The 576,716-nt window shown below is 45.9% G+C and overlaps 1 protein-coding gene across 1 annotated transcript; it reads left to right on the top strand.

Moving 5' to 3' along the window:
* Window positions 1-116,818: 116,818 nt before the first annotated feature.
* LSAMP (limbic system associated membrane protein) lies at window positions 116,819-551,260 on the top strand. The gene is given in 9 exon segments (XM_077807324.1): window positions 116,819-116,973; window positions 299,966-300,198; window positions 380,441-380,566; window positions 497,648-497,782; window positions 511,599-511,719; window positions 513,033-513,181; window positions 519,203-519,238; window positions 551,060-551,114; window positions 551,116-551,260. Coding segments are annotated over 9 exon segments (1,155 nt in total).
* Window positions 551,261-576,716: the final 25,456 nt, after the last annotated feature.

Genomic DNA, 576,716 nt, shown 5'->3' with positions numbered 1-576,716 from the left:
CTACTGGGCTTGAGTGTCGATGACAGCTACAGTGGTCAAAGCTCCTCATTACCTTTTTTTTTTTTTTTGAGGGGGGCGTAATCTAAGAGTGTGGGTGGCTAATTGTGGCAGAAAATTCCATTGGTGTTTGTAGGGCACAGGTTTGCTCCCTTTAAATGCTTGGGTCTGTTTCTTTTCCAGCCCTTGAGGTCTTCCAAATGGAACACCTGTAATGTTGTCTTTGCTTCTTTGAAGTTGGTCTGGCTTTTTTTTTTCCTTTTAAGTATTTTCTTGAGTGCTTTAGGTGAATTTTTCAGATGTGTATGAAACCAAAGGACTAAGGGCCTGATCTAAAGCCCATTGGAATAATTGAAAAGACTCCATTGACTTTGATGGGCCTTGGATCAGGCCCTAAAAGTACACACCATGGTTAGGTATACTGTGAGCAGTAAGCCTGCCTCACATAGTTCCTACAATGCCCTGGAGTCCTCACCCACAGTCTCCCCCTCCACCACCATCCCCCAGTTATTCCAGTCTTGGGCTCCCCATGCTCAGCTCTGGTGTGAACTGTTGGGTGGTGCCTTCTTACAGGACATTGCTGTAAGAGGCACCACTCTCAGATGTCACTAGCACAAAGATGGGTTTTAAAGTGGGATCTTCCTGTGAAGTATGCTGATGCCAGATAATAGCGGGCCATTTGTAAGATATCTGGTGGGAAAGCCTGCCTGTGGTTGTAGAAACCCAATGCCTTATGCATCCTGAGTGCTTTTATCATCATGGTTTGTAAAGAACCCATGAGTTCATAATATGGAAGTGTGGTCTAGGGGCTGGACCATTGGTCTAGGTCAGGAGGATCAAGTAAGCACTGTCACAGACTTGCTGTGTGTCCTTGAGTGAGTAACCTCCCCTCTCTGTATATCAGTTTCTGCAGCCTTAAAACGGGGACAATAACAGAGCTGCCTCCCAGAAGGGTTGTGAGGGTGAGCGTGCTGGTGTCTGTAAAGAGCTCTGAAGAGGAAAATTTCTCACTTGTATTATTTCATCTCCTTTCCATGCCCCTAGAAACCAAAGCTGGCAGATTGCAGGCCATACCGTGATTCTGACATCTGAATATTAATGCAGTGATATGCTTTAGAAAGATCCAGCAAGAGCAAAGGAAATGATCTTCTTGGCACATCTATAATGTTGAGCTATCTATTAATGTTTTTAACACCACAACAGTGTCTCCAAATGCGTGAGAACTCCACAGAGCCATCTTGAAACTACCCTCCCCCCTTCTCACTGCCTGACAGACAGTGCCTAGTCAGTTAGAAAATTGGTTAATATTTTCCCCTGCATTCCCCAGAGATCTCTTGGCCCTCTGTGTTCACATTCATCAGCCCCATCATGCGTCTCATATCTGTCTAAAACCAATCGCTCTTCCTCTCTTCTTTTTCCACTTGACAAAAGGAATCGGAATTTAATAAGAGAATACTGTGAAATACCAGCACTAATCCACCTCCCCTCAAGGGACTGGCTCCAGAAGTCCCTGGGTTTTCTTTATCAGCACCAAACTGTGTTTCACCAACGAGAACCCTTCTTATACCATAAATACCCGCCACACAGGTGTCTCCAGCTGACAAGATAATACGTTATCAATCATATATTCCCCAGTTTATGCAAAATCCCATCTCCCTTCTATTTGTTTCATCGCAAGGCAGATGAAGCACTGAGAAGGGGCAGTGGGATGAAAAGTAAATCTCTCTCCCATCTTGAAAAAAACAAATGACACATCTCAGGCTTGATCTAAGTAACAGAGTCTAATTCCCAGAAGTCACTCATTAGCAGTTTTGCAATGGTGGCATTAAGGGCACCAGGAAGAGGGAGTCAACTGAGGAATGGCTTTCTGCAAATGTTACTTCTAAGAAGGAAAAAAATAAATACCTCAGTCATAATTATGTGGCCGCACTGACAAAGTCATGGGTTTGTGTGCTTATGTCGAAGGCAAAGAAGTTCCGAGTAAGCGGAAGCATTTAGACACATCTTGCTCTCCACCGGCTGCCTTACGTGCATATTCCCATTGAGACAGGGTACAATGTCTCTGATGAGCAAGAGGTTAACATCATCTCATCTCCTTCACCCAGTCCCTCTGCACAGGTGCTAGGGGGACTGATTGTGAGAGGGGCTGCTTGGGAGACAGCATCGGGTGGATGTTTTTGGAGATACCAAGTGGCACAACCGGTGTCATAGGGCTGGGCTGAATCCCAGATTGAGGGGTGTTTCTTGGTGGTGTTAACTTGTTTGGATTTCTGATTATAAACGTCCTTTGAGGGAAAGTTCTTGCTGACTGTGAGTGGGTTTTCTTTTGCTGGGTTCTACTACCAGCTTGCACCCTCCTCTTCCTGCAAGACAATGCCCCCGTGCCTGCTGTGCACGGGAGCTGCGCAGGAGAGGGTTGTGAGCAGAGGTGAAAGTAAGCCGGTCTGGTACACCGTGCCGGACCAGACTGGCTTCCCTGGCGGTGATTTAAAGGGCTGGACCTCCAGCCACTGCGGGGAGCCCCGGGCCCTTTAAATCACCACCGGAGCTCCGGCAGCGGGGCTCAGGCAGCGCTTTAAAGGGCCCAGGGCTCCCTGCAGCAGCTGGAGCCCTGGGCCCTTTAAATTGCAGCCAGGCTCGAGTGGGGATTTAAAGGGCCCAGAGCTCCGGCTGCTGCGGAGCTCCGAGCCCTTTAATTCGCCCCTGAGTCCCGGGACTCACAGCCGCCTCTGCAGCTGGTAGCCTCTGCAGCTGGTAGCTCTGGGGTGATTTAAAGGCCCTGGGGCGCCCAGCCACAGCCAGAGCCCTGGGGCCTTTAAATCTTGATTTAAAAGCCCCGCCTCTTCTGATTGAGGCCACACCCCTACTCAGGACTCCGGCGTACCAGTAAGTCCTTTAAGTTACTTTCACCCCGAGGGTGTAAATGTATGGAGCATCAGCAGGGTGGAAATTTGTGCAGTAGGTGGGTAGCAAAGTTGCTACAGTTCTCCCTAGTATATCACAGTATGAGACTATACAGGAGCGGACCCTAAATTTGGCAATGAAGGATGAGCTACTGTTTTTGTACCAGTTTAACCATATTGGTTTGAAATACACATAGTTAAATTGGCATAACCCTCTAGTGTAAACAATTATAATGGTGTAAATGGGTAGCTTATTCTCTTAAATTTAAGACGTAAAAGGCACCTTCGTACCAATATAACTGCATTCAAGCTGTAGTTTGTACTCATTTAACTGAAAGAAATCACAGCCCTAACTGATAGACTTACACCAGTACAAAAGTTGTGTGGAGACCAGGCCTAAGATGTCTAGGAGAGGCCTCAATACTGAAGGGGGGGTGTCTCAGTGGTTGCCATAATTTGAAGGCTCAATGTAAAAGTTAGGCCCATTTGTAGAAATAAAGCCAGAAATGGCACTCCCTAAGCAAAGGCACTGTGACGCCCTGCATTCTCCAACCCTAGGGACCATGGTCTTTTCTCTGCGGCACCCTCTGTTTCACAGAGGCCTTGCTGATGTTCAGGGAGGGGAATAAGCAGCCAGAGTCAATGACCTCCAAAGCAACAAAAAGCCTGGATTGCCGTGCAAATACCCGTATTAAGAAGCAGAGAGGTAGGGATAAAAAAAAAACCAACCAGTCAGAACGTTTAAGCAGAACCACACCTAAAAAAGGATATTTTTTTTCAGCACTTCCCATGTCAGCTGCTCATTAGTGAGATTTCCTTTATTTGCCTCCTCTTATTTTTTGTTAAGATATATTTAAACCAGCCCTGGCCAATGCTGCCTGTCCCATAACAAAGAACATTTAGCAATCAGGGAGTCCAGGTGGAAGGAATAATGCAACTATGTTCCAGGGGGGTCTAAGCTCTTTGGTGCAGGGAACATCTTTTGTTCTGGGTTTGTACAGTGCCTAGCACAATGGGGTCCTGATTCATGAATCAGCGCTGTGTCTTTTTAGGTGCTAAAGCAATACACAAAATCATCACAATAATACATAATCACTAATCAGAATTATTTATAGCCAAATACCATTGCTTGTGAAGACTATCAGTGTGTGAAGGAGGAGAAGGCTCTGGCTGTTTGGACCCCAAACATACATGTTCCTTGTTCACTGTGTTAAGGTGTGTTGTCATGTCTCCCTCTAGTGGCTGGCCCCTGGTACTTACTAACATGTAATGGAGCAAATCTGTTAGTTTAAGAGTTATAGGCTCATGCTTTTGGTGCTGAAGGTCCCAGGTTTGATCCCTGTTGACTGCCGTGGTGTCCGTCATGATTTACTGTACTAGGAAGTCATAAGATTTTAGCCCCTTATGTCAGAGCGGCAATCCACCATTCCACAATGACACCTGGTTCCTTGATTCCTCCCCCCCGGAGACACCTGTTTTATTAGTTAGAAGAGTTCCCTTTGAGGACAGGGAGATGTATGGATCACATCTATTGTGACTTCCATCTCTGGACTGTGCCAAAGCAAGTGTCACTGATTAGCAACTTCCAGTGTCAGGTCTCTCTCAGGTGTTATTGATCAAGATACGTTGAGGAGAACCTTACAGGCCTTGGGTAACATCAGAAGTGTCCTGTTTCTTCTCCAGGATTCTCTATATCCAAAGAGAGAGAGAGAGAGAGAGAGAGAACATCAATGTGAATGACCATGATGGAATGCTATAAAGTTTTTATTAACACAATTGTAGGTTGCTCATGTTACAAGTGGCTAACTAAGTCCTTCAGAAGGAGATGTCTGGAGACCTGCTCCAGTGGAAAGGCAGCTCTATGAAAACTTTTGAGCAGCTTTTAGTCTGGGAAGTGACCCCACTGGGGACAGAGTGGATGGAGGGCAGGTGAATTTATGGTGTTCATAAAAGCAAAATAAAGGCAGCTGGTCATAATCCGCCCTCAGTTACACCCGAGCGGTACAACCCTATTGTCTTTAAGTGTGCTGCACAGGTATAATTGAGAGCAGACTTTGCTCCATTATATTTAATGATTTGTAGCTAGGACCAAAGGCTGTGAAAAGAGGGTGTGTATACAGTGGTTAGCGGAACTACATTGATAGAGTGTGTATGTGTACACATTCTGTATGTGTATTTATATATGTGTGTATGTACTCTGAGAGTATGTGCACATATCTCTTAAATACACACCCAAAATAGCTGAAAGGAAACCATTTCTGTGACTCTTCCACTTGTGTTTCTGTGTGGCACTCTGAACTGCACTGTGGCTTTTGCATAGGGTTTCGTTTGTGTGCTGGGAGATGGTTGTGTGCCTAGATGAGGGTTGCTTTGTCCCTTTCTACCAGGACACTGCAGGGCTCTGTGAGTTAAAATTTATATGTTCTGGCTTTTACTGCTGTGCCATTTGGCTCCTTTGAATTATCTCAGTCACCAAATGAATTTTATAGTCCATTGGGGGCTGTCCATGCTTGTTAAGGTGATATTTCCATCTCCAGCGTGCCGTGGAATCTCATCTGCCACGCAATGATCGCTTTCACCCGCCAGCTATCTGTCTCTTTCTGAAGGAACCCCTGCACCTTGGAGACTTTTGCATATGCAGGGCTTTTCAAAACTCACAGCAGACGCAACCCACCAGCATTAAGGGGCAAATCTGCTTCCGCTGCAAAGTTGGGTCTTGTCTGCTGCTTAACTGTTTCTGTTCTGGTGCAGAAACTGGGGAGGCTGTGCCGTGGGTCTGCATGTCCTGGGTGCCACAGAGCTCAGCTCTGAGGGTCTCCCTGTACATCCCCAGACTCTGTGGTTTAGGGGTGCTCTGGAAGAGGAGGAAGAGCTGGGGAAGTGACCCCAACACATCAGGCTTGTATAAATGGCTGGGAGTATTGGAGGCTAAGGGCTGCAGTGGCATGTGTAGTCGTTCTGCTACTAACTGGCATTCTGGAGACAGGGAAATCCTCTTGGGCTTGATTAGGGGAGAAGAGGATTTAATCCTGTGACAGATTTCACTTGGCCCAGGTCTTAGTGACTAGGGAAGGCTCTGTCTTTGCTCAGAGCTGCTACCTGGACAGATGTCACGGGGACTCCAGTGTGGATCTTTGCTGTGGTACTGTGTCAAGGTCCAAACAGACCTATACACAAACACCTAGATTTCTCTTTCGTCATACATATCCTATTACTCCTCATGCCATCCCTCACCTTAAACTATTCCTCTTCTCTCCTGGAGGAGGGGTTCTTCACTCCTCTGCAGCCCACATATGCTGCTGTGATGGTGTACGAGGACTGTCAAAGCTCTGCAGGCAGCAGAAAGAGAATGTCCTGAACCCCGCAATTCCCAGTACCGGGAGCCTAGCCAAAGGCAGGAAGAGGGAATCTAAACAGTGACAAGTGCTGGAGAGAGTCTGTGCTGCTGTGGGCTGAGGAACAACCACAGACAGCCCTGGTGAGGGATGGTGTAAATTAGAGTAACTCCTGGCTGCCTCGATTTGTAGCTGGGGCCTCATCAGCCCCCATAACAGTGCAGTCTGAGAAAGGCTCAAGTCATCTTTCCGTCACTCCTCCTCCTGGGCTGTCCATTCTCCACTGCACTGCTTGGAGGCACAGCACAGAATCGCAGCCTTGGCCTTTACGCCTTTCACACGCTGTTAGACTCCAACTCAGACCCATGTGTCTACCTGCAAGGGGATGAGCTCTCCTGTAAAGAGCTATTTGTACACCCAGCCACTTTTCTTGTTGGTGGGAAGCTGATCATGCAGTGTCCATGCTGGGAACATAGGTTATATCAGTGGTTCTCAACCTTTCCAGACTACTGTACAGCTTACAAGAGTCTGATTTGTCTTGCGTACCCCCAAGTTTCACCGCATTTAAAAACTACTTACTTACAAAATCAGACATAAAAATACAAAAGTGGCACAGCACACTATTATTGAAAAATTGCTTATGTTCTCATTTTTACCATATAATTATAAATCAATTGGAATATAAATACTGTACTTACATTTCAGTGTATAGTTTATAGAGCAGTATAAAAAGTCATTGTCTGTATGAAATTTTGGTTTGTACTGACTTCGCTAGAGCTTTTTATTTAGCCTGTTGTAAAAATAAGCAAATATGTAGATGAGTTGATGAACCCGCAGAAGACCAGTGCATACCCCCAGGGTTGTGCATATCCCTGGTTGAGAACCACTGGGTTATAGAGTTCAAGGCCTGTTTTTGACTGCTTTGTCATACCCACCTTATACACAGTACAGCTATCATTATTTATATGATGGCTGATGTGATTGCAGAGCCATTGGCCATTATCTTTGAAAACTCGTGGCGATCAGGGGAGGTCCTGGACGATTGGAAAAAGGCAAATATAGTGCCCATCTTTAAAAAAGGGAAGAAGGAGAATCCGGGGAACTACAGACTGGTCAGCCTCACCTCAGTTCCTGGAAAAATCATGGAGCAGGTCCTCAAGGAATCCATTTTGAAGCACTTGGAGGAGAGGAAGTTGATCAGGAACAGTCAGCATGGATTCACCAAGGGCACGTCATGCCTGACCAACCTGATTGCCTTCTATGATGAGATAACTAGGTCTGTGGATATGGGGAAGGTGGTGGACATGATATATCTTGACTTTAACAAAGCTTTTGATACGGTCTCCCACAGTATTTTTGCCAGCATATTAAAGTAGTATGGGTTGGATGAATGGACTATAAGGTGGATAGAAAGCTGGCTAGATCATCAGGCAAAATGGGTAGTGATTAACGGCTCAGCCTGTATCAAACGGAGTGCCCCACGGGTCTGTCCTGGGGCTGGTTTTGTTCAACGTCTTTATTAATGATAGGTTTGATGATGGGATGGATTGCAGCCTCAGCAAGTTCACAGATGACACTAAGTTGTGGGGAGAGGTAGATAAGCTGGAGGGCAGGGATAGGGTCCAGAGTGACCTAGACAAATTGGAGCATTGGGCCAAAAGAAATCTGATGAGGTTCAACAAGGACAAGTGCAGAGTCCTGCACTTAGGACAGAAGAATCTCATGCACTGCTACAGGCTGGGGACCGACTGGCTAAGCAGCAGTTCTGCAGAAAAGGACCTGGGGATTACAGTGGATGAGAAGCTGGATATGAGTCAACAGTGTGCCCTTGTTGCCAAGAAGCCTAACAGCATATTGGGCTGCATTAGTAAGCGCAATGCCAGCAGATGGAGGGAAGTGATTATTCCCCTCTATGCAGCACTGGTGAGGCCACCTCTGGAGTATTGCATCCAGTTCCCCCCCGAACGGATGTGAAGAAATTGGAGAGAGTCCTGCGGAGGGCAACAAAAATGATTAGGGGGCTGGGACACATGCTTGTGAGGAGAGGCTGAGGGAACTGGGATTGTTTAGTCTGCAGAAGAGAAGAGTGGGGGGGGGGGTTGATAGCAGCCTTCTACCTGAAGGGGGGTTCCAAAGAGGATGGAGTTCGGCTGTTCTCAGTGGTGGCAGATGACAGAACGAGGAGTAATGGTCTCAGGTTGCAGTGGGGGAGGTTTAGGTTGGATATTAAGAAAAACTTTTTCACTAGGAGGGTGGTCAAGTACTGGAATGGGTTACCTAGGGAGGTGGTGAAATCTCCATCCTTAGAGGTTTTTAAGGCGTGGCTTGACAAAGCCCTGGCTGGGATGATTTAGCTGGGGTTGGTCCTGCTTTGAGCAGGGGGTTGGACTAGATGATCTCCTGATTCTGTGATCTGGGATTTAACTTAGTGACTCTTGGCCTGAATGATCCCCTTTACAGAGTACTAAAGCAGCTGAAGATGACCTCCCTTTCTTTTTACTCTCTCCATTAGGCTTCTTCTACTGTTTCCCATTGGGTCTATGCGCTGGGCATGCACTGGACTTTCATGTGGCAGTATTTCCAATTTCCTCTTCTCTCATTGTTAACCACTAATCAATGAGATATTGCAAGTGTTTCCATGATTAGATTTCTTCAGCTGTGCTTAGCCTAATAATTGGTTTACAGTTTCATTCTCAAATTACTGTGTGTGGGTATTTGCTGGATCAGGGTTTAAGACTGTGTGCGTTCCCCATTGCTGTTAGCTGGGCTGGTCCCTCTCTCTGTAGCCTTCCTAATGCAGCAGTTTAACTGCCTCAAGTTAACCCTGGGTCACGTTCCCTGCTAGGTTATGCTTTGTCTTTATGTCACCTTTATGGCAGGACTTGTATCTCTCTTGCTGAGCACAAATAAAAACAAATTCTAAATAAAATAACGCTCGGTGTCACAGACTCCAAAAAAGAGATCCTCGCTGAGAGTTATTGTGTCCATCGTTTAACTAAACTGCATGTATCTAGGGCTTTTAATCTCCCCACGTAAGTCAGTCGCTCCAGGCCCTTATCTAGCTCAGCCATCTGGAAATTAAAACTAAAATAAAACTCATGATAGGAAGAAAGCCACAATGTCTTGGGAAGGGGGAGTTAGCTGGGGATTTGAGAAGTAACAAATTTTTATAGTCCCTTCCATCTGAGGATCTTTGCAAACATATGATTTAAGGGGCATCATGTCCCCTCTGAGGCTGGGACGTAGTGTGTCCAATCTGTGTCAGCTTGCACTTGCCTTTACAGTGCACATGTGGCTACTCGGAGAAACATATGTTCCCTCCTAGCACCCTAACCTGAAATGGCAGAGCATTCACTGGGAAGTGTGGGAAAGGGAGATTTCTGAAATTTGGGCTTCATGACTAGGGATTCAATTGAATGACTTGACCAGAGGTTCCAGATTTGCATAAAGGCACCTTGGAATATATATCACTCTTGCTCAATTGCCAAGACATAAGAGTAGGTGGTACTTTGGCATTCCACACTGGGTCCCCAACAGCACCAGGAAAGTGCAGCGGCATGTCCAGAAATGAGAGAAAATGGGAAGGAGAAGTTTCTCAAGTTTAAATCGGTTTGGCTCAATTTCTGAAAGCGGGTTTGCATGGGTTCTTTTTTTACCCTCAGGGTTCCACCCCATCTGCTGGATTTATCCTTCCCTCCATCCTGATTTCCCCTAACTGCTCGAAAAGATAAAGAAACATCCTTTCAGTCTCTCTCTCTCATCCTCATTAAGTCTCCTTTTTACTTTTTTTTCTTTATCTTCATCTCCTCCCTCCTGGACTGCCAGTAAATTAAATAAATAAATAAATGGAATGAAATGAAAAGCTCTTTAATGTGCAAAAAAAAAAATCTTTTTGAAATGATACTGTCTCTGTCACTTCTCTCTCTCTAAATTATAAACTAAACTAAAAATTGGCCTATTGATAAAAGCCACAGAGCCTGCTGCTTGCTGGTGATTAGGTGTGAGGAAGTGGCCTTTCCCTGCTCAGATAGGGAAATATGCAAAAGATGGTATTTAAACTGAACTGACAGCCAGGGATCTTATGTTCTTCCTCCCTCCTCCCCCGTCTCATTGCACAGCTGTCCCGGAAAGAGAACGGACCAGAATCTGAAGATAAAAGCAGAGTTTGCCAGCAAACATGTGCTTAACTCCAGGCATTGATTCCAGAATCTGCTGATGTCTTCAGACTCTTTGGAAACATTCTGGTGGCAAGCAAATTGCACATTGCAGCATCTGAGCTCATGTGGCTTCTATCAGTCAGCCCTGGAAACGAAATGTTACAGAAGAAGGGGTTCTTGCTGAATGGGAGCAGATTCTGGGGCTCTCATTTGCAAATGATCATCACCTCCTCATTTGAATCCAAACTAATTGGACCCAAACCAACATCTTGGTTCAAAGCACCCTTAAACTTGGGAAAGGTTCAAAATCTGGATCCATATGTTTATAGAGTCATGGATTTTAAGGGCAGAATGGACCATGAGATGAGACCTCCTGTATAACACAGACTATTGAATTTCTCCCAGTCACCTCCCACCCCCAATGACTTGGGTGTGACAAAAGCATCTCTTCTAAAAGCCATGGAATTGTGATCCACAGGCCCATCCTGAGCATTGTAACAAACTCAAGGCCATGCAGGACTTAACAGTAGTCACTGTGCTGCTCTGCACCACCACTTGGAACTTCACGAGAACTTGGGGACAGATCTCTGAACTCTCCCTGCTCTGAAAACACAGGCCATTTGAGCTAAATAAGACTCTCCCTTAGCTGTTGGCAGCATGGGGCCTATGACACACAATTTCGCGGTTCTGATTCCATCTGGTAGAGGGCAGTGATGCCTCCACATACTAGTACACACTGGCTGGTCTATTACAGACTATACCACAGTTTTCCAGTTCGTGAAGCAGTCTCGTCTTGGTTTGGCGGGGGGGGGGGAGGGGCACTAGTCCATGGAGACCTGAGGCAGAGGAGAGGAACACTGGGGCTGTGGAAAGCAGCATAACCCAGTGTCCATCTTTCCTCCCAACACAGATATTCTCCTCTAGCTGTGAGCAAATTAGGAGTCAGTTCTTCTCCCCTGTGTTGCAATGGGCCATGGGACCATCTCACATGTGCAGGACTGCAGGCTCAAGGAGCAGCCCATGAGTCAGACTTCTCTTCTTCACTGCTGAGAGAACACTCTGGCGTAGTGAGACCAGTGATGGATGCCCCCAGTGCAGCATGTGCATGAATGGAGGCTGGGAGGGAGCATGTTGACCTAAGTGTCGGGAGTCTGGCTTTGTCATTAATACATGGTGTGACCTAGGACAAGTCATTTCCCCTCACAGCCATTGTCTGTTTTGTCTATCTAGAGTGAAACATCTTTGGGGCAAGAGTTGTCTCTGTGTGTTTGTACAGCTCCAAGCACAGTGGGGGCCTCTAGCCACTACTTTGGAATATATATAATAAGAAGGGGGGACTGGGATTTGTGGTGGAGATAAACCATCAGCACGCAGCATTCCAGGCCGCTGAGGGGACTTGGTCCTCTTACACAGTATGTATCCAAGCTCCCTCAGACGGGGAAGGTGATCAATTAAACATAAAAATGTTTAATTAAATCAACAAAAAAGCCTGAAAGTGTCTTGAAAGCTGAAGGAGCTGGCAGCTGTACCCCACGGCATATGGCAGAGCAGCTGTTCCCCGCTCCCTACAAACGCAGCCCTGCCACTTCAGAGGAACACGCAAACCTTTCATTTCTCAGACTGTGGCTATTACACAGAGCACCCTTCACCACCACACCTCAAACCTTCGCTAATGGAGGAATCCACTCGGTGGATCCAATGTACCGCATGGAAGGCAGGGAACAGAAAAGCAGCCCCCCTCCCTCCCCTGGTACTGAAGCCATTTTTTTTTGGATACTGTGAGGGAAGGTGTCATGGGGGATGGGGGGACGGGGGAGCTGTGGAATGTCACCTGTTGTGAAGGCCTAGGGAACCCTAGCTACTTTGCTCTGCTGAGATTGAAGCACTTTATTCTTCTATCAAAGAGAATTCATATTGGGCCTCTAAACCCTTTTAAAAACAGTGAAGGCTTGATCTTCGCATTCCCAGCCCTTTGATGTGGGATCCTTTCAAGGGTCCGGTAGCTCCGGAGCTGGCTTCCCAGTCCCACCTTGTGTTGCACAAGTCTGGGGTGGGGGGTCTGAAGCATATCTCGGAATGGTTCTGTACTGGGCCCTTGAGAAAACAGACATGAAAAGGCGTTTATTTTGAAGCTCTGACACTTGTAAGAAGAGCCTCAGCTCACTGGAGGCCATGAGGAAACTCAGGCTGATCTTCACATTGGAGAGCTGCTGGTCACTGTGGTGACTCATATTTAGCTGCGGAAGTCTCTTTGCCTTTTTACAGTTCGGCTCTCCCCTTCCATGGCTTCCCTCAGTTTACCTACCTGGAAAATGTTCTTTAGCCTAATGCGCTCAGCAGTGTACAAGTCACACCATACAGACAGTTATGAGCTCTCAAGCTAACGAAACAGTCACAGAGTAGGCAAAGAAGAAAAGAAAGCACTGGGGTGCTTGGGTTTTGTTCTTTCATAGCTTATGGGAGAGGAGAGTTTCATTGGGAGTTGGGCAGCTAACCCTTTGGTTCTTTTGAAATTCCCATCCTCTATTATCATATTGATTTGAGGGAAGTGGCTCTGACAAATCAGAAGTAGGAGGATGTTTCATCTATAGGAGGTGGCAAGCTCGGAGGCACTGAGACGTGAATAAGTGGGGCACTGAAGCCGGCATCATTGGCAGAAAGAAATGGGTGGGGGGTGATGTTATAAGAGGCAAGGTCAGATGTGTAAAATGGGGTAGTTACAAAGGGGTTTGAAAGTGAGGACCAAGACATGTAACCTTGATGTGGTGGATAATGGGGAACTGGTAGAGGGATGAAAATGGGGTGCAGGGTTGTGACAATCTGCCCGGGTTCCCAGCATTGTGAATTACTGTCACCCCCCCCCCCCACCCCAACCTCAGCAAGTGAGAGTTTTGCTACTGCTAGACTGTGTAACAGCTCCCTGACACTCCAGCTTGTCTGCCTGGCCACCACATTCTTCAGGACTCAGCCAGACCAAACCTCGCTTTGCTGGTAATAATTAGTAACCCCAGCTCCTGAGTTCCCCAGAGAGATCTCCCAGCAGTGTCCAGCCCATCTCACTTGGGTACTCACAGAAGTTTTTAAGTACATTGCTCCTTTAAAGAGACAATATACTGCAGGCTGTTAGCTTAACTGGGTTAACGTACCCTTCCCTTCAATCCATGCACTGACATACTGTCAGTTTCTGACACCTTCTGCTTAAAACCCCCAAAGTCAGAAGGATCGTGAGGCCCCACTTCCTGTATTCGTACTGAAAATCAAGATCAAGCAAACTTTTTCCCTTCTGCTGGGAGGTTTCTGTCCTCCCTGAGCTCGCCTTAGGACTCCTGTGTTGTGGTTTGACAGGTGTACCGCCCCAGTCAAATTCCCCACCTGACACTGTTCCCAGAGCAGGTCACACCCAGCACATGCTGGGCGCTTGGAGCCAGAAGCGAGAGCCCCTTGGGGCTCATTTTCCCACCCCTGCCCTCCGACTTACCGGGTAAATGAAAAAACTGTAGAAGTAGCGGTATTTCACCAGCAGCCCAGAGCCCTCCCACTTATTCTACACCTCTCCTGTTTCTTCACAGTGCCAAACTAGAGTCAAGATCAACAGTGTCTTCTTTCCCCGCCGATTCTGCGAAGCCCACTCCATTTATTTATACCATTTATTTGACAAAAGGGCATAGGATAAAGTGCTGCCAAGTAGAAGAAATAAAGATAGGAAGGGTTACAGGCACACAACAGTTAAAATATGCTTTTAAGTCTAAAACCTGATTTAACAAACTAGACTCTCTTGTTCAAAAGAAGTGTTTCTTACCACGCCTCTTTTCCAGCAAGGCTGTCCAGACTCTCTGGCCAGGGCCCTTCCCAGATCTCAAAGTGCTCAGTTCCTTTGTGACTTAAGGTGAAGGATGGTTTCCTGTCCTGGCTTATATCTTCCAAAGTTCAGTGACCTGGCTTCAAGAGGTAGGAAGCCCTCTTGGGGTTCAGCTTGCTATGTCCACCAGGGAGCTGATGTCATGTTAATTTTTGCAGTCTCCTCTCCCCGCATTGTGACAGTTAGAACATAAGAACATAAGAACTGGGTCAGACCAAAGGTCCATCTAGCGCGGTATACTGTCTTCCAACAGTTAAGGGGCTATTTCCCCCCACTCGCTAGTTTGGCTTTGTTTACCTTGTATGTAAGTACCTTCATTGTCTCTGCCTAACAACCAGGCTGGTCAGACAATCAAATACACATTCCGCTGTCTAAGGCAGACTATGCTTATGTATTGCTTGCCAAACTCATTTTAAGAACATAATTCTAGCACATACATATAACTCTTTGTACACACCCTGCTCATATATCATACAAGACTATTAATGATCAGTGAGTTATTAGTTTTCCAATGATATATTACATGCCATGCCACCTTTTGGGTATATTTCGTGACAACAGGGTATTAGGTGTAGTAAGCATGCCAGGCCTGACAAGAGTTGCTGACACAGAGTAGTGAACCACCAATGGGCCTCTGTGTCACAAGGGTAACATGGTGAAGATAGTAGGTGAGGAAGATTATTTTAGTAGTTGCGTTGCAAGTGCTATGGAGGGAATAGTGAGGCCAGAGAGGGAATAATTTATAGTATATGGAAAGGAACAAGGATCAGGGGATGAATGAGTGTGTCAGCTGTAAGGATAGCAAGGAGCACTTAGATCTTAGATGCGTTGTGGGGTTGTGTTTGTCCCTTTCAGAGGATCATGGCCTGGGGCAGAGAAACTCAGGGCGTGTCTACACAGCAAAAGCTGTGCACAGGTTAGCCAACCTGAGCTAACTTGCATCCAGCTAGTATGGATAACAGCAGCAATAGAGATCTTAATTCCTCACCAGGAACAGGTTAAGGGGAAGCCGGAAACTAGGACACTCCCCCTCCCCCCTGGGGAGTGTCTGCCTGGTGCCATGATGACATACTGATGTCTGACTGAACTTTAACAAACCTTGTCTGCAACTTTTGAACCAAAAAAATTACTGTTTTCTCACATCCTTACACATATCCACTCCCCAAAGGCTTTTGCATTTCTGCTGAGTCCCATGAAATCAGTTTAAGGAAAAGGACAGGGCACTATAAAAGCTATTCCAATAAAGACATCTAACTGCAATGAAGACAAACCCTCACAAATTAAACAAATAAATCTCCATAAGTACAATACGGGAGAATGATGAACAATCTGACAGGCAGCTAACACCCTGGCAGTCTGAGGACACAATCTGAGACACAGGAAATGCAGCTCAGCATATCAAAGTGACAGGGAGGCAGAGTACTCTGAAAGTTGTAGTAAGATAATTAACGTTGCTTTCCTCACAGCTTAGAAATTCTCCTGCTTTTAATTATGGATCTGTTTGTCCTGTTTCCATGCTGCCCCCTCAGCCTCTATTTCTTGCTGGGAAGTAGGAGCAAAATAACAGATCTGCTGAGAGTGAGACCAGCACTACTGTGGAGAAAGTGAAACAGTGACAGGCATATCTATACAATGTGTTTTCGAATCAGTTTCCATACGGATACAGATGTATATAGTGCATACATGAAACGTAGTATTAGTATTTGTTTATTATCGAAGTAGCATCTAGGTAACCCAAGCAGGGTCTCATTGTTCTAGATGTTGTACATACATACAATAAAAAATAACAGCTTCTGCCCCAAAGAGCTTACAATCTTATCATATGATGAGAGAAAACTGATGAATATAACAGACAGATGGAGGGGAGGAGGAGGAGAAGGCGACAGTGAAACAATCAAGACTGGTACAATAGAAGCAGCTGTCTCCGCTCACTAGCTGCCTAGGGATTAAATAGCACACCTCTAATAGAGAGAGAGAGAGAGACAGCAGTGTGATGTGCATGTTATACAGTGCTGATACTTAGAGAGAGATTGAGAGTTTGATTCTATAAGTATATACATATATAGTATTATTAAGCCTGCAAGTCTGTCATGGACCGCCATGCCCCTGCCCCATCCCTTCTCTGAGGTACCGCCCCACTTGCTCTCCCCCACCCTCGCTCACTTCCTCATTTTCACCTTGCTGTGGCAAGGAGTTGGGCTGTGAGGGAGCTGAGGGCTCTGCTGGGGGTGGGGACTCTGGGGTGGAGCCAGAGATGTGGGGTTTGGAGTGCAGGAGGGGGCTCCTGGCTGGGGGGTGGGGCCAAGGGATTTTGAGGGCTCCGGGCTGGGGCACGGGATTGGCGTGCAGAGGGCTCTGGGCTGGAGTGGGGGTGCAGGCTCTGTAAGGGAATTTGGGTGCGAGAGGGGGCTCAGGCCTGGGACAGGGGGTTTGAGTGCGAGAGGGGGTGAGGAGTGTGGACCCCAGGTGGCGCTTACCTCAGGCGGCTCCCGGAAGCGGTGACATGTCCCTGGGCTTCTAGGTGGAGGCATGGCCAGATGGCTCCACGCTGCCCCTGCCTGCAGGTACCGCCCCAGCAGCTCCCATTGGCCGTGGTTCCTGCCCAGTGGGAGCTGTGGAGCCGGTGTTCAGGGCAGGGGCAGCGCGTGGAGCCACCGTGGCTACCCCTATGCATAGGAGCCTTGACTAAAATGTATGCATGTCTAAAATGTATGCATGACTAAAATGTAGCCTTAAGTATTATCACTGTCAAGTATATTATATAGTAAATATATTTACTTATAATAAATGAGGTAGTTATTTGCCTCCTTAAAATAGTATAACCAATCTCTGCAGTTTTCTTTTAATTATCTTTCGTCATTGCATCTCTGTTTTGTGACCCCTCAGAAGAGGATGCTATAAGATTCCTTGCTCGAAAGCAAAATAGGAAACTGCATTGAGTTTAGTGAATTCCATTAGCATTCAACCAAAACCCTTACAGTGGGGACCCCAGCAGTCATGACAGACAGATGTGCAGAGAAGCTACAAGCTTGGGAGTAGAGGGCTTTGCCCAGGTCTCCGCGTTCATTTGTATTTCATTTCCTCGCATTGTGCCTTGCATAAGTAATGTAGAAGGGGAAAAGTGAAGCCCTGTATGCTAGCTCAGAGAGTTTACAGTGTCCATTTCATCGTGTTTTGCTCGTTGGTGCATGAACGCTTAGGGATTTGCGGTTTGTCCGAGGAAACTCAGTCCCCGCTGGATGGTTTGACTGATTACACAAATATATAGCTTGACCTTTTTATGTGCCAAACACCAGCATCTCCTGTTGACTTCAGGGAGGGACTTGCAGCTGCTCTCTCAGGGCCTTGGCCCATATTGTTCATGCTTCAGGAATGTCCCGCCAAAGATTATAAGAGTAAAGGTTCTTTTGCGCTTGGGCTCGCTGAATACTGTTCTTCCGCCCCTTACAATCACACCGCTATTGGCCCCAAAATCTTGTGCATCCAAAAGAGGATCATGTCAGTTGTACTGAGACTTCCTTTGATTCTCTGAACTAGCTGGCTGCATCATTAGGTGACTGGATCATTGAGATGAGACTGGGTATTAGAGTGTTTTCTGTTGCTCTCCTGGCTTGCAGGGCAAAAACACCTTGTAAATTTCTACATATAAAAACGTAACCCCCCTGACCCTGTATATCTGATTCACAGGAATAGAGCAAAGATTCTGTGGAGGGTGAGGCATTTTGGGAATTGACACCGGCTTGTGGCCACTGGTTTTCAGGGGGGAGAGAGAACTGCAATTCTTATTTGGTTTTGGAGGGATACAGCCAATGTCGCTAAACACTAACGTGTGCAGCTGTCTTTATTTATTTATTTTGCATGGAAGATATAGCATTGGGGCACTGGAGGTTTCAGAGGATTGGAAATAGAACGTGGAACTACCCACTTTTAGGTCCCCAGATCAAATCCAATCATTAGTGACTGAAAGTTTTTACCATCTCAGAGCTTTTCAGTGGTCCCGGTCCAGTTCATGTTTGCATCCACATAACAGAAGCCACCTGCACCCTTTGGATTGTTTGCTCCATCCACTCATTGCATCTTGTCTGAAAGAATTTTGGGGTAGGGTTTGTCTTGTACTCTGTGTTTGTAGAGGTGCCTCTGGGTGCTACTGTAATACCAATAACCGATCACAACCATGTTGGTAGCCTCAGCAGAGAAGCCAAGGATTACATGAACCATGGGGACAGAACTCCTAGCAATGGTCCGTCCAGAATCAGATTGATGCACATTGGTGAGCAGTGTGAGGAGAGATGCTTATGCTATGACTGCCTGTATTGTGCTTATTTCATGCATAAGAACAGGAGTCAGTCTCCCCCATTTGAGCCAAATGGATAAATTATATCCATGGCAAAGCCTACAGGAAACTCCACACATTTCATAATTTTATTAAGATGATATTAAAATAAAAAGAAAAGAGTTCAAGCGTAGAAGTTTCTGATTATCAGGGAATAACGTACAGATTATCAAGGGGTGCAAAATTCAGTTTAGGATTGGGTGCAATTTTGGAACCATTAGCAATTATCTTGGAGAACTCATGGGGGATGAGTTAGGTCCCAAAGTACTGGAGAAGGGCAAACATTGTACCTATCTTTAAGAAAAGAAGAACAAAGAGGAATTACAGACCAGTCAGCCTAATTACCTGGAAAGAGGCTGTAATAAAGTATTAAATAATCAGTCTCTAAACACGTAGGTGATAGTAGGGTTATAAGCATGCCAAGAACAAATCATGCCAAACCAACCTAATTTTCTCCTTTGACAGGGTCACTGGCCTAGTGGATAAGGGGGAACCAATAGATGTGATATATCTTCATTTTTTGTGAGGCTTTTGACACAGTCCCACATGACATTCTCATAAGCAAACTAGAGAAGTGTGGTCTAGATTAAATTACTATAAGGTGGGTGTGACGGGTTCCCCTGGGGTGCCACCTGGAACTGGGGTACCACTGAGCCCCCTGACCCATCAGCCTGGGCTCCCATTCACACTATACTGCTGTGACAAGCGACAAAGCCTTCCAGCCTGTACTTTCACCAGCATACATACAGGTAGTTGCACACCCAGCTCCAGTTACAAGCAGATTCTCTGGTCAGCCCCTGCATGGGAAGGCTACTCCCAGCTCCTTAGGCATGCACGCCCTCTGGAGTATAAACCCAAAATTATACAGGGAACTGTACAGCATAAAGTCATAAAACTCGCCCCTTTTCTCAATGTGGAGAGGAACATGCAACAGGCTTTTGCCCCTGAGTTATGATTCCCACACAGTGGTTTGGATAAAACAAAAACAAATTTATTAACTACAAAAGATAGTTTTTAAGTGATTATAAGTGATAGCAAACGGACCAAAGCAGATTACCTAGCAAATAAACAAAAAACACAAACTAAACTTAATATACTAAATAGATTGTATATGAATAGCATTTTCTCACCATAAGAGATGACACAAGCAGGATGCAGATTCTTAGGGGGCAAGCTACCCTTGCTTTACAGGTTGGAATCCTCAGGTGTTTAATTCACAGGTTAAAAATCCCTTTAGTCCGGGTCTAGCACTTCCTCCAATTCAGTCTTTGTTTCTCAGTGTTTCCAGAGCTCTTCTTGTGAGGGGAGCGAAGAACACCAGATGATGTCACTCCCCGCCTTATATAGCTTTTGCATATGGTGGGAACCCTTTGTTTCAAAGCTTGGTTCACAGACTGGTCTGTGGAAAAACACTGACATCCCAAGATGGAGTCTAGAGACATGTGGTCACATCACATGTCTTTGTAGAGTCATAGCAGCCATTACTCAGAGTCTGTCTGTAGTGTTCTCAGGAAGGCTCCCTAGCTGGGAGATAAACTTCTCCTAAGGCCTACTGTTTTTTCCTAATGGCTCATTGCCCCAAATGGGCCCTTCCCCACCCAGCTATCTGGACTGAAAGCATCTTGTCTAGCGGGCATTACCCAGGTGTAACTACATTTGAAGTACAGATACATAGTTAATATTCATAACTTCAGATACAAAAATGATACATGCATACAAATAGGATAATCATATTCAACAAATCATAACATTTTCAATGACATCTCACATGACATCTCCCTTGCATAAACTACATTATAATTATGTCATAATCATATAATAATATCACTGTGAAGAATATGGGGTGCAGTGTCAGAGGGGGTGCACAACTGGTTGAAAGACTGAACTCAAAAACAGTTCACTGTCAAACCTTGAGGTCATATTTAGTGGGATCACACAGGGGTCAGTCCTGGGCCTGGTATTATTCAATATTTTCTTTAATACTTGGAAAATGGAGTGGAGTGTATACTTATAACATTTGTGAGTTACACCAAGTTGGGAGGGGTTGCAAGCACTCTGGAGGATAGGATTGGTCTGAAATCAACAAGATGACATTTCATAAATACAAGTGCAAAGTACTTCATTTAGGAAGAAAAAATAAACTGCACAACTACAAAATGGGGGATAACTGGGTAGGGAGCAGTACTGCTGAAAAGGGATCTGGGGGTTATAGTGGGTCACATATTGTATATGAGTCAACGGTGTGATGCAGTTGCGAAAAAGGCTAATTTCATTCCGGGTGTATTAGCAAGTGTATCCTCTGTAAGACACGGGAAGTAATTGTCTCACTCTGCTCAGTACTCGTGAGGCCTGAGCTGAAGTAGGACAGATATGGCAAACTGGAGAGAGTCCAGAGGAGAGCAACAAAAGTGATACAAGGTTTAGAAAACCTGACCCATGAGAAAAGGTTAAAAAAACTGGGCATGTTTAGTCTTGAGAATAGAAGACTGAGGGGGAACCCGATAGCAGTCTTCACATACATTATGGGCTGCTATAAAGAGGACAGGGATCAGTTGTTCTCCATGGCCAGTGAAGGTAGGAGAAGAAGTAACGGGCTTAATCTGCAGCAAGGGAGATTTAGGAGAGATGTTAGGAAACCCTTTCTAACTGTAAGGGCAGTTAAGCTCTAAAATAGTCTTCCAAGGGATGCTGTGGAATCCTCATCGTTTGAGGTTTTTAAGAAACATAGGTCAGAGATGGTCTAGGTTTACTTGCTCCTGCCTCAATGCAGAGGGCTGGACTTGATGACTTCTTGAGGTCCTTTCCAGCCCTACATTTCTGATTCTGTGGTTCCCATTTAGCTCCCATCATGAATTCAAACAGAAATAATAGCACAAACAAATTAAAACTGTCCAACCACTCAATTTCTGCCAATCCAAGCCCAGAAAGAAGAAAATGCTCCTTCATTTTGCTCCCCCCCCTTCTTTTCCCTCTCTCCTTTCTATTTGAAATTTTGTGTCAAATAACTTTCTGCCCATTCTCCTCCCCTCTCACAAATCTTGCCTCTCTGTGGAGCTTTAGTTTTAAATACGCACACATATATATGCAATTAAATGTCGGCTTTGACTTTTCACCTGGGAAACTGGAGGGATAAGGTGAGCTAAGCTTTTAATTACAAGTACCCATTCTGGGAGGTAGGGAATTCGAGCCGACGGCAGATGCTGCAGCACTGCTTAATCCCATTTTACAGGGAAGGGAGAAAAAAGCCCCATTACTCTGCCTGTGAAAAGATTGACCTAATGTACAGGAAATTATTCTTTCTTTCTGCTTTTCTCTCCCCTCCCCCCTTTTCTTTCTTGCAAAATGGTTATAAGGCATTAAATCCTGAGGATATGATTATTGCTGTTATTAAGGTGAAATTGTTATATGCAGCCCTGAGCCCTAGGACTCAAGCGATCAGGCCATGGTATTGGTCTGTTTTCCTTTTTATTACAAACATAACAAGTCAGATGCATCCCTGGTGTTAGTTTATTGACTGCACTGGAGTTCCATCAGGGATGCATTTGACCCGCTATATTTTTTCTCCCTAAAAACAGGAGACGTTATTTTTTTCTCCTTTGAAGGAAGAGGTGAGCAGCGTACGAGTTTGGAGTGTACATACCTCCAGATGAACAGAATTGGGGTTGGGGAGGTTGCTGTCCTTTGTACAAAGAATACAAGGTGCATTTATGCTCTGCGGTGTAGGGCTGCTAACTTGGTCTCCAGTTTTTCAGTATGTGATGGTCACTTGTTCTCGGTTACCAACTGGAAGCAGAGAGAGCGCCATGGCCCAGTGGGCAGAGCAGGATCCTGGGATCCTGGAGCTCCTAAAGTCTAACCTTGGCTCTGTTACTGATTTCCTCTATGGCTGTGGGCAAATCATCAGTGAACCTCTTTGTGCCTCAGTTTCCCCATTTTTAAAATGGGAATGAGACTGACCCACCTTGCAAGTAGGATTTTTTGAGATTTTATCAACTTATGCTCGTAAAGTGTTTTGAAGAGGAAAAATTATGATCAGGAAATGAGAGCACATCATCTGCTGATGCGGATGCCACATCATAATGCCTGAAAGTGCCACTTCCAAGAACCAGCAGGTCGCATTGGTCCCTGGTGCAATTCCATTGACTTTAATGGTCTTACACCAGGGATTAGTTTGGCCTGTTGTTTCCAGGATGTATTGCTAAACTTTAGGATCCTGCTAAGCTGGTGCAAAGAGTCCACAGGGCAGGTGTGAGGTCAGCCCAGGGAATTCCCCCAGTGCAGAGACCTGCTTACCAGCCTCATGCAGAGAATGGGTATTGGGGCAGGATCGAGGTGGAGTTTGGGCATGGGTGGTCCAGAGGAGGAAGAGTGGGGATAAAATGGAGTGGGGTGGGGTAGGCCTGCACGTCAGCAGTTTTGCATCCCTGCAAAGTCCTATAAGGCAGTGGTTCTCAAACTAGGGCTGCCGCTTGTTCAGGGAAAGCCCCTGGTGGGCCGGGCCAGTTTGTTTACCTGCCGCGTCCGCAGGTTCGGCCGATCGTGGCACCCACTGGCCGCGGTTCGCCGCTCCAGGCCAATGGGGGCTGCGGGAAGTGGCGCGGGGCGAGGAATGTGTTGGCCGCCCTTCCTGCACCCCCCATTGGCCTGGAGCAGTGAACCGCGGCCCGTGGGAGCTACGATCGGCCGAACCTGCAGATGCAGCAGGTAAACAAACCGGCCAGGCCCGCCAGGGGCTTTCCCTGAACAAGCAGCGGCCCTAGTTTGAGAACCACTGCTATAGGGGCCATTGTCACCATCATCATCATGTTCCCATTACACCTCTGGTGTTTAGGGCAGCGATGAAGCTCCTCCACTCCTGTCTGTTTCTGGCAAGTCTTTCAGTCATTCCCCAGCTGTGCCCCAGGTTTTTCAGCTCAGCTTCCACCATTGTGGCAGGGGCATAAGAACGTACAGCAGCCTTAAGGGCTGCCCTCCTCTGCACTGGGTACCATGCTAGCTCCACAGCTGCTGAATAGAAGCACAGGATATGTAAATTAGGTCTCTGGTGGTGCAACCAGCTGCCCCTTAGTTGGGAGGAGGCTTGCAGGGAAAGTGGAAATGTTCACAAGCATTCGTGGTATTTCAGCACTTGGTCCTCTGTGTATTGCTGTGTATCCAAAAACCAACTGAGCAGTGTGTGCTTTCCCCCATTTAGGACTATGGGATGTGGACAGGGCCATTGACTCATTGGGTAGATTGAGGACCCTGAGTGTGACATTGGGCCTTCCTGATTTGCATCACCAACTCTAGACAGTGTAGAGTGGTTCTGGCAGGCAAGACCTCAACCACTGCACACTGCTGCCTGAGGGGGTGCAAGCTTTGCCTTGGGGAGGGCCACCTGAGGGATCTACCTGTTCATAAGCTGCTTGAGCAATGGCGGTTGTGGGGAATAATTTCAGTCCAGCTCTGCCTGTGTTTTATGGCAGGAACTCAGCTACTCAAGCTTCTTTTTGACACCCCCCACACACAACCACTGGGGGCCAATTATTCCATCTGGTACACATTGGACACAAAGGATGACAGTCACAGCTAATCCTCCCTTAAAGAATGTAAATTATGACAAAAAAGATGGCATGGGACATCATGCTCACAGGATGGGCACAGCAAGAGGGGACATAGTACTGTGCCCCGGGCTGGGCTGTTTTTTGGGTGTGCTATGGAGATCATGGATGCAAACTTCTTAAAAGGAGGCATGGTCAGGGCCAGATTTCTTCATGGTTTACTCCTCTCCAAAAGCAGGGTGAAGATGAGAAATAAGAAAGAGAACAAGCTGGTCAGTGCAACAGTAGGCTTGTCTCTCCTGTACTTTCTTTCATGCTTCAAGCAGAGATGGGCTAACACCAGAATTTCAAATCAGAATCTGCTCAGGTTTGAATCCCTGCAGCTGAACCAGCTCCTATTATTTTACTTCTGGGTCAGATCCCAGTTAGCCTGTTCTAGCAGTTAACTGCCATAGACTGTGACATCTGGGCAGAATAATAACCATGCCCTTTACATAGCCTGCTGTTAACTAGAGGACCATCTCTCTTACCGATATAGAAAAAATATATAAATTGCATTCCTGCCTCAGGAATTTCCTCCATAACCCATCATGACACCTCTTATTAATTTTCATAATGTCGTTTCACCAGCTGGACCTCAGCTGACCACCATATCCTAAGGTTCCCTGCTATTAACAGTCAAATAACCCATGCAAACCCAATAGCTTCATACTGATTGGCAGACTAGTTTGGCCATGATACCCTGGTTCTCTTCTCCAAAGATACCACCCATGCTGGAGTTTCACTCCTCAGCTCTTTGGGGCACAAGCCTTAAATGCTCCTCGTCTATCTGCCATTTGAAAATTATTTACCTCCGAAATAAGGAATTGTGTTAGTGTGGGTATAGTAAGAGTTATTTATGCTACAGAAGGGGTGGGCCGGTGACTAGGGTAATAGCCTGGGGCGCAGGAGAGCGGAATGCAGTTCCATGCTCTATCACTGACTTCCTTTGTGACCTTGGGAAAGTCATTTAAGTCTAGATTCACAAATGTGCGTAGGTGCCTAAGTCCCAATTTTAGGCTCCACTGCGATTCGCAAAATTCCCCACGAACCCTGTGGGCTCCAAAACTCACTTGGCACTTGTGTTTTTGCAGTGAAAAGTTCCTTAGATGCCTATGTTCCTGCCTCTGGGCATGCACAGTGCTGCCTCCCTCTAGGCCAGTGGTTCTCAACCTTTCCCCACTACTGTACACCTTTTAGGAGTCTGAAGTCTGAGTCCCACCTCCAAGGGCTGAAGCATATAACCTAGCTTCACGGAGTTCCCTGTGGTGTGGGGCCCCGAGCAATTGCCCTGCTTGCCACTTCCCAATGTCAGCCCTGCAATTGCGACCCCCCGCAAAAAACCCATCCTGTGACCCCTCCCTGGGAAGTCACGACCCCCAGGTTAAGAAACACTGATCTAGATGAGTTGATGTACCCCGGTGGAAGACCTCTGGGTACCCCACCTAGGGGTATCCGTACTCCTGGTTGAGAACCATTGCTCTAGGTTCTCATCTCCTGCCTAAGCTCCAGAGCAATTTACAAATTAGGGGAAGACAAGCATTCAGCCAGCTAATTTATATGTTTCAGAGTAGCAGCCGTGTTAGTCTGTATTTTCCAAAAGAAAAGGAGTACTTGTGCCACCTTAGAGAAGGTGCCACAAGTACTCCTCTAACTTATATGCAGTGCCTGATCTGGCAGGATGCCTAAAAGCACACCTACTGGCACACAAAACCGCCAGGGATGAAGGGAACTACCCTCACAACTTTTAGTCCCGTTCTTAGGGCACTCACCTGGTATGTGGGAGACCCCTACTTAAAGTTCCCACTACACCCAAGGGAGAGAAGGGATTTGCACGGGGATTGGCTACCTGTCAGGTGAGGGCCCCAACCACTGGGCTTTGGGATTGTCTGGTGTTGGGCTCCTTCAGTCTCTCCTGTTCAAGCTGTTGCACTCTGGATAGATAACTAAAGAGCCATTTGGGCCAGAGAGAGAAAGAGAGAGAACAACCATGAGAATGATTCTATAGCCTGGCGGTTAGAGCTTTCACCCAGGAGGTCAGAGGCTGAGCATTCAGTCTCCCTGCTCCAATGGCTTGTTAAGTGGAGCAGCTTCAACAGCAAAGACTGAGGGAGTCCTCACATCAGAATATCCTGTATCTCAGTGGTTAGGGCAACCTTCTAAGATAGTGGTGGGCAACATGTGGCCCGTCAGGGTAGTCTGCTGGCAGGCTGCGAGACAATGTTTACATTGACCATCAGCAGCCACTGCCACCCGCAGGGACGTTTTGGCCGCCGCTTCCCACAGCTCCCATTGGCTGGGAACGGTGAACCACAGCCACTAGGAGGTGCGGGCGGCCGTGCCTGCAGACAGTCAATGTAAACACTGTCTCACGGCCTGCCAGCGGATTACCCTGATGGGCCGCAGGTTGCCCACCACTGTTCTAAAGAGGTGTTCAAATCCCTTCTCCTCATCATGGGGGGCGGGGCAGGGAGTTGAATTCACAGTGCAAGTGAATGATGTAAGCACTGGGCTAGAAGTTTATGAGGGAGGTCCTCCTCCAGCAGCATCACAACACCTAAGTACCTTTGTGAATCTAGGCCTTAGTCTCTCTATGTCTCTGTTCCCCATCTATCAAATGGGGATAATAGCACTTCCCTGCCTCACTGAGGTGCGGTGAGGGTAAATGTGTTGAAGACTGTAAGGCACTTAGGCCCACATCCACAAAAGTATTTCCGTGGGAATTAGATGCCTAAATATCTTTGTGGAGTTGGGCCTCAGATACTCTAATAATGGGGGCCATCTAAGTACCGTAGCTAGAGATAATCACACAGTATTTTAAGTTCCCTGCATGCGTGCTTTTTTGTGTCCCTAATTTTGAGCCTTTGTAGCACATTGCATCCCACATTTGGCAGGCTGAGAGGTATGTTCTAGGGCAAGGGCCTAGTTGGCTCTTTGGCTTTCCAGGAAAGGGCTTTTTAACTGAAAGGCAAAAACCAATATGAACCATGTGACTCAGTCTCATTTGATGCACGAGTATGAGCCTTCCTGGTGAGGAGGGCAAGGCCAGGGGGCAGTGGGGCTTGAGGTGGGGTTCTGGTCTGGTCTCTCCCTATAGTCTTGCCCAGGTGGCTGGCCCTTGGTTTTGCTGCTGCTCTGAGCTCCTGTGCAGTAGGGTTCCTTCTGGCCACTACCCAGAGCTGGTCCTTATCTCACCAATGCCGCAGGAGCCTTATCTGCTCCCAGCTCACTTAGCAGCATCTCATCTCACAGCCCCTCTTCTACTCTCCTTTAGGACCCCTCTCCATCTCACTCAGTGGCTCCTCTTCACAACTCCACACCATTCCCCTAAGGCAGCAGCTCCTCTATGTGGCTCTAGGCCCCAACCCACAAGCTTGTTAGCATTCGGGAAAAGTATGGACTGGCTGTACCTGGCAGCAGTGGCATGGTGGCGAGTGTGTGTGTGTGAGAGAGAGAGAGAGAGTAGGGAATGAAAAGAGTATAGGGAAGGGAAGAGACAAGAAGGAGGCCAGCATTGTAGGGTGCTACTTTGAAAGCTTGCAGCACCCTTGCCTGTGAGATGGAGTGTGAGAGGTGAGATTAACTGAGCAGCTGCTACATCAAGAGGCCATGGCTGAGAAAAACATTTATTAAAGGAAATTGTGATCAAATATTCATTAACTCTCTCTCTCTCTCCCTCCTTCTCCATCCTAGGGCCGCTCCCCTCTTCTCCCTCTCTCTCTCTCTCTCTCTCCCCACTGGAAGAGACTTCACTATAAAGAGAGAGAGCGAGGGAACCAGCAGCACTTAAATGCTTATTTGTGTTGTCATGTCTATGCATTTTATAAGGGCTCTGATGAAACAGAGTTTTTCTCAAGAGGTGCATATTTTCGGAGATGGAGTGGGAGAGCGCTGCTGATTGCTGAAAACTAACCCTATCCACATTCAATACATTTGTTAAATTGTAAATTATAATAAAAGCAAGATGTTATAAATGTTCCTCTTTCTAAATACTAATGAGGCCTGACCTTACTTGTATATATATATATATATATAAATAAAATAAAATAAAACCATCAGGCCAAAACTCCCCTCTTGACAATCCCCATTGCTTTCACATATATTATTTCTAAGAGCATCGCCAGAGCCAAAGCATTTGGGACTAGAATTATAGCAGAGATTAGCAGGATTCTATTCCAAGAATATCTTTATGGTGATCACTTGTCACTTGTCATTACAAATAAATCCTATTGGTCTTCTGTTCTCGGTCTCATCCTTGGCTTACTTACACTTGAGAAATCATGCTCTTCCTCCCCTCTGCTCTTCTAGCAAGTGAAATTCAGGTTACTCATCTCAGTGGCTGCTGGCTTACTCTGACTCAACACAACCTCCAGCCCCTGCACCCCAGGAAAAAAAAATCTAGGAGCTCTTGTGTTTGTGTAGCTACTTTGCTAAATACATGTTCTTATTTGTTTTATTAGGATCATGTAGGTTGTGGGGGGTTACCTAAGATAACAGTGTGTAGGTACAGTGGTCAAGTGGGTTATTCCCTAGCTATCCCATTGTTACATGCAAGGCTCTAATGGGTAGACAGACACCATTTATTTATTTTACATAATGAGAGCCAGTCCCTGCCCCACAAAATTTACAATCCAAGTAGTCAAAACAGACAAAGGATGAGAAAACAAAGGCACAGAGAAACAAAGTGATATATTCCAGGTCCCACACCAATGGAAGTGGCACAGCTGATGATAGAAGCCAACGATCCACTGAGCCATGGTGCCTCTCTGTTCTAGCACCATAAAAAGAGCTCTAGGCAGTTTCCCTAAACAGCCTTTTGATAGAGGCTGGTGGGCACTGCCTCACCCTGCCACAGGCCCACACTGTTTATCTATTCCCTGAAGGGGTCAGGCACCTGGCCTAACCTGTGGTAGGCTCTGCTTAGGAGAACCAGCCAACCCAATCACATGCAAATGATTAATTGACTAAGTGTCTGGACAGCAGTTATTTATCTAAGGAACACCTGGGTCTCATAAAGGGTCATGAGGGTTTAGTCAGATTCTAGGAGAGAGAGAGAGAGAGAAAGAAAGAAAATAAAAAAGGTCCTCAGGAAAAGGACTTCTTATGGGAGGGGTGAGAGATCTCACTAGGAAAAGGAATCTAGCAAAGGTATTCCTAGAGAAAAGAGGTTCTGGAAGGGGAGCTATGAGGGACAAGACTTTAGGGAGGAACTTTTCCAGACAGGGGGTCCAGATTGCAGAGTAATTATACATTCTTCCAGAGAAGAGCTGCACCAGTTTGACCTCTGCTGGGACCCTAAGTCCAGGGAATGAATGTTCCTCATGTGAAGGTAAGAGGCCTGACCTGTGGAGTCATGGGAGCCTTACTAGTGAGGTGCCTGGATGGACTCAGATGGGGGCAGACAGATTAAGATTAACTTGGCCCTTTTAGTTAGGGTGCTGGGGCAAAGGCTTGCTTGTGTACCATGAAGAGGCACTGTTCACTATGTAAAAGCCCACTTGGGGAAACTGAAGCAGGGGCACATCCATTGTTCTGCACTGGGCTGCCAGGGTGTATGAGGGGTGATATGCTGGCCTTGACTGAAGGGGGCGGGGGGACTGCAGGGGTGTGTGCTAACCCTAACAGGGCCAAACTCAACTGTTATACTCTTGTATCCCTATTGAAAGCAATGGGTTTGTGCTCCAGAGAGCAAGTGAAGGGTGCTAGAAACAGGATTGTAGTGGTTTATGTCAGATAATGTATGTGTGTATATAGGGGCTTATCAATGAAAATCTTTGGATAGAGTTAGGGTTGTACAAATTCACTTACAGACAGGTGTAGTTTTCCCATGGTCTTTAGAAGAGATATGGTGTTAATAGATGAACAACAGCCTGTTTGGGTTACCATATTTTTTAAATGTTTATTAATATGTGATGTTTATTGGCAATGGAGAACTCCTTATTTCTATTTACCATTACACTCATTCATTTATATTACAGTAGCAGCCATTGGCCTCAGTTGAGATCAGAGCCCCATTGTGGTAGGCACTGGGAGAGAGAGACTTCCTGCCTCAAAGAGCTCACTGTCTAAACCGGCTACTGGTCGAGAGGGAAATAGAGTGAGGAGGGAAGTGGCTTGGCCAAGGTCGCAGAGCTGGGAGCTGTACCCAGATGTCCTGACTCCCAATCCAGTGCCTTATCTCCTGCCTGTCATGCAGTGCTCTATGAAGCACCCATTAAGGCTTCTATGCAGAGCAAGAATAATGTTACACATTAATGACACTTAATGGAAGCCTTTAAACCCAGCAATCCTCCCACAGCCCAAGGAGGGTATTCATGTAACATTGTACCCACACGTGGCATGCTCAGCATGTGTCTGAGTCCAGAACAGACTTTGCTGTCTGAACCCAGTTTTCTTGCTTTCTCAGTCCAAGTGGGTTTTATTTGCCCTTTCCACGTGGCAGAAAATGAGGAGCTCTGGCTCAGCAGCTTGTTTTGCTGCAACATATTGGCCATGTTCCACAAGGTACTAGGGGAATCTTTCCCAGCTGTGGCAGCTAAAAAATTAAGGGGTTTGATAGCCTCTCATCTCCCTTTTTTTCTGAGTTAAAAGCAGTCTGCCAGAAAGGGACCAAACCTCTGGGGAATTCACTGTTGCTTTCATTAGGATAATTAAAAAGAACAGAAAAACCAGAACCGATAGAATCCCCCTTTTAAGGTGCAAATGAGGGATGCTGTAAGTAAGGTGTTTGGAGTGAGTTTCCCTTCTGTTTGAGAATAAGGGTGGGGGAAACACACACCAGTGTAAAACAATATTCCAAGCTAATGGTCATTGCATTGCTGCTGTGTGCCTTTGAATTTGCACTAGTAGTTAGTGTACATATCTAGCAACTGGCTCATTTTTTTTTTTTTCCTGTAAGGAGCTTGCAGTTATTGTAGTGGTCAAGACTGGTGCACTGGCTGTGGGCAACTCATAGTGACTCCAGTCCTAGCCTCCCCCAGCAGGGGACCCTGTAAGCATCAGGGCAGGAGTGCTGGCTCTGAGGGGAAGCTCACCATTCCTCTATTGCTAGGGCCAAATTCTCTGCTTGTGTCTATTAAATCGCAGTTCCATTTAAGTTAATGCAGCTATACCAGTTTACACCAGCAGAGAACTAATTTGTTTTTCTCCCAGCAGGCAGCACCATAAAGAGGAGTGCTGGTTTGTAGGTGCCTACAGCTGCTGGTGTCCCAGCCTCTCCCAGCAGGAGACACTGTATAGAATGATACAGGAGAGCTGGCTTGAGGGGGGGGGAGGGGGGATGAAACAGCCATGAGTGATTATTGTAGGGTATCTTTCTGGCTGTTTGAGTGAACACACTGGGAAAACAACTCTAAACGTACTTCCTAAAGGTCTTGAAGGGTGGAATGCTGCTTTGTTCCCTGGAAGCAGACTTGAACTGAGTCAAGAGGCGATCACACCCCAGGGAGGCTGTCTTATCTCCCAATCTGACTCCCATTCCAACTTGTGTTGGTTTTCCTTTCTCAGCTTGCTTTGAAAGTTTGTTCTGCAGTGGGATTTGTCACTCCCCCTTGTTATGTCGAGTGTGTGGTGTGGTACACCACCCCTATTAGATGAGATGTAACTATATACGGTATCTATGTTCTTATGCTGCATAAGTCCACATGATATGTGAGCACTTTCCTGTGTATTAGCTAATATTTCAGAATGTGTAGTCTTTCCTTGCTACCTCTTCATTGCATTTTTTGTGTGATCAAAGTGATTCCACTGGGACCAATTCTACTAAACCAGAGACATCCCTGTGTCCTGAAGCCCCTTTCTTATCCTAGCTAAATGTCCCCACTTGTGAGTCAGTTGGGCCAAACTGTGCATGATCTTGACATGATTTTTCCCATGAGATGAATACCAAGAGGTGGCTACCCAAGAGGCCTTGAGCCTTCAAAGAGTGCTCACAGTGCATAAAGTTAAGCCAGTAATTGAGCCTCTGAAGGATCTTGGCCTTAGTCTTTATTTTTACAAATGTATTAAATATAGATGACTGTTTCAAGGATGCATTTTTTCTTCAGGGAAGGTTGTTTACATCATCAGTATTATGGTAAAGCTTGTTCCCTCAGGGTCTAGAAGGCAAGGAATACAATATCCTTCTCACTTTCTCTCTCCCCTACCTCATCCCTCCCTGCCATCCTGTGCCAGATAATATTGCAGTGACCTCTCCTAGGTGATAGAGCCCTCAAATGCACAACACAGACTCTAGCATTATAAACCTTAGCAATTTGTCCCTTTAAATATTAGCCTTGTCTGTGTCCCATGTCCCCTTGCTCTTTGTGCACCCACTGATGAGTATCCCTCCAGCAGTTAGTGGCAAATTGTTCATAGGGGAACAGCAACATAAGAAGCGGTCACAAGGGGGAGAGGAAAGAGAAGAGTGGCAGCCATTATACCTCTGATGTCCGAATTCTGTCAACCTGTGCACTTTTCAGTGGTACCATCTCGTCACTTCAAATTAAAATTTCCCTCCAACATTATTCTGGTTCATTGGTGCAAATTAAATCATGTAACTTGAGATTGTCACCCATCTTGTTGATGGCTTTATTTTTGGAAATGAATTTGCCTTGCAGCGGAAGTGAACCAACCAGTGGCTGAGCTGTAGGAGTAAGATCATTTCTGAAGATATTATGTTAACATAATTACATCACAGTGGTATCCTGTCTAGTGGGCAGAAGCAATAGGAAAATACTAAACCATGTTAGATGAGTATTGGAATTAGGAATACATTTAACTTTTTGTGTACTCAAATAGTAAGGGGTCAAAACCTTCATAATTATGTATGAACCGCAGTGGTTATCAGTGTAACACATTATAAAAGCTGAATCCTGGCCTGCGTGCCTTGGTGAGGAGTGGGGAGTGCCAGGATAAGAACCACTGGTGGTGGTGGTGAGGATGAGGACTGACACTTCAGGTTTTTCTACAAGGCATATTTTTGTAATGCGTATACCATGTATTCTGTATTTATCAGATTGCACTCTTCATTGTTTGGTTGGCTAATACAAGTAGCTATTATAGAAAAAGCACTATGTAGTCTCTACTGTCAGTCGGGGGGGGGGGGTGTCCCCCTTCCATTGATAACATCTCTACTGTAGTGGTCTTGGACTGTCGCAGAATGCTTACATATTAAAGTAAGCGTAAACCCTCACCTTGGAGTGGGTAATTGGTTAAAGCAGTGATACTCAGACCTCCGCAGTTCAGGAGCCAAATTAGCCATCGATATTACCCAAAAGATCCACGGTAGTGTTAGTTCATAGTTTCATTTAAGATAGTACTATATATTCATATTTAAACAGCATGACAAAGGAAATATTTAGTGTGTATAAAATGACTGACCAAATATTTGTTCAACTAACTACAATTGGTTAATAACATAAAAGCATCTTGTTTGGTTAATAATTAAATCACATTAATATCATGTGCTTCAAAGAGCTGTAGGAGACACATTAAAGAGCCACTTGCAGCCCACGAGCCTCAGTCTGAGTATCACTGGGTTAAAGTAACCCCTAACTATAGATAAGACTACAATACATAAACATGTTTGTCCATCTGTTAGTAATCATTTGCAAAAGCTGGAGATGAGTTACTGCAGCTGTTCCAGCAAAATTACATATTTTAGCATCATAGAGTTTTAGGGCCAGCAGGGACCACCAGATCCTTTAGTCTGACCTCATGTGCATTACAGGCCGCTGCTGCCGCCACCACCACCCACACATGACGCCCAACAATGAGACCCAAGTGTTACAGCCCACAGGTGACTAGACTATTATGTGCCACAGGCAAAGAATAAGCAGGGGTGAGGTGCACCAGTTCTCAAGGTCCCTGCAGTGGCAGGGAAATGATACAGTGAGATACCCAGGTAATCCTAGCAAGTGACCTGCACCAAGGCATGCTTCAGAAGAAAGTGAATCCTCTTCTTCCCCCCCCCCCCAAGGTCCCTGCCATTTTGACCGGGTGAAAATTCTTTCCTGGCGCCACATATGGCGATCAGATACAGCCTGTGAGCAAGAGCCATCCAGCCAAGTACCTGAGAGAGAACTCTGTGCTACCTCAGAGCCCTGTCCCACCCACCCCGTCCAATGTCCCTTCTCCAGCCATGGCTGTCCCTCATCCTTCAGAGGAAGGCGATCAAGGGGGGAGAAACCCAGAATATTAGGGGAGGAAATCCCTTCCTGACCCCTGCAGGTGGCTTAATCATGAACTTTTAGAAACATGACAAAAACCAGAAGTGAGCCCCAGGGCTAGTGAGCCCTGCCCCCCTATTATCACAAGTAACCTTGTCATACAATTACACTCATGAGTTTATATAATTCTCGCAAAACTAAGTTGTTTGCCCCCATAACTCCTATAGAGAGGCTGTTTCAGAACCTCACCCCTCTGATGGTTAGAAATCTTCTTTTGATTTCCAGCCTGAATTTGTTCATGGCCAGTTTATGTCCGTTTGTTCTTGTGCCAATATTGTCCTTGAGCTTAAATAGCTCTTCACCCTCCTTGATATTTGCCCCTCTAATGTACGTATGTAATCACTTAAGATGCAAAATGCATGTGTCATGATGTCATGTGATGGAGTGCTTGCAGCTATTCCAACCCCAGCCCCCTGATCCGTAGGAAACGGTGCGAGAACAGCAGCTGTGGGGAGCTGTATTCCCAGTCACTCTATAGGATGGGGTAGGAACAGTAACTGTGGAAAGGCTCAGAGCTTCTCCGTTTATAACTCTGTTTACAATGTCTCTGCAGGAGGTACATGACCACAGGCTGTGATGAGCTCTGTTACTCTAATCTCTGCCTCTTCCAGCAGGAGTCATTATTGAGCATGGTGTTAGAAATAATAGCTGGCTATTTTAGCATCTCCAGTTCCCTTCCAGTGTATCCTAGCCATCAGCAGACACAGTTTGTGCAGGTCAGCAAATATATAGCAGCCCTGTTTGTTAATGGAGCTGGGGGAGAATAAATGAGCTGGAATACTGCTATGGATTATTCATCACAGCAGGAACTTGAACCTCTGTGTTTGCAGTCTGTAATCAATTCCATCACCAAAGCCAGTGCATCACTTTAGCATGGCAAAAGCCCTTCTCCTTGTGCTATTGAAATGGGGGGGAGAAGGGGGAACTAATCAACTCACTTTTGGTTACTATGTTTGTGACAGATTTCGCAGCTCATTGGCAGGAGTACTTTGTTTCTTTAGGACTCTTATTTTGGCTCTGGGATTAGGTGGTTTGTTTTTGTTCATTTGTTTCCCCTGCACCCGCATTTCCTTCTTTAGCTTCAGTGAGCAGATATGAGATTTGAATTCTCCACCACCACGCCCCCCCACCCCGCACCGTCAAAGAAAATGTAACATCTCCTGGAGAAGGGAAGCATCCAGGGAGGAGGCAGAAAAGCTCAGAACAGGGGAGAAGAGATAAGAGCTAAAGAGTGGTGGAGGAGAGACTTAATTACTGATAGCCATTCTCCCTGTCTCAGGCACCTGTATCCTTCCCAGTTTCTCACACGTTTTCTCTCTCTCTCTCTCTCCTCTCAGATGTACACAGGCTGTATCACCCAGTGTTACTCAATCTCTCTTGCAAACACATGCACACAGTGTCACACAAACTCTGTCTCAGATTCCCCCTACCCTCTTCTCCTCCTTACCCTCCCAAGTCATTCATTCTTTGTGTCACACAAAAGCAGGGGAGATGCAAAAATGCTAAGACTAAAAATGGCAGTGGCAGTAAATAAGAGGAAAGGCAGGATGGATTCACACAGGCTCCAAACACTGGGTAAGTGACATATTTTTTGAAACTTCAAAGTAATGAAAACTAATAGGGAATGGGATTGCTCTTCCATTTCTGCATTGGTCCTGGTTTAATTTTCAAGCTCCCACTTCATATCCTTTACAGAAAACACAGCTCCCCTACTACGATGATCACATTCCAGATTAACTTTCCCTCTTATCTGGCCCTCTAATAGCTACTTTGCTGCATGGTCCAAGGGATGGAAGGTGTGGGGCAGGAGTCGGGGGCGGGGGAGTAGGTTTATGCTATCTGAGTCTCTTGGATTCTGCACTGCACTGGAGTGGTTTGTGTGGCCCTTATTTACTTATTACCACTTTTCCCAGTGCTGCCAATAGGCTGCTCCACAGCATAAAGTTGCCATAGTACCAAGTGTTCCAGCCACTGCCCTGCCCAGTGCGGCTGTGAGGAACTCACAGCAGTGTGACCGTCTGGAGGGGTGGCTGGCTGGCTGATTTTTAAAGTGTATAAGCAGCACAATTAAAGAAGTCTTTATAGAAATGAGTCATGGCCTCTTTTTTTCAGAAATAGCCTCTCATTTTGGATGCCTCAGTTTCTGGATGCTGATCTAAGGCTTGGGTTTCGTGGGTGTGGGGTTTTTTTTTCCCCTTCTTCAGAGGGGTTGCCCAGCTCTAATACGTGAGTGTGCAGCTCCTCTAAAAATGAGTGTCAATTAGGTCCAAACCTGTGGTATCCAAAACTAGAGCTCTTTGAAAACTTGGGCCTAAATGGACAACAGTAGATTGCTTTCAGCCTATCTAACCTTTTTGATCTTTCTTTTGCTCTCTTCCTGTCTTTGTCACTCCCATGTTTGTTATTTTGGAGATTCAAAGAAAATTAGACTTGGTGATGGGGAGCAGGGTGCACATGCAGACAGATTTTGACAGTCTATCCTCATTGTAGAGTTTGCTCTCTCTGCTTCACCCACTTAAGAGATGACGTTCTCGCTCCTGGGGCAAAAATACTGCAAATAACCCAAACCCACAGTTGACCTCTTAAAACCAAGCCCGAGATTAAATCAATTTTTAAAGGAGGCAGTCATTCTCATTGTTCAGACAGTGAGCAGAATGTGAAATCTATAAGAGCGTATTAAAATCACAGATTTTGTCTGGCTCAATGTTGACAAGCATGAATAGATAATTTTTAAAGGTGGAGGATTCAGATTGGGGCTTGAAGGGGTTTCTGTCGCTTCCATTGCTGAGGGTAGGGGAATCATCTCCCTCAAGCGGTGTCCATCTCCATGTTTAAAGCTGGCATTCTTATTTCAGTCTGTGTGTTTTTTTTTTAAGGGGCAAATTTGGAGGGCCAGTTTGGGGGTGTACAAGGTGCTATAAACAAGTACTGTGGACTCATCATCCAGGGTCCTGATGTGGTGCTTAAGCATCAGCCCTGATAATGATATCTGAATGGCCACTCACAGGAAGGATGCAGCAAGCGGACGTTTCCTTCTGGGCAGGCTGCAAGGCTCCTAATTACTATAAATCAAGAGAAGAGTCAGTTAGGCATGAGATGGGAGCTTCGCAATGGGAGACAGCAAAGTTGGAAATGTCTGGTGAATGGACAAAGTTTCCCAGCTTGTCAAAAATGTAGAAAATGATTATTGTCAAACTTCTCCCTCCTCCTTACCCTCCCTGTTCCTTTTTTTTCGGGGGGGAACCTCTCCCCTGCAATCACAATGTAGTCTCCACAATAACAAACTGCTCCTTCCCTGTGAGGCTCTCAAAGTGCATTACAGAGACAAGGGAAGTAATAATCTCCAGTTATAAGGGAGGAAACTGCCTTGGCCAAGGTTACATAAGAACAGCCATGTTAGGTCAGACCAGTGGTCCATCTAGCCTAGGGGCCAATGCCAGGTGCTTCAGAGGGAGTGAACAGAACAGGGCAAATATCGAGTGATCCATCCCCTGTCATCCATTCCCAGAACATGGGGCTGCATCCCTGACCATCTTGGCTGATAGCCATTGATGGACCTAACCGCCAAAAACATATCTAATTCTCTTTTGAACCCAGTTATATTCTTGGCCTTCACAACATCCTCTGGCAGTGAGTTCCACAGGTGAACTGTGCAGTGTGTGAAGAATTACTTCCTTATGTTTTTAAACCTGCTGCCTATTTCATTGGCTGACCACTGGTTCTTGTGTGATAGGGTAAATAAAACTTTCTTATTCATTTTTCTCTGCATCATTCATGATTTTATGTCTCTGTCATATCCCCACTTAGTCTGAACTGAACAGCCCTCATCTTTTTAATCTCTGCTTTAATCCCCAATAATTTCGGTTGCCCTTCTCTATACCTGTTCTAATTCTAATGTATTTTTTCTGAGATGGGCAACCATAATGGCATGCAGTATTGGAGGTGTGGGTGTACCATGGATTCATATAGTGACATTCTGATATTTTCTGTCTTATTAGCTATCCCTTTCTTAATGGTTCCTAACATTCTGTTAATAGCATTCAGAGCTGTATCAGTCAGGAATAGAACTCAAGTCACCTGAGTCCCCACACTGTGCTTTACCAGAACGCCACCCTTCCTCTTTTGCAAACACCCATAACCAGTGAAAGCTACCACAAGATAAAGATCAAGTTAATTTCACTATGAACTCAGTTGTGGTTAAAATCTAACTTGAGAGGCCCTGGCTAGCCAATACAGTTACAGTGTATGGTATCAAGCAAAACTGTACAAGGTGATGGAAGAAGACTCTTTAGGCTTAACCTGTGATGTCTGATGCCATACCAGCATACACCAGAGGGGTTATTCCCTGGCAGGATTGGGGAAGATTAGTGGGCTGCTGCCTTCAGAGGCACATCTTTTAAGTAGTTTGCTCCTCAGTGTGGAGGTATCCTCCCATGGGAAGCTAGAGGTGGGGTTTGGTGGTGTCAACAGAGGATTGGGAGCCAGAAACTCTTGGGTTTAATAGATTTTTAGGGTCATAAAGTCATTAGGTCATCCAGTCTGATCTCCTGCACAACACAGGCCAGAGAATTTCACGAAGTAATTTCTGCATGAAGCCCATACCTAGGGCTCAGCTAGAAGGCTTTCTTCCGCAACATCCGAGATTGAGTCAGATCCAGGAATCACTCCGCTTCTCTGCGCATTGGTTTCCTTATCTGTGAAATGGGAATAACTCACCTACCTTAGTAGGGAAGCAGTGAGGTTTAGTTAACAAAATGTTGGAAAGCAGAGGGCTTTGAAAAGGAAAGCAATGAAAAAGTGTCAGCATAGCAACGTCCTTTCTCTATACTCTGTAGCTGGCTGAAAGGCTCACCTGCCAGCTCTGAAGATCCACAGATCAGGAGAGGCTTGGAGTTGGCAGTGCTGGTGGGGGGCAGCTTCTCCAGCTCCTCCCCTCCTGGGACAGTTGGCAGTGACTACACAGTGTTGCTGACTCTCATTAATTGCTTCACCAGTAGTGGGATTTTATTTTATTGGCTCCCACTGAGTCCAGTCTGGTCACTGCTCAGAAAGATCCAGCCCTCTGGCACCATTCTCACAGGGGAAGGAGCAGAAGGAGCCCAGCAGCTCAGGGTTGCTCCACTTCCACCCTCACTGCAGAACAATGGTTCAGTCTGCTAAGTGTTTCCTTCCCCCCTCCCCCACCCCCACCCATCTCTGCAACATCAGGCTTGGGACAGGGGAGAAGAGGCCCCCATGGTTGTAGCCCCAGGAATGGGGTAGGGTGAAGAACCCCAGAGGAGCAATAGTCTCTGTGGGGGAAAGGCAGACATAGGGCTGGAGGGGGGGCAAAATTACCTGAGGGCCTGGGCAGATGTAGGGCTGGGAATGGTAGGTACAGAACTAATGAATTAGTCTGTTGGGGCGTGGGGAGAACCTGGCAGCTCTGCTCCATCAGCAGCCACGAGAGCTCCTGTAGCAGGGCCAGAATTGCTTCACACTGTACAGCTGGGAGAGCTGCAACACTGTACAGCTACCCACATGCTGGGGTGAGCAGAAGGACTCCAACAGCCAAAGGCAGACCAAAAACACTATATAAACTTTGCCCAAAAAATCATGAGGTGTGTGTGTGTGTTTTATCCTTTCACTTTTTGGGGGTGGGGGAGACTCTCTGCCTTGTGATTTTGAACTTTGGGTGTTGGCAGCACTGCAACAATCACAAGGGAGGGACAGCTCTGAGTGTGGAGTGGGGGTGCAGGGGGAATTGGGGTAAAGGGGAAAGAAGCTGGAAGGCTTTGTGGCAAGAGGTGGCATGGTGTGATGGGAGAGAATGGAAGGATGTCCGGGGAAAGGGAGGGGAAGGTTTGGAGAGGAGAGACTGGGATTTAGTGGGAGGAAGAGAGGGAGGAGACTTTGAAGGAGTTTGTGTGAAGTGTGTGTGGGGGTGGGAGATTGCACAGGGAAAGAACCCTCTTTCACCCCCTTCAGATTTACCTCAGAATTGCCAGCTCCCAAATTTCAACAATCATGAATCAGACCCTCATGACCACCAGATCACTGGCAGAAAATGTAAGTGGTTTTTTTGAGATCATATTGTGTTGGGTTTTTTGTTTTGTTTTTAATGCCCCATGTTTGTGACAAATGCAGCCCCACAGGAAAAGAGGCCAAGTGCCAGGGATCTTGGGTGTTCTGTCTTGGTTTTCTTAAGGAGGAAAGGGAGAAAAGAGCCTTTGCTGGACCATCTTTTGTGGTTGCAGCAAAGGGTTGTTGGCTGGTCTTCTGGTGCTGGTGTGGAAAGTTTCTTCGCATTCTGCCGAACACTTTTTTTTTGGTTAAAATTGCTCCATTGGACCAATGGTCCATCTAGTTCAGTACCTGTGTCTGGTGGTGCTCAGTACCAGCTGCTCTGGAGATAGGTACAAGAAACCTCATAATTGATGATTACGGAATAACCTCCCCCTGGGGGAATTTCTTCCTGTGCCCATCAGTGACTGGTTGCCTTTTGCTCTTAGGTTTTCTTTTTAATGCTCAAGTGTGAATCTTATGCATATAAGTGTCTAATACCTTCTTGAATCTTGCCAAGCTCTTGGCCTCAATAATACTAATACTTCATAATTAATAGTTCGTATACAGAGCTTTTTATTCCTAGCTTTCAAAGTATTTTACAGAAGGGTGGAAATAGTAGTACAGTGTTCTGTAGTAGACAGAGAACACAGAGGTGGTTTCTCAGCAAACACATGGCAGAGCCAGGAATATCTCTTGTGGCACTGGTCACAGATGTTACAGTCACATCTCCAGGCTGGATGTTGCCTCTCACCCCCATCTTATTTGCTAGTCAATACAATTGAACATACAGAAGCACTTATGGTTCTAAAGAAAAGGGCCAGCTCTTCTTGGGGAAGTTGGAGAGCTGTTAATCTTTGGCCGGGGTCAGTTGCCATTGACGGATGTGTGGGTTTTTTTTTGTTTTTGTTTTTTTACATCCTCCTTGTTGCTAACCTGGTTTGTGATCAGTTGAGTTGCATCACTTCTGTTTGCACTGGTCGGTTTATGCAGCCTCCTTGTGTGGCTTGTGGGGTTTTTCATAAGACGAGTGCCACATAATCCCTTTTGCCTTTTTGTGTATCATCATTGTGAGGTAGCAGTACATTAGTGCAATGTACAGCCGTCTTCCAGCGTACGGCTTTCATTGCCCTAGGAGATCAAGTCCATTACTGTACTGTGGCAGGATTTAGAAATGGCCTGGATAGTCTTATGGCCATTTGTAGTTTTTCACTAAAATCAAGGCAATGAAATCTCATGCTTCCTGGCATAACATGTTTGTGATATGGGCCAGGAAATTATCTCCCCCTACCCCCAACCAGGTACAGCATTGCAGCAAATGACCAGGTTCATTGTGACAGTGTTTTAACCTTCCTCTGAAACGTTGAGCGTTGGCTACTGCTGAATACAGGAGAGTGGACATGTGTTCTGATGTCATCAGGCACATGTCATGACCTGATGCACTAATAGAAATGTCTGTGTCTTGCTTACACTAGCTCTCCCACCTGTGGCAAATGGTGGTTTAGATTTTTTTTGCACTCTTTAGTGGCTTAAGCCAAGAAGCTGGGAGGTAGAAAGGGTAGCAACTCTGTGTCACCTTACATGAGACTGTGTCCTGTGCCTCAGTCAGTAGAGGTAGACAATGGCAGCACGGTGCCATAAAACTTTATTCTGTACAGTCCAGTGCCTGTCATACATGCAATACCCTAAGTGCTTGAGAGAGAGGTTGTCAGGGGGAATTTGAAGATGGAGAGTCAGTGAGGCAGAGTGGAGCAGGGAGCTTGCTCCGAAAGGTAGGAAATGCAGAGGTGAAGGCTGCCACACCAACAGCACAGTGCTGCCTCTTATTCAAATAAGTGGGGTGGGGGGTGAGGTAGATTGGTACTTATGTTGGCATCCATCACTGTGAGATCTGTCTCCACCTTGCACCACACATTGGCCCGTTGGCGGATTAGCCACTGAATAAGGCCTGTGCCCAGGGACCCTGGCCAGCTGGGGGGCCTGGGAAAAATGACAAGGCTCCAGGCCACAGCAGGAGCACCAGGCAGGCAGAGCAGGGCAAGCCCACGCACCCCAACCCCACTCCCCGGTAGGAGCTCTGGAGGGGAGAACAGGGGGTGGGAGGGACTGCAGAAGGAAGGGGTGGGGAGGGGCCCCCACTTGTGGGGCCCCTGGGCTGTAGCAAAACCATAATCCGCCTCTGCCCACATTCCTTTATCCTTTCCCCAGAGCTTTTCTCAGTGCTCATGGCAGGCAGCCTCCATCCCAACACCTCAGACTTCAAAAGTTTGAAAAAGCCACCATGTGTACTTCTTCCAGGCAGTCTCTGGGATTGGGAGGTGTAGGGGGAACAATTACATTATTCTCTATCATCCCAAGTCTGGCTTGTGTGGTCAGAGACCCCGCCCCTCACTCCCAGTGGTGATTGTCCTCATGCCTTTCAGAAGGGTAATAGAGATATTGCCCCCCCCCCCCGCCCCCAGCCTCGATTCAGTTGGTTTGTGGCTCTGTACCAATTCAATCACTATCTGTAGCTTGATGTGCAGCATTTTTCTGTGACTCTAGTGTGCCAATCTTGGGGTCACAGGGTTGTGTGTTTTTTGTGAGCGGGGTCCTCTCATTATCTGCTCTAATTGGGGGAAAAAAAAACTTTGTAGGATGCAAACTGTCAAAACTGTTTCTCCGATGCGTCTGTAACTAGCAAAATTTGTAAGTAGTTAGCTCCAGAGCAGCTAAAGCCCTGACAAGGGCTTACAGCAAAGTTTATCAACAGCCACTAATTGCCAGCTCTGTTTGGATGGACTGTATGTGGCCAAGATACTGCAAATTAGAAAGTGACTCTGTTGGCAGGAGCTGAGTGTAGCTGCTTCTGGGATCAGAGGAAGTGATGCAGCTCTTTGTGATATTGGGAGCAGAGTCCAACTCATTCTGAATCCTTTGAGCTTACAATACTTGAAAATCAGTTCCCCACACTGGGTCTGATGCTGCAGCACCCTGCTGTAATAGGTGCTTTCCTATACAGATTGGTCAACAGCTAAATCAATCCAACACTGGGATTTTTTTTTCCCCTATCTGCCTGTTTGTGACTAATAATTTATCTGGAAAATGTCACCTCTATTTCTGTTTGTAAATTGCCCATGAACAGATTGAAATGTTATCAAATGTAACCCTTACTTTAAAATTCGCTGGATAATGTTTGTGAATAATTCTTGGTCTGTAGCTCATTTACGAACAGTTCATTGCAAGTATTTGATAGCACCTGTCGATCACCTAGTATGTTTCTATTCCCTGCGTGGATTGGTGTGAATCTGAAGATCAAGTTTCCAGAGCGCATATCTGCAATTGCAAATGCAAAATTTGCTTTCTGTTAAGTACCTTGTGATATTTACTGAACACTTGTGTTTCCAGGAGTGATCCTGCCAGTTTGCTTGTTCACTAGAATATTCATGTAAAGCAAATGCACAAGAGATATGAAAATAGCCAAAATGTTTGTTTAAATTGAAAGGATTATTCCTGGAACTTACTTTGCATTCTGTGCTGGTGCGTGTGCGGATGCCTGCATAGGGACACTAGAAAGATGAGAGTCCTAACTGAGCTATATCTAGTTATTATGAATCAAACTCTTTTTTGAGTAAGAAGAAAATTCATAGTAGGGGACGGCATAAAGAAGGAAAGGACCTTTGGTCACCCAGCCTAGTAAGTGCTGCTGTGCCATAACTGGGCCTTCGCTAGCTACAGTGGAGGAAAGACTAACACACTGAAACAATCAAAGGTTCAAACCTTCTCTAGTTCTGCTTCTCCTTGCCCCAAGTGCTGCACTTACATTAAGCAGCCCATTCACAATGAAAGCCAGTGTACTTTACTAAATAACTGTGTTGTGGAGCTCCTCTGGGAGATGGGGCTCCAGAACTTTTTGGTTTTTTAACAGGGCCAGTCAAGGGAATTGGTTGCAGATGGGTAAATGACCGTCATTCACCCATCTCTGGTTTTAACCTCCCAACACTGGAGTAGAGGTTGGGGTTTGTTAAGTGCACTTTGTGGCTCTTTCTCTTCTGCAACAGCCATCTACATAATGCAAAACACCACTTCTCAGCTTTAACTTAGCAAGGCAAAGTGCCTGGTTACAAAAGCACGGTGGGAGGGGAGAGAATGAGAAGAAGAGAGCGCATGTTTGTTTGTTCCCATTACGGCACCGGCACCGCTGCTCTGAACACAGATTGAAAGCTTTCCTTCCAAAAGGCCCCTGGGCACATGTTGTTTGCACATAAATGACCGCAGGCGATTTATTTATTCAGCACAGCTGGATTCTGCGAAAGACGTGGGCTATACCTGCCAATACCTAAGTACTCTTTCCCACAGCACATAGAGAGCCTGCGGAATTGACTCTGCCACAAGAGAATCAAATAGTGTGGCTAGATTATTCAAAGGGCTGGGATAAATGTAGTACAACCACAGAAGATCTGAATGATGATTCAAACTAGGATATGGGTTATCGGATCTCCTGCTTCAGGGCATACAGTGGTGGCAACCATGACCAGAAAGGAATTCCATCACAACTCCTCCCCCCCACCCCGGCACACAGCAATGCAGAATAGGGCAGGTGCATTATGTTGTGGTAAGGGAAGAAATGGCTTGTCTTTCTCTGGAGCACCAGCTATTGCTGGAGGCAGGTTACCAGATGCAATTGACTAGTTTGTGATTGAGAAATCCTACATATCTATGCTCAGGAATGGTTCCCAAATCTGTTCTAAAGTTTCTTCCTCTCACCAGGCATATCTAAACATATGGCCCTATCTAGTGCCTGGAGGGCTTTAATCTGTTCCTTGAATACTATTAATCCCAATCTTCCCTCCTTCCGTTTCCTCCTTCTGTGCCTCTTTACACCATAGCCAAAGGTAGATAGGATAGCACACATGCTTTTTTAGCCCATTAGAGAGAATGAAGAACTACTCACAATTCAGATCCAAACCTTCTCAAAATCCAGGCCTTGCAGTTCCAAATCAACTGAAATTTGGGGTAAGAAGGACTCTCTGGACAGAGTACCTGGTTCCTGGAGGTTGGACATCAGGATTTTTTGGTTGTGGTAGGGAAAAGTTGATTGCCCATGCAAAGCAATTGGGGAAGCAGTGAATGCTTCAGCGAGGAGTGTTTTCGAAACCACCCTAGAAAGATTGAGTTCCTCAAAGCTGTCTTCTGTATAGACAGCCTGAATCTCTCACCTCTCACTTCAAAGGTGCCTGAATACTTTCAAGTGCAAATAATTGGAAGCTCAGACATCAACTGAGAGCAGAGGGGGTAGTGCTTTTTCTTTTTTTTTCCCCCTCCTCCCCAAAGAGGAATTATCCACTCTGATCTTTCCATACAGATTTTCAGGGAGGGGGATGTGCCTCCTTTAGGAAACCTACTTGCCTGAAGCTACCAAAAAAACCCCTAAACAGTGGAACCCCAAAGTGCTGCTGTCTCCAGGTATCTCTAGTCCATGAAAGACCCATTTTCTTTCTCCTTGGCCTAATCAATTGGTTTGCGGCTGGATGTTTGTCATACAAAATCTCAGGAGAGAGACTGAAAATCAGTGAACAGAAACTGCAGTTAGAATGGGGTTCTGTTGTCCTAGCCATTTAACAATGTCTGAGAACATGCTCCCTTCTCAAATGACCTTACAGCCTAAGAAGACAAGCAACAAGTCAAAGGGGGTGGGGGATGGACAGAAAACTAGGATTATATATATGTACTTGTATATTTACAGTAAAAATTGTAAATATACAAGTGCCACCTGTGACTCGGAAGACCCAGGTTCAATTTCCTACGCTGCCACAGGCTTCTTGTGTGACCTTGGTTAAGTCACATAGTCTCTCAGTTCCTCACCTGTACCATGTAGATAATAGTACTTCCTTACCTCACAGACATGTAATGAGGATAAATGCATTAAACAGCAGGTGATTGTTATGGTATTGGGGTGTCCATATAAGTACCTAAAAACAAGACAGATTAATTGGCTGACTCGGTATAGGTGTCATGGCAAGGGCACCTGTGCTAGAATACAGCCTGTAGGTAAGCTGAGGAGAGAGGTTCTGGTAGCAAAGACCAGAGTCAGAAAAGCAAGAGGAGTAGCTTTACCCTGACAGCGCTGGCTATTTTCTAGCTTCTTTTAGCCTTTGTGTTTCATTCAAGCCCAGAAAATGTCCAGGCAGATTCTTCATTTTCCCAGAGTGACTGTGGGAAGGCTTTGTTCCATGTGTCTTGGCTTTTCTTTTTGTGCGTGTTTGCTTCTCGCTTGCTTGCTCCTTTTTTTTTTTTTTTTTTTTTAAGATAGGTTATCAGGGACCAGAAATTTAGTTTTCACCATAAAAAGGATAGCCGGCACCCTTCACACACATGACACTCACACGTGTGCTCCCTGTATTTGACAGCAAAATCAGTTAATCCTTACCAGCCTCCTCCTGCTATCTGAACAGAAGGCCTTTCACTTAGCAGAAGAGCAAAAACAAACAAAAAAAAAAAAACAGAAAAAAGAGGAAAGCAAAATCTTTTCCCTCCAACTTTTCTCCCTCCCCACCTTTCCCTCTTCCTTTAGTACCTGGTTACCTGCAGATGTTAGCACAGATTTCCAGCTAACCAAAGCTATCAGTCACATGTTAGGAAAAAGATTCATCTGGGGAATTAACCTCCAGAGCCACCAACCGCACACTAGGAGGAGCTCTCCATATCTCTCCCTTTCTCCCCAGAGCAAGTGCACACACACACACACATATACACTAGGAGGGACTTTCTCTGTACCTCTCCAGTGTTTGGTTTGTACAGGTTTCTGTTGAGGTTGCAGGCCTTCCAAGTAAATGTCTGTCTCTGTCCTTGGTGCTGAAATGCAAAGGTTCCTCTGTGAGATCTTAAGGGAATCAGGGTGCAAGAGCTCATAAAAACCACTGAAAATAGTGTAAGCCTCTCTGTAATGAGCCAATGAGTTCATGTGTTTTGTAGCAGTGGATGTGTTTTTGAGGTGTTTACATGGGGGTTGTGAAGAGGTGTTAGTCCACAGGGAGACCTCTCTGAAAGTTTGACAAAGCAGCTTTCTCGGAAGAAGGAGAATGTTAGTTTTCCCCTGGTGCCCACCTAGGCACTCTGCCGCATAGGTGTTTTTCTCCCAGTTATATGGAGTATTCAAAACAAACTGTGTTCTCAGGTTTTTGATCAGGAACAGCAAGTGTCACGCATGCTGACTGAAATCTTCAAGGTAGAAGGAGGGATCCAGCATAGTGCAAGGAAAAATTGGTATGAAAGAGACTTAATGGGTCAGGACATAGTATTTGGATACAGTGGGACTGTGTGTGTGTGTGTACTACATTGCTAAGAGAACTGCTAAACAAAGTATGATAGTAGTAACATAGCTTTTCTCCTTTGGGCCACTGGTCTGACCCTAGTACAAGTTGGTAGCGGCTGAAAATTATCACTATCTGGTGGTGGTTCAGTGGGCCCTGTGTGAAATGTTTATGGTCAAGGGCCAGTTCCTACTGCAACCAGATGCCCATCCCAAAAACCTAATCTGTTTAGCAAGCACTGATAATTGGACCCTCCCCTCCACCCCAATTCGCAGTTTCCGAGAGCAAGTCACGAGGGGGCCAGATTCCCTTCTCACTCTAGAGATTGTTCCTCCAAGTCAGGCTGAGTCACGTTGTCAGCTTATAGTGTGACACTCTGTCTGTGCAGCTACCCTGTCTGAATTCCCTGGAGCTTTCCATCTGGCACCTTTCAGCAACACACAACTCACTAAAATATGTTTTTAAAAACTTCTGATTGGGTATTTGCCCTTCCTCCCGAAGACTGGGGCTGAAGTCCAAGTCCTGTGTTTCTAAAACTGCGTTTAAGGATGCATACTAATGATGGTCTTTAAAATACCATGGCAGTAGCTGCAGCACATTTGAACTGGAAATATTTTACTTTCTCTAATTCCAAACTACACCAAGCAGACCCCAACCACATCATTGCAAAGGTGACTCTCGCTTTTCCTGTGTTTGGAGCTGCCTCTGGTGATCCTTAACATTTTCTATGATGAAAGTGAAATGAAATCCAGCCTTTTGATGACTGTGGCTGCAAAAGCCAATTGTGTTCTCTTTCAGGCTACTGGTCTGACCCTAGTGCAAGGTGGTAGCAGCTGAAAATTATCACCCTCTGGTGGTGGTTCAGTGAGCCCTGTGTGAAATGTTTATGGTCAAGGGCCAGTTCCTACTGGAACCAGATGCCCGTCACAAAAAACTCATCTTTTTAGCGAGCACTGATAATTGGACTCTTCAGGAGCAAGACTCCTTTTCTGGCTGAAAATACAACTGGCAATTGAGAAACACAAGGCACAGCTTTGCCACTGACTCTCTTTATGGTATTGCTTCCATCACTTAACTTCTGTGTGTCACCCTTCTCCTCTGTTTAGATCATGATACCAGTCTACCTTGCTGTGAAGCTAAACTTATTAGACAAGATTTTAAGCTATGCTCAGCATCCACTAGGCACAGCTGGGGATGAACTGAGCAAAGAAGCCAGTTGTTGGTTCCCTGATTCTGGGGCCAATTCTACTCAGTTAAACTCACTGAGAGCAGCCTGAAGGAATACTAGCCTGAGAACTCCTTAAACAACATCAGCTGGCTATGAACCCAGAAATCCTGACAGACAAGTATAGTCAAAGAGCAATTACACTCCAGCCACACCCCTTCTCAGCCTAAATGTGCCCCCTCTGTTGTGCAATGCAGTGGGTCATGATGGCATAGGAGCCAGCTATGTGAACTCTGTGCCAGCAAGGAATTCCCCCAGGCTAGGGGATTCCCCAGCTGAGGACATTGGGCATCACTCTGGTCCCTTTCATTGCTAGAAGGGCACAGACATATAAAAGCTTTTTTTAATTAGTGCACTAATTTTTGTAAAACACTTGGAGATCCTCAGATGGAGAAAAGGGCAATTTTTTTTCATAATAAATGTAAAGACAGTTGAAAATATTGTTGTTAAACCTATTTTGTATACATTGTGATTTGATCATGTCCTGAAACATCCTCTGTTCTGACTTTTGGGAAAGAATTTGATACTGCTTCAAAAAGTACATTGTTCACAGATGAAGAAAAAGTTGGATCCGTGTTCCACTTGGTCCTCTCCAAAACTGGGTGATCTCCTTTAGTACAAACAATGTCTGTCCTCAACACTGGATGAGGCAACCTAACTGAGATTATCGACACACACAAGTTATTTCCATCACATCTACAAGTTTAAATAATGTGTTTTGCCAATTCAATTAATTTGAAACAAGCCCTGTGGAAAATTAGGACGCAGCAAATCAAGGTGAAAAAGAATGGCAGCTAAGACTCTTTCCCCATTAGAATCACACGTGGGAAGAACAAAGAGCATTTAAGAAGCAAAAACACAGAATGCTGCACCTGCAGAATTGCCAGGCATGTGACAAAACGCTTGTGTGCACCACTGCGTTCTACTGAGTGGGATCAAATCTGAGTCAGGGTTGTGAGTGTGTTGAACCTTCTGATCTAATGACTGGCCAACAAGCTGTATTGCAGGGGCCTTTGGCAGGAATGCTCTGTCTCTTGGAGTGCAACTCAGAAGGAAAGGTGTAGTTTGACTTCTGTATTTGTGCGGGGCAGCTCTAATCAGACCAATGGGGCTGTGTGCAGGGCAGGGGAGGGCAAATTCTGTGCCTGCCCAAGGCTTGCAGTTCCTTTAGCGGAGCAATGGCCTCCTTCAGGGGTGAAAGCAAAATTTGTCTCTTAACCCCACCCCCCCCAGAAGGGGCAGAGCCTTGGACAGAAGGAGCAGGGCTAGGGGGGTCAGCGTCACCCGGCCAGCCCTCCTGGGGCTCCAGCGATGATTTAAAGGGCCCGACCACTGCAGCAGCCAGAGCCCTGGGCCCTTTTAAATCACTGGCCCCGGGGTAGCTGCTCCTTTTGCCTCCACCCTGTCGGTGGCCCAGGGTTGGGCGGGGCGGCAAAAGGGGCAGGGACGTGGCAGCGCTTTAAGCATGGTCCTTTAAAGTGACAAAAGGACCCTGCTTAAAGCACTGCCACGTCCCTGCCCCTTTTGCTGTTGTCTCCCCCTCGCCCCCCCGCATCGGCAGCCCTGCCCGTAGGGACCTAGCAGGGCCACTGACAGGGGCACAAAAGGGGCAGCGAAGTTTAAGCAGGCGGTGGCCCTTTAAAGTCAGCAGTGCGGGCCGGTGCAGGCGGCCACGTTTTACCGGTATGCCATACCAGCCCATACCACCTTACTTTCACCCCAGCCTCCTTTCCCCCCCCCCAAAAAAAACTATGCCCATGCTCAGACTGTTAGGCATGTGAAGCAGAATGGAGGCATTTTAGTGACTGTCATGCACTTGACGACAAGCAGTGGAGTTGGGCATTCATGCTGGGTCAAGGTGGAGGAGGGCACCATTCCCTAGCAGTGCTATTTTGGTACCTTTCTACTGTGCTATATCTGGAGTCTGTGAATTGATACAGAAATCAAAGGATCAGTTTGTGCTGTCATTGTTCTGTCTTCTCTGTGTGTCTTGAGCTTTCCTATGGTCTTTTGGGAATACAAAGAAAGTGCCCATGAGCCCCATTCATGGACCAGGACTCTTTTTTTTGTACAGTACCTAGCACAATAAGACAGTTCCTGCTCCAAAGAGCTTCAGGATGAATCCTGGTTAGAGTTCATTGTAGTAGCCTAGGCTAGAGGTGATGACAGCCCAGAGAACTGAGGCTAGGTCCTCATCAAAGAAGAAAGGGTATGTGGTCTCTGGCCAGCCAAAATGAAATGAGAGTTTCTGGTGACTGTTGCTGTTTGTGTCCTGACTTCAAGACTGCACATCAGGGTGACAATCTGTGTTGGCTTATGGCATAAGTCCCACTTTCAGAACTCTGCAGGGTGAGATGAGATGGAGTGTTGGCCAACACTGTCCCCTGCTATAACAAAGCCATGGTCACAGACAAGACACCATAATTGCCAGATAACATGTGACATAAATAACATACAACAACTAAATAAACAGGATCTTCAGCTCAGCAACACAGGCCTCTGTCACTTGAACTAACAGAGAATTCTTATTGGATGTGAGTAAAAATAGGCCCTATAGCTTTTTTTTTTTTTAAGAGGATATAATACTGTTACTTAGAGCTAAACATCAGTTCCGTAAGGTTGAAATGCCAATACTTTTTAACATCTACTTTCTCATTTCATTGTCTCACCTCCTCATCTTTCTTCCCAGAGCTCTACCCACAATTCCAAACTTCACCCATAATGCTAGAGGAGGCTGATGTTAACAGCTGCTCCTTAAACAATGTTAACACTTAAATTGACATAATTAGCCATCAGAAAATGCCATGGGGTTGTTTTGAGCTCTAAATATTAGAGATGGGCCTGAGCTGAATCATGGAATATCAGGGTTGGAAGGGACCTCAGGAGGTCATCTAGTCCAACCCCCTGCTCAGAGCAGGACCAATCTCCAATTTTTGCCTCAGATCCCTAAATGGCCCCCTCAAGGATTGAACTCACAGCCCTGAGTTTAGCAGGCCAATGCTAAAACCACTGAGCTATCCCTATCTATACGCAACCATATCTATAGTAAAACATCCCCAAGAATAAGAACTGTTTGGTGCAGCCCCTTAGAGAGATAAAAGCAAGCTGTAAAGGCTTGGCCTCCCTAGAGATCTGGGATGTTTAGATCCAGGCCTGTGGTTTGAGACCAGTCTCTGCTAAATAAATGTCAAGTAAATTTCCATCATTTTTTGTAATGCAGTCTGACGGAGAAAAAGAAAAACACAGTAAACTGAGAATGAGTGACTGATAAAATGCAGCATTCTGCTAGTGCAAGGCTATGCTGGGCTGCAGTGGTGTGTGCTTGCTTGGTAGTCTGTCTGGAATGAGGGAAGCCTGAAACTTCTTTTCTTTAGAGAAAGGCAGCTTCCCAGAATTCCCTCTCCGAGCCTTAGTACCAAATTCCTGTGGTTCATCTTTCACTTCAAGATGTTTACTATTTAACAGCGTCCTTAGCGGTCATGGACTATATAAACCAAATCCCGGACGCTGCCTGCTGATGTCTCCATACCCAAAACAAGGACTTTCAGTCCAAAATGACATTTTGATTAAGGAAAAGAACAAGAAGGAATAAAAGGAAAGTCTGCATGAGAGTGCGCAGTATGTTGTCCTCAATTTTTAACATGAGAAATTATTCCTACCCCTATTGAATTAACAAGCCCAATTCACAGGCCCCGGGGGGCTGGATTGCCTTCAAAGAAAATAAAGAAGAAAGAGCCCAGAAGAGAGAAACCATTCATTACTACATTCCTACCCGGAGCCAGAAGATTTTAGGCCTCAGTCTACAAGTTTCAGAGTAACAGCCGTGTTAGTCTGTATTCGCAAAAAGAAAAGGAGTACTTGTGGCACCTTAGAGACTAACCAATTTATTTGAGCATGAGCTTTCGTGAGCTACAGCTCACTTCATCGGATGCATACCGTGGAAACTGCAGCAGACTTTATATATACACAGAGAATATGAAACAATACCTCCTCTCACCCCACTGTCCTGCTGGTAATAGCTTATCTAAAGTGATCATCAGGTTAGGCCATTTCCAGCACAAATCCAGGTTTTCTCACCCTCCACCCCTCCACACAAATTCACTCTCCTGCTGGTGATAGCCCATCCAAAGTGACAACTCTTTACACAATGTGCATAATAATCAAGTTGGGCCATTTCCTGCACAAATCCAGGTTCTCTCACTCCCTCACCCCCCTCCAAAAACCCACCCCCATACACACACAAACTCACTCTCCTGCTGGTAATAGCTCATCCAAACTGACCACTCTCCAAGTTTAAATCCAAGTTAAACCAGAACATCGGGGGGGGGGGGGTAGGAAAAAACAAGAGGAAATAGGCTACCTTGCATAATGACTTAGCCACTCCCAGTCTCTATTTAAGCCTAAATCAAATCCGCACACACACACCCCTGGAACCCCAACCTGGGATATTCTATTTACTACCCAAGATCCATAAACCTGGAAATCCTGGGCGCCCCATCATTTCAGGCATTGGCACCCTGACAGCAGGATTGTCTGGCTATGTAGACTCCCTCCTCAGGCCCTACGCTACCAGCACTCCCAGCTACCTTCGAGACACCACTGACTTCCTGAGGAAACTTCAATCCATCGGTGATCTTCCTGATAACACCATCCTGGCCACTATGGATGTAGAAGCCCTCTACACCAACATTCCACACAAAGATGGACTACAAGCCGTCAGGAACACTATCCCCGATAATGTCACGGCTAACCTGGTGGCTGAACTTTGACTTTGTCCTTACCCATAACTATTTCACATTTGGGGACAATGTATACCTTCAGATCAGTGGCACTGCTATGGGTACCCGCATGGCCCCACAGTATGCCAACATTTTTATGGCTGATTTAGAACAACGCTTCCTCAGCTCTCGTCCCCTAAAGCCCCTACTCTACTTGCGCTATATTGATGACATCTTCATCATCTGGACCCATGGAAAAGAAGCCCTTGAGGAATTCCACCATGATTTCAACAACTTCCATCCCACCACCAACCTCAGCCTGGTCCAGTCCACACAAGAGATCCACTTCCTGGACACTACAGTGCTAATAAACAATGGTCACATAAACACCACCCTATACCGGAAACCTACTGACCGCTATTCCTACCTGCATGCCTCCAGCTTTCACCCTGACCACACCACACGATCCATCGTCTACAGCCAAACTCTGCGATACAACCGCATTTGCTCCAACCCCTCAGACAGAGACAAACACCTACAAGATCTCTGTCAAGCTTTCTTACAACTACAATACCCACCTGCAGAAGAAAAGAAACAGATTGATAGAGCCAGAAGAGTTCCCAGAAGTTACCTACTACAGGACAGGCCTAACAAAGAAAATAACAGAACGCCACTAGCCGTCACCTTCAGCCCCCAACTAAAACCCCTCCAACGCATTATTAAGGATCTACAACCTATCCTAAAGGATGACCCAACACTCTCACAAATCTTGGGAGACAGGCCAGTCCTTGCCTACAGATAGCCCCGCAACCTGAAGCAAATACTCACCAACAACCACATACCACACAACAGAACCACTAACCCAGGAACTTATCCTTGCAACAAAGCCCGTTGCCAATTGTGCCCACATATCTATTCAGGGGACACCATCACAGGGCTTAATAACATCAGCCACGCTATCAGAGGCTCGTTCACCTGCACATCCACCAATGTGATATATGCCATCATGTGCCAGCAATGCCCCTCTGCCATGTACATCGGTCAAACTGGACAGTCTCTACGTAAAAGAATAAATGGACACAAATCAGATGTCAAGAAATATAACATTCATAAACCAGTCGGAGAACACTTCAATCTCTCTGGTCACGCAATCACAGACATGAAGGTCGCTATCTTAAAACAAAAAAACTTCAAATCCAGACTCCAGCGAGAAACTGCTGAATTGGAATTCATTTGCAAATTGGATACTATTAATTTAGGCTTAAATAGAGACTGGGAGTGGCTAAGTCATTATGCAAGGTAGCCTATTTCCTCTTGTTTTTTCCTACCCCCCCCCCCAGATGTTCTGGTTTAACTTGGATTTAAACTTGGAGAGTGGTCAGTTTGGATGAGCTATTACCAGCAGGAGAGTGAGTTTGTGTGTGTATGGGGGTGGGTTTTTGGAGGGGGGTGAGGGAGTGAGAGAACCTGGATTTGTGCAGGAAATGGCCCAACTTGATTATTATGCACATTGTGTAAAGAGTTGTCACTTTGGATGGGCTATCACCAGCAGGAGAGTGAATTAGTGTGGAGGGGTGGAGGGTGAGAAAACCTGGATTTGTGCTGGAAATGGCCTAACCTGATGATCACTTTAGATAAGCTATTACCAGCAGGACAGTGGGGTGGGAGGAGGTATTGTTTCATATTCTCTGTGTATATATAAAGTCTGCTGCAGTTTCCACGGTATGCATCCGATGAAGTGAGCTGTAGCTCATGAAAGCTCATGTTCAGATAAATTGGTTAGTCTCTAAGGTGCCACAAGTACTCCTTTTCAGTCTACAAGTTGTGTGTGTACCCTTGTCCTGGGCTCAAATTGGGGAATTAGGAAGCAGTGGCACGCCCTACATGAAGCCCAGTTGACATCAGTAAATGACAGAACAAGGGTCTGCCTGCAAGGAGCTGCTTACGGTAGAGCCATGCATGGGACTAGTTTATTTTATTTATTTTAATCCTGTTCCTGTCCCGCGCCACAGTACCCACTCCCATTTGCTCCCACATTGTTTGTTTGAATTTTTATCCCACTCTTACTATTATGGCAGTGTGTACCGTGGGATTCCAGTCCCACTGCAGGCCTCTGTTTTACAGGATTGGGGGGCTAGTTCTCATTCTGGTCCAACTCCCAATGATTTCAGTGAATTTTGCCATACTAAGGACTGAATGTAGACTTAAGCATTTGGCCTTATGGTAAAAACATCTTTCTCCCTATCGCATCTCCAGCTCCATGTCCTTGGCAATACATCTTCTATGGTATTAACAGTGGATTCCCTTTAGATAACTGTGGAGTAATACATACTGGATAGCCCAAGCACAGTGGTTTACTGAGGGCTTCTCTACGCATGAAAATTAATCTGGAATAAGGTAAAATGTGAATCTGCTTCAGATTCGCTATTCCTGATTTAACTCTGTGATGCTTTTATTCTGGAATAAGATTGCCTTTTTCAAAATTAGCTTAATCCACTTGGGTTCTGGAATAAGTGTAACTCCATGTGTGGACAATCAGGAATAGCTATTGCGGAGTAACTCCCCATGTAGCCAAGCCTTCAGTACTTCTAAATACTGTGCATAATAAGACAATACTCCTTTTTGGGAGAGTAGTGCTTGTAGCAACCTATGGTAATCGAGGCTTTTGTACACTCCTTGGAGGGATGCACCTGAAGAGTGGCCAGGGGAAACTGCTCCTCTGCCAATACATGCCTCACTTGAGTCAGAGGGGCAGCAGTGTTAGTCTGTACCCAAGAAAACAATGAGGAGTCCGGTGGCACCTTAAAGCCAAACAGATTTATTTGGGCATAAGTTTTTGTGAGTAAAAACCCCACTTCTTCAGATGCATGGAGTGAAAATTACAGATACAGGCATAAATATAGACTGGCACATGAAGAGAAGGGAGTTACCTTACAATTGCAGAACCAGTGTTGACAAGGCCAACTCAGTCAGGCTGGGTGTGGTCCGCTCCCAATAATTGATGAGGTGTCAATACCCAGAGTGGGGGAAATTGTTTTTGTAGTGAGCCAGCCACTCCCAGTCCCTATTAAAGCCCAAGTTAATGGTGTTAAGTTTGCAAATGAATTCTAGCTCTTCAGATTCTCTTTGAAGTCTGTTTTTGAAGTTTTTTTGTTGAAGGATGGCTACTTTTTAAAATCTGTTGTTGAATGTCCAGGGAGATTGAAGTGTTCTCCGGCTGGCTTTTGTATGTTTCCATTCCTGATGTCTGATTTGTGTCTATTTATACTTCTATGTAGAGACTGTCTGTACATGGCAGAGGGGCGTTACTGGCACATAATGGCATATATCACAATAGTAGATGTGCAGGTGAATGAACCTCTGGTGTGGCTGATGCGGTTGGGTCCTATGATAGTGTCGCTAGAGTAGATATGGGGACAGAGTAGGCAACGGGGTTTGTTACGGGGATTGGTTCCTGGGTTAGTGTTTCTGTGGTGTGTAGCTGCTGGTGAGTATTTGCTTCAGGTTGGGGGGCTGTCTGTAAGCGAGGACTGGCCTACCTCCCAAGGTCTGTGAATAAGGGATCATTTTCCAGGATAGGTTGTAGATTGTGGATCATGTGCTGGAGAAGTCCCTCACTTGTGGAGTCCCACAAGATCAATTCTTTCTGATCGTATTCAACATCTGCATGCAGCCATTAAGTAAATTCATCTGTCTTGTTTTAGGGACTCATATGGACCCCCAATATCATAATACTTGATTGATCACCTCCTGGTTCTTAGTGTATTTATACTCACAACATGCCTTTGAGGTAGGGAATTGGTCAGACAGTATGGACTCAAATGCCAGCAGTAGGCAGATGGGCATACAGCTCTACCTATCCTTTATTACATATGACCACAACACTACTGCCAAGATGGCCCAGTGCTTAGACAAGGTGAGTTCGGGGATGAAGGTGAACGTAAGAAAAACAGAGAAGATTACTGGTGGGCAACAGAAAGCTTTCTGATGTGTTTGCAGCCACGGTGCATGTACACCTGTAATCGGTCAACTCCCTCTGGAGTTCAGGAGTACTCCTAGATTCTTTTCTGAGGCTAAGCTCTCACATAGCAACACTGATGCTTTCTACTATCTCTGGTTAGCTAGGAGACTCTATCCCATCCTGAAGGACAGTGACCTGGCCTTGATCATTCACACCTACACCATGTCCTACCTGGAGTCCAGCAGTGCGGCATGAATCTATCAGCCCTTAGGAAACTCCAGCTGGTACAGTATCTGGTGGCACATCTCTTCAGTGATACAGGCTACCAGGGGCAAATCAAACCTGTCTTGCCCACAGAAAATCAAATCAAGTTCAAGGTCCCTCTCAATGGCCTGTGCCCAGCATATCTAAGAGTCACAGGATGGTTGACAACTCTGCTCCTCAGGCACAAGGGGAAGCTCATCTGTGCAGGAGACTGAGCTTTCTCAGGGGCTGGTCTGAGACTGAGGAATGAACTCCCAAAAACCTAAGGACTATAACAAACCTCCCCACCTTCTGCTGTAAGTGCAAGGTGCGCTTCTTCAACCTGCCTTCTGTATTATAAGTACTTAGTAGCATATACATTTAAAAAACCATAATATCCAAATGCACTACTAAAAGAAAACACTACCCTGTACTCACTGTTCTACCCCCAGAGGGGAGGATAAGAGAGAACAAACTGCATGACAGATGGTAGTCACATCACTTAATGCACACTCAATACAATGGTGATGAGAATGATATTAGAACCAGTATAGAATAAAATACTTCTACACCTGTGAGATGCAAAATGTCCTCTTCACTGATCGACCGAGGCACCAAGGTGTGTACGCTACGTGTTCCTGATGCACAGGCAAGGATTTAAAAAGAAGCTTACATAAACTAGTGAGGGTGTCACTACTTCACCATGGCTACCCTTGAAATCCATACCATCACTGATGCGTGTACCGTACTTATCACATACAAAGCACTTCACAAATGCATTATAAAGTTCTTGAAGATTAGTTTGGAGATAAGTAAATAAGTATCATCCCCAATTTACAATTTGAGGAAATAGGCTGAAATGGATTCCTGTAGGCTACAGGAGGAACTGACGCTATAGCTGTTTTGGTTCATTGGATTGGCCATCTCCTAAATTAAGAGGAAAGTGCAATTAAACTTGGGCAGATTGGACTTTAAGAGCTTTATTATTTTATTTATTTATTTGTCAAAACCAGGATATTGTTAGGGTCTAATCATCAGCACCTAACCTGTCAAACATAGTATATAAAGAGAAGTCTGATGAGAGATATTATGTAAACAAGGGCCAATGGCGATTAGGTCTCTCAAGCCACAGTGGAGCTGGTAATGTGTTTTAGCATTATCCATGTAATCTTTCCATCATCAGTGAACTCAGAAAATGAGTTATCAGTCATCTCAAACATGATTGGGAACTCTTAATATCCAACAATGCTACTCTTGTAGCGGGAGAGACCTCTTTAATTAAAAAAACGAAACAAACCCCGCCCTGTAATGGGATAGTACTATATGTTTAGTGCATATGGCCTGATTTGAGGGAGGGAGGGACTTCTGGAGGGAGAGCACTCAAAAGTACTACTCCAGCATGGCAGCATCTAAAACTAAAATGTAAATCTCCATGTGGGACAGTGCTACTAGCTCTGCAGATACGTTAATGAGGCAAATACAGTGCTAATGGACTGCTGATTAACATTTCAGACATGTAGTAACGAATAGAAAATATTATTGTGCTGTTGCCCACAAGGTCAATCATTTCAGTTTAAAGCCACAAGTAGCATTAGAAAGGCCTATTAAACCCTAACCTTTCAAATTTCCCAAGAATGAGCATTCAACAATGTACTCTTAGATCGTGAACCACATGATCTTTGTCCCTTCTCTTCCCTTCCTCCAATTCCCTTCCCTTTCTCTGATTTTGTTTTGTTTACATTTGCTTGAAGTTTTTAGTCGATAAATTAGACTGATCTTTTCAATTGTTTTTTCTATTTGCATAGAACCTAACTCTATGGAGCTTTGATTCTGAATGAAGCCTTTGGATGCTACTGTAATATTGATAAACAAGTAATAGCTAATAATAATGGCAACTGTGTACATGAACTGCTGCCCCTTCTGGTCGTCGGTCTGTCTGACCCTCTAAGGCTTGAGTCCACAATAATTACACTATTTTTAAATCACAAATAACTACATTCCAATCAGTGGAGTCATGCAGCTGTAAAACAAGTGTAAGTGAGAGGAGACTAGGGCCCTTACAGTGTAAAGAGGGCATATGTTTTGTGACAACTGACAGGTAGTAGAGAGATTCTTGCAAGTCAAGTGGCAGGAAATTGTGGTCTCAACCAGGCTTGGGGTTATGAGCTCTATCCCAGCTGTCTAATATGTGTGGTGTAGTTGATGGTTGTGATATTTCATCACATTTAGTGCCTTGGTTTCTTAAGAGTCCCACCATGACCTTTCTATTTCTGTCCCTTGCTACACTATTCCAAATGGGAGATGCCAGGAGCAATTTTCAAGAGGAAACATACTTTACAAATAGGAGTAGTTCTTCAAAGGAGAAGCATCCTGTAACTAGAAGTAGATAAGAGAGAGACCTTTCCAAAAGAAGCATTGGATGCAGTGTGGGGGATGGAGGACTGATCAAGCACAGGCAGCAGCCAATGTTCAAAAATTCATCTTCATTTTAATTATGGAAACATGTTAAAAGAGAATAACAGGACACAGCTATCTGAGAGCTACCAGGATCTAGCTGTGAATGGATCTTCACTCAAATGTCTGGCTCCCTTAAGAGCTAGGTTCTTTGACTTGTCAGTTCACCACTGACGTCCCCTCTTAGCAGGGCTTTCCCCAGCATTCTCTCCTGGTACCTCCCTTTTGCATTGGAAAGAGACGAGCATCTGTAACTGAGCCAGCCATTTTGCGTCTGAGGGCTGCAGATGGGGCCTATCTCCCTTTTCAGCTACTGAATGTATTTTAGGTCTCTTTATTTTCCCTTTTCTCTTATCCCTGAGGAGGTAGCACAACCTCAGTTAATGAATCTGGCAGGCTGGGTAGCGGAGAGTAATTCCCAACAAGGAACAGTCATTTTGGGAACAAGGGAGGACTGGGGCACCATTGAGCATCATGTGACTAGTTCTATCAGTAAAGGCTGTAATCCTTTCTGCCCTTCTCTCTGAACATTCTTAGGAGACTTTCCTGGTGCTGCCCTTTGTTCCTATGGTCCAAGTACTGCCTTCACATTCACGTAGTCAACTCCAATGGAAGTCCAAAGGTGGTAGATGTCTCAGTAACAAGGATATTTTTTTCCAAACCAGCCATTGAACAGTCCAGCAGCAGGGTCTGATCTCTGCTTAGGAAGCACGCAGGCCTCCCCCTGTGGGAAGTGTCAATCCTCACGTGCCCAGGGCAGGTTACTACCCAGTTGCTCTTCAGTCTCTGTTAGTACACAGTGCATCTAAGTGTGTTGCTGCAGCACCCCCACTTTTGGCGGCCAGATCCAGAGAGAATCAATGGATCACTCCACTGACTTGTATGGAGTTCACACCAGGGGAGAATTAGCCCCCTTCTGCCTGTCTCTCAAGGGGGTGGGTGTGAGGGTGGTTATTTTTGGATGTACTTCCTTGTTGAACGGCAGGGAAGAGTCAGAGAGTGGTGTCGAGAGGGAAAGTGATAACCCCCAGGAAAGTCAAATTATCTATTTATTTAGTCATGTGCTTTGGGTTGTGTTTTTGCATTAATCTCTGCCACGCGTAGGAGCCCTGCAATTTATTATTGGTGATAAGTATGGACAGTAGCTATTATTTTTGCTCCCTGTTCTAAAATGTGGCAAGCAGGGACACTTAGATTTATGGAGCATGCATTACTCAAATCTCTGGGTCCGGATGGCTCGCCATGAACAGTCCCAGCTACTTCCAGAACCCTGTTTTCTTCTCTCCTTTATCTCTTTGTTTGCTCTTTCTAAGGCAACAAAACATGTAAAGGGGAGGGATTTGTGGTGCAAATATGATCCCTATTTAACTATGCTGAAGCCAGAAATCTTACACCAGGGATAGTACAAGTCTAATGGCTAGCTCACAGTCTCTTGTGGAGGGGTCTGACCTGTAATTGCGTTATTCAGCCAGACACGGGGGGAGGGACAGTGTGTTTGGTTGAGTATCTGGCTATTTGGAAAGTATTGATGTTGCCAAACAGGGGGGCTGGGCGGATGGTTTCACATGGACCATGAAACCTGCTTTATTTGGCTCCTTATTGTTTATTGAGGAAGTGAGCCACAAGACGGTGAGGGCTGGTCTTGTCAGGAACTGGGGCCTCCAGCAGAGTCAGTCTCCAGGAAATCTAATGAGTGCATCTGGCCTGTAGTAGGCTGCCTGATTGGCTATGCTGCCTGTTGATTAGAGGTAGGGTGAGCAGATGTCCCGATATTTGGGGCTGTGTCTTATATAGGTGCCTGTTACTCTCCACCCCCGTCCCGATTTTTCACATTTCCTGTCTGGTCACCCTAATTGGAGGAATCAGTAGACTAGCTCCTAACCCCAGCAACAGTTCAGTGGCTGCTCAAAGCTGTGATAGCTCCTGCATCCGCTTGTTCACAGCTTTGCTCCTGCCTTCAGCTGTGACCCTTCGCTTTGGTACCTGGTCTCTAACGCTTGCTTTGATCCCAGGCTCTGATTCCTTGTTACTGACTCTTGTTCTAACCACTTAACCTACCTCCTGCTCCAGCCACTGGGCCTAACCTCTCAGTTCCTGGTTACATGACAGGTCTTCATTGCTTACAGAGTGAGCTCCAGGTGCTAGAGCCATCCCTCCTCCTGCTGTCATCTTTCCTTCTCCCTCCCCCCAAGCTTTTAACTCCAGACATATCCCTCTGAGCACAAAATGCCAGCTTGAGGTGGGAGCTAGATGTCTCCCCTCCCTTCCTTGGGTACACCTTTCAGATGCTAGAGCCCTCCTGCTCCTCTCCCAGTTGTGAGCTGCAGAGATAGCTTTGCAGCAATTCCCCAGGTGTGCGTTTGTGGGGTGAGGACCTGTTTCTAGCCTACAGCCAATGTTCATTTACTGAGTAAGGGGGAATCTTTGGAGCAAGGGACAGTCTCTGCTGAAGGGATGGCTCCCAGCTTAACACCTGCTGGTGGTGGAAGTGAAAATGAAGTGGCTCTCGGCTGAGGGAGATGGCAGCTGCTGAGGAGCTCTCAGGCCAGACCATGAAATCTTCTGGGGTCAGCAGAAGTAAGTGAACTATTGAACTCAGTACTAGTAGAGGACGAGACCATCAATAGGGCTGCACCGGGGAAAGGCAAGTCTGATCGAGGAGATCCATCCAAAGAATGAAACAAAAAGTTGTATAGGAAAAATAGCTGTTTCCAGGTACAGGGTTAGGTACTGATTGGGAGAGCCTGAGCAGTCTCAGGTTAATGCGGACATGGGAGGCACCCAGTCACTTGCACCTGCCATAGGTATTCTGTTGAAAGCATTGCTCTTTGGGGGTGCAAAGGAATAGGAGGGGGTGCAAGGGGAGCTACTGAAACACAACTCGGGGGGGCACGCTGGCTCTGGGTTGGGAAGGGGTTTCCCAGTTGTTTCTACTGCCGTTCCTCAGTGGCAGCTAGTGCACATGCTCCTGCCCCTCCCCTGGCTGTGTCTGCACTAGGACCCATGGTGGCTGGAAGACCAGATCAGACTGGGTCAGGGAGTCACATGAGTGGCCACTTCTGGCTGGCTGGGGGCATACACTGTGTGCCATCTCTGCACGCCAGCCCTAGCCAGTGCAACCACTATGGCTGGCCAGGTGAAAGAAGATGCGGAGAAGAGGGTGGTCCTGTCTGCTCCCCAGTAGCTGGCCAGATCCTGTGCAGAGCAGTGGCCACTCTACCCACTCCTCCAGGTCTTGATCTTGCCCCCAAGATATTCTGTGGGTGGAAAACACTGGCAGAGGGGTGTGGAAATGCACATCAGCCCCTGCAATGTTTCCATTCTCCCCCTCCCTCTCCAGTTCTGCTGCTCCAGGGGCAGAATGCCCCCTCAGGGTACTAGAGGGGAGCAGTGCTAGGGTGACCAGATGTCCCGATTTTTTTTTTCATAGGGACAGTCCCTTTTTTGGGGGGTGTGTGTCTTTTTTCTTATATAGGCTCCTATTCCTGCCACCCCCTCCCCCCGACCACCCACTATCTGGTCACCCTAATCAGTGCCCATGCTCCCTTTCTGATTCTCCTTCCAGCTTTGTCCTGCATCAGTTCATAGGTGAGGGTGTCTTTAGCCATGCCTTGCCCCTCTGGTAGTGATAACACTTTGCTTCACCTTGACTCCAGGAACTAAGAACTTGTATACAACCAAAATGTTTACTGGCTTAACTGTACCAGATTAAAGTATTGCAACCCCTGCCCCTCAGTGTGGACATGGTTATACCAATATAAATGTACTGAGAGCTTGTTCCCATATAGGAAAAAGAATAATCTATGCCAGTATAGGATCGCTCTATGCCAGTATAACTGCTTCTACACTGGGAGTTGTACTGGTATGACTTTTTGCTCTCCCCCCCCCCCCAAAAAAAAAAAAAAAAAAACCCTGTAAAATCTGTGGGTGGAACAGGCCACAAGCTTTGGGATTCTTGCTGTCCCCATACAAGTACCCCAGAGGAGGAAGACCCCTTGTGCCTTTCCTCACACGGTGGCACAGCCAGGACTTGGTCCCATAACTAAAAATGCTTACGCGCCATTACGAGGAAATGGGTGGGCTGGAAATGGGATAAGAGTTAGCATAGTAAGTGGCACTTCTGAAACGTACTCGCTGGGAGCAATCAATGTGATTCCATAAATCCTGACTCTAAATGATGCGGGAAAGCTAGATGAGGTGCCAGACGAGCATTCTGCATAAAGGTTTCCATAGATTCTGTCAAAAGACCAATTCTCGGATGGGGAAGATAATGATTTAGAGTCTATAATGAGACAGATCTTAGGCTTAGAAAAGCAAATGAATGGATTAACCATTTACCAGCCTCCGGATGAGCTGGGGTGAAGTCAGTGCTGAGAGATTATGAAGGAAACAACAATCTGACACCTCAAGATAGACCAAAACACTCATTCTAAGACCTCTGAAAATTGATGTTCACAACTGGATCAGAACTTTGTGGCTTGGGCCTGTTTGTAGTAGGATGACCTTGAATTAGCCACACTGAAACTGGTTGCACATGCCAGGGGACTCTGGATTAGAGACTCAGTTTCTCTGCATCAGGCTTAAACAAATGTTACGTGAAGCAGCTTGTTGTGGAGCACTCAATAAAGAGAAGGGACTCGATCTTAGTCCTGAGTTACTCTCAGGTTCTTAATTCAGGGATGAATGCTAGAGCTGGCTGCAACACAGCTTTTCCCTCCCTTGAAAAACTTTCAATTTGGGGGGGAAATCCCAAAACCCCTCCTCTCAAATCAGGATGAAAGGTCAAATATTTTTTAAAAAATTTCCAGGGTAGGAAAAATTGAAAGAAAAATGAGTTTAGGGAAAACCAAAAAAAATTTTTTTGTTTTGTTTTTTTTCTCTATGGATCTGGGCAATCCAGGGAAATTCCTACCTGGGAAGCAGACAGCTCAAGGAGTCAGGAGCCTGTGCTGCCAGCTGCCCAGTGAGTCAGTTATCCCAATGACCCCATAAAACAAGGGAGACAGGGGCACAACTTGGCTGGAAACCAGGCAGGGTTTCCATTGAAACATAGTTGAAATTGACATGTTCCCCTGAAACATTTAGATTTTGATGATTCTGCGTTTTGCAATGGGAAATTTGCCAACCAGCTTTATGGAATGTGACTGAGTCATTTAAGTAAGAGAGACCAGAATATACTAGAGTCTGCTGCCCCTCTCCCCCCAGGAGGATCATATCAAGAGCTAGTTCTTTGACACAGAACTTTGAACAAGTGGATTATTGAAAATGCAGATGTTCATTGACAAGACTCTGATGGGAAAACTGAGGATATTGAAATCCTTAGAATTATTTTATGAATTGCATTATGGTAGTTCCTAAAGCTCTCGATTGAGAGTGGGGCCCTATCATGCTAGGCATGGCAAGATATCCTCCCTTTCCCAAAGAGCTTACAATCTAACTAGATAAGACGTACAAAGAGTGGGAGGGGAGTCAGTCTGAGGGCAATTGTTAAATATCTGTGTAGAACTTCAGGAGACATGCAGCATGGTACTCCAGGATAAAGGTGAGAAAACAAAACAGTATGGAGAAAGAAGCAAAGGGGGAAGTATTCTTCAGAAACAGATGGGTCTGAACGTAAGTTTCGGGGATCAGAAAACCTGCAAACTTTGAGGGAGAGGGAACTCAGAATCTGAGTCTAGAACCTATTTTTTGCAGCTTATGCAGAGAGGAGAGAAATCCCAGCCAATCAAAAGCTGAGCTGGCCAGCATGGGCCATAGATCTTTGGCACTATCGTATAAAACAGATTAAGGGAACTATCAGGAAATGTGAATAACCAATTTGTGAAGTGTGCAAAGACCCATACCACCATATTTAAGGGGTGGTTCTGCTCTGAAAAGTGGTGCTGTAACAATGGCCTGGGGGTTGGGTTGTGATAGGTGCCACAGAGGGTGTAGTTGGGCTTGCAGAGCCTTTTATTCCTGGTAATGAAGTGCATGAATGAAAGAACCTGCCTGACTTTCAGATCCTAGAGGGAATGGTGTGGCTTCTACATGAAAATGTAAGTAGTCCTAAAGAGGCACTAAATATAGAGCCCGACAATGCCATATTTACACCTCTATAATTAAAGGGCTTGTGCAGGTGTCCCTGAGAGCAGAATGTGTCCCTGTAGGTGGAACTTAATCAAAAATTATGTTCATGATTTCTTTGTTTCCATTTTTTTTTTCCAGTTGCACCTATCAGAACTCTTAAATGCCTTCTAGGCTTTTTAAAAGCATGCACGGTGGTACAGCACATCTCCACTAGAACTTACAACAGCCTTCCTGAATGAAAACTATTACTAACCATCACCATGACATTCACTGCAGTCTTCACTGTAACCCCCCCTTCCATTTCCCATTCAGTCCACCTCCCTCCCCTCTGTGGTAGAGCTGGGTGAACAGATAAGTCTTGCAGTATGTCCCAATGATGAATTAAGGAGGGAACTTACTTCCTGAGTCCTGGATGCCACAGTGAGGACACCCTGCCCCCAGTTCCCTTCTGTTTCAAACAGGGGACTCTTAGCTACAATTGTCCAAGGTGATTAAGCTGCCACTGTAACACATGGGATTGGGGGTGGGGATACACATCTTTCACGAAAGCAGGACCCAGACCATTTAGGACTTTGCAGGTCAAATCTAACATCTTAATCTTCGCCCAACAGTCGTAGCAAGATACAGACCTGTTTTTGACTTCCCCAAATAAGAGCTCAGGCTCAATCCAAAGCAGTTTCCTCCTCATTCCCTGGTTTTGAGCTGTAGATGGTACAGCTTCCCTCCTTTTTCTCAGGTGTGAGTGACAGATACTAGAACTATGCCTCTACCTGCCTTGTCTCTTTTTCCTCCATTCCTCTTTCACACATTAGAAGTGCTACTACCAGCTGACCTTTGAGTTAAAGTATTAATCTAGCCTAGGGCTCTTCCTTTGAATTGGTACTTGCAGCAAAGTATCCCAAGAGAGACAAAATGCATTACTCCCTCTGCGTACATGTGGATTTAGCGAGTGAGGTTAGAGTACCAGACAGGGAGCCCAGTGGCAATCTTGGGCTCTGTTCTGGACTCTCCTTCCTATTTTCCATGTAAACTGGGATAAGTAGCTTCACTTCCCTTTGCCTTCATTTCTCCATCTGTAAAATAAGTGTAATACCTGTCCACCTCACCTGGGGTGGGTGTTAAATGCCCTGAGATCCTCTGAAGAGATGCTATGTAAGTGCAGTGTAAAGTATTGGAAACTGGGAGGAGGGGATGGGTATAGCATTAGGGATTTTGTAGTACCCCACTCGGATCTCTTCTGAGATTTTTCCTATATTCCTGTTCAGCTGTTGCTAGCAATTCATACTTACTGTATATAATGGTTCCCACTTGTAAAGCACCTTTGCCAAACATTCACGTACTAGCAGAGCTGATGGCTACATCCTCCTGGTAGCATCACATGGTTCAGAACAGTTCAGCAGCTACCAAGTGGAAACAGAAGAGGGGTGGGGGCATCCTGGTTTCATAACCTGCTGTTTTGTTATGGAGGCCTGGAGTGGTTCAGGTTTCGTAGTTGTGCATTTGATGGAGGAAGGGGTAGGGGTGGTTGTCTGCTGCCCCAAAAGGGTATAGCCATCCTGACAGGGGTCTCTGTAACTTGCATGACCTATCGGTTACCAGGTAATGTGCCACTTGTAGTGTGTGTGTGTGTACACACACACACACACACACACACACACACACACACACACACACACACACACACAATGAGAGAGAAGATATAAAACAACAAACTGGTGTTCCCTGTACCAAGCCGTGTCCACAGAATCTGAATAGGAGCTAATGAAGTATTGAACTCTGCCCCAAGAAATTTGTTTCAAGCTACCACACCCAGTTCTTCTATTGACCTGTTGGGTCATTATCCACATAATTATGTACTTCTAGTCAAGGGGTTCAGTTGAATATTGTGGTGTCTTAGCTTTATCATCCTTGTTCTCATGCACAACTGCCTCCTCTTCACCAGACTAGGTCGTGGGGTCTTCATGATGACTTTCATCCCTCTCATCAGGTGGCCAAGCAGGGCAGCAGGAGGGGGGTTGATGATCATCAACAGCCTATCATAAAACTGTCAGAAAGCTTCCTGCAGCTTAATGGGAAATGAAGCCATTAACCAGGAGGGGAAATGGATGGGGCCGGCTCCTTCAGTGTCATTCAGTCATGGCCCAGCGTTTTTCCTATCCTTAAAACCAATGGGCCATCCTGATTATCACTACAAAAGGTTTTTTTTCTCCTGCTGATAATAGCCCACCTTAATTAATTGGTCTTGTTACAGTTGGTATGGCAACACCCATTTTTTTCATGTTCTGTGGTGTGTGTGTGAGAGAGAGCTTCCTACTGTATTTTCCACTGCATACATCCAAAAAAGTGGGTTTTAGCCCACGAAAGCTTATGCCCAAATAAATTTTTGTCTCTAAGGTGCCCCAAGTACTCATTTTTTTTTAAAGCAAAAAGAGTTGCTCTCATCCTGCAAGAAACCGTGAATGCCTTTGTAATGAACAGAAATGACACGTCCCTTTATGGATGCTGTGTGTTAGGAGAAATGGGGGTGCCTATATTTCCCAGCATCAGTGGCACCCCTTAGGCGCCACAGTCCTTATTAATGAGGGGCATGTGGTAGCCCCAAACCCAAGAACTGAGACTCCCTGGCCCTGCCATCGTGGGAACAGGAGACTGTGAGGTGGGTGTGAGGGAGGAGGTCTGGCAAGAAAAACTCCCTGGGGTGAGCTGCACAAAGTTTCTTGTGAAAGAGCCGCTTATTGTTGGGAGGAGCCAAAGGGTTGTGAGGTAGGTGAGGCCTTCCAGCACAGTGGCTCACCCCCCATCTTTTGGGGAAGAGAGATCCTATATCCACAGAAATGAGCCATCATCCACAGATTAATGCCCTCAGTGTGGCTCCACTGACCCATTTCCTCTCCTAGCAGTAGGGCTCCATCAGAAGCCCCCCTGCCATTGGTTGGGTTCTTCTGTGCTTGATCAGTATCAGTCCCAAGCTTACTGTTAGCTTTATTCATTCCCCTTGAGATTTCTGGTTGTTGTGTTGGATGGGCTGTCCTTGTCCATGGACAAAAGAGGTAGGGGTGCGTGTGTATGTATCTATATCTATCTTTTCTTTCATACTGCTGGATTTTTCCCCAAAGTTTAAGGCATGACAGCAACATTCCCTGATTGTCAGGATTAGAGTCATGACAGGGATTAGCAGAAATGTGCTGGGATGTCTCCGCTGTTTCTTCTCCGACTATATCCAGTGGAGAAGTGGGCAGCTGCTGCTCCTCCAAAGCTCTCGCACATGGTCCACGGGGATCTGTCCTAGTTCTCACATTCTATTTATCATCTATGTGCACCTGCTAAAGGAGGTCATGAGACAAAGGGATTCAAAAGCCAGCAATAAGTGGGCGACAAGCAGCTCTTCATCTCCTATTCATGTAACAGAAACGGTGCCATTTACCTGCTTTTCAAGTGCCTGGGAGGCATCAGCACCTGGAAGAGCTGGCTGGAGCTAAACTTGGGCAAGATGGAAGGGATGTTGGTAAGAACAGGGAAGCACTGTGAAGAATTAATTACCACAATAATGTCACATTCCATCATGGACAACTGCCCTCAGATCATCAATATGGGCCTTAGCTTTGAGGTTCACCTGGTCCCCTCATTGCTACTGGATACCTGAATAGCTGCACCTGGGAAAAATATTCTCCTATACCTATGTTTGGACTAGAAGACTGTGCCCCTGCCTTTGACAGCCCATTCAGTGATGAAGGATAGTGGCCAAAATGACTCTAATACAGTCATTCGTCACCACCCATCACCCTTCCAGTGGGGGTCCCAGATGCCTGGATTGTCAAACGTGTTTGGTATCATGGGTAGGGCAAAGAGAGTGTAGGTGTCAAGGTTCCTTCCCCACTCTGAACTCTAGGGTACAGATGTGGGGACCTGCATGAAAGACCCCCCTAAGCTTATTCTTACCAGCTTAGGTTAAAAACTTCCCCAATGTACAAACTTTGCCTTGTCCTTGAACAGTATACTGCCACCACAGTATACTGCCACCAAAGAACAGGGAGAGATCCCACTTGGAGACATCTTCCCCCAAAATACTCCCCAAGCCCTACACCCCCTTTCCTGGGGAAGGCTTGATAAGAATCCTGCCCAATTTGTACAGGTGAATACAGACCCAAATCCTTAGATCTTAAGAATAAAGAAAAATCAATCAGGTTCTTATAGAATTTTAATTTTAAAAAAAGGTAAAATCACCTCTGTAAAATCAGGATGGTAAACACCTTACAGGGTAATCAGATTCAAAACATAGAGAATCCCTTTAGGCAAAACCTTAAGTTACAAAAAGACACAAAAACAGGAATATACAGTCCCTCCAGCACAGCTTATTTTACCAGCCATTAAACAAAAGGAAATCTAACGCATTTTCTAGCTAGATTATTTACTAACTTAACAGGAGTTGGAAGGCTTGCATTTCTGATCTGTTCCCGGCAAAAGCATCACACAGACAGACGCATCCTTTGTTTCCCCCCCCCCTCCAGATTTGAAAGTATCTTGTCCCCTCATTGGTCATTTTGGGTCAGGTGCCAGCAAGGTTTTCTTAGCTTCTTAACTCTTTACAGGTGAAAGGGTTTTGCCTTTGGCCAGGAGGGATTTTATAGCACTGTATACAGAAAGGTGGTTACCCTTCCCTTTATATTTATGACAGTATGCATGTGGTGGTTTTTTCACATGCAGGTGGGGAGGTTAGAGTGTATGGGTCTAGCTGATTCCTTGATCCATATCATCTTCTGGTTTTCAAACTCTTTAGCTTTTGGATTTTTTTTCTTCTGGGGGTGTGCTACTAATGTTGCCAAAGATCAGCATCAAAAGCCTTTCAACTCTGACCTGCAAGAACTGTGAGGTAACTTGTGTGGAGAATGTGCCAATATTGTGACATGGCAGGGCACCCTGCCTTCTCCCCTTCACCCCTGAAATGTTGATACTGTGCTCCCCTGTGGGAACAGAGCACCCTGGATTTGTGGTTTGGGGGCTGGAATTTGGACATCCTCAATCTTGCTCTTTAGATTGTTTGTTTGTTTTATTTGTGGTGTTCCTCCCTTTAAGTGCTTTGAGGAAGCAGGGAGTGAGATGCCAGGGAAAGGAAAGAAACTTGGTCCATTTGACCTTGGATCAGAAGATCTCCCCTTGAAGGTGTCTCAAGACTTGCCTGAATAACGAGGCCTGTCAGCAGGGAGACTGATAAAGACTAAGCGTCTGACACCGACAACAATAACATTTCATCATTGGTAAAAATGTTCCACAAGGGGCCTGATGATGTACCCGGGGATCATGCATGACTTATTCATGTAATGACAGCAGCTCCCATTCAAAATAGCTTCTGCAGACAATAGAATAAGGGCAGGCGAAGCATTTCCACTTCATCAGAGAAGACATCTGTGTCCAGTGGAAGGCCTGCACCAAAGAACAGCCTCAATCTGGACTCTTTTCTGAAGAGAGGAAGAACAATGAGCTCAAATGGGGGCCGGTGCAGGAGCAGAGACTAAAATAGATCCAAGTGGGGACTCCGGAGGAGACTCAATTCTGGTGCTGACTGAACTGCTTCAAAATCAGCCAAGGTCTCAGAGAACTCGCTGCTGAGACAATGCTGGCACAGGGAATTAAATTAGTTCACTAGTTTACCTTTTCTGGGGTGGAGTCTGAGTTGACATCCTCACCAGGTCATTAAGTGACATGAGTTAACTCATCTCATCCTGCTGCTTAAAGACAAATTGTTTTCAAAGAGATCCTATCCCATTTAGGGAGCATCACAACAAGGGTGATGGGCATGTCTGACTATCTGGCCACTGGTGGACATTTGTTCATCTCACAGAATTGGTCATGCAGTTTGGCATGAATGAGTGACTCTGCTTAGGAGAAGCCTAGGACTGAAAGAACAAAGGGAGTTGAATGTCATGTCTGAGGGGCAGTGATGGAGCTCCTTAAAACCCTGGGCTGGGATAGCAGGGAGCGCTGCAGGCTAGGAAGGAGGTGCTTTGGTAAAGGAGAAACCCAGGGGTGGAATAAGAGGCTGCTGGAGTTCTGTTGCTGAAACTTGGCATAGCTCTTTGAATATATAGAAGAAATGGTAACCCAAAATGTAAGCATTCTGTCTCATCTGGTTTAAACTATGCATGCTGCCTATGCACCTCTGGATTCCCTGATGTTTTTCTGTTAGCCAGATGTTCCCTGTTTTGGTACAGTGTCTCCATCTCTGGGATCTTCTTGTGCTTAATAAAGGTTCTTGATATTCGTCTCCATTTGACCTACTATACTCCCTGAACCATGACTATAGTTGTCCAAAACCAGGTGAGGCCCTGAAATGTCACATCTGTAGAGCCTGCCCTTCCCAGTGCCGGCAGCCCATAGTGGTCCTAATGGGGTATAAAGACTTCTCTGGACTAAGCATTTATGCAGTTGAAATATTCCTTATCCTTCAACATTTCCTCTAGCTCATTTTGCAAGATGTTCCTTTCATCTGGACTCGGTGACTACAGTTCTCCCATTGCATCCCAGAAGCTGGGGTCAGGGCCACTATGCTCTGGACACTAAGTGTGAGTGATCACTTTTTCATCTTCACATCTTGTAGCAAGTCCCCAGTTCTGCAGGCACATCTGAAGTTTATAGGATGGTGGCTTACTTAAATGGTAAGCACTTTGAGGTGGCAAAGATCTTGGCTTTGCTAGTCTCTAAAACACCTTTCCTGCTGTTGGCGCTATCGGAATAAAACACTGCATGTTTTCAGCACCAAAGTGTTGCTTACAGCCCTCAGCAGGGACTCAAAGTATCAGAAAGAGCAGACTGTCTTTTAGCTTTGTAGGTTGCCCTGTGGATTTCTAATGTAAAGATCCCTGGTTGAATTTCTTGCTGGAAGGGATTCTTTCCCAATAAAGATAATCCTCCCTTTGCCATTTCTTCACTTGGTTACCTTTCTCTTCTCTGCACTGGCCCCATCAGCCTTTGCAATTTTAGTTTATTCTTGTGAGGGTACACTTATTCATTAGCTGTGTTTGATTGCAGTTATGGTTGAAATGGCACTTTCATGTTACTATCTTCTAAGCCCACTATCTTCAGTAGCTTAGAACTTTCCAAGACAATTGCCTTTCAGGCTGGAATTTCTCATGCATGTTGTCCGCCCAGAGGTGAGTTTCTGAAGAAAAGCCATTGCCTTGTTGGGGGAGTCAGACAAGCTGCATGTTTTGACAAATTCAATGAAATAAATGGCTGTGGGCAGCCATATCCCCTGCCCATGGGGTTGGAAGCTCCAGGAATATGCCCTAGCAAAATTGGTACTGCATTCTTTCCCTAAAGAGTGCACAATCCTGCCCCCTACAGGGCTAGATGACTTAATACGGTGTTCCAACTCTGCAAATCAGCACTGACTGTGTCCGTCTAGTAAACAGAAATATTTAATCTGACCCAGTGAATCCCCCACCCTTGTGGTGCTGGAACCTGGCTCTCAACATCTTACCTGTGATAGGAAAGAGCAGAAATTCTGCCTGGAGGAGAGGGAAGGGGTTTGCCTTCAAATCCAGCAGATCCTCTTGGAACTACTGCAGCCCTGTGACTCTGTATAGCCTTATACCCTACTGCCAGTGGCTGTCCCACTAGCCACTACCCCCAGAATCTTTCTCTGGGGGTTATTTCACAGATTGGATGTCAGCAGCCATCCAAAGCCCTGCAGGCAGGGGAGGTATGATACCATAGGTAGCATCTGTCTGTCAGCCCTGCCGTCTCCTGGCCCAACTGCATCCAAAACTGCAGTGCTCAAACCCTGTGGTGGAGGATCCGGGTGGGGTGGGGTGTGGTGTAACAGAGCTACAGAAGTGGCCACCTTGTTTCCTCTCATGTTTTCTCATACCCCAGCTCAGCCCATTTCTTGTCCTCTCTTCCTGTGGAGACCGAGGGAACAATATGCCTGTCTCCCTCTCTGATTTGTTTAGAATTTTTAAAAGGACAGAAAGGAAAAGCAAGGCCATTAAAAGGGACAAGAATGTCAATGCTGAGATTTTTTTTTTAAATGGGCAACAGTCACAAGGTAAATATCCTCACCCCTACCTCGTTGCCCAGAATGCATTACCATAGGCTCTCCCCTTGCCTGATCACAGAGGAGTGGGTAATGGAGCTCACTGACTAGTCCATAATTCAGTCCTGTAGCACTGGGAATGTTCACTATAAATTAACATTCACTCTATCTGCAAAATTTAATTATCAGACCAAATAAAATTACAGCTATAATTTCCGATGAGGGGCTCCTCTCCCCAGCAGAGGTCTAAGCAGGGGTTTGAGAATGTGTTTCACACCAAATAGTCAGCCAGCTAACCTAGACCATTCTGCAGGTTAAGGTGGGAAGAAGCTGCACACGCTTTTCTTCTGCCAGGCAGTATAAATAAACCTAAAGCTATGCTCTCGTGACTAAACTACATCTTTCTTTCTAACCTCTAATGCATGTAGCATACGCAGTAGTTCATATTCAAATACTCCATACACATTCCGTGATTGTGTTGTGAAAGACTCTAACCCATATCTGCAAGGGGCTTGAGATAGGGGGCTCGATGAACCAGATGGGTGAATTTCTGGACTTCCGGATAATTAACATCTCAGCCTGAATGTTACATGGACACAGCTCTTTGGTATATTAGACTAATTACTGGCTATTGACAAGGGCAACTGTGTCCTTGTAGACTCAACCTCACTTGCCTTGCTGCATGGCAGCTGGATTAAGATGAAGAACTGTATTCCTAATTTAATGCCAGAGAAGGCACATAGTTTGTTGGAGCATTGTGAGGGGAAAGGCCAGCACTAAATGAATTCTCTGCCCTGATATTCTGACCGAACAATGCTCAGTCCACAGGACTTGAATTGACCTATGTGTGTTGGCCTATTATCACAGGACAATAAAATGTCTCAGTAGATAATGGATGGGAGAGCACCAAGGAGTTGGAAGTCCACTCCCGGGACCTGCAGTGCAAAACAGCTTTATTGATACACAGGAGACTTCAGTCTCGCGACTTTTAATGTCCTCCACAGCATCAGACTGATATTTCAAAGAGACTAAGAATTGAAGGGAACATATGACATCCATTTAAAGCCAAGACTTCAGATTTAATGAAGGCTGTATCAGAATGAGATATGATTCAGATATCAAATTACATTTGTTTAGCCCAACACAGCTTAATAAATCACAGCAACATTTAATAAATATTTATCTTTTTTAATCACCATTTAGTGCTTTCTCTGATCTGCCCATTCCCTTAATGGCCCACTCCTATATTTATTAAATGTGATTTCCATTTCTGAAATAATCAATATATCTCTCTATTTTTTATAATTCAGGCAGCTCTGCTGAACTTTTGTGAGATTTAATTAAGATTAAGGTTTAATCTTAATTCTGATATATAAATTACTGCAGGTTCACTATTAAGTCATTATTTGGTAACCTTGTTTGCTCTGAAATCTTGACTGGAAACCCAGCTAAGCGCAACAGCAGTTACAACAACACGTTAATGAACTGCAGGGGAGTCTGCGGGAGGAGAAACTTAGCTACAGTTACATTTAACCAGTTAATGTGGAACTGGAATTAATATAAAGCTGGTGTTACTCAAGGAGGAATGTGAGCAGCTAACCAAGCTTCCAGCTGCGTAGGTATCTGGTAGGGTAGGGTCTGGCCAACAGCAAAAACAGTCCATGAAAGTGATAACACTTCTAAATGTGGGTCATTGTACCTGCACATCTAGAGAATATGTGGGGAGGCTGAATGGATTTGGGCTCTTAATGCCGCACAAAGCATTTCTTGTGGCATGCATCCAGACAACCTCCGTCTAGGACTCCTTTGATTTTACAGCTAAGCCATGATGGAGCCTAGTCAATATTTGGATGGGAGACCTCAAAGGAAAATCCAGGTGTTGCAGAGAGTGGTGACAGTCAATCGGCGATGTGTTTTCTTAGCCAGAACTAAACTGGTACTCAAGTGTGGTTGTTGATGATGCTGTGTGGCTTGTCATGCTGTGTTTCTGATGAGATGTGAAACAAAGCGCCCGTTGTCATGATTATTAAAGATGCTTTGGCATTTTTCTGAAGGGCAGGAGATTTAAACCACTCCCCTCTTTATTCAAATCCATCCTTAAGTCTCTCTCTCTCCCACAATGCTCACAAAAAGGGAAGCAATAGCAGTTATAAAACATCTGAAGTGAACTGTCAAGTAGCACAAGTGGTCAAACTGGGCAACCATACAATATTATGGCTGTAACCCTCGATCCTGTGCATCACAGCTGTTTGCTGTTCTCACTTGTCACATCTCAGATGAGACTGTAATCTCCAAGGGGCAGGAACTGTCTTTCTTTTTGTCTTGTAAAGCACCTTTTGGGTGATGTACATATATTTTGAAACTTATATACTAATGTCCTGTCCAATTCCAGGTTAAGTAACTTCAACCCAACCCCCTTCCTCTATTCTTGTGCTGCTTCAAGGGGAGAAGTATTCTTCACTTCCTCCCCCCCCACACCCCCAAATACTGTGGCTGATGGAGAATATCTGTTACATTCCCCACAAGAACTGGCTGCATTTTAGCAGTAGGTGGTATATAAAACTGTATGAAAAGCACTTGGAGAATCTAGCGGTAGTAGAGGTGCTATATGGGACTAATTACAGAGGCCATTTCTGGAACATAGAACGCTATTGTAAACAAGAAAGGGTGTCAATTTATGAATTTGCAAGGGTGTCCATTAGATGTTAAAGTTGAAATGAAATAAAATAAAATAGCTTACCAATATATAATAACCTCTTTTTATTTTTAGGGAGCATTAGCCTACTAGCGTTAATGCTGTGTTCTTTTCAGGTCAACTTTTAGCTTGAACAGTGTTTCTCATTTGCTTATTCTTAACCAACCAACGGTGCATTAATTCATCAGGAACCCCATTAATGCATGATAAATAGTTTACCAGTCAAAGGTAGGCTCAACCCATTGTACGTACTACACAAACAACACAGTCTTGCAAGCAATTATCACAGATTTAGAGTTGAGGATCAGCAGTTATATCAAGGAACAATATAAATTACCAATATTTCTTATTTACTTGTGATCAATTCTTTAATACCTAACATATTCATCGCACTTCCAAGGATGTACTTGTTTTTAAGGCACTTTGAAGAGTGTGGTTACTACAATGTGAAGGGATTGGTCCAAAAGGGAAAAGTTAAAAAGTAATTGCTTAAAACAGTTACTTTCAATTTCTCTTAGGCTAATTTGCTTGGACTTATAAAAGAGTTAAAATCTAAAATATGGTTATTTCAGATCTCACTAGAGAGTGAGATAACCTACAGTTATTTATATTAAAGAATAGAAGGGGAAATACAATCATTGAAATGAAATTTCACTACTTCTTCTTATCCTCTTACCCCTGGGAAGGGGGAGAGTCCTTTCCACACAGCTGCCGCAGGTATTGGTTGCACTTAAGATTCTTCAGCTGCTTGTTGGGCTCAGTCAACGCTTATGAGCATGGGGTGACTTCAGTTTATATAACCTAGTTTCAGGGCTTGTAGGAGGGCGCTGCCCTCTTATTATTCCTATGGGAAATATGCCAAGAGAATGCTTAAGGTTTTAGCTTTTTCAGTTTCTTTGCTGCTTCCATTGGCGTCTACTCGATGGTGATGTATAACCAATTTCTTCAATGGTTTTCATTTCAAGGATTATATTTCATTATTAGTTCCTACTGTCAATTGGGATCCTCCCTTTTAAGCAATTTCTCTTATAAACCAGGGTATAATTGGGGGATATTATCTTTTTAACATTTCTTCTTCCTTGTGTCAGACAATTCCTATTCTAGAGTGTAACATTTATTGACCATGAAAACCAACAAAGTCCGTATAATTTCCTAAATTTGGAGGACATATTCTGTGCATTCTTTGATTGTACATAAGCATTTCACATTATTTAGGACTCACAATAGAACAAGACATTTTCCATGTATAGGCTGTAGATCTGACTCACAAGGCAAACAAATGTGCAGCTTCTAATTTGGAGTGAATGACAGATTATATTTGATTTACAACAAAAACAATGTGTAGTTTACATTTGGGGTGAAAACATGTGGTTTGGATTTCTTGTTAACAGGCAGTTCACCCAATTTGACCGTCAGTCTTACAGCCACATTTCTAGTTTGCTTAACTTGCAGCTTTCCGACCCATCTCTTGATCCACTCAATATGCAGTGGGTCACTTTGCATAGGAAAGCAAGATGTAATGCTTGCTTGGTAACTTGGAGTTCTTTTTAGATAGCTTGTGAGGAAGAAAGAGGTTTTATCCACGTGCAGATAATGAGAAATTCTTGCCTCGTGATTAACAATACTCTCATTTATCCCTTTTAGTTTCTGGTCTTGGGGAGAACACCCAATGTTGGTTGATCTGTGGGTCCTTAGACAAAGTGTCTCATGATGTGAACCATTTTCTTATTGTATTTACTTAGGTGGATCCTATTTTGTGATAAACAGAGTTGGGTGACTTTTTCTCATTTTATGAGGGCCATAAGGAATCAGTGGCTGTTAATCCTTCAAGGCATGTCTGTTCCATATATCCCTTCTTCTACCTTCCCTTCTTTAATGCAGGGGAGTAAGACTAGACCAAGACCACATGGGGAGCATGGCGGATAGGCACCTGTTCAACATGTTCCCTCCCCACAAGTGACCCAGTGTCTCATTTGTGGGAGGAAGGAGTGGGCAGGAGATAGGGAAGTCAGGGACCAGCTGTGCTCTGCATTACTACCTGATCGCTGCAGCTTCCAAACCACATAAGAGGGGCTAGTTCTCATGCCTTGGAGCAGCATTAGCTCTCTCTCTGTGGTCCCATAACAAGAGTCCGCTATCCTACTGTGATGGATGCCACCTGGGACTGGCGTACTACTGAGCCACCTGACCCATTAGCCTGGGGTCCCTTTCACAGTGTGGTGCTGTGATAAGTTGCCAAGCTCTCCAAGCTTGCTCTGTCACCACCATTCACACTGATAGGGACACACCCAGCTGCAGCTTCACACACACCTGTTGAGATCATCTCTGCATGGAAAGGCTCAGTTAAGGCACCTCCCACTCACTAAGGCATGCACCGCACTCTGGGGTGTAAACCCAAAATTATACCATCTTGCACTGCACAGGGAGCCCTGCAGTGCAAGCTCATAAAATTTGCCCCCTCTCTGTGTGGAGACAGAGATGCAACAACTTTCTGCCCCAAGTAATTTCCACATACTGGTTTTAGACAAAACAAGTTTAACTACAAAAGATAGATTTTAGTGATTTATAAGTGATAACAAACAGATCAAAGTAATTACCTTAGTAAATAAAACCGCAAACTGAGTTAACACACTAGATGGGTAGGATATGAATTAGCAAATTCTCACCCTGAGTGTTAAACAGGCTGGCAGATTCTTAAGGAACAAGTCGCCTTGGCTTTCCTGGGTTTTCATACACATGCTAGAAATCCTTTCAGCCTGGGACCATCACTTCCCACAGTTCAGTCCTTGCCCCTCAGGTGTTTTCAGGTGTGTTGTTGTAGGGAGAGTGAGGTACCATCATGATGTCATTCTCCCCGTTTTTATATCTTCCCACTTGCTGGAAAGCTCTTTTGCTGTGACCTGGGTCAAACAGTTCCCATTGTGTGGTGCTATCTCTGAGAGGTTCCTGGGGTAATCCTTGTGCCTGTGTGCATTTCCTCAATGAGCAATTAACATTGTTTGGCCTTTTTACGGTTGTACCTAAAAGGCTACTTGTGAGTGTTTTCAGCATCGCAACATGTTTCAGTAACACATACATAGCCAAACTTCATAGACAATATCACATGCAATCCAACGAGATATTACTGTCTAGTAGGTCAGGAGTTTTAGAATACCTCACAAGGCATACTTTGTTCAAAACATATCCTAATTACAGGACAGTGGTGATTATTAGGTGCTAGGATGTCACACCTACCTCCTGTAATGATCAACATCTGATGTTTCAATGGAAGGCAAATTCTCTCATGCCCCCGCCCCCACCCCCAACGTACAGTATCTGCCCAATTAGGGAGTGAGTGCCTTCCTGACCTCTGCAGCATGATCACTTTATGCCCTGAAGTATGCATTTGAACTACCTTGTTGATACCTTCACTTGCATTGCTGGCCAAAGCCATTAATGCCCATAAAACTACCCAGCCCATTTAAACGGAGAACATCAGCCACCGTCTGTGACTCGTTGCCCTTCCTATGGCAGCATGAATTCCACAGGGTGACTTGATTCTGTGTAAAGGATTATCTCCTTTTATTGGCCCAAAACATTTGGTCCTTTAATGTCTCCTCATGAAAGAACCCTAGTGCCACAGAGTTGACAGTGTTAGTAATGGAGGAGCCCCTCTTTCTGGTCCTTGCATTGCGACAGCCCCATCTCTCTATCCTATCTACCCATCTAATCCCTTCTTGGAATTCTCTCCCCCAAGGCTCACTGCTCTCATACCAGAGCCTTGGCCAAATCTCTGTTGGGAAAGGGTGATGTTGTCTGCGGGTCTTCTCCCTTTCCCTTCCTTGGGAGCCAGTGCTGCCTCCCCACTATGCCCTTCAGGTGTGGCTGAATTAAAATCACTTCCAAGGGTGGGAGGATTCCAGGAGCCTACATAGAGGGTGCAGCTTCCCCCTCCCCCAAAGGCTAGTAGCACAGCTCAGGGGTGGAGTGGATCCTTTTACCCAGTAGTCTTCGGCAGAGGGCAGCCTAGAGCGGCAACCCATTCTGTGGATGAGCCAGTCATTTTCCCTCCACCCCTTGCAGAGAGGATACTTGGATCCTTGATAGCTGCACAATTACTCCAGTGCTGGTACTGAGTCTAGGGACTACCTAGGGACTATAACTGACCCACACACAGTTTGACTATTCAGGCTGTGCAGCAGTTGCAGGGGGACGCAGGAGAAGTCTCATTAGGAAGGTCAGAATCTCAGACTTGCTTCCCCCAGTCCTACTGAACTGATAGTTTGCATTTGGCCTGTAATGTTTGCTTTGCTTTAGAAGATAGTAATTGCTATCAAATGCAGGGATGCATACTGAGCCACTGGAGCTGGGCCATACCCCATCCCTCAGTAAAATTAATAACCCCTGAGTAGGAGCAGCAATAACCAATCAATCTTGATACCAGCAATGGATGAGAGAGAAATACTGACAGTGAAGTGGAGGGAGGTGTGGGTGTTGACCTTTGGCAATAGTGCATGTTGGCCAAAAGGAAGCAAATTGCAGATTCTGCAATGCTAATACAGTGTAAGCCATCCCCTGCTCTCCAGCTGTAAAGAGGACAGTCAGCTTTCCCAGGGGAAGGAATTGCATATGGGCCAGAAAGCAGATGTACTCTTACTGATGGCCGCATTCCCAAGGAAAATGAGTAGGAACCACTTAATGTGGTATGTAAATGCTGTCAAGGTTGCCCCTCACAGATTTTGCAAGATGGTTCAGATTCAAAGGGCAGTCCCTGTAGTGTAGTAAGAAAAGTAATTAATACTGCCATAATTCTCTCTCTCGACTGCTCAGTTCAAGCCAGGAGTTATGGAGGCCCTATTAGGTGACATTGGGCAGCCCAGGCTGTGTTAGTCTGGGAGCTAGACAACCGCAGGGTCTGTCTGCGTCCAACAGCCTCGCTAATGAATCTCCTTTGTACTGATTATACCTTTCTCTTTTCTCTGCCATGAGACTCCGTAGTGACTTATTCTAAAGCTGGGGGTTGGAAGAAAACTGACTTGTGCTATGAATGGCAAACCTTCGTTTGGCACAATGGTATAAGAACGTGATACCCTGTCGTCATTTGATAGCATTGCATCATGATGCAATGCAGCATTGTTGTTTGACCAGCTTGACATTGATGCAATAATTTAGTTGTGAAGATCAACCATCTTGAAGTGTCAAACTTACTGCACAGAACCAGGGTCCTCACTAGGACTGCAGGAACAAGAAAAGTAATTTGTCAACCCTGCCTGTCTCCTTTGTGTGGAAGTTTAGCACTCTGGCTGGATTAAAGGCATGAGCTACAAGTAGTCTAAGCATAGAATTGTGACCAGGAACTCCGTTATTCTTGTCCCAGCTCTGACACTGACTTGCAGTTTGGTCTTAGGTGAGTCACTCATGGCCTAATTTTCTGAGGTCCCTCAGCAGCTGTTGACTTTAATTTCTACTGCTCTGCGTTTCAATTTCCCTATCTGTAAAGCAAGGATCATGAAACTTTTTCATGTCCCAGGCATGCTGTGGGAACATAAAGCACAACAATTAAGAACATTGCTCTGCATGTCCCAGATATGATGAATCTTTGTCACTTTTGAAGACAAAGAACAGTAACTGTTGGTCTGTATTATTTGTATTTCTGCTTTGTGACCTCAGAGGGTCCTGGCTTCGCTGCCACAGCCTGAACAGCTCAGGTAAAATCCAGAGGGCAAGGAGATGACTGAGTGGGAAAGAACATTACAAACAATTAGTGTACATGAAGTGCACTTAATCAGAAGCAAAGCAGGTGCGTTCCTGGCTGTCCAGCCTGCTGTCAGCATCAATCACTGTTCAGCACCTGCAGACAGACATTTTGTTCTACATACCTTACTGCCAGCCAGCAGGGAGAGAAGCATGCTATGCGGGGAGGGGGAAGGCGGGGGCAGAGAGAGACAGAGACCTAAGAGGAGAACATAGCCAGAGGTAGACATAACACCCTCTGGCAAAGCAGAGACCCCTAGGGGTTAGGGAGGAGAGTGAGTGTGTGTGTGTGTGTATGTGGTGGTTTTCCCAGGAATTGAAATTGGGAGGGTGGGGGGTGTTCAAATTTACAGGGGAGGGGGGTGGGGGTGGGTCAGGGCTGATGAGGGGTGAGACTGTGAAGGTGGGCTGTATGGCACCATAGTAAAAACTGAAAAATGTTTCATGACCATTTTATTAGATTTTAAAATCATCACACAAATTAAAGTTGGCTACTCAAGCTTTCTGTGAAGCACTACATCTACATCCTTCTGGGTTTCTTGTTATAATTTTGCATAACTCTGTTAATGAACTTCTTGAATGCAATGCGTTCATCTTTGGTGGCTTCTTGTTTGTCCAGTACTTCCATTCCTTCAATTGATATGCTCATTAGTTCATTCACATGATCAGGCAGAAGGTGACTTCTTTCAGAACACAAAATTCTATTCAATGATGAAAAAGAACACTCAACTGTAGCTGTTGTGACTGGGAGTAGCAAGAGATGAATTCCTACTTTTTTCAGCCCAGGAAACATAAAGATCAAGTCGAGCCACTAGTGATGATAAAAAAGAAGTTGAAGTCAAATCTTCATTCATTCATCATATGATATTCCACTCTGTGTTCAAATGCTCTATTCTGTCCTGAGCACATGGCAGCCCCATTGCTGGTAGTGCCTCACTCCACTCAGCTGTTGGTGTTCTATAGGACAGGCATCTGTAAAAGCTATATAGAGATTGAGTAGAATCTATAAGTCGCTGTTGTAGATTTTTAAGAATCTAGTCTGTGTACTTTTTCAGTTATCTTAACAAACACTTCTTGTCCTCTTCACTTAAGGATTCAATATAAATGCCTTCATTAGTCAACTTCTGGACTGAAGTCTTTGCTTCTTCCAGTACTTTTTTCAATGGATAGCTCTCTGATTGATCCAAATGTAGCTTCTATTGCTGGACAAAGATCTACTACTGTTGTAGCAAATGCCTGGATGGCATTGTTTAATGACCCAAGTGGTTTCAACAGTAGACTTACAAGAGAGAGAATGGCAATAGTCTTCTCTGAACATAGTAGCAAAAGTAATCCACCAGGTTCACTACTTAGATCCATCCCATCTTGGTAGATACTTTCTAAAACCAGTAATAATGGCTGGAGTAATTTTAAGGCAACAGCCAAGGATCACTCATGAGAAAGCCAGAGGGTTTTCCCAGGTTGGACTAATTTGAACTTCAGTCCCAGTGTATCTTCTATATTTTCCAAGATATTCAGTCTTTTTGGACTCTTGGTGAAAAAAGAATATAATGAAGACATTAAATTTATAGCTTTTTTTAAAATGACTCTTTTGAAGAGTCTGCAGCTCGTACTAGCACTAGTTGGAGCAGATGGCGTCTGCAGGGTGTATAGGAGAGACTAGGGTTACACTTTTCTCTGAGCAAAGCTTGTGCTCCACCATGTCTTCCAGAGAAGTTTGCAGTTCCATGAAATGCACAAGCAGCCATCTGTTTGGGGTCCCATTGACAAGCATTTAACTCTTCTAAAATGTGGGTTGTCACAGATGCAGCCGATGTGTCTTCTATAACATGAACATCTAGAAATGCATCTACTGGCCTACCACTGACATCAAGATAACATACACAATGACTTAATACTTGATGACCATTTGCATTGGTGCATTCATCCGCCATGTATGCACATTTTTTGAAGGTGGTAAGAGTTCTTCACTTTTTCAACTGTTGAGTCTTTCATTGTTGCACCGCATGCGTCTAGCCAGTCAGCTGAGTTTCTTGCAGAAAGATAGTGAGCCTTTGCTGGTCTTATTCATCCTGAAGTTGAACACTGGTTCTGAACAAGTGACAATGCACTTAACATTGGCCTCCAGTTCGTAGTGTGCGGTATCTCTTGCTTAAATAGAAAATATGATGCCACGGCCACGTTTGTTCACATGAACTGTGTTGTGTCTCCAGCATTCTTAACAGCCTCATTAACACTCACGGGTGTTGTCCTTGGTCAGTGGAGACTCAGAGTTCAGAGGTGCTTTTACATGAGTTCATCTCCCAGGTGGGGGGCAAGAAGGCACCTTGCTCGTTCCTCCAGCTGCTCCCTGTCTGCTCTGGCCACTGTTGTTCGTTGTGCCACCATTCGCTCCGTCGCTCTGTTGCCAATGGCCCTGCGCCGTCACCTTCTGCTGCCACCTGCCACTGTGACCTCTGCGAGTTGGTCTCTTGAGGTTCCACCCAGCTCTCAGTGATTTCAGCTGAGCTCTCAATGGGGGAACCTCGCTGCTAGTGCACACGGGGCCATCTCTTCCACAGAAACACTGTCCCACAGCAGGTCTAAGCACTTAGACCTGATTATCAGTGATTTCAGCGGCAGTGATCATTTAACAAAACAAAGACTATCTATGGAGCCTCATCAGCTCTCTCTTTAAACAGTGGAGAGGGGCAGGTCTAATAGTACTTGTGAGTCAGGCAGACCATCAAGCAAAACACGTGTCCCGACCCCCTCTCTCTCTTGATGCCCTCAATCAGCACAGGCTAAGTACAGTTCTACTGCCCTTTACTCATACAATAAGAATAACAACATCTCATTACACCTTGCCCCCCTTCCCCCTGCATTCAAGTGATCTGTAACCCAACCCCAGCCAAAATCTATCACTTGGGCAACACAGCTCTGTTTGCCGGATACCTAGGTAGATTAGATGTGAATGTAAATACAATCTGGTCCTGAAGACTTTTCTCCCCCAGCTCATCACTAGCTGTCAGGGAGAGCTCATTTAGACTTTGCTTACAAATCATAATTTGAAATTCTTAGGTGGGCCAACATCACCGAAAAGAATGCACTGACATGGTCATAAAAATAACAGCTGTAAAAGGAAGCTAGTCTGTTTATACTTTTCAAATCTATTATACTTTTCCAGATACATGTATTTTATCGTACACCGTATATGCTTTTAAAGTCTGTAGTAATGTTTCAATTTCAATTCAAATTTCCAAACAATCACTAAATTGGCAACACTGCATCTAACTAGTTCACAAAACTTGCGCGGGGGTTGGGGAAATTCAGGGGCAGTGAATACCACCATGGTGGGGTGTAGGGAAATCCCTGTGTGTGCATGTGCACACTTCTGCTGGCAGTCTCCTAGCCCTAATGCAGGTAGCAGAGGACCTCCCAGGTGGGGAGAAGGAAGCCTGATGGAGTTCATGGAGTTTCAGAGCTCTCAAACTTTTATTTGCAAACTAGCTACCTTTCCTCCCCAGCCTGTTCATTTTCCAAGGGTGATTGACTTTTGAAATGGACATTTTCTTGTGCTTGGGGGGCATGTGCTGCAGGTTATGGGTAGAAGAGCATCCCCCCTCCAAAAAAAAAAAATTCTTAGCTAGTGGGTGCCTTGCTATATACAGAGGATTTGAACTGCATCTATATGTTCATTAGTATTTTCTTCTCTCCCTGCTCCTTATTTCAGTGTCATCTCTTTAGACATTTCTGCTCCTCTAATTGTTTCTTATCTCAGCCTCTACCTCCCCTCCCCCCCCCCCCCCCCCCGCCCCCGGATAATCTGCTCCCTGTTACACAGTTTCTCCAGCTGTCAGAGACTCAGAATTGAAGTGGGCTCAAAATCAGGCACAAGTGGTTGATCCTTGCCCAGTATTGCCAGTGCTGTAGCTAGGCAGAAAGGGTGATTCAATGGTTAGGGCACTAGCCCGGAACTTGGGAAGCTCAGGTTCAATTCCCTGCTCTGTCCAAGGCTGCCTGGGTGACTTATTTAGTCTCTCGCTCTCTGCCTCAGTTTCCCATCTGTAAAATGAGGACACTAGCGCTGCCCTACCTTACAGGGTGTTATGAGGATAAATATGTTAAAGATTGTCAGGTGCTCAAACACAATTGTGATGGGGACTAAATAAATGCCCTGGATAGCATTCAAAAATCATGAGGCAGGCTCCTCAAAAATCTTTGTTTTATATATGTTCAACATTCTTTTTATTTTCCACCTGGTTTTTAAATCTTTAGGATACACTGAGAAAATGTTTTCAAGCTTTTCTCCACAAGGGCTAGAATTGTTTTATTTTTTTATTTTTTATTTTTTTTTGGTAATGAAAACTCAGATTCTCCCATAGTCACATGCTTCCAGGAGCTGGGGCTTTAATGAAAACGGCAAATGCCATGAGCCTTCTGATAGTCGTGACAGTTGGCAAAACTTCATGCTTTGTGAGGGGGAGGAGGAAAGAAGGGGAAGGAGAGCCAACCATAGGCTCAAGCAAAGATTGGAGGAGTATCCCAGCAATTCTGTTAGATACCCTGTTAAGAGCTAGGTTCTCCTATCATGGGGAAGGAAAGAATAATTGTGGCAGATATAAATGTCTGAATTTATTAAAGGGAGCCTGTCAGGCCTATTTTGCAGGGTCTTGCTGGTTGAAGGTGAATAGCCATGACTTCTGCTTCTTGTGAGGCTGTTTGCTGGGATGCTGATTGAATGAGTGCCAGCCCCTACTCACCTGTATGGCAAAGCTTGAAATGTCTTTTCCCTACCTATAGCATCACAGTAGGGCACTTTTAAAAAGACTACTATACAACTCTGGGCTCTGGATACCCAGCACTAGTTGTTCTGGCAGGGTGATTTGAAAACCGTGTCTAGCTGCCAATTTCTTTAATGAAGCTGCAGTTTCTAACAAGGACTCCCCTGGTTGCTGTTTCCTGGAAGAAAACATTAATTGCTCCAGTAGGCTGTCCTTTTTTTTGCAGGGGTCCCTCCCGGCATATTTGGGAAACATCTGGGGGAAGGGAAGGAGACCTTATGCATTGAATAGGGTGCCAGGAGATCTACTAGTAGGGCAAATTCATCCTTGCCTGTGGCTGCAAGGAAAAGGGCACCTTGGCACAGCTCCTCCCTGGTGCCTTAAGACAGCGGGTACTGCCTGAATCTTGCCACATAGTGGCGGAACATCTGAGTGCCTTCCATGTACATCAGATCTAAAGCTGCTCATTCTGCAGCCACCTTGTTTAGTGTGCAGTCTACTCCTGGAAAACAAACAATTCAAAGCTCACATACCGTTTCTGTGTCTGCCTTGTTAGTATTGCTGCTTCAGCAGGGGGCAACAGGGAAGATTGGGTTCCAATATAGTACACTCACACAGGGGGAGAATCCCTGCCACCCTCCTGGTTGCCCAGGCGGAAGTGCCTGTGCTCTCTCAGAACCAGAGGTTCACGCAAATGTTAGAGAGGGGTCAGGCTCTACAAGAGACAAACACCCACCGACTATACACCTTACATTTCTTCCTCCTCCCCAGTCCAACTCTGGTCCTTCTGCTCACCAGTCACAGACATCTGTCATTTGAGCTGAAGGAGAACTCACTTAGCAGTAGCATTGCTCTGATCTTCTTTGTGCATTGGTCACTGGAAGGCAATGTATTTCTCCCCCACCCCCACAGTTAGACAAGATCATCCCAAGGAACATAGAAACTCAAATCCAAGTGTCTGGTGCTGGTCTGTAACAAATCCATGTTCTGCAGGTATAATTACTGTCAGATTCAAAAGGATATGTTCTCATCCATATTGTGAGGTGTGTGGGGGGCAGGGACTGTCTTTTTGTTCTTTGTTTGTACAGCACCTACCACAGTGGGGTCATGATCCATGACTGGTGCTCCTGGGCACTACTGCAGTACATATAATAAATATAATAATTACACCACTACACATCCAGAGTAAACCCCCTGATGTCAGTACAGCACACTTAATCCAAATTTAAGGTGATGTAACTTAAATATGAGCCAGACCAAAAATTACCATGTGGCTCCTGACAAGCCACTTCCCGACTCCGTGCCTCAGTTTCTCCATCTGTAAAATTGGAGATAATACTGTGCCGCTTTGTAGGGTGGATTTGAGGCTTCCATGTTGTTTTTAAAGAGCTTTGAGATCATCAGCTGGTGTGCCATTATTTCTGATAGGCAGCTGCCATTCAGCTCTGTTTACCGGACCCCCATGGAAGTTTCAATAAAGGTTATTTCAGTTGGGAACTTGTGTGAATATATTTGTTGTTGAGCATGATAATAAACTGACCCTGGATAGTATTGCTTGAGCTATTAGACAAGAGCAGATTTTATTATTCTTAATTTAATGAGTTTTCTATTCCCCACCATTTGTCCTATGGGCTGCAAAGTCTGAAAACACTTCTTGGTCTGCTGATGTGGACCTTTTCCATTTGATGAAGGCTCGTTATTTTTTTCTCTTCTCAGATTTTTTTTTAAACACAAAACACAAGGTGACAACTAAAATCAGGGCCTCTCTCAGAAGTCAAGGTTAGTTTGGTATTTTGGGCTCCCTCCACTGGAGCTTTCTGTAACAGTAGCAGAGCACAAAACCATGCACAATAAAATAGGATACTACTGGATTTTGTCCAGAGTCTTTCCTATGGCCTGTATCCCAGAATAAAACATTCATAATCCTTTATCCATCTGTAGCACTTTCCATCAGAGAATCTCACAGCATTTAACACACGTTAACAAATTAACCCTCAGGGCTCTCCTTTGGGAAGTAAGTGAGCTACAGAAGCTCAGTAGAACAAAAACAGTAAGGGATGAGACTTGAAGTGGGGAGGAGGTGGTGAGATACAGGAAGGTGGTATCAGACAGTAAGAGTTGCAGTGAAGGTGGCTCCTGCATCAACCAGAGGGAGACTGTAGGGAGGTGCAAGCAGAGAAGGGAATCAAATAAGAGGCAAGGTTCATAGGGCAGACTGGAACAAGATCAGGGAGGATTTTAAGAACCTCAGTACCGTTTTCATCACCTTCCCTTATGGGCATCTGCACACTTTTTCTTTCATCCTGCCCCTTATGCTGGGAATGACTTGTCCAAATCTATTAATCGAGTCTCCATCACCTCAATCAAATCACGGCTGGACACTTGCTTCTGCAGCATCACCTACATGTAAGGGGACTGTTGCCCCCTTACTAACATTCCGTGGGGGTGTTTTGGTTGGCTAGCTCCCAGTACTAAAGGGGGAAGGGTTGATGGGAAATCAAGACCCTGAGACTGACAGTCCCCAGGAACAATGGGGAGAGGCCAATGCTCCAGGTCAGCCTGAATGACAGGGAGGGCAGGCTAATCAGGGAGGCAGGAGGCTGGGAGAGGGGAGGAGACGGGGGGTCCTGTCCTCTGTGTGAGCTGGAATTGCCTGGGTCGGACAGAATGGGGACGAGCTAAGGAGGAAGCAGGGACACAAGCTGAGCCGAGGAGCAGAGCCATGCCAGATCCAGAGGGGCCAGAAAAGCAGCCCAGGAAGCAGGTCAGAGTTGGGAGCAGAGTCACAGAAGCAGCCCAGGGAGAGCAGATCCTGTGCTGGGAGCAGAGCTGCAGCCACAGAGCCAGAGGGGCCAGAGAAGCAGCTTAGGGGCCTACAAGGGACAGACTGTGAACTGCCCTGAGGTTCCAGAGATGCTGTTTGTGATGTCCCTGCCACAGAGCAGAGTGATGTTTCCCTTTAATCTTTCCCATTTTTCTTTATTCTTTTTTTTTAATTGATTGTTGATTAAATAACTTGTATTTGCTTTAAATTGTATGTAATGATCTGTGGGTCAGAGAAGTGCCCAGTGCAGAGAGAGCACCCCAGACTGGGGACACCCTAGCCCCTGTCCTAGGTGACCACAGCAGGGTTGGGGGTCAAGCCCCCTAGGAATCCTGGGCTCAGCCTTGTCAGGGTTATGAGGACTCTGCCAGACAGGAGAGTGGAAGGGGAGTCCTCAAGGGCAGGGAGGCCACTGGGTAAAGGAAGTGGGAGCGAGGACTCGGATCCTTTCGCTAGCCCACCTCACCGGGGTAGTGCAGAAGCCGGGCAAATTCCCCACATTAGCGGGACAATTCCCCTGCTTACGTACAGTAGAGGAACAGGCCTGACTTTTCTATTGCCTTGCACCTTTACACCTATGCAAAGGAGGTACAGAACACTCCCTTCCCAGAATGCACACTCCCTTTACACAAATGTGTGAATGGCTGCACAAGGAGCAAGGCAGTCGAGAATCTGTATGTTTACATACAGCCCTTTAATGGCTGTGTAATAAATTGGTATTGACTGAAATGGTCATTTAACTTCAACCTATTTGTTTTCTGTAAGGAACTAATGTTTAATTAATGTGCAATAACTTTTGCAACCAACTATATCTCTTTAGATTTACTAAGGGAGACAGTTTGAACATCAGCTTAAGCGACCAATGACTGCAAATGTATTTATTAAGGTTTAAATATGTGTAAATGGTTTTGTATCTGGTTGTAGCATTGTTAAACTACAGAAAATAGGTTCTTTGTCAATTGGTGGTTAATTAACATCCATTAGCTCTCCATTAAGAGCACAGTGCAGTGTCTTATTTTCCCAGCTCAGCACTGACTCTGTATTACTTTGCTGCTGTGTCTTTCCTCTCTCTACACACTACAGTTCTGTAGACTTAAAAATCCACTTGCGTGTAAGACCAGAGTGTCTCTTACAGGAACTAAGTTCTAGTCACTGGAATTCCCCCTGCAGGCAGGAAATTCTCTGAGAGACAAATGGAATTTTAAGGCTCGGGACTGTAGCTCTTTTTTATTAACTTACTAAATCTCCTCTCCTCACCTCTTTCCCCACCAGACACCAACATTTTATTTTCCATTACATCTTGCAGAATCATTACAGCTCTCTTGACACTTTCATTACCCTGCCTGTCGTTTGTTCTCAGGGTTCTAGGACGCCTGGGTGCAGAATTGTTAATTGTTGTGCAAAAGACACGCTTTGGGAAAGGCTCAGAGATGGTGGTTTCCAGGAGGGTTGTTCTGTGTTCAGAAGGTGCTGAGATGGTTGATCTTTGGGGGCCACAGACACATTCCCTCTTTGGCCATTATGTCTCTCAGCAAGCGCAAAGTGACTGTGTGCATGTATGCTATACTTATGTTTTGAGACAGGAATGTAGATTATTCAGTTTAGGGCATGACATTGTTCTGTACATAAGGATTTGTTTATTAATTGATAACTGAAAGTCAGTGATGATTGACAGCTGGCATTGGTGATATAGATACTGCACTTGTTGGAATTTAGAACGTAAACAGATTCCCAAATAAGCTACGCAAGCTTCAGGTCACTAACAGCTTTCATTCATATGCTGTCTTTTTACAGTGTTTGTAGTCTTGAGATGATAGGGCATTACTGACCCAGGGAATTTTCTAAGCCGTCTTCTACAAGTGAAAGCTTCCACACACATACCATTTCCAATTCTTGGATCCATACGGTCCCACGCCTCATGACACCCTACAACCAGAGAGCCTTCCCCTCTCATTCGTTTGCTACTAGCACTAATATAACAATGGAAACACTGCTCAACATGCCAGTAACCATGCTTGCAATGGTAAATTATGGGAGTGCCTGTGAGGCTATTTTTAGAAATACTGGGTCAGTTTCAGCCCTGATGTGAAATAGGCTGCATGGAAGTCAGTGAAATCTTATGCCAGATTTCAGTCTGTTCCTTGTCCATTTGTCATGCGTGAAGGGGTCTTGAGATGCCCTGGTCCTCAATCTGTGCATGAAAATGTAGAACAGTATGAATAGCCTATGAAAGGATGCCTATCAATAGGCATGTATATCCCATCCCTTTGCCAAGGCATTTCAGCCATTTTAATTTCAAGCATGACATCTATATGCAGTCTCTGTTTCAGCCTTCCTATGGTTTTCAGTCTGCAGTTGCAGTCCTGGCTTATGCTGACCCTGTTGTGTTGGTGTGGTTTTTTTTTTCCTCTCTCTCCCAGCTGATTCTTGTCTGTAAATTCCTTGGTGTATCAAATCCATGATCTGAAGACCTACAGGCACAGTGACTCTCTAAATCACACACACATCTAGGACTGGAACCTAGCTCCTACACCTTCACAGATGCAGGCTTGACCTGAAAAAGTTAGCAATAGTAGTAAACCCTATATCCACTAAAGAACAACATAACTGACTTATCTAGGAAAATCTGTATGTATCAGCCAGGGACTATGTGTGGAATCCTTACTCCCTGGAATTCAGTGGCAATGACTTCCATGCATGTTTTTAACTTGCCTGTACAGTGCTAGTGTGGATAGGGCACTGACCTGCGTTTGGGAGACCTGGATTCTGTTCTCAGATCTTCCACTAACCTAACAAGTCCCATCAGGAATGTACTTCTCCCTCAGTGTCCTCATCTGTGAACTGAGGATACGGTATAAGAACTATTACGATGTACAAATGATGAACAAACTTCACACGTTAGCAAATTGATATTCACAATGAATTAAAATGTCACAACCACCCCCTTCATTTTGTGTGTGTGTGTGTATGTATATATAAAATAAAACCCAATCTTTTATATATAAAGATTGGGTTTGGGAGCCCTCAGGCAACAGCAGCCAGCAGCAACACCAACATAGGGCAGCAGAGGGAGCACAGCCAGCTGCTGTTGCTTTAAAGAGCCTCAACCTCAAATACATGGAGATAGACACTGGCCAAGGACAAATTAAGTTGAAGCAGGGCCCGGATCTGACAACATTTTGAGAACTTCCCAGACAGATACATTTTATTTTCTCCCCACAAACACCCCCCTTATTCCGACCTGGACTCCCCCGAGCCTCCACACTTCCTTTTCTTCCCCACTCCATCCTATACTCCTTTGTTTCTCCAGTGCTTCCACTCTTCCCACTGCTGAAATGGCAGGTGGTGGCTTCTTGGACAATATCTTCTGAGCAGCTCAGAACATTATATGAAATCTACTTTCTCTCTTTATTTATATTTACAGAGAGACAGAGAGAACGAACATTAAAAATATTATTAAGAAGTGCTCCAAAATTAGGAAATGCCAGAATTAAGGTTGCCTGCCCTCTTCTGCATACGTACTATGATACAGTCTTTAATTACATGATCACACCCTATTTTTTCAATAAGTCCCTGTCTCTCTGAGCGCCTGCAATGGGAGGGTATATTCAATATGTTTTCTCCTCATTGTTCGGTATGTGGCCCCATATCTTATTACTGCATGCTGTATACACCCTGCTCTGAAGACAGAATTATTAATTTCCCCATGGGCTTTTATATGGTATTCATCACTGTATTATTATCACTAGAGGTGTACTTTACAAGCATTAATTAATCTATCTTCATAGCACCACTGTGAGGTAAGGGAAGATTAAGGTCAACAGTATCCACTAATTTTGGGTGCCCAGTTTGAGATGCCTAGAAATCTGACTTTTCAGAATATTTAGCATTCTGTAGCGCTTTATATGTTCAAAGCACAGCTCCCATCAAAGTCACTTGCAGTTGTGAGTGCCCAGCCCTTCTACAAATCAGACCCCAGGCTGTCAAGTCAGGCACCCAGAAAATGAGGAACATACAGTCAGTGACCACTTGTGAAAAGCTTAGTTTACATGACTTGCTCAGAATCACATAGACTCTGTGGCAGAGGCAGGGATAGAATCCAGTTCTCCAGGGCAGGACTCTACTGCCTTAACTATGAGACTGCCCATTCTCTTCCTGCAATCCCTTGCCTCATCACTACATACCTTCCAACTTCCGCACCAAATGCGGCAGGGCTCCCGAAGACAATGGTTTCTTTCATTACACAGTCCTGATTCATCCCCAGAACTGGCCTATTCCTGTGCACTGAATGAGGCAGGAGTCCTGCACAGGCTATCTTAATAGTGGAATTTTCTAACTTTTGAGTGTTTAACTTTGCAACCTTAATAGTATTATTTTAACATAATTTTTGCGTGTGTAATTTCCTTGGTTTTTAAAAAAAGCAAACAGAAATTCCATCATGTGGCATCATATAGACAGTCACCTGGTCCATCAGCACAGTTGGCACCCTTACCACACAGATCTCTGCCACTAACAGAGAAACTCATAGGAATCTTGGATTTCATTCCAGGCTCTAGAGGGGAGCGTGCTCTAATAAGCACAGATTCTTCTGCCCATTTTCTCCACACTTGACTCCTTCTGCACTTCCCCTCTGACCTGTCCCTTTGCCAGTTCTGACTCTTCCTTTCCACTGGCCCTCATTCCAGTCCCATTCTCCTCACCTGGTCAGTCCCAGTCTCCACTCCTCAGGCTTCTCATTCCAGGTCCAGTCACCTTGTCCAGCCAGTCCTGGTCTCCCACTCTGGATTCTCCTTCCCACTTCCAGTCTGCCTCCTATACTTCCAGTTCCCATTGTCATCCTAGCCCTAGTTTCCTTGGCCCAGCCATTCGAGTTCCTCATCTGATATGTGTCTCTTCCCACTGCCTCCAATTACCCCATGCCCACATTCCCCCTCCCTCTCCCCTGGCTGCCAATCTCCTGCCCCGACCTCCTCATCCAATGTTAGTGTTGTCCTCACACAGGTCCCAGTCTTCTGGCCCAGGCAGTTTCATAATTGCCCTGCAACTCCCAGTCCCAGTTTCCTTCCCCCTTTCCTCCTCATTCCCAGCCTCCAGTCCTATTCTGTTCCCTGCCAGATAGTCTCCTTGCCCCAGTGTACTTCTCCCATTCCCCTCAGGTCTGGCGTTTGGTCCCCTCTGCGTTTGACTCTGTCAGCTTCCTCCTCATGGGGCCTGGGCCCAGTGTGGGGATGAACCCGCATTTTTTCTTACTCTCGTTCTCAAACAGTAGAACCATTTTGGCTGAAATTTTAAATATATATCATTCAGCCAGTGCCAGAGCTAGCTCGGAGTGAGCCCCGACACCTCTCGGCTTGGTAATTCATAGCCCCGGCAACTCTGGGCTTGCCGCGTCAGTTATGCAAGTTAAAAAATTTTTTTTTTTTCATTACAAATTAAACACTACATTCAGCCAGAGGTACATACACAGCACAGGAAATTTCAGCTGAAAGAGTTCAAGTTTGGCAGAGTTTATAAACATCTAAAAATAGAGTTTTATAATGCAAAGACCTGGCAGTTTCAAAAGGCAATGGTACCATTTCTGGCTACAATGACTGAAGCTTTGCTTCAAGGTAGGTTTCTGGTTTTATTCCACTCCTGAGCAAGCAACCACTTCACTGCCTCCTACACCTTTTTGCCCTTTCCACATGACTTGTTCTCCTTTTCAGATGATGTAAACTACTTAACCTATGTCACTTACAACTTAATCCATTGCTCATCAGTTGCACAATTTTCTGTTTACTTTGTAAGCATTTTGAGGCAAGAATTTATTATGTGGTTGATACTGACCGACCATCATCCAGCACCTTGTACATTCCTATATAAAGAAGTAACCACAACCAGTAATTATTAGAGAGGCTTGTGCCACAACCCTGGAATCAGAATCTGGACTTTCTGAATGTTTGGGGAGTTAAATAAGAATGATTGATTGTGTTGGGAATTTCAGCCGAGTAAGTTCTGAGTAAGGATTGTACTTTATCAATCGGCTGGTAGGTTTTCATTTAGTTCTGCCTTAGAACAGTGGGGGGCAACCTGTGGCCCGTGGCCCATCAGGGTAACCCGCTGGCAGGCTGTGAGACAGTTTGTTTACATTGACCGTCCATTGGGAGCTGCAGGCAGCTGTGCTTGCGGATAGTCAATGTAAACAAACTGTCTTGCGACCCACCAGCGGATTACCCTAACGGGCCACAGATTGCCCACCACTGCCTTTGAGGGAAGAAGGGATAGACATCTGAGAAGGGGCTTTCTGGGTGGACAGTTCGGCTGGGGAGCTGGAGCTTTTTGATGTGGGCTGTTTCTTCCTGTCAGATTAACATGAATAAGATGAAGCTGTGCAGAATGCTTCATAATTGGATTCTGCTTCTGAAGAGAGAGCACTTACATGAGGTGCTCACACAACTAGACATTGTTATCTCGCCCTCTATCACAGGGTGAGATGTGTCCGTCTATATGTCGGTACCCTGACACCATGAATGCTGAGAAACGCAGACTGACTCATTAAAATTTGTCACCAAGCGTTTGGTCTTCCTCAAAAAAAGACACTGCTATAACTTTTAACCTATTTTTAGAAAATAAATCCCCCCCCATCTTGCTAATTAGATTATGAATGTTCGACTATTAAAACACACAAGTTTAGAAACCTTATTTGCTTTTCTGTATTCTGACTCTTTGTTCACATTTTCCATTTGGTCAATGAAGAGAGCTTGGCCCGTTTTACTATCTACTTCTCATGCACCAGCACAAAGTTGCAGTGTTTGGATTGTAAATACAAGAGAAGGCTTAAAATCTGAAAAACAGCAACAAAAAAATCTCACCTGAAATACAAAACCTTAACTATATTTTTTGTAGTACATTTTAGGTAAACATCTGTCACACTAAAGCAGTCCTAACATGCTGCGTAGGAATAATAGATTTAATTAACATAAAACTGAAAGGTTAGGTTTGAGACCATGATTATTATTATTTATTATATCTATTGTGGAAGGGACTGTACATACAAATAACACAAGGATATTCTGCTCCCTCAACCCCCACCCTGAGACAGTTTCATAGGTCTTCAGATGAATTCTAGAGCAGACACGTTCTGTGTCTGATATCTTTTTTCCCCCATGATCCCTTGGAGAATCTAGAATTTTTGAGCTTGGTGCATATGCAACCAGATGACTTGTCTCTGCTAATGGGGACAAAGTGAAATAGGAAGAATATTGCTCCCTCATCAGTGAGCTGTATTCATGGGAGCAGCAAGAAGAGCAGGGTCCATTGTGCCTATGCTGTGAAGGGCTGCCAGGTAGCATTAAAGTATTAGCATTTATGACAGCCTACTGACAGGTCTTCACTAAAAACTTTTGCAGGAATAGCAGGGCCAGTTAGGGATGTGATTTCTTTTTTTAAATGAAATTTGTATACCAGCAAAAGCCCTAGTCTGGACACAGTTATATCAACAAAAAGGTCCTTTTGTTGGCAAAGCTTATTTTGTTCAGGGAACTCGTACAAGCTATATTGGGTTGCAGTGTGCATTTAACATGTGTTAAACTGAACAGGGGGAGGATGACTGTGCTTTAACTCAACCAGTTTAATATGTATTAGTCACACTGCCTATCTAAACCAAAGCTATTAACATGTTTAACACTTTCCAGATCCTAGCCTAGTCAAGGCCTGTATGCACAAGGTCCTTACCTCAGTCTCAGAATAACATACACACTGGGTTAATGTCCAAGACTCAGTCCCTATCTGGGGTTTTCCTTTCTTCTTAAGGATATAAATTTAAGGCTGGGCTTCCTCTATTTTGAAAAGATATGGTCAGAAAACATTTTGGTTTCCAGTTGATCTCTGAATTCTAACTCTTGATGAAAATGTTTATTTAAATTTGAAAAAAATGTTGACTATCTCTGTATATGGTCAAAAACAGCAAGGAGGGGAAGTTTAATTTTTTTTTCTTTCCATTTTTCACTGAAACTTCAAAATTAAAAAAAATGTTGACTACTTCTATTCTTGAGTTGTCTCTTTGTTCAGAATTCTCCTGGAAAGGCCTCCTGTCTGAAACCTTAGCCTCCCTCAAGTCTTACAAACTCTCCTGAGTTGGAGCTAATGAGCGTCACCTGTGCTGATTGCTGGATGGGTCAGCAGAACCTCTCTCTGTATCTCCATGAAAGGTCCTAGAATTTGGCATCATGTCACATGGTGGAACAATGGTCAAGGGAGGTGGAGACAGTTAATTTTAGGAACTGTACCCTGGTAGGATGGGCTGTTCTTGCTTGTTGGATTAAAGGAATCAGACGAAGCTGTGTAGCATGCAAATCCTGATTGGATTTGCTGTTACAGCTTTGTTAGCTTCATAATTTAACTCTAACCACTAAAGATACCTATCTTTCTGTATTTTTTAAACCCATCCATCTTCCCATCTGTCATAAATATAAAGGGAAGGGTAACCACCTTTCTGTATACAATGCTATAAAATCCCTCCTGGCCAGAGGGTTACCTGTAAAGGGTTAAGAAGCTCAGCTAACCTGCCTGACTCAAAGGACCAATAAGGGAACAAAATACTTTCAAATCTTGGGGGGGGGGGAAGGCTTTTCTTTGTGCTCTTTGTTTACGTGGTTGTTCTCTCTTGGAACTGAGAGAGGCCAGACAGAAATCCCTCTTCTCCAACCCACCCTAATCCAAGTCTCCAGTATTGCAACCAGTATAGGTAAGCCAGGCAAGGCGGATTAGTTTCTTTTGTTTTATGTGAATTTTCCCTGTATTAAGAGGGAGGTTTATTCAAGTTTTCTGTAACTTTAAGGTTTTGCCCAGAGGGCAAAGATCCTCTGTTTTGAATCTGAATACCCTGTAAAGTATTTTCCATCCTGATTTGACAGAGATGATTCCTTTACCTTTTCTTTGATTAAAATTCTTCTTTTAAGAACCTGATTGATTTTGCATTGTTCTTAAGATCCAAGGGTTTGGGTCTGTGTTCGCCTGTACAAATTGGTGAGGATTATTATCAAGCCTTCTCCAGGAAAGGGGGTGTAAGGCTTGGGGGGATGTTTTGGGGGGGAGGATGTCTCCAAGTGGTCTCTTTCCCTGTTCTTTGTTTAAAACGCTTGGTGGTGGCAGTATACTGTTCAAGAACAAGGCAAAGTTTGTACCTTGGGGAAGTTTTTAACCTAAGCTGGTAGAGATAAGCTTAGGGGGTCTTTCATGCAGGTCCCCACGTCTGTACCCTAGAGTTCAGAGTGCGGAAGGAACCTTGACACCACCCATCTGCCCAGACACATGGCAGTTTATGAAAAGATATATTATGGGGCCCAGAGATAATGATTGTCAATTTCATCTCAGAAAAGCTTTCAGGTATGAAACTAAGGAACCATGTGTCCATTCAGACCAATATCAGTGACATCCATGCCTTGTGATGGATTGAACACACCTGTGACAAGGTGCAGGGACTGGTCCTCAATGATCAAATGATGAAGTCCAATCCTATTTTCCCCTCCCCTGGCACAAGTGCAGAGGAGCAGGGCTATAAAAGTAGCTGCTTTGGGAGGATGATGGTGAGGATGTCTTTGGGGAGATTGGCTAGCTAGAGCAGGGTTCAGCCCCAAGCTGGGACAGTTTTCTCTTTCCTTTTCTGCCTAGGCTTAGTTACTTTGCTATCTTGTTTATGAACATCCCATGAAGAAAGAACCCTGTAGACTGCAACTGTATTTTTTTTTCTGCTGAATCCTCTTGCCAGTTTATACCGTATAATACAGATCTCACTACAGAGACATGCAGTGTCGTTGTATCAAATGGGGGATGGTCACAGAGGGGAGCTGGTCTCTTCTTGAGGGGCTGTAAAACTGGCACATTGCACTGCAACCCTGCCTTGTTAAGTGACATGGGGGGGGTTTGTGCCAGGTGCAGTCAAAGTGTGTTGGCCTTTTCCCAGTAAGGATAAGCCATTGCCTCAGTCTAAAGATCTCAGTTGTAACATACTGTGTGCCTCATATGCACCATAGGATGCCTGCTACGTTGAGTTCCATCTGTTGTATAGCTGTCAGTCTTATCATCTGGGATGAGCTGTAACCAGAGTACTCAATTCAATCCCTTCCACGCCCACTGGAACGTCTGAATTTGGGAAGAGTCCAGAACCGCATCCAAACATTGCCACTCACCCCGTCTTAGATTACAGTGTAATGGTGTACATGCAGTGCAGGGCTTCCCACTAATCAAACAGACTCATCTACCCCAGCACAGGGGCTCTACTCACACCACAGAATAAACACCTGCCCACTAGTAGGTACCATGCACCCTACCAGCAGATCGGGCACTATGTGAGAGTAACAGGGGACATTCTAGGTCCCTTATTTCATTATAAAGTTGGGTGACAGCTGCAAAAAATATATTTGCAAATGTGCATTGTAACAAAAACTTGAAATTTCATTTCATCTCCCTTTGAAATCCCCTTTATTTTCTTTTTGTGAATGACTGATTTTTTTTTCCTATGAGATTGTTAGTGGAAAGCCAGCCTGTCCCGAGTAATCATGTGAGTATATGTGTTCACTTTGCTAGTGGTAGCAGTATTGACACAATGTGTGTGTGTGTGTGTGTGTTTGTTTTGTTTGTACCAGCAACATCCTAAATACTTGTGCATGTGTCTTTTCATGCAGTAATGTGAATACTTGTGCAAACATGTTTACACAAGTATTCTTACTATGTATTGATATTCTGGTCCTGCTTACAGAAGTGTCAGTTATGCGATCAAGGAGCAAAAACTTTATCATTCGACTCAGTACAACTAGTGAAACCTCAACACCATAATTGTGGCTAATGGTTTGCAAGCAAAGTATGAACCTTTTATTTATATATTCATTAAAAGATTTCAAACAGTGGCCACATTTGTAAAAATGGATGATTTGCGAATATCAAGAGGGGGTTATCTTTGTGGAAGAAGTTGTTGGCTACTAAGTTTGCCCAGCGTGACTTCTGATCTCCTGGATTTATTTGCTGGCTGAGCCATGACAGGAAGAGAGGTCTGTTTGTAATTATAGCATATTCCGTTAGTGAGAGGCTTTCTTGACAAGGTTTCAGGCATCCATGTTCTTCCTGAGTGTAGAAGGGGCTGTTTAAAATGTGAAAGGCCTTAGTTAAGTGCTCTTGTGGAATACAGATTGACCCACGTGCTGCTTGTTGTATTTTCCATCAGGGAAGGAGACAAGAGGGGAAAGGACAGAAGGAGGGAGAGTTTATTTAGGCACCTGAAGAGTCAAATCAATTTCAATAGCAATTCCCTCACTCCACTTATCTAAATATTTACTGGAAAAATATGAGCAGAAAGGTGCCTCTCGAACTAGATGTTTCCTGGTGGAGTTGGCTCTTGCTTTGTACGCTGCAGACATGATGAGGAAAGGCTCCTGGGTGGGGATTTTGATTTGAACACTGTTCTCTGTTTCATGTTGAGCTCCACAATAATATCCTATAGGAGACTTGAAATGGTTTCAGTCAGGGGAGAAATCCCACCATATATTTCCATCTTAGCCTTTTCTTTAATAAATGAAAAGCTCATTAGGAGAGCAGCCGTTTATCAGCATGACTGAGCTGGGAGTAATGGAAATGTGCACTGCACTTGCTTGTACTATGGCTGACTGAAGCCAGTGCTATTTGCTTCTCACTTTCATAACCACTCAACTCATAACAAACTTGTTGGAATATCAGTTAAGAAAGTGAATGTGAATTTGAGGAAATTTCTTCCTTTTCCTCTTTCCTTTGTTTTCTTCTGTGTTGTGCTCAAATGCCAGCCGACCTCCCCGCCCCCTCCCCCCGCAAAAAACCCCAAAGAACCAAAACACCTACAGAGAGTCAGGGTTAAGAGGCAGATACAAGGGGTGAAATCCTGGTCCCATTAAAGTCAATGGCAAAACTCCTGTTGACTCACCGAGACCAGGATTTCACCCAAGTTGTATACAACAGTCAGAAACTCTAACAGGGGAGAGGCTCTTTGAGTTATCGGCTCTTCCCCATGGCTGTCCTCCTCCCACAATAGCGCTAAGCTGTGATGAGAGAATTGGTGTATTCAGGAAACTCCCTGCTTGGTACTAAGCAGAATCGGCTTAGTACTTTTTGCCAGGCCTGCAAAACATTTTGCTACCAAGTCCACCCCAACGCACCCACAAAACTGACTGAATATTGTAAACCAAGCTCTCATCCTGTTCTCCATCAGGACTCACCTACACTGCATGTTGTTGCTGTGAGTGTTGTTATACCAGCCCCTTGTAGATCATGTTCTGTACCAGGAGTGCTGTAGGTGCTCCCAGCACGAAGCTCCACTGATTGTCGTCCTTAGCAGGTTTGCATTAAACTCTCAAGCATGTCTGGTAAGTACAGGAAGATTCTTAGCTAGAGTTGGCAGAGAGGAAAGAGTGGAAATAGGTTGGGTGCAATAGCTGAGACAGTTACAAATAAAGATAACCATGTTGACACCTAGTGGGTAGCCCATTGGCACAAAGGGATTTCTCAGGTCTAGTTCATTGCTGTATTAAAGGGCAATTAATTATTGACCTGTAGGTTTCATTGGCCACAGTTCAGTTGCATTATCAATGATTTCATTTGGGGCCTTTCCCTGTATTTCTCTTGCCGTCCAGCTGTAGAAGTTGCTCACATCACCGGTCTTCCCTCCACAGCCAGCTCCAAGGCGGCTGCCTCCAACCTGTTGCTCAACCTCACACTGTTTTTTTGTCTGTGCCCCCAGGATCTCACCTAGTAATGAGACAGCAGGATCATTCCACTTTAAACAAACACCACTTTTTCTTGTGTCGTGTGGAGATGTGGCACTGAAAACCAGGAACGTCCCTGTTGATTGTACAGGAAGCAGTGCTTTGCCCTGTTTTGTGTGAACCACCTGTTACTGAGCTGAGCGAATTGACAGCTGGCTGGGGGAGCAGATATGTGCCGCAGAGACCCTCCCCCTCCCAATGCTTGTCACCTAAAGTTACCGCTGCCACTTATGAAACCTCCCAGAAAGCATCCTCTACCACTAGCCCTCTCAGGAGTCTATGTGAAATCTCTCACCAGCCGCTGCTCTGGGGACTGTGCCAAAAACTGTGGGATATGCACCCAGAGGGCATCATGACAGCAACACTGTAGTAAGTGTGGATGCAGGGCAAAACTTCAACCTACTTCAGCTAAATAGATAAAAGCCTGTTGTAAACCGATGTAAGTGTCCACTCATGAGTTCACTTTGGTTTAATTAGATCAATTTAAACACCAGTTTTAGTTAAACTGGAGCAACGCTTGTGCGTAGATGCGCCCTGGGACTGGGCCATGCTGCAGGGGGTGCATAGCAGCAGTTGAACTGCACCACCCCTACAACCCAGATTAGGGGTTGTAGGTTGACCATCCACACATCTGCTCCTCTCCACTGCACTGCACGTGAGCACCAGGGTATGGCAGGGTATTGTGGGTGGGAACAAAAAGGAGAAAAGTGGGACTCAAAGGAGTAAGAACCTACATGAGGACAAGATTTTTGATAGTAGAGGGTCCTTTTAATCCAGCAGATAAAGGCATAAGGCGGTCCAGTGGCTGGAAGTGGAAACTAGATAAATTAGGCACACATTTTTAATAATGAGGATAATTAACTATTCCAATTAGGGACATGGATTCTTCACATGTTGAAGTATTAAAATAAAGACCAGATGTTTTTCTAAAAAATATACTGTAGATCAACCACAAGTGCTGGGCTTGTTGCAGGAATCTATGGGTGAGGTACCATGGTCTGTGTTATGCAGGAAGTCAGACGAGGTGATCAGAATGGTTCCTGCTGGCCTTCAAACTTGTGAAGTTATCAAAGTGACAGATTGAATAAGTGTGGAAGAAAGACTGAGGGTGAGAGGTGAGGGTGAGAACTAGAGAGGCAGCAAAAATAGGAACAAGCAAGGGGAAGGAGAGTGGAGAAAGGAGCAGGGGAGAAAGGTGTGGGGAAGGAAAAGGAAGACAAAAGCATACAAAATACAACAAGAAGGACTGGGCAGCTGTTACTCCTGTCCTTGCCTCAGTCTCCAGCTGCCAAACCTTTCGGTTCGCTGACCTCCCTGAACCCTGCTAAAACAACACTTTCTGAGCCCTCATCCACAGAACAGGTGTCCTGGTTTTTCACCTTGAACATCTGTTCGTAAGTAAATTCTCTTTATTTTCAACATAAATACTGGCCCAAACTGTGAAACTATTGTAGAGCACTTGCAGGATTCAAATTCAGGCAGGCCACAGTTTCAGAGGGACCTTTCCAACATTTTTGTGTACAAATCTATCTATTACCCTGTTGTCCTTCAGGCTTTCTGACCGTTCATGTTCTTCTGATAGCATCACAAATCCTGAGAGTCTTTCCTGACTCCTCGAAGATCTCACTTTAAGTTTCATAAAGCTATATGGAAACCCCCACAATGGACAAGAAAATGTGCAGAACAACAGACAGCTGCAGTCTATTCTTCACAATCAAATACATTTTCTAGCAGTGCTCAATGTGTAGCCTGTCATTTCAGCGAGGCTTTGAAGCTCCATTAGTAAGCACCAGTGTTAGAATGATTATAATTGTCCATTAGTATTTCGTTGAGTGCTCCTCGTCAGAGCTAGGTGTCGCAATTATGGGAGGGCTGCAAAGCAAGGGATTTTTGCAACCTCTTCACTGTAAAGGATTCCTGTCCATTATGATCCCACCACTATCAGAGCGAGCTAAATGATGGCATTTCCCCAGTGAAAAATTTAGATCTTAGAGGGATGGGGGAATTCATCCCAAATCAGGATGAAAAATAAAAAACTTGAAATTTTTTTACTGGAAGAAACGTTCTGAAAAATTCAATTTCAGTCAAATTGAAATGGAATTTTTTTGGCTGCTCCCGGCCGCCTGCCTCCCTGGACCACTGCCTCCCCATGCCCCAAAACTTCCCAGTCTGGTTGCTGGGTGGGGACTAGGGCAGCCCTGGGAAGCAGTTACCCAGGGAGTCGGAGAGCCTGCATGGTTTCTGTCAAAATGTTTGATGGAATGAATACATTCCCACAGATTGCTTCAATTCCATCAAATCAGGATTCTCCAGAGAAAAAGTGTTCCATTGGAAAATGTTTGTATAGCTCTAAACAGTATACATGGCAAGCCACCTAAGGCCTTGTGGAGTGCAAAGGAGAGTATTCTTTTACAAACCACCAACGGAACTAATGTGTCTTATATGCCCCCCCACCTTACCATATTGTCTGTGCACCTCCACAATCTGTGATGTATTTACCCTCACAACAGAATGGGTAGGTTTGTGCTATTATCCCCATTTTACAGATGGAGAACTGATTCACAGAGGGGCTACATGACTATCCTGAGATCCCACGGGAAGTTTGGGGCACAGCAGGGAATTGAACCCTGGTCTCCAGTTTGCACTCTAACCACTAGATCATCTTTCCATGTGCATGTGTTGTGGGGGAGGGGTGTTTAGGCACTGTCTCACCAGCCTCTTTCTGCAGAAGTGGTGCCTGTTTGTGCTGGTGTCTGTGCACATTTGCCAAGATATAACGAAATATTTTGTAGAGCGCATTGGTCCAAATCAGATGGGTCTTGGAGTGAGAGCTGGGAGGATTCTGTGTGCAGCGGGTAAATTTGGGGGTTTAGGGCATGTCTATATGGAGAGTTATCATGCGACAAACTGGGGTGTAAATCTTCAGCTTGAAACCGCAGTAGATCGAGGCATTTAGTACTCAGAAACGGTGCACAGTCCAGCTAGTGTGCGTCAAGCTACAGTGCTGTAGATTTACACCAATGTCTGCTCGAACTCTCCATATAGACAAGGCCTTATGGAGCACTATACAAACATGAAATACTTCATTTCCTCAAAACACATTTGATGTAAGTAAGTGTGTCCATTTTTACGGCTGTGCAAGTGGAAGTACAGAGAGGACAAGGCAATCACTTTCATACCTGCATGTATAAAGTTAGGCAGTTAGTTAGTTGAGCATGAGGGTGAAATCCTCACCCCCACCTGAAATCCATAGGTTTACCATCGACTGCCATAGAGTCAGGATTTCACCTCTAAATAAAAGTAGTCTGATGTTCAGAGATGCTGAGCATTCACAGCTCCATTAGTGTCAATGGGAACTGTGGTCACTCGGTCACTCTGGATTTATGTGCTTAACTTCAGGCACCCAAGTTTGGAAATGTTGGCCTCTATAACCTGTCCAAGTCCACATAAGAAGTGTCAGATCAGGGATTAGGCCCTTATTTAGTTCATATGCCGTCCTCACTTTCAGGGTATTAACTGCCCCTCCTTGTGGCAGAGAGTTGTGCTGGCTCAGCCTCTGGCAGCCAGCTGCAATGGAACTTATGGCATCCGTAGTTCCATCAGTGGTAGGCTGAGCCGCGCTGCCTCCTCCTGTTGGGAAGTAATTTGAGGACTTCTGAAAAATCAAAGGGCCTAGGACCTTTGTAACAGGCCCTAAAGGCTAGCCCTGGGTGGCTTTCAGGGAATTGTAAATAATAGGAGATCTTTAAGAAAAATCAGTGGCACACTTTCAACACCTCTGTTACATTTTCAAAGCTGGATGCTTACTATTGTTTTCATTGCAAATTGAGATTTTTTCCTTTTAGGTTTCTAGCTCTTCTGAAATGGGAGGGACTTGTAGGCTTTGTGGTCCTGCAAGGAGCAGTGCTGGTAGTGACCAAATAATTAATGTCACAAATCACTTTCAGCCCTAATCCCATAATTCCACACACTCCTAACTTTCTGAAAAAAGTATCTTTTGGGGCTGCCTTTCTTTGCGTCCCCTCTCTCCGCCCCCTCCCCAGATTTGGTCTTCAGCCAAAGGTGAAATTTTCTGAGAAATCCGAACAAAATCGCTCCATCCGTTTGAACTTTTATTTTTCCCTTTTCAAAAAATGATCGAGACATTTCTCCCCATACACACACACACAGAGCTCAAGGACAGCTGCAGTTTGGAACCTAGGGCCAGGTCCTCAGCTGTTATAAATCTCCGTTGACCTCAGTAGTACCACCACCTCAGTTTAAGCCAGTTGAGAACGTGGCACGTGGCTTGCAAATCATCCACACTGACGAGTACAACCATGATCAGTTGGGAAACGTGGGCTGCATATTAAGAAAGTTACAAATGACTGAAAGTTGGCAGTAGCTGTTTCACAGTAGAATATTCCGTTATGGCTGAATGCCCAGGTTTAGAAAGAGGTATTGCACGTGTCTGTGTGATTCCAGAATCGTGACCTGTCAATGAATGTCGTTAGGTGTTTAAGCTCTTTTGCCTGGTTTAAGGGCTTACTTCGCTTAAGAAGAATCTCAGCCTGGGGCATTGCAAAGTGTGGCCCTATGCATGACTTAGGCCTAAGATGACCATATTTTCAGATTAAAAAAGTGGGGTATCTGTGTGTGTGACATTTTTTAGGGTTGTCAAATAGTCATAAGTCTTTCTTACTCAAAAGATGTGCTAGTGTCATTACTGCCAGCTGCTGACTCAGCTGCTGACACGTGCACATATCTCACAGTACAGTTCCAGTAACTTAGTGCTTTGAATGAGTATCCTGGAACTCTGAGCAAATCTCATGAACACTTGCTTTGGGGAATAGAACAGCTTTGATTCTACATTCATTTGACTTTTCTCTTCACTCCAAACTCTGGTCGTCCCACTGAACATGCATTCCAGTGGACTGCTTCTTCCTTGTGAACACAGAGCACATTCTACTTTATGTCCCGCTGCATCTTGAACAAACGTTTTATAGTTATAAACACATCAAACACTTCGGTCATTGCAGGTGTGCTGAATAAAGATCCTGGGATGCTTGGACATCATAGAATCATAGAAATGTAGGGCTGGAAGGGACCTTGAGAGGTCATCAAGTACAGTCTTTGTTCTGGTTCTGCCCCAAAACCTAGACCATACCTGACAGGTGGCTGTCTAACCTGTTCTTAAAAACCTCCAGTGATAGGGGTTCCACAGCCTTCCTGGGAAGCCAGGTCCAAACTTAACTATCCTTATAGTTAGAAAGTCTTTCTAATATTTAACATAAATCTCCCTTGCTATAAACTATGCCCATTACCTTTTGTCCTACCTTCAGTGGACAGGGAGAACAACTGATCCCTGTCCCCTTTATAACACCCCTTTAATGTGTGACCTCGCTCAACAATGACTGAAAATCACATTTTACAAGTGATCATTTCTTGGCTTTTTGGGAAAACATGTGGAGTGAGTCGTTGGGTCTCCCTTCAGTTCGTAGAGGGCAGTTGTCCACATCACACAAACTACCATCACAACTGGCCCTAGTTAGTTGCCTTGTTAGCAATGTCAACAGACAGACCAAAGGCAAAACACCCACCCTTGCATGTTAATTGCTGAATGCCTTCAACTTTCATTGATTACAGTGAAAGCTGAGAGCACTCCAGCATTTCAAAGGATCAGTCTCTGAATAGCTATGGAGACTGAACTTGTCTGTTTCTTTCTCTCTTTCACTCTTCTTGCCAAATCCTATCATGCTCTATCTCAGATAATTCTTTAGTGCCCGTCAGCATAGTACTTTATCACTGTAAGGCCATGTCTACACTACAAAGTTTGGTCAACACAAGTTATGTCAGAATAAAGCTGCCACAGTAAATATATCACTTATGCACTTGCATAGTTGGCTCCTTGCGTCAGTACTGCCTGTACGCACAAGGACTGCTTGTATCAATGCAGAGTGTGGTGCACCATGGGAAGGTTTCCCAGTGTGTAATGAGCCACGATCCAGTGTGGTGTCTTTTGGGAAATTTTGGCAATGCATGGTGGGGCAGAAATATGTTATCTAGGGGTGACTGAAAGGAAGGGGTCAACTTCCCAGCATGCAAGCATCTCCATCCCATAATGTCATCTATATTCCATAATTTTTCCGCCTTTTTAAAAAATCCCATGAACCCACGCAGTCCTCTCACTGTCCACCGTCTCTGACAGAAGCATGGAGTCTGCACAGCTTTGCACCATTGTCATGAGCATGGCAAACACAGGATCAAATTCCTCCAGTATTTGCAGAGGTCCAGGAAGAACCACGGCACTGGAGGGTGAGATGATTTCTTGGAGGACAAATTGCTGTGGGACACAGGAATAACCAACTCAAGATTGTTGGTGATATTCACAGAGCAGCTGTAGGTGTGGAGTGCCACTTCTGGGCTCAAGAAAGGAGCACTGACTGTCGGGATCCCATCCTAATGCAGGTGTGGGATGATGAATAGTGGCTGTAAAACTTTTGAAACTGCAAGGGCACATTCGTGGATCTATGGGTGATTGCACTGTGGAACCGTGCAGTGCCGGATTGCTACTGGTCTGTGGGAAATCATTTTGGAGTTGGAAAATCCACTGTGGGAGCCATTGTCATGCAAGCATGCAGGGCCATTATTTGTTTCCTTCTATGCAGGACTGTGACCTTCAGCAATGTGCAAGGCATAGTGGATAGATTTGCAGCAATGGGGTTCCTGAACTGTGATGGAGCAATAGACAGCACACATCTCCCTAATTTTGGCACCAGATCACCTTGCCACAGAGTACGTCAACAGAAAGGGCTACTTTTCTATGGTAATGCAAGTGTCGGTGGATCACCGGGGATATTTCACTGACATCACTGATGGCTGATCGGGGAAGGTGCATGTCGCTTGCATCTTTAAGAACACTGAATTGTTCACAAAGCTACAAACAGGCACTTTCTTTCCCGACTGGCATATTACCATAGATGATGTTGAAATGCCAGTAGTGATCATGGGTGACCCAGCCTACACATTGCCACATAGCTCATAAAGCCGTACACTGGTCATCTGGATGGCACCTAGGAATGACACAGCTACCAGCTCAGCAGGTGCAGGATGACAGTTGAACGTGCTTTTGTTAGATTAGAGGGTTGCTGGCTCTGTTTACTTACAAGGTTGGATGTCCGTGAAAAAAAACATCCTAATGGTTATAGCTGCCTGCTGTATCCTGCATAATATCCGTGAAGCAAAGAGGGGAAAATTTGCTGCTGAGCTGGAGGGGCTATCTACTGAGTTTGAATATCTAAACGCAAGGGCTATTAGAAGAGCTCAAAGCAAAGCTATACAGCTCAGGGAGACTTTGAAAGAGCACTTTAACAGCGAGCCACAGTAATGTATTGTGGTGGACTGTGCTCTCCTTGGCCCTGCTATTCTGGGGCCTGTTAGGAATTGTGTGGTGGTCGGTGCACATTTTATTAATGTAACACTGTCAATACACCTTTAATTTTTCAGAGCATGCTGTACATTTTATGGTTATTTCATTTTGTCACTGATCCTCTGAGTTCTCACGCTGTACAGCAATAAGTAAGTAGGTGCTTTCAGAACTGGTAGGCACTCTGCAGCATATGTTATGAACTAATAAAGATGAATTATTTTCAAAATAATAGAATTTTATTCAGTAACAAAACCAGTGCAAAAAAAATCTGTGCAATTTAAAAGCAAATTCATTAAAAACTTAATAAATTAATGGAACAGAACTTAACTAGGGGAAAGAACATTCATGTCAATTTTACCTACACATACACTGACCTGTGAAAGCCAGGGTTGCTGCATGTGATGCTCTAGTTGTCCTTAATGCCCTGTGGGGTGGAATAATAGGGGTAAGGATGCACCCCATGATACCCTCACATAGAATGTTAAGGGGGTGATATAGGGAGGCCCTAGACTGGAGTTCTCTGTGGACTGTAAAAGGAGATGAACCTGGATTGTTGAACCTGTCGGCCCACAAGAGTCTGTAGCATCAGTCTGCTGTTTGCTGCCAAAGAAGCCCCATTATGTCCCGGTGCACCTCCCTCTCCTTTTTCTGCTGGGATTCCTGGGCCTTTCTCCTATTCGCTCTTTCCTTCTCCAGGCCGTCTGCAATGTTCATCCTCCAGGCCCTTTGCTCACAGTCTGATGCAGTGCTGGCTTGCAAGATCTCTCTCAATATGTCAGCCTGAGTCGTCATCTTTCTCCTGTTTATCTGGCTCAGGCATTGCATAGGTGTGGAGGAGGTACACCTGAAGGCCGCAATGGCAGCAGCTGCAGATTAAACATGCACCAGAGTCAGTATAGTCACAATGGAGAGTGACAATTAAGGTTCACTCCCTTCCCTTGCTCCCTGAAAGCATTAAGACATGCTCATTGACACTTCTGCTTTGGCGTGCTTGTGCAGGGTGCCACTCACAGCGCCAGCCATGGTGAGTGTGGCCCACCAGGTGTGAGGGAAATGAGGAGAGAATTGCTGAGTTGCATGAAACTATGAGTAGAGGCCGACAGCACTGAATACTGGCACCGTTTTCCACAGCCAGTGGTGATTTTAGCTGTTATCTCACTCCTGAGGGTAACAAAGGCACAGAGAGCAGAGCTGCTGCTAGAGTCCCAAAGCTGCTTGGGCCTGTATGCTGCTAGCCTGCGTACTGAAATAGTGCCTGCCAAACTTATTGCTGAGTGGCATGGGAAAGTGTCCTACCGCAGAGGAAGAAATAAGGCTGCCATCCCTAGAAACCTTTGGGAGAGGACTGCACAGTACCTCCATGGAAGTTTCATCCAGATTTTTCAGAAGAATTCAAAGGACGTGCCTGTGTACATAAACAAACTGCTCTGCATGCCACACACACCCTACCCCATGACAAGGCAATGAAAAGCAGATAACAACTCTACCTCTGTTTTATTGTACTGCTACCCCTTCTAGCACAAATAAATCAATGAAAAGTCGAAAGCCATGTCCCATTGTAATGGGAAATAAATTTACACACTTACACAAGGATCCTTTCCCTGAATCAGGCTCACCTATGCTTGACTGACTGGACTGTGGTGGTATCTCAAACAGGTCCTGGCTTGCAGCATAGCTGGACCCACCCCCCCCGCCCGGTCACATGTCTCCCATCTTCCTTCTCATCATTTTCCTCCTTGTCATCCTCCACATTCTCCTCACTCTTGCTGTTTGTGCCAGGCCTGTGACTCGGGCTCCTCAGAAGTATCCACAGTGTTTTGCAGGATGATGGTGGGGTCTCTGCCAAGTAAGCAGCTCTTTGTAAAAGTGGCAGTTGTGCAGCTTAGCACCAGATTGACTGTTTGCCTCCCCAGTCTTCTGATATGCCTGCTGCAGTTCCTTTGCTTTCACATGCCGCTGCTGGGCTCTGTTGTACCCCTTCTCCTCTATCCCCCAGGCAATCTACTCATAGATGTCCACATTTCAATGACTGATATGTAACTCTGCTTGCTCAGCCTCCTCTCCCCACAGACCAAGGAGATGCAATATCTCCTTTCTACTCCTGGCCACAGCACAATTGGAGTGTGTTTTGGCGTGGTCAGTTGGGCATTTGTATGTATCAGTGAAGAGCTGCTAGGTGTGCTCGCCAAGCTGGACAATCTGGAAAAGGCATTTCAGAAATTCCTGGGGCTTTAAAAGGTATAGGGGCTTTCTGATCTACATGACTCCTGGGCAATGAAGTTCACAGTTGTGACCACAGCAGTCAATGTGGGGCATTGTGGGACAGCTACTGTAGGACTGCTGGATTTGACATAAGTAATGTAGTGTCTACACTCACGCTCCATTGACTTCAGTACATTGACCATGGCTCAACATCGCTCAAGGAGGTGGTGTTACTGCATCGCTGTAATGGGGCGCTTACATCGGTGGGAGGCAAATTTAAGTGTGGATACACACACAACTAGGTTGGTGCCAGGAGGCTTATGTTGACCTAACTTTGTAGTGTTGACCAGGCCCAAGCAATGGTCCTGCCGGATCACTGTTGAGGGCATTGGCAGGAATAGTGTGAGAGAAGCGGCCCTGCCCTGCCTGTGCCATACCTGTACTGTAAGCTGACAAAATTTTGGAGTCTGGGACTGTGAATCCTGCACCTTTCATAAGTGCTAGGAAATAGTTTTAAAAGATGCTAAGGCAGATTTGTGGTGTCTGTGCACTGATTGTATGAAATTTCCCTCAAGATTTTGTATTGTTTCTTTATCTGCTTCCAGCAGGGGGAGATGGGTCCAGAGAGTATTTCTATTGGGAAAACAAAATGACTGTGATATATTTTAATCATGAGGCTCTCTCTGAGATTTTTTATGTATGGTTCCAGGTTGTTTGGTTGTTTCTGTCCCTCTCTCTTGCATCCATTTACCTATAATAATGAATAAAACTGACCAGCCTTGAGGGATTACATGTTTCAGAGTTTGAGACCCTGGAGTGAATTTCTTCCCCATCTTGCAGTTTATTATGATGATTATTAAATAGTTACATGATGGTATTGCCCAGAGGCCCCAATCAGGACTGGGACAGTTGAGGTAGGCACTATATAAATACATGGGAAAATGAGAGTTCCCAGTCACTCTTTCCCTTGCAGTTTCATTTCGGGGGAACTGGTCTCTCCCTGCAGTCCTCCTCCATTATTGCCCATGCAGTTCCATCTCCGGGGAGAGGTTGGGGGTTGCAAGGGGATTTGACTTCCGCTCTCAGAGTCCCTGAGGTGACCAGAACCTTTGGATGGTCTTGGTTCTCTCTCTGTCCATGGTGGGGGGCCCCCTCTCCTCTCAATTTTTAATCTATGGGGATTTGGGATGTCACGTGAGCCCTGAGAATGATTTATTTCCTTCGCTCTTACTGATGCCCCCTCCATCATTCTCTCTATAAACCATATTGATGCCACTCTCCATGAAGTGCACCCTAAATATATTTAACTAGGCATTAAATTTAGATTTAATGGAATAGATATTTTTGTCTAGGTAAATACACTGAGAAAAGGAAATATTTAGTGAGCGTTAGCATTGTGTGGCAGATGCTCCTCACTTTGCATAATTGTTAATCTTCAGCAAATATGTTTTCCTTACTCCACTGGCATTTAATTGACATACAATAGCGCTTATTAAATGTAAATGAAATGCATATGGGAGACCCTGTTTAAAAAAAAAAGGGTGGGGGGGTATATCACACTCCTGGCTTCTTGGCGCGAAGCAATCAATTCCACTATAGTCAACTTCATTACTGTGCCTGCTCTCACCACAACAGTAAGCATCCTCACAACCATGCCCAGGTCAATGCCGGCTGGGTAAGCTTCCTTGCGGCAGTGCTCTGCCCATGGCAGCTGGGACACCAGCAGTGTGAGCTTCCTCACAGAGGTGCCTTGGGGGTAGCAGCCTCTGAATTGAAGCTTTCTGGAGAGATGGAGCTTTCAGCACCATCAAGGTCTTTTGCTGGACTAGGGTAAGATTTGATGAGAGTCCAGTGGTCTAGGCCTTCTCTCAGCAGTGCCCTAGTAGAGCCAGCCCCTTGCTGCAGCAGCTTGAAAGCATTAGTTCTCAATGTATTGGCTTAACCCTTTGGTTTCTTGTAGCTTCCCCTTGTTGGTCCCATTTCCCTTAAGTTCCCCCAGAGGAATTCTCAGTCTCTCTCATCTCCTTGCTTAGCTACAAAGAGCTAGTCACTGCTGCTGCTGCCGCCAACGCTGTATCCGCTGTCAGGGGCCCAGGCCCTTATTCCCTAGTGCCAGGAAAGTTAGGCCTTGGGTCCCCCTTGTCCTCCATAAGTATCCAGAAGTCTGACTCTTGGGAACAGAAAACATACAGGGCACCGATTACTGCTCCTCCCCTGGCAATGGGACTGAATGGGTCAGCAACTGACAGCCAGGCTGCTCTTCAGACCCTTTGGTTACCTGCTTTCCTCTTATCACCCCTTCAATTTCACCCTTCATTGCCGCTGCCCCCCCAACCCAGGTGCATTAGCCACTGAGCGGGTTACATGTGCAACGGAACTGGCCAGCCATCCCTAGGAGCAGTTCTTTCCATCCCTCCTCTGTGCAGGGAGGAAGGCAGGCATCAGCAGTAAAACATACGGCTATTCCTCTCCATTAATTTAATCTCCTGTCTCTTGTGATGGTGATAGTATGTGAGCTAAGGGAGTGTTCCTCGGGTTGGCAAAGCTGCTGCAGGGATCAGGGCCCAGCTGCCAGTGCTGACATTCGGAGAGGACAGACTGAGTATTCACATTGCCGGCAACTCAATACAAGCATTGTCTCCAGTTCATCCCTCAAAGGCCGGGGGCGGGGGGACTGTTTATCTGGTGTGGGAAAGAGAAAGAGGGGAAAAAGCAAGATTTAGCCTGAAAAGTCAGTTGCCAAGAATGTTCCTTTAAATCAACTAGCTTCTGATTTCAGGCCACACTGCCAAGTTCTTTCTCCCCCTTTCTAGCCTTCTTTTTAATATTCCCTGTATCTTTCTCCCTTCCTTTCCTCCCTGCCCCCTTTCCAGCATCTCTCTCTCTCTCTCTCTCTTTCATTCTGTCTTCCTTTTTCAGCTCCCTGTTCTCCTTCCCCTTTTCCAGACTCCCTGCCCTCTTCCTTTCTCATCCCTCTGTTCCAGACTCCTTTCTTCCCCTTATCCCCCCCTTTCCCACTGCTCCCTTTCTCATCCCCCCTTCCCATCCTTACTGCCTTCTTTCTCTTTATCCATGCTTCTCCAGCCTCCTCCCCCATCCTCCTTTTTCCAATGCCCTCCACCCTCTCGCTCATCTTTCCTTTCCAATCTCCTCTTCTTCACTTTTTCCCATTCTCATCCCCCTTTCCTCCAGCCCCCTTTATCCGCCCTCCTGCTCAGTCCCATACTTCCCTAACTTAGGTCTCTTTCTAAGCACCCAAGTCCCTCGTCTGAAGGAATCGGCCAGGCCTCAGATGGAGCTGTTGTCGTGACAACCTAAAGGAGCATCAGGCTTTGATCAGGGCTGGCTTCTGCTGAAGGGGGCAGTTGTGTGGAGAGGCAGGGGATGGGGGATGTGTGCTGGGGTGGGAGGGAGGGAAGTGGCGGGTGAGGAGATGCTGCTGCTCAGGGCTCCCCTCCCCCCCCCTTCCCCGCGTGCTCCTGCTGTAGTGCTGAGCTTCTGTTTCACGAGTAAAGCTCCCTCCCTCCCTCCCCTCCTTGCCTCACTCCGCCTGGGAAAGTGGGTTAGGAAGGGAGCTCAGCGCTCGGAGACTGCACAGCCACTCGCAGGAGCATCCACACGCGGAGGGGAAGCACACAGGACTCTTCTTTTTCATTTTCGTTTTTTAACCATCACTCCAGACAGGTTTAATTATTTTTTTTACATCTGCTTTTTTTTCCTCTTGCTTTGTTTTGATCTCTTCCCCAAGCACCCCATCCCCTTCTTTTTTTGTTGGAGACTTTTGGTCAGACTTTTTTTGGAAAAAAATATTTTAGCTAAGTCAGCACAAGACTGAAAAGACCGAGAGAAAGTGGCAGCTAAGAGACTGCAAAATCACCTCTTCCTGGGGTTCTCCAGCAGAGACAGAGTTGTACATTATTTTTACTGTGTTTTCACATACAGCTCTCTAGCTCTCTATCTAGCCATATACACGTGCAGAGAGAGACAAGTACATACACTGAAACTCAACCAGCCCAACCATGGGAGGAAGGGCTCAGCCTGATCGGAAACAATTACCGTTGGTCCTACTGAGATTGCTTTGCCTTCTCCCTACAGGGCTGCCAGTCCGCAGCTTGGATTTTACCCGAGGCACCGATAACATCACCGTGAGGCAGGGGGATACAGCCATCCTCAGGTAGGGCATTTTGCCAACTTTTTTTTGTGTGTGTTGTTTTACCCCCTGAACTGCAGTAGTGATTGCTGTTAGCGTTGGGGCTGTGTGCATGTGTATTTCTGTACCTTAATGTCACCCAAAAGCTTCTGACCTCCCCCATCCCCCCGGAGAAGAAGGATTTTATTGGGAAAAGGAAAATGTGCTCATGCTAGACAGCGCTCATGCACGTGTGTGTTTTGCTGGCCCCGCAGTATCAATGGATAAATTGAAAGGGGTCCAGCTGAGCTTGCCAGATGTTCAACTGCTCTCTTGATACTCCATTTTGCTCCTATCCAAAACTTTATCCACTGTGTTTCCAGAACTCTGATATGAGATCCTCCTTTTGGAAGGTATGACTCTTATTTGTTTAATCCATTGGGGTTTCTCATTTTAAGGGCTGGCGAAATAAAGAGGGTTCCAACTCTGAGATCCGTCTGAGTTATGTCTCTGGTCACTGTATTGACTGCCTTTCATAGCCAAGGAAATGGGTCTATACTGTATATACATGCACTAATGGTTCTCATGGGGGTATTGTTGCATGGGAAGGATGATTCTCTAGTATTGTGCAGAGCTAAGATTAACTGATCCCTATGGAGGCTTTGTAAGGGTCTTTCCCAGGCTATCTGGGCTTTGAACAAACCAATGTCCCACATAACTAAAATAAAATAAACTATCTCCCACAAGCTCCTTTTCAAATCCTACTTTTACCCAACTTACCTACTGTAACTTCCCCTACTGGACAAAGTAAGTGTGTGGGTGTGGGTGTGCGCATGCACGCACTTTATGTTATGGCAGTAAAAGTACTGGACACAATCTAAAATAAGTCTGTAAGCTGTGTGAGTAGCTGATAGTGCACAAACCCTGGAGCATCTAGGGAGCAATTCCCTAGCAAAGCTAACTGCAGCAGCAAAGTTTCTTGCTCTTCCTCTGAAATAAATCCTACTAGATGTCACTAAGTGTCCTGCTACATGATCTGCTGTGCCCCGCATTTCTCCCTTTAGTGATGGAGGAGTATGTGCGTAGGGAAGATGTTAGGAAATAAGGGGGGAGTATGTGTGTGTTTGTTCCTTCCTTCTCTCATTGCTTGTGTGTTTTGATCCTGGACTATCCTTTCAGCAGATTTCATTCCCTGGCTCTCCAGACTCGTTAACTTGCATGTAAGGTTTATCCACATGGAGTAATAGGATTTGCAGAGTAATTCATCCGCCTCGCGTTCATGATGGAAGGGTTTAGACGCAACATGGAAAACACCTAACAACGATTGCTGCATCTGACTCCAGAGTCCTCGTCCCTCCTTCCACTCTGTGGGGATTTGTACATTTCATTAACCCTTTTCAGCAGGACTCCCCACCCTACTTCTATGCTGCAATTTTTTAATGCAGGTTTATTCCACCGCTCACCACTTTCGATGAGCAGCAGGGGACAGTGTTTGTTGGATGTGCTCAGAACATATGGCAGTAACCAAGCTATTTAAGCTCACTTGACCACCCCGGTCATTGGATTTCTATTTCTCACTTAACCGTGCAGCACTGGAGTTTATCGAGATGCTTTGTATTAAAACTGCATTTGCAGCGGAGTAGAATGTGTGTATCATTGAGGTGGTATTTGTAACTGCCATGCGTGAGGGTTTGTCAGTGTGATCTGAATAAGGATACGTATGAGAGCGTCTCAGGCATGTGAAGGGAGTGTGTGGTTGCTAGTGTTGTGCCAGACACTCAAAGTGATCCAGCTGTGTGAGCCCGATGTGCAGTAAGTTACACGCTCACACAAGCTCTGTATCTCCAAGCTTCGTTACTTGCCCCAAGCAAGATGATGATCCTGGATTGATGGATCTCTGTCAGAAGTAATTGTGGGCAGCATACATGCGCTCGCTTCCTCAGCCAGCCTTCCTTGGCTCTTCAAAGAGATCTGACAGGCTGTGTGGTGTTGGTTCCTTAAGATGAACAATTCTACTAGGGATGGCTTACTACCACCTTCCTTATGTCATTTCACTCCATGCCTGAGAGGAATGGGGAAAACTTGATTGGTTAGGAACCAGGGCTGCCACTTGGAGTTGGGATGCTAAAAAGCATCCTTTCCAGTGGTCTTAAGTGTCTGTGTGATCTGGGATGACATTTCATCCTCCCAGCATTACACCAAGGACCTATTTGTTGCTTCTCCCCACTTCGGCATGAAGGGTCTCATTTCAAGAGATCCTTCCATTGCCGGTGTGCCTGTGGCCTTGTCTACACTACCATTAATTTAAAATGCTCTCATCATAATACTCTTTCTGGTGCAGCTCCACCAATGATAACAAGAGTAGAAGAGTTACCCAAACCTTGTGCTGGCCTCCTGCACAGGGGTGAACTTAGCCCTTAGTCATTTTTCTAATGCCCATCACGTCATCAGCTGAACACAAAATTGGCCAAGTTCATCCCTGGTCTAACTCCATTGGGTGAATTATGCTCAGTTACAGCAGAGAAGTCCAGTCAGGTCCCCAGAAGTACTCCCAATTTACACCAGTCTCAAAAGCTGATTCCTGAGTACCATTGAGGTGGTACTATGTGCCTTTGACTCCCAGTGACTTCACAGAAATTAGGCTCCTAAACACCTCCCAGAAGATGTTCAGTTGCTTGGAGGATCAGGACCTAGCAGACTGCAGAATCAAGCCCACTATTCTCGAGTGTTTCCAAGCACATAAGAAAAAAAAATCTGATTTTGATTTATTACTGAAAAATACAAAATTTGATCCAACTTCTGAATAAATGGCCAATTTCCAATTTGACCAAATGTTTAAAAAAATACTCAAGTTTAGTGTGATTATGGATATTGGAAATTTCAGCCCAAAGGGCAGTTGATTTCTGAAAGTTATGTGTGTCAAAAGAGCAGCTACAATCACATTTCCAGCAATAATTACAGTGCTGTATATGTGATCCTGTAATATAAGCAGTTTACTCAAACTCCACATTTTTGGCCTTAAGATATGTTATTGATATCCTGCATTTGCAGCAATGCTTATGGATAAAGCCCCTCAAGCAGAACACTAACATGGCATCAAAACAAAGTTTATGTTCTATGCAATCTGGAAAAAAGAAAAGTAAAAGCTGTTTAGATTACAGGTAGAATTAGCATATGATTTATAACAGGAAGCATTGAGCTGAGCTCTTTGCTAGAAATGACTATAGATCTATTCAGTGGTGTAAAGTAGCATATTAATATAGTCCTGACAGTAAAATCATAATCATTATTATTATTTGTATTATGGCAGCACTTCAGGAATCCAAGGTGCTGTGTAGAGTAAGAGACAATCCCTGTTCCATAGAGTTTTTAATCTTTTAGATAACACAGATATAGGATGGGAGGTGAAATAGAGGCACAAAGAGGTGAAGTGACTTCCCCAGGGTCACACAACCAGTCGTGGAATAAAATTCTCTCTAGGGTCCTATCCACTGTACCACATTGCCTCTCAACCAGTTAATACAATCAGCCAAAAAAATGCAACAGACCAGAGTTTTCATTAGTATGTCTTGATTTGCTTTGGCAGGGAATTGGCTGGAAGACCTATCAGGTCATCTTCCTCTCTAGTTTTTACAAGGCCTTGGTGTCAGGTAGAGTGGGCAAACAGAGAGAGATAAGCATATCAGGATCTGTTACAGAAGAACAAACTATACTTCTGATAATATTTTGTGTGTATCTTTACTACAATATGACTACTGTGTATGTGTGTATACAGGTATATAAGGGTTTGTGGTGTGTGTGTGTGTGTGTTTATGTACGTGTGTGTGCACAGGGATGGAGGGATGCTGCAAAATATATAGGCATGGCAGCAGTTGGTGTCACAAAATGTATGCCTGGTGATCAGGAGAATCACAAGATGTACGTTTCTGGAGGCTAGAGGGCTCACAAAATATATATGCCCAGTGGTGGCAGGGGCCATTGTGAAATATGTATTTGCCCAGAAACTGGGGTGTAACAGATCACAAACAAGGCTTCAATGGGGAATATGAAAAGGAAGTTGTATTGATATACATATGGTGTTTATACATATAACTTATGTTCAAGAAAGTGGAGGAGGAGAGACTGCGTCAGACTGTTGCTTTAACCTCCTCCCCTGGGTCTTCACATGCACTTCAGTTTGCAGCTAAATGCCATATGTTTTCCTGCTTAGTTGGCATTAAAATTTATATAGCAGTACGAGTTACCTGGAGTGTCTCTGAGCCCATATCTCTTGTGCTCCCCTTGCCTTGAATTAAATTGAAGTTACTGGGAGCTATGGTTTCTAACTATAATGTTTTCAAGTATGTATTGAATATACTGCTTTTTAAACCCAGATACATAGGGGGCTGGTTCTGATAGAGTGACAACGTCCATTCACATCTGTTGTAACTGGATTGGCTTCGGTGGGTTTGGTCCTGGAATTAATTTAGGCATTCCTATTCTGGGTGCCTTGCTTTTGCCTGTCCATCAAAATTCACTCAGATTTGCAAAGCCTCATGCTCCCTATGAGTAAGGGCAATAGGAGGCCACAAAGATGAAGTCAGAAGTTTATTTAGTTTTTGTGTTTACTGTCCTCTGATATGAGACACGCAAGTGTGATTTTCAGCTAAATCTGATCCATGCTTGAGGCGCATCTCACATGTGTGGGTTTTTTGGTAAGTAATAATAACTAATAAAGGTACATTTCACCTCTCCCCAGAAAACAACTATTTCAAAATAATCTGTGTCACCAATATACTATATTATTTTCACAGTGGCGCCTAGAAGCCCCAGACGTGGACAAGAGCTCCTTTGTGCTAGGCACTGTGCAAACTGTAGCAAAGGGGATACGTTTAGCCCTGGCTCTGAAGGCATAGATCCACTGAAATCAATGGAGTTAAACCCATTTAAGCTATGGTTGAATTCCACTTATGCTTTTAAATAGTACATTTGTGTGACATTCTAAAGTGTTTGTATATTTCAGCGCCTGCGTGCATTTGTGTGTACAGTATATATCTGTGTACATGTGCCTATTTAAAATGGGCTGTGGTTGCTCGTCTCCATTTGTGAATGGGATTGTGTGTGTACTTGGGTGAGCGCACGTATGCTTATTAATGTTGCCATTAGTATTGTCTGAGAGGCAGTGCTGATTAGTGGGCAGAGCTGGAGAGGAAAAACTAGAACTGCTTGGTCTGTATTCCTGGCTTTGCCACTGATGTAATACACTCTGCGACTCTCGGTATTTCACGCCCCTGCTCTGTGCCTCAGTTTCCCCAGCAGTATCAAGATATATATAATGTGTTTTTTTTTCTTTTCTGTAGCAGCTCAGTGAGAGTGGGTAGGGTTAACTTTATATTAAACCTGTGAATCTGATCGCTCCTTGAACCACATGTCTTTCTATGAATGTGACAAGAGAAAATTACCTTTAAACTCTATACCCAGAAGTCACCCCCCAGCTGGTGAACATGAGAGAGAAGACATCTTTGGGTGGAGTCCCTTTGCAGTGTGACAGTTCCCATCAGTCCTGTTTCCAAGGTCCACATCTACACTACAAGGCAGCCATGTTGGAAGCCCTGGTGCCACAACTCTCCGTGATGGTGTTAATGCATGATTCTGCTGAGCCTCATTATGTATCAGAGATGGTACTTTAGCCTAGGATATGTCCGTGTTTAACTGTTGGGGAGCACAACTACAGTCTAACCAGGGACTCCAATACAACTGCATGGCGTCTATGTTAGTCCTGTTCTTTTCCAACTCCCTCTCTCCTGCTCTGCTCTTCCACTCTTGTGTGAGAGCCGGGCAAGGGAGACCCCAGTTCAGAACTCTGTGTCCATTCACTTTCTTTCCTCTCGGAGCAAACAAAACCCACGTTGAAATCCACTGGCAGGCAGCATCCACGGCTTTGAATAGTAAATACCAATCTCTCCCCCTCCCCTGCCACCCCCATCTCTTTCTCTGTTATTAAACTGACAAGGCACTTAGCCAATTACCCAGTCGTAGTCTCAGCTGTATTTATGGTTGAGGAAGAGGCAGTGCACTCCACTCTTGTCTTAGAGCTTCAACTGAATCTCCCTTCCATGCTGTAGCATATTTCCTTGCTTGTGTGAGCTGGCTTAGGAAGCTCAGGGAAAGAAACCAATGAAGGGGGCAAGAGAAGAAAGGGAGGATTGGAGGGAGAAGTCACAGGAGAAGCAGGAGGTCTGATACCCTAGAGCAGCTTAAAAACAAGGGCTTTTCTTATTTGCCATTGCTTTTGCCTTCAGCTGTGCAGAAGAGCAATGCCTTTGTTACATAAGAATGTGATGTATGTAAAACATAATGATGGTTGCTGCTTCATTCGTTTGCTGTGGCTATAACGCAGGGCGAGGAGACAGTAACTGTGCAGTGGTATACCATAAACATATGACTCAAAGCTAGGGGACCATGGCTCCTCAGTGATAGTGTGAATGTAGAACTCAAGGCAAGGGGGACTAGTCAGTGACACACTGTGCCTGTAACACACAGCCTGTGCTTCGGTGCCATACTCCTAATGTTAAAGCTTAAGCAAAGAGCAGAAAAAATGGTCCATGAATATTTTCTTGAATTTAAAAATGGATTCACTTTGGCTGCAGCTGTGCTGCTTTTGTGTGAGAGCATTTTTTTTCCTCCCTGGGAATATTTCAGCAGCTGAGTTTTACTTGTCCTGATGTTCATGGAAAGCAAATTTTAAACAGACCAGAAGATGAGCAAATGAGAATCTGACTGCACCCTCTGCAGCTGGGACTGTGTGTGTGTGTATGTGTGTATTATGCACACACATTCTCACACACGCACATATGTAATTACTTCGTGTCAGTGACTGTTCATGACACGGGCTAGTGAATGCAATGCACCTGATATATTTTATGTGGGACATCGCTTGGGGAAGCAGTGAGAGATGATGTTTCCCGTAACCCCTCACCAGACACCATTGCAAAGGCAGTTAAACAAGCCAGATGTGAATCTGATTGCACCTTGAACCACATTACTTTATGTGAATGTGACAAGAGAAAATTACCTTTAAATTCTATACCCAGCCAATCAATCTTACAGCAGCCTTATTTTTCTAGGAATGATATCTCAGGCAAGGTCTATTCAGGACAGAAAAAGAAAGGTTAAAATGTTCTAAAATCCTTATCTGTTCCCTCTTCCTAAACTGCTCCCTTATCAGGACAGTAACAAAGCTCCAGGCACTTCTTCACACCCTTCTCCAGACAATGAGCCTGATCCCAAGTCCAATGAAATCAGTGGGAATCTTTCCATTGATTCAGTGGTTTAGGGATCAGGCCCTTTAAGAGTTATTACACTCCTCCAGACAGGGGACAGAAACAAAAGCATATGACTTATTTCACCAATCTCAGCTAAGCAAAGTGTTTGTGAATTTAAGCCCTTGCAAAACAATAACAACAAAACAAAACAAAATCAACTCACTGAGTGAATTCAGATAGCGAATCAATTTGAGAAAATCACCATCTGCCCATTGGTGGACAAGCACAAAAGGAAGCCGAGTTCACTGAGTGATTGTTCCCTGCGAATTATTCGCTCAGCTCTGGCAAATGTTACAGAAGGGCTTGGGTCAGTTGATAGAACTCAGTCAGCTAGCTTGGTAGTTTATTGGTGCCTGACATTAGGGAGTGATTTGAATCCCCATGTCCCAATAGCAGGAGGCTTGGGGGAGACACAACCTGGTGGGTGTCTGTTAGGCATCTCAGAGCAGATGGGTTTATTAGCAATTCTTGCAGTTAGACGGATGGGAAGGTTTTAAGTCCCTAGGGTCGGGGTTTGGGTGGAGAAGGTGGGGTTGGAATGCTCAGGCTCCCTCAGTATTTTCATCTGCTATTCCATTATCCTGTAGTTTGCTTATTAAATGGAGACGTTCCTTCTGCAGCCCCCTGCCACTTCGCAGACAGACTGTTCCCCTCCAGTTCTGTCGGTCAGCCCAGCAGATTTATCTGGGCTGTTGAGCTCTCAGCTGCATTATCGTTCCAGACAACAGGTCAAGGAACCTCTGACCGCTGCAGCTCCTCCATCCATGCAGCTCCTGCATCCAAGGCAACCTATTTAGAGTGTCACCCTCCTCTCCTCCATCATCTTCCCTTCCCCGGGAACATCTTGCACAGCCATTTCATTTCTAGAACCGATGAGCCCGCAAGAGCTGCGTGACTCAGACACTCACAGCCCATCATCCTTGAGCACTTCAGCTCCTCTTCTTCTTCTTTGAAGTAACCGATTTTGGCTACATTGATTGGATTCCCTGTTCACTCTTTTCTCTTGCCCTCGCTCCTGTGCTGCTGACTGGATAAAAACACAGCTGACAAGCAGTATCAGTTGTAAATGTAAGGTAATAGGCTGGCTTCTGAATTTCTGGACCCCCTAGAGAGACACATGGAAAATGACACACATCCCCACCAGCAAAGACTCACATGCACAGACACATGCTGATGTACATCCAACCATAAGCATTTGTTTAATTCCTGGATTTGGTGAATATTTAATTAATATTAGGTATCATTTGAATATACATTATAAACATAGGTGTCTGTGTTTGTTAATTAAGACCCCAGTTCTGCACACACTTTTGCACATACTTAACTTTATACACTGAGAGTATTTGACTTTAGTGGGACTACTCACATGAGTACAGGGTAAGTCTTTGCAGAATCAGAGCCTAAATAAATGTGCATCACTTATCTCTACTTTCCCCTCCTCTTACCCATTACAAGGTAGCTAGTTATTTTCTGTCACCTATAAGAAATTCTCCAGCTACTAACTGGCAGGTTTAGAGGTTGTTGGTGGTAGCTGATATGTGTTTATGTAATAAACAAACCAGGATGTAGATAATATATATAAAAAGTATGCATATTTTAATGGTCTACCTTACACTCTTTGTATATTACTTGTCTTCTTAGACTGTGAGCCCTTCAGGGTAGGGGCTATGTCTTTTGATGCGTGTGGACAGTGCCTAGCACCATGTACGGTATGTGGGCACTAATAATGACAAATCATCCTGTAGTGATGGATGGGAGGGGCAGCTAGCACCTACACTTGCTGCTACCCCTGTCCCTGATAATATGTATCACCATTGACTACAGCCACTGTGGCAGTCCCATTGCTATCGAGGGGGATTTAACATCATTTTCCTCCCCACTAATACTTATTCCTCTCAATCGTTTGAAGTAGCCACAAACTCCTAGCCTTAGAGTTAGGCAGGCACACAATGCATCCCATTAACCTCTCCTCCTTCTCTCTGATAGCATCCTGCTTGTCTTGTGCTCCCAGCAGGGCGGGAAAGGGAGATATCCAGAGATTTGTCCATTGAAAGAGATCAGATAAGTTCATTATAAAACGGGAGACACACGATCTCTTCCATCCCTCTCAACCCACACCCAGCTTCCCTCTGCTTGGCAAACTCCCTGATCCAGCAGCCACATTGCCTGATGGAGTTGTCAGTCATAGATGAGACTTGCCGTCTCCATCTCCCTCCCTCTCTCTTTTCCGTTGTGTTTCAATTTCTCTTCCCTCCTACCCCCATTTACTCTTGCCTCCCTCCCTTTCTCACCTTCTGTCTTCCTTCCTCTTGGCTCAGCTGATCTAATTTGAACTTCCCTCCCCCCTGCCCATATTAACTAGGACTGTATATAGGGATGGGGAATGGGTGGCTGGAGTTAGAGTAGCTGAGCTGCTCTGGTGCAGATCACAGTGCTGGCTCTCAGCTCTCTCAGTAGAGATGGCTGATCAATCAGTGCTTTGTATTCAGGCAGGGACTGCCGAGTATCCCCAGTGTATTTATTTTCTGTTCCTGAGCTGAATGCCTGGTGCCTCTTTGTCCCAAAGGCTCATATGAAGGGGGTGAAAGGCAGAGGAAAGTGGGGGCCAACTCTTCAATAAAGCGTTCTCTCTTCCCAGCAGGAATGCCTTCAGATGCCTTTACATTCCATTGCTCGGGGCTCTTCCCCTCCCTCACACTCTCTCTCTTAATTGGATCCCAAAATGGAAATAGAAAGGAGGGAAAGCCAATTTGTTAATGGGGTGGTTACAGGCAAGGACTGAGGCTGAAAGCTCACACTCAGGGCCCTCACACTGCTGCTGCTGCTGTCAGGAGAGAGAAATGACGCAGCCAGATGTTTCCTTTATCTGCTGCGGTCCTGCTGCTAGAAATTGAAGGAGAATGGGTGTGAGATTTCTTTTCCCTTCCAGGGCCAGTTCTCGAGAGGGAGATCAGACATTCCTGTGAGATGCTGAGTCAGTGCAGCATTGCCAGGGTGGGATAGGGAAATCAGCCCCTAGCTTTGCTTGTGCTGGAAGCCAATGCTATGCAACCAACTGGGAGAAGTGATTAATCTGCAATGTGATGGAGCTGCTGAGCTGTATGTGATAGGGACAGAGGTCCTCCGGAACTCGAGGTTCTGTGCTATTAGCCACTTAAATCAAACAGCAGATCGTCGGCCGCTGTCTTACAAACACCTCACCCAGAGTTTTTCAGTCACAAGAACAGGGCTAGAGGTGGCTCTGGGAATGTTCTCTAATCCATGAGGAATAGAAGGGACATGATACTTGTGATGCATAGTAAAACTCATGACAGCAACTTGTGAGATGTCAGGTGCCTTCCTCAAAGCTGGTTGCTCCTTTCTATTCTCCCCGTGGCACTTCGCTGTGCATGTATACATGCGTGTTGGGTGTGAGAGAGAGACACTGTTCCTTTAAGTCTTTGCGGTGATGCACAGATCCTGACTTATTTTACACCCTCAAGATGAACCTGAGATTGGCATCCTGTAATTAGGAGCAGAAGTTGCTGCAGGCAACCTACCTAGGGATGCCTTTCTAAAACAGCATTAAACCTGGTTTCCAGTCTTCACCATTTCCAGCTAACTATCCAATTGTCTGCCATTCTAGCCCCCCTCCCTCCACCCACATAGATCAGTACAGTGCTCAGTCCCATAGTACCTCTAGCACCATCACCCCAGAGATTAAAGTCCATATGGGTTGTTGTGTCAAATGAATTCACTGACCTTTACTGGGATATTTCTTCCCTTCCCATCCTACTGTCCCATCTCCGGTATCGATGATAGGTCAGGGGTATGCAGGTCCGACCATCAGATAAGTGTGTGCCCAAGCAAAGCAACATGGAGAGCCCCATTCAGTTTCCTCCCACCTGGGACTGGCAGCGCTGTATCAGTCTGTGGGCCAGATGGGCTAAGGGCCAGGACCGCCGTAGTAGCAGTAATAATACTTAACCTTGTATACAGCACTTTTCGTCGGTAGCTCTAAGCGTTCTACAAAGAAGGGAGTAAATGCAGGGTAACCCCCAACTGCCAAAAGGGATGGAGGAAATGGAGGGTTTTCACAGAGTCAGGGCCAGGCCTCGCTGTGGGTGTGTACAATGTGAGTGTTGATGGATCCCTTCACTGGCAGAGGGATGGGATTCTGGTATATGCCACAGAGCTGCAGGAAGGGACGGAGGCTGATCCTTACAAGGGGGAAAGTTTCAGCTGAGATGGCAAGTAAGGGAACTTTCAGGGACACACAAAGGAGCTAAACAGCTCCAGTGCTATGGAGGAACAGAGGAAGGTGGAGAGCGGATGTTTTGGGGTGGAGGAATGGGGGGATAGGAAAGAGCCCGCCCTTCTGAGAGGGGAAGGGGAGGGTGGGAGGAAGGATCTATCCAAGAGCCCTGCTCCAAAGCTTTGTTGTCTCTGGGGTCTGTTCAGCCTGTTCTCCTTGCGGCCCTGAGGCTCGTTGCTAACCTGGCCAGGCAAGATGCCAGAGGCTGTCTCCGTTGCTTGCCCATCGTCTGCCCTCGCCCTGTCTCTGACTCATGTTTTCTTGTCAGCGTTTCTCTCCAGTGGATCGATTCCTCCTTGGCTCATCCCAGTGATTTTTAAGCATAGAGAGAAACTTCCTCTTGGTGGGTGAGAGATAATCAAGCTGAATATTTCCCAGCTCTGAAGTGCTGGCAGCCCATGACCAGAGCCAAAGTCAATACCTTGGCAGATGTTGCCTCACATTGATTTATCTCGTTCCTCCCGGAGTGGGGTGGGAGGCCTCGGAGTGGGCAGCCCAGGCCCCAAAACATTTGCAGGCTGCTTGGCTTGACCAAGGCTGGAGAAGTTCTTAGGCAAGACCCTCACTTTCTGATACTGGAGAGCATGTTGCTGAAATCCTGTGTCCCGCTCTTTCTTGCCTTGTGTTTGTGCTGGTGTCACCTCTTGTGAGCCAAGCCCAGGGCTAGGGGCGCTGGATAAAGCCCCCACTATCAAGCAGCTTCCTTGGTTGCTCTAACTGAGCAAGAAAACAATCTTCTTCACTGCTACTGCACCCTGGGTGGTGGTCTCCTCTCAAACAGGAGAATGGGGGAAGAGGGGACTTATTCCAGAAAGAAGACCGGGGAGAAGAAGGAGGCGGAGGGGGCTTATCTGAGACAAGAGACTTGGAGTTGCTGGGGGGCTTCCCCTGGACAGGAGATGGGGGGGGAAGGGTCCTAGAGTGGAGACTGGGAGGGAGATTCTCCTGGACAGGAGATTGGGGTGGATGGAGTGAAGAGGTGTCCAATAGGAGACTAGAAGGGGGGAAGGGGTCTTCTTCCAGACTGGGGAATCATGGAGGGAGCGGGAGGTGGTTGGTCTTGGACATGAAATTGGGGTGAAGCAGGGTGGGGGGGGGAAGGGGTTGCTTCCAGACAGGAGGCTGGAGGAAAGGAGAGGGGGATTGCTGCCAGATGAGAATCTGGGATAGGGATTGCTGGTTCCAAACCTAACCCTGGAGGAGGGAGGAGATGCCTGCAAGACTAGCAGAGGTGGTGGGGTGTGTGCATTATGCTACCTGTATACAGCTCCTATTCCCATCTCCCCAACATAAGGGTGTCTTTGTTCTCAAAGGCTCTGAGTTCTGGAGCTCCAGGCCTGGCTTTGGCAGGAAGGCGCCTCCAAAGGCATATTCAGGGGACTTCACAACAACAACACTAACGAGAAACCATCTGTGGAATCTCAAATCACTGACATGATAATTACAGTCCTTTCCCTTTGGTCCCTTAGCCTTCCCTCTCGCCTGGCTTCTGCCTCTCCATCTCCCCAACCTCAGATAAGCCCATCGCTCAACCCCTCCCTTGCCCTGCAGCTTTGATTCTCTAGCAGTCGGCATGGCACACACACCTATTGGAGATGTTTCGGGTTTGAGTCTCCCCATGGACTGGGGCAGATGCTGCTTGACTGCATGCCCAGCTGGGGACAGGAGGTATGCTCTTTCCAAATCAGAAGGGATTTGTTATAAATAGTAGCAACGCCTTGTGTCTAAGAGGAAAAACCTTCCTTGTTGCAGTTTGCCACCCTCCTTCCAGAACATGCTAGGAGGACTTTCAGTTGGCAAAATGGGTTAGTAGTTAGTATACTGCACCTCTGGAGTCCCATAGGTTCAGGTCTTGATCCAGGCCAAAAATGGAGCAAATTTGTTGAGTCTCTGTTCTGAACCTAATTCCTTGGGCTTGTCCTTATCACAGAGGCATTCCCACTTTGATGTGAATGGTAGTTTCTGTGCACAATAGGCTCAGGACTGAAGTAGGAGAGAGCACTCCGAGTCAAGACTGAAGTGCATCAGCAGAGCAGTGTATATTGGCAGAGGAAGCAGGAGGGAGGCAGGCCTGCACTAGCTGGGGGGCTGCAGGACAGGAGTGAGAGGCACTGGCAGAGCTATGGGGATGGGAGGGTCTCAGGGCTGGAACAGCAGTATGTATGGAATTGCCTTTATACCTACTAACACAATACTGTGTGTAGCTGATAATATCAATCCTAGCTGAGCAGACAAATTCACCTAAACGAAAATAAATATATCCTCCCAAATGCAAGTGCCAGCTATGATTCTGCAACGTACAACACGGAGATTAAGATGAAGAAAACATTCCTAAAAGAGAGTAATGTACTTTCCCAGGATTGGATGCTTTGCTCCCTTCCTCTCCACTGGGTTTGATTTACTGCTACAGTAATCCATACAATGTCGAGGAGCAAAAAGGAACCTGATTACAAGTGCAGTCTCTCCCCATTCCCTGACTGTGTGCAGGGATTAGCATGTGAATGCCTCTGGGTAGATGAAGCCCCTTCCACTTCCCTGGTTTAGGCCATGCTCTGTCTTGCCTGAGGCAGGCATGACCTCTCCTGCTTCAGTGGCACTCCAGCCTCAGGCTGCCCACACTGCTGCTGGGTCTCTTGTTTGCATCAGCAAATGTTGCTGCATTCAGGGTTTGAGGCTATAAGTCTTGCGCTCTGCTTGCTGGCCAAAGATCTCTCTGTAAGCACCACAGGGAAGGCCTTGGTGTGGAACACAGATGGGTATTCAAATGAGATCTGCTCATGTGAGATTTGTGGAGGGCCACAGTCCTTTTTGGGGTGTAGATATTAGTTGCCTGATGAATGCCTGTCAGCTACTGCAGTGCAGAGTGCTTCATTTAGGACTAGTTTGGACTCCATGTTTTTCCAATGCATCATGTGTTTACATTGCAAACCTGAGTTGGGTAATTTGCACGAACCTCTCCTTAAGGATTCCCAGGAAATCATATTGTCCCCAAAGTCCACACTTGCCTCGCACATTTTCAGTACAATCTTTTGAACTCTCAGGTCATACATTTGTCACATTGCCCCCCTAAAGAGGCTACATACAATCCTGGCCACCCTAATGCACAATTTTAATACAATAAGATCTTTCAAGGATATTGATTTCAATCAAGGATATTGCAGGAAATTTCCATATTGGTCACACAGTCTGTAAAGAAAGTATCTTCCCTGTCTAGGCAATCAGGTGTCTGCTTATCCTCTGAAGCTTGAGGGTTTATTCTTGTCCTATGTAAAGTAACTGTAGATATTCTCATTATCCATATAAAATATCATCCTTTTTTAAAATCCTTCTTAGCGCTTGGCTTCAGTGATATCTTGTGGCAGTGAGTTCCACAAGGTAATTAATTATTCAGTGTGTAAAAAATATATTTCTTTTCCAGTGTTAAATATATAATGTTTCAGTTTTATGGAATGTCCCCTCGTTCTTGTGTTAAAAGAAAGTGGGTCAATAGCAGCTGCCAGTTTGCCTTCTTTACACTATTCATTATTTTGTATTCTCCAACCATATCCCCTCTTATTTGTACGCCCTCTAAACTAAACAGCCCCAGTCTTTTCTATTTCTCTTCGTAGAGAAATCTTGCCAGGACTCTAATCATTTTTATCACCTGTCCCTGAACACCTTTAATTCTGCTGTATCTTTGGGAACAGGGTGATCTCAACTGATCACAGTATTTCAGCACAATGGCATTATAATATTATTTGTTTCTATCTATCCTCATCTTTATAAACCCTAACATTGTTTGCTTTTCTTTCACGTTAGCAAGATATTTTCAATGAGCTGGTCGTACCGAGATCTTCTGTCCTCAGTGGCTACAGCTGTGTAGAACCAAAAAATGTGCATGAGGAATTCAAATGTTTTTTTTCAGTTTTGCATTACCTTGCATCGTAGTTCTTGCCCAAACTGTAATTTAGCAACCAAAAAGGCTAGTTTATTCTCAGTCACTGGCCAATTTTGTGGATTTGTTGATTGCTTTTAACTCTTATTTCATGGCATCATGGTATATTTTTTGCTTAAACTTCCGTATGCTTGTTTTGTTTTAATTATGATTCCCTTACTGTGACCCTCGAAATAGAGAGCCACATAGTGTAATGAAGGAATATGTATACATAAGGGTCATTTTGCTTTTCCCACCACTCAAGCGCAGTCACCTCTGAGGTGAAACCTTGCAATTATTAAATGGCACACAGGAAAAGGTTTAAGGCAAGAACTGAAGAAGAAAGTATCCAGTTTAAACTGCAGGGGGAATTTTAGGCAGGCAGGTAGTAATAAAACCTAATTGGAATTCAGTCAGGATAACAGCCTTTGCACCCTGCTCTTTTGAAAAGTGTCATGGGATATTTAATGATCACAAGTGGTCAGACCCTTGGTATATGGCTCATTCAAAAGATGACACATCCAGCATCATAAATGCCTTAAATCTTAGGTAGGATGCAGTGCTATAAAATGTGTCAGCAGGGGAAAAGGTAGAGTGTGGTAAAGGTAAAAGAAAGATGAGATTGAAAACCAGTAAATGGTCCAAGTAAAGTAAAATCCACCTGTTATCAAAACCTTGTGAAACCCAAACTTGTGGTTAACTAAAGCTCTTGTATATCCCCTGGGCTTTTCAAAGCTGAAGACTGTTGATCCGAATTTTTTTGGATGTCCCTTGAAGTCTGTAGCTACATGGGACTTCTACAGGACTGAGAAAAGGACAAAGAGGGGAGGAACTGGTTAGAGACAATTGAATTTGGAGGTGCCAGTGATGATAGAAAAATATTGAAAGCACACTTCTCCAAAGCTAAACCTTTTGAGCCTGCTCCTTGGCTGGTGTAAACTGGTGTAGCTCTGTTGACTTCCATATGGCTTCAGTAGTTTGAGTTTTAACAGCTTTATCAGGCAATGTAAGTGACCCCCATTTCCTGAACTGTCCTTTAGAGTAGAAAGCATGTCTGTCACCAGGAGATAAAGAATTCTGGCAATGTTTGACCTGAAATAATCCCTAGGAAGGGATGAGGAAGGGGAAGGTCACATGCATTTCAACAAGAATCTGATAAAGAGCTACTCCTTCACTACACCTAAGGTTGTTTTTTCCAAGGAGAATGAATCCAGGCAAGGATCTGTAATGTAGAATATTGGCCCACAGTGTTTTGTGCACCTTCTAGTGGCAATTCTGATTACAGTATTTCTTAGTACAGAAAATGCCTGTTGGACCAAATTACCCAGAATTACCTTAGTATGGAATTGGGATCATTTTGGGACATGTAAAATAAAGTCAGGTAGTTTGTTAGCAGCAGCAAAAACTCAAGGTCCATCTCTCTGAGCTTACAGGGAAAAATCAGTCCCATCTGTACACAATATACCATCCTCCTCACCCCTCTTTTCCAAGAATATGCAGCTGTGGAATCAGAGAGACCAAAGTCCTTTCAGATAACCATGACTCCAGTACATTATAAAATAAGGTGGGCTTTCATAGTAACAGCATCTCTTCCCTCCCTTCCCCCCCCCCCCCCCGAAACAGAAGGTTGTTTTCCAGTTCAGCTTTGTAAATACTCTCTCTCTTTTTCCCTATGTGTTCATCTCTCCAAAATATTTAACGGACCCTTAATTAGACACGTACCCTCCATTTATTATTATTTAAAAGGCTAAGTGGTTAATGTCCTGTGATTGAGAATGTCTGGTAATTAATTATTAACTCAAAGAGTTGGCTACCCCTAACATGCCTTGTCTCCAGTAGCATCTCTCTGTATTAATATACTAGTTCAGAGCAATCAAGTGGTAGGGAGGAGGGGAGCATCTTGGAGTCAACCCAGCCAATTGCATCCACATTACATTGCAACTCCATCCAAGTTGTCATTCTGTCATCCAACCAGCATCTAGGGTATAATGGAAGAATATAATCAGCTTTTTACCTTAGGAGTGCTCAGGATTTGCCCAATATAGTGCTGTATAGACAGCTTACTAGGATCCTAACTGTGACGGGTTCAGACACAGAGTCCCCGTTGAGGCTGTCACCTGACATGCTGGAATTACTTCTGAGCCCATTTTCCACAGCAAGCTTGGGATTCCAGAATCCTGCCTTGTTGAGCCAGAAATGCTAGTCTGCTGCAACACAGACCCAGAGTCTGAACCACGTCCCAAAAGCTGCAGATTTAACTGAAAACAGCTTAAGAAGTGCTCCTGTCTCCAGCACCCGGAGACCCAGTGGGATCCAAACCCCAAATAAATCCGTTTTACTCTGTATAAAGCTTATACAGGGTAAACTCATAAATTGTCCGCCCTCTATAACACTGATAGAGAGATGTTCACAGCTGTTTGTTCCCCCAGGTATTAATTACTTTCTCTAGGTTAATTAATAAACGAAAGTGATTTTATTAAGTATAAAAAGTAAGTTACCAAGCAAAATAAAACAAAACACGCAAGTCTAAGCCTAATTACATTTAAGAAATTGAATACGGGTAAATCTCACCCTCAGAGATGTTCCAATAAGCTTCTTTCACAGACTAGACTCCTTCCTAGTCTGGGCCCAATCCTTTCCCCTGGTACAGTCCTTGTTCCAGCTCAGGTAGTAACTAGGGGATTTCATATATCTGGCCCCCTTTGTTTTGTTCCACCCCCTTTTATAGCTTTGGCCCAAGGTGGGACAACTTTGACTCTCTGGGTTCCCACCCCCCCCTTCTAAATGGAAAAGCACAAGGTTTAAGATGGATTTCAGTGTTAGGTGACATGGTCACATGTCACTGTAAGACCTCATTCTTCATTACCCACAGGCTGGCCCCCAGGTCCACAAGAAGGCTTGCAGGTAAATAAACCATCTACAGCCAATTGTCCTAGTCAGTGGGAGCCATCAAGATTCTAAGCCACCATTAATGGCCCACACTTTGCATAATTAAAATAGGACCTCAGAGTTAACTTCATATTTCTAGTTTTAGATACAAGAATGATACATACATACAAATAGGATTAACACACTCAGAAGATTATAAGCTTTGTAACGATGCCTTACAAGAGACCTTTTGCATAAAGCATATTCCAGTTATATTATATTCACATTCCAAGCATATTTTTATAAAGCATACAGAGTGCGATGTCACGCTAACAGCTGCACCTAATTGTCAAAAATGAAGCCAATTGCAACAGCCTTCATCTTTAAAACAGAGGTGTGTCCTGTGGAGACTACAGGTCCCAGGATTCAATGCCCCTTCTTGATCCTGGGGATGGGGCATTCGAACCTGGGACTTAAGGTCAGTCTGGTGGTAGATCCTCGAAGTCTGTTCAGGTTGCCTTGAAGTGCACTATGGATCTTTGTAGACCACATTTAGCCCAAGAGTCTGCACTTCTGGTTACACCCAATTTATGAGACAGTCAGTAGTTTTGTATGCTTGTACCTTTCTGAGAGATGTTAAGTATTTACTGTGCCTTGTGCAGAGGAATGCAAAAGGAAAGAGGGCCAATTAATGAGTTACAGTTCGCAATAACACAGTGCTTGGGGGATTTTTTTCTGTTGTTTTATTAAGTGGCTATACCACCTGGGATGGGTATTGGCCAGCCAGATTGCTGGATGTATGATAGTTATCTGTTTGATTAAAAGTTTTAAATACATTTTATATAGATGTTATGAGTGCAGAGATATCATGATGGATAGCTCATCATATCGGGAGTCAGGAGACCTGGGTGAACTATTTGTCAAGTGTTTGAGGATCTTCTAATGAAAGCAGCCAGATAAGTGAAAAGCGTTCTCGTGATTCTCACTGCACAGCAAATGGGTGACATCCACCTATCTAACCATAAATGTTTACAGTGAATATACCCATTCCCTGTATGGTGAATAGCAACAGGAAATAAATAATTACAGACTTCAGCTATCAAGAAATGATCAATTTCATAAACTCCCCTTTTAAACTTTCTAAATTTGGAGTTTAGGGAGCAAGGTTAGGGATTTTTTATTTATTTGGGTTTTTTGTCTTTTTTATGATCTGATGCATGAAAATAGTCTGTTTTCAGTGTCAATGAGAATCCAGTGCTGTGAGTCGCATTAAAGTTAAAATTTTCAGTAATGGAGCAATTCTCCTATTGCAATTCTTTTAATTTTACATTTATTACAAAGCACCATGAACAACAGGAATCTAGTATGTGCCTTGCAAAGAAATCTTTTAGCCTGAGCATGGTATCCATCTTCTCTAGATACATGTCTAGATGGAAGGATGTGTAAAGAATGAATAGATAGAAGGAGAGATGTAAGTGTGGGCAATGAGAAAACAGGAAGGGAGTGTGCATGCCCTTCCCAGATAATATGTAGCTGACTGTTTAACGGTTTCACATTATTTGAATTTCAAATGTTTAAAAGTTTAAACCAGAGAGAAGAAAATGTGATATTCCCCTCAAACTGTCAGAGCTAGTGCCTTGAGGTCCAAAGAGGATCAGTTCTGTTCACTAAAACAGCAGTCATTACTTCTCAGTTTTCTCCGACACCACATACCGCAATGCCCCTCCTTTCTACTTGTGTCTGTATCACTTTCTCACTATCTATTTCTTCTCCCTCTTTGTTTATTTCATCTCTCTCCTTTCACATGCTATCTCTCTCTCATTACTCATCCTTCTTCTCTATACCTGTCTATTTTGTATCTTTCTCTCTCTCTCTCCCATCTGTCTCCATTCATCCATCTGTCTTTGTTTCATTACTGGGGAAGGAGAGGCCAGTGGAACAGATAGAGGAGCTGGAGTCAAGAGACCTGGGTCCTGCTGTCTGTGTCACTGATTTACTGTGTCTTTGTGTGAGGCGCTTCATCACTCTGTGCTTCAGTTTTCCTGTCTGTAAAATGGAGAGAATACTTGCCCACATTTGTAAAGTTCTTTGAGATCTATTTATTATTATTTATTTGTCTTGTGGGACTGCCTACCATCCCCAGTTATGGACCAGGGCCTCATGCTAGGTGCTGTACAAACATGGAATAAAAAAGAGGACCCTGCCCCAGGGATCTTAATATCTAAATATAGGTGACAACAGGTGGATACTGACAGACAGACAAGGAAGCAATGAGGCAATGCTGGTCAGCTTGATGGGTAGTGCTCAAATCCTTCAGAAACATGTAATTGTTGTTATTCCCACGTCCCTCTCTCTCTTTCGCGTTCTCTTGCTCTCATTTTAATCACTTAGATCTTCTTTTTCCTAGAGATTACAGGGCTTTTTAGTTTTGTCCACAAGAAGAAGGAAAAAGTGAGGGGAGTTTTTGTTAGGGCAGGGGCTGGAGGGAAGAAGTGAGCTGTGGTATTTGCTGGCTTTAATCTTTATGGTAATACTTTGGTAAATATCTGCCGTTCTTTTTCTCTTGTCAGTGTGGCAGCCTGTGAGTGATACGGAGCCATGATCATGGAAAGAAGAGGGATCTGCAGAGAGGATTAGAGGGTTAAGAAAGGATTATAGGGTCAGCATAAAAAAAGAGAGTGAGAAAGAAACAGTAAAAGAAAATGAAGTGCAATGTTTATGGCAGTAGAGTGAAAGGAGAGTTGCCGGGCACAAGTGAAGTGGAGAGAGGTGGAAGATAGGATATTTTTTTACGGATAGGTTGCTGCTTTCTAAATGGGAGAGTTAAAGCCAACCATCCCTCTGAAATTATTTCTTGAGTAAAAATTCATTTGCTTCCTATTGCCCCATGGAGACGTGTTTTGTCCTCCTTTGGTCTGTTCACCTGTGTGCAGGAGTGAGGCCTAACAGGGCCGATACTAGGGATGTGCAAACACTCAAGTCACACTGTGTGTCCAAAGTGCCAGATCTGGGAAGAGTGGCAGTAAAACACAGGGGACATTTTTAATTCTGTGTAAAGGAAGGTGAAAAGGGTGAGAGTACCAGGTGGTATGTCATAAATATAAAGGGAAGGGTAACCACCTTTCTGTATACAGTGCTATAAAATCCCTCCTGGCCAGAGGCAAAATCCTTTTGCCTGTAAAGGGTTAAGAAGCTAAAGGTAACCTCGCTGGCACCTGACCCAAAATGACCAATGAGGGGACAAGATACTTTTAACCTAAGCTGGTAAGAATAAGCTTAGGGGGGTCTTTCATGCAGGTTCCCACATCTGTACCCTAGAGTTCAGAGTGGGGAAGGAACCTTGACATGGTGGTATGAGTTTCAAAAGTAATCTGGGGAGGGGAAAGGAGGATATGGTGGGAAAGACTCTTGGTAGGTGAGGGAGGGTAGGAGGCACTGGAGAAACTGTTGTCATAACTTCCCCACCCCATAGCAGTCCTATTCTGTATATCTGCACTGTGAAAGTGGAAGCTGGATTTCTAGATACTGAATGCAACAGCGATGCACTTTGTCTAGGCAGTTTCAGAGGCTGCATCCCCCTGATGATGGGAAGTGAAGAGATATACGTATAAGTTTCCTAGAAACTGCTTTAGCAAATAGATAGAGATGTGCACAGGGTTAGAGGAATTTCCCAAAAGTTTCTGGGTTTGATTCAAGTTTGGGAAACATAGGCTCAGGTCAATTCTTTCTTCAAGCAGTCTGTGTGATTAAAAAGGGAGGAATGGACAAAGCAGTTTGGGTCAGGTAGAGAAGTGACCTTGACCTTTGCACACGTTAAACCAAACAGATCAAATAACTGACTTGATTTTTTCCCTATAAAAACAGAGATGAAATTGGAAAAGTTTTCATGAATGCAGCAGTAGAGTGGTGAAATCAAGCACTCAGAGTCAGGAGAACATGAAGGTTTCCTTCTCAACATTAACCCAGCCATGTTGCATAGGCAAAGTACTTTCATTCCCTGTTGTCCTAATGAAATGTGTCCATTCTTTACAGCTGTGCAATATTTCAGATGCTAAGAATGTGTGAGGGGGCTGTGCACTGGGCTTGTCTCCGCAAGAGTAAAGGTATATATTAACCCCAGTTTGGCAGCAGGTATGTTTACCCATCTGGAGGTGGGGCATAGGACGGTAATACCACTTTCCATACTTGAGACCAAATTTGCCCTTTGGTATGATCCACTCTGCAGTCCCTATAGTCATACTATTTGATATATTGTAGATAGGCTGTGGAACATGCAGGACCTGCTTTTAGTGAACATGGTTATAGCAAGGGCTCTGCAATACTATGGCTGTGGGACTGGCCACAGAACTGTGCTCCAGAATCAGTCTTCCCGTAAAAAAAAAAAAGTTTCTATCCCTTATGGTTGCAAAAACCCTCTAATTATGAACTGATTCCAAACTAGGACAGTGGTGTGTACCCGAGTCTGCAGACAGTCTGGAGCAGTAGCTAAGAATGGTGTGAACATTCCTCTCAATGGGGTGCTAATTATGAAACCCCAGGATGACCATTAAAATGTAAACATTGTTTTCAGTTCACTGCTGGTCACAGCAGCTAACCCCTAAATGGGCTAGGTCCCAACTGTCTGAGTCGGCTTCTTTCTATAATTATGGGAATGTTGCAGCGGATGGAACCCAAAAGTGAAACATGCAGGAGCCTGGATAGTCTTAATGGAGGCTTGTCTCCTGTGGAGTTCATTACCTGTAGAGATCAGGCTGAGCCTTCAATTTGCCAGTTTCAAATCACAATGCAAGACTCATCTTTTCTGCACACCTTCTTACAATTGAGCTGTGGAATTGTTCTTTCTCCCACTCCATCTGTAACTGGTGGAGGGCTAGATTTGGGCCAGCCTGGGGAGGTTTCAAGGCCCTTCCTTCATCCCCTTGCACGCCTTTTCTCAGGGCCTAACCAGAATCAGAGAAGGTTGGGGAGGATTGTCCCTCCTCCCTCCCTTGTTTTTTGCACCAGCCACTGGAAATGGTGGTGCCTGGAGTGGGGATTATGCAGCACTTCTGCAAAGGTATGTAGCTGCAATGCTAGAAGCAATTTACAAGTTAACTCAGCCAGTCCCTCTACACCCTTTCTAACATGCCTGACATTGCCTAGGACACAAACTAATCACTGTGCAGAGGAAAAGGGGAAAACTCGCTGGAAATCAAAGTTGGGATACTTTGAAAATTCAGACGGTTTTTTGTTGCAATTCACACACCCTCTACCCTCTCTTGCTTTACTGTTGCACCCTTTTCTCCCAAGCAGTCTGTATGCAACCTGTGTCGCTCTTCAGAGAGATTACTGTATGCAGCCTCTTCAAAGCAGGGATTTGTGCTCACTCGTGGCTTCCCAGACCATGTTCCCTCTGCTAGTTAAGATCTCAAGAGTGGCTTATGGGCTTTGTGTAATTTCTGTCTGCACCCAGGCAGCTGGACTTCATTTAAGGGGTTTTTGTTGTTGTTGTTTCCCCCCCATTTAATAATAAGCTGCTTTTCTTTAGCTGTAAATTGAGAATGAACAAAAACTATCAAACCCGCCCTGCCAAGTAGCATATAGATCCTGACCGAATCCAGGCCAGCTGATCTGAATGACTGCAGAGTGGTTCTGGGGCAGGGTTGGGACTAATACTATATGTACGTATGTGGGAAATATTTTAATATATTTCACGAGGGGCCACAAAGACATTGCTGATATTATGCGGTCGTTCAGATGAATGTCTACGCTGCCTTGGCTGTGTATTCATCTTGAATTATTAAAACAGAATGGATAATTCATAGCCCTTGAGGAATTTATTTTATTTTCTGACGGTAGAATTAATTTATGCATGGCTATGTGGAGTAAGGTGGATTGCATGAGCGAGAGAACAAAGAGGGGAAAGTGGACAGAGAATGAAGAAGAGGGGGAGGGAGAAAACAATTAAACTAGAACAATAAGGAGAAAGAGCAAATACAAGGAGAGAGAAAATAATAAATCATTACTCATTTTTGATAGTGGCTTATGGCCCCCGCTGAGGTCAGGATACCACTGTGCTAGATGCTTTACACAGAGAGCGAGCAACAGTCCCTGCCTCAAAGAGCTTCCAATCTAATTGAGCTCTGTCTTGTGCTAACTCACTAGTGAAGGCAATCCCCAAATAAGAGCTGACGTGAGAGAGTATGATCTGCCTGGATGGAAAGAAAAGGTCAGCCCTTCTGAATGTTGTGAGGGCAGGAGCAGGGAGTGACAGGCAGGAGAAGGAAAGGAAGTACAAAGATGGAAGAAAAGAGAACGGGAAGAGGGAGAATGAGAGACTCAAATGACAGAGAGGCTGGAACAAAGGCAGAGAGAAGGAAGACAGACAGGTGACCACAGAGGGATCGCCATCCAGATCCCAGCATGTTTAGGAGCACTAATATTGACATCCTCTTGCTAGGTCACTGTGGGTCAATATAAATGTAACTACGCTCACGGCCGAGGGGGCTTAGAAAAGCTAATGAACAGGGGAAGAACAAGGCATGAGAAAAGGAGATTTTGCATGTTAAAACTCTGGCTGAGAGATTGCTTCTCCCTGCAGAAGGATTTGCGAGGCAAAAGACCATACACCAGTGCAATAAGTGAGGGGAGAAGGGAGCAGACAGGAAGGAGGGAGGGGGAAAGAATAAAGAGTTATTTGGTGTAGCAAAGACCTTAGAGGGGTGGTAAGGTTCCCCTTGTCTAAAACTGCCTGGGCCTGGTAAATAGAAAGTGAACATTATGAGAGAGCTTGTCTGAGTCACGAGTTTAGTGAGTCAAAATTACAGCAGGCTGACCTCCGTTAAGCAGAAGCATTTGTTTTGGAAAAGTGTCATTTTTCACAGAGGAACAGTTTCAAACCAGTGGAGCATGGCAGAGCTGTGAGTGTAGAGCCCAGCGCTGGAATAGCAGGAGAGGCTGAAGGGCAGGAGCGAGGGGCTTTGACAGAGTTGTGTGTGTAGAGCTCAGAGCTGGAAAAGCAGGGAGAGGGAGCTACAGGGGAGAAATAAGGTGCATTGGCAGAGCTAAGAAAAAGAAGCATGCGCAGCACATAGCGCTACCAATATTTCCCATTCATAAGCATCAAATTCACCCACATTTTTACTTACCATGAAATGCAAATCTGCCTTATTCAACCCTGTTCACGTGCTGGTCCATGCTTTGCTGTGGCTGTAACATACCCTGGGAATATATGGCTCCCTCAGTCTTAGAGAACAAAGCTGGGTCAGCTTTTGTGCTGAGAGAAGATGAGCTCACTTCTCTGAGGCAAATCATTCTTCCCAGTGGGTGGTATTCCTCTCAGAGTTCAGTGGAGTTACACCAAAGGTACACACCACCACCACCACTGCTAATGTTCTGCTGCAAGTCCCCAGTGCTGGCTGAATGAACAAGCCAGTGTGGTAGCCTGTCTACCCACGGATCACCTAACACTGGATCATTTCGGTTGGGTGTACTCAGGAGACATTCCAGGTTTCATGAATACATCCTATTGTGCTATGCTGTGACACAGAACAGGACGTCATGTCGTGGGAAAGTATGGCTGTCTCCTCCTGCAGTCCTCTTCCGTTGGGTCATCTCAACGCAACCTTCCCCCCAATAAAAGAAGACCCTTCACACTAGGAATGGCTAGATTTCCAAAGTATTGGCTGCATTTAGGACGTGTGCTGGGGTTAGCTTCTGAGTTTCTAGTAGGAAAATTCATCTTGCAGAACAAATCCCACTTCTTCTACTCAGAGGTAATAGAAGATGGGAATCAGTCCTATCATTGCAGACACTCACCTCCTACCCTAATATCCTTCCAAGGATTCAGCCTGCTGATAAAGCCAAGAGGACCTTTCGAGTGCAATGGATGACATGTAAAGCCATGTTCTTCTTTGAGTGCTTGCTCGTGTCAATTCCATTCTAGATGTGTGCACGGTAGTCAGAAATTTTTACCTTAGCAGTATCTGTAGAGTCAGCTGTGGCGCCCTCTTGAGTGCTATGGTATATTAGGTGCTGTCGGCCCTACACCCTCTCAGTTCCTTCTTACCACCTATGGTGGTCAGTCAGAACGCCTTTTTCTTGCCTAGCAAGGGCTAGCGGTTTTCATCTCTTCTGACTTCTGACTTGTAAATAGTTTGTTTATCGTAATTACTGTTAAGTAGTTGTTAAGAGTAGCTAGAAGTTAGAGTCCCAATGGGGACCTCACACCAGGCGGGGCATGCCCTGGTCTCTGTGGTTTAAGCCCTGCTCATACTACAGCAGGCCTATGCCTATTAGTGACCCCCATAGCAGCTGCCTGAAGTGTTTAGGGGAGTCACATGTGAAGGACCAATGTCACATTTGCAAAAACTTTCGACCCAGGACCCAGAAAGAGTGTGACATCTGTCTGAGGGCCCTCCTCATGGAGGCTGCTCTCCACCCAGCTTCCAAACTTTCCCAGCTGGACTCTACCCCCAGTACCTCAGCGTGTAGCACACTGCCAGCACCGGGCTCTGCCCGGCACTGCTCTCCATCACCGGTGCCCAAAAAGAAGGCCAAGAATCACGGCTCCCCGGCACGGGGCAAGAAAGACCATGGGGTATCAGGCAAAGGACCCAGTTCAGGCTGCCCGCGCACACCGGAGCCACCTGGACATGCCTCCCCAATCGGGGCCCCTAGTCCCACAAGGATCCGCCACTAACTCCCAGGAGCAGTAGGGGGCCCAGACTTGGGGCGGGGACCATGCTTTCCCAAGCTTTCCTGGTGCCTAGAGAGCAGAAGCCTCTACTAGTGCTGCTGACATCGCGTATGCTGAAGGAATTGGCAAAGGCTCCCTACAAGGGCAAGCTGGCCATCAGGACCCCACGGAGGGCAGTTGAGCAACACCGATCCCCAGAGCCAAGGCAGCACTCTCCAACTCCATGCCACAGATCTCCGGCTTTGCAGCCCAGGTCTTCTGCAACTCACCCAAGACCACCGGCACCGCAATCTCTCCCCTCTCGACATGGGTCGCCTAGAGGGAGCCACCAGTCACCATATCACCGGCACCGTTCACCCTTCCACTGGTCGTCTTCTTGGCACAGATCCCCGTCTCCCGCCCCGTGGGAACAATCTCTGTCGTGGTACCGGTCCCCACAGCCACTGCACCAGTCTTCCTATTTCAAGTGCCAGTCTCCAACAGCAGTGGTTAGCTGACAAATGCAGGCATCAACAGCCCCATCATGGTCACCAGAAGGGGATTCCTCCGGCAGGGAGAGGGAGTTCAGCCCCTCGTCAAGGCATCACCAGTGTGATTGGGCACCTGAGGCTGCGTCGACCTCTACTGTGCCGCCTGGACAACCCAGCCAGTAGCCAGAAACGGTGGTCCTATTGGAGTGCGTGGGGCATGCCTGTGATGCCAACGCCCCCTTCACACTGTTCATCATGTGCCATGTCGGAGCATCAGTTGACAGCACTGGTGGCACTAGGCTCAATGGGCAAAGGGCACTCAGAGGTCAGGGTAGGGGAGAGAGTGCCCCCCCCCCTTCCTGAAACCCACTTCCTACAGGGGGGATGATGCCCAGGAGCCTCCCACAGTGATACAGTAATTGTCCTCATCCCCAGATGAGGCAGTGGTGCGGCCCTTGAGTGCCAGCCCACTGGACAATTTTAAAGAGCACCAGGCCCTGCTTTGATGGGTGGCTGAGAACTTGGGCCTAGAGGTAGAGGGGATGGCCAAGTAGGCGGACAACCCTATTCAATGTGCTCTCGATGTCTACCCCTGCCCGTGGTGCAGTACCAGTGCATGACGGGGTCCTGAAAATTGCCATGGCCCTGTGGCAAACCCCATCGTCCATCCCTCCCACCTCCAAGAGGGCTGAGAGAAAGTACTTCATCCCAGCCAAGGGGTTTGAGTACTTACCCACTTCGAGGCTCACTGGTCATCTCTGTGGCGAACAAAAAGGACAAGCTGGGGCACACCAGTTTAACCCCCAAAAATAAAGAGCCCAAAAGGCTGGATATTTTGGGGAGGAAAATTTGTTCAATATCCAACCTTCAGTTCCAGGTGGCAGACCGCTCTCTTGGGCAGATACAATTTTAACTTTTTGAACGTACAGAGGGAGTCCCATGAATCCCTGCCCCAGGACTTGGCCCAGGAATTTGGCACCCTGGTGGAGGAGGGTACTGTGGCACCAAGGTGCACACTTCAAATGGAGTGGGCTGGCTGACGCAGCGGCTAGGTTGGTCGCATCGGTGGTGGTCATGAGGCGCAGCTTCTGGCTTCAGACTGCTGGCCTGTCCCAGGAAATGCAGCCCTCCCTCAGTTCAAGATCTCCTGTTTGGTGGGAATGGTCTCTGCACGGAGCAGACTGATGTCTGGCTGCATGGCCTAAAGGACACTCGGGCAACCCTTCACTCCCTGGCTCTGCATATACTGTAATCGGCAAGGATGCAGTTCTGGCTGCCACTGCCACGGCCTTGGCAGCTGCGACAGGGGTCTGCCAGGAGAAGGGATAGAGACATGAGCTTTAGTCATTGCCGCCCTTCCTCCTCCTGCTTGCCTGCGGGCCAGAAGCACTCATTTTGAAGGTGCGCTCTAGAGCAGTGGTTCTCAAAGCCGGTCCGCTGCTTGTTCACGGAAAGCCCCTGGCGGGCCGGGCCAGTTTGTTTACCTGCCGCGTCCGCAGGTTCGGCCGATCACAGCTCCCACTGGCTGCGGTTCGCCTCTCCAGGCCAATGGGGGCTGCGGGAAGTGGTGCGGGCCGAGGGGTGTGCTGGCTGCCCTTTCTGCAGCCCCCATTGGCCTGGAGCGGCGAACTGCGGCAAGTAGGAGCCGTGATTGGCTGAACCTGCGGACACAGCAGGTAAACAAACCGGCCCGGCCCCCCAGGGGCTTTCCCTGAACAAGTGGTGGACTGGCTTTGAGAACCATTGCTCTAGAGCAATGCCCCCGTTAACTCCCCGGGTCCATCTTGTTCTTCCCTCGACAGTCTTCTTCCCTACTGTTCGGCCCAGTTGTGTGTCATCTCGGACCACTGGGTACTAGAGATAGTATCTCGGCGCTATACCCTGCAATTCTTGTCCACTACTCCCTACCCTCACTACCCCGTCCCTCTTCAGGTACCCTTCTCACGAGTAACCCCTTGTTCAAGAGGTTGAGAACCGCCTGCACCTGGGGGTAGTGAAGGAGGTCCCTCGAGACATGAAAGAAAAGGGGTTCTACTCCCAGTTCTTCCTAATCCCGAAAGCAAAACGGGGGCTCAGACCCATTCTAGACCTGCATCATCTCAACAAATCTCTCAAGAAGCTGAAGTTTTGCATGGTCTCCTTGACCTCCATCATCCCCCACCCTGGATCCGGGAGACTGGTATACCACCCTCAACTTAAAGAACACGTATTTCCATATTCCAAGATCGCAGACGTTTCCTCCATTTCATAGTGGGTGAATGCCATTTCCAATTCACAGCACTGCCCTTTGGCCTCTCATCAGCCCCACGGGTCTTCACAAAATGTATGGTGCCAGTGGCTCCTTATCTGAGGCGTCGAGTGGTCCAGGTCTTCCTGTATCTCGATGATTGGCTCATCAAGGGTAGGTCTCAGGAACAAGTGCAGAGGAGCCTCAGTATGGTGCATTCCACCTGCTGTGACCTGGACCTGTTCATAAACGAGAAAAAATCCACCTTAAGTCCAGTCCAACAAATAGAATTAATTGGGGCAGTTCTCAACTCCTTCCGAGCCAGAGCCTGCCTTCCAGAGGTGCATTTTCTGGCCTTGTTTGACCTGATCTCCCATGTGAAGAACCACCTGCTCACCACGACTCACACCTGCCTGCAATTGTAGGGCCACATGGCTGCCTGTACATGTGGTCTGTCATGCCTGGCTCCATCTCTAGTCTCTGCAAGTGTGGCTGGCATCAGTCTACATCCCCAACAGGCACAACCTAGACCGGGTAGTCAGGGTGCCAGATCACATCCAGTCATTCCTGGATTGGTGGTTGGACTCCGGGTTGGTGTTGGAGGGAGTTCTCTTTGTGGCCCCATCCCCGTCGCTGACTCTGGTCTCCGATGCTTCAGATCTGGGCCTACTTGGGCCTGCTCAGCATGCAAGGCCACTGGCTGCGGGACGATCTGGCCCTCCATATCAATATCAGGGAGCTCAAAGTGATCCGCCTGGCCTGTCAGGCTTTCTTGCCCCACCAGAGGGACAAGGTGGTGCAGGTCCTTATGGACAATACCACCGCGAGGTATTACATCAACAGGCAGGGAGGAGTCAGGTCATCAGCCCTCTGCCAAGAAGCTCTCCACCTTTGGGACTTCTGTGTGTGGCATGCCATTCATCTGGTGGCTGCGCATCTGCTGAGCACCAGGAACACATTAGCAGATCACTTCAGCAGGACCATCTCATCTCACCACAAATGGTTGCTCCACCCAAAGGCGGTCAGCGAGAGGCCTTGGAACAGGCTTGTGGGTTACAGCACCATTGATTCTTAGCAATGAGCAGGCGATGTCATGAGGTAAATGCATCAGAAACCAGTGTGATTGTTGGTGTAATAATGTGGCAAGTGCTTCTCTCTCTCCCTCTTGCTCTCATACACACACATTACTACTGTTTGGGTCTTGATGACACACAAAGGGCACACGTGTATGTCAGACCAATTTCATACATTTTCTGCTGAGTATTTCCCTATGGCGCAGTAATGGTCACTAAATACATCAGAATGGAATGGGCTCTCAGGGAATAACACCAGTCACTGTCTCACCCTAAGCTGCTGCAGTTTTTTCTATTATTGGTGCATTTCAGAATTTCAAATTGGTAAATGGGCCTAATTTCCAAAGCTGAGATCCAGATCCAAACTTCCTAAGAGCTTTGAGCTCTTCAGATCTGGAGTTTTGATTCAGTCCTGTGGGGTACTCAGCAGTACATTCCATGGCCCAACCTGGAACAGGAATCAGGGAGGCCATGTGCAGTGGCATTAGTCAGCATGGGCTGTGCCAGTCAGCTTGAGAGACAGAGAACCAGAGGGTTTGTCTGTCTGTCAGCCTTCCATCTTCTTTACAGTGAGGAACACTGTAAGCCCCTTATTGAGACAGGTTTCAGCTGCAAAGTTCTGATCCAGATGCAGACTTTCCCCAGAGTGCACAGGTGTTTGGACCCAGGCTTTGAGTTTGGCCTTGTCCCTGCTCAGAGCACATTACAGAATTGCAAATTACATCCCAGGCACAAAGGGGTCATTTCACCCACCACTGAAATGCAGCCACCTCTGGAGTGAAACCCAGCTATTACAGTCCGCAGCTCACAACAACCATTTAGGATAAGAAGTGCTAATCAATTGTTTGCCCAGAGAATTTAAGGAGGCTAAATGTAATTACCTGAGATGAAATTTAGCCAGTACAGCAGGACTAACACTCTCTATGCTTGTGGAAGGTCCCATAAGATCTCTAAGGGCAGTGAGTGGTCAAGACTTCAATTTTAAATTTCTTCTAAAAGACCCAGTGACCATGAGATTTTTTTTAAGGTCAAGTCCCTGATGGCTTTTTCACCAGTGAATCGTCATGTAGATAAGACTGTCTTTTCTCTCCTTCTGTGACCACCTCCCCGTTGGAGGTTGGTTGGTTTTGCGATGGATACGGGAGAGCTTTGGCGTTCGTATCTCTCCTTTTTTTCCCCCCTCTCTGTACCATCTGTTCACAGACTGGATTACAGTTGCCACCAGTTAAAAAGCAGATTGTTATGCCCAAGGTCAAAAAAGCAGCCCTGGTGCTGCGCTTGCCTTCCATGGATTTACAGGCTGCAATTAGAACTTGTATCCCCACTGCTGGTTTCCCTCAACCTCTCAACTGCTAGTTTTTGAGTGAGACACAGGCCCCTCCTCTCATTAGTCCTGCTCCCCTTTCCCATGCCCTCCTACCCGCCCATCTGTCCATTGTCCTCCTGTGCGCTCTCCATTTGGCTTAGTTTACAGAGAGGGGAAAAAAGTGCTTTCTCTCGGTCTCATCCATAATTTACTTTGAAATGGCAGGCTGTGCTCAGAGCTGTCAGAGCTACGCCCCAGGATTCGTCAGAGCGCTGGTCAAAGGAGCGTCCGTTGCCAAATCACTTTGTTCCCTTTTTCCAAGGGACATTCTGTACATTTTGATCCTGCTCATCGCTGGTGGTTGTTTTTGATTAGTTGTTTGTCAGAGGTGGAGCGGTCAGTAATACTTAAAATTAAAATCTCCATCTCCTCATCCCCTAGATCTTGTCTGATTGGCTGAGCAAGGGAATTTCTACTGTGCCCTACATTAGAAGTTGAAGCATCTGCTTTTGTTTAAAAGAGGTCAATAAAAGCTAGAGGGGCCTGATTAATACCAGACAATGTAGGCCAATACTGCTTAGAGTGATAATGTACTTACAAGGCCTAGACATGGCCTCTGGGTAACTGGCAGGCACCTACTCAATTGGGCCAGTGCCTAAGCCAGGCCATGGGACCAGTGCCACGCATTTTCCAACAAATACATGCATAAGCATCACCAGGTAGCAGCCTCCTCAGTCTGAGCACATGGCTCCCATTTCCTGAGCTGGAGGTGGGGCAGGTGGGAGGACATAAAGCACAGCTGTACGTAACATAAGAACGGCCATACTGGGTCAGACCAATGATCCATCTAGCTCAGTATCCTGTCTTCCGACAGTGGCCAATGCCAGGTGCTGCGGAGGGAATGAACTGAACAGGTAATCATCAAGTGATCCATCTCCTTGTCACCCATTCCCAGCTTCTGGCCAAGAGAGGCTAGGGACACTTCAGAGCATGGTTTTGCATCCCTGTCTGTCCTGGCTAATAGCCATTGATAGACCTATCCTCCATGAACTTATCAACTTCTTCTTTTGCATCCTTTTATAGTCTTGGCCTTCACAACATCATCTGGCAAAGAGTTCCACAGGTTGACTGTGTGTTGTGTGAAAAAAAACTTCCTTTTGTTTGTTTTAAACCTGCTGCCTATTCATTTAATTTGGTGACCCCTAGTTCTTGTGTTATGAGAAGGAGTAAACAGTATTTTCCTATTCACTTTCTCTACACTACTCATGATTTTATAGACCTCTCTCATATCCTCCTTCAGTCATCTGTTTTCCAGGCTGAATGGTCCCAATCTTTTTAATCTCTCCTCATATGGAAGCTGTTTCATACCCTCTTATCCCATGACTGCTTACTTTGCTTAAAAGCCTTTGGTTACGGACCTGTCAAAGGCTTTTTGAAAGTCTATGTACACTATATTCATTGCATCACCTTTGTTCACATGTTTGTTGACCCCCTCAAAGAATTTGATTAAATTAGTGAGGCATGATTTCCCTTTACAAAAGCTGTGTTGGTTCTTCCCCAACAAATCACAATCATCTATATGTCTGATAATTCTGCTCTTTACGATAGTTTCAACAAGTTTGCGCGATACTGAAGTTAGGCTTACTTGCCTGTAATTGCCAGGGTTGCCTCTGGAGCCCTTTAAAAATATCGGTGTCACATTAGCTATGCTCGAATCATCTGGTGCAGATGCTGATTTAATAAAAGGTTTACACACCACAGTTAGTAGATCTGCAATTTCATATTGGAGTTCCTTCAGAACTCTTGGGTGAATACCATCTGGTCCTGGTGACTTACTACTATTTAATTCATCCCCAAACCTCCTCGACTGATATCTCAATCTGGGTCAGTTCCTCAGGTTTGTTACCTAACAATAATGGCTCAGGTGTGGGAATCTCCCTCACATCCTTTGCAGTGAAGACCAATACAAGAATTCATTTAACTTCTCTGAAATAGTCTTGTCTTCCTTGAGTGCTCCTTTAGCACCTCAATCATCCAGTGGTCCTACTGATTGTTCAGCAGGCTTCCTGCTTCTGATATACTTACAAAAATGTTGCTGTTAGTTTTTGTGTCTTTTACTAGATGCTTTTCAAGTTATTTTTTGTCCTGCCTTATTGTACTTCACTTGCCAGAGTTTATGCTCCTTTCTATTTTTCTCAATAGGATTTGACTTCCAATTTTTAAAGGGATGTCTTTTTGTCTCTAACCACCTCTTTACTCTATTGTTTAGCCATGGTGGCATATTTTTGGTCCTCTTATTGTTTGTTTGTTTGGGAGTATACATATAGTTTGAGCCTTTATAATGGTGTTTTTAAGAAGTTTCCATGCAGCTTGCAGGTATTTCATTCTTGTGACTGTTCCCTTTGGTTTCCACTTAACTAGTCTCCTCATTTTTGTGTATTGCCCTTTTTTGAAGTTAAATTCTAATGTGGTGGGTTTCTTTGGTATTCCCCCCTCCCTCCTGCCCCCCCCCCGAATGTTAAATTTAATTACATTATGGTCGCTATTACTGAGCGGTTAAGCTGTATTCAGCTCTTGGACCTGATCCTGTACGCCACTTAGGACTAAATGAAAAGCTGTGTCTTCCCTAGTGGGTTCCAGGACTGGCTGTTCCAAGAAGCAGTCACCAAGGGTGTCTAGAAATTTTATCTCTGCATCCTGTGCTCAAGTGACATGTATCTAGTCAATATGGGGATAGTTGAAATCCCCCATTATTATTGGGTTTTCTGTTTTTGTCACCTTTCTATTCTCCCTGAGCATTTCACAATCACCGTCACCATCCTGGTCAGGTGATCGGTTCTATATTCCAACTGTTGTACTTTTATTATCGAAGCATGGAATTTCTATTCATAGAGATTCCATGGTACAGTTTGATTCATTTAAGATTTTTACTATATTTGACTCTATGCTTTCTTTCTCTTATGGTGCCACTCCCCGACTAGCATGACCTACTCTGTTTTTCCTATATTCCTGTATGTTTTGTATCCTGGTATTACCATGTCCCATTGATTATCATTGTTCCACCAAGTTTCTGAGATGCCTGTTATATCAATATTCTCATTTAATATCAGGCATTCAGGTTCACCCATCTTAGTGTTTAGACTTCTAGCATTTGTATATGTCTGCCTTCATGTGATATAATTGAATGGGACTCTCTTTTGTTTGACTGTTTCTCTTCAGTTCATGCATATACTTTATCAACTTCTATTCTGTCCTCTTTACTAGGATATAGAGAATCCCCTTTAATAAATCCTCCCCATGGAACGTGTCTGCCTGAACTGTGTGCTCTTCCATACCTGTTGGCTTTCCCCCTGCCCTTAGTTTAAAAACTCCTCTAAAACCTTTTTAATTTTACATGCCATCAATCTGGTTCTGTTGAGATTTAGGTGGAGCCCATTCTTCCTGTGTAGGCTCCTCCTTTATCAAAAGCTTCTCTGGCTCCTAATAAACCTTATTACCTCCGCTGAACACTACCGTCTCATCCGCACATTGAGACCCTGCAGTTCTGCTGGTCTAACTAGCCTTGCATGTGGAACTGGAAGCATTTTAGAGAGTGCTACCATGGAGGTCCTGGACAGTAATCTCTTCCGTAGCAGCCTAAATCTGACCTCCAGGACCTCTCTTCTACCTTTGCCTGCATCATTGGTACCTAAATGTACCATGACCACCGGCTCCTTACCAGCACTGCACATAAGTCTATCTAGATGTCTCGAGAGGTCTTCATTTGGAAGGAGGATCCCAGCTGTGGGATTATTTCCCTCCACTCCACTTTGGTGTTCTCCTTCCCTGGAACTTTCATCCTCCTCAACAGCACAGAAGCTGTCAGACTGGGGTTGGATCCCCTTTAGTATGTTCTGGAAAGTCTCCTCTATGTATTTCTCTGTCTCCCTTAGCTTCTCCAGTTCAGGAACTCTTGTCTCAAGAGCCTGTACTCTGTCTCTGAGGGCCATGAGTTGCTTGTACCGAATGTGCCCATACACCACCTGCCCAAAAGACAAGTAATCATACAAGCTTCATTCAGCATGTAGCACCCACTCAGCTGCTGGACCTCTGCCTGCATTCTTTTTGCTCTTGCAGGGTTTTTTGTTGTTTGTTTGAGGTGTGTATGTTTTCTTGGGGGCTGGTGGGTTTATGGACTTAATTTTACACAATGTTTGTTTGGTGTATCTGCCTCTCACACTCCCTCTCTAAACTCCCTTACAAAACTCTCCACTTTGCTGCTCCTGTTCACTAACTCATATGCATTCCTGCTGTGTCTGAGACTAGGGTTGCCAACTTTCTAATCACACAAAACCGAACATCCTTGCCCTGCACCCTGTCCTGCCCCTTCTCTGAGGTCCCACCCTCCGCTCACTGCATCCCCCCTCCCTCTGTCACTCACTCTCCCCACCCTCACTCACTCACTCATTTTCACCAGATTGGCTCAGCGGGTTGAGGTGTGGGAGATAGTGAGGGCTCTGGCTGGGGGTGCGGGCTCTGGGGTGGAGCCAGAAATGAGGAGTTCAGTGTGCAGGATGGTCGTCCTGGCTGAGATAGTGGGTTGGGATGTGCGAGGGGCTGGGGGTGTGGGCTCTGGGGTGAGACCAGGGATGAGGGGTTTGGGGTGCAGAAGGAGTCTCCGGGTTAGGGGGTGGAGCTGAGGGGTTCAGAATATGGAAGGGGGTTCAGGCCTGAGGCAGGGGGTTGGGGTGTGGGAGGGGTTACAGGCTCTGGGCTGAGGATGCAGGTTCCAGAGTGGGGCCAGAAATGTTCAGGGTACAGGACGGGGCTCTGGTCTGGGGCAGGGGGTTCGGGTGCAGGGGGGTGGGGTCTGGCTGGGGGTGCAGGCTCTGGTGTGTGGCCAGAGATGAGGGATTTGGGGTGCAGGAGGGGGCTTCAGGTTGGAGCTGAGAGGTTCGGAGTGTGAAAGGGAGATCTGGGCTGGGATAGGGGGTTGTGGTGCATGGGGGTGTGAGGGCTCTGGCTGTGGGTGCAAACTCTGGGGTGGGGCTTGGAATAAGGGGTTTGGTGTGCAGGAGAGTGCTCTAGGCTGGAGTTGAGGGGTTCGGAGGGCGGGAGGGGATCAGGGCTGGGGCAGGGGGTTGGGGCATGGGAGGGGGTCAGGGTGCTGGCTCTATGCGGCACTTACGTCAAGCAGCTCCCGGAAGCAGCAGTATGCCCCCCCTCCAGCTTCTACATGGAGATGCAGCCAGGCGACTCTGCATGCTACCCTGTCCGCAGGCACCACCTGCTGCAGCTCCCGGCCAATGGGAGCTGCGGAGCTGGTGCTTGGGGTGGGGGCAGCATGTGGAGCCCCCTGGTTGCCCCTACGTGTAGAAGCTGAAGGGGGGACATGTTGCTGTTTCCGGCAGCCACATGGAGCCATGGCAGGCAGAGAGCCTGCCTTAGCCCCACTGTGCCGCTGACCAGACTTTTTACAGCCCGATCAGTGTTGCTGACCGGAGCCGCCAGGGTCCATTTTCGACCAGGCATTCCAGTAGAAAACCAGACAACAGACAACCCTATCTGAGACAAACTAGTATCTGGATCTCTCCGTCTACTACTCCATCTTCCTTCTCTCCTTTACCTTTCACCTCATGGCATGGGCCCTGTACAATTGTTGCTTGATTTCCTCTCCTCCTACTCAGGGTATGTATATGCGTTCAGCACTGCAGTGGCACAGCTGAACTGATATAGCTGCACCTTGCAGCTCTCCCGTCAGCGTAACCCCCACCCCCAAGTGTCATAAGCGTTGTCAGTGGGACACGCTCATGTCAGTGCAACTTGCCATGCGCAGGAGAAGGTGGAGTATTCGCATCCCAGAGAAACATATGTTTTGCCAACACTGGCTGTAATGTAGACATAGCCTTGGTCCTGCATCTGCCCTGTCCATTCTACTGATGCTTCTTTTGCCATGTTTCCCAACAGCCTCTTCCTGGCACAGTCTCAGGGCCTGTTCTCTGTCCTCATGCTCCTCAATCTCTCCTCAGCCTTTGATACTTCTGATCGCTTCCTTCCAGAGAACATCCTGGCCATCTTTGGCTTTAAAATACTGTTCTCACTTTGTTCTCTTCCTCCCACTTCTGTCCATGCCTCATGCTGCCTGGTGTGAGGCATGGACAGAAGTGGGAGGAAGAGAACAATGTGAGAACAGCTAAGAGTGCCAATCTCAGGTCAGACTGCCAGAAATCAGGGCATGTACCCCAAACTAGAGGTATATTCTATTGTAAGTTTTCACCAAGCCAGTAACAGATGTGTGCTTCCAAAATACGATACTAGTTATTATGAAGCCACAGATAGTCCACTTCAGGCCCTCTAGCCTCTCATGTCCCATCCAGACAAACCCGACTTCTGTGATAAATGATTATCAAAACCAAGAATCACATATATTAGGTTCTTCCAGTTCCAAAGACACACACTCAGGTCAAAATATACATAAACATGCTGGTAGCCAATCCCATAGTAATTTAAAAAGTAAAGGTTATTAATATAAAGAGGAAGAGAGTTATTAAGAGGTTAAAATGAATTATACACATACAGTTGATTTCAGAGGTTGTAGATCAGGATAATAGTAGTAATGGTAAATCTGCCAGTTTGTAATAAGTTTCTTTGGTTCATTCCAAGGGGTCCTCAGTCCATTGTTCAAAGCTCTTCTCTGTTAGAAATCATAATCCAGAGATGTGGAGTAGGAAAGAGGAAAGGTGGATGATATCACACTCTCCAATTTATACTCCCTCAGCCCATGCGCATGGAAAGTTACTGTCTCAAACATGGAGTCAGGGATCACATGTTCTGTGTGCCTTCCTGAGTCATGAGGCATTCATTGTCTACATGCTCTCTGAGGCATCCTCAGGAGGGGCCGACTGGAAGAGTTGATTCTCCTTAATGCATGGCTGGCTGGGACGTAAATCTGTCTTGTGGCTGTTCCCCAGGAACACAACATGCGTGAGGTACAAACACATAGCAAAGATTTATAACTTCATACACAATGATAATACATGTATATAAACAGGATAACATTGTTCAGCAGATCACAATGTTTCCAATGATACTGTACAAAGCATACTTTTGCACAGTTGTGAAATATCTTATGCTCAGTGGTGATGATACCTTAGTGTGAACACAGTCAGCTTTCTTTCTATATAGCGTCACACTTCAATTTGTCAGTGACTTCCACCAATCCACTCACTGTATGTAGGGGGTCTTAGAACTCTGCCCTTCATCCTCTACACTCCTCCCTTTGCTGCTTATCCCCTGGTAACTTCATCCACACAGCTAGATTCAATTATCATCTCTACTTATAATGGCTCCCAAATTGACTCCTGCACACCTGACCAGCCTGTTTCTTTAACAGTCCTCCCTGGATAATTTGCCAGAAGAAACCCTTCATCGCTCCTTCTGAATTCTTTCCAATCCACCTTTCTCCATCACCATTAACAATAAAATACATTGAGTCACACAGACTTGTAACATGGACATGTCGTCTCTCTCTCCTCTTCCTCCTCTCAACAAAATGAGATTATTTTTCCTCTATATCATTAGAAAACCTGTCCCTTCCTCCCTGCCCCAACAGCTAAAACACTCTGCTGATTACTGCAACCTCTTCTACTTCTCCGACCACCCCAATGCCCACATTGCCTCCCACCACTCCATCCAAAAAAGTGGCCATTATGGTCTTCCCTCTCTGCTGGTCTGACTACATCCCCTTCATTTTTTTGTCACTCCATTGGCTCCCCATTGTCCCTTACGTCTAATTTTGAACTTCTGGTCCTTGCCTTCAAGACCCTACTCAGCTCTGCTCCATCTTACATCTCTGACCTCATCCTCCTATCTCCTCCAACCTCCTCCATCCTGCCACAGATGGCAAGCCCTTTGTCACATTTGCCTACCCTCCCCATTTCTGATGTTTATGGTGACACAGTCCATTTTGAATCCATTGACCTACTTACAAGACCTATTCTTCTCCTCTCAGCTTTCTGACCCTCAAAGAATATCTCTTCTTCACTTTCTGAGTGACAAAGAAATGTGCTTTCCCTCTCCTGCCTTCTCTTGTGCGATTCTTTTGGAGCTGAAAGGCCCTGCTTTTCCACTCCTTTGCAGGCTGTGCACAGTGACTTGCGCACACCCGCAGTTGTCCTATAATCCATCCATCTCTGCTGAGCCTTAGCTCCTGGCATCTCAATAGTTCATCTCTAATATTCCAGCCTGCCCTGTTCTGATGTAGAACTTTAGAAAAAAAGAGAGAGGTGGGGGGGAAAGAACCCCTGGATCTCGGGTATCCATGCTCGACCTCGCAGGATTAGGAAGGCATAATCAGTTGCACTAAGAGGATTGCTGTACGTTTGCAAACATATGACTCAAATGAAATTTGTTTTGTGCGTAGGTGGAGATGTGTCAGGAGAGGAGTGGGAGAGAGAATCCCCAGTCACAAGTCACCTTTTCTTGGCTTAGCCTTGTTCTTGTTTACAGAGACACAATACAGCATCTGACTTCTGATGGCGAAAATAATCCTGTTGACCTGGCCTCTCCTCCTGTTCCCTTGAAACACGCTTAAACCTAGTTATACCTCCTCTGTGCACCAGATAGTCAATGCAATAGAGTGAATGTGGAGAATTGTAGAAGGCTGGGGCATCATATTCCAAGCTATAATTATGTTATGAAGAGAGAAGCGAGCATGGAACAGAAGGTGCTCTGGGGGGCACAGAGACGGCCCCTCCCGGTATGGGGCAGAGGGGATTGTAGTGGCAGGTTCCTTGCTCCATGCACAGTTAACAGTATAGATTCAGGAGTAAGATTACAGGTTTCCTGTGGAATGCAATCACAGCTTTGCTGTATATAACGCAGAGGGATTAATGGGGCTCTTCCTGAACATGGCAAATGGATATGTGCTTGTCTGGTTCAGCGGAGTCTGACCCTGCTGCTTGCTCCCAGGTAAGCAAGTTTAGATCTCAGCTGAGGGAGGAAGCTGCTAGTTAGAGTGGGGCTATTAGAAGCCGATGCACTAATGAGCTAGCAATGGCATGTAATCAATGTGTGAAAAATGGGTAATTCTCACTAATGCCCAGCTAATGTTCTCATAATGATCTGTCAAGGAACTCTGGCTAAGTATTGTCATGGCAATTTGGCACAGGTTCACCTGGGATAATGCTGGGTGGCTGAATGGGAACATGTATTTGTTGCCCCACCACCCAGTACTCTACTCTCTTCACTCTCTCCTCATCTTATTTCCCTTTCTGTATCCCTCTTTTAATTATGCCCATTAGTTGATTGATTAGATAATGTTTGTTCAACACTTTACATTCAGAGTGCTAATTCAGTGCTGTATATTGTTCTCTCTTCCTTCTTCTCTCGATCATCTTTCTCTTTCCTTTCCTCCATGTCTGTTCATCATCTGTCTTTTTCTTTCTCCTCTTATTCTTCCCCTTTCTTGGAATCAGCTCCATTTTTAACACCTTCCCCACTTAGCATGTGAAATCTAATGGTCCCTAATTATGGTGTTATAGATGCTTGACCAGTGAGATCACTGGGGCAGAGTGTTAGTTAAAGATCCTGATCACAATCCCCTCTCCCCCTAAATTTTCCAACCAGCTCTAGAACTAGTCTTCTCTGTGAGTGCCTCACTGACTGTGGTATGCTGTCCCCCTGTAGTCCACCACCACTTTGAGCACATAAATCTGAGGTCCCTGCTGCATTAATCTGTGATTCCAGGTGCACAATTTAGGTGTAATGTGTTGTGTACAACATCAGGCCTTGCCAGTATTCCAGTACATTATGCAGGTATGTGTTCACTCTTGAAATTCACCAAAATTAATCGGCCTGCCATAATATCATCGGAGTGTTGATGCTATGTTGATGTCATCCAGAATAATCCCACACCTCTGATCACTATAGAAATACAACCTCTGGGACGGAATAAAGCTGCCATTCTGCACAGTGCAACAGAACTTTTAGGACAGGAAGTGAAGAATCATTTCTCCATGGAAACTGCAGGGGGAAATCAGGAAAGCAGAATGCTGAGTCAGAAGGTACCCAGTATAGGAGGGCTGACATGGGATCTTTCATTGAACAGACATGGTCGTGGCCTTAGTTTTACAGCTCATCTGAACTATATCACCTCTAGCAGCACAGCATCCCCTCAGGCACCAAGATGCGAATAGGTTCAGAACCAACTTATTTCCAAGCTCCCAACATTGCTCCACCAGCAAGGAATGTGGAAGGTATCACCTTCTTTCAGAGAGAAAGGGGATTCAGTCTTCACATCCACTTGGTCCTGAGCTCGCCCATCCCATTGTTGTGTCAGTGAGTCCAAACCCTGCCCTATAATGATCACCCTTGCTTCTGAGCTTTACCACACTGCCTTTCCATTGTGCTTTCTGGAGACTAGTAGAAGCTACTGCTACTGTTTGTAGTAAAAGCTTTGATTTTTCCTCAAGTTGCCCCAGGCTGCAGTGTATATTTTATTTGACACTGTGGTGTGTGTTTGTTTGTTTTAAGGTGGACATCTTTGTCCTTTGGAACCAAATGCAGGATTGTGACTGGGGTGGACTAGGCCCAGAGGACCTCTACTGGAGGTCTAAGGTTCCTGCCACCCCAGTCCAAGGAAAGGAGCAGTGGAACTAAATCCTCCAAGCAGCCTAGGGAGACTCTGTGGGATGCAGCCAATCAGGGCCCAGGAGGGCCATATGAAAAAGAGCTGCAGAGCCAGAGACAATCTGTTCCTTGCTGGAGCCAGGGGAGTGCAGAGGTTGCTCCTGGTTGCAGCAAAGGGAGCTGCAGCACCATGGACAGCTCAGTGTTGGCAGGGACCAGGGGAGCAAGAAAGAGCTCCTGGCTCACTGCTGGATCTAAATACAGAAGAATCCTAGTAAAGCATCGGTGAAGACTAGAGCCACAGAGAAGTGGCCCAGGGAACTGAAGGCAGTTTTGTTGAATAGACACAGCAGAGCATGGCTGCTATTCTTAGGGTCTCTGGCCTGGAGACCCAGAGTAGTGGGTGGGCCCAGGTCCCACCCCATAGGCCACTGGGGAAGTGGCCTACAACTGGACAGCAATAAACTCCCAGAAGGGGATCTGAGCTACTTAGCGGCCCAGCTGAAGAGCTGGGGCCAGAACAGACTAAGTGAGTGAAACCATTGCCTCCACGGGGAAAGCCCTGGGGTACAGTTTGATATGAGGTCTGGGTCTGTCTAAAGACCACAGACACACACTACCAGAAGGGGTGTTTGCATGAGGTGAGTGTCATGCCATTACAAGGTTGCAAACCTGTTGCACGTTGGGTAAATCACCCAAATATGCCATGGCAATAGCCAATTTGTCTGTTTCAAAGTGCTGTTCCTGCCCTAACAGTTACAGAATGGCACTGATCCCAATTTACCCCTGGTGTCACTTCATAGTAGTAAGTGGATCTGATCCAAATATGAGCCGTGGGCCATTGTATCCAGGAGACAATCGTTGCAAAGGATGAAGATACTGCTTCTATTTCACCACTCTGAAACCTTTGGTGTTTTTTGTTCTGACCCTTCTAGATGATGATAGCTCAGTGAGCTTTGTTCATTCAGTGCTTCCAGAGTGAAGGAGAACAAGCACCAGCATTGCTATTGTGTGATTGGCTAGAATAACAATATAAATATACCACAGAACAAATAGACAAATCCTTTAGGTACAAGATTAGGTACTTTAGATTTAGTACTGAAAATTTATAGGATAGAGGGCATATTTCTTTCTCATCTGCCTATTGATCCTTCTTCAACCCTCCCCCATTTCCCTTCATGTTTAAAAAGATTGGCTCATTCTTATTTTTCATAGAAATGTCTAAAACTTTTGTAAATCCTACTTCTCTCTTGGCCTGAGTGATAGCTTGAGGCAGTGAGTTCCGCACGTTTACTTTGTGTTGTGTAATGTAAATATTTCCTTGTAACAATTTTAAATGTATTGCCTTTTAATTGCACTGAATTACCCCTTGTTCTTGAATTATGTAAGAAGGAAATAAAGTGGACATTTACCATCTCTTTACTATTTATTGTTTTATATTGCCTCTGTTATTCGACCTTCGCTAACCAGTCGCAATCTTCTATCTCCTCATACAGAAGTCTCTCCAGGCCTCTGATTACTTTTGTTGGCCATCTGTGCCTCTCTCTGTTATATGTATATATAGTTGAGCTGGGATGACCAAAATGGAACACAGTATTCCAGGTGAAGGCATCCCATTGACTTATGTAATGGCATTATAATATTTTCAGTGGATGAAAATACCCCAGTTTAAATGACCCCACAAGCCCTATGCACCACTTAAATCCAATTTAAGCCCTATTTAATTGGAGCTCAGTCCTTGTGCTGGGCCTGTACCCAGAGGTGAGTATTATTTTCAATCCTATTCCTCTTTTATCTGAACGTTTTGTTTATCTTTTTCTCCATCACTACCAAGTGAGCTGAGGTTTTCCTTGAGCTGTCCACAATGACTGCAGATCTTTGTGCATATATCCAACATGACTACAGCTAATATAGAACCTAGGACTAGTATCAGAGGGATAGCCATGTTAGTCCTGTATCCACAAAAACAACGAGGAGTCCGGCAGCACTTTAAAGACTAACAGATTATTTAGGCATAAGCTTTCGTGGGTAAAAAACCCACTTCTTCTTCAGAACCTAGGAAGGTATATGAGCAGTACAAACTGATTCTTCCAATAAGCATTACTTGTGTCAATACTGAATTCTGTCTACCAACAGTCATCGTGCTGCCCAATGGTTTAGCTCTATTAGAATCTGCTGAAGCTAATCAGACCACCCTAAATAAATGGTCTCATCTGCTAATTTTGCAACCTCACTATTCATCCCCTTTTCCAAACAGTTAATGAATATAATCCTTCCTCAGCACAAGGGCATAGACTAAGTGACATCTTGATGTACCTTCCAGCCTTATATTTGTATGATTCTATGAAACACACTAGTCCTAGTACAGATCCTTATGGCACCCCATTGTTTACCTTTTGTTTTATTAAAAATTGATACATTTAATTCCTAGTCTTTGTTTGCTGTCTCTTAGCCAGTTCCTAATCCATGACAGAACTTTACCTACCACCCCATGAATTCTTAGGTTCCTTAACAGGTTCTTGTGAGAGAGTCTGTCAAATTCTTCTTGAAAATCTGAATATATTGAATTTATAAAAATTATTGGTGGATGAAAATCCTATGCTGTGGGCATCCGTCCCATAAATTAAAAGCACACACAAATAATACAAAAGGACTATCCATAAATATAGCCTCCAGGCATAGAGCTCCGTCAGTGTTGAAATCTCTCCAACATTCTGAAGGGTGAAGACTAATGCAAAAAAATTAATGTAGCTTTTCTGCAATGACCTTCTCCTTAATGTTCTCCCTTACTCCTTTGCAGTCCCACGGGTCCACCGACTTTATCTCTGCTGAGAGAGTACTATGGACATGAGCACTCTGTAAATACTTGCAGTAGTGAACGGCAAAGGAGCATTATTATTTGTTGTTTTATTATAATACAAATTCTTGAGGCTTGTTACCACAATGATCTCCTAACTCTTGGCTGAGTTCAAGGAGCATACAATTTGCTGTCTCCTTTTGTCCACATAGTTGTGAGGAAAAAGAACAAGGAGTACTTGTGGCACCTTGGAGACTAACAAATTTATTTGAGCATAAGCTTTCATGGGCTAAAACCCACTCCATCGGATGCATGCAGTGGAAAATGCAGTAGGAAGATATACATACACACACACACACACACACACACAACTTGAAAAAACGGGTGTTGCCATACACACTATAATGAGTGCTCAATTAAGGTGGGCTATTATCAGCAGGAGGAAAAAAAATTTTGTAGTGATAATCAGGATGGCCCATTTCCAACAGTTGACAAGAAGGTGAGAGTAACAGTGGGGGAGGGGGGAATGAGCATGGGGAAATTAGTTTTACTTTATGTAATGAACCATCCACTCCCAGTCTTTATTCAAGCCTAATTTAATGGTGTCCAGTTTGGAAATTAATTCCAATTCAGCAGTCTCTCGTTGGAGTCTGTTTTTGAAGTTTTTTTGTTGTAATATTGCGACTTTTAGGTCTGTAATCGAGTGACCAGGGAGATTGAAGTGTTCTCTGATTGGTTTTTGAATGTTATAATTCTAAACGTCTGATTTGTGTCCATTTATTCTTTTACGTAGAGACTGTCTGAGGTTCGGGGTAAGTTGGACTCTCCCCTGTCTCTTGCTCTGATCAGCTTTTCCCCTGATGTTTGCTGTCACTTGATCAAACAGGCTTCCCCTACTTTCAGGTGGAGGTGAAATCCCAGAGCTGCTGACACTGGAGCGCTTGTGAAGGGCACCAGCTAAAGAGCTGCATGGAGTGGTTTTGCTTTCAGTCTATTTATTATTGTCCTTGAGGGCACAGGGAGAACAAAATGTATTTGCCAAAGTCACAGCTTTGAGAAGGATGTTGCCAAATACTCTAACATCCCTCACTTTCAGCACGGGGCTAAGAACAGGCAGACATGCAGCACGGTGTTACTGTGTTCTGTGTTTTGAATTCCTTTCCATCTTTCCTCTTCCTCCTCCTCCATTGCATTTCCCCTTTCTGCTATAAAGGGACAGCTCTGCCATACTCTGAAGCACTGGTAAGTGTGACTGCCAAGGAGCGGAATTGCATCTGGGGTGGGATGGAAAGACACATTTCTCGGTCACCTGGTCCCATTTCCTCCTCTTGCTTTGCATATGTTTCCCTACCAGTTGATCATCCTCTCCCATTGCATGCTGTAAGCAAGGAACGGAAGCTAGTGTAACCCACATACATTCTGGTGTGATGTTCTGTCCCATCTAGTGGCCCCGAGACCACTTAGAGAGAGAGCGAGAGAGAGTTGGCTTTTAGCTCATGCGATAGAAGCTCATGCGGTAAGCTCCAGAGGTCTCCAGTTTGATCCTGGGGTCTGTCGGTGTTTCACTAGCATCATGTGACCTGCCCATTGTTAGCAGACCACCAGCAATGCTTCACAGCACTCCAGTGGTCCACTAGATAAGTATATCATTATCTCTGTGTTATTCCCCTACATCAACTATCCCTTCAAATCAAATTTTGATCTCTACATTGGACATCTCCTGGCACAACAGAACAAACTTGTCTATCTGTGTAGAGTACATTTAAAGACAAAACAAAACAGTGAGCAAGAGATTGAGTGAAACAGAGAGAAGGATGTCTAGCTACATATAATCAAATCCCTTAACACCCCTAAGTGACACCTCTCTCACCCACACATACAGAAAATATACTGCACAGATGCCATTAAGATGGAGCTAAACTAATTTAGCTGCTGTTTTGGGGAGATAGAATGCTTATTCCTTTAAGAAATGATTTACCACTGATCTCTTGCTAAATGTGAAAAAGTTCCACCTGTTAAAAGGAAATGTAAGGAACGGCCAAATAGTTGGGCTATTGGATTATATCCACACCTGGACTGGTAATGGCTCTTGGCTCTTTGCCTTACTGTGTCTGGGGATCCTCAATTACTAAGAAATCCAGGAAGATGAAATTGTCTTCCTGCTCCCAGGTGTGTGCAGGTGATTCTTTTCTGTCCACTGTCAGCTGTTTACTGACCTAATCTAATCTACATCTTTGAAATGCACAAGGCCCTCAGATACAATGGTTATGGGCATGGTTTAAAAACATAGAGAGAGCTATTTACCTTAAATCACCACTGCATTTAGGTATATTTATCCTTTTTTGGATATCTGCCTTTGTGGAAGGTGTATGTTGAAGTCCCCCATGAACCTTTGTTGAAATCACCTCTGCCCCAATAGAGACCCTACTGTGTATGGTCAAGTGGAGACTAACGCCACTGTAGAAGATTCAGTACTTGTGTGGGGGGGTCCCCACCAGCCAGTGCAGATATCTGATCTGTCAGCTGGCCCCTGGATTAAACACTAGGTTGTGTGTGTGTGTAGAAGTGTGCTGTCCATTTGAATGGCATCTCTCCTTGATTTCAATAGTTTAGCACCACACCTGGCTGTGTTGGTGATCAGTAATAGCAATAATGATAATTACTAAATCTGTTTATGTAGCTAGCTACATTTTTCATCCAAAGATCCAAAAGCTCTACAGGCTTCACAAACCAGGGGCTCAGTTATGACTCTTATGAGCCCAAGTCATATTTTAAAGGGATAATGTCTCTGTAGGCCTGGGGAGAAAAAGGAGAGGGGCACCCCTAGCTATGCCTGTTTAATAGGTATAACCAGTGCCCCCCACACACACAGGTCCAGCCATTCCAACACAGACAGTACAGGGCTTTGACCCACCCAGAAGCACCCCATTTAGGGCTGTTAGTGCGGCCACTACCTTCTTTGCCCTCCCCAGCATTGGTCACTGAGTGAACGCACTGAGAGGAAGGTTTTCCTTCTCATTCTCTCCTCTCTTCTTGCACACCTGGCATGTATATAAAATATGTAATCACTTCATCTGCCACTGCAATGCAGCCAGCCCTGGGGTGAAAGAGAGCAGCTGTTTAATAGCGCACAGCAACACTTCATAGCAGTTAAGTGGAGAATAATACCATACCCATTTAAAACTGCAGGGGGGAGGTTAGGGATGCAGACTGTAATTACCCTGGTTGGAAATGGGCCAGGGCTCCCTAACTCTTGCAAAAAGCCCTATGGATCTTTCATGACAATAAGTGGTCGGGCCCATGTGCTTTTACGTTTCATCTGTAAGACCGATCACCCCATTTCCTGGTCCTTCATGGAATGTGTTGACCGTGATAGATCCAGCCCCTGATTAATTCATCAGGTTTGTGTATACTATGTCAGACAGACTAGTCTCAACTTGCCCTCAACACTAACTGTGGGAAGCAGATGGTTACAGGCTTGTCAATGGCACCATTATGATCATCCTGTGTTGCAAAACTAAGTTAATGGGCTGTTGCCACAAAAAATAATTTCTGAGTGCTGTTATAATGTCTCTGGAGAAGCAAGTGAGGGGTACGCCCAGTTCTCACCATGTCTCTGGTTACCAGGCTGGTGAATAGTGTGCACTAACTCCATGTAAATCACTGACATCCTGGTGCATTGAAGTAACCAGGCCCCATGGGCCTGCCTCTCAAGTGGGATGATGGGAAGAGGATCCCATTGTTTAGAACTGGCTGGTGAGATGACATTTCTCTCCATTATTTTGAATTAATTGGCCTATTGTTTCATTCTTCTTTTCTTTCCTTTGGAAGCTTATCAAAGAGCTGTGGAAGTGATCGGTGAATGTCTGTTATTTATGGGAAACCAGCGCACTCACAGATAGAGAACAACTCAGGATGATATTAATAAATTGTTGGTTACTCATGAATGTGGAAGCCTGCTGTCTTATCAGTGAAACATTAGCCATGCATCAGTGCAGCTGAGATCTTAGCTCTCTGGTATTGACTGGGACCACAAAGAACTCTCAGAATCAAACCCCACGACAGGAAAACTCAGCTGGTACTGGCTTTTGTTACAAACTCACAATGGGACTGCAAATATTCTAGCAAACCCAAGCTGTGTTATGAGGGGTACCCAAGCCTAGCTTAGGGTGGGGAACTCATTAAAGCCTGTTCTTGGGCACTGTGGGGGTGGGGTGTATCACATCCTGATCTAGTCTTGGGTCATGTGGGCTTATCCAGGCCTAAACTCGAGAGATCCCACCTGGGCCTAAGCTTGGTGGAGGAAGCTCCTTTTAGGCCTAGTCTCTGGGGGAACCTGGCCTGATCCATGGTTTCCAGGGGAAATTGTGTGAAGCTTAGTGGTTTTACACAGCTGTAGCATTAGGTACCTTTTTAACCATTTATTTTTGGGTGATCTATCTATCTGGGGTACCTATATGGCTCCCATAGCCATAGTGTCTGAGGACCTCACAGTCTTTTTAATGTATTGTCACACCTCTGTAGGGCAAGGAAGCATTATTATCCTTATTTCACAGATCGGGAACAGAGAGACTAAGTGACTTGCCCAAGGTCACACAGCAAGTCTATGGCAAAGCAGAGAATTGAGCCCAGCAGCTCTTGCAAGACTAGTGCCGTAACCACTGGACCATCCATCCTCTGTAGGATAGTGTGATGGATGGTTGCTTAAAGGGACCATGCAGAGACCAACAAACTCATACTGTTTGTGACCCAAACCAGGATAGAGACTAAGTCTCAACAGAAGCGAAAAGAGAATGCATTGTCCGACCATGCTTCTGACCCAAACCTCATTGCCTCACTACCCAGGGATAAGGGTTATACCAAGATGTTGAGATAAGGGTTGGGCTTTTAGTCATTTTATCAGAGAATGGGGATCATCACCTGCTGGGTTCAGTTGTTTTAATTTGTGAGGGAAGGGGAGTCCTCAGCTAGCGAAATGGAAATTTGGAGTTTCAGCCTGCTCTAATCAAAACGTCAGAGGCTGAGTGAATGAGGAGGGGCCAGAGGTTTAAACCGAGAAATCATGTGCAGGACAGAATTGGTCCAAAGCCAGGCAGAGTTTAGACAGGGTCATGGAGTGATGAGAGTGGATCCTTTTATTCAAGGAGAGTGTGGACAAAGTGATGAAAAAGTTCAGATGGTGGCAGATCGCTCGGCTGTGGTGCAGAAGCATAAGAAAACCACTCTGTCACATGATGACTTTGCTCACTCCACTTAAGTGTCTTGGGCTCCATAAGCAACAGTGAACTTGAAAAAGTGTGCAGAAGGGCAGCAAATGGGATGTGAGAGGCTGAGTGTCCTGAGCTAACAGGACAGGCTAAAAATAAAACCAAAGTCTTTATAGCCTATGAAGAAGAAGGAAAGGCCGTTAAGGGGGGGATTTAATTGAGTGTAAAATCCTCAATGGTATAGATAATACAAAGGCTTGCCACTGTGTGCATGCCAGTTCAGAGGAGGGGACAGGTAGCAGAAAGAGAAATTAGTACAGCTCAGCTCCTCTGCCAGGGTTTATTCACTCAAAACATTCACAAGTGTTTGGGACCGCTAGCAGCAAGAAGAGGGAGGCAAAACACAAGTCCAAGGAGTAAAAAGGCATCCCAGGGAAACAGAGAGCACTTGCTATCTCTTAGATGGATGGATGGATGGATGGATGAGCTTGTTATGATGTAGTTGTCCCCCGACCTGATTTATAGTATAGTGAAATGACTAGAGCGAAGAGGACTTCTGGTTTTGTAACTGAGTCAGATAATTGGGCTACAGCCTTGGACGGATCATTAGGATGTGACCAAGACTCTAGTCCACCTGTGCAACCCAATTATAATATAGCGTACCCTAAACTAAAAATGTAAACCATGCTGTAACCACCTCCTGTGGTATGTTTATATATGGGAGACAGAGCCTGAGCCTCACAATCCCCCTTGTGGATGGGTAATTATTATCCTCAGTGCTACAGATTGGGAAACTGAGGCACAGAGCAGGGAAGTGACTGGTCAACGGTGCACAGTGAGTCAGTAGTAGAACCCAGATAGCACAATGAGATCAGGCAATAATCATTGGTCCCTTGTGTGACAGGTTGGACCACCCTTTCAGGGTGCCACCTGATGTGCTGGGGTCTCACTGAGCCCACTCTTTCCACCAGCTTGGGTTTTCTCACCCTGTCCTTGCTGTGCTAGGCTCTCAAGCCTTCTCCAGCACAAACTCAGGTAAGGCCACACCCACCTGCAGACACAGACTGAAGTCAGCTCTGTGTGGGAGGACTTGGCTAGGGGAATGGCTAGCACTCACGTGCATACCTGCTTTAGGGTATAAACCCAAAATAATATTGCCTTGCGCTGTATAGAAAGATCTGCACAGCGCAAGCTCATAAAAATTTGCCCCCTTCCTCAATGTGGAGGGGGTTATGCACAGCTTTTTGCCCCCCAGATATGAATTGCACAAACTGGGTTATGAAATAAACAAGAAATAGGTTTATTAACAACAAAAGGTAAATTTTGAGTGATTATAAGGGATAGCAAACAGAATAAAGAAGATTACTAAGCAAATAAAACAAAACACACAAACTAAGTTTAATGCACTCAAGAACCAGGTTACAAAATGTAATTTCTTGCCCTCAATGTTGTTTTAGAAGGGTTGCAGAGTTTCTGTAGCTTAGAGTTTCAGATGGCTATAGAAAAGTAGTGGGAGATAGATATATTAGTTCCAGGCTAAACAAATTGCTGGTACCAGCATAAGTTAAATGGCAGCTGCTCCAGGTCAATTAAGACACCTGGGACCAATTAAGAACTTTCCAGAAGGCAGGGAGAATGCTAGGTTGATTGGGACACCTGAAGCCAATCAGGGACTGGCTGAAACCAGTTAAAAGCCTCCCAGTTGGTCAGGTGTGGGTGGATGTCAGGAGCTGTGGGAGAAAGTTGCGCTGTTGGAGAGACTGAGTAGTACACACCATATCTGGCACAAGGAAGGAGGCCCTGAGGTAAGGGTGAAGTGGAGCTTGAGGAAGTGGGGGCTGCTGTGGGGAAGTAGCCCAGGGAATTGTACGTGTCATGTTTCTAAAAGGTCAGCTACCATAGCTGATACTATTCGGGTCCCTGGGCTGGAGCCTGGAGTAGAGGGTGGGCCTGGGCTCCCCCCTTTACCCCCCCCCCCCGCCCTGATTAATCACTGAGACTGGGAGACAACAGAGACTGTGCAAGGGAAGATAGCTTCTCCTCACCTCCCTTGCTGGCTTATGGTGAAAATGGCTCAGTAGACTGTGACCCTTGTCTCTAGAGAGAGAAGGGTTATGTGGAGGGTCACAGTGAGCCTCTGAGGCTAGTCAAATCTGCCAGGAAACATGGGACCCACGGTGATAAGGACAGAGCTTTGTCACAACTGGTGTTAGCAGTGGGATTTTGTTCACAGCATGGTGGAAGAAAGAGGGGTTTGTTTCTTTGTTTGTTTTTAAAAAAAGTGCACTGGGGTTTTGGATTTTGTTTTGGTTTGTTTGTTTGCTTTGTACCACAATGGAGGAGGTTGTAAGAGCTCTGGTACAAGCCACAGCAGCCCAGCAGGAGGCCATCCAGGTTCAGGCAATGGTGCAACAGGAGTCTATGCGGCTACAGCAGGAAACTAATCAATTATTGATGAGCCAGGTGACCCAAAATCATGCCCTCTTGAGAGAGGTGGTGGACCAGCTGAAGATCCTCACCACCCAGGCCCAGGGGTCGGACGGGACGCAAACCCTGAGGGCCACTGGTTGTCTGCCAAAGATGACGTCAGGAGATGACGTAGAGGCATATCTCCTCTCATTCGAAAGGACTGCTCAGTGTGAGGCGTGGCCCCAGGAGCAGTGGGCCAGTATTCTTGCCCCTTTTTTGTGTGGAGAGGCCCTGAAGGCCTACTTTGACTTGCTTGCCATGGATGCCATTACTATACCCATCTGAAGGCAGAAATCCTAGCACTATCAGGGGTGACGGCAGTGGTAAGGGCCCAGAGGTTCCATGAGTGGAAATACCAGGAGAACAAACCCCCAAGGTCCCAGCTATTCGACCTCATACACCTCGCGTGGAAGTGGTTACAGCCCGAGGTGTGCAGCCCGGAGGAGATTTTGGAGACCCTGGTTATGGACCATTATATAAGGGAACTGCTGCCAGGTCTCCGCCAATGGGTAGGCCAGAACGATCCGTCCACATATGACGAGATGATCACACTGGTAGAAAGACGGATGACAGCCAGGGAACTGACCCGATTACCCAAGGAAGGCCCCTTTCGAAGCAAGCACCCTACCCCAACCCTGGAAGGTTGTGAAGCCAAACCCCCGGGGAGGCCTAGGTGGAAGAAGGCGGGGGGCAACAACCACCGGGGACCCTAGAAGGAAGGGATTGGCTTGAGTTGGGGAAACCCTGGGACTAAACCTCCTAACCCCAAGGATAGGGGACTGATTAAAAGCAATTATAGATGTTATGCATGTGGGGAGTGGGGACACACAGCAGCACAGTGTCCCAGCACCGAGGAGCCTATGTAATGTAACTTGCAGGATTGGGAGGTCCCATGCTCCTTTATCCACCGCGTGGGGGTCGCATTAGCCCCACATACTTACACCAGGCCAGTGAGGATAAATGGAGCAGAGACGACAGCACTTGTGGACTCTAGGAGTGCTATCACCCTCATCAGGTAAGCTGGTAAAAAGTAGTCAGCTGCTACTAGCCAAACGTGTAGCAGTCATGTGCGTGCATGGGGCCATGAGCCATTACCCCACCATCCCAGTGGAGATAGAGGTTCAGGGGAACTCCATTGAGGTGACCGTGGGCGTAGTTCCTAAACTCCCATATCCTGTAGTCATTGGGAAAGACTATCCAGAGTTTAATAATTTACTCCCCCCCACCCCACCCCGAGAAACTGGAAGGAGGTGGGGACCCTGAGGACAGCGACTCGTCACCAGGGGAATGTCAACCCGTGATGTTCGCTGAGATTTCTCAGGACCTTGTCTCAGCGACCCGGAAGACAAAAAAAGAGAGGAAGGCGATGAAGGCACAGGAGACCCAATGAACCCATTATAACCACCAAGCGAAGCTTTGATGGTTCCAACCAGGGGATCGGGTGATGGTACTGGTGCCCACAGCAGAAAGTAAACTGTTGGCCCAGTGGCAGGGACCCTATGAAGTAATCGAAGCCGTGGGAGCGGTGAACTATAAGGTGCGGCAGCCAGGCCGCCGGAAATCGGAGCAAATTTACCACATCAGTCTTCTAAAACCTTGGCATGATCGAGAGGCATGCTTAGTCACACAGGAGACCCTTCCCTAGGAGGATAACTTACATGAGCAGGTGAGGATATCATCCGACTTGATGCCGATCCAAAAGATCGAGGCAGCTGACATGATTAATCGCAACTGAGATGTGTTCTCTACAAAACCAGGGTGGACGACGGAGACCTACCACCATATCCACATGATCCCTGGAGCCAAGGTAACATTGAGACCCTACCAATTCCCAGCAGCCAAAAGAGAAGAAATTAAGGCCAAAGTAAAGAAAATGTTAGAATTAGGGGTTATTGAAGAATCTTACAGTCAGTGGTCCAGTCCAATTGTTCTGGTGCCTAAGCCTGATGGTACCACGAGATTCTGTAATGACTTTCGCCGACTGAATAAAATATCCCAGTTTGATGCATACCCCTTGCCTCTCTCCAAGTATTCCCATACAATGGGCGTAAGTCGGGCTATCCGATCTCTCATCTGCAGTACATGCTCAACTATGTTCCTTCTGGGATTTGGCTCCTCTTCCCAGGCTTCTCTGGCTACATCCAATATGCCCAAGGGTGGCGCCCATATAGTAGTTCGGATGGAGAGAAACCCGTGGAGGCTTGCAGAACCTCCCGGATGGCGAACATGAGGTATGGCAATAGGGTATCCCAATCTTTCCCATCCCGGCTCACCACTTTCCTGATCATGGCCTTGAGGGTCCTATTGAACCTTTCCACAAAGGCATCTGTTTGTGGGTGGTATACAGAGGTCCGTAGGCTTGTACATGGAGCAATGAACAGAGATCTTTCATCAACTTGGACACGAAAGGTGTCCCTTGATCAGTCAATATCTCCTTGGGTAGCGCAACCGGGGCAAAGATCTGTACTAGTTCCTTAGCTATTATCTTGGAAGCTGTGTTGTGCAGGGGAACAGCTTCCGGGTACCAGGTTGCATAGTCCAGTACAACAAGCACATGTTGGTGGCCCTGAGCTGTCTTCTCTAGGGGCCCTACCAGATCCATGACTATCTGTTCAAAAGGAACCTCTATTATTGGCAGAGGTATCAAAGGAGCCCGCAAGTGAGGGCGAGGGCTATGTAACTGACACTCCGGACAAGAGGTGCAGTATCGCCGGACATCTTCATGTACTCCAGGCCAGAAGAACCTCTGCAGGATCCGTGCTTGGGTTTTCTCTATCCCTAGGTGTCCTCCAAACAGGTGACTATGGGCGAGATTCAATATGGCTTTTTGATGTTTTCATGGCACCAGAAGTTGTTGTATCTCTTGCTCCTGCATTTGCACCATGCGGGACAGGAGATCTTTCTTCACTATAAAGTAACGTCCGGGACCCAGGACCTTCCCATCCACGGGTATCCCATCGATCTAGGCCACCTCTTTCCTGGCATTATCTGGCATCTTCTGCCTGGTCCCGCCCGAAAGTCGGTCTCCCGGGACTAACCTGCCCAAGCTCCCAGGGGCCGGCTTCTGCTTCTTCCAACTGCTCACTGCCATTATGATTGGGGGCAGCCTCTGGCTCACCTTCTGTGGTGGAAGTTTCTCTGTTGGCTGCTCGCATCCATCTGCCTAATAGGGAGGTCTTCTGGCCCTGCGTCAGGATCGCAACTGAGATGTGTTCTCTACAAAACCAGGGCGGACGACAGAGACCTATCACCATATCCACATGATCCCTGGAGCCAAGGTAACATTGAGACCCTACCAATTCCCAGCAGCCAAAAGAGAAGAAATTAAGGCCGAAGTAAAGAAAATGTTAGAATTAGGGGTTATTGAAGAATCTTACAGTCAGTGGTCCAGTCCAATTGTTCTGGTGCCTAAGCCTGATGGTACCACAAGATTCTGTAATGACTTTCGCCGACTGAATGAAATATCCCAGTTTGATGCATACCCCATATCACGCATCGACGAACTGGTTGACTGACTGGGTAGTGCCTGATTCTTGACTACACTGGATCTGACAAAAGGGTACCGGTAGATTCCTCTGACCAAAGAAGCTAAAGAAAAGACAGCATTCTCCACTCCGGATGGGCTATTCCAGTACAGTGTCCTCCCTTTTGGGCTACATGGGGCCCTGGCCACATTCCAGCGCCTCATGGATAAGCTGCTGCGCCCCCATACTAGTTATGCAGCTGCATACCTAGATGATGTCGTCATCCATGTGCCAGACTGGGGAACCCACTTGGAGAAAGTTGAGGCAGTACTGCGCACCTTAAGGCGGGCTGGCCTCGCTGCTAATCCCGCTAAATGCGCCATAGGGCTAGCAGAGGCGAGGTACCTGGGATATATTGTGGGAAGGGGCATAGTGAAGCCCCAAACAAATAAGCTAGAGGCAATTCAAAATTGGCCCCGGCCGACCCGAAAGAAGCAGGTCTGCGTGTTCCTAGGCATGGTAGGCTACTACCAATATTTTATTCCCCACTTCGCCACTAGGGCAAGTCCCCTAACGGACCTGGTGAAGGCCCGAGGTCCAAACATGGTAAAGTGGACCAACACAGCAGAGGGGGCATTCACGGACCTTCGGATGGCCCTCTGTAATGACCTCATACTCATAGCCCCGGATTTTAACAAGAAATTTATTTTACAAACAGACGCTTCCGAGGTGGGGTTGGGGGCAGTTCTGTCGCAAATGGTGGGAGAAGAGGAACAGCCGATCCTCTACCTAAGCAGGAAGCTTCTCCCAAGAGAACAGAAATATGCAGTAGTCGAGAGAGAATGCCTTGCTGTCAAATGGGCTATGGAGACACTGCATTATTACCTCTTATGCCGGCAATTTAATCTTGTGATGGACCATGCACCCCTCCAGTGGATGCAGCAGAATAAGGAAAAGAATACAAGGGTCACCAGGTGGTTCTTATCCCTCCAACCATTCCAGTTCTGCATACGGCACAGGGCTGGATGCCACCATGGCAACACTCATGGTCTGTCACGAGCATACTGCCTGGCGTCCCAAGTTGCCCAACTCTATCGTGTTGAGCAGAGTGGGGGGATATGTGACGGGGCAAGGCCAGATGGCTATAGAAAAGTAGGCATATTAGGGAGATAGGCATATTAGCTCCAGGCTAAACAAATCCCTGGTATCAGGATAAGTTAAATGGCAGCTGCTCCAAGTCAATTAAGACACCTGGGGCCAATTAAGAACTTTCTAGAAGGCAGAGAGAACTCCAGGTTGATTGGTTTCAGAGTAGCAGCCATGTTAGTCTGTTTCTGCAAAAAGAAAAGGAGTACTTGTGGCACCTTAATACATTTGTTAGTCTCTAAGGTGCCACAAATACTCCTTTTCTTTTTAGGTTGATTGTGACACCTGAAGCCAATCAGGGACTGGCTGAAACTAGTTAAAAGCCTCCCAGTTGGTCAGGTGGGTGCGGATGTCAGGAGCTGTGGGAGGAAGTTGTGCTGTTGGAGAGACTGAGCAGTACACACCATATCAGGCACAAGGAAGGGGGCCCTGAGGTAAGGGTGAAGTGGAGCCTGAGGAAATGGGGGCTGCAGTGTGGAAGTAGCCCAGGGAATTGTACATGTCGTGTTTCTAAAAGGTCAGCTACCATAGCTGATACTATTCGGGTCCCTGGGCTGGAGCCTGGAGTAGAGGGTGGGCCTGGGCTCCCCTCTTTGCCCCCCCCCGCCCCGATTAATCACTGAGACTGGGAGACAACAGACACTGTGCAAGGGAAGATAGCTTCTCCTCACCTCTCTTGCTGGCTTACGATGAAAATGGCTTAGCAGGCTGTGACCCTTGTCTCTAGAGAGAGAACGGCTATATGGAGGGTCACAGTGAGCCTCTGAGGCTAGTGAAATCCGCCAGGAAACGCAGGACCCACGGAGACATGGACAGACCTTTGTCACAATGCAGAGTGAAGAGGTTGCACTCTAGCTAGTCCAGGCTGCTGGAATGGGCAGTTAGGCTACGGCAGAGCAGTGTTGAGGCTGCCCAATCTCACACCTGGTGCCAGACTGGTTTCTGGTCTGCTCTAGAATCAAGGGGCTGCAAAGCTAGCATACCGCCGCTTTGGCCTTTTGCCCCATGTCACAGTTCAGGACATCTGGTCCTGTATTTCTGCTTAGAGGCCCAGCAAAGGCACCCACTCTCAGGCTTCCAGCTCCCCAGCCATTGCCATTCTGGGTGGAGACTCAACTGTCTTTCCCTTCTGACTGGGGTATTTCCAGGCTGCACAGTTCCCTTCCTTTGCTGTTATTTCCAGCAAAGACAGGTTGCCTAAGGACACATGCTTTCTGTTTCTACAGAGACAGTTAACAGGTGCAATTGCTACAGCCATAAGTTACCACACAGCACTCTCTACATAAGCCTATTTTATTCTTAAGGTAAAACACATTATGGAAAAATATCTTTTAAACAATAAAAGAACCTACATGCATGGTAATAAGCTTACTAGTGTTAATTGTAACATGGCAGGAGCAGTCCTTCAACTCTCCACCACATGTAATTCTCTGTGGTTAGACATTCATCATAGCTTCAGCTCCGAACAAGCACCCAATCTTGTGAGGCTTCAGTAGGCCCAGTCCTCCCGTCCCTATCTGAAGAATTGGGGCTTGCTGTAGACCAGCAGGTCCTGTCCATTTGCTGGATCAGGAAGAAGGCCATGAGTCAGTTTAAAACCAGGCTATTTATCCAAAAACCCTTTCTTACTCTGTTGTTCCCTGGAAAATCCAGTTTGAACTGGTATATGTGCCCCTCTCCTGGGAGGTGGCTTCAAACAGTGATCAAGGAGGAAGTAGTAGCGTCCTCCCTCCCTACAATGCCACAGTAACACATACACAATTACATTTTTAATAAATGTACCCCAAAGGTATTAACCCTGATTCAATAACATTTATTGTAAATCTATGAGATTTGTTCAGGATGTTACAGGATATTGTCTGTCTGTCACACCCCACTCCTGAGCTTCATCAAGCACACAGCTCAGTATCTGACACAACTCGTTATCTGGGTCAAGGATGGAAACAAACACACATTAACTCTCTGTACAAGAGGCTCTTGTACACAACTACTCTGGCCTAATTTCAGTTTTATCCTATTAGCATATGTAACGCTCAAGATGCTGGGCACCCAAGTTTCAGGACAATAAGTCGTAGGGATGTGGCAGTCCAATCTGCGTAAAACCAATCCCAAACCCTGGCCCAATGTTACACACAAACCAAAGCCTCTCATGTTTTGAAAAAGTTGTTTTCCTCACAACTCTGTATTCCCTAATTTTTCCCAGAAAGGGGAAGTGCCCCAAAGAGGGGGCAACATAAAGTCTCAAAACAGGTTGTACTCTACTTCTTGACATTTCCAGCTTCCTATTTAACGCAAAAAGGGTCAGATAAGGTGTGGACAAGAGCAGAGCTTTGGGCCAGATTCTCTGTTTGGTTGAATTTAAGGGGTGGGGGAGGTGTGTGTGGATGAGTGTGACATTGAGGGGGGATGGAAGGGGTGGGAAGGTGAGTGGGAATGCACACTGCAGTTTTGCCAACATTCAGTATCTTGCCATGAGTTACTTGTTATTTGAGGTTTTAATTAAAGTCCCTGCTCCTGGAATCATGTGATTAGGTGAGAATTTCAGCTTTAGGTATTTTTTTGGTTGGTTAGTTTTTTAAAGTAAATTTCTAGCCTTCATGATTGCAAGGGAGAAACTTGAAATTGTGACCAAGTATAACCTAAAGACTCAAAACGAGAAAGTAAAGAAAAATAACCCAGTGCCTTTTTGACATTTTGGGTTGACAATATTACTAATGGCTGTTAAACGTAGATGTAACATGGTCACTGCTCTGAGGCATTTAGAATGTAAACAGGGAAAGACATACACAAGACAAGGTAAAGGACAACTATTCAGGAAAGGAAGGGGGCTGTATTAATTATGAGAAGAAGGGAGGAGGGTATTAGAAGGGTGGGATTTAAAGAGGAGAGAGGGTCCTTGGTGAATGACGATCAGTACAGTAACACCTCTTTCTCATGTTTGTAACTGGGTTCTTTGTGCAGAGACAGAAGTTGTCTGGGTTATATTATTGTTTGAGAAATGCCCTCTGAAACTTTTGATGCAATCTGTAAAGATTTGCCAAGCTCCCTGCTTAGAAAATAAAAATAATAATACAATAGACACTGAAAAAATGTAGAAATAGGAACAAAACAACCCTCAAAATGTTGTTTAACTTTTCCACCTCCTCAGGGAATCAGCTGCTGATTTCACTCCAAATTTAGCTGCTATTGCTGTGAGCTAAACTTTCCATTTATATGAGAAAAACCAGTGTCAGGAGGATTACAAACACCTCTGCTTTTGATTTTTAATAAAAAGAGAACATTTACCTCTGAACAGTAGCATCAAGAAAGGGAATTAAACCTGAGGAGAGCTGGCTGACCTTTGTGAGGTGCAGTTCCAGGGGGAGGAAGGAGAATTTTGTGTGTGTGCATGCGTGTATACGCACTCTTTCATCACCCACGCATTCATATTTGCTGATATAAGCACACACTCCTACATGCATTGAAAGAGGCATATGCACAGGTGCATTGTGCGTGAGAGTGCATAACATTCACACCTTATCTCTCTCTCTCATTGACACACAACCACACACACACATACTTCCAGGGGTGCAGGAACAATTTGTATAGTGGGGGTGCTGAGAGCCACTGAACCCAACTATAAGCCTTGTATATGATGGAAACTACTTCAAACCAGGGGGTGCAGCAGCAGCCCCAACACCACTAATTCTGGCGCCCATGCACACCTCTCTTTCTCTCACACACACTAACTGCAAACACGCATGCATACACACGCACAGAATCGCCAACCCCAAGAATTCAAAAATTATGAGCCAGGCTACCCAGAAACAAGAAATTGTCTTAAAAATCATGAGACTTAAAACTAATACTACATTTTGGGTTCTTTTTATTTGCTGCCTGTTTTTCAGTCTTTAGGGTGCACATTTTCAAGCTTTCCTGTGAAACTATGAGGGCTAGAAACTTATTCCCTTTTTTTTTTTTCAAATTGAAGCTGAGATTGTCGTAGAGTCACCTGACTCCAGGACCTCGGACTTAAAGAAAAACACCAAATACTGCAAGATTTCTGACAAAATCCAGAGTAGCCAACAGGGATGGAAGCCACATGTACAGTAGAAATCTCTGCCCTGGCTCCATTACTGGTATAGACAGAGAAAATCCTTCTATAGTCTGCGCACTGGCATTTTTACTGCTGTGTCATCTAACCCTGTCAGCAGCACTTCTAAATGACCCAGTGGTGTAACCTCACTCCCACCCCTCACCAGTGCTCAGCCTACACTCTTGTTCCACCATTACTACCGGTGGTAAAGCTGCAACAGTGGGAGTTTTCCCAAGAAAGGGTAGTATCCACAAGGCAAAAAGACCCCCCCCACTTTTTCTGATGCAGAAATACATGCATGTAAGCTAAAAGTCTTATTTGGAAAAAAAAAATTCCCATTTGGATATGTATCAAACCTCTGTAATGCTGTAAAAGACCGTGCGACTTGATTTGCAATGGTAATATTGAGAATCATCGTAGTGATTCAATCCATGCTAAAACAGAGGTTGCATTGTTTCCATCTCAACAGGACTGAACTTGGTGGGGGAACCCTAGGGTACTGAGTGTCCTAACAATACCAAGCACTGGAGACTTTTTTTCTTTGTGTGTTTTTGTGCAGACCTAGTCACTCTAATCACACCAGACGTTCAAATTGTTCTAATGCTACTTATGGAGAAGTGGACGTTTAAAAAATAGAAGCCATCATCATCATCTCCTCCTTTTGTTGTTGTTGTTGTTGCTACTGCTGAAGCAAATCATACAGAAAATTAACAGTGAGTGTACTGAAATTAAGCATGCACTTTAGATCCTGGCACAAACTACGGAACAGATTTCTGAACTTTATAACACTTATGTTCATTTCTTAAAAATAATTTATTTTGCCTGCAATGTTCAGTAATACATTTCTTTTGCATTTAGGCAACAACAAGAATGGAGACCCTGTGTAGCAAATATAAGCATTGTAAATTGCTAGCATGATGAGCAGACTGCATTAGTCTAGTGGATACAGTGTTTGCCTTATATTGCAAAGGCAGGCAGTGAGTTCAAATCCCAGCAGGAGTTCTGGTTTTTATTAGAAATGCTTCATATCTTTTATTCTGTGTGTCAAATGGATCACTACATTTTCAGCACTTAATTATCTTTATCATCCAAAAATACCCTGCTTTTAATGAAAACATTAAAATAACTCTCTTTGTTCAAGGAGCAAAACATAATATAGGGCCCAATCCTGCAAGATGCCAAATGCCCTCAACTTCCCTCCCTCTCCCATTGGAGTGGAAGGCATTCAGCATCTCAGAGAAGCTGTTCAGCACCTTGCAGGGTAAAGTCCCATACAGTGTTAAGGCTGATTTTTTTTATGAAGGGTGGCATTCAAGTAGAATGGGCTATGAATTAAAGAATGCACTTCCTTTTAAAGTTGATAGCTTATGGGACAAATCCAGCTGTCAGTTAAACTTGTGTAATATTGAAGTAAGTTCACTGACAACAGCAGAGTTCCTCTGCCTTTCAGATGGTGTAATTAAGAGCAGAATTAGGCCCTTTATGTTCTATTTTTCATTCTTAATTTAGTCCTTATAATTTTCAGTGTTTCTCTTGCAGTGGCGGAACAATAGGGGAGCCCTCCTGTGACTAATTTAACACCTGTAATTTCCTCTAGACAGGAAACAAAGATTGTGTAGTCTTGTGGCGAAAGCCTGTGCCTCATTCTGTGAGCACAGCGAATTCAAATTCTATTGATGTTCTTCATCTTTCACTACAATCGCTGCTAATTTGTTTCCATCCATGCAGCGACCTATTAATTCTTACTATTTTTGCACAGCAAAACCAAACTCTGTTTGATCCAAAACATTTCCCATCTAGGACAAATTTTTTCAAGGCTCTTAGATGACTTAAGAGCCTAAGTCCTCTTGACCGTAGACTCCTAAGTCACTTAAGTGCTTTAGAAAATGTTACTCAGCTCTAAAATACTTTGAATTCTGAGGGAATCTTACTCAAAAGTAGGAAGAGGCAGAGTCCAAACATATATAAAGTGCTCACAGTTAGGGTCCTGTGGTACATTGCATAGGGTATTTATTTATTTTAAGGAAAGACTTTGAAATTTGATAATACTAATAATCTGCCAGAGTTTATGCTTCCGTCAGAGACACCCACTTGCTGTTAAGGATTGTGGGTATAGTGGAATAAGAAATTCCCTATACTAAGTAACACTATAATAAGGACTACCACTAGAGGGCACCCAGAATACTATGGACCTATAATTCTATGTTATAATAAATTCAATTTATTATTATTTCTCCTAGGAAGGGGAGGGGAAAAGTACATTTCCAGAGTCATTCTTGAACGATTTCAGTCTTTCTATTGGACTGATACTTATTTTTGAAATGGCCTGATTTCATTTTTCTTGTGAAATGGGTTCATTTAGAAGGATTAAACTCAGTGTGCCTTGGAAGTTTTATTTCTCACATTGTGCAAATATTTTCATCAATTTGCAACATAAGACCATAAGTTCTCCGATTTGCTGCAAACTGGTGTCAGTTTCGTTCTAAAGGTTTGGGATCCTTCTGATGAACCTATGTAGAGTTTCAAGTCTGTAAGGAAGTGTGAAAGCAGCCAATTTTTGGCTAGTTTTGCATTTTGTTGCAAACATTACATGTGTCTGTAATAGGCTAAACCTTGCCTGCTAAGGCTTGGTACTGAATAGAGCTGTTCAAAAGACAGCACAGAATTTTAGAAAAAATGTTCATTGAAAATTTCATCCTTTTTTTTTTTAATTGAAATAACAAATTTTGGAAATATTCAATCACCCCTGAACCTGAATTATCAGAGGTAAATTGGCACAAGGGGCTAGAGTGTCAACTGCCATTGAAAAATAGCAACGAAGTCCTGTGTGTACGGTGTGGTGTGGTCCTCAAAATGTAGACATACCACCAAACCTTATTACCTATCACCAACCAGGAGGGACATGGAGTCTGAGCTTCCCCCAGCATCCCTATCTACTCTTTCCAGGTCAGGCTAGAGGCATATCAGTGGAGGTTAGCATGGGGGAAGTTTGCCTTGCTACTGCCTGTGTTCGGTGGATCAAGAAAGTCAGCCACCAGCACTGAAATTCATTAAAAATATATATACGCTGTATAAGATCAATATGAACAATACAAATGTGGGCAGAAGACCCTCTGTGGTGTAAAGACTTTTGAGCGCTGGACTCCTTTAACATCATAGCTGATCAAATTGCCAATAATTCCTCTCATGCAGCGATGCCCTTGCTTTGTTTCTCTCTCTCTCTCTCATTTCCCTTGCCCTGCTGCTGTTCCACAGCCAGCCCCAGCCCCACCCATAGCCCAAAGTGCCTGCTGTGTGTCTTCATTTCCTCCTCATAGATCCAGCCTGTCCTGGCCAATTTGCTCTGCCAACGGGTGTCAGCATCCCATGTCCTTGTCGTTGCTTTGCTGAATTAAAAATTAAACCGTGTTGGATGAGAGCAGAGGAGAGTCTTTCTGCAGGTTATCGACAGACTATTGACAAGCCCCCATCTTGCTGCCTCCCATCCCAGCCAAGGAGAGGAGGATCTGAAGCTAGGTCAGTTCAGCCAGAGTCCTGGTTAGTCTTGCCTTGTGGTGACACAGACATGCTAGGAGTGATTGTTATTCTTTCCCCAGGAGGACTGTGCGTGTGTTTGCACGTGTGTTTTCATACATGCAATGTATACATGCAGTTTCATACATGCTGTGGGTGTGAGCTTATGGATCTGTATGAATGCCAGGGGTGCACCGGCCCAATGTGCTTTGGATCCTGAAATAACAGCCTGTTTGGGAAATGGCCTTAATGTTTGCAGTTTTTAATGTCTATCCTTAGCTGATTAGCGCAGGTTTAGCTGCACCATTGTTGGCTGTAGTATGGGTACTAATGTTTCTAGCATACATGCACTGACTGAGGGGTAGCTAAGGCTTTCAGCTCTGCAGACTTGGTGTGAAATAAGATCACATATGAAGATGTGGATGACACCCAAGTCTTAGGGGGATGTTTGCCCACAATACAAAACCAGGATGCAACTCAGCATGATAGGCAGTCTGTGCTCAGGAGAAGCCCTGGACTGAGATAGCAAGCGATGATGCAGGCTTGCAATGCGTTGTCATTGCTGTGAGGGGGCTCAGAATTCGAATAGCAAGGTCTCCTGCAGGTGTGGATTACAATGCCTTGGCAGGGCTGGGGGCTGGACTAAAGTTGAAAGAGCTTGTTACGGGCCATGATTGAGATGTGTTGACATAGCTGTGTAGGTGAAGCTTGCACACTCGCTTCTCTGTGGCCAGTCCTATCAGAGAAGCTTAAGAGAAACAAATTCCCCTACCAATGAAAGTAAGCCCGGAGGTAGTGACTCCTAATGAGCTTGCACCCTCAATGTGTTCCCATTAGGGAACAAGTCTGCTGTATGGCGCTCTTACTCACAGCTCTGGGAGGCTGGAAGTTTAACTAGGACTTGAGGAAACCTCCCCCACCAAAGCAGGTAACTTGCAGTGTTGGAATTTGACGACCTCAAACGTCCTTGCTTATCGAAAGGGGGTGGGGGGACAAGGGAGAAGAACCAGTTTGAGTAGATAAAGATGTTTTACCTGATTTACAGTCCGACCTTAAGATGTTCTTGCCAGTGCATTTGAAGAAAGAGGAGAAGAAGTTTCCAGACGAGCTGAGGCTTTTTTCTTATCAGAAGGGTTAAAATAAATGCTTTCCCTGCTGCCCGGTTTTCTCAGCTCCTCTGGTTGATAAAAGGAAGATCTGTTTTATCACATGAAGCGATAAGGAAATCCACAGGGACCAGAAAAAATTTCCTCCCTGCATGTGGTAGGGTGGTGGAGCAGAGTGCTCTGCTTTTTCAAGGGAGTGGGGCAATGTTTGCATTTCCTCTGTGGTTCTGGGGTTTACATTCCCACCTAGGCCACTGATTTGCAGAGTCACTTCCCCATTTGGGGCCTCAGCTTTCCCCTCAAGAAAATGGGGATAATGATGAGCAAAACGGGCTGGGATATGCAGAAATAGAACAGGAGAATGCCATGGCTCTGCATCCCGGCATTTCTACTCTACTCTAGTGAATCTAAACGTGGCATTATGGGGTTCCACCGTGGTTATGACCCCAGAGGAAATATACTCAGTTCATAAATAAAAACAGTTTTTTCTAACTCCCAGAGCCACAACCTCAGCCTGGGATTTGAAAGTCAAGGTGGGCATCATCATGATGCTTCAGTATCCTCAACAATGAAAGCTTGGCAGCCGGAGCTTAGTTAACTATTCCATTGCTGATGTGCAAAGTAGAAGAGACTGCAGATCCCAGAACCGTGCTGGTTCCTGCATGGCTAACCAGAGGAAAGAGCAGTAAACAGGTATTATAGGTAAATGAACAGCTCTGACTGAGCACGCCTGGGGACAGAGCTGGAGAGTTAGAAACCAGCATTCTTCTGGAGTCACTTTTCAGAGTAGAACTGAACTTTGAGGACATAAAGCTATATTACCTGGCTTGTTGTGAGAGGAACTAAGCCCAATGCCACTGCCTTGCTTTTCATCCCATCCAGTTGTATCTAACAATGTCTTTTCAAAGTGTTTCATGGGATGTTAGTGTCCCTTTAATTATTGTGGGAGTGCCACCAACCTTTTGATATTTTGTCTCTCCGGCTTCAGTTTGTCCTCTGGGCTAATAACCCATGGTTGCTGTTCTCCGTCTCTGTCTTTGTCACCTGTGAATTTCCAATGTCGCCCTTGGGTTTGAAGGAGGCAGCTGGGCAGAATTTAGAAACCCTCTCCCACTTCCACACCTCCGTGTAGGTAATAAACGGGATTTGTCAATCTGCTCTTTCTACTTGCTCAGTCTCGGGGGCTCCCTTAGGGAACTTTACACCCAACACTTATGAGACCTGGCTTGAGTCTTTGTCCAAATACAGTACAAAACAACTTCCTTCTATGTAGGATATTTCACACAAACCGTGTCTCCAGTGCTTAGAGGGTAACATAATTCACACCCTTGGCTGAGTGAATAAATTAAAGTATCTGGTCATAGAGCCAAAAGCAGAGAGAGAAAAGAAAAGGCAGGGAGGGAAGGGAGGATGAGAGATGTGAACAGAGGTGGAGAGAGGGTGGCGTGGTGAGCAATAGGGAGGCCATTCCACAGGACAGGAGCTGAGGCCGCGAAAGCTCTTGTGCAGAGACGTGATTATGTGATGGGCTGAAGAGGAGGCTGGTGCTAGAGAAACCAAGAGTGCGGTGAGGATGAGAGAGGAAAAAAAGGTCTGTGTGGGTTAGCTCTCACAAACAAACCCATGGAAGGTTTAAAAGCAATTTTCAGCTGTACCCCATAATAAACAGTGAGCCAGTGGAGGTGTCTGGTAATGTGACTGGAGTGATGTGGCTGTGCTTCTTTGTAAATATGAGAGAACCAGAAAGAGTCTGGAGAGCAGGGCCTCAGGGTGTCCGTGGAGATGAGCCATTTTGTCATGGTACAGTCGCTTTGAAGTATCTGATTTAAATGTAATTTTAGGGACAAATGGTGGCCCCTGAATCATGCTACAGTCTTGCTCTGTCCAAGCAAATGCAAAGGGGCTGTCCTAAGTGTGCCTGGTTCTGCTCAGCTGGATCTGAGAGCAGCCATCTCTAAGCCCAGTTGCTGGCGTGTGCGTGCCACTCAGCCACTAGCCAGCTCTCCTTCACCTCTGTGCCGTCCTGGTGTGATGAAAACACACCTGGAACTTAGTAGTCTAAATAATGGTCTCAAGCTCCCCACGAAGAGCTTGGTAATATTTACTGAGCCCAACAGCTTCATTCTCCTCTGTGCCTGCTGCATTAATGGCTGGCTGCAAGGAGCGGGAGAAGGAATGAGGGATTGCTGAGAAAGGCCCAGGTGACGCGGCTAACGGATGGCCTTATTAGAGCTGCTTTCCTAGGGCATAAGCAGAGCCTTTTTGTCTGAATCTGCAAGAAGTGGGTCATTTTGCTAGGCTGTCAGGCCCCAGCCTTCACTTGAGAGGTAGCTGTAACTGCAGTAGGCTGCTGATTTTTCTGTGTTTTTTGGCTAGGCGATGGGCCTGAGCAGCTCTGAGGAGAGGGCAGAATAACCCCTGCAGAGACCAGGTTAGGGACAGGTTACATAGATCCCTTCTGAGAAACACAGACCCAAACCCCAGCAAAATCTCACATCTAGTGTGGAACTTCTTGAGATTTGCAAAAAAAATTGTCAATTTTTGTCCCCCACTTTATTTTTCATTGTCACACATCTCTGTGTGTCCTGACTCTGTCTGCAAAGGAGGAGGCATTGGGAATGGCTAAGGTGGGCCCTGGTGAGAGGTGCCATCTGTCTGTGTAATCTATTGATGCATTTTTGGAAACCCAGTGCTCAACATGTGTTACAGCTTCCCCTCTGTGTCCAGTCCATAGAAGATATGAGTCTGTTATTGCCCTACATAGGCAGTGTTTGCTCAAGCTGTTGCAGCCCATGGTTTTAGCCTTGGAGGTCCATGGTTCTACCCTGATGTGTTTGTCAGAATGGTGGTTATCACATTTATATCCTGCTTGTGGACCAAGGCCACCTTACTAATGAATCATCCTAGGAGAAGCACCCTAGTGCTGCAAGCAGCAGAGCCAGGATGTCACAAGAGAGACTACTCAAAGGTGGGAGGGGGCAGATATTTCCAGCCCAATGACAAGTCTCTTGAATCCCACCAGAGAGCTATTCTCACAAGATTTTACAGCCCAAGTTTTCAGAACCTGAAGGTTTCAGATACTTCAGAATTAACGTCCACATTTTGTGGTGCTTTTCCAAACTCAACCATTGATTCCTCTGTGGTTCACCTGTCCTTAGGTGACAGACCCAGGCTATATCCACTGTAGGAAAACTAAGCATAGTTTAATCAACAGAGCTTGTAGCCCAGCCAATTTAAGACAGAGCAAGCCTTGTATGAACTGTAACCTAAAAGCCAGGGAGCTTCTTTAGTGTTTCGTAGTCTTAGGGGAGGCAAGTCCAGCAAGTGCATTGCATGCTGGGCATTAGTGTCACAGTCAGGACACAAGGAGTATCTGAAAGGGGCTGTCGTAAGTGTGCCTGGTTCTGCTCAGCTGGATCTGAAAGCAGCCATCTCTAAGCCCAGTTGCCAGTGTGTGCGTGCCACTCGGCCACTATGCATATGGGGAGTGGGGATGCACAGCAGCACAGTGGAAGTTCAGTCAGTTTAGTGTAATTGAATTTGGCCCAATAGACTAGCATATAGTGTCACAAGATATTTTTCAGTGGATTATGTGGATCCCGGTGCATGCTACTTGTAAAGAAGATAAAGGGGAGATAGTCACTAAGAAGAAAATCTGTTATAAACACAGGAGGCATCAAGTTATTGGACTTCTTTTCTGGTGAGGTAGCAACAAAGAAACACCAAAGCTCAGATGTTGATTCTGTGCATGTTCTCCACTATCTAATCTTACAGGTGAACTGTAGAAGGACAGGTCCCAGGTGCCAGGGACTCTGGGAAGTTGGGGAAGGCAAGTTTCTGTAGATTTCATCCCTGACCCTTCCAACACCTCAAGGACCTTTCAGGTTTGGAAGCTATACATACTGCTTGGGAAGATTCATTCATCAGCAGGACTGTACCCCAGAACTTTGATATAGTTGGTAAATGAGCAATCCCAATCCTTAGCCATAGGTAAGGCTATGTTTATGTCACAGAGGTCATGGAACTCATGGAATCTGTGACTTCCAGAGATCTCCATGACATTCTCTGCTTCAGCTCCAGGGGCTGCAGGACTCTGGAGCTGACAGCCAGTGGGGTCCTGGCAGGGTTGCAGCGACAGGCAACAGCAGCGACAAGGGGCCCCCTGCAAAGTTCCAGTGACACGTGACAGACTCCTGAGGGAGAGCGAGGCCGCCTTGGGTGAGTGGCTGGGGGTGTCCCATTTTCTCTTTGGGAAATATGGTCACCCTACAGTTCCCAGCCACCCTGGTGGCAGGGGAAACCATAGAGTCACAGCAGCAAAAGTCACAGACAGGTCACAGCTTCCATGAATTTTTGTGTATTGCCCCTGACCTGACAATGACTTTTACTAAAAATAACCATTACAAAATCTTAGCCTTAGCCATGGGGCACATCTGATATTTACATTTACGAATCCTTTCCCCAAGTCATCCACAATCTCCATATATAGCAACATAGAAGTTGTCATTCTAAATCATGCCAATCCAGTATTCTGTCTCCAGCAGCTGCCATGATCAGATGTTTCAGAGGAAGGAATAGACATTATGAAATAATCTGTCACTGGGGGAAATTTCGGGTTTATAGTCCTTATATAAGTTTATAAGTGGGTGATATTCTTATTATATATTATTGGTATGTCTATTTTTTTTTTCAGTCTACTGAGCATTTTGCCTCAATATTGGCATGTGGCAGTGAGTTCCAGAGGTTAATTTTACATGATGTGAAAAAGCGCTTTTTTTTCTCAAAAAGTTTCAGATGTGTCACCTGGTACTTGGTGGGTGCATAGAGGGGGTGAAAATGGGAAGAGTTATTGTAAAAGAAAAATCCATTACAAATGATTGATTAATGGATCCCTAAAGTAATCAGCTACATATTGCTGGTTATTTCCTTGTGGCAGTAGTGGATTCATGATTGCTTTTAGATTGCTTTTTTTTTTATCATGGGAATAATATGCCGAGTACACGGTCCAGTTGGGACAGAAATAAAGATTGCCAAGTCATACTTCCTTGGTTTATGTTCTTGTCAGATCTTATAAGATAGGAAAAGGAGAATTTGACTCGGAGACCAGGGGCTTTTCGGGAAGAATAAAAAAAAAATCGAGATCTTTAGTGACGGGGGCCAGAATTTTTAAAAATTCTCAGCACCCACAGGCGGGTCTGATCTTCAAAGGAGCTCAGCTCCCAGTTAGGCATCTAACTAAGTGATCAGATTTTGAGAGAGCTCAGGATCCAGTGATCTGTTTGGAAAACTTGCCCCGAATTTTGACAATGGTAGCTGTTTGGTGCTCATCACCTTTGAGAATCTGGCCCCCAGTTGTAGGTACTGAACACTTCTAAATCTAGCCCTGAGCTTTTTAAACACTCTGAACACAAAAGAGGTCAAGTAGTAAATTTTACATTTAAGATGACGAAGCAGCAGCACAGAGACCCGTAAGAGCACACTGGGGTATTGGTGCAATACTGACATGGTGAGAAGAGCGCCACCTACTCACCGTCACTTCCAATATCACCTTGAGTTTTCTTGAGCAGTTTCATGTCCAGGTGGTCACTGATCTGAGGCTGCTTAATTTATGACACCTGACAAGATCACTGCTCTTGGCACTAGAGCCTCAATGAATGTCTTCCGTTTCTAATGCTCTGAATTTGCATGGAGAGAGCAGGGATTAAGGACAGGCTGTCTTGATGCAGCTTCTATTAATAAACTGGGAAGATTAGGAGCTTTGTCAGGATGAGATTGTTTCCTACTTCATTTAATTATTAAAAAACACCTTCTGCCTAAGTCCCCCAAAATAAAATAAATAAAAAGTGAGATTATTAGAGATAAAGTTTAAATTAACTCTCTGCATTGTAGGTCAAGTAAGAACATTCCATCTCCTGTAAATCACCAGTGGTAGTACCAGTTTTCAAGGTGGAGTCACAAAGATCTTCTTTTTTGTTAGGCTTTAGTTTAGTGAAAGGTGCTGAATTGGCAGTTCTGGGGATTGATGTCACAAAGAATGGGTGGTATCAGGGCAAACTTTTCTATCACTGTCCTACCAATGGGCCTCCACTCGACTCTGGAGGAAACATATCCAGGGATGAGAGAGGAGCCAAATTTCCACAGCCCAGGTACTTCTTCCTGCAAGGGGACGCAGCTGGTGCAAGTTGTGAGGGTACCTGTCTCCCCACTGGGACCCTCCAATTCATTTCACAATTGGCCACCAAAGAAGTGGCCAATTAGATGAAGGGCGCTCACTAGCAGCCTGGGATGCAATTCAAACTGCAGAGACCCAGAGGTCAAAAGCGCTTTAGCCCATTCATGTGCAGTTGAGTTCCCCTGGGACATGTGTCTCAAGGTATGACTCCCATGCTTTGCAGATGTTTTGTATCTGCTCATGCTCTAAACAGAAAAATGGCTAGATTGAAGTGTAATGACCTTCACAATTCAGAAAGAAGGGGGCAGTTGGCTGGAAAAGTGCTTTACATTACTGGGACCTTTGCCAGTAACATTCATGCCAGAGCCAAGGACTTTCATTTCCCGAGAAGAACTGGAGATTAACGCATCTTCTGAGGTCAATCTACAAACCATCCTGTCCACCACAGAGCTTAGTCTTGCTTATGTGTCTGCCGGAGTCACACATGCTTGTAGGGTCAGTGAAGATCAGTGGAGGTGTATGATTACCTCAACAATCTTGAGGGAAAGGGCCTCAAAAGAGCTCTCTAATAGTGTCCTGGAAAGTCCCCTTCTGTGTTTTTGGCCTTGTTTTTGGAACAGACAGACCCCAAAGAATTTACCTCATGTATTAAGTGAGGCCCAGTGCATGCTGGGATGGGATTTCAGGGACTTTCCCTCAGGTCTGCGTAATTCCCCAGCCTGAGTGGATGTGCTCAATAAAGCTTCTAGTGCTTTAAACCATGCGGAGTCTCAGTGTATTAATTCTATGTTGCTAAAGGGCCACAGCAGCATCCATAAATCTGCCTCTATGCTTCAGTGATTCCTCCATCTCTCCTGAATTCTACTCAGTTTTTGGAGAATAAAGGGAACATCTCATTGAGCTTTTCCTCAGAACCACATGCACATGCACTGTTCTTAAAAGGTGAGTGTCAGAAGCTAACAGGAGTCCTACCAATCTTGGGTCCATGCATGGTATATGTGAGTAGCATGAGTCCCAAAGCCAAATCTCCTGCCAACCACCTTCCCAATCTCGAAGCCCTGGTAACCATTAACAGCACCCTTAATAATTAATCCCCATTGCAATTAGCATCATTCTAAGAGCTGATGGTGCAAGAACTCCGAGTGGCAGCTGCCTCATCTAACTGTACGACAACTCAGTTCATCATCTGCTCAACCAAAACAGCTAGTTTTGCCTCAGTTTTTCCCTTGTTTTCCTTGACTCGTGACGTCTCTTGTATTAATTGTTATAAAACTAATCTAATTTTCTGCCCTGGGAGGCTTTTTGTGTCAGCACTTCTTGTCACGGTAGCCTCTATGAAGAAAATTGAGAAATCTTTTTCAGGTCTCTCCTAATTTGGCTATGTGCTTATTGTCCTCTTCTTGCTGCTCCTCTCTCCCTGCTTATAGCCTTTCAGGATGCCAGCAACTATCGTCAGGAGTGGACTGAAGCCCTTGGAACATCCCTACGGCTTTTTCTTTCTTTTGACCCAGGTTCCATAGGTCGTGCTCTCTCCAAGAGAGCCATGGCTAAAAGGCTGCCTGACTATACATCTTTCATTATTATTTCTGTGCAAGCCCACAACTTTTAGGGTGTGTTAAGGCCCATACACTGTGGGGCTTAAAGCCTGCTTTCATAGCTAGCTTCAGAGCAATTTGCATCCTGGAGAGTTGCAGAGCAACCACAGTGAAGCCTTCACATAGGTTTACAAGCCAGAATGATAGCCTGGATTCATGAACACCCTGTGATTCCAGGTCTGGCCTACCAGCATTACAGGACTGATCCCCAAGATAGGCTCACCTTGCTTTCCCTTCCCCATCATCTTATTTCTGTAAGAATGGCTCCATGTTCTGGCTAGAGCCGAGAGAATAATTCCAAGTCAACCGTGTATTAGAATAATGTAGCTATATTTTTTTTGTTATCTGCTCACAGACAGGAATGATTCACCAGCTAATTTTGATGAGTAATTCTTTGTATGTAGATTGTTTAAAAGCAGTTCTAAGCAAGTATTTCTTATTTGGAATGAAAGCTGTTAGTTTTGATTGGCCACATAGGTCACATTAAATCCTTTCTGTTCCCCAGTTGGATAGCACTTAGAGTTAGGGTTCCAGTGGAAACTCTTCTGTGTACAAGTTACAAATGCGCTTTCTGCAAATATTCGTGTAATAGTCACTTTTTTCTGTAAATATTCTGGCCAGTCAATTTAGTTACTAGAATATTCACAGAAAGCAGATATGAAATGGGCCTAACCATGGCCAAAGTGAATTAATGTATTAATTTAAGAGAATAATTACTATTTATCTAAGTGTTTGTACCACACTCACTGCTTGTACTGCACATTGCGTGTCATTATTGTCCTTGTTCTGGACTATCTTGTTCTCCATAAAGCTGGAGGAGCTGTATTTTTGCTCACAAAGACAGCTCCTGCAGAGAGAGAGAGAGAGAGAGAGAGAACTATTGAACTCCTGAAGCATAAGCAGTACTGTTTATTTTTCCACCTTCCTGTAGCTGCAAAATTTCTTGATGTAGCTTCTATCTTTCCAGCCCTCACAGGGTCCTAGGGCTTGGGTTCCATCCTGAGCAGGAACGTCTACATCACAGTTAAACAGCCCCGTGCCTAAACCAGCTGGCACAGGCCAGCCACGGGATTTTAGTTGCAGTGTAGATGTACCCGGGGTGTCTATGTTATGGCTTTCAGGCCAGTGATTAGAGCACTTATGGGGGATGTTGGGAGATCTATTCCCCTCTTCTGCCTGATGGGGAGAAAAGGATTTGCACAGGGGTCTCCCACCTCTCATGAAAGTTCTCCAGCCACTGAGCTCTGGTATATTTTGATGTGCTGCTCTCCCAATCTATTCTTCTGAAGCATTCCACCATGCATAAATAATGAAAGACTGGTTGGAGAAGGGAGACAGGAGCTGGGGACTCCCATCTCCCAGGTGGGTGCCCTCACCCCCACACTTAAAACTCATTCTCTTTCTCTCTCTCTCTCTCTCTCTCTCTGGCGCAATGACTCCTCCACCACCTCCTACTTCTCCTTTGGCTGTATTTTGAATAGGACCTGATCTGGTAGGCAGCCTCCGAGCCACTTACAAGATCAGGCCCCGCACAAGAGATAGGCAGGCAAAAGTCTATCTTTTCCCCAATTTGTGGATCGCTCTGGGTCGTCTTAGGTGAAAGATAGATACCTGGTCACCTAGTGGAAGGCAGCAGTGCCCATTCCCAGAGGCAGAAACTTGGGTGCTGGGGGAACTTTTACCCTGAAAATATAGATGCCAAGTGAGTTCAGGCACCTACAGGGTTTGGCAGGAGTTCTGAGTATGGCAGTGGAGCCTAACATCTATATACTATGGACATTATACTGAGTGCAGCCTACACCATCAGATTTTTCCTGTCATTATAGGACCACCACTTCCCCAAATGACTCATTAGCTAGGGTCAGTGGAAGCACTCTTCTGTTGACATGGTTGTGTCTGAACGGGGGTTATATTGGTGCAGCTGCAGCGCTGTAGTTGTAGACAAACCCTTTGAATGCTCTCTAAACCTATTGTTTGACTGACAGATTTTTGTGTATGGTAAACTAAAACACTCAGGGAGCACATCTTATCATATATCGTATCTGAGGAACGGTAGGTGAAGGAATCATATGCACAACAGTACTCAGTGCTGACCCTTGTAATGCTAGACTAGAGTTCTAATCCGATAAACTAAACCCTAGATAGATCGTCCTTCCCATCCTTCCTTTCTTTCTTTCCTTCTCCTCTTCCTAAATATATCTATAGATCTCTGTCTCTATCTCCATAGATAGATAGATCATAAATATGATGTATATTACAGACAACAGGAGGTTAAGGGCATTATAGGAAAGTTAATTAACTTCTTTGCATTTATCTTGGCTACAGAGAAGGTTGGGGTCCCATCCTCATGTGTTCAAGTAATGAAGATGAGGGATTGTCAGATATCGAGGTGTCAAAAGAGAAGTTGCTGGAACAAACAGGTTGCTAATGGACTGATTCTAACCTGCCTTTCACGTTGTGCAGTTAGCTACACCTGGACAAAGTGAGTGTCAAATACTTTCCCCTGTGGTGAGTGAGTGAAGAAATTTGTTCTCATTGTTTTTGTGCTCACTTTGGGACACATAGGAGCAAAGTAGTGGAAAATCTGCAATAAATTATGAGAAGAAGTTGATGTTTGAGCAAGATTCTGAAGGAACTCAAACAATAAAGCAGCTGAGCTTCTAACAACCATATGTAATCTATTATTAAAATCAGTTATTGTACCAGAGAGTTAAAACAAACCCCATACTTATCTTTAAAAAAGGGTACTAGGGATGATTGTGGGAATTACAAAACAGTGAGTTCTTTTTCAGTAGTAGATAAATTGGTTGACATATTAATTAAAGGCAGAGTTATGAAAACATTTAGATGAAGATAATATGAGAGAGACAAACCAACATGGCTTCTGTAAAAGGAACTGATTCCTCTTTCAGTTTACTAAAATTCTTTGAGTTGAGAAAAGAGTGGATAATAGGGAACCAGTATATATTATTTATATGGTCTTTCAAAAAGTCTTTGACTAAGTCCCTTATGGGAGGTTATCAAATGAACAAAGTTGTCACGGGATGAGAGATACAATTCTATAATAGATAAGAAACTAGGTAAGAGAAAGCAAAAAAAGTGAAAGAATAAATAAGTGATTGTCACCTTAAAAGGTGTTCAGCAGTGAATGCCTCAAGGGTCGCTACTAGGCCTGGCGTTTGATATGTGTTGGTAACCCAGAAAAGGGGTGAACACTGAGTTCCAAAAATGTGTGGACAATAGACCATTACTTAGGTTAGTCCAGTCTAGAAAAGACAGCAAAAAAACAAAAACAAAAACAAAACAAAACCCGTCCAGAAGAGGCAGTTCACAGGGCAACAGGATGGCAGATAAAATTCAGTGTAGCAAATGAACAATGGTGCACACTGGAAACAACACATTAGAAATACTCATACTCATTGCTGGGTTCTAAATTAATTGTAACCACACAGGGGGAAAAAAGACTAACTTGGCTCTGAACAGCTCAATAAATACACTTGATCATTGTGTAGTGATGGTTTAAAAAAAGCAATCAAAATGAGGGTACATTATGAAAGGGGTAGAGAATAATAGTGAAAATAATACAGTGCCATTATATAAATCAATGGTACATGTTCACCTTGTACACGCTGTTCAGTTTGGTCACCCCATCTCACAAAAGGATATAACAGAAATAGAAAAGATCTAGAGAAGGACAACAAAAATGATTAGAGCCTTTAAACGGCTTCTTCATAAGGAGAGATTTAAAAGATTAGCTCTACATTCTTGAGAGGAGACAAATAAGAGGAGACATGATAGAGGTATAAAAATAATGAATGGGATAGAGGTCAATCAGCAGCTCCTATTTACCTTTTCTATTAACAGAAGAACAAGGGGGAGGGGGAGGAGAGACCAATTAAATAGCAAAGCAACCTTTTAAAACAAAATACTCTTTTTACACCATGCAAAATGAACCTGTGGGAATCACTACCACAAGATAGCACTGAGGCCAGAAGTTTTGTAGGATTCAAAACAGGGTGAAACCTTTGTTTGGATAATGGTAAGATGCCAAGTTACATTAGGTAAGATGATCATATATAAGGAGTCGAAACCCTCATGTTCTATGGCACAAGCCAACCACTTACTAGCCTGGGGGGAATAGGAAAAAACCTTTCCCCTTGGGCATAGTGCACTTGCACGTTCCTTTGAAGCATCTGCTGCTGGCCACTTGCAGAGATAGGATCCTGGACTACATGGATCATCGGTCTGATCCAGCATGTGTCTCTGTCTTTCTAATTTGCTACAAGTGAAGAGGTATGATCTGATGTTTAGATCACAGCACTGGTAGTTAGGCATCTTGGGTTCTAGTCCCAACTCTGCTACTTACCCCTTGGGTGAAGGTGGGGCAAGTTATTTTGCCTCTTTGTGCCTCAGTTGCCTCGTTTCTACAATGGGAACACCTTGCAGGATTGTGAGGCTAAACTGATTAAGGTTTGTAAATTGCTTCAAGATTCTTGAATAAAAGGCACTAAAATACAAAATATAAATATTACTATTCAGTATTTGTATTGCAGTAGCACATAGGAGCCCTAGTCCTGGATTAGGACCCCATTGTGCTATGGTGCTGAGCAAACACAGAACAAAAAGACAGTCCCTGCCCCCCTTGCAATACCTTCCCATTTCCCATGTGCCATGTTTTCTCCATCTCCTTTTAATCACTCCTTAAACCCACTTCCTGCACTGGTCTCTCCACGGATCATGCATCTTCTCATGGCTCAGTGGCTCCCCTGCATTTCCGATGTGTCTGAGTTTGATTATAAGCCATTGTGTGCAGGGCCCCTGCATTTTCCTGGGTTCCTGTAAAGTGCTGAGCGCAGTTCAGCTCTGTGCCTGTAACATAAGAGCTTACAACAAACTATTAAAGTTTATTTTAGGCTTTCAGAAAATCCTGGATTCCCTCCCCCCACACATGCACATTTTTTTCATATAAAATTTGTATGCTGTCCTCTCCTCGACAAATGTCAGAATGAAATTGTCCAGTGAGCACCCCTCATCTATTGGCAATGGGATTTACTGCACTTAAATGAGTGAATATATGTCTATTTTTCCCCTGGAGCTATTATTTTTCTATGATGACATGCATGTGCATGTGTGCTCATTTTATTCCCCAGTCTCCCATATGGCAAGCTTTGTGGCTGATCTGGAGCAAGTCAATTTACAATTCCCATCAGGCAAGTTTCAACTAAAACCAATTTATTTGTTTGAATAAACAGTTGTAGCTGAAGTCCGCCCAGGTGATAGATGTGTGTCTAGTCAACTTCTTCCCAGGAAATAATAATAGCTAGCACTTATACCGCACTTTCCATCTTCCGAGTGCTTTACAAATATTAATTAATCCTCATGTTACACAACAGCCTTAGGTGGGTCATTGGCAGCAGGGACTGAACCTGATATCTCTGGTTCTTAATGCATGAGCCTCTACCTCTGAAGTTAAAAAATTCAGCTCTGTTAGCCAAGGGGCTAGAAGGCTAATGAACCTCTATCTGTGGCTCAGCCACAACTAACTGGGAACCGAGGACCACATTGAATGAGTGTGGGTTACATTCATAGGACCCCTGTGAGTTCCATAACTAATGTGAACCCCATTTTACAGATACGGAAACTGAGGCAGTGAATTTATAAAGGGGAGTTTTGCTCCGAATTCTGTGTTCAGGCCATTAGACCACACCGGTTACTAACAAGCAATGACTTGGGTCACTAAGTGGGATACAGCAAAATTGGATACAAGGGGAAAAGGGATATGTATAAGTCTCCCAATACAACACAGAGAACTTCTAGGATTAGTGGGTGCTGCTCTATATTCCATGCAAAAAAGACATATTCTAGGTACATAGGTTCTAATAAACAGACAGCAAGTCATGATTTAGATTTTTCTAAAATCAGTTAAAATTTTTCATGATGGAAGCAATTTTTGAGACTTTCAGATCTCTCATCAGCCCAAATTGAGCAGCACTTTTTGCAAAATGGTAGCCAATGTCTTTGTTAATCCAAGTAAATCAGCCATATTCGCAGACAGAGGGAGAAGGAAGGGAAGCTGTTAAAAGCAAGAAAGGCCAATCTCAGGACAGGAGGGCAGCTGCAAAGCACCTGATTTATAGGAGGAAAGTTGTCTTTCAGTCATTTTTAAGGGAATGTTATTAAAGGAAGATCAGGAGTTGTGAAACCTTCTGTGTCTCCTCTTTTAAATTTTTTATTTCTGCAGCAGGGAACCCTTTTAACCCTACTGGGTAATATATTCATCCGTTGACACTTGTGTCCCCTAGAAATTTTATTAAGGGACAAATTTAGTTAAATATTTGCACACATTTGCACACAAAAAGTCTCCATCTCAAGGTTTCTGGAATTCATTTCCAAGAAAGGCTGCCTGGTAGAGCTTCTGAGATGCACTATGCATGGGTCTGAATACTGTCATTTTCTCTGTCTGTCTGTCTAATCCATCCATCCATCCATCCAGTTGTCAATGCAAATAAGCACATGTGCAGCTCTAAATGTGAGATAGGTAAGTAAGTAGATAAATTGATTCTTGCCAAAAGCAGAGTCAAACTCTCATTTAAAAAAAAAAAAAAAAAAAAAGCCCAAATTACCAAATTGCCATTTCTAAACTTTTCTGGTAGGCTGATAGTTGACAATGCCATATTTCTAAGCAGGGTGTGTTGCACGCACAGCAGGGTGGAACAAGAAGAAAGGAATGACAGCATATGAATGACACACAGACCCCCATCCTGCAAATACTTAAGCATGTGCTTAACTTTATTCACTATTAAGTACATGAAAACTCCCACATGGATGTAAATCTACAGTAACTCTGTTGACTTTAGTGTCATGACTGTAATCTAGATTCTGTAGGTTTCAGAATAGCAGCCGTATTAGTCTGTATTTGCAAAAGGAAAAGGAGGACTTGTGGCACCTTAGAGACTAACCAATTTATTTAAGCATAAGTAGTGGAAAATACAGTGAGGAGATTTACAGACATAGATTCTGTATTTACCCTGGTGTAACTGAGATCAGATAATGATCTCAATGTCTAAGGGGATAGTAAACCTCTTTGTCCTTGCTGACGTAGGTTCTGCAGCTGTGCGTGGATTGGCTGCCAGGAACCATTTGTAATAGCTTGGAAAGATCTGGCTCAGGATAAGCACTTTGGAACAATAATAATAGGGGCATTTTTTTTGAGGAATTCACCTCAGATTTTAGACAAAAACCTGTGTAAGCGGGGACAGAGACACGCCAGGAGCATATGGTTTGTTCTGTATAAAGCAGTCATGCTAAATAGATGTGTTTGATAAAACTGCTATGATACCTATATCTCTTTACCTAAGTACTGGGTTTCAGTGCAATAATTTAAAGCTCTCAGTTCTATGGACTACAGAAGCACCTGTATCTGCTATTTCCTTGCAAAAACTCTCCTGCTGATTGGGCAGCTAAGACCTGACCCAAAGACCAGTGAATTCAGTGGAAAAATCCCTAATGACTTCAATGGGCTTTGGCTCAGACACCTAGAGATGGGGCAAAACCACAACAGTGCATGTTGGAGCTGGTCATGAAATAGATTATTTTTCCCCACAGAAAATTTCAAAGAAAATGGAGAAAATAATGTGGATGGAGTTTTTTTGTTCAAAGTTTTCTATGAAAAATTTCAACTTTTCACAAAAAAAAAGAGAAGAAATAAAAAAGCAAAAGTGAAAAGTTCTCACCTTTCACCCAAAAATGTTTGTTGGGGGGGGATTTCATTTTTTTTAATTAAAAGTCAAATTTCCTAAGGAAAGCAGACCCTCCTCCCAAAAATGTTCATTTAGTCAAAGACCCAATTTTCCACAGAAATATAGTTGCAATGGAAAAATTTTAATCAGACTTAGTCCAGATCTTCTCTGGATGCACATATTGTAGTTTGCATTCATTACAGCTGTAGCAGACTTCATCAGCCCCGCATCTCCTTGCCAGAGAGAGTGAACAAGGGAGTCCAAGTCCGCTCTCTAATTTCAGCAAAGTGTTTGTGCTGCCACTTTGCCCCTATAAGCTACTGTGCTCAGTGAAAGGCCTGTAATGTAAAATATACTGTGTGTTCTATAATTTTGCTTTACTTTAATATCCTGCAAAAATAAATAAGTAAAACAAAACAAGAAAACCATGTTATCCTCCAAGGGAACACGAGCCTTTTTAGTTTTCCTTTTTCATTTTGTTTTGGTCGGATTAGGTTTTTGCTTATTGCTTTCTGGCCCCCTGAGATTCCCATACAAGGCTTAGCTGCATCTGGTTTATATTTGTAGAAATTCCAAGCTCACCTCCCTCTTGACCTCCCTGTCTTTTTGTGCCTTAGTAGCTGAAAAACTGTCTGCAATTGGCCATGGTTTGGGGTTTATTTGATACCTTTTAACCTGAGAAGCTGTTCATCTCATCTCGCCTGTTTTGGGCAGGCTGGGGGGCGGGGGGGGGGGGAGGGGAAGGGGGAGGTTGTCGCAGATGTGTATGAAAATGTGGGAGATATATATACACATATATTTCTTTTTGGTAATTGCTCTGAGCATCTTTCTTGTTCTGTGGAGCTTGCCGTTCAGGTTGCTGCAGGGGATAGGGAAGGCAGGAAGCACACAGAAATGTCACAGCTGAGAGGGTTTCTGTAATCCTCCAACATATGTTAAACATTAAAGCTCCTTCAGCAAGTCTGATGTGCTCACAGTCATCATGGGACCAGCAGTTAAAGTGCCCCACCGCTGCCAGGAAAACGTTATCCTGGCCCTAATTGAGAGCGACTTAACTAATGTTTCATTTCCTAATTAGTCCTTGTCAGCCTCTGGAAGGCCATGGATGCTGGTGGTGGCACAGGGCCCATCACTGCTTTAATTGAAGTTGTTCTGACAATCTGGCGCTTTGGGATATCCATAAAGTACGGGTGCTGGTTTGGGGTCAAAAGGAGTGGAGGGGGCAGGATCAGTCGCCAGATTAGACACATCCTGAGGCTGCCACACCGAACCTGAATGTCAAGAGTTTGTTTGTTGTGAGGATGTGGCGATGAGAACATCATCATGTGATACTGATGCACTGGGAGCACATGTAGCTAGAGAAAGCTAGCCAAGGAGAAGTGGATGCATGGATGACTAGAGAGCATGGAGCAGAAGATCCTTCTCTAGAATGCAGATAACCAGGCACGGCCATCCATGAAGTATTGTGAACTCATCTCCCGAGCACAGAGTAGCAGGAGAGTCTGAACAAGAACACAAAGCCCAGGGTACAGGCTAGAGGATTGTACAGGTCAGACAGCTTTTAAATAAATGAACAGCAGAACCCCATCTTCCTCATATTTATCTCAACCCTACTTTATATCCATCCTTGTCCTTCCCCAACACAACCCTCCAGCACCAGAGTGGGAGCTGCTTCCCCGTCATGGCACAGTATTATAACCTCTCCTCTGCTGCACTAACTCCAGCCTTCACTGATGACATCAGTGCCAAGTTAGGGTGACCAGATTTTATATTATCAAGTGAATACAGTATCTCTGGGCATGGGATGTAAAGAAACAAAACATGTGGGGTTTGCCACCAGTAGTACAGAGCTTGATTGCTCAAAGAAGACCAACCTTCACCCAGCAGAATTTGTTGTTAGGTAGGAGACCTCTCTCTCTCCATTCCAGCTCACCCTCTCTCCATGGGATATGGGAGTAAATCAGCATCCCGCTGTAAATTCCCTGGTCTTGTGAATTGTGAAATCTTCCCACTTCTGGTGTTAATAGAGTTTTCCCTCTTACCCAAAGAAGGAGAGAAGCGGCTGATGAAATAGAGACTGCAGCAGTGAGGGAAAGTGAAGAATGTAGCTTGACTTAAGTAATGAAACAGGGAGAGAAGGGGAAGAACAAGAGCTGACAGCTTACACAGAGCTCCACAGGAGAGGAAGAGACAGAGCCAGGAAACAAGGCTAGGCATCCCAATGGGAGCGCCCTCCCATGATGCACTACGGGCACTGAAGAGAGTGGTGCATTAGCCTCTGACAGGTTATTGGTTTAGCAATTTGCTAGATGTAATTAACATTATCCCAGATGCCAGTCGGAAAGAAACTTCTAGAAGCCTCTTCCAGAGGGAGTTGGTGGGGGGAACTGAATTTCCTGTCAAATTACACTCAGGGGAAGATCATTTCTGAGGCTGTTTGGTCAGGGTCTCTTGCCCTTTACAGAAATCACTCCCCATCTCCTTGGTAAACACCAGGGTAGATATATCTCCTGGGAGAACGTGGCCCATCAGATGTAGCCACTGTGAAAGGGGGCAGCTGGGCAGGGCCCCTCAGGATCTGGCAGAGTGAAGTCTTGTTTATCAAACCCCCAACAGATGTGTGGGCGATAGAAAGCCTGCATGAATCCTCTTGTTTTTTTTAGTTCCCAGGGTTTATATGCATTTCCTTTGTTTCCTATCAAATACCTGTCCTTGTGGTGGCCTTCATTATGACAGTTTACTCTACCCCTTCTAGTGACCTGTGCCGAGAGAAGGGGAAGTGTGGAGGAAGCCGGGGTCGGGGGAGTGAACCACTGTAACTGCTGAGGCTTGTCCCTGCTGTGGTCCAATGGCAGGAGCTAGTTCTGGGTGTATGTCCAAGTGCAGAGGTTCCATCTATGCTTTTTGCATCGCTGCCCTACCTACACATTGGTGCAACACCCTCATTTCCTTTTGGAGTTGTGGGATCTATCCAGATCCACACCCAAGACCACAATCCCTATCACCCTTCCAATAAAATTGTGTCCCAGACAGAGTCCTCTGGATCCCCAACTTATCTCAAACACTCCATCTCTGTTTTTAAGACATGCATGCGCAGAGATGTTCTTCCCTGGCCAGGGGATGTGGTCATGAAGACAGCACAAATCCATCTCTGATGTCCCCATGTCCTAAGAGTGACCAGCAGGAGGCAATGGAGAGGCGGGCCAAGTGCAAAGGCTTTTAACTGGGAATGGACTCTGCCCTCCCGCTGCAGCCATAGCTTGTATGGCCTGGCCCATAATAATTTTTGCTTTTGTTTTTGGGTCTCTCCCACTCTCATTCTCTCCCTCCCCTCACCTCCACAGGAGATAACTAACCTCCACAGAAGATGCAGCTTGCTGAATGGGGCAATGAGCTGTGTTGAAAATGGAGCAGTCAGGGTCTCTGCTTAGGGAGTTTAAATGCTGTAGTCCTGTTTACACTGCAGTTCTTAACCAAGGTAGTAATTAGCTAGTAATGTGGTTAGTTCTAAGCATAGTTATTGCCAACATGCCACGGCTAGCACTTGGTTCAGTACCTGCGGCAGCTAACAATATGTTACCCCTGCCAGCATCTTAGGGAACCCAGTTGTCTTCCTGTACATAAGAACGGCCATACTGGGTCAGACCAAAGGTCCATCTAGCCCAGTACCCTGTCTTCCGATAGTGACCGATGCCAGGTGCCCCAGAAGGAATGAACCGAACAGGTAATCATCAAGTGATCCGTTCCCTGTTGCCCAATCCCAGCTTCTGGCAACTGTATCCTAACACTCTTCATTTGCTGTACTGATGAAGAGGATCTCCTAATCATGCCTGTGTAACTAGTTTGACCAGTATCCTCCATCCCCACTCTCTGTGCTGTAGGGCATCTCAGAGCACATTGTGCCTACATTGCTGCTGGTGCTGCTCTGGCTGCTTGTCCTCGGGACAGTTTCTCCCTCGCTAAGGCACTGTAGGAGAGCTGCCCAGTTTTTCCCCGGGTGAAACGACACCAACACAGTTAAGCAGCTTAGTAGGGTGGATGCACAAATACTGTTGACGCTTGGTTGTGCTGTGAAAAAGGCTGCTGAGCGAGCACAACTCAATGATCTGTGTTGTAAACTGGTCCTAGGATCACGTCCTAATGGATTTGTAGCACAGTGTGGAGGGGGGATGGAAGTCAGACAGACATGGGGAAGGTGGAATTGAAACAAACCATGCCTGTAAGACTGACTTTAACACCCCCACCCCTGTCCGGAGACTCTTCTCTTTCCCAGGAGGCACCGAAAGAGGAAAGAACTAGACTCCCTGTATACAGCACTAGCTAGGAACTATTCTCGGCTACTTGTAATTTCCTGCAGCAAACCATCCACTCGTATTCTCTCCTGGTTCCTGCCCAGGTGTTTTTCCCCCTCTGTGCTGATCAAGTTGCTTGACCTCGGTGCCCTCTCATAAAGTTCTAAACTCTAATGCAGCATAATAAATTCCCATCTCATCACTGTTGCCTGTTAGCCTGAAACCCCTGCAGGGAGGTGAAGGGGAAATGAGGGGGCCCATGTCTCTTTACCAAAGCACGCTGGCTCTCTAATGCCCCATTAGCATACCGCACACAAGCATTTAGCTTTTAATTAGTTACGTGGTGTGATAATTAAGTAGTGTTTCGCTACAATTTTCCTCTTGTGTGGAGCTGAGGGGAGGGGAATGAAGGCTGCTTGGGGAGGGTGGGATGGAGGTTGTTTTAACATCCTAAGTAAATTGTGACCCTGGAGAGAAGCAGCAAGCAAAATGTAAGCTCTCAAGGGGAGAGGAATGGAAACATTTTGTTAGCCTTCCTCCCTCCTGCCCCCACCCATCATTTCAGAATTATACCTTCCTGCTGCAAACGTTTGAAGGATACTAAAGTCTCACCTGAAATAGAACAAATGCACCCTCCTTTGTGAAGGGCCAAGGAAGAGTTTGGAGCCTGGATAGATTGACAGCTGATTGTAACACGGGGGATATTATGGAGTGAGGGAAAGGCTGAGGAAAAATATGGAAATGTGGGAATGAGGGGGTTGTATGCTTTTGCAGGCTTGGGGGACCCTACACAGGACAAAAATAGAACAATAGAAAAGGGTGTTGTTGGATGGAATGGAGGGGCATTGACAGCTGGGTGGGGAGCCCAGGGTGGGATAACAGAGGGGGCTACAGGGCAGGAGTCAGGAGCATTGACAGAGCTATGTGGGGAAGTCCAGGACTGGAATAGTAGGGGAACTGCAGAGCAGGAGTCAGGGGCATTGGCAGAGCTGTGTGGGGTGCCCACGGCTGGAATAGCAGGGGGGGCCTGCAGGGCAGGAGTGAGGGAATCAGCCAGATCTATGTGGGGAAGATCGCACCAGGTGTCTGTGTTGTACTTGTGTGTGTGTAACATGTATGGGAAGGGGAACTGAACTTCCTCCAACCCGTAGCAGCAGGGGCCTCTGCTTAGCTGCAGCTGGGACAGGCATGGCCTCCCCAGCAAGGCAGCTCTTAGCAGGGAACTGAAAAGGAAGGATTGATCCAAGCAAAGCAGTGGCATAAATAAAATAAAGCCTATTACAAAAGTAGTCCGTTGTTTCAGCAATGTGCAGGCTATTGGGTTGCTTATGATGGTGAAGCAGATGGTGAGTCTATGAGCCCCACACATCCTGGCACATGTGTGGATTGGAAGAGTTACTGCATTACGGAAGAGGCAGATGCACGTTTGTTAGGATATAAAATAAAATGCCATTTCATAATGAACTCGGCAGCCATATCGTCTCTTAATCTGTTCAAAATTGTCTCCATTAAAGAGCTCCCCACTTCCCGATTGGAAAATCAAATGAAAATGAACCTTATCGTGTAGTAGGTAAATTGAGTCTTTAGGCAATTCAGAAGAAGAGATTGGCATTGTGAACATCCTCAAGAAAAGCACCAGAATAACCCTAGGAAGATTGCCCCAGTGCCCACAAAATCCCCAAGGAGACATACGACTGCTTCAAACACAGCTGAGTATCCCTGCAAAACCATTCCATTGGGCCCTCACCTGTGAAGTCCAAGCTTCAGTGGGTAATCCTGGCTGGGGAGGCCAGTGGGGAATTCACCCAGCCCTGGTGCATGCTATTTTTCCTTGGGGGGGCTTTATACTGAGCTCTGCAAATGTGGCTCAGTCCTGCCCTGCAGCACACCATGTTTCTCTAGTCCTCCTGGGCTTCCCGCATACAGTCTGCCTGATCAGTACCCTAATTCTTCCAAACATGGACATCAGTCTCCATGCATAGGAACAAAGCCTCCATCCAAGTGCTCCTGGTGACACCACATCACTCTGGCACGTCATCTTCACTAAAGATCACCAGTAGGAACCTTAGCAATGACCAAGTGTGACGCTGGCAGACAAGATACCAACTCATGCCAACATCCCTGTTCCTCAGTTGAAGACTGACAAATACATAGCTGGAATCGGTCTGGCTCACCTGTGTGTTAGTATTGTTAAAACGGGTATTAGGCTTATGAGAATGTGTTTAGGGTTTAGACTTTATTGAATGTTTGAGAGTTGCTGCAGGCAGTAATCTCGCTTATAACATCTGTGTCGCATATTGAAAAGGTAATATGTGAGTGATTGTATTGTCAACCTCTTTGACTGTAAAAAGAAAAGGAGTACTTGTGGCACCTTAGAGACTAACCAATTTATCTGAGCATAAGCTTTCGTGAGCTACAGCTCACTTCATCGGATGCATACCGATGAAGTGAGCTGTAGCTCACGAAAGCTCATGCTCAAATAAATTGGTTAGTCTCTAAGGTGCCACAAGTATTCCTTTTCTTTTTGTGAATACAGACTAACACGGCTGTTACTCTGAAACTCTTTGACTGTATAAATCACCAGACAGGAGAGAGACATTAACTAATATGAAGCAATGGTCTCCAACAGAAGACTTTACATTCTGCCCAACAGGGAAGACCCATCGACACCAGACAGCCTATTGTGGAAAATTAAAGAGGTCAAAAGACACTTCTTGTTTTGTCCCACACCCATGAAGAGGAGTCATGCAAGTGGATTCCTCTCATCAGCTGAATTTGCAGCTCAAAGCACAAGTGAGGAGGGGATAAAAACCCGTAACAGAAGAAACTGGATCTCTATGTTGGTTGGAATGGCGGGGGTCGGGGGGGTGGTTCTTGGCATGAGCAAAAGGTCCCGAGCTGCTTGGCCTGGGTTAGTGCTAATGGCCATATAGAGCTTACTTATATAAGCTTCTATAACTTTTTGAAACATAAGATTGTAACTCATATGTGTGTATATGGTTACCTGCTTTAACTTTGCAAATAACTCTTATTTCCTTTTCCTATTTAATAAGTCTTTAAATAGTTTATTATAGGATTGGCTACAAGCACTGTCTTTTTGTGAGAGCTACGGTGTATGTCACAGTCCTTTGGGACTGGGAGTGACCTCAATATTGCTGTGATTCTTGGTGTAAGGCACCATCTGTCACAATAGTACACTCACCTGGTTGGCAAGACAGATAGAAGTACCCAAGGGGACTGTCTGTGACTCCATAGTTAGTCTGTTATATTGCCTGAGGAGTTGACACTTGATAATTGGTTGGTGAAATCTAAGTATAGAACTCTCAGCCAGTTTGGGGTTTGTGCCCTGGTTCCTAACAGTCTGCCCTGAGGTTGGTACTTACATATTGGAGCCACTGCAGGCAGCTTGACACCAAGTTCTGTTTATATAGCTCCATTCTTCTGGTCCAAGCGCACACTGGCTAGGTCAGTGGAGGAGTCACCGTATCGCCTCTGAAATCCATGCCAGGCCCCTGGTAACTCTCTGGCTGGGACACAGCCAGCATGAGCCAGATTCCAATCTGGGATTCAGATGCATATCTTTTAACAACTTCAGTGGGAGTTCAAACACCCAAGGCACCATTTGGCCCTGTGTTTATAGGACAGAGGTGACGGGGGGGGGGGGGGGCGGAGCTAGCCACAGTATTTCTTTCATCAATCACATAGAGCATAAAGCCCAGAACATTTCCTCCTGTGTGTTAGGGCTAATATAGGTGCTCAGCACCTAGCCTGAGTAGTCAGGTCAGGTGCTGTACAAAGCTGTAGTGGGCAGCGTTGGCCAAACCTCTCCCCAAGGCTGCGGAGTTGTGATCCTTCAACCCCACTTCTCCCCCACAACTAGCCACCCTTTGGTTAGGTGGTGGAACTGCATCAGCTCCACTACAATGGCAAAGGAGAGGAGGTTGGGTTTACCTCTTAGGGTTGCCAGGCATACAGTTTTCGACTGGAACACCTGGCCGAAAAGGAATCCTGGTGGCGCCAGTCAGCACCACTGACTGGGCTGTTAGAAATCCAGTTGGCGGTGCAGCGGGGCTATGGCACGCTCCCTGGCTCCACGTGGCTCCCAGAATCATGGCCAATGGGAGCTGGATGGGTGGGGCCTGTGGGTGCAGGCAGCACGCAGAGCCACCTGGTCCCTCCGCTTAGGAGCCACACAGACATTCCAGTCGCTTCCAGAGGCCACCTAAGGTAAGCGCTGCTCATAGCCCGCACCCCTTCCTGCACCACAACCCTCTGTCCCAGCTATGAGACCCCTCCTGCACCCCAAATCCCTCATCCCTGCCCCCCAGAGCCAGTACTCCTGGCAGGAGCCCCCACCCCTCCTGCACTCCGAACCACTCATTTCTGGCCTGACACCAGAGTCCTCACCCCTTCCCACACCCCAAACCCTTGCCCCAGCCTGAAGTCCCCTCCGACAATCTGAACCCCTCCGCCCTACCCCCCAGCCCAGAGCCCCCTCCTGCACCCCACACTCCTCATCCCTGGCCCCACCCAATAGCTGACACCCCCAGCTGGAGCCCTCACCCTCTTCTGCACCTCAACCCCTTGCCCCAGCCCGGAGAAAATGAGCGAGTGTCGGGGAGAGCGAGGGAGGGACGGGGGATGGAGTGAACAGGGGTGATGACTTGGAGAAGGGGCTGGGCACAGGCTGGACCTTGGGGAAGAGTGGGGCAGGGGGCGGGCCATGGCTGTTCGATTTTCTGCAATCAGAAAGTTGGCAACCTTATTACCTCTTGGTGAATGTTAGCCAGTCTGCATGTTTCCTACACACACACACAATTCTATTAATAACTAATAATGTTTGTGATGCACTGTTATGTATCCCCAACCCACTAGATTATCTAAAAGGCCACGTGATAGACTCTCAGGAGTGAAATATGGGCAGGGTGTATAGCCAGTAGGATTCATACAGGGGTGAGTTTCCCTACAGTGGATTTTCCAGCTTTTAAAGCTGACCCTACACATGCTCGAATGTGCTTGCTATACCCTTTTTTCTCCCCCATTGTGCAGAATTTGTTTTGCAAAAGCACTACGGGGAAAGCAGCTTTTTGCTAAATGTTTTATAATGTTCCAGGGAACCTTTATCAAACATTTAATCCCAAACCTGGCTTTGAAGCAGGGAGGCATACAATTTCGTAATTAATTTTTTTTCACCTTCTTTTGCTAATCGCTGATAAAAAGCTTAATTCTATTAACAACTCAACTTGACAAATTGCACTGCTCAACAGAAGCGTTTAGAAATTAATTACGCATTTTATTGCATTAGATCGGATAAACAGGGGAGCGCCGGCTGAACAGAGAGGAGCACCAGCAAAGGGCCCAGTACAACCATTTTGGGATGGTGGCTGTTTTTACATCAACTCAGTGTCTGCAATTTACATGGCTGGAGAATTGCTGATATGGCTGTTTTTTCATTTGTTTGTTCTGGCCTCTTGGCTGTTTGGAAAAGTTCCACGTAGGAGAGTTTATTTTTGTAAAAGTGAATTGCAAAGCTACAGTGAAAATAAAGCTAAGCACAAATTTATGTGCTGAGCAGCTTCCATAGGGGATAGCCAGGCTCTGTGGGTGTGAGTGAGAGAGCGTGCATGTAATAACTAGGGGGGGTGGGTTGCATGACCAGACTGTGAAGATAACTGATGAGGCTGAAGAAGACCTGAGCAGGCAGGCTGGTTGTGGGGGAGTTCAGCACAGGAATCTGCTGAGATCGCCTTTTTATAAATTCTTGATCTCCTTTGTAAAATCCAGTTTCAATTCCTAGTTTGCTGAAAATGCCCCAGAATGAGAAGCTTGAACCAAAATGCTGGGCCCCTTTTCCTAGCTGTGACCCATGTGGGTATAAATCTGACAAGTTCCAATCCAACACCAGGGGTCAGACAAACAAACAAATTCTGCCCAAACTTTTAGGTTTTGCCTCATTTTCTGGTGACTACCTGGGGCACTACCCCAAACACCAGCTTTTGGGTCCCCTCGAAGTAGGCCATCCATGAAGCAGGCCTTGCCTTGAGTGGGGGGCACCTAGGCTTCTGAGCATGTTGTTGAAGTTCAGTGGACCTTTTGGCGGAGCCTTGAAATGACCCCTCCAACTTGGGGATCTTCTCTTGGAGTCAGGGTTTGGGATGGAGTCCACACACTTGAAGGTGCAGCGATGGTTAATTTACTATTTCTCTCTGGCAACTCTTTGCTTATACCATGGCTCTCTACCTTTCCTGCTCCTCCCTCTCCCATGCCCATCTGGATGCTGTGCTGTCACAGCCCTGCACTGTGGAGAGTGCTGGTCCCCTAGGGTTTGGCTCCCAGTGAGAGGCCATGACAGCCGCACACAACGTGCTGTCAAAACACTGAAACCAAAGCAGAGGGAAGAAATCAAAACCAGGCGAGCTGAAGTTCCCGTCATGAGTCAGGGGAAAAGTCTCAAGAGACAGAGGCAGTGGGTGGCCGTTTCCAATGTGTATAGAACCGTGCATGTTCCCATGGCATGGTCAAGAGTGACCCCTCCTCCCTGAGCAGTGCAGTCAGCAACTGCAGAAGCAGCCTGCTGTGTTTCTAGCCTCTTCCCTCTAACAGCCTCTGCCACACTTCTGCTTAAGCTGTCACATTCTTTCCATTTCTGTCTCCTCTCCTTCACTGTAGCCAACAGCCAAGACATTTGTGCATCAATAATAAATATCTTTGAAATTCTCTAGCATGTATCATCCAGGGGTCTCCACTTACAACTTTACAAACGTTCCTAAATGTGAGGTGGGTCGGCATCATTATCCTCATTTTGCAGACAGGGAAACTGAGGCATACAGTGATAATGTGACTCATCCAAGGTTACACCAAGGGTATGCCTTCACTCCACAGTTAAACAGGGCTCTCACCCAGGTTTTAGCCTCAGTCCTTTCCCATTCACCTAGAGAAACCTCTAACCCAGGTATGGAGGTGCTTTGAGCCCAGGCTAGCTCACCAAGCTGGGCGGTGGGTTGGAGCCGAGGTTCAAGTTTAACTCTGTCTGGAACCCACCCACTTTGTAGAGACAATCAGGCTAAATCACTCAACTGCTGATAGTCCACCAGTGTCTTCCCAGATTTACCCGGAAGGACAGACAATTGACTGGGAAAGAATCCTAGAGCTTCTCAGCACAAAGGCTCATGGGATATGCCCCCGTGAGGCACACCAGTGAGTGCAGAAACAGTGAGGACATTGTAACACGGGTAGGGCTTTGCTGAGGGGATGCTCTCACAGGGTTAGGCTCACACTCAGGTTAACTAGGGAGTGAAGACATATCCCAGGTCGGTGACAGAGCAAACATTAGGAGTCTGTGCCTCTCAGTGCCACAATCACTAAACCATGCCTCTCCTCAAATTTAATACCCCACCTATTTTGGAGGCATTGATAGTGATTCAATAGTCAAGGCTGAATCTTCACTTCCATTCCTATTGTCTATCCCTCTCTAAATTTTGTTTGGAGTAACTAATTTGTTTGCCAATTGAGATGCCTAAAATAGGAAAAGAGAAGTTCTTAGGGGGTTTTTTTCTGAGAATTTGGAAAACACAGGATGTTTATTTGCTCCTTAACCACAAATTGAGTTTTAACATTTTCCCCCAGTGTCTCGTGATTTTTTAGCTGAAATGTTCTCTTTTATGTGAGGGTTTCAGACCTCATACATAGGGCATGCTCTAGGAAACTGGTGGAGAGTGAAGAGGGGAATGAAGGAAGGGGCAAATAGGGACTGAAAGGCTTTAGCAGAGAGTTGGTGGGGAGAGAAATACGGTATAGTGCGGTTCCGCAGCAGGAGAGATTGTGTGGGTAATTTAGTTGTGGTGGGAGAGTGAGAGAGGTAGACAAAGATATACAAAGATGGTGCACAAGAGCTAAGAGAAGAAACATGGTAAAAGAATGAAAGTAAAATAAATAAAAGTTAATAGAGCTAAGCAAAAATACTGAAAGGAAAAACACAATGATGGTAAAAGAGGGAAAGGAATAAACTCAAGAGAGGCAACAGAGACTCAGAGGAGAAAACAGTTGGTAATAGGAAACAGATCAAAGAGTGAGAGACATGGAGAAATAACCAGCGAGTTTATACAATTCCTAGAAAACTGTGGAGTCCAAATGTGTAGCAGAAAAGGTGAGGGAAGAGGAAAGCAAAGGGAGGGGGGAGGGAGAAGGAATTCAAATATGCCTTTGACAATAGTTCAATGACAAAATGCCACAGTACTCAAGCGTTCAGTGGGTCTGTGACATTACACCCCATATTCTTTTTGGAAATACGCTTATGATATAGATATAGCATAACTGAGATATATTTTATGCAAGATGGGTCTTGTAAGGTATCATTGGAAAGGTTATAATTTATTGAATGTGATTATCCAATTTATATGCATGTATCATTTCTGTATCTAAAGTTAGGAATATTGACTATGCAAAAGTTACAGCTGGGTGTGTACTTGGGAAACACCCACCAGACAACAGGCCATAAGCCTTGATGGGCCATTAGGAAGAAACAATAAGATTTTGAAGATACTAATCTCTCTCCTTCCTATAGAAGAGCTCTGTGTAAACTCCAAAGCTTGTCTCTCTCTCACCAAGAGAAGTTGGTCCAATAAAAGATATTACCGCACCCACCTTGTCTCTCTACTATCCAGGGATCAACAGGGCTACAGCAGTGCAAACTATGAAGTTATTTGTATTTACACCTCAATCCATTCACTACATCAAAAACAAGTCTTTGACCTGAATACTGTGACAATTTTGTGTCTGATAATTTCAACTGAATTTTGTTATGTAGGACTGCTTCTCAGACATACAGACAGGAGAACAAATAATTTTGCAACGGGACTTTAGCCAAGTTTATGCTCATATAGCTGTTGAGACACATTTAAACACAGAAGTGGATTCCCCACCCTCCACCCCCCTTCTGCTTTCCTTCTTAAGTGTTTAAAACGGGGAGCTTGATGGAGCATGGCAGTGTCTGATGGCAAATGTGAAAACAGTAAGCAAACAACTTCCATCCTTGGAATGTGAGTCTCAGCAAAACAGCCCCCATCTTCCTTGCTTAGGTCACATGAGCTATCAATAGGGTGGTGTTAAGATTTATTGCTTATACTGTTATATTGGACCTTCCACACTAGCAGCAACCCACACACACTTGGTTCTCCCTCCTCCACCCCTCCTTCCAGTTAATGGCCATCTGGAAAGAATTGTCAGAAATTAAAAAGAACAGCAATATAAACACACACATAGCGTGGATGCCATGTCCAGTGTCCCAGAAAAAGCTTGTGTCCTGGGAGCTTAGCCTGTGATTATGGCTGGAAAGGGAAAACCTTGCTCTCTGGCATTGTGATTATAGCTGGGAAAACAATAGTTTCTTTGATTCCGATCCACATCAGTTGACAGCCCCTCAATTTTGTTTTGAGTATGAAGGTCTGAAGGAAACAAAAAATGATATAAAGCATATTAGTAACAATTATTATTTATTGAAATCTTGATTTGCAGAGGTGCTGAGTGTCCATTAATGAAGTCAACATGATCTGACAGGGCTCAGCACTTTTGCAAAGCAGGCCATGTTTCTCTAGTCCAATGGGTGTATGTGGTGCTTTGCAGTCAAATAAAAAAGACAGGTCTCTTTCCCTGGAGAGCTTAGCATTTAAGAACATGGTCTTGCAAACCCCTGCTTAGGCGAGTAGCCCCCGTGACTTTAATGGGATTACTTATGTGATGAAGGTTTTGCAAGATGCTGCGCTAAGGAATTACAGAAAAGAGTAGAGAATAGCGGTGTTTGTGTGAGAGAGAGGGAGAGAGAGGTCTGAGGTTCGGTATAGTACAGGAGATGATGTATATAGAATACAAATCACAAGTTCATTTCATTATATACACTTCTATTTCGCTCCTGTTTTTGAGGGAGGGTTAAATGTCTTTATAACAATTTGTGTTTGTGCAGGACTTCTTTTTTAATGCATTGAAATATGCTGTTTAAGAGCAGAGGTGGTACAGAGGAGGTAAGCACTGGAGGGCTGGCCAGCAGGAGTGAGAACTGAGAAGAGATAGAAGGAGGAGAGCGGGGTTGCACAACAGAGGATGGACAGGTTGATTCTAGGCTGCAGAGGCGACGTAAGAAAAGGAAAGGAGTTGTTTTTGGGAGAAGGACAAAGGGGGAGCAACCAGATTCACTGCGCTGGGAGAGCTTGGGTGGAGAGGGGGAGTGAAATAGGAGAGAAAAGTAGTGGGCAGGCCCAGAGCTGTAAAGAGCTGTGAAGTTGATGGTGGAAGTTTAAAAGTCAGCTAAAACCGCTGAGTACAGCTGAGTGAGTGGTAGAAAATAATTCTGCAAATATTTGTTCAGATTTGAAAATGAATGTCAGTTTGACTGCGTTTGCAACCTTTCTGCCTTCTTTTTCTGCAAACACGCCAGCATTCCAGCTTTGCTAACACAAATACTTGTGAAAAGGAAATGTTTACCATGAATATTTGTCAAATGCGAAATTTAAATGGAATATCAGATTGTGCAATTCACATTTCGCTCTCCTGGTTACTTGCATAAACCATGTGGTCTTGTTTGTGTTCCCTAATAGGATGATTTATGTATCTAACCAGGTTAGGAAATACAGTGGTGTATTCAATCTTCATTGTATTGGTTTCATTAGTGGTACAAATGTTACAGCACTAGTTAGAGCAGAAATGGTGAGTTTTATAGCTTATTCTAATGTTCACAGTATATATACCATGTGCAAGACAAGGATTATGTATTGCCAAAATATGTCGGTAATTTAAAATCATAATTAAACTTGAGAATTTCAGGATCCATTCACTATCAGGAAAATGTCGTTTTAATCAAATCAATGATTTTTTGTGAGTTATTCACACTGCTGTGCCATGGAATCTCACCTGTTTGTGTGTCCAGGACTGTGGATTTCTTATAATTTTGAAGTAAAAAGATAAAACAGAACCTGAAGGCTGGTGAATCTTGAGGAAACTTTCAGCTCACGTTTCAGGTGTCACCTGGCTTCACATTTTGCAGAGCTCACTGATGTCAGTCCATGGAGTGCAGTCTGCAGGGGGCATATTCCAAAGGGTGGCATCTAGTCTCGATGGATATTACTGCCATGCTTGTGGGAACAGTCAGAAAGGAGGTGAGAATAGTGCACCCACCCTTTCCTGGCCAAAAGATGGATTGAGAGACATCTCCACTCCCACCCTGTACATTGTGAGGCTAATAACGTTGTCCCCAGCAGGTTCTTTTTGCCTGTGCACTTACTCCTAATATCTCCTCATTCTCTCTCTCCCAATCATGCTGTCTCTCTCTTTACTACATGTGGGGGTGACATCGTTTTGCCAGCTGGTCGGCATTTTCAAGTCTGCAACGTTATTTGTGTTGGAAACTCTCCCATTGCTGCTGGGGAAGGATGAGAATGCCACGAGAGCCTCACCAAGAGCTGGGCACTAGCATAGGGATCAACGTGCTTTATCTACAGGCTGCCACCCCTCTTCACCATTACTTCCATTCACCCCTAACGTTCAGCTGTTCTAGGGCCAGACCCTCCAATGGTGTCAGTCACTGTTGTGGTAAGTCATGGATCGATGCTGCTTTACGCCAGCTGAGGATCTGGCCTTAGACTCCAAAGGGATTTTACAGTGAGTTGGTAGGGTTCACTGAACGCTACGTTTGTGCAAGAGTCTGATTTGCCCACTTGTGTCTGAGACCTCATAGGATTTGTGTGTGCCCTGGGGCTGTTTGCCTGGGAGGTTTCAGTGTACATGCAGCTGGCCAAATTTCAAAAAGTGTCCATTAATTTTTTGGGCACCTGGTTTTGTCGGCACTCTAGGGCACACTTTGTGCCCGATTTTCCAGTGCTCGTTCCCTATGAAAATCAGATACAAGGTGTCCCAAGACGGACATGCAAAAATCAAGGCACACAGAATTAGTGAATACTAGTGATTTTCCCCCCCATAATCTCTCGGTGCGGATGGTAGAGAATGTCTGTTTGTGTGTATGCACATGGGCGTGTGCGTTGCCCATATTAATCTGTCTGTGTGAGTTTGGTCATTACGTGTGTGTTCATTTGCAGGTATACAATTTCTTGTGCATGGTGTGGACATTTGCCTGTCTGTGGTGGTGTGTCTGGAAGAGGCATTCGCCTCTGTGCATTCTGCATGAGCACGTTCACATATTTGTGCAGCAAGTGCATCTTGGCTGTGTGCATGTGATTGCCACTGTGTGAAGTGTGCACACACTCACTGCGTCTAAGAACTGGGATTGTTAACCCTGTTTATAGCCAGCAGCAAGAGGGGTAGGGAGGCACTTAACAAGAGCTGACACATGAAGAAACAAGGCTTTTGTCTCCATTGTCCATTAAACAATTCATGAGGTTTGGGGTTGAGTGAGACATTTAATGAACATTGGCCCGTGCAGGCTGCCTACAGCTGGTCATTTCTCACAAAGGGCTGGATGCTTCAAAGGCAGAATAAGGAGATGGGTTCTGAGTTATAAAATGTTAAGAAATAAATGGCGTTTCCTGCGTGTTAAAATTGAGAAGTAGATGAATAAGAGTTAGCGAGAATCACTGCGTCCCCTTGTGTCTGGACCAGCCAATGGCAGGTTTGTAGACACAGTGAGAGAACAAGTGAGTAACTCCAAAGTGACTATGCTTTATCCATAGCCCCAATGATCATCGCTGAAACTATTTGTTCTTCTCTACGGTGACAAGGGCAAGAGTTCCTGCTTATTTTGCAGCAGGCACAGAGTTAATTCTTTGTTAAAGCCATGTCTACGCTACGAAATTAGGTCGAATGTCTAGAATTCGGTTTTGTAGAAAGCGTTTTTATACAGTCAATTGTGTGTGTCCCCACACAAATGCTCTAAGTGCATTTAGTCAGTGGAGTGCATCCACAGTACTGAGGCAACCATTAACTTCCAGAGCGTTGCACTTTGGGGAGCTATCCCACAGTTCCCAAAGTGTCCGCCACCCATTTGAATTCTGGGTAGAAATCGCAATGCCTGATGGGGCAAAAATATTGTCGCGGGTGGTTCTGGCAGGTCCCCCTTCCCTCCCTCCCTCCATGAAAGCAAGGGCAGACAATCGTTTTGCGCCTTTTTTCCTGGGTTACCCGAGCAGATGCAAGCATGGACCCCACTCAGCTCACTGTCACCGTATGTCTCCTCGGTGTTGGCAGACGTGGTACTGTATTGCTACACAGCAGCCGCTCGTTGCCTTTTTGCAGCAAACGGTGCAGTATGACTGGTAGCTCTCGTTGACAAACTTCAGGGTGCTCTTTTAACCAACCTCGGTGAGGTCAAGGGCGCCTGGACAAACATGGGAGTGACTCAGCCAGGTCATTACCCTTTTAAGTTTCGTTTCATGGCGATTCAGTCCTGCCACACCATCTTTTAATGAGCAGCCAGAAGATGACGATGGCCAGCAGTCATACTGCACCGTCTTCTGCCAAGCACCCAGGAGAGGATGATGACTAGCGGTCGTACTGCACAGTCTGCTGCCAGCAAGATGTATAAAGAGATGAAGTGGATCAAAACAAGAAATAGACCAGATTTGTTTTGTATTCATTTTCTCCTCCCTCCCTCCGTGAAATCAATGGCCTGCTAAACCCAGGGTTTTGAGTTCTATCCTTGAGGGGGCCATTCTGTTTCTCCTTGATGCAAAGCCACCCCCCTTTGTTGATTTTAATTCCCTGTAAGCCAACCCTGTAAGCCATGTTGTCAGTCGCCCCTCCCTCCATCAGAGCAACGGCAGACAATCGTTTCGCGCCCGTTTCCCTGGATTGCCCAAGCAGACGCCATAGCACAGCAAGCATGGAGCCCACTCAGCTCACCGCAGCAGTTATGACCATTGTAAACACTTCGCACATTATCGTGCAGTTTATGCAGAACCAGCACCTGAGAAACCAGGTGAGGAGGCAACGGCAGTGCGGTGATGAGGACATGAACACAGATTTCTCTAAAACGGTGGTCCCCAGCAATTTGGAGATCATGGTGTTACTGGGGCAGGCTCACGCCGTGGAATGCCAATTTTGGGGCCCGGAAACAATCACAGAGTGGTGCGATCGCATAGTGTTACAGGTTTGGGATGATTCCCAGCGGCTCTGAAACTTTCGCATGCGTAAGGGCACTTTTATGGAACTTTGTGACTTGCTTTCCCCTGCCCTGAAGCACAAGAATACCAAGATGAGAACAGCCCTCACAGTTCACAAGCAAGTGGCAATAGCTCTGTGGAAGCTTGCAACGCCAGACAGCTACCGGTCAGTCGGTAATCAATTTGGAGTGGGCAAATCTACTGTGGGGGTTGCTGTGATGCAAGTAGCCAACGCGATCACTGAGCTGCTGCTATCAAGGGTAGTGACTCTGGGAAATGTGCAGGTCGTAGTGGATGGCTTTGCTGCAATGGGATTCCCTAACTGTGGTGGGGCTATAGACGGAACGCATATCCCTGTCTTGGGACCGGACCACCAGGGCAGTCAGTACATAAACCGCAAGGGGTACTTTTCAATGGTGCTGCAAGCACTGGTGGATCACAAGGGACGTTTCACCAACATCAGCGTGGGATGGCCAGGAAAGGTACATGATGTTCACGTCTTCAGGAACTCTGGTCTGTTTAAATGGCTGCAGGAAGGGATTTACTTCCCAGACCAGAAAATAACCATTGGGGATGTTGAAATGCCTATAGTTATCCTTGGGGACCCAGCCTACCCCTTAATGCCATGGCTCATGAAGCCGTACACAGGCACCCTAGACAGTAGTCAGGCACTGTTCAACTACAGGCTGAACAAGTGCAGAATGGTGGTAGAATGTGCATTTGGACTTTTAATGGGTCGCTGGCACAGTTTACTGTCTCAGTCAGACCTCAGCGAAACCAATATTCCCATTGTTATTACTGCTTTCTGTGTGCTCCACAATCTCTGTGAGAGTAAGGGGGAGATTTTTATGGCGAGGTGGGAGGTTGATGCAAATCGCCTGGCCACTGAATACGCGCAGCCAGACACCAGGGCTGTTAGACGAGCACAGCAGGAAGTGCTGCGCATCAGAGAAGCTTTGAAAACCAGTTTCATGACTGGCCAGGTTACTGTATGACACTTCTGTTTGTTTCTTCTTGATGAAAACCCACCCCCTTGGTTGCCTCTAAATTCCCTGTGAGCCATCTGCCCTCCCCGCTTCGATCACAGCTTGCTTGCAAAGGAAATAAAGTCACTATCATTTAAAAAACATGTATTTTTTTATTAATTGATTATAAAAATAGGGAGATAACTCACAAGGTAGCCCAGGTGGGGTGTGGGAGGAGGGTAGGAAAAGGCCACTTTAAAACTTCTTTCAGAGTAGCAGCCGTGTAAGTCTGTATTCGCAAAAAGAAAAGGAGTACTTTTGGCACCTTAGAGACTAACCAATCTATTTGAGCATAAGCTTTCATGAGCTACAGCTCACTTCATCGATGAAGTGAGCTGTAGCTCACGAAAGCTTATGCTCAAATAAATTGGTTAGTCTCTAAGGTGCCAAAAGTACTCCTTTTCTTTTTTTAAAACTTCTTGAATGACAGTCTTCTGTTGCTTGGGCTGTCCACTGGGGTGGTGTGGTTGGGTGCCCGGAGCCTCCCCCCCGCACATGCCCCGCGTTCTTGGGCGTCTGGGTGAGGAGGCTATGGAACTTGGGGAGGAGGGAGGGCCGTTAAGCAGGGGCTGCAGTGGCAGTCTGTGATCCTGCTGCCGTTCATGAACCTCCACCAGATGCCAGAGCATGTCCGTTTGATCCCGCAGTAGCCCCAGCGTTGCCTCATGCCTCCTCTGATCTTCCTGCCGCCACCCCTCCTCACGTTCATCAGCCACTTTCCTGTACTCTGCTACTGTGTCCCTCCACGCATTCTGCTGAGCTCTGTCAGTGCCGGACGACTGCATGAGCTCAGAGAACATTTCATCGCGCGTGCGTTTTTTTCACTGCCTTATCTGAGATAGCCTTTGGGATGGAGGAGGGAGGCTTGAAACATTTGCAGCTGCTGGAGGGAAAAAAAGGGAGTGAAGTATTTAAAAAGATACATTTTACAGAACAAGGGCTATACTCTTTCACGGTGAACAACACTATTCACATTACATAGCACATGTGATTTTGGTACAGGGTCACATTTTGCATCTTATATTGAGTGCCTGTGGCTTTGGTGTGAGAGATCACACACGCAGGGCCGGGCAACAGAATTCGGCTTGCAGGCGGCCATGGTAAGCCATAGTCTTTCGGCTTCTGCAACCTTCATAACAGCAGAGCCCTCCTCTCCCATACCAAGCAAAGCATGTTGAGTTGGCCATTTAGTGCTGCGGTTTTCCGGTTAACATGCAGCAGCAGAAACCAAACTAACCCCACCCCCCATCCAATTCTCTGGGATGATCACTTTACCCCTCCCCCCACCATGTGGCTAGTATCAGGGAAGATCCCTGCTAGCCAAATGCAAACAGCTCAGCGCCAATGCCCCCCACCCGCCACCGCGTGGCTAACTGCGGGGAGGATTTCTTTTCAGGCACAGGCAAACAGCCAAGTAGGAACGGCCACCTCTGAATGTCCCCTTAATTAAATTCCCCTATTTCAACCAGGTTTCCATGAACGATATCACTCTCCTGAGGATAACACAGAGAGATAAAGAACGGATGTTGCTTGAATGCCAGTGAACACCGGGACCATACGCTGCCAGGCTTTGTCATGCAATGATACCAGATTACTTGCTACTAGCATGGCATGGTAAAGTGTCTTACCATGGAGGACGGAATAAGGCTGCTCTCCCCAGAAACCTTCTGCAAAGGCTTTTAGAGTACCTCCAGGAGAGCTTCATGGAGATGTCCCTGGAGGATTTCCACTCCATCCCCAGACACATTAACAGACTTTTCCAGTAGCTGTACTGGCCACGAATGCATCCCAAGTCCTCAGGGCTACTTAATCATTAAAAAACGCTTGCTTTTATAACGTGTATTATATTTTAAAAGGTACACTCACCAGAGGTCCCTTCTCCGGCTTCGTTGCTTTGGGAGGGTATTTCAGTCAGGGTGAGAAAAAGATCCTGGCTGTCAGGGAGAATGGTATGCTGTGTGCTCTCCTCAAGCTCATCGTCCTCCTCCTCATCGTCCCCATCCGCAAAATCCTCAGGCATGGCGGAGAGTACCCGTCATCAGAGTCCACGGACGGGGTGGGGTAGTGGTGGCGGTCCCCCCTAGAATTGCATGCAGCTCAGCGTGGAAGCGGCCTGTCTGGGGCTCTGTCCCGGAGCGTCGGTTTGATTCTTTAGTTTTCTGGTATGCTTGTCTGAGATCCTTAAGTTTCACACGGCACTGTGTTGCATCCCTACTGTAGCCTCTGTCCCTCGTGGCCTTGGAGATTTTTTGAAATGTTTTGGCATTTCATCTTTTGGAATGTAGTTCTGATAGCACGGATTCCTCTCCCCATACACCGATCAGATCCAGTACCTCCCGTTCAGTCCATGCAGGAGCTCGTTTTCGATTCTGGGACTGCATGGTCACCTGTGCTGATGAGCTCGCCTGGGCAAACAGGAAATGAGATTCAAAAGTTTCCGGGGCTTTTCCTGTACACCTGGCTAGTGCGTCCGAGTTCAGAGTGCTGTCCAGAGCAGTCACAATGGTGCACTGTGGGATAGTTCCCAGAGGCCAATATACCTTCGAATTGCATCCACGCTAACCCTAATTCGAAACGGCGATGTCAATTTCAGCACTAATCCCCTCGTTGGGGAGGAGTACAGAAAATCGGTTTTAAGAGCCCTTTATGTCGAAAAAAATGGCTTCATTGTGTGGACAGGCGCAGGGTTAATTCGATGTAACGCTGCTAAATCCAACAAACTCGTAGTGTAGACCAGGCCCAAGATCATGCCTGTGTGTGCAGGGTGGAGTAACAGGACAAGGAACAATCAGGGAATACAGGAAACCTTATAAAATGGCTATTTGGTAGTTGAAAGAAGGCAAGGCTGCTGAGAAGACAGAGAGATCTTTGCCCGGTGGTTACATGGCTGTGTTATAGCCCGGAGAGGAGTTTTTCTTCTGTTGGTTGTATATTTTGCAATGCCTTTTCTAAATGTCTATGTTCTCTGAATACTTAGGGATAAAACCTTAACTGACAAAAGGACTGTCTCCCTGCTGATCCTTTCATGGTTCCACTCCGCCAGCTTCCATGTATCTTCATATTTTCATGAGTAGTCCCATGGGGTGGCCTACTCTATATGAAATGCGTTAGTGGCTTTCAGTTCAGTTCCTAGTGGGGATGTTGTCCAAGTCACCTAGTCCACCTCTACAATTGGCAGTATATTTGGACCCTTGTTAACTATCTCAGCAGAGGCCAAAAACTGAACTGACCACAGACACTGAACTATCTTCTTACCCCTAGAGGGATCCTTTCTGGTCAGAGATGAGGTATGCAGACAAGGCAGAATGGGGGAAGCATGCACTGTCACTTCCTATGATGTGCTGAGCTCTTTTGCTGCTGGCTTCAGTTATAAGAGCTGATCCCTGATTCTAGAGGAACCAGTGAGCGACCACTTCTTGCTCTCACTCTCACACACACCACTTACACACTGTACCAGGGTTGGAGGCAAGGAGTGGTCCAGCACAGATGGTTCTGCATACACTCAGAGCGTACGCACACTCCTTTCCTTAGGCAGTGGAACACTGAGTGTATGCAAAACCATCTGTGTGGGAGCGTACATGTGTGTTGGGGAGACGATGACTTCCGTCTAGCTCATGCTTTTTCTATCCATGCCATGCAGGATGACGATAGATCATGTCTTGGGAGACAAGTCCCACTGGGATAAGCATTCAGGCTTTTGTTGGCAGGGACCAGGAGCTTCCTCTTTGAAAGTCATATTTAAAATGTCTGTCCAGCGTTGGCTATCACAGCCAAACCTTTCACTCTGTCCTGGCTACAGCACAGAGGCATCTAATCACAGAAGAAGAGAGGGTCCCATTCTAGTAACAGTGTTTATTACTATGTATTAATATATTGAATTTATGTAGTGTTTTTTAAGCTGAAGGATTCCAAACACTCTACAAAACTATATACCTGCCCCTGAAATACTACTGCCTCTGGGGTGGAACGTGGAACTATTTAACAGCATACAGCAATGGGGTATCACAGTTTAGTTCACTCTTTAGACTTTAAGCACTTAAGAGCAGGAATCCTCTTTTCTTGTTTGTACAGTGACATGCAGAAAGTGGCCCTGATTCCAGCTGGGTCTTTTGGGTGCTACCATATTATACATATTTACTACTACCACTAATAATAATAATGATAGTTTAGAGCATGATGTCAAAGAGAAAAGTGTCTTAGATTGGAACTGCAGTGGGAATTTAGGGAGATAGAATGTCATTAGCTACCCAGATTAGGAGGTAGATATTGTGATGGGTGCATTGTACTATTAGATTATATCAAACAGGATTTTGGTCAGCACACAAGGGTTAACACATCTGTAAAGGGAATTTTAGAGCTCACAAAGTCAGAGCATTGGCTTGATGTCTCATCCCTGGTTTTATGTTGGTATCTCCAGCAGCACAAACATGCCTTTAGCCCTGTAGTGGGGAACTGGTTCTGCACGGACTTAAATAAAAGGGTGTCACCTATTGAATCACCAGTGCCACTTGTGGCAGGGTTTTCTTTAGAACTCTCCTACCCCAGATAGTGATCACAACTCAACACTGCTAAGGTGTGTGAGATCTGATAAAAATCGCAACTCAAGGTGTCTCTTTATTTGGAGTAGTTAGCTAGCCCCAGGGACCAAAATGTACAGATATGACATTAAAAAACAGGTTTGACAATACCCCTTTTACCACCACCAGCAAAAAAGTCTGCTCTCATACAGAAAGGCCATGAGACAAAGCAGAGGATTGCAAAGGAAGATGGAGGTCTACAGATATAACAAGCCAGATCTCTGTGACTCTGGAATCATATTATTATGTCTGTGCCATACTCGGTATCCAGGTTACTGCTCAAAAAGGACAGTGCCCTTCTAGGGACAGTTCACACATTACCTTGTTCATTTGCGGATGGGACAAGCCCCTGAAACAAGAGCTACAGAACTGGGCTGATACTTGATCATCATGAAGTTTGTATCCTCTGTGTCTTTCTTTCCAGAGATCCAGGAACCAGTGAATTGCAACCAGGGTGGATTGGTTGCATTTAGACCCTGCAACTGAAAGTTTGGGTCTGGGAAAGGAATGAGGGAGGGTGGAACTTCAGCCATATTGAAATGTGCTGACGCTGACCACTCCATCAGGTGGCTTTTGGCCTCTAGAAAATGGCTGGCTCTCTGTGCCCAGTTATGGGGGTGTAATGGAGCAGACTCACCCCTGCAGCGCCTCCTGCTGGTCATTGGGAATTAGCTCTTTTCCAGCCTGGAGCACCCTCTGCAGGCCAGTGATCCGCTGTCCCTGTGTCCCTCCCAGACCCCGGTGCCCTTTTATCTGCGGTGCTGTCCCCTAGCAATACCCCCACACTCTACCTGTGGGGAACCCCCAACCCACTATCCCCACCTTGCCTCAGTCTGGGCTACAGCCAGTCATCATCAAGCCCCTGCTCCCTGGGGCAGACTGTAGTGTAAAAGCCACTCATCATAGGCAAGGGGGTTTGGACCTGTTACTTTCCTCTGCCTCCCAGTACCTCTATGGGCCTTGGACAGGCCCTACAGCCTGGGGAGTTGCCAGCCTGGAGCACCCCCACTCAGCCTGCTCCTTCCCCAGCACTGCACCACCCTCAGTACCCTGGCAGCCAGGCTCTGCTCTCTCCCAGGCTGCAGAGAGACTCCTTGGGCCTCTGGCTCACGGGCTTTTTATACAGGTCAGCTGGGGCCTGATTGGGTTGTGGCCCAGCTGCGGCTGCTTCCCCAGTCAGCCATCCCCAGCCTCTCCAGGGCTGCTTTTAACCCCTTCTATTTTAGGAGCAGGGTAGCCACCCCGCTACAGGGGGCTTTATTAAGATTGTTTTGCATTGCACTATTCTGGTGGCACAAAGAAGCCTTAACGCTATTGTAATTGGCTGGTGGAGAATTTGCCCCGGAGGCAAAGAACAGTTGTATCGTTTCCAGATCACAGTACAAGGAGCAAGGCTGGGGGGGAAAGGCTGTGACCAAGGCATTTCTGCACCCCAATAAATTGCCCCTGATGGCACTGGGAAGCCACAGTATTTCAGGCAGCTGTTCAGAATCTGGGGCTCTGCCCTCTAGACGCCTAGAGTATCAGTCTCTCAATCTATTGATCTATCCATCTGTTCATATATACTCTCTATATATCTCTCTGCCTCTGCCCTGCCATGTGCAGCACTTTGGATGTGTCGTCTCCCCTCCTGTTTTCTGCCCTGGGTGGTTGTGAAGCTCAGAGAGTGATGTTTGATAGGGTTCTTTATCACACATGGTACAGAGAAATATGAGGATGGCAGCCCTACAGGAGCAGATGGCATTGTACGCTTGGCATGCTTTCCTCAGACAAACCAGGATTCTGCAAACTGGCCTTCAGTTGCCTCAGTCATGTCAGCACATAACAGTACTGAAAAATCTGCCTCCAGTGCAGTTTGGAAAAGCGGCAGGGTTATACCTAGGCATGGAGTGGGATGGTGATAAAGACAGGTAGGGTGTGAAAGTCCTGGGTGTTCTAGGTCCAGCACCGCTCTTCAGATGAGGGGAAAGGGCACTAGAAGGGAAGAGTCATAGCGAGCCGGGAATCTGCCTGCCTAATCACATACAGAACTGCTCAAGTCTCCATCAGTGGTAGCAAGAACTCCCAGAGTAAAGGGATTAACTCGATTGGGACAAGTTTCAAATGAGCTTGACTGTTGTGAGTCAGAGGTTTCAGACACAATGGTAGGTTTTTGAGGTTCTGTTTCCCTTCAGGACTTGGAAGGGCAGCAACTGGCAGTGAATACCCAATCCAGCCAGTCAACACAACACGGCAGCATTTGCAGTGTGATCAGGAGGAGGCCAATGTGCAAGTTTCTGCAGGGGTAGCCCACTGAGGGGGTGAAGCCAAGGGCCTGGAGAGAAGCTTTGGGAGGGGATGGGGAGCGGTGAAGAGCCTGAGTTCAAAGCCAGGTTAGGGGGAGAGATGAAGCCATGAATATAGAGAATATAAGAGAGAATATAGTGAAAGGAGAAAAGAGAAAGATTGATGAGACATGGGGGAAAGCGAAAGGGGGAGAGGGGATTAATTGTATTTGGGGGAGGGAAAGAGAGATTCAAAGCTCTGGGATGTGAGAGAGCTTGCTCACCCCACCCCCTCTCAGATTGTGAGCACACTGAGCTCCCCGTCCCCGTTACTGCACCATCCTGCAGGAGGTGCAGTCATCTTGCCCACAGACAGGAGCCTCATTAATTTCAGCTCACAGGCCCACCTCCTCCCTGTTAACGCCTTTCTGTTAATTACCATTTTTCAGAACTATTTTGACTTAAAAAATGCTGGGACTTTTTTTTAAAATAAGCTGATTAAAAGAGGCTGCTCATTAGCATAAGCTCCTTGCTGCTCAGCCCTCTTCCTAATTAAAAGCACTCATCTGTGGAGACCTCGATTCTCCTCTGTCCTCTGGGCTGGCTTTCTGGACATCTTTCCATGGCAGTTTGTTTTACTTCACTCCTCTTTCTTTTTGTAGTTTCCTCTCCATCAGTTTGGTGGCTGAGGATGGCAGAGGATGAATGGGGGTTGGGGGAGCCAGTTGCGGCTTAGTATTTTGTCATAGGAAAACACTGAATACTTTTACTGTGTCTGAAAGCTTCATTTTAAGCATATTGCTGCTTGCTTTGGATCAGGAAAGTGGCCCCCAGTTATGGGGAGACTGTGATCCTGGGGCTGTGATCATATGAGCTAAACAGGGCTGGGCTGGATGGGAGACCTACAATGGAAAGTCAAGGTGCTGTTAGCAGTACTATGGGGTGCTTTTCCTCCCAATCAGTAGGCAACCAGTACCTCAGCATGGGATTAGCAGCTGCTGTGCTGCAGGACGTGTTGCCTCTATGAGGAGATATAAATGTCCTGACTGTGTGTAGATGTTACAGAGCCTGGCATTTTTACCCCAGTGTTCTGGCAGATCCCAACACCAATAATTCCGTTCTGTCTCCCTTAGTCCCACCATAGTTTTAATTAGATAAAGCATTCTTCTTCACTCATTGCCTCAACTGTTGCATAGCGTGGTGGGGTGGTATTGATACAGCTGCCATGTTCAGCCCCAGGGGTGGCTGCATTTCAGTGGGGCGGAGGGGACTTGTCCAAAGGTACACAGATAGCCTGTGGTGGAACCAGGACTGGAAGTTGGGAGTTCTACAAACTGCATTCAACACCTGTTCAGTAACCAGGGGCAAAGCCTTGAAGCAGGTTCCTGAACAGTGCTGAACATTGGCTATCCTTGGCTACACTTGTGGCTTAACAGTGATCATTTCTGTACGGCAGACAGCCTCTTAGTTCCTGGTAATGTCACCCACTGAATGAGTGGAAATACACACCCCTGCCAACCCCAACTCCTGGCCTGGTACCGAAGGAGAAGATGACTTTAAACGATATTGTTGTGAAATCTCTCTTTTTTTTAAAATATTTCTATGTGCTGTGAATGATCCCTGTTTATTTACTTTTCTTAGAAGCCCTTTCAGTTCACTTACAAACCTCTTTTCCCTGCTTAATGTGCTCACTCCTCAGCTATAGCCAAGCTCCACTTGGTGCAGCTAAAGGGGATGGGGGCAAAGGTCTCTGATGCTGGGGTTGGCCTGGGGGACCCTATGCCCTCAGGAAACCTGGGAGCAATCTCAGGACTGGCTGGCAGGGGCTGCTGAGCCAGCAGGGAAACCCTGGAGCACGGCAGTCCCTTTCACTGACCCTGCCTCCAACACATTCCCTCAAGGCTGGGGGCTGCAAGAGAAGGCCCCATAGGGCCAGGTGCACACTGGGGAAGTACCGTGGTGGCTGGTTCAGTTGGCTTTATAACTCCCTTGTACTGCTGGAGCAGAAGCTGACATAGTTAAGGGAGAATGTGGTGGTGTCCAATATGATTCAGGCATCAGCGATAAACCTGCCAGCTATCGTCCAACTGCAGTCTCTTTCTTACTGGGGATGACAGAAGAGGCAGAAAGAACCAGCTGATTTTCAGATCCAGATGAATATTATGGTTCTGACAGGATGGAAACACCAGGCCTGATTGTCCTTTCATTTTCACCAGTGGAATTCCACTGATAGTAATGAAGTGACTCCTGATTTACACTCGTGTCTAAGATGAAAATCATCTCCAACATCTTTTGACTGAGCCCATTTGAACTGGAGAATCGCTGAGGGAGAATAGCTACAGTACTACACGGGGTTGCTTCGGGGACTTATTTTGGTGAAGCTAGCTACCTTTTAACTTTGACTCATATCCTAATACCTACTCACTCACTCCTTCTTTCTCTTTCCCCATCTAAAAAAAAGGAGTACTTGTGGCACCTTAGAGACTAACAAATTTATTTGAGCATAAGCTTTTGTGCGCTACAGCTCACTTCATCGGATGCATGCAGGGGAAAATACAGTTAGTCTTTAAGGTGCCACAAGTACACCTTTTCTTTTTGTGGATACGGACTAGCACGGCTGCTACTCTGAAACCTTTCCCCATCTAGACACAGTGGTGGCTATTAATCCTCTGCTGTGCCTCTGTGTCAGACTCCTCTTAGAGGTTGCATGCTGTGCAAGGGCTGCTGCAGCTTGGGCTGTGCATACTTGCAAGGGGCCTGAATTTGTTCTCACTTTTACCAACATAGATCAGGAGTAACTCCCCTAAAGCCAGTGATGCTACACATGTGTAAAAGCCTGTGAGATCGAGCCCCAGGTATGTGTTCAAACAAAGCCTGGCTACAGATTAATATTTAAAAGGTCAGGAACAATGTTCTCAGCTCTGACTTATTTTCTTTCTTTCTTGCACCTCCTCTACTTACTTGGCTGTGTTGTCAAAAATGTCAGGCAGACTTACGTCTGATATGAAATAAGCCAGTGTCAACAGCCTGAATAGCCAAGAGGAGATGGAAAGGTCATGCTGGGACAGTACCTTCTGATGAAGAGCCACATTTATTCCTGGTTCAACTTTGTTGATATTCATTGGAGTTACACCAAGGCTGCATAAAAAGAAAAGGAGGACTTGTGGCACCTTAGAGACTAACAGATTTAATGGAGCATAAGCTTATGCTCTAATAAGCTTATGCTCTAATAAATCTGTTAGTCTCTAAGGTGCCACAAGTCCTCCTTTTCTTTTTACGGATACAGACTAACATGGCTGCTACTTTGAAACCTACCAAGGATGCATGTGGCACAAGGTGTTGTTTCCTCCACCTCTCTGGACTTATCCCCAAGGTAACACAACACATCAGCAGCAGAGCTGCAAATAGACCCCACAACTCCTGATGCCTTGTCCAAAGCCTTATCCTTTGGACCATGCTGCCTTCCCTAAGAACTTTGTAAAGACTTCTGGCATTAGGCCCTATGGGTATGTCTACACTGCAGCTGGGAGTGAGCCTTCCAGCCCAAGTGAACAGGCTTGTGTTAGTGGGGCTCATGCTAGTGTGCTAAAAAATAGCTGTGTGGATGTTGCGGCTCTGGCGGACCCTCAGACTAGCCACCCAAGCTCAAGCCCACCCTAACCCCTGGGTTTGAGCTCGGATGGCTAGTCCGAGTCTCTGCTGGTACTAATGTTCACACAGCTATTAGCACAGTAGCTCGAGCCCCACTAGCACAAATCTATCTGCCTGGGCTGGGAGGCTTGTTTTGAGCTGCAGTGTAGACATACCCTGTGAGTCTCTTGCATGGGAACCCAAGCTGAGAGTCTTGTAGGGAGGAGGGATTGGCCATCTGCCTTCTCTGCAGCATAACCCTGCGCAGTGCTGCATCAAGGGGTGAATAAGGGAGTTTAAAGCAAGAGGGAAGGAATCAGTTCATGGAGGTGAGAGGATCTCATTGTTTCTCAGCAGCAGTAGCATTGTTTCACAGTTAAGTCCCTTGTCCTCCTCCTTCCCTCTTGGACAAACTGCTCTGTGAGGGATGATTCACCAGGCCATGGTGTTGATTACAATAATAGGGAGGTGTCACACTTGGGGTTCACAGAGTTGTTATAGAAAAGGCACCTGAATTGGCTGAGCTATTCCCTTCCTTCCCAGACCTCGATGCCAGCTCGCCCCTTTCAAACACCATTCTCTTTCCTCCTCCTCTAAGTTCACATCCTGTGGGGAATGGTGAATGTGTTGCAATGAAGGAGGCAGCTGAGGAACACGACAGAGTTAGGGTCCATGAGGTGTCAGTGCAGTATGACTTAAACTGAGAGACATTTTCAGTTCATCCTCATCGCTCTCCCTTTGCTAATGCGCTGACCAATCCCCACATATTTGTCTGCAGGGGTGAGTCAGTGGGTGTGTGAGTGCAGGGAGGGTACTGTGGGAAGAAAGGAGCTAGTTGTGTTCCCAGTCCTTCCCTCGGGGAAGGCACCCATCCACCTTCAGCAGCTCCAGGACGTTTGTCAAAAACCCAGGTGGGAACAAAATGAATATAGTCACCATGTGTCTCTTATGTGACTATTTCCTATGCGGCAGAGGTGGCTGCCAGTTTACAAGGGATTGACTGAGGCACATCAGTACCCTGTGGATGGAAAAGTGCCTGACATGAACTGCTCTTCTGATGTAACATCAGGTCTGATCCTGCAAGGCGCAGCATCCCCCCAATCCATTGGCTACAGTAAGACCCAAACTACCTATACGGTGCATTTTGCAGGTGGCAACATAAGATTAAAAGATTAAAGGAATCCATTAGTACAGTGGTTCCCAAACTTGTTCCGCCGCTGGTGCAGGGAAAGCCCCTGGCGGGCCGGGCCGGTTTGTTTACCTGCTGTGTCCGCAGGTTCGGCTGATCACGGCTCCCAGTGGCTTCCACAGGCAGGATGGAATGTAGAAGTGTAAGGACTCAGTGACTTCCTTGGATCTGCTAAAAGCTCGATGCCAGGGGGGCAGTCCCAATTCCTTGGTGTGTGGTGGTGTGGAGGGGAGAAAGTTACTGAGATTCTTACAGGTCATGGAACTTTCACATTCCTGCCACAGGATTACTAAAACTCTTCCAAATCTTGGTCATGTCATGGGCTCGCAAGACAGTTCCATCTGCCTTGTGCTTATTCACAGCAAGAGTACTTCCTCCTGATCCACAGTGCTAAAGGGAAGTGCTTAAGTACCATAGCAATAGATCCTGCAGAAAACCCTAAATTAGACCAATATTCTCAATTCTTTATCTCAAGTCCTCGGACAGCAACCTGAGATCAGGAAAGGTCAGACCGACCCTCCCCCTCTGTCGGTTACATTGCCAAAGTTCCTTCATTGTCCAGAATTGTTGTAATAATAATCATAAATAATTGAGCATGTAGATAGCCCTTTAAAAGTTCAAAGTGCTATGCGAACACCAATCAATCCTCACAAAACCTCTATCAGGTAGGTATTATCCCTATTTACAGATGGGGAGACTGAAGCCTAGATAGGTGAAGTGACTTGCCCCAGTTCATAGAGTGAGTCAGTGGCAGAGTTGAGATTTGAACCCTAGACGTTCTGACTCTTAATCATATGTTCACGTCTCCAGCGCCTACTTCCTCTTGGCACACAGACTGTTTTACTCATAGCACAGAGAGTGGCGAGAGTTGAAAGAAGGGGTGGAGAGAGAGCCACAAGGCCTAAACTAACCCCGAGTAGTATTCCACAGCCTTCCTGCTGTATGGAATACAGAAGATATCAGCGGCTTGAAGACCTTTACTGGTCTCAAGCAAAATCTAGATCCAGAGCCCCCAGACTCTAGAGAAGATTGGATGATCTGGATCTGAACTTTATGGCTCCAGCCCAGTGTTAATCCAAAGGGGGTTTCATACACTGATCCAGCTCCTGCTGCTGCATATTGGCTTTTCAGACTCTTTTCCTTTGCATTCTGTAGAGCTGCCAACCTGTTCTTTTGCTATTTACTCTCTCCAGTCTCATCCCTTATTCATGCTCTTACTACCCCATCCTTCCTTACTGAGAGTTACTCCTAACTCTCAGGCATCCTGTATGCTGAGACAGGACGTCACCCGTATGACCACAGGGTAAGTCCGGATGTGGTCCAAGGGGTTATGCTGTGAGAAGAAGAATGCACCGTGGAAGGCTTGCTAGGGCCAGGGAGTCTGGCATGCTCATCAAGGAGCTGTGCATTTGCTACCGCCTGCCCTGCTCCAAGCAGTGCACCAAGTTTGTAAGGTCTTTGCTCTCATCTAAGGAACCAGACCTTTTCTCTGCTTGAAGTAGGACAAGAAAAAACCCTGACATCAGATCTAATTAATAATAACAGAAAACATAATTTCATAGCCCATTGCTCCACCCAGCCAGGTAGGGGGAAGGCGATGTGGGGGAGGGGCTTGGACAAACATGGGCGGGTGTGATTGTGGACCTCCCGGTCACCCATAGCCAAAAGGATGGGTAACCGTGACTGACAGTGTTTCCCCGCCAGCTGATCACTTTAGGCTCCATTAACGCAGAACTCAACAGAAGGCACAAAAAAGGAGGGGGAGAATCTTTAAAAAGCCAACAGCATCATTTTGCTTCATTAGCAAGGCTGCTGCACTTCAATCTGCCCCCCCCCCTCCAGTTTACCCCCTCCTCCTTTCCCTTGCTTTCCGTTTCATTTAACTGAAGGCAATTCATCTCATTTTAATTAATTTTTACTTGCAGCGTTATCACCCCAAGTATAAAGGCAAAAAGTTGTTTTTTTTAATTACAAAGCTAACGGCATTAATTACCAGTACAGTAAATGCATCAGCGCATGAGAGCCAAGTGGCGTTTGGAGGCGCTGAGGCAGCGAGCAGCCACGACAGCTGCAAAGGGTTTTTATTTAACAGCTTTGTCACAGAGGAGCCTCTCTTTGGAGTAGGACCCTGAGAATTTTAAATAAAAGGCAGCACATCTGAAAGCGAGGCAACGTGTGAAATATGCATCACGTGCATGTCCCCCCACAGGCTGAGAGTCCAGGCGGCTGGGTAATGCAGGCCAGTTTCATCCACATTTTTCTGGGAGGCCTTCCGGGATATAGTATTTGTGGAGTTCTGACTAAGAAACAGAGAAAAGGTTGAACAGAGGCCAGCTCTGCATCCAGCTCTGATCTCTGAGGCCTGGACCCATCTCCATACGGGGGATCTAAACCTTCTTCACACCTGCTTTGAACCCCTTTGGATTCTGAGAAAGGCAGGAAATTGAGCCAATCATCATGGCTCTGGCTTAGCTCTTTTGGGAAGTGTGGATGGGTGAACCTTAGAGGCCTGGAGATTCAACCCAAGGGTGGATGCTGCTCCTAATTTCATTGTGGTAGAGAAGAAACAGGGCAGGATTGTGACATGATGAGTTGAAAGTCACTATAGGTATGTCTATGCTGCACGCGCCTTTTGGCAGCATGTGGAGTACATACTACGTGCCTCTCTAGCATGGGTACGAATAGCAGCGAAGATGGGACCGAATGGCTAGGCAGTAGTTCTGCAGAAAAGGACCTAGGGGTGACAGTGGACGAGAAGCTGGATATGAGTCAACAGTGTGCCCTTGTTGCCAAGAAGGCCAATGGCTGTATACGTAAGGGCATTGCCAGCAGATCGAGGGACGTGATCGTTCCCCTCTATTCGACATTGGTGAGGCCTCATCTAGAGTACTGTGTCCAGTTTTGGGCCCCACACTACAAGAAGGATGTGGATAAACTGGAAAGAGTCCAGCGGAGGGCAACAAAAATGATTAGGGAACTGGAACACATGACTTATGAGGAGAGGCTGAGGGAAATGTGTTTGTTTAGTCTGCAGAAGAGAAGAATGAGGGGGGATTTGATAGCTGCTTTCAACTACCTGAAAGGGGCTTCCAAAGAGGATGGCTCTAGACTGTTCTCAGTGGGAGCTGATGACAGAACAAGGAGTAATGGTCTCAAGTTGCAGTGTGGGAGGTTTAGGTTGGATATTAAGAAAAACTTTTTCACTAGGAGGGTGGTGAAACACTGGAATGCGTTGCCTAGGGAGGTGGTGGAATCTCCTTCCTTTGAAGTTTTTAAGGTCAGGCTTGACAAAGCCCTGTCTGGGATGATTTAGTTGGGGATTGGTCCTGCTTTGAGCAGGGGGTTGGACTAGATGACCTCCTGAGGTCCCTTCCAACCCTGATATTCTATGATTCTATAATTCTATGGTGGGGCACCACTTAGGTGAGTAAAGACACAGCTGAACCCTATACGTATGTACCTAGACATGTACCCTACACAGCTCTCTACTTGCCAAGCAGCGTGTTCCATCTACACTGCTGTTTTGAGCAGTGTGGCCCCCGCAGCTGCCTTTCTGCTGCTGGAACCTTTCCCTGATGCCTCCCTCCTCCAGAGCCTTTCATAGACATGTGTAGCTGCACACCACAGTGTGGACACAGCCTACTTTTCCCTGTGGTGTATAGCTGTACATACCCTACACACTGCCGCAGGTGGTGAGCCTGCAGTGTAGACGTAGCCTATATAAATATAATGGTATGGGTTGCAGTAGGATCCTTACACATAATATACTACTAGATGTGCAGAAAGATACCCAGATGCCTTGAGAGGAATGGGTATTTTGATTTATCACAGGCCTTCAAACACAAGCAGAGCAGAGATGCCTGTCTAACCTCACATTTTGAAATGTTACCACTTTGAAAATGGGTCCGAACTGCAGAGTTTGGTTCCGGATCATGGAGATTTGGTTCCTTCCAGTGTAGATATGGGGTGGAACTTTGGACCAGAAAGTCCAACTTAAGAAGCAGTTTGGTTTGAGTAGGAGTTAGTTGCTGAGGGCCAAATTGTGACTTGATTCTGGTATGTGGACACCTCAGGACCCGAGGTGCTTTGGGCAAGGAGAAAAACCATATTTATGAGTACTGGGGAAAGCCCCTGCCACCTGGAACCCACATAACTGCACATTTATGTGAGCTCCCCATCTCCTCAGCAGCTCCTTTTCCCTTACAAAGGACACTCCTACCACAAGGGGTAAAAAATAGTTAAAATTTCTTATGCCTTAAAGAAGTCACACCAGGAAAAGGAGCTGGGAAAGGCAGGCTCTGATCGCAGGGGATTCAACAATGAGAAGCAGAAATAGCTGTGCGTATGTATAATCATGGGGCCCATCGGGTAACAAAACTTCCAGGTACAAGGGTGTTGGCTCTTATAGGGAATGTACAGTAAAGAGGCTTTTTGAGAGAGCCAGGCTTGTGGTAGGAATACCAGAGGGATGCTAAATTTAGGCTTTTAGAAAGAGGCCTTCAGAGTGGTTTTCTGCAAATTGTTCTCAGTGCAGCATGCAGGTCCAGCTAGGGAAAGGCATGAAGAAGCTTGGGTGAACATATGGATGAAATAATATGTACAATAGTGAAGAGATCTTTAGTTTTATGAGGCAGTGAGGAACCTTTGCAGAAGAAGGAGACTATACAGAAGATGTGGGCTCCACTGTCATTGGAAGAGGACCTCAGTGTGACAACTAAACTGGTTTGTGGGGATTATTTTAACTAGGAACCGGAGGAAAGCCAGCAGGTGCTGAGGGAGCAGTCAAGTCACACAGTGATACCCGCCAGCACAAGAGATGGTGCCCAAATTGCAAAGTTCAAATCTAGATCTGAAATTTCCAAATGTATGCCAATCCTAGATCCATGTTTTGTCTGACTAGACCCATGGTTGATAATGCAATGGCAAAACCATCCCTCAGCACCATTAATTTCTTGAGCTCATTCTGCAGTTTCCCAAAAGATGGGAGGCTGTCTTTGGTGTGGAGTAACACATAGACCCTGGCAGTGGCAAGACAGGAAGTCTACGTAATAGTGACCATAATAAAACGATATCTGAAATTGTCTAGTCCAAAACAGTAGTTCTGTGACATGGAACATCAAAACGGAGATTTTTTTTTAAGGAGGAAGTTAGTCAGAAACAACCTGAAGGGAGAAGCTAGAAATTAAAATCCATAGAATCAGCAGGGAGAGTGCTCTACAAATCCCCTACTTGAGTCACAGGAGGTAGCACCATTCCCCAGGAGAGTGAGAGACACCAGTACTGTTAAATGGCAAGGTTTGTTCAGGCTGAAGAAGCATCCTTTAGAGATTGGATATACAGTCCACATGATGCTAATACAGTGGAATGTGAACTGCAGTGGGTGAGATGTACGGAGGCGGTTAAGAAGAAATAGCCAAAGATAACAGGCAATAATAATAAATTCTTGAAGTACCAGGAATAGGAAGCCCAAGGAAATGTCAGTAAAGCAGGTAATCAGTACATATACAGAGATTGCAGAGAAGCGAAATGAGTTCTGTGCCTTGGTCATCAACACAGAGAAGGATGTGGCAGTGTGTGCCCTGGGCATATGCTTTACAGGAGGGAAGAGGAGGTGCCATCCCAAAGAGTGGGGTGTTATAAAGCCTGTCTGAGAAATGGAACAGCAGTAAATCGCCAGGACCAGGGCAGTGTCCCGAAGCAGTTCCCTGTTGTCCTTTCTAAGCTCTGACTTGGCATCCTAAAAAAGCAGTCTCATTCCCTTGGCATCACCAAGATGGCTCCCTGATGCTGTGATACAGACTGGTGTTTGGAAATGTCACTCATCCCAGGCTTTGGTCCAAACTATAGAGCAGCATCCCAAAATGCTGGGCACCATTTTACTACCCATTAACCTGGGGTCCAATCCCAGCTAATGACTGGAAAAGGCACACCACCCCGGGTACAAGCTATGAATCAGCTGATGACCTTGATGGAACCTGGGCTACTCAGTGCTGTGAATCAGTATCCTAGGAGCTGATGGCGAGCCCCATGTCTGTGCTCTGGATCTGTATATTTCAAAAAGGGTCAGCATTTTAGACTGCCATGAACACCCAGCACCTGAACTTAGCTATAGATCAGCTCCTAAAATTCCTCGTTTCACCACACTCCCTTCCCAGGCTCCGGGGCCTAGAATTTGCATCCCTGTCACCTTTTCAGTTTCATTCCACATCCTTCTCCCTATTTTATTTATTTTCACCGAGAAAAAAATAAATATGCAAATGAAAGAGAAAAAATGGAAAGAAACGTAATTAAAATGTGTGTGTTTCTTTCTCTTCGAGTGCTCGAGGGTGGAATAGCAAATTGTTAAAAAGGAGAGCACTCAGAAAAAGGTTAAAGAACTGAAAACTGATTACACGCCTATTGAAAATGAAAGTAGGGAGGGGGCAGCCGAGATGCAGCATGTTCAGTCAGGTAAAGGACTCCGGAAGACTCTTGCTGGAAATAAGGCATTTTCCTCTGTGAATTACAGCCAGGTACACATTGCATCGTAGGGCTGTAAAGTAGATTCAGTGGCTCCACATCAGGAGATCTGTGGAGGAGGGAAACAGTTTGATATTGGAGAACTGTCTGACGGGGGTACCTTGCAGATGGGACCAAGGCAAGAGAATGGGTCAAAAGGGATTCGAACTTGGGGCTGGCCCCTTCTCCCAGATCTCTGTTTGATGTCAGCTGGTCATTTAGAAGGCTGTATTTATACTGTGTCTGAGAGAGAAAGACAAAAAGACAATAGATGGGATCATGTGTGAGTTATGCAGGAGATACAATATTCAGATCGGAACCTGCCCAAAGTTTGGGGTGTGTACAGATTGTTGGGATCTGTGGGTTTGAGTTCAGCTCAATACAGATGCGAGGACTAGAATAAAGTCTGGGTCTGGATCTGAAGTTGCCCAAATGTGTACAAGTATTTAGATATAGGAGTTGGGTTAGAACCCGTTGCTGGTCAAATCTATCAAGTTCATGGGATGATAGTAGTTCATTAGAAATGGAGAAGATCTATTAGATCATTGTGTCCCACCCCATCAAGGGTGAGATATAGCTTCTCCGAGAGAGAGAATGTTTCCGTATTAAACTGATACTGCAGTGGATTTTAGCTGAAATGTACTTATATAAACATATCATGAAACAAGCAACCATACCCTCGGAAGATGGCTGGCTTCATCATGAGTTTTCTCCAGTCTCCCCTAAATCCAGTGTTGGAATTATCTTGAGACCTGGTAGTTCAAAGCAGACTCCCTGGAAGGTCAGACTCAGAATGTGTCCTGCTGACCACAGCACTGCCAAACCCTCTTCACTGTTCACCCCACTGCAGGGTAGCTCCATGGACTCATTCCTGCTTTGGTTGCAAAATCTCACTCTAGTACTTTTTAACTGGCAGGAAAGGTTTCTGTTGACTGCAACAGGCTGTACCCACACGGTGTCTAATCTAATTTAAGAGTGCTGTGTCCTTTCTCAGTTGCTGCCATTCCTGTCAGCTCCAGGGACCCATGTGCCTCTTCCCCAAGCTGAAACTAAGCCCAAATGCCAAGACTTCACTGTCTTTGTTGTTCTGAAAAGCAAGTAGCTTTTCTCCCAGTGAACTGTCATTTTGATGCTGCCCCTGCATTTGTGGAATGAGAAAGGGAAGTGCTGAAGGCTGCTGTTCTTGTGAGATGTCCACCTCGTGGCCGGTTTGAATAGTGTTCGGAGAAGTATCCAAACAGAACAACCAATCTCTTGGAGTTTCCCATCCTTACCAGCCTGCAGGCTTTCCGACTCTTTGAGGAGCTCCCCCTGCAATGGAATCAGAGGCAGAGTCCGAGTCCTTCCTTCTCAGTAATGGCAGGAGCTGGCACTGAAATTTTACACCAGACTTGCCGTTTCCTTCTCCCTAATTTCCAGGTCTCCACAAGCCTTTCTTAGGGACCAATTTTACCTTCCTCCAGGGGTGCTGGAACAATTTGTGTATTGTGGGGGGGGCTGAGAGCCATTGAACCAAACTCTAAACCCTGTATATGATGGAAACCACTTCACGCCTGGGGGGGTGCTTCCACACCCCTAGTTCCAGCACCCCTCGTTCCAGCACTTCTGTCTTCCTGTGGCTGTAAGAGAATAATCCCTTTGCTGTGATTTAGAATAATCTCTGCCATTTGACATTCGTACTTTTTTGCTTTTTTCATTATCCTTCTGATTTGCTTCTGCTCATATTCATGTATCTTCCGATCCTCCTCCTCCAGGGATCTCTATGTGTTCTTAAAAGCCATCTGCTTCCACTGCTCTATATATCTTGACTTCCCCTTCTTTTATGTTTCACACCCAATGGCAAGATGAACTCCATTTGTGGATCCACCATAAACACTCCCCATTTTGCTGAGGTGAATTCCCTCAAACTCCAACCAAAACTCCTTAAGATGCTTTGTGTTCTCACCCTCATCCAACAGAGTTACCCTGTGTGTTACTCTTCCGAGTACTTACATCACGGTGTTTTTCCAGTCCAGTGATATTGGCCTCGCTGAATCCTATCATAGATGCATCCCTAACTTTGAACCCTGTTTATCAGTCAGGATACATGGCTCATTTTTCCCCAGGTGTACTAGACCAGGAATAGCCTCTGGCTGTATCATAGCTCTTCAACAAACTATATCAAGAAGATGTAAAATCTTGCCTCCAGGAACACGTCCCTTCTTTGGATTTATTCTGCTTTGTTACAGTCCCAGTCAGTATCTGATTCACCTACAGATATCCCAAACTGCGAATTCAGATCAGCGTTTCAGGGATCAGAGTTTGTATCCAATGGCTTGTTTAAACACAGGATTTTTTTTACAGCTACAACTATATAAATACACGGGGTAAGCTATAAGCACCTTTATACTGGTATAACTGCACCCATGCTTGGGGGGGTTATATCACTTCATGTATATTGCTTTCTAAGCCAATATAGTTATAATGGTACAAAAATCACGTGTAGACCAGCCCCAAGGTTTTTGTGTGAACTTTCTAGCTTGAAATACACCGTTCTACATAAACGCGCACCATGAGCCAAGATCAAAATTCTGTCTTTTATGCAGGTCTCTGTATCACTTCCCCATTTCCTTTCTCTAAGATCAGTACTATTTTTGGACTCTGTCTTCAATTATATTCAACTTAAAGCTGCGCCAACTGGTTTGGAAAGAAAAATGATGACACAAGGTAAAGAGTTTGGATCAACACCTGAATGAGAACTTCCCCATTGTTCGGGAGTGTTTTTGTCCCAGTTTTAAATTCAGGGCCATTATAGATAAAATAAAAAGTACCCGAACCTTTGCTCAAAATTCAAACTCATCCTTTCTGATCTTCGAAAAGCTTGTGTTAACTTTCTAAAAAACATTTTCATGCACCTCTTGACATCAGATGAAGTTTGGGTTTGGTTCAGGTTAGACCCCAGAAATGTGCGTATTTCTCCAAGACTCATATGAACCTCGTAGGCCTAGAATTTTTGTGAAAACAGGTTGCTCTCTCATGAGATTACCTCTGCCTGCTTCCAATCAGAATGCAAGTGCTCACAGATGGAAATGCCTCACTGGTTCTGGGTGGCACAAGGGTATAATTAAAACTTAACCAAACATTTCCAAAGATCAGGAAAGGTTGATGGTTTAGGAATCTAGCGGGGGAAGATTCAGGTCACTTGTTTTATCCACTTTGTCCATCCTTAGCTTTTACAATGCCGTATAATTGTGTTCTGGCATTTGGTAAAGGCTAAATTTCTGTGCACTGGATAGAGCAGTATACTGTGCCCAGGTGGTATTTTATGTTTTATACGAAAAGGCAGAGTTTGAAGTTTGTTTAATGTTTCACTGTCCAAACACAGTCTCATCCAGATTCCACTTAAAGAATCTGGACAATGTAGCCCAACTGGTAATTTTCTGTACTAAGAAATACTATAATTATAAAGGTTTCACCAGCAACCACACACCACACAACAAAAACACTAACCCAGGAACCTATCCTTGCAACAAAGCTCGATGCCAACTCTGTCCACATATTTATTCAAGTGACCCCATCATAGGACCTAATCACATTAGCCACGCCATCAGGGGCTCATTCACCTGCACATCTACCAACGTGATATACGCCATCATGTGCCAGCAATGCCCCTCTGCCATGTACATTGGCCAAACCGGACAGTCTCTACGCAAAAGAATAAATGGACCCAAATCTGACATCAGGAATCATAACATTCAAAAAACAATAGGAGAACACTTCAACCTTTCTGGCCACTCAGTAAAAGATTTAAGGGAGGCAATTTTGCAACAGTAAAGCTTCAAAAATAGACTCCAAGGAGAAACTTCTGAGCTTGAATTAATATGCAAATTAGTTAATATTAATTAATATTAATATTAATATTAATATTAGTTAATAGTTAATTAATTAAAATTAATATGCAAATTAGTTGCAGCCGATGAAGTGAGCTGTAGCTCACGAAAGCTCATGCTCAAATAAATTGGTTAGTCTCTAAGGTGCCACAAGTACTCCTTTTCTTTATGCAAACTAGATACCTTTAACTTGGGTTTGAATAGAGACTGGGAGTGGCTGGGTTATTACACATATTGAATCTCTTTCCCCATGTTAAGTATCCTCACACCTTCTTGTCAACTGTCTAAATGGGCCATCTTGATTATCACTACAAAATTTTTTTTCTCCTGCTGATAATAGCTCATCTTAACTAATTAGCCTCTCTCAGTTTGTATGGTAACTTCCAACTTATCTGTATGTGTATTTCAGAGTAGCAGCCGTGTTAGTCTGTATTTGCAAAAAGAAAAGGAGTACTTGTGGCACCTTAGAGACTAACCAATTTATCTGAGCATAAGCTTTCGTGAGCTACAGCTCTTTTCCTTTTTGCTGTATGTGTATATATCTTATTATATGTTCCATTCTATGCGTCTGATGAAGTGGGTTGTAGCCCACGAAAGCTTATGCTCTAATAAATGTGTTAGTCTCTAAGGTGCCACAAGTACTCCTGTTCTTTTTATAATTAGAAACACAACTAAAGAGGGCAGTCAGAACGCCATGACAACAGACATTACAGGTAGAATCCCATAGAAATGAAAAAACTTACTAACCAGCCGAGAGGTGAGAAATGAGAGAGGAGGAATGCAGAGTGGGTAAGACAGCAGAGTTGCTGATCCGAGGATTGCTCCACCGCTTTGCTTTCCCAACTGCGAAAAGCTGGCAGTGCCCATACATCGCTTGTTAATCTTCCTTTTGCATCCCTGTTTTGCAGCTGTCAGAGTGCCATATTATGCAAATTGGAATTAAGCAATTAAGGTGATAATGTTTCCCTTGAAGAGCTTGACAAGGCAGAGGGAACATGGGCTGCTTTTCAGACAAGATTTTGGTTGCATATTCACCTGAAAACAAAAGCAAGCGAGAGAGAGAATGAGAGAGAGTGGGACATACGCGCGCACACACACAAACACTGGAATTGTGACCAAGCCACATGTTGTTGATCCACCCTTCCCCTTTACCCTGTTCCATAGTACAAGCCCTAATGGTCATTCAACAGAATGGATGCCAACAGAACCAAGAAAAGGCAATACTTCCTCACCCAGTACGTATCAACCTGTGGAATTTGCTGCCACAGGTGGCCTGAGTCCAATGCTCTGTCTGGACTTTAAACATCACAGGACAGCATACTGACCACTAATGAAATGTGTAGTTTGGTAAGATAAGAATGACAGTGCTTCAAGACTACAGCTGATCACTGCAGGATTCAGAAATTGTCTTCCAGGTACAACATTGGTTATGTGGGGATGTCCATTGTGAGGAGTTAATGTGTCAGGGATTGGCCACTGCTGAAGGCAGAGGCTAGAGTAAGTGGACCACTGATCTGATACAGCATTGTAAATTCTATCCTGGAGAAGCTGGATCCGAATGCTCAGAATAGGCAGGAGCTAAGCTGTTTCTAAAGGAGTTTGCTTCTGTTTGTTTCTCTTTTTAAATAGAATTATGGAAACAGTCCAGAAAAACCTTGGTAAACATTGCCAGTGGAAAGCAGCACAGAGCAGGTGCCAGGTAGTTTTAATAGGAATTTGGTGAACATGTGGTTGGCAGGAGCCCTTTAAGGGATTTCAGAGATACTGGAATGTAGAGCTAGGGTTAGGATCTTGGAAACAAGTGAAGCTCTTCAGGGCGAGGACCTTATCTTCAGCATTTTTTGTATAGGACCTGGCACCCTGTTCGTGTTAAATAAATAATATAATAAATGGTTAGAACAGAAGCTGAATCTTAGACATGGAGGGGCCAACTTTTCTCTTCCAACAACTGTTTCTTTTTCCCAGCCACTACACAGGCATACACTAGAGTTGGTTGGGTCATATTAGTTGAATCATTCATTTGGGGAATTGCACAATATTTTTCAAATATTGTATTTACGAAGGATCTTTTTCCTCATTCATCCAGCTCTGGTCCTTCTGCTTAGGTGCAAATGTAGTGCTTGACGCTAGGAGGTTCTGAGCACTGCCTGAAAAGTACTGGGCACCTTCAACAAACATTGAAGTTAATGGGAGTCAAAGGCACTGACCAACATCCATGATCACCCCCCTGCAAAACAATTACTTTACCACCAGTTTGTTTGAATATTTTCCTTCTTTGCTATGGTTAAAGATGTTTGGAGAGTAGCTTCTGAGTCTAGCCTAGCCAATCTTTTCTACGTCTGTTTGAAAAGCCAGTCTTTTTTACAGCCAAGTCCTAGAAAATGCTGTGGTCATGGTATCAGAGTATTTTGCAATTGCAATGATTTTGATGTCATAGTCAAAGATGGGCCTTGAACCAAAACTTTAGTTCCAAATCCCTTTGAAGTCTAGGATGTTGGAAATCTGGGTGACTTGAGAAGGGTGTGATCCATGGCTTAAAAGGAGATTTTTTAAAGCATTTGATCAGATATAAAGTTTGTTTTCAAGCAATAATTATGGAAAGGATGGGACCTTGTGCTACAAATGTGGGAATCTGCAAGACAGGTTAAACATTGTGCAGTGGCATCTCTTAAAAATCAGCTTCATCCTGCATTTTTCACACAGTGGTCCTTTCTTTCCTTTAAACGTAGGTGGTCACCCAAGCTTTGCACCAAGCCTTAGATGCAAGCCTGGCATTCTCTGGCTTACCTGCTGGACCAAGTAGAAGAAACTGAGTGGAGGGGGATGTAATACTGCTAGCTTAGACACTAAAGGTCTGATTAACCACTCCATTACTCCAGTGGAGTCACGCTGGCATAAAAATGGTGAATCAGAGGGATGACTCAGGCCCAGGTGCTTTAAATAGTTAGCAGAAGTAGCAAAGCAAACTCTGAGTGGGTTGATAGGGGTAAATGGATGTGTGGCTTACTACAGTATATTCCACTCTCTCCCCACCTCATGTCTGCAGGGCCGGCTCCAGCTTTTTTGCTGCCCCAAGCGTCAAAAAAACCAAACCAAACCAAACCAAAAAACCTTGCCGCCGAACACAGAAGTCGCGTCCCCACCGCCGAATTGCTGCCGAGCGCGAAACGAGCTGTGACAAAGCGGCCGCCAAATTCCTGCCGCTGCCAAGGGCGGATTGCTGCCCCAGAGCCCGACGTCCTGCCGCCTCTTTACATTTGCCGCCTCAGGCACCTGCTTGGTTCGCTGGTGCCTGGAGCCGGCCCTGTATGTCTGCAATAAGAAGGTGTGATTGCAGCTCCTCTACATGTACCTGTTCTAACTTTGGCTTAGTTAGAGAAAAACGACAAGATCTTGATCTAACAAGATCAAATCTAACTCATAACATAACATAACATAGGATCATAAGAATGGCCCTACTGGGCCAGACCAAAGGTCCATCTAGCCCAGTATCCTGTCTTCCGACAGTGGCCAGTGCCAGGTGCCCCAGAGGCAGTGAACAGAACGGGTAATCATCAAGTGATCCATCCCCTGTCACTCATTCTCAGCTTCTGGCAAACAGAGGCTAGGGATACCATCCCTGGGCATCCTGGCTAATAGCCATTGATGGACCTATCCTCCATGAATTTATCTAGTTCTTTTTTGAACCCTGTTATGGTCTTGGCCTTCACAACATCCTCTGGCAAGGAGTTCCACAGGTTGACTGTGTGTTGTGTGAAGAAATACGTCCTTTTATTTGTTTTAAACCTTCTGCCTATTAATTTCATTTGGTGACCCCTAGTTCTTGTGTTATGAGAAGTAGTAAACAACACTTCCTTATCTACTTTCTCTACACCAGTCATGATTTTATAGACCTCAATCATATCTCCCCTTAGCCGTCTCTTTTCCAAGTTGAAAAGTCTTATTAATCCCTCCTCATACGGAAGCTGTTCCATACCCGTAATCATTTTTGTTGCCCTTTTCTGAATCTTTTCCAATTCCAGTATATCTTTTTTGAGATGGGGCTACCACATCTGCACACAGTATTCAAGATGTGGGCGTATCATGGATTTATATAGAGGCAACATGATATTTTCTGTGCTATTATCTATCCCTTTCCTAATTATTTCCAGCATTTTGTTCGTTTTTTGACTGCCGCTGCACATTGAGTGGATGTTTTTAGAGAACTATCCACAATGACTCCAAGATCTTTTCTAACTTAGACCCCATCATTTTGTATGTATATTTGGGATTATGCTTTCCCAGGCAGTCACACCTCCTGGTTCCAGTGTAGACATACCTTAGGCCCTGCCTATGTGGGAAAGTGTTACCAATTATACCAGTATGGCTCCCACCAACACACATACACACATGCCCCTATATGGACACTTATTCCAGAATAAGAGTTGGGGATTTTTGATTAGGCTAAACTCTTTCCAGAGTCACTGCACTGCTACAGTGCTTCAGTGTGGACACTACCTATGCCAACAGGAGGAATTCTCCCATCCATATAATTAATCTGCCTCCCCAAGATGGAGTGGATAGGTCAACGGAAGAATTCTCCCTTTAACCAAGTGCTGTCTACACTGGGGGATCCACTTATCTATTTAGTTGCGTGACATAGCTATAGCCTATGTCGATGTCAGTTCCCAGTGTAGACTGGCCTTTAGTCTAAACAAGGCCACAGGTTCCCTCAAACTTTATATCATTTATATTTGTACAGTTCAGCGCCAAGTCCTGGGTACCCATTTCTAATGCCTTTCAGGACAACCAAAGAAAACTATCTGATGCCTTCTCTCTAGCACGCTTGTACCCACCCCCTCAATCCCCTGCCTTCCCTCTTCCTTCTCCCACCCACAGGCCTGATCCCTTGGCTATTCCAGACTGATTTGCTCTTTAACCAGCTCAACAGGATCCTGTTTCAAATGAAAGTTCTTTCTGTTCATTTTGCTAGCTGATGATTTGCTTCATGTTCCCCTCCCTCCCTTCTCAGAGAGGCTCCGGACGTTCTGCCAGCTGTTTTAATGAGCTTGCATTTTCGTGAAAGGCCAGATCCGATCGTGACTTGAATGGCAGCTGACAAGCAGGTAGAGCTTTTTGTTTCAAACTCAGCAAGAAAATGGCTTTTCCTCCCATTCGAGTAGGCTGTGTGCTCTGTAAATTCAATCCTGCTTGATACTGGGTGCCTCCTACAAAGGGCTGAGCCTCCTCCACTTACCGGAAATGAAGGACATTCAGCACCTCTCAGGATAGGCTCAGCACTTCTCAGGACTGGGCCTTCCGTGTGTTTGAACTAGCATCAGCAGAGATTAGAAAAGTGTTGGGAAGAGTGTGGCTCAGATTTCAGTCCCCAAAGGGCTTTTTGTTGTTGTTGTTTCTGCTGGTTTGTTGGATTTTTGTTCCCCTTCTTGATATATTTATTTTACAAGAGTTGCATTTTGTATTTCCCTGCAAAGCATTTCCCATTTTCTGTATGCTTGCCAGATCTTCCCCAGGTACCATGCTCCCCACCAGGGACTGCAAGCATTTGAAGGGTAAACACCACGAAGGGCGAGGAATTGTTGAAGATGGTACAAGGCAATATAATTAGGAGGCATGGGATGTCATTAAGGGAAAGCGGAAAAATGTCCTGATAGCAAGATCCAATGGAGTCACGACTGTGGAGTGGTCTCCAAAGGGAAGTGGCGGGAGCCTCATTGCATAACAACTGGACTGGACAACATGGCAGAGGGAGCGATCCTACAGTAGCTAGGTGGATGGGCTAGCTCTGCCCTGTTTCAGATTGCTGTGGGATGCAATCTGAAGCCTCTGCAGCCATGGAGGTGCCGTGGCAGGGGAGGGGAGAGAGAGTGTTTGGGGAGCCAGCACAAAGGGGCCACATGCGCTGTGCGCTAAATAATCCCTCTAGCTCCATAACAGGCTCCCTGGTTGAGGAGTAGGGCAAAGGTGGGTATTGTTATTCTTGAGTCTCTGAGGTCACTGAAATGAGCAAGGGCGAGACCAATGGATCCTCTGACTTTCACAGAGCAGAGAAAGGCTGGGTCATTACACATATTGAATCTATTTCCCTATGTTACGTATCCTCACACCTTCTTGTCAAGTGTCTAAAAGGGCCATCTTGATTATCACTACAAAATTTTTTTCCTCCTGCTGATAATAGCGCGTCTTAATTAATTAGCCTCTCACAGTTTGTATGGCAGCTTTCACCTTCTCTGTATGTATATATATATCTTCTTACTATATGTTCCATTCTATGCATCCGATGACGTGAGCTGTAGCCCAAGAAAGCTTATGCTCTAATAAATTTGTTAGTCTCTCAGGTGCCACAAGTACTCCTGTTCTTTTTACAGAGTAGAGAGCAATTCTGATGCCTCTCTGCAGCTTGGGAGAGGGACAGAATTTCTTCCCTCCCCGCCCCCGCTTGCACCAAGCCCATCTGCTGAATCTGGAGAAGTTGAATACAAATGCTTAGCCCTTACAGTACAAGCATTAAGGGCCAGCCTCTGCATTCAGTTACATCAGAGTCCATTTTTAGTAACTCCACTGAAATCAGTGGAAATACTCCAGATTTACAGCAGTGAAATGGAATGAAAGATTCATCTTTAAATTCAGCGACTCCCCTGTGAGCTGTAAATATCATTATCCCCATTGCCTGGACAGAGAAACTGAGGTGCCACAACAAGATGAAGTGTCTTGCCCAAGGCCACGCGGTGAGATGATGACAGAGCTGGGACTAGATTGCAACAATGGGTCAGAGTGGGCTTAAAACAAGAGGGGACCCTCTGCTGGGATGGGGACAGGGGCTGTCAAAATTCAGATTTCTGTGCACACCACTTAGGACATCATGGAAGCAGATTTCGATTTCAAGTGTAATCCAGTAGTTAGTTCAGATTCTATTGCAGATCCAGTCTCCAGTGTCAGTACAGGCCACTGTAGCTGATTCATCTGTCTTACATCTTGTGTCATCGTAACACTCGTGCAAAGTAGGTGTAAGTCCCCACCTCGGTGAAGTTTCCATATCAATGTAAAAGAGTGGTCAGTTTTGATTGGGTAGCATTTTGTACCGGTGCGCACCCCAGCCTTGACAGGTGTAAATAATGACACAAATTGCAAGGCAGTGAAGAATTAGGCTCCCACCGCTAATTCCTGTCCAGTCCAGTGTGACTGTACTCAAAACCGTCTCTAATTCCCAGTGTGTTCATGGAAACCCAGGGCCATATTCATTTGCATCCGCTTACATCACATCTGATTTCCACCCCCCCAAGTCTTTGATCCCAGCATGGTTCAGTGCAGGGGTCTCAAACATGCTGCCTGCGGAGTTATTTACTACAGCCTGCCAAGCTCCCTGTGCCCCCGGCCCCGAGTTATTTCCTGTGGCCGCCAAGCTCCCCTCAGCCGCCGCTCCCTTTTGCCCCTAGCGCGCCGCATCCCCATTCCTCTGCCTACCTCCAGGCGCTTCCCGCTGCCAAACAGCTGTTTGGCGGTGCTTAGTGCTTTCCAAGAGGGAGGGGGAGGAGCGGGGAGCCGCGCGCTCAGGGGAGGAGGCAGAGAAGAGGCGGGGAAGGGGCAGGGATTTGGGGAAGGGGTTGGAATAGGGGCAGGGAGAGGATGGAGTTGGGGTGGAGACTTTGGGGAAGGAGTGGGATGAGACGGGGCAGGGGCAGGGCCTCATGGTAGGGGTGGAGTGGGGGCGGGGGCAGAGGGGGGTGGGGGTGTCAGTGATGCGGCCCACAGGCCAATGTACTAGTCCTCATGTGGCCCTCGTGATTTGAGTTTGAGATCCCTGATCCAGTGAGACCATATGGAAAATGTTCTCTTGATTGGGACCCTGTCACTAATCTATTTCAGGTACTTCTGTGGTCCCCATCATGGTACTCTCAGAGTACCTCGCAATCTGTAATGTGTGTATCCTCACAACAGCCCTGTTAGGTAGGGACATGCCATTATCCCCATTTTACAGAAGGGGAACTGAGACACAGGGAAGTAAGTGACTTCCCCAAGGTGACACAGGAAGTCTGTGACAGAGCAGGGATTTGAATGCAGGTCTCCCAAGGCCTAGGTTACTGGCCTAATCACTGAGGTAACACACACACCTAACAGCACTCCACACACCCAGTCCCTTTCGCATTTCCTCCAGTGTGAAGAATTCCAAGCCAGCCCAACAAGAAGGTGAATTAGACTAACTCTGTTTATTCTATTAAAATGCAGGTACGCATTGTTTGTTTATCTCCCTCTGGCAACAAGCTGGGAAAAGTGTTAGTGGGGGGAAAATAATAATAATAATAGTAATAATAATAATAATAATAGTAATAATAAACCCCTAAGTGTTGACTCCACATTTTCCAGAGCCTTGCAAGTTCTTCAGAGCATATCACTCCATCACTTTTCTCAGTGGGGCATAATTACTCATAACTTGATGGTTTTATCTCCGGGCTGCCTCTAATAGAAGGAGAAAGAAGGTAAATCTCACATTCCTTGAGAGTGGAGATGTTTAATTAAGTATCACGTTTAATTGTTCCAGTGTAATGCTTGGCAGTTGCGGAGTTTCACGGGTTTTTTTTAATTGGAGTTGTAAGAATAGAAACTGCTTAGAATGAAATGGAGTAATTAATGTGCCTTGGACTGACCTTTTGATCCTGGTCTGGTACCCAGCTCCCCTTGGCATGCATTTGCATTCATTTGGTGGACTCTGCACCGTGTCCCTGCTCTCTGAGGGAGAGGAGTCTTCCCCTCCATTCTGCTTCCCATTGCCCTTTCTGTCACCTTAGTCCGACCTGGCTCACTCCTGCTATCTCGCGTTTGTATGCAGGTCTCTTTGACATCCCTTCCTTCCAGTTCCTTCAGGTCAGGGCAATAAGGGCAAACTGGACCTCTGACTAATAACCACACTCAGCCCTTCTCTGGTTCCTTTCATCCAACAATCTCAGAGCACTTTGCAAACATTAATAATTTAAGCCTCACAACACCCCTCTGAGGTAGGTCTGTTTTATTATCCCTGTAGTGCAGTCAGCAGTCTCTTCCAAGACTGTTTAGTTTAAACTAGGGCTGAGAGACCTTGTGTGGAGATACTGGGCAACACTGGCTGTTAGTCAGTCAGGGAGCCAGGAAGCTGAGAGGAGAAACACATGATGATCAGTGGCCAGCAACCTCAATAAAGAATACCCATTTCCGTTCATTACACCTGAGGCCTTTCTTGTCTGTATCATCATTCTACACATAGGGAAAGCGAGAGATCAAAAGTAACTCGCCCAAGGTCACAGTGAGTGAGTTGGCAGAGGCAAGAATAGAATGATATCTCCTGACTTTTATGGTACACCTTCCTGCCACTGCAGATCTCCAGTCTCCAAACACATAGGGGAAGGAGCGATTGCCTTACTTCTGATGCAGTTCATCCCCCTTTATGGCTACTATGAATCCATGCCAGCCAGGGTTGACTTTTCCCTCTGTCTTTTAGAAATATTTCTGAACAGCAGCATTGCTTTATTATTATTTATTTACTATTTGCCATTGTAATGCACTGAAAGCCATGGATTTTCTCCCTAATGTTCCCTGGGGAGAATACCCTGAGACCCCAATTAATACATTACTTTGAGGTAAAATGTCCCTGAACGTCCCAGGACCACTGCCATTTGCTCTGTCAGTTGCCTGCCTGCCTGTGTTTCCATTCATGGATTTAAGAATATCCCCAGTTATCATAATTAATGATAGCAGAAATATTGAAAAGGATTGTCACATTCTGGGGTACAATCAAGACCAGTTGTGTACCCTGCCCTGTAACCCTGGGTGCCTAAACCTCTTCACTGCTCACCGCACTGCAGGAGAGCTCCACTGACTCTTTCCTGCTTTTGTTTAGTTCCTGCTTGTTACACCCCAGCCACACTCTGGTATCCACCAACTTTGGTTACACCTGGCAAGGTGACCTCAAGACCTCCCAGTCCTGAATTTTTCCAAAACCATGTCCTCTGCAATGTCCAGCCCTTTCCTGGACCATTCAGAGGAATAACAAGGCTTGTTTGCTCCTCCAAAGAGACATAATACACAGCTTATCACTTCAACTGGAGTTAACAATCACTTCAATGCACACACAGCACTGGGATGGTTTAAATTAAAAGTAAAGTAAGTTGATTAACAAAAGGAGATAGGGTTTTAAGTGAGTCCAGGTATGAAAGATAGAGTTGGAAATGGTTACAAGCAAATCAGTGAAAAAATGTTTTCTAGAGACTAAGACTTAACAAAACTGCAGTCTTGGTTCAAGGTCAGATTCTTACCAGACTATCTTCCAGCAAGATAGCTGGCCACCCTATCGGTCAGGATCTACCACAAAGACAAAGTGCTTGCTTTCTTTGTCATATTAGGTAAAAGATCACTTGGGGTTCTCTGCCCCTCTCTTTTATAGTCCAATGAAACTTTGAAATGGATGCTTCTGAAGGTTACCCCCAAGTACAGTTCATTCAAGCTATGAGGAAGGAGACATGGAGTCTCATGGAGAGGGAAGTTCCATGCTGGTTTCTTCCCCTGCTGGTGTTTGCTAAAATGCAAATTGATCTGTTCCTGCAATCTCCTCCCCCGGCTGTGATGCTGAGGGTTTATGTCCTCTTCTAGTTGCCTTTATTAACCTATTTACCTTTTTGATACAGTGCATTCCCGTTGTCTCTTGATGTAACTTGGAAATACCTTCAAGGTGAGGGGTACCACATTCCTTTGTCTAGGGCGGGGGTAACTTCAGCCCTGCCTCACAAACACACTTTAAGAACGTAACTTCCAATATGTTTTTAATTTTGCATTAATACACCATTCATTAATATAAATGGTCATTGTGTTAGTAGCTTTCTATTGGTATCTTACATGACACTTTTTAGATACAGATTATGATATCAGCAAGGTGGATACACTGAACTGGTCATGCCAGCTGAACCTCACTACCAGATACTAGTGAGTCCCTTGCCCTCTTGCATTGGGATGTTGTTAGGGTCACAGGGATATTAAATCTTGTGCTTCAGGTTCTTAAGCTTCTTCTTTCGTATGGCGATAGCGGAACATTGAAAGCAACAATCTGACTACAGCTGGATCTTAAGGTCTCTTATCCAATCCAGAGCAGAAGGAGTAGCCATGTAAATGGCTGCAACATCTGCAGGATGAGCATGGATTGGGCAATAGTCCATGATGTGTCCGACAGTTTGCAGCATGCCACAGTCGCAATTTGGTGATTCCCTCCCATTCCATCTATGGAGGAAATATGGACATCTTCCATGTCAAGTGTGGATACGGTTTAGAACTGTCCATATGTGCCATGGGGAGGAGAAGCCCAGCACTTGCACAGTTCAGTCATCTATTAGACTTTTGTTTGGTATGTTGGCAGCCACCAAGGCCTCAGAACATAGCTACCAGAGATCAGGCAGAAACCCAATGTGGGAGGCAGATTATCTCACATATGCCTGCAGTGATGTTCTTACACCTTCCTCTGATGCACCTGGTGCTGGCCACTGTCAGAGACAGGATACTGAACTAGACAGACGTTGGGATTGATCCAGGTGTTCCTGTGAAAATAAGGGACAATTTGGCATCCCCTTTGCCCTTGGAACAGGAGTAAGTTCTACTGATTTTAAAGATTGCAGAATCTGCCTCCTAGTGGCACACTTACTGACAACCAGCACGTGACTAGTGATAGAATCATAGACTCATAGGACTGGAAGGGACCTTGAGAGGTCATCTAGTCCAGTCCCCTGCACTCATGGCAGGACTAAGTATTATCTACTTAGTGATGCGCCCACTTTGCCTGGACTGGCACAGGGCAATTAGAGCACTGATCCTAGGGCATCTTGTTGATTTCCCAGGCTTCTCTGATAACGGGTAGAGTAGCTGAGATTTGGTTTTAACCCATTCGTCACCCAATGGGTGCACAACACTCATACACAACAACGGCACAAAAAAGTGTGGATTCCTCCTAGAGATGTATGATGCGCATCCTGGTAATGGCTTTGACATTTCTCTCGGCAGAAGCAGAATTGTGCAATGTGACTTCCGACACAGGAGTGGCACTTTGGCAGGTGAACAGGACCATTGTGCCCTGATGATGATTAAAAAATGGTTCCTGCATGATCCCTGGTTAGTAGTGAGGAAGTGCTGCTAGAGCAACCTTTCTTGACTGGGTGGGGTGCAGGCCAAAAGTGGGTCCTGAGAGGATACCTGGTGATTTGCATGACGGCAGCTGAGAGCACTGGATGGAACTCAGCCCACAAGTCTGGCCTAAGAGTAGGAACCCACAGGAAAGAGTGGCCTAGCTAATAGGACAGAGACTACTGGGATCAGTTCTTGGCTCTGCCGCAGACTTCCTGTGCGACCTTGGGCAAGTCACATAGTCTACCCGGTGCCTCATTTCTCTCTCTCTGAAAAATGGGGCTAATACCCCCTTGTCTCACCGGGGTTCTATGAAAGCACAATTATCAGGTGCTCAGGTACTGTGGTGATGAGAGCCAGGTAACTTCCGAGATAGATAGGGCCCAAATTTCACTCTCTGCTCTGTGCTTTTGAGGAGCCATTTCTGGAAAGGGGAAAGGGGGATGAATCTGTGCGACTTCTGCTTGGAAGAGCAGTATGATATCACTGCATGGGCCAGGATGGAACTTGAAGCCCCTATTGTGGCACTGTAAAGACAGGGTGTACACGCACACCGGTGTGTTGATACATGAGCAGATGCTGTATGGCCTCTCTACCAGGCAAGAACACTCAGAGGGAGGAGGGAGAATACTGACATAAATTGGATCAATGTAAAACTCTCCTGTTCCACCAAGCCCCTGATGCTTTGAAGGAGGAAGCGTTGACATTTAGCTGCACTAGATAGAAAGATCACAGAAAATTAGCTGAGAGAGAGAGAGAGAGAGAGAGGGAGAGATCCAAGTCCATCATGTACTGATCCTCATTATAAGGAGCTGCAGACAGAAGTGTCTCCACTGGGGTCATTTCCTGGGACGGTCAAACTATACCAAGTACGTGCTGCTTTGTGTTTCTGCTCTTTCTGCTTCTCACCTTGGATAAGCAGTGGTGCCGGCTGGATTCTCCTCCACCCTCCCCAGATGGCAGCCTCTACCCACTGCTGTCAAGCCCCGCACCGTGCAGCCAGCTACCTGAGCACAGAATTCCTGTTAACTTCTATGTGGTTTCCATGCGTGGATCAGACCTCCGGAAAATAGGGATCAAACCATGTCAGACCACGCCCAGCCCAAGGTGCCTGTTAGTCTCCGCAGATAGAAGGAACTTGACTCACAGCTCCAAGGTGCCATTATGGCTCCTAAAATTCAGATCGGCTGTGCTGCCGTGCCAGCACTAGATTCATAGATTCATAGATATTTAGGTCAGAAGGGACCATTATGATCATCTAGTCTGACCTCCTGCACAACGCAGGCCACAGAATTTCACCCACCACTCCTACAAAAAAAACCTCACACCTATATCTGTGCTATTGAAGTCCTCAAATTGTAGTTTAAAGACCTCAAGGAGCAGAGAATCCTCCAGCAAGTGACCCGTGCCCCATGCTACAGAGGAAGGCGAAAAACCTCCAGGGCCTCTTCCAATCTGCCCTGGAGGAAAATTCCTTCCCGACCCCAAATATGGCGATCAGCTAAACCCTGAGCATATGGGCAAGATTCATCAGCCAGATACTACAGAAAATTCTTTCCCAGGTAACTTGGATCTTACCCCATCTAAAACCCATCACAGGCCATTGGGCCTATTTACCATGAATATTTAATTACCAAAACCATGTTATCCCATCATACCATCTCCTCCATAAACTTATCGAGTTTAATCTTAAAGCAAGATAGATCTTTTGCCCCCACTACTTCCCTCGGAAGGCTATTCCAAAACTTCACTCCTCTGATGGTTAGAAACCTTCGTCTAATTTCTAATCTAAATTTCCTAGTGGCCAGTTTATATCCATTTGTTCTTGTGTCCACATTGGTACTGAGTTTAAATAATTCCTCTTCCTCTCTGGTATTTATCCCTCTGATATATTTATAGAGAGCAATCATATCTCCCCTCAGCCTTCTTTTAGTTAGGCTAAACAAGCCAAGCTCCCTGAGTCTCCTTTCATAAGACAAGTTTTCCATTCCTCGGATCATCCTAGTAGCCCTTCTCTGTACCTGTTCCAGTTTGAATTCATCCTTCTTAAACATGGGAGACCAGAACTGCACACAGTACTCCAGGTGAGGTCTCACCAGTGCCTTATATAACGGTACTAAAACCTCCTTATCCCTACTGGAAATACCTCTCCTGATGCATCCCAAGACGACATTAGCTTTTTTCACAGCCATATCACATTGGCAGCTCATAGTCATCCTATGATCAACCAATACTCCAAGGTCCTTTTCCTCCTCCGTTACTTCTAGTTGATGCGTCCCTAGCTTATAACTAAAATTCTTGTTATTAAGTGCCTTGTAATGGAGATTTCAGTCCTCAGTGCCACAGCAAACACAGGCAAGCAACCCATTGAAGCATCCTTAGTGGTACCCCTTGGGAAGTGGGGCCACAGGAGGGGGGAGATGACAGAGGAGAGGCCAGGATCAAAAAGGTAACAGGTAAGAAATTAAAAGGATGAGGAGGCCTTTACGCTCCCTTCATAAAGGCTTTGTCTATCAGCTGGAGAGCCTCAATGTGCCTCCTCACAAGGTTCCCTATACACACACGCCCCTTCCCAGGTTTGGTTTCCTCCTTTGATAGTGTCACGTGCTCTTCGTTTTCCTGCACGTTGCACTCGCATTTTGCCTTTAAGCTACAAGGATTAAAGCAACTGCAAAAATAAATAAATACATGTAATAAATACAATTAAAAGAGCTGATGTTTCCTGCAGGCATCAGCAGCCTTTCATTTTCTTCAAGAACAAGATCATTACTCTCCTCTCCATCTGTAGAAGAAATAACTAGAGAGATTCCCGTTTTAGATGTTCTCTTTTTCACTTGTGGGGCATGTTAGGTTTGGGCAGAAGCTGGGGAGGGAGAGATGAGCCATGTCCTATATTTCCAGGAAGCCTGAATGAATTGGAGCCGGGAGGAAGGTTTGACTGTAAACTGTTTGGGATAGGAACTGCCTTTTTGTTCTGTGTTTGTACAGTGCCTTGCACAAAGGGGTCTTAGTCCATGACTCAGGTTCCCAAGAGCTACCGTAATAAAAATGAATAAAGATAATGATGAAGAAGAAGACTGAAATCAACCATCTAAAGATGAACGCAATCTGGAAAGTTTGGATCCAAACCAAGAACTTTTCCAATGCACAGGCTGCGCGAAGACCTGCATTTTTGATTAAGTCCATTGTGGAAAGTGGGCAGGGGTCATTAACAAAGTTTGGATCTGACTTTGGACCTTCTCAGAGTTTGCAGGTGTCCAGATCCAGGCATTTTATTTGGACCCAGCATCTATCTGCTTTCAGGTTTTGCTACAAGTTTGAGGCTAAGCACAGGGTTGCTGAGGTTTCTAACCCTTCCGAGCAAACCCAGCTGCAGTTTCAAAGATTTCTGATTTTTGCAGCAAAATGTTCTGAAACGTAGTTTTGCATGTTTTCACCATGAAAATGGAAGAAAGTCAGCAGTGTTGATCAAGCCTTGGTTTGAGTCAGAACGCAAAGCAAAACTCTGCAGCGAGGTGGTGCCTGGCTGGTCAGACCAAACCCAAAGAAAGCATTTTCAGGAGCTTCCACAAAGTGGATGTGCCATGCGTTGCCCAACCCCAGAATGACTCGGGGGTAGCTACAAATGAGGAGGTGGAGACTGCTGTGGGGATATCAATATCATGAAATTGTCAGTTCCCATCTTTGCCTTCAGAACGGTTCTGTTTCTGACAGAACGGTTTTGGCACAACCCCATAGAGAGCCCCTTAAGGCCAGGGTTGTACTGTTGCATTCTTGGACTCAACTCCCTATCCCATAATGCTTAGCAGTTTCGCTAAGTGGGTCTCCTGGGCAGTTTCCGAACACCAGGCACTGCATTTGGGGATAAAATTAAGAGGGAAGGCTGAACTGATGCCACTGCAGTTTTTGTAGCTTCTTGCTCGTACTAGAAAGAAACCATTGTAGGCTGCACCATTTCATTCAGCCCTTAACCAGACCTCACCGTAGGTGTTGCAACCAACCAGTGTGACCAGGCCTTGTAAAACCCATGGGATGGCTGTTGTGTTGTGGACACAAGGCTTTTGTCCCTGCACTGAAAGCGTTGCAAATGGTGTTTTATTGTAATGGCTTTTTGGTAAGTGTGGAAAAGGCCCTAGTTGTGCCAAAGGCCTACTCAGTACTGACTGTACTTTCCCAAAGTTCTCTTGGCATGTCAAACCTGGGACTCTCTACCTCAGTTGTCCTAAAACCCAGACCAGGAATAGAAAAGCAGTCTTTTGAGAACACTGCCAGGGGAAGGGACACTTGGTGATATTCTGGCGTTGAGTGCCTTATGTCAAGAATGCAATGGTGACTATGCTCATGCTCAAGGTCATCTCCCAAAGGGACAGAACTGAACAATCCCCTGTCTCTATTTCAAACTCTCAATCACACATACGTTCCCTTTTCCAGCTGATAGGTATGACAGGCGATGCCTACACTTATGTTTGGCACTGAGGGTTAAAAGCCAGTGTCACCATGGACCGATAATACTGTGCAGATGATTTCAAAACACCACGCTGGTTTGCCAGTGATGGCCCAGCCGTGCGGCAAGAGGCCCCCCAATCTGCTCTCCCACGGCTGTAACAGCAATCACAGGGAACACATTTGCTGGTCCCCACCCTCCCTGCGCTCACATGTGTTGTGCAGCTGTTGTCTCAGCCAGCAACAGAGACTTAATTAGGTTAAGGTGACCTCTAAATCTACAGCATTTAATAGCACAGTTGCAATGCAAAGCATTCTGGGTATTGCTCTGCAAATAGCAATTTAGTCCTAAGGCTCTGGATTGCTTTCAGAATTTGCACATTTTGGAGACTTGACCCTCCCTCACCCCCTTCTCCTCTTCTTCCCAGTTTGCTCAACGGCTTCATTTCTACAGGAAGTTCAGCCAGGTGCAAGTAGCAAATTGTACTCCCTGTGCAGGCTGAGATACAGGCTACTTCACGCATTGGCCAGGACAATGTCAGCAGTTCTTCCCAGCAGCAAACAGGGTTACACGTTATTTCCCTACAGCATTTTCCTACAGGAAGTACCCTTGTACAGTCTTGCACCCCAAATCTACCCACACACGCACCACCACTTCCTCCCTCAGCAGCATGCACCCACTCAGTGTCCTACCCCATACACACACTACACTGTCCACACACACTCATAACCCTCGTCCATTCCTCCAGACCTGCCCAGACAGCCACTCGCTGAAGCACCCCTTCATGCACGCTCACCTATTGACCCCTCACATAGACCCATCAACACATACCCTTGCACCAATGCCCGTGCATGCCACGCATACTGATCTTGATGACAGCACACCGGCAACAAACATATACTCATCCATACAAATACTCATCCACTGACACCCCTCACCCACATGCATATCATCAGCATACCCCTACTCCTCTCCCCTCTCCACACATTTATTTCTGCACACACTCCCCCGCACCAGATGGGCACCCCAAGATTTCTACTTCTGTGTTCCCTTTGCTTTGATCACAGTGGGTCTAGTGAGAATATGGCTGCTCTTAACCTGCAGCTATTAAAAGGAGCTGTTCATACAGGTCGCTCTAGCTGTGTGCACAAAGGCAGCCAGGGAGAGGTGGGTGCTGCTGTCCTTTGTTTCACTCTTCCAAAAAGCCCCACACCAGGAGAGGTGCGGAGCTGGGAGCCATTCATAGAAGTCATGCTGCAGGAAATGGGAGGGGGTTGCAGATAGAGCAGCGCTTTTATTAACTAGTAAAAGCTTGCTGGCTCGCTCACTCATTGGCGGTGCCAGGGTGCAGGGCTTTTACATGGAGCATAAAGAGATTAAAAACCAGTTTCATAAAATCTCAAGGACTGAGGTTGCCAGCGGAAGGGGAAGGAGAGGAGGAGGGGAGATTAGCTAGCTCTTTAGGAGGCTCCCGCCAGGACGCCTCAGCAAGGAAGGGCATACCAGCTCATCTGAAGGAGAGTGCCCTATTTCCCGTGCCAGGGTCTCACACTCTGTGGTTCTCCATTTTGAAGGCTAGGCTGGGCCGCACTGAACTCTGCCAGATGAAAAATAGTCTCTGTTTATTCCTGCGCCTGGCACACAAAAAAAAAGGGTCCTGCACCTGGCCTGAGAAGCACATGCCCCTTCCCTCTATGCCAGTGATGACAGTCCTAGGACAATTTTTCGTTCTTTCCTCATGTGTTTTAGGTATACTCTCTCCACCTCCGACCCAGCACACCCCGAGCCCTCCCTTTCCCATGGCCCATGGGACAGGATGCCAGGTTCTAGCACCCTTCATGGAGATGCAGGACTGTTCTGCTGATCCATGTGGCAGCCAGAGCAGGTGAGTCTCATTGGCCTCCAACACAGGAGGATAAAAGGTGGTGGAGCATCTGTAAAGCAAGAGGGGGTAAAGGGTAAGACAGGAGGCCTCACAGAGAAAAGCACAAGAAATAACCAGCTCGGGAGGAAGCTTAGGCTAAGATTCTGTTTTAAGTTAAGAATAAAGCAAAACTTTAGGGTGGGAGGTGAGTTTCAGATACAAACTCAGTGTGCGTGCATCTTCCTACAGCCTCCAAGTAGAAACTTCTGTTTCTTCCAAATCCCCCTGCAGAAGAAGTCTATTCCTGCCTACATGTTGTTTGTTTATGAATCACTGCCTGTACTGAGAATGGAGTGCTGGTCCCTGGCAGTGACACAGGGAACTCCAGGGGGTTTGCTCAACAGTCCAGACATCAATTGATTATTTTTAAGTGTGTTTAACACCGGTAAGAAGTAGCAGCTCAGCAGTGCCAGAGAATGAAGTCATCTCATTATCCACAAAACAGATAGAGCAGCAGGGCAAGCTTCCCCGTCACCAGCCTCTGCTAATGTACCTCAGGAAACACCTTTAGCGTGAGAAAGGATTCCTGTCCCTATGGCCCACTCAACCCTTGGCACCTCCGCTGACACTGCCAGGGAGACAGAGCCATGGTTGTGTGGTATGGAAGCTCATTCATGAGGGAATTGACTGAGACCATCAAGCCATTTCACATGAGGTACTAAACAGTCATCAGATAATAGAAATCACCAATGCTCTGAGCCATCCTGGGTCTGGCTGGTTTGTTTCTTATCAGTGGGTGCATGCCTAAAGCATCAGTGCTTGTCTGTATGTCACTGCAGGCCTAGTAAGGCCTTTTGTCTATTAGACTCCAGGGATGGGTTGTCACCAGCTCAGAATGTGTGGAACAGACCTAAGTTCCAGACCTCTGCTCTGTGTCCTCCAGGCCTGACTCATGGGACAATTGAAGATTCCCACATCCATGCTGTGCCTTGCAATGCAGGTTGATGCACAACATTCTTGGGTGGAAGAATGGTCCAGTGGTTAGGACACTAGCCTGGGTCTTGGAAGACCTGAATTCACTTCCCTTCTCTGCCACAGGTGTCTGTGTGACCTTGGGCAAATCCCTTAGCCTTTCTATTCCTTAGTTCCCCATCTGTAAAGATGAGGTGTTTGGATACTACAGTAATGGGGTCTGTCACAGTTCAGGGCAGTTACACCCATATTTCCCTCTCCGTGGTCCAGCAAGGGAAGCTACTCTCTGGATTGTGGCACCTCTCCTGGATGTACACCCACCTCTCTTTCCTTTCTGATCAGGGTGTTTTCAGCTTGCAAAGTCCTCTGCCTATGCTGTGAGCTCCCCATCAAGGAAGGCTGCCGAAACAGGCCTGTGTCTGTGCTTTGCTTACTCTTCAAAGGCTATGACTGTGTAATTACCCCAGTTAAGTTACCACACAGCTCTTTCTAGGCACGTATGTTTATTCTTAAGTTAAAAGCATTACAGAAAAAACATATTAAAAACAATCAAAGAACCCACACACAGGCTAATAACAGATCACCCCCTCACTCCAACAAGACCTCAAGCTGGCCCAATATAGTCCTTCGACCCCTACCAAGGGGTTTTATTGTGGTCACAAGTTCATAGGAGCTGTTAGCTCAGAACAAGCCCACCCATGAATCCCTGAGTCAATCTTTTATCCGGTTTGGACCTTTATTTTATCTGTCCTGGTGTAACAGGTGATCATGTCCTCTCCTTCTTGCAAAGCTTCAAAGGCTGAGTTCTTGCATACCTGGAGGAGTTTACATTTGCATACACCTCCCTCTAGAGACTTAACTTTTGAAAGTTCATATTGTTTCAAATAGTCCTTTGAAGCTCATATCACTTCCCAGGATTTTATATTAATCAGGTCTCCTCCATGGAGACATTACATTGAATCCCACAATAATGCATAAATATTTGCATTTTAATGCAATGAACTCCTAAGATATTTAAACTTAATTCAATAAGGTTTGTCCTGGATATTGCAGGAAATTGCCATATCTGTCACAAGGACCATATTAGTAGTTAAGCTAGATAAATGATTATGAGGCTTCTTCATGTTGCTTCAATACAAGATGAATCATTACTTGCTATTCATTATCTGTGTCATGTGATTGGTCAGCTAAGTCCCATGGTAATGGCTCCCTTTCCTGATTATATGACTGAGACATTTTCAAGAAGAGGAAAACAAATAACACACTTTCTGATATGAAGTTTTGTGGGACTTGCAAACATTTTTTACCAGCACCCAAGTAATGAGTACCACGACTGCATAAATCATGGCCATTCAAACTCGGCTCTTTTGTTTAGGGAAATATTAACAAATCAGGAGGTTTCCACCCCACCACACTACTCTACATCATGATGTTTGGGGACAGACTGGTGCCAAAGATATTGTCTTTCAGATGGTATGTAAAATTCAGGCCCTGAACACTTGTGATCATTAAGGACCTTATGAAACTTTCCACAGATATCAGGGTTGTTAACCTTGATGTTAAAGATGGTGTTTAGACTAACACTGGTTTTCCACCTAAATTCCCTTTGTAGTTTATTTTTGGATACATTTCATTTCCTGGTCTTAATCATTGTTTAGGAATGATGTGCGCTGTTCAACTATGGCCACATTCTACCCCAGAAGTATTGGCATGTGTCAGGGTTCTCTCCCCACTGTGAACTCTAGGGTACAGCTGTGGGGACCTGCATGAAAGACCCCCTAAGCTTATCTCTACTAGCTTAGGTTAAAAACTTCCCCAAGGCACAAATTCTTCCTTGTCCTTGGAATGGTATCATTGCCACTACCAAGTGAGTTAGACAAAGATTTATGAAAAGGACCACTTGGAGTTTCTGTTTCCCCAAAATATCACCCCAAGCCCTTTCACCCCCTTTTCTGGGGAGACCTGAGAGTAAACAAGGTGAGCACAGACCAGCCCCTTGGGTTTTTAGGACACTGAAAACTAATCAGGTTCTTAAAAGCAGAACTTTATTATAAAGAAAAAGTAAAAGAAGCACCTCTGTAAAATCAGGATGGAAGGTAATTTTACAGGGTAATCAGATTCAAAACACAGAGGATTCCCCTCTAGGCAAAATTTTAAAGTTACAAAAGCAAACAAACCAGGAATAAACCTCCCTCTTAGCCTAGGGAAAATTCACAAACTAAAACAAAAGATGAACTAACGCATTTCCTTCCTATTACTTACAATTTGTAATCTTAGATACTTCGTTCAGGTATGGCTTTAGGAGATGTATTTTCCCAGCGCTGGTTCCTCGCTGTCCTGGAGAGAACACAAAGAAACACAAAACAAAAACCTTCCCCCACAGATTTGAAAGTATCTTCTCCCCTTATTGGTCCTTTTGGTCAGTTGCCAACCAGGTTATCTCAGCTTCTTAACCCTTTACAGGTAAAGGAGGGATTTTATGCTACCCTTAGCTGTATGTTTATGACAGCATGTCAATGGGGTATGAAGTACATATAGTTTGTAAAGCACTTTTGGATCTTTCAGAACTGAAAGGCACTTTGTAAATGTAAAGATTATAATTATAAATATTTTTATTTTATTAATTACTGAGTCTTGGAGAATTTGACAGTTCCAGATACAGTGGGAACTTACATACTGCAGCCTTCACTGTCTCAGATCCTGAGAAACAACTTTATGAGGACTGATAAAATATAAAAAGTCTTGAAACAGATATCCAAGCCCAGGAAATAAATAGGAACACTTTGATTTTACCCATGAAAATGCACAAATCTAGCATTTTCTGATTCAGAAAAGTTTTGAGTCTGGAAATTAAACTGTCAGAGCTGAAAAGTATGGGACTGCAAAGTCCAAGAAGTGTTTAATCAAAGTGTTGGACTCTTTGTCCTGAGGAGCAGGAGACTGATTGTCCGGGAAGGATGAAACGCTGCAAAATGTAATTGCAACACAAGGAAGGAGGAAGGGAGAAGCAGCGGGGACAAGAGATGGACAGGCAGATGGAGGGCTGTAAGGAAAAATAGAGAGTAGAATATAATATATATAATCAGCTCTTCTTACTGTTTACAGTAAGCATGAGGAGAGGAAAACTGGTTTTCTTTTAATCCTTTTAACATGGTCTTCCTTAAACCCAACCTATATCTCCAACTGGAAAGTGAAGGACTTGTCTTCCCAGGGAAAATTAGAGACATAATTACACTGGTACAACTATACCGCTGTAGTTATACCAGTATGACTCCCGAGGTGGACTGTCTTATTCCAGAAAAAAGAGTGGCTTTTTCAGTTTCTGATATAAATGTACTGGTATAATTATTTTAATAAATTTCCCTAATGGTATCCTTGCCATCTAGCCATCCATCCATCCATCCCACCCACCCATCCCCCTGTATCACTGGAGGATCAGAGTGCCTTTCTCACACCATTGTTGTTTTTGTCCCTAACCCCAACATTAGTGCCTTAACCTTAAAAATGGCCTTCGACTGGACCACATTGTAATGCTGTCCTTCAGATTCATGCCTAGCCCAGCCCCAGGGATTATTTTCTTATTCACCCCCAGAAGATCCCCTGCAGTATGATGTCTTCCTTCTAACTCCACTTACAGTGAACCAAAAGCAAGTGTTGTCTCAATCAGTGCTTGAATTATGGGGGGAAGGTAAGGAGTCCCTAAATGTCAAAGGGCTTGCTTTAATGTAAGCAGCAGTGAGAAGTAAGGGGACCATAAGACAGAAACAAGGTAGCTCCTAAAAGTAGTAAGGGGCCAGCCCCCTCAAATCCCCCTGTAATTCAAGCACTGGTCTTAATGTAATGCTTCATCTGGCACATCCTAGATTGGGAAGAACTATACTTTGCACTTACAAGGCGACGGGTATGATCCTAACCCCTAATGTTTTCCTTCAAATTGACCTTGAACCCAAGCTTTTTCCTCTAATAATTTAGTTCAGCACAAATTTAAAAGAGTGTTTTAATGGAGCCATTTACCCAAAATGTGTATAAGTGTGTGGTTAGATTGTGGCTAGTGGGTTTCCCCATTCTAACTTGCCCTAGATGGTGTCTGTGAGGCCTCATGTATTTGAGATCTCTAGGAGAAATTGGGGGGGCTCTGAACAGGTTTGCCCTTCAGTAGTATAAAGTTCTGATTGTTGAGTATGCCTAGTGAGTGACGTCCTATTCTCCCACACTCTGATTGTGCCATTGCCAACTTGCAAGTGCAAATCGGAATTTGCGGTGGGCCCAAGCTGGCCACTCCCAAACTTTAAAGAATTTTAGATCTGGGTCTGAACTTTGCTTCTCAGGTGTTTCTCTTATTATTAGAATCCATAACTGGTGCCAGGGAGATTGGGAGCGGCACTGAGGTGAGCTTTAGTGCATGGTTCGAAGGAGTCGGTCTGCTATGTCCTTGTTCTCCTCTTCGTTTTATTTGTAAAGTCCTTTCTCCCCTCTTCGCCAACACACTCTCTCTGCATGTGAAGTCAGTAGGCAGATCTGACACGTAAAGGTGACCTTGGAGGCAATTTACAGCAATGGGTGGGGATCGGAGTGTATCCATCTCAAAATATCTGTCCAAAGGGATCCTCCTCTGAAGTTCAGTGTAAGAAGATTTTTAAAGCAGCAGTTAAAACAGGAATGGAAACTGGTTTACAATAGAGAGGGGCCAAACTGTTCAGAGCCAACCAGGGCTGACTCAGCGCTTCACCCCAACCTTTTCTGGGGGCTGAGAGAGTTTGATTACTTTTAAAATTTCCATACACTTTTGCACTCTCTGATTTTAGCATGGGTTGGAAGCAGAAGTGCCAAAATCCTGCTAGACAGACCCACGGCACCTTCAGCTACTCCAGCCCTTTGAAAACCAGAAAGCAGAGATGAGCACAAGCTGCAAAGATCCAGTCCAGATGTGAACTGTCCCAAAGTATCTGGCTGCTAGGATCTAGGTTTTTGGTTCAGTTGCTGATACAGATAAGGGGTGGCTGCAAACATAGGTTCTGGCTTTAGGTATAAGTATTCCCAAAGGTTGAGGTTGTTTGGGTCCAGGCTTTGGATCTGCACACACTTCTAATTTCAGATAATCTCTAATGGGGCTAAAAGTACTCGTGAGGCAGGAATCAACTGAATCAGGGTATCTTGTGAGCACTGTGTAGACGCACAATGGGGCAAAAGCAGGTTTCCAGCATTAATCTAGCAAAGACCATGCACCTTCAAATGATCTGGACACTTTTTAATGCAAAGAAAAGTATTTGATTCTCTCTATTCCTCCTGTGGGCTCACTGTTCCCCCCACCCTCCTTCTCTGTGTACGTATGGCGCAAAGCTATCTTTAGCTGAGACTCTGATTAATCCAGCATTAATCCACCCCCACCCCCAAATTGTGCTTTGCTATTTTCTCTTTTTTATCCTTCAATTGCTCTTCTGGGCAGGGGGCCTGGAGGGCAAACACATTCATTATGTTACCAGCAAACAAGATACGAATCGCACTGCAGGGGACAAAATTAAATTTACAGTTTCCCCTTGTACATGTCATGAACTATTGATTTAAAACAAGAGGGGAGAGCAACAGTAGACGGAGTGCAACTGCAATCTTGTGCTGTTTTCCCTGTGTTCCGAGAGGGGATGCCGGCCACTGACAGCTAAAGCTCAGCTGGCAGGGAGTAGCAGAGACGCTGGCTTCTCTTGTCCCCTGAAGAAGGGTTGGGAGAGTGGGAGGGGTGTGTGAATTTTTTGATGTGGTTTTTTGGTCGTATGTAATAGGGTGCTGTACTTTGGGGCTGGGTCTGCCAGCACACGTGGCATCTCTGGATCGCAACGGGCTGAAATGGTCTCACTGGTGTCAGTGAATTCTGTGTCATGTAAGTTGTAAATTACACTGTTCCTCTTTGCATATCCTGTCCCCCTATCTAATTTCCCCTCATCTTTCCCCTCTCCCATAGGTTTCAAAGCAGAAGCATGATTTTGTTGGTTAAGTTAGATGGTGTCTCAGGAGACCTGGATTTAATTCCTGGCCCTGTTACAGGCTTCCCTTGAAGCTACTTTGGCTCTCTCTTCCTTCCTGTCTTTTTTCTGTCTTGTCTATGTAGGGTATGAGCTGTTTGTGCCACTGTGTGTAATGTGTACAGTGCCTAGCACAATGGGGCTCTGCTCTCAGCGGGGCCCCCTGGCGTTAGTAATAGAAGGGGGAGAATTCCAAAGGCACACAACCAGGTTTGCAGTTAGCAATCTCCCTGCTCGTCTTGCAAAGCAGAGAGAGCCCCATGGGTGGTAAAACTTTGCCATACCGGAGAGAGCCTTTGTGGTGCCTAGCCAGAGAGAGCCACAGTGCCTGGCAAGTTGTGCTCAGCCATGCTCATAAGGTCCATTGATTCAAGGCAATCGTTGTCAATGGCAGGTCCCCGTTCTGGGCTCCCCTGCATTGGTAGTGGACACAGGACCAAACCATTTGCAACCTGTTAAAGCACGTGAGATAGATGCCCAGTAGAACACCGTCTATCACATTTTCTGTAATGGTCTTGAAAATGGTTTGGTCCCTTCCGTGCTCACAGACAGTTTTCAATACCACTTGATTGGGGGTTAGATGAAATTATTTTGACAACTGTTGTCAACAGCTGGTGATTTTACTCACGTAGCTGGACCTTGAGTGGGTGGCTTGTGTGCCCAGCTTGGAGTAGGGAGAGTCAAAGGCTGTATCTATACAAACTGTTTTCCCCTCCAGGGTCCCTCTTTGAGGCTCCTCCCACACTACAGCAACAGCGGCAGCACGAGCGCAGGCTTCCGACGAGTGTTTGGATCCACTTGTCTGGACACAGCAGTTACAGCACCTGCACCTCTTCTGCACTAGAGCTGCGCTGGGGGAAGCTTCAAGGGGAGGAACATCTAAAGTGGTCACTGCTTTCGCAGGTGGCATGTCTGTGTCCTGATGGAGAGATTTGAAGTGGGTGCTGCAAACATGCAGCAGCTGTATATTTGGTGGGACTCCTATGTTGCACTGATGTGGCCTAACCTAGCCAGTGCTCAGAGTAAGCACTGCCTATGGGGAGCTGCCCAGAGGATGTCACGCAGTGAAGAATAACTGTTGTTGGCGCTAAGAACCCTAGTATCTACGCTGCGTGTTACTGAGTGCCATCCACTGACACCATACCTGTTAATGATCCACATGTACACCGGCAACTCTCTTACAGAGCACTCTCGTAACACTGCCTGCAGCAGAAGATGTTGTTGGTGAGCAAACATTTGTTAGGGACATGACTGACACTGCCAAACTCAATTCACTGGTGACCTGATGCCAATGAGAATCCTTGATCCTAGAGGTGAAATACATTAGCCCCTCAATCCCTGATTCCCCACGTCGCAGGGTTTCTATGGCTGTGGGGTGTTGCAAGGACTGGATAAGGATTTTAGGATGTTATCATTTTTAACTTGCCCTGGCTTTTTGTTTTGTTTTGTTTTTATACTGCAGCAGCACTGACATTAATTTGAGTTTGGGGTTTTGTTGTCAGGGACTTTTGCCTGCTGTTCTCCAACTAGCCCAGCTAACAAATGAATTCCTATTAACACACATAAAATGGGAAGGGGGAAAGAGCATTAAAACATTTAAAACTCCAGTAAATCATTGTTGGAGCTATCTCCCTTAGTCCCTCTCTCTATTGTCTTGTTTAGCCTAGTTTTGCTGCTACAAGTCCTTCCACAGTGAGCCCTAGTGTAGGCAAGCGGCCAGAAGCATTTCACATACCGTGTCGTGTAGACCTGCCACGCTCAGGCTCCCCACCACGCTGAGCTGTGTAAGTCAACCCGTGATCCCTGCAAAAGAAATGTCTGGAAGGAGTGCTAGCCTTGTCCCATCAAAACTGTCCAGTCAAAATAGGATTCCAGTGAGTCACTTCTTCATCTCATAAGAAGGATCTGATCTCTTGCAATAACAATTCTGTAACTGTAACCCACTGGTGAGTACGTTACAGCTTCCCCTCTGCGCCTGATCTTCAGTGGCTGAGAATCTGTTGCAGCCCCAACCTCTAGAGAGCTGAAGCTCTAGCAACTTTTGCTTTTTAGCTGGGAGTTCCTGGTTCGATCCCAGCCAAGGGGCTTAAGTACCACCCTCTAAACCTCCTTCAGAGCAGGCCCACATGGGAGCAGACCTGACATCCCTTCTCAGCTTGACTCAGTGGTCTGATCACCAGAAAGAAAGGGCTAAGTCATCTCTTTGTGATGCACAGGGAAGTACCCTAACACCCTTCACTTCCAAGTGGAACTTGGCATCTGCCTGGAATCTCAGTTTTCCTGTCCCTTCCTGGCATAATGAGAGGGGTTCCAGCCACAGAGAGTATTTGCCCTGACACTTTGCTCCCAATGTGGTTGAGGAACGGGGATCAAGAGAATTTCTGGGCTCCTGTTAGGCATTTGTAAATTCAGTTGTGACACATGACCCCATAGTCCTAGCCAGTCGTCTCCCATAATAGCTGCCCCAGAAATACATGCGAGAACACAGGAGTTTTTAATAAAGCAGAGAGTAGCGGCCACATGTGCCACAATATGGTTGCTTGCTCATAGACCTTCTTGGGTCATCTGCTGTCTCCTGTCCCTTATAACAATCATGGACCCCATGAAAATTGCTATCTCCTTCTGTATATGTGTACGTTGGCAAGCTGACCTAACCAGAGCTGATTGTAAATCAATTCCAGGGGCAATTCCTCCTCTTCATTCCTCTCTCTCCCCTGACCACCGTTCATCACCGAAGAGTGGGGATTCCCTGTACAAGACTTAAGGTGAAACTGCATTTTCATCAGTGCCCTACGTGGCTGATATGTTTTCTGCAGCCTGCATTGGGTTTAGAGGAGTTACTGCAGCATATGGCTAGCACTCCACACTTCATATGTTATTCATCACATTACAGACTCCTGCCATGAGTCCCTGATGCAGCCATGGGAAAGCTCGGCCCAATGCCTGTCAGGTGGTCTTCCTAATCTCGCTCTCTCTGCAGATAGGTCTGCAGTTGGTCTCACTGTTGTTCCAGAAAGTTGGCAACAAATGGATGAGGAGACAACATGCTGAAATCAACTGGAAAGGGACATAGGGAAAGAAATTGGGGCAGTGTGGTGAGCTCCTGGCTGTAAACAGAAGAGAGGAGAGGTAAAGGGAGGGTTAGAATTTGAACGAAGAAACAAAGCATAGCTGTGCTCAAGAAGTGAGATAAAACAAATGTCCCGGCCTCTTCAGGTCATTAATTATCCATTAGATTATTTCACAAGTATAGATGTATTATCCCAGGGGTCTGGGCTACATTCGATTGGATGATTGTAGCCTGACCTACCTACACCTTCCCCTGTGGTTTCAGTTGGCCTTTACATTCTGAGCTGAACTGTGGTGTCATATTGCTGCCGTTGATCTCAAAGGGAGTGTTGCTCAAGGAAGGTCTCCAATTAGCAGGCAGATATCTCTTTATGTAAGTTTTGATACGGTTACTGTTACCGTGATATCTGAGTGCTCACTGCAGACCTTCCTTGAGCAACACTCCCTTTGAAATCAATGGGGCTGCATAGTGTTTCAGAAGAATGTGTATTCTGAGCTACAGCTGTGTATTTTAGTAAAGAGTTGGGTGTCCATTTGTGTCCAACCCCACTGCTAAGATGGTGCAGCAGATGAGAAAGCAGGGAGTGGGATGGGAGCAGCCAGCTCCACATGCTACCTATTGCCCCCTTACAAGCTCACTCTTAGTGGATAGCGGCACTCACGTGCTGGAGGCTGAACTGGATCTAATCTCCCATTGAGCTTTACACCATATCTATGACAGACAGAAGTTATTCAGCACCCTTACGTTATGGGCCACATGGAGCCATGCTACCCCAAGAGGAGCCGTGGGTGGCAAGCAAGCCCCATGGCTGCTGGAGTGCAGAGAACACAACGGTAGTGTCACCGTTGGGAAAGGCCCTGTCCTCTGTGTGAGGCCTGCTCACGCAGGAAGGCCGGGTCCCATGACACTCTTCTTGTGATTTACGTTATGGTGGTGCCTGGCGACACCAATCTCTGTGCTGGGCACTGTACAAACAAACAGTGAGAGACAGTCCCTGTTCCAAAGAGCTCACAGGCTAAACAGACAAGGCAGAGATAGGGTGGGTGAGGCAAGATGCTATGACTGGAGCAAGGGCCAGCAGCTAGGCCCAGTTTTGCCCCAAATATGTATTTCGAAAGCATCATATATATAAACAAGGCAGCAGTTTTGTGGGCTGTTTTGATCTCTAGTAAGACCCGTGGTTGTTATTGCCTCTTATGAAGTGCTGACATCATGCTTGGTGCTGTCTGAGACACAGAGGAGGGCAAGGTCCCTGTTCTGAGGAGCTCACAATCTCAGCACCGGCTGCCTCCAGCTCAGGAGGTAGGTTACAGAGGTTTTTAGTAGGTTACAGAGATTAAAGTTGTCGTCACATCTGTTTGTGCAACGATGATGATAATAATAATTAATAACAATAATGGGTGCTTTTCATGTGTTTTTAAATTGTCATGATTTGATAGGCAGAGAGTGCCACAGGCAGCAGAGCGTTTTGCAGCCAGGAATAAAAAGACAAGGTGACTGGGCCTTAAATTGCACATCTGGGCATGATCTGAAGAGGCAATTTATCGATGCCATAAATGACAGCATTTTAAAGCAGCTTCTTTGGGTACCTAGGAACAAGGATGTAACTGATTTAGGGTCTACTCAGCACTACTTACTTTTCCGGCAGAATGCCTGTCGTGTCCGTCACGGTGGAAAAGAAGCAGGGCTGGGCTGTCTGCGTGTAAAAGGGATTCTTTATCAAGGCTGCTGAATGTAGACAGACGCTGTGGTTCTCGCTGGCTCTCCAGCTCCTGTGCAGTCTAACACAGCCTATTCTGCCTAGTGTCACCACACAGGATCTAACAAGCAGTCAGGACTGTGCTTCAACTCTTAGGACTAAAGGTGGAGCGGGGTCCTTATTCTCTGCTCTTTTAAAACCCCTACTGACCTCAGTGGTTTTGTATCAATAAGGACTACAGGGTTTGGCTCCTCACAGGAGCCAATGGGAGTTTTATCTGAGTAAGGAGTGAGTGACGATTTTTGAATAGGCCTATTATTATTATTTATTGTTATTTTATTCGTTATTATGACTTGTGACGGTAGGACCTATTGAGGGAAGGACAGTCCCTGCCTTTGTTTTTTCATAGTCTAAGGACAGACAAGGAGGTAGGCCCAGGGAAAGAGCAAACAGGGATGTTTTATAGGAGTCAGCTAGATTCAGCTGATTTACAGCCAGGAAGTGAGTGTAGGAGCTGCACTGGGCAACAGGGACAACTGCACAGTGAAACTTGATCTCCTAATTGAGGGTGACTGCCCTAAAGAGTAACACAGAATTTATTCACTTCAAATGGCCCGGATTTGAAACTCTGAGCAAACTGGCTAACAAAGATAAAAGAAAAAAATGCATAAAAGCCCTGGACTCAGCTTGGAGGTCACGTACGATTCTGTGTTACAGGTACAGATGGCTCTGTGAGAAGGAAAACTGAGTCGAAAAAGGAAGCAGAGCCTTCCAAGTTACATGGAGGCGTGAGGGAGTGTATTAGGGCTAATTAAGCATCTTTTAAAAAATGGGAACTCTGCCCAAAGAACTGACTTAGCTGGGATCACGTGTAATGACAGGTGAGGTGTAAATTGGAAAGAAAGAGGTGTTCTGAAAACAAGAGACTGGGGAACTAACAGAAGAGGCTTCAGATCCGTTAAAAGTAAGTGGACCTTGTGTGTAACTGTGGGTTGCCTACTGATCACCAAGAGGGGGTGGGGATTGGGGCAGTAATTAATGAGGAGGATAAAGTAGCCAAGCAAGTCAATGAGGTCTTTTTCCATCAGTCTTTATTATAAAGAGCATACAAAGATGCTTTTATTGAGCAGTCCAAGTTAAAGGTCAGTCAGGTGGACCTGCCGGATACTCTCATGTATGGTCCCCAGCATTGCAGTATCTGAACACCTCACAATCTTTAATACATTTATCCTCACAACATGACTGTGCAGTAGGGCAATGCCATTATCCCCATTTTACAGATGGAGAACTGAGGCACAGAGAGACTTTCCCAGGGTGACATAAGAAGCCTGCAGACAAGCAGGTAATTGAACCCAGGTCTCCTGAGTATCTAGTCAGAGCCCTAACAACTGGATCATCCTTTTCCTCTCAAACAAGTTGCCCAAAATGGGGCCTGAACCCACAACCCTAAGATTAAAAGCTTTGTGATCTACCACCTGAGCTAAGCAGGGAGTAAAGTGCTCCCTTTAGTTTGTATCACAGAGGGGCACGCTGTTCACACCAACTGGACTTGGGTTAGTCGAAAGAGGGGAGCAGATCCTACATGTGCCACCCAACCCCATCTTCTGCCCCTGAGGCTCAAAACCTCCTCATAGAGCTACGGGGTGTTGCCATCTAGAGGGGAATTTGATCCAGGAAATTTCTCCAATCCAAGTGGATAACGTCTCATCGTGCCTTCAAAGCTGCAGATATAGTGTATGCCATATACACCCATTTCTCCAAATGACCTAGGGGACATCCAGAACTTTCTGGTTACCGGGCAGTCGGCTAAATGGGAGCTGCAGTTTCACGGATATAGAAATACGGGGAACAAAGGGAGTAATGCTGGTGGTTGCTTAATACTGCGTACTTTATTGAAGAGTTAAAAAAAAACTTTTTTGAGTTTATTATCAACAAATCTGGTGTTACAAGCAAAATTGTATTAAAATTATGTCCACTGTGGTTTTAGTACAATTTAGGTATTGTAATAAACTCAGTAAATTTGGGTTTTTTTTACTCTTTAATAAAGTAGAAAGTATTAAGCATTAAAAGAACAAAGCCGTTGATTAGTGCTAACAGGAGCTAAAAGGCTAATTGACAAGTCATTAGTGGGTGATAGGGCTACTTGCAGGGATACACTGTGGATTTGCGTAACCAGGATTTTTGGGTAACCAGGATTTTTGTGTAAAAGGAATTCAGATAAATGGAATTACACTGTAGTCCCTCTGACAGGGATGATAGATACATGCAAAGTATTTTATTATTGTGATTGTTATTACTACCCAAAGTTATGGATCAGCTTGAGAAACTCAAATGCAGTAAATCACTGAGACTGGATAGTGTTAGGCTGAGGTTCTGAAGTAAATAAATGCATGAAATATAGTGATAACAACAGCCTATGTCAGATCCTTAAAAACAGCAGCTCTTCCACAGGAGTTCAAAGTCACTAATAACAGGGACAGATTCTGGGCGAAGTCTGCTATGTTCCACAAGTAGTATGTTCCACAAGTAGTCATGGGGAGATCAGTCCCACACAGGTCCAGTGATGCCTATTTTTAGGGGAGGAATCTCAATTCTGTGGATAAGGAATGGGACTGGTGGCTAGGACCCCTGCATCTATTCCCAGCTTGGCCACAAACTCATTGTGGGGAGGTCGTTTCCCATCTTTTTACTTTCCCCATCTGTGAAATGATAATAATGCACTGCCTCCTAGGGATGGGTGGACATAAATTCACGTTTGCAAAGTGCTTTGAGATCCTTGGATGGGCAAGGACCCAGACATGCAAATACCCATTATTTTTAAAAATAAGCCAAAGGACATCCTGAGGATTGCAAGCCTGTGAGCATCCTCTCAGTTCTAGCCAAACGGATTGAGAAGCTAATTAAAGACAGAGTTGTACAACGCTAGGATAAGTATAACATGACAGGATCAATCCAGTGTCGCTTCCGTAAGGGAAAATTGTGCCTCTCTGAGCTGAGATTTTTTTCAAGTTAATAAAATAGGAGATAAAGCTGATCCCCAGCAGACAAAATGTACTTTGATTTCTGTAAAGCTTTTGATAAGGTCCTTCGTACAAATTTATTAAGGGAAATAAATAGCCATGGGACAAGGGGCAAGGTCTTGTCATGGATTAAAAACTGGTTAAGCATTAGGAAACAAAGAGCAGTAAAGAACACTCGCCTCCTTAGCATGGAGAGAGGTTAATAGTGGGAGTCAATAGTCAGACTAGTGTTATTTAATCCGCTCCGCAGTATGTGGACAGCATGTTGGTAGCGTAGTGATGATTATGAGCTGTTTTGATTGATAAAAACCAAGAGGACCGTAAAAAAAACAACAACCCTCCAGCAGTCTTTTTGAGCAGACTCCTTTTTCCAATGTGCTCTACAAGCGCAGTCCACCTGCTGTGTGGGGTCCAAATTCACCCCTTCCTGGGGTTTAGCTTCATTAACACAGACATCGATAACATGATAACATAGCTCAGCTCGAGGCTTCTCCCTAGGCTTGGCTGGCCCTAGGGTTCCTCTCTCTGAACTGCTCAGCCCCTGGTTCCGCTAACCCAGGAACACTCAGACTGAGGCTCATGAGTCGCAAGTGGCTCTTTCATGTGTCTCCTGCGGCTCTTTGCAGAGCACGATATTAAAACACCGTGTGATTTAATTATTAACCAGTCTTAGTTATTAACCAATGGGGATGTTTTTACTATGTTATTAACCAATTAAGTTATTAATTTGCACTAAATTATTAACTTATTTGCTGTAAATAATATATATATATATATATATATATATATATATATATATAAACTAAATATTTTCCCTGGTATACTGTTGAAATATGACTGTATAGTACGATAGTAAATGAAACAATGAATTCACACTACTGTGGCTCTTTTGTGTACTGTCAATCACTAATTTGGCTCCTGAACCACTAGGTCTGAGTATTGCTGCTCTAACCCAACGACCCCCTTACAGCCAGGTGGCAGAACAAGTCAAGAACATTATCACCTGCCTCAGTGAGTCAGCAGAACTTAAAGGCCCCAGAGGGCCTAAGCAGTGGAATAGCAGATGAGGCATAATGTGGATGAGTATAAGATAATGCAGGTTGCAAACAATAGCATCAGCTTCAACTACACGTTGATGGGCTCTGAGCTCAAAAGCACCTTGGAGGAAAGAGACTTGGGAGTCATGGTGAGTAACTCACTAAAAGCTTCTCCACTGAGTAGCAGAAATTACAAACAGATAGATGATGGTTGGTTACTTTTAAGTGACAAAAAAAAAAAAAAGAAAATATTATACAAATGACCTTACATTGAACATGGGATAAACCCTCATTTAGGGCACTGTACGGAATTACCTGAGGGCAGCAAAGCCTGGTTAGTACTCCTGGGAGACTCACCTAAGAGAAGGGTCTTGAAGCTGCAGTCAGTTGGATGGAACAGGATTTTTTATTGTAGCAAACTCACAAACTGTAGGAGCTCCATTTTCTCCCTTTTCATTTCTCTGTTCCTTTCCTTTCCCTACGCTCCCTCTAGTGTTCTCAAGTGTGCATTACACTTTCTCACTCATCTGTTCTCCTTAGCACAGGACAGGGCAGAGAGACTGCAAAAGCTGGGGTTACTTAGCTTCCAGAAAGAGAGGAGCTAATGGGAGTTTAATTGCGTAATATAGGCTAATGAAGGGTACAGTGAAAGCTGATCACTCCCTCCTTTTTATGTTGTCCAGTCATACTAGAACAAGAGGTCACTCTGAAATGCTAATGGCAGCCTAATTTAGATCATATGCAAGGAGACACTTTTTTCACACAGCAGTTAGTCAGTCTGTGAAATCCACACTGCCTCAGGAGGTCAGAAAGTCAAATGATGTAGAAGGATTTTTAAAGGGCCTGGGTAATTTTTACAAACTAAAATAACTATTATTATTTATACCACAGTAGCACCTACCGACCTGATGTAGGTAAACATCGATTTCACAATACACACACAAACCAACAGATAAATATTTCCATAGATAATAGGCAAAGTAAGAAGAATGCTGCTTGAGAGTTCAGTAGAGTTTGATTTAAGGATATTTATGTTGTGTATTTGGACATGTGATGTTGACAATTTGTGTTTTAATGATAAAAAGTTTAACTTTCTAATGACAATGTCTACTGTCATTAAATAATGGTCTGATGCCACCATTATCTGACTCCTCAGGATTTCCCAAAATTTAAATAGATCAAAATAAAAAACACTTAAAAATAAGCATCAACATTATTTGTCAAAAATATAGAAGAATAAAAATTGAATTCTGCCAAACCTAAATATATGCATACAGTTAACATCAAAATAACCCAGTCAAGATTCAGTAGTCATAAATTATTACAGGCAGCTCCAAGTCCATCAGTCACAATAGTGCTCCAGCTATCCCATGCACCCTTTCACCTTCCCACTCTTTGTACATGCCTTGAAATCAGACTGTATGTTTTCAAAATGTCACCCAGGTTTTTTCTCTTATTGTTTCCTCTGACATACATTTTCACAACAGAACAAACAAGCCAGGAGAGAGGGCTCTAGGCACAGGGGCATTTTGTATTTGAACTGAATACATACATACATACATACATACTTGTCTTGGTTATAAACTTGTGATACCCAAATACATACAGGAAGATTCTGAACAAGGCCTCTCTCTCTCTCTCTCTCTCACATGGGCACTCACACATACACACTCTCTCTCTCACAATCACACACTAAATCTCACAGTTGTCTGAACCTTCACTGTCACAGTTACCATGATATCATCATAAACACCTGATAGGTGTATGTAGAACCATAGCTGCTAGTAATCTATGTAGTAGCCAGTCTCCCTCCTTATCTGTACTAGGCAGAAGGGATGGCTAAATGGCCAAAGCTCGAAGTCTGCAGTATCTCAACTTTCTGAATCCTCAAGCTTCCAGTAGAATCAACTCCATCCTTCATGTTTCTGGGGTAAATTGAACAGTGCACATGTGTCTTTCTTTCTTTCTTTCTTTCTTTCTTTCTTTCTTTCTTTCTTTCTTTCTTTCTTTCTTTCTTTCTTTCAGTTGAAGCCTTAAAAACCGGAATCCTGCATGGGCATTAAAGACCCTGTAGGGTGCTGCATAAGAGCAGGGTTTTCTCATGTACTTGACCAAATAGGTCTCCTCTTATGGATCATTCTGGATGCTTCCTTCCTGAGAGGAAGTACAATGGAGCGGTTAGGGTGCTAGTCTCAGAGATGAGTTCAGGTTCCTACTCCACAACCCAGACTTTCTGTGTGACCGTGGGCACTCTGTAAAATGCAGGTTCTCCCTGCCTCACAAGGGTATTGTGAGGATAAACACATGACTGTGAGGCACTCAGAAACTATGGTGGTGGGGTCATACTAGTGTCTAAGAGAAAAAGATTTCTGCCCTCTACCCCAGTGGTGGCTGCATGCATTTGTATAGTTTGTGAGCAGCTTTGGGATTTTTAGGATGAAGAAAGCTATAGAAGTGTCCAATCATTTGATGTTGTGACTGGTAATCTTCCAGCAAAGGGAAGTTTAAGCATAATGTACCCGTGGCTTGTGTTGAGCTCAGCTGGTGCTTGTGTTTGAACTGGTGTACCAGGCAGTTGAGAGAGTGAAGAGATTGTTAACAGGGACTGACAAAGAGTGGGGAGGCATAGAAATAGTTCCATCTTTGTGTGTCTAATTCGGGTTCCACCATTTTTTAGTTTCCCAAATCAATACCCAAATCCTACAGCAAACTTTTCTGAAGCATAACTCGTAAAGTGTTAATGCTACTTAAGACAAGGACCTTGCTTGTATGAGGCCATCAAGCACTGATATTGACTATGCAGTACATTTTTAAAGCTATTTATATCACAATAAAGCCACTTTATCAGACTCATCAATCATGAGAGGCCTCATTTTGGCCTGGAAATGGTTCTGCTTGAGTCTCTGGAAAGGAGAGGGGTGAAAAATTATGGGATGCATTATCTCCAATCTCATTTGAAAACTCCTAATTGAAACAACGGGCAAGCGAGGTTTATTGCTTATAAAATAAATGACGGCAGCATTGGTAATGTAGCAGTAGCAAGTGCTGGCTTCTAGCTTATATATATATATATATATATATATATATATATATATTGGTTTTCCATGAGTGCCTGGCTTTGGGGCTGGTTGTGGGTTTCATTGGTTGGGCTGGTGGCACCAGGTTTCTGTGACTGTCTTGGGATGTCAGCACCTTGTATCTCTGACAAGACTAAGCTGTTGATGCTAAGTGAATGTATCCATGACTGGGCCAGGTTGGCAGTATTAGGTGCCTGTGGCAGGATGTACTTGGAATCTGTGGATGGGTTGGGCTGGTGATGGTAGGTGTCCAAGGCTCGGACAATGTCTGTGAGCAGGAAGGTAATAACAGATAAGTGAGGCTGGATCAAGGTGGAGGTATCAGGTATCCACAGTTGGGCAGGCATTTACTAGTGTCTCTGCCTAGGTTGGCTGTACACATTTGTGGCCAGGCTGAGCAAGCAACTCCCCCATTCCTCCGCACCCTTCCCAGATTCCCTTCTGGTTTTGTGCTTTCACCCCCCGTACCTAGGAGGAAGCTCCTGGGAAAGGCAGTTGCTGAGGTAAGGAGCCAGCAGCTTAACATGGCCGGTGGGGGCCTCTGAGACTGAGCAATAGCAGGGCTTAAAAGCTGTTACAGATATTTGATAATTAATTGGCTGGGAAATCAGTTTATTTTAATGACTTCAGTTAAATAAAGAAGAGCGATAAAAGGACTCGGAGCTCCTGTGGTGTTAAACTACTGTCAGGGACTGTGAGAGCCCATTACTTGCCTGCTTTTATGCCAACAGGGGCTTTTAGTTCTCGAGAAGGCTCTTCAAAAAGGTGACTGAAATCTTTATCTTCCCTGAATCCCAACAGACTGGGTTTAAATTCAGAAAGGATGAAATGGACACAGTTTATTACAAATAATCCATCAGGTGGGGAGAGGAAAGGTGCGGCCACTGTGACCTCATGCTTCACCTCCGGATGGATACTTATTGCAAAGAGGCACAGGTTGCGGTTTATCATAGTTATATACAGCACTGCTGGGAGTAATGTGTGCAGCTTGGTTAACCTCACTTGTCTTTCCAAGCATCTGCCAATTGGACACTTACATTTAGCAGTCCCTGAGAGCCTCCAATAACAGCCCAGGTACAACAAACAATTCATCCTAAGGCTTCTCCACATCTGCAAATGAGGGAGGTCAGTTGACGGGGTTTTGCTCTCCTTTCCCAGTTTGGGAATTGCAGCAGAACTTTCACCAGACCTGAAGGCAGAGATGGGCTCTAGACACAAAAACTGGTTCTGGGTACAGAATTCCAACTCTCCCAAGATTCAAGAGTGTTTTGATCTAGGTTTCAGTTCAGGCCCATCTCTGTCCAACACCAGCAAGGGTTACAGGCTTTCCAGTTCCTTAGGGGTGCGGTTCTAGTTCGGTGGTTATATTTGCCCTCGAGAAAAACAGCAACAAAAGCAACAAATCTCATCACCCTGCCAGAGAAAGAGAGAGGAGAGAAAGAGAATTTGACTTTGAGATAAGCAGTCAGAGAAACTGATTTTCCACTGCCTTGAGCCACGTCATCATTTGCACTTGTGCAAAGTGAGGGTTAAATGTGACTAAATTGGAATTCTTGCTCACACCAAGAAATTGTTGCACTCACTTTGGACAGTTGTAGATAACAACCCAAGGTGCAAGGCAGTGGGGAAATCAGGTGTGAAATTATGTAACATTCATCAACTGAGCTAAAGTTTCAGGCTGCCCCCTTGTTGCTGAAGAAGGCAGGCGGGTCACAAGTTTCCTTTTCTGCTGCAAGCATCGACGCTGCGAACACCAGAAGAATCTCTTTGCTCTGGTTCTCAATAGCTCACAGCAATAAACAAGCCCAGGGAACTTACTGGCTTCTTCTCACAGACCTCTTCTCGGGTAGGGACAGAGATATCAGCCCTAGGGGTGAGCTGTGTCATCCGTGGCCCTTTCTCACTCAGTGCTTATTGCCCATCAGTTTTGCTTTGGCTTCCCTTATGGAAATGCTAAAGTGCCCTCTGTATAAGCCACCATGACTGCTATCCTCCACGTGGTATGTGACATCTGCTCAGTGTGGAAGAGGGAGGACTTTCCCCCAGATGCTCAGGAAGGTTTGGTTTGGTTTTGCACACTTCTTTTTGCAGTACATTTCCCACCCCCAATATCTTTGGGAGAGAATGGCTTCCTGCTGATGTCTCATGCCCTCCATTCAGCGGGGCTTTCATTCTGGTCAGGCCTGCTGCCGATCCTCAGCATATACTCTATATTGCAGAAACCATCTTCATCCAACCACTTTACACGCAGCATTTTTCTTTGACCAGCCCAGTTTCCACTCAGGGCTCTACATATGTGCTTCCCAGTGCTTCATTATGAGCAATCTGCGGGTACGTATCTGCAGCAGAAATGAGCCCATGCTGTATATGTGTGTGCTATGAGTGTGCAGAAGGAATAGGACCCCATGTATTTTGTGATTCTTCAGCAGTAGAATTAGAACTGGTAGCTGCAGAATCCTCCCCTTTCTGCAGAATTGCGCTCCAGAATCCAAGCTTTCAGTTGAGAACCAAGTTTCTAGCTCTCCTGGTTGCACAGAAAAACACTAGAACTGTGAAATGTTTCCAATGCAGTGATGTCTGCCCGAGTCAGCCGACAGCCTGCAACAATAGTTCTGAGAAGTGCAAACTACACCATTCATCTTAATGGGATGATAACTAAATGTTTAAATGTCAATATTGTTAATTATTTCACTACCGAGCCTTTTACTAGAAACATCCAGCTTTTTTGCTTATCTCCCAAATCCCAAACCACTGTCTACAACTTCTTAGGTCCCAAATGCCCTACGTCCCGTACCCAGCTATCAAAACCTCCAGTGTTACCCGTGACAACTTCTACAGTGCAGATACGTGTTTTCAAAACAAAATTCTGCAGCACACTATGTGTTTGTATAGTGTTTCACACAGTGGAGACCCAATCCTGAATCTGGGTGCTAGTGTAACTGCACCAGTGCAGCTACACCAGTGCAAACCCACAATGCAGATGCACTGCACCAGTTTATATTGGGGCTTGCACTGCTGCCGCTTAGAGGCCCCAGTAAATACCGGCTCTAGTAATGATGATAGTAAATAAGGAAACTCATCTACCCCAATCTACTGCACTAGAGTGCTACAAATCCAGAGGCCTGGCAGTAGATTTAGGTCTGCCACCTAGCACATGGGGTCTTGTGTAGGTGTAGTATGCTGTAAAGACCCTGAGGATATGTTTATTTTCATTGTCTAGGGGTGATCTCTTCTCTCCTGTGTGGTTGATGAGAATCCACCTCTGTCCAAAAGTAACTCCAAATTCTCAGTGTTGTTACTCGTTTGATGGCAACACAATCCCACTCTTTAAAATATTCTTTTGATCTGAAACCTTCTGCCAGCTGTAGCTATTTCTAACTGAGCAGAATGCAGTGTTTCATTTACTTAGTTTATTTAGAGACTTGTACAAACAGAGAGCTAGACGCTCAGCTGGTGTAAATCTACGTTGCTACAGATTTACATCTACGTCGCTTCTATAGAGTATTGTGGACCCTAGTGATTTACCCCTGCTGAGGCTGCAGCCTAGTCCCTCTCGATACAGCAATGGGTGCTTGAAAGTCATTTAAAACATGCAACCCTACCAAGGAATTAAAGTAGAAACCCAGCCTAAAGCAGTCCCAACCCGGTCACAAAGTAAAAAGCCAGCTGGACACCCAAGTAGAAAAGGACTATGTGCGAAGGACATGCAGCAGCTCTGTAATTATTTGTGAATACTATATTGTGACCTGTGTATTGGAGAGGCTACTGTATGAGTATATTGCTTTAGTTCAATAGCAAGCTGTTGGAAAAAACAAGCAGGTAGACAAGACAGTGGCTCCAGATAAGACACCTCTAGGTAAACACTTCAAGAGGGATTAAGAGACAATACCTGAGTTATTACTTGGGAAAATCCTACTTCCTCAGCTCCAGCCAAAATACACAGCTTGTTTTGCCAGTGCTGGGAACCCTCGGATGGAAAGGACTATAAGCAGTTACAACGTCCCGCTCTGTCCAGAGGCAGGCAACTGTTTGGGAGTTATTCACAGGGCAAATATAGACCCGGCCGGAGGCACTAGAGAAGATAGGCCTTCCAAGGCATAGGGTGATAGGGCTTAAGTAAAATAGACGTGTGACCTTTTGTTCTTTCTGTTGTGCTTTGGTTCTGCTGTTAAGATTAAGACATATTTAGGTTTGAGAAAGCTGTTTGAGTCACTTTATTGACCGCTGGTCACAACTCTGGAAAGGAAGAACCACAGGTGCCCAAACCCAGTCGGACTTGCTGGGTAAAATAGTTGCTCCACAGGATTCTGAAGCCTAGGACCTGGTCTAATAGCAGGAGAACCCCAGGATTCCACCCTGAGAGGGGTAAAGGCATGCAGCCTGAGGCATGTGCACTCAGCTGGACCAAGAAAGGGGTACAGTCAGCCCTGTAACTGTGACAAAGTATTCTGCTCTTCGCCAGAGATCTCAGCCAACCTATAGACCTCACCCAAAGCCCAGGAAAATAGCTGAGCTTTGCAGTGTGCTCTGAAGGTAGATGAATAAGTGCTATTTTGGATCAAGAGGTGTCATGTGATCACAGCAAACAACTCTGCTTAATAAATGGGTGGCCACATTTGGCACCTTCTTCAGGTTCTGAATGTCTTAAAGTCTAGTGTCACCCCATGCAGGTGCACTGCAGTATCCTAGTTTCAAAGTGATAGAGACCTTGGTAACTATAGAAAGGTCTTGTAGAATATGGCTATTTCCATGCCTTACTTCCTATGTCCGTGTTTTAATCTGACTCTGTCTGGCGGACATCTTGTCACCATGACCCTATTGAAAAGCAGTGACATTCCGACACTCCCAGAGCCCTTAAATAGCAGAGCTGCCTCTCTCTCCTGCCTCATCTCCAGAGGGCTCACCCTGGCAATCTAGGCAGGAGAGTTGTGCCACAGGTCGCAAGCCGGTGTTATCTGAACTAACATCCAGGTCCTGCTGGCAAAAATAGCAGCAGGTTCAAATGAATCACTTCTCTTGCTAGTAAACAGGCTCATTGGGGGGAGGGATAGCTCAGTGGTTTGAGCATTAGCCTGCTAAACCCAGGGTTGTGAGTTCAATCCTTGAGGGGGCCATTTGGGATCTGGGGCAAAAATTGGGGATTGGTCCTGCTTTGAGCAGGGGGTTGGACTAGATGACCTCCTGAGGTCCCTTCCAACCCTGAGATTCTATGATTCATGAGGGAGGTTGTGAGAGTATCAGGGAGACCGAAACGCCTGGATGCTAGGCCACCATGTGACTCTTGTTTCCATAGCAGGGTGAAAGGCTCAGGAATCTGTGATGGATTCCCTGAGTGACCATGCACATGTCACTTCCCCGCTGTGCACCTGAGTCTCCTTATCTCTAAATTGGTGTTAACGACTCTCTTCCTTTGCAAGGCATAAAGGCTCTGGTTCTGCAGGATACTTCAGCCCAGTGGTAGTCATCCCAATGTCATGAATGATGCCTGAAGTTAGGCATGTGCTTAAGGACCTTGTTGAATCAAGGCCTGTGAGAACCTCAGGTGAAAGATGCTACTGTAGCACAAAGGGTTATTGTTAGTGGGAGGCAATATGAATAGGTGCTTCAGGCTCTTCCCACTCAGGTAGTAAATTATCTGCCTGTTTCCCCCTACCCCCGAACATTACTTATAAATCCACTCCTAACTTTCATATCAACAGCAGAAACTCCATCAAATACATCCTGCCATTTCTTTTTTCTCTTCTGTTTACTTATTTATAACCATATAGCCTCCTTTGGAAAACACATTGTGGGTGCAGGGATGAAGGTGAGCTCAGATCAAAGCTCCCACGAGTCCTCACTCCCAGCATTCTCTCTTCTCTACCTTCCCCCTCTCGAGTCCTTTTCATATGCTTCTTTCCAAAGCCTCGTGGTGAATAAAAGTGGCACTGGGAGAGAAAAGAAAAGAAAAAAGTGAAATTTAACATTTCCTAGTTATTATGGAGGGACTGGTTGTGGCTTCATGGTTAAGGTTGAGTTGTGCTTTCCACACAAAGCTGGGAATCAACCTCTTTGGTATGTATGAAAATTACAGCATATCCCCTCAAATTTACAGCACTTAGTTTTTGAGTAGGGAGTGATTGTTCTGGGAATTATAGGCCAGATTTTCAAAAGCGCTCAGCTCTCTTTTAGGCAATAAGTGGCCAGATTTGCAAGAGAGACCATCATGTTGAATGCTGCGTTCTCTTGAAAATCTGGCCATTCACTGGGAGTTGCTCTGCTCTGGGTCCTTTTGAAAATGTAGTTCTTACTCAGGTGCCTGAATGGGAGCTGAGCTCTTTTGAAAATCTCTCCCCGATTGTCGGTGCTGAACACTTGATAATCTAGGCCTGAGCTCCTTGGAAAATTTGGTCCTATGACCATAGTAATTAGAAATAGCAAATCATTTCTCATTTAGGCTGCAAGCAACTCAGGACAGGGACTGTGTCTCCTTTGTAAGCTCCCGGGCACACTCAAATAAATAATAGCAATAATATTAGCTCAGCCACTCCATCTTCCCCACAGCCAGTGTAAGATTATACCCTAAGGAATGGACTCATTTTCTCATGCTTTGTCCAATTTAGTTTTAAATATCTGAAGCAATAAGGCTTCCCTGACTGCCCTTGGGATACTGGCCCACAGTTTAATACCTCTCTCTGTCAAGGAGTTCTTTCCTAGGTTTAACCTATCTTTTTGCTTTCTTAATGTCATCCTATTACTCCGAGTTACACCTGTGTATCACACTAAATAATTCCTCTCCCTACTTGCTGTCTGCAGCCTTCAAATATTTGTAGACTCTGTAGACTTTGTAGCATGTCCCCTCTAAGTCCTTTCTCAGCCAAGTTATACATATTTAATATTTGTAAGCTTTCCTTATGTGCTGATCCCCCTCCAGCCCCTTGATGATTTTTTGTCACTTGCCTCTGAACTCCCTCCAATTTGCCCGTATCTCTCTGGCAACAAGGCACCCTGAATGGAATGTCTCATGCCAGGTGTGCTAGATATTCTGTGGCAATCATTATGGGTGGAATAAAAAAGAAGCAGAACTGCTGAAAGTGAATCTGCCTCTTGGTCTCTTCTCTGAGAGTGTCGCTTGAGGATGGTATTTCAGGACTAGCCTTAGATGTGGAAATGAGTGCGTGTGTGTCCCTCAGAAGCAGTTCTCCGCTTTCAAGCGTGAGAGAGATGGAGGGAGATAGGGAGGCTTTAGCTCCTCAAAGGCTATGCCTGCACTCGACATTTTCCTTTAAACTTCCCGCTGTTGCTCCCACCAGTGCAGCTCAACCACTTGGTAGCGATGATGGGCGCTCTGGTGTGGACAAGAAGATCACGTTTTCACCAGGGCATAATCTCTGCACTCATTCCCGCCCTTGCCAATGCAACAGTGGGAAATGTAAAGAATAAAGGGCAATGGTATATAATAACATAAGGTTGCTAGCACATCGGGGAGATACCTGTCCCTGGTTGGGACGCAGTAAACAAGTATATCCAGTTGGGATGGGGCCCACTTCCCATGCATATCCAAGACCCGCCCCTCAGATCTTGCCTGCAGGCCAGTGAATACAAATCAATCAGTGGCTAGATGGATATATTTTGAAGGGAGAATGGTAATGGTGAGGTACAGGGGGCTTCATTCAGTGCACTGTGCACACTGTTGGTTTCAAAGGAGGATCCAGCAGTGCCCTTTCACCTTTTCAGATGCCGCCCAAAGGGTACAGAATAGGGTTTTCATTCTCCTTGGTGCCCCTCCCTATCTTTTCTAGGGGAGTGGACTGGTTCTCCAGGTTTGAGATTTCTCTTTCACTTTCCTACCGGAGCAGAAGGTACCAGCTAGAGTGTGAGTTAGCTACAGTCTCCAAAATAGAAATGACTCCCACAAGAATTGAATGGTGTATATCCAAGAATTCTGAAGAAACCCTTTCTCATAATTCCAAAATGAGAGCACATCTTTCACTGGGTGGCAAGATATTTTAAACTGTTATTTTACACTTTATAAGTTTGCACATAACTCATAATTAACCTGTGGAACTCACTGCCACAAGATTTCACCAAGACCAAGAGCTTAAAACGATTTTTAAAAAACATGAGATATTTATGTGGATAATAAGTACCTCCACTGTTCCATTAGATAGAATAACACTTATGAGGAATGTAAATCCTCACAGTTCAGAGGATAAATCAACTACTAACTGCTGGGGCTAGATTAATAGATTTTAAGGCCAGAAGGAACCATTAGATCATCTAGATGATGAAGATAAAGAAACATCTCCTATGGGCAGGTTATTCTATAATTGTCCATTTGGGAGGTTCTTATACTGTTCTGTGCAGTATCTGGCACTGATCACAGTTGGATGCAGGATACTGGATTCTACTGGATCCTACTGGATCCAGGGTGGCAACTGCTGTTTCTATTCAGATTTGCTGATCCTGAGCTTGTGGTGTTTGGATCCAGGGATTTGGTTCCTCCAAACACTTTTATAAAACACGGGTCCACACAGAGGGACTACATACCATTCTGCACTTGCCAGTCCACTGCCAGCTAGTGTCAGTTGTCAGCCTCTTAAAAAAAAACTACACCCTCTGCCTTTGATAATGAAGATTCTTCATTTGTTGAGTCTCTTAATTTTCCTGCACATTTCCATTAATCTGCCCCTTTCTCAGCCCACAGAGCTTACATGTGACTTCCTGCAACTTGATCCTCAGGTCTTGCTGATTCAGTGAAACCCATTGCCAACACACTGGGCACACAGCCCATGCCAGGCAGAACCATGCTGCATATAAGGGCATAGATTGGATAAGAATACCATATGGCAAAACGGTTCAGTATCCTGCCTCTGGTGTCAGTAAGTGATGTTTCAGAGGAAGGTGGAACCACCATATAATTTACTTGGGCTATTGTGCAATGCTGCACCTATATGTGTGAGAGTGAATTCCTTCCTGAACCCCCTTCTCTTCCTTACATATAGAGCAAATCAAGTAACACCCCAAAGCACCAGCTTTAATTATGTATATGTTAGCCTGAGTTTATAGTCCCTTTCCCTTTGCAAACCACTGTGGGAAAGCACAGGGGTTTCAAGGCTGTGACTATTTATTCCATCCTCAATTAGTTAATGTCTGATTCTGTCCCTTGCCCTGCTGACATCCTCCTTGATTGATCCCTCCAGGTTCATTTTCAGTGGGCAGGGGGAAGGGTAGAGAACTTTGAAGTTCCCTTTTTCATCTCCCACTCTCTCGTTTTCATTCTCTCTCTCACTCTCGTCCTGCCTCTGTCTCACCCTCACTCTGTTTCTTTCCTTCTCACTCTGCCTTGTTCAGCATTCTCCTTTGCATTACTTAATCTGTGGCTTTATTTCTCCAGTAGCTGCACTGTCTGCCTTGATGCTTCTCGCCAGCTCTTGCCGATCATCCCCCTTCCCTTCTGTGATGTAGCACTGTCTTTCCCCATCTGCCTGATTGTCTTTCTTCTTTTTATCTGGGTATAGCAGCTCCAGATGCTGTAATGCTCTGATACAGCGTGGAACACTTCAGATTGCCTCTGTGGGCTGGATAATTACCAGACACAGAGCAGTCACATGGGCCTTCCAGCCAAACTGATCACTCTTCCTCTCCCCTTGCCATAAGAGGAGGCGATGTACCAGAAATGCATTTCTTCTTTAAAAAAGTCTGGATGAAAAGTTTGGAAGCATTCAGCGTGGCAACCTCCTGGTGCTCTCTGATTATGATAATGTGACAAATTCCTCGACTTTGGGAAATTAAGCAGGTGCCTCCTGTACTAAAGAATAGGAGAAAGGAGGAGAAATAAGGAAGGTGCAGCAATCCGTCTTTCTGCCTGTCTGTCTGAGGTTGTTCTAGGGCTCCTGTCCCTGTATCAGTGCTTCTCCTGGACAAAAATTAAACTCTGACATTCTTTAGCAGCAGTCTGGTGGCCTCAAATGCTTTCAGACTCTTTTTGCTCAGATTCTAAGTACCGTTGCCTTTCAATGGGACTTAGGCTCCTAAGGGACTTATGGGCTTTTTAAAATGTCCACTTTTATCCTCTTTAAAGATATAGGTGAAGGGGCCCATCGTTCTGAGAAAGTGCAATCAAGTGATGTATTAATGCATCTCACTCCCATCCTGCAGCACCCCCTGCTATTCCCATCCTGGGCTCCTGACACAGCTCCTGACACATCTCATTTCTGACCCGCTGCTCCACTGCTATTCCAGGCCAGGGCTTCCCCTTCTGAAAGAGTAGCGGCACTCGCTATACCGGAGGGAAACTGCAGGCAGGTTGAGTGAAGAGTGTGTTCTTGGTTGGGCACTTAATTAAGTCTCTGTCACTGATAGCTGATTAGCATCCTCCAATCGTTCTGGATCAAAATCAGAGCCAGTTTTCTGGCTGGACTGAAAAGGGAAATTGATGAGTTCGCAACTGACCCAAAAGAGAGAAAGGAATTGATAGTCTGCTTCCACAGAGAGCTCATCATTCCTGCTGCCTGCCTGTTCTGTGAGCAAGATCCTGACTCAAGCTATCGAGGTGCTTGGCAGCTCTGTAAACAACAGCCAGGTTGAGATTATGCAAGGTAGCAGCAGTCCATCCTGTGGAGCCACAGAGATAGTGACTCAGGCTGTGGCAGCAAGGGAACATGCTGCATCTAAAGGAAAGCAGAACTGATGCTCTGTTCCCTGAATGGGGTGTCTGCTGTGAGGAGGCTGATGGGTTCTCACTGCCTTTCCCCTATCTGGTGGGGTTAGGGGAAGAGATCCTGCCTATGCACATCCAAGGTCACTCAGATAGGTCCTGGTCTGAAATCTGATCTACACACAAAAGTTGTACCACTTTAACTATACCAGTATGGTGAAAGCAGTACAACCCTTAGTGCAGGCCCAGTTATATTGGTATAAAGGCGGTCATACCGGGATAGTAATTCTCATACAGGAGGGGTAATAATCTGTATCTTCATGTTGATATAACTGCATCTACACTAGGGGTTGGGCTGGTGTAATTATTCTTTGGTAAAGAAATCACACCCCTAACCAAAATAGTTATACTGGTACAAATTCTGTGTGTAGACCAGGCCTGGCTCTGTCAGTGAGAGGCACTGGGGTGACGTTTTGCAGAGCACTGACTTCTGGCTGGGGAACGGAATTCCCCGGCATGTTACTATCAGTGTGTATCACATGTGCCAGGCTACTGGTTGGTTCCTAGAATAAGGACCTCACAACACTGGCAGCCACGTTCGCTCAGCCTTGCCAACCCCAAATGCTCAAAAATCATGAGATAGTTTTTAAAATCATGAGATTATATAAAAATAATAGACTGGTTGTTCTTTTTATTTTCTTTCTGCTTTTTGAGTCTTCCGGGGTCACTGAGGTCACATTTTAAAGCTTTCTCAACAGCCATGAGAGCTGGAATCTTACTTTTTCTTTAAGAATGAAGGCTGAAATCATCACATATCCACTTGAGGCCAGGAGCTGGGGCTTCAAGGAAAACCATAATTATCATGAGACTCATGACTTGCTGAGAGTGTAAATTAAGCACATGCTTAAGTGCTTTGCTGATTCAAGGCCTTGAGGACAGTTAATGACAGTGTCAGTGATAGAATACTCAGCCCTTTAAAAAGGCTGTGTCTTAATGAGGATGTATTCAACTTCAACTGCATGCAGCATCTTCTGCTGGGCAAGTCTGGGATTACAGTAACTGCAAATTGCCCATAGCCAGCAATTCTGCATTAATCTCTTAGACACTTACCTCCTGCTGGGAGGGACTGGGACTGGAGTTGCACCAGCACTTTGTACCAGCACTCTTACCCCGTTCCTTACAGTGACTCCTCCTGGCAGAGACTGAGGCTGGAGTAGCTATGAGTTTCCTACAGCCAACCTGCTACAGCCTGAGCGTTTCCTACAGCACCTTCTGCTGGGAGAGGTTAGGACTAGAATGTTATGCAGCATGTTCACAGCTCTCTCTACATGAGTATATAATGGAATAAAAACCAAGGATGAATGCAAACTAAGCTGGTTCATTCTTGCCACTGTTCCCAGTTAACTGTTGCTGTAGTTGAGTCCATGCTTACTAGGGTGACCAGATAGCAAATGTGAAAAGTCGAGGTGGGATAGGGGGGATAATAGGTGCCTATATAAGAAAAAAAACCTCAAATATCAGGACTGTCCCTATAAAATCAGGACATCTGGTCACCCTAATGCTTACCAGGCAGGGAAGGGCTGAGCAGAACGGGAAGACAAGACAAAACAAACTTAGTGTGATGTGCTCTGGGGTTTTCTTCACAGGGCCTCCCGGACCATTGTATCTAACAACCACATTCTCCGTTCAGGATCACACTTCGCAACAGACTAGAGAATTTATCTGGCCCATTTGGTGCACGTGACCAGGAGTCGGTGTTTTTTTGCATTGAATAAGTAGCATTTGATTCCATTTTCTTTTCTGTCTTGTCATGTTACTCTTGAAGTAGAGGGCAGCAGGGGAAGTTGTTAGCTAAATCCTGCAGACGCACATGATTACAGAAAGCTCCTCACTGCTTGCAGTAGCACGGCTCTTATGAGAAAGCAAGCTTTGTGTGGACATTTCAGCCACGGCAGGCTTTGATGCTGTCCAAAGAAGGCAGATGGCATTTCTGATAAGAATGCAGTAGGCTGGATTTAAAATCTTTAATTTTACCTTCTGCACCTATTTATTTTCTGCAGGGAGCTGAGTTTTGTCGTGTTCCACAGAGGTAGTGTTATAACGGGGTAATCAAAGGGTTAATGGGGTAAAGGGGAACATGGGACATAGGAGTGACACTGCCCTATCTCTACAAAGCCCTTTGAGATCAGTGGATGGAAAATGTCAGCTAAGGCCACAAGAATTTTTCTTATAACTGAAGCAAGACATGTGGTTGCATGGTAAACCAACACAGTGTATTTCATTTAAAACAGACAGGTCCCATTTGAAGTCAGTGAGAGTTTTGCCAGTGTAAGAACTGCAGGATTTTGGCTCATTTATTTTATTTATTTAGATTTAAAATAATGAAAGGACCTTATTCAAGGCTCTAGGCATCCTATCACGTCACTGATCATACAGTAAAATCCCAGCAGCATCAAATAATCATTTCAACAGAAACTCAGCCACCAGCCAGCCACCTGCAAAGACTTCTTTCTTATTCTCCATTGTTGTGGGACATGTACCCTCTTCCCTCTTCAAAAAACCCTATAAATTTAATCTGAATAGTGGCCCCTATAGGCAGTAGAAAAAACTGCTTCAGCCACCCTCTTTGTAGTCCAAACCCACAATTGCTTAGCCTCACTGTTCACATACAGGAGAGGAAGCACTCACAGATACAGTCCCCAAAATGGCTCCACCTTGCCCCTCCCACAGTCATATAGTTTAAGGCCAAAAGGGAATGCCCAGATCTTGTCATCTGACCTCCTGTATATCACAGGCCACCAACACCACCCCCCTACCCTCCCCCCCCCCCCCCCCGCAACAATGAGACCCAAGCGTTACAGCCCACAGGAGACTAGACTATTATGTGCCACGGGCAGAGAATTGGAGGGACTGAGGTGCACCAATGTTCAAGCCCCCCACAGGCAAATCATTAAGTGAGATATATCCGGATAATCTTAGCAAGTGACCTGCACCCACATGCTGCAGAGGAAGGTGAATTCCCCCGCCTCCACCCTGGCAAGGTCCCTACCAATCTGGCTTAGGGGGAAATTCCTCCTGTCTCCACATAGGGCGATCGGTTAGACCCTGCACATGTGAGCAAGAACCAGCCAGCCAAGCCCCTGAGAGAGAGAATGCTCGGTGCCACCTCAGAGCCCTGCCCCACCCTGCCCAGCTTCCCAGCTCTAGCTATGGCCATCTTCCAGGAAATGGGAGGCGAGCACTTTACTTCTGTTCTCACTGTGGCTGATGATGAATTGGGTCTTGATAGCCTGTCACTGGTTTCCATCCAAATAAAGCTTCTCGACAGCGCGCCCGTCTGTTTGCAGGAGGGTGGGGAAGGGGATCTGGGGACAAGAGCTGTGGGAGCGACAGAAACAACGTAAACTGGTACAAATGTTTCAACAACATGCTGGGAAATGAATACGCTGCATGCAGTCCTCTCTACGGGAAGAGAGGCAGAGTGGAGAAATGCTGAGGAACAATGATAGGGCTGGAGTGAGGAGAAAGAGAAGGGTTGGAGGAAGGGAATGCAACCTATGTGATTATAATTCACCATCTGAGGAGACTCCCAGTGATTCATAGCTAGACCCCAGGGATCCATCAGCTTCTGATCAGACCCTTATGCTCTGTTCAGCGGGAGAGGGGGCTGTGTCTGCCAGTGTGAGGCCACAGCAGCGTCACAGCCCCTTGTGAGATCTTTTAAGGCCTACATATCCTTTCATAATTAGAGGAAGGCCCAGACTGGAATGCCTCAAACATTGAGAGGTTCAGATAAAATGGGAGCCCAATCGAACCCCACCCTTATGCTGGGTTTAAATGAAACTCTGATTGAGGGGGGCTTGCAAAATCACCTCTGGTTTGCCCGTTGTCTGTTAATTACATAGATGAGTGGTGGAGGGAGGAAGAGCAGCAGCAGGAGCTGCTGCTGCCACAGAATTAATTCCAAATCCAGCTGGGATTTGTGATACAGGGGTTCTCAAACACTCTCTCTCCTCTGCGTGCTGTAAAAACTATGCCCCACCCCCACTTGCCTTGCTGGTGCTGAAAACCAGAAGCAATAAGATGAAATAGAAATGGGTGAGCACCAGGGAGCCACAGAAGGAAACAAAAGACCCAGTTTTGTGGGGACCCCAGAAATGAAAGTGCTCAAACAGGAAGCAAGGTGAGAAATAAACTGACATAGGATTGAAAAGCAGCTCTCATTTGGAGGAACAATCTAGATTTTCAAGGGACTGTCCCACATCATTCTTGTGAGTAGTAGATCACTACTCACAAGAATGATGTAATTCAGGCAGAGACATAGTGAACTCATGAATTGTTTCAGACAGGGGCATGCTGTTGTCTATTTTGTTCAGTTTATTCGGATTCTTGTGCTGCCCTCTTGAGCACTTGGCTGGGTTATGCTGGGATGGCCATGTGATATGGGCTGGAGCATACTGGCATGGTGATGTGACTTCATCACCTGGGGATTCAGTAACAGTGTCATGATAGGACATTGTGACACTTTCCCCCCCCCCACTTCCCCCCCGAGCAAGAGATCCTGAAATGTGGGGACCTTAATCTCATGACTGTTCATTACAAATTTTGCTTTCCTAATGAGCACCATATTATGGAACTGGTACAGACAGTGCAGATAAATATCTGAAGTAAATAACTAATGAGCACATCATCCTCTTGAAACAGGGAGGTGGGCGGCATTCAGGCCTTCTGTGTTAGATGAGTATGAGCAAGAGCTAGCTTTAGAAATACATTGTGTTTACCACATACAGTGGCACGCACATTCAATATAGTTTCCCTAAAATACCCTTACTGCAGGCGTTTAACTTAGATGATAACATTCTGCACTTACTGTATGGACGACAGTCCTAACTGAAGGTCTCAAAGCACTTTACAAACACTTATGAATATATTGCCACTTCCTACGAAGTCATTCTCCTCATTTTACAAATGGGAAACTGAGGCACGGAGAGGAGAAAGGACAATCTGTGTAACCTGTAAAGTTCTAACTCCTGCTCCTTTTCTCTAATCTCTAGGCTAGTTACTGCATGGATATTAAATACCATGTAAGTACTGAAATTACATCTGTGGCAGGTTAAAAATTGATCCAATAGCTAAGTATCTTATTATATGCCTGCCAGCCTCCAGTGAATTTGCTTATACGTGGTCTAGGTGGCTTAGGATGATTGGTTGTAGGATATAGAGACATTCTCTTCTAGGTCTTTGGTTTAAATTTGATTTAAGGTTGGTAGTAAACAAAAGTCGTTGCCATCTAATGGCTCTGTGATTGCCTACATGATGATGGGGAAGAAACAGTTTCCAAGGAACTGCCACCAGTATTGATTGACAGCATGAGCAGTGGCCAAGGATTGAATGGGCCAGTTGCAGCCCAACTTTACAGCCCCGTGGCTAGCTTCAGGTCATTATTGACATGTGCTCTGGGGTTGTGTAGAGGATTCATTTTCCAAGGCTGCCCAACCAAGAACATTTTGGGAAAGAAAAACCAAAAAGGATGTATTGGAAATAATCAGTGTGACGGGTTGGACTCCCCCGCACCCCTTTCTAGGATGTCACCGGATGTGCTGGGGTCCCACTGAGCCTGCCTGTCCCACCAGCCTGGTCCCCCCGACTCTGTGCTGGAGTGTCAGGCTCTCAAGCCCCTGTCCAGCACATGCACAGGTAGGGACACACCTAGCTGTAGAATCACACATAGTCTGTGATTGGCTCTGTGTGGGAGGGCTCAGCTAGGGGAATGCCCAGCTCTCCTGAGCGCACACCCTCTCGAGTGTAAACGCAAAATGATATTGTTTTGCACTGTATAGAGATCTACATAGCGTAAGCTCATAAAAATCGCCCCCTCCCTCAATGTGGAGGGAGATATGCACAGCTCTTTGCCCCCCCGCCCCTTTGTTGCTTCAGATGCTTTCAGCAGTCTTCCTTCTTGGGCGGGGAGGCAATGGAGGAGAGCCCTGATTGACTCACTTCCCAGCCTTAAGTAGGATTTACATACAGCGGGAATCCTTTGTTTCCAGTGGAAAAATACCAGCCTTGTCCAAGGTGGTACTCCATACCAGGTGACATCATCACATGATCCTGCAGTGTCAAAGCAACATCAAAGGAAGCTTCTCAGGAAAGTGGGAGATAAAGTTCTATTGTCCTTCTTAAATGGCCCATTGAGGCTGATTGCCTACTGTGTTGTGGGCATTCCCCCAAGTACACATACAGCTGTAATTGTTACATAGTCAATATTCCTAACTTCAGATACAGAAATGATACATGAATACAAATTCGATAATCACATTCAGCAAATCATAACCTTTCCAATGACACTTTACATGACCCATCCTGCATAAAATATATCTTAGTTATGCCATATTCATATTTTCACAATATTTCTGTGAAGAATATGGGGCATAGCATCACAGTCAGTATGTGTTAAATGAAGGGGACATTAATGTTTTTAATAAATCTAATCAGAAACCTTCAATTGTAATTGTGATAATGCCCATTGATTAACAGACATTAACAGTGGTTTAATATCTAATGGATGCCACACAGCAATTGCTATTCAAATATTAGTTAATATGCCAGTTAATATTCTATTAGTATTGAATTAACACTTCTGACACTCTGAGCATCGTCACATAAATCCTTATTAATGTGTACTCAATCAGGCTGGATGATCCATACAGCAGATAGATAGGTGCATGTGTATGCATGCACCAGGATACCTAACCTACTTTGATATATGTTCTGAGAGAACCAGGACTTGGAATTTCCACATTGGTACATGGATTTTCTCTGACAGTTTTAGAGGAACAGGTACACCAGAGAGAGTAGCTCAAATCCATTTCACTTACTCATCCCATTTCTCTCTCTCTCTTTTTCTTAAATTTTGTTAGCACTGTCCATTACAGGGGAGCCTGCAAGGTTATTAGAACCAAGCAAGTGATCTGCCTTGACCACTGTGCTCCACTGATGATCTGACCCCTGGGTGTCACCAGTGCAGGATATGCTGTGACATACAAATTTTAATTTCCCAGGGGCAGCATTTCTTATGGCAGCTGGCAAGTTTGTTCTGTTCTTCCTTAACACATGGCTGGACCTAGCTGTCTAGCTGCCCTTGCTTGGCTGAAGACGTTTGTCTTCAGTGACAGGTAAAAGCCACGGTGCATTCTGTGCTCACCTGGGACCAAGCCTGTACTCCCCTGGAATGGATTTGTGGAACATACTCACTCCTCCCTCACTGCTGCTTAGTCTTCTGTCACTAGTCTGGGGTGTCACCTTGTGGTGGAATGGCTGCTGTGGCAATTAAAGGGCAGTATACGTATCCTTCCAGTGGTAGCAAGCCTTGGAAGATAAAGCTAAACATTGGGGTAGGGCTGAACATCCTACACTGGTGAAGAAGTTAAGAGGCATTAGGGAAGCAAGGATGGCTTCATGGTTAAAGCTTATCCCTGGAAGTTAGGAGACTTGGGTTTTACTCCTGGCTTGGCTACTGATCAGCAGTTTGATGCTGGGGAAGTCACCTAGGGCCAGATTTTGGGGAAAGGACTTTCGTGCTGCGATGCTGAGTGTCACAGAACCAAACTTGGAAGAACCTAGAAAATCACATGGACAACACTGTAATCCACAAAGCTGAGTTAGGTGCATAGGGTCCTTATACAGTGGGGGGGGAGAGGGGCCTAAAAATATAATCCACAAAAGCCAGTGTGCTAGGTGGGGAGCTGCCTAAGCTAGCTAATGGGAGATGTCGACTAGAAGAGTTTGTTGTAGGTCCCGCCCCCTCAAGGAGATAGGTACATATGTCCCGGTTGCAGGAGCACCTGTCTGTGCTATCGATCCCTGAACAGGAACCAGCCGCCTGCAGTCAGGTGTCTTAAGCACCTAAACTGGTTCTTGCGGGAATGAGTTAGGTGCCTGCCTTGCTCCACACAAGATGACCGATGGTGGTGCTGGTGCTCACCTCATAATTTGTATCTCAGTAGGTAGAGCCCACAACTGGGATGTGGGAGACCCAGGATTAATCCCCCCCTCTCTGCCACAGGGGGAGAAAGGATTTGTACAAGGGTCTCCCACCTCTCAGAGCTCTGGGATATTCATATGTAGAGCTCCCTCAGTCTCTCCTGTTGAAGCTGTTTCCCTGTGGATAATTAATGAAAGAGCGACTGGAGGGTGGGTGCCCCAGTCGCCAGGCTACAGAGTCAGTTTCTCTCTCACTCCATGGCCCAGTGACTATTTAAGCCTCTGACCATGTTTATGGGATTAAGGCCTGCACGCGATTTCGGCAGCTGAATGCCTATCTTCCTTCAGTTCACGAATTGTTCTGAGGTCCAGACACCTAGAGGGAGGCAACACTGTGCATGTCCCAGGATCTAAAATTTAGGCACCCAGGGAATTTTAACAGTGCAACGTTAGGCTCTAAGTGAGTTTAGGTGCCTACACAGTTAAGCAGCAGCCAAGTGGGAGTTTCAGAATCACAGTGGTGCCAGGCACAGGAATTTAGGTGTCTAACTCTGGAGTTTAGGTGCCTACATTTCTTCGTGGGTCGCACCCGTGGTGCCTACAGATGCAGCTAGGAACAGTGGGATTTTCAAAAGCACCTAAGTGACGTAGGCACCTAACTCCCATTGTCTTCAATGTCAGCATTCACCTACACAGGTGCTTTTGAAAATCCCATTAGGTGCCCATCTGCAGCTTTAGGCACCAAATTAGGCAACTCTGGCCCTTAGCTTCTCTGTGGTAATAATACTGATTTATTGCACCACTGGATAGGAAGGCGACTTTCATGAATGTGAGTGCAGCATTTTGAGATCCTCGGGTGAAAGGCATTAGAGATGGACAGAGGGTCACCAATAGTGTGATGTGTTACCAGCTTTCAGTCTCAGCGCCTTCCTCAGATGGTTGCTTTCTGCTCCTGTTACTAGAATTACAGTCTGAGGTGGCACCATTCGTTGACGTTGCGTGCTTCGAAGCTGCCTGATCCACTGCCCAGATTGCTAAACGCAAGTGACGCCAGAGTGATTCCTCTCCCTGGCCCTCTTTCTTAGTGAAGAGGCAGATTTTAAAAGAAAAACAATTCCAGCTGAAAACTCACCCCAGGGGAAACGTGCATCCGAACAGAAGAACCAGCTCGGACTTGGGCGAGTGAAGCCTCGCTGGCCTCTCTTAGCTGGAAATCAGTTACACAGGCTGGAGTCTTTGGGCTGCACCCTCCAGGCAAATGTTAGTCAAGCTCCTAGCTTAACCAGTAGCATGGTATCGCCACACAGCATGGCATTCCTACTGCCTGGAACTGACCCTAGAACAACTCACAAAGCTTCTGTGGGCATGTTTGCTAGGGAGGAGTGCTGGATATGGGTGGAGTCACATAGCTGTGAACGGCCGCCTCAGCATAATCTGAATGAACCGCGTTCAAGTGGAGGAACTTGGAAAATGTCTGATCCTTCCTAAGAGGCTGTTTGAAAACCTACTGTCAAATATTTGTCTTATCATTTGGCAACAATCTTCAGCCTCTCTCTTTCTCTCTTCAGTACAACATTTGTGTGAATAGTGCTGATGAGAAGTGCTGGCCTCTTTGAATTCCCACAGACAGGGGTGGAGCCGTGACAGGTGGTGGTGTGACAGCCTCGGAGATTGAACTCCTTTATATGTCCACAGAACGGGCACAGCCTGGGTAGCTTCAGGGCAAGCGTCCACCCATTGCTTCATCCATGTGTGTCTTAGCCCCATAGTCGCGGGAACTAGGAGTGTGGGGGGTGTACAGCACCTCCCAGTTTTTGTGCGGGGTCCCGGCCCCGTGCCCCTACTGGACCCATGCCTGGGGCTCCACTCCCAGACTTGAGCTATCAGAGTGCCTCCATTCCCTACCACTATATAGAGGTTTCCTGTTAAATTCGGAGATAGTGGAACCTACAAGATGACTTATACAGGGTCTAGATGAGGGGCCTCGGCTGTCCTTTCACTATTCGTTGTGCTTTAAGAACTTTATTTTCAACATATATGGAAAGTTGAAGTGTCTTACAGCTATAAACCTGCTCCCTCTAACATGCAAGTTGACCGGTGATTTTGGAAAGAGGACTTTTCCTCTCAAAAGCTGAAGTGGCAGCTCAGTCCAGGATCCGCATGTGGGGCCCCGGCTGCAGGACCCGCAGCCAAGGCTCTGTTCCTGGCCCCGCACCTAGGGTACTGGCTGCCACCAGCCCCGCACTCAGGGCTCTGTTCCTAGCCCCGCACCTGAGGTACCGACTACAAGACCAGCACCTGGGGTTCTGCTCCCACCCCCAGCTGTGGTCTCAGCCTCAGCACCCTAACCCCTGTCTGCTCCCCCCCCCCAGGCCTGGAGCCAGCTGTAGGGGATGGGGGGGCATGGACAGGGATAAGGGGAGTGCAAGGCAAAAAGTTTGGGGACCACTGGCTTTCAGCACCCCCACTGGAACGATTTTTACAGCACCACTGCTCAGCTCTGCCCTGGAGGGGATCCCTGTGAGGAAAGAGAGGGGAGTTCAGTCCCTAGATCCCATTCAGTCTCAGCTGAGACTGATCATCAGTACATGCTCTCCATCTGTTTCTTTCGTATGGTCAGAGGGTTGAGATGGGTATTTGTACAGAGCCAGTGCCTCAGATAAAGCTGGGTTTGACTGTGATGGCTCATCTACCATCGATAAAATAATGAAATCATTGTGATGTAGCTGCAAGGGCTGTCAATCCGTCCTCCCTCCTGCAGACCCCTGCTGCTATTGGCAGCTGGGACTAGGGCCATGACAGGTGGTGAGCCAATACTGTCGTGCCTCTGTGTACCATACCCACCTGCCCTCCACCCTCCCCTCACTTGCTCACCTGCCACCTGGCATTATAAGGACACACAGCAATTGTCATGGGGGGTGACAGTGATGTCCCTGCAGGCTTTCTCTATCATTGGTATAGCACACATGCAAACATCCATGGCATATATATCTGCATGAGGGGGACATCTAGTTTTCCACAAAGCCTTTTCTGTCAGGGCGGTGTAAGGGAGCAGGTGGAATATAACCCTGGGGGCACAAAAGTTGGGGGATGGAGGAGGTAGATCACATGATGCAGTAGCTGTTCTCTGCACAACAAACCCAATTCTCAGTTCTGACCTCTTACCACCCCCAGGCTGAAAGGGGACTGGGAATATTGAGTCTGTTGTATACTCAGTCTTTGGGGGGGGCGGCACGTGAAGAAGAGCTCAATAGTCTTCAGCTCCGTCTGCCCTATACCACTGACAGGATCAAAGGGAAGCTGGAGGCCAGGATGCAAGCCCTAGAGGTCCTCAGAATACCCCTTTGGGTGTGAAAAGCCCCGACGAAAGGAGAGAGATAGCAGGGCCCAGGCAACTCATGCCTCCTCACATCTCCTTTGTGCCGTGATCATTTCATATTTGTAAAGCACTTTAGTAATGTGGCTGATGTAATAAGTGGTGGTGATGCTGATGCTGTGAGACTGTTGGCAGGCCTGGATCATGTTGCAGAATCCCATGGAATGCCAGAAAGAGGAAGGAGCCAAAGTGGAGTCTTAGCTGATACCCCAATCTCTGTTCTCACCCTCAACAGGTGTTATGTAGAAGACAGAAGCTCCAAAGTGGCCTGGTTAAACCGTTCTGGCATCATTTTTGCTGGACAGGACAAGTGGTCCCTGGACCCTCGGGTAGAACTGGAGAAACGAACCCCTCTGGAATACAGCCTCCGGATCCAGAAAGTGGACGTCTATGATGAGGGGTCCTATACATGCTCAGTGCAGACACAGCATCACCCCAGGACTTCCCAGGTTTATTTGATTGTGCAAGGTAAGAAACAAGAACAGGGAGTGGGCAAAGAGTGGAGGTGAGGATCATTTCTTTCTGGGGAATCTGTGTTGTAAATGGCTGGAGGAGAGCGTACAGATACCAGTGACCCAGTAAACTGTGGAACAAGCAATATAGGCTGTGTGTGGGCAATTCCTTTAGTTCACACCACATCTCTAGTGTCATCTTCCACTGTGATACCCTTGACCTAACACTGCCTTGCTTACAAAGGCTTGACACAGCAGAGAATGTTGATGACACTGGAGCTGTTCCACTGTATTCTAGGGCTGGCCCTGGCTGTACTGACACCTAGGCAAATACTTCTGTTTTTATACCTCTCGCCAGAGAGACAGCATACTAGCTGCCTCATCTCTTCTCCGCCTCTTTCCCCAGGTCATCTTCATCACTTTGCCTTCCCCTTTCCATTCCTCACTCTGCATAGGGGTGGAAAATTTGTGTTTTGACTAATACCTTGTACTTTGGGTATTCACCCTTAGAGGGTTGTGGCTAAATGTTTTCTCCTGATAGTAGACACACCTTCCAGAGTCACGGCCCCTGTGAAACACGGTGTCTGATGTGACTGCCAATCCAGTTGAAGGCCACCTGTTTCTCAGCTACCAGTCTACTAATTCTCCACGTAAGGGTCACTGAGAATCAGAACCCAGGTGGTCCAAATTGGTATTACGCATACATACAATCCCTCTTAAATATATATAAGGTGGGGTATGGCTTAATTACATACTACAGACATGTTCAGATTTTGCATTATCTTTCACTCAGCAGTTGGCTATTTCTTCAAATTTACTGGTAACCCAAAAGGCTGTAGATTTTATTTTGAGATTCAAAACAAGATGTTTCTGAAAGCTCCAGCCTCTCTTTCTGTGGTGGTGGCACCTGGCAGATGCAGTGCTAATGAGGACATAGAACATATACCTGCAGTGTACGGTTTGTATGTGTATTCAGAGATGATATTCTACAGGTGAATTGTGTGAGTCAAATAGCTTGTGACGTGTGCAGGCATACACACACACACACACACACACACACACACACACACACTGTGGTTTTCAAGACTTTTGTGACTGTTTATTGGACGACAGTGTGTACAAAGTGCAAGTTGCAAAGCCAAGATGTAGCCTGGCTCATCACTGTCTATAACTGCTAGGGTAGGGCAAAACTAGCGAGCTGTAGTTTTCTTTTTATTGCTGGTGAAATCAAATAAGCAATTTCCATTTACCCATCAAGAAAAATACAGGCACAAATGAATTTTAGAGCCAGGAACGTGTATTTTTAATGTTGATCAGGCAGATTAGAGATGGGCGCACAGAATAAAGTTGAGATCCAGAACTCTGTTTCCCCTTGAATTTGTCTGTGCTGTTTGTGAATTGTTCCAATGCCACCTAAATGCATGATTCAGGCCCAGTGCAAGTTGACAATGCAGCCAGGCATATTTATTATTAGCAACTCTTGCAGTTTGATAATAAGTCTCATGATGCGTGTTACATACTGTGGTGCAATCGAGGTCATTGAGGTGTTGTGTCACCATCAGCCGTGTAACCCTGGGTGCCTTAAATGCTCTGCTGCTGTGACTCACAGCCCGGACATCAATAGCCAGCAGACAAGCATGCCGTATCCTGAGTGTCTGTGTGCTTTGCAGCTCTGGTTCAGCATTCTGATTCCAGCAGCCTGCTCGTTACACCCCAGCCACACTCTGGCCTCCACCAGCCTTGGTTACACTTGGCAAGATGACCCCAACAATCTCCAGTCCTGAATTTTCCCAAAACCATGTGCTCTGTAATGTCCAGCCCTTTCCTGGACCATTCAGGGGGATAAAAGGGTTTGTTTGCTTCTTTAAAAAGAGAAAATGCACAGCTTATCACTTCAACTGGAGTTAACTATCACCTGAATTCACACACAGCACTGGGTTGGTTTTGATTAAAAGTAAAACAAGTTGTTTGATTAACAAAAGGAGATAGGATTTTAAGTGAGTCCAGGTATGAAGGATAGAGTTGGAAATGGTTACAAGAAAATCAGAGTGAAAAATGCTTTATATAGGCTAAGACTTAACAAAATTACAGTCTTGGTTCAAAGTAAAATTCTTACCACGCTACCTTCTAGCAAGATAGATGATCACCCCATTGGTCGGGATCTCCCACAAAGTCCAAAGTACTCGGTTCCTTTGTCTTCGTAGGAGAAAGAGAAGTGAGTGTCATCAGCCCATTTGAAACAGTTTGCACTGTCTCAGATCAGCTGCACTTTGTATTTGTTATTAAAGACATTTCTGTTGACATGGAAGGCACATCGTAAAGAGAAGTTACCTCTTAGAGACAGTGTGCAGTGTAGTTGTAGCCGTGTCAGTCCCAGGATATTAGCGAGATAAGGTGAGTGAGGTAATAGCTTTTATTGGATCAATTTCTCTCTCACACCAACAGAAGCTGGTCCAATAAAAGATATTACCTCACTCACCTTGTCTCAGAGATTGTGGCTGCACAGTTCCAAATGTCCTCTTGGATTGTTGCTGTTTTAGGGCCATATCCTATAATCCTCACTCTGACATTATGTTAATGGAGACATTTCCATAATCCTTATTTGTTCCCCCAGGCTTGCATACATACAGACATTACATTCATTAGCAGGAATCAAACTTAAGACCATTAGCCCTAAAAATGCAAGCCTCTGTGACTTGAGGTACACAACAACATATGTACCTCGTGTTCATACTGGGGCAGACCAATAGTCCATCTAGCCCCGTATCCTGTCTTCTGACAGTGGCCCGTGCCAGGTGCTCCAGAGAGAATGAACAGAATAGGCAATTATTGAGTGATCCATTCTATTGTCCATTCCCAGCATCTGGCAAACAGAGGTTACAGAAACCCAGAGCATGGTATTGCATCCCTGCCCATCCTGGCTAATAGCTATTTGATGGACCTATCTTTCATGAACTTATCTAGTTCTTTTATGAACCCTGTTTTAATTTTGGTCTTCACAACCTCCCCTGCCAGCCAGTTCCCCAGGTTGACTGTGTGTTGTGTGAAGAACTACTTCCTCTTTTTTTTTTTGTTTTAAACCTATTGTCTATTAATTTCATTGGTTGAACCCAAGTTCTTGTGTTATATGAAGGAGTAAATAACATTTCCTTATTTACTTTCTCCACATCAGTGAAGATTTTATAGACCTCTTATCATATCCCCTCTTAACTCACTTTTTCAAGCTGAAAAGTCCATCTTTTTAATCTCTCCCTAATTATTTTGGTTGCCCTTCTCTGTACCTTTTCCATTTCTAATACTGTGTGTGTATATATATATTGCAACAGGGTGACCGAACTGCACACAATATTCAAAGTGTGGGCATACACTGGATTTATATAGAGGCATCATGATATTTTCTATTTTATTATCTATCCTTTTCCTAATGGTTCAAAACATTCTCTTAGCCTTTTTGACTGCCACTGCACATTGAGTGGATGTTTTCAGAGAACTATCCTCAATGACTCCAAGATCTTTCTTGAGTGATAACAGCTAATTTAGCCCCCACCATTTTATACGTATAGTTGAGATGATGTTTTCCAATGTGCATTACTTTGCATTTATCAGTACTGAATTTCAACTGCCAATTTGTTGCCCACTCACCTAGTTTTATGATTGTCCTTTGTAACTCTTTGCAGATTGCTTTGGACTTAACTATCTTGAGTAGTTTTGTATCATCTGCAAACTTTGTAACCTCACTGTTTACCCCCTTTACCAGATAATTTATGAATATGTGGATCAGCACTGGTCCCAGTACAGATCCTTGGAGGCACTGCTATTTACCTCTCTCCATTCTGAAAACTGATCATTTATTCCCACTCTTTGTTTTCAATTTTTGTGACCCATAAGAGGACCTTCCCTCTTATCCCACGACAGTTTGCTTTGTTTAAGAGCCTTTGATGAGGGACCTTACAACATTTTCCTGAAAGTCCAAGTACACTATATCCACTGGATTACCCTTGTCCACGTATTTGTTGATCCCCCTCAAAGAATTTGAATAGATTAGTGAGGCATGATTTCCCTTTACAAAAGCCGTGTTGTCTCTTCTCCAACAAATCATGTTCACCTATGTGTCTGATAATTCTGTTCTTTACTATAGTTTCAACCAATTTGCCTGGTACTGAAGTTAGGCTTTACAAGTCTGTAATTTCTGGGAGCGCCTCTGGAGCCTTTTTACAAAAATTTGCATCACATTAGCCATCCTCCTCATCTGGTATAAAAGCAGATTTAAATGATAGATTACATACCACAGTTAGTATTTCTGCAATTTCATATTTGAGTTCCTTCCAAACTCTTGGTGAATACCAGCTGGTCCTCGTGATTTATTACTGTATAATTTATTTAATTCATTACTGTTTAATAATTCCTTCAGCTCTGAATGAAAGCTGGTTGTTGTAATTGTTGGCACCAGCCTTTAGAGAAAGACATGATCACAGAGAACCAACACATAGCAGTTGCAGGCCAGATCCTACAGTTCTTATTCACGAAAACTCTGATTGGCTTTAGTGTGTGAAAATTACTGTCAGATGTACCCTTTTGCCATTATGCATTGCTTAGACCATATGGAACTTATTGCTTTTAGAATCCAGAGTGATCCTTCATTGTTTCAGTGTGGAATGAAGACGTATTTGTTTTCACTGGATTTTAACCAGTTTAAATTTATTAATAATTCGACTTGGTGGATTAGCTGTTTCCCCCTTAAATTAAGTGTGTTTGTGCTGGTGAACGGTGAATCACTGAAAGCACCAGAGTGTGAAATCCTTTAATTATCCACAGAACACACAGTAGCAGGGCTGGCCATCCCATGTGTACACATCGCTCTGCCAATGGACTTCAACCTTGACCCAGAGGGACCTGCCTCTAAGGGGGAAAGTGGAATGCTGCTGAGTCTAGTGATAGGAGGGCATTTAGGGCCAATTGTGATGGTGATTTATGTGCTGTGAACACTTCAAACAGCCATTCCAACAGACCTTCCAAACAGCCATCAGATAGTAACAACATCTGAGTGCTACTGACCTCAGACTCAAACTAGTGTTCTAGAGTCTGGCTCCATTTCACATTACTAATCCCATAGCCACCTGGACCCTTTTTGCACTTTTCTCTTTAATCTTATTGTAAAGCACCTTGAGCTGCTCCTTCAAACAGGATGCTGTGAAAGTTCAAATATTTGTTGCTGTAACAGGACACCATGAGGATAAAGCTTGACTGGTCTGTGATGTCCTCCAGTGTGGGAGTTCTGATCTCAGTTTACTTGTGTCATCCCTGACTGAGTACATTGCAGGGCAGGGGGATGGCAATGGCAGAGCAGTTTGAAGAGGCTTAATGGTCCATTTTCTTCACTAACCAAAAAATAAGGATTCATGATCACAGGCATCACCTTCTAGACATCCATCTACTCCCAATTTTGTGGGCTCAGACTTTGCTCTTGATTTTGGAGGGAGTTTTCTGAGCATTAAAGCAGGGAAACTCTTACATCAGATTTCAGAGTAACAGCAGTGTTAGTCTGTATTCGCAAAAAGAAAAGGAGTACTTGTGGCACCTTAGAGACTAACCAATTTATTTGAGCATAAGCTTTCGTGAGCTACAGCATCCGATGAAGTGAGCTGTAGCTCACGAAAGCTTATGCTCAAATAAATTGGTTAGTCTCTAAGGTGCCACAAGTACTCCTTTTCTTCTTACATCAGAGAGTCTTCATTAGGTAAGAACTAGCGCAAATAACTCTTTCTTGACACAGACTCCAGAGGGATAGTGACAAAGGATTTGGTGACAGATGCAAAGAGTGAAGTTACCATGGGAGGTTCAGTTTTCTGAAATGGAGAGAGAGAGAAGATCATTTTACTAGGGGGGACTGGGAAGAGACAGGATCAGCATACTGGGCGGGACGGGAATGCACAGAATTAATTTGCACTGAGACTGAGCTAGGGACACAGGTAGGGTGACCAGATGTCCCATTTTTATAGGGACAGTCCCGTTTTTTTGGGACTTTTTTTTATATAGGCGCCTATTACCCCGCACCTCCTGCCCTGTTTTTTTACAATTGCTATCTGGTCACTCTAGACACAGGATCAGTATGAAGGGGGAGGAGTAGAACTGAAAAGAAAGAGGATCATTCCAGAATCAGGAGCTCAGGGTTTTTGCCGCACAGTTGTTGATATTTCACTAGACTGTAAGTTTCCACAGACAAATTAGTCTAGAATTCCAAACACACAGTAGTAGTGAGGGTAGTCTTCACAGTTTTTGCTTTGTGGTTTTATTTTTGCCTAAGCTCAGAAATGGCAGGAAGTTGCACCTGGTATTTCACAATTTGCCAGGGAAGGTCCCTGGCACTCCACATATAACATTTGTATTGCCTCCCCACAGCACCCTACTGCCTCCCCACTTTTGCTTTCCTAACTATGGGCTTGACTGACTGCACTGGCTGGTCTGTTACCAGGCAGTGTAGGTTTGGGGTCTGTGATGTGTGTTGGATCATGGCATTTCTTGATATGCAGATCACCACAGGGCGTTCTCTTGGAGATATTTCAGTGCCTCTTTTACAGATGCAGGCTGACAGAAATATGACATTGGGGTCCTGGTCAATGACTACAGCTCCTAGGTGCTGCAGTAATGCAAATAATAATAATGATTGAGGCCTCTTTTTAAAATGGTTGTTATATGTTTGGAAAAATCCACATAAAATATGTGAAACATTTCCCAGGGATCCTTGAGTGTTATTAGCCAGATCCTAAGCTGCTGTAAATCAGCATGACTCCATCGATTTCAGTAGAGATACTCCAGTTCATAGTCAGTGCTTACAATTCTGTATCTGAACCCCAGAACCACTGGACGTCAATTAATGATTGTCTCATATTGTTTCCTGTTTCTATCCCATCTGTCTCCACCTGTTGTCTTTTGCCTTATATCTGGGGCAGGGACTGTCTTTCTGTCCTGTGTTTGTTTAGCACCTTGTGCAACCGAGTTCTGGCCTACGCACTACCATCACAGATATATCAAATAACAATAATGAGGCCAAAGTCTGCTCCGGTTTTCACATGCTGAAATATCAGTGATGATATGGGCACAGCAAAAATATGCAGACCTGTTGCATGCATTGAGACCTGGGTTCTTGGTACAGTTAGGGTGACCAGACAGAAAATGTGAAAAATTGGGACTAGCCTATATAGGAAAAAGACCCAAAAATCGGGACTGTCCCTATAAAATTGGGACATCTGGTCATCCTAGGTACAGTTATGCTACTCAAGGAATACGCTCCTCTTCACTGCCCAAACTAATCTTTTATGCAGCATTCCTTTGTGCTATTCAACAGTTGCAGGCTCCCAGTCCCGGCGCCAAGCGGTGGCTGCCTGTCAATGGTGGGGGAGCGATTTGTGTGCCCTTTAGGATTCTTTGGGGATAAATGCTTGTATAAATGCAAATGATTATTGTAATCACTATTAGTAGTTTGTCTATGATGACTCAGCAGCTTGAAAACCTGGAAACGAACAATATTTAAAAAATCTAAAACCTTTTGAAGAAATCTTTTCTACTTCAAAAAAATGAGAAAAGATACAAAGCATGCTCCCCTAGAAACCTGTGAGTCAACCTGCTTTTTCACTAGCAATACAGATGAATGCTAAGGCTAATCACACTCCAAATCTTTAGGTGTCAGATCAACCTTTCCACACCATTATTTTCCTTTCAGTTTTCTTCCTTGTATTTAAAGAAAATACTGTCGGGTCAAATTTGGCCAAGTTTCAGTTTTGTTTGAATAAGATTTTAATAAATCCAAATGAAATGTTTCCACACACACACACACATATATATATATGTATATAAACACATCAATATAGATATATTCCACTGGTGTCTGAGGACTCAATCCTGAAAACCCTCCATGCAGAAGACTCATGTCGGTGTTGCTTGTAGTTCCAAGCCCATAGAGTCCACTGGATCAGGGCCAAAGTTTCTGGCCTGCAATGGTGCTGTCTATGTACATTGTAGTCTTCTGCTAGAATATGACAACCTGGGGTGAAATCCTGGCCCCACTGAAGTCAATGGGAGTTTTGCCATTGACTTCAGTAGAGACAGGATTTCACTTCTAAAACTAAAAGCAGTTAGAAACTGACTGCAAAGTAAATCAAAACCATGGGCTGTTCTTACCATCACAGCCAAAAACCACCCCCTTCAATACCAACCCCATAAATATAAAAAAGTATATTTTAGTTTTAAAAATTCTTTCCATTTTAATGTTTTGAGGTGGAATTAGGGACAGAAATTAGCTCTTTTGGAAAATATAGTACTTTTAGTCTGGCAATATCTCTTTAAATGTAGGCTGAAGACTGGGAAAAATGGTGTCTGTGTCCTACTTTTGCGCTGTATGCATGGTATATGCTGGAACAGAAGAACGGCTATACTGTGATAGACAGACGATCCATCTAGCCCACTATCCTGCTATCCTGTCTTCTGACAATGGCCAATGCCAGATGCGTCAAAGGGAAGGACCAGAACAGGGCAAGTTATCAAGTGATCCATCCCCTGTCATCCAGTCCCAGCATCTGTCAGTCAGAGGCATAGAAAAACCCAGAGCATGCAGTTGTATTCCTGACCATCTTGGCTAATAGCCATTGAGGGACCTATCCTATCGAGTGTTTTGTTTTCTTTTTTAAATCCAGATTTAGTTTCGGTCTTCACAACATCCCCTGACAACAAGTTCCACAGGTTGACTGTGCTTTGTGTGAAGCAGTATTTCCTTTTGTTTGTTTTAAAAATGTTGCCTATTAATTTCATTGGGGGACCCTTGATTCTTGTGTTATGAAAAGGGGTAAATAACACTTCCTTATTCACTTTCTCCACACCAGTCATGATTTTATAGACCTCTATCATATCCCCCCCCCCGACTTAGTTGCCTCTTTTCCAAACTGACCAGTCCCAGTTTTTTAAATCTCTCCTCATGTAGAAGCTGTTCTATACCCCAATCATTTTGATGCCCTTCTCTATACCTTTTCCATTTCATATCTGTCTATCTATCTATCTGTATTGCAATGCAGACCAGACCTGCACACAGTATTCAAGCTGTGAGCATACCCTGGATTTATATAGTGTCATTATGATATTTTCTGTCTTATTATCTGTCCCTTTCCTAATGGTGCCTAACATGAATGGTGCATATAGGAGGCTGGGGCAGGTTCAGCCTCCCCAGAAAAGACTGGCCACTTGTGAGGGCAAATGCCGCAGATGTGGCACAGATCACCTCCCTTTGGAGGCAAGCCAGCCTGCTGCCTTTGGAGTGCCGGAAACAAAGCTCCCTAGAAGTGGGGGGGCCACCGGCACCCAGACTGTGGCCCTGTCCATGCTCTTCCCCAAGATCTCACCCTGCTCAGCCTCTTCTCCTGAGGGCCCACCCTCACTCCGCCTCTTCCCCTGAGGTTCCCCATGCCTGTTGCTTGCTCCTCTCCTCCACAGGCAGGCCTTGGGGGAAGTGGCAGACAGGAGTGAGCGGCCAGTGGGCTTGGGAGGGCCTCGGGGGAAGAGGCAGAAAGGAGCGGGTAGGCGCAGGGAGGACCTCAGGGGAAGAGGTAGAGAGGCGCGAACAGCAGGTGGGTGGGGGTTGGAGGAAGAGGGGGGTCTTGGGGGAGAAGGCAGAGCAGGGGCAGGTGGAGCAAGGGCGGGGCCTCAGGGGAAGAGGTAGAGAGGGGCCACGATCCAGGCACTGGTGGCCCCTCCTCACTTCTAGGGAGCTTCCAGTGCTCATGTGTAAGCTTCCCCAAATGGAAGACTCACGCGCCACCTATGGTTCCTAGCATTCTGTTCGCTTTTTTGGCTGCCACTGCACATTGAGCCAATGTTTTCAGAGAACTATCCACAGTGGCTCCAAGATCTTTCTTGAATGGTAACACCAAATTTAGACCCATCATTTTGTATGTATAATTGGGATTATGTTTTCCAGTGTGCATTACTTTGCATTTATCATCACTGAATTTCAACTGCCATTTTGTTGCCAGTCACCTAGTTTTATGATATACCTTTGTAACTCTTCACAGTCTGCTTTGGACTTAACTATCTTGAGTAATTTTGTATCACCTGCAAACTTTGCCACCTCACTGTTTACCCTTGTCAAGTTTCCTTCCCCACTCTGAACTCTAGGGTACAGATGTGGGGACCTGCATGAAAACCTCCTAAGCTTATTTTCTCCAGCTTAGGTTAAAACTTCCCCAAGGTACAAACTATTTTCCTTTTTCCCTTGGACTTTATTGCTGCCAACACCAAGTGTCTAACAGATATATAACAGGGAAAGAGCCCGCTTGGAAACGTCTTTTCCCCAAAAATCCTCCCCAAACCCTACACCCCCTTTCCTGGGGAAGGTTTGATAATAATCCTCACCAATTTGCATAGGTGAACACAGACCCAAACCCTTGGATCTTAAGAACAATGAAAAAGCAATCAGGTTCTTAAAAGAAGAATTTTAATAGAAGAAAAAGTAAAAGAATCACCTCTGTAAAATCAGGATGGTAAATACCTTACAGGGTAATTAGATTCAAAACATAGAGAATCCCTCTAGGCAAAACCTTTAGTTACAAAAAGACACAAAACCAGGAATATGCATTCCATTCAGCACAGCTATTTTCTCAGCCATTTAAACAAAACGGAATCTAACGCATATCTAGCTAGATTACTTACTACGTTCTAAGACTCCATTCCTGTTCTGTTCCCAGCAAAAGCATCACACAGACAGAGAGAACCTTTGTTTCTCCCCCCCTCCAGCTTTGAAAGTATCTTGTCTCCTCATTGGTCATTTTGGTCAGGTGCCAGCGAGGTTATCCTAGCTTCTTAACCCTTTACAGGTGAAAGGGTTTTTCCTCTGGCCAGGAGGGATTTTAAAGGTGTTTACCCTTCCCTTTATATTTATGACAACCCCATTACCAGATTATTTATGAATATGTTGAACAACACTGGTCCCAGTACAGATCCCTGGGGGACACTGCTATTTACCTCTCTCCATTGTGAAAACTGGCCATTTATTCTGACCCTTTATTTCCTATCTTTTAGCCAGTTACGGATCCATGAGAGGACCTTCCCTCTTATCTCATGACAGCTTACTTTGCATACGAGCTTTTGGTGAGGGACCTTGTGAAAGGCTTTTTGAAAGTCCAGGTACACTGTACCCAATGGATTACCCTTATCCACATGTTTGCTGACCCCCCTCAAAGAATTCTAGTAGATTAGTGAGGCATGATTTCCCTTTACAAAAGCTGTGTTGACTCTTCCCCAACACATTGTGTTAATTGTTTACAGCCCCCAGGTGTCACCGTTTATGATTCTAACCAGTTTGGGCCCCACTGGTCCTAATTCTCCCCCCAGAATCTTGTGCTTTCCCCACATGCCTTTCTGTATCCACCTGTTGCCTCTCATTTCAGATTTAGATTGTAAATTAATTGAGGCAGGGACCATCTTTTTGTTATGTATGTGTACAGTGCCTTCAGATGCTACCATCATCATCATAATAATATACTACTGCTAATAATAATAATAATGAATAAAACATAGTATTTAATAATAGGTTTGGGCATTTTCTTGTTGGGATACCCTCTTTTTCTTTATCTCAGAAGTATCATAAGTGCTCACAGATTAGCAGTACTTCTGGACCTACTAGTATTTTGAGGGAATAATGATTTTTGGCATATTTCCTATATAGTTTCTAAAATGTCAGTGGTGAATTGCTGGGGGGAAAATGACCTCCAAAATAACAGAATAACATCTTAGCTTAATAAAGTCTGAGATTTCTAGTTAGGAGAAAAAATAACTCACCAAATGTACACAGAACAAAATAGATATAAAAGAAGCAGATATGTAGACAAAGGGCTTCCATTTATTGAGTGTTGTGACAGGGAACACTTGCCCAAAACAAAACCAAGGCTTTTGAAGTATGGGTTTTTTTTTAACATTAGGTTAAAAATTTACATCTTTTATAGAAGATGGGGAAAGTGGCATGGATTAGAGGCACAAAAGCAGCAGCTGGATTGTACCCGAGAAGGAAACAAAGGAAGAGTTTGGTATTCTGGAAAATGCAAAAACCAGAATTGCTAATAATAGTAGCCACGTGATCAGATTATCAAGACTCAAGCTATCAGCAATAAAATTTAAGATAAATGGAATGTAACTCTGTTTTATAAGTTTCATCAAAGTATGAAAAATTGAAAATAAATAGTTTTTTTTTAACAAAAAAGGCAGATCAGGAATGTTTGCTGAAGGACTCTGTGGAAGATTTAGACATGGATTATGTGGATTATGTGCTTTCTAAACCCTTAATTGAAGGGCCAGGCTCCTGAGCCTTTAACACAGGTTTCACTTACAAGGTATTGCTGATATCACAGTCCTACCAGTTCCCCAGTCATCCACGGAATATTCCAGGAATAAACAGGTTAGAACAAACTTCAGTTTCTAATGTAAAAACACAAGCAAGGAGAAAAAAGAAAAGTCTTTAAAAAAACCAGGCTTTTTTGACATACCATAGAAAAGGTTTCTGCCTTTTGTAGGTTGCCATTAATATTTAAAGGAGAAAAATTAGGAGGTTAAGAAAGGAGAAGCCCTTTTGCATGATCCAAGATCTGGATTTTGGAGACACGTTTTAGTTTAATTGAAATAATCTTGTAAATGGCATTCAAGAGGGAGATTGGCCTATAATGAACAGGGTGATCTGCAGGTTTGCCAGGCTTTAGGAGTGCAATAATCTTGGCTTCTCTCCACACAATTTCACCGGTCTCCAGGATGTTGGTGAAAAGCTGCATCATCCATTTCCGTGTCAGTGGATCCAGGTTATACAGGAACTTGGGATAGATACCATCTTTTCCTGCTGCTTTTCCCAGTTTCTTGGCTGCATTGATCTCCTTACTTGTGAACGGTCCAGACAATTGGGAAGATGGAGCACATGTGGACATCACTATAAGGTGGATAGAAAGCTGGCTAGATTGTCGGGCTCAGCGGGTAGTGATCAATGGCTCCGTGTCTAGTTGGCAGCCGCTATCAAGCAGAGTGCCCCGGGGGTCGGTCCTGGGACTGGTTTTGTTCAACATCTTTATCAATGACCTGGATTATGGGATTAATTGCACCCTCAGCAAGTTCGCAGATTACACTAAACTGGGGGGAGAGGTAGATATGCTGGAGGGTAAGGATAGGGTTCAGAGTGACCTAGACAAATTAGAGGATTGGGCTAAAAGAAATCTGATGAGGTTCAACAAGGACAAGTGCAGAGTCCTGCACTTAGGAAGGAAGAATCCCATGCACCGCTACAGGCTGGGGACTGACTGGCTAAGCAGCAGTTCGTCAGAAAAGGACCTGGGGTTCACAGTGGACAAGAAGCTGGATATGAGCCAATAGTGTGCCATCATTGCCAAGAAGGCCAATGGCATATTGGACTGTATTAGTAGGAGCATTGCCAGCAGATCGAGGGAAGTGATTATTCCCCTCTATTCAGCACTGGTGAGGCCACACCTGGAGTACTGCATCCAGTTGTGGTCCCCCCCCCACTTCACTACAGAAGGAATGCGGACAAATTGGAGAGAGTCAAGCTGAGGGCAACGAAAATGATAAAGTGGCTGGGGCACATGACTTACAAGGAGAGGCTGAGGGAACTGGGCTTATTTAGTCTGCAGAAGAGAAGAGTGAGGGAGGATTTGATAGCAGCCTTCAACTACCTAAGGGGGGTTCCAAAGAGGATGGAGCTCGGCTGTTCTCAGTGGTGGCAGATGACAGAACAAGAAGCAATGGTCTCAAGTTACAGTCGGGGACGTCTAGGTTGGATAGTAGGAAAACCTGTTTCACTAGGAGGGTGATGAAGCACTGGAAGAGGTTACCTAGGGAGGTGGTGGAATCTCCATCCTTAGAGGTTTTTAAGGCCCGGCTGGACAAAGCCTTGGCTGGGATGATTTAGTTGGTGGCAGAGCCAGGGGTTGAGCAGTGAGCACCCCCCCAGCACATTGGACCTCATCTACTGTTCCAAACAAGCACACTGTTACTGACCCAACAAGCTGTCCACGCCCTGGTTTCAGTGGACCACCCTAAACCACATCTGAACAAGCCATGGAAGATGTGGCCACTTGATGGACAAGTAGAAAACCAAAGACTCCCTTTAGTGTGACTGCAGTGAGAACATCCAAACCATCAAACACACCATGACACACAGTGCCCCAAGTATTGATTCAAAGGTGAATTGGATGACATCCACAACATCACAGAGGAGGCATTGAAATAGCTTATGGACCTACAACTGCATCTATGGAATGTTGCTCTGCAGATGCCATGCACATGCGAGAGAGAGATTTAATTGAAATGACCCAGATTTATTGTTTGTGGGGGGAAGAAGGCTTTTGGCAAACTATTCTCTTTTTTTTGTTCTGCGCTCTCCCTGTCAGCACTATGCAGAAAGTATGTTAGCCTTCATTGAAGCAGCGAAACAATACGTTTGAATTCATGGAGACAGAGGTCTCATGCTGCAGTGATTTTAACATAAGGGTCTTTTGGGTGATCTTGGTTCAGATAGTTCCCGGGTTACAAAACAAATGAGTTTGTTTTCACTAGAATAGCTGGGGATGCTGTGAGACTGAATGTACATTTGGTGTAGCTGTGTGTGAGGCATCCAGAACTGTAACAGCAGGGTGAGCTACAAGTTAGGATTCAGGTGCATTGGAGGGTATGTGGGCCCAGAACAGGACTATCAGAGGGTGCTATGCACCAGGATTGAGGTGCATTGGCAGAGTGAGGGGCAGAGGGTAAAGCTTTTCTGTATCCATGACTCCCCAGCACATTGAGATCTTGGCTTTATTGTGCACCAGACATAACCACCAATGTATTAAAAGCGGACTCTAATTGGCAAAGTAAGAGGAAAGAGCCATACAAAGGAGAGGAGGGAGAAATTAAAGATGCAGACATGAATTCCTAAAGGCCATCACTCGTGCCCCAACTGCAGCAACTCTTGTCTTACTGAATCCCTTCGAAATCTTCATCCCCTTTGGACATATGTGGATATATCTCTTGGGCAGCCTGCTTCTTTAAGTGCAAGGAACAAATTATCTTGGAGCAGGTGGGATGAATCATCCCAAGTAACTACAAAACAGACATCCTCACACAGAGTCCGTATAGCTTTGATTCTGTACAAATCCAGCAATAAACTATAGGATTATGAATTTATATAGCTCCTGTTTCATGATTTTATCAAAAAGAATAATCCATTTGTTGATTGACAGGATTGAGATTAAATGTTTATAGTGAGATCACCCTTGACAAGGAGGCTCAGGGTACCTCTCTGCTGCCCAATCCAACATATCCTAAAGACTTGCTAAAACACAGCAGCACTAACTGTGTTACGATGCAGTTTGCTTTTACTTGTGTGAATTTGACCAATCCATGGTATAACCATATTACAGAACCATGCTTACGGCCTTGGAAAGATCAGGGACCAAATTTGCCATTGAGGTCAATAGGTGCCATACCATCTAGGACTATAACAATTTGGTCCTGATGTAACAAATCCATGTCTGTAGATACTTGCTGTTACTAGATAAATCATTTGCAGATATGCACATACTTTCCATGGGAGCCAAGGCTAAAATCCTCTTTCACCTTCAGAAGCACAAGCCCCTGCTCTCTAAAATGAAGAACAACACCCTTACCCAACCGATTACTGGATCCCTTATCTTCTAGCATGGGCCAGCCACTAGATTATTCACTCAGTCATGCACAGAAAACAAAGAGACTACCTTGTCTACAGAGGAAAGACCAAACTGTGCCATAGTATGAACTACTGCTTTATAGCACGATCTCTGACACAGTCAGTCTGGCAACATAAACTCTTTGCTTTGACCATAGCCTGAACTTTGTGTCTTTAACAACAGAATACTCTCACATGTTGATCTGTTCTATAGTAGATAATGCTTTTGTTTATAAAAACTGACTAATTAAGTCCCTCAAAATGTCTGTCTGACTATAAACTCCTGCATTCTCAATAAGTGACACATACCGCTCCAGGATACTCATTCAAACGTTGTCTTAAGTTCTCACAGGCTTCCAGATGCAGCACCCATCTCCTCCTTCCACCACCCCATTCCCTTGGTTCACTCTGAGCCAGGAAGTAGGACATTCATTTGAAATGCTTTTAGATTTCCTGCTTACAGCGACCTCAACCCAGCAATGCTCTTGAGCACACGCTGAATTTTAAGATGTGAGTAGTTCTCTTCTCTTCTCTTCTCTTCTCTTCTCTTCTCTTCTCTTCTCTTCTCACCACCACTCTAGTAGTATCTGAGCTCCTCCCAAAAGTGCACTAAGTGATTTAACCAGTGTTTGTCACATATGGTTCTTTCTTTTTCTCTCTGAAGGGAAATTATATGAGATTTAAAAAAAAATCTGTATTTATTTATTTGTGTTTGCTGTGCTATGTGTGTTTGTCACTGAAGGCAAGGTCAAAAATTGTGCCTTGCACATGGGAGGAAAGTGGTGATGTTTGAGGCCATTCTTAGATCCTGTAGGTAGGGCTTGCTCCCAAGAAAACTCTGCCTCCTGAAGAGACAAAATTTAGCCTTGCAGTGGATAGTTCCATTGTGTTTGAGGGAGTGAAGTTGTCAACCACAGTCATCATGCTGGAACACCAGGGGATCTTTAAGATCCCTTGGACCAATGAACATCTTGAAGATAAGGACAATGTAACAGGGTAGCTGTTCCCTGTGGGTAGACAAGTGCCAGCTGCCCTGAGCCAGAGCAGGTGAGTCAGGTCCAGTGAATTAAAGAGGCCTAGGCTACACCATTTAAAGAGACTAGTGGGCAGAAAGAGGAGGGATTGATTGAGACAGGGTGTGTCGGTGGCAGGAAAGCCACAGTGGAGTGGGGCTAACTCCTGTGGTGGGTCCCCTGGAACAAGGGGGCCAGGTGCTCAGGGTCATAGCCCTGAGGTGCTGCCCCAGGTTGAAAACCGAGCTAGTCAGAACTGGGAACCTGCCAAAGGCTCCTGAGAAGGGTGGAGCTGAACCCTGAAAGTAAGGACTGAATTAAAGACTGTTTTTCTGTTTGTTTGCTGGCCTTCTGTAAAGAAAATAAACTTCCTTGCAAGGGACTGAGTATATATTTTGGAGCTGGAGAGAAGCCCTGCCCAGTGACAGATAGCTGTCATGAACTTGACATGATATTATATGGGAAGCCAGTGTAGAGAGTGGAGGAGAGGTTTAATGTGTTCATAGCAGTCCATGTTGCTGAGGAAATGCACTGCAACATTCTGTACTAGCTAGTGTTTCCTAAGGGCTGATGCCTTCACGCTCAGGTATATTGCATTGCTAGAGTCCAGACAGGAGATGACAAAGACAACTGAGGCCAGGTCATTGTCTGCCAGGATGGGATGAGGTTTCCTAGCCAATTAGGGATGATAGAAAGCATTACTTGCAGTGCTTCACAGCAATGAGGAATCCAGCAGCAATGCTAAACTGTGAACTGACTTAACCCATTGGGATGTGTATTTTCAGCCAAAGGAGAGACTGCACCATGGCTGCAAACTCCTCATAGTGTTATCCTCTGCCAAATGGCATCCCCTCACCCTTGTTCAAGTTCAGTTCCAACCAGTTGTTCTTCATCTCTGTGCTGAGCTGATCTATGGTGGCAGTGGTGTTGCTGTAAGATGCGAAGGACAGATGGACCCGTGTGTCTCCTGCATGTTGATTTCAATGGAACTGTTCATGTGCTCAAAATCAAGCACATGATTAAATGCTTTGTGGGCTTGAGGCTTAAGAGCTTAGAGGGAGCTACAGCTATATGGAAATGTTCAGTGCTTGTGTCTCTGGACGATGCAGTGTCTGCTACTATCCGTGGGTCCCTGGTTGCCGCAGTGCCCGCTTGTATCTGAGGGTGTTGGAGCACACACTGATGTCCAGCCCTACGTGCAGCACTTTGTGCAGTCTTAACAAAACAGCTCTCCATGCTTCTAGCTCTGTTGTTTTACGGGCATGTTTCCCCCTGCAGATCCTGAAGCTCCTGTCTCTGAAGCTGACAACAGAAACACTCCTTGATCTGGCTCCCAGATTAAATCAAATTGCTCTTTATTTCATTGCCCTGGTAAATTTTTTATTAACTTTGTTACAAGAAGGGGTTGGGGCGGGGGGAGCTGTTCAGGAATGAAGCCTGGGCAAACTGCCCGTGATTAATGGGGTATCAGTGACCAGCGGGTATTTGCAAATTCACCAGTGCCAACTGCCAGGAGCATTTTGCTGCCTGCGACAGCTGGTCGTTGCTGTTGGACGGCTGCTTCGGTACACATGTAAATTCTGCATATTTATATACCCCAACCTTCACCCCAAGTTTGAACTGAACCCCAACTTAGAGAAGAGACTGACCCAACACCCCAGATCTCCTAAACATTGGAAGTGTCTGCACTGGAGCTTTGCAGCTTTGGCCCATCTCTAACCAACCCCAGATTTTGAGGTCCAAAGTTTTGTATTTCTCACTCCCCCCTCTGCCCCCCCACCACACACACCCTTGTTTATTATTCTTTGTATTTGCTTCTTGCCTGGCAGTGACACAACAGGAAAGGGCTAGTTTTGGGTACTGTTGGCCCCGCTGGGTGTATTGAGACCTAGAGCCAGATATCACTCCAGCTCCAGTTCTCAGATTTCCAACCCCATTCTGCACAGCCAATGAAAGGCAAAACTGGACACCTGCATCCAGGCAGGGAGAGAAGAGAGCACACAGGCACGTAGACAGCTGCCTGTTCCGATTACCCTGCCGTAGATTGTATCCTGTAATTCACAGGTAGTAGCCAACTCAGTTCCACAAATCTGGCAGAGAGATAAATAGGGAAGCGGTATAATGGGGCACACATAATCGTAAGGCAGCTGAAAAATGCTCAAGCATGACTTCCCCTCTGCTTTAGTCTGTCATCAGTTAGGGTTGCTTCTTATAGATCTCAAGTTTTTCCCTGGTTCTGGGTCACTCTAATGAATTGCTCCAGTGAATGTCTGAGGTGCATGCCAAGGTCAAGTGGAATATTCTGGATGCATATCAGTTCTCCTTACCCCCTTGTGCTTCCATGAAGTTTCCTCAATCCTCCTCCTCCTCCTCTGTTGCCTTCATTTCACTTTTTGTGCATATGCTAAATGGCCACTGCCCTGAGGTTAATCTCCCCATGATAAGGGTGATTGCTTGCAATCATTCAGACTGGAAGACAAACAGATCTGAAGAAAAGAAACTTTCAGAAAACAACATCAGATAGTCAAAGCCCATTTGCTATTGCTGGCTGGGCAGCTGGCTGGTTCTCCACTGCTGCAGGAGCAGAAGACGGGTTTTAATGAGCTGCAGAAGGATCAAAGGGAGGGAGGGAAGGAAGAAGAAGAAGAGGGCTCAGGCTCAGAAAGGTGCTGTTGATAATGGGCAGACAGACATATATATGAGTATGTACATGGTTGAGGATGGACCTTTCCTTTTAGAGAGAGCTGGAAAGGCCCAAGTTATCCAACAATGTGGCTGATAACATCCAGGTCTGTCCTTCTGCTGGTGAGACGTTCCCTGTAAATTCCCTTCCTTCTAGCTGGGCTATCACAGGGCTGGTGCCACAGAAATGTCACTGTAGTCAGCTGCAAAAAGCAGAAGAACGTATGTTAAAGATGAAAAGAGCTGGATCTGTAAAGCTCACCTAAATGGCAACCAAGTGGGAGAGTACGATTCCTGATTCTGATCTCTTTTACGGGGACTTACACCAGTGCAACTCCACTGACCTCAGTGGAATTATTCCTGATGTGAATGAGTATAAATGTGGACTAAAAATAGAATAAAAATGTAGGATCAGAACATGGCAGGAGGGGGAGTTGGAATCACACTATATGAGGAGGGTAGCCACCAAGGAGAGAAAGGAATTACTTAGGTTAGCTCATAAGGTATCATTAGGAGTAACAATGGGAAATTAAGAATGGAGTAACACATCTTGGTGTTGTGAAATCTGGCTGTGGAATAGTTTCCTAAGGGCAAAAGGTGGAAATCTCATTTCCTCAGTCACTGAAACTTAGGCTGGACAAAACCCTATTAAAAGTGTAACAGAGAACAATCCTGCTCTGGCCCTGTGGAGTTGGACTAGTTGTGCAGATAGGTCTTTCCATCTCTGGGTTCTGTGAACATTCAAGGTCTGGATTGCTGCCCACATTAAGCTTGCACCATCTTGTCTGCATGTCCCTTCCATTCCTCCGTTTTGTCATTCCATCTGCAGATAAACTCCAACCTTATTTACGTAAAGACCTAGAAAAGCCCCCAACCTTATTGCTGACCAGGATTTTGGATCCATTGAAACAGACACAGATGCCAAATAATTCTTGTTATCTTCATTGAAGCTGTAGCACACACTGAAACAAGCTACCTAAGGGAGTTCTGGTTAGGCTCAGGTTGACTTATAGCCATGCTGGATTAATGCATGTCCAATAAATTTTTACCTAAACTAAGAACTGTTTCTCTAAATTAAAGATGGGTCCCAGACAAGATCTAAACACCCATGAATTTTGGGATGTTCTCTCCCTGAATCTGAACAGCATGGTTTGCATTAATCTTGAATCTGAAACTTCACAGATTGAACAGCACTTGCAAAATATAGCCAGTCCTGGTTTTCCCCATTTCTAACCTTAACACTGAGACTTAGTGGCAAATTCAGGGACAATGTCAATTGTGGTGTTAGATATTGGGTGCATGTTGGTCATAAAACAGCTGTAAATGGCAAAGTTAAGCAACTTCTACCAATTTGGCATTAAGAGGGCATGTAAAATGATTGTGACTTATATTGATTTGGTGTTCTGTGAGCAGCAAATAAAGCCCCGTTGTAAGTGAGTGCAAGTTATCACCAGCACAGAATGTAGTTCTGGGAGCATTGAAGGTGGTGCAGGTCCATGTAAAAGTGCAAGGGGACTGCTTCATCTTCCACCCTGCTGTTAGTTGCTTTGACTCCTACCCAGCAAATGCCAAATCAATGCAAGCCATGTGACAACCATTCATGCCTGTTTTATGACCAGTTGACACTTAACATGTAACTTATGTCACTGATTCTGTTTCCAGTTACTTTGTCCCTGAGATGCCCAAGTGAGTCACACCTGCTTAGTTTAATTATGTTTGACCCTGAGGGCCTGGCTCTCTTTTCACTTACAGGAGTGTAAATGGAGTTACATCTGTCTAAGGGAGAGGAGAATCACGCCCATTGTTAAAGGCTCCCAATGACCTGGGACAAAACAGTTGCCTCTTTAAAACCCACCAATTCTCAGACACCGCTGACCCCCCATTTATCATCCACTGCTTTCTTGGACCAAGTGCACAATATATCTCTGATTGACTCTGCACCAGAGGCAGCCTGGTCTGGGAATACTGCACTAGACACTTATTTGGCATCTGACTGTCCCTGTTGGAATCTGCATCCTTGACCTCTATTATCTGTCTCCTTCCCCTGAGAGCCACTTTTGGTCTTGGTGAAGAAAGCGCCCCTGGACAGTGTGCATCACCACAGTGAATGAACACTTCCTGCAGTGGAAGGGAGGGGGGCATGCAGGGACATGAGTTAGTGTGAGGCTGAGGATGAGAAAACCTTGCTCAAGCTTTGCCATTTGTTGGCTGCTGATTTTGACTGTGGTCATGGAGGAGCTGGGAAATTGGGAAAAAGAATCCATCATCTAAGCTAAAACATGCTTTATGATTAACAGGAGGGGGGATCTCCTTACTTGAACCTATAGACCAAGTGTCTTCCTTCAACTCAGTATGGGCAGGAGAAGGAAGGGGTGCAGTTTGAATGACTCCCCACTGCCCCAATTAACAAAAGGAGCTTTCTATGTACAGTTTCAGGGCAAATGTGATGTGAGTCAGGAACAGGGCCATCCTTAGGCATATGCAGCATACTTGGCTGTGTAGGGCACCTGAAAATTTGGAGCACCACTGCATCTACAGGCACTGACTTCTCATCTTGCTGCGGAAAGCTCAATGCACCACTCCACTCCAGGCTTTGCCCCCACTCCAACCCTTCACCCAAGCCCCTGCCCCACCTCTTCCCACCCCTGCTCCATCCCTGCACTGCTGCTTCCCTGCCTCCTCCCCCAAGCATGCCCATGCCCGCTCCTCCCGTCCCTCCCGGAGCTTGAAAGCCGCAAATCAGCTGTTAGCAGCACTCCAGAAGCACTGGGAGGGTGGGGGAGGAGTTGGTAAGTGCGGGGGCAGAGGCAGGGAGCTTGGCACCAGTGGATGCTTTGCACCCACAAAATTTTCCCCATGGGTGCTCCAGGCCCACCCACAGAGTCCACACCTATGACTGGGACAGCAGGTAAGAGCGGGTCAACTCCCACACACTCAAAGCATGCTGCAGTCTCCTTACTAGGCAGAAAGCAGGGGCCATATTCACAGAGCCAAATGCCCTGGCATAGGGACACCAGAATAGGGGCACCAGTATTCACAGAGCAAAATGCGCCGGCATAGGGGCACCAGTTTAATAATACTGCATAGGTCCCCATAAATCCTAAGGATGGCCCTGGTCAGGAAAGCAAATTCAGTCTACTTCCTGAGTAGCTTGCATGTCTTGGTTCCTACTGCTCCATTTTGCTAGGCCCCTCCAGCTTTGTGAGGCCCAACTTGTTTAAGGCTTAAAATCTCTTCCATAGCTCTTGGCTTCCATATTCTTCAGAGCTGACATTTCTGATGGAGTTTGGCTTCTATTTTCCCTTGGGCCAGTGGGCTCAGGAGGAGGTGCTCATGCTCGACTTTGGCCCCAAAACCTTCACGTTCTGCTGTCAAAGAAAGAGATGAGAAGAAGGGGGTTTGGGGGGGGGCAAACCTTACCCCAAGGAGAGTTTTAATCTTGTAATGGGAGACATGTCAAAGACTCTATGAAGTCTACTTTGGACTTTTGGAAAAAGGGGTTCTTTTCCATGGAAAATTGATTATTTTTTTTTAATGATTTTCCTTAAAATTTACCTCAGAAAATATTGAAGACCATTGAAAAAAGGAAAATTTTCAGTGTTCAGGCATATACTTCTCAGTTTTGGGATTTTTAGTTTTTTGATGAAAACTCAAAATTTCCCACAGACAGCAGATAATTTTTGTGAAAACTCTGTTTAGTCAAAAACCCAATTTCCCATCAAAAAATGGTTTTGAGAGAAAGTTTTTAACCAGTCCTAATTACAGGCTCCTACTTCAACTAGGAGAGCTGCAGCCTCTGGCTGATGAGTTTCCTGGTTGAAGTTGGAGCTGTAGTAGTGGACAGGACACAGGTGAACTCTGCTATTTGACAAACCCTCTGCAATTCCACTGAAGGCAATATAATTTCATAGGTGCAACACAGGGTGGGGGTTTGCTGGATTGCTTTTCTCTTCTACACCAAGAGAGGTGTGAGTGGTGATAATATGGGGAGGGCGAATGGCTGCAGTGCAGTGGGCTGAGTGAGGTAAAGCCCACTGCAGGTGTGAGCCTCAACGAGCCAGTAACAGGATCTCCTGGGCGCAACAGAGGGCAGCAGTGAGGCTGATTGTTCCGTGGATCACTCTGAACATGGGAGAAAGCCCCTGCAACTCAGAATGGAGTACTATTGCTATGTGAGTGCAACACAAGGTACCTGGGAACATAAAGATGGCCATGATCCAGCAGCATGTGGCCTCTCCTAGCGGTTGTGTAACTCCCTGAATTCTGCAGCTCACTGCTGGCTCAGAGAAGCCATTATTAGATTTATGTTACATAGTGATAAGTGCAGGCAGAGAAACCCCCGCAATAATCAGCCACTTACTATGGGGGACTGAGAGCATGCAAACACGTTCCGTTCTTTCTGAAGGGGAAGACTTTCTGTCTGTCTTATACTACCACCCATTACCATAGTATCTGAGCACCTTCCATGTAAAATCAGTAGCAATAGAAAAGTCCAAAGTAGACTTCATAGAGTCTTTGACATGTCTCCCATTACAAGATTAAAACTCTCCTTGGGGTAAGGTTTGCCCCCCCCAAACCCCCTTCTTCTCATCTCTTTCTTTGACAGCAGAACGTGAAGGTTTTGGGGCCAAAGTCGAGCATGAGCACCTCCTCCTGAGCCCACTGGCCCAAGGGAAAATAGAAGCCAAACTCCATCAGAAATGTCAGCTCTGAAGAATATGGAAGCCAAGAGCTATGGAAGAGATTTTAAGCCTTAAACAAGTTGGGCCTCACAAAGCTGGAGGGGCCTAGCAAAATGGAGCAGTAGGAACCAAGACATGCAAGCTACTCAGGAAGTAGACTGAATTTGCTTTCCTGACCAGGGCCATCCTTAGGATTTATGGGGACCTACGCAGTATTATTAAACTGGTGCCCCTATGCCGGCGCATTTTGCTCTGTGAATACTGGTGCCCCTATTCTGGTGTCCCTATGCCGGTGCATTTGGCTCTGTGAATACTGGTGCCCCTATGCCAGGGCATTCGGCTCTGTGAATATGGCCTAGCTGTAATGTCTTGTGACTCCCTAAGATCCTGGTCTACAATTCAGTGGTCATCCCCACTCTTATTTATGGGTGTGAGACATGGGTGACATACCAAAGCCCTCTTAAGTAAATGGAGTGGTACCACCAGCGCTGCCTTAGGAATATTCTCCGTATCAGATGGGACGACCATTGCAGCAACGCCAGCATTCTCTCTGCAACTAACATCACCAGTGTTGAAGCAAAGATTATGAAGCATCAACTTCTCTGGGCTGGACATTGTGTGCAGATGGCTGATACTCATCTTCCAAAGCAAGTCCTCTTTTCTCAACTTAGTCATGGTAAGAGGACTTGCGGAAGCACAGAAAACACAACAAGAACACCCTGAAAGTATATCTTAAGAAGGGAGGCATTGACCCCACAGACTGGGAAGAGGCGGCTGGCAATAGACTGCAATGGTGTCACATCATACGTCAAGGCTCAGACCGTTTTGAAGAGAATCGCCTTGCTTAAGAGGCTGAGAAATGGAAGAGGAGGAAGAAAAGGGTACAGCATCCCGGCCAGCATCTGTTCTCTCTCCAAGCAACCACCCGTCATATACTTGGAAAAACCTGTAGAGCACAGATGGGACTTCTCAGCCATCTGAAGCCTCATCACTGACTTTTTTCTCCCTGGCAGACATCAACCTCATATCAAGGGATAGACAACAACAAACCACTGTAATGTCTTGTGACTCCCTTCCACATTCATGGTCAGGACGTTGGAGCAACCGAAGAAGAGAATGCCCCAGGAATCCACCCCAAGTTATCCCCCGAGCCCAGCGCATGCTGTAGTAGTGCTTTGGGAGTTTAGAGACTTCTGTGTGGATGCTTATGCAGTGTAGACATGCTCTGTAACACTGGCCGACTGGATGCTAGCTGTCCCCAGGCCTCATAACACCAAGAAATACACAGGGTGGAATCAGTCTGGCTCATTTGTGCATTGGTATTGTTAAAATAGGTATTAGAATTATGAGACTGTGCTTAATGTTTAGACCTTATTGAATGCTTGTGAGTAGCTGTATGCAATAATCTCACTTATAATATCTGTATCCCAAATTGTAAGGTAATATTTAAGCATTTTTTGTAAACCTCTGTGACACTGTAAATCACCAGACAGGAGACAGACATTAACTAGTGTAAAGTGCTGGTCTCCAACAGAGGGTGTTATGTCCTGGTCAAGAAGGAAGGCCCATCGACACCAGACAAACTATTGTGGAACATGAAAGAGGACAAAAGACTTTGTTGCTCTGCTTTCCCCGTCTTCCCCCCACCACCACCCATGAAGAGGAGTCATGCAAGTGGATTCCTCCCATCAGCTGAGTTTGCAGCTCAGAGCACATGGGGGGGAAGGGAATAAAAACCCCTAACAAGAAGGAACTGTATCTCTATGCTGCTTAGACTCTGTGAGGCAAGATTTTCTAGGCATAAGCAAGAGATCCCCCGAGTTTAGTCTGGGTTAGCCCTAAAGGACATAGAGCTTGCTTACATACAGAAACTTCTAATACAGTGGTTCTCAAACTTTTATAGTGGTGACCCCTTTCACACTGCAAGCCTCTGAGTCTGACCCCCCCTTATGAATTAAAAACACTTTTTTTTAATATATAACACTATTATGAATGCTGGAGGTGAAGCAGGGTTTGGGGTTGAGGCTGACAGCTTGCAGTGCCCCCCCGTTTGAGAACCCCTATTCTAATAGTTTTTGAAACAAGATTGTAACTCATTTTTGTGTATACATGGTTACCTGCTTTAACTTTGTAGAAAGACTCTCATTTCCTTTTCCTATTAATAAATTCATATATAGTTTGTTATAAGATTGGCTACAAGCATTGTCTTTGGTGTGAGATTTAAGGTACAGTAGACCTGGGGGCAAGTGACTGTCCTTTGAGACTGAGAGTAACCTACATATTACTGTGATTCATGGTGTAAGGGCCCATCTTTCACAAAAGCACAGTCTTCTGGGTGGCAAGAGAGACCAGAGTACCGAAGGGGACTGTTTGTGACTCCGTGGCTAGGCTGTTCTAGTGCTTGAGGAGTTTACACTTGATAATTGGTTGGTGAAACCTAAGTATTGAACTAACAGTCAATTTGGGGTTTGTGCCCTGCTTTCTAACAGTCTGCCCTGAGGTTAGTACTCATACTCCTGAGTCACTGCAGGACAGTTTGACTTGCTAAATAAAGCTGGAAGCAATGAGCATGAGTATTGAGTCTCAATGCTTTGATGCCAGTAACTCCTGTTAGTTAGGGACAAAGCAGAGCTGCTCTAAATTTGCTGGAGGGCACTTTTTATATCCTCGATGCTGCAGATGGGGTGGGTTGTTTGGAGAAGGAGGAAAGCTTGGTAAAGTGGAATAGTCACCAGTTCAATCCCAACACACCTGGAAACTGGGTTTCTCTTTTTTCCTGGCTCTCTGCCACAAGAAAGAGAGCAGACTCTACCAAAGTAAAACCGCTAGGAGTTTCAAAGAGAAGACCCAGTATAACAGGAGTGCCTCTTGTTCACCCTCTTCCTCTCCACTAATGAAATCTGAGACCAAAAGAATCCTTAACTGTGTTTGGCTGGCAGGATCCAGAGAGGCAGAACTCAACCTGTTGAATACTCAGAATGGGCAGAGCAGATCCACACAAAGGGCTTGGTTCTCCTCTCTCCTCCACTAATGTAATTCAGGAGTAATCCTACTAAAGGCAGTGGAACTGCACTAGAGTAGAATAGGGATAAGTGGGGGAGAATCAGCCAACCCAAGTTTCTTTCTCTACAGCTATCTGCAGGGAAGAAGGTTGAGAACCAGTTAGAGTTTTGGGGCGAAGAGCATTGCAAGATCAAGAAATAGGATTGGGGGTGTGTGTGAAGAGCCAGCTTTTTGGGTGCTATATTTGGTGTCAGGGGAAAGGGGATGTTTGTCAGATCATTGGAGGGAGTTCCTAACAACATGGAAAAGAGAGTAAACCTTAAAAATCCCTGTATTCTGCCATCATTTAACCTGTGCAGCCTCTTCATGTCAATGTGACATGTAGCCCGGGTAGAATTTAGCCCTGGGTATCCCAGACCCTGCTGCACGTGGACAGGAAGTGAATGTGTGCTGGGGATGGCATAACAGAGAAGAATGTATCTGTCCAAGACACAAGGTGCACACTCAGGAGAGCTAACTCCTCACACTGCCTTGGTTACACTCTACTTTTTGTGGTCCAGCTCAATCAGAGCTAGCCTGGGCATGTCTCCTTGAGCTGGAATTTACACCTCTAGCTCCACATAAAAGGGGATGGATCCCTGGCTCCAAGCACCCCGGACGTTTTGGGTCCCCAGCTGGCTACCAGGCGGGCTGCCAAGGAGCTGGGTAGTTGCGCTGTCAAGTAACCAGGAAGGATGCCTTTGGAGCTCTGCCTGGTTTCCAGAGCAACTTCTTTGAAATGGAATGTTTCAGATCTTTATGGAATGTTTCAATGCCAATGAATCGGCAAATTGTGACAAAAATCTGTTTTTTGTTGGAATGTTTCCGACCAGCTCTATCTCAAAGGTAAAAGAGAGCAAACAAAATATTATTAAAAACATAAATGTGCGCCTTCTTTATTCAGCCGATAGAAGCATAAAATTTCACAAGCAGGTCACCTTTGGATTTGAGTGAAACCTGCTCACATTCCTGACATGGAAGCTCTTATTCCTGTTAGTCCTGTAGGAGTTTAGGCATCTGTGGGAGAGGGAGTAGGAGTCTATTCTGCTTTGTGCATCGAGAAAAAAATTTGCAGAATCTCTGTTACTGGGGATGATGCAACAAGCAGGGAGAACCAGCTGGATGCTAAGGAGGACCTGAGAAACACCAATGGATTTCACAAACAGCCCGTTTAAACAGGGGAAGGTTAAATAAGCAATTCCACAATGTCATTTTTATGACTAAGTAGTGGACAGATACTAAAGAGAACTAAATGGATTGGGATAGTGTTTTCCCTCACTCTGGCTAATGCTTGGGCTTCCTAGTGGGAATCCTGGCTGAATGAATATCTGACTTTCCAGAAGAAGATAACAGGGAGAGGCAGAGCTCTTCACCTCATTCTGCTTCCCTTAATGTGTCAGGATCTTCTTTCAAAAGCAGTGATCTCCATACCCCAAGGCAGAGCAACAAGGGAGCATGTACAATTAGATCTCATTCAGCTATCCAACAAGATTTGAAATAGGTTCCAGGCTGGATGATACCTGTGAACAAAATCATGCTGATTTGTTTGCCATGATAAGGTATGGATGCTCCCTCCATGAAAGTCTCCTGTCTCCACAGCAGCTGGTAACTGGTAGCCAGTGAGTGTGTAATTTCTTCTTAATGGAAGTTAAACACTGCAAGCCTTGTTCTGAACATCTTTTCCTGCTGTCCCAAGCAGTCTCCTCAGCAGCGGAACCTGCCCTGTGAGGAAGCCCTGAGACGTGCTAATGCAGGAAGGATTCCTGCATTCTGAGACTTCCAGAGTGCAAAATCTTTTCTACTATGCAAGACAGGGTAAGCAAATCTGGCTATTTCCCATTTAATTTGGGGCATTTTCTCTCCACAGCTCAGACTGTCACATCCTTTTCTAGCTTGGCATGCACTCAGACAACCCCATTCATGCTGGTTATTTTCCACTTTCCGTTCACTTTCTCCTCTGCCCTTTTGTCTTTCTCCCGACTCCTTTTTTCTCTCTCCCCCCGCCCTTCTCTCCGCTCCTTCTCTGGAGCACAGGACTGTAAATCTACACTCCTGAGTTCTATTCCTGGCCTGTCACTAACCTATGTTGCCCAACATAAGTTACTTCCTCCTTGTGCCTCAGTTTCACTGAGGATATATTGGTGATAATAGTTACCCATCTCACAGTTTGGGGGTTGTGGGTCATAAATAGATACATTTTGCAAAGTGCTTTGAGACCCTTGTTAAAAGAGGAAATCAAAAGTAATAATAAAATGCATGCAATAAGCACCCCCTGTCTTTCCAGGAGGCTTCAGCCCTTAGGACTACATAGAGATCAATACAATAGAACAAAGGCTATCAGTGGCTAAATCTAAAGCAGCCGTGTTTTCAGTTCCCTTTTATTAGGGATTTCAAAGCTTTTGGCAGCTATTGCTTTCCACATAGATGAAGTAGGTGTGAGGGCTCAAAAATGAAACTTTTCTTCTCAGCGTCACCTCACTGTTTGATGAGAGACCACAGAAAACGTCATCTCCTCCACATTGTCTGGCTCCTTTCAGATAAGGAGTGATTGGTCCCTTGATTATGGGCAGCAGTGCAGTGTCCCATCACTACTATCCTTCTGAGAGTGTCATTGCCCAAGTGCATTGTGGGAGATTATCGCCTTCTTCTGACACCTCCTGGTGACCACTGGAGACGTGATACCAGTCTAGATGAATCATTGATCTGGTCCAAAGTGAAAAATCATACGGTCTCATGACTTCTCTTTTTCTCATCTTACTCAACTGCTCCAGAAGATCCCTTTCTGTTTCCACTTTTTTCTTTCTTGTCTTTCTGTCAGAGGACAGCGGATGGAAACAGGGCAGGGATGTTCTGGAGCAGTTGGTGATGACCTGACAGCTGTTTGCCTCGTGTTCCCCAGGGAGTAATTTCAGCCCATCAGGATGGAGAGATTAGCTTTTATTTCCCCCCTTCTCACTCCTGTCATGAACAGTACCTGTGTGCAGCTCCCAGCTGGTGAATCCTTGCGTGAGTGGGGTGCCTTCGTGAAGTGATGTGCAGATACTCATGTATCAGAGTCTTCCTCCAAATTGGAAATGACATGGCAGTCAGAGATGGATGGAAAATTATCCCTGGGAGGGTGCAGGAGTAATTTGATTAAAGTCAGTGGGCTATACCAATGGAAAACTGGTGTAAGGGAAAGTAGAATGATACCCAGTGTGATTGAGTAGGTGCAGTATACGTTAGATATGGGTTTGGGGCCATCATTTCTCTGATAACTAGTCATCCTGCCATTGTTTGAGAGGAGATGGGCCCATGTGGCTGCCTGGTCTTCCTCCATCCCTATAATTTCTTTCATAGACATTGACTGCTCCACCCCAGAAGTGCAGCTTCAGATCGGCAAATCTCACTTCACTGTGCAAGGGACTCTCTCATATCGCAGTCCTATGAGCTAATGATGCTGTTGACAAGAGAGAACCCAGTAGGCGTTAACTGAGATGTAGTTGCTACTCGTTGGCAGCAGAATTCCTATGTCATTACTGCTGTGATTCTCAAGTTAACTAGTGCCACTCACGTGCACCCGGAGAAACAGCTATAGTGTTGCCTGGCAGATAAAGAGCCTGGTCTTGGCCATTCTTAGAGTGTGAAAGCCATAAAACCAAACAGCACTGGATCGTCCACCCCGCTGGCACCTTCTGTGGGCGCTCATCTCCAGAAGAGAGACAGCACAGATAGAAGGAGTGCAAGCTTCCATCACGCTTTCCCCCATGTGGTTCAATCCTGAACTAGAGCAATCAATGAGGCTTTCTCTATACTGGTAAATTGTATCAGTAAAAGTTCTGCCAGCATATAATGCTAGTAAGAACTATTTCGGAAGTGTGCGTTCACACGAGGCCACTTTTGCTGGCACATTGTGCCCATACAGCATCAAGTCGTAGCATCCAAAAGTGAGGTGCAATATCCTCTGCACAACCTTCAAGAACACTACCCGGTTGGAAATTGTTGCTATCTATTGTGGGGCCAGAAAGCTGCTCTGCCTGTAGTCCATGGCACTGAAAATACCAGCTGGTCATGTGCTCAGTGGTGTATCAACTTGCTTGTGTGCTCTGTCCCCAGCCACACTGCACCCTGAATTTTAAGTTCAGTGTATTCTCCTTTGTGCCATACACTCCAGGGATATGCTATTGATAGGTCCCTACCAAATTCACAGTTCATTTTGGTCAATTTCATGGTCATAGGATTTCAAAAATCGTAAATTTCATGATTTCAGCAATTTAAATCTGAAATTTCATGGTGTTGTCAGTGTAGGGATCCTGACCCAAAAAGGAGTTGTGGGGGAGGGGGGTTGTAAGGTTATTGTAGTGGGGGTTGTGGTACTGGTACCCTAATTTCTGCACTGCTGCTGGCGGCAGTGCTGCCTTTAGAGTTGGGCAACTGGAGAGTGGCGGCTGCTGGCCAGGAGCCCAGCTCTGAAGGCAGAGCCGTCACCAGCAGCAGCGCAGAAGTAAGGATGGCATGGGATGGGATTGCCACCCTTACTTCTGTGCTGCTGAATGCAGAGCGGGGCCCTCAGTCAGCAGCTGCCACTCTCTGGCCGACCAGTTCTGAAGGCAGCAGTGCAGAAGTAAGCATGGCATGGTATGGTCTTGCCACCCTTAATTCTGTGCTGCTGCAGGCGGGGTGCTGATATCAGAGCTGGGCGGCTGGCCAACAGCCATTGTTCTCCAGATGCCCAGCTCTGAAGGCAGCACAGAAGTAAGGGTGGCAATATCACAACCTTCCTAAAATAACCTTGGACACCCCCACACACATACACACAACTCCTTTTTGGGTCAATTTGAGAAACACTGATCTCCCCTGTGGAATCTGTACAGAATAGGGTAAAAGCACGCAGAAGACCAGATTTCATGGGGGGAGACAGATTTCATGGTCCATGAGGTGTTTTTCATGACCACAAATTTGGTAGGGCCCTAGCTATGGATGTATTTGTGACTGCGGTTCACAAGGCCTTTCCAAACTGTATACAACACCTCCAGATGAGTTTAATGCTGCAGTGCTACTGCAAATGATTCATGGTTTAAGATACCCTGCCAAACTGCGTGTGATGCCTTAAAAGCACTGCTCTATTCTTAGCAAACCTCATGTGTAAGACCTCATTTGGCACTTAAAAGCAAGGTGGACTTCTGATTGCTGTGACCCCTGGGCAACAGAACTAAAAAGTAGTACTCAGTAGATCACTTCTGAAGGGAATATTGCATTGTGGGATTTCAGCTGGATTGCTTATAGGGGCACAGGTATGTGTGCGTCTATACTGCCACTGTGCCCATAGAACTATACTGGCAGTGGGCTTATGTTGATCCAAAAATGGACTAACTGTGCCAGAGAAAGTGGAAGCTTTTGTCATTATGAGAAAAAATTATGTGTGGATGCCCACCAGGCTGTGCCAAAAAGAGATGCATCTTGTCATTACAATTTTCTAGTGTAGACCAAGCCTTAATCTTCATGGCCCACTGTGACATTAACCAGGCTACAATCTGGACTGCTGAACAGCTCCATCTCCTCAATTCTCCAGCCTGGGGTGCCTTTTACCCTGCTTCACTGTGAGAGCAACCATTCCTGGTCAGCTCACATACAGCCTCCAGCATGTAAATTACTCCCAGCTATAGAGTATGAGTGCTATGGCCAGCCACTCATGAATTACACTGCAGGGTAACACCAGCAACTTTCCAGTCCCAGACTTTCCCCCAGAAATGTGCGTCTTGTACTGCTCAGCCCTCTCCTGGACAACATAAGCTCATAACAAGTTCATCATTTTATTAATAGAAAATGATATGCACAAAACTTCAATCCAAAAATGCTGGTTTAGATAAACCAATAAAACAAGTATATTAACTACTGAAAAATAGATTTTAAGTGGTTACAAGTAATGAGGCATAAAAGTCAGAATTGGTTACAAAGAAATAAAAGGTAAAACACAACTAACTTAACAAGCTAAGTGAATTCAAAACAAAAGTCTCTCTCACTGCATGATCCAGCAGCCTTTCAAACAGGATCCCTCCCTCAGTCCAAAGCTGTTTCTTTGTTCCTCGGGTGTTGTGCCTGCCATGGGTAGAGAGAAAGGGAGGAATATTTTGGGGAGTCTGTTTCCCATTCTTATACCTTTTCCTCTTCTTTGAGAATGATCTCCAGCTAGGGTTCAAGAGATAAGAGGTCTATAGGGATGGGACCCCTCCAGCTGTTTCTTTGGCAAAATGTAAATTTCTCTCTTGCACCCTTTTTCCTGCCAAAGAATGGCCACTGAACCCGTTGATGGTCCATTTGATTTCATTGACACACGGGTGAGGTGTCAGTTTGTCTTTTATCTCTGAGGAACTGATTTGTGGCTGCTTTCCCAGATTTGGAATATGTCTTAGCAATATCATATAGTAGAATCTTACCACACATATTTTACCAGGACAATAATGATCAGCAAATCATGAGTTTTCAAATGATATCTTACAAGACATAGTTTGTACAAAATTTATCATAGTCTTGGAAAAGGGGTGAACATAAGGTACAGACTGTCATACCCACTAAGTCCTTGGCCTCCTGGCTGAGACTGCCGACAAGAGGACAAGTTAGTGTCAAGTGTGATTGTGTTTTTTATGTGATCAGCTGTCCGTTTGGAACTGGAGCGGGATCACTTTCCCTGCAACTCTTTCATATAGGTCACTGAACTGGCATCGGATAGTAATGATTTTTTGGTCATTTCCAACCGTAGCTATGTCGGAACAAGGGACCTCTAATCTGCTCTGTTGGCATCTTTAACAAAGACATGATTACAGATGAGATATGCTGAAGTCCGCCTATTCCCCCTCTTCCCTCCTGTACCATGCTCTCAGCTGCTAGCCATCACTCAGGTCCTCCCACAAGAGACCAATCAAAATTGTAGAGACCCCAAAAGAGCATGTTTCTCGAGGTCACTGATGCTGCCCTGAGGTGAGGGTGGGAAGAAGATCTCACTTTCGCTCCTGGCACTCATTTGATCCCTGCAAGCCTCAGTAACCACCAGAACAGTTGAACAGAAATAAAATGGAAGAGGAAATGGCATTCACTTTAGATTTACTAGGGACAGTTTTATTGCCTGTGTGACAGAGAGGGCCAAAACCTCAGGTAGCACACCTGCAAGTGAAAGGTGGCTCATTGCCTGGGTAAATGTGTGGAACAGATTAAGTTGTTATGTGGGAGCATCCATAGCTAACCAGCCCCTCCCTTCTCCATGGAGCTCGTTCCAAATGGTACCACCCTGCACAAACATCTCCTTTCAGTTGTCATTCCTATTGCTTCTTCCAGCATCCCAAACTAGAGCCTTTGAGCTCTGCCCCTGCGTCTAATCTGTGCTTCCCTATCTAATGACATACACTAATGTGTGCTAGCAGATGTCTGAGAGAAAATTAGCTGCAGTGTCCAAATCAATTAGACCAAAGTTGCTGTGCAGGAACAATTGCTCAATAGGTTGTGTGGGTGGCTTTTTTCCCTTCTCCCTCTTCCAGAGGTGAAATTCTGCAACCCAGTCTGAGCCTGCCTGCTCTGTAATCTCCACTTCCAAGCAGTCTGCCTCTGTGCTCAGTGGGTTCGTATCTTACCGCCAGATGGAGAGGGCTCCTCCAGCTTCAGGCGAACGGCAGCCCTCACGAAAAAAAAAAAAAAAAAAACAAGTGATACATGCTCCTCCGGAACTCAGAGGCAGCTGCACAGCTAGCAAATGGGAGGAAACTTAATTATTCTGGCACGTTTTGTGTGTTGTTTTTGTCTGCCCTGCATGGGGAGCAAATTGCTTTTATGAGATTCACCATTTGTGAAGTAGGATCCCATGGAGAGATGAGGACAAATTACTGCACAGAGATCTACTGTTTGGAAAGCACAGGATACCCCAGGCTGGGGAACAGATCCAATGCAAAGAAAGTTCTTGTTGGAAACCAGCTGTCTAGGACTAGAGCCCTATAGAGCAGTTCATTGGCTTATTGGCAAACAGAAGGGTCTGCTGCAGAAATGCGCTCTGCTCTGCAATTTTATCTCCTTGTAGGATACAAGGCCTCTGAGCCTGCTTATAGAAAATCATGTTAAGACACTGGCAACCAAACATTTTTGGATCCTCTGTAAGACGTTTTTTTTCTTTAATTAAACTGAATTCTGCTGTTGCCTGTCAAATGGATAGATTCGCTGGCCCAAACTTAGCTCTTCTGTATGCAAATACAACTCTGTTGAAGTCAAAGAGAACTACACCACTTTAGAACAGTTCTGAATATGGCCCATAACCTAGTGTTGGAAAAGACCCATTAATTCATTTAGTCCAGTGATTCTCAACCAGGGATACATGTACCCCTGGGGTACACTGAAGTCTTCTGGGGGTACATCAACTCATCTAGAGTTTTACAACAGGCTACAGAAAAAGCTCTAGCAAAGTCAGTACAAACTAAAATTCCATACAAGCTATGACTTGTTTATACTGCTCTATATACTATACGCTGAAATGTAAGTAAAATATTTAAATTCCAGTTGATTTCTTTTATAAATATGTGATAAAAATGAGAGTAAACAATTTTTCAGTAATAGCATGCTGTGACAGTTTTGTATTTTTATGTCTGATTTTGTAAGCAAGTAGTTTTGAAGTGAGGTGAAACTTGGGGGTACGCAAGACAAATAAGACTCCTGAAAGGGGTATAGTTGTTTGAAAAGGTTGAGAGCCACTGATCTAGTCAGTCTCCCCAAAGACCCCTGTGGATTTTACATCTTGTACATTCACTAGCCTTTTGAAATCTAATTGCATATATGATGAGTAGAGCTAGTCGGGAATTTTCTGTTGAGATTTTTTAATTGGAACATGCAGTTTCGTAAAAGCAAAATTTTCCATGGGAAATTTTTTAAAATTATTTTTCCATTGGAAACATTGAAACATAGTATTTCATTGCTTTTCTATTCAGTTCAACAGTAATCTGTGTCCTCCTGAGCTGCTGTAGTGCCTCATGGGAGTTGTAGTTTTGATGCCTCACGTCCCCATTCTCCCCAGTGGGCTGGGCTCTTGGCTGGACTACGTCTCCCATGATACACCATGGTCTTTCTTATAATTGATCTTGTAAGGTGCATTGTAGGAGTTGCATGATTTTTCAGCCAGCTGTAGAGACAAGCAACGGGGCTTCCACCTCTCCTCTTGGGAGACTGTTCCAGAGCCAACTACTGTCAAGAACACACTCTCAAGAAGTTTTTCATGATATTCACCTTAACTGGACTCTTTATTAATTTCCACCCCATTGCTTCTGGTTGGCCCCATTTTATGATGTTAATAACCCTCTGCCACTCTTCAAGTATTCAGTCAATATGTCCCCCCTGCCCCTTTGGCCTCCCTTAGCCAAGCTCTTGTAAACATACCTTGTACATCAGTTTGTTCCCGTGCCTCCTGATCATTTTTGTTTCTTTTTTGGTAACTTCTTCTAATTTGTCATTATCTTTATAGTAATGTGGTGCCCACAACTGAGGACCCCCCCACCCACCCCCATGGCATGTGCTTTATTTTAAGCACATGATAAGTCCCATTAAACTGAATGTCTTCAATTTTATTCACATGCTTATATGCTTTGCTGAATTGCAGCCTGGAGGGATTGGACCAGGGCCAGTCACCTTTTTGCAGCCAAATCACACTTCAAGCTTGTGTCTAATTTGCTGCCTTCCTTTCCCACTTGCTGTCTTTTGCCATCACAGCTTCCTGGCTCTTTCCCTCCCATGAATGGCTCCCACCCTCCTGTCTGTGTTTCAGATCATGTTTACCTAGTTGTACCGGCTTGCATTTCCCCCATCTGAATCTCATTTATTCTCTTCTGCCTATGTTTCTCATCCTGCTTAGATCCCTTTGTGCTATTTCAAGGAGCTTGATTTAAAGTGCAGAGCTGCTCAGTCTTCCAGATCTCCTTCTCTCCCCCTCACATCACCCTGACCCCATACTGCGCAGCCCCTTCCCCGCCTCCCTCAGTGTGTGCAGCGATGTGCTGAGAACACACAAGCACTGCGCCAGGCTCTGTCAGATCAGCTTCCGAGCCCCATTTATCAAAATTATCCCACAGTCCCTTACAGAGGCAAATATTAATAGGGTTCGTTTAAAACCAAGAGTGTTACTAATGCTTTTTCCTACACGCTAAATGGGAGGAAACAAGAATTACCCAAACAAACACACACAAAAGGGGCTGTTAAGAATACTTAATAAGGCAGGTGCAGGAAGGTAAAGAGGGGCTTCCTGAACAGACGTGTCAATTGACGTAGCCTGTTTTCAGGAGCTTTTGAGAAGGTGAGCAAAATCCCATCTGGGCAAGGGTTGCCACCACTGAGGTCCAAAAATGGGACATCTGTTTGTGCCCCCCTGACCACATACAGCCCTGGATACCACCGTCCTTGGGTCCCCATGCACACCCAGGGCACTGTTTCCTCATCTCATTCCCAGGAGAGGGTACCCGCCCCCACGGGTTTCTGCTCCCGATGCTGACCCAGGCACAGACCCTGTCAAGCAGGACAAGAGGCCGGCTGCATCCACATCACTCCTGCCCAGTGGTGACCCCCATAACCAGTGCTGGTGTGCTGGTGACTGGGTGCTGCCAGCTTTAAGCCCTGTCCCATTCACTGCTCCTGAGTTGGCCCATCCCCATGGCTGCCAGACAGTTCAAAGGCAGAGCTACTGGCATGCAGACATTGCCACCTTACAGTTCCTCTTGCTAGAGCCTTTATGGGCTGAGGGAGCCAGCAGGGGCATGACTGACGCAAAAGGGACTTTTACTGTCCTGGGAAGACTTACACATTTCCTGGGACAGCTACCTAGTGAAAAGGATGATTCCAGGAAAACCGGGACAAGTGACAAGCCTGTTCTGGCCCTGACACTGCACTCTCCCTCAGCTCCAATGAAGAACCTGCAGCGGGCCTCCTCCAGAACTCAGGGAGTCATGGTACCCACTCCCACCCCAGTGAGTTCATCATTAGAGCTGAGCTGAGCAGTGGCTGAACCAAAGAATCTTGAGGGCGGGGGGGTGGGGTGGGGGCAGGAGTTGGTTTGGTTCAAACTGCAATTGATTCTGGAGGGATTTGGGGTTGGTTTGTTTTCTCGTTGAAACAAAAAAGAATTAAAAAAATAATTTGTTTTGGGTTGAATGAAATATTTTGTTTGACCTGAACTACATTCGTTTGGGATTTTCATTTGATTTTGAGTCATTTCCAGTTTTTTTCACCTTTTTGGGGGAGGGGATGAGGGGTTGGTTTTAGTTTAGTTTAGTTTTTAAATTGAGCTACAAAACAAATCTAATGAAATCAAATGAAAAGTCAAAATATTTTGTTTCAAAATGGCCAGAATGAATCTTTCTATCTTTTCTGTAATTTTCCTCCTATTTTTTAATCAGAAACTGTTCACTGAATTTGACCTGAATTCATTAATCACTATTGTGCCCCCTCCCAGTGCATTTTTGGGTGAATCTACTATTCACAAAAAAGAAGAAGAAGAAGAAAGAAAGAAATAGCAGAGCTCTATTCATCATGAAGATCAGGAAGAAGACATTGGAGATTGTTGCAAGGATTGGGGTCATGGTAGGACGGAAACTGGAAGGACAGCGAGAGCGCAGTGTAAGGGGGACAAGGGAAGGTAACTAACCGATACCCACAACACACTTCCCTCCTTGCCTCAGTCCCCCTAGATACTCAACCCCGCCCCCCCACTCACTGCTGACAGGTGTCTCCACCACCAGACCTCAGCTTCTAAAGTGCTCCTCCTGTATGGTCCTGTGACAAATCTCACCAGCACCCCAGCTGCCAAACCTTCTCAAAGCTCCTGTGCGGCACACTCCAGCTCACCTGCCATTCCAGCAGCCTAAGCTCTGTACCATGTACACCCATCTCAATCCCCAGTGCCAAAATCCTGTTGCAAACCTCCCCTCCATGGGTACGCTATCAAAGAAGATGACCAATATCACACAGAGCATGCTAGGAGAGAGTCTAATCCCAGTTCCACCAGAGTAAAGCGGAGTAAAGTTATGATCATCTTCCCAGCCTGCTATTGTGGCCACATCACCCCCCTGCCCTTTGAATCGCCCAGCTGGCTCCTCCTCTGCTGCATCAAGTTCAAGCTTCAAGTCTTCCTGCCCCTCTCTGCTTCTCTGTTACTTCATTGTCCTTCCCCTCCCTCTGCCACCCGCCCAGCTGCCCGCCCCACTCCCCTAACGATGCCAGCCTGAACCCACCCTCTTATCTGGCTGTACCAGAATCATAGAATCATAGACTTTCAGGGTTGGAAGGGACCTCAGGAGGTCATCTAGTCCAACCGCCTGGTCAAAGCAGGGCCGATCCCCAATTAAATCATCCCAGCCAGGGCTTTGTCAAGCCTGACCTTAAAAACTTCTAAGGAAGGAGATTCCATCACCCCTCTAGGTAACGCATTCCAGTGTTTCACCACCCTCTTAGTGAAAAAGTTTTTAGTAATATCCAACCTAAATCTCCCACACTGCAATTTGAGACCATTACTCCTTGTTCTGCCCTCTTCTACCACTGAGAACAGTCTAGATCCATCCTCTTTGGAACCCCCTTTCAGGTAGTTGAAAGCAGCTATCAAATCCCCCCTCATTCTTCTCTTCCGTAGACTAAACATCCCCAGTTCCCTCAGCCTCTCCTCATAACTCATGTGTTCCAGTCCCCTAATCATTTTTGTTGCCCTCCACTGGACTCTTTCCAATTTTTCCACATCCTTCTTGTAGTGTGGGGCCCAAAACTGGACACAGTACTCCAGATGAGGCCTCACCAGTGTCGAATAGAGGGGAACAATCACGTCCCTTGATCTGCTGGCAATGTCCCTACTTATACATCCCAAAATGCCATTGGCTTCTTGGCAACAAGGGCACACTGTTGACTCATATCCAGCTTCTCGTCCACTGTAACCCCTAGGTCCTTTTCTTCAGAACTGCTGCCTAGCCATTCGGTCCCTAGTCTGTAGCGGTGCATTGGATTCTTCCGTCCTAAGTGCAGGACTCTGCACTTGTCCTTGTTGAACCTCATCAGATTTCTTTTAGCCCAATCCTCCAATTTGTCTAGGTCCCTCTGTATCCTATCCCTACCCTCCATCGTATCTACTACTCCTCTGAGGATTGCTGAGGGTGCAATCCACACCATCCTCCAGATCGTTAATGAAGATATTGAACAAAAACGGCCCCAGGACCAACCCTTGGGGCACTCCACTTGATACTGGCTGCCAACTAGACATGGAGCCATTGATCACTACCTGTTGAGCCTGACAATCTAGCCAATTTTCTACCCACCTTATAGTGCATTCATCCAGCCCATACTTCTTTAACTTGCTGACAAGAATACTGTGGGAGACAGTGTCAAAAGCTTTGCTATAGTCAAGGAACACCACGTCCACTGCTTTCCCTTCATCCACAGAACCAGTTATCTCATCACAGAAGGCAATTAGATTAGTCAGGCATGACTTGCCCTTGGTGAATCCATGCTGACCGTTCCTGATCACTTTCCTCTCCTCTAAGTGCTTTAGAATTGATTCCTTGAGGACCTGCTCCATGATTTTTCCAGGGACTGAGTTGAGGCTGACTGGCCTGTAGTTCCCAGGATCCTCCTTCTTCCCTTTTTTAAAGATGGGCACTACATTAGCCTTTTTCCAGTCGTCCGGGACTTCCCCCGTTCGCCATGAGTTTTCAAAGATAATGGCCAATGGCTCTGCAATCACATCTGCCAACTCCTTTAGCAGTCTCGGATGCAACGCATCCGGCCCCATGGACTTGTGCACGTCCAGCTTTTCTAAATAGTCTCGAACCACTTCTTTCTCCACAGAGGGCTGGTCACCTCCTCCCCATGCTGTGCTGCCCAGTGCGGTAGTCTGGGAGCTGACCTTGTTTGTGAAGACAGAGGCAAAAAAAGCATTGAGTACATTAGCTTTTGTACAGTACAGAAGTACAGAAGTAGCTTTGGACTTCCTCCCACACTGCCCCTTATGCCTGGAATACCCTGCCTACTCCATAAAGCCCTTATGCTCTCCTCCTTTAAATCCCTCCTCATCAGGACACCTGAGCACTACTGTAAGATCACAAAAACAGTAACGCTGCTGGTCAGCGAAGTGACTCCAGATTTATACTAATATATGTGAGAACACAATGTGGCTCACTGGCTTTGGGAATGCTCCAAACTCCTTGCTAGATAGAAATCCTTGTGAAGGCTCATGAATCCTTCATGTCGAGCTCTCCCCTCTGTCCTTCCCTTACACAGTAACCTTTACTTTTCAGACCTTTGCTGCCTTCATCTGCTGCTGCAGGTAAAAGGGCTCTAAACGGTTTGTGGCTCTCGGATGGAGATCTCCATAGAAAGGCAACAAACCTCCCCTCTCCTGCCCAGCCTTCCTCATTCCGTTTAGCTGTAGGAACCCATCCCTGGCATGGGGACTGGAGGATGGGAGGAAAACTCGGTTTATAAAGCATATGGAAGCACTGAAATCATTTCTTACCCTCAGGGAAGGACAGGCAGCACGGCCACTCTCTTCTTTAAGGCTTCAGTGACGGAGGGGAAAGGCACCTTTAATTTCTACTGGGAACTTCATAGGAGCACAGAAAAAATATGTGCACCTATTTTAAGTTGCCCTGTTTTACAGGACGCCATACCCATGAAAATTAAGGATCCTGTAACTTCTGGGCCGGTGACCAGCCCTATCCAGCCTCCCTCCTGTCCCAGTTAAAGGTCTGGTACATGCAGTATGGTTTATTTCAGGGATTCATGGCTTGACCATGAAGATTTAGGCTCTACATGGAAAATGAGGTTAGCAAATGTGAGTGGGTTGTTTTGTTACTGATTTGAAGTCATCAGGACGTATGAGTGTGTATGAGAGAGAGAGAGACCTGTTATGGCTTCTCACACTTTATGGAGTAATAGCAGTGCCTGACCAGTGCAAGGGTCATTTGATGTCAAAGTAAATAAATGAAAATGGCTGAGATGATGCTCTCTAACTTCTTTGCTGGGCAATTGTTTACAGTGCAATTAGTAATTATTTGTAGAAGAAGTATACAGTTTGGGCTTTCAAGTATTCCATCTGCCACCGATTAACCTGAGGCCCACCCTGTGCCCATTCAGACACAGAGGCCAAATTCTGCTTGCAAGCTACCCCAGTGTAATTCTCCAGGAACTCCTTTGACTTTAGTGGAGTTACACTGGATATACCCAAGAGACCCAACCTATTGAGACATTTGTTTTCAGTCTGTGCTCCAGGGGGCTGCTGCTTTAACAGTGGGGAAGATCCTGTCCTTTTCCATGTGGTGATATTTTCTAGTTTGTTATACCCTGTTCAGACACATTAGGATTTCCAGGGGCTGTTTTGACCAACTAAAACTTGAAAAAAAACAAGACCTTCCCTGCACAGCTGGTTCACAAAAGGTCAGAATTTAATTGCAAAGTGAATTGGGGAGATCAGAGCAGCAGTGGCTTCCGGCAACAAGGGAAAGTTTGGTGCTAGTAAATGTAGCATCCCCCATCCAAGGAGAGGAAACGAACAGCATAGCTATCGGACAAACCTGGAGCATGAGACCAAACAGCAGTGCCCATCACATTAATAACCTCCCTTTGTTTTTCTCTGACTGTTCTACTAAAACCTTTCCGTGTCTCAGTGCTATGAGCTGTGCTGAATCAGGAAGGGAAGATAGCCTACAAGAAGATTTCAGTTTTAAGAGGTGATACACAATGTACAAAAAGGTTTGAGAATCTCTATGCTCAAACAGTGTGTTTGGAAAATGAAAATGAACATGCGAGCAATGTGGAAGCAAATGCTGGGACTGGAGTATCTGTGAGCTCCCTTATAGAAAACAGGGCCCTACAGTGCCTCTTGCAGGAAGAAGCTGGGATGGAGGTAGCTGTGAACTGTCCCTCAACTAACACTCCTTTACCATTCCTGACATTGAAGAGGTGGAAACTGACATAGCTGTGAGCTCCCCACATCCAGCACTCCTGCCCTTTTGCTTACAGCTCCTTTTGCTGGAAGAGGTCAGGCCTGGTGCAGCTGTGAGTTTCCCTTCAGCCAGCACTTCTGTCCCATTCCTTACAGCCCCTTCTTACAGCTGGGACTGGAGTAGCTGAGAGCTTCTTTTCAGAGACTATTAGAATTTAAACAGCCAATCTGCTCTAAAGGCCAAAACTCTGTTAGCCAGGTTAGACCCTTGCTTGCTTACTTATGTTTCAGAATTGATTGATTGATTGATGTTCTGGAAACTAGAGACATGGATCAGATTTGGAAGAAGTTACAAACTAGGGAAATAACAGAAGCCAAAGAAACATCCTATGTTTATTCTGTGCATAATCTCAGAGATACAGGACTAGACAGATGATATTTTGTATAGGTGTGTTCCATTTCTTTTATTTCTGATTTACCTTTGTTTATAAGACTAAAGTGTGTCACCATTCAGTCTCCACAGTCTGGGGTCTCTTGAGTAACTGTATTGCTGATGGATCTCTGTTATACTGGTGTAAATCTGGAGTAACTCAGTTAAAATCAATAGAGGTACTGGGATAGCTTGGAAGCAAAATGTGTCGCGTAAAGCTCCTATAGAGCTTGCTACTTCTGCTGTTGCTGCTCTGGCACTTTCTAAGAAGCAGAGCTTTTAAAAAGAAGCCACCCTTGTTCCCAGGACGGGCCTGTGGATTGAAGGGTCCTGAGTTCAGATAGCTGGACACCTGAACTCCTCGTGCAGGAATGGTATCAACGCTCCCACGAGTTGTAGTAAGTGACATTGTGTCCTGCACACTCTTCAAGCCGAGCGCCATCAATTTGATGTGCCTCTGAGGCAAATGTGACATCAGTGGCAGGTTCCTTTCTGTAGGGAGAGATCTCCAAAGGCTCTGCTCCCTGTCTGTAGAAAAGTAAAAACATTCCCTGAGATGATGTGGTTCCCTGAGATGAAAGCCTCTGCATTCAGTCTGTGCTCAGCCAAGTGGAACAAAACCATACAGCAACACACATGCTTCCCTCCCCATCCCCCTCCCCCTCCCACCGCCCTCATTTTGTTATCCAGTGCCATAAGATTCAGCATTCACAAGAAGTCAGGCTTCATCTGTTTTTCCAACACTGAAAAGAATCTGAGCTGGAGCAGGAAAGGTCCGGAACATTTCTCAGAGCCAGGCAAAGGGTATGGGTTGCCTTGAGCGCACTGTGTCTATGAGGGTGAGGCATTGGTCTCTGTTGAGTGGGGAAAGGAAGGCGTTGAAAGACAGACTGGCCACTGAAAGCCTAATTGCCAACTTGCCTTCAGGTGAACAAATGCACTTGCCATTCCCACTGTGGCCAATTTGCTGTTGCTATTTTTATTTCCCATGCTTAGCTGACTGTGGACTCACACCTCCTTTTGTCAAGTGTGTCAGCTCAACCACCTCCACAAGCTCCTGAAGTAAGAGGTGACACCATGGGACTCCTTTACATTAGCGAGGCTAATAGAGAGAGTAGCAACTAGTCTGCTATAAATCCACCTGGAAATCTCTCAGCTCCACAACGTGGGAAGCTCCATTTTCAGAGCCACATATCCAAATCCTGCAGATGGGTGCTGTGCCAGGCACGTAGGCACCTAAAATAGGTATTTGAGCATTCAGGTGAGGAACCAAAGTGGAAAATTGGGCTCTGAGTGTGTAATATGATCCAAAGTGTGTGTTTTATAGCATCACACTAACACTGTGGTTAAGGTTCAGAGGGTGTTTTTGCTCCAAGCCTTTGTGGTCTAAACACAGGCCTAGAAGTATGGAACCTCCTCACTCAAACCCTTGCTCCTTTATAGTCTTCAGCAAGTCACTTTGCCGCTCTGTGCCTCAGTTTCCCCACTTTTAAATTAGGGATAATGCCAATCTATCTCACAGAATGTTATTTTTAACATTGTGCTTGTAATTATGTGAGGAAAAATTGTATTTGGAGCTGTGGTCTCATGATGTGTATCAGACCAGAAACAATATATTTAGTTTGTTTGGCCCCCCAGAATGTGGAATTAGAATGCACTTTTCTTGAGTTAAATGATAGTTTGGATGCCTATTTTAGCTCTTGGATAACTTAAAAGTAGGCTCTTTTAAATTCCGAGGTGGTACATGCACCATGCTCACTGAGGGATGTGGTTACCTTGTTTATTATGATTAGCATTACAGTAGCTCCTAAAGGCCACAACATCAGTGTCCCATTGTGCAAGGCACTGCATAGACAAATATTAAAAGTCAGTCCCTGCCATGAAGAGCCAACAATTTAAATAGACAAGACAGTCAACATGTGGGAGAAAGAAAGTGTCATTATCCCCATTTCAACAACTGGGGAAACTGAGGCACAGTAACAGCAAGTAAGTGGCAGAGCCAGATTGTAAACAGTAGAACAAACTGGCTTTCTGTTAGATCATCTTGCCCATCTTCTCTTTCCCGGAGACACTCTGCCAGTATAGAATTAAGGTACAATATTCTTTCCAGTGCCTTGCCCAGCAGCTACCCCAGCTGATGGGGCTCCCACTAATTCCCTTAGGAGACTATTCCACAGTTTCATTAGACTCTCCATTAGGAAATATTTCCCAACCACTCATTCTCATCGCTTTTCTCCTCCTTATGCCATTCTCAGCAATTCCAACCCTCTCACTTCTCAGTGCATACTCTCTTCAAATACTTGGTAGCATACAGTATACTAGCTTAGTATAGTGTGAACTAGCTAAAATAAGCTTTCTGAAGCTATGAAGGTGTCAGATACTATGATGAGAGGTGCTAATATGAGAACCTGGACAGGTAGGCAGGTAGACTAAATAGATTCACTTTTTCCAAACATTCCTGATTTCTTTCTTTCTTGTGTATAATCTTTTTATTATTTTTCCCCTTGCAAAACAAGTAAAATACTTCAGAGAAATAAACAAACACAGGTAAACATAGTTGTCACTGCTGATTAGTAGTCATTACAATTTATGGTCTTGTGAAGGGTATGCAAATTATTTAAGCATTGCAAAGGAAGGATTAATAACCACGAAGTAGTTAACTCTTTCCATACAAGGTCATATCATGTTATACATTTACAACTGGAAGAAGATTGTACATTGTAGGGCCACATTTTTAAAAGTGTACAGGACCCATTCAGGCTCTAAATTAACTGGGCAGATTTTCAAAGGAGCTCACCTTGTTGGATGCTGAGCTCTTTTGAAAATCTGGCCATTAGTCTGTGGTAAATCTGGAGTCCTTGTACCAGCTCATCACCGATTCATCTAGTATGATGTTGGACAGGTCTTGTTCTGTGGAATGAGCCTTGATGCAATCTGATCCTCTAGGTTGGGATTCTCTAACGGGTTGTCTATACAGTGGGGTAATGCACTCTACACAGGAGGGGGAGTGATTTCTAAAGTGCACTGATGTTTTGTGCATTAATTTATTTGTGTACACCTGGCTGGTGTGCATTAAAGGTTCCTTAGTGCACTGTAATGTTGTACTGTTTCAAACAGCACTATGCTGAAGCACACCAGCAGGGTCTACGTGGGCCAATTAATGCACAACATGTTAGTGTGCTTCAAGGAATCACACTGCTGTAGAGCAAATTGCTGATCTGTGTACACAAGGCCTTAGTGAAACATGCTGCACAGAATTTGTGCTGTCCTTATTCACAGTTACGTTTTACAGACTAAAGAGTCTTTCTCTTCTTTGAATTTCCTTCAGTTTGTCTTCATCTTTTTGGTAAAGCGGAGGTCAGACTTGACGGTGGTGTTCTAGCGTGTATTCTTACCAGAGCCGTGTAGTTGATGACTGATACAGCCCTGCTCTGTGACATGATGCCTCTGTAGCTGCAGCTGAAACTTATTTCTTCCAGCATGTAACATGTCTACTTTATACAGAATTGGCCCTCTCCCGTCACGTGTAGATCTCATTCGGCATTATGGCTGTTTCAGTTTTTCCCCTCCCATTGACTACCAGTGTCTTGGGTTATTCTCCCCAGGTGTACTCTGTTAGGCCCTGATTCAGAAAGGCATTTAATCACATGCATACCATTAAGCATATGCTTAAATCCTATTGACATCAATACTTAAACCCATGTGTAAAGTGGAGCATGTGCTAAACATGCTGTCCTGAATAGGGATGCTTTCTGAGTTGGGCCCTAGCTTGCATTTCCCCCTTGCAAATACCAGGGCAGATTGTGATTCCCTTAGTCATAGCAGTGAGTAGTTACTCACACAAGTAGTTCCATTGACTTCTATGGGACTACTTGTGTGAGTAACTACTAACCAAATGAGGACAAGAGGTTCACAGTTGATCTGTGGTGTTTATATGGCTCGCATTACTGTAGTATTTGAGCACCTCTCAATCTTTTAATGTATTTATCCTTCCAGCATCCCAATGAGGCATGGAGAGACTAAAGTTTAGATTTTAAAGGCATTTAGGCACCTAAAGGAGCAGAAAGGCACCTAGGTTTTTCAAGAATGCCTAAGGATGGGAGTTAGGCATCTTGGTACTTTTGAAATACTTGGTACTAGGTGTCTATCTGCATCTTTAGGCACCTAAATACCTTTCAAAATCTTGCCCTAAGGGATGTACCCAAAACTGCACAGGAAGACTGGCAGAGCAAGAAACTCAGATCTTCTCAGGCTATCCCCCTAACCACTGATCCATCCTCTCTCTTCAAACTGGCTGTCTATTTCTGATTCTGTACTTTTCTGTCCATGATATTCCTAACCTCTTCAGACCCCTTTATGTTATTTCTCTGTCTTCATGGGTGCTTGCAACTCCTCCCAATATAACATTATCCACAACTTTCATTTGTGAGCTGTGTACTGCTTCTTCCGGCTTATTAATGAAGATGTTAAATCAAACCAGACCTCATCCTGATTCCCTAAGAACTTCACAAAACACCTCCCTGCAAATTTGCACATGCATCCCTCTGATTGTTATCCTTTGCTTATGGTTCATCAGGCAATTTTCAATCTATGACAGTGCTCCTAATTCCAAGACAGATTGAATTAAATTTGCAAGTAGGAGTTCATGAAGCTCTGTATCAAACATTGTGTGATCCAAATTCCCTTCAACCATGAATTTTGTAAAACAGTCTAAAAATACCATCATAAGATATTTCATGGAGCATACTGGACTTGCACAAGTTACAGCGATAAGAATGGAGAGCAGATAAGTGTTGGAAGAATGATCAACCTGGAGGCAACTTGACTCATGCATTATGGTCATGCTCAAAAAATTCACCATTTTTGTGTCATAACATCAGATGTGATCAATCTGATTTTGACTTTTGATTTAGCTCATAAGTCACACATTAATTTTCCAGAATTAATAATTTAATAACTGTCTTAAAATAGCTTTTGCATGTACATAAGAATTATCATTGCACCAGCTGTGCACCAAATTCATTGTTACAACTGAAGGTGAGAATTGCGCCAACGTAATGCAAATTGCTGCCTATGAAGGATGCACTTATCTAATGCAAAATGACCTACCAGAGTTCCATGGAAATTTCTCACATCATGTCAAAGGTACTAATATTAATCTCATCAATAATAATGAATTATCAATCATTTATTGTCTACAGTAGGTCCCACAATGTGTTCAGCTCTTTCCAGATCTTTAAGTAGGGATAATTGCTGCTGTGAGGAGCTCATGGTCTCAGGACAGAGGAGAGTGAGACTAGGGAAGGGGAACAACAAAATAGATACATACTTGACCATTTACAAAATGGTCCAAATCTAAATATAATGGTGACACTCCCTAGGGTACCCAGGGTTGCAAGGCACCTCACCACCACCTGTCCTTAGCATGAAGCAGTCTTGTCTGTGCCTGCTGTGGGTCTGCTCCCTGAATCCAGCAGCCCCAGACAGCATGAACTCTACCTTCCAGGCCTTCACAGGCCTCGCTCTCCCTGTACAGGTAGCAACAGACACACCAATCCCCAAATATTCAGTGCATTCCCTGAAGTGCCCAGCCCCTTATCCATTCCCTTTGTGAACAGCAGGCCTGGTAATTCTAGAACAGTACACATCAGTTTATTAATTATACATTAGAACACAGCTCTGTTAAACACAGGCACTTAGATATATTTATAGTGAAACAAGAATAAGTTTAATATTAAAGAACAGAGATTCAAGTGCTAATGAGTAAGAATATTGGAAACAAATGGTTACATGTAAAACAAAATCATAACACATTTTCATGAGACTAAGCTTAACAAATATGTTACTCTTTTGTCTAAAGAAGCTGATCTCACCTAAAGTTCTCCAGTGTTTCCAATGCAGCCTGGCTGAGATCCCATTTTCATGAAGCAAGAGCACTGTCCTTTTACTCCCCCAGTGAATGGTTCCTGGGCATCCCATTTGTCCCCCAAAATACACTCAAGCAAACCTTTGATATATACCTCCAGATAAGGTTTTCTTCCCCTGCCATGTTTCTTTTCCTGTTAGTTCATTTATTAAGTTCTTTCTTGCAATCATTCATTTTCATTTGGTTCAGACTAGAGATAGGGGACCTGTAGTGAATGAGGCAATATTCAATTTACATGTAAATAGATAAATGGAGAAGTTTTCTGTCAGATGACAGATTTCTCTTTGTCACTGTTGCTGGTGACTAATACTTGGACACAGACTTTAAGAATATGTTTTCAGTATTTATACATATTTCTTTAAATAGTATCTGTATGTACATTTTACAATTGTATTGATGACCAGTATGTCACCGACTTTCATTTGAGGCCTCAAATGACATTCTGTGGGGAACCAGAATGTACATCCCAGAATCAGGAAATTCCTGCAACTCTGTTGCAGGAAAACCACCTTACCAATTTGGCATTAGGAGGTTCTTGGTCAGAATCATGCTGAGGGAAATACATCTTCAGATATATTCAGAGTAGCCTTTTGATAGAGCTGGTCAAACCATTTTAGACAGAATCATTTTCTGTCAGAAAATTCAGGTTCGTGGAAATCTAAACATTTTCAGTGTGTGTGTCCATTTCAATGAAATTTTCAACTGGAATGTTTTGAAACAAACCATTTTGACTTACCTATTTTGACAAGTTAAAACTGTTTGTTTTAACTGTGTCATTTAGTTTTGTTTAATTTCAAATAGACTGTTGTATTAAGATTAATATTATATTATATTTACTATTTTATATTATAATGTGCTGGCATTATCAAAATGAAACAATTTGACATTTTTGAAACAAAACAATTAGACATAATCAAAACAGAATGTTTCAAGATTGAAATTATCAGTCATTTCTGTTCCATGAAAAAAAACTTGAAATTTTAACTTTTTGTTTCAATTCATAGGGGGAGAAAATCAAATGTGGGCAATTCCCTTGGGATGGGTATTCTGGTTTCTGATTGACTCTACTTTGTGACAGGTTGGGGACAAAGCCCAGACTTTTCCATTCTATTGTTTTTAAGTAAATGTCTGACAATATTTTGTGGAACAAGGGATGGTACCTTCTGTGTGTGGATATAAATGGGTTACAGTGAACTAAGAAAGGGTTCAGTCCTGCAGAACTTATTCAAGAAAGTTTGTCCAACCAAAGTTAATGAGGCTTTTGCTTGTGTGAGGACCACAGTAATGAGCTCATTGTTATTAAGGGCAAGATTTTTAAAGGCACAAATGGGAGGCAGGTGCACGTCTCCGACTGCACGTCCTTTGAAATCAAAGGGAGTAGGGTGTCAAGCTCCCATTTCTGTCTTTGAAAACCTCCCCCTCAAGCAATGATCCATTGTATTCATTCCTGGAAGTCTGATCGTTAATACTGGTTTGCAAGCTGGAAGAATGAGCATAAACAAATACAAGGTCTTCTCCTCAAGGGGTTATACTTTATAGCAAAAGAGAAAAATAAATGAGCATAAGTAGGAAAGGCAAGAAAAAAAAATCACCCACTCCCTTTCAGGGTTCAGCTCTTCCCTACGTCCCAGGATGTGGTATCCAGCCTTGTCAAACTCATCGTCTTCCTCTTCTTCCGATCCTGTCATTAGCATAGCCTTGCCCTAGGGCACCTGTGCCAGGGGAGGAGGAAGTAATCCCTTGTTCAGCAGTTAGATTGAATAGACATTAATTTCCAGGAATATTAGATTCCCGCCCCTCCATATTTTAAGGGCAAAGATGGGTGCACACAGTGAAGAGAACAGGGTGAAAGGAGCCTAAGACCTAGGAACAATGTGGTGGTTGTGCTCTCCTGAGTTCAAACTTGACTGAGATTAATGTTGCCGCTGGAGTTCTTCAGAGTTGACAGTGATGGAGCTATCATCACGGGACTATGAGCTGCTGCACTGGCCAATGAAACTGGGTGGCACAGAGAGGAATGCAGGTTGCACCTTTCAAAGGATCTTTGAGTCAGCCACCTTGCCTTTTACTGGGCCCATCCCTTACACAGTCACAAGGCAGCCTTAAACATTGGTACCACAACTGCTTTTCTCCAGTTTTCAGATACCTCCCCGTACTCCATGACTTGTCAAATATAATTAGCAGTTGCTGAGTGAATTGATCAACTAATTTCCTTCTCACCCTCAGATGCATTTAATCCATTAGCTGATTATTTGTAGATATTTATTTCCCCCTAACATTTCCTCGCTTGCATTTTATCAATAGTTCCATTTATTAGGTTGCTGTTGCTTCCTGATTGTCCAAAACACTGTTCTTTGTTTTCCTTGTTCAAGACCATGCGATATTTTAACAAGCTGCTTGGCACTTCAGTCATTTAAACATCATCATGAATGTCACCTCTTTTCCTTTATTTATTAGTGGGCACACTTACCATCTCGTGCTCTTTATTTCCCCAGATAATAGGCCATCTTCTTCTCCATAGCCCTTTGGCAGCACTAACCCATTCTCACTTTGTGATGCCCTATTTGGTCTTTGTTAGCCGCTTTGACTCTGTACCTTCTTTGATCCCTTCTCCATTTCCAGTACAGGGTTTATTTTTCACATAAGCTCCTTGAGCAGTGCCATCATGGCTGTGTTTATAACAGACGTTTTTACCAAAAATTTTCCACCCTTGCTCTTGCCAATATACACTGTCCGCAGGCATTTTAATACCAAGACATCTAGCTCTTACTAAAGTGGGCCTAGGCCAGTGGTTCTCAAACTTTTGTACTGGTGACCCCTTTCACATAGCAAGCCTCTGAGTGTGACCCCTCTTATAAATTAAAAACACTTTTTTATATATTTAACACCATTATAAATGCTGGAGGCAAAGTGGGGTTTGGGGTGGAGGCTGATGGCTCGTGACCCCCCATGTAATAACCTCACGACCCCCGAAGGGGTCCCAACCCCCTGTTTGAGAACCCCTAGCCTAGGCCATAGAACCGATCTTTGCAGAAGAAAAAGAAAAACCAGGATCTATGTGCAGAACTGGGAGCCAGGAGTCTTGGGTTGTTATTTATACTAAGGTAATGCCTGGAAGACCCAGCTGAGATTGGGCCACCAGTGTGTTGAATGCTGTACATATGCCTAGTAAGAAACAGATCCTGCCATGAAGAGTTTGCAGTCTGGAGAAACAGAGACAGTGAGAGGTGAAATGATTTGTGCACGGTCACAAAGCAGCTCACTAGCACAGCCAGGAGTAGACTCTCCTGAATTTCAGTCGAGTGCCTTAGCTATTGGACCATACTGCCTCTCTGCTCAGCTACTGACACTTACTTTGAGCAAATCACACATCTCCGTTTCCCAGTATATGAGATGGGTATCATGATACTGACCCACTTCACAAGTGAGTTAGTAGAATTAGTTAGAGTTTGTAAAAAGCTTTGAGATCTTTCCATAGAAGGTGTTATGCCACCCAGTTCTAATGAGACATTTTGTGTGGACCCTTCCACTACACTAAACCTTCCTCAGCCTGCTGTGGTGAACTTAATTTTTGTAATGAGTTTTTCCATAAGCCCAAGATGTCACACCCAATATCTATCTTACAGATGCCACCGCCACCTACCCCTCCTCCCCCCACAAGGAAGCACCTGATATAAGTCAAGTGAATTTTCCCTCCTTGCTGAGAATCACTGCTTCTCCATCTGACACTACCCAAAGCCCTGTTTTAACTAACAGCGATGTGATCTCTTTATAGGCATAAGGAGTACTTTCAGCATAACTAGCAGACAGCTGCCATATATCCTGCTAGTCTATTGATATTCAAGGCATGCGTGAACTCGTTTCCCACTGTGGCATCCTGGCATTCAGAGTCTGAGGTGTCCCTCCAAACATGCTTCTTTCCTGTTCCACCAACACGCCCCCCACTCCCAAGCACTAGGCACTACAGAAGATGCCTGGTGTCCTTTGTTAGCAATGAAACGCAGTATGATAAGCGTGCCATTGGAAGAGGCTTGTGATTATGTGACGAGACGTGTCCACTGACCTTTCTGTCTGACAGAGCTGATCTAAGCCAACTGCGAGAGAACAAGACAAAGAAACTGCATACCTGGAGCCTCCTAGTTCTGCTCCTGTTCTTAAAGGGCCTGGGATAAATTCAACACCCCCATGACAACAGAATGAGAAACTGCAAGACTACTTTTTCCAGAGAGAGTAAGAACCTTAAAGGAAAAATGCAGCAATTAATTATAATACCATCGGTAGCTAAATAATGGTGTAATATAGAAGAATATTCTGTATGTTGTGTGCATGGACAGTTCTATGGTGAGAATCATAGAAATGTATGACTGGAAGGGACCTCAGTAGGTCATACTAGTCCAGTCCCTTGTATTGAGGCAATGTTAATTTATCGTATCTCAATTAAATGCTCTTCATTCCGGTCCCTCCAGCATTCAAACCCACACACTCAGCTATGACCCATAGTTGAAAATACGCATTGATGTCAATTTCTTCAATGGTTATTTACAGCCATCATTATGTTTGATTATGGATGTATTCTCCAGACAAACCGGCTCTCTGAACTTTGGCAATGCTGATAATTCTGGGCAGTCCACAGTAATCTGATTAACTCCCCATTGTGGGGAAAACTAACAGCAAGAGGCAGCTGCAGGCAGGGCAAGGAGACACTGGCAAGGAGACATGTTGGCACCTGGTATCTTGTAAAATTTCCGCATTCTACAGCTGGGGCCCTGAGTGAGATGACAGGGCATTTCACACCTTTCAGAGCCATTGTTTCATGCTTTTTGCAGACTCTCAAGAACAATGGTTTATACACACTTCTCCTTTTGGCTCTGAATTTCTCCACTCTGTGCTGGTCATTTAAACTAAAGGCCTTGTGAATCTGAAGTTCATAGCGTAACTTGTAGAAGAGAAACATCCAGTTCATCCAACTGAGGAAGGCACTGCTTCTATACTGTGCAAACAATGAAGCAGATTGAAGCTGCCCTCAACTTTAATAAGATATTGCATTCCAAGGACACTACAGTTTATCTCATTTGGAGACCACTTAGCTCAAAATAGAGCATTACATGCCAGAAACTCCTGGCCTTACTTTATATAAACATGAAGGCAGCCTACTGGGCCTCATTGTATAATTCAGGGGATTGCACCTAGGACAACTCTATCCTTTGCAACCAGCCAGCCAATGAAAGCTTCAGAGAAGCTATTAAACCTCAGATACTCTAGCCATGGGGGCTATTTAAGATGAACAGAATGAAAGACTGATGATAGGTGAAGATGGGTCACCCTCACACAAGCACACACCCCTACACGTACTCTCACAATGCAGCAGATAGGTAGAAGTCTCCACGTTTTTAACCTGAGCTAAAAAGCAGCTTTTAGTAGCAGCTCCCTGCGTGAAGGAAGCATGTTGGTGGTTCTGCCTCATGACAGGGCCATTTTTACGTGAGAGTCTTGACCTTCAGCAGAACCAGCAGCAGGATAGGGCATGGGAGGAAGGAGCCCCAGAGCATGCACCATCTTTCTCTCCCTTGCTGTGAAGTCTGGCAGTTGGTTGACATTGGCCCCGATCACAAAGAAGACTCAGCAGACATCACATAAAGGCAAACATCTTTGGATGGCTACAAATGAGGTTGCGGGGGGTCTTGGGCTGCTTTGGAAATTGTCCTCTGATGCTCTCAGGCTCTGTAGCTTGCTAGAGAGAGAGTGCTCTTTGCAGGAATTGATTGTCTTCCCTGAACACAGGTGGTGTGTGTGCGTGAAATGATGAGCTGGGGGGAGAAAAGTGAAGGGTATGGATTTTTCAGACAGCATTCACAGGCACTATTCATTTCCTTCAGAGGTGTAGGTGTAAATAGGATAGCACAACAGGGTCCAGAAGCAGGAGAGAGGAAGTTCTTACATGTCCCTTGCTTCACTTGCCACAGGCTCTGTATTCTGCAAGCTGTGGGGTTAATGAGGGCATCTCATGGTTAATTTTCATTTCTTCAGTCATGAGTGGAGTTCTGAGGAACAGAGGTGGGGTTTTGCCTCCTTACTGTAAGAACTGCCAGGATCCTTTGCTAGGCTATTGATGACCTCTGTAATCGTGCCAGGTAACATACACTCACAAGCTGGGATCTCAGTACTGTATTCCCATGATTAAGCAAATCACTTCAGGGGAACAAACTTTGATCTAACAAAGGTTTATACCGCATCCTACAGCTTCTAATAACAACATACACCCAAGACCACAGAGAGTCATTGTCGGAGCTGGGTTCAGAACTCAGAGCTTCCTGGCCCATGCTCAGACCGTGCTTCTCTCCCCTTCTCTCTGCTTGCCCTTCCTTTCCCTTGACCTCACACTGTGCATACTCTCAGTCCTCTTTCTCCCTTTAACCCACTGGCCGCAGGATGTGTTTTAGCTACTTGTTATGACCACTAAGGTTCAGGATTTTGCATCTAGCAATTACATGTTAATTTATTATATGGTTCACAAAGAAGTACCGAGAGGATACTGCTACCACTTTGGCTCTTGTAAGTCTCCCTACCTTCTCCAGGTGGGTCTCCCTTGTGGTCTCATACTCTGTGGGAGGCCTTGGTCAACAGTGTCCAGTTTGAATATGAACCCCAATTCCCCACTTAGAGAAGCAGGGAAGCTGGTTGGTCCACAGTGTCATTGTGCCCCATGTTTTTCTAAGGTAACTAATATATTGTTCTTTGTCTTTCAGTGGGCTGTGATTCTTTCTATCCACCCACACTCCCTTGTGTTTGACTTTCAATTCAGCTTCAATTTCAATGAATGTATTGGCATCACAAGGCACAAAGTGTGTTGCCAAAGTTAACAAGTTAATAAATCAACTGTTATATGTCTTTCTCTCCCCTACACTCTTCTGTCTCCTCCTTTCTCTTTCTCCTCCCCAGCTTCTCTCTCTAATAGTCTCCCCAGGTGATAGTTAGCTATCTCAAAATCAAGACAAGCTGTCTCTCTTGACAAACAGAGCTGTCACTCACCAAGGGGGAAGAGCAATTGGTCTCTATAGTGTGTCTGATATTTTCTTTCCTTTACAGGGCATGCAAGCATCAGTCTTTAAACTCTCTTAAAGAAGTTGTGTTTACTTGAAGGTTGGCTAATGACTTCAGAAGGACCAGAGTTTTTTTTCAGCAGTACAAAACAAAGCAGTAAACCCTTGGCACCCCCTCAAGGAGTCAAGGGGTTTCACAGCATGGCAAGGCCAGTAGAACTGGTGGAGTCACCCACTGACCATGGAGAGGTCCAGGTTCCAGAAACACCACTCCACTGTGTAGAAATCTCTGTTAAATAGAGCAGTGAGTGCTCTCCTCCTTCCACCAACCCACCCAATCCTATGGCATGACAGTGAATGTAAAATACTACCATTATAATTTGTTTCACCCCCACTTTATGCAGCCAGTGGAAAATCAGGCCCATTGATTCTGTATTTGGTAAGAGTCTCCCTTAGCTTTGCATATCTCACTGTGGTGAGATAGTTTGCTAGTTCCATGCAGAGATCATTAAAACTCTCAAATCTTGCTAGTTTTTATTTGTTCTCAGGAAATGACATATTAGTGTCGTAGGTGTTGAGCATCATTTCTATCTAGATCCTTGTAAGTTATCCATTACTGAAGTACCTAAGCGGCTCACAACCCTTGTTCTCGTAATGTATGTGGTAAGGAAGTATTATTAGCCTCATTTTGAAGATGGGGAAGTGAATCATAGAAAGGTGAAGTAACTTGCCCAAGATCTCACAAGAAGTCTGTGGCAGACCCAGAAACTGATCCCTGATTGCCAGAGTGCCAGTTCCACTTCCTTTAATATAAGACCATGCCTCCTTCCTTTTTGGCTGTGGTTGTGTGCTCCACTAGTCAGTAGATGAGAGATGTTGAGACCAGAAATTGTTGGCACAGTAGAGGTTTTCATTTGGATTTAGTTTTTGATCTCCTGCTGTGACAGAAGTGTACACTGCTTTGATTAGTGTTCATTTCTGTATATTGATTAGCAGGGGAAGATTGCCACATCATTGCTGCTCTGAGGCCAGGGTTGCTAGATTCCCTCTGCACAGCGAGTAGTTGTTTGCAGGACTTCAGCTGGAGAGTTTCTGCAGAGGTTTTGTCCCAATCAGCTTAGCAGCCCACACTGTCCCCAATCTGTGTAATTTCCTTCTCCGAAAAGGAGCCTCTGTCAGTTTCTTCCCAATCATTTGTATTCAGTGCTTTCTGCTCTTGAGCTTCTTACAAAATCCTGAGACCCTGATGTCCCTTCAGACATATACACAAGTCAGTTGAAGCTACCCATACATTTTTGAGGACATGTAATTGAGGCCTAGGACCCTAACTGCAGTTCTAATGTATAACTTACTGGCTATCTGGCCAATCTTGCTCATGTTGAGTTCAGTGGCAAAATTCCTATTGACTTCAGTGGGAACAGAATTGAATCCCACTTGCGGCAGCCCCAAAAGAATAAACCCTGCTACTGAAAAATCAGGGAAATTCTCCTGTAACCCAAGAGGCATAGACATGTGTTTATGAAGCCAGAAGTCCTGGATTCCATCCCCAAATGTCCGTTGTGATGTCCATATGTATGGAACAAGTCTTCATCATGCGTTGAGGGTTCAGAAGAGCTGCTAGGGCACTTCTAAAGACCTCAAGTTGTCTCAGCACATGGTTGAGCCAAAACAGAATTTCTCTTTTAGCAGAGGAACCAGATGGGTAGAAACTCTACACACACGAGTATGATTCCGTATTGGCCTGTAGGATGTGACCATGGGAGTCATAGCACTCCCCACACAGCTGCTCGCTTAGCTCAAGGCTAAGGTCCTTCACACTGGATCATACTTGTGCAGGAGAACATTTATGATGAAAGGAGTTCCTTGCCTTGAACTCCCTGCTCCTTCCTCAGCAAGTGGCTGGCCATAACTTCACAGTCCTTAGAACACGCGCTGCTTCCAGATGTCACCAGACTAGATAGTAGGTAACGTCTGAAGGTTTACAGTTTACAGCTGGCATTTCTGAACTTCCTTGGATTCAGGGATATGGTTCAGCACCTCTCTACTTAACAGCAGCTACCAGCTAGCCTCGACTGAGCTCTTACATCAGAAGAAGAATTTGTCTATTAGTCTTCTGATTGCTGAACTAGCTATTTGATGAAGCAGCCATAGTAACTTGCCTTCTGTATTGTCCATCATTCACTGAATAGGACAACGAGTCCTTTTTCTGGGGAGTCAACGGTAACTTTTTATCCGGCTGTTATTCTATACCAGGGCTTAGAAAGATCTAGAGAGTTATTAAATAACTGAATCGGATACACACCCATACCTCTCTCGAAAGCTTTGCCTGAACTCAAACCAAGAATTATTTTTTCTGAAGTTCAGAAATGTCTGAGTACAGTTTTTACATTCTATTTCCAGTCCTGGCACCTCTATACTTCCTACTCTGGCGTGGGATCCGAATGGATCACACCAACATACCACACAATACCACTGATTCCACCAGAATCCTGAAGTACCAGACATCATGCGCAAAAGATGGTTATCACAAGATCTCCAACCCAGTTTGCAGACCTGAATGCATTAGGAAGTGAAGCCTCTAAACAGAGGAATTGTTAAATCTGCCAGATGCATTTGATTTAAACGTGAGACTTGTCCTTTCAAAGCTATTGGAATGTGTCGACATTGAGCCACATCCTTGGTTCTGTGCCATATTGCAAGTCACTACTGCACACTGCAGCATCAGAACTCACTGCCTCATGGCTTGTTTATCAGTATGAAAACTATCACATTGCCAATCAGATGAGCCAGTGGAGAGGCATTTAAAGAGAAACTTCCTTTTTCTTTTTTTTTTTTAAAGTAGCGTGCAGATTTCCACCAGGTGGTGCAGATAGGCTGCTCTTTTGGAAATACCTATTTACCCATAGCCAGGTGGTAATGTCAGTAATGTGAGGGCTGAATGAGGAGCATTCAGGCTGCAGCCGCTGAGAGATTTAGCAAAATTGTACCTGTAGTACCATACACAAGAATACAACTGAGTGTATTATACTTATTCATAGGGGTGTAAGTGGAGGAAATTCCCTTCCCATCTCACTCCTCCATCCCCACTTCCAGCTTCAATTTAAGGCCTCTCACACTTCTTCATCTCTACTCCTTCATTAATTATTAGGAAGCTCCAACCTTCCTCCCATCGGGTAGAAAACCTCTTTCACCTTGCACCTCCTACCTTGGAACCCCTTTGGGCTCTGTCTCAGCTCCACTCCATGCCCAGCCTGCTCTCCCCATTTACACCATCGTACCAAAAAGAGGGCTAGGAACCAGCAGCCAGGTCCAGCCAGGACTCACTTAAAACAAGAGTTTTGATTTGGCTCTTCCTGCATTATCCAGAAACCTTCCTCTCCTAGGTCTAGCAATTCCTGAAGGCCACCTTCTATCCTTGCCCTTTAAGAGTCTGATCCAGAGGCCATTAACATCAATGGAAAGAATCCCACTGACTTCAGCGGGCTTTGGATCAAGCCCTAACAGGGCTGTACATTTTGGTTCAACTATGACTCAGGTAAACCTGACTTTCTTAGTACTTGTATTTGCAGGGTGTTTTCTAAGATCCATCTTTGGGACTGAAATATGAAGGGAGCTGCTATTCTCACCACATCTTTTTTGTAGATGGTTAATAAAACCATGAGAAGACCAGATCTTGCAATATTTCAATCCCACAATAATTTCCTCTTTCACTAAATGTAGTCCATGGAAAATATATAAAAATACTTAAATCACAAATGCTAAACCCCATGTACATCCCTAGTCCTCAAAGTATTTAGGATTTGGGGATTAGGCAGCGTCCTCAGGGTTAATCCCTCAGAATTAGCATAGCAAACACTTCTGTAACTTCTTGTTTACATGTGACATGTCAACAATGCTGTTTATTCACAGGCAGTCTGCCTGTGTACTTTAGTCAAAGAGCAGTTAGGGTCAATATTACAGGCTGAAAGCACCAGAGCAGTTTGGATTGTGAAGAGCGAGAACCTCCTCTTAGAGAGATGTGCTATGAATAAAGACATCACTATTGCCATGCTGTGAATGTGGTATTTTAGTTAAAGATCAGTTTCACAGCAAAGATGCAATATTTTGTACACAGTGGTCCAAGTCCCTCAGGGGACTTGCAGCAGGGATACACTTAGCCTATTACGTTTTCATTCCATGATTTGACGTATCCATATTCAGTATGTGTCCAAGAATCTAGGTTTTGTGCGCTATCAAAAGTCACAATGGTGGATTCAGCACATCCCCATCCTGAACGTGTGGGTGTTTAGCAAGACCAAACTCTTCAGAGCTGGGTGTGGGTGGACGAACATCATCAACAGATGGCCAAGAAGGCTGGGTTCAGTCCTGGAACTGGAAGCAGTTGAAAAGGAGGGTTGGGGTTGGGTTTGTGTTGAAGGCTGAGTGAGGGGTTGGGCTAGGAGGTGAAAATAGAGACCCTCTCGCTTCACCCCACCCCACAGAATTTTTCAGGTTGGTTTGAGATTTTGACTTTTTCTTCTTTTGAGTCTCCCTCCCAATCAGGAAACAAAATAATTTCACTTCAAAGGGATTCTCTGAAGAAATGTCTAGTTCATTGTTCTATGGATGTGGACATAAATGAATTACATAGAGATGAACTGCAGAGTTCCAGATCTGGATCCTAACTTTTCAGTGGCTTGAGGGTGTTAATATTGAAGGGGGATTGTTTGGGTCTCTCTCTGTTAGTAAGAGGATTTGGCCAAACATCCTCATGCAGACAAATAGGCCAGTCACCTATCTATAGCCCATGAGATGGAGTCACTTTGGACAAGAGAGTGTGGATTGTCAGCAATTTGTTCTTTTAAATCTGTTGGTTCTTTGAAACTCCACACCATTCAGCAAAACAGCTTACTTATATATATGCTTAAGTCCCCACATCCTGTTAGTCACTATAGCGTTATCAACTGTAGGACAATCACAAATCCCCCTTAAACCATCTATTGAACGTTCACAATGATAACTTTTGCTCTGGCAGCTTGCAGATGCTTTTGCAGAGACTTTTACTTGGATACAGGGGGCCAAAGCTGGCACAGTATTGGTCTAGATGACAAAATGGAGCTAATTGTCATGCTATTTAAATCACACTGCAATACATTTTGAAAAGTCTTTGGTTTCTAGCAGGTTGAAAAAGCTTCAGTTTGCTTGGAATAGTTTGGTGAAGCAAACAGAGGCGTTAGTGAAACAAAACCAACACATGAAAGAACAGACAGTGATTGAGAGGTTGGGGACCATTTTTTTAGTCTACTTAGTTTAACAAAACCCAGATGAAGTAACTGCACTGTTCTGCTCTCTCCCCCTGATGCAGCCTCTGTCTGTGGCTCTCTTAAGTCAGAAGCTGTTGCATGAAGTAGCCTATGCAGAACAATATCATTTGTTCTTCATTTTGCATCTTCAAAGTGCATCAGAAACATTAGCATGCATCACCCCCAAGGGCTGGATTTTGCTTTGTAACCCTCAGCTTGTTACCCACCTGGACCTGAGCAGCATCAAGCTGGTTCTTCAAAAAGAAAAGGAGTACTTGTGGCATCTTTATTTGTTAGTCTCTAAGGTGCCACAAGTACTCCTTTTCTTTTTGTGGATACAGACTAACAGCTACTTACTCTGAAACCTGTCAAGTTGTTTCTTGTTACCAGTGTAAAAAGCTGTGATTAGCCTGCTGCATGCAGGCTAGGGAAATTAGCTGTTGGGCTGAATTTACTAGCATGCCCAGCCTCTTCAAGCCCTCTCTCCTCAAACAGGCTTTAACTTTACAATGGCTAATGAAGCCAATTCATTGCCCCAGGAAAGGACTCCAAATTGTGGCTGGCAAGGTGGCAGCTCCAAAATGCTCAAAGGTGTGTGTAGTGACCAGGGTCCCCCCTGCCTCAGGGCTGATTACTTTCTTTGTATTTGTTGTAAAATGCTGTTAATTAGGAGCCAGGGAGGAAGAAATTAGAACTCTCAAGGTCTAATCGGGAAGCACCTGGGGCTGTAAACTCCTTGGATTTTGGAGAAGGGCTTTAATGTTTTTCTGTTTGCTCCTGTGGAGTAGTGGGTGGGAGTTCTCATTTTCCCTATCCCCGGGCAATGAAGAAGAGGCAGGTAATCAGGAAGAGGAAGGTAAATAAGGAAGAATACATGTGTGGGGTAGGATAAAGGTGATGAGTTCTTATCTTTCTTTTCTCCCTCTAAACCTTGCCCAAGGTACTCACCTGGACTGTTTTAAAAACTCTTCTTGAGGCCAGTGAATAGAGCATAAAGCTTGGCTTGTGGACTGTTGGCTTCTCTTCCCATTTCTGTCACCAACTCCCTTTTTGCATTGGGCAAGTTACTTCCCCTTCTTGTACCTCAGCTTCCCCATCAGTAGAGTGGGAATAATGATACTCCTTTTCAAAGAGTTCTGAGACCTGTGGATGAACAATGAGTGCTACGTATTATCATTATTTCATAGAGCTGGGAACAGTCCACTCAGGTCGTAGGGACATAAGCAGTGGAAAGTAAGGAGAACAAGTCTCCTTGGGCTGCTAGTTTTGAGGAGTGGGTAATCATATGGACTAGGTTGTGCTTAACCAGCCAAAGAAGGAGGTATCTTGGAGATGGCTGACTCACAGGGAAGAGTCACTATAATCTATTAGAACAAACAGTCTGAGGGCTTCTCTGGGTAGGAACGCTTAGGAAAGTTAAGGCAAATCAACTAAAGGTGTGAAGACAATGTGCATATGTTAAAATGTATGAAATGCCTCCTCCTTCCCAGTGGCGGGTTTACAATTGCACTAGTGGTGCTGGGCCCACATGCAGAAAGGGCTCCAGCACCGCTTGGCCTCTTCACCTCCTCCCCTGAGGCCTCTCCGCCCACTCCCTCTGTGTGAGTGGTGGGCAGGGCCTCAGGGCAGAGTGCAGGTGGAGCAAGGGCTTGGGCCACAGTGTGGGCACCAGCAACCACAAAAGATTAATTTGGCCTGCTCCCTCTAGAGGATGCTCCCAATCAGGAGAGTGGCGACCTTAACTCATTGTATTCTAGGATTAAGCCCATATAGATGTCGCCTGAGTTAAATTCTATTGCTGGGCAGTGACATCCCTGACACATTCTGGGGCCTGATTCTCCATTTTGTGGCATGTTATGTAATCCGTTACATCTGTTAAAAGATGCACAGAATGTGGTCCCTTGAGCCTTAGCCCAGCACTGGGCCAGTTTCCTCCTTAGGGCATCTAAGGGTCTAGCACCATCGCTGGCTGATGTAGCTGTTTTGCCTGGAATAACAGGTTGCCCCCCCCACACATTTCCCAGGATGTATCAAGGAGGGCTGCAGAGCTCTGGAGGGCTTTGGTTGTAAAGGACACACATTTCAGCAATAGATGTTCTGAGTATTTGTGGTTTCCCTGCTGCCCCCCAGCCCTTTTGTTACAAGTAACTGTAGCTGGTGCTTGGGAGACCCAGTAATATTTTGTGTGGAAACAAATTACTTGCTTTTATCCTGAGTGTAACAGTGATTGCACTGGGGGAGTTCAGTCTGTTTTTTCTTTTTTTTTTTTGTTATTTAAATTTCAGTGAGTTGTAGTTGTCATGAAAGTGAGGGATTGACAGCAATTAACTAGAGCTGGTGCAGTGCAAGCAGGTTCTGTGCAAGCATCTCCTACACAGCTCTGCCTATGCTCCTCACCTGCAGCTCCCACCTCTCGCTATTACGGTTCTAGGCCCCACACAGCTCTGCCAGTACCTCACATTCCTGACCTGCAGCACTTCCTGCTATTCCAGTCCTGGGATTCTTCTGAGCAGACTTCCACGCATGCCTAATTGTATGTGGTGTGTTTCTCCACTGGTGCCAAGCTGAGATGTTGACCTGGTATCACAAGAACCCCATAGAGTATGAACCAGAGAGAAAAGGCTGTGAACTCGCATACTCTTTCTTGTGAGTTGTTTATTTAAAAACATTCAGAATCTGTTGCTGGCATGTGTTATAGTTTTAGGTATAAAACAGTGTTTCAATGTACAATACAGAACTTTATGGTGACCCCTTTTGCCTTATGTGGTATTCTGCTTGCTCATCACCACTGCACTGGGTGCAAAGTGGCGGTGACATGAGCTGATCATCCTGAAAGGAATGCAGGAATCCTCCCCTGCCATTACTGGAAAAAGAGACTTGCCCCATAACCATGACCACCTCCATCTCTCTGTTAGTCTAATTGCTGCAATTGCCTCCTCTTGGAAGCTCCACAGAGGCTGGGAACCTGGCAGTGCAATCCCTCTGAGCTAGAAAGAGTCTGTGAGCAGTCTCTGTCACACCATGAGGGACTTTCTGAAAGATGGCTATGAAAGAAGCCCCTCCTCTTTCCCTAAGGCTCCCCAAAAAGCTGAGTCTAGAAATAGCATGCTCTCTGCCAGGGGCGCCCCACAGTCTGGTGGCAGTGACAGCATTAGTAGCTTCCAAGTTACCCAAATGTAATTCATTTTTGTGCCCGGTCCTTGATGGCCCTGACATACTGTATGTGTGAGAATCACTGTTTGATGGCTTGTGAAGGGAGGCTTAGTCTCCCAAGGTCCTTGGGGCTAAGCTGTTTTCTTAGCATCCCTACTTCCAGCACCCCTGTGACTGAAGAAACACAACACAACCCGCATGTGAAAAAATAAGGTCAAAACATCTCATTTTAAGACTGTCCTAAAAAGGTGTGAACAAAGAAGTGATGAGTGTCAAGAGAGAATGTTACAAAGGAAGCTGTGGCTGGTGGTGACACCTTTGGTAATTTTAACATGCTGGCTTGACACCCACAAAATTAAAAGCTTCCAACTTTTATTTGTGTAATATCAGCCTGTCCACTAGCACCCAATAGCTTTTAGCACTAGACAGCTTTGGATTCTGAACATGCGAAACTAAGCCACATTTTAAACTCCATACTTGCTGTGAAATTTGCTTTCCCCCAGCCCTTCCCCAAGGCTGAGATGGCATCTGGAAGGAACTAGCCATTAAATTCCCAGCTGGCTTTGAGCATCGGATGCCCCTTTTTTCTCATATGAGACGTGGCAGGCCAGATGTGACCATCTGGTCACCTTTTCTCCCTCCCAGGCATTGAGGTTGCCTGGTGAATCAGACCTATTTTATTTCCTGGGTTTATTTGGTGCTCGGGAAACTGAGACAATTGACAGCTCTGGCAAAAACGAGGCAGCACAAAGCATATTTCCTCATTGCAGCTCTATTGTTGAATGTCAGTATTGGCTTTTAGTACCCCCTGCGATTCCATTCTGGCTTTCCTTGCACAGCTTTGCCAATGCATCAGCTCTGTCCTGCCACCTCATCCGTTGTTCCCATCTTGGGTCAGTCCAGAGCACATTTTCACTTGTCTTATGTGTGGCTCTTTCCTGATGGGGCGGGACGGGCACAAAAAACATACGGCATATATGTGATTTTTAATTCCCACTCCTGCTAAAGGTTCTCTTATTACCTCTCTGGCAGGCTGTCTGAGACTTTCGTCTAGCCCCCAGAATTCTGTCCACCCATTTTTCCTCTTTACTCTTCATGTTCTGAAAGGCCTCACATCATGTCAAGCAATCTTTTCAGGAGAGGGAGGCTGTGCCCAGATCCCTCTGAAGTCCAATATCTGTCTTGAGCCAGCCAGAGTGGTCACTGCAAAGAATTGCATTTGGCCCCTTCCCACTCCAGGACCAAATACACTGAACTCAGGGCACTTGAGGAAGGTGCTATAAGGGAGAGATGTTGGTAAACTAAGAACATAAGAATGGCCAGACTGGGTCAGACTAACAGTCGATCTTGCCCAGTATCTTGTCTGCTGACAGTGGCCAATGCCAGGTGCGTCACAGAGAATGAACAGAACAGGCAATCATTGAGTGATCCATCCTATCGTCCACTCCCAGCTTCTGACAAACAGAGGCTAGGGACACTCGGAGCACGATGTTGTGTCGCTGCCCATCCTGGCTGATAGCCATTGATGGACTAATCCTCTATGAATTTGTCTAGTTCTTTTTTGAACCTGTTATAGTTTTGGTCTCCACAGCTGCCTCTGGCAATAAGTTCCACAGGTTGGCTGTGTGTTGTGTAAAGAAGTACTTCCTTTTGTTTGTTTTAAACCAGCTGCCTATTAATTTCATTGGGTGACCCCTAGTTCTTGTGTTATGTGAAGGAGTCAATAACATTTCTTTATTCACTTTCTCCACACCAGTCAAGATTTTATAGACCTGGATCGTATCCACCCCCCATTTTCCAAGCTGAAAAGTCTGTCTTTTTAATCTCTCCTCATATGGAAGCTGGTCCATACCTCTAATATTTTTTGTTGCCCTTTTCTGAACCTTTTCCAATTACAATGTATCTTTTTTTGGGATTGGGCGACCAGAACTGCACACAGTATTTACGGTGTGGGAGTATCATGGATTTATATAGAGGCATTATGATATTGTCTGTCGTATTATCTATTCCTTTCCTAAAATTATGTTGGCTTTCTTGACTGCTGTTGCGCATTGATTGGATGTTTTCAGAGAGCTATTCACGACTCCAAGATCCTTCTGCAGTGGTAACAGCTAATTTAGACTGTATCATTTTGTATTGTGACAAAGTACCTCCTCTACCTTGGTGGATCTTGCGCTTATTGGCCGATTGGCTTGCCTTGGAGCTTCACAGCAGCCCTCAGTTTGGCCATTTTCATGAACCCACAGTCTAGGTCAACTCCTCCTGTGTCTGACCAGGAGTTGGGAGGTTTGGGGGGAACCCGGGCCTGCCCTCTACTCTAGGTTCCAGCCCAGGGCCCTGTGGTATGCAGCTGTTTAGAGTGCCTCCTGGAACAGCTGTGCAACAGCTACAACTCCCTGGGCTACTTCCCCATGGCCTCCTCCCAACACCTTCTTTATCCTCACCACAGGACCTTCCTCCTGGTGTCTGATAATGCTTGTGTTCCTCAGTCCTCCAACAGTCCACATTCTCACTCTCAGCTCCTAGTGCCTCTTGCTCCCAGCTCCTCACATGCACACCACAAACTGAAGTGAGCTGCTTTTTAAAACCCAGGTGCCCTGATTAGCCTGCCTTAATTGATTCTAGCAGCTTCTTGATTGGCTGCAGGTGTTCTAATCAGCCTGTCAGTCTTAATTGTCTCCAGAAGGTTCCTGATTTTTCTGGAACCTTCCCTGTTACCTTACCCAGGGAAAAGGGACCTACTTAACCTGGGGCTAATATATCTGCCTTCTATTACTCTCCTGTAGCCATCTGGCCCGACCCTGTCACAAGGACTTCACAAGTACATTTTGTTGCTGGTAAACTAATTTATTTTTGCTGAAATATTCAAATCATGGGTTAATAAAATGGAACTTTGCTGGGAAAAAAAACCTTCCCTGTTACCTTACCCAGGGAAAAGGGACCTACTTAACCTGGGGCTAATATATCTGCCTTCTTTCACTCTCCTGTAGCCATCTGGCCTGACCCTGTCACATTATGCTCAAATAAATTTGTTAGTCTATAAAAAAAAAAAACCTTCCCTGTTACCTTACCCAGGGAAAAGGGACCTACTTAGCCTGCTCTCCTGCTGCTGCCATCTGGCCTGGGCTTTTCTTGCTTTTTGCCCCTGCTTTCGGCTCCCCCCCGACCAGGTCAGACACTCTCCCCCCTTTCTTTTCCTTTTGTTGTTTTTTTTTCTTTCTCCATTGTTGCTAGGGTGCTGCCCGGCAGCCGGCCGGCTGTTAGCCCCCCTCCACCCCAGCCCGCTTCCCCGGAGGGGGGGGGAGTGGAAGGACCCAGCCCCCAGACCCAGCCGCTTGCTGTTTGTCTGCGGACCCATCTCCAGTTGAGAGGAATCTTATCACTTGCTCCGGCATTTCTGGAATGCAAAAAAGAAAACCCGACAGACAGAGAAACAGCCGTCTACCAGAGGAACACCACCCGGGGAACTTACAAATTGCCGTGGAGGAGCCCAAGACTGAGTAACTTTCGAACTGTGCTCTCGTGTTGGGGGAGGCCTTGACTGTGTCATGACTGTGTTTGTAGGGACACAGGGGGTGTGGCACGAAGCTGCCCCCCGATGCGTCTGTGTCCTCCCAACCCACACACTACCATCTTCACAGTTGCCTCCTCCACTGTCATTGCTGGCTGTTTAACATCTGCCTCTGGACTTAGCTGCTCACCCTGATTCCACCGCGTGGGCCAGAAGCACCAGCCAACCAAACAGGACTCTCTGGACAAACATATGGTGGTTCATAGAATCATAGAATATCAGGGTTGGAAGGGACCTCAGGAGGTCATCTAGTCCAACCCCCTGCTCAAAAGCAGGACCAATCCCCAATTAAATCATCCCAGCCAGGGTTTTGTCAAGCCTGACCTTAAAAACTTCTAAGGAAGGAGATTCCACCACCTCCCTAGGCAATGCATTCCAGTGTTTCACCACCCTCCTAGTGAAAAAGTTTTTCCTAATATCCAACTTAAACCTCCCCCACTGCAACTTGAGACCAGTACTCCTTGTCCTGTCCTCTTCTACCACTGAGAATAGTCTAGAACCATCCTCTCTGGAACCACCTCTCAGGTAGTTGAAAGTAGCTATCAAATCCCCCCCTCATTCTTCTCTTCTGCAGACTAAACAATCCCAGTTCCCTCAGCCTTTCCTCATAAGTCATGTGTTCCAGACCCCTAATCATTTTTGTTGCTCTTCGCTGGACTCTTTCCAATTTATCCACATCCTTCTTGTAGTGTGGGGCCCAAAACTGGACACAGTACTCCAGATGAGGCCTCACCAATGTCGAATAGAGGGGGACGATCACGTCCCTCGATCTGCTCGCTATGCCACTACTTATACATCCCAAAATGCCATTGGCCTTCTTGGCAACAAGTGCACACTGCTGACTCATATCCAGCTTCTCGTCCACTGTCACCCCTAGGTCCTTTTCCGCAGAACTGCTGCCTAGCCATTCGGTCCCTAGTCTGTAGCAGTGCATTGGGTTCTTCCGTCCTAAGTGCAGGACCCTGCACTTATCCTTATTGAACCTCATCAGATTTCTTTTGGCCCAATCCTCCAATTTGTCTAGGTCCCTCTGTATCCTATCCCTGCCCTCCAGCATGTCTACCACTCCTCCCAGTTTAGTGTCATCCTCAAATTTGCTGAGAATGCAATCCACACCATCCTCCAGATAATTTATGAAGATATTGAACAAAACCGGCCCCAGGACCGACTCCTGGGGCACTCCACTTGACACCGGCTGCCAACTAGACATGGAGCCATTGATCACTACCCGTTGAGCCCGACAATCTAGCCAACTTTCTACCCACCTTATAGTGCATTCATCCAGCCTGTACTTCTTTAACTTGCCGACAAGAATACTGTGGGAGACAGTGTCAAAAGCTTTGCTAAAGTCAAGAAACAATACATCCACTGCTTTCCCTTCATCCACAGAACCAGTAATCTCATCATAGAAGGCGATTAGATTAGTCAGGCATGACCTTCCCTTGGTGAATCCATGCTGACTGTTCCTGATCACTTTCCTCTCATGTAAGTGCTTCAGGATTGATTCTTTGAGGACCTGCTCCATGATTTTTCCAGGAACTGAAGTGAGGCTGACTGGCCTGTGGTTCCCAGGATCCTCCTTCTTCCCTTTTTTAAAGATTGGCACTACATTAGCCTTTTTCCAGTCATCCGGGACTTCCCCCGTTCGCCATGAGTTTTCAAAGATAATGGCCAATGGCTCTGCAATCACAGCCGCCAGTTCCTTTAGCACTCTCGGATGCAACTCGTCCGGCCCCATGGACTTGTGCACGTCCAACTTTTCTAAATAGTCCCTAACCACCTCTTTCTCCACAGAGGGCTGGCCATCTATTCCCCATGTTGTGATGCCCAGCGCAGCAGTCTGGGAGCTGACCTTGTTAGTGAAGACAGAGGCAAAAAAAGCATTGAGTACATTAGCTTTTTCCACATCCTCTGTCACTAGGTTGCCTCCCTCATTCATTAAGGGGCCCACACTTTCCTTGGCTTTCTTCTTGTTGCCAACATACCTGAAGAAACCTTTCTTGTTACTCTTAACATCTCTCGCTAGCTGCAGCTCCAGGTGCGATTTGGCCCTCCTGATTTCATTCCTACATGCCCAAGCAATATTTTTATACTCTTCCCTGGTCATATGTCCAACCTTCCACTTCTTGTAAGCTTCTTTTTTATGTTTAAGATCTGCTAGGATTTCACCGTTAAGCCAAGCTGGTCGCCTGCCATATTTACTATTCTTTCGACACATCGGGATGGTTTGTCCCTGTAACCTCAACAGGGATTCCTTGAAATACAGCCAGCTCTCCTGGACTCCTTTCGCCTTCATGTGCGCACCCACCCCCCCCCCGCCCCGGAACTGCCCATCCCACAGCCTATCCCTTTTTACCTGACCCCAACTCCTATTAACCACCTGCCACCGTCCCCGCTGGGGCATCGGCAATGGAGGACACCGGGGTGACCTCCGCCACTGCCATGCCCACCACCTCCCCAGACTCTAGGGGACCCCCCCCAGCCAGCAGGAAAGGCCAGGGCAAGAAGAAGGGGAAGAGTCCTGCTAAAACCACCAGGCACCCGTGGCAGGGGCCACCCCCACTGCTGCGGCCCCGCCACCGACCATGGCATCCCTCCTCGCTGCCCCCTTCATCAGCTCTGCGGGTGTCCCTCCCTCACCCCCCAGGATGTATGCCCGGGCAGCGGCAGCCCCCCCGCCTGCCGCCTCGTCATCTCTCCCGCCCACTGCCTCCGCCACCATCAACAGCGGCCGGGGCCCCTTCCCCACCATGACAAGGAAGCACAGTGTCCAATGCCTCCTGGTGCCCACCTCGCCCCACGTGGAGACTTACGTGCGGGCATTGGTGAGGGTGGTGGGGCCCTCGGCCATTGTGGCGGCCTCCAAAATGTATGGGAAGGTTGTCTTCTTCTTAGCATCGGAGGCTGCCGCCCAGGAGGCGGTGGAGAGGGGCCTGGCGGTGGGGTGGGGTGGGGTGGGTATTTGTCCCCTTAGAGCCGCTAGAGGACCTGGGGATCCACCTGGTCCTGACCTCTGTCCCTCCTTTTCTCCCCAGTGCTGCCCTGTTACCTGCCCTTTCCACCCTGGGGAAACCTGTTTCTGTCATCAGCCCTCTCCCGTTGGGCTGCAAGGACCCCACCCTCCGTCACATCTTTTCCTTCCGCCAGCAAGTGCAGCCGTCAGCGGTGCATGACGGAGAGGCGCTCGTGGGGTCCTTCCTAGTCCCCCACCAGGGGGCCCATTACTGGGTGTATTTCTCCACAGGGGAAACCCGGTGCTACCTCTGCCAGGCGTCAGGGCATGTCCAGAGGGACTGCCCCTTAGCCTGGCAAGAAGAGGCATCTGGGATCCCCGAGACCCGGCAGGACATTGGCCCCGTCATTGCCGACGCCTCTGGCCACCCGATACCTGAACCCGCCCCCCGTCCTCTTCGGACCACTACTTCTCCCGCTCAGGCCCAAGGGGCACCTCCCCTACAACGCCCAGTCGAGCGGGAGAGCCCCGCCCTCGCTGCTGAAAATCTGGTAGGGCCTATGGAGGAGGGTGTGACAGAGATACCACCAGGCATGGGAGAGAGCCTGCCCCAGGGAGAATCCTCCCTCCCTTACGCCGCCCCACCATCCCCCTTGCAAGTCCCTGAGCCATCGCCTTTACCCCCTGACACGCCCCCTCCTAACCAGCCCCCAGATGATGCCATGGAGGGCTGGGGCCTAGTCCAGGGGAAGCGAGGCAAGCAGAAGGCTCGAGCTCCGCCTCATCTACCAGAGGCGGAGGCCCCCCGGAAGACCAGGAAGGGGGCACTGATGCCAAACCTTCCGCTTTGCCCACGAGTGCGTCCCATCCACCGGTGTCAGCCGGGAAAGACGTGGTAGCACCGGAAGGTAGTGTCTCTCCTCCATGGGAGACCCTCCCCTCCGAGACCCTCGAGGAAGCCCCTTCTGTCCTGACGCTACCCAAAGCCTCCGTGAACCCCAAGGCAACCGTTGTGGCGGGTGCCAGCAGGGAGAACCCCGGGGCGACGGAAAGTGTCCTCTCCTCCATGTTTGAGGAGATCGAGGCCCTAGATCTGACCCCGGTTGCCCAGGAGGAGGACAACCTTTTGCCAGCAAACCTTGATTTGGGCAACCTGACTCCACCCCTCTTTTCCCCATGCTCCCTCCCCCTAACTGCTGCTTCTGCTCCCACCTCCGAGGAGCCCCTGGACTCCTCCATCGATCCGTCCGCTGGTGGCACCCTGCTGACGACCACCGAGCCTGCTCAGGTGACAGCTGGCACCATGCGGCCCGGGCACGAGTCGCCAGGGGCACCCCCCGTTGGTGCGGAGCAATCGATTTCCTTCCGGGGCGGGGGCCCAACAGAAGATAATCCATCTCCTGATGCTGTGGCCGCTAAATCCACCATAAAGCCCGCGCCTGGTATCACTGAGAGTTCCCTCCCCACCCCTTAACCCTCGAATCTGATCGGGAGGCGCCACCATCCAGCTGCTTTCCTCCCGAAACCCTGAACCTCACCTTTGCCCCTGCCCCTATCCAATTTACCTCCTGCAATGTTGTTGCCGCCACCGGGGCTGTCTTCTTCCCTTTCACAACTGATGACCCCCAGGGCGCAGCCTTTGTGTTCTCCTGCCCTGACCCATTAGGAGCTGCTATCTTCCTTCCACCGCCCCCTATCGCCCCAGAGCTTGAGGCAGGCCTAGAAGCTCCAGCCCATCAGGCACTCGGTTGGGGGTCCGCACCCTGCTTGTCCGTTTTAGTGGACCACGGGGCTGCACCAAGGGTCCCACCGGGGAACAACCAGTAAACCATAACCCCAACCCCCCATGAGCTGCGAGGAGAGCTGCAGAAGTTTTTAGAGGATGTCCGTGGCTCCTGCAACAAGGTACAGCTTGCTCTCCAGTGATGGGGGGATTTTTTTCAAATCCTCCGGGCCACAAGGGCCCTCATGGGGGAAGGTAAAGGGATGGGGAAGCAGGATGCCGTGGCCTACTGGCGGGTCCGCGTCTTCTGTGACCAATTACTCACCTACGGGATGGGTCAAGGACTGTTGCGCAGTCCGCTGGGAGATGCGAGCGTCCCTGCCAGTGAGGATCCCCCCCGGCCCCCTCCCATGACACTTCTCACCATCGCAACGTTGAACACCTGGGGTTGTAGGATGGCTCTCTGCAGGTCCCAGGTGCTCTCCTTCCTTTGGGAGGGAGGGTACTCTGTGATTTTCCTGCAGGAGACCCATATGGATCTGACCGCCGAAGACAGTTGGCGGCTGGAGTGCGGGGACAGGGTCTACTTTAGCCATTCCATGATTCGTCAGGCTGGAGTGGCGACCCTGTTCTCCCCTGACCTACGGCCCGAGGTGCTAGGGGTCGCCGAGGCCATGCTGGGTCGCCTGCTGCATCTCCAGGTCTATATAGAGGGGCTCGTGGTTAACCTTGTTAACGTCTATGCCCCGACATCAGGCCCGGAGCTGCTGCAATTTTATCAGCAGGCGTCCGCCTTCCTTGGCACCTTACTTTCTCACAAGTGCCTGGTCCTGGGAGGAGATTTGAATACCACCCTCGAGGAGCGAGACCACTCAGGGACCGAGCAGAGCCTGGCCGCCGCGGACACCCTCCGGGAGATAGTTGAATATCACTCCCTAGTGGACATCTGGCATGACCACCACCCAGATGACACTTCCACGTTCACCTTTGTCCAGGTGGAAGCCCATCGGTCGAGCCACTCCCAGTTGGACCGCATTTATTTATCACGCTTCCATCTCTCACGAGCCCACTCCTCCAGCATTCGGCTGGCCCCATTTTCTGACCATCACCTAACCACCGTGACAACCTCCCTCTGTGCGGAGAGGCCGGGGCTGGCCTATTGGCATTTTAACAACAGCCTGTTGGAGGATGAAGGCTTCATGATGTCCTTCCGGGAATTCTGGCTGGCCTGGCGAGGGCAGCGGCATGCCTTTCCCTCGGCGCAGCAATGGTGGGACCTGGGGAAGGTGCGCGCCCGGCTTTTCTTCCGCGACTACACCCGGGGCACCTGCCGACGGAGAAGTGGGGTGATAGAGCAGTTGGAACAGGAGGTCTTAGAGCTGGAGAGGCGTTTGGCCGCCAGCCCCGAAGACTCGCTCCTCTGCGGAGCATGCCGGGAGAAGTGGGAGGAGCTCGTGGCCCTCGAGGACCATCAGGCCCGGGGCGCCTTTGTTCGATCCCGCATCCGCCTCCTTCGGGAGATGGATCGCGGCTCCTGCTTCTTCTATGCCCTGGAGAAAACGATGGGGGTTAAGAAACACGTCACCTGCCTCCTTGCAGAAGACGGCACCCCCCTCACGGAACCGGTGGAGATGTGCGGGAGGGCCCGAGCCTTCTACGCAAGTCTTTTCTCCCCAGATCCGACCAACCCTAGCGCTTGCAGAGTGCTTTGGGAGGAGCTCCCTACGGTCAGCGTGAGCGACCGAGACTGGCTAGAATTGCCTCTCACTTTGGCCGAGTTCTCGGAAGCCCTCCGTCGTATGCCCACTAATAAGTCTCCAGGCATGGACAGGCTGACCGTGGAGTTCTACCGCGTCTTTTGGGACGTCCTCGGCCCAGACCTAGTCACCGTCTGGGCCGAGTCTCTGCAGAGCGGGGTCCTCCCTCTTTCGTGCAGGCGAGCTGTGCTCGCCTTATTGCCGAAGAAGTGGGACCTCCGCGATTTACGAAATTGACGTCCCGTCTCGCTCCTCAGCACGGACTATAAAATCGTAGCGAAAGCAATCTCGCTACGGCTACGGTCTGTGCTGGCGGACGTGATCCACCCAGACCAGACCTACATCGTTCCAGACCGCAGTATCTTTGATAACCTATTTATGGTTCGGGACCTTTTGGAACTCGGGTGTAGAGACGGTCTGTCGTTCTCCCTACTGTCCCTAGATGAGGAGAAGGCTTTCGATAGGGTGGACCACGGGTACCTCCTGAGCACTCTGCAGGCGTTTGGCTTCTGACCCCAGTTTGTGGGTTTTCTCCGGGTGCTGTACACTTCCGCAGAGTGTCTGGTTAAGCTCAACTGGACCCTGACCGAACCGGTCAGCTTCGGGCAAGGAGTACGGCAGGGGTGCCCCCTCTCGGGCCAGCTGTACGCTCTGGCTATCGAGCCCTTCCTCTGTCTCCTCCGCAGGAGGTTGACAGGGTTGGTGCTGCGGGAACCGGAGCTGGAGCTGGTCTTGTCGGCGTACGCTGATGATGTGCTCCTCGTGATCCAGGACCCCGGCGACTTGGCGCGGGTGGAGGCTTGCCAGGCCATCTATTCGGCAGCCTCCTCCGCCTGGGTCAACTGGGTCAAGAGCTCTGGCTTGGCGGTAGGAGACTGGCAGCAGGCGAGCTCCCTCCTACCCGCGCTTCAGACCATCCAGTGGAGCATGGGTCCGCTGCTCTACCTCAGCATTTAACTTTCTGCCACGCATCCCTCTCTGCCGGAAAACTGGGACAATTTAGAGGGCGGGGTGATAGAGCGTCTCCGGAAATAGACGGGACTACTACGATGTCTCTCCCTCCAAGGGAGAGCACTGGTGCTTAATCAGCTAGTCCTGTCCACGCTCTGGTACCGGCTCAACACCCTGGTCCCGGCCCCGGGTTTCCTGACCAACCTCCGGACATTGATTCTGGGGTTCTTTTGGTCAGCAACACACTGGCCCCCTGTGGGGTTCTTCATCTACCCCGAAGGAAGGAGGACAGGGCCTGAAGTGTCTACACACTCAGGTCCGTGTCTTTCGCCTCCAGGCCCTACAGAGGCTCCTCTATGGTGCAGGCAGTTCGGTGTGGAGCACACTGGCGCATGCCATCCTGCGCCACATCCGAGGGCTCCGATATGACCGGCAGCTCTTTTATCTCCATCCAGGAGGTCTTCCGCCAGACCTCTCGAGGCTGCCGGTCTTCTACCAGGACCCCCTCCAGACTTGGAAACTGTTTTTAAAGACCAGGTCCGTGGCGGCCACCGAGGGGCTAGATCTCCTCGCCGAGCCCCTGCTACACAAACTCCAGCTCCGTGTGCAGGTGGCGGAGTCCCGCTCGGTGCACCAGAGCTTGATCCTGGCAGAAGTCACAAGAGTCGGAGATCTTCTGGAGTACAACCGGGGAGACTGGCTGGATCCCCGGATGCTCGCCCGGTGCATGGGGCTCTCCAGACCTCACACCCCCTGGCGCGTACTTCAAGAGGCGAAGGCTGCTTTGCCGCCTGCTGCTCGAGCTTACCTCGACCGGGTCCTGCTCGAGGGCACGCCCCACCCACCCTCTACCCGAGGCCCGCCGGACTTTTTAATTGGACCCCTGCCCCGCAGACCCTCTCACCCCTTCACTGCGAGCCAGCTGCATGAACTGCAGCCGGTACGCTTCCAAACCGCAACAAGGAAACATCTATACACGCTCGTGCTCCACACCCTTCACGTCCTCACCCTAGTGTCCCTCCCTGACACAAAGTGGTGAGATCTTCTGCCATCTTTGGAGGGTGAGCAGCCCCGGTGGGCCAGCCTATATTCCACCTTGGTTCCGAGGCCCGTCGGGGACATCAGTTGGCAGCTCCTTCATGGAGCTGTGAGCACGGGCACGTACTTGGCGCGGTTCACCCCCGTCCCAGATACTTGTCCGTTTTGTGGCGTGAGGGAAACCCTGGCGCATGTATATTTGGAGTGTGCCAGGCTGCAGCCCCTGCTCCAGCTCCTCACAAATCTCCTATTACGTTTTTGGTTGCATTTTTCCCCTCACCTTTTTATTTATCCACTCCCCATCCGTGGCCTCACAAAGTCACGGGATCTCCTAGTTAACCTCCTCCTGGCCCTGGCTAAAACGGCCATCTATAAAACCAGAGAGAGGAGGTTGGCCGATGGAGTTTCCTCTGACTGTGGGGCCATTTTTCGATCCTCGGTCCGTTCACGTATCCGGGCTGAGTTCCTCTGGGCAGCGTCCGCCCACTCCCTTGATACTTTTGAGGAGCGGTGGGCGCTGTCCGAGGTTCTCTGCTCCGTGTCCCCGTCCGCGTCCTTTTGTCTGACCCTTTGATTGGGCGAGAGAGTAAGGGACCCCAGCCCCAGGCATTGCTGCTGCGGACGCCACCACCTTAGAGGGGTCCTTTCACATGTGGGTGCACATGTCCCCCCCTCCCCCCCCCGGATTGTCCACCCCACAGCCTGCCCCTCTTGTTGGGTGCTTTCAGAGGAAGGAATTGTTGGTGACACTCGGGCGTGGCGCCAGGTAACTCGAAGAGAGTCGATGAAGCCCCCCGCTCTGGGCCCAGGCAAGCTTGAACATTTCCCTCCCATGAAGCTAATGAGAAAACAATTGTGATTGGTTGCTTTGTTACACATTGCATATGCTGCTATTTTTACTTTGTAAGTGTGTTATGCAAATAAAAAAATCACTGTCCTGTAGCCATCTGGCCTGACCCTGTCACAGTATGTACAGTTGGGATTATGTTTTCCAATGTGTATTACTTTGCATTTATCAACACTGGGCAACAAAATGGCAGATGAAATTCAGTCACTCAGCCAAGCTCTACTGGGAGTTGTACACATAGCAGCCCTGTGCTCTCCACTTTTCACCTTGACTCTGAAACACTGGCCATGAAGTTGGGGCTAGAGAGCGAAGACAGTGGTAATTCTGGACAATCATGGATGTTAAGGACATTCCTAAGAATGTGGTGGAACAGGTGGGCAGCCTTTCTTCCTCCCAGTCAATTTGTATGGGCATCTCTGCCTCCAAAGGGCCGTCAACCAACTTGGCCGGGGGAACGGAGCATCGGTCTGTTTACTCTGTGGTAAACAAAGCAGAAAAGGATCTTGTTTCGTTCCCCATATACATTCTAAAGCTGAGAATGAGAGGGGTGGGGAGAAGAACAATCTTTTTAATGAGCTCCCCTGCATCCCCTGAGCTTGAAGCATGGATGTGAGACATTAATGTGAGAAAGGAGACTTGAACAATCTGTCTCAGGGGAAGACGTAGTGGCCTAACCTTCAGGTACTTGGAGACACAAGTTCAAATCCTAGTGAAGTCAGCTCAACCCTTAGAATTCCCACAATAGACCAAATGTTACCCCTATGGAGGATTTTAAGGATCCTCAAAGGAAAGTCTTGTCCACTCTTCTGGATATTAAAGATTGCATGGTACTTTTTGTGAGACAAGGGTTTATTCCAGTATCCTTAACCAACATTTCCTTTCTCCTTATCCCCACAGTGTGGTGCATTGCCCTATGTTCTGGCTGCTGCCCTTCACTCCAGATTGGGTGAATATTCATTGTGAAGCCTATTGGGATATTTCTGGATGAAACATGCTACAGAAATATTATCACCAGCTGCAACACTCCACAACAGAGTTTGCTTTAGATAGTTAAGAACTGGAGGAGCTAGTTAGTTGTATTGGGTTAAAATCTGGCTACTTAGATCAAAAATGAAACAAGTATGGCAAGCTGCACGCTCAACCTATGGTGAGCAATTGTTTACATTGCCAACAAAACAGTGCCGTGTTCAGCAGGATGCCTTTGTCTGTGCTCAGGAGATGTAATAATAGCTAATACATAGCCTTGGCCTGTGCCCAGTGTGAGTTAGGAAGTTTGCACAGTGCCTCTAGGCCTGGCTCTGCAGAAGCCAGCTAGATGGGCAATCAGAACTGTAGAAGGACCCAGCTGGGCTGTTTTGAATGTGGAAATGAGATTGAAGTACTGTGACAATTGTGGCACCTACTTACACTTTAGTGCTTCCCCAGTTCAGTCACGCAAGTTGCTTGCAAGTTCTGTGAGTACCCAACCCTTACCAAACATAAAGCAACACCAGCATGATAATAGCCTGTGATCAGAATGCTAGACGCTTGCACTGCACTGCAACACAATGTGATTGCCATAGGCAGATATTCGGAGCAGTGATATCCCCGGGGGGATCATTCTTATAGCTGAGTAGTCAGGAAGCAGCTAACAGGAGGGTGTATTATTAAACATTCCTCTCCCCAGCCATCCTCCCTTACTCCCTTGGTTTTTTGCTGGTTACTCTTCCAATTCTATATCCCCTTCCATCCTCCCAGTGTGTAAAAGTTGTGCTCATTTGGCACACTTGCTGAATGCCACATCCACGCATGCTATGCTGCTTCATGGCTTGCATCTGCTGTTTAACTCCCCAACAACACTATTTACATCATTACTGAATTTATCCCCTTGGCATTCAAGGAATTGTGTAAGGCAGTAGCCTTAGTCAATGCAAACTGCTTCTTAAGGGCATTCAGCCCAGCTGACTTTCCTCTGGCCTTGCCTATATCTCCATTCCACTTCCCCCTTTCTCTCCCTTGCTTCTTTCTCTCTGCCCAAGCCTCCCTACACAACCGTTCCCTATATCCTTCCATGTCATTGCTTACCCCTGGACCTCTCTCTGGTGCTCCAAGTGGCCAACCCTTCCTTCCTTCAAATCCCTTCTTTAAACACACCAACTCCAGGAAGCCCCCAAGTGATCACACACCTTCTGTAAGTGAGAAATGCTGGCATGCACGTAGCAAGCAAACATTAAAAGGCCCATGAGCCAGAGACTCTTCTCCATGAGCAATTTCCTGCCTTACAGTAACTCCCAAATAAATATCCGTAAACTGACTGAGCACAATTCTGTGCCTGAATTGTTTTGCATCTCTATTTAGACTGCAAGCTTCTTGAGGCCAAAACTAGAACTTCCTCTATGTTTTCGGCAGTGGTGGAGCTTAACAAATAGTAGTCATAGTAGTAATTAGTTCTATCTGTGAGCAGGTTCAATGGCTGACTCTGGGTGTGTCAGGCTCATGGGGCCTCAGAACTCTGGGTAACCTGCTCCATCATTCTTTTGTCTTCACAGTTCCACCAAAGATCTCCAATATCTCCTCGGATGTCACTGTGAATGAGGGCAGCAACGTGACCCTGGTGTGCATGGCGAATGGACGCCCCGAGCCTGTCATCACCTGGAGACACCTCACCCCGACAGGTAAGTCACACTGCATAGCTCTTATGCATACACTGTGCTGGTGACCAGAGGAGGTTTCAATAGTGAGTTTGGCAGCTACAAAGAGTGATAAGTCCATGTGATGAGCAATGCCAAGGAACACTTTAAATGCATGGGGGTGTATTTTGTTCGTTAGGCTGTACAGGACATAATAGTTTGTCTCAGGGAACCTTTTAAATGGTCTCCATTAGGAGCTGTATATGCTTGACCCTCTGTTTGCATCTTAGCTGTTCTCTTCATGTAGCTGCTGTAATTTCTGGTACCAACAAGGCAGACTGCAGGGGCAAAGGGACCACATCCACTAATTGCAGAGAGGGAGGGGGAAATCTTACTCATCTAATAAGAAGTCCAGTAGGACCCTTTGAAAACCACCAAATTGGCTTCCAATCCTTTTGCATCAAAGAGGAGGCATGTGGTGACATGAGTCGTCATATGCTACTTTCAGCTTTGTAGACAGCAGCTGTGCACCCCCTAAAGGATAAGATGGCGGAAAAGGAGGACCCAGTAAGGCACAGAGCAAGGAAGAAATCAGCCAGCTCTGCTCCATTATTAATTGCTCCTTTGCTATTGCAGCAATTGGCAGCCTTGGAGAGCAAACATTCCTGTCATTAGCCCCACTGACCCCCATGGGGAAGACAGCTAGGGAAGCAGGGAGTCTCCTGAGTATTCATCCCTTCAAGATTTATCAGAGGGAAGAGAACAGGACACATGTGCCTCTTCTTCGTCCCTCCCAATGCTTTTCTTTGAGGGGAGATGTTCTCCTCCCCTGCTCTCATTTATAGCTAGCTCCTGGTTCTATTCAAGTCAATGGGGAAAACTCCCATGGGAGCAGGATCAGGCCTTGAATATGGGATTTACAACAAGGTATTGTTTGTTTACTGTGGAACGCTCCAGGCTGCCAGAGCAGAAACTTTCTTCAAGTGCAAGAGACTGTGAAACTAATCATCATCCTAGTCAGCAACCAGAGAGGGAGAGAGTCAGGGAAGGAGGAGAAAAAGAGATGGGGAGAGAGAGAACTCGATGGAATTAGAGATGGGACTCAATCCGAATGCTGCATCCAGCACACGCCTTCTCCCCACTCCAAATTTGGGGGGAGTTTAGATTCTACTCCACGTTTCCTGTCTTGCCCTCATGAGCCAAATCAGAATACTCCCACTCTGAACAGCTTTGGGACATCTGAAATCCAGACCTTTATTTTGTAGTTTTGGCCTATCTCTAGCATAAATGGAAGGAGAGAGAGTAAAAACACTGCCAGGAAGAGACGGAGGTGGGAACAGAGACAGGGAGAGAGAGTGATTTCTTTGTTGTGTCATCAAGTGCCTGGTTCTTCTCTTCTGTTATTGTCAATGTTGAGTGAGCATGTGCCACTGAGGTGTAGGAAAATGACCTATTTTTTTCTTTAATTAAGTTGTGTATTTACAATCCGCTTACTCCCCAGGGGCAGTTTTGCTATAAGATGCATTTCTTATTGATCTCCTTGCTGTATCAGAATTTCAGTCTTCACCTCTAATTCTTTCTCTTCATATTCAAGTGGGAGACATTTCCTTGTCATGCGCCGAGCGTTTTTTAGCATTGTTTCAGTTAATACATGGATATTAGTTTCCATGAAGATTTAATACAAGAGTTCCAGATTTGAGAGATACCACCTATGTCAGTGTTCAGATCCTACAGTAATAGGCATTTTTGATAACTAGAGACTGTAGATCAGAGGTGGGCAAACTACGGTCCGTGGGCCCTTCCCGCCCAGCCCCTGAGCTCCCAGTCAGGGAGGCTAGTCTCCCGCCCCTCCCCCACAGCCTCAGTGCACCATGCCGCCAGTGCTCTGGGCTGCCGCTCCTGCTGGGCAGCGCAGGTGCTGCGGCTGCGAGCTCCTGCCTCTCTGAGCAGCATGGTAAGGGGGTGGCGGGGGAGTTGGATAAGGTGCAGAGGGTCCCATGGGGCAGGCAGGGAGCAGGCGGCAGTTGGATAGGCAGGAGAGTCCCAGGGGGCCTGTCTGGGGGCAGGGTTGTGGATAGGGGTCGGGGCAGTCAGGGAGCAGGGGGCGGTTGGATGGTGGATGGGGGTGTGATCCCGGGGGACAGTTAGGGACGGGGGCAGTCAGGGGACAGGGAGCAGGGGGTGGTTGGATGGGGTGGAGGTTCTGGCAGGGCAGTCGGGGAACAGGGGGCATTGTATAGGTGTGGGAGTCCCAAGGGGCCTGTGGGGGTGTGGATACGGGTCGGGGCAGTAAGGGGACAGGGAGCAGGGGGGTTGGATGGGTTAGGGGTTCTGAGGAGGGACAGTCGGGGGGCGGGAAGTGGGAGGGGGCGGGGGCCAGGATGTTTGAGAAGGCACAGCCTTCCCTACCCGGCCCCCCATACGGTTTCGCAACACCGATGTGACCCTCAGGCCAAAAAGTTTGCACACCCCTGCTGTAGATGGATGGTTGCTATATGCATGTGATCGATTGCAGAGCCATACAATAAATTGCACATGGCATGCCCCTTTATCTGCCTCACCCGTACTTTGCCCACTGATTGATCCACATCGGGATTACTTCTAATATGCCAAGCCAATTTTGGGCTTTCAAAGAGTGGCCATTAAAACAACACCAAGGCTAGCCAGGAAAAGGTCCCCTGCCCCACCCCCACCCCCGCCTTTTTTTTTTTTTAAACAAATGTGGAATTGCATCATTCTGAGATGCAGGAGGGGCAGTCCATGTTGCCTGGACTCTCATCCAGGCCCTCATCACCTGTCTCAACTAGTGCAACTTCTTCCTCTGCAGCCTAGACCAATCACATCTTGCCCCACCTCTATCCATTCAGAGCACAACTGCAAAGACTGTTTTCCTGGCTCATTGCTTGTCACCTCACCTCTCTCTTGGTGTCCCTCTACTGGTTCCCACTTCTCAACCACTTTAAACACACTGTGTTTTGTCACCTTTGAGATCATTCATGATCTATCCCCCTCCTACTGGTTCTCTTATGTGCTCTCCAGATGTTGATCCATTCTCCCAAAGGTGCCAGTATTCATGGCCCATTTGTTAAATTTTACAGCGTGCAGCTTCATGCTTTCTCCTATGCTGTCCCCTCTGCATGGAAGGAGCTACCTGTAAACCATCTGCAAAGCCACCTCCATTGCCCTCCTTCAGATCCCTCCTTTAAACCTTTCCTCTGCCATAATGCCTACAAACAACCTCAGCAATGATTGGTCTGCTGAAATCACTGTCTGTCACACTGACCAGTATTGTCTCATTGGGTGTGTGGGGCTTTGTGTGTGATCTCCTATTAATATCCATCTGTTGTCTCATGTCTTATAGTTACATTATAATTTCTTCAGGGTGGGAGTTCATCTTTAATTTGTATGTTTTGTACAGCACCTAGCACAATAGGGCCTGTTTTGGTACTGAGGAACCTAGGCTTCAATGCAAACATAATTTATCGTTAATGTAATTAATTGACAATCCTAAATCTATTCTGGACCTATCCCACTTAGAAACATGTGTCTTGTCCCACCAGAAAGGATCTGGGAATCTCCCATTTCCAAGAGTATAATGCATTTGGTCCTAAAATCACCATAATATTAAACATCAAAAAGCTACCTTAGATAACTTTAAGTGGTTTCCAAAATGGTTTAGGATACGTATGTTTCTGTTCCTCTGAGCCTTGTATAATTGGACCTATGAAAAAACCATTGTGACGTTGCACTCCATAATGATTTATGGAAATACGCTTATGAGTGTGAATATAAGGTAACTGGAATATGCTTTATGGAAAAGGTCTCTTGTAAGGTGTCATTACAAAGCTTATAATCTTATCTGTATGAATGTATCATTCTTGTATTAGAAAATAGGAATATGAAGTATAACTCTGAGATCCTATTGTAATTATGCAAAGTGTGGACCATTAATGGTGGCTTAGGATCTTGATGGCTCCCATTGACTAGGACAATTGGTTGTGAATGGGTTTATTTACCTGCAAGCCTTCCTGTGTACTGACATGGGTAATGAAGAATGAGGTCTTACAGTGACATGTGACCATGTCACACACCCACCCCTTCTGCCTTATGCTAAAGCTATAAAAGGGGGTGGAGCAGGACGAAGGGAGTCTCAGTCATGAGAAAGCCCCTGCTTTTCAGCTAAGATGGCTGCTGGAACTAACAAGGACTGTACCGGGGAAAGAATTGGGCCCAGACTTGGAAGGAGTATAGTCTGTGAAAGAAGCTTATTGGAACATCTGAGGGTGAGATTTACCTGTCAACAGTTTCTTAATGTATTAGGCTTAGACTTGCGTGTTTTGTTTTATTGTGCTTGGTAACTTACTTTGTTCTGTCCATTATTATTTGAAACCACTTAAATCCTATTTGTTTATACTTAATAAAATCACTTTTGTTTATTATTGAACCCAGAGTAAGTGATTAATACCTGGGGGAGCAAACAGCTGTGCATATCTCTCTATCAGTGTTATAAAGGGCGGACAATTTATGAGTTTACCCTGTATACGCTTTATACAGAGTAAAACGGATTTATTTGGGGTTTGGATCCCATTGGGATCTGGGTGCTGGAGACAGGTGACCTGCTAAGTAGTTTTTGGTTAAAGTCTGCAGTTTTGGGGGCATGGACCAGACCTGGGTCTGTGTTGCAGCAGGCTAGCATGTCTGGCTCAACAAGGAAGGGTTCTGGAGTCCCAGGCTGTCAGGGAAAACAAGCTCAGAGGTAAATTCAGCATGTTGGGTGACAGTCCCAAGGGGGTCTCTGTGTGACTGAACCACATCACAACTGTTATCAACCCTGGATGACCATCCCAGGTTTCTTTCTATAAACAAGACTGTGAGGTAGGTCAGGGGCCTGGCAAGAAACCTGGCATGGCTTTGGGTGCTAGGTGGGAGATGCGGGGCGGGGCCCTGCTGGGCCTGCAGGAGTTAGGGATACTGAGGCTGGTGTAGGGGTTTGATGCAGTGATGGTGGCTGAATGGTGGCCTTGCTGCTGGCTTCTGAGGGTTCTGAGCTGAGCGTCTGGGTGGGTGGTTAGTAGAGTGGGGGAGTCTCCCTTCTTCCCTCCTCCCCATCCACATAGTGTTCAATTCTGAGGTGGTAGAAGGGCTGCTTCCAGGCCAGTTCCACAGCACTTTGGAATGATGCTGTTCCTCCCCTACAGGAGTGCACTATGCAGAAACTGAGACCTAGAAACAGCCTCTGGGCAGACCAGGGGTGAAGCCCAGGCAGTAGGGGGCAAGAGAACCAGTTGCTGCTTTCTTCCTTGCCTGGGTTCCCCCAGGGCCCTATCAACGGTGCGGGGGTTGCTACTTTCTCAGATGGTTGGAGGTGACCCACTGGTTGAAAAGTCCTGATCTATTTTTCACATGTTCGTGGCTGGGTCACCAGGCTGCCTGATGCATATCAGCATGCAGGCCTCCTGGTGACAGAAATGTTAGTATTAGCACATACAGAAATCTCAAAAAAAAAAAAATCTAAATTAGTTTTCCTAGGAACCAAAGTGTCATAATTTTAGGATATTGTATCTCACAACATGCCAGACCTAGAAATCGGTTTTGGATAATTACTGGAAAGGCAGCTCTGCATGGGGTAATGCTACTGTTTCTAGCAATGGCAAGTCGATCCTTAATACTGTCCCTGGGTATAACCCACTCAGACCAGTGGAGGTTTCATTCTCTCCTTTCACTTTATCCACATTTCTCTGGAGGGTTCTCTTTTATTTTTTCTTTCTAAACAGGAGCTATTTGAGGCCCATAGGCTTGGAATGTTAGACGCAGTTCTAGCGGAGAAGATAGATTAGTGGGCCAATTGAAATGAGTGCTGTAGAATATGGCTGGATGGTGTTACACATGATTGCAGAGCAAAAGGAATTCATTCCCTGGTTATCACGCCTACATATGAGGGCTAATGGACAGATAGAGAGATTTAAAAAAATCTCAGGGAGCAGAATTACCTTTTTGTTTTGTACACTAACCGAAAGGTGTGGCTGGCTTATTTCTCTCTTCTTTCATTCAGTTTATCCATTGCACACTTTTTGGCTAATCACCTGAGTTAGTACTGGAAGAATGGAATTATTTCTTGCCAGCTGGAAAGTGGAAGGGAAGAATTCAAGTGATAGGAAAAGATGGACCACTGCTCATGCAGTGGAATACAGGGACGCTTCTCATGATGCTTGGATTCCATGGGGATGGACTCTCTAGAACTACCATGCACAGAAAGATAGATGGGTGCATGCGGGAAGTAAAATTCTTGATTAAAAAAACATTTTATTCTTTGCCTTCACTCCCCCTCCCATCCTTGGTGTGGAGAAAAATCAGACATTTTTCTCACATCAGCTACAAGTTTCCAAGCCCAGAAGCTGCCTGTAGGAAGCTCCTTTTCCTCCCCCATGAGATTGCTAAATTGTGACTTGCTGTTGCCTGTATCATTTGAAGCAAGGGAAAAAGAATCCTTTAATAATTCAGATGGCAAATATCAATGCAAATCAGCTTTAATTCTTGGTGGTACTCTGGTAATGAAAACTGAAATGTCATTCCTTGGGATGTCATCAGCTCCCAATTCATTCTTCATTGCTGTCAGGGTGGCACAGAGATGGATTTTGAATGAGTAGTTTGTGACCCAGGGACCTCTGAATGCCAACTGGCAGAAAGCACTTGCGGGATGTCTAGAGTTTTACAGGGATCCCCTGGGTCAGGTATGCACACAGTAGTTCACCCAAGGGTGGCATGTAAATTTTATACTAAGAGCCAGTAGCCTTCTGGTCAACATAATCGTGAAACATATGTAAGGATAATATTTGAGATGTTATGCATCTATACTAGAAATTATGTTTCTAAAGCCTTGAAATAAAGGCAGGTCACCAAGAGGTGACATGCTTCAAACAGGTTTCTTTTAGGTAGGGAGTAACAAACACTTTTATCTCCCTATCTGGCCATTTCGGTATGGCATATTATATACTCCACAGTGTATCCCTACTTGCATACTGAGCCACAGGCTAACCAAGAGACTGCAAAATCTCCAAGAAAGGAGTATACAGGAAAAAACAAACAGGAGGAATCCTGTTTGAATAAAGACAGTGGGTTGTTGGGATATATCTGGGAGTGCAGAGGTATCCACTGGATCTTTCACTGAGGAGGCAAGCTGGCAGTGTGATTTGTCTCATGAGTGGAAAATCAAAGCCAAGCCTGGCTGGAAAATGCTGAAAGGACTTTGGGTGAGCGTTGCTGTATAAGACATGAAGGTATCTAGTAAAGTAAGTCTAGGTTCTAGACTGCATGTTTTATGAATATATTTTAGATGTAACTATTTGTTAACAATACTACTACTTGCTGTCACTCAAATCTCTGTACTTTGTTAAATAAATGTATACTTGTTTTCACTATAAACATATCTAAGTGCTGAGAGACAAAGTGAGTGAAGTAATATATTTTATTGGACCAACTTCTGTTGATGAGAGAGACAAGCTTTCGAGGTGGAGGTCTGGGAAAGGTACTCAGTGTCACAGCTAAATGCAAGGTGGAACAGATTGTTTAGCACATATTCTAAGGCACCATTCAAAGTAGAGTGGCCTGTTAACACCTCTACAGTCCTAGGACAAAAGAGTGGGATAGTGGGTAACAGATTGTTGTGATAAGCCATATGTCCAGTGTCTCTGTTCATTCCATGAATTTTAGTGTCTAGCAGAGTAATGAATTTAGGCTCCCAGGCTTGTCTTTTTAAGGTGTTGTGTAGGTTTCCTTTGAAGATGAGGACTGAGGGGTCAGCTATAGAGCGATCACTTTGAACAGTGTTCACTCACAGGTGATCGGGTGTTTTTTGTCTTTTTATCATTTTCCTGTGAAAGTTCATTTGAGAGCATGGTGATTAGCTGGTTTCAGCCACCTAGTAGTTGTTGGGGCATTTAGTGCACTGGATGAAGTAGACGTGTAGCATCCATAGATCCTGAAAGCTGTTCTGTGGGAAGTGTCTAAATAGTATGAGTTAAACAGAGTAGTGATTTGAGGTGAAATTGGTAAGATGGGTGGTTCTGGTTCTTTGGAATCAGCGTATCTGTAGAACAGTTTCTAGGTGCTCCAGGAAGACCCTCAGAGACCTTGGAGGTTGGAGTGTGTCTATTGCTCACCTGTAGAGAGACAGAAGGGTCTGCAAGGCCTAGAGGGGAGTGTTTGTGTTGGCCGTGGCCAGTGGAGTTGAGGCGCTGATCCAGGGCAGGCACAGACAAGGTCTTCTCATGCTAACGGCATGTGCTAGCGTGGGGCCTCAGAATCCTGGGTACCTCAGAAACTGTCACATAGATGGAGAGAAAGTAACCCCAGTTCCCCAGCAGAACCATTTTCCTTTTTATTCTTCAGGCTAGTGGATTGTAAAGCCAAAACATCCTTGCTATCCAGTTATGGAGAGTCTAATAGTCATTGTCTATCGGTTGGAACTAATGGAGTTATTCCTTTATCTTGGATGGCAAAGCTTTCACCTGGGAATTTTTGGGACCTAAGTTCTAATTCCATTACCACGTTCCTCTTCCCTACCATTTTATTGATATCTCTCTTGCCTGGAGGTGTTAAGCCTGCTCTACAGTAGATCACCTGGCATCTTGGCTTGTAAAGTTAACCCATGGTAATATGATGGGAACCACCTGAATTGGACTTGGCAGGAAATTGTGCTTCATTTACCTAGAGTGGGGATAAGTATCTATGACTAGCTATATAGAGTGGATACATTTTATCAATTGTCACTGCAGGAAATCTTTCACTGGGAATATCCTGGCTCTCTCATCTGCACAAGAGGCAAAGTCCCAGCTGCTCTTCCCTATGACACAGTTTGGGGAGATTAATGTGGATTATGTTGCATGTTGTCATGCCCTTGACATTTTTTTTTAAAAGTACGCCTCTTTTCTCATGAGATGCAAACCTATCTAACACCTGTTATCTTGCCACTGCCCAGGCATGGCCAGTAATGGCATGACACACTGCCATTCAGATGTGGTAAGAAGAGGCTATAAGGCTTCTATCAGACAGCACACCCAGCCTTGGTCAGTGACGCTAGATTACAGTCTATCCTCTCTGAAGCAGCTCCACTCAGATCATGCCCTGTGACCTGTGATCCAACCTCTCTGTGCATGGTCAAGAAAAGAACCCAGTAACTTAGTTACTGGCAGAATGCAAGTGGCACCTTTGTTCGAGAACACACTGATTGTACTGTGTATTTTTCTGTACTTGGGTTTGTTCAAGCTAATGAATCGCTCCTTCCTCCCTCTCCCTACCCATTCCACTCCACCTGCTGAGCTGTTTAATGCCACCCTGATCCCCAGTCTCAGGGACTTTAAAAACTGAACATGAAAAAGCTTTCTTATTACTATCTAGAGATATGCAATCTAAATTCTACCTCCGTCTTATTCAAAGGTATATTAGACGCTTGGTTGATTTAAGAACATTTTTTTGGTGATCTTGAGGACAGTAAAGCGTTGTTTGCACTAGAAATATTTACCATTTTAATAAGTGATTTTATCCCTAGAAAGTAGGCCTAAGAACCACTTCAGTCTGAATCTGTTTAATGTCAGTATGGAGGCAGGCTAGCTGAAATGGTTCAACTAGTCCTTCCACTGCTATCCCACAATGCATCAGTTGCCTTCTGAACTCTCCCAGAGTGTGCTGCTTCTTGGTGCTACGGCTGGAACTGTGGTAGAGGTACCTATAGGGCACTGCAACTTCATATGGTTTTAAACAGCACTGGTATGGCAATGGGGCAAATCTGCATCGATCCTTAAACCCGTTCAGCATGAAGGACTTCTGCCAAACCAGTTCCATTGCAAACAGCTCAATTCTGCGGTTATGTCTACGCTACAGAGCCTATGATGACACAGCTATGTCTCCGAGCTATGCCGGCATAGCTGCCTAGGCAGAATGCAGCCAACACCAACAGAAGAGGTTTTTCTGTCAGTGTAGGAATACCACCTCCTCAAACGGTGGTAACTATGTCAACACAAGCCCTCTTCTGTCAGTATAGCCGTATCTATGTGGGGGTTTTTGTTAGCATAGCTATGTCCATCGGGGGTATGGGTTTTTTTCACACCTCTTACTAATGTAGCTATGCCTATGTACCTTTTAAGTGTAGACCAAGCCTAAAATTCAGTCAGAGTGTATGATCTCCTGCCTAGTTCTGCATTAAATCTCCAAGTATCTTCATTCTCTGTCCACCCTTCATGACCACTATGTAGTTTGGTGATACGACTCTGAAAAGAACACCACAACTCCTCTCAGATCTTTCTGACCACCAGGCTGTATCTAAAATTAGGCAATATGGCTCAAAACAGGAGCTAGGATACTCTGGTGATGAGTGTGTTATAAGAAGCTGAATAGAACAGAATAGAAGCAACATTTTTGCAAAACCCCATTCCATTTAGTAGTAGAAACAAAGAGGAATGAGAAGGCCTATTAAACATACTGGACTGATTCTCTCCACATAGAGAATGAGCAAATCTCATTGAATCTTAAAGCAGTCACACTCATGTTTTGAGAGGGTAGGAAGTAGCTCTATGTCCCAGCACTATATGTAATAGCGAAGGAGTATTATATAATACTCTTCCTTTAACATGTAAGTAGACTGTGGAAGTCACTGCCGCAAGAAATCACTCAAGCCAAGAACTTATCAGGATTCAGAAAGGGATTGGACACTTCTATGGATAATAAGACTATCCAGAGTTATAATTTATGATAAAAGTATTGGAAGGGATATTAAGCTTCATGCTTCAGTGCTTAACTGTTGGAGATCAGGATAATTCCTAATGTGGAAGGCATAGTATCCAACATCCCAGCTGTTCCGGATATGTGAAGTGTGTACAGGTCCCTTTTCAGCACAACTCCCAGTAGCAAGGAACCAGGAAGTTCTGGGAAGGAGCAAGATTGAAGGTGGCTGTCTGGCCCATGTAGGGGTCTCTCAAGCACTTGTCTAGCATTTTCTCCCATTATTGTTCTTTATATCTAAAGACCCATCAACATGCTTGGTGCTGCACAGGACACCCAAAGGAAAAACCAGGGCCTGCCACAAGAAGATAACCAGCAAACCCCTAGCATGGACCATCAAAAGCCATAAATACTAGGTGATGGTGAGTGAAAAGAGGATTTTCTGGTTATCTAAATCCATTTGGATTTAGTCTCTGTCTCTGCTGCATTCTCAAACCCCCAGGAACAAAATCTTGAGGAGGAAAAGTATTGTATATACATCTGGGGTTTTGTTTCTTGTTGTTGCTGCACCAGCTCCTCCAGTTCTCCACTCCACCTTCCTTCCTTGCCTTTGCACAAACAGGGAGTGTAGAACTTAAACGTATTGGACTGACCCCCGATTTTTAGGAGGCTTGGGGGAAGACTGATCATTTTAACCCTCATTTTTTTCTACTTTCCCCTCAACTAGAATTTTTGCCAGGATTATAGCCTCTTCTTCACAGAGATTTCCCCAACACCCCCCACCCACCCACCCCTCCAGGCCTTCTGCAGTCACTGTTGGTTTGTTTTTAAGAGTCTTGTGAAATTTCTTCGGCCTGTCTTCATTTTTCCCAACAGTGTAAAAATGGACACCAGCTCACAGAGAGGCTGGGATGCAAGCCAAAGTCTGAAATGTTCCAAGGCTTCTCAGAAGCCATCAAAAGCTGTCAGCCTCTTTATTCTCTTCCTGGTGTCCCAACCTCTACCCCCTTTTTTTACTTATAAGAATTCTCTCCTTTTCCTGCATGGCCTGGGAGCAGGAAAATATCATCACCCTTTCTCCTCTGTGTTAAACTAGATCCTGAGACCATGCTCTCTCCACACACACAGAAGAGGACTTTCATTTCTTCCATCCGTGCCCAGACACACACGTGCTGCTCACAGATCACTCGTATTGTAACCATTCCCCATCCGGTCCCACTGCCTGGACTACTGATCCAGCGCAAACACTGCTGATGCATGACATATTTATCATCTTAGCAGCTTTGATTTCTCTCTTCTGCCTCAGTGGCAGAGAGGGAGTGGGGCTTTCTTGGCGGTGCAAGTCTTCCGGCTGTTAGGGTAACACAGGAAATAGGCCACATTCTTCTCTGCTTCAACTCTATCCCGGGGAATGTGTTACAGCCAGGGTAAGTTTGCCCATCAGTTTCTGGTTAATCATTTGCCATTCAATAGCTCCGATGATTTTGCTTGCCTTTGCTGGGGAGCTGTGGTGTCTTTACTTAGTGGTCTGTCCATTCTCTGCTAACCTGTGTGAGGGTCCTTTTATGTGAGACTTACAAATTAAGCTGCTCTGCACATATTTGAAAAGGACCATGGGATATTTAATAGGACTAGTGTTTCCCCTAGGTTCTCTGGTCATAATGTCCCACCTTTAGCATGGTTGTGCAGTCTGCTGCCCTCCACCCCCAGAGCTGGCTGCAGTCCAGTGGTAATGTGACTATTGTGTAGAGCAGTTTGGGATGAAAAGGCTATAGAACTCTAGGCTGATATTGAACATCACTTGAGCTTTTTCTATTCACTAGTTATGAAGATCCCAAAACAACCAAGCAGAGGGTGAGAGAGAGAGATCAAAATCTTTCATAATCCTCAACGACAGGGAAAGGAAATACCACACAACAGCTTAGTGGGATCCCAGCGACAGCTTAATGCACCGCACCTGACCACATTCTCCTCCGTTCCCACCCTTACACACCCATTGGCATCAGTGGATTTGAATTGGGATAACTAAGAGGACAATTGCCTGTCACCATGCCTCACATTGCCTCACTCTGTTTGGTAAGCTAGAGAGGCCTGTCTGGTTTTCATCTGCTTGCCCCTGTGCAGGCTCCTGCACACCAAATGGGACTCCTCCCCAAACAACTGTTGGCGGCAGTCCCCTTGTGGATCTCACCCCAGAGGCTGAGAACTGCTGAGTTACAGAGAGTGATCAGTTCATCTATAGTGAGTTGCCTGTGGATGATATAACCAGTGAGAATACACTGGCTAGGTGAATGTAATTTGTCTCCCTGCAGTGACCAGCCTCAGCAACTATAACAGCCTGCTGTGTACTCACAGTAAAAGGAGCTACTCCTTTAACTCTGTGGGAGTGATTGTGTTTTTAGGTCCTGAGTTCAGTCTTCTCAGTACCTGGATGTTACAATCCCCACTGGTGATGGCATGTTTATGGCCTGGGCTCATTATTCAGGTTTTAAAACACCCTTGTTCTTGCGACTCCTGAGATGCAAAGAGGTGATGGGTGCATTAAGGAGAGAGAATTCATGACCCTCCATGTTTAACATTTCCAGCGTAAGCACGTTTCAGAGTTCTCCCTTAAAAAGAAAATGGAAAGGTTGCATTTTTTCTATAGCTAATATATACATTCTTTTCCTTGCAGCGAGTAGGCTGCTCCCTCTCTCATCGCAGCAGGGAGGGGAAAATGAGCCTCAATAATAAGAAGGAAAAGTCAGGAGTTTCTCCAGGCACTTTCTAAAAGGAAGATTTCCCCTCTCCCCCATTTTGCTACTTAGGGCCTGATCACTTCTCTCTCTCTCTCTCTCTCTCTCTCTCTCTCTCTCTCTGCACTGAAGCAGGAGCTGGTTCTTTCCACAGCTTCCTCCTACATGGGGCCCAGTGAAGGCTGATGACAGCTCTGTCCTGGACTGTGTGCTGCAGCAAACACTCTCTTGAAGCTGCAGTGTTAGTTTCATACACAGCCCTAAAGCCTCACTGCTTTACATTTCTCACATGCAATAAGATGGACTCTCTCTCGCTTCTCTTCCCCCGTGTTTCCTCCTTCCTCCCTGCCTTGCATCAACCCAACATGGCAATATGCCTGCTGGCTCCAGTAATAGCTGGAAAATATGCTGGCAGGAGACTACGTTTGTCAAATACATAGTGGCTTCAGAAATAATTGAGCTGGACTCAGTAGTCTCTAAGGGGCAAGGAAGAAGGCTGGATGGATTTATGCTCTTGTATTGCAGGGAGGAAAATCAGAATGTTTTCTATCAGCCACAAGTTCCCCATCCTATGTGTTTTTCCCATCCCCTTCCCAGCCAGGCCTCTATGTAATGTATGGTGTGGCAGTATCCACATATCATGATAACTGTAGTCTGTCATACTATGACATTGAGGCCTAACACTTATTCAGTACGTTCATTCATCCAGGAAGTGTGATCCCTATGGTAGGACATCAGGAGACCTGGGTTTTATGTCTGTTTCTGCGACTGACTCTCTGTGTGACCCTTGAGCAAGTGCAGTCCCCTGCCTCAGTTTCCCTCTCTGTAAAATAGTGATGATGCTGCAGACCCACCGTTAGAAAAGGCTCTGAAGTTTATGGATGAAAAGACATACAAGCATGCTAATCAGTAATACATAGTGCTCTCCACCTTTACATCACTGTGCAAGCAGGAACTGATTGAAGTATGAGCTGGTGACGAACACTTTGTTGCTCTGTGATCACAGGAGGCTGGTAAGTTGGCACGCAGCTGTCAACGGGGGGATGGTGTGTGGGTGGGCATGCACTGGGAAAGGAAATGAGGGAAGCAGAACTTGAAAGATGCTCTTCTAAAAGGCGGACAGGCACAGAGTAAAAAAAGATGAGCTGTAAGGGCTGGAAAACCTGAGGCTGCTCAGGATGATGACTTGTAGAGACTTCAGCTGCCAATCAGCCTCCCACAACAAGGAGCTTTTCTCCAAGCTCCAAACACAGGCCTGGTGGAAATGGGTGTAGACCTGTGTTTGGACCCCATGTACAGTAGGGCTGAATTTGGCACAGGGTTGCTGTCTGTCCCCTCATACACACACACACACCCCCTCCCCCGCAAGGGGTTTGGTTTGAATCTTCAATCTTAACTCATGGAACAACCTCCCCCTTCCTGTCTGGTGAGAGTGAACAGCCTGGGGCTTGGAAATCTGTTTCTTTAAATGCTGCATCTTTAAAATGTGTTTTTTTTTCTCTTTTGTTTTCCCTCCAGCACCAGGAAAATATAAAGGGGAAAATAGCACTGTGGTGTTCTCTGTATTATTTCATTCACTGAGTGGAACACATCACTCCCTCTGAACTCCCAGTCAGTGCCCCCCTCAACTTCACTGCGTCACGGGAGCAAACTGTGCAGCAGCAGGAATTGTGGGGAGCTTATTCAGTATGTTCATTCACCCAGGAAGTGTGATCCATATGGTAGGGCATCGGGAGACTCACTGCAGATCAGCTGTGAGGAGCCGGGACCACTGACTAGTGTGGCCTTTGTGCTTCACCCCAGGTTGGGGCATGAGATACTAAATTTAGATTGACTCTTTGGGCCCATGTATTCAAAGGCGTTAACATGACCCTGAAGCTGCCCAATATTAAACAGTGTTAAACAAGGTTTGGGGTTTGGTATCCGGAGACCTCAGCCTGCTTATTACCATGGCAAACACATCATTAAACATTTCTTAAACCTTTTATCACAGAAAAGGACAAAGCAGCTAAAGCATTTGAAGAATAAAGCAAGGCTTTCATTGTAACAGTGTCTCTTGTTTCCTTTCCCTTTAGCTGTAGAGAGCCTTTAGAAGAAAACCCCCTCATGTTTGGCAATCTTCTAGATGGTATTAAAGGTGGTGGTAGCTGTCCTTTTGGGGGGAAAGAAAAGAGGCTAGTTGAGATGGGCTGCAGGAGTTGTTGTTCAAGTCTGATCCCATTCCCCAACAGACAGGACAAACACACCCGTGAAAGGAGAGAAAATGGGACCGATTAGAAAATGCAGCTTCTCTCTGGTGTTGACTCTCACTTGAAACCTCACTGCAGGTAAAATACAGGCATGCCACTCTGAGATCTGGCAATTTGTACCAGCGTTGGGCTCTGTTTGGGGCATTGCTTTTAGCTGCCTCTTTCTGGTCACAGGCTTGCAGCTATGTTGTAATATACACAGTCTTGTCCAGCTAAGTCAGACTCTTATTAGACTGAAGAAAAAGAAGAGGGGTAGGAAAGAAGAAATAAGTTGCTGGGGACGGAAAGGACACTTGCGCTGGGTGGACACCACATCCCGGGTGGTGTTTGGCATTCATGTGGAACCATTTGGGGTGGTGATGTTATCTGAGTCCCTGTTTTGGCCCAATCTGTCAGGATGTCCCTCAGGATCAGAGGAAAAAGGGCCCAATAATGTCATGGTGGATCCCAATGTCCCAGGAAATGGTGAGGGTCGCAGCCATGATGGCGAAGCTTTTTCCTTCCCCTTCTTTCAGTTAACAATTGTTACACTGACACTCCACCACTGCTAATTTTTCACCCTCCATAGTCTCTCTTTAAGGAACCTAAAGCAGGGGGGTGATGGGTGAAATAGCCCATCAATTCATTATTTTATCCTCTAGTTAGGCCTAATCCCAACACACCAATTTTGGTTCACTGATTTCTTGTCCCACGCTGCGTGTGTTTACTAGGCATGATCTTACTGCAGTCCTTGAATTATTGCCCTGGGCCTTTTGATTCGTACTCTGTCTGTGTTTGTGTCCGTGAGTTGCACGGGTTGACTGTTTGCATGTAGTGTGTTTCCGTTATTGCTTTTAAATTTACAAGCCCTTTGATCTCCCTGCATGTCCCCTCCTTCTTGTGTCATGGGAAAGGGGGGAAAAAGGAAGGACAGATCAGTTCTCTAGGAAAGACGAAGGTTAATAAAGATTGTGTTCTGAACTGGCGCTTTACAAACTATGAGGCCTGTTCTCACTACTCCCATGGAGTTAGTAGGTCAGTCCATCCAATACGAGATGTTTAGTGTTGGTGAAATTCCCAACACCACTAAGTGTATAGATTATGGAGCTGCTAGTTGCAACTCTACAGTTAAGGCTACCTCGATTTTTTTTTTTCATTTAAAGCAGCAATTCAGTTTTTCTTTGGTCGGAAGAATGCAGTATACCGTCCCCAAATGTACAGCACATAATATGACTGAGTGTGTGTATGCAACAGTCTCAGTGACTTGTTTCACGAATCCCTGTCCTGAGAACAGAAAGGGCTACAGCAAGGGCCAGGATCAGAGAAGGCTTGGCACTGACAGAAGCACTGCTGGTATTTCTATGGGTTCTTCCTAAAACTCAGATTTTAATTGGCATATGAGGAGAAAATTATGTAATATATAACGGAATACCTATTGGAGACTGACACTGATTGACTTCTGCTGACCTGTATATATCCTGGTGCAGCTGGAAGATTTCCTCAGTCAGAGACTTTGGGGATCCGTGAATAGAGTTTGTTTTAAAGAAATGAGCCTCATCCAGGAGGTTTTGCAACTTGCAGTCATAAGAGTCTGTCTGTCAAGTTAAAGTGGCATCAAGTGGCTTAGAACAAGGGCTCTTGGGCATTAAATGGTTCCTACCAAATACCAAGCACATTATCGTGATTGGCTGTTATAGCCCTATAAACGGCAAAAGTGATTAAATTGGTCATTATGAAACCCTAAAGATGCATAATTATGAAAAATAAGGTGTGAGTGTGCGAAGATTGCTATCTCTCTGTCTGCTTTGTATTTCAAGGAGGAATCAATGCAGTAATGTTTTAGAAGCAGACACAGGTTGTTTTATGTGCATGCTGAAGAACTTGAGGTCCCTATAGCCCCCAAACGTGGGTGTTCTTCAGTACAAAGAACATTTATATGTAAGATCTCATCCACATCTGAGCAGTACATCCAGGGCAGACCAAAAAACAACCCTAGTCAATGCACCTTAGTCCTGACTTGCAGCCCCCTGCTATTCCCACACCTGGATTACCCACACAGCCCAGCCAATATGCCTTGATTCTGGCCTGCAGCCCCCATGCTATTCCACTCCTGGACACCCCCCCCCGCCCCGCCTGTAGTCCAGATGTCCTGTTCATAGATCGATAGCACGGGACACAGAGCAGAGTACAATGCACATTGATGGAGAAACACCTTCTGCACAGCCCTGCCAGCCCACACTTGCTAAACTTCTGATGTTCCAGGTTTGTGCTTTTCTTGAGCCAGAGACAGCAGCACTGGCAACATGGGACGACAGAGGCCAGTCCTATGCAGCCTTTCAGCAGAAGTAGTTGTCTTTTACTTTCTCTTTGGTGCTTCCCCTACCCTGATAAAGTTTTACCACCACCTTAGAAAGAAAAACAGTAATTCTGAGTTGTGCACCGCCTCTGGGGATTCTTTGGTTTCCTGGATTGCAGAGAGTTTCTTTCCAGGTGTGTACTAGGAGACTTACTGAGCTAAACTCCTTGTTATTCTTACTGGAACTGAGAGATCACAGAGGCATTTACTTCCTCCACTTATTCCCTGTGTGTCTGGAATATAAAGCACTACCAGTTACTCCTCCAAGACCGCCTCCTCGCTTTCTTTCCAATTTCTCCTTTTCTTTGTTCATTTCTTCCTATTCTCCCTGTCTCTTCCCCACCCCCCACATCCTGATTTGCCACACTTGTTCTATATATTTGTTTTTTAAATCAAATACTCTTTTAAAAACGGTGGGCCACTGGTTGATAGAGCTCTATGCCACTCATGGCATTATTCATATTTTAACAAGCTTGTGTGTGTGTGTGTATGTGTGTGTGTATGAGAGAGAGATGTTCAGATTTTGTTGTGAACAATAGTGCCTAGCCCTACCAGACACTACTTGGTTTGCTGCTGCAGTCACGTCCGCGTTCTTGCTGCTTCTGCTTTCTATCCTCCTGCAATCATCTGCCTTACAAAGAAGTTTTCAGCTAGCCACCAGAACACTTTGCTATTGGAATTTTTGGATGACGTAATTTCCAGCTTTGCAGCCGTATCCCAATTAAATCCACAGTCATCCAAAAACTTACAGAAATAACAGCCAAGTGAACTCACCACTTTTATTGGTGAATCAAGTTTTGTGTATGTGTTCTTGTGCACATATGTGCATGTTCTTGTCTGTGTGTACATGTTTGTGTGCATGTGTTCATATCCATGTGGTATTTTGTTTGGCTGACCTTCACATTAGAATCAAAATCAAATGCATGCACTGTTATTAACAAAAGGTAAAGTGAGCCATGCATTCTTAAGAGAGACTTGTCTATTCCATAGTTAAGGTTGATGCATGTCTTTCATTATAAACCCAATTTTAACATGTCCCCTAATCTGGCCAATCCAAAAATGGTCTGCTTGAAAATTCACATGTGAATTTGTATCAGATGAGAATTGTTGTGAGACTGAAATGTTCCAGAAGGTGGTTTAAGAAAGTCCAACAATAATGAAGTGATCTCACTTCTTGGACATTTTCCTAACTTTTTTATGGCTTGTCATAATTCACAGATATTTTTTGGCCTAGAAGTTCCAATGTTTGCATGAATAAGTTGGTCTGCATGAGAGTTAATGTCTTTTGGGACATGGGAATGCAGAATCATTTTGTTACTACTGGTTTCCACAAGCACTGTGAGCCGTGTGGTGTTCCTTACACTGCAGGGTGACTTGTAGGCACTTCAGGAAATGCATACCACCCCATTGTGAGTTCCTTAAGCAATGAATCAGTGCTTCTGACTACATGCTTCCTAAGCTATAGGGCTGACCTTTGCTAAGGAATGGGTCAGGCATAGTTAAATATGATATAGGTTTGGCTCTAGTGGAATGTATGTTGTATATGATGAGATACATCCTACTCTGATATTTTCCTGGTGTATTATACTGAGCCATTAGTATCTAGAGAGCTAAGATTAAAGCGCTCTTCCTCGTTATAAGCCTGATTTTCCCCACACCTGCACACAGACCTAACTTTGCGAAAAATACCTTAAACGTCACATTCCTAATCTATGGTCAGAGTACAGTTTGGGAACTGTGGAGTAACTTGGACAAAGGGTTTGGAAGATGTGGTAGGTCAAATCCTGAGCTGGGCTTCACTTCCAGTATATTTTTCTAATGTTTATTTTTAGCCTTGTAGGTCCAAAACAATTTGGTCTACAAACTCCAGCTTTGTTTTAATCTGGCACTCTTGGTAAGCACCTTTTTGATTGAGTTTGGGGTTTTTTGTTGTTTTTTTTAGGGGCTTGGGAGACCACCATTATTTACTCAATACAATAGATTCCACATAGCTTACAGAGCTCAAAAGGCTGTTGCACACTCTACAAAGTTCTCACTTCAAAAGTGAAGGCTAGACTTTCAAAAAAAAAAAGAAAAAGAAAAAAAAATCTGGAAATGCACCATTAGGGTCCACCAGCTACGTTTAGCTCTGTTTCACCACCCAGGGAACAAGAACACCTCAAAGCAAGAGAGAACCCTGTCCTCAGCCAAGGTACATCTTCATTGCATAAGGGACTGTGCAACTGAGAAATGATCTAACTAGTTGAGTGTATAGTCCTATAGCATGCCAGTTGTCCCTGTCTTACATCACTATGGCAAAGCAAACCTGCCTTCTTTAAATCCATGCACGGTCACTGGAAAAAACACAGGCTTTTGTGGTTGCAGAAAGAAACCCCATTAAGGACAATTATTCAGGATAGTTTTCTATAAAAGTGTACAGAGCTTTCAATGTAAAAGTGTGGTCAAAATCTTAAGCTTGGCGTAGGCACATAGCTATGCTATCAGAGCTACAAACCAAAGGGCCAGACCAAAAATCAGGTATCTTATGTTGGAAGTGAGTGTGACGGTGAACTCACACAGGAATGTATAAACAGAACCAAATCAACGTAGTTGCTTGATTTTTCTTTTTCTTTGACCATTTATGAAATATGCCCATTGCTGAAGTCTGCAGAGCTCCTCAGCTCAGGTGAATAAAATGGATTTGACGTATCACCTTACAGTCCTTGTCAAAAGCTTATTAATCAAAGTATGCCCATTTTATGTGCAAGATGCCTGAGAAGATTAGCATAGTAAGTCGGTAGGACAGGGGCCAGAGTTAAGTTTGTTTGGGTGACATTAACTGAGCAATTTTCTATTCAGTGTTTGAAGGAAATTTTAGGAAGTGTAACTTCACTTTAACTTTACAAGCTTGCTGAAGTTTGTTTGTTTGTTTTTGTTTTAATAAAACCACATTGTCCCCTTCAGGGTTTTCTCCTGAAAGTAACTAAGAGATATTGCACCCTTTACTGCTTGCTAATGAGGTCTTCTGCCTGGGAGTATGAAAAATGAACTCTTAGGGTGCCTTTAATTTCCCAGATGGGTACTGCAAGATCCATGCAAACTAAAGCATCTGATCTTTAAACATGGTGGGAGTGTCACTGTAAAACCATCAAGGCCCTTCTTTTTGGGGGTTTTGTTTAGTTTAAAATTTCCTGGGACCTTATCAGTATTTATTACAAAAACTAAAAAAAGGGTGAAGATCAGTGGAAAAATTAACTTCACAGTTTTCTGGGTAAATATTGGGGGTGGTGGGGGGAGGACAGAACAAAAGCAAGACATAGAAAGAAAGAAAGAAAGAAAGAAGAGTACTCCTGCGCTGGCTCATATTTACTGAAGGAGAGAGGGTGGCTCTGTAACCTGGGCAGCTCAGGTAACCAAGCTGCCATCTCCTCTTCCAGAGTGGAGAGCTAGTCCTGGGGAGTTCTGGTGCTTATTTAGAACTCGAGCACTGATGTCCACCTGTGCCTATGCCTTACATGTGTGTGTATCTTCCGCTACATTGCCTTACTTAAACAGACAGCTTCACATGCATACTTACACTGATTTATTATTAACATAAACACATCTGCCTAATGTAATGATTTGGCTTTTCTTAACATAAGGTGTATTTTCATGTATATGGGAGGTCCAAATTCAGGTTAAAACTTGGTTTAAAACCCCCCCTGAACAGAGCTTTTGTAAAATCTGGGAAAATTTTGATAAAAATTGGTAAAAAGCGACAACGAAGGGCCTTGAAAGAGCATCCCTCTCAGGAAACAGAGCTGCAGTGGGGGTGGCAGGAGACAGGTGGGGGCAAAAGTCAGGGGTCAGGACAGAAGCCCCAACAGTTCATGGTGGAGGGGGGCAGAGAGAGACCACCCCTTCGGCTGCCTGTCAGAAATAGCAATCTTTCTGCATGACGGCATATAATCCTTTCAGAAACTACTATCTCAATTTCAGGTTCAGAGACTACCTTCATTAGGGACACACCATGAGGTTCAATCTCCTCCCACCTACACTGCTTATGTAAACCACACACCTCCTGGGTGTGGTGCTCTGTCCCATTGAGTGGCACCAAGACCACTTACAGAAAGATTAATGAGTTTGCTCTACAGCCTTTAGCTAAGGGCCATGTGGCTTTTAGTTCATGCAGTAGAGGCTCATGTATTTAGCTGCAGAGGTCCCAAGTTCGATCCCGCCCACTGACGACGGGGGTCTGTTGGCATTACATTTACACACCGGTGTCATTTTACTGACTCTAACACAGTTACTCCTTGAGAGACACATCAGGTAGATAGACTGAGCCCAACACTCGGTGTGACCACATCTTACTGGAATCAGAGACCATGCCCCTCGCTCCTGTAGAGTCAAATCTCATCCCCTTCATAGTGGACAGCCCCTCTTTTAGCTGGTAATGGAAATATCTCTCCCTACGTATCAATACTAGAGACTGTCAGAGACCCCACACCAACAGTGTCAGAAAGTGTGATCATCTCCTTCCCCACATTACTGGAGACTGTGACACATACACACACCCTTACTCCTTCCCTCTGGTGTCAGGGACCATGACCCTTTACCCACCCAGGATCAGACCAAATAATTTTTGGAATCTGTGCTTCTCCCTATATTAGGGTCAGACACTGGCACACCCTGTCCGCTGCTATCAGTGCTGAAGGCTGCCATTCTTCCCCCTCCCATGCTTGAGATTTGTGTCACTGCAGTGGGATTCTCCTGTGAGCTTTTTAATTGAAAGGAATTTCTGTCTGGCCTGAAGTTGTCAGCAGGCCTAGGGAGATGTTTCTGTAAAATGAAACTTGATCTAAACTGCAACAGGCAGAGTTTGGATCACTAAGAATCGTTCACATGCTGGCTGCAGCCAGCCTTTACCAGGGGGATTTTAATTATGGTGCCTTTGTGAGGAGCAAGATGTTTGGTACCCTTTCAACTCAGCTGCCAGTTTCCCCTCCATGGTCCAGGCCAATGAAGTCTCAATGCTCCCTGTCCACTTACTTCTTCCCCTTTCCCATTGCCTATCATGCCACTTTCCATTTGTGCTCCCATCATTTTGAAGTGGGGTCCCAGTGACCTTGTTGGCCACTGTTCATACATTTCTCAGCATAGTTAATAACAGCCTCAGTGGGAAATGATGAGCTAACACAGAGAAAGGAGATAATGATGCACCAGCCCAGGGAGGCAGAGACAGGAAAATGAAGTGACGGGCAGCTAAACAGCAAAGAGGGATGTGATGATTTTTAAAAAACAAAACCCACAACCGAAAAACCCCAAACAACAGCATCCCTGAAACCAGCAGGGAGAGACAAGGCTTGAGTCACTGTGGGAGATAAAAGGGAGAAAGAAGAGTGGGAGAAAAGACAACGTTGAATCAGTCAATAATTGGACTGGCATAAAAAGATGGAGTGCATAGAGGAAGAGAGAGGTGGAAGGGAGAGATTGAAGAAGAGAGATGAAACACAGAGGGGGAGAGAGGGATGATATGCAGGGAATGAAGAGAGACAGAGTGATGGAGCACACAAAGGAAACTGGAGAAAGAGAATGTAGAGAGGAAGGGAACTCCTGTTGTTCTTTGTTTTGTTTTAGAGCCATAGGTGTGCATGAAAGTTTACAGCCAAATATAAAAGCTATTACCTGGAAGAGCTTAAGTCTAATAGGGAAAGAGAGAGAATACAGATGGACAGCACAGAAGTAGAGAGAGGAGAGAAGTCATGGAGGAAAAGAGGGGGAGAGAAACAGGTTTAAGAATCCAGGGAAGAGGCCATCACCTGCCATTAAGTTCATCAGAAGAGCGTGAAGAATGGGGTTTTGAAACATTGAGTGCCTGATGGTTCTTGGATCTCTACTGCTTCACCAGCCTCATCAGCACTGGTGTTGGGCATTTGAGTGATATTTTTCTTTTCTTCTTATAAACAAAGCATTTGATTTAAAGTGAAACCTACTGGCTGGCTTGGGTTCCTGTAGATAAAATTTCAACTGGCAATGTATCAGCTACAACAACAAAAGCAAGCATTCTGCTCCCTCAGCCAGGCAGATCCGTTGCTTCCCTGCCTTGTGTTTGCTGGGTAATTTCCTCCGTTCTCCTGAGTCGGGACAGGAAGGACGTTGCTTTATACTGCTAAAGCAGATCAATGCCAGCATCACGCACGATGAGAGATTTTTCTATCAGTGCAAACAGTCACCACTGCCCTTGGCACTCATCAATAACCAATTATGAGATCATCTGGATTTTCCAGCTCACTATTTTTACTCCCTCAAAGAGAAAATCGAGGAAAATGGTTAAGTTTCTTCTCTGTAACCCTTTCCTTCTTTCAACCATAGCTGGAAAAGACTGAGTTTTGGCACTTTGTGGAACACAGCTGCCTTCCTCACTAGGGAAAGGTTGGCACTATTATAGCTGCCAACCAGGGAATGGGGAGCAGTGGTATTAGATTTAGAATTTAGGAAGGTTCCTATCATGCTCCTTAACTGCACACGTGCTCATTAATTAAGGGCCATTTTGCAAGTGACCCTCTGTACGAGGCTGTTCACTCATGTGGTGTCCCCTTAAATGTCTGCTGTTTGGGTGCCTCCAAACTGAAGTGCTCACTATACTGTACTCAATATACCACTCCCATCTGCATCCTTCATTTGGAAGGGGCACAAAGGCTGGTCTGGAGGTGGTTAAGGAACAAGACTGCGACGTAGGTGTCCTGAGTTCTAATCCCAGCTCTTTCCTTGACATCCTGTGTGACTTTGGGCTGTTCATGTCACTTTTCTGTGTGTCAGTTTCCCCCTCTATTAAATTGGATAATGACACTGACGTCTCTCATGGGGATTATGAAATTTTCAACTCCAACATGTTTGTAAAGTCCTTTGGGATTTTTGGATGGAAGTGGGTAGAAAAGGACAAAATATCAGTGGTAAGCAGTACATACATAAGGAGGAAGGGAAGGAGGAAGGAGGAAGGTAAGGAGGAATAAGGAGGAAGGTAAATATGATTTACGTTTTCTGAACTGGGCTGTATCTGAGGTTAGCCAATGGCAGAGTCACTAATGAGATGCTAAGAAGCCTGGGATGGATGGGGTAGAGGTTAGTAAATAAGACAATATTTTTAAATCCCTACTCCACTGGTAAGAATTAAATTGGGAGACTAATCTTTTGCAAATTGTTTCTAGAAACATTACTTCAGTGGTTCTCAAACTTTTGTACTGGTGACCCCTTTCACACAGCAAGCCTCTGAGTGCAACCCACCCTTACAAATATATTAAAAAATGATTTTAATTGAACACCATTATAAATGCTGGGGGCAAAGTGGGGTTTGAAGTGGAGGCTGACAGCTCGTGACCCTCCACATAATAACCTCAAGACCCCTTGAGGGGTCACAACCCCCAGTTTGAGAACCCCTGCATTACTTCCTTTTCTGCTTGTGAACAAATAATGATTTTATTTGAAACTATTAGTCAAAAAATGTCTGCCAGCCATTCTGTGTGTGTAATTGACTAGTGAACAGTTCACTTTGTATTCAACCAGACACACCAGTCACATGATGTTATATTTAGCCCCTGATTGGATGAGTGCAGCTTTGGAGATTGACTTTCAGGTGCAAATACTCACATGTACACACATGGAATTTGCTTTCTGGAATATCCTATAATATTTGCTGTTTCCGTGATCATTCCTGTGAGGAAACTTATTAGAATGTGTGTGGAAGGCAGCCCCTAAAGGGGCACAAACACAATGTGATATTTTTTTAAACATTCAAATGAATATTCATAGAAATGTTTGCGGCATTTGTCCAGCTTCCTTGATAAATGATGCTCACACTCTCCCATCTTCACCATTTCCCACTACCACCTAGCCCATGTATAGTGCTCTTAATAAGATCTTGTGGACTTTAAAAAAGGATGAGAAGAAATAATAGCGGCTCCAAGCTGGAGTGGTGTTCTAGGGAAGAGACACAGGCTGCGCTCATGGTTGGCATTCTGATGCAGGGATTTGGTTTTCAAGTAGATAATGCTCTTCAAAAACAGGGCTGCAGGATCACATGGGACAATATTGACTGAAGCGCAGAACAATTCAGTGAGTGACCTTCATGCTCTTGAGCAACGAGCCAATCAGAATTCATGGTATGTAGATGCTGGCCAATCAGTATTCATTTCATGTGAATAGTAACCAACTAGTGTCGGGAAATTGATGAAAGGCTGCATCCAGGTATGTAATATGATAGATCAGTGTGCAAGTCCATAAAGCCACAGGGTCAACCAGACTGGAAAATGTCTTTTGTAGCTTCTGAGAAGATGGATTTTTGTTGATTAGTGCAGCCTCAGTATAAAATAAATACATAACATAAATAGAAGAATCACGTAACATGACTCCCATGCCTCTAGTTATTGCTGCAGGATCCTGGAGATGCTGAGTATCTCTGGACAGCTAGTTAATTTGCTGCTCTCCATTATGCTTATGCAACCCCTGCTTTGAGTGTAGATGAGAGTAGAATTTGACTCCCTTTCATATGGGGCTGATGAATACTGAGGTTTCATATTACTGTTGTCCTCTTCCCTTCAAGATGATGGGTCTTACTGCAGTATCCCATAGCTGAAATACCCCTGTTGACAGTCCCTAGATTTGAACTCTTGACAACTGGGGCAGGATGCTCTCCATCCATCAATTTGTGCTTTTTCTATGGCTCCTATCACCATGGTATCTAAGTAGGGGTCCATGGCATGGATATCTCTCTCTCTCTCTCTCTCTCTCTCTGTTGGCCTGCCATACATTTGAGTTTGCTGGCTTTTAATGTGCAGTGCAAGATCTATTTTCTTAGTTCAACATTTGCTTGCCCTTGGACAAGACAATTTAAATTATTTGCATCTGGTGGGTCAAGGTGGTTGATGGGCAGTGACCATTACTGCCGCACTATGATTTCAAAACTGCTTGAAGTTGTGTTTTGTCTTAAATATATGCAAATATGTGCTCTCGGAAAGTTACAGAAATGGCCAGTCACTAAATCATTCACATTAACTCATGAAGTAGATGTTCTTAACCACTTGTACTAGTCGTACAGACTCCTTACGTGATGTGTGGACTCCCTGACTCCTACTTTAAATACAAGCCTCTATGCCTGCTGTCACACTTCAGGGCAACTGCACCTGTATTTCCTCCTCCGTGGCCCGGCCAGGGCACCCACTCTCAGGCTTCTGGCTCCCTAGCCATCACCTCTGTAGGGTGGAGACTCGCATCTCTCTCTCTCTCTCTCTCTCCCTCCTTCCTGACTGGGGTATTCCCAGGCTGCAGAGTTCCTTGCCTTTGCTGTGAATTGTACAGCAAGCCAGACTGCCTAAGCAGGCCTGCTTTGCTTTGTTCTCACAGGCTAAAAACAGTGTGGGGAATTGCCCACAGTTATAAGTTACTGCACAGCTCTTTTTAAGCAAGCACATTTATTCTTAAGGGAAAAGCATTACAGAAAAAGCATGAATATAATAACCAAAACTGCACACATACTAATAAGCTTACCAGAAATCACCTCAGCTCCAACAAGGGCTTTGGCAGGTAAACTGTCCTTCAAACCCCACCAAGGGCTTCTCCTGTGGTTACAAGTTCATAATATGCCTTGGCTCAGGAAAAAGCACCTCCATGAATCTGTAACTCACTCCTTTATACAGTCTGAGTCTTTGTCTGCTAATCACCTGTTATGAGGACAGATCAAAGGTCCCTTCCCCAGGGCAAAGCTTCAAAAGGCTGAGTTCTTGCACACCCAGAGGGCTTATATTTGCATACCTCCCCCTAGAGACTTTCTGGGAAACTCACTACACTTAACTTTAAAAGTTCACATTGTTTCAAATAATCCTTTTATAAGTGCATAACATTCCCAGGGTTTACATTAGTCACATCTCCCTCCTGGAGATCTTACATATAATCCAACAATAATGTGGAAACATTTTTATATTTAATACAGTGTTCTCCTAAAATAATTAAATTTAATTGCCCTGTCACACCTTTCTTCTCTTCCGTTGTGTGATACCTCACTCACAATGGTGCTTGAGGTGCTCAAAGTCCACCCTCATGATTCCATACATCTGAATGGGAGACAACATGCACTAGACTGCAGTTGTTGGGTTTGTAAAGTGGTACATTTGCCCCCAAAGGACTGGGAACCACTCTTGGAAAGCACCTCAATAGCTGTTCTCCACTCAGTGAGTATAGCTTTGAAGAAAGTCACTTCCTTTTCTCAAGGCTCATAAGTGTAAGTAACAAAAAAGTAGTAAATCACAGAGCAAAGAAGTGTGACCTCTGCATTTTCTCAGTGGAAAAGGCCAGTTTCCTTGAACTGTGAAAAGAGTGACTGGGACTTGGGAATAGAGGACAACACTTTGCATTAGAGGAGAAAGGGGAAATAGAATTCAGATTCATACATTTTAGAGCCAGAAGAGACCTTTTATGATCATCTAGTCTGACCTGCTGAGTCCTGCATATCACAGGCCAGAGAACCTCACCCAGTAATTTCTGCATCAATACCATAACTTCTGTTTGAGCTACTTCATATATTTGTATAAGTGCACAGGAGACTCTATTTTTGGTCCTTTCTGAAGAGCCTCATCCGGTCCTCCAAGACTGGAAATAGTGATTAGCCAATTTCAGGACAATCCATTCAGATGGGTACCCACAGCTGATACTTCCCCAAACATTTCCAACCGCTTGAGTCTGCAAAAATGGGACAGAAATTTTATGAGAGCGTCTAATACCACTGAACTTGGGGAGAGATTGGATCTAGATCTAAAATTCAAAGCTCATGCCCATCTTTGCTTCCCAAGACGTTTCAGTACTTGGAGCCTCATCCAGCCAGGGGATTTGCAGAGAAACAGGGGAATGAAAACTAATGAAGAAAAATGTAATTAGAGCTTCCTTTGAACCTCAGAAATTATTGAGATCAAGTTCTAGGGGCAGGTTGGAGTCAGTTCTTCATACCAACCTCAGCCCTAGCTGAGAGACTTGTGATTCAGGTTAGGACCCTGGGTCAAAGGCCCAGAGGCTTTGCTGCATTTAGAATGAGAGAAAAATACCATTGTCAAACTGAAAAATGGTGCATATGCTGGGTGATTGACATCAGTGGGCTGAGAGTTATACCACCGCTGAGTGCTGTTAAAAATCCCACCTGCACATAGAATCATGGAAATGTAGGGACTGGAAGGGACATCAAGAAGTCATCTGGTACAGCCCCCTGTGCTGTGGCAGGACCAAATATGCATAGACCGTCCCTGACCATCCCTGTCTGTCCAATCTGTTTTTAAAACCTCCAACAATGGTGATTCCATTATCGTCCTTGGAATCCTGTTCCAGAGTTTAACTACCTGCTTAGTTATAAAGTTTTTTCCCTAATATCTAACCTTGCTGCAGACTAAGCCCATTACATCTTTCCCTACCTTCAGTGGACATGGAGAACAATTGATCAGTCCTCTTTATATCAGCCCTTAACCTACTTTGAAGACTGTTGTTTGTCTCCCCCCATCCTTAGTCATCTTTTCTCAAGACTAAATTATGCCCAGTTTGTTTACCCTTCCTGGTAGGTTAGGTTTCCTAATCCTTTTATTGTTTTTGTTGCCCTCCTCTGGACTCTCCACAATTTGTCCACATCATTCCTAAAGCATGTGCCCAAATTGGACACGGTACTCCAGCTGAGGCCTCACCAGTGCCAAGTAGAGCAGGACAATTAGCTCCCACATCTTACATATAACACTACTCTTCATAACATTAGGATATTAGCCTTTTTTGCATCACATTGTTGACTCATATTCAATTTGTGATTCACTATAATCCCCACATCCTTTTCAGCAGTACTACCAATTCGCCAGTTATTCCCTATTTTGTAGTTGGGCATTAGAGTTTTCCTTTCTAAATGAAATACTTTGTACTTGTCTTTATTGAATGTCATCTTGTGGAATTCAGACCGAATTCTCAAATTTGTCACAGTCATTTTGAATTCTAATCTTGTCCTCGAAAGTGCCTGCAACCCCACCCACCTTGGTGTCGTCATCTGCAGATTTTTATAAGCATACTCTCCACTCCATTATCCAGATCATGAATGAAAATATTGACTAGTGCTGAATACAGGACTGACCCCTGTAGGACCCCACTAGATATGCCCTCCCAGTTTGACCGTGAACCACTGATTACTACTTGTTTGAGTAAGATCTTTCAACCAGTTATGCACCCACTTTATAGTAATTTTATCTAGACCATGTTTCCCCAGTTTGCTTATGAGAATGTGATGTGGGGCTATGTCAAAAGCCTAATTAAAAATCAAGATATACCACATCATCTGCTTCCACCCGCTCCCCACATCCACTAGGTGAGTAATCCTGTCAAAGGAGAAAATTAGTTTGGTTTGGCATGATTTGTTCTTGATAAATCTATCCTGGCTATTCCTGATAACCCTATTATTCTCTAGGTGCTTGCAAATGGATTGTTTAATAACCTGTTCCAGTATCTTTTTCAGGTATCAAAATTAGGCTGATTGGTCCTCTTTGTTCAGGTATTATGTTTTCCCTTCTCTAGTCTTCTGGGACCTCACCCATCCTCCAGGAGTTTTCATCTCAATGTCTTTGCCTAGGAGTCAAAATAAATGACTAAGGAGCTGCGAATGGATTGGGAAACGATGAATGTCAATTAGGGGCTTGATCGTGCAAGCTGCAGAGCTCTCTGACTGATCCAGCAAAGCAGGCAAGCACATACTGAACTTGAAGCACACAAGTAGTCTCATTAAACTCCGTGTCGGACTCCTCCCATTTTTACAATTTGCTTGCAGGTGTTGCTGGCTCAGGCCCCAGTGCTCTGCAGCTTGCAGGATTGAGCCTGTTAGCGACTTCACTTCTGGAGATTCCTAAAATGACAAAGGATGAGGGCATTAATTAAAGTGGATCCTAATGGGCCCAATCCCGCTACCAGTGCAGCTAACACACAGATCCTGTTGACTTCAGTGATGTACGTTCAGGCCTTAAGTCTGTATTTTTTATCTTTCCACGGCTTGACAGTGCCCTTTTATGTTTTATACTTTTAAAACAAATCTGATGAGATATTTTAGGTTTCTGCTAAACTGGAATCCTTAGGAGTCAGAGGCTTATGTATATTAGGAACCCTAGAGCGAACCCAACAATTGAATTGTTTTGAAGCCTCCGCCTTCACAGAATTTGGCTCAGGTTTGTCACTTCTTGAACCAGTTACCTGGGAAGTCTGGGATAGCAGTTGGGGGGAAACTTGGAGGTGAGAGATGTCAGAACACTGGTACTCAAGAAAGTAATATTTGACTGCATGGTACACCTACATCCCCAGGCTCCTTGCCTTTGGAGGAACAAAGTCCAAACAGTGAAGAAGTAATAAATCCTCTACAAACCACAGAAGATCTTGTGATGGAGTTCACAAAAGAAGGGAACAACACTCTGAGATGTATACTACGACTCAGGTTAAAGCTCACAGAACAGAGGTCTAATGTCTGTTTCACAGAAGCAAACCTAGCATGAAAGTCTCAATTTCTTCCAGGTTTCAGAGTAGCAGCCGCGTTAGTCTGTATTCACAAAAAGAACAGGAGTACTTGTGGCACCTTAGAGACTAACCAATTTATTTGAGCATAAGCTTTCGTGAGCTACAGCTCACTTCATCGGATGCATTCAGTAGAAAATACAGTGGGGAGATTTATATACACAGAGAACATGAAACAATGGGTGTTACCGTACACACTGTACACATGTGTAACCAGAGTGATCACTTAAGGTGAGCTAATACCAGCAGGAGAGCGGGGCTGGGAGGTTGGAAACCTTTTGTAGTGATAATCAAGGTGGGCCATTTCCAGCAGTTGACAAGAACGTCTGAGGAACAGTGGGAGGCGGGAGGTGGGGGGGGAATAAACATGGGGAAATAGTTTTACTTTGTGTAATGACCCATCCACTCCCAGTCTCTATTCAAGCCTAAGTTAATTGTATCCAGTTTGCAAATTAATTCCAATTCAGCAGTCTCTCGTTGGAGTCTGTTTTTGAAGTCTTTTTGTTGTAATATTGCGACTTTTAGGTCTGTAATCGAGTGACCAGAGAGATTGAAGTGTTCTCTGACTGGTTTATGAATGTTATAATTCTTGACATCTGATTTGTGTCCATTTATTCTTTTATGTAAAGACTGTCCAGTTTGGCCAATGTACATGGCAGAGGGGCATTGCTGGCACATGATAGCATATATCACATTGGTAGATGTGCAGGTGAACAAACCTCTGATAGTGTGGCTGATGTGATTAGGCCCCATGATGATGTCCCCTGAATAGATATGTGGACACAGTTGGCAACGGGCTTTGTTGCAAGGATAGGTTCCTGGGTTAGTGGTTCTGTTGTGTGGTGTGTGATTGCTAGTGAGTATTTGCTTAAGGTTGGGGGGCTGTCTGTAGGCAAGGACTGGCCTGTCTCCCAAGATCTGTGAGAGTGATGGATCATCCTTCAGGATAGGTTGTAGTTCCTTGATAATGTGTTGGAGAGGTTTTAGTTGATATATGCCATCATGTGCCAGCAATGCCCCTCTGCCATGTACATTGGTCAAACTGGACAGTCTCTATGTAAAAGAATAAATGGACACAAATCAGATGTCAAGAATTATAACATTCATAAACCAGTCGGAGAACACTTCAATCTCTCCGGTCACTCGATTACAGACCTAAAAGTCGCGATATTACAACAAAAAGACTTCAAAAACAGACTCCAAAAAACTTCAAAAACAGACTCCTCCCCCCCCCCACTCTCCTGCTGGTATCAGCTCATCTTAAGTGATCAGTCTCCTTACACTGTGTGTGATAACACCCATTGTTTCATGTTCTCTGTGTATATAAATCTCCCCAATGTATTTTCCACTGAATGCATCCGATGAAGTGAGCTGTAGCTCACGAAAGCTTATGCTCAAATAAATTTGTTAGTCTCTAAGGTGCCACAAGTACTCCTGTTCTTTTTGCAGATACAGACTAAAATTTCAAGAACAGGAGTACTTGTGGCACCTTACAGACTAACAAATTTATTTGAGCATAAGCTTTTGTGGGCTACAGCCCACTTCATCGGATGCATAGAATAGAACTTATATATATAAACACACACACACTCATATTCAGATAAGTTGGAAGTTAGTATACAAACTGTGAGAGGCTAATTAGTTAAGATGAGCTATTATCAGCAGGAGAAAAAAACTTTTGTAGTGATAATCAAGATGGCCCATTTAGACAGTTGACAAGAAGGTGTGAGGATACTTAACTTAAGGAAATAGATTCAATATGTGTAATGACCCAGACACTTCCAGTCCCAATTCAAACTGAAGTTAATGGTATCTAGTTTGCATATTAATTCAAGCTCAGCAGTTTCTCCTTGGAGTCTGTTTTTGAAGCTTTTCAGTTGCAAAATTGCCACCCTTAAATCTTTTACTGAGTGGCCAGAGAAGTTGAAGTGTTCTCCTACCGGTTTTTGAATGTTATGATTCCTGATGTCAGATTTGTGTCCATTTGTTCTTTTGCGTAGAGACTGTCCAGTTTGGCCAATGTACTTGGCAGAGGGGCATTGCTGGCACATGATGGCGTATATCACATTGGTAGATGTGCAGGTGAACGAGCCCCTGATGGCGTGGCTAATGTGATTAGGTCCTATGATGGTGTCACTTGAATAAATATGTGTACAGATTTGGCATCAGGCTTTGTTGCAAGGATAGGTTCCTGGGTTAGTGTTTTTGTTGTGTGATGTGTGGTTGATGGTGAGTATTTGCTTCAGGTTGGGGGGCTGTATGTAAGCGAGGGCTGGTCTGTCTCCCAAGATCTGTGAGAGTGAGGGATCATTTTTCAGGATAGGTGGTAAATCTTTGATGATGCGCTGGAGAGGTTTTAGTTGGGGGCTGAAAGTGACAGCTAGTGGCGTTCTTTGTTATTTTCTTTGTTGGGCCTGTCCTGTAGTAGGTGACTTCTGGGTACTCTTCTGGCTCTGTCAATCTGTTTCTTCACTTCAGCAGGTGGGTATTGTAGTTTTAAAAATGCTTGATAGAGATCTTGTACGTGTTTTTCTCTGTCTGAGGGATTGGAGCAAATGTGGTTGTATCTTAGAGCTTGGCTGTAGACAATGGATCTTGTGGTGTGTCCTGGATGGAAGCTGGAGGCAAGTAGGTAAGTATAGCAGTCAGTAGGTTTCCGGTATAGAGCTTCCTGGCTAGCTCGAGGTAATTCTGTAGAACTTGAATTGGGGAAAGCCACCATTTCTAAAGTGATGAGGTTTCACCTGCCATACGCTATTGCTGACCACAATATGAGGATTCTGGAGAAAGGCAAGAGCCCAAATAGGAAGGACCCCAGCCTGTTAAGAAGTCCCCCACTGAGCCCCATCCTGGGGAAAATGCTGACAAAGTTTTCTCAATGTCAACTAGGTCACTGCATGAGAATTAGAGGAGTGGGTATTAAATCAAAGGCTCACCATGACACCGAAAGTTTCTGGGAAGATAGGACAGTGAGAGAAAAAAGCTCCTTTGGGGTCTTTGAAGCACAGCATTCCCTTTTAATGGTCACCTTGCCTTCAGGTTCTAACAATAGCTCAGTATGCTGCATGCAGGCTATAAACTTGGTCTGACAAGTGTCACTAACAACTTTGGAACATCAGTTCTTTCATTGCCAAAGACTGGAGGATCTGGACAACTGGGGGGGGGGGGGGAATCTATTTGTATTAATAGTTGTTAAGAAATTTTTGTTTATAATGGTAGCTAATCTTCCCTTGTCACTTGAACCCATGCCACTACCTTTTTGGGAAAATAATAATCACAGATTGATTGCTTGGGTGATGAGTGAGCATGATTGGAAAAGGGAGGGGTGGCGGATTTGGGAAAGAAATCGTGCTTGACAGAGCTTCAGAGATCAGTTTAAATCTCAAGTCCAGAAATAAAAATGGTGTTTAATAACAAGGAGCAGAAAACTCTACATCTCTTTGGAAGAAAAGAGACATTCCAGAAGCAATGTGTAGCAGCCTTCCACTAAACTGGAGGTGTAAGCAACACGCAATAGACGTTGTCTGTGTCATACCACAGAACAGCCATATTTTTTCCTATTTTGAATGGTGTTTATTTTAGTTTAAGGGAAAAGTGTTGCTGTTTGAAAAATGGAAAAACAACTTCATAACTTAAACATTTTGATTCTTTTATATCTATTTTGCAGGGATCAAAATGTGTCAGTTTTTGGAAATATTTCACCAAAAAAATTTTAAGAAAGGTCTTATTTTTTACATTTCAAACTTTCAGTTTCCCCCTTTCTTCATTCCTTCTTTTCTCCCCAGCTGAGTAAAATAAAATGATTATCCAGCATGTTTTCTTTTTTTCTCCTTGTTTTCCATTTCCCAGTCTAACTTTTTAAAACTTCTCCAATCTTGGAAAAATTAGAGCGGCAAGCTTAGTGGTTCATTTAGCCTTTTGCCATTCTGTAACTTCAGAAGTTAAGGAAGTTTTGAAAAGTTAGAGTGGAAACGGAAGAAATGGGAGGGGAAAGAAAAGGAGTAAGTGAAAAAGTAAACATTATCCATTCTATTGCAGTTGGGGGGAGGGGGCAGGAGAGGGAGAAAAGTCAATATGAAACTGAGACTTGTTTTTTAAAAACTGAAAATAAACACTTCAATTGGAAACAAAAAAATCACTTTTTTTCAATTTAAAGTTTTGAAACAATGTAGTGGATAATGACATTTTCCCACAAAAAGTATTTTTTTGCCAAAACTCCATCTTTCAGTGACAATATTGTGTTAGTCAAAAAACTTGCTCTAGAAAACAGCAAAAAAAAAAAAGTAGTCTCCAGAAGATTACAGGGCTACAGCAGCTGTGAGAACAAAATGGCCTAGAAACATAAAAGGACAGTATCTGGCAAATAAGGGCACTACAGTTTTATAGCTGTGAACTCCAGAGAGGTAGTGTTGAAACCAATCTACCTACCTCACATTCTGCTGTGAGACCTGTCTTATACACAGACCTAGGATGTAGTAATTTAGATGGCCTACTTTGATATGCCAGTATAAAGTTTTTTAGAATAGATACAGAGAGTGAGAGAGGTACAGTGATACAGACACAGCCTCCCTCACTGTGCAAAGTCATAGTCAAACAGCAATTTGAGTAAATTGTTAGACATCACAGGTCTGGAGGGAAGGTGCATCAAAGGCTGTAGCACAAATAAGTAAAATGTAGGAGGCAAGGTACGGTGCTGGAGTAAGAGTCAGAGACCTGGCTTTTAGTTCTACATCTGCTACAGATTGCGTGACCTTGGGTAAGTTACTGTCCCTCTTCATGCCTCAGTTCCTTCAACAGTATCATGGTTATATTTACCCATCTTTGCAAAGTGCTTTGATCTGTATGGATGAAAAGCACTCTCTAAAACTAAGCATAATTTATCTGAGCGGCAGCATTCCATGTTCACAATGCACTGTCCTCTGTATTAACCCCTTTCCTCACTCTCAGTTTTCCTTATTTATGTGCATTTGCCTCCCCATTACCACCACATTAAGGCTCGCATCTGCATTGGTTTTACATCACCACACTCCGCTGCTGTCAATAAACTTTTACATTACAGGGAGCACTATTTGAATCTTCAACCCCTGCTTCCAAGACTTTTAACCCCTGTATCTACAGAAAGCCTCACAAATATGCTGTGGTGGGCGTAAATCAGTCTGTCTTTTGCGGGAGGGCTGACATTAATTATAATAACTGTATTTCTATATGCCTTGTGTTACGCGGTCTGGAGTGGCTCACAACTGTGAGGGCCTGTTTCAGGGCAGACTCTCAGAAAACAGGGCAGACACCCCAAGCTGGTGGTACATTCTATGCATAGATTTCATCAAGTCAGTAACAACTGGGAACTCCTGGATCACTGTACCAGGCCTACCATGGAGTCACAGAAGGTCCCCTCAGACTCTCTGGTGTACCTTGCCACCCAGACAAACCGGATTTTATGATTAAAAAGTTGCTTAAACCAAAAATCAGCCCACCTTAGGTTGCTCCTATCACTCACCCCAGATCAACTGGTACTGCAGATGTTACACCAAAGACAACTCTGGCAGCCAATTCTATAGTAAACTAATAAAGCTTTGTTAGCTAAGAAAAGGAAGTAAGAGTTTATTGAGAAGTTAAAGCAGGTTTTTTATAGATAATAATAGATGAGTCACAGTTTGCAATTCCAAATGGTGGCAGTGATGTGATAAACTGCCAGTCTCCCAAAAGTCTTTTCAGGGTACCCAGATTGTCTCAGGGGATCTCGGCTTTGCATCTGGTACCCTTCCCTGTAAGAGTCCAAACAGCCCAGAGATCCAGGATCTTTCCCTGAATCCATCTTTATAGCTTCTTCTCACAGTAAACAAGCTGACAGTGTCCCTACCTACATGGGCTTTTTCTTTGATGACAGTGCGTGAGGAATGCACTTAGTCCGACCCCGATCATCACGAACAATGACCACTTGCTTTGAAATGAGCATATTTTTGTTAAAGTTCTTTATTTGCATTCCACAAGGCTGCTTTGGTGAGTTATTTAGTTACAGGGGCATACACAATGTAAATGTTTGCTATTGCAGTATAAGGGGATACAGAGAAGTGAAAACTATGCAAATAACATCCCATTAGTTTTTCATGATGTTTCAACGCCAAATACAATCTTATATATCCAACAACTTGATCTACACTAATATACAAGTGAATTGGCCTGAATACAGTCTGGCATGACCTGGTCTGCCAGCAACTCACCTCTGTCTCCCCTTTCTGCCAAAGCACATGTAAAACAACAAAAATGTTATCATCCGAAACACCTTCATATAGAGGGAAACAAGTCTTAGGTTTTGCTTAAAATTGGGTAAGGTTGGACTGAGGTGAATGTCAAGGGGCAGAGAGAGAGAGAGAGAGAGAGAGAGTTCTATATGTTAAGGCCTACAAAGTTGCTGTGACCATGAACTTCCCTCCATTCAATCCCTGGGCCATGCACTGTTCATGATCGCTCAGCATTTTATACATTTTGGTTTCATGTGTATAATAGCATTTTCTGATTGGTTTTAGTGGGCCTCAGGAAGGGAAAGGATGGTCCAATTTTTAGGATGCTAGCCGAGAGCTTAAGAAAACTGAGTTCAAATTTCTTCTCCTTCACACACTTCCTGTGTGACCTTGGGCAAATCCTGTAGTCTCTCTGTGCCTCAGTTCCCCATCTGTAAAATGGGGATAATAATACCACTTTACAGGAGTGAAGGTAAATAAATTAAAGACTGAGGTGCTCAGATTCTACACGAATGGGGTCCATACGAGTACATTAGATGAGAACACTGCTCTGTCCACATAAGGAGAAGCTGAGCAGATGATGCTGATTGCACTTTGCAAGTTATTCCCATCTGAGACAAACATTTTTTGCTCTCTGTATTGTTCTCTGTTCTGGAGGTACAACAGGAAACAAATGAAGGGGGAGTTATAGAGAGACATCAAGAGTGATTGAGCCAGGTCAGTCTTCCATAACCCATAACAGATCTCATTTTACCCAGGCAGATCTTTTAAGATCTTAGCCCAAATCCACATTATTCATACCAAAATCTCATTGAAGTAAGCAGGACTTTTGCATGAGTTCAAGAGAAGGATGTATCCCCTTGTCCTAAAAACCAGCCTTTCAAAGAGAAGAATAATGCTCGGTTACCATAACGTTGCAAGGCAGATGTCTCTGGTATTCTAGGTAACAGTTAAGACATATTAGTACTGTGCCTGGATGAACTGACAGCCTGAGTAACGTGTCAACAGGAAGGTATACTTCTGAATGACTAGAAGGCTCTGTAACTGATGTCTTCACTGAACGAGCAGACCTAAGTACTCTTACTGTAACATCAAGTATTAATAAGTGTTTCTATATTTAAGACAGTGTATTGACTCTTTTCACAGTATGCTAAAGCACAGATTTACTATGACATGGGTAATTGCTTGGCGATAGGAGAGGTTTGAATCATTTAACAGGGTGCAGGATACGGGTGCAGGTATTCTTTCATTTGTGAATTACAGTGGGAGCTCTGACATGGGAATTATGGTACCCTGACATTGGCATAACTGTGTACTGACTCAAACCAAGTTCATAATAGCTTTGCCTACCTGCTGAGTACAAGGATGCTGAATTATTCCCTCCAGAGTAAACGGTGAGCCCAGAAACAGAAAGACCTTGTGGTTAATATACTGAGGGACAAAAGAGATTCATTTTCATTGCATTTACTATCTGTGTTCAAGGAGAATTGCTCTCTGTCCCCCTTTCTCTCTCTTTTGAGATGTCCTTTTTTAAGTATGTTGAGTGCTCAGAGTTTGGAAAACCAGTACACCTATACCCCGATATAATGCGACCTGATAGAACACGAACTCGGATATAACACAGTAAAGCACACTGCGTGCTCCGGTGGATCAAAGCAAGTTCGATATAGTGCGGTTTCACCTATAACGTGGTAAGATTTTTTGGCTCCCGAGGACAGGGTTATATCAGGGTAGAGGTGTACTTCAGCAGGGATTTTGTACTTAAGAAGCAATTTCAAGTTCACCCAAGGACAAGTGAGGTCACAAGTCTTTGTGTACTTTCTTTCAGTTGAAGAATAGGGTGAAGGACATTAGCTGTTGAACAAAGGAGAAACTCCTATGTATAAAGTATTAAAATAAGCATGTCTTACAGTGAGTTCAGTGGGTCTCAGTCCAGTTCCCGGTAGAGGGTGTTCAACTCACAAAAATCACCATCACAGTTGGCACTAACTGACAAGTCTATTGGCAGTCTTAGCAGAGAGGCCTATGACTGAATGGGACAAAGAGACTGAACTCTCCTTTTAACCGGTCCTTGGGGAGGTAAGATGTCTCCAGGACAGGGCCAAAGCACAATGTTAAGGTATATTTGCCCTGCTGATGCTGTACCTGTTCTGTGGATAGAGGACTTCATTCTAGAGTTTGCCAGGTTCAGCCCCTGTCTCCACCAGAACATTTTTTGTGGGATCTGGCTGCATTTTTCCCCACACATGTTTGACTAGGCACTCCCCATCCATGGTCCCACAAAGTCTCAAGACCTCTTTGTCAACCTTCTCCTGGCACTGGCCACAATGCCTGTGCATCAGTCCAGAAAAAGGAAGATGGACAGAGGTTCTCTGTGACTGTAAAATCATTTCCAGGTCCTTTGTCTGTTCACAGGTCCAGTCAGAGTTCCTCTGGGCACCATCCCTTGTCAGAGAAGCAGACGTTGTCTGGAGTTCTCTGTTTCATGTCCCCTTCTGGTTGACTTGTTTCGTACCTACGATCTTCAACCATATCCCTGTTTGTTCATTTTTTCTCCCCTATACTTAGTGAAGTCCTGGTACTGTGCCCCCTTCCTGACCTGAGGGTGTGGATCACTTGTTCTGGTGGGCTCCACTAGCCAATTCTGTAGTAGGCCAGCATATTACACCAGAATGTAAGTAACTCATTGAAAACATGAGGGTCAAATAAACTTGGCTGTTTCATTTGCAGGCCCCAACACCTCTTCAAACACAACCATACATCAGTGCTCCCTGAAAACAGCCACATCTGCCATTGGCCCCAGACCCTGAACAGTCCTTCATAGTGTTTTCCTTTATTGCCATGCTCTGCTTCAAACTCCTCAACAGCTGCCGCTCTCTCTCTCTGATCCCTTTCTAGCTCCCCATTGCTTCTTGCTGCTGCCTTCTTCCCTATTATCTCCCTGACACTTTTGTCCCTCCCATATTTGACAACAGCTCCTAGGATTGCCCCTAACTTTTTAAGTTTTCTGGTACCTCCATCTGGCTACTCTCCTTGCATTGTTGTCACAGTGGCCTTCCTAAGGGAAGTATGTCTGTCAGGGTGTCTATATGAGGGACATTAGTGTGACCCAAGGCTCTCTCACTGTTTAAGGTATTGTCTCAACTGTGCTAGAGGGTACCAAGAAACAGTGCAAATATGTACAATTGAAAATTTAAAAAAATTAGAACCCCTTCCCCCATGAAAAGAGAATTTATAACAAGCTAATCCAAGTGAAGCAATAAAGTCCCCAGTTGGTGCCCTTCAAGCATTAAATAACCGTGAAGGAAATACAACATCAGACACCTAAGATAGGAAGAAATATTTCTGTCAACTGGATTTCGCTCCATATACAGGGCCAATCTCCAAGATAATGTGATGGTTGCATGGGTATGGGTGTAAAGTTGGGTAACTAATACATCATGGATTGGCTTCTGCTCTTGGTTATCTAGGTGCAACTCCCATTTGAATTCAGTGGGTTGGTTCCTACTCCTGTTGAAGTCAGTAGGATCAGGATTTGGCCAGTACTTTACCGTGGGATTTGCTTTATGGGCTAAATTCTGCCAGCATCTCCCAAGCAGCAGGGTCCCCAGGGGTGGAAATTCTCCCATCAGAATGTTACAGCAGCAAGGGTTCCAACAAGCAGTCAGGGTGATCCCAGTCATTGGAGCAACTGGTCAAGGAAGGGTTGTAACTATGAAGATAGCGGTGTGCACTGATTCAGCACATCGCCGCTATACCAGTTGGGATCCCATGGTCCCCCTGATGTAAATTAAAGCTTCAGGAGAAACCACTAAGGACATGCAGCCTGTGACGAGGGATGTCGTTTCAGAAAAAACTTGGGTGCAGGGAGCAAAGCTGTGTCAGCATCTACAATAGTATATGTGATCATAATATATCGTGAAAAGTTGATGGGGGCAAAAGTGGAGCATATAAACTTATGGAAAGTGTGGGGAGGGAACCAAGGTTTGGCAAGGCCAACGTCCCCCTTTGCCCTATAGCAAATCACTCCCCTGCCTCCCGGGGATGAATCCCTGACACACGGGGATGTGTGACTTACATCTCTCAGCACCAGCAAGAGAGAAAGTGACCCTAAGGGGGCAAAAGAAGGGATGTGTAGCAGGCAAAGCAGCCTGTGGGGGCTGTACAATATGGCAAGGAGAGCTGTCTTGTTTCGCAGCATCCTACACTCTCCGCGTGGCCTCTTTTCATGCCAAGTGAAATCAGAGGTCTGTCTGGGATTTCTGCCTGACCAGAAGGCATTTTTTTTCAGTTGGAACCAAGTCCCAAAGATCTGCAAAACCAGGCTTCCGAGAAGAGGCTTGTGGTTGCCTTTGCATCAGACTAGTGCTCTTGTCAGCTAGAATAAAGCAACATGAAGGAATGTCAGTGTGTACTTGGTGCTTCTCCTGTGACCTTTAAGAAATTAAACAGTGGTCTGGGGTGTCTGGTGTCTCCCGTTCTTCCAAGGTGCCTTGGAATACTGCTGTTCCAAAGGATGCAGCACTAACGCTGGACCACACTGTATGTAGTAGACTGCCGCTGCCTTTGTGTGTTTGCTGCAGAGAGGGCTCTGCCCCCTCCCCCCCCAAAAAAAAAACAAAAACAAAAAACTGTTTCCTGTGGCAGTGGAGAGTTTTGGTATATTAATTTAAAGAAAACGACTGGTTCTGAATGAGATGGATTTTGAGGAGGGTAGATGGATTTAATGACAGATTGAGAGAGGAGATGATTTAATGGCTTTAAAGGTGGATGTAGATTCAAAGAAAATGGCTCTGCGTTCTTCTGACTGAGATGGTGCTAATTAGCTGTGTTCTGCCAGCCTTCTCCCCCATTTTCAGTGAGAGCACTGGAGTCTGTGCTGCTTTTATCTGTGGTGCTCTAGATGCGGGCAGGATAAAATCCCATTTTTGGGCTGAGCTGATCTTGTTGTTCGTGAATCCGACATCACATCACAGCTGAGGAGAGTGAACTTTTTTTCTTTCCATCGGTTGCTGTAACAAGGCTGCCTCTGGTGGGACACAACTGAGAGTATGAATTCAGGACAAATTGCTTAAAGCAGGGCAGTTAGAGCCCAAGGCTCAGGTTCCTTTGCACACCAAGGCAAACCAAACCAGGCAAGCAGAGAGGACTTCGGTTTTACCCCACTGGCTAACCACAAATCACACAAGCAATTCCCTTAGACACTCCAGTTTCCCAGTGTCACCAGCAATGCCACTCGTTATGGAGATGAATGGTTATGAAAACCAATACCCCAGTAAAAGAAAAAAGTTCTCCTGATCCCAAAGGACCAAGCCGCAGACCCAAGTCAATATACAAGTCAGATCTTACCCACAAATCACGCTGCTGCCAATCCTTTAGAATCTAAAATCTAAAGGTTTATTCATAAAAGGGAAAAGATAGGGATGAGAGGTAGAATTGGTTAAATGGAATCAATTACATACACTAATGGCAAAGTTCTTTATTCAGGCTTGTAGCAGTGATGGAATAAGCTGCAGGCACAAATCAAGTCTCTGGAGAACATCCACAGCTGGGATGGGTCATTCAGTCCTTTGTTCAGCGCTTCAGTTTGTAGCAAAGTTCCTCCAGAACTAAGAAACAGGATTGCCGACAAAATGGAGATGAGACAGCTGCCTTTTATATTCTCTTCCAGGTGGAAGGACACCTCTTTGTTCTTACTGTGGAAAATTACAGCAGCAAGATGGAGCTTGGAGTCACATGAGCAAGTCACATGTCCATGCATGACTCAGTTTGCAGGCCGACACCATTGTTTACATGTTAGTTTGAACGTTCCCAGGAAAGCTCAGATGTGGATTGGTGTCTCCCAAAGTCCATTGTCAGTTAAGTGTTTCTTGATTGGGCACTGATTGGGTACTGAGAATAGTCCCTTCTCAAGAAGCTGACCAAATGCTTCACTGAGGCTACTTAGAATCAAAAACATTGATATACAAGTACATAGCCAATATTCATAACTTCAACTACAAAAATGATACACCCATACAGATAGCATAATCATAATCAGCAAATCATAAGCTTTCCATAGACAACTTACGCGACAACCTTTGTACAATATTTGCTGCAAATATATAACAGTGGTTGCAACAATGATCTATACGGTCACAGGTTATGTCAGTAACGTCACAGTTGCAATTAGTTAATCCAGCCAGCAATGGGTTCTGTATCTTAGAGATAGGGAAACTGATTTGGAAATAAGAACTCACCCAGACCATGGCCCAGCTGCAGAAATGAATTTGAGCCGCAAAGCTTTCAGGGGACTTGAAAATGTTGGGTTAACATGTATTATAATTTTTATTCCATTTTGCATGCCTACACATGTCCTGATTCCAGATGTGACTGGAAGCAGAAGTGGCAAAATACCAGGGAATAGGCTATGCTTAAGCTATTTCTTTCTAACCAGAAGCAAGAAATCTCCTGAGAGAACTGGTTCTTCTGAGATTTCTAGCTCATTTTTGCAGACTTAAATGGTTTGGATAAGCATCTGACCTTTTAGCTCAAGAGACTGTGGAGAAGAAGCATGGTCTAGTGATTAAATCACAGGTCTGGTAATAAAGTAGATTCTGGCACACTCTGTGACCTGGGCAACTCACTTCATCTTCATATAAATCAATTGTCCTATCTGTAAAATGGGGATAATGAGACTTGCTAGAGCTGGGGAAATATTACAGAACAATGTCCAAGTACATCTGTAAACACTCTGAACAGCTGTGTGCTTCCACCATGTTCCTTATATTCACTGTCTGCAGCATTCATGTGAATGAGGTTTTGTTTCCACTAACATTGGAGCAAGACTGCTCTTTGTACAAATACCCAGATTTGTGTGTGCAAAATAGGGTATTCATGTGTGAACAAATACTGTCTATTTATTATTCTCCTGTATAGCGAGGTTGCAGTCCTCCCATCAGGAAGCAAAAGCACTGTCCCGTGACTTAGGTCTGCACCACATGCCACAAAGAGCTGAAGCGAACAGTTTTGTGAACATTGACTATGCTGAAATTTGTTCACAAACTTCATTAAACTTCATCAAAGAAGTTTAAATGGCAATCAGGTGCTCAAAATCTAGAGCCTGATCGCAGATAATTTGTGAGCGGTATACAGGGATACATTATTCATATAAGTTATTTGCAATGAATAATTCTAAGATGAATTCTAAGACTTACCTCATGCTGGTTGATGGTGGCTTGTGAGGGTTAATTGCTTAATATTTGTAAAGTGCTTTTGAGTTCACAGGATTAAAGTTGCTGCAGAGGAACAAAATAGCTAACCAGAACTTTTAGAAGTATCTCCCATCATTCATACTCAAGCTCAGTAATGCTTTACCAGGATATATATACCCTGGTAGAGCTACACCAATCAAGCCCCCTCGGGGAGACTTCTTTGCCGGTATAGTTGAACCCCCTCCCAGAACAATAGAAGCTATACCAACAATAAGACTCTTTTGCCATTATTATCTGTGTCTACATGGGGGAAGGAGAGGCTGATGACCCGGCTATATCAATTAAGGGCATGATTTTTTTTTCATGGTGCTGACATAGCTATGCCAGCAGAACTTTGTAGTGTATGATTGTTGTGGTTATTGCAGTAGTACCTAGGAACCCCAGTCACAGACCAAAACCCCATTGTGCTACACACTGTACAAACACAGAACCAAAACACAGTCCTGATAGTTTACACACACCAGTCATACAACTGTAATGGCCTAAGTATAATTCAAGCAGTACAACTTCCCAAGTGTAGTTATACCAGTATAGCTATTCCCATAGAGGAAGAGAACTAAGCAATAGTAACACAAAACACCTTTATGACAGCGTAACTGTGTACATACTAGGGGTTGTACCAATGGGACTATTTTGGGGGGGTGGGAAATCACACCTCTGGCCAATGTAATTATACTTATTGAAAAATTGCTTGTAAGCCAGGCCTAATACATCTCTATATACATCTCTACTAGGATCATTTGAATGCAGGCAAAACTATACAAATGATACAGAGATCAATGAATATATCTAACCATCCAGATATGAGCATAAACTGGCTGTTTCAGATTTGAAATAGTCCAATTATCATAGAATCATAGAAATGTAGGGCTGGAATGGACCTTGAGAGGCAATCTAGTCCACCCCTCTGCGCTAAGGCAGGACCAAGGAAACCTAGACCATTGTCTTCCATGTTCTTAAAAATCTCCAATGACAGGGATTCCCTAGCCTGCTTTGGAAGCCTATTCCAGAGTTTAACTACTCTAGCAGTTAGAAAGCTTTTTCCTAATAATCTGCAACACAAGTGATTTAAGTTAGTTAAGACCATTACTACTTGTCCTACCTTCAGTTGTCATGGAGAACAATTTATCACAGTCCTCTTTATAACAACCTGTCATAAATATAAAGGGAAGGCTAACCACCTTTAAATCCCTCCTGGCCAGAGGAAAAAACCCTTTCACCTGTAAAGGGTTAAGAAGCTAAAGATAACCTCGCTGGCACCTGACCAAAATGACCAATGAGGAGACAAGATACTTTCAAAGCTGGAGGGGGGCGGAAACAAAGGGTTCTTTCTGTCTGTGGGTTTCGTATCCCACCGTTACCACCATGTCAAGGTTCCTTCCCCACTCTGAACTCTAGGGTACAGATGTGGGGACGTGCATGAAAAAAACCCCTAAGCTTACTTTTACCAGCTTAGGTTAAAACTTCCCCAAGGTACAAACTATTTTACCTTTTGCCCCTGGAATTTATTGCTGCCACCACCAAGCATCTAACAAATATATAACAGGGAAAGAGCCCACTTGGAAACATCTTTCACCCCAAAATCCTCCCAAACCCTACACCCCCTTTCCTGGGGAAGGCTTGATAAAAATCCTCACCAATTTGCATCGGTGAACACAGACCCAAACCCTTGGATCTTAAGAACAATGAAAAAGCAATCAGGTTCTTAAAAGAAGAATTTTAATTGAAGAAAAAGTAAAAGAATCACCTCTGTAAAATCAGGATGGTAAATACCTTACAGAGTAATCAGATTCAAAACATAGAGAATCCCTCTAGGCACAACCTTAACTTACAAAAAGACAAAAAACAAGAATATACATTCCATTCAGCACAACTTATTTTATCAGCCATTTAAACCAAACAGAATCTAACACATATATAACTAGATTGCTTATTAGCCCTTTACAGGAGTTCTGACCTGCATTCCTGCTCTCGTCCTGGCAAAAGAAAAAACACACAGACAAAGATAACCCTTTGTTTTCCCCCCCTCCAGCTTTGAAAGTATCTTGTCTCCTCATTGGTCATTTTGGTCAGGTGCCAGCGAGGTTATCTTTAGCTTCTTAACCCTTTATAGTGAAAGGGTTTTTTCCTCTGGCCAGGAGGGATTTAAAGGTGATTAGCCTTCCCTTTATATTTATGACACAACCCTTAACATATTGTGATACAGCATGGCCAGAGGACAGCAGAAGAGTGTTTTTTTGTTTTTTGGTTTTTTTTAAAGCAGAAAAGAATTTTATTTGTGTAACACTTACAAAAAATCACCAAAAAGGATAAAGCAAAACTATGCAACAAAACAAAAGCAAACACAAGGTATAACACAGCAGCCTTCAGGAGGGAGAAGTGTTCAGGCTAGCCTGGGCACAGAGCGGGGGGGCTTCCTCGACACTCATGGTCTTCCACCCCCTCGAGTTACCTAGTGCCAAGCCCAGTGTCACCGATTATTCCTCTCCTGAGAATACCCGACAAGATGGGCACGGCTGCGGGTGGGCAGTTTGGGGATGGGGCGGGACGTACACCATGTGTGATAGGACCCCTCCTAGGTGACAATGATGATGGTATCCACAGCGGCAACTGTTGGGCGGGGGTCTCTCTCTCTTCCCCTCAATCAAAGGGTCAGATGGAGGGAACCGGACGGGGTCACCGAGCAGAGAACCTTGGACAGTGCCCACCGCTCCTCGAAGGCATCAAGGGAGTCGGTGGACGCCGCCCAGAGGAACTCCGCCCGGATACGTAAATGTACTGAGGATCGGGAAACGGCCCTACAATCGGAGGATGCTTCATTAGCCAACCTCCCCTCTCTGGTTTTATAAATGGCTGTTTTAGCTAGGGCTAGGAGGAGGTTAACAGGAGATCTCGTGATTTTGTGGGGCCACGGATGGGGAGTGTGTAGATAAAAAGGTGAGGGGAAAAGTGTAGCCAAAAGCGTAATAAAATATTTGTGAGGAGCCAGAAAAGGGGCTGCAGCCTGGCACATTCTAAATATACATGCGCCAGGGTTTCCCTCACATTGCAAAAAGGGCAAGTATCTGGGATGGGGGGTGAACCGTGTCAAAAACATGCCCATGCTCATGCTCATGCTCACAGCTCCGTGAAGGAGCCGCCAACTAATGTCCCCGACGGGCCTCGGGACCAAGGTGGAATACAGGCTGGCCCACCAGGGTTGCTCACCCTCCAAAGGTGGCAGGAAGTCCCCCCACTTTGTATCAGGGCGGGACACCAGGGTGTGGGCATGAAGGGTGTGAAGCGTGAGTGTGTATAGATATTTCCGTGGTGCAATTTGGAAGCTGACCGGCTGCAGTTCATGCAGCCGGCTCGCAGTGAAAGGGTGAGGGGTTTGTTGGGATCTACGGGGTAGGGGCCCAATTGAAAGGTCCGGCGGGCCTGGGGTAGAGAGTGGGCGGGGTGCGCCCTCGCGCAGGGCTCGGTTGAGATAAGCCCGAGCAGCGGGCGTCAAGGCGGCCTTCACCTCCCGAAGTACGTGCCGGGGGGTACGAGGTCTGGAGAGCCCCATGCGCCGAGCGAGCGTCAGGGGATCCAGCCAGTCTCCCCAGTCGTAGTCCAGGAGCTCTCCGACTCTCGTGACTTCCACCAGGACCAAACTCTGGCGCACCGAGCAGGACTCCGCCGCCTGCACACGGAGCTGGGGGTTGTGTAGCAGGGGCTCCGCGAGGAGATCTGCCCCCTCGGTGACCGCCACGGACCTGGTCTTTGAAAACAGTTTCCAGGTCCGGAGGAGGTCCTGGTAGAAGACCGGCAGCCCGGAGAGGTCTCGCGGAAAACCTCTCGGAAAAAGATAAAAGAGCTGCCGGTCGTATCAGAGCCCTTGGAAGCGGCGCAGGAAGGCGTGCGCCAATATGCTTCACGTCGAACTACCTGCACTATAAAGGAGCCTCTGCAGGGCCTGGAGGTGGAAGACATGGACCTGAGTGTGCAGACATTTCAGGCCCTGCCCTCCTTCCTTCAGGGGTAGATGAAGAACCCCAACAGGGGCCCAGTGCATTCCTGACCAAAAGAACTCTAGAATCGATGTCCGGAGGTCGGTCAGGAAACCCGGGGCCGGGACCAGGGTGTTGAGCCGGTACCAGAGCGTGGACAGGACTAGTTGGTTAAGCACCAGTGCTCTCCCTCGGAGGGAGAGACATTGGAGTAGCCCCATCCATTTTTGGAGCCGCTCTATCACCCCGCTTTCTAAATTTTGCCAGTTCTCCGGCAGAGAAGGGTGCGTGGCAGAAAGGTAAATGCCTAGGTAGAGCAGTGGGCCCACGCTCCACCGGATGGTCTGAAGCGCGGGTGGGAGGGAGCTCACCTGCCGCCAGTCCCCCACCGCCAAGCCAGAGCTCTTGACCCAGTTGACTCGGGCGGAGAAGGCTGCCGAATAGATGGCCTGGCAAGCCTCCACCCGCGCCAAGTCCCCCGGGTCCTGGACCACGAGGAGCATGTCATCGGCATATGCCGACAGGACCGGCCGCAGCTCCGGCTCCTGCAGCACCAGCCCCGTCAACCTCCCGCGGAGGAGACAGAGGAAGGGCTCGATCGCTGGAGCATACAGCTGGCCCGAGAGGGGGCACCCCTGCCGTACTCCTTGCCCGAAGCTGACCGGTTCCGTCAGGGTCCAGTTGAGCCTAACCAGACACTCCGCGGAAGCGTACAGCACCTGGAGAAAACTCACAAACTGAGGTCCGAATCCAAACGCCTGCAGAGTGCCCAGGAGGTACCCATGGTCCACTCTATCGAATGCCTTCTCCTGATCAAGAGACAGGAGGGCGAACGACAGACCGTCTCTACGCCCGAGTTCCAAAAGATCTCGGACTAGAAGTAGGTTGTCAAAAATGCTGCGACCCGGGACAGTATAGGTCTGGTCTGGGTGGATCACGTCCGCCATCACGGACCCTAGCCACAGCGAGATTGCTTTCACTACGATTTTGTAGTCCGTGCTAAGGAGCGAGACGGGACACCAATTTCGTAAATCGCAGAGGTCCCCCTTCTTCGGCAACAAGGCGAGCACCGCTCGCCTGCACGAAAGAGGGAGGACCCCGCCCTTCAAAGACTCGGTCCAGACAGTGGCTAGGTCTGGGCCAAGAATGTCCCAGAACGTGCGGTAGAACTCCATGGTCAGCCCGTCCGTGCCCGGAGATTTATTGATGGGCATGCGACAGAGGGCTTCCGAAAACTCGGCCAGGGTGAGAGGCAGCTCTAGTCGATCTCGGTCACCCACGCTGACCGTGGGGAGTTCCTCCCAGAGCATCCTGCAAGTGCCAGGATCGGTCAGATCCGGGGAGAAAAGGCTTGTGTAGAAGTCACGGGCCCTCCCACACATCTCCACCAGATCCATGAGGGGGGTGCCATCTTCTGTTAGAAGGCAGGTGACGTGTTTCTTGGCCCCCCTCGTTTTCTCCAGGGCGTAGAAGAAACGAGAGCCGCGGTCCATCTCCTGAAGGAGGCGGATGCGGGATCGAACAAAGGCACCTCGAGCCCGATGGTCCTCGAGGGCCCGGAGCTCCTCCTGCTTCTCCCGGCATGCTCTGCAGAGGAACGGGTCCTCGGGGCTGGCGGCCAGACACCTCTCCATCTCTATGACCTCCCGTTCCAACTGCTCTATCGCTGCATTTCTCCGTCGGCTGGTGCCCCGAGTGTAGTCACAGCAGAAGAGCTTGGCACGCACCTTCCCTAGATCCCACCATCGTCGCGCCGAGGGAAAGGCACGCCGCTGCACTCGCCAGGCCAGCCAAAACTCCCGGAAGGACGTCACGAAGCCCTCATCCTCCAACAGGCTGTTGTTAAAATGCCAATAGGCCAGCCCCGTCCTCTCTGCACGGAGGGAGGCTGTTCTGGTGGCTAGATGATGGTCGGAGAATGGGGCCGGCCGAATGTTGGAGGAGTGGGCTTGTGAAAGATGGAAACAGGATAAATAAATACAGTCCAACCAAGAGTGGTGTGACTGATGGGCCTCCACCCAGACAAAGGTGAATGTGGAAATGTCATCTGGGTGGTGGTCACGCCAGACGTCCACTAGGGAGTGATGTTCGACTATTCCTCGGACAATGTTTGCGGCGGCTGGACTCAGCTCAGCCCCTGAGCGGTCCTGTTCCTCGAGGGTGGTGTTAAAGTCCCCTCCCAGGACTAGGCACTCGTGAGAATCTAGGGTGCCGAGGAAGTCGGACACCCGCTGATAGAATTGCGGCCGCTTCGGGCTCGTTGTCGGGGCATAGATATTAACAAGGTTGACCACGAGCCCCTCCATACGGACTCGGAGATGCAGCAGGTGGCCCGGCACAGCCTCAGTGACCCCTAGCACCTCGGGCCATAGGTTGGGGGAGAACAGGGTCGCCACTCCAGCTTGCCAAATCGTGAAGTGGCTAAAGTAGACCCCGTCCCCCCACTCCAGCCGCCAGCTGTCCTCGGCGGTCGGATCCGTATGGGTCTCCTGCAGGAAAACTACAGAGTACCCCCCTTCCCAAAGGTAAGAGAGCACTTGGAACCTGCGGAGAGCCATCCTACAGCCCCTGGTGTTCAAAGTTGCGATGATGAGAGGCGTCATGCAGAGGGCTAGGGGGGTGGGGGTTCCTTATTTGCGGGGGTGTTCGTGGCCCCCGGCGGGTCGCACAGCAATCCGTGGCCCATCCCGTAAGTGAGTAAATCATCACGGAAGCCGCGTGCCTGCCCGTAGGCCGCAGCACCGTGCCTTCCTTTCCCTCTACCCTCCTTTATAAGGGCCCTTGTGGCCTGGAGGAGTTGATCAAAGTCCCCCCATAGCTGGAGAGCTAGCTGTACCCTGTTGCGGGAGCCACGGATGTCTTCTAAAAACTCTCGCAACGCTTTTCGCAGCTCATGGGGGGGTGGGGTTGCGATTTCCGGGTTATTCCCTGGTGGGGCTCTTGGTGCAGCCTCGTGGTCCACTGAGGTGGGCAGGCAGGGTGAGGACCACCGACGGGGCGTCTGACAGGCTAAAGTTATTAGGTCCATCTCACGCCTTGGGGTAGAAGGGGATGGCGGAGGGAAAATTGCAGCTCCTAATGGGTCACGGCAGGAAAATGCAAACGCTGCTCCCCAGGGGGAATCCACAAAAAACGGGAAAGAAATAACCCCAGGGGCGGCAATAGCATTGCAGGAGGAGGTGGATTGGGCAGGGACGGGGTGGGGGTGGGGGCAGGGGCAGAGGCGAGGCTCTGGGCTTCGGGAGGCAAGCAGCTAAGAGGTGGTGCCTCCCGAACAGATTCGAGGGTTAAGGGGGTGGGGAGGGGGCTACCAGTGATGCTAGGCGCAGGCTCTGTGGTGGATTTGGCAGCCATGGCTTCAGGTGGTGGACCACCTTCTGTAGGGTGCCCGCCCGGGAAGGCGATTAGGGGGAGGGAGCATGGGGAAAGGGGGACTGGGGTAAGGTTGCCCAGATCGAGGCCAGCCGGCAGTAGATCATCCTCTCCCTGGGTGACCGGGGTCAAACCTAGGGCCTCGATCTCCTCATACATGGAGGAGAGGTCGTCTTCTGCCACTCCAGGGGCCTCTCCTCTGGGGCCTTCTTCGATGGTCGTTTTGGGGTTCGCAGGGGGTTCGCGTGGTATCCGGGCAGAAGGGGCTTCCTCAGGGGTCTTGGAGGGGAGGGTCTCCCGTGGAGGGGAGATCCTACCTTCCAATGCTATTCTATCTTCCCCTCGCGACACTGGCGGATGGATCTCACTCGTGGGCATAGCGGAAGGCTCAGTATCAGTGCCTCCCTTCCTGGTCTTCCGGGGGGCCTCCGCATCGGATGGGTGCAGCAGAGCTCGAGCCTTCCGCTTGCCTCGCTTCCCCTGGACTAGGGTCCAGCCCTCCATAGCGTCGTCTGGGGGTTGGTTAGCAGGGGTCGTGTCGGGGGGCAGAGACGATGGTTCAGGGGGGTAACGATAAGGCAGCATGAGGGGCGGGGGGTTCTCCTATACCCAGTAATATCTTTGCTGCACCCTCCTCCATAGGCTCTGCCGGATCATTAATAGCAAGGGTGGGACTCCCTTGCTCGTCTGGGCATTGTAGGAGAGGTGTCTCTTGGGCCCGGACGGGAGCAGTGGTGGATCGAGCAGGAGGAGGGGTGGTTTCAGGTGCCGGGCTGCCAGGGGCGTTGGCAACGATGGAGCCGATGTCCTGCCGGGTCTCGGGGGTCTCGGGTGCCCCTCCCCACTGGGCCAAAGGGCAGTCTCTTCGGACATGCCCCGCTGATCGGCAGAGGTAGCACCGGGCCTCTCCCGTGGAGTAAAAGACCCGATAGCAGGCTCCCTGATAGGGGACTAAGAAGGACCCCTCGAACGCCTCTCTGTCACGCGCCGCTGCCGGCGGTAGAAGCTGCACTTGCCGGCGGAACGAGAGGACGTGATGGAGGGTGGGGTCCTTGCAGCCCAACGGGAGAGGGCTGATGACAGAAACGAGTTTTCCCAGGGTGGAGAGAGTGGATAACAAGGCGGCATTGGGTAGAAAGGGAGGGACGGAGGTGAGGACTAGGCGAACGCCCAGGTCCTCTAGCGGCTCCAGGGGGACAAACACCCCCCCCCACCGCCAGGCCCTTCTCCACCGCCTCCTGGGTGGCAGCCTCCGATGCTAAGAAAAAGACGACCTTCCCATACATTTTGGAGGCCACCACAATAGCCGTGGGTCCTACCACCCTTGCCAACGCCTGCACGTATGTCTCCACGTGGGGCGAGGCGGGCACCAGCAGGCAACGGACGCCGTGCTTCCTGGTCATGGTGGGAAAGGGGCCCCAGCCGCTATTGATGGTAGCGGAGGCAGTGGGTGGGCGAGATGACGAGGCGGCAGGCGTGCGGGGGGCTGCCACCGCCCAGGCATACGTCCTGGGGGCCAGGGGAGGGACGCTCGCAGAGCTGGTGGAGGGAACAGAAGGGAGGGATGCCATGGTCGATGACGAGGCCACAGCGGTGGGGGCAGCCCCTGCCATGGAGGGCCTGGTGGTTTTAGCGGGGCCCTTTCCTTTCTTCACAATCTGGCCTTTCTGGCCAACTGAGGGGGGGTTTCCTAGAATCGGGGGGGGCGGTGGGTGTAGCAGCGGCAGTAGTCACCCCGGTGCCTCCTGCTGCCGATGCCCCAGCAGGGGCGGTGGCAGGTGTTTTGGCAGCAGTGGGGGGGGGCTTGGGGGTTGGTCAGGGGGGTAGGTGGGGGAGGGGCAACTGAGGTTGTTAGAGGGGCCTCACCCCTCTCATTCCCCGCCATTGTGAGCAGGGAGAGACGGGGTGACACCAGAAGGAGGAGGGGGGAGGGGGAAGCAAATTAACCACTCCTCCCTGCTGGGCTGCAGGCGGGGGGGGGTGCCAAATGGGTCAGACTGGACGGGGGAGGAAACAGGAGTTGGGGTCCGGTAATAGGGGCAAACTGTGGGGTAAACAGTCCGGGGTGGGGGGGGGAAATGGACCCACGCACGTTTGTCCAAAGAGTCTTGTTTGGTTGGCTGTTGTGTCTGGTCCGGATGGCAAAATTCAAAGCAAACAGCTGAATCCAAAGGCAGATGGCAAGTTGCCAGCAGGGACGGATGGCGGGGGGGGCCGTGACGGTTGTAGTAGTGTTGGGGGGGGCACCGATGGATGGGGGGGCAGCTCCGTGCCACACCCCCTGTGCCCCTACAAACGCAGTTAAAACACAGTCAAACTCCCCCCACACGAGAGTACAGTTCAAAAGTTACTCAGTCTTACGGCCCCCTCCACGATGATTTGTAGCTTCCCCGGGCGATGTCTCCGTCAGCTGTCTTCTCTCCCAGTCTTTGTGGAGCATTCCAAAAATGCCAAGCAGATAAGAGGACGATTAATTGCGGGTCCACAAATGAACAGCAAAACGGTTGGGTCTGGGGGCGTCCACTCCCCTCCTCTGGGGAGCAGGACGGCAGTCCTCCCCCCCTCCTCCGGGGGTTGCAACTGAAGCAGTAGCAGCATCTGAGGGCAGGCAGCCGACCAGCACTCGAACGGCAGCAAAAAAAAACAGCAAAAAAAAAATGAAGAAAAAGCTTCTGGCCCGGTCCGGGGGGGCGAGAACTGAAGCAGGGGGCAAAAAGCAAGGAAAGCCCAGGCCAGAGGGCAGCAGGAGAGTGCTAGAAGGGAACCTTATTCCCTGTAGAGGGAAGAAAGTTTGCTATAGATTAATTAAAGCACCTGAAGCCAATTAGTGCACCTGAAGCCAGTCACCAGATAAAACCCCTCTGCTTCAATCAGACAAGGGAAGGAGTTGAAGCAGAGTGGATTGGTGTTGGAGCAGAGAGCAGTTTGGAGGAGTTGAAGCAGAGTGGGTTGATGTTGGAGTAGAGAGCAGTTTGGAGGGAAGCAGAGGAGAATTTGGAGAAGTGCTGCGGTGGTCTAAGAAGACCAAGACCATGCCTAGTTAGTTTAACCTTTCCTTTAGGGTCAGGTTTTCTAAACTGTTTATCATTTTCGCTGCTATCCTCTGGTCTCTTTTCAGTTTATCCACATCTTTCCTAAATTATGGGCCCAGAATTGGGCACGGTACTCCTGCTGAGGTCTCACCAGTGCCTAGCGGAGTGGGACAATTACCTCCCGTGTCTAATATACAACACTTTTGTTAATATACCCCAAAAATATTAGCCTTTTTTTCACAACTGCATCACACTGACTCACGTTCAATTTGTGATCAACTATAATCCCCAGATTCTTTTCAGCCATAATACCAGCTAGCTCATTATTCCCCATATTGTAGTAGGGCATTTGATTTTTCCTTCCTAAGTGAAATATTTTGCACTCATCTTTATTAAATTTCATCTTGTTGATATCAGATCAATTCTCCAACTTGTCAAGATCATTTTGAATTCTAATCCTGTCCTCAAAGTGCCTGCAACCCTTCCCAGCTCGGTGTCACCTGCAAATTTTATAAACATATGCTCCACTCCATTATCCAAATAATTAGTGAAAATATTGACTAGTCCTGAACCCAGGCCCTCCTATTTTGACAGCGAACCATTGATAACTACTTTTTGAGTACAGTCTTTCAACCAGTTGTGCACCCACTTTATAGTCACTTAATCTAGGCCATGTTTCCCCAGTTGTCTTATGAAAATGTTGTGTGGGACTGCATCAAAAGCCTTACTGCAATAAGATATATCACACCTACTGCTTCCCCCCTGTCCCCCATCCACTAGAGCAGTAACCCTGTTGCAGAAGGAAATTAGGTTGGTTTGGCATGATTTTGTTCTTGACAAATCCTTGCTAGCTATTCCTTATAAGCCTATTATCCTCTAGACGCTTACAAATTGACTGCTTAATAATTTGTTCCAGTATCTTTCCAGGAATCGAAGTTAGGCTGAGTGGTCTATAATTCCCCAGATCCTCTTTGTTCCCCTTTTTAATGATAGGTACTATGTTTGTCCATCTCGTGTCTTCTGGGACCTCACCCGTCCTCCGTGAGTTATACAGCCAAGTCAGATATCTATACACTCTGAAAGGCTCAGGCACAAATGGGCACTCCAAGCAGAACAGACTGATGCGTGTAAATGAATGTGCAAGCATGGAAATATTCCCTTGATGGACATACACATGCATGCCAAGTGAAATGCACCAGCAAAGCATTCTTATAGTATAATTATTACCACAGCTACAAGACCTTGAAAACCCCACAGACAATGAGAGATGTGGGGGGTGGAAATCTACTTTTTTTTCTTTGTGCCCTTTTAGCAGCAGAGAAATTACTTTATAATCTTTTCTTACTCATCTGACTCCTCTGAAAAGATGAAGCATCTATTGCAAGCTGGGGAATGAGGCTGCTGGCAAGGAGAAAAAGAACTTCTTTAGAATGTATTTCTTACATGCATTCTCGGTGTCTCCCTCTTTCCTACTCTCCTTGCTTCTCTCCCTGTCTCCATTCCTGTTCCCTTATTGCATTGTTTTTAGTACTCTCTAGCCACTTCCTTCTGTCCACAAGGGCTGTGTGACAAAGCGAAAGCAGCAGCCTGAAAAGGGTTAAGCCAATCACATGGCTGGGCGGGGTATATAAGGAAGCTGGGAGGAGGTGGTGTTTTCTCCTGGCTGGTTGAGGTAGGGAAAGCATCTGCGGGTCCTGATTAGCATTTTCATAGAATTAAATCCATTATGAGGTGTATCAGGGATTTGAACCCAAGACATGGTAGGTGAGGGCCGCACACTAAGATCACCCAGCAGCATACGTTTCAGTTAAATTGTTTTATTTTGCATTGTTTCTGGCTGCTGTTGTAAATAATAAGCACTGCTGTGAGGAAGGGGCCTTAAAAAGAACTTGGGTATTTCCTTCCTGGCCCTGGTGGGTGGAACATCCTACCAGCCTATAGGCAGCTGCATCTAAAGAGGGGTTCAGCCCAGGGGAAAGCAGATAGCAATCCATCTGTGGCAGTTGTCCTGGGGGAGGGCAGATTTAAGCCTCCCTATAAACCATAGCAGAGGATTCCTGAGAGAGGTGCTGAAACAGCAAATCTTCCTGACCTGGCCCTGTCACCTCGTGAGCTATCTCTGCCCAGTTTGGGGCTGTGCCAGCTGGCTCTGTGATCCTTACAAGACTACTGCTCCATTTCCATCCTGCCCTTCTGGAGCAAAGTAATGAAGAAAATGGTAGTGAGCAAACTCCAACAGCCCTAACCTTCTCCAGTGTGTGGCCCCCTCACAGTCAGGCTGCAGACAAGGGCATGGCGGAGACATGGCTCTTTTGACCCTGAAGGATGACCTGCTTCTGGGGTTGGACAGAGGTCAAACAGCCACAGTAATACTGCTTGATCTCTCAGTAGCCTTTGATACCGTTAAGAGTGTGTTGCCGGCTGGCCTAAAGGACCTAGCAGAAGTGGATGGAACAGCACTCTGATGGCTCTATGCATGCCTACTGGACGGATCACAAGGTCAATACAGTCACCTTTCCTCATCAATATGTGTGCGCATACACACACACACACACACACACACACACACACACACACACATAGAGAGAGAGAGAGAGAACGCAAGACACGATGCACTACTATGTCAGTAATACACTGACAGCACTCAGGTCTGCATATCCCTCTCCACTGATGCAGGCTCTGCCGTCATCACCAAGATGTTCCAGTGCCTAGAGGAAACAAACAGATTGAGGAAGAGCAGCTGGTTCAAACGAAAGCCAGGGAAGACAGAAGTGCTAATGACAAGAAGAGAGAAACACTGGAGAGACTTGCCAACCACAGATCTCATGGTCAGCTGAGGGCATCCGAATGCTGATCACCAAACAGGACAAAGCTTGAGTGTAATTCGGGACTCCTCATGGCTCCAAATCACGCAATGTAGAAGAGTGGAGAGGAACAAATTCTACTGTCTTTTACTAGCCTTCAGGCTGTGCCCCTTCTCTCAGATAAGGAGAGCTACTGTGCTCCAGCCTTCATCATCCCCAGGCTAAACTGCTGCAGCTCATTCTAGCTGGGACTGAACGTAAACACCCCATGGAAAAGACAACTTAGATAGAATGCAGCAGCCCACCTACTAAGAAAGAAAGGCCAAGAGAACACATTGTTGTGCGGAAGCCTGAGACTTCCACTGGTTCCATGGTCATTTCTAGAATGAATTCAAAGTTCTAGTCAGACTCTGCAGGGCATTAACAGGGTACAGCTGGGCTGTCTGATCCATCCATTACCCACAGCTACACTCCTCAGGGGAAACAGCTGCTGGACAGACCTCAGGCATAGGGGGCAGAGCATTTGCGGTGGCAGGATTCCTGGTTATTGGACAGTTCACCAGTGGACAGCAGAGAGATCCTGATCCTGACTGTATTAAAGTCTAAATGCAAGACGCACTTCTTCTCCTCCTGGAACTGCATGGGAGGAGATCATAGAATCATAGAATCAGTCATAGAATATCAGGGTTGGAAGGGACCTCAGGAGGTCATCTAGTCCAACCCCCTGCTCCAAGCAGGACCAATCCCCAACTAAATCATCCCAGCCAGGGGTTTGTCAAGCCTGACCTTAAAAACTTCTAAGGAAGGAGATTCCACCACCTCCCTAGGTAACTCATTCCAGTGCTTCACCACCCTCCTAGTGAAAAAGATTTTCCTAATATCCAACCTAAACCACCCCCACTGCAACTTGAGACCATTACTCCTTGTTCTGTCATCTGCTACCACTGAGAACAGACTAGATCCATCCTCTTTGGAACCCCCTTTCAGGTAGTTGAAAGCAGCTATCAAATCCCCCCTCACTCTTCTCTTCTGCAGACTAAACAATCCCAGTTCCCTCAGCCTTTCCTCATAAATCATGTGTTCCAGTCCCCTAATCATTTTTGCTGCCCTCCGCTGGATGTTTTCCAATTTTTTCACATCCTTCTTGTCGCGTGGGGCCCAAAACTGGACACAGTACTCCAGATGAGGCCTCACCAATGTCGAATAGAGGGGAACGATCACGTCCCTCGATCTGCTAGCAATGCCCCTACGTATACATCCCAAAATGTCATTGGCCTTCTTGACAACAAGAGCACACTGTTGACTCATATCCAGCTTCTCATCCACTGTAACCCCAGGTCCTTTTCTGCAGAACTACTGCCGAGCCATTCGGTCCCTAGTCTGTAGCGGTGCATGGGATTCTTCCGTCCTAAGTGCAGGACTCTGCACTTGTCCTTGTTGAACCTCATCAGATTTCTTTTGGCCCAATCCTCTAATTTGTCTGTATCCTATCCCCGCCCTCCAGCGTATCTACCTCTCCTCCCAGTTTAGTGTCGTCTGCAAACTTGCTGAGGGTGCAATCCATGCCATCCTCCAGATCATTAATGAAGATATTGAACAAAACCGGCCCCAGGATCAGCCCTTGGGGCACTCCACTTGATACCGGCTGTCAACTAGACATGGAGCCATTGATCACTACCCATTGAGCGCAATGATCTAGCCAGCTTTCTATCCACCTTATAGTCCATTCATCCAGCTCATGCTACTTTAACTTGCTGGCAAGAATACTGTGGGAGACCGTGTCAAAAGCTTTGCTAAAGTCAAGGAATAACACATCCACTGCTTTCCCCTCATTCACAGAACCAGTTATCTCATCACAGAAGGCAATTAGATTAGTCAGGCATGACTTGCCCTGGGTGAATCCATGCTGACTGTTCCTGATCACTTTCCTCTCCTCTAAGTGCTTCAGAATTGATTCCTTGAGGACCTGCTCCATGATTTTTCCAGGGACTGAGGTGAGGCTGGCTGGCCTGTAGTTCTCCAGATCCTCCTCCTTCCCTTTTTTAAAGATGGGCACTACATTAGCCTTTTTCCAGTCGTCTGGGACCTCCCCCGATGCCATTACCAGGAGAAGACCTTACCAGAGGAGGAAACAAATGTGTCTGGAAGATGGAGAGAGACAGAGAGCTGAGCCCCTTTTGGGCAGTTAGGTTACTCTCTAGTAGTTTTGTGTGTAGACCCAACATTGAAAGGTACTTTACAAATACTTAGAATGGATGGATTGGCCCAACCCATAGATTAGATTCATATCCAAACTCTCACAATGTTTGGATGTTTTTGGATACAGTGTGTAAGTGTGGACCCATCCAGTCTCACTACCGATGTGTGGGAGACTGGGCCTGGTGTGGAGTAATAGGCCTGGTGTGGACTGCTCCTCGTGTGGAGTAATAGCACAGATGAGGAAGCAACCACCTGCCCAACCAACCATGGGAGTAGCAGACAGCTAGGGTGGTCCCCTCCTGCCAAACACAAACATATGTGGTTAGCGACAAGGGGGTGAACTTTGGAAGAAACCACATCACAGTTATACAGGGGGGAATGTCATCACTCCCTACCACAAATGCTTAGCCCATCCTGTGGCGTGTGTGTGGTGACAAGAGACAAAACCAGCAAAATGTCAGAGAGAGTGTCTGATAATTGGAGAGCCAGGGAGAACCACAGAGTTTGTCTGTGTTCAGGAGCCTGAGGGGAAAACACCTTTTTATATTTGTGAAAACCAGATCCTTGGGAGCCCATTCAAATATCGCTGTGGTCCTGGTTGGGATCAGGGAAAAACATACCTGCAAATCAGACATCAGTTTAGGGAACTCTTCACTGAAAGATCTTGTTGCTTAATTGCTCAAATCCAGCTTCCATCCCCTGTGGCTCTCTTTTTAAGTCCGTGGTTCCCGGTCAGTAACGCCAGCCCCTTCACCTCATTAAGCCGCAGCAAAGGAGACCCAGGGATTGATAGCAGGCAGGTTTCATGTGGCTCTGACAGAGCACTCCAGTGCAGCATGTAGGAGGCTGCTGGGGTAAGATTCCCGCAGGCTCCAACAGATTGAAGTTGCTGATTGAAGTTGCTCTGGATTGATGCCTAATGGGGGAGCTTTCTTTGATAGCTCTCTTATTGTGGATGCAGCTGGATGAAAAAAAAATCTCAGCCTGAGAGGGTTGGGGTTTTTATTTGAGCTATTTATTTATTTATTGCCTTTTATTAACAGATGCTTCCAGGCCATTCCAGGAGCAGAACCATGTCTGATGAAAACCTTTGATTAAACCGATTTTAACGCCTTCCTTTCAGCAGCCCCATACCATGCACATTCAGGCATATATGGGCTGAGCAGGGAGCAAGGCCAATTTGGGGGTTAGAAATGTGCAAAATTAACAATCCCTTAAGAATGTGGAGATGTTGGAAGGAGAGTTGTTCAAAATGTCGCCTGTCCCTCTGTTACATGGGGAAATTTTGAGCTAGAGGTGGATTTTGCATGGGATGGATTAGCACTGAGTTGAGCCAGTCACAGTTCAATGGAGCAAATGAGGAGAACTGAAACAGCAGGTAGTGAATAAACAGCAGTGGATGGTAGAATAGTAGGAGTGAGAGGTACGTTGGCAGAGCGGTGTAGGGATCCCAGGACTGGAATTTTAAGGGGCTACAGGTCAGCACTGAGGTGCATTGGCAGTGCTGTGTGGAGAGTCCGGGAACAGAACACCATGGGGGCTGCAGGTCAGAAGTGAAACACTTCTGAGAGTGTTTAGAGAAGCTCTCACAACACCAGCCTAGACTATGTCTAGCTCAAAATTGTGACATCAGCCTCTCATTTCTGTGAGAATCAGATTGCTCAAATTCAGGCATATTATATTGAAACTAATTCAAGAAAAGCAGTTAATGATGAGTTAGTTGTACCCTTTCTGTAGAGGCCCCTGTCCATTTGCAACTTCTCCTCCTTCTGCGTATATAACCATCTAAACAGACAATGGATTCCCTCCTATTTTCACAAGGTCTACAGCCTGTAAAGTTTCCGTAAGCTGTATGTCCATACAGGCGGTGTGTTTCCTTGAGTTAACACATATGTGAGCATACAGTTACTTTTACATACAGAGGCAGGTGTGTAATCACAGTTTCCATAAAGCATAATAAGTTAACCAGTTAGACTGTTGGACCAGATCCACAGCTGATGGAAATCAACATAGACCCACTGACTTAATTGGAGCTATGTTATTTTACATTATCTGAGGATCTGACCCACTGGTTCCAATCCAGACAGGCACCTGGCTGGTTCCATGCCAAAGAAGCTCTGTGTGTAAGAAGAAAAGGAGTGCTTGTGGCATGTTAGAGACTAACCAATTTATTTGAGCATAAGCTTTCGTGAGCTACAGCTCACTAGCTCATGAAAGCTTATGCTCAAATAAATTGGTTAGTCTCTAAGGTGCCACAAGTACTCCTTTTCTTTTTGCGGATACAGACTAACACGGCTGCTACTCTGAAATCTGTGTGTAAGGATTGCTTTGCCCACTTCTGGGGACTGACACAGCAGGCATTTTTCAGCAACATATATAAAATGAAACTGTCAGGGGAATTTTAAGGAGGCAGAATGTAATTACCCCAGTTGGAATGAGGCCAGGACACCAGCATTAAAATCCCTAACTTTACAAAAATGCTATGGGCTCTAAGGGCTTTTCTAGATAAAATCAAAGTCCAGTGATCACTTATGTCTCACCTAAAAGATGGCAATACTAACAGTAGAGTACCCCTTAACACCGTGCTGGCACAGTAATGACTGTGCAGGCTCAGTGTCACCATCTGAATCACCGGGCACTTCCTGGATTTTTTTCTAGAGGTCTCCCATTCACCTATAGACCATGCCTGAACCTGTTTAGTTTGTGAGATCAGAGCATAACACAGGTCAAGGTGCTGTGTCCGCCTAGTTGGCATCCAGGATGAGACTTTGACTGCACCTTGTTATACCTTTCTGCATAATTTAAGATGGCCTATATTAAGAATGAGTTTTTAGACAAAGCAGGAGGGGCCTACTCTTTTATAATTTAATGACCCTGTTCCCTTTAACTGGAGTAGTCTGATGCTCAGCCCCAGCTGTGATGAACTTTATGGTCTCCTTCCTCTCCATGCCTGTAAAACACCATGTGGAATTAAACTTTTTGCAGAGTTGAGATGCTTCTATCTAGCTAGGAAGATATCCTCTCATTTAGCACTTGGCACTGCTGATCACACCTGTCCAGCACTACCTCACTGCAAGGAGATCCCATGAGCTACAAGTCTGGAGCCAAAGCGCCGGGCGAAGAAATGTTTTGAGCAGGGTTTGAATCAGGGCGTACGTGGTGGTTCCACATACCGCTACCTCTTTAACACTGACATCTTGTTCTCCAGCTAACATGGTTCTGAATAAAACCTTACGAATGTCTTCTGGAGTCTCTAAACAGCCTGAGACGCTAGTTTTGAGCAGTCATGTGACTCCCTACATTCTGCAATCACTCCAGCTGGAACACTGGATCACTGTAAATACCTCCTCCTGGGCTTCCCTTGAAGTTGACCCAAGCTTTCCTCCTCCCATGTTAGGTGTGTGAGAATAAGTTATGCCTGCTCCCCAAAAACTGCATTGGCTGGCAGTTGGATGTCACTCAAGACCTTAATAATCTAGGAGCAAGGTATTTGCAGCACCATATTTTACCCTGTGTCCCACCAAACCAGTTGAGATTAGCTGTCTTCTCTTGGCTTTCTGTCCAAGGTTCAAACTGGATCTGGCCTGCTAGCAAGACTTTTCTAGTGATGGTAGGGTTGTGCCTGGGCAACCCTAAATTTGCCTATTAGTCACGTCCTGGCTGGACTTTTTTTTAGTCAGGGGAGGCATGTGCATGTTCCATTAAATTCATGTGCATTTAACTTCCCATGCAACCACATACCCTTCTTCATGGCTTATGGCAGGGGTTCCTTGCTGGTAGGGTCTCTAGCAGAGCTATCAGATCCCAGCTTATGATCATTCATTATTGAAACACATTTTGTATGATGCCCTTATTTCCCTTTGGTGCCTCATTCTCAAGAAGTGATAGAAATGCTAAAATACAGCAGAAACCATGCTGCAGTCTGATGGTTCCCTTCGACAGCTGAGCACAAAGGGGCCAGGGATGCAGAGATCCAGAGATTTCTGGCAATCCCATTTATCCCCTTTTTATTAGAAAAATCTCCCTTTAGGTCAAATTTATCCTTAAAGGAGTGGGACAAAAAGAGTCTCATACTCCTCCTTATTCCCTCCCAGGGGAAACTGATGTAGCCGCAACCTCCCCAAATACATCAGCTCCCAAATTAAGCCCTGATGCAATTTCAATGAAGTCAACGAGTCTCACTCATTCCTGAGTGGCTCCAATGGAGTTATATGAGGGCCCAGTCTGGCCCCATAGGAGACTAGTACTGAATGATCTGTGTTCAAACCAACGTGTCTTCAGTCTAAGGTTAAGCAGGCGGAAGGACCTGAGGAGCTTGCAAACAGCAGTAGTGACTGGGAGGGATGTTCATTCTTGCTCCATTCCCTGATGTTTGATTGAATAGTGTTTATTATTTCCACTCCAAGTTTTACATGGTAACACCACCAAAAATCAGGATTTTTTGCCCCTGCATTGTAACCTGATTTTAATGCACTTTGATGTACCAGCTCAGTGCTGTGGCTTTGGACTTTTTTTTTTAAATGAACTTAAAGTACCAAGGGCTTTTTTCCCTCCCCACACTGCCTTTATTCCATTTTTATCATGTCTGTTTTGACTTTTCTGAATCTGCAGTTGTTGCCGCTGGATAAAGTCCCCCTCGTGTTTTGTGTCTGTGTTCCCCGCGGTAATATCAGTGAGGAGCTGGCAGGTCAGTTTCATCCAGTCAGTGTGATCTCACACAGTTAAGCACAATAAAGTCCTGGAGGGTGGGGGGAAGCTCTCCTTCAGCAGCAGAAGCAAGTTGGGGGCGGAGAGATGCTGTCCACTGTGCTGTGCTGCTGTCCATCCAGTGGCAGAAGCCACAGATGGATGGGCAAAAGAGACGTGTCTAGGAAATATGAACACAGGCAGAAAGACAGACAAGCCAGCCAAGAGACTGGTAGATATAAACAGCCTGTTTCACCAGGTGGTAGGGGGATAATAATGAGTGAGCATGCCCCCAGGGTGATCAGTGAGTCAACCAGGAAGCTCAGTCAATGCAGAGTTCCTACCTGTTCACCTGCAAGCCGGGAACTAACTCACTGCTGAGCTCTCATGCGGGGTAGAACAGCATGGCTGGGTGGGAACCCGTGATCCAAGCAATATTTCAGGGGGAACACAGATCGCATTCCCAGTTGGCACAATTTGGCATAGCTTCCTTGAATTCAATGGGGCTACAGCGATTTATACCAGCTGGGAATCTGACCCCATAAGAACATCTGCCTGATAATCAGAGATGAAGTGAGCTGTAGCTCACGAAAGCTTATGCTCAAATAAATTGGTTAGTCTCTAAGGTGCCACAAGTACTCCTTTTCTTTTTGCGAATACAGACTAACACGGCTGCCACTCTGAAACAGAGAGGAGAGAGACATCTGAGGAGGCAGAGCTCCCTGCCCAGTTGCTAGAGGGCTGGGCTATAGCTTGCGATGGGCTGTGTCTAATTCAATAGTTGAGTCCCTTTCTTGTGTGTACTAAGGCTCAGGAATAAAGCCTGGAAGTAAACCATGGGTTGGTGGGCAATTTCTCCTCTTGCAGTGCCAGGTAGACATCTCCCCCAGCTTTCACTGACCCAGTACCTTTTCCCACCCTGTTAAAGATACTGCCTCATGCAGCAATATTGATCCAAAGGGGCTGTCTGGGTAGGTGGAGCTTTCCTAATTCACGTGCTTCTATCTTAGCTGCTATTTTAAACGGAAACATGTAGATATTCCCAGGATTCTTATCTGTAATTGTAGGATGGAAAAATGACTTCAGATTCACTGAGTGTTCTAGTTCTTAGGTCAGTTAACTTCCCCTTGCATTAGGGAGACTCTGGCCCTCAGTCTGAGGGGACGTGGTGTTCTTATAAGTAGGGCCCTGTGAGTCAGGAGTCCTAGCTTCTGTTCTTGGCTCTATGTAACCTTAGGTCCGTCACATCACTCCCTGTGTCACTGTTTCACTTCCCCTACCTCCCAGGATGTCATTAGAATTAGTTCATCTATATTTGTGAAGCACTTTCCCACGCCCAGCTGTGCATAGTACTGTTGGTTCAGTAGTACACACACGCGGTCACTGAGCTGCTGCCGCATTCTCAGCTCAGCTGAAGGAGAGCTTCCCGCTTATTACCTTTTGGTTTTATTGAATCTGCACACATGTCAGCGCAAGAGCCCCAGGTCCCACTGCAATGTTCTTCCAGCTAGTTTCTACCTCCGGGCTCAGTCCGCTGTCACTTCTTTCCCTGTAGTGCGCAGACAGAAGGCTATAGGGGAAATCTAGGATCCCAGGTCATGGCATTTTGGCTGGAGGGGTGGCAACACAGCAAATATACAGTAATGTGATGGGGAAATCTACATATAGTCTGCTGAGATCATCTGTCTATCAGTGGCATGGATGTAATGTTCTATACAGTTGCTGTATCATATCATAGAGCATATTTAGCATATCAGATGTAGCTGTGGTCCTATCACACCTTGTCATAGACCATAGTCCAAACTAAGGCTGCGGGAAAATGCATTTCAGACTCCATAAAGTGGCCATTTCTTGCACTGCTGAATATGACCAGGAACTCCTGAATGGGCACTGAGGTATTTGCAGCTGACAACATCTGAATGTCTTCCATTAGCAGTGAGAGAGGTTTAGCTGATTATCAGACTGGTCTGCACCCTAATTCCAACAGCTGTAATGTACATACTTAGAGGAAGCGGTGCCTTGAAGGCACCTGCTCCCATTAAAAGGGATATCTTAGATGCCATGTGTAACGATGCTGGCTTTGGTGGGACACAACTGAGAGTGCCAATTCAGGACAAATTGCTTAAAGCAGGGCAGTTACAGCCCAAGGCTGGGTTTTTCCACCTTTAAGGCAAACCAAACCAGCCAGACAGAGAGGACTTTGGTTTTACCCCACTGGCTAACCACAAGTCAAACAAGCAATTCCCTTGGACACTCCAGTTTCCCAGTATCACCACCAGTGCCACTCGTTATGGGGACAAATGGTTATGAAAACCAATACCCCAGTAAAAGAAAAAAAGTTCTCTCGATCCCAAAGGACCAAGCCCCAGACCCAGGTCAATATACAAATCAGATCTTACCCACAAATCACGCTGTTGCCAATCCTTTAGAATCTAAAATCTAAAGGTTTATTCATAAAAGGAAGAAGATAGAGATGAGATCTAGAATTGGTTAAATGGAATCAATTACATACAGTAATGGCAAAGTTCTTGGTTCAGGCTTGTAGCCGTGACAGAATAAACTGCGGGTTCGAATCAAGTCTCTGGAGAACATAAACAACTGGGATGGGTCATCAGTCCTTTGTGCAGAGCTTCCATTTGTAGCAAAGTCCCTCCAGAGGTATGAGGCAGGATTGAAGACAAAATGGAGATGAGGCATCAGCCTTTTATAGTCTCTTGCCATGTGGTATTTGCTTTCTTTGTCCCAAGGACAAGCTATCCAGCACATGGCATAGAAAAGCCTTAGCGTTCTGTCCAGAGGCAGGTCCCTGCATACCTTGCTGAGTCACAAGGTGTGTCTGCCTTCTCTCAATGGGTCAGTTGTGTAGCTGATGGTCCTTAATGGGCCATCAAGCAGGCTAGGCAGAGCTGACACCAACTTGTCTGGGATGTCACCCAGAAGCATAGCATAAATTTGAAATACAGACAGTATAGAGCCAATATTCATAACTTTAACTACAAAAATGATACACATATACAGATAGCATAATCATAACCAGCCAATCATAACCTTCCCATAGAAACCTCACACAACAACCTTTGTACAATATTTGCTTCAAATATATAACAGTGGTTGCAACAGTGATCTAGACAGTTACAGATGACGTCAATAAAGTTACACCATGCATAGCACTAAAGTCCACCCTAGCTCTCTGAAGAGGTGTAGGGAGATTTTGCTGGGGATGGGCAAACTCGTTACATGTAATTTCAGATGCATTCAATGTTGTGGGCTGGAAAGTTTGACTCAAATGTTGTTGGATTTGCATTCTGCTCATGATATCCTGGGGCAGGAAGAAGGATGAGAAAGAGGAGAGAGGAAAATAATAAAAATCTAATTACAGTGGCTCATACTCAGTGGTGATATGAAATGACACAGTGGGTGTGTTCAGGCAAGAAGTGGTGTCGTGTACCTTGCACTGATCTGGGGTTGAGTGGGTGCGTCACATGATTGTGCTTATGCCCTGGGGGCAGAGGAAAGAGCTGTAGCAGGAAAAGAACCTATCAGAAGGGCATGCAGGATACTGCAGTCCCCCACCTCTGATCTTGTACTCTCGTTAGCTGGGTGTTCTGCTGCACTTCTCTCCCCAGCCTGGCCAGATTCTGCACTGTACCTCTGAGGGAGCAGAGCACAGGATGTGCAGGTGCATCCTGGGATAGGGGGAAAGGCATCTATATGCCATATTTGCACCTCTTGGGGTTCTGGACTGGAGCTGACTCAGCCCCCATTGTAAGTTAAATCAGCCCCAGAGGATGCTCTGATGTATAGCATTTGCCCACAGCCACCCGTGGACCCCGCCAGCAGCCCAGCGTAGCTCAAGCACAAAGTGCTGCAGCCACACGTGGCCATGAGGGAAGGGAGTAAGAGCCATTCCACCAGCCCTGCTCCACTTGGGGGCTGGTTAAGCGGGCTGTACAGCTCTAAAGTAGCTGCAGCAGAGCCCAGAATCAGAGCCCCCATGTACAAGTCGCACTCTTTCTGCACACCTACTGAATGCCAAATTGATGAACAAGACTGAGGTTGATTTGTCAGTTGTTCTACCCCTTGCAGCCTTAAAGGCTAACGGGTCATGTTCCAGCATTAAATGGAGTTGCAGGAATGACGGCTGACATCAGGGATTGAAACGGATCTCTAGAGCTGAAAGCATGAGTCTTTTCAGCTTGAATTAAAGAGCTAGGCTCTGTAGCTGGGACTGTAACAGACTCACTTCTTATGTGGATCAGGCACACGGGGACATTGAATGGGCACACTGACCAGTGGGTTATGCACTGGCTCCTCTTTGTGCAGAAGCATACTCTCACTTCAGTTTTGTTGTGATCCCAAATGTGTTGACTTTTGGTCCCTTTAAGAGAGAGCTAATGTTCATATCTTAGATGCACCGAACAAGTAGCCTTCCTGAGTGGTTTTTCCTTTTCTTTTCAAAAGTGTCAACCTCTTTCCCAGAAGCAAAAATAACAGCCATATGATGTGCCAGGCTGGGCTGTTCCAAGGCTCAATGTGGATGTGGGTTGTGTGAGATATGAATTGGTGAGAACGGTGAAGATTGTGTGTGTGTGTGTGTGTGTAAATGGTTGAAATAGGAATGGGTGTGTTGGAACAGAAATTGCTTGTGTAGTAATGAAGGAGAAGCGGGGCTGGGACAGCAATGACCCATGTGTATGAGTGGCACGCACATACTTCTGTATAGAAGAGTTTGGAACAGGAATTGAATATGTAACGTGTGTACAGCTGAAGTTGGAACAGGCATTGTAAGTAGAGGTGAAGCTGGAAGAGGAATTTCATGTTCTGCTGTGGATCTTTCTATATAAGCCATTGTTCAGAACAGTTATTAGCAGGCTGCGGTACAAACTGTCCTGCACTGCATGCTCTGCCTTTGTGTGACTACAGGATTTTTACAAGCCCTTTTTTCCTTTGAGAACTGACAGCATAATGGTCCTGGACAATGCCAAATCATCATCTGCACTCTCACTAGGGGAGTCGGGCTTTTATATGAGAGAGAAGGAGATAAAAATGATGGCACTCAGAGCTGGACAGCAGCAGCTCAACAAGGGAATGCGGAAAACAGACTAAATTCTGTTTGCTGGGCTGATTTTTCACCTTACAGTTTATTTCCTTCATTTGCTTTCTCCTTTTCACATCACATTCTCAGTTTGTCATTTCAAAGCTGCCCAGATTATTGCTGATGGTTTCATTTGCAGAGCATGTTGGGTGTATATTAAGGTTTTGCAAGAAATAGCAGATGTCTTAAAAATACCATAAAAAATCAAGATGTATGCTTGTGGACAGATCTTTTTCTGTCCCTTCTTAGTCAGAGCTCCTGTTCTGGTCACTCTCTCAAACTCCAGTTGACTTCAGTGGAGTCTTTGCATGAATAAAGATTGCTGGGTTGGGCCCTGGATTAATTTTATCTACCCTTGAAGAGCTGGAGACCCATTTCATCATGAATGGGGGTCACAGGGCATTGCATAATAGTTGTGTGGGTCCATAAGAGTGTGTGAACCCCCATAAGTGTGGGTCCAATTTTAAAGACTTGGGTATGAATTTAAACTTAAATTTACTGTTCTCTTTCAAGCCCAGATATCAAGAGCAGGACAGGATCCATACCTGCTCCGCAACATGAAGCACAGTTCCTTGTGAGCTTCTACTGTGACCCCATCAAGCTGCTGTTTGGGGACATGGCTGGAGAGACAAGGACTGTGGATCCTCTGTTCCTTCCTGCCCAATCACCTCCACCTGTGTCTGTGTGTGTGTGTCTGGGTGCGCGGGCATGCACAAACTGTTGCTGAGGCTACTGTAGCCCTTAGGCTGAAGCTGCTGCTACAAAGCATCTCTGCTGCCAATCTGTGCCTTGGAGGGAGGAATCTTCCCCACCCTGCTCATCCTGGTGGAGGATCAAGTTACCTCAGATATATGACATGCATGACAGGATGGTGTAATGGTTGTATCAGTTTCATTTACTTGGGATGAGCTCCATGTGGTAACCCACTTGTGGGTTTGCCATTCACGAGTAAATGCAACCCAATCTCATGCCAGTAAAACCTTTATGCTACACACCACCACCACCGTGTGTTCCCTCCCATAAAATACATGATCTTGTCTGGTGTTCTAAACTGGTGTTAAAGCATTTTAAATAAATGGACTGGTCCTATTTTTGCACGCCTCCAAGTATAAGACCAGGTGCCTTCATTACCATGGGTCTAATTTTACAGGGCTCAGAGGGAATCCTCCAAAACTGACCTGGAATAGCCTTTCTAGATATAAAACTGTGACCGCTTTAAAAGTCCATTATCTTGGGCTCCTCTGGGGCTAGAAATGAATGCAGCAGATCTCCCCTTCCCAAAGGTATAAAGTTTCTATTTTTAGCCCTGCAGAGTCATAAGGTGTCAGAATTTAGAGCTGTGACACATAAATACAAAGACTTGCCTCGCCTGGCCTTGAGCCAGGAGAACATGGGGGGAAAATCCAGGTTTTTGTGGAGGAAAGAGGAAACATGTCTCTGGCATGCTGATTTTTTTTTTAAAGGTGGATGTTTGAAACTGCTCAGGTTTTGTGATGTTAAAATAAAATCCAGGGGTAGATTAGTGGGCAGAACATAGGTGATATAGCCACCGATACATAATGCATTCATTTATTGCATGGCTCTGTGATTTATAACATGGGAGATTAGGGATGTGGGGCCAGATTCTCTTCTCACCCTGCAGTAAATCCAGAATAACTTTAATGGAATTACTTTGGATTTACACTTCTATGAGATCAAAATCTGGCCCATAGAGTGTACCTAATAAAACACTGACAACTGTTCCAAACCTGCTGTTCTCTCTGGGTAGAGGCATACTGCTCTGAGTTTGTGAACACGTTCACAATCAGGGTCTTATTCCCCCTCATGACAGAGAATGTGCTTTAACTAGGCTAGCTATAAATGCGTTGTGATGGGAGGTTCATGTATCCACATTGGGTAGAATCTTTCAGTCTTTCTGGATTCAATCCCTCATTAGTCCCTTGTGCATCCTCCAGAAGATTCAGTTTTAAATTGCCATTTGGAGGTGTTGGTCTCACCTCCAGAAATAGGATGTTAGAACCCATAGACTTCTTAGGTCCATTGCTTTGGCATTGGCTTATTATTAACCTGCTTTGTGAAATATGAAACTGGAATGTGCATGTTATCAGAGCATGAAAACAACTCAGTGTCTTGGCTGCAGGTGTTAGCTACTTCTGGGCAATGTTTCTTCTGAGATCTCAATAGACAGTCAATTTGCACTTGCATGATCTACATCCTTTCTCAGCAAAGTGATTCAAGGACCCAAGAGTGGTCCCACATTTTCCCTTTCTGATGGGAGGATCATACTCCCTCTTTTGCGGTAAGTTTTGAGCCCCTGAAGCTCTCTATTGCTGGGCTGTCTGTTCCTCTTGGTTTGTTTCTCCTCTTCTTCAGCAGGTGAGATTTGAGACTAATAACTCTGTTTCTTAACAGTCACTTAAGGAATAATTCAGTAGGTGGACCATCCATTCCTCAATCCTTGTCTGTCTAATCTCCCTAAATCCCAGTGTGCTCTACCTATCCATCATTACCGCTCAATCTGTTCTTGTCCATTCTATCCAATGGGTTTTGCTAATGCACCCATCACCCTGATTTCTGAACACCAAGTATGAGACTAATTTAGAGCCAGGATGTACTCAGTGGAGTTAAAATGTGTATCCCTATTTGTCTCTATTTATTATCTCTCTCCAATATTGGCTAGTATCAAGGTGTTGCTCTTCAGTGTTGCAGAGCTGGACAGTAGCTACCATGGTAGCATTGTGATGATGAAAGCATGCAGAAGAGCTTCAGGTGAGGATCAGTACTAGGAATCAGGCCCAGGCCTCTAGAGCCTTTCCTCAAGAGCTTCTTGCCTGTTGTGCAATTGTTTGGGAGCCGAATGGCTTGCAAATAGAGTTTTGCTTTACTAAATCAATTGCCTGTAAAGAGCTTATTAAAAAGTTGTTAACAGTAACCATGTCATTAACATTACGTTTGTTATCATCTAGGTCTTATGTTGACTGCTGCTTTTGGCACAGGCAGCGAGATACATTTTCAAAAAGAACAGTAAATGAGTAGTTGACTTGGAAAAGGTTTTGTGTATTTGTCTGGGGGCGGGGGCTAGGCCACCATTGGTGCTGCAGGCTATTGCTACCAAGTCAGTTTCATCTGGAGACAGTTTCACATCCAATTTCTCAGGACAGGTGAAAGAAACTGCTTGTTCTCAACCTAATTTCTAGTGGATGCTCGATCACTAGGGTCAGAACCTTCAAAAGGGCTCAGTTGCCATCTGGGCACCTGTCATGGGGTTCACTCACCCCAGTAGTGCCTCTGCCAGGCTTCCGCTCTTCCTCCGGTGATATCTTGCCCTGTCCTGTCATGCTGTGCTGCCCCACTCACGCCCGGGTTTGCAGCTGCTTCTTCTCTGTGGCTGGGCCCTCCGTCCAGCTCACTAAAGTCCTCCCTTTATGGGGAATTCACAGTCTTTCCAGACCTGCTAGCTGGCTGGTGTCTCCAACACCCTTACCACTCCTTCCTGGCTGGTAGGTAAATCCAGGCCCAGCCTCTATACTGGCTTCCAGCCCAGGGACCCTATAACAAGTAGCCAGGGTCTTTGCACAGTCTTACCCTTTGCTGCTGTTTCCCTGAGCTTCTTCCTACACATCTGTCCCCCCATTTGCCAGCATCCACTCAGAGAATAGCTGTAGTCCTCTTGCTGCTCTCTGCTCCCGGCCTTCTCCTGGCCCCACCTGTTCCTCCCCAGCTGAACCTACTTCTAATTAGTCCTTGCTCCCTGGCTCCTCCTCCAGGTGCACCTGGTGGAGTGAATTGGCCTGCCTGGCCACCTTAACCCCTTACAACCCTGTGTGGGGTGGATGCCCCATCACAGCACCAAAGAAGTAGCCGGATTTTCAGCAGACAATGCGTTGAGCTATTCTGAAAAATCTAGCTGTGAGTGAGAGTAGCAGCTGTGTTAGTGCTGTTGTGTGCTGAGCACTACTGAAAATATGGTCCTCATTTAACTGCCTAAATGGGAACCAAGCTCTTCTGAAACTCTGGCCCCTGTGTCACCAAATTATGCTGTGTGATGGGCAATTTCCAATCTGGAGGGTGACAGAGAACTGAGGTGCATTAGCAGACAATAGCATTCAGGTGCAGGGACATAGCATGCAGCTCTCTAGGTCAGCAGGGAGGTGCAAACAAACAGGTTCACAGCACAGCCCTGGGCCGTCTGGCCATACTCAACCCTTCCCTTTGAGGAAGATAAAACACTCCCAAATATTTTGAAGGAAGTAATTCTGCACTGTGCAGATAAGTGTGTCTCTCCAGATTTAGGGATTTGTCTGTCCCCTTGGTGGTTAAGGGTATGGAGGGAATGTAATAGTGAAACGGGCTGTCTCTCAATGCGCACGTCTTACAGTAATGGGCACTATTGAAATGTCTAAGATAGATGGAAGACAATATAAAAGCCAGTGTAGAGTTACAGTATGTGTCTAAAACGAAGAGGAACAGCTAGATAAGTGTCCAATCAACTAGCAATAAAGTAGGATTCTTGAAATCATTTCCCAGAGTCTGTAGCGAAGGGAGCTAAGGAGATTGATAGATAGATGACAACAGAGCAGACTGTTCCTAACAAGGACCAGCAGCAGCCCAACCATTAAACACTTCACCTGGCAACTCCTCTCCCCATAGACTATGGAGGCATCAATTGCAGCTCTTTTGTGGTTCATTTCCAGCTGTCTGTCTGTCTCTTCCTGTCTGTCTGGGGTTTCTCTTTATCACACAGAAGGCAGAGGCCCGTGGTTTCCACCTGCACCCCACCCCCAGTCCCTAGATCCTTGCCACGGAGCCTCTGGATGGCCCTGCATGTAAGTGTTGTAGTTGGGGAGGGTCTTCTGCCTGGCTTTCTCCATCCTCCATCTCCCCTCCTCCTCCTTTTTCTCCCTTCTCTCCCTCACCCAGCCTAACTGCTGCTGCATGCAGTCAAGTGCCTGACATAATTATTGCAAGCAGGGGTGGGGGAGAATCTCACAGGGGAACCAGGCCAGTTAGCATGTTAAACAAACAGGAAACAGCAATCCACAGCATTCCATGCTTCCACATAAAAAATGGATGATTTAATATTTTATTCATCAAATTCTTTCCCGCTTCTCTTGTGCTGTTCCAAGATCACGCTCCAGCTCCTGTCACGCTCCTTTCCCTTGTTCACAGTCATTCTGGGGTTATTATGCAGGTCTCCTTTAGGAAGCTTCCTGGCCTCCCTCTTTGAATTGAATAGTTGAGCCAGTAGATCTTGATGGAGTTTTCCCCACACTTTTTCCTAGTAGCCCCCCCCCACACACACACACCTTTCGGGCCATTAGCCGAGATGTTCCAAGCCAGAGCCAGGGATGAAGGAGCTGGGTGGAACTGGGGAGGTGGGCTTCAGACAGTCTTGTTTATTCTAATCAGTTTCCATAGAACACAATAACTGCATATAGCTCCAGATCTCTAGGGCAACACACAGGGATGTTAAGTTACCACCACCGTGGCAGGGACCTTAGAAAAAGCTAGAATCGGCAGATACATTAAAGATATAAACCCACTTATCGTCATCAACCCAGACTGAAATAAAGTGATCACCACTAAACTCCAAAGGAAGAAGTGAGCTCTCCGACTGAGCAACAGCCTAAGTGAATAGGCTTTCCAGTGTGCCCTAAAAGTCAACCAGGTAGTGATCTATCAGGACCAGTGAGGAGCCTGCCCTCGCCTGCAGATCTAGTGGCTGCTGCTGGTTGATCTCATCCATGGAGTAAGAGTACAAGGGGAGAGGCAGTCCCTAAGCTACCAAGGATCCATACTAATAACGAGTGCAAAGGTCAAAGCTGATCCCTTGAACTGCACCCAGAAATGAATGGGAAGACAATGCAGGCTGCAGAGGAACAAGTCAGCCACACTGCTCAGCCTCCTGGCTCCCCATTTTGCTTCTCTCCCCTCTCCCCTCCCCCCCACTTCCCTCCCCATATTAGTGCTGCCTCTTTCACTTGCTTGCTTTCTCTTGGTGCACCTCTCTGCTCAGTTACCAGACTTTGAGTCAAATTGTCCTTTCACATACACCTGCCCAATACCTTCCATGAGGGTGCGTGGGTGAGAGCAGAATCTGTCCCCGCACAGTTAGCAGTCAGTTTGAGGGTCCACTCCATTGTGTGTGTGCTTCTCTCCCACATCCCGGTTTCAGTCTCCTGCTCTCCATAACTACTACTAAGTAGCTTTGCATCTTAAAGGGGATGAACTATCCTTCACTTTTCCCTCTGTTAAACTCTGCTCATGATGACATGATAGTGCCAATATCAGGATCCTGCACACTCACTGCAACCATTAATATTTAACACCAAATGTCCTGAGCAGACACAGACACATATGGCTGTGATCTGTGCCCAATCACGTGAAAGGAATGTAGTCAGGCAGATGTCCATGGGTGACCTTCACTAGCTTGTGAAGAAGGGGAAATGCCGGCAGCTCCACCACCACCATTTCTCCCTCTTCCATGGCGGCTGAAATGCTGGCAAGTTCCTCTGGGTATGAAGGAGCCATATCCAGAAAAAAAAGTGTTACCTTTGACCTCAGCTTTTCTCTGTGGTGCAGGAAGGTGTCTCTCATGATGGCTGTGCATGTGAATAAACTCATGTATTATCACCATTTTTAATCTCGGTCCCAGGCATGCAGGGTCATGCCAAAATCCCCCTTCATAGGAGCCCATCTGTTAGAGTCCCACATCCATTGATGAAACAGCATCTCCAAGCCCATCGTCTGCTTAGTGTGCTCAGACCACATAATGGAGCGCGCTGAGCAGCAGATGTGGCTAGGGAGGGAGGAAATGACATTTGCGTTCCATCCAGGAACTCACCAAGGCCAGTACAAGGAGGGGGGCACTGCTCAAATAAATTGGTTAGTCTCTAAGGTGCCACAAGTACTCCTTTTCTTTTCGGGAGTTTAACAGATACTGTTTTAGACAGAGGCACAAGACCCCTAGAGTTGGGGCTGGTGCCAAGGCTGTATTCTTCACAGGCATGGCCCTCTTTTCCTCACCTCTACACTACGCTGTCGCTGTTCAGCAGCAAGGTGGCTGATAGGTCACCAGCTCCTTTACCGCTGCCCCAGGGCCAAGTGAAAGTTCAGGCGTGTGAAGAAAGCAGAATAAATAGTCAGCAGAGGAGTGGGCTGTGACATTTTCAGATTACAAGAGAGATGTGTTTGAGTGATTCCTGTTTACAAACAGCCTCTGCCCCCTACTTCTCTGAAGGAAGAGCTGACAGTCTATTGTCCTGTCTCTTTGAAGAATGCTGAGGACTAAGCTGAGGTCTAAGGCATCCTGCACCTGGCTATCATAGAGCAGCCACTCTGTTCACATCCTTGATAGAGGCGGAGCTTTTGGAGGTGCGTGGCCCTGCTTACCACAGTGCGTAACACTGGCCAAAGTGGAGCTCACATGGACTGCAATCCCAGTCTTGTCCAGAGCAGGCTCTGTAAGGAATAATGCCTGGATTCTGGCTGTGAGAAATCTCAGGACTGCCCCAGCCTTACCCAGCAGGAGGTGCTATAGGGAACAGTGCATTTCTTGCTTGACTGTGGCAAGATCATAGATCTCTACTCCAGTTCCACCATCTGCTAGCACAAAGTACTGGAAGAGAGCAGTCTCTGGCATTGCTCACGATTACTGCTGTCTCTGTCTCTCCCAACAGGAAGATGGTCTAAGAGTGGCAACAACAGAGAAAATAAAACCACAAAACTTCTGCAGCACTGCACACGCACACTGTTCAAAAAGGCTATCATGTTCTGAAAGAGCATTGTTTGACTGATGGAATCTGATTTGTGCTAGTGAAAGAAAATATATTGTCATATTGGATAACATCATCCATTTCTCTGTGTCTGGATAAATCTCTGAACATTTGATTTCCTTTGCTTATCCTCCTTTGACACCATCTTCACAGTGGCATAGGATAAGCTCCCTAACCTCTGCCCTGCTTGGATGATAGGGTTTTTATCAGGGACAGACTTCCAAAAGACATTGGAAAATGGGCTAAATCTCCCCACTTAAGAATTTACCAACAGAATAAAGGGTCTTAAAGGTTTCCCAGAAGATGCCTGGTAAGACTGGATTGGCTCCAGTTCATTGGCCTTATCTCCTAAACTTCATCTGACAGCAATACATTAGCAAGCTGTAAAAGTCTGTGAGACCCATCATCACAGATAGTACAATACCGATGCCACACAACAAAAATGTGACAAAATTGTGGCACTCAGTCAAGTACAACTGTACTGCCTGCTACAGCTAAGCTCATACCGGCTTGTGTGGAGCCAACCAGTGTGCAACAAATGGATGAGTGCAGCATAAATGCCTCATTAGACACCCATAAAACAAGGGGGGGGGGCAGGGGTGCAACCCTCCCTAAACTAGACAGCACAGAGAGGCAACCGCTGCACCAATTGATGCTGGCAGCCAATGCAAGTGCTGCTGTAGCCTAGGTAAGGCAACAGAGATGGTGGCTGACCAGTGGAGCTCGAATGGGTAGGGGCAATGGCAGTAAAATGAGAGAGTAGGCTGTGTTTAGCAATGAGGTGCTCCATAGCAGAAATACGTGGAGACTCTGTGATGGAGGGCAAGGCAAATCATCCATGGCATTTTATCACGATGTGTGTGATCGTCACATACAAGGGAATCACCCTGTGATCCTGTATGTCTGTAGAGCCCACTGCAGTCCAGTCCACTGCATATACCATGTCCAGAGCTTTCCTGGATATCCTATTCCTGCTCCTAGGAAGCTCATAGGAGGAGAGGTCATGCATTCAGCAAGCATCTAGTTGATGCTTGAGTAGCTGGTTGCACAGTGCAGCACAGAATAGTCACAAGCATGGTGACACACAGTGCACCAAGCCTCTAACAATGTGAAAGGAATAACTAGCCTCACATGGAAAGCAAGTCACAGTGATAGGGGCTGTGTATCAGCAATGCCTGCTAACTGCTGTGGAGACATTGTGGGCTCATCACTCAGATCAGCCACCCACCACAAACCATGTGACCCATCACCACAGCACCGTTAAGCAGAGAATGACTGTACACAGTCTGTGCATGAATCAGGAGGTGGCCCAGCACCTGTGCAGCACAAGAGCCATGATATGTGCAGACATATAACCAGATGAGCCTGGCACTACCTAGACCCTCAGCCACCAGCCTGCCACAGAGGTCAGAAAACGTAAGAGCACATCCCACTATCATGATCATATTCACCATTGTGAACAGAGGCTGACACAGGACTTTTGCATACTCCTGTTGTCCCCCAGAAGGAGATTTTGGGATAACTTTCCATGAGACTTTCCAGGCATGTTTTTAAATATACTCTGGGAGGGGAACCCTGGGGTGCAGTTTCAGCAAGATTTTCATCTACCACACTTCCTTTTCGTTTGCACTGCTTTCTCTGTGTGCGGCACCCGGGCTCACGTGACTCAGACCATCTACCACTGGAGTGATACCCCAGTGTTTGGTATATGGCTCTTAACAATTCTCTCTGCCAGTTACAATTTCTGCCTATTCATTCATTCATCTGATGGCGAGAGAAACCCCACTTCTCAGGGAGGAAAACCAGCTCTGCCTCTCTAGGAACAGCCATGAGGAAATAGGCACATGTCCTCCTCTTCATCTGCTGCCCTGTGAGGAAAGGGGCATTGTTGCATTACGCGGTGCTTTTAAGAAAGAATAATAATTAAAATCTCTCTCTGATGAACATGGTTAATTTCCTATTGTAATATGTTGTTGAGATAGCACTTTTTGCCCATTAGCACACTTGCAAGGTTAATGTAGTGTACTTAATAAGATAAATAAAGCTTGTCATGATCTTTCAGGCAAATTTTAATGGGTGGGAACTAAACAAAAAAAAATTAGACTAATATCTAAGATTTTGTCTGGTCAAACTGCTGAGCTGCCACTGGGTTTTAGGACGTCATCTGCTTTTCCTCTTGGAAGATGCACCTTAATATGCATCAAGGGTTAAATGAGGCTGCCATGGCCCCAAAGGTATGGGTGAGGGTTGAAGTGGATGCTCGGTTACATTGCCGGGGCACCACTTTGATAGATGGGAAGAATGTTGGAAATAACATGAAGAAGGAATGTGCTGTTGGGAGAGGATCCAGGAACAGGGACAAAGCCTGCGTGCAGGACGGAGAAGGCAGTAAGGTAGAAATGCAGGAGCTAGGACAAGGCTACAGGAATATAGCAGACGGGGCTGGCATTAAACAATCAGCTGAAGTAATGGGACTGCAGAGTTACATGGGAGGCAGCAGGTGCCGGTGGATTTAATATTGGCACTGAACACTTTTTTTTTAATGTCCTGGTTCAGCGGTTCTCAAACTGTGGGTTGGGACCCCAAATTGGGTTGCAACCCTGTTTTAATGAGGTCGCGAGGGCTTATGATAGACTTGCTGGGGCTTGGGGCTGAAGACCGAGCCACACCGCTCAGGGCCAAATCCCAGGCTTCAGCATCAGCCCTGGGCAGTGGAGCTGAAGCCCTTGGGCTTTGGCTTGGCGCACACACACACGCCCGCCCGCCCAGGGCAATGGGGCATGGGCAATCTCAGGCTTTGATCCCCCATTCTGGCATCATGTAGTAATTTTTGTTGTCAGAAGAAAGTCGAGCTGCAATGACGTTTGAGAACCCCTGTCCTTGTTAAACCATTGACTTAATGCTTTATTTTCCTCTGAATGTCCAAAAGCAGGAAAATATTTGAAAAATCCCCATGTAGGACACTGTGAGCCATGGGATGCAATCATAAACCTGCTTCCTAGCTGCAAGCCCCAGGCAAGTCTCAGGTAATCATTAGCAGAGCCCTTCTGTTCTTAATGGTTTCTCTGCCTCGCCTTTTGCAGGCCGGGTGGTTTCTTATGCTCTTTAATAATATACACTAAAAGCAGCTGCATCCTCAGATAAATGAGGCCACAGCTGGTGTGGGGAGAAGATGAGAACTTCCCCGGCTGAGAACTCAGGGCAGCATATTCACTAGCACACCCCTCCCCACATAATAAGGCAGCCTTCTCATTATTTCACATACAGATGGGAAGAAAGAGGCAGGCCAACAAACTGCAGACACTTACTTTATGGTAGATTGATAAATAGATACTGCAGGTAGCTAAATACTACAATAGAGGGACGGAGGGAGAGATCAATACAAGTTGGTGGAAATGATCAATATCATAGAGGGACAGAGAGATAGTGGACACTTTTGAAAGATGGACAGAAAGATACAATAGAAGAGTGAAGCAACAGATAAAATGGAAACACAAATAAATACAGTAAGGGGATGGAGGAGAAAAAAGATATAGAAAGATGGAGAGATAGATACAGTAGAGGGACAAAGGAATAGATAAAGCAAGGAAGATAGACAGATAGGTACAGAGGATGGACGAAGAAATAATAGGTTGCTACAGTGAAAAGATGGACAGATAGCGGGGATGGAGGACTAGATAGCTACAGCTGGTAGATTGATTTTGTTGTTAGCTATATTGCAGGTCAAACACAACTCTCACACCCCATTGCCTCCACATCATTCCTCCTTCCACCTCCCTGTCAGCCCCCTGCTGTGTCCTAGATATTTCAGCCAGAGCCCCACACGGTTTTGGTTTTGGCGCAGACAGCCTTTCAGCCCCAGGGTGGGCGGGATAAGCATCTAGTAAATCGACTTTCTGCCGCTACACCCAGCTGCACCAGTGAACCTTGGCTAAAGGCAGCTTTAAAGAGGTAACTGTTCTGAATGTTATCAGTTCACTTTCTGGATCCTCTTCTTTCATTGCCCACTCCTGGGCCTCTTTGGAATCACATTTGTGACAGGACTGTTCTCTTGGAGTAAAAGTGTTCTGAGCCAGAAAAATTTAACCCTGACACTGACTAGCTGTGCGAATCTGGGGCAAGTCACATGCCAGCTCTGTGCCTCAGTTTCCCCATCTGGAAAATGGGGATAATACTGACCTACCCCACAGGAGTGTTATGGGAATTAACTGGTAAATGTTTGAAAAGTGCTTTTAAGATGGCAAACACTTGATGGCTAATCTCTCAAAGCATTTGTGCTAATCTCATCCCTGAGCCATCTGAGTCATCAGGACATCAGCTATTTGATTTTGGGTAGCAATGTGATCAGGAAAGATTCACTCCCTCCCCCATAATCCCCACGAACTGCATTTCTCAATTGACCCAAGTGCATTATAGGGAATTTTCACCTTCTGCTGAAGCATCAGCCACTGGCCCCTTCTGGAGGCAGGATACAGGACTTGATGGGCCCAGCATGGTAATTCCTGTGTGCCAAGATAGCAGGCCCTCAGCAGACTCTTGAATCTTGTCAGAAAAAACTCCTCTGAGCTGAGATACAGTTGTCATCTTCCAAAGTGATGGGAAATAGCTATTAACAGGAGACACTCTTACCACAGCCATGCAGCAGCCTGTTATTGTCTTGTAGCATCCAATTAAATAACAAAACAAAATGGGCCTCCCACTCCTTCTGAGCTGATTGTTCTCCCGCCACCTGGGGTGCCAGAAATGGTGGAATTTACAACTTCAATAGTGCTTGCTTTCCAGCCCCGAACTCTCCAGCAGCCTCCAGTGGAGGAAGGGGCACTGGCAAAAGCTTTTGGAGCAGCGTGGGTGACAGCCCAAGCAGGAAATATTTATGGGCCCAAGGCCTGATGCAGCGGAGGGCTGCGTTTTAATGTGGCAGCTGGCAGAGAAGGGAATATCGGGAGGAGGCAGCTAGCAGCAAGCTCTGTCTGAAGCACAAGTGCCAAGAGCTGATCAGCTTTCATGTGGGGGACGAGCGCCCCCTTCCAGCATCCTATGTCTTTTAGCTCTTCTGTTATTGCATCTCTCCTCCTAGCTACTGCATCTCATCTTAGTGCAGCTCTGTGTCTCTTTCTGCCCTTGCTCTCATGTCTTCATTCTTTCTTTGCACTCATTCTCTACCTCCCACTCTCCTGTCTGCTCATCTCTCACACTCCTCTCAGGCAACCCTTTCTGCCAGCCTCATATGGTCTCTCTGTTCCTCTAATCATTCCCTGTGAATGATGTTATGCTGGCTGAGGTATGCCAGTAAGCGGGGATGGGGGGAGATGCAGTAGCTATAGATGCCTCGGGCTGTTAACTAGAAATTCAGACTGGAAAAGAAGTCCCTGTGTGCCTGGGGTGGGGTGGGAGAAGAGGGCTTCTATATTACTGCATTGACGCCAGATTGTTCCCAGCCCTTATGTAGGTGCACAGGATGTGGTGAGAGGAACCTTTCCCTCACGCATGTGCCAGTCACAATTGCAGTCCCTACATTCAAGGGACTATAGCGTTTCTTCCCTCAGTGCACTCCTGGGAGTGAACAGCAGCCCAAAGAAGGTGGGGATCCCGCCTCTGTCAGCTTGTGGGGCAGGCTGGACACACCACGGGCGCAGTGTATATCATCTTAGAAGAGGTGGGTCTGCACAGGAGAGTCCCTCCCCCAGCTTCTCTTGCAGTGGTGCAGCTGCACCTTGCCCATTCCCCTGAGCTGTGGCTAACTGGTACAAGCAAACCCTTAGTGTTATACCCCGGTTCAAATCACCACTGAAGAATAAGCTTTAAAGTTGGTCTTTTAAGGGGAAAAAAATAATTCCCTGCCTGCTTCAGCACTGCACTGTTGGAGCAGGCTTCCTCTCAGTGCTCTCCATCACAAGACCAGCACCCAGATCAATACCAATGCTTGGCTCTGCTAAAGAGAGGTTAGTTCTAGAATAGCAAGGGTGCTGTTGGGCAGGATTCAGGGACACTGGCAAAGGTGTGTGGGGAGCCCAGGCCTGGTGTAACAGGGAGTGCTGTGTGTGAGGAGTCAGGTGCATTGGCAGAACGGGGTAAGGGTACAGCTACAAAGCAAGCAGCAGCCCACAGCAGCGAGACTCAGAGCCTTGTTCTACAGACTTGTGCTCACGCTACACTGCTCAAAATAGCTATGCAGATTTTAGGGCTCGGGCCCTGAAGCCTAGGGAGGGGTTGTGGGCTATAGAGCCTGAGCTCCGGACTGAGCCGTAACATCTCCCCAGTTCTTTTTAGTGCCATAGTGTGAGCCCCAGTCTGTCAGCCTAGGCTCTGAGACTCACTGCCACGGGCTGGGTAGACATATCCTCCGGGGCCAGGACTGAGATAGCAGGGAGTGCTGTAGGTCGGAAGTGAGAAGCATTGGCAGAGCTGGGTAAGGACAGCTGTGCAAGCTGTCCAGTCCATTCCATCCTGTATTTTCTGTCCCTCGCTTTCATGGGCTCCAAAATGCTTTAACAAACAAACAAAACCCAAAAGAAATGCAAATATAACCACGTAGATTGCTGTCCACTGGGAAAGAGAAAGTGGTGGTGATGCTGTGTACTGCAGACCCTCCTGGGTACATATAAACTTCATATCCAGGCGAAGCACACAGAGCTCCAGCATAAGTCCTTGGAAGAGTTTTGTGATCAGCAGCAAGGCAATAAGCAACACTCAAATACCAAATTCTGATCTGTTACTTCAGCATGAATCTGGAATGGCTCCACTGGCCATTCTGGATTGACACCGGGGTAACGGAGTGCAGAACGTGGCTCCTTCATGTTTAGGTGGGTTGTCTTTTTTTCTCTTAAATGTTGTGTTGTGCCATTATTTTAATGCTGTTGAAAGTGCCCCAGTTGACAGCAATAGAAGCTGGAGATCCCATGTCGATTCAGAGAAGAGGGATAGCACAGGAAGTGCAAGCCTCTCCCACAGCACTAACAGGGAGATCATGATGGATGGCTCTATGATATTCATCCCTGGTATCACTCCAGTGAAGTCAACATCTCACGTTCACCTTTTTCTGGCTTCACTGTAAGCAGCCAATTTACATCTCGGATGACTGTGGCCCCTGGTGTTCTCACCTGCAGTGCAAGGAACTCAGCCTTGCATGCACACTGCAGTTGCTTCATCAGGCAGCAGTACAGGCAGAGATGTCATCTTGCAGTCGGGAAATCTTAAGGGAGCGCCCCTCCCATGCGTCCCCCCTACCTTCTGAGACTTCGCATTGGAAAACTCTTGCCCGTTCTGTGTGTCAGATGCAGTGGTCGTCTCAGTATCAATTTATAACCTAGCTCAGAGAGCAGAAACCCTCGAAGGGGAACCCTCCCCTCAAACGGTGGGCATCAAAATTGGTGCAAGCGTGGCTCATGGATGGAAAAGTGAGCAGGTGTTTTTATACCTACGGAATGATAGCTCTGTGTTGTGAAATGAAGGGCAGCAGGAGAGAAGAATACTGTATGGATTTCAAAAGATTTAATGTGTCAATATGCTGAAGAGCCTTTTTTTCTCTTGTTCAAACCCTGATGCCTTTGGTACTTCAGATTAGAACAGATTTTGATCTGCCTCGCTGTAGATCTACAGAAGAAGAAGCTGGAGCTATTGAAGTCTTCTTCTCCACCCCCCCCCCGAATCTTCCATTATCCAGGAAGGAGGGGATTCCAAACCGTCTACTGCTCCTGGAGCAGAGGGCAAACTCCCAACTACCTTCATCTGCTGTTTTACATCACTTGCACACAGGGGTAGATTAAGGCTGTAGGGATCAGGCCATGGTGGACTAAGGGGGCTCAGAAGTGAGTCATTGACGAATCAAGGTGTTTCAGGAGGCAAGATTAAAAAAGCCATTGGGAAGAGTCTGTCTCTGATTACAGGAATTGAGAGAAGTTCCATTTTTCAGGACATTCCAAAATACTGTGTTGGTTAACAAAATACTGTATTGGTTAATCTGGTCTCCGTTTAAGATCAAACGAACCATGGTTCATACAGGCATTTTCTCTCTCTACCTCTTGCGCGTGCGCACACACACAGTGACACACCCCTTTGTGTCTTTGAATCCTTGTCTCCTTTTTTTACTGATACCAACACATGTTTGTATCTCCGTTAGCCCTGCAGTGTCACTAGAGCGATGAGGGAGTGAGGTAGATTCTGTTTTGTCTTGTGCATTATCAATAGAGTTGTCAGCTAAATTCCAATGGCAAAATCTTCATTGCTGGGGATGATGCATGAGGCACAAAGAACCAGCTGAATTCTCAGATCACAAGGGGAGATGTGTGTTGCTGGCTTTGGAAAAAGCATCCTTTGTCTTGAAAAATGAGTAAATCTGCTGTGGAATCACCAGGAGAATATACATGGGCCCCCACAATGTCATTTTTATAGAGTCACTCTCCTGGCTGTAGCCAGGTTTTAAAAAGGAGTTGGAATGGAGTTCCTGATGCAAAGGGTGATGGTATGCTGTGCTGATGAAATCCTTAGACTAGGTGGGTTTGGAAAGATGGAGTCATGCTGTTCATAAATGTAATACCTTCCCAAAATAGACTTTAATGGTAATGCACCTGTCTTTAGTAAATATATCAATCTTTAGTCAGTGAGATGTGTCATGCTGAGAATATCCAGTGTCAGGAAATCAGGACCCTGTGGACAGAAGTAATCTTTACACAGATAATCATAGGAGTAAAGTTGCCCAGGTGGAGCAGACACACCACTTGTGAATTCTCCCCTCTGAGCAGAGATAATTACATAGTCAACTATCTTAAATCATGAACCTTATATACCATGTAGCTGAATGCATTGCAGCATATTTCATATAATAACTGGGCCCACTGAAACTAACTCCCATTTGGAGAACAGCTCTCTTAAAAGAATAGCTTCTTGGTGTGAATAAGGTTCCTACCATAAAGCCATGAACTTCTTTACGTAAGTAATTCATCTGAGCATCTGCAAAGTTGTTAGCAAACTCATCTGGAATTAGATCTGTAACTTGCCTTAACCCACTGGAGATCCTGCATTTCTAAAATTCCAGCATCATAGTATCTGACTCGATTACATTATCATGTGGTTAACACTCATGATGACGGCAGGATCTCGGCTCTCCCCATTCCCCTGTGTTAACTGTTGGTTTTTGTCTCCCCGGTGAACACAGGCAGGGCTTGCTTCAGCTCCAGTTGATGGGGAAAGGCTATGTGACAAGATGAGTTTTGCAGTGTGCAAGGCTCATCCTCAGCCTGATTGCCAGCAGGGACTTCTGCAGTCCAGGGCTCTACATCAAAAAAAAAAAAATTCTGCTCCAATGATACTTTAATTTGTTTAACTAGAAAATCCCAGAGTTTTATGCATCAATGATAGGGATGGATCAGCTGGTTGGAGAACAGCGGAACCCAGTGTCCCTTACACAGTGGCTCAGATGTTTGTTCAAACAAAACCCAGGGTCTGAACTTTCTCAAGTGTGTCCTTCTCTTCTTCACAGCTGCCTGGCATTGTGTGCTTGGAGGCCCAGATAGGGCAGTTAGACCACAAAAGGTGAAGAAATGCTGTGTCATGTTTCTGTTGCTCCTACCCCTCTGTCCATTTGCCTTGTTGCTTTTACCAAAGTGAGAGGTATCAAATGGGAACAAGTGGTCATCTCCCCATCCTTGCCTTGCAGTGCATCCAGCCTGGTACCTCCTCATCCTCCTGTTCATAGAGCACCTGGTAACACTTAGAGTATGTCTACAGTCCAATCAAACATCCGTGGCTGGCCTGTATCAGCTGACTCAGGCTCACAAGGTTCAGGCTGCAGGGCTATAAAACCGCAAAGTAGACATCTGGGCTTGGGCTGAAGCCTGGGGGCTCTAGGACCCTGCAAGAGGGGAGGGTCCCAGAATACAGGCTCCACCCCAAGCCCAAACATCTACATTGCAATTTTGTAGCCCCACAGCCTGAGCCCCATGAGCCCACATCATCTGATGCAGGCCAGCCTTGGGTGGTTAGTTGCAGTGAAGACATATCTCTAAAAGCATCTGCTATTTCGAACAGCCCCATAGTTTTCTATTTCCTTTCCCAACATTGCTGAGAATAGATTCTTAGGCTGCGATTGTTAAAGCAGCCAAAGGGAGTTAGGCATCCAAACCCCTGTGTTAACTGTTTTTCATTGGAAGTAGGCTGTCTAATTCCTTTGATAATCACAGGGTGAGTTACTGTGGTGATAGGCACCATAAGAAGCAGGTAGGTAGGGACACTCATTTTTAAAGTTGGTAGCGAAAACTACAGGATTTCAGTTAAAGAAGGTTATGAAGCAAAATCCCAGATGTAGACACTCCTGAGCTGTGTGGATGTTTCCCTTTTGAACCAAACTCACAGGTAATATGTTGCAAATAGTCCCTATCTTTTTTTCCCTTTTACTATTAAGTCTTTAATAAACTTTAAAGAGTTTACAGTTTAACATTAACGTGTCACAGGTGCCTTCATTGTGGACCCTAGGGGGAGTTCAGAGCCCTGGCTGGAAGGGAAAAGCATCTCACCAATTTGGGAGAGCGTGAAAGTTACTCAAAACTCTAAGAGCAAGAATCCAGTACACTAGCAGACCTGGAGGATATGGAACAGAGAGCACAGAGCTGGGGGTGCCTGTTGTAGGACTGGTTTGTAGAGCATATACCTGGAGTAATTCAAATATTAGAGTGGGTAATGCTGATGCTGTAAACTGGGTACGGTAGGATGGGATGGTTATGCATTCCTGACCTGCGTAACAGTGGGTGGTCCTGTGGTTACGTCAGGGGCCTAGCAGTAAGAAGACCAATGTTCTATTTCCAACCTTGCTTTCGGCTTGCTGGGTGACCTGGGGCAAGTCACTTCCTCTCTCCATGCAGTGGAGATAAAGATACACGTGCTTCTGCGTAAAGTGCTTACAGATTAATAGATGGAAAACTAAACAGAAGTGTTAAATAATATTTGTACCTAGCCTTTTCCTAAGTTATGGCCTACTTCTGCACCCACTGAAGTTAATGGCAAAACTCCCATAAGGAAAGAATCAGGAACTTATTAAAAAATAAATAAATAAAAATCAACTCTCACTAGATCTGAGCTATGGAGTTCTTTATGGCTGTGATGCCACATGAAGCAAAGCACTAAATAGCCCCACTTTTAAATCAAGAGTTGAACTAAAACGCCAGATCTGAATGTTCAGGTTCCAAAGGAAGATGGGATGAGATGGGAATTTCCAGTGATCACTCAGAGCAGCATTCAGGATATTGGCATTTACATCCTAGGGTGCAACTGTGAAGGTGTCAAGAGTGCTATGTGGCCTGAGGAATGGAGCAGAAGGACCAACCTGTTCTTTAAAGAACAAAATAGTCAGCATTACTACACAATTATCTGGCAGTCAGCTGTGATAGGGTAGGAATCACCAGATCAGAATGTGACAGATAATTGAGACTTGGATCAATTCTGATTCCTTTTTATTTTATTTTATTTTTACCATTGCCTTAGATTGGCAGGGGCTTGTTAACTCTTTAGGCCTCTCTAGTCTTCCTTTAATTTTTTTAGTCATCTGCATTCAGTTCCCTTGAGAGCAATGAAAAGAAATCAAAATGCTTTTGTGAGTTGTGACAGAGCAGTGCAAATAGATTGATTAAAAACACTGTTTCTTTTTTTAATTTAAACAGAGCAGAGATTTGTGGGTAATGTCCATAATATGTGCTGCGTGGTAACAAGCTCACTGTGGGAAGAATGGAAGAGAGTGCGCGTGAGAGAAAAAAATATGGAAGTGTAGCCACTGTTGTTCTGCTTTTAAATGCAAGATTGATTTTACATTTTCCCGGCATGTCGGTTTCATTACTGGCAAATTAATCCTTCTCTCTGTGGCCTGAAGCTTATTTCTGTAGTTTCTCATAAAACAGATTTTGGTGTGTTACCAGCTCCTAAATAGGGAATTCAGAGCTTGGCTACATGAAAAAGTAGCACCAATATAACTAAAGTTTTAAAACCAATTTAATTAAATTGGTGCAACAGGTCTGTGTTTGGAGACTCTTATTTGGGCTTATCTGAAGTCGGGAAATGATTTACACTAAACTGAAATACGCCACTCTTAAACCAAAATAAGAGTGCCCAAATGGAGTGTTGCACCAGGTTAATTGGGGGCATGTCTACATTTCGCGCCCCCCCCCCCCGCCCCAGTTCAGATGAATAGTAGTGGGAATCAAAGTGTTGCACTGTGCCTCCCCTGTGTGGATGCTGCAGGCACAAACTTAAAGGTCCTGAGTTCGCACTAATGTAGTCTTGTGAACTCAGGACTTTTCAGTTCACATCTGCTGTGTCCACATGGGGGAGTTACAGCACAGTGCTTCGGTGCACATTGCTATTCACACCCCGTTAGTCCAAACTGAAGGGCCATGTAGACATAGCCTAAGTTGGGTTAAAATCACACTTTTCGTTCAACCAGTGCAACTTGCTAATGTAGTTAAGGCCTCAGATAGGCTCTGTTAGGAGCCGTGGCCTGAAAGATCACAGGCTGAAGGGATACTGTGGAGTTGCTGATAGCTTTCTGACCCTGTACATGTTCCACTACTCCAAACTGCAGCAAAGCATTACAGTCTACTATGCTTTTGACGGTGGTCTTCTTCACACCCTGAAGCTGCTCCATCTCCCAAGACCCCACCATGGTGTTAGGAGCTGTGTCTTCAGGAGTATGGGGATAAGAGTTGATAGAAATAAACAATTACTTGGACCGCAAGCTTTCTGGGGCAAGGAATCACTTTTTGATTGTGTGTATGTGTACACACTAATCCAGCTGGTCTCTGACTGGGGCCTGTAGTTTGTGATCATAATCCAAAAACTAAATAACAATACCCATCTTTCCCATCAATTGGTATAGAATGTAAGTAACAAAGTGGAATCCCCTGGATTAAAGTAAACAAGATTCTGAGACTCCATGAACTCCACTGTCTGGTGATTTGATGGTGGTGATGTTGTTTGGGGAGAGAGGGTGGGCATTGCATTTTATAATAATCATTTGCACCCAAAGTAAAGGTTTACCTCTGTCAATAAAAATTCACCCCACTTTGTCTGACCGTGCTTCTGGTGTTCAGTGGAATTAACAAGCAGAGGAATATGTTCCTGCAAGAGGCAAGGAGAGGACTGACTGTTCTTAAATCAGAAGGATTTTTTTCACTGTGCAAACCCTAGTGGAGGTAGCGACACAACTAGTATGTCAATGATGAATGAGCAATGATAAGAGGAAGATTCCTTTGTAGCGTGCTGGGCTGGGACCAAACTGAGGCTTAATCCTACTTTGTTGGACTAATTTTTTAGTTACCAGGCAGAGTGATTAGGAGCTCCTTGGAAACACAGCTTTCCTTGCTTCACACACACTTAAAGATCTTTGGTATTTGGACTCCATTTCAGCAAAAAAGCTGACTTTTCCTTTAGCTGTTTTAAAGAGCAGTTCTAATGGAGGACTGGAGCTGAGAATAGGCTTCCTGCAGGGGAGATGTGAAGAGCTCCATATCGTAGAATTGCTGTAATGAACAGCTTTTGCTGCTTAACTGTATCAACTATGTCATTCCTCCTCCCCTCCCTGCCTTATTTCTCAAAACTCCCCCCACTTGTGGCTGGAAACGTGCTGTCCTTGCTAATTAACTTTTGCATTTATTACAGCCCAAAGTGAAGTGTTTATTACAAAAATGTTTCTCTTTTGAGATCTCCTTGTTTTAAATACACCTGTTGGCAACAAGGAGAATGAAAAACAAAACAAATATGGACAGATTCTCTCCTGTGATTTGATACAGTTCAAGTGAAGTGTGTGTGTAAGTGTTTGCAGGATTGGGGTCTTACTGGTTATTGCTGGGTATAAGTTGGGTGTAAGTTGCTGGGTATTGCTGGGTGTAAGAGCAGCGGGCTGATTGGCTGGTGTGCAAATCATGTTTCCTAATTGTACTCTGTACCCATGCTTTATCAAAAGACAATCTTTTCTCCTATGCTTCAAACCATTACAATTCAGAATGAATCACCTTTATATTAAGGGTTTGTTTACATGCGGACATTCAGGAAAATTAATCTGCATGAACTAAAGGTGTGAAATGGAAGTTAATTAAGCTAAACCGAATCAAGGCCACTTTAATTTTGAATGAGAGTGTCTATGTAGGTTTAATACAGTTTAACTAATACACTTTATATTCGTACCTTTAGTAAATTCAGTTTAACTTTTCTGAATGTCCTCATGTAGACAAGTCCTAACATTTATGACCCAATTCTGTTCCCTTTGAAAATCAGTTGCAAAAGTCCCATATCTTCAATTTGGAGCAGAATTGGGTTCCCAGTTTAGGTCCCAGTCTCATGTACATTAATTATAGTTTTCTGTGGATTGTTTTGTGGGGGTGTTGTTTCACTACATGACAGAATCACTATGCAATGCTATTTGAATTAGTAGACTGCTCTACTCAGAAGTGACCCCCAACTACTAGTGCAGAAAGGAGTGTGTGCAGCAATCTCCAAGTCAGCATTAGGGAACATTGGCAGGTTCCCGGAACCGGAATAGAAGTGGGGAGCTGCAGGTCAGGACTGAGGGGCATTGGCAGCTCTGTGGGGTGTGGGGCAGGACTGAAATAGCAAGGGAGCTGCTGATAAGGAATCATAAAATCATAGAATATCAGGGTTGGAAGGGACCTCAGGAGGTCATCTAGTCCAACCCCCTGCTCAAAGCAGGACCGATCCCCAATTAAATCATCCCAGCCAGGGCTTTGTCAAGCCTGACCTTAAAAACTTCTAAGGAAGGAGATTCCACCACCTCCCGAGGTAACGCATGCCAGTGTTTCACCACCCTCCTAGTGAAAAAGTTTTTCCTGATATCCAACCTAAATATCCCCCACTGCAACTTGAGACCATTACTCCTTGTCCTGTCATCCGCTACCGCTGAGAATAGTCTAGATCCATTCTCTTTGGAACCATCTTTCAGGTAGTTGAAAGCAGCTATCAAATCCCCCCTCATTCTTCTCTTCTGTAGACTAAACAATCCCAGTTCCCTCAGCCTTTCCTCATAAGTCATGTGTTCCAGTCCCCTAATCATTTTTGTTGCCCTCCGCTGGATGTTTTCCAATTTTTTCACATCCTTCTTATCGTGTGGGGCCCAAAACTGGACACAGTACTCCAGATGAGGCCTCACCAATGTCGAATAGAGGGGAACGATCACGTCCCTCGATCTGCTGGAAATGCCCCTACTGATACATCCCAAAATGCCATTGGCCTTCTTGGCTACAAGGGCACACTGTTGACTCATATCTAGCTTCTCGTCCACTGTAACCCCTAGGTCCTTTTCTGCAGAACTGCTGCCTAGCCATTCGGTCCCTAGTCTGTAGCAGTGCATTGGATTCTTCCATCCTAAGTGCAGGACTCTGCACTTGTCCTTGTTGAACCTCATCAGATTTCTTTTAGCCCAATTCTCCAATTTGTCTAGGTCCCTCTGTATCCTATCCCTACCCTCCAGCGTATCTACCACTCCTCCCAGTTTAGTGTCGTCTGCAAACTTGCTGAGGGTGCGATCCATGCCATCCTCCAGATCATTTATGAAGATATTGAACAAAACCAGACCCAGGACCGACCCTTGGGGCACTCCACTTGATACTGGCTGCCAGCAAGACATGGAGCCATTGATCATTACCCGTTGAGCCCGACAATCTAGCCAACTTTCTACCCACCTTATAGTGCATTCATCCAGCCCATACTTCTTTAACTTGCTGGCAAGAATACTGTGGGAGACAGTGTCAAAAGCTTTGTTAAAGTCAAGGAACAACACGTCCACTGCTTTCCCTTTGTCCACAGAACCAGTTATCTCATCATAGAAGGCAATTAGATTAGTCAGGCATGACTTGCCCTTGGTGAATTCATGCTGACTGTTCCTGATCACTTTCCTCTCATCTAAGTGCTTCAGAATTCATTCCTTGAGGACCTGCTCCATGATTTTTCTGGGGACTTAGGTGAGGCTGACTGGCCTGTAGTTCCCAGGATCCTCCTTCTTCCCTTTTTTAAAGATGGGCACTACATTAGCCTTTTTCCAGTCATCCGGGACTTTCCCGGATCACCATGAGTTTTCAAAGATAATGGACAATGGCTCCACAAGTGGAGTGGAGAGCGGCAGTGACATAGTTCTAGGAATCAAGTTGCACAGGCCCTGTCCTCACTATACCCAGTGTGCTATCAGTCCCGTCTTTCATGACCACCAAACTCACCCAAATTTTAAACTAGGGGGGAAAAATACAAGGAATGGAATTTTCAAAAAGCAGTTGGTGTTTTAATGCAACTTTGCTGGGATATGTCACTAAACCATAAGCATGTAATCCTGGTGCAAATCCAGCTGCATCACTAGCTCTTTTTTCCAGGTGTGGTATTAATGTACAAATATTTGCAAAAGAGGGAGGGGAGCCAAACCCAAGCTCTTCAGTCTGAAATATTCTGTCAGTGTATAAAATATATCCAGGAATTTGCGAGTTAGGCTGACTTCACCCTCATAAATTCCAGATAAATAATTTATCTTCTGTGAACACATTTCACTGTTTTTACATCCCCATTTGTTTCTGCAACACGGCCAGCGGGGAGTGGCACTTGCTGGGAAACTTTACGAGGCTCTGCTCGGAGTTTTGGTGTTGTCAGCAGAGCTCTTGACTGGGGTAAGGTTTTGTTCTCCTGGCCGTCAGCTCACAAATCATAAATTAAGCCATTTGAAACTTAGAGGCACTTTGTGCTAAAATGAGCATTTCTCACAATATTGGCAGATCAAGCCAGCCACTGTTGATTTTCAATGTTTAATGAGCAATATGCTACTGATTCTGCTGCTAATGTTGTGTTTACCTAACCTTTTTCAGTGCACCTCCTTGTGCTTTATTGCTGGAACATTTCCAAAAAGCAGGAAGGGCAAGGCAGAGGGGAGGGGAGAGGAGGATGGAGAGAGCAAAGAAGATGGAGAAATTAAAAGGAGGGGTAGAACTTAATTAAAAGGCATTCTCCAGATGATGGAGGGGTAGAGGAGCCTTGTCAGAGTAATAACTTGGGATTACAGATGAGTAAAACAGTTTCCTGCAGAGGTGTTCTCAATCATGTTCAAGGCAGGGGAAAAGAGAAACCGAGGAAGAGTTGATGATAACAAGGGACGGGCAACAAGGTCAGCACAAGACTGCGTCTGGAACCAAGGAGTCATGCTACATCTCTGACAATATGTCAAAGGGAGAGGAATCAAAGGAGCGAAAGTCAAGTGATAAATCAAAAACATGCCTCATACCCTGTATGCTAACAGGCCATCCATTCCACAGTCCATGACACCCGGACCATCCAGTCCAAGGACCATCTCTAGTAGGCCATGAAGCACCTCTTTCCAGTCCAGTTTTGTTTGGTTTGTTACTGGAGAGATTTATGTGTGTGTACATCTCATCATGAGAATGAGTCTTCCACGAGAAGTGGAGCTGGGGATATAGAATGTAAACTAGAAACAGGCTGACTTTAGATAGGGCATGGACAATTCCACTTAGAGCTCTGGTAACCAATGCCTAGAACTCTGCTCTAATGATCTGCAGTATCAGCACGGTGCTCACCATGGAAGACTCTGATTCTACTTAGTTTTTAGCGTGATTACTGAGCTGGTGAAAGATGCCAGACTGACAAACCCTGAAGACTGAAGGCCTCTAGCTATCCCAAGAACAGGTACAGCTTATGAAATGTAGAGCCAATCTTCCCCTACACTGCCTCACTGAAGTGCCTTAGCCCTGTCTTAATGGAATCTCCTCTGGGATGAAAATGAAGTGCAGTCTGCATGGCTCATTGACTCCTTGGCCCTCCACTGAAATTACCGACAAGGAGAGCAATTAGCACACATGAATGTATAGGATTTGGGGATGGGTAACTTGCTTTCTGAGACCTACCCTGAGACTTACATAGAGGCCACCAAACAACCACCAGATGGTAACAAGTTCCAGTCGTCACCACCTGAAGCTATACTTGTACCAACAACCTGGATGTGAAAGGTTCTCTCTCCCACTAGGAAGCCTCTTTTTCTTTTACATGATTGCTTAAATATTGTGGCTTTTTTTGTATGTACACCAAAGCATATATGTCTGAGAGAGAGACATAGACATGAGGTAATACCTGGTTATGGAGAATTTTTCCTTTTAAGTAGGAAAATATAAATGTGCTGTCTGCACTGCTTAAGATTTCATTCCCAGACAGTTGCATACAAATTGTGCTACATAAAGTTGGCCCTGTTTACATATTCCCTATAGAAAACCATGTGCTTTGAGATCAAGTGCTAGAAAAGGATGCAGAGAACATATAAGAATTGCCTTCCCAGACAAGATCAATGGTCCATCCAATCCAGTATCCTGCCTCTAGCAATGACAGATGCTTCAGAGCAAAGTTTAAAACTGCAATACTAGTCCCTGAGGGAGATTTTTTCCGGACACCAGCTGATGGTCATATTAGGCCCTGATCATTTCTGTGCTGGCTAGTGTAACTGCAGATACCATTCTTATTCATATAAAGACCGAAAATGTTTTTTTCCTTCATGGCAAAACTTACAATCTGCTTAAGATACTTGCCTCAGTAAAAATCCTGTAACTCTGAATTCCTCATGTTAATTTTATGCTGTGCAAAAGAAACAAACAAAGATTGCTTCTCCGTGCTCCATGTGAAATTTGCTGTCTTTTGAGGAACAATAAAGGATAAATGAGAATGCCTGGTGGACGTCCTCTGTGTCACTATTTCGTACCTAGGGTGTCAGATCTTCTCTTGCTCTTTTCCTTTCCAAAGACCTCAATCCTTCAAGTCACTATGCACAGGATAGAAAGCAGGATTAAGCTGTAAGTGAGGGAACCCCTCTAATGGGCATTTCCCCATGGACCTGCTGATCTATGGGGATCTTGATCTCTGCAGCAGTTCAACAGGGTTACAGCCAGGACCATGTTTTGGCCAAAGTGTGAGTAGCACAGGTGGAATGTAGTGGAGCAAGAGAAGAAAGGCGGGGGGAGAGGGGGTTGGAGAAAGAAAGAAGGGATAAAGAAAAGAGAGTTGGGGGAAAAGAGTGAGAGAGAGGTGAGTACATGAGGGGAAGAAATATAAGGGAAGAGAGTCGGGGAGGGAGAGAAAGTGGGGAGAAAAGAGTGAAATACAGGGAGAAGGAGAAAGAAAAGTAATGGGGAAATAAGCAGATGTAAGTCAGATCTTTGGGATGTCGGAGTAAGGGTTGTGAGTTGACCTGGGCAAGTAACTCATTTTTTTCAGTTCCAAAAAATCGGGGGAGGGGAGGAATTATTTTGGTTGAACCAAAAAAGTAATTTTTTCAAACATTTTGATTAATCTAAAAGTTGGAAAAATGGTTTAGGGTCAAAGACAATGTTTCATGTTGATTTTGAATGTTTTTTTGTTTTGGTCAACAGGGTTTTTTAATTATTTCAATTTCAAAAAATAAAATTTAAGAGAATTTCTAAACAAAAGTTATTCTGAACCAAAAATCAAAAGGTTTCATTTTGAAAATGTCAAAACAAAATCCTTCAACTTTTCCAGAATATTTCGGGGGCCGGGGGGGGGAGGGGGAGCAGTTTTGACATGAACAATTTGGCAGAACCAAGACACTCCATTTCTGTGTCAGTTTCAGACAAAAATGTCTCCCCACTGTCTTTGTGAGCTAATCCCAGCAAGGCAGAGCCTTGGGGAATGCAACAAAACCTCTTCTAGGGCCCCTCAATCTGGCAGCAAACGAAGCAGCTCATGAAGGGAGAAAGGTTTTATTGTGAATTCTGGTTAATTCTCTCAAAGGGGAAAACTTTCCCCCTGTCTTTGAAATAACGATTTTCTCATCTCATAAATTGAAACAGCTGGGGCTGTTCTCACTGTGTGTTGTTTTTCTTCGTCTTTTTGTTGTTGGGCATATGTGTGTGATTTTCTTTAATCGCTTTTCCCTGCAGAAGGGACCCAGAGAGCTGTGCAGTGTACAGGTTTGTGATCAGTGCCTTTGCACAGGCAAAAGAAAAATGCCTTGGGCCTTTTCTGCTTTTAGAGAAGAACAAGTGTTAGGCTATTAGTTTGAATCGAACCCTGACTACATTTCTCCTGGGAACAGCTGCACAGCAAGCACTGCAGCACCATTGCCTAGAAAGGCTCCTGCCTGAGATTGGGCCAGGGCTCCTGCCCCATTCCCCGCGGTGCATCTGACTGGACTAGAGTAAAACTGGTAGCACTTCTACACTGTACCCTACACAGGAGGGAAAAGGTGGAGAACAGAATGTATGTGAACATTCCCAGAGCCAGAGCTCCTGCCCCATTCCCCTACAGTATCACCTGCTGGGGCTGTAATGTGAGGCACTGGAGGGAATTCTCAGAGGCTCCTACAGCTCCTGGTTAAATTCAGCAGCCAAACAGAAGGGAGAGTTGGGCCAATTTCCGTCCTTATGGTAGAGTCACCCCCTCTCTGGATGCTGAATCTTGTCTGTCGGAGTGAGCACATCTCTGGGGTTCCTAAAAACACTTCTGAAGAGCAAGTGTTTGCCTTTGGGGTTGAGCAGAATGTACCTAGTTTCATGTATTTTCTTCAACAAATGAAAAATTAAGAAGGAAGAGACAAGGTCCCCAAGACAAGGTTGTTAGTCCCCATCCCCTTAGATGGGCTGAACATTGAGCTTGCATGATCGCTATCAGCAGGGTATTGCTCAGGTGCAATATTTATCTTTGGCCAATAAGATGGTTATTTGCCACCTGGTGCTGCCTCCCACCTTGGGTATGGCTCTGAGTGAGATTTTTTTTGTGTACATTGGGTAATGAATGAACAGATTCCTCAGCCTCTCACCCATCCTCCCTGGGTCCTGGGAATTATTGCAATTATAAGGAGAGAGTTTTTTGTTTTGCTTTTCCTCTTGTTCATATATTGGCAGCACAACACTGATCAGGATTCCCCACAGCCATTCTCTGCAGCCAGTTCTCCTGCAGCAGCTAGTCTGGGAGTGGGCGAGGCCACGACTGATTTAGCTGTAATTTCCACCACACCCCCACACCTTTCATGAGAGCACCTCCTCTGAGAAAAGGTTGGGACCAGAGTAGCTGTTCACTCTCCAGAGTCACTGCCCCAAAGTCATTCTCTACAGTTTCCTGCTGCCAGAGGCCAGGGCTGGAGTAATGCACAGCTCCCCACAGCCAGTGCCCTAGTTCCATTCCCTGCTGTGCCTCCTGATGGGAAAGACTGGGTACAGAAGAGGCAGGAGACAATGTGGATCTGAATGGAGAGCTGCTCTCCTCTCAGAAATCCAGGCACCTCGATGCTTGCCATCTGTGTGGCAGATGTGAGAGTTGTTATGGAAGTCCTGTGTGCAGCATGATGCTGCTCTGGCTAGTAAAGCAAAGGACAGCAGTTGTGCCATCCCTACCTTTTTCACTTGGAATAGACCCTTGGCCCCCTGCAGTTTGGGGTTTGTCACATTTCCCTGTTCCAGCAGCTTCATATGGTATCGGAGGTCATTGGTTCACTCCTGCTCCCTCATTCGCTGGCCTTGTTCCACTGCGTGACAAGCTGATGGGGCTGGGTGATTAGGGGAGCCTCTGCCTGCCATAACAGATTAGTGAGTGAGAGCACAAATGGTCCAGTGACAGGCAACTAGAGAGGGCCCCCTGTGTTTCTGTCATTCCCAAGCCTTGTAACAGTCAGACTGGCTTGCGTGAGAATCAGGACTTGTTCACAGCAGGAGCCTAGGGGGAGAAGATGAATAGAAATGCTCAGAAGACCTCACAGGGTTGTACAGAAAGGCAGGAGATGATCTCCCCGGGTTTCTGCAGCACTAAAGTAAATTCAGGGGTTGGGATTTTCTGCCTTGTCTGTCTGTCTGATCCAGGGACCCTCAAGCTTTGTCATACGGTGGAGTGCATTTTAATACAATGGACAGCTCCCTACACTTTCCCATTGTATAACATGGCAATAACAGCAATTCCTCTTATGGAAAAGTGACACTAGGCAAGGACTGATGTATTGTGGCTGCCTTTGATGTGATGTTAGAGAGACATGGTGGGGGAAGTAATATCTCTGATTGGACCAGCTTCTGTTGGTGAGAGAGACAAGCTTTCAAGCTTACAGAGAGCTCTTCTTCAGGTCTGGGAAACTAATTCAAAGTGTCATTGCTAAATACAAGGGTCGAACAGATTGTTTAGCATAAGTAGTTAACACACATTTCAAGAGACCACTCAAGGTGAAGTGGCCCATGTGTTGTGGCAACTGTATATGAAGGAAGACGAGCCAGCACCACATGACCAGCCTATTCTCTGCACATCACTGTTTAGTGCTTCACAGAGTACCAGTGTTCCATGGTTCATAATCTGAGAACCTCTGAGCTATATCTGTCTGTCTGTCTGTCTATCTGAGTGCCTCAATAATCCCACTAACAGCCTCAGTCTCATATACCAGCTCTTGGTGAGGCTATTTGCTACTAAAGTATACTCTCTGGATGGATTCATCTGAAAGGGTCGGGACACAACAAGCTCTTCTGAGTAGTTTTCCCAATCAACACCAACTCCTCACTTAACCTATTTCTCTCAGTATCTCATTTTATTGTCTTACACACTGTTGCTTGCTTTCTTCATCTCTGTTCCTCCTCATCTTATTCTCTGTCAGCAGCTCCCTCCTTTCTCTTCTGCTGCTTTTCTCATTCCCTTATATTTTCCCTCTTTCTTATTCTCCCATGGTCCTTTCTCTCTTACACTCATTCTCATGTCTCCTTTTTTCATTCCCTTTTTCTGTGTCTTCGTTTCTTCCTTCCTTCTCCACTCTTTCCCTCCCTTTATTCCTCCCTGTCTTTCACTCCCTCTCTTTGCAGCCCCCTGTGTGAGCAAGTCTTCATTGCCTGAAATTTTCTCAGAATATTCTGCCAATACTCTCTGAAAAATACAGACTGAAGGTGAATTTGCCATTTTAATGCAGTCAATGCTCCCCCACTCCCCCTTCTGAAATTGAAAACTGCTGAGATTAGTGGCATAAAACCCCACCAAGGTATTGACATCACCTATAAGCCAGGAAGTTGTTTTAATCAAACCCAGCATCCTATTTGGATGCTGGACTCAGAATTACAAGGCCAGCAGTTCTGAGAAATAAGTGGTTGGGGGAAAGGGAGGTGAAAAACACCCTTTCTTTTATGTTATGTCAATGCCTTATGGGCATGAGTTGCAGTTTTTTCCAGAGTCCTTATCTAAAGAAGGTGCTCAGCAGAACCAATGTTGGGCTGTTGGGTGACAAAGGGTTAAAAGGTCACTTGATCTGTTGAGTCATATACTAAGAAGGATTAATAGGAGGCAGGGGTGGGATATCATGTCCTCAATCCCCTGGGCGCAGCTGATGCTAGGGCCAGCTGGGAGGCCAATTTGAACCTTATGAAAGCATCCCAGGTTAGGGGCTCACAAGAATGCCCGTTATGTGGCTTGGAGAACAATGAAACATGGAAGTAAAAGAAGGCATATGGAGTGCATTCACCACCACAGATATGAACTATTTGTCAATCATGGACTTATGGATTCCCCTTCTCCTGTCCTCCCACCGGGAAAGTTTCCACAGTTCTGGAGCCAATGCCATAGTCTTTGCCAGAGTCTGACTACTACCCACAAAGGAGCAAAGCATTGGCACGTCATCCTAACTACTTCTAGGAGCAATGCTGATGAAAAGGAGAAGAACCTGCAGGAAGGGAAAGGTAACTGGAATCTACACGGCATAATGGCAGATAGACCTAAATTCTCTGTTCTGCCAGGACATAAAAGTGGCCCATCTAGCCCAATATCCTGCCTACAACAGGAGCTGATGTGTGATGCATCAAAGGGTGATGTAAAATGCTTATAAAACACCAATTGTGCCATACTATACCATGAGGGGCAAGGGAAGATTTCTGTCTCCAGCTGCTGATGAGATTATGCTCTGAAGCATGAGGATTGATAGCCCTTGTCACTATTAGGCCAGCTAATATAGCTGCAGATGCTACATTTAATCATATAAACTACGCAGTACAGTTGCGGAACAAGGCCCCCTGGCCTACAGCACTGGGGAAGCAACTGGAGCAGATTCTTCAGGAGCAGGGGGAGGGAGAAATGGAATCGAATGTAGGTGTGTGTATTAAAGAAAGCAAGGTAGGGGGAATCCACTGTGCCTAAGATTCAGTGTGTGTAGGGAAGATCCTGTGTGTGAGAGAGACAGACACACACACACACACAGAGCCAGCTTGTGTGGGAGGGGGAGGATCGGGAATGATCCAGTGTTCATGTGTGTTTGAGAGAGAGAAAGAGTGCTTTTTCATCTTTGAGGGTTTCCTCTCATCTGATTGCACCCAGTGAAACCACATGAGGCCTGCCATGGCACCCAGAGAGCAAATAGAATAAGATCAACCAGTGCATCTGGGAATCTTTGGCGCTGTCCATGGTGCTGAACAAATGATAACCCAGCTTTAGCTGCTGGGCGAGAATGGCTGGAGCACAATCTATTGTCTTTGCCCCAGTTACTGATGAACAGCAAGGCCTCAGCATTCTTGTGAGGGGAGGGTCCAGCCACATTTTAGTACAAACTTTACCCTGAAAAGAGCAACAAGTTGATCTTTTCCTGTGGACCAACAATTTCCTGATTGGTTTTCTTTTCTGTTCAATCCATTTGGAGGCTAAAGCCAGCGCTCCGGTGGTCCTTTTAGAAATGAGTGCCCTGCACACCGGGGCCTTTTGAGATTGTAATGATAGCAAACCTTTTTAGGGGCCACTGTGCTGGTGCTAATGCGCTACCCTTCACTTGCTATCCAGAGGCCTTTGAGCCTTGAATCTATTATTTGAACCTTTTTTCTTCACACCTGGAAACTGGGCTTACTCTGGCTGCCTCTGTGTGTGCCCCCTTTACTGCATTGCACATCAAAATGAAGCTCATGCATCTTTCTCTGCATGCCTGTGGGATTGTGTGGATGTGGGGCAATGTGGCTCTGGGGAATATTGGATTAAATTGGTACTTTAAATTGCAGGCCTCACTACAGCATGAAAACTCACTTCGTTTTTCCTTCATTCTTGCACCCTCCCTCTTATTCATGTACATAATTGCTCACACACACTCAGACTTTCACACGACTACTATAACTCACATGCATGCAGTTTCTCATTGATACATGCCCTTATGCTTTCATACTCTCACACCCTCTCACCTCCCCCCTCCACACTCATTTGTACACACATTGCCACTCACACTCCTCTTCCCATGCTCACTGTCACATACATACTTTAACATTCACTGTCACACAACAAAGGGTAGGAAAAAATGGTCAGTTTTCACAGTGGGGAGAGGTAAATAGTGGTGTTCCCGAAGGTTCTGTTTTGAGAGATGTGCTGTTGAACATATTCATAAATGATTGGGGAAAAGGGGATGTACAGTGAGATGGCAAAATTTGCAGATGATACAAAATTACTTAAGATAGTTAAGTCCAAAGCTGACTATGAAGAGTTACAAAGGGATCTCACTAATCTGGGTGACTAGGCAAGAAATTGGCAGATGAAATTCAATGCTGATAAATGCAAAGTAATGCATACTGGAAAACATAACCCCAACTATACATATAAGATGATGGGATCTAAATGAGCTGTTACCAGTCAAGAAAGAGATCTTGGGGTTATTGTGGATAGTTCTCTGAAAACATCCACTCACTGAGGAGCAGCAGTCAAAAAAGTGAACAATGTTTGGAACCATTAGGAAATGGATAGATAATAAAACTGAAAAAATCATATGCCATTATATGAATCCATGCTATACCCACACCATGAATACTGTGTGCAGATGTGGTCGCCCCATCTCAAAAAAGATCTATTGAATTGGAAATGGTGCAAAGAAAGGGGCCCAAAAGGAATAGGACTACACAACAGCTTCCATAGGAGAAGAGAGAAAAAAGACGGGGACTGTTCAGCTTAGAAAAGAAGCAGCTAAGCGGGGGATATGGTGAAAGTGTATAAAACCATGACTGGTGTGGAGAAAGTGAATCGGGAAATGTTAGTTCCCCTGGGGAAATACCCCTTCACACGAACCATTAATGAAATTAATAGGCAGTGGGTTTAAAGCAATAAGGAAGTATTTCTTCACACAACGCACAGTCAACCTGTGGAGCTAGTTGCCAGGGGATGTTGGGAAGGCCAAAAGTATAACTGGGCTAAAAAAATTAGATAAGTTTATGGAGGACAGGTCCATCAGTGCCTATTTAGCCAAGATTGTCAGGGACACAACACCATACTTCAGGTGTCCCTAAACCTCTGACTCTAGAAGCTGGGACTGGATGACAGGGAATGGATCACTTGATAAATTGTCCTGTTCTGTTCATTCCCTATGAAGCATCTGGCACCAGCTCCTGGGGGAAGACAAGATACTGGGCTAGATGGACCATTGGTGTGACCCAGTATAGCCATTCTTGTGTTCGCACATACACACCTGCATCAACACTCACTTCCTCACCACAAACTTATACACACAGCCCCTCACTCAAACACATACACTTGAGCACTCTTCTGTGCATTTTCTCACACACCACCCAAACCTTCACACTCACCTCCAAACCGTACTCACCCATATATCTGCTCTCACTTACTTACATATGTGTTTGTTCTCTTGCATTCTCTCTCTCTCTCTCTCTCTTTCACACACACACACACACACACACTTGAGGCCTTTTCTGGTTTATCTCGCTCCCTTGTTTGTTCCCTCAAACACACAGCTGCAATCAAGATGTCCAGAACAGAACTGGAGTGCATCAGGGCCATTAACAAAGACAGTAGGAAACTCCCTATTCTGTAACTCTCTCACATCCTGATAATACAGTCACCCAGGGACTAGTTTGAAGTGTAAAGTCAGCCATGGTTGCCAGTTTGTTGTTTGTATTTAACAGTCGTGTGAGGGAAAGCCCGTCCCAACACAGGGTCTTTTAAATGAAGTGACTTATCAAGTGAGTGACTGTGGCAGGGATCTGAGAGGCAGTAAATTTAGCAGCTCTCACTTCCCCTGACAGCCTGTCATGCACTTGAAACATAAATAGTGGTGGAGACAAATCACCGCTGTTTTCCTATTAAGCTTTGCCCCACTGGCCTCCTGGCTTGCAAGCATCATATCCACCCAGCCTGCTGGCATGCCTCATCTTAGGGATGGATGTGCCTCCCCCGTGTCGGCTAAGGGAGAAGAAGGAAGGGAATTATTGTGCTGTTATTTCCTCAAGTGTCCTTGGTCTCTTGGAACTTTTCATCAGATGATGGATTTCTACCCCAGAGCTGTTGCCTCCTGGCCCCTCCTTCCTCTCAACAAAGTTGGGAGAAGCAGGATCTTTTCCCTTCTCATTTATACATGCTAGCCTTAACTTCTTCCCCAGCTCCCACTGTCATGCCCTGCCAGGTCACATTAAAGGACTATACCAACCATCCACTTTAATAAAGGAATTAAGAAGAGATTTTCAAACGCACCTAAGTGATTTAAGAACATAAATCTTATTGAAAGTCATTGGAACTTGCGATCCTAAATCACGTAGGTGCTCTTGAAAATCCCACTCTAAAGCCCTAATTGTTATTTAACTGCTTAATAAAATGTGTCTCCGGAGTTTTTGTTAACCCTTAGAGCAGTGAGCCTGGGACCCCTCCCCATTAGAGTTCGTTACTGAGGCAGTGGGGACAAACAGACTAACCCCATTCCTCTTCTTCCCCTTTCCCAGATCTCTCATTAGTTCTGTTCCCTCCTCCCCACTCCTCAAGGAAAATAAAATCATACCAAGCATGAATAGAGCCTGATCTGTGCTGGCCAATTTTTTGCCACTGGTATATTAGCACTAACAAAACTTCCACTGCTACACCAGGAAAAAAACAACAAAACTCCCAATTCCCGTAGGAACTTCATAACGAGGACAACAGTTTCTTCCAAACTGATTTTTAACAGGTTCTCAGGCCAGTTCCATTGGGCTGTCTAGAGCTCCTGTATCCACATGATAACTAGCTCATGCCAGAGCAAATTGCTTGTCTTCTCAGTAGAGACACCTGCTTGTTCCAGATGAAACTTCTGGGCTCACCTGATTGAGTGATTTTCATTGTTTCCCTTCTCTTTTATCTTTCCCTAAACTTCTTCATTTTCTTCTGCCTCTCTCTCCTCTTCTTCTTTGTTTTTTTTATTTATTTTCCTCTCTTCCTCAGCCTTCTGGTCTGGTCTGCATCCCCTTTCTGGTTTTGATTTGCCCCTCTCAAGTCCCTTAATATCTTCTCTCGCTTTTTATTTCCTTCTACATCCTTTTGCTCTTTCGCTTTCAGAAATACTCTTTTCTTCCCTCACCTCTTCTTGCTGATACATTCTGTATTTGTGTGTCTGTCTATGTCTCCATGCCACACACTTTTTCTTCTGTGCTCTCACTTGTCCTCCCTTTCTAACACATTTCCCCACTGACTACTCCTCTTTCTCTGCCCTTCAGGAAAGTCTTGTCACTTTCCCCATGGCCCTGATTTTCAGAAGTGCTGAGAACTCCACTTGAAGTCAATGGGAAGAACATGTGCTCAGTATCACTCAAAATCAGGACCTCTTGTTCTTCAGTGCTTGTCTTCCCTCTACTATTCTTCAAGAAACAAGCTGCCACACCCAGCCTGCAAGAAACCCTTATGTTATTAACTTGCCAAGTGGGGTTATTTTAAAGGACCTCAACTCAAAACATCCCATTTGCTGCTTAAAGGACATTTCCCCCTTGACAAGCAGTGCAAGGCAAATTTAGAAGCTGCTTTGTTCTTTGAAAATAAAAGGATTCTAAGAGCAGTGGAATTAATCACACTGGACCACATGAAAATGGTCTGTCGAGACCTCTATCACATCTCCAGCACTGACCAGTACCAGATGCAGGGGAAGATGTCTGACCCCATATTGGACATAACTGAGAAATATTGCACCATAGATTTTGGTCAGTGGAAATACAGACAAAAGCAGCATTCAGGAAGTTAATCTTTCCACACAAATACCCCATAAATATCACCACCATGCCACACAACAAGTTGACAAATTTGTGAGAGGCAACCATAGCTGAGGGATAGCTTGACCATACTACCACTGTTTAAAACTAGAGCTTTGCAAAAGGTCCATAGCAAGAGCTGAAGCAAAATGGAAATCTCAGGGCTTCTGGTTTCTGATGTGAACTCAATATTCAGACCAGCTGACCTGAAAATAGGGAAGAGCCCACTTCCCCTCTCCACTTGCCCTATGTAGGAGTGCAACCCCATAATTCCTCTTCTGGGACAAACCACGTTGGCTTCCTTCAATCTTCACTGTGCCCTATGCCTTCCCAGAGCTGCATATCCCAGAGCCTTGTTCGGTAGGGAAGAACATGCCTTTAAACTACAAAGTGACAGTAGAGTGAGTGCTTTGTCTAGAATGGGACTACGCAGAGGGAAAGGAGTGTATGAGGTCAAGCGAGAGTGACTGAGCTGACAGAGTCACCAGGGAGTGAAATGGCCAGCTGGGTTGTTATATTTTAATTGCTTTTCAAAGGCTTCACCATCATGCAACAAACCCCTGTTCCCCAAGCAGTCTCAGATTTTCTTACTTTCTCTGCTTAACACCATTGGTAGCAAACACCAGTTGATTTTTTTTCTATTCCTACTGCAGAAGGCGATCGCTGGTCCTTCCCCTCCACCTGGGTGAGGGTGTCACTAACGAGAGGGAGAGGGCACCTCTCCCTACAGAGCTGATCACACCACAAAGAGAGAAATGTGCTCCATTCAACCCAGCTAATCATCCCCACCCTCAGGCAGGTGGGAAAAGCTCTAGGATCCTTTGTCAGACCTGCAAGTTTTTAACCTCCTTTTCTGTTGCTGCTCCAAAGGGAGCCTCTGAGCCCCAAGGAACTTCTCAACTTCCCCCTTCTTATCTCCCACCCTTTACCACAAAGGCCTTCTGCTGCCATGATAATCCTTGTGACTCATGAGGGCTCCCACGCATCAGGTTAAAGTACCCCTCTACACAAAAAGGAACCAGAGCGCACAAATTTGAGGGGGTGTGCTGAAAGCATGAAGTTTTGTGTTGCTGTCATGAGGCTTGTGTCGTGGTGCCATGACATTTCCTTTGCGGCATTGCGAGGTTGTGATGTTTGGTGGTGACGCTAGGATGAAACGTGTGTTGCTTCAGGTAATGTTTGGAGGGCCCAATGTTGGGGTGTTTATGGTGTGACACATTGCCATTTGTGTGACACACTGACTGGGGCACATGGCATTTCTTCCCTCCGCTGGATGGAATGCCAGACCTGCGCAGGTGTGTGGGTGACTATAGTTCTCTGTAGAGGATATTTGAAGATCTGAAAAAAGAGAGGCTGGTTATTCAGAGAAGCTGTGAGTCCTCCTGCTGCTACATCTAACAGAGTTTCTCCTTTGTCTCAGGAGATAGAGGCCAATGTGTCCTGAAATAAAGAAGCTATAATTCTCTGTAGCTATATGTCTGGTACTCAGCTGGCAGTGGGTGTTCTCCACAGCTGCAGAGTTATGAGTTGGTGTGGGACAGACTGAAGCTTGCCATGCCATCTGACACCGAAGGACACTGTGCTTCTCTGAGAGTTCAGAATTTCCATTCAGCCTGGGACACAGATGCCAGGGAAGCCCGAGAATGTAGTGAATATTGATTGGCATCATAGCAAAGGAATTACTCAGTCCTACCAACCTTTGGCAGCAGCTAGAAGGGGTGGTGTCTGTTGTGTCCATCCACCAAAGACTTTGGAGCACTGCTGGGTGAGTTTATTACCTGGGTACACATAAGGGGGCTATCTCACAAGGTATTGTTATATTAGCAAGCAGTCTGAGTCCAGTCAGATATGTCTGACACCCTTGTCCTGTTGAAATTCAACTCCAGCTGGTACACTAACTGGTCGCACTCATTGAGTCCTGCTTCTCCTGTGCATCACGTCATCACAGCTAATCTTAATGGCGAGTGGACAAGACTTTATATAATTCAGTCTGGGACTGTCACTTTCAGGCAAGAGCGTTCTGCTTAATGCAAGGTGTGTGCGCAGGGGAGAGCATCTCTAGAGAGAACTCCAGGCATTCTTAACCCGGGCCAACCCAGAAAATGTCTCAGTCAAGGCCAGCTGACTCTGTGGATGCACAAAAGGAAATGAGATGAATGATAAATTAGGTCCCTGTGAACACCAGGGGAAACCATGCCAGGGTCTTTCCTCCTGGTTTGGCTCATCCTCATTCACAAAGCCAGAGCCAGGCCTGAGTCTTCACTGGCACCATGCTAGCCTCTGGTTTTTGTGTAGTAACTACAGACCTAGGGGCATTGGAGGCATGAGGCCAACTTACACAGTAAGCAATGAGGCACAACAGAGTATGTAAACAGGGTGATTATTTCCACAGTACATTTGACCCTTCTGTTCCTATCCCTACGGCAGTTGATACTTCACTGCTCCCTTTGCACAAAGGAGCTCTCTGTATCTCTGTACTGTACTGTATCTCTCTGTCACTCTCCACTTCCGTCCGTCTTACTCACTGTCGCTGTACATCTCTCTCTTTCTCAGCAATCTCTCTACATTTTTCTCACTGTCTTTGAACATCTCACTTTCCAAATCTTGCTCTTTGTCTACATTTCTTTCTCCCAGCTTCTCTTCATCTTCCCCTTTCCCCTTCTCATCTCCATCCTTTGCTCTCCTCTCTCTCTCTTTTTCTCTCCCATTCTTCCAGTTTCCTCACTTTCCTTACCTCCCATGCCATGGTAACTTTCTATCTTCCCTTCTCTCAGTAGCATTGCAGCACAGACTGTGCCTTTACTCCTACACCATCTGCCACTCTCCACTGATCTTTTTACCAAAAACAAGTCTCTTCAGCTAGGGGACAGATAAAAATGCCAACCTCAGAGGAATCTGCAGTGGGTTAGGAGGCGAAGGCTGATAAACAAAAGCTTCAAAGTTTCAAATAAAAAAAAATCCCAGCTGGAGGTAAAACAAGAAAACAATGTCAAAGGCTCCCTTAGCTATTTTTGTTTTTCAGAAGTATGTTCCTGGGGAATGTAAGGTGCAGAGGGGGGAAGGGAGTTAGGTGAGTGAGACCTTAGACAATAAATGAAAAGTGCAGAGAGAAAAGAAACCTCAGTTCAGCATTGGAAGTCGCCACAAAAATCTTCAAATGGCATCTTTTGACGTGAAATCTTTTTATCCTCTCTGCATCTTGTTTTAGGTAGAAGGTGCCCAACATCGTCCCAGAGTCCCTTCCGCTCTCCATGCCTCACAACTACAAAAGGGGTTTGAAGAAAATAAACAAAGCAGCAGGGTTCCTGTTATGTTTCTCTGTACACAAAATGCAAACAGATACTTTCAGCAAGAATGAACTTTATTTTAGTTTAAGAACACAATACTACAAAAGAACCAAAGTCAAGTCTGGCTGAGAGAGAGCACAGTGTATGTTCCTTCTCTTGTACAGTCTGCATTGAACAGAATACAAAACGTCTGCTTAGTCTTAGGAATTTGAGGGTCCAGTACATGGTAAACCAAGGCATACCTGTTACAGTACACAGCTAAACATGACCCCCATTTCCAATGCTGTCTGAATACTCTGTATATTTATAGAATGTGTGTGTACACACGTGTGTGTGTGAGGGGGGGCAGGAATTTGTGAAATGACTGGTGAAGTGTGTGGAAAGGAAGAGAAGCTTTTGTGTGTGCATAAGTAGGATATGTGCATGTGTATATATGTAAGTGTATGGGGGGTGGCAGTGGGGGGTGGAAGAGTGGATATATGAATGTGGGGGATGTGTGAATATATATATATATATATATACTTGTGCTTCTATGTATTTAAATAGGCTTAAGAGGGGAGGTGTGAGGGTCAGAAATGTGTGTGTTGGCATGAAGAGTGTGAGTGTGCTTCTGAGTGCAGGATTGTACACAGTTTTGGTGTGCGTGCATGTGTGCCCTCGCAAGTGTGGTGGTGATGTTTGTAAGCAGACTATTGTTGTGTAAATTGGGGTTTTTTTCAGCTGCTCTACCAGGTGTGGCTAGCAAGCAAAGGGAGAGCAGACCTGGCTGAGGCGAGAGTACTTTCAAAGGCTTCCACGGTCACACATCAAAGCTATCTGCAGCACATACCTGTGCAGAAGAGCCTCCACCAGCTCCCAGCTACTTCAGGCACCTGGCCCTCTCCGATTCTTTCACCATTGGTTTGATTGTTAAGCCTGACAGCCCCCTACTCTCTCTCTCTCTCCAGTCTCCAGAATAGGAAGCCTTGTCCTGGGGCTGGCCAAAAGGAGGGGTCCTGTTCCAGATTTATGAGGACAGATTAAAAGTGTGACAACATATGTACAGTTTCGCTAGGCAGTGTCCAAGGGGGCTGTGAGAAGAAACCAGCTACCTGTGAATTTCTGAGGAGGACAATAATCCCCAAGGGGAGAAGAGTTGCTTAGGATCAGACAAGGCAATGTAACTAGGGCTTATGGGATGGCAGGAGTAAACCTTGTTTGTCTTTGGAATAGCCGCCCCAAGGGAAGTGGTGGAAACCCTGTCACTGGGAACATTTAAACCTAAAACAGTCAAAAATCTGGTGTGAGATGGGTGAGTTTTGCCATTGATTTTAATGGGGCCATGATTTCACTCCTTGGAGAATACACTGCAGGGAACCCTCTTGTCCTGATGAGAGTGGACTAGATTCCTGTGAGCAGGTGTCATTTCCACCATTCTCCTAACACAGCACACACATTAGTAAACCACACCACTGGATAGTGTCCACACTTACCCCCTTCCTGTAGTCTTAACATGGACTGTAACAAACTTAAACATCCTGCCAGTGCTTGCTCCTGAGCGTCCTCTGGGAAACCTGGCAAAATATTTTCTCTTCCACAATATTTTTCAGAGCCCCAAGGACATGTTGATTCTAGCAAGCAGGTTTAGCAGCACCCAGAGAGACGGCAACTCTGTCAGAGGCTAGGAAGTCTTCCCCCAACCGTCCCTTCAGTTTGGTGGCAATTTTGACAAGCACCTGCTCAGTGCCTCCTCCAGCACCTTGTATGAAAAGTGGGTCCAACCCATTATGTTAACAAAATGAGATCAGAGCAACTGTGCCCTGGTAAATTATTTTTTAATCTTTGGTTTATTAGGATTTGCTGTGGTGGCAGATTAACATCCCCTGCTCAGCATCTAGTAATTGGGAGCTGCCAGTGCTATGATAAATGGAGTGCATTCTGACATTAGATGGGATTTTCAGGAGCACCTTAGCATTGGCCTAACGCTGCTCCCATTGAAGTCAACGGTAAATCGTGAATGACCCTTCCCACGATGCTTCCATTTTATGGGCCTGGAGCACCTTTAAGACCATGACCTGGTCCCGTACTTTGAAGGAACGCTCTCTGGCATGTTTATCATACCAGGCTTTTTGCTCTTTTTGAGCATCCTTTAGGTTTTCTTTAGCAAGGGCTAAAGAGGTTCGGAAGGTGTTTTGTAGGTTGGTTACAAAGTCCAGAATATTAGTTCCTGGAGAAGGTGTAAACTCCTCCCATTACTGCTTCACCAACTGTAATGGCCCCTTAACCTCGTGGCCATATACAAGTTCAAATGGTGAAAACCCTAAACTGGGATGGGGTACAGCTCTGTAGGCAAAGAACAACTGCTGCAACACTAGGTCCCAACCATTGGAATGCTCATTTACAAATTTACGTATCATGGCCCCCAAAGTTCCATTAAACTTCTCCACCGGGCCATTTGTTTGATGATGGTAAGGGGTGGCAACCAAGTGATTCACCCCATGAGCTTCCCAAAGGCTTTCCATTGTTCCTGCCAGGAAATTAGTTCCTGCATCTGTAAGGCTGTCGGAGGGCCAACCTACCCTGGCAAAAATGTCTGCTAGTGCCTGGCATACACTTTTAGCCCTAGTGTTGCTTAGAGCTACTGCTTCTGGCTATTGGGTGGCAAAATCCATGAAAGTCAGTATGTACTGCTTTCCTCTGGGTGTCTTTTTTGGAAAAGGACTTAGAATATTCACAGCTATTCACTGAAATGGAACCTCAATGATGGGGAGTGGCCGGAGAGGGGCTTTGACCTGGTCTTGGGGTTTTCCCACCCTTTGGCACACCTCACAAGACCGGACATAGGTAGAAACATCCTTGCCCATTCCCTCCCAGTGAAACGACTTTTCCAAATGGTCTTTGGTTCTGTTCACCCCAGCATGGGCCACTAGGATGATTGTGGGCTAAGCTTAATAGCTTTACTCGGTACTTAGTTAGAATGACCAACTGTCTCTGCGGATGCCAGTCTTCCTGGTGTCCACCAGAAAAAGTTTCCTTGTATAAAAGTCCTCATTCTACAACAAACCTGGATCAATTAGAAGAGTTGAGAGGCAGTAGGTTGCTCCGTGCTGCCGTCCAAGCTCTCTGGAGGCTTTCTTCTGCTTCCTGTTCTGTCTGAAACTGTTCCCTTGATGCTGGAGACATCAGTTCCTCATTGGATTGTGGACCTGGGCTTGGTCCCTCTGGAAGCAATTCAGGTGATGGGGTTGTTTCCGTTGACTGTGAACCGCTCTCCACTGGTGCACTATGTTGGGGTTCAGGCTTCAGCTGAGCCTCTTGTGTAGGGTTATCTGCTGCTGCCGGTGCAGGTTCAGTGGGGCCCTCTGATGTTGGGGTTGCAAGTACTGGATTCAGTGCTGGCAATGGGTCTGGTGCTGGTTGTTCTGCCAGTTCCGGTTCTGGGACTGGCTCTGTCTGGATCTCTGGGACTGGGTCCACTACTGATGTTGCAGACATTGGCATGGGGTCCGGTTCCATCACCTCTGCCTGGGTCCTGGTAGAAGTTTCCGGAATAGAACTAGGTGTGACAGCTTGCTTAGCCTGGCTGCGAGTGACCATTCCCACCCTCTTGGCTAGCTTCACATGATTGGCCAAGTCTTCTTCCAACAGCATGAGGATCGGATAATCATCATAGACTGCAAAAGTCCACGTTCCTGACCAGCCCTTGTACTGGACCGGCAACTTGGCTGTAGGCAAGTCAAAAGAGTTTGACTTGAAGGGTTGAATCATCACTTGAACCTCTGGGTCGATTAAATTGAGGTCCACTAAGGAAGCATGGATAGCCGACACTTGTGCTCCGGTGTCCCTCCACGCTGTGACCTTCTTCCCGCCCACACTCACAGTTTCCCTCCGCTCTGAGGGTATCTGGGAGGTATCTGAGCCTGAGGACCTCTGGTGTGATTCCGGTGCAATGAACTGTAATCTGTTGGGGTTCTTGGGGCAGTTGGCCTTTACATGCCCCAGCTCGTTACATTTAAAACATCATCCAGCTGACAGGTCACTGGGGCAAGGTGGGTTGCTGGAGAATGGTGTGGCGGGATGATAAAGTGTCTGGAGTGTTCCTTGGTGTGTAGTTGGGTCCTTGGGCTGCCCCAAGTAGTAGGGTGTGGTCTGAGGGTGTCCCTTCTGGTATCCGCTCCAACTGCGACCAGAATTGTTCCTCTCTCCTCCCTCCACCCGTTTTGTTCCAGTTTGACCCACCTCTCTGGTGTTCTGGGATTGCTCGTATTGATCAGTATAAGAAGCAAGACATTCTGCTGAGTCCATTTTCTTATCCCATAAACACTGTTTTATATCCTCCTTGGACATATTCAGGTATTGCTCCTGAGTCATCAAATCACACATTCCTTCAAAGCTAGTTAAACCCCTTCCTTTGAACCATTTATCTAACAGATCCTTCATCTGGTTTATATAAGCCACATTACTTAGTCCAGGTCCTCTCTTCAGAGCTCTTAATTTTACTCTGTAAATTTCAGGTGTAACTTTAAATTGCTTTAAAACCAAATCCTTGAATTTATTATAGTCAGAAGCCTCCTCAATAGGCATCTTATTGAATATGTCCAGAGCTCTTTCAGTCAATTTTGTGACCAATGTGGTCATCTTGTGAGCTTCAGGAATTTGATGGAGTGTGCACAGTCTCTCAAAGGTGAGAAAATATTCAGCAATATCGCTGAATTCATCATACTGTGGACATAGTCGCTCCCATTTGTGGATTGTTGGGGAAGGATTGTTAGGGTTATTTGGTATATTCTGCTGAGCCTTTGCCTTCTCATCTCCAATGCATGCGTCCTCTCTTTTTCCCTCTTCTCCTTTTCTTTTTCCTTTGCCTCCATTTCTCTCCTGTGGGCAGCCTCCATTTCTTTTTCTTTTGCCTCCATTTCCATCTTTCTGAGTTCTACCCGTCTTCCATGTTCCTTTTGTTTTTCCTCAGCTTCAAAGCTGGCTAATTCCAACTGCTGTTGAACAGTGCAGTCTGTCATCCTAACCTCTCTGTTTTTAACTAACTTTACACCCGAGAGTTAGAAAGAAAACAGGTCAGGTGCCAGCGAGGTTAGCTGAGCTTCTTAACCCTTTACAGGTGAAAGGGTTTTGCCTCTGGCCAGGAGGAATTTTATAGCACTGTATACAGAAAGCTGGTTACTCTTCCCTTTATATTTATGACACACCTCCACAAAAGCAGGTCATGCAGCAGAGCGCTAGCTCTTTCTGCATCCATGCTAGTAGGTCCTGAAAATAAAATGCAGACTTACACAAAAGCAGATAATGGTTTGGGAAACAGTGATTAGCTTCAAATTCATCGGAAATCTGGGAGCATTTGGATCTGGGTTTTGGGTCTGAATAGAAGAGGAAAGCTTATCCACTGCAGAAGAGTTCATTCACCTGGGTGTGGAGTGGCTGCTTCCCTTTGAATACCGAGTTGCCCTGTCTGTGGATGATTTTACACATTGGGGGATTTTGACGAGTGCAGGAAAAACAAGAACTAGGAGTGGTGGTGCAAGAGAGAGAATCCTGAGCAGAGATTTATCAGTCCCCAAAGTCCCTATCCCTGGCGCAAAGCAAAGAGAATCTGGCTGGCGCCCTGTGTTCATCCTCCATTGTGTTTGGCTAATCTGACCTGGCTAACTTGCTTTGGCTAATACGCCACAGGAAACATATGCCTGTGCTCTGGGATGGTTCTGCCACTCCAGGGAATATCAGTGGAACTGGAACCCCTGAGAGTGGGCCTAGCTACTGCTGCCACTCCGGACTTTGTGAGCCAGGGACTAATGCCCAGTCCACACAGACAGTGTTTGAAGCATATCCAGGAAGTCAGGGATGGAGTTTCAGAGGAGCTGCCCACCCACAGATGGGGTCAGACTTTGAAAAGAGCTCAAATGCCATTCAGCCACTTCAATGAAAAGGCCAGATTTTCATCTGACCAGTGTGATTTAAAAGTGAGATTAGAATTGGATTTTTTGTTTTTGGCTTGAGTTTGTTTGCCTGTGCTATCCCGTTTGCAAACATTGCTGCGGCCATGCTCCAGAGCAGTGTTTGTACCCTGTTAAGACAGGAAAATACTCTCCCATCATGGTTTTGCCCAACATTGCTCATAATCCTTCTAGGGAGAGTCCAAGCTTGGGTTCCAGAGTGATAGTGTAGATACACTAAATCCTAACACTGTACACTTCTATTGCACCTCCATCCAAGGATCTCAATGTGCTTTCCATAGGTTGACCTCACAACCTTCCTTGGAGGGGGGTATTATTAGCCACAGTTTGCAGATGGAGAAACTGAAGAATGGAGAGCTAGGGTTTGCAGTGATTATTGGTCTCTGTGGCTCATTTTTACTTTCCAAAAGCTGGTACTTCTCAGTGTGGAGGTGTTTCCAGGAAACTTAGTCTTGTCAATGGTGGTTTGGCTTGGAGGTTTGCGTTTTCAGAGACAGAAAATAATTCCACAACTTTTCATGGTCAGGGGGCTACAATATGTCCCAATTTATGATGGTCATAACTACCATAGAGCCAATTATAATCTGTCTGCCCTCCCTTGGTTTTCAAATACCTAGTCATTAAACTAATTTTGTCCTCGCAAGTTGGAGATTTTGCTTCTACGAATGTGTCTGATTCTGGCCACAAGGTTCAGTTTGGGCCAGTTTGTGGTGTTTGGCATTTGGCACTCCTTTCGCCCATCCTTTTTGTTCTCTAGAATCTAAGCTTTCATTTAAAAAAAAAAAGTCTGTAACTGCTGTGGTTGCTGAGATAGCCTCTAAGTAGCTCCTATCTGTCATTATTTCATGGATACTTGTGCCATGATCATTCACAGGTTACAACCAAAGAGACAGCTGCTAAAGTCGACATCACCTAACAACATCCTGCTGTGTATTTTTCTTCTCCTAGGAAGAGAATTTGAAGGCGAGGAAGAGTACCTGGAGATCCTAGGGATCACACGGGAGCAATCTGGCAAGTACGAGTGCAAAGCTGCCAATGAAGTTTCCTCGGCAGATGTCAAGCAAGTCCGGGTCACTGTGAACTGTGAGTATATTTGAACCAGATGGGATTGGGCTCCCATACCATGGTGATGGCAGGAATAGGAGAACATCCTGGCATCCCCATAACCTGGGCCCTATTTCTTTTCAAAGGAAACATGATGGGAATTTCTACTGTTGGACATGCATGCCCTGAAATCAGAGAGACTCACCTGAGAGCAGACCTTATTCCTTAGACTTGGTGAATGGTGTAAAAAAAGTATCTGTGAGGTTCCCCTTTCCCTCCCACTATAAGGGCCAGCACAGTCCATCTTTAGCCACTGACATTCAGGAGAACAGTACCATGAACAAGAAGAACAAGGAGTACTTGTGGCACCTTAGAGACTAACAAATTTATTTGAGCATAAGCTTTCGTGGGCTAAAACCCACTTCATTGGATGCATGCAGTGGAAAATACAGTAGGAAGATAGATAGATGTATACACAGAGAACATGAAAAAATGGGTGTTGCCATACACACTATAACGAGAGTGATCAATTAAGGTGAGCTATTATCAGCAGGAGAAAAAAAACCCTTTTGTAGTGATAATCAGGATGGCCCATTTCCAACTGTTGACAAGAAGGTATGAGTAACAGTAGGGGGAAAAAATAAGCAAGGGGAAATAGTTTTACTTTGTGTAATGACCCATCCACTCCCAGTCTTTATTCAAGCCTAAGTTAATTGTATCCAGTTTGCAAATTAATTCCAATTCAGCAGTCTCTCATTGGAGTCTGTTTTTGAAGTTTTTTGTTGAAGAATTGCAACTTTTAGGTCTGTAATCGAGTGACCAAAGAGAATGAAGTGTTCTCCAATTGGTTTTTGAATGTTATAATTCTTGACGTCTGATTTGTGTCCATTTATTCTTTTACGTAGAGACTGTCTGGTTTGGCCAATGTACATGGCAGAGGGACATTGCTGGCACATGATGGCATATATCATATTGGTAGATGTGCAGGTGAACAAGCCTCTGATAGTGTGGCTGATGTGATTAAGTCCTATGATGGTGTCCCATCACCTAACAACAGATATGTAGATACCTGCACATCTACCAATGTGATATATGCCATCATGTGCCAGCAATGCCCCTGTGCCGTATACATTGGCCAAACTTCCTGCCCACACATCACACAGTTAATAAATAGTTCATAATCCTAGCCATATGTTGCTCTTTTTAGCAAGCTAGTCTAACATATGATTCAGCCCCAGTGCATGGTTAGGCATGTGGTTACTTAAATTAAATGTATGCCCCAGATAAAAAGAAATAGTAAGAGGACCAAAAAAAATGCCACTATGGTTAAACAATAGAGTAAAAGAGGTGATTAGAGGCAAAAAGGCATCCTTTGAAAATTGGAAGTCAGATCTGACTGAGAATAATAGAGAGGAGCATCTGGCAAGTCATGTGTAAGAAGTGTAATTAGTTAGGCCAAAAATAAATTTGAAAAGCAACTAATAAAAGACACAAAAACTAACAGCAAAAAAAAAAAAAAAAAAAAGGACTCCAGAAGTAGGAAGCCTGCCAAACAATCAGTGGGGCCACTGGACAATCAAGGTGCTAAAGGAGCACTCAAGGAAGACAAGGCTGTTGCGGAGAAGCTAAATGAATTCTTTGCATCAGTTTTCAGTGCAGAGGATGTGAAAGAGATTCCCACACCTGAGCCATTCTTTTTAGGTGACATATCTGAGGAACTGTCCCAGATTGAGATATCAGTAGCAGAGTTTTTAGAACAAATTGACAAATTAAATAGCAGTTAGTCTGAAGGAACTCCGATATGAAATTGCAGAACTGCTAACTGTGGTATGTAACCTATCACTCAAATCAGCCTCTGTACCAGAGGACTGGAGGGTAGCTAATGTAACACCCATTTTTTAAAAAGACTTCAGAGGCGATCCTGGCAATCACAGACTGGTAAGTCTAACTTTAGTAGCAAGCAAATTGATTGGAACTATACTAAAGTAAAGAATTATCAGACACATAGATGAACACAATTTGTTGATGAAGAGTCGACACAACTTTTGTAAAGGGAAATCATGCCCCACTTATCTCTTAGAATTCTTTCAGGGGATCAATGAACATGTGGACAAGGGTGATCCAGTTGATACAGTGTACTTAGACTTTCAGAAAGCCTCTGACAAGGTCCATCATCGAAGTCTTGTAAGCAAAATAGGCAGTCATGGGATAAGAGGAAAGCTCCTTTCATGGATGAGAAACTGGTAAAAGACAGGAAACAAATGGTAGGAATAAATGGTCAGTTTCATAATGTAGAGAGGTAAATAGCAAAGTCCCTCAAAGATAGGTATTGGGACTAGTGCTGTGCAACATATTCATAAATGATTTGGAAAAGGGGGTAGACACTGAAGTGGCAAAGTTTGCAGATGACACAAAATTACTCAAGATGGATAAATTCAAAACTGACTGCAAAGAGTTACAAAGGGATCTCACAGAACTGGGTGACTGGGCAACAAAATGGCAGATGAAATTCAGTGTTGATAAGTGCGAAGTAATGTACCATGGAAAACATAATCCCAACTATACATACAAAATTATGGGGCCTAAATTAGCTGTTACCACTCAAGAAAGAGATCCTGGAGTCATTGTGGATAGTTCTCTGAAAACATCTGTTCAATGTGCAGTGATTAATAAGACTGGGACTTTTCAGCTTGGAAAAGAGATGACTAAAGGGGGATAGGATAGAGGTCTATAAAATCACGACTGGTGTGGAGAAAGTACATAAGGAAGTGTTATTTACTCCTTCTCATAACACACAAACTTGGGGTCACCAAATGAAATTAATAGACAGTAGATTTAAAACAAACAAAAGGAAGTATTTCTTCACACAACACACAGCCAACCTGTGGAACTTTTTGCCAGAGGATGTTGTGAAGACCAAGACTATAAGAGTTCAAAAAAGAACTAGATAAATTCATGGAGGACAGGTCCATCAATGGCTATTAGCCAGGATGGGCAGGGATGGTGTCCCTAGCCGATGTTTGCCAGAAGCTGGGAGTGGGCGACAGGGGATAGGTCACTTGATGATTACCTGTTGTGTTCATTCCCTCTGGGGCACCTGGCATTGACCACTGTCAGAAGATAGGATACAGGGCTAGATGGACCTTTGGTCTGACCGAGTATCGCCGTTCTTATGTTCTTATGTGGCAGTCAAAAAAAGCTAACAATGTTAGGAACCGTTAGGAAAGGGATAGATAATAAGAAAATATCATAATGTCATTATATAAATTCATGGTACGTCCATACCTTGAATACTGCATGCGGTTCTTGCAACCCCAGAGATATATTAGACTTGGAAAAGGTAGAGAGAAAGGCAACAAAAACGGTTGGGGTATAGAACATTTTCCATATGAGGAGCAATGAAAAAGACTGAGACTATTCAGTTTAGAAAAGACTAAGGGGGGATATGATAGAGGTCTATAAAATCATGACTGGTGTGGAGAAAGTGAATAGGAAAGTATTTATCCCTTCACATAACACAAGAACTAGTGAACACCTAATAAAATTAACAGGCAGCAGGTTTCAAACAAACATAAGGAAGTACTTCTTCACACAACTCACAGTTAATCTGTGGAGTTGGTTGCCAGAGGATGTTGTGAAGGCCAAAAGTATAACTGGGTTCTAAAAAGAAGTAAATAAGTTCATGGAGGACAGGTCCATCAATGGCAATCAGCCAAGCTGGTCACGGATACAACCCGATGCTCTGGGTGTCCCTAAGCCTCTGACTGACAGATGCTGGTACTGGATGACTGGATGGATCACTCGATAATTGCCCTGTTCTGTTCATTCCTTCTGAAGCATCTGGCACTGACCACTATCAGAAGACAGTATACTGGGCTAGATGGACCACTTGTTTGGCCCAGTATGGCCGTTCTTATGCTGTTAAGTTCTTTCTTTGTTATGTGGACATACACCCCTGATAATGCTTTTATTTATATATAAATTCTTTGTTAAACAATAATTAGGAATATATTTTGTAGGCATAGAATCCGAACAAGCATGTCAGTTCAAATAGTTGCTTACACTTAATGAATAAATGTATAACACTGAATGAATATATTTAACACAAATGAAAACAATTAGAGCTGGTAGAAAATTTTCCGAGGAATGTTTTTAGGTAGGAAAATGCTCGTTTGAAAAAATCAAAACAGTCCACAGAAATGTATTGATTTATTCAGCCTTTTGACAAAAATTATCAAAGTGATTCATTTCAATATGGTACAGTCGAAATATTTTGTTTCAATAAAGTGAAAATGCTTTGTCTGATAAAGTCAAAACATTTCAACTATATTGTTTTGACTTTTATGTTTAATATAATAGTTGAAGTATTTCAACTATTATGTCAAGTAAATCATAATGTAATACATGACATCTCTTAATACCATTATTAATTATTATTATTATTATTTTATTATGTTCTAATTTGAAATAAAAAACAATATTTCAGAATTCCCACAGAATGGGAATTCTGGGCTCTAACCAGCTCTAAAAACAATAAAAGGACATGCAGCATATGCCCAGGAACCATCTCATTCCTCTCTGGACTTCACTTCCCAAACATCAGCACAAAGTGTGCTAGGAAAATAGGAAAATCCAGGCTCAGAATCTCCTGCGTCCTTATCACGCAGGTCAAAGATGTTATGGAACACACAGTATGCATCCACGGCTACAGATCAGTGTCACTTTGCTTCATCACCATCTCCCCTTCTATCTTTGTCCTGGCAACACTACAAACTTCAGCTGATGCAATTTACCTTGGCATACAGCTTCCAAAGTTTGTATATCGCTCATGCAGGTGCATATTTGGCTCCTTGTGTCGACACTGTGTATAGTCACCAGGAGTCCTTGTGCTGTGGTGCACAACAGGGAGGTATCCCAGTGTGCAACTTGCATCATCCAGCATACTGTCTTTTGGGAAAATTTGGCACTCCATGCTGGGGCAGAAACAAATCACCCAGGGGTCACTGGGAGCAAGGGGTCTGGAGCCCATTATGCAACTTTCTAGATCCCCTACTGCCATCCATCTCCAATAATTTTCACTCCTTTTTTAAAATTCCACAAACCTGCACAGCCCTCCTCACTGCCCATGTTTTCTGACAGAAGTATCGAGCCCGCATATCTCTGCCCTGTTGTCATGAATGTTGCTAACATGGGATGAAAATCCTCCAGTATTTGCAGAGCCTCAGGAAGAATCACAGCAGCAGGGGACATGACAATTTCGTGGAGGACAGATTGCTGTGGGACATAGCGAAAATTAATTCAAGGTGGTTGGTGGCATTCATGGGACAGCTGCATATGATGGAGTGCCACTCTGGGTTCAATTAACAAACACTGCCTGCTGGGATTGCATCATAATGCAGGTTTGGGATGACACGCGGTGGCTGCAGAACTTTTGGATGCAACCACCCTCCAGCACATGGGCACCAGAATGACAGCTGCACCGATAGTAGAGACATGGGTGGCGATCCCTCTGTGGAACTTTGCAATGCCAGATTGCTACCCGTCAGTGGGAAATCATTTTGAAGTTGGAAAATCCACAGTAGCAGCTATTGTCATGCAAGCACGCAGGGCCATTAATCATCCCCTGCTATGCAGGACTTCGTCTCTCAGCAATGTGCAGGATACAGTGGATGAATTTGCAGCAATGGGGTTCCCAAACTGTGATAGGGTGATAGATGGCATGCATGTCCCCATTTTGGCATCAGACCATCTTGCCACACAGTACATCAACAGAAAGGGCTACTTTTCTAAGGTTATGCAAACTTTAGTGGATCACCGAGTACCTTCTATGTTGGCTGGTCAGGGAAAGTGTCACATCTTTAAGAACACAGGACTGTTCAGAAAGCTACAAACAGGCACTTTCTTTCCCAACTGGCACATTACCACTGGCGAGTTGAAATGCCAGTAATGATCCTGGGGAACCCAGCCTACTCCTTACTCCACTGGCTCCTGATGCCATAGACCAGCCACCTTGATAGTACCATGGAAAGATTCAAGTACAAGCTCGGCAGGAGCAGATGGACAGTTGACTGCGCTTTTGGAAGATTGAACAGATTCTGGCATTGTTTACTTACAAGATCAGATCTCAGTGAAAAAAATATCACAGTGATTATAGCTGCCTGCTGTGTCCTGCATAATATTTGTAAGGCAAAGGGGGGAAAGTTGCTGACAGGGTGGAGGTGGAGCGGCTGTCTGCAGACTTTGAACAGCCAGCCACAAGAGCTCAATGAGGAGCTATGAAGCTGAGGGAGGCTTTGAAAGAGCACTTTAACAATCAGCCAGAGTAATGTGATGTGGTGGACTGGGCTTTACCTGGCCCTGAGAGCAATTAAGAATTGTGTGGTGCTTAGTGTACATCTATGAATATAAAACTGGTAATGCACCTATTAATTTTGCAGCGCTTGCTATACATTCATGATTATTACACTGTGTTTGTTACTGATCCTATGAGTTCTGTCATCCTGTACAATAAGAAGTAGTGGGTGCATTCAGTAACACTATGCCTTCTGCAGCATGTGTTTGTAAAGTATTACAGATAATTATTTACCAAAAAAATGATTTTTATTGCATACCAGAACCAGTGCAAAAAAGCAATGTGCGGTTAAAAAGACATTCGATAAAAACTTCTGAAATAAATTAACAGAACAGAACGTAACAAGGGGAAAGAATGTTCATATCCATTTCAGTCCACTTCTGCTGAACATACACCAGCCATGGCTCTCACAGATCAGTCTATAAGAAGCTGTGGTTGTGCTAACTGTCCCCCAGAGTGAAGTGTTAGGGGTAGGGATGTGGCTCCTGATACCATGTGGAATATGGGAACTACAGGCCAGTCAGCCTCACCTCAGTCCCCGGAAAAATCATGGAGCAGGTCCTCAAGGAATTAATTCTGAAGCACTTAGAGGAGAGTAAAGTGATCAGGAACAGTCAGCATGGATTCACCAAGGGCAAGTCATGCCTGACTAATTTAATTGCCTTCTATGACGAGATAACTGGTTCTGTGGATGAAGGGAAAGCAGTGGATGTGTTGTTCCTTGACTTTAGCAAAGCTTTTGACACTTTCTCCCACAGTATTCTTGTCAGCAAGTTAAAGAAGTATGGGCTGGATGAATGCACTATAAGGTCGGTAGAAAATTGGCTAGATTGTCGGGATCAACGGGTAGTGATCAATGGCTCCATGTCTAGTTGGCAGCCAGTATCAAGCGGAGTGCCCCAAGGGTTGGTCCTGGGGCCGGTTTTGTTCAATATCTTCATAAATGATCTGGAGGATAGTGTGGATTGCACCATCAGCAAGTTTGCAGACGACACTAAACTGGGAGGAGTGGTAGATACGCTGGAGGGTAGGGATAGGATACAGACGGCCCTAGACCAATTGGAGGATTGGGCCAAAAGAAATCTGATGAGGTTCAGCAAGGACAAGTGCAGAGTCCTGCACTTAGGATGGAAGAATCCAACGCACCGCTACAGACTAGGGACCAAATGTCTAGGCAGCAGTTCTGCAGAAAAGGACCTAGGGGTTACAGTGGACGAGAAGCTGGATATGAGTCAACAGTGTGCCCTTGTTGCCAAGAAGGCCAATGGCATTTTGGGATGTATAAGTAGGGGCATTGCCAGCAGTGATCATTCCTCTCTATTCAACATTGGCGAGGCCTCATCTGGAGTACTGTGTCCAGTTTTGGGCCCCACACGACAAGAAGGATGTCGAAAAATTGGAGAGAGTCCAGTGGAGGGCAACAAAAATGATTAGGGGACTGGAACACATGACTTACGAGGAGAGGCTGAGGGAACTGGGATTGTTTAGTCTACAGAAGAGAAGAATGAGGGGAGATCTGATAGCTGCTTTCAACTACCTGAAAGGTGGTTCCAAAGAGGATGGATCTAGACTATTCTCAGTAGTAGCGGATGACAGGACAAGGAGTAATGGTCTCAAGTTGCAGTGTGGGAGATTTAGGTTGGATATTAGGAAAAACTTTTTCACTAGGAGGGTGGTGAAACACTGGAATGTGTTACCTCGGGAGGTGGTGGAATCTCCTTCTTAGAAGTTTTTAAGGTCAGGCTTGACAAAGCCCTGGCTGGGATGATTTAATTGGGGATCGGTCCTGCTTTGAGCAGGGGTTGGACTAGATGACCTCCTGAGGTCCCTTCCAACCCTGATATTCTATGATTCTATGTTGGCGGGGGGGAGGGTGTAATGAGACGCTAAAATGGAGTTCCTCATTGACTTCAAAGGGAGACCAGCCCATGATTGTTGAACCTGTAGGTAACAGGAGAGTGCAGCATCTGTGTTTTCTGCTGGAGAAGCCTCATTATGTCCTGGTGCATCTCCCTCTCCGATTCCTGGGTCTTTCTCCTGTCCACTCTTTCCCTCTCCATACTGTCTGCAATATTCATCCTCCAGGCCCTCTGTCTGATGTAGCACTGGCTTGAAGGATCTCCCTGAAGCTGTCATCCCAAGTCCTCTTTTCTCTCCACCTTATCATGGTCTGGCATTCCGTGGGCATGGAGGTTGGGGGGGACTGCTCAAGGCTGCATTGGCAACAACTTCAGATAAAATACATAGAGGTGCCATTGTCAGTGTAGTCACATCAGAAAATGAAAGTTAAGTTTCAGAACTCCCTTCCCTTGCTCCCCTAAAGTTTTAAACAAAACATGTTTATTGATACTTCAGTCTTAAAGCACTACTCTTCAGCCCCAGCCATGGTGAGTATGGCCCATGGCATGGTGGAATGAGGAGGGAATGGTTTGGTTGCATGAAACAATACAATTTTGACCCCTATTTCCATGAGTCTGAGTGCAGGGCAGTGCCACGGAGCACTCACCCTATTTTCCACAGGCAGTGGTGATTTTAGCTCATATGTTATTCTTGTGGGTAACGAAGGCACAGAGAGCACACAGAGCTGCTGCTAGCATCCTGATGCCACTCGAGCCCATGTGCCACTCGAGCCCATGAGCCTGTTTACTGCAATGCTGCCTGCCAAAGTCATCGTGGACTGGCATGGGGAAGTATCCTAACATGGAGGAAGAAATAAGGCTGCCATCCCCAGAAAACTTCGGGAGAGGATTGTGGAGTACCTCCATGGAAGTTTCATCAAGACCTCTCGGGAGGATTCAAGGGACATCCCTGTGTATATAAATAAACTGCTCCAATGCCAAATGCAGTGGTAAAATAACCTCTGTTCCTACTCAAGACTCCCCTGTTTATACATCCAAGGATTGCATAAGCTCTTGTGGTCACAGCATCATACTGGGAGCTCTTATTCAGCTGATTATTGACCACAACCCCCAAACTTTTTCAGACTTATGGCCTCCCAAGACAGAGTCCCCCATCCTATACGTATGACCTACATTCTTTGTTCCTAGATATATACATTTACATTTAGCCATATTAAAAAACATATTGCATGCATACATTTGCATGCAATCCAGATCACTCTGAATCAGTAACATGTTCTCTTTGTTATTTAGCATTCCCCAGATTTTTGTGTCAACTGCAAACTTTATTGGTGATGATTTTGTTTCTTTCCAGGTCTTTGATAAAAATGTTAAATAGCCTAGGGCTAAGAACTTATCGCCGCAGGACCCCACTCAAAACAGACCCATTCTCTATTTACTGTTACATTTTGAGACCTATCAGTTAGCCAGTTTTTAATCAATTTAATGTGTGCCATGTTAATGTTATATTCTAATTTTGTAATCAAAATGTTGTGTGATAGAAAGTGAAATGCGTTACTGAAGTCTATGTATATTATGTTAACACTTACCTTTATCAACCAAACTTGTAATCTCAACCAAAAAAAAAAATCAAGTTAGTTTGACAGGATTTATTTTCCATAAACCCATGTTGATTTGCATTAATTACATTGCCCTCCTTTAAGTTCTTTATTAATCGAGTCCCATATCAATCGCTCCATTATCTTACCCGGAATCAATGTGAGGCTGAGAAGCCTATAATTACTCAGGTCATCCAGTTTACTTTTGTAAAAACTGCATAACATTAGCTTTCAGACAGGCTTCTGGAACTTCTCCAGTGCTCCAAGACTTGCTGAAAATCAAGGTGGTCGGTTGGGTGGTTGCACACAACAAGGGAAAGCTGTTCGGTGTGCTCACTATGCTGGGCAATAAGGAAAGGGCATTTCAAAAATGCGCAGGGTTTTTAGAGGGAGGGGTTTCTCCCAGTCTCTGTGACCCATGGAGTTCACAACTGAGACCAGAGCAGTCAGTGTCGGGCATTGTGGGACAGTTGCTGGATGACTGGTACAGTCCACATAGGTCATGCAGTGTCGACAGTAGCATTGTGTTGACCACAGTAGGTCAACAATGGCTCAGCACCTTATGGACAGGTGGTGTCACTGCATCATCGTAACGAGGCGCCTACCTTGGCGGGAGACAAATTTGAATGTAGAAACATGCACAGCTAGGTTGATGCAAGGCAGTTTACCTCAGCCTAACTTTGTAGTGTAGACCAGGCCAAACAAAGCACCCCCACACATCATTCTGTTGTTGTTGTTGTTGTTGTTATTATTATAGTAGTACCTTGGAGCCGCAGTCATGGACTAAGGGCCCTTTGTGATTAGCACTGTATAAACAGAACAAAATGACAGCCCCTGCCCCAAGGAGCTACATTTCTGGCATGACTGGGCCAAAGAGTTAAATCGCCATGTGTCAACCTCATAATCAGAGTATGGCTTCCTCAGCCAAGGGTCCCTAAGTATCACAGCTGACGCAAAAATAATATTGACATCCCTGCTAAGTGGCGAGAATAGAATCCCTTCCTATACAGGCTTGAATTCCTTAATTATCTGCAAAATGAACTTTCCCAAGCCAGCCTGAGTTTATATCCAGGAAGCACCCTTTCTGATCCACCACAGCCTGCATAAACACAGAGTAGTAGGACAGGACTAAATGTGTGGCCTGAACAGGTTGGGACTGGGGGAGGCAAGAAGGGAGAGAGTCAGGGGATAAAGCATTGGAAAGGCATATATATCACATATACCATGAGTATATGTGATATTTTATAATCATTTTCTCTGAGTGCCCATATCTGCATGCAACATTACGCCCATATCTGCGTGTGACATTATGTGTCTTATCTTCTCTTATTGTCCTGGCTTGCCATCCCCACCTCTGGTTTCTAAAATGAAGTGCCCTTTTCTATTAAATAGCATCAATCATAATGAGATTACTACCTAAAGACTCGCTCTCCATGTGTGCAGAAAACATTTACGCTTCTCTTGTGTGAGAGATCAGGGGTTGCAGATTCTTCACAGGCTTCATAACATTATCATAAGCACAACCAGCCCCCACAACATCAAGAGAGCTGTCAGTTTTAGAGAGAGGACTCTTACGAGAGCCTGCTCTTAAGTGATGGCCAAACCTCCAAAAGCCCCCAGGAGTTATTTGGATAATTATCCAAAAGCATAGATGCTTATCCACAAGTCTTGAGTCTTCAGGTCAGGCCAGAAACCTCCCAAGAAGAGATTTTTCTTGTAGAGATTTCCATTTCATCTGCGGTTGGAAATGCCATGGGAATAATCCTCCTCACAGGATGCTGACTCTGCTGTGCCCTACAGAGCCTGAAAGTGCGGGGAGCAAGGGCAATTCAAACCATAACCAAAAGGAAAAACATTCTTTGAACCTCAAAACATGCTCTTGTTTATCTCCCATTTTGGTTGATGTGTCAGGTCAGTTCTTATTTTATTTAGGGATGGGCCTGAATCAAAATCCCTGGATCTGACTGCCTCCAAACTTTGAATCTGGATCTGGCTCAGCTGGCCCCACCTGTATAAAGGGGCCAAACCAAAACCCAGGGTGCAAACACCCTCAAACTTACGGGAAGGTTAGATATGGATCCTACTTTTGCCACTCAGGCCCATCATTTACCTGAACCAATTGGCAATTCCTAGTCAATATGATTCAGGACAAAATTCTCTTCCCCAATCCACACTATGGGTCCACTATTTATTCTGCACACACAATATCATGCTCAAACACAACAGTGCTGGACTTCTTAGAAGACAGAAAGACTTGCTATTGATAGTAGTGTGAGTTGCATAGGATGAGTGCAATATTTAGGAGCTGCCTCCAATCCTGGGGAGAGAGCTGCAGTGCAGGCTGATGAGAATTTGATCCTTGGGGGTTATATTTCTTGGAAAGTTGCTATTTTAGGCAAGTGCTATTTGCAGTAATAATACCTAATGATCTAAGTCGGAAGTACTAGCAGGGTGGCCTTCTGTCCCGGGTTCCAGGAGAGCAACTGAGATCTGCTGCGTTGTCTGTACTTTCCGTCCCAAAGTTCAATCTGCATCAGGCTGGAGGAAGCAAGGCTTTCTTAGCCATAGGACTGGCTGGAGAACTGTGACAAATCCATGTGCTGTGGAGCACAGATAGCCATAATTTAGTCTATAAATTACACACACACCTAGGGAGCCAGGATTAGCATCCTTGTCCCTCAACTCCAAAAGCACTGCCCTCTTTCATGGAAGCTAAAAGAGGGCTGGTACTAGCAGTAGATACTGTAGCCTCTTTGTGGACCCAGCCACCAGAGGACAGCATTGCTCACTCCTGGATACCCAGGAAGCCAGTACATTACAGAACTCACTGTAATGGTGCCCTGTTATACCTCTCTTGTGGCTGTTTTCTAAATTCACTGCTCGTCTTTTCTTTTTGCCCATTGACCCCAGGATGTGCCAATAATGGTATAGGAGAGTTCTGGTGCTGGCTGTTAGCCGCTGAGCCATTACGTTATTTTTTGTGCAACACCTAAGTGCTTTTACAGGTGGACACTTGTTCAGTGAAGTACAGTAATCCTTTATGTTGCCCTTCACTAACCCCTTCCATCTGCGGATCTCAAAGCACTTCACAAATATTAATGAATTATGCCTCACATAATGATACCCCCTCTGAGGTGGGTCATTATAATTATCTCCATTTTACAGATATTGAAACTGAGGCATAGGGAAGGAAATAGCTGGGAGCAGACCCCAGAACAGAATCCAGTCATGTGATTCCCCTCCCAATGCATTTAACAAATACAGGGCAATTGCTTGTGAAGTAGAATATAAGAATAATATAGGGACCTATTCAGGACACACTTAGGTCCCCGCATCTTTTCTCATGAGTATGTCTTAGTGAGGGGATTGCTCTTTGTTCAGTGATCAGGATTGATTGGCTCGTTATTCCTTAGTTGGAAACATGGCAAATCAAGATTAGAGCCAAAGGAATGGGCTGTCAACCTGCCTGGAATGTTTTTCTTAAAGAGCCATCGAGCATGGCTAATATGAAGAATGCTGAAAGTGAGGGATTTGGCTCTTCGGCAGAGAACAGGAGTATGGAACATTTAGAGCCTCAGCTAGCCTAGCAGTACAGCTTTCAGGGCCATAGAAAAATATTTGTTCATTTCATGACTCATCTCAAGCGCTGGGTCCAATGGAGTGGAAATGGTTTGTCTCACTGCACATGGCAGAGAGATATACTGCCGGAGCAGAAAAATCCAAGCAGGATATTTTTAAAAAATCTCCCTTGTAGGGTCCTTTTTCCCACCAGTTAAATTATTTAAGTGAACCCCACAGCCCTTCATAGCAAGTTCCCATTTGCAAATACTTATTAATATGTATTGCATTACCAGACATATTATAATATCCTTAAATCCCTGCATGAAAATGTCAGCAAAGAGATTGTGCATCTGTTTTGACGTAACTGGTATCAGCGGTTCTCCACCCACCAAAAGGCCTCTGTTTGCCCAGCCAACCCCAAAATAAATTCATTGCTTCTCTGCCCCTGAAAGATTGGGAAACAAACATGTGTTTCTTTTCTGCAGACCCTCCCACTATCACCGAATCTAAGAGCAACGAAGCTGCCACGGGACGGCAAGCCTTACTCAAATGTGAGGCATCAGCAGTGCCCACGCCTGATTTTGAGTGGTACAGAGATGACACCAGGTAAACATATTGTCTATCTTCTTCCTTATTCTACCACCTTCAAATGCTTAGTAGATTCCCCACTAAGCCCCTTAATGCCACACAAAAAATCCTCCACGAGCTATATAAGCTTAAAATCATCTCTTATCTCATTCCTTCAGACAAGGTAAGCAGGGCAGGCCTGGTCAGGACGTGAGTAAAACCCTGCTTGTAAACCGTGTGTGCTGAAATAAGTGCTGTGGGTGATTCAGTAGATGATGCTTTTGCCTTTGCGTCAATGCTGCACCAGCATGCTGGTGTGGGATTAAGGCACCACTGGTGCCATCTTTCTGATCATCTACTGACCATCTATGTGCATTAAAGATCTCATGACCTTTGCTCAAGAGTAGATGGTATTAGTCCTGGTGCTGTGGCCAAATTCCAACAAAGGTCATTAGGCCTTGGTTCCCTGAACTCTGAGGGAAGAGGTTGTTTATATGTAACATTCTCTGCACCAGTATGACCTCCTCCATAGCGCATGTGCAACGTGCCTCTGGTGGCATGTGACCAGGATTCATCACCGAATTTGGTCCATTGGTTGGATCCAGCTTTCCTGGCCCTGAGCCACGGCAGCTGTCTGTTGGCATGGGAAAGGGAAAATAAATAACAGCCAGGCGAATGACACCTAAATATTCCCTCTGCCGTGGGCTCACCCTTTACACCTGAGCACTTGTTAAAAAGGGAGTTTTACTATGCTGGGTTTCAACTCAACCACTTAGCAGATGCTGAAGTACAGCTTGCCTTGTCTACACTGGCATTTTAGAACATGTTCATTAGAACACGCCAGCTAACGTTCTAAAAAATCTTTTATCTCAGTCCAGTAAACTCCTGCTTGAAATTGGCTTTGATCATTGGTGGCGCCCCTCCCCTTTATCACAGGAAAGCAAATAATATATGCAGTGATTGCATCCAAGGATGTCAGCTCGGGGTAGCATCTCTTCTTTTCACTCATCCTTTTTCCCCTCCTTTCCTTCTCCACTGCTGTCATTCTACCTTCACCATCGTTTTAATCATCCTCTCTTTTCTTTCTGTCTATTTCCCCCTCTCCCTTCCTCCACTACTTTCATTCTTTCTTTCATGCTCTCACCGTCCACTCCTCCAACCCATTTCTTCTTTCCCCTCTCTCTTATCTTGCTGCCTTTCACCACCCGTATCTACCTACCTACCTACCTATCTATCTACAATTTGTCTTTCTCCTTTCTTTCTCCCCTGCTCTTGCCATCACTCCTTCCATCTGATGGGAACTGAGCTACTTGTTGTTAGTGCATTGCACATCTCTTCTCTTTGCTTCTCAGGATAAACAGTGCCAATGGCCTGGAGATCAAGAGCATGGGGAGCCAGTCCCTCCTGATGGTGGCCAATGTCACTGAAGAACACTATGGCAACTACACCTGTGTGGCTGCCAACAAGCTGGGAGTCACAAATGCCAGCCTATACCTTTACAGTAAGTATGGAAGTGGGGTGGGGGGCTCGAGGCAGCTCTTACAAAGGTCAGCCTGTACCTTTACACTACAGTAAGTGTGCTTTAGAAGAGGGGCTCTAAATTCAGGTACTTGGAAAACATTAGCCTGCCAAACTCCAACAGCAATCCAAGCAGCCATTAGGTAATGGATACTTCCATGTTTGTAGTCACAGCCGAACACAAGCACACGTGAGTAAAGGGTTATATTCAAGCCCCTTGGTCCTTTGAGTAACTTTCTTCGCTGCAGTCTGGTAAAACAAGAATATATATTTTAAGCAGGGAACAGAGTGACAGCCCCTTTAAGAGAGTGATGGAATATTGGGGCCTGAAAGTTCCATGGAGGCTGAAAAATGTCAAACATTGAAAGAGATGGAAAGAAGTAGCCAGTGAGCCTGGGAAGGGGAGAGCCAGAGAAAAGAGAAATGGGTCTGAAAATAGAAGGAAGTGATGCAAGATAGCTAAGAGTGACTATATGAGAAACAGAAACCAGGATTATTTAAAGAGACGTGCTACATTTTGTAAGAACCATGGGTGGGGAAATGAAGGCCCCCCACTGATAGTGAGGTGATTAGAATATAGGGAAATATAGAGCCAGTTAAAGTAAATATGTAATCAAACTCCCAGGTTTTGATCCTGTTGTCTTTGAAGTCAATGAAGGTATTGCCATAGACCTCAACAGTCACAAGCTTGGGTCCCAGAACTGAAGAGAGGCTCAGACCCAAACCCCACAAGCTCCTGAGGGCTTATAGAATCCAAACTTTACAGCTGGTCCCCACCTGGTCTATAATAGATCAAGCCTGGATCTGAATTCAACTCTGGATCCCATCCAAACTTTGGAGTATTTGAAATCTAGTTCTTGATACAAATACTGCACCTTGAGCCCATCTTCACACAGATATCGTTATCACAACAAATAGGATGTAACAGAATGATCCAGTGAGAGCCACAGACTTGGAAATAAATGAGCCCTTCCATTCTCTGAAAATACAGGATTGTATTAGAGTATATAGAGCTGTGACCTCTCTAGGCAGGTTGGGAGGTAAAGTCTATAAGGGAGCCTCACTTTGAGTGATAGGCTTGTTTATGCTTTCTGGAGCCAGACTTACCAAAAGATAAGGGAAATAGTTTTTTAAATGAAAAAAAATCGATGTAGCAGGGATGGGAGAACCCGCTGGCATGTTTGCACTCACCAGACCTCTGGATTTTTTATCTTTTAATTTTAAGTTTTGCAAAATAAGGTGCATTCCATGGAACACTTCCTGTAAGCCACTGGTTCCAATAGTAATAAGAGATTAACATGTCTTTGACTAAATGGAAACTTGTGGCACACAAACAAGGTAAGTTTCTACTCTGAAAGTCTTTTTTGCCCTACTCTTGGGGGACCATCAGGAAATTCAAATAAAAATCTCAGGGCTGTAGCCTGGAACATGAACCTCAAATGCTACAAGTTTTGTTCTCAGTACTATTGCTACTAAAAATGCCAAAAGTAGAACCCATGATTTGCGGCTACATTCTAAATTTGACAAAATAAATTTTCCCCTCTCTCATGGCTGCCCTTCTGCAGATGAACTGTAATGCTTAATTGAAACAAAATCTAAGATCAGAACTCATATAGAAAAATAGAAACACTTTGCATGCTTATCACATCTTGCTTCTGAGGATCTCAAAGCATTAACAGATAGTGAATATTTTAACCTCACAAGCTGCTGGGAGATAGATGAGCAGTATTTAGCACCTGAGGGAAAACTGAGGGACAAAGAGCTTATCAAAGGTCACATAGTCACAGGCAGAGCTGGGAATAGATCCCAGAAGTCCAGGTTCTCAGAGCCCAAGCAGATAGCTACATTCCCTGAATAAGCTTGTTTGTGAATTCATCTACCATATCAGGGAAACCATTAAAGATAACCTGCAGAGAGGATATACGTTGAGCTTGCGCCATCTTTTGCTTTTTTTTTATGATTTATAAAGAGGGCCTGCATTGTTTAAAACTTCTTGAGGTTTGCTTACTGTTTTATTTTGCTGGTTTTTTTACATTAGAAATTCAGGTCCTGTCTAGGCTAGGACTGGAGAAATTGTGAAATGAAGACAATACGAGAGCCGAGAGTGAAAGTTGAGTAACTGAGAGGGGAAGAGATTTTTGTTAGACTCCTTGTAACTGTTTGTTGTTGTTTGTGTGTTTGTTTAGTAAACACCTATATAACTTCAGTGACTAATAGAAGGAGTCTTGGTGAAAATTATTTGTTAACACTTTTACAAACCTCTCCCCTGCTTTCAGTTAATGTGGGAGCGATGAGAATCAAAGCAAGAGAAGACCAGAATTGCCATTCTTGATATTTCTAAAGTTAAGAGGGCTGGGGAAGTAAAAAGTAATAATAATTAATAATTAAGCGCCCATCATAAGGAAGCAAAGAACACAAGCCCACTTTTTAAAAAAAATCATTTACAGAGCAACTGGAATAGCAGCCACTGAACACTCTCAGCCCCATGCCCAAGCACGAACAAGTGTAAGGTTTTCAAGGTACAGCTTTTGAGTGATTTTCTTCTTTGGAATCAGATTGATTGAAATAGCAGAAAAAGATTTTATATATTTTTAACAGAGAAAAAACTCACTCTAGAACAACGTCCCTTTTGAGAGGCAGATAGAATGTTGGTGCCTGAAGGTTCCGTAGTGGTTGAAAAATGACAGCTGGTGAGACAAAAATAGCGCAGTAGGGTAGTGGTAAGATACATGTAACTTTGCCTATGGCTGAGTGGGTAAAAGGGACCCACAAAATTATTTGACAATACAGCCTCGTGAGAGGGATGTTCGAGGAAATACCAGGTACCATAAAAAAGTCAGAGAAAGCTGAGTTCCTTAGACGTAGATACTGTAATGAGAGACGCTACGTTAAAAAAAGGAGAGAGATTAATAGATAGAGAGTGACGTGGTGCAAGGGACCTGGAAGCATCATTGTCTGCTATAGACAGAGAGATTTATGCACCTTACTCCTGGAGTCTTACAGAGACAGAAGGATTTATCCCAAGAAATGAAACAGAGCCAAGGGGGAGCAAAAGGAGACTGTTTACAGCAAAGAGTGTGATGAACTCCAAGAAAAGAACAAAACACATCCTGTCCCTGTGTGTCTGGGATAGAAAGGATTTTTGTGAAAATGATCAGAGAGGTACAAGTGGTATCATCACAGAATATGGTGATGGAGAATCAGTGTCAAAAGTGTTAGGAACATTTTTCCTATATACAGTGTGAAGGAAAGATTTTGTTTTCCTTTCATTCTCCTGAATTAACAGAGTGCTTTTGGGAAGTGTCTGAGCAAGACCATAATTATAGCTGAGTCCATGCTACACACAGGCACAGGCATACATACACAAGATATGTATCCACATCTGAACACATATAAAGGTATGTAGACACACATAAACATACAAGTATACCCACCCAATGTAAACAAGCACACTCACACACACAGGTTTGCACACACACATATGCATGCACAATATTCTTTCAAAGACATTCCAAGGCATTATGGAAACAAAATGGAAGTTGTCCCCTCAGACCCTGGACTAGACCCTCAACTGGTGCAAATCATAATCTGCACCTTCTTGGGGTCTAGCCCACAGATGGGGATAAAGCAGGAATCCACAGGCACCGGCAGCACCTTGCGCTCCTGCTGGTTGTATGGTCTGATTTACAGTGGGACAGTCACCCCAGTGGTCCTGTCCCCTCTCCAGTTTGCACCCTTGAATGAGTAGCTCTGGAGAAGGAGGGGCAGCTGGCAAGTCCTGTTTCAATTAGAAGCAGCAGAAGGCAGGTCCCCACCACAGAATCCCCAAGAGATTTCAGGTGTAGGTTATCATGTTAATCAGACAAACAGATTTCCAACAATGAGCACGTTTCTTAGAAGAATCAGAGCATGTTTCCAAAATGTCATTATCTGTCAGTGCCCCAGTGAGAGTGCAGGTTTTATGCATGAACATACACAGGTTCACACACACACGGTCACACACATACACACACACAGACGTGCATATCTTACCTCACCTGCTAGCCCACACCTTATTTCATGCACACATTAGTTTTGGATAATCAGTTGCGCTCTTCTAGCAGATGGAGTTTGGGATGTGTCCTTGTGACTGAATAGTGCAGTTCACACCATGCACTTCACCCAACAACCTCCCTGAAAACCCTGCATTGTCTCTGGAGCTGCAATAACAGGGAGAATAATGAGCTGAGGTAGAGTTCTTATGGTGGTGATGGGGTGGGGTGGGGCTGAGAAGCAGCTATTACACCTTTGGTGGAGTAGAAAGGCTGTTGCTCAGCAGGCAAGGGGAATGGAGGTCTAGTCATTTAATAGAAAATAGTGTGAGAATGAGGCTATTGCATTCTAACTGCTTGCAATATGCAGCCTCTCGCCATCTACAGGACAGGAAGGAAACAGGTCTGAGTTATGATTTAACTAACTAAATAATACGGAAATCATGTCAGCACAATAGCCTGTTTTCACAGAACAAGAATCCCCTGTTGCTACATAACAGAGACCCAGCCTACCTGTGTATTTTCCAAACAAGAGACAATCTCCCCAATTCCTGCTGTGGATTCAGACACTTCTGCTGGGCCTGTTAATGCAGGAGATCTGTCATTTTCACCAGGACGTAATTGACCTGCTACATCCTGATTGGCTTGGAGAACCTTCAGCTATTCAGAGTCCAGTTTATATGAGCACGGGTGTTTTAGAAAGAGCACGTGTCTCTCAATAGCTGAAGTTCAGCTTAGAAGTGAATAATGGTTGACTACCTGTATAACCTGCCAAATACAATTCCATCAGCGATGATCTTAGTGCAGCTCCCACAGGTTCAGTCAAACAGAGACAGTGTCTATTAGTTCATTGAGCAGAGTCGCTGCTTCTCTGCTCTATCAGGATCTACAGTATATTCACACATTCATATGCCTGCAGCCACACGCCTGGCATCAGGGGAGACTGGGAACTCCTCTAGCTGGTTCAGTCCCCATATTCACCATTTGGGTGACACATACCATCGAGCAATCTGAATTGGCTGGGACAAATTCCACTTCATCTAATGGAGGGAGAATGGTCTACTGGTCAGAACATGTGTTCGGCATGGGTCCAGTTCTGTTCCTGGCTATGCCTGTGTGACCATAGATAAACCAGTTACCCTCTCAATGCATCTGGGCACAATCTGTAAAGTGGGGATAATCTGCCACCTCAGAATGGGTATGTGAGTCTTAATTCTTTAACGTCTGTCTTAAGTGCTTTGAGATCCTGGAAGGGAAAGTGCTATCGAAATGCAAAGTATGGTGCCAGCAGCAGCAGTATCATGATGTAACAATGTACCAAAGATGAATCTTCAAAATCTATAACCAAATCCCCCAGCCCAGTAGGCTGTATAAACGAGGAGATGTTGATGGGACTGTGAAAACTTTTCCCCAAATATTGCGCCATGGGGAGGTGAGGGCACTTAAGAAATGTGTCACCAATTAGGTTGCAGCATGGTGAATGATCATGCGCTCAGATCCCTGTGGGTGTGTCCATTAAGATAGGTTCTGTGGAGGCAATAAATCCACGTAGATGACCTGGCAAGCCTACCTGCATAATTCACTTCTCTGCCAAAGGCTAGGTCCAAGCAGGAGATGCCGCAAAGGTGGCCCATGGTCTGATGACTCAGTGGCATTTGGAAACAGGAAGAGGCCATGTGACCCTTCCACTACAAATAGCGTCATGGCAGCTCTTTTATTCCTCCTGCTGTATAGACCTTGATTGTTCAGTTCTGTGTGCCATTGAGTTGGTTTCTCCTCAACTCCCAATCTGAATCCATGGAAACATGTACTGTGATGTGTTGGTAGCATAATACTCTGTATGTGAAACCTTCTTAGTCAGTCCAATTGCAGGATGGGGGAGCTGTCAGGTTTGTAACTGCTGCTTGCTGGGTGTGGAAAGTGGCATTTCCTTTTCTCCTGCATGTTGCTTATTGTTGTTTTTCCCCCCTTAGAGCGAGTTTTACCCACACTCCCCAACCCTTTTCCAGGTCAGTATATGCTTTATGTCAAAGTACCTCTCTAGCCGGGTCATTCTCCATCATCTCAACAAATACTAAAAGCCAAGGGTGGGCAGAGCAGAATGACAGGAAAATAAGGATGTCCCCTTTTGCTTTGCATCCCAGTTGCCCCCTTCTCCCTCTCTCCCCCCAAAAAATTGGTGCCAAAATGTCAGATTGAATCCAAACCTGAGGTTCAAGTGACTTTGCTTAACTTCTTTTCTTCCCACTTTTTGTAGAGACTAGCCTGAGCTGTTGTGTTTGGATCCAGATCCAAATGTTCCCAGTGTTCAGTTTGTCCTCAGGCCCATTTCTAATTATTGTATATTTTCCAACCAGAAGCATATGTGCCACAGTAACTCAAAAAGAGGCTCATTTCTTGGTCCTCCCAGTCTGACCAGAAGCAGAAGGATTCTGAAATCCTGTAAGAGGGGAAAAAACATAAAACTACTACTCTCAGATTTCCATCTCAGGGTATGGAATGTCCAGAGAAGCATCCAAACTTTTGAGTGCTGATCCTAATGAGCCACCTCACTTTTTGTGATTCATCACTCCCAGTGAAAATGTCTTTGCTGTTCACATGGCAGGACAGTTGGGGCACTAACTGTGAAAAGAAGCATAGTGTAGACATTAAAGCAGACATGAGGCACCTCTGATTTGACCCAGTTCACAAGGAATGAGTGTGAACACAAGGCAGGGAATCAGGAGACCTGGATATTATTCCCAGATCTGCCACACACTCGTTTTGGTCAAATCAGTATGGCCATGTCTCCGTTATTAGATGTTCCAATTGAGAGGGCCTGATTTTCAGAGGATGGGTGCTCAGTCCTTTCTGAAATCAGGCCCTTACAAGGTGTTTCAAGTTGGGCACCCAAAAATGGAGGCACCCAAAATCACTAGTCACTTTGAAAACTCTGGCCTCCAGTGCTTAATTTGTGCCAGGACTTGGCAGGGCTGAGCCCTGGCACCTCTAGGCTTGGCAGTTCGTAGCCCCAGCACCTCTGGGCCTGCTGCATCAGTTATGAATGTAAAAAAATTGCTTGAGCCCTGGCACCTCTTTCATTACAAATTAAGCACTGCCTATGCCCCACCATACCTCAGTTTCCCCAGCTCCATGATGGAGATATTGATACTTACTTAATTCTCAGGGCTGGCGTGAGGACTAACTAGTTAATGTTGCTGGAGCACTTTGAGGTCAAATGCAAAGGATTATTAGGAGTCCATTTTCTTTTGGAAAGCAATTCAGTGTGCCAAGCGGAACACCAGCATTTCCTTAGAGCAGTGTTTCCCAAACTTGGGACTCAGCTTGTTCAGGGAAAGCCCCTGGTGGCCCGGGCCAGTTTGTTTACCTGCCACATTCACAGGTTTGGCCGATTGAGGCTCCCACTGGCTGCGGTTCGCTGTGCCGGCCAATGGGGGCTACGGGAAGTAGCGGCCAGTACGTCCCTCGGCCCGCGCCGCTTCCCACAGCCCCCATTGGCCGGGCACAGCAAACCCTGGGAAGCCTTAGAGGAAGTGAGCAATGGATGGTGGGAGTTTTACACCAGCTTCACTTAACCACCCCGCAGTTTCAAATCAAGCTCTGCTGCAGACAACTTCTTCAGGGCCAGGATAGGGCTACACTTATTATATTTAAAGGCAAATCTGCAAATACAATTAACGAAAAGTACCCGAAAAAAAGAAAAATTGAAATCAAGCCAACATTAAAATTAAATCCCAGGGAGTGATTCGCAAATAACATTCAAGAAGCTGGGAAAAGGAGTAAAGCAGGCCGTTGGGAATCTAGCATGGAAAAATAAATCCAATTAAATGCAATTATCAAACACACTGTAAATGAAACATGGGCTCAGATATGAAATTAAAGTCACAATGGCTGTTCAGGGTTTAAGTTTTTGGTTCTTTTAATTTTTTAAGATGTGGGGTTTTTACTAGCAAATATTTTTCTACAAATTGAGAAGACATTTTTGTCCTTTTTTTAATTCCACAGGCAGACAAAGGTTTTGCTATTTTTTTCTCCCAACTGCATTGTCTCCTGTTGTGCATTAGTGGCCCATTAAGGCAAATGCTAAAAATTCCAGCTGAGCTGAGCCCAGATTTCTATGCCAAACGCCCCTTCTAAGTTCTAGCCACAGTGCCTGCGCCATCCAGCACAGTTTTAATCAACCTGTGAAAATTCTTCCCCGCTGCCTTTGATATTTTCTTGCTGGTTCTTGTTTTAGTAATAATGTCTCAGTGGACATCACACTGTGACATCACAGTTCCAGTGAGTCTTTAGGAATTTGTTGTATTCTGCGATATCTTCAGTGAACCAGGAAGCGCTGAGAGGATTTCACAGAAGGAAAATATAATTTTAATACTCTGCACCTCATTTCTTTTGCTGAAAGCTCCCAGCTGCTTCTTTAATGTGGGCATCCAGCACAGGCATTGGTGCTTATCTCAATCTTCACTTGTCCTTTGCAGTTCACCTTTAAAGAAACACCAGGCAAAAAAGTTTCCTTGCATGACGCGGACTCCATCACTATATGGGTTTTTGGGTTCCGTTCTCTTTGCCATCAGCCTCCTCTGTGACCTAAGGCACGTCACGTCCCCTCTTTGTACCCCAGTTTCCCTATCTATAAAATATAGATGACACTTTCCTACCTCCTGGGGTTTCTGATGATTAATTAATTAGTGAATTAATTAGTGAGGTGCATTGAGATGGAAAGGGCTGTGTACATTCTAAGTATTGTTATTATCTGCTAGCTGCCGTTTAAAAGAGGTCAGAGATTTCAAAGGGAGCTATTTAACAATACACGGGACTCGAATTTGATGGGGAAGACTTTCCTAGAGCATTAGTGAAACCCAACTCGTCCTTATTTCAGCTGTTGAAAATGGAGCCTGTGACCACCACTACAGTACCAAATTCCCTGGTAAAATTTCTAGCCATCCTGATTGTTGAGGCAAGACATTCAAAGTGCTTGAAACCTCATCTGGGCTAATGTCACATCATCGTGTTGTAACATTGCTCTATTTCTGCTGTGATGTCACAGCGTCTGGCTGTTGCATCACTGCATCATCAGTAGGCCAGATTTTCAAAAGAGCTCAGAGTTCTTTTGTGGAAGAAAGTTTTCAAGGAGGCCCCTCTCCTTCCAAGGATAAGGCTAGTAGGATGGGATCTTTGTTAAGCCTTAAGGATGTTTTTTTCTGTGCTGCCTGCCATAGTCACAGGTCTGGCTGCACCTTTTCTGATCTCTCTAACTGCACCTCCCCCGCCCCTGCCCAGGGCCTTGTGCATTCACCTCTTTTGGGGGGGATTCCCATGAGTCTCCCACTCTTAGATTGGGCCTTGGGCTGTAGTACCCTGTGTACCTGCCGTGATTACTTAGCAGGCCCCAGTGGATTTGGCACCTGCAGTTCTTCCCTTTGGGAGCTTGTGACCTGTGATTCATACAGGTGACCAGACAGCTTTGTCAAACCAATCTTAACAGTCTTACTCCTAAACCCCGCCACCCTATAGTAGTGGACCAGGTACGTTTTGCTTCTTCAGGCCCTCCAGTGGCATCTGTCTCAGCTTCAATCAGTTCTCCGTGAGCAGCTCTTGGACAGCTACCTCGCCCTGGACTTTTAAACTCTTGAGCGTTCCTTTGGTCTTTTGGCAGCCCGCTGTGGCAAAAGCAGTCTTGTAACTTTGACTGGAGCCTATAAGTTGCATTTTCCCAGATAACAGCTCAAGCATTGTCCCTTCTGAGCCCTCCTTGTTTACTGAAAGGTTCCTTATCTTGGAGTCATCGTGTTACCTTCCTGCTACTTTCCTAACAGTCCTGCTATTAAACTGAACCAACACATGAAAATAGTAAACATTCCCATAACCCAACAGAGCCATAATGTTTTAAAAACTATCCCATCAACTAGGTCACCTAGATTACAGATCAGCCCCACCTCCTTCACAGTGCCTGTCCTGGGATCTCTGCCAGAGCTTGCCAAGTGTCAGGGCAGTGAGTGGCGCTATCCTGGGCTGTGTATTTTAACACCAGAAGGAATCAAGTGCAGAAGCCACTCAGTAGGGCCACATCAAACAAAATCCAGTTCCATTGCTCATCAACAGGATAAAGATAGTGGTGAGGTGACTGATCGGGGGCAGGCCTATCTTTCCACCAAACAGACACAGATTGGAGAATGACCCTGGATGGACTGTAGATTGTAGCTAGTCTCCTTTTAGCTGTAGTCCTTGTAGCTTGTATTGTTACTAATGCCTTGATTGGGGTGGGAGGAAGGGAGGGAGAAGAGAGCTGTTCATTTATGTCTAATGACCAGAGGTTGGAGCTTCCTAAGAGACCCAAAGAGCAGCTTTCCCTTTAACGGCCTCCCATTCTTCTCCCTCCTACTCAGGGACTGGCTCCCCTCTGGGAAGCACAGAGACCTCTCCTGTTAATGTGATCACTTGTTCTCTCCCAGCACACTCCCTCCAACACATGGACCTTAGCACCAAAGCAATTCCAGTGAGTGAACACTTTTCTCTTGGAGAGTGACTCTGCATTTGGCAAAAACTGGGTGGTCTGGTTGGTTTTAAACAGGATGTCTCTACAGGAAAAAAATCATGGGGAAATAGGACCTTTTGAGCAGCACAAACTCTGAGGAGCCAACGTGGTACAGGGCTGGCCTGCTGAGCAGTCAGAACTGCTTTCCCTTGATCAAGCCAGTCCCAATCAGACCATAAAAAATCCTTTGGTAAGTCCTTGGTTGCTTGCAAGTGGGTCAGGCACTGCCATACCTGCTGTTCATGCCCAAGAAGAGGAATTGCTTGGCAGGCACCACAGTGTTTCTAGGGCCAAATTCTGCTTACACCAGGTCTGAATTCGATCTTTATGCTCATTATTTGGTTCCCATCATGAAACCAGTCTAGACCATGATCAAGGTCCCTCCCCATCCCCAACCATTCTTTAGGATTTGAACTCACTTCCCCAGCAGGGCTCAAAGAAAGGACCAGTGAAATCCCAAATCGCATACGCTGCTTTTAAAACATGTTAATTCTTTAGCCTGGCTGAGAACTTGTAGCATAAACAGGCCCAAATGCTTGTTTTGATCCCTGTTCCTGACACCGAAGCAGCCAGGAAACAGAAATAATTAAAAGACATGACAAGCATGAGGTGCAGCATTTTGATCCATCTCTGGATCAGAACTTTCCCAAAGGTCACAGGGTGTTTGGGTCCACAATTCAGGCTAGGCTCATCACTATGTCATGGTATATTTGTGTATGACCAGGGTGCACCTCTGTCACATAATTGGATTGCTGGTTGGTTTCAGTTATCTTCAGCTCAGCAGAAGCTCACTTGTTTAAAAGCTGCCACCCTAAGCAGAAAGTAGGGCTCAGGAAAGCAAAAGGCTTCCAGCTGACATTATTGAGCCAGATTTTCAAACAAGCTCTGTTCCAATTTGGTGAGTACAACACCAGTGTAAGGTGCAGCAACATGGTTGTGGCTTAAGTATGGCTTTGCAGTATGGATGCTCAAACTGGGCTAGGCTAGCTCAGGTGCTCAGACCCACGTGCCAGTCACCTGTGGTGAAGACATACCCTTCGGCACCAAAGGGCATGATCATGTGGGATGCTGAGGTCTTTTGAAAATCTGGCCAATGAAGCAGAAAGGAGCAGAGGTGCGTAAAGCACAAGCCAGGACTTTGGGACAGCTGGATTCTGTTCCTGGTCTACCATAGACAGACTCATCATTGCGAAAGTTGAAGCTAGACAAATTCAAACTGGGAATAAGATACAAGTTTTTAACGGTGAGAGTAATTAACCACTGGAACAACTGATGAAAGGATGTAGGGCATTCTGCATCCCTGGCAATGTTTACTGAAGATTGGAAGTTGTTCTAAAAGATCTATTCTATTCTGAATAGGAATTAATTCGGGGAAGTCCTGTGGCCAGCATTATGCAGGAGGTCAGACTAGATGATCAGAATGGTCCCATCTGGCCTTAACACCTGTGAATCTATGATTCATGTGACCTTGGGCAAGTTGCATGTCTTGTCTCATCCTCACTTTCCCCATGTGTAAAAGGAGGATAATAATGCTGACCTCAGAGGGAGTTGAGAGAATTAATTCAGGTCGAGAAACAGCACCTTGGATCGGGAGCTAGAGCAACTCCAAGTCTTAGTATTATTATTAATATAACAACTAACATTAGCTTGGGCTAACATTTGTCAAGACTGCCCAAAAACCCTCTGTTCCCTCCCCCTGCTCTCCCCCCCCACCCGCAAAAGAGAGAGAAATCGTTTTATTGCTTGCTCTGTTTCTGTACTTTTTGTTCATTAATTTTAATTTTGATTGATTTATTCCAAAATGAGGCCTGGATTGCATACATTTCCATAACCCTCTCCAGCTGCAGTGCTGCAGAGAGTCCAGTGAGCTGAGTGAGAGGGAGGAGGAGGTTGAGAGCTAGGACTGGAAAGCCGAGGGAAATGCTCTTCAATTCAACCTTTGCCCTCACTATAGAGTGGTAAACACACTTGACGTCCTTTTTAGCCACAGCTACAGCTTAACCTGGTTGTAGCACTGTTTGCTGCACACAGAGCATAGCTGCAAAACAGTGTTCCTGCCTTAATGCTCTAGTGGGGGTTCTGGGTCAGAATATTGGAAAAAATCCCCATCTTCACTAAATGGATTAGAAACCACCCCACCCTAGGCTAATCAATCCGGGTAATAAATTGCCAGGTGTGATCGCTGTTAGCAGAGTTTGAGCTGTACTGTGGATGGGTTCAGTTTAGACCAGCACTCAGGCAGAACATACCCCTCCAGATCCAAACAATCCAGAACTTGGCAGAACTACAGATCCCGCTGTGAAACGCACCACTTGGCATGGCTTCAAACCACCTCCTGATGCCTCCATGTGACCATTCAGGGAATAACAATATTGTCTCTTAAACCATTACCGTAAGCTCTTTATTTGGGGGGGGTGGGGAGTTTTTGGGGTGAGGATATAAATCTTATATCAAGTTTATAACAAATACACATAAAGACCCTGCTCCCTCCCTCTCTCTCTCTCCCGCTCCTTTTTCAGTTGCCTTCCAAGTAGCGGAACCTGTTGTGAAAAGCTGCACTGAAATTAAAGTGGGGTGGGGAGAGAACAGACATTACTTCTCTTTTTAATCCTTGAATAGAGCTGCCCCCCCCCACATCCTCACCCTCCTTCCCCATTTCCACTTTGAAAACCACTAAGGAATTTGCCTAGCAAATTGGCCTCCCGTCTGGTTATTGTCCCAAGCGAACAGCCTCTCCATTCACTAACCCAGGATGGTAAGTCAGTTTGGGAAGCGTCGGGTTTATCTTCTAGGCTCAGGCACTGCGCTGGGCCCATTCGCGAACTGGTTGCCATTCAGTGCTTGCTCTGTGGTTGATAAAGCACATTACACATGGCTGGGCTTGCGTGATTAATACAGCTGTCTCAGCGCTCTCTCAGAAAACAAAAACAACCAGGAAAAAAAAAACCCTTTCTGCAAACAAATCAGACTCACGGAAAAGCAGAGTCCTCCTGGCGCACACACAGGAAGTGTTTTGCCCATTGAAGGACCTAACAAAAGAGGGAGGGTGTGTTTGGAAGGAGAATAAGGGGAAATGGGGCTTAGTGTGCCCTTCGCACGTCTGGGAATGGCTATGTCAGGGTGGCAGTGGGAGCAGGGAGCAGGGGGAGAATCAGTGCAAGTGGTTCCTGCATTGAAGAGGATGCAACATAGCCAGTGCAGCTTTGTTCAGTCCCAGCCAGGCATCGTCTGTGGTAGCTGTTGTGGGACTTGACACACACAAACACACACACACACACAAACCAACTTTCCCAGCACCTACAGTGGACACACCTACTTGCTCACATGGAGATACACACGTAGGCTTATTCAATGCACACACCACCTAGGGCTTGATCCTCAGGTGCTTAGGATCACTGAAAGGGCAACCAGAAGGGATTGTGTGCCATCTTTCCACGCTGCCCCAAACCTGACACCAGCTAAGAGCCAGTTCTGTGCCCCCTTTCCCCCCGCCCCCGACCCAGTGAAACTCAGAGTAGCCTCAGGGTTGCTCTAAGTTGTAATAGGTTATAACAGCTCTATAGGGGCTGTGCCCCATCAGGGATCACAAGTGCACAACCTGCTCCAGCCAGGGGGGCTGGGCTAGGCTAGCAGAAAGCCACCATAGCTCGCTCAGATCCACTCAAGCATTCCCCCACACAAGGGCTGTTTCGGGCAGTTTTAAGATCACTTTGCACTGCTGGAATACCAATAAGGGGCTTTAGGGGAGACCAGCATTTGAGTTTTAGAGTGCACACAGAGCCACTCTCACATCCGTATTTACACACACACATACCCAACAGCTATAGGACACACATATCTACTCACACAGGGAGACATACAAACTGACTTGCATGAGAGTTATAATTCACTCACATCCACGCCAACTCAAACATGAAAAAACACAGGGTTGTGTTCACACAACTCACATGACATCTATAGTGTTAGCTATTCTCTCTCTCTCTCTCTCACACACACACACACACACCTATGTCTAGGGCCTCATTCTCAGTTACTCCATTCCTGCCTCTGGGGTGGAGATGGAGGTGGAGTGGACAAAGGGAGTTTCAAGCCCCAGGCCAGATTCTGCTTCAGTAACATTCAGGGGCCATAAACGGGCCACAGTGGTGAGGGGGAGGCTTCCCCAGGAGTAGGGTAGGTCTGACATACCCAGCGCTGTTCTGCCCCTCTTGCAGTCCATGGCATGGGGATATGCTGGGGGCAGGAAGTAAAGTGCTTCTGAACAGCCCAATGGCAGTCACAGTGAGGCTACCATAAGTTAGAGCAGCCCCCAAAGCCACTCTAATATATGTTGGGGGCCATTCTAGCCCCCAGCCAGACCCAGAATCCAGGAGATGTAGAGGTGGCTTAAGGCCACCTTTGCCCCCCTCCTTCTGGGCTGCACCTTCTGGGCTGTGGTTCCCTAGAGGCATAGCACAGAATCTAGCCCCAACCCCATCCTGGGACTGTGCAGGGCCTTACCGGGCCCTTGGTGTAAGTTAGAGCAGCCTCAGGGCTGAATCCCTGTGTCAGCGCTATGTCAGAGGGCATTCTCAGAAGGCCATTTCTGCCAACAAGAGCAAAGTAAAGGGGCCTTAGTGCAACTGAGAGTCAGGCCCCTGAAGTACACAGACAGCTGTGAACATAACGGAGACATCCCAGGATCTATATACACACACACACTTTACACACAACCCTGATCACACAACACCAAAAGCAGATGCACACCTACTCCCACAAGTGCAGGCACATAGTACACACACTTGTATCGACACTAACCAGCTCATATGCCATCTACAACATGCACATTGCTCTACACACATGCTCGCAGAGACGCTAACAAAGGCCTGGTCACAGAACAGCGGCTGTGGCATGTCAAGTGGTCAGACCACAGCCCAGGGAAGAGAAAGGAACAAAAGAAGCCTTCACCAAAGGGAAAAACAGAACAGTTTTCTGTGAGTCTAGCTCCCTGCCCCTTTCTGTCCCCTCCCTACTATCCTTCTGTACTGTTCTATTAACCTCTGTCCCGCTCTCCTTTTTTCCTTCCCTACATCTCTCTGTGCCAACCTCTTGTCCTCTTCTATCTCCCTTCAGACTTCTCTCATTCATGCTCCATTTTCTTTCTCTGTCCGCTCTCCCTCTCTGCCTCTGTGCACGCCTACACAAGACCTGGAGGTGTGAATCTGAGCTCAAGAAGACATACCCAGGCTGGTTCTGATCCAGCTAGCACACTAACAGGTCACTATGGCGGCACAAGTCGCAAGAGGAGATGCCCCAAGTATGTACCTAGCATCATGGAGGGGATTGTAGGTGGGGTGGCTAGCCCCTCCCACTGCTTGTGGTGCTATGGCTATTTTTAGCATTCTAGCTTGATCACAGCTAGTGCAGGTGTGTCTCTTAAAGCTGGGAATCAGCCCCTGGTCAAAGTGCAGACATATCCTCCATCACTTCCTTTCAAGCTCTCTCTGCGCCGGCCTCTGTCTCACTCAGTACCCGTCATTAAGACTACTCCCCTGCCCCCTCTTCCCTGCTTCTCATTCTGTCTCACTCTCTGTTTCCCACTCTGTCTCTCTCCTTAAGCCCCATCTCTGCTCGCTCTCCTACCCCACCACCTTCCACTCACTGTACCTCACTCCCCACACCTATCCCCTACCCTGTCTCCATGCCCCAACCCCAGTCTTCCATCCCCCGGACACATGCACACAATTCATGCCCATGAAAACCTGGCACACCAAAGGAATTCATTTGGTGCCTAGTGCAGCTATGCTCAAAGATGCGTGGCGGGGTGAACACAGACTGGGCATCTATTTAGCCAACACACTGCACACCCAGTGTGGTGGGATCCAGGCTGTTTGCCCTGCACTGAGAAGCCGGACTGTGTTCAGCACTGGCTGCTTGCTGAGGGGATGGGACACACTGGTGCACACATGCGCAATCAGCTGGAAATCTGAATATGGAAGGAATTCATTCTCCCCTAGAAGCTTGTGGGGGAGAGAACTCAGACCCAAGCCAGGAATGGCCCAGGGGAGTGACCTGTGTAACGTGGTCCCCAGCTGCTTTGCTTGTAGAATCAGATCTTTAGATGGAAGGATCAAGGACAAGAACGGGCTCAGTAATGCATTTGGGAGAGGCAACATGCCAGGTTTTTGATTAATCAGTCTTAGCTGCTCAGAGAATGAAAGAGGAGAGAGGCAGAGGGGATTTTCTCAGCAGTGGTAAAACCCCAGAACTTTCTGAAATCTACAGGAAGAAAATAGCTTAGCTGTGAGAGAAACTCATCTACCTGGCTTGGAACCATATTTGGTCTTCTAGTCATAGGCTTTGTTAGCTAGGACAGCAGTCCCCTTCTACAGCAACTATGGCAATATGGACTCTAGCAAGCCAGGAGAAAATGGGCCATCTCTAGAATACCAGGAACAGTTGCTAGCCCACTGTGGATGGGCTCTAGAATGGGGTCATCGCTAGCTCATGCAGAGGACCTGGCTGGCTCCAGAAAAAGCCAGTGTATTGACTGTGTAGACACGAGGTCCACCCAGTGCCCCAACTCAAGATTTAATCGTAAGAGCCCGTCCTACCAGGGAATATAAGTAGCAACAGCAGGTCCATAGGTATTAACTGACAGTAAGAATAAGGTACAAGCGTGCTGCAACCAGAGTGGTGCGTGAATTGTGTCTTTTTTCCCAAAGCACAAAGGAAGGTTGGAAAAAAAACCCACAACCAAGGAAGCCCTAGTAAGTAGAAGCTGCTAATCCCTAAAGCCTCAAAGTAGAGTGCAGAGCCTTGGAAGAAAGAAATTAATAACTTTCAAAGTATGACCTTGAAAATGGAATTAACAGTATTCCTCCCTTTTAAGCCTCCCTGATAATAAAGATTTCATCTTCGGAAGCCCTGGCAAAGAGAGTCAACAGACTAGAAAAATGACTTCCTGCAGAGGAGCTGGCATGTGTAAAAACCTGGCCCCTGCAAGCTGTGGCCGGAGGGGGCAGGGAGGAAAGAGAGACCAGCTTTTGTCCAGCCCCTGCTCCTTTTTCTTTAGTAGATGGTTATGTTCTTTCCCTGCTACTACTCCTGTCCCAAGACGTGCCCAAGAGACGTCTCCAGATAAGCATCAGTGAACTTAATTGTAAACAGAGCTGGCCTCTGATGCTGTGGTGCTCCCTGAAATACGGCCTGCTAGATTTTTTCCCTCCCTTAGTCACCCAACTGCAGACAGACCTCTTCTCTCTCCTCAAAAAAAGAGTCATAGGGCCCATTTCTCCTCTCACACTGGTTTGACATTAAATTCAGTGGAGCAACTCCTGGCTTACACCAATGTAAGTGAAAGGAGAATCACACTCTTAGGTTTCGCAACCCACAGCTCCATATTGGCCCCTCAGATCACTGATCCCAGGAACCTGGCATGAGAGGCCATGGAGAGTCCCTTTACCAGTGGACAGATGAGGAGGCATGGGGAGGGGCTGCAGGGAGCCCCTCTGCAGATGAGAAGCTGGGGTTGCCCTTTGGGGATGAATGTTACGTGCGTGCAGTTGAAGGGACTCCTCTGTCGTGCTGGAGATCTCAGTGTGATACGAGCGCCCACAGGTTCAAGTACTGGGGATATCTGTGGTGCCTGTGCCATGTGGGTGCTGTTCCCTGTGCAGTTGAAGGGGCTTATGGAGTTCACTCTCAGACCAGGCTAGATCCTGCAGCCACTGAGTGCGTAGTGGGACTGTGTGGAGTGGCAGGTCAGTCCAGAGCCTAGGGACAATAGAGTCTCCATGCACGGACCTGCTAATTACACACTGCTGCTGCCTACACCTCTGAAGGTGGGGGGCGGCGCCACCCTGCTTACAGGTCCCACCAGAGCTCTGTGTGCCCCATCCTGGTTGTAGGAAAGAATTGGGGTCCGTGTTGCGGGGAGGGTGTGGGATGGACAGGTCTCTGACTAACACTGCATTCGCCTCAGGTCACAACATTAGAACATCCCGCTGTGGCAAGAAGCATCTGTACAGCACGTTCTGGTTTTTCAGGCTTGCCTACCAAGTGTCAGTAGCTCAGTGAAGTTGGATGTTAGATCCACTCCTCTCCAGGTCTTCCATTGCCGAGTTAGACCACAGGCCACAGATGATAATGACATGTAGAGCTGCTGGATGAAACAGGTCAGATTAACATCTGCTTCCCAGCTGAGGGGGTGAGACAGAGCAATCACCTGGGAAGTAGGGAGGGAGGGATCGAGTGACTGCTAGGTAGGTAGATAGCAGAAGTCGGCTTGGGTCAGTTGCTGGAATCATTTCACGTGGACTCCGGGCTCCTCTCCTGATGCCCAGCTGTCTCATTCGGAGGAGGAAGGGACATTTCTGGGTGCATCTGACCCAGAGCCCCAAATGCAATCGTCCCGGAAACTTTGGGATAAGATCTGCACATGGACTTGTCTCCAGTTTGCAGAGCTGTGCACAGGTCAGCACTGTTTGGCCAGGAGGTTTTCCTCATTTTTGACTTTGGATGCCACCTTGTGGGGAAACGTGGTGTAGCGCCCTTGCTATTAACCTGCATTTCTTAACCCTCCTTTGCCACTTTGTGGCAGGATCTAGCTAAGCTCTGAGGGGGAGTGGGGGAAGGATGCCATAACTCCAGCTAATATTGCGCTCGTGGTTTTCCCTGGGAGCATTATGCGTGGCTGAGACAGGGCAAAGTAGATCAGTATATAACACAAATGGCCTGGCCCAAGTGATTTTGGGGAATCTGTCCCAAGGTGTTTCCCTTTCTACCACCCCAAAGCTAAGAGAAAGGAGGCACTAAAAAAAAAAAAAATCAAACCCATGGCAAAGATGCACAGGATCCATCAAGATGTAGCCAAGGGCAGTGTACAGTGCCAGGGGATGGCAGTCACACTCAGAAGAAAGGAGGAGAGGTCCCGCTGTCTGATGACCATCCCATCCCAGAGTTCATAGCATGCCTTCTCTGACACCTCTTCCACACACCTGAGCCAGCATTGCCCCCTTCTCATATTAATCAAATCCCAGGGCTTCCTTTCCATACCATCAGCCCCTAACTCCCATCAGCCCCTTCTCCTAGCCATCATATTCCCTAGCCATAACATGCCTATTCTTGCATCATCCTCATATCATAGCCAGCTCTTAGCTGCCCTTGCTGTCTTACCTTTCCCATCACATCAACCCATCCTTGGGCAAGCATCATCTCTCTGCCCATACCCATCACAATTCTTGGCCAGCATCAGCCCATACTTATCACACAACTGAGCCGGCACCGTCTCTGTATTGTAACCAACATATCAGTGGGCTGGTGTTGCCCCTTTTCAGAGTCATCACATCTCTGAGCTGACATCACCAGTTGCCCATACCTACCTGTGCTGGCCTCACATGGACACCGATCCCCTTCAGATGGGCAATGATTGGCCAATGTAAAACTTCAGGGATTGCCATCTGGATTTAGTCACTGGCTGGCTGGCCAACAGCAGATGCCGTTCCAGAGCTCCACCAGGTGACAGGGTCACCCACACATAGTTTTTATGACCAGAAGAGACGACTGTGATCATCTCATCTGACCACCTGTGTAACACAGGCCAGCAAATTTAACCCTGTGATTCCTGCATCTAGCCCATTCTGGTGCTTGAGCCTATATTTTAGAAAGATATGTCATTGCATAGCTTATGTGTCAGTCCATCCCTCAGCTGATCCAACTTTCTCTTTGTCTCAGCCCATGACCACTCACTAACTCAGACTGTGTCTGGGAGGCAACTTGCAGCCCAGTAGCTTGGTGCTCGATATGTGGTGGCCTTGGATCAGCTGAATGTGTAGCTTCTCACTCAACTCGTCCATTGACAGACCACGGCATCCCAGCACCTCCCTATGCAGGACTGAGATAGATGCCAGAAAGCTCCCCGACCTGGGCAAGGGCCTTTCTCAGACCAGCTACGTTCTCCAGAGGTTAGGCAGCCAAGAGCAATGCCTGAGGGACAGACTCTATATAGTGTCTTGTCAAAAGCTAGGCCCAAAGAAACATAGCTGACCCAGCAACATAAAGAACTAATGTCTCACTTTGCCATGCCATGTTCCTAGCTAATCCAGGCTACAGGACACTGTGGCCCTTCATAAATACATGGGGAAAAGCGCGGGAACAGATGGTTTCTAAGTCACAAGTGACATGAGTTTGGTGATACTCATCAAAAATAGTCATGAATTTTGGCACCATCTGGTAATTTCTGTTGCAGCGCAGCCCATGTTTGCAGTAACTGGGGCTGTCACAGATCGGGATCAAGGGCATTAGCAGAGATGTGTGGAGCACCCAGCACTGGAATGAGGGGGAGGGGGAGCTGCAAGGCAGGAGTGAGGCGCATTGGCAGAATTGTGTGGGGAGCCCCAGACTGGAATAGCAAAGGGGTGCTGCAGAGCAGGATGAAGTACATTGGTGGTGTTTTGAATATTTTGATTGTTAACCCTGGAAAGCCAACACAGCTCAGCAAAAAAGGAGCTGAGGGTCTATTCCATGTGGATCATCAATAGAATTTTTCACTAAGGTCCAGCTCCAACAAAGGTACTTAGGCCTTGTGGCACTCAGCATTGCAATGCCTAATCCCTAGGTGGCCTACTGCCTTCTGGAATCCACAGCCCTGAGTCAGGTGTGCAGGACCTGATCCACCAAGATATTTAGGTGCCTAACTCTGTGACATTCTGGGATACAATGAAGAGCTATGTCACCTCTTACCCTGTAACCCCGAGTGCCTCACAATGCCTTGCCACTGTGGCTCTCTGCCTGGGACACCCACAGTCAGTCACAAGCATGCCCTCTATGTCTATGTACTTGGGAGCCGAGGTACAACATTTTGGATCTTGGAGCATTCCTGCAATACCACAGCCTTCCACTGGCCTCCGCCAGCCTTGGCTAACAACTGGTAAGGTGAATCCACACTCTCCCCAGCCCCACGTTTTCCCAAAAATGTGTTTTGAAATGTTCAGCCCTGTTCTGGAACAATCCGAGGAATGTTCAAGTTTGTTGCTCCTTTAAGGAGTCAATATCCTTCAGTTTGTTACTTTAACTGGAATAATCAAATAGTCCAATTAAAATAAAACAAGTATATTTAATGACAAAGAGAGATATTTTAAGTGAATACAACCATAAGGCTTAAAGTCAGAAATGGTTACAAGAGAAATAAAGATAAAAACTCTTTCTAATACCTAAAACATAACCAGCTAGACATGGGTCACGGTAAAATCCTCACCACGTTTCCATCTAGATGGCTGACCGAATCCCTGGGTCAGGCTCTGTCCCACAAAGTCAAAGGTTTGGTACCTTTGTCTTCTTAGATGAAAGATAAATAATGGGGGGTTTCCTTGCCCCTCTCTTCTATAGTCCAATGCACCTTTGCGATGGATTCTCCTGAGGGGTACCCCTCAAAGTAAAGTTTATTCAAGTTGTGAGGAAGGCGACATGGAGTCTGGTGGCGAAGGAAGCTCCATGCTCTTTCTTCCCCCACTTGTTTGCTTATTAGCTTAGTTTACCTAACATGTAAAAATGGCCCTTCATTGTCTTTGCCTGACTCAAATATACATTCCTTTGTCTAAGCAGGCCTGTTTACCAAATCCCCGTGATGTGCCTGGCTTGAACACATATAAGTTATCATTCCAGCATGTAGCCAAAACTCTTACTAGACATTGCATACATACAGCACACCAGAAATTGGTCCAGGCATTGTTAATTTTCAAATGATACCCTGCAAGGTATCTGTTGTACAAAGATTATTACAATGGTGTGGGGGCACAAACTCCCATTCATTTCAATGGGAGGTTGGTGCCTAATTGCACTTGAGGCTCTGGGCCTCAGGCAAGGCATGCAGAGTGTCAGGTGGCTAAGAGATCCTCAGAAGCCAGCAGGCTGAGTGGTGAGCTGCCTAAGCCAGCCAGCAGGAAATGCTGAGGGGTGGGACAGAAAGAGGAGCGAGGTGTAGGCCCCTAAGTAGTTGACCTGGTGCACCTGACTGACAGGCCAGACATAGGCACCTCCCTCTGCTCAGGAGTCTCAGCCGCATACCCTGTCCTGGAATGAGGCACCTGCACCAGGTAGGCTGCTTAGGTAGCCCATGCCCCAGCAGCCTAAACTCTCAGTCTCCCGCACACACTCGATACTTCTGTGATGCTCGCCAGCCATTTTTCTGTGACCCCTTGGGTGTCTTTTGTGTAGGCATTATACTGTCCCCGCTCCCCACCAGTGATCTGCCTCAAGCCCTCCATCTGCAGGGCTTATAGGTGGCAAGTGTTAGGCAGGGGGCTCAGGGCCCACTGTTGAGATAAATTGCAGAGTAGCAGCTGTGTTAGTCTGTATCCGCAAAAAGAACAGGAGGATTTGTGACACCTTAGAGACTAACAAATTTATTAGAGCATAAGCTTTTGTGGGCTACAGCCCACTTCATCGGATGCATAGAATGGAACATATAGTAAGAATACATATATATTGTCACCCTTAAATCTTTTACTGAGTAAAAACCGGTAGGAGAACACTTGAACCTCTCTGGCCACTCAGTAAAAGATTTAAGGGTGACAATTTTGCAACAGAAAAGCTTCAAAACCAGACCCAAAGAGAAACTGCTGAGCTTGAATTAATATGCAAACTAGATACCATTAACCTGGGTTTGAATAGGGACTGGAAGTGACTGGGTCATTACACAGAATGAATCTCTTTCTCTAAGTTAAGTATCCTCACACCTTCTTGTCAACTGTCTAAATGGGCCATCTTGATTATCACTACAAAAGTTTTTTTTTTCCTCCTGCTGATAATAGCTCATCTTAACTAATTAGCCTCTCACAGTTTGTATGGCAACTTCCACCTTCTCTGTATGCATACATATATCTTATTACTATATGTTCCGTTCTATGCATCCGATGAAGTGGGCTGTAGCCCATGAAAGCTTATGCTCTAATAAATTTGTTAGTCTCTCAGGTGCCACAAGTACTCCTGTTCTTTTTACTGTTGAGATGGGTGTCTCCCACCTAGTTTGAGAATCCTGCCTTGGAGATGCTGGGGCTTTGGCTGGAGCGATGGCTCTGAGCTGCTCATTGGCTGCCAACTGATGGAAACTTATGTGCCTAGAGGACTTAGGCACCTGCAGAGGTAAGGAGCAGCTGGGAGCAGGTTTTGAACATGTCAGTGGTGCCTACAATGGTGAATTTAGACACCTAGAGGTACAGCTAGGATCCTCAATATCTTTGAGAATCTGGGCCTATGTGTCCATCGATTAGGTCTGTACAAACCCTCTGAAAACAATGGCATCACCTGGGTGTTCTGGAAGGCAGAATCTAGCTGGCAGGGCCTTTATCAGTGCTGATGAATGCGAAGGAAAGAGCCCAGCCAGATTCTCAAGTCTGAGGGTAGGGTGACCAGATAGCAAGTGTGAACAGTCAGGACAGGAGGAGGAGGTAATAGGCGCCTACATAAAACAAAGCCCTGAACATGGGGACTGTCACAATACAATTGGGACAGCTGATCACCCTCGCTGAGGGTGAAGTTAGCTAAACCAGCTTTTAATTTGTAAAGTGACTCATTTGCTTTGGAGTCACTGAGCGATAGGAAACATGGAGCCCGTTGATGCACTGTAACAGAGTCACTTTGCAGAGTAGAGCCAGGTGCAAAGCTGCAAATATAGCCACAGTTTAGGAGACGTGCAAACATTGTGGCCATTTTCCACTCTGTTTCTCCCACTTCCAGTTCACTTGCTCCTATTCTCTCAAGCTTTTCAGCCCCTTGGGTGAAATGTCGGTTACTTGGCAAATTCCCCAAATGTTCCCATTAATCTTTCATCTGAAACCCAGTTTTCTTCCCTGGCTAAACTGAAAGAAACACCTTTCACATATGATGAATGGTCATGAACTCAACTGTGTCACCAAATAACAAGGGAGAAAGTGTAAAGCAGGATGTCAGCGTGCAAACCACTGTCACAGAACACAGGTTCTAGGCCAAGGGTGGGGAGTTGGAAATGAAAGAGGTACCCGTTGCTGTAAACCAATCACCTCTGTAGACATTTAAAGTAGACACTTCTGAGTTGGGTAGAAAGGGTGAACCCAAACCTCATCTGTGAACTCAGGTATTTAAGATTTGGTTCGTAATACAATTTTGGTAGCAAGAACTAATCTCTGGTCTCAGACAGACAAATGAGTGTACACTGACTCTTGAAGAGATATAAGATGCAAGTTGATTAGTGCAATGGCTTTTTGCTTCTGGAGCCCTTCACTAAAATCTATTTGAGATGATACAAGTGGTAGGAGTCTGGTGATCAGCTCTAATCATTCATTTTGTGCATGTATTCCCAGAAAAAAGACCCTTCACACAATTCAGCACCTGTTGTCTATCTTCTGAGGATTGGAATAGCGGCGGGAGGGGTGCGGGTGGGGTTAATGTAGGTCAGGATTGAGAGGCCTTGGCAGAGCTGTGTGGGGAGCCCAGGGATATAAGTTGGTCCTTGGGTGCAACACTGGGGCTCATTGGCATAATGAGGAATCATTGGTGGGCTGAAGGACAGAGGTGAAATTTGCATAGAACCTAACTACTTGATATTTGGGTGTAGCCAGTGCAAGCAGTTCTTCAGCTTCTTGAGCAGGTGAAATTACTCAGAAACAAGATGAAACTGTATGTACTGTAACAGCAAGAGGTGTGGATCTAAAATAAGGAGGGATTTAATGATGAGCAGAGGGAGCCCACAAATATACCCACAAAAGTTTTTGGAACAGCCTACATTGACAGAGGTGTGATCTTTATAGTCAGCTGGGTCTTGCTGTAGTGGGTAACAATGGGCAGCAGGTGGCGCCAAAGACTACAGCATCAGCCTCTCTGTACTTGAAGTGGAGCCCTCATAGAAATGGCTCATATTTGCTTCATTCCTGGGTGTGGTTCCCTCTACCCAACAAGAACATGCAGCATCCCACTGGCCTTCCTTCGCTGCCTCTCCCTTCCAGGGACTTGGCCATCTGTTTTCCTGGAATTAAGTCACCTGGGCATGGTAGGTGCTGGTGCCATTCAGAGAGCACGGATGAGGGGTTAAGAGTAGAGCAGTAAAACCTGGATCTAGATCCAGATAGTGAACACCCCATAGCTCAAACCCTTTCTTGCAGCAGGGGTCACCTGGAAAGCTGGGCTCTGGATTTGAATCTCAGTCCCCCACAAAGTTTGGGGGCTACTCAGATTTGTGGGTTTGTGTTGGGCCCTGCCTCTGTACGCAGTCAGGAATTTGATGACCTGCCACCAGCTTCCTCAGCTCGGAATCCATCCGGTCTCAGATGGGATGGGAGGCAAAGGGACACCTTAGAGAAGGTTGGCAGCTGTCCTGTAAAACAGGGACTGGAGGGGGAAGAGTTGATCCTATGGATCTCTTCAGACAGGGCTCAGGAGTGAATACAGTCCATTAAAGTTGAGTGGAGGAATGTGGCAAGCCAGGAAAGGTGGGATGGGGCTAGACGGGTGGTCTGATCTGTTCAACTGAAGATCCAAACTGGATCCCAATGTGACTGGACTTGGACTCGGAAGTGATTGTGTCCCACGTATGCAAAACCACACAAGTGCCTTTACACAGAGATTGACACAACTCCACATAGTCACAGCAACCTGTGCCTATATGACTGCTAGGGCTGGTTGGGAAATCTGTTTTATTTCATGCAAAAATTTCAATTAAAGCAAAAGCGTTTCATTGTCATTTCAATTTTTCACTGAGTTTTGGCGTTTTCATTTCTTTGATGAAATCAAAAAAATTTCCACGAAAACAGACATTTGGTTGAGGAATTCTTCAACGAAAAATTTTCAACTAGTGCTGTCAGTGGCACACAGAGATTAAATAGAGCTACACACAGTGTTTGCCGGAGCTACACGCAGGCTGGGGATGCTTTGAACTGCAGCAATGGCTCCAAACAGCCTAGAAGCCAGCTTAACCAGCTACCTGGGGTCTCCTGCGTGTGGGGGCCATGACTGGGGAAAAGGAGGCATGGCCTCTACACTTAGTCTCCAGTGATTCCTGCTGTGGATGGGCGCAGACATCCACACAACTACACACAGACCCACTGCAGCCCAATACAGCTACACACAGACCATGGCAGACAACAAACAGCACAGCTATGCACAGACCCATGGCAGACAATAGCATAGCTACACACGGACCCACTGCAGACCAACATAGCTACACACAGACCCACAGCAGACATCCACACACAACTCCACACAGACCTACTATAGACCAATACAACTCCACACAGACCTACTATATACATCCACACAGACCCACTGCAGGCCAATACAACTACATACAAACCCATTAGAGACATCCACACATCCACACAGGCCCCCTGCAGACCAATATGGCTACACACAGATCACGGCAGACAACACAATGACACCCGGACCCACTGCGCAGACAGCCACACAGCTACACGCAGACTCACTGCAGACAGCCGCACAACGACACACGGGCCCACTGTGGACATGAACGCAACCGCATGCAGATTCATTGCTGCACACAGGCACTGACAGGACTACATATGACTACTGCACCACAGCTACACATAGACAGAGTGTCATGACTACACACCCACCCCACTGTCACCTACAAAGACTCGAGTAGTTGCACACAATTTCACAGGACTCACACAACTGCACACACTTGCTCATCCACAGAGAAGGCCGTGCATGCCCACTGGAATACACAGTCTTCATCACACAACGTCATACTCACTGATGCTGCTGAGCATGAGTGTGAGCTGCTACAGCCATAGTTCCTCCCAGACTCACCACCCTGCAGCCCCTCCCAGGGGCTCCCAGGCCCAGGTGCCTCCTCCCAAGCTCTCGTTTTCTTTCCGTAGTCCCCCGGCTCATCCCTCCCTGCCCGCTTTTCGGGATGAGGCTTGTAACAGAGCCCTGGATGGGAGATGATGCAGATGGAGCAGGCCAGTCTGTCTGACACACCCCCTGAGACGTGGCCCGGGCCGCTGCTCCTGGAAGCCCTGTACCGCTCTTGGACAGGCAGCGACTACTCTAACTTCATTACAGACGACGCCATTGGAAAGCACATCACACACACTCGTACAGATCCACCCATGCCTGCATGGAGCCTCATATCATGACGTGCATGTGTTACATATCTACCCATTGGTATCTACACAGACACTGTTATGTGAGCAGTCTCACACACACACACACACACACGCACGCACCACTATAGAGACTCACAATGCATACTGGACACCATTCCATGGGGGAAGGGGCGCACGCACCCCCACACACATATACACACATCTATGCACTGGTACGAGTGAAGTCACCAGAAAACGCACATCTTCACAGGCTCACAGATACATAAGGTATATCAATCCATGGGGGCACACACACCTTCACACACTCGTATGTGTGCAATCACCAGCACACACACACACACATATATATCTGTACTGGCCTACCTATAAATACTGCACGTCAATCCAGGGTGCATGGAACACTAGCACAAAGCTGTGCACTGGTATGTGCGAACACACACCTTCATGAACACACACACACACCCACCTGCCTAGCCTCACACATGCATACTGGACATCTATAATGTGCATGCACAAATGCAGATCTCTGTGCCCATAATCACATAGATGCATATTATAACTGAATAATAAAAAGCCTGCCTCACAGACGTTTTTGTGAATAAAAGCCCCCTGGTGCATTCACTGTGATTTGTGGGGTCAGATTATTTATTATTCATGACTGTTCAGTCAACCGTTGGCTGCAAATGCTCTCAAAAGTTCAGCAATGATTGGTCTCAGGATTTGAATGGGGTAAGTGCACAATTCACTCTTGAGCCTTCCCTTGTTTAAAAAGTTTCTGGCACTCAGCCAGAGTGCAGAAACAGTACCATGTGACTTAGGTGACCAGCTTCACTAGATGCATGGTGAATAGCTGAAGAAGCATCCCATAGGCTGAAAATGATACGGTCCACAGGATTCGACATAAACTTCCTAATAATGAAAAAAATGGGATCAGTTCACTAACAGCTGGATGGCTAAACAAAGAGCTATGATAGTAACCAATCTCATCTGGGAAAAGGCTACAGAATTGCATGAATAATGAGAACCTCTCTATCAGGTTTCCGAGTAGCAGCCGTGTCAGTCTGTATCCGCAAAAAGAAAAGGAGTACGAGTGGCACCTTAGAGACTAGCACATTTATTTGAGCATAAGCTTTCGTGAGCTACAGCCCACTTCATCGGATGCATTCAGTGGAAAATACAGTGGGGAGATTTATATACATAGAGAACATGAAACAACGGGTGTTACCATACAAACTGTAAGGAGAGTGATCAGGTAAGGTGAGCTATTACCCGCAGGAGAGAAAAAAACCTTTTGTAGTGATAATCAAGGTGGGCCATTTCCAGCAGTTGACAAGAACGTCTGAGGAACAGTGGGGAGGGGAGGGAATAAACGTGGGGAAATAGTTTTACTTTGTGCAATGACTCAACCACTCCCAGTCTTTATTTCAAGCCTAATGTAATGGTGTCCAGTTTGCAAATTAATTCCAGTTCAGCAGTCTCTCGTTGGAGTCTGTTTTTGAAGTTTTTTGTTGAAGAATTGCAACCTTTAGGTCTGTAATTGAGTGACCAGAGAGATTGAAGTGTTCTCCGGCTGGTTTTTGAATGTTATAATTCCTGACGTCTGATTTGTGTTTCTCTTAAGCACCATATAGACTTGAATAGAGAATTATATCCCTGCTATACAATTCTGTAGCATGGCTCAAAAACTCCTATAGATTCTCATTCTCTGTTACATTTTATAGGTTTTCCAGGCTATTTCTGTAGAACTCTAGTGGTTCCATCCCTATTAAATTCTCAGACTGTCCTGTAAAGGATATTTTTCACAATAAACAGTTCTCTCTGCTGTAATGAAATATGTCTTCTTAGACAGCCTGATTCTCCCCCATGCACCATACACCTGCCTATACAAACACACGCCCCATATATACATCCCACTATTCCTGCACAACCACACACAAGCATGGGCAGGTGCTGACTTATCACACACACCATGGTATAACAAGCTACCACTGTCTGGGGCTGCAGGGAGAATGTCAAGCTGAGTCTCTGCCTTAAAAGCAGTCCAGGAACGAGAGCCACAAATGGGAGGATGAATGAGATGTCACTTGTGTTGGGATGCAATATTCCAATAGCAAGTCTGCATTATTTCTTGCTGCAGTGCCAAGCTTGTCGACTTCATTCCCCACCCCTGTGAAAATCAAAGCTTTGCTGGGATTCCCTTTCCCCTTTCCTATAGGTGCAGCACCACAGGGTCATAACAGTTCCATGGAAATTGTTCCTCCTCCCGATTAACAAACAAATAATTACGGCGCCTCCCCTGGGACTGAAGGCATTCACTGATTGGTTCCATGTTTCATTGATTGGAGCGCTGTGATGAATCGGCCCCTGAGGAGCCGGCATTTGGCTGCAAACAGACATCATCAATGTGCAGAATTATAACAAGTTCTGGCATTCAAGGGCTACCACAAGGAGGCAGGTGAAAAGAACAGCCATGTTGCCATCGCTAGCGAAAGCTAGAGGAGGATATAACAGCTTGTTTGCTGAGGAGCTCACAGCGGCTCTCCAACAGGCCCAACCTCTTCCGGCAGGTGGCATTGTAAGGAACGGTGCTGGATGTGGGAAACCTCACAGCTACTTCAGTACCAGCCTCTCCCAGCAGGAGGTGCAGGAGGGAATGGGGCAGGGGCACTGGCTCTGGGGAGCTCAGACACTGCAGTCCCAGCTTTTCTCAGCAGGACACACTGTAGGAACTCTGGCAAACAAGCTCTCTATGAGGACGCTCCCCTCCAATCCCAGCCTGTCCCAGTAGGAGGCTCTGTAGGGAATGGCGCGGGAGCATTCTGTGTGGTGCTCACAGAAGCAGTGAGTCAGTGCTTTTGAAGGCCATCGACATGTTTCTTGCTGACTGTTTCTTCCTCGCTGTAAGTAACCCTTTCCTCTTTTCTCTTCCTTCCCACTCTCTCCCTACAGGACCTGGCACAGGGAGAGTAGACAACGGTTCAATGAGTTTGGCCGTACCACTGTGGCTGCTGGCAGTGTCCCTGCTCTGCCTACTTAGCAAATGTTAATAAAATCAAATTAAAAAACCCAACAACAACAGCAACAATAACAACACACAAAACAAAGCGCGTCATACAGGAGACAGAGCGAAAAAAGAGGGGGAGAGAGAGAGGACTGGTTCTTTCACAACTTTTATGTGTTCAGGAGCAAAGGGGGGGGGGGGATTACAGCGAAGACGAATCAGCAACATTTATTCCGAATTATGACAAGACGTCTGTCAAGCCATCGACCACCCGGGAAGTGACATGGAGCGCAGGAGAGAACGGGGTGCTGGGTGGGGACCGCGTTGTGCCAAAGACGCCGAGATGTAAAAAAAAACACCCAACCAACCAGATTTCTTGTTTTCCCCCTTCTTTCCTTAGTCCTCTTTCTTTCGTCTTCTGAAAGAGAAGGTCTTTGCTGTGATGTTTATAGCCACTTAACCCCTTGATTCCCTTGGCCATTTGGTGAGCTGACTCTCCACCAGTTCAGACTTTTGGAAAGCAGTAATCCAGATCCCTTTTGCATACTGGTGTCCCACGAAGAAACCCCACGCCTCCTCCCCCCATCCCTTGCACCCTCGTTGGCCCCCTCCCTTATGTCCCTTCTCCTCCAATACCTCCCTCTCTGCCCTGAGCTCAAGCTGTGTTGACTATGCTACAAACACACTGTTTTTATTCTCCTCTTCTCCCCCTGTATTTGGCCGGGTGTCTCTGTCTCCCGTGTGTGTCTGTGTGTGTGTGTGTGTCTCTCTCTAAAGCATGCAAAGAGAATGGTCCATATGTACATAAGCTCATCATGCTGTAGATAAAGTTCTGCACCGTAAGTGTGAGACATGGTGCTGAGAGATCACTTGAGCAGATGTGGGGGGCGGGGAGCGCGTCAGTTGTGGCACTGGTTCAGATGGGACCCTGTCCCCCAGCTGGCTTTTGCCTTGACATCCTCCTGGCCGTATTGTTTGGAAGCGTCAATCTCCATACTTTTTTAACCGTTCTCTGATCAACCCCACCCGGCTGACACTCAGCTGTAGTGCATCAGAATAATGGCTCCTGCTTCATGTCTGTGGTTGTGTGTATGTCCAAACAGGTAGAAAATCAATGTGACTGATCCATAGAACCATAGATGGCAGCACTTCGAGAGCACTGCTCCAGTACCCACTCCTGGGGGGTTTGGGAAGAGAGGTAATCAGTGAGATAACTTGGGCTTCACTGATCTTCTGCACCTGTAGGTATGGCATGGCCATTAAATATCTCTTAACAGAAAAGCCTCCAAGTGGTAATCCATAACCATTCAGTATGGCTATAGAAATGAACCTTTTGTCCCTCTGACCTCCTTGTTACAATCAAAGCAAACCTGTAAATGTCTCTCTCGGCCACCATGAAAATACCTAGACGGAGCTTCTTTAATTTTATGCTTTAAAGAAAACTCAAATTGGTTCAGAAAATGGCCAGAACTTGGGACTGTAAAAAAGCTGGGGCCAAAATTCTTGGCATACAACAAAGAAGCTTTGGGTGGCGCATTGAAGAGAGTTACAAGGGGGTACACAGTGTGGGGAGGAGTATTTTATTGACCAATATGTAACACATCAAGGTTGCTAAGGTTGTTTCTAGACATCCTTGCCCTCTGGATGGTCAGAGGAGGAGGTAGTTGATGAAAGAAACTCTAGTGACACCTGCTGGAGAAGAGGTGGTGGATCTCAGAGTAGGTCACTTGAAAGAGAGTTATTGAAATGCTATCTATCTGCTGGAATCTGCCATTTCAACAACAGGTCCTGCAGGATGTGATGTAAGCAATGGGACACGTGCAAATCTGAAGAGCTTCACGTATCCCATTGTCTGTACTGATCATCTGTGAAAGGGGACAGCTGGGTTAATGCACCAGTGTTTGTATCTGGCAACCTGTGTTTAAATACGCTTAGGGTCACAAGTGCCATGATCTGGGTGTCCACAGCAGAAGATGTGTTGGGACTGCCAGTCCCTTCTCTTTTTCAGCAGAGCCTCTGGAACTGGTTTAGCAGCGGTGCTGTGGGTCAGGATTTAGGAGCTGCGCAGTGACCTTTACTGTGTTCTACTCCAATTTCCTAAGCAGTAAAAATTCGCTTCTTTCCACCCCACCCCCCACAAATAAATACAATTCAGATCTGCCTGGAATTTGCTGTAAAAACTTAGGGGAGGTAGGACGGAAATCTCTCTGGCTTGAGCAGGCTTAAGAAAGGGGAGACTGATCACCAGAAAGCAATGAGTTAATTCTGTTTTGTGTTTCAGTCCTTCCCTTTACTCAGCTGAGACGAAATCTGCAAGAGGCTCCCTATTATTCAGGGCCGGCTCAACACGGCAGCGCTTACCTTGATCAAGCAGCTCAACAGCACGGCCTCTTTTCTGCTGAGCGAGGCAGTTTTGGGGCAGAGACAGACAATCAATTAAAGAGGCAGCCTGGCGTCTCGCAGCCAATAAGACTTGCAGATAAATATTAGTCTTTGAGTGTCTTTTAGGGGAGGAGAGCAGAGAAACGGGCCTGCAGGATGTCATCAGTCAAGGGAAGGGGGTTTTCCCCCATCCCTCAAGGTATGTGCTCAGCTCAAGGTGGGCTCTGCTGTGTTTTGGGATACTGGAGAATAATCCCCACAAAAATCACACCCCAGAATATGTGTGTGTGCTCCCTGATAACAGGTATGACACCATCACTGCTTGGGAGGGGTTTGAAATCATTCAGTGACCCAGAGTGAGGGCTCAGCTTTTGTTCTCTGGCGCAAGGGACTAGGCGTTGTAACCTCTCCCGGTGGGACTGAATCCAGTGGGGACAGACAATGAGGCACAGACCTTCAGAGGTATGTAGGCGCCTGGCTCCCGTTGAACTCACTGGGCATTAGGCACCTAAATACCATTGAGAATCTGGGCCTTATCCTGTAGGTGACCTACTGACCATAAGCCCTGCAGAGTCTCTTAGGACAGGAGCCCTCTAGCCCCTGCTGGTGATTCTTTCTGAGTCTGATGGGTTTTGCTGTAGGGAGGGGAGTGATTCTACAAGTCCAGTAGCAGATATTGCACTTGGGGGACGGACTATGCGCCAGCTCCCACATATTGGCTCATTTGATATTGTAGGGTTGCTCAGAGGTGGTGGGCTGCCCGCCCTGATTTGTTACTGCAGGGAGAATGTCAAGGGTTGTTTATGAGGACTGGGCTGAACACATTGTTTCATCAGTGTAGGATTGCTCAGGAGTGCTGAGCTGTACACACTGGTTTGTTATTGTAGGGTCACTGATGAGTTCGGAGCAGCACATATTGCTGTGTTATTGTACGATTGTTCATGAGCACTAGGCAGCACACAGCGGTTTGTTATTGTATGGTTCCTCACAAGTATTGGGCTACTGGCAGTGAATTGTTTTAAATGTTTGTAGAAAAAAGAGCATGAAGCTTTTGTTTTGGGGAAAAAACCACACACAACAACAACAACAAAAATCCCAGACTTTTGGAACAGAAAAAGACAAAGATGGTTGGGAGGAACCATTCGTCTAGTGGTTAGAGCTGAGGTCTGCCAGTTAGGACTCCTGGGTTCTACTCCTGACTGTGCCCCTGACTCTTTGAGTGAGTCTGTGCCTCAGTTTCTCCTCTGTAAAATGGGGCTGGGGCGCTGGCTCTGGGGAGCTCACAAACATTGCAGTCCCAGCTTTTCTCAGCAGGACACAGTGTAGGAACTCTGGGGGGTAATAAGATTCACTCTCCAATACAACTGCTGAAAGGCATGATCATCAGCGTTGGAATAATTTGTATAGTGGGTGCGTGGGGAGCCATTGAACCAAACTGTGAACCCTGGATATGATGGAAACCACTTCAAACTCGGGGATGCCGCTGTACCTCCAGCACCCCTGGGCATGATGCAAGTGCATAGTATTACAGCTATTTTGTTTGCTTCTGGGATCTCCACTCTTGACAGTATCTGTCCCTTTAACTTGAGAGCTGGGGTGGGGGAATACTTATTTAATTTTTTAACAGACCCAATCCTGCGAGTTGCTGAGCATCTCCTGAGAGGTCCTGAGCACCCACCATTTCCATTGAAGTCAATGAGGGTTGCACAGCGCCTCCCAAGATCAGGGCCATAGTGAAGAAGGGAAAAGGCATTTTCCTTGATCATTTCTTCAGCCCTGTGGATAATTACGTTGAAAAGCCATATCCGCCAGTGCAGAGCCTTTCTCCTGAGGCCACCCCCAATGGCCCTGCTTCTCTGGCCCCCTCTACCCCCTCCTCAAAATCCACTCACGTGTTTGCTGCCCTGCCCCTCAGTGGGATTTGGAATGGGACACCAGGTCCTTGAGAGCGTAGGTATAATTGTGTTTGATTGATGGAGGTTTAACATTTAGTGGTATTAAAAAAAAAGAGATTGTATTTCTTCCACGAGTTTGTAAATATACGAGAGTGACATGAAATGGCCCCTAATGTCCAAGCAGCGGAACAAACGCTTCGATTTAATATATGGCCCCTCACTGGCTCGCAGATTTCTAACCCTTTTCAGGTTACCAGTGGGCGGGGGCAGGGGGGCAACTTTCTGAAAGGAAATGAACGGTGTGAACGCAGCCCTCTGGGGCCACCTGAACGCCATACATGATTGCAGCGTGTTGTCTGTATGTGTCTGGCTGGGTGAAGAATGAAGCGATGCATGGCTGTGAAATGCTGGGAAGGTGGGCGTGAAAATCTCCAGTTAACGCAGGTATCTCAGCATTATGAGCCTTTTCCAGACCACAACTTCCAGACATGTAGAGTAGCAATGTAGACCCCTGCTGTCTCCACCAACAAAGTTGTGTGGACCAGGATTACCATCAGGGTCATGTTAACAGTGACATTAAACAGGTTTTTTGGTTCTTTGTGTAAACTGATTTACAGCCTGAGTTTACACCCCTTTACATCGCATTTACTGTTCAGGAATCAGGGGCAAAAGCCAATTTTCTCCCATGCCAGACCAAGAGTCAATCACAGAATGTTCAGAAGTCCACCCACCTACCCACCCCTGTTTCAATGCTCAGATTGGATTTCAGATACAGATGCATCCAGTCCATGCACATACGTACCTTTCTGAGCATCCAATTAAGGTGCCCTTGTTTCAAAACTGAGCCCATGGCATTAACTTAGTAAACTTCATTTTTCACACATTTTCCAGGCCATGTAGAAGTAGCAAGTCTGGAAGGAAATTTGGGGCAATGACCGAGGATTCATGGGCATTTGGGGGAGTGGAGCTGGGGAGAGTTTAACCTCACTCTCAGCCCTTCCACAAGAAGACATTTTGGTCAGGCCTTCACATATTGCTTATTTCCTTCGCATTGTCTTATGAAGGAATCCAGGTGTGTAGTAAGGAAGTGTTTCCTCTCCCAAGTCTAATAGTACAATCCATGTCCTCTGCTCCAACCCCACTGACCCATGGCCAAAATCTCATGGTGCTTGACATCACACAGCAAACCACACCAAATGGTGCCATGGAATACAGTCTTGGGGAGGTGAGGCAGAGCTGGAAGTTCTAAGTCTCCCTCCTGAGGGTGGCAAAAGCTTATTTCATTTTTGACAAGTACACAGAAAAGACTGTGAAAAGAGGCCCCTCCCGTGAGGAGCAGAGTGGTGGGGGCAGGAAGAGAGAATTAAACTAGGAGATGGTCTCCCAGGCTATGTCGTTAATAAAAAAGTTAGGGCCATGTGCTGTTCGCAATCCATGCACAGAATTCCCAGCCACATCAATGAGGAAGACCATTGGCTCTCAGCATCGTTTCAAAGGGGTATATTTCCAGTGTGGTGCCTCGGAGAGTTAGCTGCATGACTCCTCTGGACATTAAGGGGTGTGTCGAACTGTTGAACCATCCCCCTGTTCCCCTCTATTTAACATGCTGGGGAAAGTTCCCTTCCCACCTACATCTTACAGTGGGACACCTCAGCATGGTTTCTATGGGGGTTATTGTGTTCACTTGTTTTCCTATCTCACTAGCTCAGCGGGGAGGAAATCAGCTTGGTAAGGATGCCAGCAAAATCCCCTATCCAGGCATGGCTTGGGGAGGCACCTGTATGGCAAGCCAGCCACCCTGAAAAGAGCAAGGAAAAGAGGACATCCCCTCTAAATTAGCCCAGGAAATGGAAGGTAAAGGGCCCTTACCTCATTGCAGGTTCAGCTTAGCTAGTGCCACCAAAAGGTCCTGCAAACCTTTAAGGAGTACACGAGACAGTAGAGGAAGGGAGGGTGCTCAACAGTCAGGACAGGCTTACAGAGCTGGTGGTAGGGCTGACTTCATGGCAAGGCTGTTTGGGGAGCACATTAGGGGGCAAAGGTCCTATCCAACAAAGGAAATCTCCAGGCGGGGCAGGGAACTACCTCTCCCCAATTTGTGTATATCTTCAGCTGACTTCCCGAGCCCCGTGGGGAACGTGCGTTGTGATACCCTAATTGGGGCCCCATCCATCAACACCTCAGCATATCCGTGAGAAAAGAGGGATTGAACTGAGCCCTGCTATCTGTCCTCAGTCAAACCCTTTACTTCCCTCTAAGAATGCCTAGCACCTCTTATGGAACCTGAGTATGTGTATGTGTCTACATCTAGGCCGCAAGGAGCAAGACCACCTAGGAAACTATCCACAAGGAGAGAACTTCCCAGCTGAGGAGTGTCTTCCAGCTCTGAAGTTATTTCATTTGCTCCCTCTTTCCGTCACACAGATAATCATCCCTCCCGATATCCCTACAACACACACATGCCACCTTCCTCCAAAAATCCCTCACACAGCCACCACACCACTCTCCTTTCCCAGACCCGCCGGTGACACATGCAACATGACACACACTTCTCAATTTGCTTTTAGCAATTTGTCTATAGAAAGCCATCAGCTGCATGGTTTGTGGTGACTTTCTACAAACAAGGAAAGGGTGCGGGGGGAGGGGAGAGTAAAAATTGGCTCCACCAGCTGCCCCCAAACCTTTCAATTTCCTCAGCTGGAGCTAAGTTTCATCCTCCAAGCCTTAGGGAAGAGGTCCAGTGTCCCTTCTTCTTGCTACACAGTGGGGTGGTTAGAACTCTTCTCATTAACAGTGTTATATACATATAAATATATATATATATATCTCTATATCTTTATATATATTTTTCCCCAGCACCGTAGACATGAGCTGAACGTCTCTTTAATGAAACAAGAACACGGCCATTTTATTTTTTGCCATTGGTTTGTTTTCAGATACTAGCTCTGTGGAAGAAAATTTTAAATGCGCAAGTGTGTGTGTGTTAAAAAAAAAGAAGAAAAAGAAGAAGAAGGAAAAAAACAAAACAAAACCTGACACCAACAAAAAGCTTTTTCTTTTTTCTTTCCTCAATGTATTTAACTTCTGTTATCTTGTTTCTGTTTCTTTACATGTATGAATGCTCTGCTCTTCTGTGATCTTAAAAAAAAACAAACAAAAAAAACCACAAACAAAAACTAAATAAACGTGAAAAGGAAGAAATGCACCTTAATTTCCCTTCCCTTCCCCTCACACATAGTTTTGAGCCCATGGCATTAACTTAGTAAACTTCATTTTTCACACATTTTCCAGGCCATGTAGAAGTAGCAAGTCTGGAAGGAAATTTGGGGCAATGACCGAGGATTCATGGGCATTTGGGGGAGTGGAGCTGGGGAGAGTTTAACCTCACTCTCAGCCCTTCCACAAGAAGACATTTTGGTCAGGTCTTCACATATTGCTTATTTCCTTCACATCGTCTTATGAAGGAATCCAGGTGTGTAGTAAGGAAGTGTTTCCTCTCCCAAGTCTACACCTGGTGCCATGCTTTTGTACCGAAATGGCCGGTGGATATACACAACTAGTGCCCTCTATTGGATGGAATGAGAACTGTTAATTCATACATCTTTGACCTTGATGTGATGACCTTCCACCACCACCGCCACCACCACAGGGTTGGCAGCAAGATTTCAGCCTGGCACAGACCCCATGAACTAAAGGAATAACTTCGGGGGGGGGGGGGTAGCAGTAGCAGATTATTCTTTATGTGAACAAGCCACTAGAGAGGGATGCAGCATATGCTTGAGAAGGTTGCTATACAAAGAGAGAAGTCTTTAAACCACGATTTGAGGACTTCAATAGCTCAGACATAGGTGAGAGATTTTTCGCAGGAGTGGTGGGTGAAATTCTGTGGCCTGCGTTGTGCAGGAGGTCAGACTAGATGATCCTAATGGTCCCTTCTGACCTAAATATCTATGAATCTATGAGATTATCCTCTAGCTCAAGCTGTAAGAGCAGCCAATGCCAAAGGAACTGACTGTTGCACTGAAGTTCCACATGGCTATGGCTTGCAGCACTGTGATAACTATGAAGTCCTTAATGGCCATGGATTTGCAGTGAAAGGCACAGGGAATGTGTGGGATCCCCTACGCAAACTACCCAAAGATTTTTCAACACGCTGTTGTGGAGCACAGAGAGAGCTGTGTCCAAAGTCTACACTCATAAGGGTATGCAAGGCTAGATCTTGCTCCCACTGATGCAGATGACAAAACTTCCAGTGAGATGAGGATAATATCCTGTGTTAACCACAATGATGGGTATGCACACTGTCTCAACCAGTTCTTAAGTCTTTCCATCCAGCATTTTGTCCCAAATGGGATTCAGGATGCCAACTTCCCCCTCTTCTCCCACCTGGGACACTGAATGTTTCCTTGCCTCTTCCCCTTCTATGCCAGCAACCAAGTTGTCGTTGGGGGAGGGGGGCTCTGCAGGACAGTATCTCTTTGGAATTCAGTGGGCAGTATGGTGGGCCCTGCCCTCTGCAGCAGAGTTAATGAGGGTATTTGCTCAGTCTTGCAGCCTGCAAGGGGCTTTCTGAGGTCCCCCAGCAAATGCATTCATTTAATTTGAATTTTGCAAATGGCCCCTCGTGACGTGCGACTCTTAGGGGTGCCAACTTTCTACTCGCACAAAACCGAACACCCTTGCCCTGCTCCTGCCCCACCCTCCTCTGAGATCCCATCCCTGCCCCGCCCCAACCCATGTCCGAGGCCCCTCCCCCACTCACTCCATCCCCCTCTTTCTCTGTCGCTCGCTCGCCCCACACTCAGTCGCTCATTTCCACCAGGCTGGTTCAGGGGGCTGGGGTGCGGGGGTAGGTGAGAATTCTGGATGGGGGTGCGGGTTCCGCGGTGGGGCCAGAAATAAGGAGTTCAGAATGTGGGACGGGATTCCAGGCTGAGGCAGTGGGTTGGGATGCGAGGGGGTGAGGGCTCTGGCTGGGGGTGCCCTGGTGTGGGGCCAGGGATGAGGGCTTTTGGGAGCAGGAGGATGCTCCGGGCTGGGATCGAGGGGTAAGAGGATGGGAGGGGGATCAGGGCTGGGGCAGGGCGTTGGGCTGCAGGGGGGCTAAGGGGTGCAAGCTCCGGGCGACGCTTACATCAAGCAGCTCCGGGAAGCAGCGGCATGTCCCTTCTCCGGCTCCTATGCAGAGCCACAGCCAGGCGGCTCCAAGTGCTGCCCTGTCCGCAGGCGCTGTCCCCGCAGATCCCATTGGCTGCGGTTCCCGGCCAATGGCAACTGCAGGGGTGGTGCTTGGGATGGTGGCAGCGTGCGGAGCCCCCTGGCTGCCCCTACATGTAGGGGCTGGAGCGGGGGACATGCCAGCTGCTTCCCAGGAGCTGCGCAGCACGGAAGCCAGCAGGGAGGCTACCAGCCCCACTGCACAGGGTGCCGCCAACCAGACAGTCAGCATGCAGTCACCTGGTCAGCAGTGCTAACCGGAGTTGCCATGATCCCTTGTTGACCGGTTGTTCCGGTCTAAAACTGGACACCTGGTCACCCTAGCGACTTGGCACAGAACAGCCACCTCCAGGGAGGGATGGGGAAGAACCCCTGTGGGGAAGTTACTCATAGACACAGAGGAGTCCAGCGCAGACAGGGCTGGAGCAGAATGAAAAGCGCACTTAGGGTATGTCTGCATTGCAGCTGGAGAAGAAGTAATTTCCAGCTCAGGTAGTCATACCAGTGCTGCCGCTGAGCAAACTAGTGTGCTAAAAATAGCCTGGCAGACCCAGCGCTGTGAGCAGCCAGATGGGCTTGCCCCCCTCAAGTCTGGCCCTAGGGGTTCAGACAGATTTATACTTGGGGCAGCCAGCCCATTGCACCATCATTTCTATTTTTGACCTCCTCACTCAATCAGAGCTAGCAGGGGTATGTGTCCTCCCCTCCACAACGGGTCAGGCTGTGCTCCTCCCCCTCCCCTCTTGTGAATAGGGTTGCCAGTTTTGGTTGGAGGTATTCTTGGAGGTTCCATCACTTGACATAATCTTGAATTAAAGATTAATCTTTCATTTCTGGAGTCTCCAGGACAATCCTGGAGGATTGGCAACCCTATTTCTGAACAATGGGTCAGTCTGTGCTCTTCCCCCCGCCCCTGTAACCATGGGTCGGTCTACGCTCTTCCCCACCCCTCCTGTGAACAATGGATCAGTCTGCGTGCTTTCCCCCACTCCTGAACCATGGACCAGTCTGCTCTGTGCTCCTCCTCCTCACCTCTGTGAACAATGGGTCAGTCTGTATGGTTCTCCCCAGCCCTCCTGTGTGCAATGGGTCAGCCTGCTCTGTGCTCTTCCCATCCTTGCAAGTTGTGCAACACCAGGGCTGGGAAGGGGAAGGGGAGGGGGAGGGGCAGGGGGAGGGGGAGGAGTTCACCCTTGCAGTTGCTCCCCCCAGGCCTGGGCAAGGTCAGTGAAGACCCCCAGGAGCTGCAGAGGTTGCACTGGGGGAGAGTAAGAGGAGATGCAGAATTGTGTGGCTCGGGCACACATGAGAACTGGGGCACACCATTGTTTGATTTGGGGCTAGGGGTGCAGAGTTGTGGATGTGGGGCCTGGAGCCCAAGGTTCACTGATGTCTGGGCAGTGTGGCCAAAATCCCATTTCTCACTGTAAGTCAGCAATACTAATTCTCTCTCACACACGCACACATGGCAGCAGAGGATTCAAACATCAGCCAGCTCAGAAAAACATTATTTAAAAAAGGAGTACTTGTGGCACCTTAGAGACTAACCAATTTATTTGAGCATTGGATGCCCGATGAAGTGAGCTGTAGCTCACGAAAGCTTATGCTCAAATAAATTGGTTAGTCTCTAAGATGCCACAAGTACTCCTTTTCCTTTTGCGAATACAGACTAACATGGGTGTTACTCTGAAACCTGTCATTATTTAAAAAAACCCTCATGACTTTAGAGCTAATCTCATCCCCCTCCTCCTCCCTGGGACAAAGGAAAATGGAGCTGGGTGGGGTCAGACAAAGGGCTTGGGGCAAGAGAGTTCTGAACACAGAGAGACACAGCAGCAGGGGCCTAGAGAGGAAAGGGAGCTGTTCAAGAGGGTAGGGGAAGGATGGGTGCAGCAGAGTGGGAGGAGCCTGGAAGTGGAAGCAAAAAAGCAGCTGGGTGGGCTGGTAAAAAGAAGGGAGGCTGGGGGACCAGGGCAAAGGGAACTGGAGCAGAAGAGTCTGGGGGATGGGGAGATAGGGGTCAGTACGTGGCAAAAGAGAGCAGGAAGGTACCCAGGAAAAGGGGGAGGGGTCAGGTTATGCATAGAAAAAGTAGGAGCTGGGAACAGGAACAGAGTAGGAAAGGATGGGACAACAGGCAATGGAGCAAGAGAGGGAGAAGCATGGAAACAAGCAAATGGTGCATGAGAGGTCAGGACCTGAGGAGAAAACAGGAGGGGGTGGGAGAAAGGCCAGTGGAGTACGAGGAGCTAGGAGTGGGTGACACACAGAGATGTGTCCTGAAAATATGGCCAGAAGACCCAAGGCCTACATGGAAACAGCAGAAGGGAGGAGATGGGGACACAGCAGGGGGTGGAGGGAAGCAGAGTAAGAAGGATTGGGCTGGATTCAGGAAAATAGAGTAGGAGGGTCCAGGAAACGGAGAAATGGACACAGGGCAGGAGGGAAACTGGTCAGTCGGGAAGGAAAAATTAGCACATGGGAAATCTGAGGAGAGGGGTCTAGAACTTGAAGGAGAAGGGGTCTGGTGCTGGGGAATGGGAGCAGGAACATGTAGGTTATGGATCAGAAGGAGGAGGGAGCTGGAAAAAGAGAGCCCATGATGCTAGGAAATAAATGGACCTTGCGGGGGGAGGGGGCAGCAGGAGCAGGTCTAGCTATTTTGCCAGCCAGGATGGAAAATGTTTTTGGCATACAACCCCCACGAGGGACCGATACCCCACTCCCCCCTCCCCCCCCCGCTCCCAAAAGGCCAGCCAATCGCAGTGGAGAAGAGTCTAAGAAAGCCAAGTGGTGCACTAGAACAACACCCCCTGGAAGTTGGTGCCCAAGGCAACAGCCCTGCTTGCCCTCCCCTAGAACAGGCCCTGGGGCCCGGGACCTGGAAGGTAGAGCAGGAAGGGCCAAGATAGGGCTGATGAGAGGATGGAGGGAAGGTGGGGGGAGGAATGTACCGGGGCCCTGAGCTTGGGGTGGGCCCAAAACGTCTGTAACTGGGGTGAAATGGAAAGGGGGGGGTGAGGCCCCAGAAAACAGGAGCTGCTGGGGTCCCAAATTTCTCTCAACAGGCCTACCCCAGGCTAAGAGAAATGGAGCAGGAGAGGCCGGGAAACACTCACAATCCTGATGGTATCACCAGAGGGCATCAGGGAGACACGGAATCCTGATTAGTGGCCATTCTGCTGTTGCAGGGCTTAGGCTGCTGTCTGTCTGGGCCTGAGCCATGCAGACAGAAACCCTGTAGAGCAGCCAGCTGCTCATACATCCTGTGGAGATCAGAGCTTTCCCACCTCCTGCTTCCCCAGGTGGCAGGGAGGTTCCTGCTGTAACCAAGGCTCTCGGAGAATGCAATGTACAGTGTAAGGATGTTTTTTTTCTGGCTGCAGAGCACTGGCCACTTTCCTATCAGCGCAGAGAAACTGCTGCAACCTGAGTTGCAAGGCAGTATACCTCCCTTCCCTGCTAGCACATCACTCCTCCTGTATGCTGAGGGAAACACGTATCTTCTCAAAGCTGCTCTCTGTGGCTGTGGTTAAAGCTGGTCTGAGCCGACATCATGAGTGGTTTGATTGCTGCTCCAGAACATGCAGTCAGGTGCACACTCCTACCCCTCCCACACAGGGGCCTGCTCTCCTGAACTGTTGACTGCCTGGCAAATTTCGCGGCCGGGGAAGGGGCATCAAAGAAGAGTTTGGCAGTTGCCGCCATGGATCAGCAGCAGCTGTGAGCTCCCAAAAGCCCTGACCTTCCACCCTGATCGGATGCACTAGTATCTGCACAGGCAGCTTTCAGTTATGGGTTGCTGGGGACGGGGGCACAGGGAGATGCTGTGAACCCGTCTCAGAGCTCTCAGAAAGGGACCGCTGGGTCAGTCTGACGTCGGCCCTCCGGTGGGAAGTGGGGAGCATGCTGCTTACTCAGCAAAGTGTGCCCTAGAATGGATGTGGTGCTGGAGCTGGAGCTGGGTCCTTGCCCCCACCGTGCTGCTGCTCACCCTGGTTTGTGTAAATATGCCCACCCTTATGAGCGTGCTGCTGGATGTGGGTCTGCAGAGACATGGCTCCCACCCAGCCAGGCCAAAATCTGTAGCTAACATCTGCTGACATAACAGACAAGCCACGTGGATTTCACCACGGCGGTTAAGCGGAAAATATTTCCCTACACGTGATTTCAGCTTATGCTGTTTACCAGATGCTGTACCCTTTGGTGCCATTGAGGTCGCTAAACACAGCACTGGATGAATCTCTAGCACCCATATTGCCCCCAGTGGCCTCTTATTCTGCTAGAACAGGGGTGGGCAAACTTTTTGGCCCGAGGGCCACATCGGGATTGCAAAACTATATGGAGGACCGGGTAGGGAAGGCTGTGTCTCCCCAAACAGCCCGGACCCCACTCCCTATCCACCCCCTCCCACTTCCCACCCCCTGACTGCCCCCCCTCAGAGCCCCCGACCCATCCAACCCCCCCCTGCTCCTTGTCCCCTGAGTGCCCCCTCCCAGGACCCCTGCCCCTAACTGCCCCCCGGGACCCCACCCCCTATCCAACTGCCCCTTCTCCCTGTCCCCAACTGCCCCACCTGCTATCCACATCCCTGCCCCCTAACAGGCCCCCCGGGACTCCCACACCTATCCAGCCCCCCCGTTCCCTGACCGCCACAACCCCCCGAACTTCTGCCCCATCCAACTGCTTCCTGTCCCCTGACTGCCCCCTGGGGCTCCCCACCCCCTTACCATGCAGGAGCCCGCCACGCTGCCCGGCAGGAGTGGTGGGCCAGAGCGCACTGGCGGTGCAGCGTGCCAAGGCTGTGGGGGAGGGGGACCAGCAGGGGAGGGGCCGGGCAATACCGTCCCACGGGCAGGACGGTCCCACGGGCCGGATGTGGCCTGCAGGCCGTAGTTTGCCCACCTCTGTACTAGAAGCAGTGTCGTCTTCTCCCCCATCATCCCTGGCTGTAGTCATATTCTCTTTTGGGGAACTCCTCCCCCCCCCTTACTCTCAGGAATACCTTGTTCCATGTTACTTTGGTCATCAACGTTGGTAGCAGCAACTCTTTCGTTTGTAGACCCCTGCCTGCCACAATGAGTTACCCAGAGAGGAACCTGGCAGTGAAAGCTTCTGCATCCTGCCCTGGTGAATAGCCAAGAGACCACAGCGCATTCTGCATATTCATGTTCCTGCCCAGGTATGTGTCCCAAAAAGACAACTGTTCCTTTGCAGCATATCGTTACAGTCTGTTTGCAAATTGCTTGGCTGGAGTGCTATACAGTTAGCGGGGGCATGATGGTATCTATGGGACAGCAGCCTTTGTCATCACCTGCTCAGGTCAGAAACGAGTCTTTCCGACAACCTCATCCACTGGAGCCCTGAGCACTTCTGCTCAGTGTGGGTGGGTCTGGGTCTGTGTGTGCTGCCCTGGAATGGCAGCTAGGAGTGGGACACAGCTTAAGTTAACGCAGCAGGAAAACAGACTGAATGAACAAATGGGGAGGAATCATGATCATTTTGTGGTTAATCCCTGGAGAAGAAGGGAAAAGGTCTAAATGAAACCAATAAAATTGCAAGTCAAGATTGAGGTGCAATGCCACAGCTGTCAGGGCGGGCTCCGGAAATGAGGTAAGAATTGGTACTTTCACCTCAGCACTGGAATAGCAGGGGGGCCTGCAGCAGGGCAGGAGTGAGGGGCATAGGCAGAGCTATGTGAATGAAACATGCAGGCTTTCGCGCACCGTCTCTGGATTTAGCTAGTGCTGCCAATTCTCCATTTTTGTGTGTATTATCAAAATGCACTTAAAATCAGCCTCACTTCCCCACCACCACTGAAAAGTTCAGTAGTAATAAAAGGGAGGCCAGAAAAATCCTGGCAGGCACAGACTCTGTTTTCATTGACATTTTAAATGGTTATTTTTAATGGTACATTTAACTAATGCAAACTTATCTATGGGAAGAGAATTTGGCCGTTAACACTGGCATCTGTTTAACAAACTGAGACTCTGCATTTGGTGAGGCGTGAGTATAACACCAATAATACTACTTGCTAACAGCAGACTCATTAGCATTAATTACTGCATTTACTACCACGTATCGCATCCTGTGTCTGTGAGAAGATTTACTACTGAAGGGGGGTTCCCAAGGGGATGGCTCTAGACTGTTCTCAGTGGTACCAGATGACAGAACAAGGAGTAATGGTCTCAAGTTGCCGTGGGGGAGGTCGAGGTTGGATATTAGGAAAAACTATTTCACTAAGAGGGTGGTGAAGCACTGGAATAAGTTACCTAGGGAGGTGGTGGAATCTCCTTCCTTAGAGGTTTTAAGGCCCAGCTTGACAAAGCCCTGGCTGGGATGATTTAATTGGGGCTTGGTCCTGCTTTGAGCAGGGGGTTGGACTAGATGATCTCCTGAAGTCCCTTCCAACCCTGATATTCTATGATTCTATGTCTCTTATTCTCACTGGGAAAAGTACATAGGAAACCATTATCATCAGTGTAGTAATATCATCAAATGAGTATTTAAATTAGCAGTATTCATTTTAACTCAGAACCTTCTGAAAAGAAGGGAAGGCACCAAGATGGTTGAGGAGATTATGCCTGTGACATTTTCCCACTGGAGCTCTAGGAACACAGGTAGCTTAGCTGCAACTATAAATGAGTTTGAGGGGGATCATGACCAAAGATGCCAGGAACACTGCAAACAAATTTTCCTGACAAACATTTCACAATTCAGCAAAGATCGGTATGCTCTGCTCAAGAGAGGCCTTGTCAGAAAGGACAAGGTACAGGGAAGGATTGAGGGGCATGGGCCCACACACAAAGCTCTGCCTAGGACAGCAATAGCAGGGGGAGCTGCAGGGTGGAAGTGAGGGGCATTGTCAGAGCTGTGTGGGGAGCCCAGGGGTGGAATAGCAGGGGGGCTGTAGATCAGGAGTGAGGGGTAGCAGCAGCTGTGCAGAGAAGCTTCTGTAGTCGGTGCAAGCTTCCCCACAAATCCCTTCCAGTGCACCTCATTCCCCCCCTGAAGCACCACATTGTTTGCCCAGACTATAGCTGCTTTACCAGACTTGTCTTCAGGAGCACAGCTGACTCAGTTCACCTGTTCCAAACTTCTGTCCTATTTGACAGCTGATTTCCAAGACAAGGATTAGCAGAAGAATAAATCAGCACCTAATGCTTTCATATTCGTTCTACATTTGCTGTAGACCTCAACGCGTGGTGGAGTTAAAGCTAATCAGACTATTTGTGTCTCAAGAGAAATTCTGGGATGAGACATTGTGTACATTGGCAGAGCAGTGTTGAAGTCAGTGGAGCTATGCCAGTTTACACTAGCTGAGAATCTGGCCTCTTGTTTCTAAACAGCAAAACACATTAGACCTGAGTCACCGCTGTGTTTCTCCAGTTTTATGCCACTGTAACTGAGACATACCGGAGGAATGCAGTGCTGTATGAGACCTTTTGTTTTTATATCTACTCCAGGCACATCCGACCCCCCTCAGACCTCAGGAAAGCAGAGCGGGGCCCAAATCTAACGCCTGGCTCCAAACATCTCCAAACTTGGCACTTCACATCTGGATCTGGACCTGAATCTGGATTCAGACTTCACAGCTCATACGAAAACCCAGACACTCCCAAAGTTTGGGGACATTAGAGTCGGGGGAAGGATCCTTGCTTTGTTGTTGAGGCACAGGACTGTGGGAAGTCCTTTCTGCTGTGCTTTTGTGTCCCTCTGGATATGACATTGAGATGGGTGTAAGAGTAAACACAGAGATTAAATGTAACTGGGAATGGGCTATAGATGTCTGGGAGTAAGCATTTGCTGCTGTTTGTAGACACGGGTCAGGATCCAGAACCCCTGCCATCCATGCCAACGGGGAGGGGAAAAGAGGGGGGGAGGGTCATTCTGAGACATCCAGATCAGAGTAATGGGGGCTCATTGCAGCTGAGTGATCATAGAGTTAACAAACCAAGAAGCACTAAGGAGGCTGTCCGGAGGGAGGAAAAATTACAGCTGAGGCACTTTGTGCCTCTAATGATCCACTCCATGAGATAAAGCCAGCGCAAGACAGACAAATGGAAACTTGATTCAAGAGGCACTGAAAGAGACAAAACTGCAATGAAAAGCTCTGGAAATTAACTCCACAGTAATGAAACTTTATCTCCCATGGAGCCCAATGCACTCTTACAGTCCCTCTCTGTGCACCCTCCCATCTCTCACTCCCCCTTCTCTCTCTCTCTCTCTCTCTCACACACATAATCACTACAGCTGGGAAAGCACTTACTCAGATCAAACAGGTGAGGCGTGAATTCGCTTTGATGTGATCCTTTTTTATTCACATCAGCATGAAAGAACTCTTGTTTTCAAGAATGCTCTCAGCAAAAGAAAGTCCCAGGTGCCCTTGTGAACAGAATCTGTCATCACACAAGTGTTCACGTGAACTTAGGCACTTTCTCTAGGCGCCTAAGTTTCCACTGGTAAGTCCCCTAGGTGCCTACATTTCTGCCAGTGGGCATGCACACAGCCACCTAGCTCCTGATGTCCCCGAGTTGCTCATTGCTTAGTCATGCCTAAGCTGCAGCGAGTTTCACAAACTAGGCATTTCCCTGCCATCTCATCTATAGAGCCCGAACTAGTGGGTGTTCTCAGATCACACCTAATTCCCACAAAAAGCAACTGTGATAGTGGTGCCCCCTCATACTCAATAACCAGAGCTCTCATCTAAGGTGCGGGAGTCCCAGGTTCAAATCCCCCCATGCCTGATTTAGAGCAGGGACTGGAACCTAGGTCTCCCACCTTCCAGATGAGTGTACTGGCTGGGCTATATAGGCTGTTTTGGAGTGGATCCCTTTCAGTCTTTCCTATTGAAGCAATTCCATTTTGTAATAAATATTTCACTAGTCATTGGAGCCGGGCCTGAAACCTGGGTCTTGGGTGAGTGCCTTAACCACTAGGCTAGCCAACAGCTGAAATATGTTCATAGAAACCAGTTTGTTTAGTAATTTCAAATAACGAGCAAATTAGTCAAAATCAAAGTCTGGTTGCAGGTCATTTGTGAACTGAAAAAGGAGCTAAGGTCATTCAATAAATGGTTTGCAATGAGACCATCTTTCTCTCTCTCTTACATGCACACGTACATATGTATACACCCCTCGCTCTCCTCGCTGCTTTAAAGCTCCTATTTGCTTTACAGACATTAACACTACATCCTCCCTAACATGCTCATAAGGCTTCTGTTGTTCTCTCTCTCTTGCTCCAGCATACTGTACTGTCCCCACCTCCCTCTCTCTCACACAGGCTGTCTTTGATGAGCACATGTGAGCAGTTTGGCTCTCATTCATTATGTATGAAGCCAGGAACCTCCCATCTTGCTGCAGCTGAACCATAGAACAATGTCCTTTGAAAGCAGCTGCAGGACATGCCAGAAGGGGGAGACAGCTCAATGGGTTGGATTCGCAATAGGCGAAAGAAGAGGGAGAGGGAAACGTCAGACCTGATTCTGTTTCCTGGCACCTTCTGTCATCTTTTTACACCCATTTACAATGCTGCCCTTCTGATTCAGTACTGTTGTACATCCACCACACAGAGGTGCCAAGTGGAGGGTAACAGAGAATGAGGCCTGTTGTTTCTTAGAAATTTAAAGAAGGGAAAGAGAAAGGATACATTTTGGGGAATGGAGTCTGCTCCTCTCCATGTCTGATGGACCAGACCTTTCCCTGTGTCTGATGGGCTGCTGGCTGAACAGGTTTCAAGGCAGGGAAGACAGAGCTAAAAGAACAGGGGAGAGCAAATGATTTCAGGTCCCAGTGAGGCTTAATGGCAGAGGCAAGGCGGCCTTCCAGTGAGACCAGCGACTGTGATTTCCGCCAACCCAGACAAGGCGCTTACTTGTGAGCTTCAGACCCATTTGGGATGGAAAAAGAGAGTGAGCTGAGCTCCTTTCCAGCCATCCCTCCTTTAGTCTCTCCTCTCACCCTTTCTTCAGCACCTCTCTAGTCACATTCCCTTCGGATCACCAAGAAGATGGCAAGAGGGATACAACCACGCATACAATCACAAAGAGGCACATATGGGTAGGGAAGCTCCTGCCTCCCCTCTTGTGGGCGCACAGGTGTACCTACACACAAAGGCCATCCATGCAAATCCACACGGTCTCAAGCAGAGGCACCCACACAGCCAAAGGGCCTATACGCAGACATACAGCACCCACACACAAAGAGAACACCCTCTCTCTCACACAGAAAGACATAGGCATTATCTAGTGGAAAAATTGCAGGAATGCCATGTGAGGAGTGGAGATGTTACACAGATGAGGGACAGGACAGGAAATTCCCAATGAAGGTACTCACCAGAAACTTAAGTCTGTCTTCCCCCTTGCACTCATGCATTACAAAGCCTTGTGCCTTGCATTACAAGATCACATACCGTACAGCATACAGTGGCATTAATACAAAATACTGTGGATGTGGTGCTCATGATTAAAGCAGAGACTTTGCCTTTCCACGACGTTCTATCATTTGCTGAATATTATGGCATCTTTTCTGATATGGTGGGATCATGTAATGAATGACATACAAGTTATGCTTACCTCTATACTTCTCTCTCAGTTCAAATCTCAACCTTAACATAGTTTTCTGCAACTAGTTGCCTGTGTTTGTTTTATTTAAAAAATTAAGACAAAGTATATTTTTAAACATGAAAAATAAATCAGAACTAAAGCAGTAGACTAGAAATGTTTTATAAATCGAGAAGGTGTTAGAGAGGGAGAGAAAGAGAGGGGTGTAGAGGCAAACTTAGCTCAAACTTCACATTAATATCACTACCAAAATGGAATCATGCTATTTAAAGAGCATAATATAGTTCTATTCATGTTGGTGGCCAGCTCTCGTTCTGCCCCTTATCTGATCAGCTTCACAGCCACACTTTGGTTTATAAATGTAGAGCATTTCTATGAAAAACTAAAAAAACCACCGTTAATGAGTAAGTGCTTGCTGGCTAGAATATGTGAAAGCGAGCAGACCTTGAGGTGTCCCAATGCAGAATACAGGAAGGTTATTGTAGGGCAAAATAGAAAGGGGACCCCACCGGTTTTGATGGTTGCAGGTTGCCCTGGGTGCTGATGTTATGTAGCAAAGCTATATTACATCATCTTGTGTGATGGGGTAGGAAAGAGGACAAGGGGGAGAAGGTAAGATGTAAAAAGAATCCACAGCCAACCATATATGTTTGTGTCATCCACCATGTTGGCCAATCCAGGGACTGAACCAGGGACTTCCAGAGTTAGAAGCTTAAATCTGCAGAGCTTGAGCTAAAGAGCCATCTTCTGGTAACGTCTCAGTCTCGCATCCTCTATGGACCAGGCACAGAGTGAGAGACAGAGCACACACAGAGCAGTGAGTCATATATGTACAGTGTGCGGAACATCCCATGGGCTCCCAGTCACCTTCCCACTGTGTTGTGCTGGAATGGGGCGGGAATTCACAGGGCTGTTTGGGTTCCCTTGGATTTTGTTAGGGGAGAGGAATGTGCGGCTAGTGCCTGAGCAATTACTTAGGTGAAGTAATTTGCCCCTTTTCTTACAAGACATGGAGCTGAGGATCTCTGCCTCGGTGCCCCCAATGAGCTAAAGGGGAATTATTTTTTTTCCCTTCTAGCGAAGAGACAGAGCTGGACTGTAACAAACATAAGGGGAATCTTTTATTGAGGTGGCGGGACACAGACCACCCCCATGTTCGCTCTGGCTGCCACACATCCCAAATTCTGCAGCGCTATAGGATTAGTGTTCTCTCAGAGATCCTCCCTTTGACCCAGGGGATGGCATACTGAGGGGGAGGTAGCGAGCTGTGAGTTCAAAGGCTTTATATGAAGAACAGCTGTTAGAGCAACTACTCTGTGAGCCAAAGGAACTGTGAGAACATCTGCTCCGTTTTATAGGAGATCTTCCTGGGCTAAGAAGGGTAGACTAAGAAGAGGGCTTAGCTCACCTGTCGGCGGTTTGGGCTCTGTTTGCAGTTATAAAAGATTTGTTTATTTGGGGGCAAGGGAAAGGGTGTGAGAGAGACAGAGCTGGTAGGGGGAAAAGACATCGTGCAAGAGACATTTTTGAGAAGAAATTCTTATTTAGGGTATATATTTTTAATGGGTTTTTAACAGTTCATTATATTTTCTCCCACAAAATAAGCACCTCAGCACAGAATAGTCACTGACCTCTGACCTCCTGGGACTCAAAAGACCTGGGTGCAATTCCCTGCTGTGCCACAGTCTTCCTAGCTGACATTGGGCAAATCTCTAAGGGCTATATCCACAAAGGGAGTTAGGTGCCCAGATATTCAGACCAAACTCCTGCTCATATCCAAACTCCTGCTCAGCAGCCGGCTAACCCGTAGGTGTCTAAAGTCCCTCGACATCTGTGTTTCCACCAGCAAAGTCTGCGTGGCACCTACATTTCTACTGCTGGGTACCAGCAAAGCCACTAAGTCCTGATGCGTCCGAGCTGCTTGGCCCCTAAGCCCCAGTGGGATTCTCAGACAAGGTGTTTCTCTGCTTATCTTGCCTGGAGGACTTGATCCAGTCAGGGTTCTCAGAGGCATCAAGTCTTGCATAAGACACAGCTGAAGAGTTTGGGGTGATTGTGTCCCCTCCCCCTTATACATAATAGTCTGGCAGTTAGCCCACTCCCCCAAGATGAGGGCCGGAGTGAGAATGGCTTCCTAGCCTAGTGGTTAGTGCACTGACCTGGGTTCCAGTCCCTGCACCGGTGAATGTTTGTTTTTCATACAAAATAGAACCGCTTGAAGTGCAAAACTTGAGAGAGCCCCGACCCCAGAATACCCTATAGTCTTGTGGTTTGGGTACTCCTCTCATAGATGGAAGACTTGGATTCACGTCCCTGTTCTAAATGATGCAGAGTGGGGAATTTGAACTTGTGTTTCCCATGTCTTGGGTGAGCACTTGAGCCAGTTGGGTGTAAGGGAGGTAGCTGTGTTTTATGGGGGCCTGATGAGGTTGGTGTCTGTCTGTATAATAATCACACACTGTGTGTGTGTATTCATGAGCTTTTTCCTGGTTTTGCATGGACCTGTTGGTCATATCATTTCTCTGTTGCAAGCTGATTGGCCATTGCAGGCTGATTCTGACACTATTGTCTGTACTAAAATAAAGCCTCAGAGTGCACTAATGGGATTTTATGGCATTAATGCAGAGCACAGTAGAGTGAGAAATGGGTTTTCTGGTCCTGGGCTTCTTGCTCTCACAGCTCAGCCAGGCAACCAATGACGAGATAAATGTAACCCTGGACATTTTAAAGGCTTTTGATCTGTACAGCATGTTGAAAGACCATTGCTTTGAACTCTGCTATTAGATAAGCCAAAGGAGATGAGGGGAGCTATTGGTATGAAACCCCCCACCCCTTATCAAGCTGAAGGCACACACATATACATTAGATCTACCAGGGAGAAAGGACTAGGGGAAGCAGTGGTATGAACCGTCTTATCAAATATACTGATTAGGGAAACATGAGTGGGGCTATTGGTGAGTAGCGTGCACACCCCCTTCTCCCCACAATACACTGCGAAAGTGTCAGGGGCTATTGAGTAGGGGCCACCATCCAGATTAATGGGAATCGAATGAAAGACCATGTTCTCTTGCCATTCCCAGTGTGAATCCTAGACCAAACAGGTTTCAGGAAGTTCTGGTGAGCAGTGGAGAGCCTCAGAAACTGTGGGATACATAGCACTACTTTAGATAACGTTCAGCATCCTGGAAGAGTGTGTTGTGTGTCTGGTCATGGCATACTAATTTTGAGTACAGGTCAGAGTGGGAAATGTATAGGGAACTCAAAGTCAGCGTGGATTAGTACACAGTATATTTCTTCTCTGGAGACGTTGGTTCAAGGATGCTAGGTCACAAGTGAAACAAGGTAATCTCATGCAATTCCCCAGGGACAGACGGCCATGCATCACAAGTCCATCACACACACTTACAAGATTAGCCACCTGCTCACAAGTGGTCAAGCCTGCAGTAACGAATGGTACTGTAGACCTAATTGTCTGGGTTGAGGACCACACACTGGCAGAGTTGTGGGGGCAGCCCATCCCTGGAATAGCAGGAGATGCTGCAGAGCAGGATTGAGGGGCATTAGCAGAGCTGCATGGGGAGCCCAGGGCTGGAATCACAGGGGCGCTGCAGGGCAGGAGTGAGGGGCATTGGCAGAGCTGTATGAGAGAGAAAAGGGGGCAGGACTAGAAGAGTAAGATGTGAAGGAGTTCGAGTTTGAGGTGCTGTATGACTGTTAACAGAACTGTGTAAGGGAAGCTTGTGCAGCACCTACCGTGCACTACTGTGGGATCAACATTAGCCAGGCTTATTGGCTGCTTCCTTTCACAAGCAGCTTAATTCCCCTGCCAGATGTTTCAGACAAGAAGACTTGATGAGGGACTGTATGCAAGATTCAGCGCTTGCACCAAATGCAAAGGAGAAAGGTTACAGGATGCGAACTGGTAGCCCCCTGTCTCAATATGGTGCCAAGTCCTGTACTAAGCTCTAACAGAAGGAACAGCACGCTACACTACAGGGCACACAGGTGATTATACGTGTCATACCCTCAGCGCATATTCTGGAAACAGATCTGGAACCGAATTTTCCCAGCGAGGGGCCAGATCCTCAGCAGATGCAACTCGCAAAGCTACACTAATTGCAGCTGAGCTATACTAATTTATGCCAACCCAGGATCTAGCCCCGGTGTGCTTTGCAACACTTCCATCAGCAAAAACCAACCCACTGGTTTTCCGTCCAACACTACTTTTATTTGAGAGAAAGGAAATGACTAAGCAAGAAAGAACCAACGTCAGGTCTCCAAGAGAGGGTGCAGTATGTGTGAATGCACTGTAACAGGCTGCAGCCCCTCTGAGAACAACATGTCTCACACCAGCAGAGTGGCTGTGCATGTGAAGGTGTAGCGCATAGAAGACAAAAGGCATCACAGTTTGATAGCCACACACCTCACAATTTTGGATCCAGGGATTTGGTTCAGCCCATTATGATGATAGGAGCCAGTTGCAAAATTCAAATATGGATTTCAAACCTTCCAAACTTCTGGCTTGTTCAGAAGCAGCGTTGTCTTTTCTGCTCCGGGAGCACGGTAGGGAAGTGAACAGAGATCAGAGAAAGCAAACAGAGATCCGTGTCTGCTTAGAGGAGGCATTCACAGGACATTAGAGATCATACTCCCGCTGCTCTCAGTTGGTATCTCTGCTGCTGTGCGGCTTCCACTCTGTAAACCTTTTTCCCCCTCTCGCCCTGAAAAATAGAAAGCGAGAGACTGAGCTCTTGATCTTTGAAGCTGGCTGGCAGCAGGATAGAATCAGGCAAATTCATTCATTGACATGCCGCACAGAGCTGCCTCGGAAGAGCCTGTGGGTGGGTGATGAATACCTGGTAATTAGGCTGATTGTGGGCTCCTCGATAACAATTCCACATCGATGCTGCACATTCGGCAAACATGTTCATAAACATTTGATTCCTGGGGCACATGCGTGTGTGTGTGGGAAGCCTGATGAATATTTTCAGATTAAGCATAAATGGGGCTGTTGGTTTTTTGTTTTTGTTTTTTATCCTACGGGGCAAGGAATTGGGCTTCAGGAATACATGGAACAAAGGAATGTCGTGTGGAGCGAAAGGGGCTGGGCCAAAAGGAAAAATAAATGTCAGTAATCTCTGGTCTCTACAATCTCCCCACTGTCAATCATAGGAAGAAGCCTATGTTCTTCAGTGTGGATTGGATCTGACTCTAGAAGTCAATGGAGTCATGAGCAAGCCTTTATGACACAATATTAATGAGCAAGTTGGGTGGGGAAAGTTTGGCTGAAGCTCTGAAAGTCCCTCCCAAAGTTCTGGGAGTTTGCATCTGGAGCTTTGATCCAGGCTTAGCTGTTATTTAGTCAGATAGATTCCCAGTTCAGTGGACGGGTTTGGTGGATGATCACACATTGCAGAGTGGCCCATTTGATATCATGATACCGATATGCTCAAATCCCAACCATACCTACCATAGTCTTAGGAGGCAGTGTGCTGCTGGGAGGTGCTATTTGTTTAATGTGGACATGTATTTGTCTCCAGACACCCCAGCATGGCCCTCAGGGGCACTTTGCAGTAAAAGGTACTGTAGACACTTCACCTACCTACATGCTCAGTATGGCATTCTGCATTTCTATGGATGGTGTCATTCATGACCTTGGCATATTCTATATTTTGAGACCTGAGCATGATATTAGCAGCTGCTGAACAGTCTTCCCCCTCCAGTGCTCCATCTCCCATAGCCCAAGCATGGCGTCTGGATTCCATCCTAGCACTGGACTGGGACTCAGCAGACGTGGGTCCAGTTCCCGGCTCTGTCATGGGTCAGCCGGGTGACCTTGGGCAACTCATGTCGCCGCTCTGTGACTCAGTTTCCCCCATTGTAAAATGGGAATAATGATACTGACCTCCTTTGTAAAGTGCTATCAGACCTGCTGATGAAAATCACTACATTATAGCTAGGTGTTATTAATAATGCCAAAGACAGAGAGGAAGTACAAAGAGCTGTCATTCATAACCTATGCAAGCTCCCCCTCTTAGCATTCCAGTCTGGCGTTTGGGCTGCTGTGTTCAAAAGGCGCTGCCCTCACTCACGGTGTGTCTCCCAAAACTTTAGCGTGGCAGCAAGGGGGAGACTGAGGCGAATGAGCAGTGGAGTAAATTATTTGCTTCAGGGCAGTTCCTACTGGCTTATAGAACCATTGTGCAGTTCCTACATCAGAGGTGGGCAAACTATGGCCCGCGGGCCACATCCGGCCAGTGGGACCGTCCTGCCCAGCCCCTGAGCTTCTGGCCCGGGAGGCTCGCCCCCGGCTCCTTCCCTGCTGCCTCCATCCCTCGCAGCCTCACCTCGCCGCCGGTGCAATGCTCTGGGCAGCGGGGCTGCAGAGCCCAGCCTGACCCAATGCTCTGTGCTGCGCTGCGTGGCTGCCCCACCTGGTGCAGCCGCACTGGCAGTCACTGGTGCTCCAGGCAGTGCAGTAAGGAGGCAGGGAGAGACGGGGGTTGGATAGAGGGCAGGGGTGTTCGGGGGTGGTCAGGGGTGTGGATAGGGGTCGGGGCAGTCAGAAGGCGGGGAACAGGGGGGTTGAATGGGGGCAGGGGTCCCGGGGGGGCACTCAGGAAGGAGAGGAGGGGTTGGTTGGGGTGGTGGGGGGCAGTTAGGGGTGAGGGATCCAGGGGCGGCCAGGGAGAAGGAGTGGTTGGATGGGGCAGGGGTCCCGGGGGTACAGTCAGGAAGGAGGGGGGGATGGATGGGGTGGGGGGGCAATTAGGGGTGGGGAGTCCGGGGGCAGTCAGGGGACCGAGAGCAGGGGGGGTGGATGGGGCAGGGGTCCCTGGAGGCCTGTCAGGGAACAGGGGGGGTTGGATGGGGCAGGAGTCCCGGGGGGCCGTCAGGGGGCGAGAAGCAAGGGGGGGGTCAGATAGGGGGTGGGGGTCGGGCCATGCCTGGCTGTTTGCGGAGGCACAGCCTCCCCTAACCGGCCCTCCATACAATTTCAGAAACCTGTTGCGGCCCTCAGGCCAAAAAGTTTGCCCATTCCTGTCCTAGATACTAGCATGGCAGCACCTTGCAAATGGTGATGGCAAACAGACAGATGTAGGAAGGGGTGGGCAGGTAGTAACTTCAGATAGACATTTCTGCTCAGTTAGTTTCCTTCCTTTCTCCTTATATTAATCACCTCCCTGGGGTAAGTTCAGATCACTCTCCTGACCTGATGTAAGCCCCTGTTAGACTGAGAGGAGAAGCGGATGTGGAGTGGCACCCGGAATGGACCATTCCCCAACAGTTTCTGATTCAGCTGCTCAGAGCAGCAGCAGGTCCCTTTATCAGTCTCCCCAGCTCCTCTCCAGCCCACTTTCCTCTCTGTGCATCTTGCTTCTCTAATGGAGGAGGAGGTGGTGAGCATGAAATGCACCATGAGAGGCTCATGAATATTTCAAAGGCAACAGTCAGGGGACTCCATTAAATCCTGTTCAGTCTCTGTCAGTGGAGCTGGAGGGTGGATAATGAGAAACTCCAGCAGCATTGGGAAGATTTCAGGAATACAAACAACAGGACCCAAATGAGTCTCCAGGAGGTGTTACCACGCAGAAGCCATCATGCCCTACCAGCCACACCTCAACTCCGCCGTCCCCTAACACCATTCCCAGCCCACCAACTCCTCCGGCCATCCTATCCTCAGCATCCCTCCCTAACAACTGTGCTCCCCAACAAATCCAATACTCTTCCCAGTAACGCCCCACCCAACCCCTCCCAATACTTCCTTCCCCAAACCCCCAACCACCCAACATCCCTTCCCATAACCTCTGCTCAACCTTCTCCCCACAACCCCAACTGCTCCCCCAACACTGTACACCAACAGCCCCTCTGCAGTCCTGCCATCCCACCTTGTCACTCCTTCCTCACCACATAGTGAGCCCTCTTCAACCATCCTACCTCAGCTGCCCTTTCCAGCAATCCCTCTGACCCCACCACAACCACTCAGACACGTCTTTCAGCATCAAACCACCACAGAAGTCGTGGCTTTCCGAGTGGCAAGCAGACAGTGCCTGACAGACTCGTATGTTTCAGCAGATACAGCTCTTCCCTCTAATGGATCCAGAGGAGCACAGCTTTTAAAGGCTTCAGCGTGGAAGTGACAAGCTGGAAAGCCTTATTAATGGTCTCTCTATCAGCAAGGGCTGCAGAGGCAGACTGTGTAAAACAGTTCAGCACTGCTGCTGTCTAATGACTGTTTGGAAAAACTACCCCCCCATCTGCAAACATCCCCCACCCCCATGGTGTTATGGACACTGCTGATATATGACACATCAGCCTCCTTCCCATCTCTGTATCTAGCCACCAATCTCTCTCTCTCTCTCTCTCTCTCTCTCTCTCTTCATCTCCATCCCCAGACATGAAACGCAGCAAAAAGCCCTTAGGAGTTTTATAGGGAACTGGTAAGTGTCTGAGTTCATGCAGGCCTGCTCTTAGCCATCTAGCGCTAGGCTTTGGGATATGAGCTTTCCTGTATGATTCAAGGATTCACAATATTGCTCTAAGGGGAGTAATAGATCCGTTGTCAGGGGAAAGTCTTTTTATGATGACAAGAAATTTTGTGGAATTTTCAAAGGCGGTTGTAAATTGTGAGTGATCCTGCTTCCCCTACACTGCTCTGCTACTACACCTTGCTTGTGATCTACAGCCCCCACTCCCTGCAATTCCAGTCCTCAGTTCCCCACACAGCTCTGCCCGTGCTCCTCAAGCCTGCCCTACAGCCCCCTCTGTTGTTCCAGTCCTGCGCTTCTCAAAGCACCCGTACTCTTCAATTCACAGTGTTTCGCTTGCAGAGACTCAGTAGACATGGCTATTAACTTCTGACAGTAGATAGCAAACCCAGCACTATAGGACCACTTTGCCATTGCATATCTTTCCCCCAACACTTTTAGATTTGCACAGAGACCATTGAAACAGAAAGCAGACCCTGCCCACCATGCCCACTCTGCCCCTGGTGCCTCTCAGGCAGGCCCTGCCGCCTGCCCTCCCTGCCTGCTCTATCCCCCTATCTCTGGGATTGGCCTCATGCCCCCTGCCTTGGCCTCCCCTCGCCCATCATGGCCTAGCCTCCACTGGTAACACATAGCATTTTGGTGCTGGCAGATGACAGGGACTAGCAAACTGACCTTTTCTGACCTCAGCTAGATGTGAACCCAAGTCATTGGGGGAGAAACTTGGGTGTATTAATCAAGTGCACCCCTATGAAATGTGAGAAAGTGGTTTAATATTTGAACAGAAAGAAAGGAGGCAGAGCAGTATCAGTGGCCTGTGGGATCTGCCATAAAGTTTCCAATTCCATCCGTTTTCTGATTAAACACATCACGTTCAGATCTGGTTCTGCCCTGGAAAGTCTTTGTCTAAAAATGGCACCTTGCTCCACCCGTTTCAAAAGTTAAAAGCCTTTTATTAATACTTGCATGATGGTAGCCGCTAGAAGTCCCAGCTAGAACTGGGGCCCCATTTTGCTAAGTGCCGTTCAAACAAAAAGTAAGAGACAGGCCCCGCCCCAAATGCTTGCAGGCTGGAAGAAAGGAAGTGTCATTTTCCCCATTTTACAGACAAGGTTCTTTCCTGATGTCATACAGAAGATCCATGAGAGAGCCAAGAGTTGAATCTAGCTCAAAGTCCCCTGCTTAGCATGCAAGATCATCCAGCAGCGTGTGAGGATCTCATACTTTGCTCTTCTCTTTGTGGCTCATTTATGCTCACTTGTTTGTGCAAAATGAAATTAAAAAAGGGAGGCAAAATCATTTGAAAACGGATCTTCATGTCTAATTAACTAAAGTGTAATCAATAACGCAAGGGAGTAGTTTCCTTTGCGTATGTGATTTTGATCTTTGCAGTCTTCCTTTTTTATGGTGGTTAAAGGCATTTCTGTTCATCTTTATAAGACAGTAGCCTCTGCCAATCTTGATGTCGTGATGATGTAAGTCATTTGCAGGTGTAAAATAATACAACAGAGCAAAGTGTAGCAGATCAGGAGCCCGTGGAGAACTGTTGCCTACAAGACACTTCATAATAAATGCCAAGTCAGTGGCAGCAAGTTTAGCACTGAAGCTCTGAGTGACATCATTGGGCATGATGAGCTCTTGCAGGTGACGTCAGTAGGGCAATAGGTGTGGCACATTCATTGCCAAACCACTTGCCTTGCCAGAACATAAGAAGCTACCAGCCAAACTCTGCTGCAGGAGGAGAACTGAAGAGGTAAAGAGGGTGTGATAGGCCCACAGCCATATAAGCGTTTAGGCGATGATTTTATGAACCTGGGGTAGGTTAGGAGGGGATGAATAAGTGGCAGAGAGCTCTATGCCATCCAAGGTTTCCCCTCTCTCAGGGAGAGTCCTTGGCTGTCCCTTTAAGGCTTCTGTGTGGCATGTGTATACTGCTGGGGCAGCACTGTATCCCAGTGGTTTTTAAACTTTTTTCGGGGGGCCCAGTTGAAGAAAATTGTTGCTGCCCGCAACCCAACGGAGCTGGAGCAGAGGGGTTTGGAGAGTGGGAGGGGCTCAGGGCTGGGGCAGAGGGTTGGGATGCAGGGGTAAGGCTGAGGGGTGGGGCTGGGAATGAGAGCTTCAGGGTGTGAGAGGGGGTCAGGGCTCTGGGCTGGGGGTGCAGGCTCTGGGGTGGGGCCGGGGATGAGGGATTTGGGGTCTAGGAGGGGGCTCTGGATTTGGGGGAGGCTCATGGCTGGGGCAGGGGGTTGGGGTGCGGGGTTGGGGCATGGGCTTAACTTGGAAGGCTCCTGGTCAGCAGTGCAGTGGGGGTGCAGGGGCAGGCTTCCTGCTTGTCCTGGCACCCCGGACTGCACTGCGCCCCAGAAGCAGCCAGCAGCAATTCCGGCTCCTAGGCAGAGGCATGCAAACAGCTCCGCCCGGTTCTCACCCGCAGGCACTGCCCCCCCCATCTCCCATTGGCTGCTTCCGGGGCGCAGCACAGTATCAGAACAGATAGGCACTAGCCTGCCTTAGCTGGGCAGCACCGCCAACGGGACTTTTACTGGCTGAACAGTACTGGGTTGCGACCTGCGGTTTGAAAACCACTGTTGTATCCGATCTAGTCTTAGCTAAACCACTTTGAATTTTCAGTACCAAATACTTGCAACAAACTGTTTGCAAACAAGCTACAGACCATGAATTATTTGCAGGCGTTCTTTGGGAAGAATGATTGCATTCAAGAATATGCTGATCTATTAATCTGGTTGTAGTTTTAAGTCTGGCAATTCCTCCAGATTCCACATGAGGCTTCATGTTACATTCTCCCTCTCTACATTCCCCGGACAGTTCCATGCTGGATAGGGTGTTCTTCAGTTCCTGTCCCTAACCTTTGTGCAACATTGCTGGGCCCTGTTATCAGCTGCTTCATTTCAGAGATGGGTGTAGTGAATCCTGAAAAGTGGTTGTAAAGTGCCTTGGGATGAAAATGGGAGATGAATTGAAAATATTATTGCAGATAGGCTCTCAAGTCAGTGACAGACACGATGCAACGTTAGATGTAGCTACCTAGCACAAGTTGTTTAGAAGCCTCTTCTGTCTTTACATTTTGTTGCCCTGGTCAGGGTTAGGCTGAAGGGAAGAACTTTCTGGGACCTCTCAGGCACTGAAAAATCCTCCAAGCTCAGAAGCATCAGGGATTTCCCAGAGGAACTCTGAGCTTTTCATTTGTATTCAGGACACATAAGGAATTCAGCCTGGGAACGCAAGGGGAAAAATGAACTTTCCAGATGCTTGTTTTGCCTTGCTGTCTTTAATGCAGTATAAATTAGTTGTTCACGTTACGTTTTCCTTAAAATGTGTGTGGGGGTTTTGTTTTTTTTAATGCTGGTCAGTGTGAGGGATGGAAGTTGTTAAATGGACCCAAGCAAATTGCTGTTGAGGTTGTCCTTTTTTTTTGAGAACATCCCAGCCATGACATTTTTCCTGGAGATTCTGCAAGCACCAGTTTCCAGGACTCAGCTAAGCTTCAGAAGATGTGTGCGTTTATGTGTAACTTCCCAGGCCATTAGCCCTTTGGGGCCAGTGCTGTCTCTCACTACCCGTGTGTCGAGTGCCTAGCACAGTGAGGTCCTCAAGGCACTATTGTAATACAAATAAAAAATAAATAACATCATTCAGAATTGCCTTCTAACACCTCATAAATACATACCAGGAAGCCTGAGTTTGCATTCCTTATTAGAGATGTCTGTATTGTCTGTGTCACTATAGGACCTTGTCTAGAGTTAGAATAACCAGAAAAGAGCAGTCTGATTTATATCCACAACAGAAGACGTTGACTCTCTCCAGGCTGAGAGGAACTTACCTTTCTGGGGCTACATAAAATGGAGAGCTATTATAAAGGAAGGGGAGATCGCCTAAGCGGATAGCCTTGGGCTCTGGGAGCAAATAATTGCATATCTACCAAAAAGAGATTTTATTTGGACCAATTTTTCCAATACAGACATCAGTATGATTCTCACTTCTCTGGAACATTCTCTGCTAAGTTCTGAACCTTTTAGCCTTAGGACACTATCCAGGACATGTGTGAACAATGGATCGCTGAGGAAGGACAAATTCCTAACACCAAGCACAATTGGTGAGGGACTCTGCCCAGGGCCTCACATCAGAGCTTTGGAAATAGGCCATTCTAATAGTCAGGTTCTTTTGTAGTAGCAAGGAGATACATCACAGTTCTATACCCTATACAGGCTGTACGCGTCTCCTTCAGGCCCTCATGCACCACTTCATTACTGTCAGTGTCACTGTTCAAAAGAAGGCTTTGGTGATGCATAACCCTTGTGTGGG

Source organism: Eretmochelys imbricata, chromosome 1 (assembly GCF_965152235.1).
Source record: "Eretmochelys imbricata isolate rEreImb1 chromosome 1, rEreImb1.hap1, whole genome shotgun sequence".
In the NCBI taxonomy this organism is placed as follows: domain Eukaryota; kingdom Metazoa; phylum Chordata; order Testudines; family Cheloniidae; genus Eretmochelys; species Eretmochelys imbricata.
Note: the sequence above shows the minus strand (reverse complement) of the source record. Positions and strands in the feature narration are given on the sequence as shown.